Raw genomic sequence first — 576,716 nt, forward strand, 5'->3', positions numbered from 1 at the left:
TTCTCTAGACTGATGGACTACACAAACTAGCTGGGCACTATTTTCAGGTGCTGCGTAATATCATTGTGCCTGCTGCACCCATGGTACGAAAGCAAAGTTAATTGATTATTACACCAAAATGAGAGTATAGTTCCTAGCCATATTGGCCTAGAAAATTGCAACTTTTCATTTTTCTTTCTGTCACAGTACACGATGTAACTACAGAAGAGTCAAGTTTCACATAGGAAAAATATCAAAACCCTTTGGTAATTTTTGAGCGAGATGCTTACAGTCTAATCAGATTCAATGATCTATGCTAAGCTAAGCTAACAGCCTATTTTCAAAAATAGTGGAGTGTTTCTTTAAGAGACTTACTAGCTATGTCCCAATTCAAAGGCTGCATCCTTCAAAAGTTGCAGACTTTAAAGGCCACACCTCCAAAGGGCACAGTAGTGATTGAATGGTTGAACAATGGTTATTAAATGGGATGGTCTTCTCTAACCTATGGATCATTACTCTTGTTGCCTAAATATGTTCACCATGGTCCATTCATTGAACATAATAAAAAGTATAAATCTATGAAATCACATTGTAAGATATAAGAAAATATTGAATTTAATGTAATCATTTACATAATTTTAAGTTTTTAAGTTTATGTTTTTTTATTATTATTGCAACGTTAGATATTTTATTTAGTTGAAACACTAAACTTGGATTTCAATGTCTAATCTGACAATTTCTTTCTCTCAAAAAAAAAAAAAAAAAAAAAAAAAATTAACCAAACATTAATAAATAATAAAATGGTCACAGGCTCACATAAAATCTAGTCTGGGCCATGAAGAATTCATCTTTTGAATACTTCATGGCCAGGAAAAAAAGATGCATTTCAAGGCCACATTTGTAGAAGCCTTTATTGGAACAGCTTTTGCCTGAGCATACGTAACGTAATATATGAGTATTATATGATAGAACATGAGTATGTGCATTATAGATGCATCCTATGCTGATAGGTCACAGTGATGAATTTCCTGTCATATGACATATGACAAATCCCTTCTGTTAAAAAAAAAAAAAAAAAAGCTGTTAGGCAGCACTGACCCATAAATGTGATGGACAATGAAATTGATGTGCGAGAGTGAGTTACCGTACTGTGCCAGAAATGGATCTAATCTCTTACAATAGCTTTTTTAATGCAGTCACTCAGTGTAATAGACCCAGTTTACTTTTTTAGAGCAGTTTTAAGAGCAAAATGTCTGATAATATGGCAAACTACTGTTTTCTCTTCATAATGTGTGCATATTGCACACTCTCACAAGGTTAGACTTGTATAGGTTTATGGATATTTAATCCACAAAAATCAGTTTTATGGCATTAGTTTATGATAATTCTTCACATGGATTTTACCTATTGTTGTGTTCTCTGTTATTCTGGGATTAATCCCTGGGGTCAAAGAAGCTAATTCAAACCATTATCTGTCCACCGCTGGGATTTGTTCAAATCAAGAGCGGAATCAAGTATGCACAGATTACACTGCAAAAAAGCAGGACTGTCACTCAATAATAAATTGCTTCCTATTAAGACAAACATTTTTGGAAGATTTAATATGAATGTCTCATTTCCAATCTAATAAAGATGCCAACTGGCATATGTCCACATGAAACAATTAGTGATATGATATGCTATTACTGTTCTTTCATTGAATTTAGCCCCACTAAGGAAAAAAATTATTTGGATTCTTTATGCTACTTTACAGTAATGGATACAAATCAAGAGCTTTTCTAAGAGAACAAGTTGCTGTTATATACAGCTTATAATGATGTCCTTATTGTCTTATATTTTTCTAAGGCATATGCATATTTTAAACCTTTATTTGATGAATGTTAGTATCCAAACATTTATACGCCCCAGCTGATGTACATAATGGAGAGAAATAAAATTTATTGCAAATTCTTGGATAACTATATATATACTCGCAGAATGTAGTTTTAAAGGGTTTTTTTAATGAGAAAATGTACTTGTTTAGACTTCAAACAAACGGTTTGTTAATGAAGATAGCGTATATTTGAAAATTCGCTTCAAAGTTTTCATAGACGCTCCAGGGCGTCAGCGGCTGTTCAGCGCTCATGAACCTGCCGAGAGCAGCCTCACCAGATCTTCTGGAATTTGCCACTGGCTCTGATGCCTCTATAGTGGTTAAACATGAGATATAATTCTGACGGGGGCACTCTTTGATCTCATTAATCTATTGTTTGTTCCAAAGCAAATAGTTTTGGCTGAAGGCAAAATCTTTAACTTAACTAAACTTAACTAAAAACTTTAATGTATATTAGAGCATGGCTTTTATGATGGCTGTTGTTGTTGTTTATTATTCAATAAATAATATTTTATATACATAGTAGTATTTAGTATTGGGAAATAGTGTGTGTGTTCGTGATGGTGATTTTTGCGACATTGTTCCGCCATTGTTCCGCAGTAAAGACTTTTATACTGAAAGAGACTGAAATGGAAGTAATTTTTACTTTTAATAACAGCTTGTAAGACACAGTTAACAAATGCATTGAGCAGCGCTGTCAACGGAAATCATCCTTAAAGGGATACTCCATCCCAAAATGAAAATTTTGTCATTATTCACTTACCCCCATGTGTTCCAAACCCATAAAACTTAATTCGTCTTTGGAACACAATTTAAGATATTTTGGATGAAAACAGGGAGGCTTGAGACTGTCCCATAGACTGCCAAATAAATAACACTGTCAAGTTCCAAGAAAGTATTAGAAACATCATCAGAATAGTCCAACGGCCATCAGTGATTCAACTGTAACATTATGAAGCGATGAGAATACTTTTTGTACACAAATAAAACTAAAAAAACTTAATTCAACAATTCCTTTCCGTGTCTCTCCAAATCAGCGGAGCACCATTTTGGCAATTCTGAGCAGTACGCAGATGGTGTACGCTCTTTTCTATTAGCCGTACCACAAGGATATGTTTTTTACGTATATTTACACTTTGGTTTGAAAGCAAACGTGACACATCGCGGCTGTCACAGAAGAGGCTATGCCATCTGCGTACTGCTCAGAATTGCCAAAATGGCGCTTTGCTGATGTACTATACCATATAGTCCTGTTCATATTTTCCTAATTTACTTTTTATGTATATTCTCTTAATTTTCATGCACACCAACAACCCCTTGAATTATTTTGCTGTGTTTTTCCAGACACTACTGCAGAATGTGTGCTACTGTCTCCCTAGTGCTCTGTTAGGCCTGCTTGGATGTTGATAAGACTTCCTGTCTTGTGTATTAATACTACTGTGGGAGATTACATTAACAGACTTATTTTATGATGTAAGGTGGGATTTGTAGGGTGCCATCTGGCCATTCACATACACTCTAAGCCCCTTCCCCTATCATCTAATCATGACATGATCAAGGGGCTGGAATAGATTAAAGAAAATCTCCCTTCACATGAGAGTCAAACTTCTACCAAAACATATGCAAGCAAAATATAGTATGATACTATGGTATGGTACTCTTTTCTAAATAGTAAGTTATCTGTAGTAGTACAGATAACAGAAGTTAACAAAACCATTACGGACAATGTTGCTATTCCCCTATACTTTTTAATTTTTTCACAAACCTTTGCACAAATCTAATAAAAATATATTATATTACGTTTTAATATATTTTATTACCTCTGACAGTCCTGAGATGCATTAACACTGTGTGCAGTAAAGTGAATGATGTTGTAAAATGCTCTTATGATAAATGAAATTAAAACAGTAAAGAATGCATTTGGTTCACCATTGAATACTAATAAAGATTTCAGCAGGTTGCAGATTGTTTCAAATAAATACTTGGGTGTAATTATAGATAATTTGTTATCTTGGAAAAATCATATTGGAAATGTTTCATAGAGGACAAAGCAAAAAATATTTTTTATTTGTGTCTTAGGACTTTTGGAGCAAGTAGCAAATTACCAGAGGTGGGTAGAGTACCCAAAAACTGTACTCAAGTAAAAGTAAAAGTACTTCTAGAAATATTAACTCAAGTAAAAGTAAAAGTACTAGTCTTGAATAGTTACTTGAGTAAGAGTAAAAGCGTATCGGATAAAAAATCTACTCAAGTAGTTAGTTACTAGTTACTTTGGGTCATATATTTTTGCCTATTTTTATTTAGATATATAGATAAAATGTATGTTATGTGTGTGTGTATAAATGTATATATTTCATCAGCCTTTACTCTAATTTATAATTTTATCTTCCTCAAACAGATGCAAAAGCCTCTAAGTGCCATCTGAAATTTTCTTATGAGCTTTTTTTTTTCAAGCTCGTATTTAAGTTCAGTAATTTAAATGATAATTAATAGGTAATTTTCATTGCCAGTAATGTGAAATAAGTGAACATAAACATATAAGCTTGATAAAAATGATCATTATTGAAGGAAATTTCAGATGGCACTTTGAGGGTTTTTCATCTGAACTCTTCATATTTAGAATAACCTAAATAACTGCATCAAACAGAGGGGCGTGTTTTACTAATAATTTGTTTATTTTTGCACAAGGCACTACATCGTTTTACATATTTTGGTGTTATCAGAATACATAACACTTTAAAATTAAACTTACCAAAATAATTGAGTAAAAATTCAATAAAAGCCAATGTCATGTATGTATTTGTGGTGGTATGGAATACTATTTTATAAAGGTTTCGAGGAAATAAAAAAAGTTAAATTACTTAAATAGTTCATTTATAAATATTGTTATTTTTAAAGTTTAATGTTAACTTATTTCTACTCAGTTTTATTTATTAATGAACCAGATGCAGTTACTCAGATTTACTACATTTTTTAGAGTGTATCCTCCATCTGTTTGCATCTGTAGATTTCTTCTAAATTCAACAATTTAGATTTCTAAATTTCAGGGGGAAAGACTCTTGATGTAAGTCAATAACTGGGGACGTTCTGTATGCAAATTAGGCGTCAACTAGTTAAAATGCGCACATTTGCATCTAATTGACAGGGAAATGCAGGTAAATAGGATAAACAAAATAACTAAAGCATATCATCTGGTGGTGATATATGCTTATTTTATTAACTTATTTTATTACATGGCTTGGTTGAATTCCAATGTAGAAGCGTTGCTATGGACTCACAAGATTCTAACCGTAGAGACGGAGCGGACTATTTTCTTTAGCGGAAGCAATACAATCGGGTTTAACAATCGGGGGAGAGGGAGAGGGAGCGCTTCAGAACTCCTGACCTGATATTTAGATACTATATTTCAATAAATATATTTGTTTGACAGGGAAGTTGTGTGCAAACAGAAATATATATTATTTTTCAAAAAATAAAAAAAAGCATCCCAGAAAAAAGGGCACTTTCTCTCCAGGAATAAAAAGGGCAGGTGCTCAAGCCCCCTTTGTGTGCACGTGCCTGGCCCAAGTTATTACCTGTTAAACAGTAGACAGCACACGCGGTGTTCATCTAATAAGGATCTCCATCGCTAGCAAATAATAGCCTTTGCAAATCTGCTTTCAATTCAATGCAGTTCCAGCCACGTTTTCAACGCTGCTGATGTTAAACGTTACAACTCCAAGTGAACCACTTCAGACGCTCAGCGCGTGCGGCAGGGAACTGAACGACTCATTCAAACTGATTCATGAACCAGTTCACTCGTTTGCCAATTGGTTTGATCAAGCCTTTGAACAGAATTGACTCAAAAGAATGAATCATTCGCGAATGGGCATCGCTCATTGCCCAGAGAAAAGTAGACGGCGCGTTTGGAATAAACTGAAGCAGTTATAACATGTATTGCATTAAGATAAAGTAACGAGAGGAGCGTCGGCCACAGTAACGAAGTAAAAGTACAGATTTTCCCCCCAAAATTTACTCAAGTAAGAGTATAAAGTACCCATCTTTAAATATACTCCGAAAAGTATTAGTTACCCCAAAAAATTACTCAAGTAAATGTAACGAAGTAAATGTAACTCGTTACTACCCACCTCTGCAAATTACTTTCTTTTATTTTTATTATTATTATGATTATGAGTGTTCTGCAATACAAAAGTGTTTTCCACCACCCTAAGGTCAAAGATATTTCATTAAATAAGTATGTGTTCAAAGATAATTAAGTCTGGCAAACAGTATTATTACTAATCATATCCTGCATAACACAGTGTGAATATACAGTCATGTGAAAAAGTTAGGACACCCTACTGAATTCTAGGGTTGTAACGGTATGATATTTTTACAGTATGATATCATCTCAGAAAATATCAGGGTTATACAGTTTCACAGTATACGGTATTAAACAATTCCAATTTTTTTTTTTGGTTGAACAAATGTTTGAAAGCATGTATTTATTCAAATTTCATTAATCAAAAACAAGAAAATTTAATCACTGATTATTTATTAGTTTAATAACATATATTTATCATTAATTATACATACAAATTAATAAATTCTGGTTTCTGTACATAGATTCTGTACTTTTATGATTTAATACAAATATACTGCATAAAAATTTAACAATTTAATTAATGTTTTAAAATCTACTCTTTTATGTTTTTGCAAAGGCTGCACAACAGAGATTTACTCAATTAAAATGAGGGAAAAATATATATTCCTTAAATTTTTTTATGTAAATTATGATTATTATTATTATTTTAGAAGTAGGCTACATTATAGTACCATCGTAATTTCTGTCAGTTTCTTCCAGTTAAAAAGCGGACTTTTATTTTAACATGTGGTTGTGAAGAGCTTTGAGTGTCCGAATGTAATTGTTTTTGACAGCGTTTTCTCACTAATAAAATAAAATGATGAAATGATTATTAATTGTTCAGTGTTTGGGTTCATGTCTTCAGATAGTGAGACAGCAGGCACTGTTAAACCTGGCACTTTAAGCCAAGCCGGCGCATACACAACACAATGCCGCTCTTTCACAGAGAGACATGCAAAACAAACAGATTAGCCTATATATTTATATAGCAGTGCTTTTGTCATTATTTTACAGCTTTGTTTTTGATTTATTCATCAATCCATCAAATCGAACATTTATGAGACATCTGCATTGTAGCTAGCTACTGTAAATTCATTGTCATGACTGGATTCTGGGATTCACTCCACATCACAGAAATCATAATGCTTTAACCTTAAGTTATAAATTGGACATAGCTGTATCTGCACGGAGGGATGATATTCTGAATAAGTAAACATTCGATGCGTTTCGTCATTTTGCAGCCGCTTTCCGACCACAGTTTTTGCAAACTGTGTCTATCCTCGAGGACAAATAAGCATTTGTCTGTTCTATATAAAAAGTATTCCCATACTAATGCCAGTTTGAACTCATATTTCAACGTGGGATAGATATTAGAGATAACGGCCTCTGTCTCTGCTGTTGTCTCCGCTGTACGTGTGGGTGGAGCAAGACAACCGTGGAAAGGTGTTGCCTAGGCGCAGGTGAGATTCTGTGTCTGTTATTTTTTCCCAATACCGTAGATAAGCAAATGTACACGGTATGATAATTGTACATGTTTATATCATGGTATATCGTCATACCGGTATATCGTTATAACCCTACTGAATTCCATGGTTTTCTTTATCAGGGCAAAAATAATCTGGTCTTTGGCAGGTCTTAAAATTTGGAAAATAAATCCTCAGATGAACAGCATCACATGGCATGCTGCTCTATGTCATTATTTATTAGATATTAGATTTTTAGATGGAAAAGCCATTTGTGACAACTTAGGACACCCTTTGATTCAGTTGCCTGTAGATCCACTTTTAGTGGCAATAACTTGAAGTAATCATTTTATATAGAGACTTTATCAGTCTCTCATATCGTTGTTCAGGAATTTTGGCCTTCTCTTCTTTCCAAAGTTGCTCCAGTTTATTGAGGCTTGTGGGTATTTGTTTATGCACAGATCTCAAAACAGCATTTCAGTCAGGATGAGCTCTGGACTTTGACTGGGGTATTGCAAACACCTTGATTCCTTTCTTTTCAGCCATTCTGTTGTAGATTTGCTGGTGTGCTTTGGATAATTGTCATGTTGCATGACCCAGTGTTGGCAAAGCTTTAGCTGTCAGATCAGATGGCGTCACATTTGACTCTAGAATATTTGGTATACAGAGGAGTTCATGGTTAACTCAATGACAGTGAGGTGACCAAGACATGTGGCTACAAAACAAGCCCAAAATCATCAGCCCCCCACCAGCATGTGTGATTGGTATAAGGTGTTGGTGCTGATATGCTTGTTAGGTTTTGTGGCGCTGTGAATTATGGCCATTTTGGTCTTGTTTGTTCAAAGGACATTGTTCTTAATGCCTTATGGTTTGTTCAGATGCAACTTTGCAAACCTAAAACATGTTGCCATGTTCTTTTTAGATAGAAGAGCTTTCTTCTGGCAAACCATGCAAACATGCCATATTTGTCCCATATTTTTCTAATTGTACTGTCATGAACTTTTTCATTTAACATGTTAAAGGGGTCATCTTGATAATTAGCACATTATTAGGAAAGACGATTTGGAAAGATTCATTAAAAAACCTTCACAAATTGTCATGATCAGATCACAGATGATTTGCGCGAACATTGATGCATTTAGGTAGATCAGTGCATATTCCCTTCAGAAACAAATGTAACGTTAATCCACTGCATCTTCAGCGGCTCAGATGTCGGGAGTAAATGATGATTGCTATGTTCATTATTACATCCAACAACAGAACACCTCAATCGCTTAGGAGACATTCTTGTCTACATGTGCTCCGGCAGTAAAACAATGGCAGACTGATGACAGCTCAGTCAGGGCAGGTCTAAGGTAAGATGCCAGTACAGTCTGTGCTGAAATGCTACTGTAATTCAAACTATTGTGGGAGGGGCCTGTCTGACATCATCACAAAGACAGGTATTGGAGATTGACTCGATTTGAGAAAGGGGTAAAGATATTAGTAGATTAAAAAAAACACTGGGTGAAGTGGATTTTTATAATTATAGGGTGGTTGTGTACAAACACTGCTAACACGCATTTCAGTTCAAACATCTTGTAAAAGTGCATGTAGCATTCGATGACCCATATAACTGAGGTCTTTAGAGTCTGCAGTTTTCTGACATTTCTCTGAGCGTTAAATGGTCTAATCTTGAGTGAATTTGCTGGGATTTCCACTCCTGGGAGGATTGGGTTCTGTTTAAATGTCTTCCACTTGTGAATTATCTTCATCACTGTGGAATGATGGACTTTAATTTGTTTGCAAATGGCTGTATTACTGTTCCCAGATTGATGGCAGCAACAATTGCTTCTCTAAGATCATTGCTGATGTCTTTCCTTCTTGGCGTTGGGTTAACACACACCTGAAGGCTCCAGACCTGCTTTTACAGATGTGCTCACACTTGGTGATGATCAGTTAATCAAGGTATTTGATTAGCAGTGCCTGACAGCTACTTATCCTCTTATTTCCTATGTTAAGAGTAAGGGTGTTCTAACCTTTTCACACATGGCTTTTCCATTCTGGTATTATTTTTGTTAAATAAATAATGGCACAATGTCTTGTATTGTTGTTCATCTGAGGGTTTTGTTTTAAAAAATGTAAGACCTGCTTTTATATGTTTTATATCCGTCCTGACACCATGGAATAAACAAAATTGGAACTGAATTAAGCTGGATGATGACACTATTGTTTTCTGTAGAGCTGCTTTACAGCTGAATCGCATCTTGCAACATCACCACTGGTATTGAATTGAACTGAATCAACATTGAACTCACTTGAGATGAATAAAACACTGCTGTCTTTTGTAGAATTGCTGATTGAATAAATGGAAACTGACTTGAGCTAAATAATGAAACTACTGTTTTTTTTAAGAGCTGCTAAATCGGAACTGTCTCCATACCTGAGTTTCCATAATGGATTCTGTTACTGTCATTTCTGTGAAGCTAGACATCCATTCTCCAAACCAAATAGGATCATGGGGATGTTGGAGCATCTCTGGCCATAGGCAGGGAGACCCTGGATGGATGGCAAGCTCATAACAGTGTTACATTCTAGTCCTGGCATGTTCTCCCCGTGTTGGCATGGATTTATTCCAGAAGTTCTTGATTTCTCCTACAATCCAAAGATATGCAGGATAGGTGAACTGGATGCAAGAATTTTCCAGAGAGTGTGAATGTGTGCATCCATCCATATTTCCCTGGATTATGTGCTGAGAAACAGGAATAGGCTCCAGCATCCCTGTGACATAGTACACAAAGTTTGGAAGAATTATGGATGTTTTGTTTTTCTTAAAAGTTTATTAAATGATGATGTTTCAAAATGAATGTGCATGTAAGATCACTAAATTTTACTTCTCAGGGAATCACAACATAATCATCATTGGAAGCGTAAAGTGTTGGCATTACGACTAACATTTCTCATGGGGAGAGTACCTTTAATGTACTGAGATGCAGCATAAATGAAAGATAAGCTGTTACTCTGGATCGATCATGTCCTGGCATTCTGACAGCCCATTGAAATTATGCCAGAGAATGATCTGTTTACAGGCTGAGATTTGTTTAATAGGCCATCATCACATTAATAGAATAAAATAAAATCACATGCCATGCTGCTGTACGATTATCATAATACTGAAAAGATTGATTATAATAAAATGAGCATTACTGGTAATAATAACTAATAAATAAATAAATAAATAATAACAATGCAGCAACACAACAGCATCACATTATCATTCTTGGTGACAAAGTAAAAACAACTAAACAAAACAGTCACAAATGATTACATGTATGCGGCACTAACTGCCCAGAGAAAATCCTACACCATTTTAGTTTTATTTCCCTTGTTGTTGACAAAATTTCATGTCATTACGCTTACCAACTCTGCTGCCAAAATCCTGATTTATGCCAAGATTAATTGTGAGCAATTTATCCAGAGATGACAGCAAAAACAGCTGCTATAATCACTGTTCATTATGAGAGAGCCAGAAGGGATGGACATGTGCTGGGTAGCGCCAATGTCATATTGCTTACAGATTCACATTCTGTCACAGAGAATATGCCCAGTCTCAAATGGAAATACATGTTGATTACATTGACACAGTTCATTAATATTAAACTAAAACAACTATTTAAACAAATGAAAGTATGAAAAGGTCCACAAAAATGCCAGACTCCCAAGAACCTGTACACAAAGCATGCACTTCTGTCACCAAGATTGATACGCTGACCTAAAGGCAAAATGTAAATAAATACTCATAGCAAATCAACAATGTTCATAAGATACAATGCAAACCTGACTGCTCTTGTATACTGTGGCAAGGAGGAGGTAGCCTCTTCAAGATCAGAGAGGATCATTCATAAAACATTACCATCTAAAAATAAAATCCTCTTTTTACCATGACTACTTTCCAATCTGGGCCACTGTTTTGGTTGTTTGTGTCGGTATATGTGAGATTTGATATATTTGAACCATATCAGAGGCTGATTCATTGTGAGTGTTTGTGGTGTCAGACAACCTTTATTGTGCATTTTGGGATAGAAGAACATTACTACGTGAGAAAATTAATACATTGACCTGGTTTAGATTATTTCACTGTTGATTTTTTTTATGCATGCACTTTTTAGCAACAAATGCAAAAAATATTGCAATATTTGTATTTTAAAATATAGTCAATCAACTCAAGTCACCTTTATTTATATAGGGTTTTAAACAAAAATGATTGCCTCAAAGCAACTGAACAACATTAATTAGGAAAACAGTGTGTCAATAATGCAAAATGACAGTTAAAGGCAGTTCATCATTGCATTATTCTATAGTAAATTACACACACACACACACACACACACACACACACACACACACACACACACACACATATAGATAGATAGATAGATAGATAAATAGATAGATAGATAGATAGATAGATAGATATGATCAATAAATATACCAACACCACAATAGTTCTACCCTAGGGTTAAGCATTAAACTCCTGGATTAACACAGGGAACTTTTTGCAGCCGCATCTCAAGATCAGGTTCTGAGTGGCTTTACATAATGCCCCCTCAGTTGAGCTTTCTTGGTGGCGGCTTGGTAAATCAAAGCAGGTGTAGGCCTAATCATACTCGTGAATGTTTCATTTGGACTGAAAGACAAAGTCTAGGCATAGCAATGTTAAATCAGTCCCGCATTACCTTGTAAGAGCCCATTTCCTCAAATGGACCTTTGTTTATACCACTTGCCTGCTTATAAGTTAGCGAGTCTCCTTTAAGATAGTGTCAAGTCTCACCTTCCCAACCCTGAGCTGAAAGGTAGCTCAGTCCCATGATTGGGCGGTCAAGGGTAGGGTCTATAATCACGTGACATTCTTCCAACCCTGGGACGCCATTTTGGAGGAAAGTTTGGAATTATTGACACATAGGAAGAAAAAAGAGGAGGAGATAACGAAAGAAGTTTGACGTTTAGGAAAACAATCCTTATTGCACCGAAGGCGAAGAAGAATGTAGCAAACTGCGGACGTGAGGATTTGAATCGCTTGTGTTCACACTGAGCCCTTGCAAACGCACGGCAGGGAGGTGTATATTTGCAGTTTGGGGAGTTTTTGGAAACCCTCCTGCAACTGGCGGCGACATAGGTTCAGTTTTTTCCCCGCAGACGCGGAGCAGATTGGCGGTGGAGGCTGAGTCGTCGCGTCTGTGTGTCTTTTGAATGAAAGCGCAGGGCTGTCAGTAGAGTAGCTCAATTCTGTGGTGTCGCGCGACTGTCAGGTTGAAGAAGTGCAGCTCTCGCTCTACTCTAAAGACCCAACGGCTCATTTTCATATCAGCCTGAACCGTCCCCATGTTTACCGGATAAACATTTGAGTTTCATGCCAACTGCGTCTGACTTGCTCCTCGTAGACACTCTGGACGGACTCGTGTTGGGAGAGGAGCGTTTTAATATCGCGTGTATTGTTAATTTCTAACGCGAGCTCTGCTGGATTTGTTATCGTGCAAGAGCCCAGGCGAAACATGCCAGTAAGGAAAAAAGGTGAGATAAACGTGAGGAAACTCTAATTAAAACTCGGATATAACTTCTACTTTTACACAGTCTGACATTGTGATTGGTAACTCACTACTTTGCGGCGTATCTCAACAATTTTACTGTAAATTTTAAATATATTGTCGTTTACGAGGCTTTATCTCAAGGTAACTGAATATAAACTTTTTAGTCATTTAGTTTTTCCGTCCAGTCAACACCACATAGGTTAAACAGTAAAGTCTTTTTAAGCTTTATTTACAGAAGACGTCAAACGTAGAAATCAGTTTTAGATATTTCGCCTTATGCTGTTTGCTGCAGTATCGTGTTATTATGTAAACTTTCTGTCTGCCCTGTATAGATGCACAGAGGGCTCTTTTACTGCTGGAGGATTACCGGTCAAAACTCAGTAACACCGAAGACAGACAGCTGAGAAACTCCATCCAGAGAGTCATTGACATCTTCCAGAGTAACCTCTTCCAAGCGCTAATAGGTACTACATTCAGCACTGCCCTAGTAATAATGAAAGTACTTTGTCATGCTGTGAGAGCTACTATTTATCACCACGAGTTGTTTTAACTATCTATCTATCTATCTATCTATCTATCTATCTATCTATCTATCTATCTATCTATCTATTTAATGTTACTTTCAATTAAATTTTTACATTTAGGGAGAATGACTAAACTTTGTTGTGAGCACTGTAGGAAATAATCAGTATCAGTTTTACAATCTTGGGGTGTTCAGTCTGTGGAGGTTGTGACATTTTCCCTCCAAAAGTTTGGTGGGTTATTGTCGTTACACAGAGGTGTTGAGTAGTAAAAGCCAGTCATGGCTATGTGTTACTCAAGCTATACTGACATTTAATTACCATTGCCGCTTTCAGAGGGTGAGAACTTCTGACATCTAGGTGACCATGATACTAAAGCATTTAACTTTGTTTCTTTACTTTAACAGCTTTCCTGTCTACTCTATTCATATATTTTCTAAAGAGTACCTGTAGCACTGTGCTGTCAGTGGTAAATTTGGAATAAATACTTTGAAGCTGTATAACAAAGTCTTTTTGCTTGAGGAGCCACAATATAGTGTTTCTTAGTTCTCTTAGGCCAGCGATTGCAAACTAGGTGAGAAAGGCAACCACGAAGAATGCTGAACAGCCTGTTTGACTGGCCATGTGCCAGTGACTCTCTGTTTTTGGCCCTCAAGGTGTGGAGGCTTCCTGTAATAACTTCATCCTCTGCTTCCTATTCTTTAGAAAGAAAAAAAACTGGAAGCTTTTGCTTGAGTGGCTAAAAGGGAAGAGTGTTAGTTAAGGTATGCTTAGTTAAATTTTTTAGATTTGTCTACTGAAATAGTCACGTGTTTTAGGTAAGCTTAGACTGGTAAGCTTCCTCATTGTGAATAATTTCAATTATGTGTCTTGCTTCAGTTTTAAAAGCCTGTTTGTAATGTACTTGGTTTGTAAAAAGCAGAAAAACGTAGTAATAGATGAGGGAATGTAACCGATATTTTAATTTTGTATCACAAGACGACAGGCTGTAAATATTTACTTCCATTGTCCAGGCCGAAGTGCTGTGCAGTAATGTTATGTGTGTCTCAGCACTGTTCTCAGAAAACCATCTTACTCTGAGCAGCCATGATGAATGTTTGTGCTCAGCAATGCTAAATTCACACACCATACATGTGTAATCACTCTCATGCATCATTCAGGTTCACACAGTCACATGCAGAAATCCCTCTTCTCATATATGTCCAACATGCACGTGTTCTTAAGAGCACCACTAATGAAAAATGCATTGGAGTGACCGTTTCCAATTTGACTTTTATTCAGATATGTATTCTAAAGGACAAACAAAATGTAATCCGTCTGTTGACATGATTACCCTAGTCCTAATCTGTAGGCTGATGATTTATGATGGTTTCTCAGAGAGAGCATCGCTGCAGACTCTGTGCATGTATCTCAACGATTAGAACCTTAAGATCCCTCCCTTGATGCCAGAGAAGAAGAGTTAACCAGAGCAGGGCAGGTCTCCTCTAGCATGAAAAATGTGGGTCACAAGATAGACCAGGTTTACCCTTGACAGAACCCACCTGCCTCATGAGTTCCTAGGTAATTGTTTTGAAAATGAGACTTAAGGGTCAGTGACATTATCTAAAGTAGATAATGGCCAGGTTTTATTCACACACAGAAGAACCTTTTTTAAAAAGCTCTTAGTGCTTTGTAAAGAGCTGGAGTGGTGAATTTGATATCACACAGGCAGGCCGATATCTTTTCCCAATCTTTATTCAGAGGTCCTGTCTGAAACAGAATATGTAATGGATTAAAATCACTTCCTCAAGTAGATAGAAAACATCTCCTAAAGCATATTGTAATCATTTTGGCGAGCATCAAGCCAGCTAAAAAGAAAATATTTTATTTTATGGTTTTTAATTATTTCCTCATGTGCTGATTGTGGTGTTGTAAATGGTTATAATTTCCAAAGTTGGTCATCGCAATCATTTTATTAATTATCTACAGAAGCCATTAGCATTCCAAAGTCTCTAAATGAGCCATCAGATAATGAAGACGTGTCTGAGTTAAAAGCATTTGGCAGGCTTGGTGAACTGTGGAAATTCTATCCTGTGGTTGCAGAGGTCTGTTAATCGGATGTCAATACAGCACTCTGTTTAAGGGCTGCCTTACCATAGATCTCATTCCGGAGGGATAAAAGTGAACATGAGACTCCAAGAAACCTAGGAATCGGCTGATAGTTACACCTCTTTTTTGACTGGCTCAACAGAGAGTGTTTGTCTCAGATAAACTTGAACAGTCATCTCCACTATGGAATATAGCAAATATAACCGATTTAAGGAAATTAACTCAGTTTTTTAAAATTCAGTCTTGTTAAACTTTAGTTGTGAAAGATCATAAATAGTTCTAATCTAGTTCTAATAGTTGTAAGTTCTAATCTCTATTAGATATATATGTGCAGGTCTCGACAATAAGGACTAGGGGTGCTCCTATTGATCGGCTACAGATCTCAATCGGCCGATAATTGCTTTGGGATGATTGATTGGCGGTCTCTAAAAAGGCAGATCTCATAAAACTGATCTCAAGCTGATGACGTGCCTGCCTTAAGTGGTTTGGTGTGACATGCAGCAGCACCGTCTCAGTCTCTGTCCTGCATGGGTGAAATGAATTATAATACTTTAGGTGAGGTACAATTCATATTTCTTCATTAAATAACTGATAAAGTAATTTGAAGAAGTTTGTTTCTGTGAGACATAATTTCACGAACAGCGTGAATGAATCACCGCAAGCTCTCTTTCTATCTCAAAATGCAAATGGCTTCAAATCACATCGCGTCTGCTCTATAAGTGAACTGCACACTGCACAGTTGACACAGGAATTTTCACTTGCACTATCGAGGCAATGTCACGCCAACACTAAAGTTTATAAATTGCATTTTTGTCTTTTTAATTCTTGCCAGTGTTAAATAATTCCAGTGCACACACATCATAATGTCAGGCTCACATTACTTGTTTGCATTGCGTATGTGGTGTGTATTTTTCCACGTTCATATTAATGGTTTAAAGCGGTCACACTGCACACATGGTTGCAGTCTGGCAGTGCGTGTTTAGGAGTGGTGATTCTGAAACAGTGCAGAGATTGTTTCTGCACCTAATGTTTTATTTTTTTTTTGCTGCACTGCACGCAATGAATTAAAGTAACAGTGCATTGTTTGTGTTAAATTTGAACATGCATTGACACAAAAATGTAGTAATGTGAAAGTCTTGACATTTGCCAAGTATTGTAACCCATACTCTGTATTGGTGCTCTGCATTTAACCCATTCAAGTTCACACACACAGCAGTGAGTAGGGAAAACACACACACACGCAATTTTTGAGACCGCGCGGACAGTGCGTGTACAACAGCGCATGCATGAGGTGAATGATGAGACAAAAGTGGCACTGCGTGTCGAGCTCGTCCGCATTTTGAAAGCTGTGCGGACGCAAGATGGAATGGAGCACGGAATGTGAAGTATACCCGGGTCTGGCCTTAAAGCAGCCTCCTTAACGCACACCTAAAATTCAAATGCAACGTTTTGCATTCGAATGTGGATTTTTACTTTAAATTCAACAAATATTCGAAAATCTAATTTTTTTTTCACAGCCAACACATTTAGGTTTAAAGGAAAAGAGCACTTCTAGATAAACAAGGCAATAATTTTAAAGTTTTTAAAGTTCTTTATGAACCGCAGGATTGATTGTAATAAAGATTTAAATGCAAAAGAAAAGGCAGTAGAAGCATTTTAAGTAACAATGTTTGGATTTGAAATCAAAATAATGGATAAATGTTATGTTTGTGGTAAACAATCATGGATCAGAAGCAGACTCCTGTGTGAAATCACAGTTTGCTTCTGTACCACACATGGACTACATATGCACTGCAGAAAATACTGTAGCAGACAGAACAAGATCACTGTTCATGATTCACGAAATAAAGGAAGAAAATCCAAACATTGAATTTTATATGTTTCTGAGGGGAACAGAAATGACTGTTTTCAGAAATGTTTTTTAAATTTAAATTTAAATGCTGTGGTTGCCTCTAATTTCAAATGGCAATGAAAAATCAAGGTGCCACACAGAGTGAAGAATATGCAAATGTTATTTTATATGTGATTTTTCAATTTCTGTACCTAAACGTCTACAAACATAACCTAAATCATAATTTAATTTCTATTTTTGTGCTATGCCTATATTTATCTGTGCTATTACTTGTAATTTGTTCTTATATACTGGCTGTCACTTGTCTTTAATAATGTTTATACTTTATATTTTTATTTTTATTTTTTAGTTTATTTTTATTTTATTTTGGTATCGAAATTGAAATAGAGAATTGTAAAATGTAATTTGTATCTAAAATATTGTTGTCATGTATGCTAGAATGCAAGATAACGGATCAATAGAAAAGTAGAAAAAATCCTTAGCGTCGATCCCTGAGTGATTGTTCCATTGATCATTGTGAATATATCATTGTGTTATAAAAGGCCTAATTTTAAATTACTGTATTGTCTGATACAGCTTGTGTTTTCTAATGGTTTTGAATAGTGCACCTGGACACGTTTGGGCTGATGATATAAAGATTTTGTGTGAAACAAGACCCTTTGTATTAACAGCAGGTTTGATGTTTCATTGTAGTACTGCTTAAATAGGCAGAGATTAAAAGAGCTCAATTTTTATCATGCACATTGCATTCTTTGCAGAGTAAGGATGGGGTCACTGAACTGACATGAATAAACAGAACCCCTCATAATGACACTGGTATCATACTAAGGGCAAAGTACAACATTCAGTATTAACCTCTTAAAGGTACAACTTGTAAGATTAGGGCAGGACGATTAATCGAAAATTAATCAAAACCGAAATTAAGAACCTGTAACCGACATAATTTTCCCATGTAGTAAACGACGTGAACGCCGGTTTAACACATAGTGATGGCGCGCGAGCAGTGAGCCTTGAGTCTTCACTAATCTTTGTCAGTTGCATTTGTTTTATGGTTTGGACGTTCAAACGATTAGAAGATCGGATGTGTATTATTACATCGAGCTATGTTCGCGCAGCTGCATTGTGGCACGAAAACTCATAGCTGTGAAGATCGTGCACACAGAGGAACGCATGTTGTCATGTTCAATCTTTATTATCTCTTACACCGAGCAATAAAGAAATGTTACAAACATAGATAAAATAACTGCTGATAGTGAGCTATTATCTTCAATAGGACAAAAAAATATATCCCACCTTTAATAGTCGATCTCAACCATCTGGCTGAGGCAAGTCTAAAAAGACACTCAGGACAGTTGACAGAACGCTGCTGCGTGTCGACACGAAAGCGTATCATTTTCACGTGTTATTAAGCCTTGCCACTTGCAAATGTAACCATTCAAAAGACTTTAAGGCATTCAAACACAAGACGCGGAAAAGCTGAACTGAGTAGCTGGTTACTCGGGCGTTGTGCTCGGTGCACACATGGAGAGAGAGAGAAAGCAACACTGAACCGACCTCACAGAAAGCAACACTGAACCGACCTCTCGTTTGCAAAGATCTCCTTTAAGTTCCTGCACCTCAACGAACAAAAACAAATCGCAGTTTAAACAAACAGAAAAGGATGTGTAAGAGCCCACTTCAGCACCGCTGTGTTCTGGTGTTCAGGGCCCACGCAGAGAGAGAGGCGTCTCAAAACACTTGAACACAGAATTTGTCTGTTTTTCCTCTTGTATCGACAAATACATAAAAATATGTGAAAATACCCATCTTGGATAGTATGTTCAAAAAACTGTCAGTTATGTCTTAAGTTAAAGTAAACAGTTGAGAAAAAAATCTTATGTGTATTATATTGAATGCATTCATTGTCTCTTAAAGTGACCGCACCTAATAGGGCTTGGGCGCCGCGTTGTATTCTGGGACGTGGCGGCCATGTTGATGAACAAATAAACAGAACGAACATACAAATTAAACACTTTCAAACAGGGCCCACTGGTACAACCTGAACCGGGGCCCCGCAAATCCAAACTACTGCCCAGTTTACAGTACAAACCTTGTAAGTGAACTATGAGGGCAAAAAAACAAAACAGAAAACAAAATAATGGTTCATTAATCGTAATCGAGGTTTTGACTTTAGGCCAGATTCGTCCAGCCCTATGTAAGATATTTGCAGTAAAATATCCAAAAACCACTAGGTTAGTGTTATATATTTTGTCCAGCTGATTAGTGATTACCAACAATATCTCTAATGTTTTCAACTACTTGTAAATTATGAGAAAATTCCCATTCTAAACAGTGACATGGGGCAGTGCAGTCGCCTGTCAATGAGGTTAGTTACCCTTTGTTACCGCCTTTATTGACGTAGAAACCACATGACAACAGTGTCGTGGACAAATTGGGAAGTAGTGTCTAGCGTCCAGCAAACCACTAGCTTGCTTCAAGCAGTTCCTTATTACTACTACTTGCATGTTTATGGTGGATTGTGTTATTTATGGAACATAATTACTGTTTACCGTCTGCCGCTGGAGCTTTGTGACAATCTTCAACTAGAAAGAGATGCCGATCTCGCTTGTGTTTTACTCGACAGGTGAGTTGTTTTGATTCATATCTTTACAGAAAACGTATGCTATTATAATGATCAACAAGGTTAGTATTATGGGGCATACATGCCAAACGTGGAGCATCTCATCTCTAGACCTGCTCGAGGAGGCATCTGATCCATAGTCTGATCGCGTCCTTGCATCCGTTAAATCCATGATTTATCTTTCCGTCTGATTGATGGCCGTCAGCGGTTGGGTAGAAGACGACAAATCCCATCATTCCACGCTCCTCCTTAGCATCATCAAACCACGCGATTGTTATTGTTTTGGTAGTGCGCCCTCTCTTGGCAGGTCCTACAAACCTGTACCTTTTAATAGCTGATTCTTAAACAGTGATTAAAACTCTGTACCTCACTCAGAATTGCATGCTTATTAGTCATTTGTTTCAGTCATAACTATCTGAAGCCAGGCTATTTTGCCCCAGAGAATAGATTAAAGATCAAACTTAATGCTCCTTTACTTTCTTTCATCATATGCATGTTTTGTCCTGGTTGACCATGGACGGCCAGGATGGCCATGTTGTTGTCTGTACTGCTTATGATAGAACAAACAGATGTTATAATCTTGGAGCTAAAATCTTGATTTGAAAGATTCTTTTTAGCACATTTGAATGGGATTAGTTTTCCAGTGATGTTTGGGTTATTATTAAGTATTAATAGAGGCCATCTGCAGTTTCATACACTGATTGGGATGGGATTGGGATTTCTGTGTCTGCTGGTTGTAGCCTGTGCAGAATATACAGAATGTAATGTGCTCTGGATGTTTGTGTCAAAAACTCATTCAGATTAATAATTTGTATATGTGATTATAATAATTACATTATGTACATTATAAGGGGATGAATTAATTAAGATTAGGATCATACCTCACATGGCTGCCCCAGTGGCCTTTCTGTGTAGTCTGTAAACAGCCAGACCTTTTTGTCAAATGGTATTCCAACAGTATGTAGACACCAACTGTTATTTTAAGTTGGCAAAAAGTGCAAAGAGCAGCACAATGTGAAATTAAAGGGTCACTCCACCCATTTGCATTAAGAGGTCCATTGTTAGAAAACCAGTCATACTATTGAATGGTTGTGCAACATTCTCTCATTTTCCCCTGAGACGAGAGAAATCCACTATTTACCTTTTTCACTTCCTCCTACAATGACGCAAAAATCGTCATTTGACGTCATTGTAGGAGGAAGTGTAAAAAGGGTGGATTTCTGTAAAGACTACAAGCACAAGTAGTCTGCCCATAGGGGGTTGTACCTAATGCGCTAACAGACCTATCACAGATCAGTGCCCGTGCGTTTGATTTCACCGGGAGAAACTTTTCGAAAATATGGAGGAAAATACAGATTTTTCAGACGGATGCATTGGGGAGGATTTTGATTTAGACGAAGTTATGGTAGAAACGGATGTTCGTGGCTACCTTTATGAGCCACAGTACAGCGACGAGCAGCTAAAAAAACATGAAAAGCGTCAAACTAACACAGTAAAACATGGTTGATTTACATCGATAATAGCAAACTTATATATAACTTTTAGCTAAGTGTCTAACGTTACATTATTACGTTACATACTTACTTTACTTACTCATTTCTTGATTTAAACAACAAGCGAGCAAAACATACAAGATATTTAGTTCGTAAACAGAAAAATCATAGGAGATGTGTTTCTTTACAGCAGACGACTATGTCAGTGTGTGTTCTCAGTAGCCACTAGCTGCTAATAGAGTCTAGTCAGAAATAACATTACCTCCAGGCAAATGCATTTAGTGCTGCTAGTGCTGGTGGTTCCCGACGTTCCTGGCTTTTCGTCGTCATCGTCTGGCAAGGAAAATACTGAAGGAATTGCGTTTTTCAAAAGCGCGGGTCTCTTCAATCCTAGGGGGTTAGGCGCATAATCTTCGGGCTTGAAATGTAAACTGCACACCGTCTGATTTTTTTAGTGCTTCAAGTGTTGTGTCCTCACCGAACTTAGGGTTATTGATAACGTTAGCCCGTAGCCACTTTTTGCACAAGTCCGTGTCTTTCGGGAATCTGTGAATACTTACTCCGGGTATTTTCCTTGTTCTTGAACAACATCCCGGTACTATGCAAAGTGCACATCATTTTGTCACAAAAACATTAATTGGGTCGCAAAATAACTCTTCACAACAAATTGTGGCAAATAATTTACAATCGGTAGCGTAGAGGAGAGCTCAACTATAATCCACATTGATGGGCGGAGTAGTGGGAGTGGCCTGCGGAGCTGAGCATTGCAATGCACTATGGGGATTGTTGTCTACAGTCCACAAGCTCTAAAAAGTTATTTTCTGCCTTTTATAGGCCCAGAAGGACCAAAAAAAAAAAAATTATACTATTCTACTACATATATGACCCACTTTCAATACACATTCATGTCTCCACGGGTGGAATGACCCTTTAAGATGCATGTTAGTCGATGAAGGTAAAAATACATGTGAAAAGCATTATAAAACAATCTCAGACTCTTCTATCCAGATGAATTTAGATTTCTCAATTTTCCCCAGAAGCCCAACTCATAAGCTCTGCCATTTCTGTTGCATTTGAGAAACATCAAACAGCAAAAGAAACGAAAGCAAAACTAAACCGCGCTATGTTTCAGCTACGCAGCACGGACCGAGCTTGTCCGAGCTCAGAACAGCTTTACTCGGGAGCCAAAGTTGATTTTGCAACACTGTTACTGCACAAATGAAACAGTGCTGCGAGATCCAGTGAGAAGCATTTAAATTTGCCACACAATGATAAGGTTACTGAGAGATCTAGAGAGAATCATTCAAATTCTGCACATGAAGCTGTTATAAACAGCGCTGACATACGTCAGGAAACCAGAAGCAGTAACGCTAACAGTAACCATGGTGCTATGGTAGAAATAGTTGAATGCACTATATCTAGGGCTGCACGATTAATCGCATGAAATTGTCATGCGTGTCTCGTCAGTAAAGCCGGTTCTGTGATTAGCAGTAAATGTCCATCACCTGCATTCAAATGGAGCAGCACTTAATATACAGAGTCATAGTTCGCTGACAAGCTAGGCAATATCGCGTTCATAACCGAATGCGATTCTTCTGCGATTATGACACAGTATTGCATAGCTTGTTAGCAAACTATGGCTCTGTGTAGTAAGTGCCGCTCAATTTGAAAGCAGGTGATGGACATTTAATGCTAATCACGGAGCCAGCCTTACTAAAGAGACATGCATGAGAATCGCGTGCGATTAATTGTGCAGCCCAAATTATATCATTATATAATTTTTGAGAGAGAAATTCAAGCACTTTTCAATGACTTTCAAGCATTTCATACTACGTTTTCCAGCAATTTAATGCTCTAAGATGATCCAGTTTGAGAAAATACTTTGTGGTAAACAAACACTTATTAGATTAGATTAGATTAGATTCAACTTTATTGTCATTATGCAGAGTACAAGTACAGAGCTAATGAAATGCAGTTAGCATCTAACCAGAAGTGCAAGAATATAGTGTTTTATATACATAAAATTGCAGAGTAAGTAAAGCTATGATATACAGAATGTACAGTGGAGTTGATTATATACAATATTGATCCGAGTATATACAGAATATAAATATGAATGCAATGTAGGGATTGTATGTACATTATGAACAGAGCAATGAAGGATTATATATACATTATGAATAGCAGGAACGTGAGAACAGTGGTAATAAATACAGTTGGATGAGTGTGCAAAAGTATTGTTGAACAATCTATTATATGCAAAAAAAACTGTAGTGCAATGATATTTTTTGTAGAAATAGTTTACTGTGCTTGTACTAGGGATGGGACGGTATGAAAATTTAATATCACGATTATAGTGACTAAAATTATCACGATTATCAATATTATCACGGTTTTGTTGAAACGAGATGAAAGTGTTCAAAAATAGTTGATGCTCACACTGAAAACATTTCAGCAAGTTTTATATTTAATAATCAACAAACAACTAATAAAACAAGCAACTCTATGCACTTAATTTAAAGAGAGATTAAATTCTGTGGCATTTCCTTCCTTACAATGAAAAGTGTAGAAGCATAGAAAAGTCACTGACTTTCGCCATTCCTTCTCAAAAAAAAACAAAAAAACATTGTGCGCTGCGCTTGCGTCAGACTGTTGCTGGCTGGACATGATTTAATAGCGAGTTATTAAAACCGCGATAATCAAACACGGTTTTAATGATAATTCATTTTTAAACGATATTACTAACCTTCAGCACATTTTATCACGGTTATCGATAAAACCGGTTATCGTCCCATCCCTAGCTTGTACACTAACAACTTTAGACAGTTTATAGTGTAATAGCTTTTACCATGTGCAGTCTGTGCAAAATATGAATAGTGGAAATAATGTATGTAAAGTACTGTGACCAGTGCAGTAAAAGAGCAGGTGCAGGTTAGATTGGTGGTGTGGAGTTCAGAAGTGTCACAGCCTCGGGGAAGAAGCTCTTCCTGAGCCTACTAGTTCGAGAGCGTAGGCTCCTGTAACGGCCTGCCGGATGGAAGGAGGGTGAAAAGTCCATGGTTAGGATGAGAGGCATTCTTGATTATGTTTCTTGCCCTGCCCAGACAGCGCTTCTGATAAATGTTCTCGATGGAAGTTAACTGGGTGCCGGTGATCCGTTGAGCAGTTTTCACCACCCGCTGGAGTGCTTTGTGGTCAGATGCAGAGCAATTGCTGTACCATACTGAAATGCAGTTTGTGAGTATGCTCTCAATGGTACAGTGGTAGAATTCAGCAAGGATCCTGGGACTGAGGTGAACTTTCTTAAGGCTCCGTAAGAAGTAAAGGCGCTGCTGTGCCTTTTTGACCAGGGTGGAGGTGTTTAGGGACCAGGTGAGGTCATCTGAGATGTGGATGCCAAGGAACTTGAAACTCGACACACGCTCCACTACAGCTCCGTTGATGTAGATGGGTGTGTGTGCATGATTCCTAGTCCGCCTGAAGTCCACAATGATCTCCTTAGTCTTCTGGGTGTTTAGTTCCAGGTTGTTGGTGGCACACCACACAGCCAGGTGCTGCACCTCATCCCTGTAGGCTGACTCATCATCATCCTTGATCAGACCTACCACCGTGGTGTCATCTGCAAATTTGATTATGGTGTTGGAGCCATAAACAGGAACACAGTCATGGGTGAATAGGGAGTACAGGAGAGGGTTAAGTATGCAGCCTTGGGGCACTCCAGTGTTCAGGGTGATGATGGAGGAGGAGAGGTTATCTAACTTAACAGACTGAGGTCTGTTAGTCAGAAAATCTAGAATCCAGTTGCAGATGGGTGTGCTGATTCCAAGATGGCTGAGCTTGGAGATCAGCTTGGAGGGGATTACCGTATTAAATGCAGAACTGAAATCTATGAACAGCAATCTCACATGTGTGTTCTGACTGTCCAGGTGGGTGAGGGCAGAGTGAAGTGCCGTTGAGATGGCGTCCTCTGTTGACCTATTGTTGTGATAGGCAAATTGGAATGGGTCTAATGTAGCAGGGAGACAGGATTTTAAGTGGGATCCAACCAGTTTCTCAAAGCACTTGGCAATGATGGGGGTGAGTGCAACAGGATGGAAGTCGTTAGGGACCGAGGCAGTGGAGTGCTTCGGTACAGGCACGATGGTGGAGATTTTGAAGCAAGTGGGGACCGTTGTTTGGGCCAGGGACAGATTGAAAATGACCATGAAGACCTCAGCCAGCTGCTCCGCACAGGCTTTAAGCACACGACCAGGTATTCCGTCAGGGCCAGCTGCTTTCCGTCCATTCACTTTACGCAGAGTGGAGTAAACATCTGATGTGGAGAGTGTGAGAGGCAGTTCACTGGGTTGATGCTCAGCTTTGAGTGAGATCTCCTTATTATTTTGATCAAAACGAGCATAAAAGTGATTGAGCCCATCTGGGAGGGAGGCAGAGCTGGAGGGGGGCACAGAGTTAGGTGGTTTATAATCTGTGACTGATTGTATGCCTTGCCACATACGCCGGGGGTCTGAAGAATTGAAGTGTTCTTCAATCCTCTGTTTATGTTTGAGTTTGGCGTGGCAGATACCCTTCCTCAGGTTGGCTCTGGCTGAGCTGTAAGCCTCCCGGTCTCCAGACCTGAAGGCTGCATCTCTTGCTTTGAGCAGTAGGCGAACCTCTCTGTTCATCCAGGGCTTCTGATTGGGAAAAATATGTTTATTTTTTTGTGTGTGGTCACTCTGCTCACACATCTGTTGATGTGCTCCAGGACAGAGTTGGTGTAATTGTCAATGTTGATCTGAGAGTTTGTGGTGGCCTGGGCAGCAAACTCACTCCAGTCTGTGTGCTGGAATTGATGTTGAAGAGTGGAGTCAGCACCTTCCAGCCAGATTTTAACAGTCCTTATTGTAGGTTTCATACATTTGATAACCGGGGTATACTTGGGGAGCAGGAACAAAGAGAGGTGGTTAGACTGACCCAGATGGGGGAGGGGTGTGACTTTGTAGGCATCAGTCACATTAGTATAAACGTGGTCCAGGGTCTTATGTCCCCTTGTAGTGCAGGAGACATTTTGATGAAATTTAGGGAGAACAGATCTTAAAGTGCAGTGATTGAAGTCCCCAGCAACAATAAAGGCTCCATCCAGGTGCAGGGTTTGTAATTTGCAAATAGCAGCACAAAGTTCTTTCATAGCCACGTTAGCATTAGCGTCCGGAGGTACATAAACTGCAGCAGCAACAATGCAAGTAAACTCACGTGGTAGATAGAATGACCTGCACTTGATGATCAGGAACTCCAGATCAGCAGAGCAGTAGGTATCAACAATGACAGAGTCTTTACACTAGAGCCCGACCGATATATCGGCCGGCCGATATTATCGGCCGATATAAGCTAATTGCATTTAAATCGGCATCGGCATTTATAACGGCCGATGAAACATGAGAAACAGAGTCTCATGCTTCACTCATGTTATGAGTGTTGCACAGTGTGCCCACCAGAGGGAGCGCTGGCAGCTCCAGAGTTAACAACAGCGCCAGAAGTCCACTACAGAAGAAAGCGATCAACTGTTTTAACGGTGAGTCTGTCGTTCGTCATGTGAAATGATTGTAGATTTAGTTCATACCCTGTATATAAAAACTGTGTGGTAGTTCTAGCTAACGGTCCTATCATTATCACTTCTAAATATTCTGTAACATCACTTACAGCCGCTAATGCATTGCTATATTAGATTAGCCTCAAAGCTAATACCATGTTTATCAGTAGAAGAGCGCAAACGTTAATAGGAGGTCAAACTATAACGTTAGCGTTTAACTTATTCTTATTCTATTGCGGTGTGTTTCCCACATAATGACCGCGTAATTGGGCCTTTTTCACAGTACGCGGTATGCACGGCGCTTGCCGCTGGGCTCAGCGTTGCCCTTCAGATACAACGCGATTTGCGCTGCGCTATGGCATAGGCGGAGTTTTAAAAACGTTTAGCGGGAGCTCTTTCATAGTCTGTTCCTCCACCTTTCGGTCAGCAGCAAACATGTATCTGTCCCGTTGTAAGAAGCGAGCGATAGCGCTAGTCCTGCTGATGAGAATTAAGAGAGAAGCAAGGAAGAAGAGGCTACCCTCAGGTCCAGAGAACAATTTGGTGAATTCAGGCTGGTTACGTTACTCTAACGCTAATAGCTTCCTTTTTAGCAGGCCCCTTAAATGCTTGCTATTAACTTGTTTGAAGGTGGTTCTTCTCAAAATTGACAGCGGTGTGTTCATGACACTAACGTTAACCATTCAACTTCGAATTGATTCCGTAATCTTCCGGTAATAGTAGGCAAGACGATGTTTTGATTCAGACTGCACAAAGAGAAGAGGAGAAGATATACGGGTCTGTTGTGAATGTGTCTGTGAGAGCAAATATAGTGTAGTTACAGTAACTACAGTAGGTGCGTCAGAAATGATTAAACCAGAGGGGACATGTAAATAAATGTGAGCTGAACAAGCGCTTTTTTTTTTTAACATATTGTTTCAAAGCAGCTTTACAGACATAACAGGAAAATGTTGAAATAATATTGTTAAATATAAGTAGGTAATACCTATTGCTTGACAAATAAAAAAAATATATATATATTTCTCATTTTTGCCTATGTAGGAGATCCCAGTTTATTATTATTATAATTCTAATGATGACATGAGTAATAATACATGGTGATATTATTAATACACATGCTTATTCTTTCTCTGTCTCTCTTTCTGCCTACAGATGGCTGAAAAAGGTGAATGCTGTAGCAGCAAAGTGTGGGACTACTTCTGCAAATACTTTAACTTTAGTATTATAATTTATTTACAGTAAACACACAGACTGTTAAAACCAGCTTCAACTGGAAGAAAGTAAAAGTGTTAAATGTTTAAAACCAGACTGTTTTTTGATCATTTAAAAAATATATACTTTTGATGTGCAATTGTTTAGTCATTGAGACTGTAATCTAAGGCTGTTTTTTTTTCAACATAGTCCATTCTGGAAAATGGTTTATACAGCCCACATACATAGAACAGGCAGATATTTTGCTATTGAATGTTGTGTAAGTGCAGTTTATAGGAAATGGGTCTAATATCCAGATTATTTTTAAAATCAAAATATCGGCTTATAAATCGGCTCTTTTCGAGTTAATATCGGCATCGGCATCGGCCCCCAAAAATCCATATCGGTCGGGCTCTACTTTACACCATGATTTGTTAACATAAATGCATACTCCACCACCTTTGTTTTTACCAGTGGTTGCTGCTACTCTGTCAGCCCTGAAGAAAGAGCGTCCATCCATATGCACCACACTGTTTGGGACATCGTTGCAGAGCCATGTTTCAGTGAAAAACATATCATTACAGTCCATAAGCCATTTCTGTGTGAGGGTCCAGATCTTTAGTTCGTCCATCTTGTTCATCAGAGACCGTACATTGGCAAGGAAGATGCTGGGCAGAGCTGGTCGATGTGGGTTTAGCCTTAGCTTAGTCTAAGACTAAGATGGTGGTGCGATCACACCGCGAGGCTCAGCATCTTACCAGATTTCGGAAATTAGTGTTAATCTACCTGGTTATTTCATTCGTGTTCGCACGATTCAGCTATGCGAACTACAGTTATACTAAACAGTCACTTTTGGACATCAACAAATGGTGTTCCAACATAGTTTTAGATCATCCTTTCGACTTCAGCGAACTCCCACCGGAGCTACTGAGATCACCGCGGAAAAGCGGATCACTTGTACCGACCGGAAGTTCTCGGCCTCTGCGTCGAGACCGTAAACAAAGAAGGGGAAAGCGTGGAGGGCTATGTAAAATGTTTTAAAGCGACAGCAGCAGAGGAGCACTTACTGGCTTGTTAGTCATTCATTTCTACTTTCTCTATATTTTGAAATTATAAAACCACTATTATAGAATATCAAATCAAGAAATCAGATTTTGTCAGAACATTGAAGTAAGAAATGAAGTAAGAAAAGTCACAAACTTTTCTTTAATTTTCTACTAAATCACACATAATCACTAATTGGTCAGTTCCATATGCTAGAAAAATAATGGTACATTTAATATGACTGGAATATATACATTTCCTGAATATAAAAAGTAGATTTTGCACACTTAACTGTTGTTAATAAAAGTAAAAAATTGTTATGCATCTTAACTCAAGCTTAGTGCTTTGTCAAATCTGTACATACAAAAGAAAAATTAACAAGAAATGACCATGAAATATTATTAGTAATGGCACTTATTAATTCAAACAATAGTAATTTTATGATTAAATTATCTTTATTTTGAATAGCCCCACACACCACCCCCAGTGTTACCAAATCTGCTCCTGGCGCCAACATCTGTTGAACTTAGCTGTGTTGGTGCCACTGCTCTCAAATGTTAGTCTGGAGGCCTGATATGATCTGACCAATCATAACCTGAATCTGCCATTTTTGTCTGAAAGACAAACCAGATAGTTGAGTAGATCAAAAATGGTAGACTTGAAGTTAAAAAATAGTGTGTATTGAGGTCTTTTTAAAACAAGATACCTTCTGATGTTCAGTCATTACATTTACATGTAGTAATTTTGCAGACGCTTTGATCCAAAGCGGCTTACAGTTAGGGAATACACAAAGCGATTCTCTTTCAAGAGGCAAAGAGACAGAAAGTGCTCGTAATACCAAGTTACAGGCATTTGTTCAAATAAGGACAAGCTGGAAAGGGAAGGAATAAATAAAGAGAGAGACAATTTTATTTAGGATGAAGTCAAGTAGCTTCGAAAGATATGAGGTTTCAACTGTCGCTCAATCTTTGCACTTAAACAGTGACAGGAAATACTAGCATTATAGCATGCCACTAATGTTTGCACTAATATAGTTCGCTGCTAGTAATGAGGATAAAAGAAATGTTCCAGTTCCCATTTCAGTGTAAGCTGAAGTGGGTGTAATTTGGGCTTTTAATGTCCACCACAGGAACGTGGCACAGGCGCCCCCTCGGTTCCGCCGCTTGCCACATCCCGTGTGGAGAGCCTTCGCATGGGGCATGGTGGGCTGTAGGGTCACTGTGCGACTGCAGCTTTCTCTTGTGTTGGCGAGCGTTTTGTGCAGTTTGGGCGACGCTTGCGTCACAGTCTTGGCGATTCCATGCTGAACATAAATACAACCTGAAAAACCTGTGAAATCCAAGTGGAAAGTTTCTGAGAATGTCTAACCTATGTATTTTTTTAATTGTTCAAATTTTTTTGGTTCTATTACGAGAGCTCTCTCGTACTGCGTCTTAGCTAAGACGCTACGGGAAAGTCTCTTTTCACGAAATACTGAAGCAAAAAATTATCCTTAATTTTGTATTTTTGTAAAGCGCATTTGCAGGAGTACACAGCCATAGGCGAGACGGCTCGTTCGCTCATTGGCTTGTTCTGCGGCAACTGCACAGCCTATCGAGCGGAGGCTGATGCAACATCAGACCGCTTCGCGCCCTTCTTGCCACTTCCTGCCGAAACGGGTGTGGCCCAACCTATAAAAGAAGCTCGAAAAGGCTGACTCACCTGATTTTTCATCTCTTCAGCGAAGCTCACGCATCGCTGGATCACGAGGAAGCAAGCGCCGTCTGGAAGAGCATATCAGCAGGACGAGCCATCCTGAAGTCGCTGGCATCGCCGCCTTCCACTGCCGTTCCTGCTGCGCTATCCGGCGCCCATATCCTTTACATCCTTATTCTGTTATATCCTGTGTCTGTGTTTGCCCTGCGACGCACATTCACAAAAGAGCTGCGTCTTTTTAAAGATGCCCTCGTGCGGCTCAAGCAGAGCTTGCCGACGCGTCATCTGAGGAAGTGGATCTCAGGCCCGCGTCGGAGGAAGAAGACACGTGCTCTCTGCTTGCTTCGGGCAGTGAGGGTTGGGCGAGCTCCGTGGATCTCGCGCCCGCTGCTCAGAGGCCCAGCAGACGGGGGGATATCGATAAGGAGCTGATGCGTGTACTCTCGCTGGCCGCGGCGAGCCTCGGCCTCGAGTGGTCTGCACCAGCGCCCCCTTCACGTTCCCGGCTGGATGGTTGCTATCTTCCGGATGAGCGCTCTTCCTCAAGCTCAAAGCACGCCCCTTTTCTTTCTGAGCTTCACGAAGAAGTGGCGAAAGCTTGGGACGCTCCATTCTCGGCGAGAATCCGCTCATCTGTTTCGCCAGCATTCTCCACACTGTACGGTGCTAAGAACAGAGGCTACCAGTCACTTCCGCCGGTGGAACAGGCTATAGCAGCGCACCTTTGCCCGCCCTCTGCTGGACGGCGGACTAAGGCGGCGTTGCCATCCAAAGCCTGCCGCATGACGTCATCGCTGCTCGCACGGATATTCTCTGCTGCTGGGCAGGCTGCGTCTGCGTTACACACCATGGCTACGCTACAGATTTTCCAGGGCGATCTTCTCCGCAAGCTGGATGAGATGGGACCTGAAGCGATCTGTCTCGCGGATCTGAGGAGTGCTTCGGATCTCTCCCTCCGCGCTACTAAGTCCGCTGCACAGGCCATGGGACGGGTTATGGCTTCCGCTACGGTGGCTGAGAGGCATTTGTGGCTGACGCTTTCTGACATCAAAGAGTCTGAGCGCGCTGCGTTCCTTGACGCGCCGCTAACTCCTGCCGGCCTCTTCGGATCTTCCGTCAACGAGTTTGTGGAGAGATTCGCCGAGGATCAGAAAGCTTCGCAGGCGTTCAAGCACTTCTTGCCGAGGCGCTCCAGTTCTGCAGCTAGCCGCTCTAGACCGGCCCCACAGAGCTCTCAGTCACGCCCACCGCCTCCTGCTGCGTCATCGCGACAGCGTCAGCAACACAGCTCGGGACCCCGTTCTCGCTCTTCAAGCCGTCGCCCCGCGTGACGATGTTGTGACGGTGCCCACTCCTCAGATGCCCACTCCTCAGATAAATGTTGTGACGATGCCCACTCCTCAGTGCCCATCTCCACATGTAAGCACAGCCCTGCACACAGGGCCTACGCCCATAATGTCGACTCAAGTCGGTCGCGCACACTGCATAGTAAACATGCCCACCCCTCAGTGCCCACAATTACTGTCACACGCGTCATGTGGTTTCTGTAAAAACGAAACCCGTGCACGCTCGTCCGGCCACGGCCGATGGTGCTATAAATGCAGTGACGATGCCCACTACCCAGTGCCCATCTCCACATGTAAGCACAGCCCTGCACTCAGGGCTAGCGCACATAAGATCGACACAGATCGGTCGAGGGCGCCGCATAGTAAACATGCCCACTTCCCACTGCCCACATACACTATGTCACATACGGCGCGGGGCTTCTGTAAAAATGAGGCCCGTGCACGTACATTCTGCACAGGTAGACAGCGAGTTGAAAGTGGTAAAAGTGCACACATGCAGCCCACGGTTACTCGCAGATATATCGAGTCCCATGGGACCCGCTCAGCCTCCCCCCAGTCGGTTAAGCGCCGGAACGGGGTCGAGGAAGAGCGATCTGCCCGCTGTGATCAGCGCGCTCCCCGCCTCAGATGTGCAGCACACTCGAGCGCCGCCGTTGCCCAGTCAACAGAGCGCGTTTCGCATCCAGCCCTTAGCCATTCATGCAGATGCATGGTCAGTGCTTCCACGGGTTTCGGATTGGGTGCTAGGCATTATAAAGAGAGGCTACTCGCTACAGTTTTCTCGATGCCCGCCGCGCTTTTCAGCGCGCGTCGAAACTACGGTCAAAACAGAAGTAGCACACATACTTCGGGCCGAAATATCAAAACTGTTAAGCAAAGGGGCTGTAGAGCCTCAAACGCAGTTTCAAAATGCTCACGACCAGGAAGCTCCTCGCGCAGATTCGCAGAGGGGACTGGTTCATGTCAATAGATCTGAAGGACGCGTATTTTCAAATATCTTTGAAAAAATTCTAAAAGATCTTTCTTTTAGAAAGATTAATTCATTTATATGCGGATGACACTGTATTATACTTTTCCAGTTCTGACATCTCACAAATTCAAAACTCTTTACAATTTGATTTCAATTTGGTTCAAAGATGGTTTTTGTCAAACAAGCTTCTCCTGAATAAGAGAAAATCATATAACATGTTGTTTTGCACTCGACCTGATCCTTCGTTGTTAACTAACTGGTCTATTACCCTTCTTGATGGAACAACTATAGACAAAATTGAAGAACTTAAATATCTAGGCCTCTGGCTTGATTCCCGGCTTTCCTTTAAATATCATATTAATACGATCATTAAGAAAATATCTGGTTGTCTGAAATCACTTTATCGTTCGGCTGATTGTTTTTCACAAGAAGTTCGGAAAAGAATTATAACACAACTAATATTCCCAATATTGGACTATCCTGACGTGATCTATGGTAACACCTCTGAAACTAATCTCAGTCCTCTTAACGTATTATATAATAGTCTATGTAGATTTGTGCTCAGGTGTCCTTATAGAACCCATCACTGTTTAATGTATGAGTCCTTGAACTGGCCTGCACCGAAGTACAGAAGGCAACTCCACTGGTTAACACTCATTTTCAAATGTTTCTATTTTAATTTCCCATCATATCTGAAAGACCATTTAATCCCTCTCAGCTCTCAATACAGCCTCAGGCACATGGGCCAACTGTTTCTAGTTACTCCTAGAATCAGTAAAGAAATTGGTCGTCGTGCTTTTAAATTCAAAGCTCCATCAGATTGGAATAATCTTCCTTCCTCTCTTAGGTCGATTACTTCTTTTCATATTTTCAAATCATCTTTAATTACCCATTTTCTTGTTTCTGAACTGTTTTAAGACTCCTATTACTCACGGTCCAGTGTATTGTATATATGTGTGTATTTTTGTATAAATATGTATTGCATATTTTACCTGTGCATGCAAGCTGCTGTATTCATAAGGGGTGCATAGTATGCTTATGTGTGCAAATGTCAATTTCTATTTTTCGCAGAGGGATTTACTTTATTTTGTGTTTTTGTATCTCAGTATTTTTATTATATTTTTTATCATATCATATCTGTGCAAAGTTTGTGAAATACTGGCTGGGGGCTGGGAGGTGCTTGTTTCGGGGAGCATTGTTGGAGTGTGCGTGGGTATGTGAGTGAGTGTGTGTCTTTGTGTTTATGAGTTTGGAATTATCTTTAATACTTACTCTTTATTATTATTATTTTGTATTGTTTATCATTATTGTTAGGACCCCCACGAAAATGAGGTGGCACATCTCAAGGGGCTATCCTTGAAATAAAGAATAAAGAATAAATACAGATAGCGTCAAACCACAGGCGATATTTGAGATTCGCCTTCGAGGGCCAGGCATACCAGTTTACAGTCCCGCCATTCGGCTTGTCCGTAGCTCCTCGTACGTTTACGAGGTGCATGGATGCAGTGCTCGCTCCTCTCAGACTCAGAGGCATACGAGTGCTGAATTATTTGGACGACTGGCTGGTTCTGGCCCGATCACGAGCGGAGCTCGTGGACCACAGGGCCGTTTTACTCGATCACCTCGAGAAGCTCGGCCTCAGTGTCAATTGGGCGAAGAGTTCGCTGAACCCCAGTCAGATGATCCTGTTTCTGGGTATAGTTCTGAACTCGTGTTCCATGACGGCGCAGCTGTCACCACAGCGCGCAATGGGCATTCAGCGCGCAGCGAGTTCTTTCCGCTGCGGCGCGACCGTGTCGCTCAAACACTGTCAAAAGACGCTGGGTCTCATGGCCTCAGCATCTCCGGTTCTGCGGCTGGGCCTGCTCCGCATGCGCCCCCTGCAGTTTTGGCTGAAGTCTCGGGTGCCGCGCAGATCGTGGGCGTCTGGCCGGCTGCATTTCAAGGTCGATCAGAGCTGTGTTGCGACTCTAGCACCTTGGACAGCGAACTGCTGGTACCGATCAGGTGTAAGCCTGGGGACTTCCCCGAGTGTGAAAATGGTGTCGACGGACGCCTCCACTTCGGGATGGGGAGCGCTGCTCGAAGGCAGACCGTCCTTTGGCCTATGGTCAGAACGGGAAAAGCTCCATCATATCAACTGCCTGGAAATGCTGGCAGTGGAGAACGCGCTGACGTGCTTTTGTCCCCATATCAAGGATCACCACGTCGTAGTCCGTTCGGACAACATGTCCGTGGTGTCCTACATAAATCGCCAGGGCGGTCTCGGGTCCCGAAACCTGTGCAGGCTGACGGAACGCCTCGTGGTTTGGGCTCAGCGCAACCTGCGCTCGCTGAGAGCAGTGCATGTGCCTGGACTGCAGAATCTGGGTCCAGACAGGCTGTCCAGAGGCGATGTTCCTACGGGCGAATGGTCTCTACACCCGCAAACAGTCCGGCTGTTGTGGGAGAGATTTGGCATGGCGGAGGTGGACCTCTTTGCGTCCCACGAAAACGCTCACTGCCCCGCGTTCTTTTCCAAGAACGAAAGCGCGCTGTCACGGAAATGGCCGTGCTGCCCACTTTATGCGTTCCCTCCCGTCTCCCTCCTTCCGCAGGTGATAGAACGGGTGAGAGAAACGAGATGTTCAATACTGCTTGTAGCACCTCTTTGGAAAAACCAACCATGGTTCCCTGATTTGCTGCAGTTAGCAGATGTCGCCCCGTGGCCGGTACCGTTGAGGAGGGACCTCCTCTCGCAGGCCAGGGGCTCGATTTGGCACCCTCAACCGCAGTTGTGGTCCCTCCATGTGTGGGCACTCAACGGTTACCCGCTGATCTCGCAGTGGGAGTGCTAAATACCATCACTCAGGCTAGAGCTCCGTCAACACGACGTCTGTATGCCTCGAAGTGGTCTGTGTTCTCCAGCTGGTGCACAGCTCGAGGTTATTCACCCCTTAGTTGTGAGGTGACGGAGGTCCTCTCCTTCCTGCAGGAGCTGTTGGATAAGGGCAGAGCCCCATCCACGCTCAAAGTTTATGTGGCGGCCATCGCGGCGTTTTCTGAAACGGCGTCCGGTCAGTCAATAGGAAGGAACGATTTAGTCATCCGGTTCCTCAGAGGAGCTAGGAGGCTGAATCCTCCCAGACCTCCGTCAGTCCCTATGTGGGACCTCGCGGCGGTTTTGGAGGTCTTGAAGGGTCCCCCTTTTGAGCCTATCCAATCAGTTAGCCTTCAGCATCTGTCGTTCAAGACAGTATTCTTGTTGGCTCTCGCTTCTGTGAAGCGTGTGGGTGATTTGCACGCGCTCTCGGTGAGCCAGTCGTGCTTGGAGTTTGGGCCCAATGACTCAAGAGTCATACTCAAACCTAGGCACGGTTATGTGCCGAAGTCCCTCAACACACCGTTTCGGGCTCAGGTTATTGCCCTGTCTGCCCTGCCGGTGTCGGGAGGATGGAGACTCGAGTCTTCTTTGCCCTGTCAGGGTTTTAAGAGCTTATGTGTCTCGCTCTGCTGCCTTTCGGCGGATGGAGCAGCTGTTTGTCTCGTTCGGTGGACGTTCCAAGGGAATGGCTGTTTCGAGAGACTCTATCCAGATGGATAGTTGACGCCATGGCGTTATCTTACGCTTCCAGGGGCCTTCAGTGCCCGTTGGGCGTCAGAGCACACTCCACAAGAGGCGTCGCCTCGTCGTGGGCGTGGTCTACTGGGATCTCCTTGCAGGATATATGTATGGCGGCAGGTTGGGCCTCGCCGTCTACATTTATCAGGTTCTATAACCTGGAGGTTCCCGCCTTGCAAGCAAGGCTGCTGTCGGTATAGTCGAATCAGGGCCCTGAGGGGAATTCTGAGTTCACGAGCGCTATGCGCTGCCGACTGTTATATGGGCAGTATTGCGTAAGACCCGCATTGCCACATTGGTCAGGCCTTGCCTCGACTGTGTGATGTCATATTGCCGCATCTACGGATGCTGCTAGATATGGGACGGAGGGCTTTCCCCCTTTCTGTCCTGGACTCTCTGGGAGTCCCTCAGGTGACTGTGCACTGTAAATCCTGGGCGTTGCTTCAGGTTTATTGGTGTGTGATCCCTGCGCGCACGGTGTTTAACATTGGGTTCCCGTAGCGTCTTAGCTAAGATGCAGTACGAGAGAGCTCTCGTAAGAGAACGTACTCGGTTACTAATGTAACCTCGGTTCTCTCTAGAAGAGGGAACGAGTACTGCGTTCTCTGCCGTGCGTACGATTCACTCTGGTTCGCTTCGGCGATGAAATAAATCAGGTGAGTCAGCCTTTTCGAGCTCCCTTTATAGGGCTAGGCCACACCCGTTTCGGAGGGAAGTGGCATGGAGGGCGCGAGCACCCTCATTGGTCTGATGTTGCATCAGCCTGCGCTCGATAGGCTTATGCAGTTGCCGCAGAGCAGCCAATGAGCGAGCGAGCCGTCTCGCCTATGGCTGTGTGTGCTGCTGCAAATGCGGATAAACCTGGATAAAAATAATAACAAATAAAAACAAATAAACCTGGAAGCGACGCCCAGGATTTACAGTGCACAATCACCAGAGGGACTCACAGAGAGTCCTAGAACAGGAGGGGGAAACCCTCCGTCCCATATCTAGCAGCGTCCGTAGACGCGGCAATATGACATCATATAATCAAGGCAAGGCCTGACCAATGTGGGAATGTGGGTCTTACGCAATACTGCCCATATAACAGTCGGCAGCGCCTCGCGCTTGCGATCTCAGAGTTCCAATCAGGACACTGATTCAACTATACCGACAACAGCTTTGCTTGCAGAGCGGGAACCTCTAGGTTATAGAACCTGATAAATGTAGACGGCGAGGCCCATCCTGCCGCCATACATATATCCTGTAAGGAAATCCCACGATGAGGCGACGCCTCTTGTGGAGTGTGCTCTGACAACCAGTGGGCACTGAAGGGCCCTGGAAGTGTAAGCTAACGCTATAGCTTCAACTATCCATCTGGATAGGCTCTGTTTCGAAACAGCCATTCCCTTGGAACGTCCACTGAACGAGACAAACAGCTGCTCAGTCTGTCCAAAGACAGCAGAACGAGACACATAAGTTCTTAAAATCCTAACGGGGCAAAGAAGACTCGAGTCTCCATCCTCTTCTGACACCGACAGGGCAGACAGGGAAATAACCTGAGCCCGAAACGGTGTGTTGAGGGATTTCGGCACATAACCGTGCCTAGGTTTGAGTATGACTCTTGAGTCATTAGGCCCAAACTCCAAGCACGTTGGGTTCACCGAGAGCGCGTGCAGGTCACGCACACGCTTCACTGAAGCGAGAGCCAACAGGAACACTGTCTTGAATGACAGATGTTTGAGGCTAATCGTTCGGATAGGCTCGAAAGGGGAACCTTTCATGGCCTCCAAAACCGTCGAGAGGTCCCATACAGGGACTGACGGAGGTCTGGGAAGATTCAGCCTCCTAGCTCCTCTAAGGAAGCGGATGACCAAATCGTTCCTTCCTATTGACTGACCGAGCGTTGTCTCAGAAAACGCTGCAATAGCCGCCACGTAAACTTTGAGCATGGAGGGGGCTCTGCCCTTATCCAACAGCTCCTGTAGGAAGGAGAGAACCTCCGTCACCTCACAACTAAGGGGTGAACGTCCCCGAGCTGTGCACCAGCTGGAGAAAACTGACCACTTCGAGGCATATAGCCGTCGAGTCGACGGAGCTCTAGCCTGAGTGATAGTATTTAGCACTCCCATTGAGAGATCAGCGGGTAACCGTTGGACGTAATCCGTCAGCCATAGATGCCTCTCAGCCACAGTAGCGGAAGCCATAACCCGTCCCATGGCCTGTGCAGCGGACTTAGTAGCGCGAAGAGAGAGATCCGAAGCACTCCTCAAATCCGCGAGACAGATAGCCTCAGGTCCCATCTCGTCCAGCTTACGGAGGAGATCACCCTGGAATATCTGCAGCGTGGCCATGGTGTGTAGTGCAGACGCAGCCTGCCCAGCAGCAGAAAAGATCTGCGCAAGCAGAGATGACGTCATGCGGCAGGCTTTAGATGGCAACACCGCTTTCGTCCGCCGTCCAGCAGAGGGCGGGCAAAGGTGCGTCGCTATCGCCTGTTCCACCGGTGGAAGTGACTGGTAGCCTCTGTTTTTAGCATCATCCACTGTGGAGAATGCTGGTGAAACAGACGAACGAGTTCATGCTGAATATGGAGCGTTCCAAGCCTTTGCCACCTCTTCGTGAAGCTCAGGAAGAAATGGGGCGGGCTTTGAGTTCGGGGACGTACGCTCATCCGGAAGAAAGCTACCGTCCAGCCGGGAACGAGAGGGGGGGCGCTGGTGCAGACCACTCGAGAACGAGACTCGTCTCGGCCAGCGTGAGCACTCGCATCAGCTCCTTCTCGATATCAGCTCGTCTGCTGGGCTTCTGAGCAGAAAGTGCGAGATCCCCGGAGCTCGCCCAGCCTTCACTGCCCGAAGCTAGCAGAGAGCACGTGTCCTCTTCCCCCGACGCGGCCCTGAGATCTACTTCCTCGGAAGACGCGGCGGCAGACAGCGGGTCGCTGACCATCGGGAAGCGATGCAGGGGAGGCCGGTGAAGCAGGGCGAACCGGCAAGCTCGGTTGAGCTGGAGACGGTTCCGGAATCTGCTGGGAGCGGCACTTTTTACGGCGCTGCAGCGCAGCGGGGAATGCAGGCTCGGAGAAAAATGCCAAGCGAGTCCTCAGAGTCACCATTGGCAACAGCTCGCAGTGAGGGCAGCCGCCGTCAGCGAGCGCGAGCGCTGCATGATCCTCACCCAGGCAGGAGACACAGATGACGTGACGGTCTCCCTCGCTGAGCGGGGCTCTGCACGGGCCGCAAGAGGGCATCTTTAAAAAGACGCAACTCTTTTACGAGTGTGTGTCGCAGGGCGAACACACACGAGGATACGAAAAAAGGAAATAGGCGCCGGAACGCGCAGCAGGAACGGCAGTGGAAGGCGGCGTTGGCCAGCGGCTTCAGGAATGGCTCGTCCCGCTGAGATACTATCTGACGACGCTTGCTTCCTTTCGTGATCCAACGATGCGTGAGCTTCGCTGAAGAGATGAAAAATCAGGTGAGTCAGCCTTTTCGATCTCCCTTAATAGGGCTAGGCCACACCCGTTTCAGCGGGAAGTGGCATGGAGGGCGCGAGCGCCCTCATTGTTCTGATGTTGCATCAGCCTGCGCTCGATAGGCTTATGCAGTTGCCGCAGAGCAGCCAATGAGCGAGCGAGCCATCTCGCCTATGGCTGTGTGCTGCTGCAAATGCGCTTTACAATAATTCAAAATTAAGGATAATTTTTTGCTTCAGTGTATCGTGAAAAGAGACTTTTCCCGTAGCGTCTTAGCTAAGACGCACTATGAGAGAACTCTCGTAAGAGAACACCGTAGCCTAATGGAGATTCAATCACAAATGTATTAACAGTGAGTCATAAACAGGACTGACTGGATTATTATTTTTTTTACTTAATGGTTGAAACAGTAGGTTATCAACTTGAAGATGAATATCAACTTATATGAAGTGCCACAATGCATATCCCACAACATTAGGCTAAATAAAAAAAAAAAAAAAAAAAAACCCGATTCAGAACAGGCACAAACGATAACGTGACAAATTAAACCGCAGCAGGAGTAAGGTATATAGCCTAGCCTAATTCATTTCTTAATATTGTTTGCAAGAAAAACCAGTCTATCAACTTGATCAAGTGCTGCTCTCTTTTTATTGATAATGTTCCCCGCGGTGGAGAACACCCGTTCGGAGAGCACAGACGTGCCTGGCTACTAGCTAACATTCGCTTGATTTGGTCATGGGCCTATGCTACAATACGTCTAGAGTGCCCTCTACTGGATAAGATGGCAAAGAGTAAAATAAAAAACAAACGGTCTAAGACTGTAAAAAATGCGCTACACATGGCATTTTAAAAACCGGATATTTTATTTATAGTTCTATTACGGATATTTCACGTCATGTTCGAATGCATATTTGAATTTTGAATAAAAGTGACAGCCCTAATGCTCATTGTCTGAATCATCTGAATGCACATAAATGTTTTAAAATGCTTGAATGTATAGATCGCCAAGACTTAGAAACAAGTGCAAACTAGTGTTGTCACAGTACCAAAATTTGAGTATTCTGTATCAATACCAGTGAAAATCCACAGTTCTCTGTACCAATTTCGGTACCAAAGCAAAACACAAAAACATGCTAATTAAAAAATTTGAATATACTTTCATTTAATCCAAACTGTGTACATATTTAATTTTAAAAGGGATTTAGAATTTTAAAGCCAAGAATAACAACTAAGTTAGCTTAGCCCAGAACTGCTTTTCTGACTGATGACACAATGTTAACCATTTGTACATTCTCTAGCACGCGTATTTTAGATTCACAATTCACAATGTAAAAACAGTAAATATCATCATGTTTTTTTTACTCTAGTAAAAGTTATGAGAGCATTAAATAGTTAATAAAAACTAGTGCTAGCATTCAAATGAAAATATTTAATAATATTCATAACAAAACAGACTTGCACTCTATTTGTGGCAGCATATATATGCAAATTCATTCTCTGCCAGTAGGGGGTGATTGTAGAGTGCGAGAGAGAGAGGTTTCTCCGGTAACAGCTGTAATCAGAAAAGCGCTGAGCCTGCACTCGTAAATGCTGCTCAGGCATTACAGGCAAGATGAAATGAAAATGACAACCATAATTTTCTGAAGACCGTCGGTTTTCATTAGAAATACAGTGATATAAAAACACCCACATCGGGTTTCAACTTTGACTCGTGAATTGCTAATGTTTATTCAACGAAGACAAAGCCTTTTGGAAAATCTGTTTGTGGTGGTCAGTTTTGATATTGTGTCAGACCACCACAAATAAATGAATGTATTGGAAACACTATGAAACTTACCTTTTTGAACTCTTTTATTTGATCTGGGTGTCTGTCTTTAAAGTGTTTTGTTAGTTTGATGTTTCCTCATTTTGATGTCACCACGTCTCAGTGCTTTTATGAAGAGAACACATCTGCGTGAAGTGGTTCAATAACGTTGAATGTTACAGGGACTGATTGTTGCAAATGCAGATCCCACTGTGTTTTGGTTAAATCTGGTTAAGGTTTGCTTATGGTGGTGTGTTCTTTAAAAGCTTTCCTAAAAATGTAACTGTAACAATGTTCTTTCGTGGGAAGGAGGAGGCGGGAACCGGCAGACAATCAAAATGAATTTAATAATAAAATAAAAACAAAGCAGCTGCCGCGCACAAACAAAAACCAAACACAACTAAAATCCAGGCCTGGTCCTCTCTCGTCCTTCACTGTCTTCGCTCCCCTTTTGTATCCTTCCAATCTCCTCCGTGGGACGCGAGACCGGTGAGTGTCGCAGGTGTCACAGTGTGCAGGTGTCCCACTCGTCACAGTAACTTATTCCTAAAATAATAAATATCCCAATATATCACCTTGCTTACAGTATTGCAATGTTGCAAAATATCGTATCGCAACCCCTGTATTGTGATACATATTGTATCGCCAGATGCTTGCCAATACACAGCCCTAGAAGAATGTGGCAAAATCATCAGCTGTTATAGAAGTTGAGGGAGGTGGTGGAGGAGGACAGAGGAAAGAATTAAATGTTTTGAAGAGATTGCATATGTCTGGAGTAGAGGTCTTCACAGTGCACCCAAGACCCGTCGACCCGGGACCCGGGACCCGGGACCCCATTTATATTTTAAATGATCAGCCGGGTCCGAAAGAAAAGTGTGAGCCAAAAAAAAGCGATCTCTCTCTCTCTCTGCCATTAGAAGTAGAGCGCACAGTTAATGCAAGTGCCCACACGTTAATAATGCTTGCAGGCTTGACACACTGATATTTAATATATTTCAAATCAGCAACACAATCTGAGGTGAACTGTAACATGAATGTTTTCTATGACTCTCAAATTGCATTAAACATATTTTAGGTTGATACAGCTAGCATGCATGTGCAGTCTCCAGCATGTTTCATGTTTCTATGGCAACCAGTGAGGGACACTTCGACCGCCAAACCGCGCTTTAGATTTTCTCCCTTTTTTATAATAATATAAATGAACCGTTTAATCTTAAAGTTTTATCGGTCAGATTCAGACTCGACGCAGAGCAGAGAGCACAGAGATGATAGCAAATAAATAACGTCAGTGGCATTATTATGTTCAAAAGGGCAAACAGTCGAAGTTATTATGCGAGTTAACTCGAGTCAGAATGTACATGTGCACTAGGGCTGGGTAAAAATATCTATTTTCCGATTAATCGTTTTTTAAAATGTGGTCGATTCAAAATCGATTCTCAAAGGCCATGAATCGATTTTTTTTTCCATATTTATTTTTCCGCAGACATTGAACATAAGATTAGCGTTAATCTAATTACAAATCTTCTCCACTAGATTTCACCCTCTTATGTGCCTTGTGCGATGTTACCAACGAACCTGTCATTCATTCAGTTTAAAGCAGTGGTTCTCAACCCGTGGCCCATCACGAATTCAAATGCGGTCCGCCATATGCTGAACACACACACACACACAAAACATTTGCAACTCACTTGAAGAAGTTCAAGCAAATGGAAACACCATATACTACGCAGCAATCATCTTTAATTGAAGAAATGTGACAAAACATCTCTGGAGAGAACCTCATATTATTTAATTTGAAAGTGCTTTCCATATTTGGATCAACATAGGCTACATTTGTGAACGCACATTTTCTGCAATGTCGCACGTCAAGTCATGCTCCCGTGCGCGTCTTACAGACTGCATCTTAAAGCCTCTGTTAAACTTTCCTCGTCCGCGAGTCCGCTATGGACCGCTAGGTAGGCGTGACGTAAAAATCGCCATTGGAGAGTGTGTGGCGAGGCTCTGAGCAGACGACAGCGTGGACAGGTGCGCGTGATCAGTAGTCTTCAAAAGCACAATTGCATATGTTCAGGCAGTGTGAAGAAGCCCATTGCCAAACGAACCTGTGCAATCCGTCAATAAAGAATATAAAGACAGCGATGTGCAATGATTCTGGGCAATTGTTTGTTCACAGGTTTGTTGCAGAGCGGACCATCAGTGTACACTTTCGGAAGTATAAATTGAAGAAGTCCGCGTCAGCGCTGGCCGTGTCTGCATACAGATTGCTCATGCGGAAAGTATAACACAGGCTTTACAATCGCAACTTCATTGTGCTGTTACTACATCGAGCCGAATTTCACAAAATTGTTCAGCTCCCGACAGAATCAGGTGTAGTAGAATTGCCACCTTCACATAAAAAGTCAGAGGTGTGGAAGCATTTTAGATTTCATAAGCAAGACGACGACGATAGTGTTGTGGACAAGAACAAAGCATTTTTCATCTTGCATCAAACTTGTATTTATTTAACATAATTGTATGCATTTGAAAATTAGAGATGGGTTCTGTTTTAATGTACCCAAGTGTACCTAAAATAAAAAAGTTTAATATACAGGTTTGTGGCTCTTAATTTCTTTTTATTAATTACCCAATTGTAAACTTATGTTCACTGTTCTTTTTTATACATATAGTATTTGTATTAAATCTATATTCATTGATTTGAATCGAGAATCGAGTATAGAAAATAGATCTTAAGATCTTTGCCCGAATCCGACGGGACCCGATCAGACTTAATTTCGATTCAGGCTTCATTTATATCATTTTACACGGGCTCGTGCTTGTGCGGTAAATGAGCGGTCATGTAATGTGTTTCGATTAGCGCGAGAAAGATGCGAAAATGTATGCCGAGTAGTTGAAACGGAGGCTTGCCTCTGACGATTACATATTGGTAGCACCAGCAACTAAAGCAAAGTCTGAGGTTTGGAAAAGTTTTGACCTTGTTTATAATGAGAATCCTCGAATAATGAGTTAGAGGGTTACATTGCTGTAGGCCTTACCTAATCTTGGTGAGTAAATGTTTTTCAAATAATAACTAAATATTAATTGAGTCTTAAATGCATAATGTAGACAGAGTAGGCTATATAAGCTAATGTTGGCATTATTATTTTATTATGTCAGCTGCTATGGCGAAGCAAATCCGGCAGAGCCTTTATCTTAATTTCATTATTGCCAAATACCCATCTTAATTTAGAATTTATCTTAATTAAATTCTTTTTATTTTTAAGAAATTTAAGAAAGGCTTGTTTTTATTGGTGCGTTGGCCTATTTATATGCTAAATGAGCCTATACCTAGGGCTATTTATAGAGTGCTGAGATATTACGATGTTACAGAGGACTTATTTTATTTCTTTGTTCAAACTTGTGGCCTATTACGTTAGTCATGTATAAATTGTTAAAACATGTATAAATGACTCATTCCTGACAAAAGGCAAAAGAGCTGCATGCGTGCTACATTTGAATAATGTCGGGTTGTAAATGGGTTCGGGCTTTTAAAAAGCTGTCAATCAAAATGTACTTGTCGGGGTCGGTCCGAAATCTGTCGGGCTCGGGTCCTGTCGGGCTTAACTTTTAAAGTCCGATTACAGCTCTAATAGAAATTCGAATCGAGAATTGAAATTGAAATCGAAAATCAAATCGAGAATCGAAATCGAATCAACTTGAGAGCTTGTGAATCCAAATCGAATCGATCTGGAACATCTGAATCGATACCCAGCCCTAATGTGCACAGTTGCATTTGTCATCCGTCACTGTGACATCAAGTGGACTTTTGAAGCTGAAATAATGAGTGGATTAAGCTTGGACTTGGAATAACGAGAGGAATAACATGGATAACTTGTCGGAGGATTGTAATGCATTACAGGCAATCAGGTACAAGGAAGAGAGACTACGGCTCCTTAAATTAGCTGTAATTTTAACTCTAATTTTTTAAAAAGCTGTATTTTTTGCAACAGGTTTATTGACTTGTAATAGAAATTAAAGGTGGAATATGTGACAGTCGGGTCTGTGTCTTCCCGGCGGGTTCGGGTCCAGCTTTCAAATAATATACGGGTCCGGGTTGGGTCCAGGTAGGCATTACTCGGATCTACACGGATCCGGGTCCAGCTTTTGAAATAATAGACGGGTCCGGGTCGGTTCGGTGTAGTACATTACGGGTCTCTTTCGGGTTCGGGCACAAATTTTTGGACCCGTGAAGACCTCTAGTCTGGAGTGCTGTTGATCTTGTTGTGGAAATATGAAGGTTTGGAAGTATGGATTTCAGCAGAGAAAGATGAAAAGGAAAGACTGATACATACTCAGGTCTGACGGATCTGTTGATTTGCGCCATTTTCTCTCTGCTGCCCTGAGTTTGGTCCGATGCTCAAGAAGAACATCGGATAACCGAGGTTTAGAAGGGGCAGCCCATGTTTGCCTGGAGGAGAGAGGACAAATATAGTCTATGCTGTTAGACATTTCAAAAGGTTTTTACAGTGACTGGCAACACTGTTAATCCATATACTACTGTAATTCATTTATTTTAATATAGATTTAATTAGATTTTATATATATTTTTATATATAATTCATTACATTTTTATCTTACATACTGTATGTACTACTGCCATTAAATTAAAACGGACACAATAAGTTCATAATATCAAATTCTTTATTTAAACCATTGCATGTTTAAAATGTAAAAATACAGTCTTCTAATGTTGGAACAGTTCACCTTCACCATTTCTCCTATCTTAGGACATTTTGCAGTGCATTATGTTGTATTCTCTGGATTTATCCTCACAAAGAATCTTTAGGCAACCGAAACATAATGGGAAAATAAATACATAGCCGTCTGCAAAACCCAGGTGCTGCTTCAAAACGTGGCTCACCATCCAAATTGTTAGTGACAGAAATGTGTTCCCTGAAAAACAAGTAGAAATGACACACTTTTAAAGGGAAAACCCCATATGGAATACACAAACCTCTCAAGACCTTAATTTATTTGTTCTCTTATCTGAATTATCAGTTTCAGTGTGGTTGGCATGCTCATGTTGTTTGAAAGGACAGCAAAGTTTACCTTGGTAAAGTTAACTCAATGTTAACAGGTAATTTGTTAACTGGTGTGCAAAAATCTGACAAAACACAGACACGCACAGACATACATGCATATATTTTTATCTTGCTTGCTGGTCTTATTCTCTCGTAAGGTGCATCAATACACATCGTATATCCGGAAGTTCTCCGGAACTTTTCCACTCTCACAGTTAAAATGTAATGAAGATATGGTCAGAGATATGTAGGGGTTCTACCAAAATGTTGTCTGCCATACAGTTGCATGTGTAAATTAAGTGAAGTTGGTTGCCTGATTTGTGCGTGCTTGTAGTGGTAAGATATTGAGATCAAATGAAGCTAGGAGTGAATGGAAGTCTGTAGCATAAGGCTTGTCAAGATGAATGTCGAAGTTGCCAAAGACTAAAAGTGGACTGCCTTCCTCCGGGAATGAGGACAGCAGCCCATCAAGCTCCTCTAGGAGGGTGCCTAGAATTTGCCCAGGAGGGTGGTAAATTACAACAACCTGGAGTTTTATAGGAGCTTTTGCAGTAAACGCACAAGATTCTGATGATTTATAATTGTATAGGGGAGAGTGTTGAGTATTTCCAATTGTTTGAAGTGAGCAGACCAGTGCCCCCACCCCAGCCAACCTGACGGGGGGTGTGAGAGAAAGAGAAATTGTTAGATAGGGCATTTGGGGTTGCTGAGTCTTATGGACTATTATAGGTCTCAGTCAAGGCCAAGAAAGCTGAGTGTGGGTTGTAAAGAAAAAGCAGAAATGAAGTCTGCTTTGTTGACAGCTGACTGACAATTCCAGAGACCCACAGAGAAAGAAAGAGGTGCAGTAGATGATGTAGAGATAGGATACAGGTTAGAAAGATTGCGTGTCCATCTGCGTGTGATGTTAGAGCGTTGTTGAGAGACAACCAGAATGTTTTGGAAACACATGATAGAGGTGGAAAAGAGAGGACAGAAAAAGAGAGTGTGTAAAGGGAAGATAAAAATAATACTTAAGTGCGTTGCCAGTTTCGTTGCTTGGTGAAGTCGTGCAGGTAAAGTCGCAGGTCTTCACACTCGTCGGTCTTCACCCGAGGGCTGAACTCACAGACATCAAAGAAAATACACAGTCTAAGAGACCAATGTGAAACAGCTATGGCCGCCTTCTAATTAGCACAGACAAGAGCCGATAGCTGGGCAATTGCTCAAATCTACAATTCACACTTAAGTGCAGGAAGAGAGCAATGCAAATAACACAGGCTCCTTCTAGGCCGAGGGCAATTATTATAATTACTAGTAAGTGCAATCAAAAATACAAGCTACAATGAAAATACAAAGTAGAAATAGGTAGACAACGAAATATTCACATCTGATTTTGCTCCCTTTGTGACGTGGCAAGTCGTGGCCTAAAGGTTAGAGAGTCGGACTCCCAATCGAAAGGTTGTGAGTTCGAGTCCCGGGCCGGCAGGAATTGTGGGTGGGGGGAGTGCATGTACAGTTCTCTCTCCACCCTCAATACCACGACTTAGGTGCCCTTGAGCAAGGCATCGAACCCCCAACTGCTCCCCGGGCGCCGCAGCATAAATGGCTGCCCACTGCTCCGGGTGTGTGCTCACAGTGTGTGTGTGTGTGTGTTCACTGCTCTGTGTGTGTGCATTTCGGATGGGTTAAATGCAGAGCACAAATTCTGAGTATGGGTCACCATACTTGGCTGAATGTCACTTCACTTTCTTTTCACTTTTTCTTTTCACTTTCAAAGGGGTCTCATTAAAATATTACTGCCCCCTAATCTGTAAGCTTCCACCCATGGTGCCTCATTTTGTTTTCGCAAGCGACAGCGGTGTACCAGCTCTAATGCCATGGTGAAAGTTTGAGCAAAGCATATTAACTGTTCTGTCTTTGGCTGCACAGACAAGCACGGACCACTATTTACAGTCCCTGCCTTAGAGGAGACCAGAGAGCAGTGGAATTTTGATTTATTTACTGTATATTACTGCACCCACACAGATCTAAAACCTTCACAGACATAACCGACTGTTTTTGTAACTCGTGTGTTTTAATGTAAATAAAACATCCTTATGGAAAGTTATTCTATAGTTCAACAGCAGTAGATCAGATTTATGTCCATTTGCAGAGACTATGTGGCCAAGTGTAAATGTAATGAATGTTTACCAAGTTTAAAAACCCCACGAGTGATTTTTAGCAAACATACAAAATGTGTCAGTTATAATTGTTCAGCATAACTGTACATAAATGATTTGCTTGCAAATGAGGGTCTTTCACTATCTGTTTCCTGATGTGCTTCAATGACATTTACATATGAAGTTATGAAATATTTTGCTCCGATAATGCAGCTGACTCTGCTACAGTGCTATATAAATGCACACTCTTATATAATGCATTTTTTATTTGTTTGATGCATGATGATTCAGCACTTGAAAAATTAAATTCTGTCATTAGGACCCTTGATATATTTGTCTCTGATTGTTTTAGGGCTGCAACTAACGATTATTTTGATAATCGATTAATCTGTCGATTATTTTTTCGATTAATCGGTTTATGTACTTATATTTTAGTTTTTTCCATTTTTTCCCCAAGTAAATTATTAATAAATGGTCTTTATCCTTCAGCATAGATTTTTAAGAGATTTTAACCATTTTGCACTGTCATATCCTAATCAAAAATATACCTGGAGTTGTTTTATTGTGTTAGTAATCCTTTGTCGAACTCTTCTGCAATCAGAACACTGACCCATACTCTAGCAAATTTCACAAGGAGATTTAAAATAATGTTTTCACCATGGCAGTCCTTAGAGCTCCTAAAGTAGTTTAACATCCCGAACAAAGCTTATTAAGGAATCTTTCAGAACATATTTTCACGAAGAATAAGGATAAAACAGAATAAAATTGCAGTGCATTGTATTTTATTATTTACTGGGAAACAGCTTTATAGCTTATGCTGTGAAATTGTAAACAATCCTTCGAATAAAGTGCCAGTGGCATGAAACCTGAATGGAACTCACAATTTAAAGTAAAATCCATCAGAAGGTTGTCCAGAAAAAAAAATTGGACAGTCACACACAAAAAACCTGCTGTGTGAAAAAGAGCAGTGAATACTTAGAAAAAAAGTGCATTTCAAATATCTTTAAACATTTACCTCTCTCATTCAGTCATAATTAGGCTGCACGACTGAATTTTGAACTGGTAAACGACAAACTGATCACAGAACATGTTTGTAAAGCTTTAAATGTTAACTGTTAAAAAGCAATGTTATCAGCTTTTACGACTAAACATTTGCAAACAACATTGTACTGGAGAATCTGCACAAATAAAAGTCTTAGGGGCCGTTCACATATCGTGCCTAAAAACGCGTGGAAAACGCTAGGCGCGCCGCTTTCTCCTTCTTTCCAAAGCGCCCCTGAGGCGTCTGCCTTTGATAAGCAACCATGACGTGCTCTCTCCTTGAAGACGCGGAAATTTCAGCAAAGGATAAATGGATTTGCAGCTCAAAAATCGCTTGCAGTAGCTCTGCTACTAAATTTATTTCAAAATGGAAATCCATATACAACTATGATCAGCTGTTCCTTTCATCTTGACTGAGCTTTTAACGTTGTTACGGGAAAGGATGAAGCTGATTGGTTACTTCTTGTCACATGACCCGCGATGCGCTTGCAGCATTCTGAAAAGTTGAGATGTTTTTAACTCGATGCGGTGCGGTGTTGGAAATAACGAACTTGAGCGCGCAAAAGACGCGATATGTGAACGTCCCCTTAAACAGTTCAGTAGTGCAGAGTTTACAGGTTACTCTTCTTTTTTTGACGGCTCAAAGTAAAGTACTCCCAGTCTCCCACATCCCGCTAAATGCTGCAGAGACGCTGTTCGGGAAGCACGTGACATAAAACGAGGCCAGCTATTGGCTATTCGCTACTTCTCCTGCTGTACTGGCTGAGTAAAACCTCCGGTGGCTCATTACTGCCACACTTTGGTCACCGCAGATTTGAAATATGCACGAAATGAGCCGCTTACGGCAAATAAAAGTTATTTAGCAACGAATCGATGACTAAATTAGTTGACAACTATTTTAATAATCGATTGAATCGATTCGTTGTTTCAGCTCTAGATTGTTTTCAATAAACCTAAAAGGGGCGATGAATCCTGGGGGATAGAAACATTTAAGAAGCTGTGGGGAGGAGCAGTTTAGGGGCGGACTGGCCATCGGGACAACCGGGACATTTCCCGGTGGCCTGATGGTCATTCTGGCTTGCCTGCTGCCGCTGTGCAGTCGATCAGGCTGACGTGCAATAGGCTGTTATGCAACTGCGAATTAATTGACGGACTTATGAATCTAAGAATCAGGCGATCGCGGAGTGAAAATGACACCACCACATGACCAAACATCAGCGAAGCACTGCCTAATTGGCTATATCCAGAGGCAGGCTTTATCTTAGAAAATCGCTCAAAAAAATGGAACGTAAACACAAAGGAGGAGCAGAGACGGAAAAGAGAAAGGCCCTGGCCACAGACGCAGCAAGTTGCTGCAAAATCCCAGCCATGTTCGCCAGTAAGGGAGCAGGTCGGTCAGAATTACATTTATATTTACTAGTGTTGGGCGAAATGGTCATTTTTCAAATCGTCATATCGTCAGCCCGTGAGATCGACGATACACAATATTATCGAGCATGGGTGGAGCAAGAGAGAGACTCTTTGTTCTTGTCATAGCATAACTATTTGGTGTTTTAAACTGCGCAGGTGCGCGAGAGAGAGCCTATGGAGTCACCAATAATCAAACAAAAAAAATTACTTTCAAACATACTGACTGATTTAACTAACGTTAAATATAAAAATACTGTATTTAAAACAGCTAGTTCATACATAGTCGGACGCAACTGTCATATCGCACGTCCGCATCTGCGCAGGGAAGTTATCAGTCTAAATGTTCTGCAAAATCAGTCAACGGTGAAAATCAATAGCAGATTTCATTTAAAGTCCAACAGTTAAACACTAATATTGGGCATAAACGAACATTTAAATATAAAGTATTTAAAACAGGTAAGTTGATATATTTGTAGTAAAGTTGAATTGAACTGATGCATCAGTCATACAGCGCTCCAGACCGCGCGCCTCATGACAAGTCTGACGCACCTTCACAGAAACAAGAATGAGATGCATTCTGACATAACTGTGGCATTAAACTCAGTTAGTGAGGGCTCGTTTAATATATTGCACATACAGTATATAGGCCATTTAGATTACTTGTTAAAGTGCAATGAAATACCTTATATCTGCAGACGATGTACGTCTGTTTGTGGATGGAGACTTTGTAACGGCCAAAACTATGTATTTTGCATGCATCACATTATAGTGCGGTGTGCATGAAAATAATAACAAGGCGGCAGATTCAACTTATCCATAGTGGTTCTCACGTAGTCCTTCTACATCATCACCACATAGTGTGTTTTATAAGTTAAGTGATCAGTCTTTAAGAAAAGGACTACGTGAGAACCATGCACTATGGATGATAAATTCGCTCTGCCGCCTTGTTAATTATTTTGTCTTTACTTTATTTGTGACACCAAGAAAGAGTTAATCTCTCATGTATGAGAAGAGCGCGTTGCCGTAAACCAGCCATTAAATGTGTGGGACACCAACTCGTCGTTTTCTATCTCTTTCATTTCATGGATTTAATGAATTATCCGAGTCAAAGCGTTACAACTTAACCGACTACATGCTCTAATCCTCCTGCGCGTGCGAGGTGTGTGTGTGAAATGTGGGCAGTGAAATTAAGTGAAATAGCTGGTCAGTTTAAAAGCCGAATTATAATAAGCAACCTAATAAAAATAAAAATAATAGTTATTATTATTATAATCTAATACATTAATAGGAAAATGAGCCTAATATCGTCTTGATTATCGACAGAGAATTCTGTTTATGTCTATCTCTGACGATCGTTGATACACGATACTATTGTCTATCGGCACAACCCTAATATTTACTATGGTTCACTGAAAAAACCGAACCGTTCAGTTTAGCACACACTGTTCGGCACACGCTGAAACCGCTGTTCAACTTAAATCTGACAAAGCATCTGTAATATGGTTTACTATAAATAACATCTAAAACAAACAGGGTTCAGATAATATACGTTTCTGTTGATGGAAGCGCATTCTGGATTCCCAGACATTACAACATCAGCGATGAGGGGGAAAAAAAAAAAAAAACTCTACAAATCATTGACTGTTGTTCAATACTAATACGAACACTGTATCAGTGCATTCTCTTAAAGTGACAATCTTTATATTAATCGAACAGCAACAACAAAAAAATCACTCACTGCTCTTGATTAAAAAGCTTTTTTTTACTTGAATAAAGAATAATCTTTAATTTATAGTCCAAAATGCAATGCTGTTTTATATGTGATTACTTTAATTTCTGTACCTAAAAACTAATGCAAGACCTACCTAAAAAACCCTGAAAGTCAGTTTATTTTAATTTGTATCTTTACTATATTGTATTTATTTGTGCTGTTGCTTGTAGTTAGAATATTCTTAATAATATGATAATATATATATATAAAATGTATTTATTATTTATTAATTTTTTTGAAAGTATAGTTTTTCCATAAACATAGCACATACAACGGTACCGGAACCGTTACTCTAAAACCGTGAAACAAACCGAACTGTGAAAAAGTTGAACTGTTCCACCCTAATATTTACATAATCATTTGGCAGACGGACGCTTTCATTCAAAGCGACTTACAATTGATATATATATACTAGGGCTGGGACAACGCGTCGAGGTCATCGTTGACGTCGACGCAAAAATACGTCGACGCAAAATATGCGCATCGATTCGTCGACCTGTTTTTATTTCTCTAAAAAACGTTTGCAAAACGTTTACCTTATGTGCGCTGAATATACGCGATGGCCGGATCAACATTCTGTCCAACGTTATATAACCAATCCAGGGGTTTTTCTGCATTGATCTTTTTTTATTGGCGGCCTGCAAAGCCTTATTTGATCAGTGAGTGACAGTGACAGGGCGCGTACGAGAGAGAGCCCCGGTTGTGCGCACACTCACAGTCTTCAAACTACACGAGCGCTTCTTGCTCTCTCCCTCCCTTGTGCATATTAACCAAAATCATTAGACACGATAGAAAAAGGGCGGAACGCCAAAGTTTCACGTGGAGCATTCGGAGATTTTTTTTCTCCATGACAGGCTGCTGGCTCCCACTGTTAATTTTTTTTTTTTTTGTGAAAGCACTCTCTGTATTAGCTTAAAGCCCTCAAGTTTACATTTACATACTGTATTCTTTCAATTGCTCTAAACAAGTATTTTGGGTGACCTTTTGTATTGAATGCTAGACATCAAGTTGTTGTTATTTTCATCTGAAAGAACTTATTTTTTTCAGTAAGCTAGGCCCTATGTGTTCAGTAAGCTTGTTTCAGTAAGCTATGTGTTTTCAAGGTTTCAAGGTTTTATTGAATGCTGTCTCTATATAAGTGCCATAATGTAGCCTATATAATGAAAAAAAATTTGAAGATTGTTATGAAAATGAAAAAAATAAAAATAAAAATCTGACATGAAAATCTGTCTATGAAAACATGAACACATGAACACATGATTAGGACAGGTTAGATTATGATGAAGCAATGTTATTAATAAAGGAACAAGATCTGCCTGAGGTGAAGAGTACTATACCAATAAACGGAAGCTAATTCTATGACACATCCTATGATAAATCAGATAACTGAGATACATATCAGACGTAACATTACAACTTGTATGAGCACAATAGGATGCTAAGTTTATGCGTGGTTCACACCGGACGCCGAAGCGACGCGGAACGGAAAATCGCGCGCGGTCCGGCGCCTGCCTGCCTTCTTTTTAACGACACCATAGGTTAACATGGGCGCCGAAAGGAAGCGGCCTCAGTTCCGCACCGCTTCCGCGTCGCTTCGGCGTCCGGTGTGAACCACACAGAGAGAGAGAGAGCGCGCGCGCCAGCCTGATGCGTTTTCATGACAGCGCGCTGAAAGATGGGCAAGGACAGATTTTACTATAGATTCCTATAAAGTTCTCATTATAAATGTATGGCAGATTTGTGCTATATTTTCATCTACGTTATTAAGTGTAATAGTTGTAATTAAGTTTTATTTTTAAGTTAAGTTTTATTTTCCATAAACCAGCTGCGCGTTTTCGAAGCCATATGAATTGCATTTTATGCACACAAATTAATTTTTTTTATGTATTCTAATATTTAATTAATATTTTGTATTCCATTTGCACTTTCTGATCAACCAAAATATTACTTAACAGGATGGAAATCACTGATTATTGCTAAATAATTGAATAAGATTTAAAATATATTTAAGATAAAAACTATGACAAACAAATAATTTTGATTTTCGTCATCTCTACGAATATGTTTAATGTAATTAGGCTACAAATATATCCAGTGCATTTTTATTTTATAAAGACCATTTCATTAGTTGTCTGTGATTTAAAAATTAACACACAAAGATAATTTTCTTTTTTTTTGCAACTTTATTCAACTGCATTTTTTTTAACAAAACATTGTCTTCCAGTATAACTTTAGCAGCATATTTTGATCCAGCGGTGAAACGTAGTTTTTAAAAGATAAAGAAAAAAGTTCACCAAGTTTAACCAAACAACTATTATAAGGTATAAACAGAGACCAAATAGCCTAGATATTTTAACTATGGCTAAAACTCAAAACTAAAATAATAATTATTTTTAAAAAATGGATATTATATTTACTAGACCCGTGAAACATTCAAATGTCTATTCAAACGATAAGGCGGTCTACGTGCTCCGATGAGAGCGGAGTGCGCAGCCTGTTCACATTTAGTGGAATAAATTCGCTCCGCTGGAACAGATGTTGCAGGAACAGCCAGGTACCACTGGACAAGTAAACATTCTCTGTCCTTGAAACTAATGGGCAGCAAATCTTTCACCACCATTTCAGAGAATAGCTTTGTCGTCTTCTCGGTTCTGCCTGCTCTGCATCTAGGTCTTACGGCAAGTGATTCAATGCTCGTCTGAGTTGCCTCTCTGTTATCGCCAGATATTTTATGTACACATTTTAGATGATAGCGCATTGTATTTGTTGTAGATTTGTGTGACAGCTTGGCGCTACACAGCTTACCCTGAACTGTATTTTCATCGTTCTTCTCAAAGGGAAGCCAGCTATCACTACGTGACTTTGAGGCCATGATTATCTGTCTTCTTACGTCTTTTGAGGCATCAAGTGGGAAGCTAACCAATCAGAGATCAGGGCGCCGCCCAACGTGCTGCCATAACCAATCAAAAAAAATAAAAATAAATATAATTTCGATCATCGTTTACGTGATCGATCATCGCTGTCGCGGTCGAGTACTCGAGTACTCGATCACTGTTGCACATCCCTAATGTAGCCTAGTGTACAATGCTTATTTATTTTGAAGGTGATGAAGGAAGCAACAGTAGCACTAGTGCTGCAAGTGCTTCTGCTGTTGAACAAGAGAGGGTGGACAGTTCAGCTTTTGAGTCAGAGCAGGAACCTTCAGGTAAAGTTTAAGCTATAAGCAAAACTAAACATGCTGGCTATACTCTTAGAACAATATGTGCTTTTATGATTTATAAGGTCATCAGTAGTAGGACTGTGATCATTGGAACATACAATTGATGGCTGCATAATTAATATAGATTATTGAAAGTGCTTATTTGCATAGAAAATCAATGTGCAGAGTGAGAGAGAGGGGGATTAAGGAAAGATGATAGAGACAGTGTATGCCTTGATACTTTGATTTATGTTTTAAGTGTAACCCAATTCAAACAACTGAAAGAGCCAAAGAGTTTAGCAGTCTGGTGGACACATGAATTGGGTGGTGGTGACTGCAAGGAACAGAGGTGGCCTGGGGTGGAGCCAAATTCCCGGCCTGATTTACTGTCCCAGTCCGCCACTGGAGCAGTGTAACTGTAGGACTTATTTCCTGGTTTCATTCTGAAAGGGCGTTTATTGTGAGTATGTAAATGAGGTGACTTTTGTTTCTCCATTCTTTGTTTAGCTCACAGGAAGCATTTAAAACTGCATGGCTGCCTGTAGTGGGAAATCTACTCAAACTCCGATAAAAGTTTGTCTAGTTCACATATTTACACATGTTTGAGGGGACTTGCCTGTTTAAATAGCTGTTATTCAGCATTAACTTACTAGGTTTACATTGAAATTTAATGAATTAAATGGTTAAATATTTTGTAATCTGTCTCTATATGTTTGTATCTGAGGGGATACGTCGCCATTTTAGGGGTATAAATTAGGGATGCCCAGATACCGCTTTTTCCAGTACTCGCCCAATACCGATACTTTTATTTTTGGTACTTGCCGATACAGAGTACCGATATTTTTATTGCATTTGTAAAAAGAATTTATGGGTAGAGAAAACAAAATAGCATGGATAATGTTAGCTCGTTAACTTCATTTATTAAGTAGATACAGTCAAACCAAAATTTATTCAGAACACATCTTTAACATTACACATTATCACATTTTAATCTCTATAGTTTAGAATATGTTAATAAAATATCAAAAGAACTCAGAGATAAACTGTGTGAGAACAACAACTTTGATAGAATGTTATGAAATGGATAACAGACTAACAGACAGCTGTTAGTATGACAATATTTTCACATCTATCAATACTTAGTCAGGTAAACCTTAGCCTTAATGACTGCCTGTAATCTCCTGGCCATGCTGTCATCCAGGTTCATGCAGACTTGGTCTGAAAATGTTTTTGTCCCAAATTTGTTTTACTGGTAGTCCAATGTTTTAAGATTTTTTGGGGTATAATTTGTCACAGTTTACTTTATTGTTTTAACCTTACTTACATAAATAAACTATAGTGTCTTACACCCACTAGTAAAAAATATAAAAAATTATATCTGGTCTCTGAATAATTTTTGGTTTGACTGTATATCCTTCGGTTATTTTCACACTTAATTATGCCCATTAAAATGTATTTTACAAGTTTTTGCTCTATGGTTCATCATCTGTAATTTAATAGCATTAGAGCTGCTCCATTGCAGTGACTTATTTCTGTAATGACGCGCTTTGCTGTGGAACCACTCATTATAAATCTGTGATATTTTTCACAAATAGAAGTTGCGTTTTTCGTTTTTGTTTTTATCTGAAGCATGCTGCGATTTATATTCCACACAACACGTGCATGTATTGGTACTGTTGCAGTACCAAGTACCTCTGAGTGGCGCCGATACAGGATGGCTGCCTCCGTGACGTGCTCTGCAGTTGTTTTTGTGTTTTTGTTAGTTTGTCCTGTCTTTAGTTATATTCCTGCAATCAGTTTCACCAGGGATGAATTGCTGGATATTCGGCAACACACATCTCCCGATATTTCACCGGTTTTCGACTATTCTGATGTTTTGCTGGACATTCTTGTCGGCGGAGCGGCTGCCCTGATCACACGCTTCAAGAGGACGCGCAGGCGGGGAAAGCGAGCGGGAGCGCTCGTGAGACTCAGAAAACGCGGATTTCGAACGCCGTTGCCTAGCATCCATCTGGCAAATCTCCGCTCTCTACCCAACAAAACGGACGAACTGCTTCTGCTCTCTCGGACAAATAAAGATTTCTCCCACTCTGCTGCTCTGTGTTTCACGGAAACTTGGCTGAATGACGCCATACCGGACAGCGCGCTCCATCTGCCGGACTTTCAGCTGTTTAGAGCGGATCGCGACGCAGAATCAACGGGGAAATCGCGCGGCGGCGGGACATGCTTTTACATCAATGAACGGTGGTGTACAGATGTAACTGTGTTAAAGAAGACGTGCTGCTCAAATCTCGAAACGCTCTTCATTAACTGCAAGCCGTTCTATTCGCCGCGGGAGTTTCATTCGTTCATTCTGGTTAGTGTTTACATCCCTCCTCAAGCGCACGTGAGCTCAGCTTTACAGAAACTCGCTGAGCAGATCACAGAGACAGAACAACAACACCCAGACTCTGTTTTAATCATTCTTGGGGACTTTAATAAAGCCAATCTCTCCCGTGAACTGCCAAAATACAGACAGCATGTTACTTGTCCCACAAGAGACAGTAATATATTGGATCACTGTTACACAACAATAAAGGATGCATTTCACTCTGTTCCACGAGCAGCTTTGGGACGTTCTGATCACCTTCTGGTTCATCTTATACCGACCTACAGGCAGAAACTAAAATCAGCTAAACCTGTATTAAGGACTGTAAAAAGATGGACTAATGAAGCAGAGCAGGATTTACAATCTTGTTTTGACCTCACTGATTGGAGTGTTTTTGAAGCTGCTGCCACCGATCTGGACGAACTCACAGAGACCGTAACATCATATATCAGTTTCTGTGAGGATATGTGTATTCCTACCAAGACTCAACTAAATTACAACAATGACAAACCGTGGTTCACTTCAAAACTCAGACAGCTCCGTCAGGCCAAAGAAGATGCTTACGTGAAGGGGGACAATGTCTTGTATAAACAGGCTAAATACACACTGGAAAAGGAGATCAAAGTGGCAAAGAGGAATTATTCTGAAAAAATAAGGACTCAGTTCACTTCGAACGACTCCGCATCAGTGTGGAAAAGCCTAAAGAAGATCACCAATTACAAGACACCACCCCCCAGCACTGTGGAAAATCAACGACTGGCAGACGATCTGAACGAGTTTTACTGCAGGTTTGAAAGAACACCCATCACCTGCCCTGAACACCTCTCCACACAACCGTTCACACCAATAACAACTCCTGCAACCAACCCTGAATGCCTCTCCAAACAAACGTTCACACCATTCACAGCTCCTGCAACCAACCCTGAATGCCTCTCCACACAACCGTTCACACCATTAACAGCTCCTGCAACCCATCCTGATCACCTCTCCAATCAACCGCTCTCACCATTCACAACTCCTGCAACCAACCCTGAATGCCTCTCCAAACAACTGTTCACACCACTCACAACTCCTGCAACCCACCCTGAACACCTCTCCAATCAAGCGCTCTCACCATTCACACCTCCTGCATCCCCCCTCTCCCCCACACCTGCAATACAGATCAGCGAGGATGCGGTGCGCCAGGTCTTCAGGAAGCAGAAAAGGAAAAAAGCACCAGGCCCAGATTGTGTTACACCAGCCTGTCTAAAATCCTGTGCTGACCAGCTGGCCCCCATCTTCACAAAGATCTTCAACAGATCGCTGGAGCTGTGCGAAGTCCCTTCATGCTTCAAACGCTCCACCATCATCCCCATCCCAAAGAAATCCAAAATTACAGGACTAAATGACTACAGGCCTGTGGCTCTAACGTCTGTAGTCATGAAGTCATTTGAAAAACTGGTGCTGGCCCACCTGAAGGACATCACTGGACCCTTGCTGGATCCTCTTCAGTTTGCCTACAGAGCAAACAGGTCTGTGGACGATGCAGTAAACATCGGACTGCATTATGTTCTGCAACACCTAGACAGACCGGGGACCTATGTGAGGATCCTGTTTGTGGACTTCAGCTCTGCCTTCAACACGATCATCCCAAACCTCCTCCTGCCCAAACTAACTCAGCTCTCCGTGCCCACCTCCGTCTGTCAGTGGATCAACAGCTTCCTGACAGACAGGCAGCAGCTAGTGAGGCTGGGAAAATACACATCCAGCACCCGTACAATCAGCACCGGTGCTCCCCAGGGCTGTGTTCTCTCCCCACTGCTCTTCTCCCTGTACACTAATGACTGCACATCTAAGGACCCCTCTGTCAAGCTCCTGAAGTTTGCAGATGACACCACACTCATCGGCCTCATTCAGGACAGTGACGAGTCTGCTTACAGACAGGAGGTTAAAGAGCTGGCTGTCTGGTGCAGTCTCAACAACCTGGAGCTTAACACGCTCAAAACAGTGGAGATGATCGTGGACTTCAGGAGAAACCCCCCTGCACTCCCCCCACTCACCATCATGAACAGCACTGTGACTGCAGTGGAGTCATTCAGGTTCCTGGGCACCACTATCTCTCAGGACCTGAAGTGGGACATTCACATTGACTCCATTGTGAAAAAGGCCCAGCAGAGGTTGTACTTCCTTCGCCAGCTGAGGAAGTTTAACCTGCCACAGGATCTGCTGAAACAGTTCTACTCCACCATCATCGAATCCATCCTCTGCACTTCAGTAACTGTCTGGTTCAGCTCAGCTTCTAAATCGGACCTCAGAAGACTACAGAGGGTAGTCCGGACTGCTGAGCGAATTATCGGTACAACCCTCCCATCTATTCAAGAACTGTACTTATCCAGAGTGAGCAAAAGGGCTGTTAAAATCACTCTGGACCCCTCACATCCAGCACACTCCCTCTTTGAACTGTTGCCATCTGGTCGACGCTACAGAGCACTGAGCACCAGAACGACCAGACACAGGAACAGTTTCTTCCCTCAGGCAATCCATCTTATGAACAGCTGATAATAACTGTGGGACACACTACACTATTTATATTTATATACACTACACTTTTTATCCAACACACATACTTAGCGTACACGTAAATCTTTTGCACATAATATACATGTACATACATGGAACACACTATACTACTTATATTTATATTTATATACACATACACTTATTTATCCAAACACACATACTTAGCGTACAGTTACAATTTTTCCACATAATATACATGTACATACATAAATGCTCTTTTTAATATACCTGCCATACATTGTCACTTTGTATATTGTCAATCCTTACCCACCTATTTGTATTTTTTTGTATTTTTTATTCCTTATTGTGTTTTTTGTTCTGTCGCTGTTATGTTGCACTGCGGAGCTCTGTCACGAAAACAAATTCCTCGTATGTGTGAACATACCTGGCAATAAAGCTCATTCTGATTCTGATTCTGATTCTGATTCAGAACGAGAGGGACAGTAGTAACATACTGCCGAGTGCATTACACACAAGCTGCTAGATTCACTTTCGCCAGAAAGTCATGTATGCCTAAGGTTAAAAATAAATTTTTTATAGTAAATGCCCCTATAAATTGTCTTTTTGATGATTTAGTTTTAATCCATATGCGTGTGCTAATAAAATAAAAGTGAATGAAAAAGTGAGTGAATAAAAAAAAACCACAACAGAAGTGCGCGAGTGTTCTCTCTCTCTCTCTCTCTCTCATTCACACACACACACACACACACACACACACACACACACACACAAACAACAGAAGTGCGCGAGCGTTCTCTCTCTCTCTCTCTCTCTCTCTCTCTCTCTCTCTCTCTCTCTCACTCACACACACACACACACACACACACAACAGAAGTGTGCGAGTGTTCTCTCTCTCTCCTTCCCTCCCTACCATTAAAGGGTTGGTTCACCCAAAAATGAAAATTCTGTCATTAATAACTCCAAACCAAGACCTCCATTTATCTTCGGAACACAGTTTAAGATATTTTAGATTTAGTCCGAGAGCTATCAGTCCCTCCATTGAAACTGTGTGTATGGTATACTGTCCATGTCCAGAAAGGTAAGAAAAACATCATCAAAGTAGTCCATGTGACATCAGAGGGTCAGTTAGAATATTTTGAAGCATCGAAAATACATTTTGGTCCAAAAATAGCAAAAACTATGACTTTATTCAGCATTGTCTTCTCTTCCGTGTCTGTTGTGAGAGAGTTCAAAACAAAGCAGTTTGTCATATCTGGTTCGCGAACGAATCATTCGATGTAACCGGATCTTTTTGAACCAGTTCACCAAATCGAACTGAATCATTTTAAACGGTTCGCGTCTCCAATACGCATTAATCCACAAATGCCTTAAGCTGTTAACTTTGTTAATGTGGCTAACACTCCCTCTGAGTTCAAACAAACCAATATCCCGGAGTAATTCATTTACTCAAACAGTACACTGACTGAACTGCTGTGAAGAGTCAACTGAGGATGAACACCGAGGCGAGCCAGATAATGACTCGTTCACGAGTCAAGAACCGTTTCTGTCAGACGTGTCCGATTCGAGAACTGATGAACTGATGATACTGCTCATGTGTGATTCAGACCGACACACAGAGTGTCTGAACCGAACTGATTCTTTTGGTGATTGATTCTGAACTGATTGTGTTCCTGTAGCTCAATTGGTAGAGCACTGCGTTATTAAGCGCAAGGTTGGGGGTTCGATTTCCCGGGAACACATGATGTGTAAAAATTGATAGTCTGAATGCACTGTAAGTCGCTTTGGATAAAAGCATCTGCTAAATGCATAAATTAAATTTTTCATTTAATTTTAATTTAACTGATTCTGTGCTAATGTTATGAGTATGGGTAAACTGAAGGCTTAAATGAAGGGCAATCATCGCCAATGACGGCATTACGTCGAGCGCAAAAGAACCGGTGAACCGTTTTCTTCAACCGGTTTATTGAATCGAACTGTCCAAAAGAACTACTGGTGATCCGAAAACCGATGCAACCGGTTCTTGACTTGTGAACGATTCATTATCTGGCTCGGCTCGGTGTTCATCTTCAGTTCTCTCTGTACAGCAGTTCAGTCAGTGTACTGTTTGAGTACATGAATTACTCCGGGATATTGGTTTGTTTGAACTCAGAGGGAGTGTCAGCCACAGTAAAAAAGTTAACAGCTTAAGTCATTTGTGGATTAATGCGTATTGGATACGTGAACCGTTTAAAACGATTCAGTTCGATTTGTTGAACTGGTTCAAAAAGATCCGGTTACATCGAATGATTCGTTCGCGAACCGGATATGACAAACTGCTTTGTTTTGTCGTAGTTTTTGCTATTTTTAGACCAAAATGTATTTTCGATGCTTCAAAATATTCGAACTGACCCTCTGATGTCACATGGACTACTTTGATGATATTTTTCTTACCTTTCTGGACATGGACAGTATACCATACACACAGTTTCAATGGACGGACTGAGAGCTCTCGGGACTAAATCTAAAATATCTTAAACTCTGTTCCGAAGATAAATGGAGGTCTTACTGGTTTGGAACGACATGAGGGGGAGTTATTAATAACAGAATTTTCATTTTTGGGTGAACTAACGCTTTAAGTAACTTGTGCATTGTTTTACTTGTTTTTGACCTATCCGAGCGAACTACAAAATTTCCAGTGATGAAATGTATGTTCACTCGACAAGCTCGCGCATCTCCGCCGCAGCGCCTTCAATCCACTCAGCGTGCTTTATCAGCTCGTGCATGTCAGCTGTACATGCGTTAATACTGAATGTTTAACATTATATTTATTGCATAGATATCCTACATAGAAAACCTTAATCTAATAACTCCATTCTGCTGTCTGTTGTTCTGTTGTCTGTGTTTCTTTGTCTGAATATGCCACTTATCACATGCCGTGTGGTATCGGGGCATTTTAACGAGTACGAGTACAGGAGCTCATTATCAGTATCGGTGCATTCCTAGTATAAATCAAGATATAAAAACATATATATAGACTGATTTTGTGGCTTGTGCTTTAGAAAATCGAATCTTTTTAAAATCTAGACAAAACGCATATCGTTGGAAAGTGTTCCATATATGTCAGTGTTCCATATTTGGAGACTGTTTTGTAATAGAAGTGATACTGTGACAGAAAATGATTGATTTGTGACAGAAAACTGCATCAGAAAAAATCTGTAGAGTTGGAGTGTCACAGGAATCACAATTGTTGTGATATCAACTTAAAATTTGGAGCACAACTTGGTTAGACATATGGCTTTGATTTCAGATTAATTTTATATAAAATAAAATAAAAATAGTAGGCTATACAACATTATCTTTACTGTAAACTTAAACTTTTATAACTTTTTTTTATTCTGTCTTATTTTAAAATATTTTCATATCAATAATCTGCTATGTGTCGTCTTTAAAAAGAGATCAACCTTAGTATTCCAAAGTGTTCAGGAATTAAAACCTATTGTAACAAGCATTGATAAATGTGTGAATTTATTTATTAAATTATTTATTTTCAAAGGGTTGATGTATCCTGTGGGATACAAACATTGAAATCAAATATAAAAGTCTAGTTTTGAAAAAATAGATTTTTTTTTCAGATATTGTATTATGTATGTTCCAATAAGATGGAAAATATCAATACATTAATTTCCTGATGTCTCTTTATGGTTTTGCCCTTTTTAGGGATAAGATAGCATTGTTTGTTCTTATTTTTCACCCCTACTTTTGGGCAGGTTGGTTGCAAATTTCAAGCTGCTCTTGACATCTTGTGTTCTACCATTCTTTTTTTTCCCCCTAACACTAAAGAGTTGTCGCATAACCAGCAGTTACCTGCTATCAGATGTCACTACATGTTATACACATGCTTTGGAATAATGTCAGTCACTGGCACACAAATAGAAATGTCAGTTTGAAATTTCAATTTCCAGGTAGTCAGAGTCAGGAAAAAAAAACCTGTGATCACTTGTATGATTTTTCAAAAACCAAACAAACATTCAAACAAATCAAAAAAGTATTTTCAATAAGGTGAAATGAAGGCTCTTATATTTCACCTGAGTAAATCTGGTCTTTATCTTTCAGTAAACCGACTCCGTATTTGTTTTCCTTTTGTTGTTGTTTTATTTTGGGAGTAGTTGCATGACTGAGAGGTCAGTCAGATTCTGTGACAACCTCTAGCTTCTCTGGGGCTTACAGGGGAACTGACAAGTGAAGGAACAGCGATTAATCTCAAGAAATAAATCCTGGATTAGTTTAGCCAACCTGAACTTTTGTGTCTGTGGGACAAATTTTTTTTTTTATTTCTGGCCAAAGTTGGAATATGCAGCTTCTGCATTACTTGTGTCACAGCATTTTTTCAAACACTCTTTACAAATGCCCCTTTTGTGTTTCATTGGTCTATAAAAAGTACAGATATGTCTTGACAGGTAAAAGTAGGCATCTTTTTTTGCTTGCGATTTTGGCTTGCACTTCTGTAATGGTATCTGAATTTCTTTTTCAACATTAGCTAAACACCCTCTGGCTTAGCCTGGACAGTAGCCATGCACCAAACTCTCCCTTTTGGGTGTGTGGAGGTATGTACATACATATGTTGACAGGTGGTTACAGGGCATTCTGTCATTGCATTCGGACCGAACAGTGGGTAAATATTTTAAGGTCCTGAGATTTGCACAGTATTGCAATCCATTGCTATACAGACCAGTATAACAAAAATGTTTATAAAAAGCATTACATACCCTAACATTACATAAAATATTCTAGATTTAAATTATTAATGCTCACTAGTGGGAGCCTAGTTACAAGCCTGCAGTGGTTTTTCAGAGGGGCTGTGAAGTCACTGGTCACAGTATTTCAAAGGGAAACCAGAGATGAGGAAATCACCCCCTCCAGTGTGCATTATAAAAATATTTATTCTCATTGCTGTGTAGGTTCATGTGATCCCGCAGGTATTTTCAGACCTGTTACCCAATCTCTGACATGCATAGAAGAGCTATATCCCTATGCTATTTTCTCCCTCGGCCGAGTGTCGAGCAGCATGGCTAACCACAGCACGCCATTCTTTCAAACAGTCGTTTCCCCTCTACTTGTGGAAGAGACTAGTTCCCTAATTTATTTTAAACTGCACATGTGCCTTATGTGTGGATTGCAACAGATTTTTTTTTTTTTTTAAGTGGTGTGAGCTTCTGTCTTATCTGCCATGCACATACATAAATATGCATGTTTACTTATGACTTGGTGCTGGCTTTCAAATACGTGCTATAAATGTTCATAATAAAAAGTTCCTGTAGGGTCCATCTGTTGTTTTTGTTGAAAGCATACTTGCCTAACCCTTGCATCATTGTTTATAACCTGATGAATGTTGTAACAGCTGTGAATGACCTTTAAATCTCCCATGACCTCTAGCTTCAGTCGACACTCTTGTTTGTAATCTTTTGTTTGTAATCTTTAAACTGATGTTCACTGTAAAATGTGTATTTATAGATTCATGTCACTGGCTACTAAATAACATCAGTAAAGAGACCCTGACCATTAATAAACAAGCATTCACAAGACTTTAATCTGCACAATAACTGTGCCTTTTAATGACCTTCAAAACACTTCTATCCATCTATTTATCTTGCAAATACAGTGCCCCACTAAAAGACATTTGGACACTTAAGACACAATTAAAAATGTAAGAAAGTTTTTTTGGCCATTTTCCGGTTGTCAAACGTTAGTGAAACATCCATAGTTATTGTGATAAACTACACCTGTGGCTGCTGCGCCCTGTATGAACTTGAACGGAAATGACTCCATGGATCCACTAAAAGAATTACAGTGTTGCTGATTGTTTATAATTAATGGCAAAAATGACTTTATGAAATTAAATTGTGTATGCATTGAAAGTATTACATTTACATGTGGCCTACATATTTTGTGGGGCCACTGTATCTTGCTTATCCTTTTCTTTTTAGTAAGCCCACTCAGATATTGGTATTACTGAAAATAATTCAATAAATCTTTTCTTTTAACAGATATCCAGGAATTTTATGAAGTGACCTTATTGGATAATCAGCGATGTGGGGAATCAGTGAAAGTGCCCGATGCAATACCCCCAGTGAACCTGTGGGATTTCTCCAGCATTCAAAGCACAACGGTGACTTCAGACACCCTGCCCAGCCTTAGCACCAGCATAGAGGTAAGTGTGCTTTAATTTCTAATCTTCTTAATTGGATTACTGAATATAGCTCTGATTTTTTTTTTAGGTATATTGCCGCCGTGTTTAAAACTTTGTATGTCATTCAAAGTCTGCAAACACATTTATAGCATCTCACAAACATTTTTTTAAAGAAATTTAGAAAATGGCATTCTGCTTGTTTTTCACAAATCATGCCACAACATGGTCATTTAATTATATAGGATTCAGATTACAAAGGGACAACCAAACATGGGTGACTGTTGATTGACATGTTTATTGGGAATTTATGGCAGTCTTAATCTTCATTTGTAACTGTTCTGAATGGGGAAAGTGCATATGCTTTTACAGTCACACCCTTTATGTAATCATCAGTCAGGCTTTCTGAGAATTTGACATCCTGCTTTGCATGATATCACAGCCATCATTGATACTAAAATTTACTGTAATCCATCTTAAAAGGGTCTGCTTGAAATCGTGTACAGAATGACACTTTCACAGAAATTGTCAGAAAAGACACTCTGTCGTCTTGGATTCAGGGAGAGCAAATTGGTCTCAGTAGCTGTGCATGACGTGGTTGAAAACAAATACGACGAATGAGTCTTTACGCTCCCTGGCTCTATCTGCAGTCTCTGTGCATGCTGTTTGTGCACTTGAATACTTTAGTAGCACATGTTCTCTTTCCCTGATGCAGAGGAACGGAATACTGTACTTATGCAGAATATCCTGAAAGAAAGAAATCTTCAGTCATTAAATGACCTCTTGAAAGAATAACAAGATAGATAAGTTGGTACAGAATTGTGACTAAACTGAACAAGCAGTAAAAAATATATATTTTTAAATGTAGGAGTGGATGTAAGAAGACCTTCAGACTTTTGCTGCTTGATGTTTGTTTAAAGTGTCATGAAAACTATTTCAGCACTGGTCATTTCTCACCACAGTTATGAAAAATGTGGAAAACAGTGGACGTGGTAAGCTGCGAATGGGAGAGGAGAAGACAACAAAATAGTTGACTCTTCCTGTCAGTTTTATTTTGCTTTGAGTTAAGTGTAAAAGTTACTTACAAATGCATAATGCACACAACAAAATGAACAAACTTTTTATACATAGTTTTGTAAGTTCTCAATTCATTACGCTCCAATAATTTTAGATCTGTAAATTAATTGGTAAATGGCAAAAATCACAATTTTTTTGTTTTTAAGAAACTTTCTAGCCATAAATTTATACTATTAGCCATAAATTTATATTATTTATATTCCAAAAATCTTTCAAGTGTCATTCCACCACAAAATGCTTTGAAAAACAGTAATGACAAAATTACTGACAGTGAGAAATACACAGGACCAAAAGTGCTCATAGATGACTCCTGTATGACTGAATGTTTGAAATTTTAGTTTACTTGCTGGACAAATAAGCTTTGGAATTCTAAGGTAACTCCAGACATTTTGCAGTTTATATTCTTAATTCTTACTAAAGTTTACTAAACGTTTTGCCCTACTATGTTGTCGAACATAATTGTGAACAAACTAAATAGATAAAAAAATTAACTAACATGCCTTTTAAGATTGCTAAAATTAATCGCTTGTATTAATGAAATTGATTTTGGATAGTGACTTGACAGACCACTATCTTTCTAGTGTCTTGCAACTGTAAAAAAAAAAGCTGTTGTTTTCAGATGAATTATAAATAATAAAATTCCGGTACAAATGTAAAACAGCTTTACAGAACAACCTGTATATATTTACAGCTTAAAAATGTACAATGAAATAATTTATAACCTCACTGCTACTAAACTTTGTAGCTTTTTTGATGTTTTGTACCTTTAACATATACTGACAACCACCATAGGAACACAGTTGGTGAAGGGAAAGCCATGTGAAGAATCAAAGTTCATCACAAGTAGCTTTTAAATAAATACTAATATAGAAAGAAGGTGCACAGTGTCATTCACACCAATACAAAACAATGTCATAGTAAAGCCACGGTCATGCTAGACTTTGGGCACTTTCTACTGACACCACAACAGTCTTAATATGAAGTGTCACTCTGTGTCCTTTTAAAAATCATAATTCAACATTATAGTACATCCAAAACGTAAAAATATGCAATCTTTCTATCAAGCTATCAGTCACTTTAGAATTTTACTTTTCCATTTCTGCAAACTAAATTGATTATGAATTATGTTCCGTTTCTTATACAGACCAGTCTCTTCATAAGACCTTAATATACATCATATGAGCCATAGGTTTTAATGTTGTGTTCCATGATACAAATATACAAATACAAATATGGGCATCCGCTGACTTGCATTTTATGATTCACCAAGGACCATGGTTTCAGCTAAAAATATTTCTTACTGTTTTACTGAAGAAAAAAAAAGTCACGTTTATCTTGGATGGCCTGCCGGTTAATAGATAACAACTAATATTCATTTTCTGGTCAACTATCCATTTAACACACAACATAAAATAATGCAATAAACATGAATTTTATAACATAATATGAAACACAGAACCCTAATGTACATAACTGATAAGAAGAAGTTAAACTAACGAGGAATATTCATTTAATTGAAAAATATAAATTATGAAGTGTCTCACAGGGAATTCTGTTAACATTTTTTTTCATTGTAAATTGTAGGATACACTTCTCTTTTTACTTCCAAAAGCTGAACATACAGCAGTATTTTTCTTTCATCTTATATGAAAACATTCAAACCGCAGTTAGACTTCGATGTGTGAAACATATTGATGTAATATGTATGTTTGTAGCTGTTTTTTTTGTAAAGGCAGTTGTCACAATACCACCACCTGCCTGCAGTGGGATGACATGTACAACATGAACAGCCACTTTTAAATATATTTATAAAAGAACAGCATATTCTTTTTTTAGCAGAGCATCATTGGCTCCACACATTAGCTTAGTCTGAAAAAGGAGCTTTACTGATTGACTAATATTCCACTGACAACAGTATAACATTTCCAGAATGACCCGTGTCAAAAGACAAAATGTATATTTTCTGAGGATGAGTTAGTCAGTAAACTGGTCTGATTCTATAAACTGGTACACCTTTATATCACTACAGCTTGGAAATCTTAGCCCTAAAGAGTTGACTTGGAATGGTCTGTCATATCCATTAATGCAATAATCACTTATTCAGGTTTATTTTCATTTTTCTTCCACTTTAATTTGCAGTACTACTCTCTAATATTTTGTTTTATACAAACAAAATATTAGTTGCTGCTTTTTTCAGGCTTTTGAACTTTATACTAGTGGATGGAATATAAGTCATTTTAAATAAAATTGCCTAACTTGCCCCTCTGCTGTGTATTTCAATGTCCTTTTTCTTTTCCCTCTTGTTTCTTTCTGTAAAAAAAATGGCTACCCTCAGGACTCTCCCCTCCTAAATGAAATCCTTCATGTGCTCGCTAAAGCGAAATCCTCACCCAGTGAGCTGGACCAAGTAAGTATCATACCGGCACAAGTCTGGTGGGTTGGGCATCCCCCATGGCCGCATGTCTGGGCCGCTCATTTCCTCCTACCCTATTCCCGAAGCCTCGTCGATGGGGTTTACTCCAAGAACAGAGGGACTCGTGTGTCATTGAGTTCATTCATTTAGGCTCGCTTTATGGGTCTGCCATGGACAAATGTCACAACATTATCAATGGGAAATTTTTTGGTGGCCAAAAGCTGTGGGTGGCATTTTCACAATTTTGAAATGCAAAATGTGATAGCCAGTTGAATTCTTAATCTTTAAAATGTGACATTTCTTTCTAAAATATAATCAACCTGATACAGCTGATAACTTTTTATAATTTGTGGGATTGGATTTAAAAATATTTTTGTAGAAAATTGTGAAAATGTCAGTTTGGTGTTTTGGTTTCAAAATCTCCTGTTACCAATGTGTTTTTATATCTCTGTTTTTTATACCGAAACTTTTGCCTTATGTGTAGAATGATTATACCTTGATGTTTATACTTTGTCTATTTCACTACTAACCCAAACTGTGATTACACATTTCTAATAATTAACATTGCAAAGTTTTTTATATTTTTTTAACTGTACTTTGTCTTCTATTCAACAGCATAAAGTTATTGCTAAAAAATAGTAGTAAACGCTAATATAGCTTAGCTTTTTAAGTATGTTTACAAACCCACAAGGAATTTGTCTTTGGAGAAGGGAGATTCAACGTATACAGAATTTAAGTGATTATATGAAATAAAATCTAGCACTAATAAATAAAAAATAAGACAGACAATAAAAAGTCATGGAATGGTAATTGCAAATGAAAATGGAAATACAATATTATTTTTATGGTCTCTCATGTACCCCATATCTCCCATCAAATGTTATTATGCAGAAGTTCATGATCCAAAGTTGAAATTGTGAAAAGGTTCATTATGGGAAAACCCAGGTCACAGGAGATTGTTGGCCACCACCCAATAATGATGCACAGCATTGAGGAGTATCAGACTTTACCATGAATGTATCTATTATTTTAACTCCTAAAGCTCTGCTAGTTTCTCCTGTCTCAACAGAAAAAAAATTAGCTTGTGTTGTTATTGCTTTATTGACTGCTGTATCTCCACTGATTACTAGGCATTGTAATTACGTTTTTGATTACATGTAATTGTTTATTACTAAGCTAGACAAGTGATATTTTATAATAGACCAGTGAGCTTGACTAAAGATGGCTAAACTGCTTGAAAATAAATTTTTTGAAATATATATTATCACTCATCAATTATGCCACAGGTTTGTATGTCGGTTGGGCCATGTGTTCTAGAAACTATCACGTCAAGGGCTGGGTGTGTGGCTTGAATATTGTGAAAGGAGTATTCGGTCTCTGCAGAACAAAAAGACATTTCCCAATTTAAGGCATTTTCAAACTGACAACACATCGACAGGCAAGACAAATGCAGGTTACTTAAAGCACAAAATAAACATTAATGGACATCAGAATGTATTTTTTTTTCAACTGCAGAAAGACATCAATACACATTTTCCAAGTTTAAGTCCACCAAAGATTATCTACTCTTCTGTCTGAATTGTTTGTTGGGCATGATGGCGGACTCTGCATTATGATTGGTCAGATTGCCTATCATTTCAAACTCTTTGCGAATGGTCAATTGTCTGGGCGATTCCTGGAGAAGCAATAAGAGAGAATACCAGATGTTTTTGCTAAATTTGTGCTATAAAATGCTCCAAACAATCTACTTTTGCTCACAATCAATCATTACCTAAAAATAGCTAAAATTCACTGTTCTGTTTGGTACAGAAGAGGACTAGGGCCAAACATTTCGAGATTGAAGTCGTAAAATTTCAATAATTATTTTTTTTTAATTTCAAGAAAAAGATGTTGAAATTAAACTCATTAAATTTCAAGAATAAAGTCTTTGTTTCTAAAAAAAAAAAAAAAAAAAAACATTGAGAAGAAAAGTCAAAATAAAATGTTGAGAATAAACTCATTAAATTTAGAGGAAAAATAAATACATTTCAAGAAAAAAGTGGAGAATAAACACATTCGTGTAATGTTCATTGCATCTCATTGGACAGTGTTATTTAGCATCTGCAGTGGGGTGGTTTGAAGCGTATTGTACTGGGGAGTAACTTGCGATACGATTGACTGGGTTCAAATCCTTTTTCGGAACTTGCAATTCTTTCTTTTCTCATCTCCTCACATGAGAAAATTGGAAATCAGTTACTAAACGAGTATTTAAAAATAATGTAATAATTATGTAGGTTTAATGTTACTACAGTAAATCCGTTCTATATATTCATTTGTGGATTGAAAAGTATTCTAACTGCATAGTTTGTCACACAATGTTTCTCCTGTTTTCCGCATCAGTGTTGTTGAGAATGGCAGCGCCGTTTCATCTGCCTTTAAAGTAGTTTAAATCACTTTGACATCTGTGGTTTGTATAAGAGAGCTCAGCTCCAAACTTATCACAGCGCTGTTAAGTGGTTGCCTAATGAGACCAGTGAGTAAATGCATTTGTTCTGCGCTCACGCTGCGCTGTCTTTAGGCAGAGCTAATAATGATCCATGCAGGTAGGAGTGGGCGATATGGTAAAAAATATCATATCACAATTATTATTATTTTTTTTAATATCACGATTTTATCACAATTCTTTTTCATGTTGTTTTTACTATTTTGAAAGTTGTCTGAGCATTACAGCCAAACTAATTTCCCTATTATAAAGACAAAGCCTTTCAAAAAAACTCTATATAAACTAGGGATGCATGATCATGATTTTTCATGACCGATTCCGATACCGATTTTTTGCAAACAAACTGTCCGATTCCGATACAGATTTCCGTTTTTTTTTTTTTTTATCTTTAAGCAACAAACAAGAAAGAAGGAAAGTGTGCATAAACAAGATGTTTATTTGGTATTTAATAGGCAAAACTTTTGTCCATTGAAAACAATAACCGTAACCATCTGAAATTAAAAGCAGTAACTGCACAGCAAGTAGCCTACATTCAATACACACATAGATGGTACAGACATCAGCATTAAGCTTTTGTTTTTGAATTGGGTTGAAATTACATAGAACTGGCCTTAAATGAAAAGATTAACTGTAACCATGTGAAATTAAAGGCAACAACTGCATAGTTCTACAGTCCAAACAACACAATCAACAAACATTCAATAAGATGTTTCTTAATCAGCATTCAGTATTTTAGTTTTTAAATTTGGTTTTAAATAAAAAAAAAAGGTCTTTACCAGTGAGACTAAATAAAGGTATGCTATATAAATAAATTATTCCAAAATGTTAAAATCAAATAATGTTGGTGCGAATAAAACAAAGATGCAAAGTGTTTCATTCATCCAATTAAAAAAATAATAATTAGGGTAGGCTAATGATTCACATCTATATTTTTTTACTTGAGCCAATGAAAAATAAATAACTATTGTCTCAACTTAAAAATATAGATGTGAATCATTACCCTAAATTTTTTTTAATTGGATTAATGAAACACTTTTTTTCAGTGTGCCACAGCAGGTGATTTTTAAATCAAATTTAGTCGATATAATTTTAAGGTAAAATAAAAATAATAATTTTATAAAGAACTGACGTTTTCTTCTGCCTTTTCTAATGTGTATGAATGTTCTACTTTACGTTCCTCACGGACGACTGCCAAAAAAAAAAAAAAAAAAAATCAAAACACAGAATAAATCCCAGGCCCGGTCCTCTCTCGTCCTTCACTGTCGTCGCTCCTGTTTTATATCCTTCCATCTCCTCCGTGGGACTCGAGACCGATGAGTCTCGCAGGTGTCGTTCATTTCCAATCACTCCACCGGCCTCGCTCCATTCCCACGGCTCTCGGACCCGCCCCACTTTCCACAAAGTGTAAATAGTAGTAATTTAGATGCTGTTTATACTTGTAAATAGTGGCAGATACTATTTGCACCTCAGTATTGTTATACATTAACTGGATGCAATAATAACATTTTAATAACCAAGCTTTTATTTATTGAAATTATTAAATAGATGCTGCCTTATTGGGACAACAAAGTCCTCCCTATATACTGCCTCCCACTAATTAATAAATTATTATTAAACACTCGTTAAGCAATTGATTACTACTTTTCCGATGTGATATGTGATGAGAAAAGCGAGTTTGCCTCGAACCCAGTCGATCAGATCATATGCTACTCCCCAGTGCATTACTCTCCAACCCAACCCACTGCAGACGCTGGATAACGTTGTCCAATGAGACTTTTGACGTAATTTAATGACTTCATTCTCAGCATTTTACTTCAACCTTTTTTCTCAAAATTTTACATTTTTTCTCAAAATTTAATGACTTTAATCTCGAGATGGTTTAATTTTTTTTACTCTAAAACTGAAAGACAAACAAATTTACTGATTTATGGAAGAGGATTAATCCTCTTCCGTAAATTGGTAAATTTGTTTGTCGTTCAGTTTTAGTTTTGTCATCATTCATCATTGTGTCTATATGGTCAATAAAGTAATCCTATTGTTTAAAGTTTTCTGAGTCATAATTTCAGGTCATATTTTCTTTATATTAATGCATGTTACAAGGTCAGTTAAATAGCAGTAATAAATATAAAGCTTACACAGCAAAATAGTATAAAGTAAGATACACCAGTGCAATTAAGTGCTTCTGTATGTGTTGTTGATATAAAAAAATGAATAATACACCTACAGTACTAACGTTATATATTACCTTATATCGCATTTTAAACCAGATTTAAAGCTGAGATTAGATTTTACATCAGATTTAAATCAACTGTGAGAGTGTGAATTATTTTTTTTTATTTTTTATTTTTTTTATTGTTTCTCACAAGAACATTGGTTGTGTTCTGCACTGTTCATTTACCGTATTTTTCGGACTATAAGTCGCATCAGTCCAAAAATTCGTCATGACGAGGAAAAAAACATGTTGCATTTATTCAGAACCAAGAACCGGAGAGAAAACATTACCGTCTACAGCCGCGAGAGGGCACTCTATGCAGCTCAGTGCTCCTGTAGCATACCACTGAAAACAACTGAAAACTGTTAACTGAAATATTAACTTAATTTATTTAACAAAATCCAAGACCAAGAACAGATATTGGTAATCTGGAAAGGCAAGTTATTCAGCTAACGGTACACAATAGTACACAGGCTGCCTGGTATGTTAAACATAACACATTACCAGTTAGCTACACAACAGCATAAAGAACATACCCGGGAGGCTGAATAGGCTAAAATTAACATAAGCCAGCGAGTCCAACAGTTACTGGTAACGTTAAGCAAGTTCACCAAGCTCCCGCGATCTTATTCCACTTCATTGAATCACTGGATTTTCAGTGGTAGGCTACAGGAGCACTGAGCATCATAGAGCGCCCTCTCGCGGCTGTAGATGGTAATGTTTTCTCTTGGTTCATTTCTCTTGATTCATGTCAAATTAATTTTGATAAATAAGTCTCACCTGACTATAAGTCGCAGGACCAGCCAAACTATTAAAAAAAAGTGTGACTTATAGTCCGTAAAATACGGTATTTTTAAGGTCATCAACTATTATAAAACACATGTAAGGCAAAATTTATTATTTTCACAATATAGCTACTGTTTTTAGACTATATATAATTTACACATTTCATTTGTCTGACCTTATCTTTAATTGCAATCGCTGAAAAAGAGTATAAAAAAAGTTAAATGTTTCCATGTCTTTATGAACAGAATTTCGGAATGCATTTTCCCCAGTTTTAAAGAAATCCTAAAGACATGCAGCATTATTTTTTATTCTCATGTCCTAGGCATAACAAAATGGTTGCAATAATGTGAAAACAAGAAAGAAAATAATAATGCATGGCCTCTTTGGGCTTCTGTTTGTTGATTTGGTTTGTTGAAAAAAAAAAAAAAAGAACTCCTGTCCCTGGGCCTCATTTATAACCGTTGTGTACGCACATAACCAGCCTTGGAAGAGGCGTACACCACTTCCTGCACAAAAGGTGGAATTTATAAAAACAATCTTGATGGGAAAATCTGCACACAAACTATGACCCATGTGTACAAACCAAGGTGTTGTAAGCTCCATATATGGTGATTTTGGGGAGGAGACGGGGTGGAGAAATTGACTTCGATTTATAAAGGAATTTTTGCACAGGTTCTGGTGTATGCAAGGTATTTTAAATCTGAAAACTTCTGTGCATATGCAAAATTAGCTTTTGAGCATATGTACATGTGGCGAGTGGGGCGGTGGAGTGATTGGAAATGAACGACGAGTTTTATAAATGAGGCCCCAGGTTTGGAAAAGACCAATACTTGGGAGATGCACCCTTTTTGTTCCACAGAGACCTATAATTGGGTACATGGGCCTGGTTTGAATGTTGTGTTTGCAAACAGCAATTGAAAATTTCTACATAGTGCACCTTCTAAATGCACAAAGCTAATTCAATCTCATTATGAGCAACAAAGCTAAGTGCCTTGTGTAGCAGCAGCGCTGCGTCAGGCACGATTCTGGTGTGTAAAGACACAGAAAACGCGAGGCAGCCGTCACGCTATGGACACGCAGCAGAAACGCCACGCTCATGCCACGCAGCCAGTGTGTCACCGGCCTTAGAGTCAGCTGCAGGGCGGGATTTGCGCTGAATGCGGAGACTTCCGCCACTTAATATGTTCGTTTGTAAACACGAAAATGTACCAATGTTCCGCACACAAAATATTGCATTCGGTCCTTCGGTACACATGTGCACCGTACCGAAAGCCCTGCACCGAAACGGTCCGGTACGAATACACGTACCGTTACACCCTTAATAAAATATAATTTTTTATTATACTGTTTGCAAATACAACATGTACTTTTCACATTTATGAATCTCAATATTGTATATTTAATCCAGAGACACTGAATTACTTTGGAGGTTAAAATGTTTAAAAAATATTAAGACTAAGATTCAGACGCATGTGTATGTGACTTGGTAACGTCAGCATTCATCTTGCAAGTCAGAAGAAATGTGGGCTATTTCTGAGTAATTTGCCCCCCGCCCAGCCAAGTTCCTGCTTTAACATGTACACCAACACTAGCACTATTTTGTTAAAATTATTACCCAGTGTTCTTTTAGTTTATTTTGATCCAAAACCCTTTGTGAAACTGCAGCATGCACTAGTACGGAGGCTGCTTCTGAAGGGAAGGACTAATCACTGTGCGTATCAAATATTTCTTCTTACACTGCATTTCAGGACAATCTACTGTATGAGCTATATTAAGGCTGCTTTTACACAGTCGGCTCAGTGTTAAAATGTGTGTGAGGTGACTGATGGTGGGGCTGCATCTGTTGGGGACATGCTTGAAATCTGCTAAAACACTTTCTCTGTGGGGTGTCTGGATATCTCTCCTGTATGAGTTGTCACTTTGAATTCTGCACTTGTTAGTCTTTACAGGATGTGAAACACTCCGTTGTGAATGAAATATTGCAGTGTAATTTTATATGTTCATAAATTTGTAATTTACACTAGCATGATAAAAGTTCAGGAAAATTCCTTAAGTTTTTATTAACCTGAAAATCTGTGGCGTAGCAAGACTCATCAACGCCCCCCAAAACGGCTAATTCAAACAGGCCCCCACGTCTACTTCACTATGTGGATATATTTGCGTAATGCCGCCCAAATGTTCACACAAAAAAGAAGGCATGGTTTCAGTAACCGCAGTTAGTGTTGAAGCAGCCATGTCTAGGAGATGCTGTGTGTATCTAGGTGAAAGCAAAAGCACTTTATTTGGCCTTCCGAAAGTAGATGCATTTAGGAATCTTTAAGATTACTTACAACAGAACTCAAATTCTGTTCAGTGGTGTCTGGGGCAGAAGAGGGGAGGGGGGGCAAGTTCGGGAGGGAGTTCAGCTTCCTGACAGCCTGATGGATGAAGCTGTCCTTCAGTCTGCTGGTCCTGGCCTGGAGACTCCGCAGTCTCCTCCCTGATGGCAGGCGACTGAAGAAGCTGTGTGATGGGTGGGTGGGATCACCTGTGATGCAGAGGGCTTTGCGGGTGAGACGGGTTCCATAAATGTCCTGGAGGGAGGGGAGAGAGACACCAATGATCTACTCAGTTGCTCTCACTATGCGTTGCAGAGTCTTTCGGCAGGACGCGTTGCAGGCGCCATACCACACAGTGATGCAGCTCGTCAGGATGCTCTCGATGGTGCCTCTGTAGAAGGTGTACATGATGGGGGCCGGGGCTCTGGCTCTCCTCAGTTTGCGGAGGAAGTAGAGACGCTGTTGTGATCTCTTGGCCAGTGCTGCGGTGTTTTCAGTCCAGGAGAGGTCTTCTGTGATGTGCACACCCAGGAACTTGGTGCTGCTCACTCTCTCTACAGTCACACCGTTGATGGTCAGAGGAACATGCTGAGTGTGTGCTCTCCTGAAGTCTACAACAATCTCCTTTGTCTTCTCCACGCTCAGAGAGAGATTGTTGTCACTGCACCATTTGGCCAGGTGGCTCACCTCACTCCTGTAGTTTGTCTCATCTTTGTTGCTAATGAGACCCACCACAGTCGTGTCATCTGCAAACTTATTAAAGAGGTTGGAGTTGTCTGAAGGTGTGCAGTCATGGGTCAGCAGAGTGAAGAGGAGGGGGCTCAGCACACATCCTTGGGGGGCCCCAGTGTTCAGTGTGATGATGCTGGATGTGTTGCTGCCGACCCGTACTGCCTGAGGTCGTCCAATCAGAAAGTCCAACAGCCAGTTGCACAGCGAAGTGTTGAGCCCCAGCTGAATCAGTTTGTAAATGAGCTGTTGAGGGATGATTGGTTGAATGATGAACTGAAGTCTATGAACAGCATTCTGACATATGAGTCCTTTTTGTCCAGATGTGTGAGTGCTGAGTGGAGGGTAGTGGTGATGGCATCATCGGTCGACCGATTGGACCGATATGCAAACTGGAAGGGGTCCAGGGAGGGGGGGGGGGGGGGGGGCGACTTGATGTGGTGCATAACTAGCCGTTCAAAGCACTTCATGAGGATGGGAGTAAGTGCAACAGGACGGTAGTCATTGAAGCAGGATGGAGATGGCTTCTTTGGAACTGGAATGATGGTTGTAGTTTTGAAGCATGTGGGAACAACAGCCTGACTCAATGAGATGTTGAAAATGTCTGTGAAGACATCAGTGAGTTCTGCTGCACAGTCTTTCAGTACACGCCCAGGGATGTTGTCAGGACCCGGAGCTTTGCGTGCATTGATCCTGCTGAAGGATCTCCTCACGCTGTCTGAGGTCAGCGTCATCACCTGGTCGCCGGGAGGAGGTGGAGTCTTCTGTGCAGTGATGCTGTTTTATTGCTCAAAGCGAGCAAAGAAGGTGTTCAGCTCGTTCAGTAGAGAGATGTTGCTGTCATAGGTCCGTGGTGGGGGCTTGTAGTCCGTAATGGCCTGTATCCCCTGCCACAGGTTCCTAGTGTCTCTGCTGTCGCTGAATTGATGAGCTATCCTCCTGAAGTGCTGTCTCTTAGCCTCTCTGATGCCACGGGACAGGTTGGCCCTAGCTGTTCTCAGGCCCACCTCATCTCCAGCTCTGAAGGCAGCGTTCCGTGTCTTCAGGAGTCTGTAGACCTCCCCTGTCAACCATGGCTTCTGGTTGGCCCGGACAGTGATGGTTTTTGTGACCGTTACATCAACATCGGTTGCTGTGAATACCTTTACAGTTCTGTGTATGTTATATGAGGCTAGTTTTACTCTAATCAAATGTTCAGAAGCTCATGAAGGCTCTCTTAGAGCAGTTTTGGAGATGTTGATCATGTTTACATCCTCATTTAGAGAGACGATAGAAGCTGAAATCACGTTGAGCGTCACACACGCTTCAGTATAAATGAAACCTCATGTCTGCGCCCTTCATTAACAGAGTCAAGCACAACATGCATGATTCAGATTTAAATCAACTTTTGTGGCTTAATAGCAACAGATACTAGTCCATATCACAATTTGATTTAAGTGTAATGACCTACTTTTGATTCATTCAAAATTTGACCAATTCTGTGACATTCCACTTTAAACTGTGAATTCTGATTTTATGACTGGATTCCGCTATTCCGTCCTCGTTTTCCGAATCACGGAAATCATAGGTTCGTACATTTATACCAGCACAATGTACACTCACACACTTTAACTGCTTCTATTCCTGAACACTTAATAATTATCTAATCAAAATAAAAGAGCAGCGCTGACTCTAGGAGAACTCACCGGTTTCACACACACTCCGGACGCGTCACGTTCAACTTGACCAGAAGTCTAAAACTGTTTCTTTATTCATCAAACAGACACAAGTTTACTTCAAGAGTGAACAATGAGGCATAGATAAGTTTGAAGTTTAGTGTTTAAAAAAATGGATCAAATGGAAAGAGCAATCTATATTATTGCTCTATAAATGAAGCATACACACTTTATTAGAGCCACAGAAAGACAAACGTTTCGATAAAAATGCTCAATATTCAATTCATTATGTACATTAACAATGATTCGGGGCTCAACTATTTTCTGCAGTTCTCCAGCTGTGGTCCTTGGAGAGTCTTTAGCCACTCAGACTCTCCTCTTCACCGTGCATTAGGACGATATACAGGTACATCTTAATAAATTAGAATGTCGTGGAAAAGTTTAAGTTAATGCCATGAAGAAACAGAACAAACTGAGACAGACTCAATCCAGAAGAACTGTGGCAATGTCACCAAAACGCTTCAAGAAACCTGCAAAGCTACATTACTGTGTAAAGTTTTATGAGCTTGTGTAAAATTTCTGTAAAGTGAGGATGCCGTCAAAAATAATGCCATAAATAGATTTAATTAATTAACTTCTAGTAACTTAACTAAATTAAATCAGCATTTGGTGTGACTAGGGCTGGGATAAACGATTATTTTTTCGATGCATCGATTAATCTAACGATTAATTTTTCAGGCCGATTCAATTTCGATTATCTCCCCATTAATTGACTACTAACAATTTATACATGTTGATTTACATATCTGAATGAAAAAAACATGAATTCCTTAACATTGAAATATATGTTTATTGCTCTTAAAATTACAAAATAAAAGACTGACTAAGAATGCATTACTTTGCACTTGTATAGAGATAGCATTCAATAAAACCTTAAAGCCTTGAAAACACATAGCTTACTGAAACAAGCTTACTGAACACATAGGGCCTAACTTGATGTCTAGCATTCAATAAAACAGGTCACCCAAAATACTTGTTTAGAGCAATTGAAAGAATACAGTAACCAATGTAAACTTGAAGGCTTTAAGCTTTGAGTGCTTTTCCAAAAAAAAAAAAAAAAAAAAAAAAAAAAAAAACAATTAACAGTTGGAGCCAGCAGCCTGTCATGGAGAAAAAAAATCTCTGAATGCTCCACGTAAAAAACTTTGGCGTTCTGCCCTTTTTCTATCGTGTCTAATGATTTTGGTTAATATGCACGAGGGAGGGAGGGAGGGAGGGGGAGAGAGAGAGAGAGAGAGAGAGAGCGAGAGAGAGAGAGAGCAAGAGCGCTTGTGTAGTTTGAAGACTGTGAGTGCGCGAGCGCGCGTGAAACTTTGGTGTTTCTTTTTCTATCGTGTTTAATGATTTTGATTAATATGCACGAGGGAGAGAGAGAGCAAGAAGCGCTCGTGTTGTTTGAAAACTGTGAGTGCGCGCGCACAGCCGGGGCTCTCTCTCGTACGCGCCCTGTCAGGCGCAGCATTCATTCACATCACTCACCGATCAAAAAGGCTTTGACAGTCGCCAAAAAAAAAGATCAATGCAGAAAAACCCCTGGATTGGTTATATAACGTTGGACAGAATGTTGATCCGGCCATCGCGTATATTCAGCGCACATAAGGTAAACGTTTTGCAAACGTTTTTTAGAGAAATAAAAACAGGTCGACGAATCGATGCGCATATTTTGCGTCTACGTATTTTTTGCGTCGACGTCATCGATGACCTCGACGCGTTGTCCCAGCCCTAGGTGTGACCATACTATGCGTTAAAAAAGCTTTGGTCCTAGGTGCACTTGAGCATTGTTTTTAGGTAGCTTTGCAGGTAGGTTTCTTAAAGTATTTTGGACACATTGCCACAGTTCTTCTGGATTGAGTCTGTCTCAGTTTTTTCTTTTTCTTCATGGCATTCCAGACAGACTGTTGATGATGAGATCAGATCTCTGTGTGGAGCACTGGCTGCTGTCAGACTCCTTGTGCAAACAAAAATCTCACTGGATTATTACATTTAATGTCAAAAATAATGTTTGAAAATGTAAACTGATATTTACTACTGACACATTACAGCAAAAGATAGAAATAACTTAAAACCATTTTTGTTGTGAAAATACTTGTAGCCTAAGACTTTTGCACAGTGTACTTCAGAGATATTTTACTAGGGATGCTGGTAATTGTGTCCATGTATTTGAGAAAAACATTTATTTCATAATGATACCCCCCCCCACTTAAATTCTTAAATATGCAAATTTTTATTAAATAGAAGATCAAAAGGATTAACAATGCAGATTAATTTTCACAGCCCCCTTTGATCAAGGTTGCCTATATTTTTGGCCATGACTGTAGCTACTGAATGCAAACACAATGTTGGCACAGCGGCCCAAAATAACCAACAAACTAATTAAATAAAAACAAACAAAAAGTAAAAAATAATCATGGGATAATGAAATTATTTGTTAATAAACTAGTGTTTTCTGATCCATTGTCGCAAATATGAATTTAACGAACCTGACTTGCCATCTCCTCAGTGGACCTGTCTTTAGAGAGAAATTCATCTTTGCAGATTACATAATTAAATTGTTTTTATTTTCAAATTGAAATATTTCATTTTAAAATAGTAATTTAAATCATTATATAGATATATTTATCATGTCGGTAAGGCAAGTATTCGCTGAGTTTAAGTTCATTGTTGTGAGGCGGTTTTGCTCAAGACAGACGACAGAAAGCGCATTGGAAAGCGTTTGTTTTCCTTCTTTTTACAAAATCACAAGGTTTTGTTGATATTGTGAATGCACACACATAAAATACCCTGTGCAGTTCTGAATCATGTATGCTCTTACCTTTTATGAGCAAAAAAGACCACGTATTTTTAAGCTTACAGTGTTATGAAAAAAAAAATAATAAATGTTATCGGCTGGTGCCTCCCATGTCCTGCAAAGCGCGATTCAGCTTCCACTCTGTGCACAAGCGATTGGATATGCGCCTAATACTGCACATTTATCTAGGTTAAATAATTAAATTAATATTGTGAAAGGATGCATGATGTGTAGGCAAGTTGTCTTTTTGTTTTGAGAAGGCTTAATCAAACATACACAGCAAAATCTTCAGTGTTGAAATCCTAGTGTTGGGTACTTTTAGAGTAAAGTGTTAAAGTTTTGGTGTTGAATTTTTAGAGGATTAATACTTGCTGGTGTAAACAGCCCCCTGTGGCAGTGTAAATACGCAGAGTTACCTTTATTAACACTGTTGAGTGTTAATAGTCACATCCAGGACATTTACTGGTGTGCGCGCGCCTGACCCATTTGAAATAGCCATTTTTTTGCTCGCGATGCGGCACATATGAGGATGGAAAACGGCGAAATAAAGTGTATAATCTTACTCATAAAATGTGTTTTGTAATATCATATCGTTTTATAACGATATTTTTTTGCTGTGTGCGCATAAACTTTTCTCAACGACATTTTCTTTCACTCGCGATGCGGAACAGACGAGGACGTCAATTTTCTATAAGGGCATTCTGAAAGTAAGTTAAGTGTTTTTATCTCATTTAAAATGTGTTTAATAACATTATATTGATTTATAGTGATATTTGTGTGCTGTTCTCTCCACAACTTTTTCTCAAGAGAGATATTTTCTTCCACTCACGATGGGGAGAAGACGGTGAATTTGGTTTTATCAAAGGAAAACACCATAAGTAAGTGTTTTACCTTGTTTACATGTATTTTATAAGATGATTTTACTTTATGATGATATTTAAATGCTGTACGCGCCTAAACGAGCCTAACCGTCTCTCACAGATTTGAACTGCAGTGCAGCGCAGACATGGGTTAACGTTAACTGACTTAGAGATTGGAGAGACCAGAGGTAAGCGTTTTACCTCATTTAAAATATCTACTTTATAACATCATATTGATTTATAGCGACATTAATATGTTGTGCACTCCTACACTTTCCTCAGAGAGATAACGTTAGATTCTTTTACTCGAAGCGGAACAGATGGGGAAGTTGGTTTTAACAAGGAAAACACCGAAAGTAAGTGTTTTACTTCATTTACTGTATGTACTTCATAAAATAATATTATTAAATAATGATATTTGTATGCTGTGCGTGCCTTGATGTGTCAATATATTGGATTTGTGTGAATTTTTTTTTTTCACACACTTTATAAACACCAATGGTGACTTTCACTCTGACATCAACACACACGATAGCACAACACTTCCGGGTTACTCGTTCCGGTTCTGGTTCCGTTTCCCGTCTCAGGCCAGGGAGCCATCCGGTCTGCAGCCCCCCCCCCCCATTTCTGGAGAGGAAGGCAGCCACAGCCATCTGAACACCCGGCCTGTGGATCACCTTGAACTTAAAAGGCTGAAGAGCCAGATACCAACAAGTGATCCGCGCGTTGGTATCCTTCATGCGGTCGAGCCACTGCAGCGGAGCGTGGTCCGAACAGAGGGTGAACTCCCGTCCCAGGAGATAATAGCGGAGGGTGAGGACGGCCCATCTGATGGCAAGGCACTCTTTCTCTATGGTGCTGTACTTAGCCTCTCTCTTCGAGAGCTTCCGGCTAATGTACAGCACCGGCCGTTCCTCCCCCTCTATCTCCTGTGACTGGACTGCACCAAGCCCCCTGTCCGACGCGTCTGTCTGCAACAGAAAAGGGAGTGAAAAATCAGGAGAGTGTAACAACGGCCCGCCACACAGGGCAGCCTTGACCTGGGTAAAGGCCTGCTGACATGGCTCTGTCCACTGGACCGTATCTGGCACCTCCTTTTTAGTAAGGTCAGTCAAAGGGCTGGTGAGGTCCGAATAATTGTGAATAAACCGTCTATAATATCCGGCCAGCCCCAAGAACTGCCTTACCTCCTTTTTGGTCTTGGGACGTGGGCAGGTCGCAATAGAGGCTGTCTTGTCAATTTGGGGACGCACCTGACCATGCCCCAAGTGGAAGCCCAGATACCTTACTTCCACACGCCCAATCGCACACTTCTTTGGGTTGGCCGTGAGTCCAGCGCCCCTCAGCGACCTCAGGACAGCCCTCAGATGCTGCATATGCCGCTGCCAATCATTACTAAATATAATGATATCATCCAGGTAGGCAGCCGCATGGGGCCGCAGAATCTTATCCATGAGGCGCTGAAAGGTAGCCGGTGCCCCGAACAACCCAAATGGAAGGGTAACAAACTGGTGTAATCCAAATGGCGTTGTGAAAGCTGTCTTTTCTTTGGATAATGGAGACAAGGGGATCTGCCAATAACCCTTTGTTTAGTCCAATGTCGAATAAAAACGAGCCGTGCCTAGCCGATCAAGCAACTCGTCAACCCGTGGCATTGGATACGCGTCGAATTTCGACACAGCATTCACCTTGCGGTAATCCACACAGAACCGGACTGAGCCGTCCGTTTTTGGAACTAAAACTATCGGGCTCGCCCAGTTACTATTGGATTCTTCTATTACCCCCATGTTAAGCATTGCGCCTAATTCAGCCTTAACTACCTTTTTCTTGTGCTCAGGTAAGCGATATGGCCGGCTGCGAACTACCACGCCCGGCTCGGTCTCGATATGGTGCTGAATCAGGTTAGTACGGCCAGGTAGGGGCGAGAAGACGTCGGCAAACTCTGCCTGTAATTTCGTTAAATCAGTGAGTTGGGACGGCGAGAGGTGATCTCCCCCTGGGGCCAGGGCGAGGAATTGTGGTTTGACATTCGCCTCTGGTCCGAGATCATCCTCCCCTCCAATCACTGTTGCCAACATCACTGATTCCGCCTCATTCCATTTTTTTAGGAGGTTGAGGTGATAGATCTGACGGGCCCTGTTCCTATTGGACCGTATTACCTCATAATCGAGATCTCCGACTTGTCGTGCGAACTCAAACGGTCCCTGACACTTAGCCATTAATTTAGAGCTCGACATTGGGAGTAATACAAGTACTTTCTCTCCCGGTGCAAATTTGCGCAATCTAGTTCCCTGGTTATACAGCTGGCTCAGGCGGTCCTGGGCTTGTAACAAATTCTCCATTGATAGCCGCCCCAACGTGTGGAGTTTTGTTCTCAAGTCCAGCACATACTGAATTTCGTTTTTGCCCTGAGATGGCCCCTCCTCCCAAGTTTCTCTCAGAACATCCAGCACCCCTCGGGGCTGGCGTCCAAGGAGAAGCTCAAAGGGGGAAAACCCCGTGGAGGCTTGTGGGACCTCTCGCACAGCGAATAACAAGGGCTCTAGCCACCTATCCAAATTCTTGACATTTTCTTTAACGAATTTAAGGATAATGGATTTAAGTGTGCAATTAAACCGTTCGACCAGGCCGTCGTTCTGTGGGTGATAGACACTAGTTCGAATCGATTTAATGCCCAATAATCCGTACAGTTTGCATAGCGTACGTGACATAAACGCCGTGCTCTGATCGGTGAGGATCTCTTTCGGAACCCCCACCCGGGAGATAAGACGAAGGCATCCGCAACACTCTTAGCGTAAATGTTGCGGAGGGCCACTGCTCCAGGATATCGTGTTGCATAGTCAACTATGACTAATGCAAAACGATGTCCCCGTGCAGATCGCTCTAATGGCCCGATGAGGTCCATACCAATTCTCTCAAAGGGGACCTGCATTAAGGGAAGAGGGCGCAAAGGCGCTTTTGGGGCGGCCGGTGGGTTCACCAACTGACATTCCGGACAAGACGTGCACCACCTATGCACGTTGTCGTGAATGCCCGGCCAAAAGAAACGGGTCATGAGGTGATTCAGTGTTGCTGCCTGTCCCAAATGGCCCGCCATAGGATTAGAATGAGCCGCATGAAAAAGCATTTCCCTGCGGCTCTTCGGAATCAACAACTGGGTATACTCACTTTTGTCCGAGCGTCTTGGGTCACTCGATACAACCAATCTCTTAGAATGGCAAAATACGGATAGGTGAGCGGGTGGGCAGGTTGGAGAGGCTGGCCATCAATGGAGCGGACCTGTTGAAACGCGTGTTTTAATGTCTCATCCTGAGACTGCTCCAGAGCAAAGTAATCACGCTCCGAGAGAGTAAGTGTCCCGATTTCGCTCGGTTCCTCTGAAGCAGAACCCCAGCGGTCCTGGCTCCGTTTCTCCCACCTGCACCCGCGCGGCCTCTTTCCGTGCCTTATCCCAAGAGGCATACACACATAACGACCCCAATAAAACCGTAAACGTGGGCCAATTCGTTCCCAAAATTATCGGATGCCGGAGGTGGGGACTAACTGCCACCTCCACACTATGCTTTTATCCCCGGAATTGAATAACAATTGGGACCACCAGATACTCCACCACATCCCCGTGTACGCACCGCACCTTAACCACGCGGCTTGTATCCAATGCCCCCGGTTGAATCAGGCTTTGATGTATTGAGGTTTGGTTACATCCTGAATCCACCAAGGCCGGATATGTACCCCCCTTGATACTCACAAGTATTTGGTACTCGCCAGCCTGACCGGGGGTCGCCTGTGGGACATCCGGGACCCGGATCATCGTCCCCACCTCCATCACTGGACACCTGTCCACGAAATGCTCCGGGTCCCCGCAACGCCAACAGGCCAGCCCAGACCTCCCCGCCGCCCCAGTGGCAGGGAGTGGATTGGAGAATTGGCGCGGAGAGAGCGGACACGAGGAGACACGAGGAAGGCCGGGTGGACGGGACCTAGGGAGAGGGACAGGTCGCGAGAGAGAAGGGGAGGAGAGAGAGGGAGAGAGAGAGAGAGATGTTAAGGGTTCGCCGACCCCTGGGCACGCCACCATGTGGTCCTCTGCTAGATGGATGGCCCAGTCCAGTGACGTGTGACGGTGGCACTGGACCCACTCGGCTGTTTTCTTTGGGAGCCGAGCGATGAATTGTTTCAGCACCACAAGGTCGATGATGTGTTCCACGTCACTCCCCTCGGCCAGTAGCCACTTGCGGCAGGAGTCCCGGAGCTGCTGGGCCATTGCGAAGGGCCGACCGGATTCCCCCAGGTCCAGGGAACGGAAGCACTGGCGATGCTGCTCTGGGGTCCGGCCGACCCACTGAATGATGGCCCTCTTAAGGTCGTCGAAGACTAGGAGGTTCGCCACCGGTAGCTGTTGTGCGGCCACCTGGGACTCGCCCGAGAGCAGGGGGATCAGACGGACTGGCCATTGGTCGTGGGGCCAGCCACACGCTTCCGCTGATTTTTCAAAGAGTTCTATGAATACTTCTGGGTCGTCTTGTGGTCCCATCTTGTGGAGGGGTAAGTGAACAGGAGCCGCGAGCGGTCCCGTGGCCTCGGCGCGAACCTCCCGGTCAATCCAGCTCCGGAACCTCTCGCGGTTCTCCTGCTGGGCTTGCAGGATGGCATGGAATCGCCGCTCCTGATCCATTCTCAAGTCCAGCAGGGCCTGTTGTTGCTCCTGATGTAGGGCCGCGAGGGATGAAATAACATCCGCAAAGGGCGTAGATAGGGATGGGACGGTATGAAAATTTAATATCACGGTTATAGTGACTAAAATTATCACGATTATCAATATTATCACGGTTTTGTTGAAACGAGATGAAAGTGTTCAAAAATAGTTGATGCTCACACTGAAAACATTTCAGCAAGTTTTATATTTAATAATCAACAAACAACTAATAAAACAAGCAACTCTATGCACTTAATTTAAAGAAAGATTAAATTCTGTGGCATTTCCTTCCTTACAATGAAAAGTGTAGAAGCATAGAAAAGCATAGAAAAGTCACTGACTTTCGCCATTCCTTCTCGAAAAATAACAAAAAAAACATTGTGCACTGCGCTTGCGTCAGACTGTTGCTGGCTGGACATGATTTAATAGTGAGTTATTAAAACCGCGATAATCAAACACGGTTTTAATGATAATTCATTTTTAAACGATATTACTAACCTTCAGCACATTTTATCACGGTTATCAATAAAACCGGTTATCGTCCCATCCCTAGGCGTAGAGGAGGGACTCTGCATAGCGGTGGCACTCCTTCTTCCTTTCCCAGGTTTCGGCACCAGTGTAGTAAGTTTGTGAGAGGAAAGGAAGAAGACAAAGGGGTCGGCTGGACTGCTGACGAATTTATTAACTTAAATTCAAACTTAAACTTTATAAACACCATTGGTGACGTTTACTCTGACATTAACAAACACGATCGCACAACACTACCGGGTTACTAGTTCCGGTTCCGTTTCCGGTTCGTGTTAGCAGTCCGTCTCTCTCAACTGCTTCTGTCTCTCCTGGCGTTTTATACTCTCTCCACGCCAATTACTGAAACAAGAGACAGGTGTTGATAGTTTTTGCCCAAACCACTCACTTACCGCTCGTCTCCTGATTCTCTCTCCCGCTGCAGACTTCGCTAAACCATGCCCCCCTGCCACAACGTGGTTTTATTAACAAAGTTCGGGAGGAGCACAATCAGATAATCATCCAATTTGGCACAGGTGCATCTCGTTTAGCTAATCATCTTAACTAGCACACAAGTGTATATATATCCAGTCTTCCTACCTCCTGTCCCACGACAATTTTTCGGCATCCCTCCTCCACCCCAACTCCTCACTTCTAATCTATTTATCCCAAATTAGGGATAGGGGAGTTATTTGGGTTCGGGCTATGCTCCGGGCCCGGACCCCTCCCCCAGGACAGCACGCTAAAATATGCCTACTATTCACCTATTCACCTTCAAATTAGATGTAAGGGTGAACTCGTGAAATGTGTATATATATATGTATGTGTTTGTTTCATATGTCATATATTCATATATTTTCATAAATATTCATTTGTATATATTTGAAAATAACTTTTCAATATACTCAAACTCTCTATACTTCATGAGTTAAAATTGTTCACCATTCAAAGTTAATTTGTTTCCTCACAAGACTTGGAGTATGACACATGGGTAGCATGAACTACAGATCAGATATGATTTTTTGGTATGCTTGTACTGTCATTTATTTATCTGCTGTCCCATTTTATGCACATTCATTTTGATAGACAGAGCCCTGCCTCAGCGCAATGAGATCAACATGGAATTCAGGAATCACAATCTATTTTCCAGTAAGACGGACTTCTTTTTACAAATATATACTTTTACAGTGAATTAAATGCTTTTCCTTAAAGGGATAGTTACAATTTAAACAATCATCTATCTACTCACCCTTGATTTTTCTTGTCATATGTTTTTTTGTTAGACCACAAAAGGATATTTAAATGAAATGTCCCAAATATGCTTGCCCATATAATGTCAGTCTATGGCTCTTAACATCAAGCTGTTAAAATAGAAGCAAAAGTTTAATAGAGTGGTCTTATGTATTACGTAATGTATATTCCAAGTGTTCTGCAGGTATACAATAAGGTTTGGTGAGAAACATACTGAACTTTTTCATATTATTTAACAAACATCCTGACTTGATTGTTGATCTCTGTGCATGACTGTGTTCATTAAACTATTAGTTCAGTTCACTCTGAATTGCACACAACTTCTGAAAAAAAAAAATCAATATTAATAAAAATGTGACTCTGGACTGGAGCTTCGGTTGTCATGACAGTCAAAATGACAGCTGACAGATGATGAACGTGATCACTTCCTGTTGCAATGAGCACAACAGATATATTTACCTCAAAGAAAGAAGTACTGTATATAGATTGTATTTTATTTTCTGTGTTCATCTTGATTGTTCACAACCTTTTGTGCTTTTCCTAGTTGAGTTGGATTGAATTGCTTTGCAAATAGTCTCATGAACGCGCACTCATGCACAGAGACCAACAGTCAGGTAAATAAATTATGACAGTTTTATTTTTGGGGGCGAAATAACCCTTAAAACAAATTGTTCACATGAATTGTTATTTACTTATACTCATGCCGTTCCACAGACACCATGTAAGACATGTATGTCATACAAGATTGGAACCACATGAAGATAAAAAAAAATCATGACCGAATTTTTGGGTAAATGTTTTGATTAAACTATTATTGTATTGTAATTGATAGTTGTCCCTGATATTTCACTTGTTAATAATAGCTTTGATAACTGGATGTGGAATTATCCTGCCCCCCCCCCCCCATATTTTACAGTAGCACTTTTGTGATGCTGCAAGTGGGAGTGGATTTCTTGCTTAGCTGGAAACTGCAGAGAACCACGTCTTGTCGTCCTGGAAAAAAGAAAGTGACTACTTTCTACAAGAAGGTCCAAACACAATTGGCACAGACTTTTTTCCATCCTTATGGGGGTGCAACTGGTGCTGTCGCACCGGACCCCTACTTGAGGGGTAAATGGAATGAATGATCCCCCCACCCGGGAACGCTCCCTACTTTGCACCGGGCCACGCATCAGATAAGAACGGCCCGGCATTCATGGTTGATGGTAATGAATGAGATGCTGTGGTTTAAGCAGATAAATGTAAGCACTATCCACCTTTTTCCTCAACGCAGAAGTAAGCCTATGGGTGAGACTTCCGTTTCATTAGCCGCTATAACGAGGTGAATAACAACGTGCAGTTAACAGTAAAACTGTTTGCAGTACAAACAAGTGTGTTCTTAATATAGATAACATATTTAAATAATATGATAGGACACAGCGATTGTCAATATCAAGCAGCAAAACAAACTGTTTTGTCCAGCTAAAAAAATGTACAGCTGGAGGCAAATGAGCCCGGAAGCTAAACCCATAGAATTTACTAATGGCGGCACCCATTTTTATGTCAGGAAAAAGGTGGATAAACCTATTGAAATTCAGAATACACATGGACCAAATAAGAATACGTATTTTGTGCCTTTACACTGATTTGCTTTAATATTGTTTTAATTTTTGTAAAAACATGTTGTTTACATGTATTGAAAACACTGAATGTGAAGACATTTTGGTGCAGGGATTAAGTTACAATGTTTCAATTTCAATAAATAAATGTAAACGTATTGATTTGTGGATTAATTTATTTATTGTCATATATACATTCCAGGAGTGTTAAATTTGACTTGAATTGAGTTAATTGTTTACTGCTTTTTTGCTGTGCAGGAGAGTTTTTGTAATGCTAACTACACTGGAGTTAAATTTATAGAGTTAAAATCTATCTTAAAGGTGTTAAATTGTAACTCTTTACACTGCTGTTAAGGAAAAATCAACACTCTGTGTTGTGGACCGGAGTTGTTTTTTAACTCCATACCGTGTACGTATAACTCATTCATAGTGTTAAACATGTTACTCTTTGAAGAGTGTTGATGTAACTCTGAAAAGATTGGGACAATATGCGCACTTTTACAAAGTTGATTTCAACTCTGCTAGAGTTGAATTAACACTTGCAATTTTGCTGTGTATGCCCAACTCACTGTCTACCACTGGCCGCTTGGTTGTTCCTTTAAAAAACAAAAACTTGAATTTAACAAACATTGAATGTTCCAAACCTATCTCTAAATCAACTTAAAGAAACGAAAATAAATATTGCCACTTTGCCATTAAAAATCAAAACCGAACTATTTTAATGACTGCAACAGCAGCTGTGAAATTGGGAAGAGACACTGACAAGGGAAATTGCAGGGAAATCAATTCCCTCGTTTCAATTAATTCCACCCCAAATCGCAACGCATGCAACATGCCACACTATATGTCTTTTTCGCTGTTTTCTGGTGCTTATTGAGCTATAATTAAAGATGACTCGTCACGGGCCACTGAATATTGTTATCTTTATTAGACATCAAGAAAACCTACCATTCGTTTTTAGATAATGACCCTTTACTTGTGGTTTAGTTTTGTGCAGAATCCATAAATGCGGGCACGGATTTCCAGAACGCGAGTCTGTCTCCAGCGCTTTAATTTAAACAGATCTGATGGTCGCGAAGAAGTAAAAGCATTTACTCTGTGTAATCTTGGAGATGCTTGGTGCAGCAGCGAGAGAGTAAAGCGGCGTGGTGTGATGCAGCGCGCTCTCTTGTATGCGCTCTCGGGATCATTTGGAGACATGTGCGTATCTCTCTCTCTCCCTCTTTGTAAACTTCACTGACATGGCCAACATGAAGAACAAATACTAACACGTGGATCGCTTTTGTTAACTCTCGGTCTTTAAGGAGTAGCTGTGAGCTCCGCATTTATGAACGAATTTATCGTGATTCTCGTAAAAGAAGAGAGTTGCGCAATGCTATGCTGAGAGGCGCGAGGTCTCTGTCCGATATGACAGAATGGATTGCATTTGTATTGTTACGACCAAGGTAAGCGCACAGATTAACGGTGATTTACTGCGACCATCTGAATGAAGGCATTTACCGCCTTTTGTTGTTGTTATTAATTCTGTTTATTGCTGTGTACACAATATAATAGCCTTACTTTGCTAATACGTAGTTATGGCAGTTTAATGATCTTAACTGGTCCGGTAGGACCCCCTTAAAATGCATTAAACTTGAGACCTTGGTACCAACTTTCTGTATTGTTTGCAATAAATCTGCTCACAAGACAATACAATGTGATAATGGAAGTTTAAAGTTTTTTTGTCATTTTATTTATTTATTTATTTTTAAATATTGTTGTTTAACCAACACTAATTCAATATTCAAGATTTGGGAGACAAAATCAAATTAAAAGTTTTAGAAACTGCCATTGAAAATCTATATTGATTGACCACTGATCAATGTCCCTGTCATTGCCCTGTGTTTAACCAGTTCTCTACATCACCTGTCAGGTTCTGTCTTTTCTCACCTTATGGTTTGAGAAGTTTGAGGCGATGTGCTGTTTTTTAAACTCATTTATTAGTTTCATAGCATGCCTATATTTTCAGCCTAGTGCTCTGCTCATGTTTTATTTTTCATTTATTATATAAAACCGTTTTAGGGATGTGCTGTCATTATATTACCCCTGGTGTGATGTCACGACACTTTCATGGTATCTTAAGTTATTTTATTTCAGTACTTAATGTCATGTATATCTGTTAATATATGCTGAACATGCAATGCTGAATAGGTCATTTTTTTTGCTGTTTTGTTTGTGAGAGAAAGATAGCAGCAGGACGTCTGTACAACATCTGACATTCTGTATGCAAGTCTTTCCTCCCTGCTTTAATGCTGTTTATCTCATGGGCCTTGCTGTCATTTATCTTGACCTTTAGGAGGCTGTAGACCAGTAGACTTTCATTATCTATAAATTAACTATAAATGTTCTTTAAAACCAACAGCAGCTATCAGCCTGTCACCATGATGCAAACATGAAATATCAGACATACAGTAGTAGTTCTTTACAGGTTTTTTATTTGATTGTGCTGCTTTTCCATAGTGTTTTCTTTGTAAACATGGATGTGGTTGACTGCTGTGGTTGACTCTTGTAGTGTCTCATGCGTAAAAATGCCATTCTAAAAACACTGTGCTCAAGTTAGCAGTTCACTCCCATCTTCTTACATGTTTTACTTATTCCGCTGCCCACATTGCATCTTTGTCAAAACAAAAGCGCATTCTGTGTGAATGGTGCTCAGCGCTATATTTATGGTCTTTCACAGAGCGTGTCACATGTTAGCGGTTAATCACGTGCGCCGACATGTGTTTGGATTGTTCTTTTCTCTTCACTGTTATCACTGGCATATTGTCAAAGTGTCTAATTCTAACATGTGGTAATATTTCTATTAGAAATTGCGATTCCTCGATTTCATAAAAATAAATTCGTTACAAAACAATAAATTCAAATTAATTATAAAATCGGGAAAATCTCCCAGCCCTGTATTGGCTTATGACTCAAACCAATTTATCAAAACAATATATGAATAGTATTTTTTCGGTACATTCTGTAATAATAAAATTGTGTTATTGTATGTTAAACTGATTTGTGCCAGTGTATTATTATATTTAAAAATTAAAAGTAATTAATAGCGATTGAAATGACTACATTTTGCCCATGAAAATCTTCCAAGCAAATCTTGAAAGCTGGTCTCACAAGGGATCTAGACCTGTAATCTGGACCTTATGTAAAAAAAAGTTGGACTGCACTGCAGAGTGCAAGCTACAGCAGTTTATGCTTAGTTTATAAGCAGTTTGGCTCAGCCTGGAGTAATGTATTGAACTGAACTTACAAACTGCTGTTTATTTCATTCCTGAAGAGTTTATGGTTGTTGTTTGTTTTTTTTTAGCTGCAGCATACGTTTACATTTCTGATCCCTAAATATAGACTAAATGACATTTTCAAGTAAACTGATGAATAACCTATGAGCTTCTGTTGTCAGAAATGTTGCAGATGAGGCTATTTCTGCTCAAGAGAGCAGGGTTTGTGTCCCTGTTTGGGAATTCTCAAAGAGCTCTCGCTTTCTATCTATTCCCCTGTCTCCCTAACCTCTGACACACCCTCCCCTTGTTCTGAGTGCCTGGATTTGAGGCGTCACAGAGGATGGGTTCCAGTTGTGTGCAGTGACTGCATGTTTTTTGCATGCATGACTGCTCATGCTCATGTCTCCTCTGGTCTGTGCCAGCCTCAGGGCATGTCAGGCTTGCGGTTAAAAGCACATAGATTTCCATGTGGGCTTTGCATCGACTTCATCCAGGACCAGGAGACAAAGTCAGGAAGAAGCTCTTTTTGTATACATTCTTGGTTTTCTCACAAAAGTTTATTATATTATCAGAGCTGAGTATCATTTTCCTCCCTTAACTACCCTCTTAAACATTTTCATTGCCTGCCTGTCAAATTACTGACCCTACCATCCACATGATATTTGCTTGTCAAGATTATGCACTCTGAAAAATTTAAATCAGGGTTTACAGTTTATATGCTTTTAATAGTCTACAGGCCTGTTAAACTCAGCAGTGCCAAAGAGCTCTGTAGTAAAAACTAGCCATAGACTGGCCTAAGGGATTAAACAGACACAAGTAATTCAGCTCATTTGTGCTTGTGTATGCACTGTTTAAATCTGTTTTAGTGGGGCTGTGTGGGAGTCACTGTAGCGTAGCCTGCATCAAATGTCACATTATCTCTATCCACGCAAATAAATGACTCATTGGCTTTGATATGGACTGTTCTCCTCTGGGCATCACAGTCTGCGTTAATCACTTCCTCCAAATATACAACATCTTTAATGTTAGTCTACTATGACTAGTTCTCGATAATGTCTTGAGAGGTCTCACAGCATTAATATACTGAAATAAACGATGGAGGCTCCATTGTTATCTAAATGTAAAGTGCTGTACTGTATCATGTGTCATGTCTCTCAGGTCCTCGTTGCTCTTTTCATTTTTATGCATGGTGGTGATGTCAAGCTTTTTCTTTCTCCTTGTGCTTTTATGCTGAATTATGCATATAAGTGGCTGTGCGATGTTAGGCTGGAACATAGGATCTGCTCTTCCAAAAATATGTTGTTTTTTGGTCCCAAGAACCTACCGGTCAGCTCTGTGTTACTAGGCTAAACTTAGGTTTAAGGCTGTTTCAGTAATTGTAAAAATGTAGTTCACAAAACCACTTTCTGATGTATGTTTTCCTCACATCAGATGTTAGTCCATATGGACCCACAGCTCTCAGTGGAGATGTGGTGTAGCGTGACGAAAGGCGTGGCACTACTGAAAGAGGGATGAGTCTGTTTTCTTTAGGATTCAACATTTACTCTTAATACCTTTCATCAGTTAATGTATTTTTGTTTAATGTCTCAAAGTAGAGGTTGACCAAAAGTGGATTTAAGTGATGTTGATAACTAGATTGGAATGCAATGGCCAAACATTACTGAATCATGAAAATGTATTGTACTTTTTAAATCATTCATGTTAATTCATATTGCATTTACTAATGGTAACAGTTGAGTTAACTTTAAAATGTGAAAACACTTTGATGTTTATCTAATAAAAAACAAAAAAATGTATAACTGTTAGGGCTGCACAATAAATTGTACGTCATATTCTACGTCATTTTGTCATATATCATGATATCATCAATATTATACATCGATATTATGAAGTTGTTTCCAACCTGCTCCATAGACTTTGTATTGAAACTGCCTCCTTGTTATTTCCGAATTATAACAAAAAAACAGAACAATATCTAAAAGCTGCTATGTCACAAGGTGTACAGTAATCAAGTATTCACCCTTCAACCATTAAACATTACAAGGATTTTTTTTTATATGTTAAAGCATCAACAAATTACTTTCAACAGACTATGAATGAACCCAAAATCTTGATTATTTCTTTAGAAATATTATGGGTGTGTTAAATATCAATGTAGTAATATACTGTATGTCTATATTGTCTTACATACAGTACGTTGCCTTAAAATACTTTCTTATAGGGATTAGAAGTGTAAAAGGGAGACATTTTAAAGCATATTCTGGAAACAAACCTGGCAAGAGATGTTTTTTTTGTGTGGAGGAAATCGAGAAATTCTTAGTGCATTCCAGTGCATCTAGATACATCGGTAAATTAAATTGGGAGGCCAGACCACAAATACACAGTATTGTCTTTTTCATATTTTTACAGCAGAATACACCGACACCAGTCCAATGTCTTAGCAATAGGGATCATAGAGGTTATTTCACACTGCTTTGAGTGGTGTATAGTTTTATGAGTTAAAATGTTAAAAAAAAAAAAAAAATTTAATTTCTTTCATTCTTAAAGTGAGAAAAGAAGGGTTGGAAAAGGGATGCTGTGTTGAACTCTTCACTACTTAACTACTTTTCAAATTTAATTTAAATTAGTGGAACAGTGAAGATTTTGTTTATTTTGTATAAAACTCCCCAGTAATCTGATTGAGAATATTAAGTAATTAAAAGATTCTTAAAAGATTTACTTGTATTAATTTTGTTGAAAAACGGGAGAATACAATATTAGCAGTTACACAAGCAGTTACCCTATATGTATATATATATATATATATATATATATATATATATATATATATATATATATATATATATATATATATATATATATGTATATATATATATATATATATATATATATATATATATATATATATATATATATATATATATATATAATGTATGTATGTATGTATAATATGAAATTTAATAAGTTTAAACTGAATGGACTTTGTTAGTGTGGCTACTAGGGTAACGATATAAATATTAAATATACTTTATTGTGAACACATCTGAAAATTAAATATACAACACCGAGTGAGCTGCTGCAGGAAAAATGTCCTAAATGTGTACTTTATAACAGGAGTTTCAAACTGAATCAGCATACAGTTTAAAGGGGAAGAAGTTTAAATCTCTTTCCCCATTTAAAGCAGCACAATAAACTGCAGCATGAAGTTACCGCCAGTTGCAACAGTGATTACAGACTTTATTTAGAGACAAAGCAGTTGTTTCTTAATTTTTTTTTTTTTTTTTTTTTTTTACTTCAAACCTTTCTAGCACTGTTCGAATATGGCAAGATCATCTTGGCTATTTGTGTTCATAAGCGTAGCATGTTCGACATAAAAGAAGACAAATTTTGTAGCCTAGTCTAAAGTGGGTTAGCTTGATTCAGTTCTTAAATGACATGCTAATTTGGTCATTGGACACTGTAGACAAGGTTTTGTGTGTGTGTAAATTTGCATCCCTCTCCTGTGTTTGTTTATTGCATTACATACTGAAAATCTTTAATTGTTAAATAAAACTAATTGAAGGAAGGCTATCCAGCTTCTTGTAAAGGTGTGCGTGTGGTTCTACTGTACTGCACATGCTTGTTTCTAATAGCAAACTAACAGATCATCTACTTTTATTGCTTAAACTTAGATGGAATCCCTCATTGTCGTCTGATAAATGCTCATCTCTGTGCAGCAGGTGCAGCAGAGCGTATGAAAACTCGTAGCATTAGAGTCTTGAGCTATGGATACAGTCCACAAGGTGGAGCTGTGTGCATTTATTTCATGCTCCCCAAAGGCGACATACTTTTCTTCCAATCACTGCAGTGCTTTGAGTTGGAGATTTGCAATTAAGACAATTACTTGGTTAGATTGGTGATGTGTTTTACTTTAAAAAAAAAAAAAATAGGGACCTGATTAATAGAATGAGGGTGAATATGAAGCCTGCTGTGTCACAGTGTTGGGCTAGTAGTGAGAATTGGGCTAAATTAGGTTCACAGTAAGTGCTCACATGCTCATTAGAGGCTGAAACCATGAAATGATTCACTGTAACTTTTTGTAGTAAAGCAGAGCCCCCTGAAACAGTCTGAACAATCTGCTCAAATAAAATATTATCAAGTATTATAGTTAGTTCCATAGTCATAAAATACAGTAATCATACACATTTTTATTTCAGGGGTTTAAGTGGTTCAGTTATCACAGATGGTAGCTTTTTAAATATTAATAGAAATAAAGAAACTCTAGACTTTGATGAAATTTTCAAGCTATCTCAGAACAGGTTTTTCTAAAGCTTCTCTGCCATCTTTGGATCTACAGGCAACTGAAAGCAAATCTACATAGGCTGTTGTTTGCTAGCAATGAAGATCTTCATTAGGTGAACACTGCGTGTGCTGTCTACAGTTCAACGGGTGTAGATAGGCTACATTTGATTACAGTACACAATACCACTATGACATTACCAGTTTGTTGTACATGTAATTTATAGATTAAATACATTGTATAATTTTTACATTAAATAAGCTGTCACAGAGTATGAAATGAATACACTCCAAACCCACGTTATCTCTGTTCCAGAAGGAATGCCTTTGCATAGACACCACTAATATTGATATTTCCATAATATTTACACTTGCAGAAATATACATTTGTTGACATTTTGCAGAACATACAGAAAAAGATCCATCAATGTCCATTTGGTTCGTTATGTTCAGATGTTCAGTAACTCCTCCAGCCGTCATGTGAGGAGTTTTCACTCTTCTCCATGTCAGATGTATATACATATATAATGCATAATATACTTTAAAATATAATTTAATTCAGTGATGCAAATCAGAATTTTCATCAGCTGTTACTTTAGTTTTCAGAGTCATATGATCCTTCAGAATTCATTCTAATTTATTGATTTATTACCAGCGCTGGGAAACAGTTTTGCTGCTTAATATTTTTTTGGAACCTGTGAAATTTTGTTTAGGATTATTAGATGAATAGAAAGCTAAAAAGAACATAATTGATAGTAAATCAACATATTGGAATGATTTCTGAAGGATTATGTGATGGCGTAAAGGCTTAAAAAAAAAGATTGTTTTATTTCTATCTTTTGCTTAGTGTGTCAGTAGTAAATATCAGTTTACATTTCCAAACATTAATTTTGCCATTAATTGTAATAATCCAGTGAGATTTTTGTTTGCACAAGGAGTCTGACAGCAGCCAGTGCTCCACACAGAGATCTGATCTCACCGTCATCAGTCTGTCTGGAATAACATGAAGAAACAGAACAAACTGAGACAGACTGTGTGTCATAGTACACAAGCATTTGGGTGATCGGTAACCCTGAACGGAGTTTGCCAGCATTAGTTGTATTGCATGTTGAGTGATGCATATATATATCAAAAACGGCAAGATCTGAGTCACACTTGGACAGTGAGGCACGCTGACAGCCGAAATGATATAAAATGGGGGTAATTGACGCTAGTAGTACTACTGGCTTGGAGCCCTTTGACATCTGCGCAATTTGTAGATACGCATGAGAGAAGAACCTCATAGATCTTAGGGAAGTCGAAAGAACTGTACAAAAAGTGTGCTGCTGCTTATTACAATATTATTTTGCCTTGATTTTATTCTAGGATTGCAGCACTGACAGGAAATAGCACATGTATGTGAACGCTGTGTACGAACAGGATCTCATTAGCGTTAAGGATTAGATTAGTGTGTATGGCAGCATTTTGCTACATCCCTTTTAGCTTGACTGCTGATTTAAATTTTCCTGAAGCAAAGTCATGGGAGAGATCTTTGTCATTGCAGACCATCCCCCATGTTACTGCCTCTTATTGCCCAGTGACCTGAATGGTTAGTCCAGTGTGAATGTTCCACGGACATCTTAATCAAATGGGAAAAAATAGACTACAGTAAAGTTCAAGTAGCTCTCTGTCTGGCCCTGTCACGGTCCACTTTCTCCATCGTATGGATTCCATCCAGAAATGGCACCGTTCTCAGAAGGTCACAGCCAGACTGTCCAGTCAGCTGCCAATGACATTCTGTCATCTTATTGGCCAGTCTCTGAGCTCCCCCTCCCTCTACACTTTTCTTCCCCTCCATGTAAACGTGCAGGAAGCCAGTCCATTAATGCTCCTCCTCCTCCATGCAAGACTGTGCTCCCTTAGGATGTACATTTGCTGTTCCTCTCACTGGTAACCGCTTTAGCTTTTTTCATACTCCTCAATCTATCAGGTGACGTAGAGCACCCACGCTGAGGATGAGACAGAGAGAGACTCATCCCTACTCCTGTCTGACGAAGCCCATGTGACAAACACCACGCGCTGCAACAGCTTTACTGTCCCCTCCCTTCCTCCCCTCACATCTCTCCTCCTCTTCCCTCGTTCTCCTCACAACTCACTGCGTTGTGCTCACTGTGCCGTTCTTCACCTCTCTTTTGGGAATGAGACGGTTGTCTGGTGTCTTGTGTGATAGAGAACATTTAACTAAAAGAGCCAAAAGGTTGCACTCTTTTCACGCAGCATGACTCCAACGAGGCCTCTGTGTAAACATCTCCACCGTGACTGACAGCTGAGAGGTCGCTGTTTAAGAAGGAGAGTGACGGAGCGTAGAAGAGCGTTAGGAAGGTGAAGAAACTGATTCTTCTTTCAATCAAGTGAAGCAGGAGAAGAACAACATTGAGAGACAGTGGAATTCTGAAGCTGTGGTGACCGAGAGGGGGGCGTGTGGAAAATTCGCTGGATGAAGGAAGCAGACTGGCTGTCCCTTCCCTGGTGTGATGGAGTGAGACGAGGAATGAGGGTGGATGGTGAGAGCGGGCAGCAGCAGCAGCAGTGGAGGGGCAGGAGGAGGAGGTGCGGGGGGAGGTGGTGGAGCAGGAGGTGGCCGGAGAGGCAGGAGCAAGTTTCGCTCGAGGAGGCGATTCTCCGGTTCTTCGCTGGCTGAGCGGCTCAGCTGCCATAGTGGCGAGAAAATGTCACCCAGCATTAAGAAGTTGAACTGTTTCTCGCCCATGCTGTGCCACTGCAAAGTGGCCTGTACAAACAGCACCATCTCCCTCATGTTTGGATGCAAGGTGGGTCGTGGAGCTCTCTGCTCAGTTTCTCTGGTTTGCTTTATGTCAGATCTAGAGGACAGACTGTGAGAATCTATCCAGCATTTGCTTCCAGGTGTTGCTGCCAAGATTTTCTTCTGTACAGCTGCCAGAAAAATCTGAGGAGTCTTCAAGGCTCATACAGTGAACTTGATGAGATAAGAGAAGTTGAGTAGGGATATTCTCACAGAGTGCTGACATAAAACACGTCTAGGTTTCCAACATTAAGATGGGTAAAATGCATATAAATGTTTAGGGGAAGGTGCAAATATTGGGTCCTTACTTTTTAGTTACTTTTAGATTATTTTTTCAACCTCTTCCCTTTATTTATATGAAAAGTCAAGTCTAGAAATCAAAGTGGGATCAGGGCATGACCCGGGATGCACCCAGGCCCCTGTGATCAACAGCTCTCTATGCATGTGTTTACCGTATTTTCCGGACTTTAAGTCATACTTTTTTTCATAGTTTGGCTGGTCCTGCGACTTATAGTCAGGTGCGACTTATTTATCAAAATTAATTTGACATGAACCGAGAGAAATGAACCAATAGAAAACATTACCGTCTCCAGACCGTTCTCTTGGTTCTTAGTTCAAAATAAATGCGACTTATAGTCCAGTGCGACTTATATATGTTTTTTCCTCATCATGACGTATTTTGGACTGATGCGACTTATACTCAGGTGCGACTTATAGTCCGAAAAATACGGTACACATTGTATACATAAACTCTGTGTTCACTAGTTTGTATTAACAAGAGATCATAAAAGCTGGATGCATAATAATTATAAAACAATTGTCAGATTTTGTTTAAACTAGTTTTAGATAAAATGTTCCATGTCACAACTCAGGATATATTTTCTGAAGGTATTTTATGTTAACTTCCAGCATGTTTACAACTTCTTGTCTGCTGGTATTAGGGCTGTCGATACACGTCTGGGGTGTCTTTCCGGTACAATTGTACCAGGAACTTTTTTCCCCAGGAATTATTTTCCCCCCAGACCTGTTGCTTTCTGCATTTTCACCGCGGTCTAAAGTATTTATAATAAGACTAAATATGATTAATAGCCACAGAAATGTAGTTCAGGGAAATGTGTATGTATACAGCCTACATAACAATGAAATAAAATATAATATCAGTTGCCTCTTTTTATTTTCATTTTAACATAGATAAATTGAATTAAGACCAAAGATCACCTATTAGATTTATCCAAAATTAATTCTATTTTGATTAGCCACTAAAGAGTCATCAGCGTCAGCAGCATATGTCAGAGGGACTAGCTGAGTTGAGAGCGCTCTAGGCAGATACATGATCACTGAGCTCCCACTGATCGCCTGGAGCCGATCATCTCCGAAATTGGTGATACACATTTTTATATAGGTGCTGTCTTTATAAATAAACTGCAGATTTGAGTTTTAAACAACTACATTTTAGCCTGAAATACTTTTAAAACTACATTTCATGGCACAATAACAGTAGTATTTAGAAAATTATCAGAATAAATGGGGATTGAAATCACAATGCTGCGTGAACTCAACCAATCAGCATGTTTAGCACCCAAGTCCCACCCCCTGAAAGTTCTGGACCTTTGAGAAAGTACTACCTCGCAAGCAGGGACTTTCTGAGGGGCAATTTTTTACCCAGAACTATATTTAGATTCTGTTTCTAGCGGTGGCAACACACAGAGTACCATCCCAAAGTCCCTAGTTCCTGGGTAAAGTTCCTGCTGTGGAAACACGGCTTTAATCAGTCATTGGCTTATCTCTGCTCTTACTGTAGTTAACACTCTGCTCACCAGTAATCACGCTCTATACAGTGATGGAGATTGCACAGATTTCATTGTATTAGCTTAGGGTAAAGCCTGCGTGTTCTTAATGAGAGCATGTCACTGTAATGCTTTAGCTCTGGCATTATCCAACTTTTCAAACACTTACAGAATCTTATGTGTGGAACTTCATTTTTATGCTGATTGTGAAATAGTAGGTTGAACTATTTTTTTTTTGTACATGCTTCAGAACAGCTGATTGTGGTGAATTGGTTTCAAGTAATCTGTCTCAATGTTGTTGTTTTTTTTACATCAAACCTATGGAGGGCTAATTAATTTAAATTATCATGTAGTCACTCAAGAATTCTTTGGAGTAGTTTAACCATCGTCCTTTGGCTTCTGGCATGATGATTACTGTCTGTATGGGTGCCGAATGGCATCAATGCCATCATGGCATTAACTTCTCAAATCCTTGATGCAAAGCCCATAGGATTACATGTCATCTGCTCTGTTCAGGATTGACGTTCAATTGGAATTCATTTTTAATTGTTAAAAATGTTGATAATCTGAAGTAGTCAAGTCACCTTTATTTAAATAGTGCTTTTAACAATACAGATCGTCAAAACAACTAAACAGCATTAAATAGGAAAATAGTGTGTCAGTAATGCAGTTGATGATTGTCAGATAAGTACGATATGAACCATTCTAATACACTTCCATTAATGCAAGGTAAGTTTTCGAGTTTATTCTAGATAGGGCTGGGCGATATACAAAAAAAAATGATATCTCGATATTGTCAAAATTTTTACGATATTCGATATATATCTCGATATGTTTGCATTTGCATTTAAATAATAAAAAATAAAACATGATTTTCTTTTGCCCATTAAAAAAAAAACTATTTAGATTAAACAGCTAATTTAAGCAGTTAAAAAATCTAGACCAAGAGATCACTTACTGCTTTTTGTTAAATGAATACATGTAGGCCTATATGTAACTGAAGCAGTGCAAATTAAGTAACAGTTACAGAAAGTGCATTCTTCTTTTTAGTGCATGCAATTCACAATTTAAACTATGCAACTGGGATAAGTATTTTATTTAATTTTTTTAACACGTTTTTAAGCTAAGAACACAAGTCTGTCAACTGTCTGTGGTTTTAAGAGAAGCTCTGTGGCATGAAACTATGGTCCTACTGACACTAAAAACCCTCTTAGATGGGGAGCTAGTTGCTGAAGCACATAGCTATTTCTTATATATAAATATATATAAATGAATACCAAAGACTTTTGCATTCTCTCTGTCTATATTATGGAAACTGGTAAACATATCAGTGAAATTCCCCAATAGTAATTCCAAATAGCCATAGCCTATGTTTCTCTATTCAAACATCAGCGGTCGAGTAAGTGCATTTATTTTGCGATCACAAACGCAAACAATACAGTTGAGATCTCACGACAGAACACAGACCGGCTGAACGACGCTTTAATTAGATCGCTCAATTCCAGCTTGTTAGTGTTTTCAGATTATCGTCAGCGGCTCTTCCGCAATGAGGAGTGAGCACGTGCGCATGGTTGCCAGATTGCTTAAAATAAGCAAACACCGGGCAGAAAATGAATCCTTGTAACAGTGGAGCTCTGATTCGGAGATTTAAACTCTTGTTATCTGGCAACCGCTATCATTACAGCTCTCGTAGTAGAGGGGCGTAGAGCAGTCAGCAGTTACAGGTTCCTTTTTTGGACATTCGGCGCGTTCTTTTGGGAAAGTATGCTTGAATTTGAAATATTCGATATTCCCGATATATTCAAATTGTACATCGTCGTCAAAATTATTCCGATGTTATCGCTAATATTCGATATATCGCCCAGCCCTAATTCTAGAGAATGTTATAGTCAATAGTGTCGAACGCAGCACTAAGATCCAGTAGAACTAATAGAGAGATACAACCACGAGCAGGTCATTTGTAACTCTAAGGAGAACAGTCTCAATCCTAATATACATTCTAAATCCTGACTGGAAATCCTCACAGATACCATTTTTTTCTAAGAAGGAATATAATTGTGAGGATACTACCTTTTCTAGTATCTAGAAAAGGAAGATTCAAGATCGGTCTATAATTAACTAGTTCTTTGGGGTCTAGTTGTGTTTTTTTTTTTTTTTTTTTTTGATGAGATGCTTAATAACCAGTTTGAATGTTTTGGGCACATATCCTAATGACGAATTAATAATAGTCAGAAGAGGATCTATAAGTACTGCAAGAACATTGTGAACTTTAGCCAGTTTTGAAAGCTGAAATAAATTTCTTTTGAAAGAAAAGTGTTTTAGCAGCGCAAAAGATTGCGGGTTCAATTCCCAGGAAACACACGTACTGGTAAAAAAAAAAAAATTATAGCCTGATTGCACTATAAGTCTCTTTGGATAAAAACGTATGCTAAATGCATAAATGTAAACGTAAATGTAACTGACATGATTAGCTTCTATAGATGAGTAAAAGAAGGATTAAAGCACTTGTAAATATTATATTTGTTTAAACATGTTTTTAGGTCATCTTTAAGCAATGACTGTCTTAAATAAAATAAGAAATTTCTCTGATTAAACTGGAGGGAAAACAGCAGTGTGACAGTTATGTATGAGGAAGCCTATGCTGGCTGTTGGACTGCTGCTCTTGTAAATACTAATTTCTTAGTCAATCGTCCTTTGTTCTAGAACACACTGGCTGAATGCACAGCTTCTTTTTTTAGTTTCTTAAGAAAACATGGAAGGTTATGATGGTTTTGGTAGGTTTCTTGTCATTATTGCTCTCTATTTCTGCCATGATCCATTGATTTAATAATGGCAAGTCAAGCTATATATCCAAATTTGTCAGGGTTACAATACCTCACACTCGCAGTTAAACTAGAAAAACACATACACTTATCACTATCTCTGTGTTCTGTAGAGTCCAATTTCTCTGGTCTGCTGCTTGCAAATTCTCCTTGCGATCTAAGACTTCGATAGAGAGAGGCTGGCACATTAGGCAAATCTCAAATTGGACTAGAATGATTGAAACTAGTCATTTCTCTGTATTTTCTTGATGACAGGAAGGGCAACATATGAAAGAATGGTGGCTGAGGAGAGGAGCTTTTGCTGCTCTCTGGACTGTCAGATTGATGACAGTTTTAGTGACAGTTTTAGCATCTGATCACACAGATGGGATGACTGCCCAAGTGCCATGTCATGTCTCCCCAGATTTTGTTGTTAGAACCATTTCCAGTGATTCTCCTAAAGCACTGGAGCCAACAACTTGTGAGGATTTAGTTACAGGCAGTGTAAAGCATCGCTTTACAACATTGCCATACGGTCACCATGTAATAACAGCAGGACAACATTTATCCTGCCGGTTAATGCATTAAGACAAATGTAGAACTGAAATGCATTGTGTAATTGTTATAAGAAATTATACATATTTGGTTGTAGCTCCTGGTTATGCGTGTTTATAGTGGTATTTATTTTTTATCAGTAGAATATGACAGTAGACGTTCACAGAACATTTTGATAAATTAACATTTTAAATTTTACATAATGCAGATTTAGATGGATCAAATTTGCCCCCTTATTGTTCTAGCATTGATACTGGGTGCTGCCCTATATTATTAAGGAGAAAAGAAGAGTGTCTACTGGATTATTTTTATTCTAAAACTTTTTGGGATGAGCTTATGTTCTAGTGAGTGGAATGTTCAGTAAAATTTAGAAAATATCTCTGAAGCACATGTAAACTTGTTGTAATACTACCGGCTAACTCTCTTCAGAGATTGCAAACTGATAAGTGTTGTAAGCCGAAAGAAACTAAAGATCCTTAAGTTATTTGTCTATATGTCTTTGTGAATTCATATTTCTAACACCTTAAAAACATTTCTTAAAAATCATTTGTTCTCAAATAGCAGAACTAACTAACTAGCACTCTAATGAAAATATTAAAATATAAACTATTTGAAATGTGCAATATTAATGTATAGAAAGTATTTTTATATTTTACATTATTTATTATTTTTGTATTTTTTACATTATGTATATAATTTCAATTGTCATACCTCCCCCTGTGAATAGTCCATGATCAGACTGTATAATTAATAACATATGGAGTGCCTGAATCACTGAGTGTTTGTGCCAGATAAATTTACCTGACGTTCTCAAATAATTTTGTCACATCCAAATAGAATAGATTTTCCATTTTCTTTTGTTTTAAAACCTGTTTTACTGTTGTTGTTTTTTCTTTCTAAAACAGAAATATATGTTTGTTGTTTTTTTCAATTCAGTTCTACTTAGAAGTGTTTGCTAGCTTCGCTATTACTAATGCTCATGCTTAAGGATTTGCACAACATCAGTGCGTAACGTGTCTCGCTGTGTTTGTGCCACATTAATTAAGGATACAACACTTCTTTGACATTTCATCACATGAAATTTAAACCTGTGGGTAATGCAGACAATTTGCCATGTTAAGCAGGTTATGGCAGTGTGTTCTTATTTAAAGCTGTGAATATTGGCAAAATGTGCAGAGGTGGAAACTAGAGTCAAAGACTGAAGTCAGATTGGATCCCAGTTTGCAGAGGTGAAGTATCAGGTGCATCCCAGGAAAGCTCCAGATTGAATAGTGAGCTGATTACCTCAGTCACAGAGGGCCATGACTCAATAGTGAGTGGACGTGGTTGCCAGGAGATCCTCCTCCTCATGCTCCGTTCAGGGAAGACTGTGAGCTCTCCTCTACTATCACGTGCTTCCGCCCACATGCTCTACACATTGAACACCTACAAATCAGTCTTAATGATAGCAATTCTTCATGCAGGTCTTGCTGAAATATTTCCATTTATGGATGTTAAAGGAAAATTATGTAACATGGTAGTATTGTTAAGGAAAGACTTGTGGCCAGATGCACAAAGACAGAGCTACGTCTTTGGTAGGGCTGTGTATCATTCAAAAATTTTCGATACCAGTTCATGAACAATACTTTTTTCGATATCAATGTTATGAAATCAATTTTAACAAGATTACATTATCTAAAAAAAAATGTTTATACAGACTCAAAAACGTGCTTGTTTAAAAATGCATAGCTCAGACAGAATCAGGATTTCAATTTCCACTGATTTACTGATGAGCATTAGCAGCTAACAGTGTTGTCTGCCAATGTTTTCTCTTACATGATTGCTGGTCTAACTCAGAGGTAATAACATTTAATTTCCGAAACATTACATGGCCAAAAGACACATTAGACGGCAATCTGAAATTATTACAAACACTCAGTGGTGGTTCAAAGTGAGTTTTGAGTAAATTATTTATTGTCTTATGTAGCATGATGCTACATTGTGCATGAATGGTCATGCAACACACCCTTTCGGTCGTGTAGTATAAACGGACATCTGCATATGATCAGAACTCCATGCAGCTCCCAAGCTATACTCTTCATTGGAAATGAGTTACTTCTGGTTTGTCAGAGATAGTGGAAATCTGGCTTGAAACGCAGTGGAAACGGATAGTTTTTATTTTAAAGGGGTCCTATTATGCTCTTTTACAAGGTCTTGATTTTGTTTTGGGGGTATACTTGTACAGGCTCTCATACTAGGTTATTCGAAAAAAATTTTTTTCACATATTTTGTTATTACAACACCTCTGTCCCCAGTCTGGCATGAACTGCTTGAATAGTTCCTTTATCAGATGAAGGCCCGCCTTCTGGAATACGAGATGTGCTGTGATTGGTTAGCTGGGCCAGTTTGTGTTGTGATTGGCAGCACTCTGCGCCTGGTCGGGAAATATCATGCCCCTTATTATAGCCGCCTGCTGCGAGCTTCAGTGTAAATATTGCGTCAAAATCAAATCAATTTGAGCGATTTAAACCTGGATGACTGTAACCACTCTAAGCTTGTCTGTCTTGGGAAAGCTAGCGTGTCCCCGACATAGTGATAACACACTTGCCTTCTCTAGTGCAGCTCAACCAGATCTCTTCCCATTCATCAATCTTTATATCACATCACAAATCCCGGAAAATATGCGTTGTATTCCAAACGAGTCGTTTGTTGTAGTTTTTGAAAATTGATTTCTGTTAAATAAAATATCTCCTTTTGAAGTGGACTTTGAGCTTTGTAACTTTGCAGATGTTTTTTATGCTCAAGCAGCAACATTACAGGCTAACTAAAGTTAAAAAAGTGAAAAAGCATAATAGCACCCTTTTAAAACTAAAACGCACAAGTGTAAATGTAGCCTACCATCTAAGGGGGCTGGGACACATTCACACTACAGCCTCACGTGTAAGCCACATCTCTGAAGCCGTCTTTCCACTATCTCCACTATTTTTGAATGAAAAGCGACAGACTGGAAGTCATTAATTTCAAATGGATAGTAGTGCGGGAGCTGCGTGGAGTTCCGATCATATGAGTATGTGTATAATTCGGATCTGTTTTGAGCTTTGGATGCGTTAAAATTTGTAAACATCTGTGGCTAGACCATATGCGATCGACCGACCGGATGCTATGTATTCTATTTAAAACTATGAGCGTAAGGTAAGAATTACCAATATTTTGTTCACTTTAACATTATTCTTTAAACACTATTTCTGTAAAATGGTGCTTTAGAATAATTATGGCAGAAATAATTAATTATTAAATAATAAAAAAACTTGGACAAACCATCCACTCTTTGTCAATGCGAATGCTGTATGCTGGCATTTATTCTGTCATCACCCGGAAGAGTACCCAAAAACTGTACTCAAGTAAAAGTAAAAGTACTTCTTGAAATATTAACTCAAGTAAAAGTAAAAGTACTAGTCTTGAATAGTTAATTGAGTAAGAGTAAAAGAGTATCGGATAACAAATCTACTCAAGTAGTTAGTTACTAGTTACTTTGGGTCATACATACTGAGCCTATTTTTATTTATAGATAAAATGTATGTAATGTATGTGTGCGTGTAATGTATCAGCCTTTACTCCAATTTATGTAATTTATTATAAAACCCTGTCTGTTTACTTAAGTAACAGATATAGGTGTCATGCCATAACATATTTTTAATACGACTGACTTTATATTAAATGTGAATTTAACATTGAAAGTTAATGTGATATAAATATTGCTACTAATCTTTCATTGTTCAGAAAGAGAGCAAATAACATTTACATTATTAAAGATATTTACATCATTTTCACTGACAGTCAAGATTTCAATCACTCTCAGAAACTCCCATTAAAATCACTGAAACTGTTAACACTGTGAAATCAATATGTTAATTATAGATTCGTACAAACATCTGCACTTTGTTGTTTCTGACGAGAGAATTCGCCAGAAAGAGGTATTCAGTCAGCGAGCGAGTGAAGGAAGCACCAGCATTTTAGCGATGACTCATCTGAACGCCTCTGATTGGCCAATGCTTCAATAAGCCCCAAAGAATCATGTGTGATTGGTTTTAATGCGCAGTGCTGTAAAAACACATCTATCTCTGGCTCAGCGCCAGCAAGCAATCACAGATCTGAATTTAGCAGCTGGTGATATGACTTGCTGAACGTACTCGCACCGGTGTGATTGTATTAAAATTAATAAAATCTTAATCGGCTATTTTTTGTCTTTTGGAAGCTGCATTCAACTTGACTCCCCTCTGTTATAAGCCACACACGTACAACAAACTAATGTCACAGTGGTATCGTGTACTGTAATCGAATGTAGCCCAAGTTATTACCTGTTAAACAGTAGACAGCACACGCGGTGTTCATCTAATAAGGATCTCCATCGCTAGCAAATAATAGCCTTTGCAGATTTCAATTCAGTGCAGTTCCAGCCACGTTTTCAACGCTGCTGTTCTTAAACGTTACAACTCCGAGTGAACCGCTTCAGAGACTCTCAGTGCATGCGGCAGAACTGAACGACTCATTCAAACTGATTCATGAACCAATTCACTCGTTTGCCAATTGGTTTTATCAAGCCTTTGAACAGAATTGACTCAAAAGAATGAATCATTCGCGAATGGGCATCGCTCATTGCCCAGAGAAAAGTAGACGGCGCGTTTGGAATAAACTGAAGCATTTATAACATTTATTGCATTAAGATAAAGTAACGAGAGGAGCGTGGCCCACAGTAACGAAGTAAAAGTACAGATTTTTCCCCCAAAATTTACTCAAGTAAGAGTATAAAGTACCCATCTTTAAATATATTCCGAAAAGTATTAGTTACCCCAAAAAATTACTCAAGTAAATGTAACGAAGTAAATGTAACTCGTTACTACCCACCTCTGGTGCTGATAGCACACGCTTGCACAGTTGAGACCTGAGCAGCACACATTAAAGGTCCCGTTTTTCGCGCTTTTCTGAAGCTTTGATTGTGTTTACAGTGTGCAATATAACATGTTCATGTTTCGCGTGTAAAAAAACAGTATTTTTCACACAATTCTCCTATCTGTATACCGCTGTTTTCACTGTCATAAAAACGGGCTGATGACTTTCTTGTTCTATAAAGTCCCTCCTTCATATATACGTAACGAGTTCTGATTGGGCCTGCGGTTCCTGTGCTGTGATTCGACAGCAGCTGAGCGCAGGCTGCCCTCCTGGAAACGCGACTGGACTAGTTTTGAGAAGCAAGTGGGCAGGAGCATGTGCTGGAGATGTACTTATATTCACAGGAGCGTTTTTACTGACGAGATGCGCATGAAAATCGCATTAGTTTTTTTTGCACAGCCCTAACATCTAGTTAACAAAGCTAAACAGCATTGCCCTTTATGTAATAAGTTACAGAAACTGTTAAACGCACCAATTTAAATAATAAAATACACTTACCGGTTGTGGTCCATAAACAACGCCTTCTCCAGACAAAGAGGTAACTGCTCCGTCTTTCAAGAATAATCTTTTTGCGAATCCGGCTTTAAACTGATTGAGATTGAGGAAGTTGTCCTCAGCAAGCTGTCCTCAGCAAAATGTGCTGCACATAGTTTTACATGTGGACTATAATTTTCAGGAACCGAGTTAAACACAAATTGTAACCATTAATCTCCAAGTACAGCGTCCCTGGGAAGGCCAAACAAAGGTGATTGAACTCCAAGATGAAAATAACACCGCTTCTACGACATGGCGACAAACACAAACGCAGCTCTTCCTTTTCTCTGTCGGAGTGCAACAAGACCACACCCCCCTTTTTGTGAATTCATGTGGGCGGAGGTTAGTCAAAAAACTGTTTTAGTGATGTCATTACTGCAGGAACTAGAGGGATGTAGTCCAAACGGGTCGTTTTTTTGTAGGCGAATTCTGTTAAATAAAATATCTCGCTTGGCATTGAACTTTGAGCTTTAGAATTTTACAGATATTATTTATACTCTAACTACAACATTACACACTAACTAAAGTTTGAAACATGGGATCACGAAGAACGGGACCTTTAATATGTGTTTAACCTAAAATAATTTAATCTTTGTCAGTTTAAACATGAGCCAAAGGACGCAAGCTTGCATGAACAGTGAGAAGATTTGTGCGTGCACTCATCCGAAGCGCGCAAACCCGTGCCTCAGAATGTGTACAAATGAAGTATTTTGTGTAAATGGACACATTCACACAAAAATTATGTCAAAATGCCCGTCTTGGTAAGTATCCTATAGCAGACGTAGCCGGATTAGTGCATTCTCTTAAAGTGACGGTCTTTATATCAGTCGAACAGCAACAAAAAAGTAATCAATCACTACTCTTGATTGAAAAGATTTTGTAACTTTAATAAAGAATAATCTTTAATTTATACAGTCCAATATGCAATGCTGTTTTACATTTGATTACTTTATTCAATTTCTGTACCTAAAAAGTAATGCTAGACCTACCTTAAAAAAACAAGAACCTGAGAATCACTGTTTATTCTTTGTATCTTTACTCTATTGTATTTATTTGTGCTGTTGCTTGTAGTTGGATAGAATATTTCTTTTCTTTTTTTTTTTTTTATTATGGTTTTTCCATAAACATAGCACATACCGAACTGTACCGAAACCGTGACTCTAAAACCGTGAAACAAACTGAACCGTGAAAAGGTTGAACCGTGCCACCCCTAATTTTGGGGGACATTTGATTTGTGACGAAGCATTCAAACATTAATTATATTCATTAAAATGATTCAATTTACAGCTATGTATTTTCTGCATATAAATAATGTATACTCATGATAACATAAAGATGTAAAATAATGTTCCATAAATATGTGAAATAAATACAATTCCAAATTTAAAGCTTTACAATATCCCAAAAAAAAAATATGAAACCCACAGCGCCCTCTTGTGATCCCTGAGCTCTGGTTTGAAAATCTGTTGTTATACATTGTGTTTATCTGGATACTCTCTCAGGATAATTTCAGTTAAAATCTCTAATAAATGGACAACATATTTCATTTCTTGACATAATGTATTTATTTGGGATTGAGTCTTTGATCATAAGGGAGGAAGTAATGTATGTGCACATTTTGCACAGATAAGTAAAAGCAGAGGAAATTGTTTAAGAATGATAACTGTCTGATGGACAGATGATTTTTAATAAGCAAATGCAATGATTATTTAGAATGAGAGTTAAGATTATCTACGTCGACCTCAAAGCCCATTGTTTCATTTTCCAAAACATTGTGGATGATATATATAATTTTTCTCGTATACATGTTTAATGGGAAGAAAACCAAACACTTTTCAGTGTCAATTCCTAATTACTTTTTTTTAATGTAAATGCATAAGTAAAGTGGGTAAACCGGTACAATTGAGCCTTGTGTTAGCTCTAAATAAGGCTGCTTGAATCACCGGCTTACCTATAGCGAGAAGTAGTCTGTATCTGATAAACCTGTTGCCATAGCAACTGTGGCCATTCTCTGCCTCTGTGGAAACTGCTCATTAGCTACCTTTCTGTGTAAGCATGTACCACTGTTCATTTTAGAGGAAGGGAAACCCATTCATTGTCATGTGAAGGCACTATGCAAGGGTATGGTTTGAGAGTTTTCTGTGTTTCTAGAATAAAAATGTGGATAAGTATAGGCTAGTTGATTACAACATTTATGATACTTCAAAATGTATATATTGTGTAATGTTCAGCTAAAAATAAAAAATGAGGGAGTATAAATTATTTAGTTTTATTTATTTTATTCCTTCAGAGCTGGATGATTTTGTTTTCCCCCAAACCGTTCTATCCAGACACAGTGATAATGCTTAATATTAAGTGACCTTTTTAGAACACCTTTGAAAAATACTGATGCTTATTTTTCCCATGCATAGAAATCATACAGCAAGTCAGCAAAAGAATGTTTCAGGCTCTAAAGAGTCTATACAACTTTATATTAGGCTCATTATTGGGTCTAAGTTGTCCTGGGTATCTTAAGTTTTCTGAATACAAGTCCTTACCCTCAAAGTCTCGCCTTCACTGCAGTTCTTAAATCTTATTCGTGTTTTTAGTATGTTTACTTTCAGATCATATCCAGGTTAACAGGGTAAGGACATAAGTATTTGTATCAGCTGAACATGAGATTGCTGATTTTCCTACAGTCCTTCAACCAAACATTTCAATGCATCTCTTCTTTCAGTCAAAGCTTTCCATAAATTTCAGTTATTAAAGTATCTGCCATCCCCAAAGCCAAATTCCTTTTCCATCCTTTTGCACTGACTACTGGTTACTACAATGAACTAAAACATAAACCTCCAGTCTTTAACGTCTTCCAGATTTCATGTTTATGATTGTCTATAGGCCACATGTCTCAGATATTTTAGTTCTGTTACTTCCAAAACTTAAGTAAACTACCTTTTGGAACAACTTTCACTTCTGGCTTGTGGCTTAAAATTCTGTCTCTGTAGGATTCTTATTGGGTTTTGGAATATAGGGATTTTGTGACTGCAGTTCAAACCAATCACAAACCATCAGTACAAACCAAGCTGGTGTCAAAGGGAAACTAAAGCCTCAAAAGGTCTCAAATCTCCTTATAACATGGTATTCATCTCATCTTGTCTAACTGGTCTCTGTTGTTCTCTGCAGAAGTACAGACACCATGATGAAGACACAGGATCTCCACAGGAGCAGAGCTCGCCACAGATCACTGATGAGGCTCCTGGGCCAGAGCTGGTTCAAGTGGCTGAGAAGAACCTCTCCCAGATTGAAAACGTCCACGGTTATGTGGCACATGCACACATCTCCCCAATGAAGGTAGGGCCTGGTCTTGGAATCTAGACTTCCTGATCAGTTCACATTTTTTAACATTTGATGTGTTGTCGATCACCTCAGTGTCCAAATTCTACCATTCAGTTTGTTATAACTGTGTGTGCCCCACTTTTTACACACACAACACACAAACACACCCTTTAGGTTTTTGAATGGTATTCCCTCTTTGGATTATTTCAAGAATACAAACAGGCAGCCATCAGAATTGCTTTTGTATGGTCAATATGTTTGTTGTTTTACTTTACCACATGCAATCAAAATGAATAATTTTGTCTTAATTATACTATTAAGTCAGGATAAAAAAAAAGTAATTCTATCAGTAGAATGATAAGCTCATAATCCACCAGTGCACTTGGTTCAATGGAAATCTCATTATTAGTGTGCAGAGTGCTTTATAAAATGCAGAGGGGTTTGCAGGACCCACAGGCTGATTTATAATCTGTTATATTGCTGAATGGACATCAATCAATATGAAAGACTGGCATAGTGGATAAAAAGACATGTATTGCTGCCCTCACTTCTTTCAAAGACATAACGTTTATTAGAGTTATACATGAGATATAGGACATGTATTTAATGCTTTTAGATGAGCGGCTTTAAAATGTATACTTTAAATTGATAGCATTTACTCACCCTAATGTCATTGCAAACCTGTATGAATGACTTAGAACTTAATTCTCAGGTTGTCGAGCTACAAAATGAAGAAGAAAAAATTGTCTATTACCTGAGCGCTATATTCCAGCTCTTCTGATATCTGAAAAAGACTGAAATGTTGTTTGTTGTTCATTTGAAAGTTTCTGCACAGTATATGTGTGAGTAAATAAAACGGGGGAGAAAAAAACTGATGTACATATGATCGCAATTCATATCTAATCGGTATAATCGCAGATCTTGATTATTTGCATTGATTGATATACAAATTTCAAAAATCAGCTTTCTCATTTTTATCTAATGCTTTCGTTTTCTTTAACTTCGCGGTAGTTCTTAAAGTCATAGACATGTTACAGTAATTAAGAGACTTGCAAGGTGAAACACAGTTTATGTGTGCTGAGTGGAAGGCAGCAGGGTGACTGTGTCCAGAGACTATGAATTTGCTTTGAGTAGTTATGTATTTGTGAACATTTACAAGCACTCGTCCTGCTTCTGTTGTGCTCCAGTGCTCTCTTCTGCTTTTAGATTTATGATCCTACAGCCCCCCCTCAGTCCTGATCAGAGCCTAAGCCACAAGTAGCAGACAAAAAAACAAAAAAACACAGATGAGAAATAACACCTGCCACTTCTCATAACCTTTACTGCTCACGCTTAAACTGGCACCTTTTCATACCCTCAGCCCATCTCAGACACACCCTTGCAATACTGTTATGGCCCAGGCTTATTGTAAGTCACCACCGCATCTCCTTAGAGACCCTCTAACAGCACCCAATCCATCCCCCACCATATGAGGCCACACTGTATGCGGATATTTCTGTTATATCTGCAGTAATCATGAAATGCTGCTTGTATTCAAACCTTTTATTCATATATTCAATTAAAGTCATTAATTTATTTAATATATTAGATTAACCATGATTGACTTTGCGATTCAAGAATTTCTCTTCTATTTTCCAGAACTCTGTTCTTCAATAAAAAGTAAGGTAAATTAAAAAGACAATATGAGAAAATAAAAATAAATATGAGAGAATATTTAGTTATTATTAGAATATTAAATTAGATTATTTAAATATATTAATATCAACTTATTAATTTGCATATTTAAGTTATCCTGCGGCTCCCTTGGAAATTTGCTTAGGCCCCATAGTTACTGGACCATTGGTTGAGAACCACTGCTTTAAATAGTGCTCATACCCCGGTACCCTGGTCTATTAATATTATAAACACTGTGAACATTGTGATGAATGTCTACTGAATAGGGCTAAAATAATTAGTCATTATTGACAATATTGACAATAATAAAAAAAAGTTGTTGACACATTTTTGTTGTTGAATAGTTGATGTATCTCATATGACCCAATGTAATGTGACCCAAAACTGTATTACAAACTGTAATTCAGGCCACCCAGCTGCAATCCAATTGAAGACATGCTTATAAAAATTGCAAACAAATCTGAATTTTTACAAAACTAAAAAGACAAAAAATGCTGTCATGTACAGGTCCTGATATACTCATGGTGAAAGTTCTTTTCGTTTGCTTTGAGGTAATAAGAAGTTCAATATAAACAAGCACCTTTTTGCTGTTAGTGAACATCCCGATGCTGAGAATGGCATTTAGATGAATGTGTAAATACATGCTTTGTGCTTTCCTCTCAGTAACAAAATAAACACACAACAAAAATGACAGCTTGGGATAGTTGCACAAGTCTGCATAAATTGATATTTTTTTTGTCTCAAATAGAGATCTAAAATAATAATATAAAATTTAAAATAATAATTTAGAGAACTAGAAATAATGTGTGACAAATTATTATTGCTGCAGTCTATTTGAAAGTGTTTAATTAATTTGAATTATTAAACATTTTAATGGGTTCATATGATGTGTTGCTAAAAAGAAAAATATTTTGTGCATTTGGTGTAATGAAATGTGTTTATGCGGTTTAAGGTAAAAGAAAAAACATTATTTTTCACATACTATGCATTATTGTTTCTCCTCTATGCCCTGCCTTTCTGAAACACATTGTTTTTCATTGGTCTGAAAAGCGATGATTGCTCCTATTGACCAGTTATCTAGTGCATTGTGATTAGCCGAATGCCTCAAGTGTGTGACAAAAGTTTCGCCCCCTGCCAAACTGTGGTGTGTGTCCCGGTTAGAACACTGGCGCTACAAGACAAAAACAGTAAAACCCATTACAAACAAGGCATTTGTTGCATCCAGTGGGACATAATTAAAGATTATAATAACTTATACTGAGTTTTTATGCATCGCGCTGCATCTCATAAAACCATGTCTGCATTTTTGATTGGAGAAACAACAAATAACGCAAATAACAAATAAGCGCTACTCTACACCAGCCGTTCTCAATTTTAGACCTAGCGCCCCCCAGTTCTGCATATTTCACATGTCTCTATTTGTTAACACAGCTATTTCAGATAATCAGCTCGTTAGAAGTGAGCTCCGTCCATGAACTGTGTTCCCATTGACATGGTCTTTACACTGTTCATTGCTCTCTTCTCCCTGAGCAGGGAAATCTTTTGAAGTTTACCTCACTTCGGAACATTCATTCATGGATTTACACTGTGCAGCGTCTTCACATTCAGACAAATGTGACATCATATACCTCTGTAAATAAATACAAATTCGCACACTTCAATGCACTTTGAATGGAACATATACGTTTGCTCAGAACTGGAATCATTGCGGAATATCCTGTGATGTCCACATCGCAGGGCACTTACATTTGAATAGAACAAACATCTCAAGCCATAAGAGAAACATATAAAATGTGCAGAGCAGGGGGGCGCGAGAACTAGAATTCAAAACTTGCTCAAAACTTGCAATTTGAATCATCAGTGGCAAATCCTTTACATATGTAAACGTACTTACAGACAGAACAGACGGCTTTGTAGCCTTCTCCCCGAGGATCAGGAAACAGTCCTCCATAAAATGTGCTGCACACATCTGGATATTTGGGATAAACTCTTCTGGAACAGTGTTGTAAATACTTAAACACTGATTTCTAGTTGTGTCCTCTTTTGGATGAACAAAGTAATTTCGTTTTCACAATGAAACAATGTCTCCACGACATGGCAACAGCGAGAATAAAAGGTTACATCTTTCTTTGCGTGAACATTTGGGTGGTGTTATACAAATCTTCCCACATCGTGACATAGACACGTTGGCGCGTGTTTAAACGAGGCGTTTTAGGAGGGCGTGGACGAGTCTTAACTTTTATAAAGAATATCTCTTTTGGTTTGAGACTTTAGTCTTTGCAACTTTACAAATCTTCTTTATGCACCAAGAGCTTGTAACACTCCAAAGAGAAAGAAAAACTTGGAATCACACCATATGACCCCGTTAATATGTATTCTAAATATATTTAATGGACCAATTTTTTATATAAAAATTATGAAAAAGTAGTTTGAATTAATGATTCAATGACTCACTTGTAAATACTTCCCTTATTTTATTACTGGTGAAATCAGCGTTTTTGAATGAATTTCTTGAATGAATGAGTAATTCAATGATAATTTTCAATAATTCAATGATAACAGTACTTTTTGCCACCTAGTGGCTAATGACGATTCTCATTATCAATTAGTCAACTTCAGCCGGTCACATCAAATTACAGCACTGAATAATGCATTTCTATGGAAAAAATGCATCTACAAATATTGGAAGAAACAGAATGAGCTCCTGCAGGAAAAGTATGTGATCCAAGCTGCCCAAAACATGAGAAATCTTTATTTTATGTTTCAAGCTGATGCATTAGCATAATGGCTTGCCTATCAGGTGCTTTTACAGATATGTGTGTATAAAAAACTTTTAGTTAACAGTTATATCCTTATCTGTAAATGTTACTAATTCCCGCAAGCCTTTCCATTTTTCAAGCCTTTCAAATCTTTACTGAAAGAGCGGCAGTTGCGCGCGTTAAACAGATGGAAAACAGATTAAAATAATGATAAAATAAAGAAAATAGTGGTTTTAATCCAATTAATCGAAAAAATTATCGGCCAACTAATCCATTATCAAAGTAACTGTTAGTTGCAGCCCTTTGTATAGCTCAATATTTTAATGAATTGCAAAAGCTGAAAATTTTATCAAAACCTATTGGTTAATCTATGAAAGAATTGACAGTAATTTTGATCATTATAATAATCATTTAATTTACTGATAACAAGAATTCTTAGAAGCTTATTAAATAGTTTTCCATACTTATTATTTGGAAAAAAACATTAACAAAACTGCTTTACTGCTTATTAATATTCAAAGCAGTGTGATTCAAGCAAAGTGGAGTAATATACAGAAGAAGATATTGAAGTGCAGTAAAGGTACAAAAATGGTGTAAAAGTTCTTCAAAACCATATGAAATACAAAGAGTACATTTCTAAATATGGGCACTCATTTTTTTTATACATTTGTTTTTGTATTTTATTTTATTTTGTTCTATATTGTAGACACTCTTAGGTATTATTACCCCTTTAATTTATAATATAAGAATTTGATAAGGACACTTTGTGAGGAAACATTTAGAGGGTAGTTCATCTGTGGTGCATTCTGTTGCCACCTTGTGTTCTGTAATAGTCATTGCATTCTAGTCGTCATGATGTATCAATATAAATTCCTTTGCTTTATGTTCATGCATTAAAGGGATAGTTCACCCCCCAAAATGGAAATTGTCATCAAGTTGTTCCAAACTTGTATGAATTTCTTACTTTTTGTTGAACATAAAACAAGATTTTTTTTAAATAGATATATTTTAAAGAAAGTGGGGAATCAGATTATTTATTCATTTAGTTTGTGAGCTGTTCTTAATGGTTTTCATGGAGGTGGGGGTGATATTGGCATGGTCCAGTTAGGTAATAGGATGGCATTCTGTTCCAAGAGTCTTTTCATAAATAAATTTATTTTGCGTTGAGTTTTAAAGTATGCTTTTGTCTTCGTGGTCCTCATAGTTGCCATTTTGGATTAATGTTTCCATCCTGGTGATCATATGTATATATGGTCTGTGTTTCATTAACTTAAGCATCCTTATCATACCACTAACTCTCTGTTTTGGTGACTCTCAGGCTTTTTCTGAACCTAGTGAGCTTGCCTAGTCTAGGGACTGCATTTTTGGGTATCATAGGCTGTAAAACATCAGTATGATGCCCCAAAATTCTGTCAAGGTGAACATTTCACTAGCTCTAGATCCTACTTCCCATTTGTTCAATTGTCTGTCTCTCTTTATCATCTTTTCGTGATGATGTAATTGTTCGCACTTTCAAGTCAAGCTTGTATTGTAATACAGTGAGTTCATGCCCCTCTGTAGGTTGAGTCGCTGGAATGCATCTTCGATGGGCCGTCCACTGTAGGGAACGAGGAGAGTCCTCCGCCTCCTACTACTCCTCTCTCCAACCCGTACCCTCAAAGTCCTGTGACCGTCCAGGTAACAGTCCCTCGTCTGACTTGGCAAGCATCTTTATGTGCATCTGATGTAGTACCTGCAGCTTGCCACTTCTGTGTTTGTCATATGGCTGTCAGTTATGTGCGGTCTGGTGTGGGTCATCTCCATGTGATCAGCGTGACTGGTCAATGCAGCTTTTCATCATTCCATGATGATTTGAATACATTTGATCAGACAGGTTTAATGCTGCACTAGAGGGTACAGTACAGTCGTGGCCAAAAGTGTTGAGAATTACATAAACATTAGTTTTCAAAAAGTTTGCTGCTAAACTGCTTTTAGATCTTTGTTTCAGTTGTTTCTGTGATGTACTGAAATATAATTACAAGCACTTCATACGTTTCAAAGGCTTTTATCGACAATAACATGACATTTATGCAAAGAGTCAGTATTTGCAGTTTTGGCCCTTCTTTTTCAGGACCTCTGCAATTCGACTGGGCATGCTCTCAATCAACTTCTGGGCCAAATCCTGGCTGATAGCAACCCATTCTTTCATAATCACTTCTTGGAGTTTGTCAGAATGAGTGGGTTTTTGTTTGTCCACCCGCCTCTTGAGGATTGACCACAAGTTCTCAATGGGATTAAGATCTGGGGAGTTTCCAGGCCATGGACCCAAAATTTCAACATTCTTGTCCCCGAGCCACTTAGTTATCACTTTTGCCTTATGGCACGGTGCTCCATCATGCTGGAAAATGCATTGTTCTTCACCAAACTGTTGTTGGATTGTTGGAAGAAGTTGCTGTTGGAGGGTGTTTTGGTACCATTCTTTATTCATGGCTGTGTTTTTGGGCAGAATTGTGAGTGAGCCCACTCCCTTGGATGAGAAGCAACCCCACACATGAATGGTGTCAGGATGCTTTACTGTTGGCATGACACAGGACTGATGGTAGCGCTCACCTTTTCTTCTCCGGACAAGCCTTTTTCCAGATGCCCCAAACAATCGGAAAGGGGCTTCATCGGAGAATATGACTTTGCCCCAGTCCTCAGCAGTCCATTCACTATACTTTCTGCAGAAGATCAATCTGTCCCTGATGTTTTTTTGGAGAGAAGTGGCTTCTTTGCTGCCCTTCTTGACACCAGGCCATCTTCCAAAAGTCTTCGCCTCACTGTGCGTGCAGATGCGCTCACACCTGCCTGCTGCCATTCCTGAGCAAGCTCTGCACTGGTGGCACTCCGAACCCGCAGCTGAATCCTCTTTAGGAGACGATCCTGGCGCTTGCTGGACTTTCTTGGACGCCCTGAAGCCTTCTTTACAAGAATTGAACCTCTTTCCTTGAAGTTCTTGATGATCCTATAAATTGTTGATTTAGGTGCAATCTTAGTAGCCACAATATCCTTGCCTGTGAAGCCATTTTTATGCAACGCAATGATGGCTGCACGCGTTTCTTTGCAGGTCACCATGGTTAACAATGGAAGAACAATGATTTCAAGCATCACCCTCCTTTTAACATGTCAAGTCTGCCATTCTAACCCAATCAGCCTGACATAATGCTCTCCAGCCTTGTGCTCGTAAACATTCTCACCTGAGTTAACAAGACGATTACTGAAATGATCTCACCAGGTCCTTTAAATGACAGCAATGAAATGCAGTGGAAAGGTTTTTTTGGGATTAAGTTAATTTTCATGGCAAAGAAGGACTATGCAATTCATCTGATCACTCTTCATAACATTCTGGAGTATATGCAAATTGCTATTATAAAAACTTAAGCAGCAACTTTTCCAATTTCCAATATTTATGTAATTCTCAAAACTTTTGGCCATGACTGTACAGCTCTTGCATTCTACCTCTCATTGTCCTTAATTTGTATTTATGCAAAATTTCATTTTGATAGTTGCATTAGCCTGCTAGAATCTACAAACGTGGGTTCTAGTTAAATGATAGGCTTGTGTATGTTGCAGCGATAGCTTTGCTGTTGCATTTGTTATCTGTTGGTGCATGCCGTCATGCATGGAAGCACCTTTGCTTCCACAGCTCATGGCCAATGTTTTTTCGATCTTCAGGACCTTGTGCTGAAGACTTCAATTAAAGCCAGATTGCTGCATGAAATGGTCATTATATAAGATGAATAGCAAATTCCTCATTGACTCCTTTTCTGAATTACTTTTCTGGTCTTGGGATTTATGAGGTGGATGTGCTTATTCAGGCCTGAAAATGGTTTGCATTTTTTTGCAACATACAATTAAGAATTAGGCAGTGTTAGTATGGGTTTGAGGCGAGGCAGTGTTAGTATGAGTTTGAGGTGAAGCTGTGTCCTTCAGTCACTTTTCTCATACAAATCATGAGCCTTGAGCTGCCTCCCATCTCCCGTCGGTGACGTCAGTCCTGATATATCTCCCCATGTGGCAAAGTTGAATGGCTTGATCGCACTTTCAAGAAAGCATCAAGAAACCACGACGAATGCGAAGAGGTCAAGGTGTCAGAGCGCCGTCCCCTACAACCCAGGAATTTCCAAAAGGCACAGGGAAGGATGTTACCCTGCCTCATCTCCAAGACAATGTGAGGAGAACATCGTCTTCCCTTTTAACACAATGTAGCAAATCGACACTGCAGCTGTTTGTCAGAGAGGCACAGCATTGGAGTAACGTCTACATCGCAAATCTTTGGACTAATTTCTTTCAGGCAATCAGAGAGGAGCGCAGTCAGTGCTAGCCAAGTCAAGCACCCAGTCTCACTCTCTCAGCTTCCTGCTGACTCATTTTGAGCTGGAAGAGACGAACGCAGGAACCTGCAGCTGTCTACACTGAGTTTGCATCCCACCACTGCACAGCCGTGATCGTATCAGCGTGCCAGGAACTGCATCAGCCACAGCAGTAAGAGAGAGAGAGAGAGAAGGTGAAACGAGAAGTGTTACTGGGGGCTGGACAGATTGCGAAGTGGTTTATTTCTGCTGCAGTTTGTGTACGTCAGGCAGTCTGTTTTTTTTCCTCTTGCCCTGCGTTCTGCTCTTTGCAGCTACCTGCACCGTATGTTTTCCTCACCGGCACACACTATGTGCAGAAACTGGCTTTGAGATGCCTGCGTAAGAAGAGGTGGAGGGGGGCAGGTCAGAGTCGGGAAACGAGGTCTATTTCACCGAAGCGTGAACCCCACATACACACACTCCAGCCTCAGCCCACAATGCTCAACTCTGTGTGGTATGCTAAAAAGATGGGTCGCCGGATAATGGGTACCCTAAGGAGAACCAAGAGGCGACGTCTGCACTTGTTGGTAGGTCTGGAACTCTGCAACAAGAAAATGCTGCGTGTCAATCATTGCAGTGAATACACAACTTGCTCTCGGTAAAGCAAATGATAAATGCTTAAAATTAGTTTTCAACGTTTGCTTGAAGTTCGAAGTTGCTTGATTTGCTTTGTATAAAAGAATTTGTTGTGCATAACTTGCAACTGCATTAATCTGATTCATAACAAGTAAAATCCCCTTCCACTCAAAAGACTGAATAGACTATATAATCATGCCTAAGATTGAGAAGCTAGGTGCATTAACAAAACAGAGGTGCGTCATTTTTTTTTGTTAGTACGTCATGGAGTCTCAAAAGGCACTGATTGACAGACCGTCTCATAAGGCCACAGTAAAGTCATTTGTTTTGAAATATGAGCATTGTTCTGCATTACATTATGGCAGTCACCTACGTGAGTATGTGATGTCTGGCACCTCGTTGTGTTTCAATGAGAAAATGTGAAAGCACATATCTCTTCCCGCTGCTGCCTGGCAACCTGCATGCCTCTGTCATGCAGCAGTGCTTGCAGTGTCTTGCACGCACGCGCACACACACACACAGTGCGCGCTGCACAAAATGTGTATGTTCCAGACATGAATGGCAGCGATGCTTTGCCGCTGATCCGATCATGACTGTTTCCTACTCCAGTGTGTTACAAACATAATTTTGGTGTCTTTGGAAAGATGACCCTTTGGGCTTTACTTTTTATCAACCAGATTTGATAATGCAAAAAAATAAAAAGTTATAGACACTGAAGTGCCTTGATTTTTTTTTTTTACCACACTTAAATATTTTTTTATTTGATATAAAAATACATGACATCAGTCCTGGAGCAATCTAGAAAAGTTATGGGTTAAAAGTCACATGTCTCATGAGTTTCTATTTCAAATCTGAGTAAGATATCATAAAATATAAATATAAAATGCTAATATTTTTATGAGACTGTCTACACCCCCCCCCCCAATATACAAAAATATTTACCAACTGTATTGAAGGCTTCAATAATAAAACACTAGACAGAAACTTAGACCTCATATAAGTGATTTAAGAATAACTTGAGTAAGAAAAATAATAATAAGAATAATAATAAGAATAAAAAAAATTTAACTTTGTAATCCAATTACAGAAAATCCTGAGATTGCTAGAAATGCAGCATTTACAATGAATTACGATGCAAATAAGTGCTGATGTGCTGTCGGCCACTTATACAGATGGTAATAACACAAATGCGCCATAAAGTAAATAATCCACTCTCTCTATTCATATAGACGCATTCACTTTGATAGCCGTGATACAGCGCCAGTGTAGTTTGATTCACAAAATCAAACTCTTTCAGGAATTGTGTACAGATCCTTGCAACATGGGGCCGTGCATTATCATGCTGCAACATGAGGTGATGGTCATGGATGAATGGCACAACAATGGGCTTCAGGATCTCTTAGGATCTCAGTTTCTCTGTGCATTCAGAATGCCATAAATATAATGCACCTGTGTTCATTGTACATAACATACGCTTGCCCATACCATAACCCCACCTCCACCATGGGCCACTCAATCCAAAAGGTTGACATCAGCAAACCGCTCACCCACACAATGCCATAGACACTGTCTGCCATCTGCCCTGTACAGTGTAAACCAAGATTCATCCGTGAAGAGAACACCTCTCCAAAGTGGCAGATGCCATCGAATGTGAGCATTTGCCCACTCAAGTCAGTTACGACGACAAACTGCAGTCAGGTCGAGACCCTAATGAGAACGACGAGTATGCAGATGAGCTTCCCTGAGACAGTTTCTGACAGTTTATGCAGAAATTCTTTGGTTATGCAAACCGATTGTTGCAGCAGCTGTCCTGGTGGCTGGTCTCAGACGATCTTGGAGGTGAAGATGCTGGATGTGGAGGTCCTGGGCTTGTGTGGTTACACGTGGTCTGTGGTTGTGAGGCCGGTTGGATATACTGCCATATTATTTGAAACGTCTTTGGAAATGGCTTTTGGTAGAGAAATGAACACTCAATTCACAGGCAACAGCTCTGGTGGACATTCCTGCAGTCAGCATGACAACTGCATGCTCCCTCAAAACTTGTGACATCTGTTGCATTGTGCTGTCTGATAAAACTATACATTTTAGAGTGGCCTTTTATTGTGGCCAGCCCAAGGTGCACCTGTGCAATTATCAAGCTGTTTAATCAGCATCTTGATATGCCACACCTGTGATGCGAATGGATTAACTCGGTAAAGGAGAAATTCTCACTAAGACAGATTTAGACAGAATTGTGAACAATATTTGAGAGGAAAAAGGCCTTTAGTGTTCATAAAAAAAATCTTCAATCTTTGAGTTCAGCTCATGAAAAATGGTGGCAAAAACAAAAGTGTTGCATTGATAATTTGTTCAGAGTGTGTATATATGTATATGTGTTTGTGTGTATATATCAAACGATATGATCATGCACATCTCGTCAGTAAAGCCGGTTCCATGATTAGCGTTAAATCCCAATTACCTGCTTTCAAATGGAGCGGCAGTTAATACATGATTAATGCGGATAGGTCACCCATTCAATTGATAAATTAATGGCTAGTTAAAGATGTAAAGGAAACTGAACTATAGTATTAATTAAAACTAAACTGACCCTAACAATCAATATCTTGCTCTCCTTATGTTTCTGTGTGTATATTAACACAATTCGGCAGCAAATGAAGACTGGAGCCAGGATGTGGTTTTCCAAAAAATCTGTTTACTTCAAAATCAGTCACATAAATCACCATTTACACAACTTGCTTATTTTACACTGCTCATTTAAAACATTACTTACTTATATTACACAGCTCATTTGTATTACATTGCTCACTTAAATCACATTAATCACTTATATCACATTATATTATTATATTATATATCTGTGCTGAAGTAATGTTCGGCCATGATGTCAATCAAGTTCAGCTGACAACTGAATTTGAGTTGGCGTAGCTGTCCCCATCTCTCTGGGGTTTTATTTTTTTTTCTCAGCTTTTCACATTTGATAAAGATATTAACCTGTTAACCAGACCCCCAATTATGAAAGTGCCCTACCTAATTTAAAATGTCAACAGTTCCTTACTTGTTTGTTACACACATAACTTTTGTGTCTTTAGAAAGAAGACCCTTTGGGCTTTACTTTTTATCAACCAGAGTTGTTGATGCTCAAAAATATTAAAAGTTATAGACACTGAAGTGCCGTAAAAAATTGTACCACACTTAATTTTTTTTAAATTTGATATAAAAATACATGTAATCAGTCCTGGAGCAATCTATAAAAGTAATGGGTTGAAAGTCACATGTCTCATTTCTATTTCAAATCTGAAGAAGATGCCATGAAAAATATGATTCCTGCAACCATTTTTCTGATACTGTCTAGCCCCCGCCCCCCCCCCCCCCCCACCCCAAATATAAAAATATTTACCTGTACTGAAGGTTTCTACAAACTACTTTAGTCATAGTTTTTCAATTATAAAACAATAGACAGAGACTTAAACATCATATAAGTGATATTATTTGAGCACTAGAAAAATACAATAAGAATAATTTGAGAATAAATTTACAATGAATTCCAGTCATATAGCCAAATATCATGTGTTGATGTGCTGATGGCCAGTTATAGAGATGGTAATCCTAGAGATGCGCCATGAAGTCAATAATCACACTCTATTCATATAGTTGGTGTTCACATTGATAGCTGTGATTACACAGTAATAGCGTGCTGATTTGCGCTCAGACGGTAATCATGCAGATACAGCCACATTCAACATAAAACACACTCACACATATATGAAAAATGTAAAAAAATATAACATAAAGAAAAAGCAGATCGCTAAGTTACGCCTCCATCAGATGACAGATGCGTCACAGTGCGCGTCACGAGCCGTCACGCGAGAGCGCCAGAATACAAATAAACAATCTTCCGTCTATTTTTCACTTTTTATCTTTTTTTTTTTTAGTGGATCATCTCATTCTGTTTGTGACACTGTTTGCTACAAAACCATGCTGTTTTTTACTACCAAGACGCAGTCTTCTGAGCGTGAGTTATTCCATAACGGACACAAACAATACTGTCTCTGAAAAACTCAAACATAGACAAAGGAATTATCATCAATATTACAACATTATTGCTTTGTTGGACTTAACATGCTCCATGAGATGTCGTTCAGTGGACCCTTATCTTTCTAACTAAACTGGGATTTACAGCTGTGGATGTGTTAGACTCGTTATTATGACAAATCTGGTATATACTGCATTTTAATTCTTCATGTTTTGATGTGTACTGCTTGCACAAATGTACCAAATACATTTTTTATAAGCTTTCCATTGAAAAACAGTGATCTGTCGTCGATGCTTGAGGCTTAGATCTTTATAATGATATACAGTTTGTCAAGATGAATTTTATCTCGTTTCATTTAATCTATTCGTAAACATTGACACGTGCAAACAAGGACAGTTCCGTACGCCAGTGTCCAGGTGCACGTTAACATTTTTTCTTGTTAAAATTCAAAATAGTTTTACATTTTATTGGGTGTCACTGTTCCCACCAATTCTTGCACAAGTTAAGATTACGCATGATGGTGAAAGCACGTTAGTGCAAGCCCTCCTGGAACTCATAGAGATTACATTGCAGTGCCTGCAGTTTGAAAAAAATGATATTTAAATGGGTCAATGAGAGCAAGCCAATGAGAGCACTTGGCAATTTTCATTCTGACAGAAATTGGCTAAAAAGGGGCGGTACTACACAAAACGTGACTAGACACTGATTGGACTATTTAGAGGCAGAACAAACAGACTAGGATAGTGAAAGCTAGCGTAACACTGTGGTTGAATGTGAAAGGAAAAACATCTCTTCCTTTTGCGCTTTATTGATGCGCCACCCAATCGCCCTAATGCAGAAAGTGGCCCTGCTCAGGAGATCTCAGATCATTTCAGGTGATTTCAAAAAAAAAAAAAAGACATTAAAATTGAGTTAAATTTTATAAGCAGATAAAATGATATTGTCACATTGCTCTTCCAATATATTTCATGTCTTCAAGGACCTATATTAGACATTGCTTTTATTTGAGATGGGAACCTGTTAATTATGGATTGTGTTTATGGATCGAGTTTCTCTTTTGATAAAGTAAATTTCATGGGTCACAGTTGTGGGCAAGGTTATCATTAGCAGCAGTTCTTTCATGTTTCCCAAACAGAACAGGCTTTTATCAGACACCGACTCAAGAGAAAAGGTGGTGACAGGAATAGCCAAGACCACATCTATGGATTCTGACCCTGCTTTCAAAATCTATTGAGAAACTGACCAGCAGTTTGACCCTGTCAATAGCCAGCTTAATTTGTGTTCCATTGTGTGGCCTATGGAAGATTTGAAAACTGATATCCAGTGTTAGTTGCCCATTGTAGCTGTAGATAAAATCAGTCGGTACCTTTGTGCAGTAGCTGTTACCATTGCACCACATCTTAACATGTTAACCTGGTGTGAAGCATCTATTATTATTACTTATGAGGATTTTTCATGCTGCTCAGTGCTGCATAGTGCTGGTTTAAATGTCAATTAGCAAGGTTTTGCTGGCATCTCATTAGACATGCACACTGTGTATTCAGAGGTAATTTGGAATGTATTATTGATGTCCTGCCATATCTATTGGCAATCTTTTCAGAGGGAGGAGCTTTAGCATTGTTGTTTGAGATGCCATCTTACGCTCTAGATCAATAGTTAAGCTAAGTCTAACAAGCAACTTCAGTTTAATTCACTGGTGTTTATGTGCAAAGGGCTTTATCTGATTACGTGGAGGCATGCATGACTATCACAGTGCTCAAGCCAGTGTGGTGTTGACATGCGAATGATAATGTTTTTGTACTATCCAGTCTCTGCAGTAGGCTCTAGTGCACTAATGAATATGTCAACAGATGAAGCAGAAGAGCGTGTTTATTGTGGCTTCTGGTGCAAGACAGGGGACCGGAGCCTGCACGGGAAATCCTGCTGGCTCTCTTAGATGTGCGAGCAGTTGCCATGGTTTTAAGCTCCCAAGGGAGTGAAGACAAAATCAGCCAACTCATCCGGCACCTGTGGCACATCTACGAAACTGTTGTATGGAAGAGGTATCTTCAGAGTGCCACTGTTAAAGGACGGGCACTGTATCCACATCAAATGGTAATCCGTACCAGGAGAATACTTCAAACCTTTTTTGTGTTTTTTCAGTTATTGACAAAATAACAAAAACTTCTACTCTTTTGATAATATTGGAAAACCTTCTTGGAAGACTGGAGATTGAATGTCATTGTAGAATGAAGCATGTTTCGATGCAGTTTTCACTTGGACTGGCAGCTATACATTTTATGATGGCCTTTAAATCTGCTATCTTGGACACTCTTTGAATTGCACAGATGGCTTCAGTGGAACCAAGTAGTGCCAACTCATAATTTGTCTAGCAACTGATCGGCATCTTTGAGTTTGTATACCCATCATCATAAGACTAAAAAACAGCAGCTAACTGTGTAGAATATTTTTCTTTCTTCTCATTACTTTATTCTCTCTGGTGCGTCTGAATCGAAGCAGTGTTTGATGGTTGTTGCTGTTTCACGGAGTTAAGTCTTGGGTGGAATGGAGTAACTAGGGTCATGACTACACGGCACACTTGAGGCTATGTCCTGATGAAATCCGCCGATATGTCTGGCACAGGAAGCCACGCTCATAATTAAGGAAGTTGTTTGGAACAGTTATTAGACATTTGCTAGAAATGTTTTCCTGTTTTTGTCATGAACACGCTCCTGGAAAAGTGACTGACGTGCATCCATAGTGCATTTGCAGTGATGAACTACATCTTTGGTGGAAACACCCTGTACTCCAGGGGAAGTCGAGGCAGCAGCACCAGTTCGGCCCATGGTGGCTCATCTGGACCCAAGCTCAGACAGTGGTCCATACGTAGTTCCTCTGAGGAGACTGCAAAACAGACGCCGTCCCGTTGGCGCCGTGTTCTCTCTACCCTCACCCGGCTCAATACCTTCACTGATTGCATCGTATCAAGGACAAGTCAGGTAAGTTCTGCAGGCTCATGCAGAGGTGCCATGGGATACAGACTTCAAGTCATAATGTTAGCTTTCAACTGCAATGACTAATTCTGTCTATCAAATAAACTTGCGTGCTATTTTACTGCCAGTCTACGGTTTTCAGACATGGTTGTTACAGCTGAGCTAGCAGTTTTAGTGTTTTGCATAATTTTTTTAATTCTTAAAAAATTCTTACAAATACTTAAATGTCAAAATATCGTTGTTATTAAAACTTCTTAGTTCCATTCCATGGATTCAAGTGAGATTCTGAGCTCTGCGGTTTAAAAGTGACTTTGCAGCGGAGAAAGTTAGTTGTCAGATGACAGGCTGTATGATTAGTTATTCTAATAATTGTTTTAAATCAGTGAGATTTACCTTAAACTGTGTGATCAGCGCATATGCTAATATGCACAGATAATGCCAATACATGTGGTAGCAGAATTTCTTTCCCAAACTCTTGTTCCTTCTTAATTGTAGTCAGCTGAATATTAATTGATATAATAGCAGCAGTTCAGCTGAATGTCTCTAAAGTCTCCAAAGCATACATGCATGTGTTAATATTATGGCATGGTCTTTAAGTAATAGATTTCCAATAACTTTTCAGTTAAACTTCTTAGGGGTTGACAATATGACCAGAATCTTAAATATTGTTATTTCTGTATGTATAATTGACTGTGACAATGATACACATCATCATCAAATTATTAGGATTGTCACTGCAACAAATTTTTATAAATTGAACTGAAGATTTCGTAATCCCTCATATGGTGATACATCACATTAACAAATATCTTACCAACATACAGCTTTAAGTATGTCCAATTTATCTGCATACATACAAGCGCACGCATATAAAACAAACTGCTTTATTATTTTTTATCTTTGCCAAACTATATAATGCATTAAGGCATTGTGATCATCAACACCAATAATGTCTCAATAAAACTACTTTGAAACTATATATATTGTGAAAAAAATGCTTTACAAAAAAAATTGACTTGTGAATCTAGCTATAATAGTAGTAGCAGCAACTGTAGTAGTAATGTTATGAGTAAAAAAAAGGGTTTGTTGCATTGACAAATTAATTGTCATTACTGTAATTCAAAAATGTTTTATTTTTAAGTAATTCATTAAGTGATGACAGTATCATGTTTAAAGTATTAATATAAAAGTAAAAATCATTGCTTGACTAAATGAGTTTCATTACTGTATTATAAAGTTGCAATATAAAACAATTAATTTTTGGTTAAGGTTTGATCTTTAAGCTAAATTGATTGATTTTTTATTTTTAAATAACCCAGATATATAGGTATTATTTAGTGCTATGTCATCCGAAGTGATTCCTAACAAAATCATGATCCTAGCAAATGGGGAACTGTGTATTTTCTATACCTTGTATGTTCTATCTCAAAGATACCAAAAGGTGTTGGTATTATCTGTAGATAGTTGTGATCATCAATTGTCCAAGAACATTTTGTTGGTTGTGTAGCCAGTAGATGGCACTAGAACTGCATTGTTTCTTGAGGTGAAATAGCGTGCTGTACGGTTGGTCCAAATCCTGACTACATCTTTGCAGTTTTGGATTAAAACCTCTCAGCTGCACCTGAAATAGCCAGAAGTTGGTTAAAACATGGTCTACAGACAGCCATAGAACTATTATTAATGTTACCATCTTACTATTATTATATTATAGACTGATTCTCTCTTCTTCATTCTGAAATCTAATGCTTTGTGCTTGGCACTGTAATATTACATGATTAAAATGCACTTTAACCTGCTCATTGTACTCAAGTTCATCCCAGCTGACATACATACTACTCTAAATGCTGAAGCAGTGGTTGTTAACAGCTTGGTGCACTCACACTCATTAATTCAAATCCACTTATAAAATCAGCCTCCAATCCAATCACCATGAGTTGTCATGTCAACGCAGCTATTCTAGGCCATTTATCCATTCATAATATTCCCAAAGGAAAGATTCTTTGCATCTATACACTATGACAAGCCATCTGTCACAAAAGTAGTCATATGCAATATGCATTAGTTTGTGTGGTGCTTTATATGAATTATTTTCTTATTGAGCAAAAATGAATTTCAAACATCAAAATCTATTCAGCTTAATTAATTTATATATAATATTTAAGTCAACCTGACTATGATCTCACACAACAACACCAAAAAGATCCCCCTTAAACGTCATGCTGACTCAAAGAACACAGGGAGGTCAGATATTATTAATTGTGTAGGTGAGGAGCTGTTTACTATATGGATCCCCCTCACACTAGGTTACAGTTGCTCTGTGTGTTGGCGCTGTTTCAGCAGGCTGGTTTTGTATGTGAATCGGATCTCAGCATTGATTATTCATGCCAGGGAAAAAGCCACTCCATGCCTGATGTCATTTGCCCATTGGTGCTTTCTAATTGACAAAGAGATGAAAGGATGGGTAAATGAGAGAGATACAGAGAGCGCAAGAGGATCATCGTGCACACAAACGCGTGAGAGCCCGGACTGAGTTTGTTGTGAAGCGACTGCACCAAAATACCGCAGCTTTTTCACCATTGAGCTGGTTGTCCTAAAATTCAACGCCATTTCCTCACATTTAGCTCACCTGCCGACCATGACGACCTTCGACTCAGACCATGAGTATGGATGTCGGAGAGCAGACAACTGTGAGAGGAGGAACGCCTCTCATGCACGGGTCAGCCTCAGGCAAAACCCACCGTCCACCTCCATCCTTAAGCAAACGCATCTTCAGCAGATGGTGACCCAGGAGGGCTCCATCCAACCTATATGCTACAACTCTTGCTCCCTGCCATTAAACATAGGAAAGACCAGGACTAAGTTTCTTAATCTGCGTGACAGTGTGAAGAAGAGCCCCACTAAGAGCACGGCCAAAGTGAGTGGGCCGGGGGAGAGGTTTTCTCTTTGGCCCTCTGTGTCATTTGATAAGGTAAGTTAGAGTAGAGGAAGGAGCAGCTCTGCATTTAGACATTCTTTGATCATTTGATCAGGATGCTTTTCTGCATCTTGATTTGGTTCCTCCTTTAGACTCATGATTGGTGAGCTCTGTCACATTTTTGTTGATCTTTATGACTCAGACATATCTCTTTCACTGGTTCTGTGGAAATTGTGGTCTTCCAATGGATATTTTTGCTCATTAGTGTCTGTCTTCCATTGACAATAATGGAGTGGTGTTTGTCATCACCTTAGTGTTTCAGTGCCTCTGTTTTTTCACTCCATTTCATTGTGGTTTTCCAGTCCTGCATTCCTTGAATTGTCTTAGCATATTGTATTGTTGTGTATTATATATGAATCTTTTTTTCCTTTTTGAATGTCAGTTGTTGTCAGGTCGATGCCAAGCTTTTTATCTGCTAATGTGTTTTGTTCCATGTAAAAATCATTTAGAGCAATTAATCCCACAATTAAAGGTCTATAGAGGAACGTTTAAGTGGTACTCCAGTCAATGCTATTGACAAGCTCTAATTTTAGTTTCTGTGCAGACCGTATGTTTGGGGTTTTGGTACCACAACATTTAAATTCCCATCAGTATTGTTTAAAATCAAGTAAATCCAATGTGCGTGTTTTATACAATACAGTTAAAAAATTTGGGGTCAATAAGATTTTTTGAAGTCTCAGGCTGCAATAACAACAGTATAGTTTTTTTGTGAAATATTACAATTTAAAATAATTTTCTATTTTTGTATATTTTAAAATGTAATTTATTCTGTGATGGCAAAGTTGAGAAAAAATACACACACACACACACACACACACACACACATATATATATATATATATATATATATATATATATATATAATATAAAAATGCAAAAACAAATGATATATATATATATATATATATATAGCATTTTTTTGCATTTTTTTATTATATATATATATATATATATATATATATATATATATAAAATAAAAAAATGCTATATATATATATATATATATATGCTAAATTGAGAAAAAAAACTAATTTGAAAAAATAGGCTTATTGACCAAACATTTGAACTGCTCTGTGTGTGTGTGTGTATAAAAGTAAATAATAATTATGTAAATGTGTATTGGTTGACCAACCGGGATGTCTCCGATTTCAATGAAACATTAATTACATTACATTTGTTAAACTGCTGCTCAATCAATAGTAGTTATATTTTTTTGTAAAAAACTGTATTTGTGAATGTGAAACATTATGTTTCACATTTTATAATGTTTTACAACATTGTCTTTATTATATTTTATTACAATAATCACAAATGTTTTTATCAAATGTAAAATATTTATTTATTGAAAGCTTCATCCAAAATTTGGCTCAAAAATCTGAGGGGGCATGTGTTCCCATAGTTTGAATGGGCATGATTTCGCTGATTTAAATATTAACACTCCTGTCCAAGCACTAAATTAGTTACTCCTGAACACTCACAATACTTAGATGTTGTTGTTCTGCATAAAAAATGGCATCAGTGCATTCAGATCTGTCCAAAGGGATTCATTGAGCCAGTCCAAGCTGTTTTCCATGGTAAAATGTCAGTTTATTTAACTAAGAAATAAAACGGATGCATATAAATCCTGTATGGCCACACTTCAAGCTTTCTTTCTACTAGATGGAGAGTTAATTGTGAAATGTCTGCATATTGTACATCATTGGCTGAGTATTGCCTGTGGTGTGCGAGTGTTGCATCAGAGAAAGGCAAACTCCTCCAAGCCATTACCCAGGCTGGATGTCAGATTGTGACATGGACTTATGCTATCATAGTGTTACAATGTGTGGTTTCTCACTCATGAATATGTAGAGACAGTTCATCCCTCTGCTTGTCGTCACCAAGCTCAGAAAACAAGTAGCACTAGTCTTAATAACTCTATACAAACTTATGCAGGTACTCAAATGCAGCCGCTTAGCAAGCAAATGCCCCTTGTAACCAACATGCGTTCCTCTTGTACTTTGGGGTTAACAAACCTCAATATTCAATGTGGCATTAGAGTTGACATCAAACGTCCTTGCCAGTATTACGCTTACTATAAATGTTGACAGTTTTAACTTTTAACTAACTCTTTAAAACTACTTCTTGCCAAGAATAGTTGACCTAAAAAAATAAATGCTAATTCCTGCTATGGAACCTATTGTTGTGTGAAGTGTTTGCAGTTGCACAGAGTAGGTTTCAGATCAACTTTATCTACATCTATGTAGACTAGAAGGTTCCATAGCAAAGTACCCTGTGGCTCAACAAGGGATAATTTACACAAAAATGAAAAATCTTGTGTTATCAGTTACTCTAACATGTAATAATTATCTTTATCTTTGAAACATTTTTTTTGCTTTAATTCACATTATAATCATAAATCAATGCACATACATAGAACACATAAAATATGGTCAATGGCATCTTAGCTACACTTGCATTACCCATTAGAAACCTCATTAGTTATTGTGTGTCAAGCCAGCTTTTTTGAGCTTCCTCTTGCCATATTTTATGTGCTTTATGTATATATGTATACGTGTTGATCTAGGTTTATAAATCTAGATTAAATCTGTTCATCATATAAAGTAATTGTCTCTTCAGTAGACTTAAACTGGGATTAAATCGCTCAGTTCATATGGGTTACTTTTACAATGTCTTTATGTGTGAAAAACTATCCCTTTTTTATATATATTTTTCATTAAACAATTTTGTTACAATATTTTACTTGATGCAATCTTTTTCTTGACAAATTTGTAACAAGCTGATAAATGTTAATATGCAACTATAAAAACTCAAGAACTAGAGTAACTTTGTATGTCAGGAGTGTTTATGTAAGAAAGCAGTGTCTAGAGACTCATATAGCTTTCACAAAGACGGCCACAATGACAGTAACATGAATGATATACTGTGGAAGTTGTATTGCACAGTCTAGCCACGGATGTATGCGGGCACTGTTTGTTTTCATAATTGTACCATGTGTGGCTATGTGGATTATGGTCTCATTATCATTCACATGCTCATTTCCATTCTCTTCTTCCATTCTCCAATAATCACAAATGAAGCGTCTTGCAGCTCCCCTCTGTGTGACACCCCCCCCACCCCTCAGATATTCTTGCTTACACACTCATACAGACACCCACTTGCACACATCCCCATGGTGATTTCAATGCAGTGTTGTGCAATGTTATGTTGTTGTGTATGTATATGTGACTTGACCTCTCCTCTTCCATGCTATTGTTCAGCAGACAGATGTTGTACCACCCTCCACTCTCATAATCCCTGTGATCCCAATCTCCACTGTCCCTGCAGAGCCCGCTGTCATCTCTTCATCAACGTCACAGGTCTTTTTTTCTCTTTCTCTATTTTCCCTCTACACCCCCTCCCTCCCTTATTTTTGTGCTCTCTTCCTGTTGGTCATTTTTTCTTGATCCCTGCCATTCCACTGCTCGTTGATGGGCCTGAAGGATTATCAGCCCCAGAGTCGGGTAAAGTACCACGGCTCCCCTTGACTAATAGCATCTGCGTGTCAACCAGCCGGAGGAAGTGGAAAGCCCCACAAAAAGACAGACAGAGAGATTGAGCAAGCAAGCGAGAGAGAGAGTAGATTTAATTTTGGGTTACTTTTGGCTCGTAATAGCATTCATGCTTCAGCATTGCATGTTCTACAGTATAAAATGCCATGTACGTATGTATGCTGGCAGTGCTGTGTTAATCTGGTGTGAGTGCCAGTGGTGGTATATGTAACGTCATGTGGAGAGTAAGTGAACATACCTTTGCTATATAGAATGATGCTTAACATTGCTTTTTCACCTTATCTGCTAAATGCAACAAATGGAATGGAAATGGATGGAATGGGAAATGTGCTGAAATCCATGCCTTAACTAGACTGTTTTCTCTTGCAGGCAAATCCTCCCCCTGTCGTCGTAAATACAGAGAGCTTGGATTCAGCTCCATATGTAAGTGTCCTTTTCACTTGTTTATACTTTTTTAAATTTTGATATTTTGGAATTCTGAATTCCCTCAGAGCAGCATGCCACATAGTTCTATCAGTTTCATTTTTATAGCAGTTATTATCAAGTTACTTTAGGTAATTTAGGTGAAACTTTAGGCAAAAAAATTGCAATAGGGTGAGATTTGCTATGTGGGAGTTTGAATTCAACATGAAGTAGCATTTTCTTTTTACTTATGTAATGTCATATATTTTAAAGTGAAACTGCATATTTAGCAAGAAAAACATATATAGATGGCATCTTTGGAACATGATTGAGAATTTGGAGGATGGTGGATAGAATGTGATGCCTAAAAACAAGTGTGTACGACTTGAACCTGCTCAGACTGCTCCGTGTATGACATCAAAGTACCACAAGAGCTAATAACCTTTTTGTAGTGGTATTTTAGTAGTTCCTTATTTTATAGTAATATTGTGAAATATTATTAGTAAAGATGCACCGATCGACTGGCCTGGGACCAGAATTAGCCGGTCTGCCAATTCCCAAGCCGGTCCATTTTGACGTCACACTTACGCTCATATCCACTTGTAAACATGTAGTTTCATGAGATAATGATTCTGATTTTTATTGCATTCAGTGTAAATGGCGATTGATTAATTTATTTTTGACGTGACAGATGAGACTAAAAACAAAGCAGCACAACAGCACACACAAAGTAACTTTAAAGAAATATTTAGATTCATACAAAAGTTATAGATTCATGCAAAAAAAAGATATTTATAAAATATGATTTAGGTAAGCAACACGACCAAGATGTTTCCTCGAATATCAATATCAACACAGTTGCAGTGTGACACTGATTTTACAGTAGTTCATTAAACAAGTAAAATTAAGTGACTTTTAGACAAAATATTTTAGACAAAAGATTGACAGTTTTTGCTCAATTTCGCTGACGAAATCATTCCAATCAAAGCCACAGCAGTGTGTCTCCGAGCAACACAGCATTGTTTTTATACAGAATGAATCCAAGTTTTTGAACGAATCGATACAGTCATTCATTCAGCGGCCCATTCATTTCCATCGTTTCTGAACGAATCAGCTGTCTGAATGAATCGGTTGAATGAATGACTAAATTACTCATTAATACAGTTATTTGCCACCTACTGGTACTTTGGTCATATTTAAAAGTATTATTGCATTTGTATGTAAAAAAAAAATATGTAAAACATAAAATCTTAACTATTTATTTATGCATTTGACATTTTGTGGTGTAAATGCACTTGTCACCTCAGCTTCATCAAACAGTCTGTGGAAATAAATCTAATGCCACTTCAGATGCAGTTTCTGCATGCAGTGGAAAGGTGAAAAGTTTGTTGATACTAATTTCATTTGAATGGTAACAACAACAGTTTTTACTAAATAGCTGAAAATAAAGAAAATTGTAATAAATGGCTATAAATGTTTTGGGGAATGTTATATGTAGACAAATGTTGTTGTTGTTTTTTGGGGGGGGGAATTGTAAAACACCCAGATACAACTTTGTAAAGAAAAAAATCCAAACTTCAGGGGTTTCTGTTTGAGTACACAGTAAAAAAACACTCAATAGTTGCTTGCGTTTTTCTTAAAATTCTGGGAATTCATTAATTCTTAGAGAAAACAAAAGGAAAACTGGGAATTTAAATTAGCTAGACTGAAACTTCAAGTTCTCCTGTTTATATTGATATATGACGCTTGATGCTGACTTCTAGAATAGGTCTTAAAAAACAAAGAAAAGTGCAGGTGTGTCAGGTGCCCCAAAAATGTTCTGGGTCTTTAAGGGTTAATAGGGTTCGAGGGGGGGGGGGGGGGGGGGTGTGGTTACCATTTAAAAAAGCATAGTGGGAAATGACGTTTTGTTACATACAGCAACTCATTTCAAGTTAATTGTTATTCCTACTTCTTTCTAGTCACACAGAGCACTTTGTTTTGAGATTGTCCAGATAGGGGGAATTGTGGGTAATGTTTATTATGTAAAAAAAAATTTGCATTGAAATGTGCATAGATTTTTGTTTGTATATGCTGTCAATTATAGTTCTTAGAGAGAAAATCGGAATCAGCAAAAATCGATATCAGCAGGTCACACTTAGAATTGGAAATCTGAACCGGCAAACTTTCTATTGTTTTACAGTAGTACCTTATTTACTAGTAGGTCTTTAAGAGTACATATTACTACTCAAGATTACTTAAGCCCCTTTTACACTGCGATACCGGCAAATACACGGCTAAAGTGTTCCGGCAGTCATTCCCTAGTCGCTAGATTTTGCACTTTCACACTGACAGTGATTACCTGGGATATGTGCATGCTTTCACACAGAACCCGTAAAGATCCTGTAACGACATTTGACATCAGGGCGTGACATGTAATGTACGAGTCGAAAACGCTAGGCACGTTATACTTTCACTCAAGCTAGTAAACGATCTCCGCATTAGCGTGGAAAGTGAGGAAAAAACTGATCTCTGCTTCATTACAGTTTGCTCATATTTTTTTATCGCGAACGTTGATCTTCCTTCAAAACAGCCGGTAAAAGAGTTGCGTGATAACGTGCGTCATCACTATGATACGGCATTAGATCTGACTTTTGTTCACACTCGTCCCGGGACTGAACACGGGAATGTTACTAGGTCCCCGACCCGGGTTCAGTGCCGGAATCAATCACGGGACGCGTTTGCTTTCACACAGAAGGCGATCCGGCAATGTTCTGGCAATTTGCTGGGTCTGACATGCAGTGTGAAAGGGGCTTTATTTGCACCTTTTTAGGGTAAATAAGATTCAGAGTTGTCCCATTAAGGGCACTGCCCTAGTGACAAACTGTTGTACCCCTTAAAGTAATATTTTTCCCACTTGTTTTATTGGATTATTTTATCCAGTAGCTTATGGGGCATAGGTGACTTGAGCAAAAAGTCACTTCAGAGTCGAAGCAGATATACTTAATTCAGCATGGGGGCATAAGATATTTAATTTTGTTGAAAGACTATCAAGTCAAAAATGGGATAATGTTCACTGGTATCTTTAAGCATGGAAATTATTGTAAATGTTCATCAAGGAAGTCAATATTTAAAACACGTTGACAAAATTCAGTCATGTTTTTCACTGCACTGCTTGTAACAGGGTACCTCTGGACCTCATGTTAGCGTAGAGTCTGGAATATAATTTGTGAGGCCCATTAGTCAAGGGTGGTGTTCATTCAGCACTGTAATGAAATTACATCTCTTGGGTTTGTTTTCCGCTTCATTTCCCTTGAGTCTGCCTGTGGAGTAGCGAGGTCAGTAGTCTTGATTGTGCCACTCAGGAGCACTACGTCTGTTTTTCTTTTCAAGCACCACACATTCAACCTTCACTTTAGCCTTTATGCTGTATCAGCAGTTCCACAGGTTCTGGGTAGCATACAGACTCTCACAGGACTTACCGTTGTTTTGTCTTATGTGATTGGGGACTGTAATTGACTCATCTGGAAATTATGTTGTGAAGGCAAGCAGAGTGAGAATAATGTTTTTAGGTTGGCTTGTTAGAAGAAACTACATTATGTGGGCAGTGTTGCTGTGGCTCAGTTAAGATGAGAATTAAATAAGGCTAATGACTCTGTCACTGAATTTATTTAATTTGTTGTGATAATGTGTTGAATATTTGAAGATTTATTATATGGAATGATATTCCGGACTTTATTCAAAAGGAATTGCAAATTGTATTTGCAATTGCTTTTTAAATTTGTGGACGCATAAAATGTGACATAATCCAAACGCAAATGCAAATCGCTTTTGCATTTGCATTTTCGTTTAAGCGAACGCACAGTGTCTGCCAAATTTAAAATGGAAATGCAAAGTCCGTTTGCAATTGTGTTACCCATATCTTACGAGTTATGAGCCTGTCATATTTAAATAGCAATATTAATTACCACATTTGCCTTTTCACTCTCTCTGCACTGTGCATAAACTGCCAAAACTCAAATGGAATCGCATTTCCTTTTGCATTTGAATTTCCAACGTCTACACGGAAACCTGTCAATCAAGTGACAGGGGTGGGGCCATTTTATTGGTTTTTTTCCTGTTATTGAATGAAGTATATATCAGATAAAATAAAAATGATAAATATCTGATCATCATCCATATTGTTGTTTATATTACACAACCAAGGCAAGGACTGACGCATTTGTATTGCATTCCAAAGAGCTCCTTTATCAGCCCCACAGTGTAAAATGAAACCATATCCGTGCTGACTGGCCCGGAATGAAACGGTTAAGCAATCGGAATGAAACGGCTTATGGAATCGCCCATGAGTGAACGTCATGTTTCAGTTCATCTGGAAGAGAAGTCAAAAATGCCAAAGACCTCAGCTGTGTGGGAGCACTTTAGATTGAGTGAGGACAAGACAAAGGCAGTGTGCCAGATTTGCGATTTGAAACTGGCCTACAACAGCACAGCATAAAAAGAACGTACAGTAGCCCAGCCTAATAATAATTGGTTTATATTGAAAGTATTGCTCTTAACAGACCTGTGTGTTTTGTATCACTAGTGCAGTGTCTGTTCTTATATTATGGTTATACATTATGTTCTTGGCGTAATATAAATGCAAACAGACAGACACACAGATTCCCGCCTTTATTAGAGAGAAGAATATGTTCAGCCCCTTCTTCTAAAGCTTTGAATATTCTGTGTTGATTACAATCGAAGCTCAAAAAATGGTATTTGGACCAGCCCTAGTCCACGGGAAGGTTTTGTTGCGAAAATTTGACAACCCTGCTCCCGTCTCAAAAGAGTGCGAAGCTTCAAGAGCTTGTGCTCATGCCTCCAAACGCAATTTTTAACTTCCACATTCCTATTCACGATCATTCTGGTAGCACGTGAAGGCAGCATTAGTGAAAACTAGGGCTGTCACTTTTAGTTTGAAAATCGATTGCACAATCGATCGGACCAACCAAAAAAAGTTTCGAAAATGAAAATAGCGAATCGATTAATCGATATTAATTTTAAAAGAATTAAACAATTAAAAAATATAGATGTAACAAAACTCACAAACAAGCAGAAAAAGAAAATAAAGAATTCCGAAAGTGCAGTATGCGTTGTGAAAGCTAGACAGAAAATACCAGCAATTTTACGCACCTATAAGACCCAGTGACGTCGAAAGCGACCTCTTATACTGCGTTCACATCAAACGCAAATAGAGCGTCTGGCGCGAATTATTTGAATGTTAAGTCAATGTAAAGACGTGTTTACGCACGTCTGGAGGGTATCGCGGCGTGGTAGACGCGAATTCGCCTCATTCGCGCATCTAGTTACAGGAGATTCTGTGTTATGAAAAGGATCATTGCAAGCTGACAGCGACCGCCTTTGGTGATGGAAAATTGCCAGTAATACCCCCACCTTGCGCAGCTGTACCTGAGTGTCCCTGGGACATCAGTGCGGTCAGAGCGCGTCTTCTCAACAGCTGGACATATAGTGAATAAAAAACGCTCTGTTCAGGACCCCGAAAATGTTGATCGACTTGTTTTCCTGTCCAATAAATTTGTAAAGGGTATTTTTGGGGCCTGGAGAAGTTTTGTCATGCCCTGACATTTGTGCTTTTTTATCAGTTTCTAATAAATATCTAAATGGCTAAAGTCTAATGTCACTGTAATCAGCACAAACTGGGCTACAATTATATGTGAGCAGCATGTATGTACATGATAGTTTTTTTGAGAAAAAAAAATGTTATGTGTGGTTAGTGAAAAACTAAAAATGTTAAATCACTTGAATAAGGCCATAAAACACATACAGAACATTGGTTCCCGGGACTTTTGAGAACTGGAGCTTGTAGCCTATAATTTTTCTTTCTAAATTATGTGAAAATCATCTTGTTTACTTACTGACTTTACTTACTACATATTGAATTAAATTTTCTAAGACACGTTTTGTTGGTAAAAGTCATATGCGAGTAGGCGTCAACTATCATGAATATCATTGTGATTTAAACCTGAGAAGACAATGAGTTGCATAATGAGCCTTTCAGTCAGGTGTGCCACTGAGAGGGAGCAGTTACAAGAAAGAATGTAAGAACAAAATAAATGTATATAATTTTATGTTTGTAGTTTATTTAGAATATATTTAATTATCCCACAACATAATTTAATATCCACTTGGGAGTGCAGTTAAACAGTTTATTAGGAACAATCATAGCTGACTTTCAAATTGAATTTTTTGCATCAATACTCCAGTCACACAATCCTTCAGAAATCCTTTTAACAATCTGATTTTCTACAAAAAACATTTATTGTCATTATTATCATTATTATTATTATTATTAATGTTGAAAAGACCTGAAAAATATTTTTTCAGGTTTTCTAGGGGGCATAAATTGAAAGAACAGCATTGTTTGTTACACTTGTTACATTTACATTTGTTACATTTATATTATTTACATCAAGCTTTTGAATGGTATAGTATTGTATATTGTTATTGAAACTTCATAATGAATTATAGGAATTATAGTTTGGAAAAAGTCTAACTAGTAAAATGTTTACACGTTATGTGAAAACTAGTACAAGTATATAAATAAATAAAAAGAGACTTATGTTTATGATTTCTGCTGAATAAAGTGCTTCATTCTTTTTTTCTGAGGAAATCCAAATCTCAAATCCTCAACCACATCAGACCTTTATGGGGTGAATTATGTCTTATTCCTCTCATCGCGAAGCAAACAGTAAAATAAATAAACTTGAAGAACAGTCTCGCTGCGTTGTCTTCTGCTGTATGGGCTTATTCAAGCCGCGCGCTTCAGTGAAACATTAGAATCCGAATAGCGTGTTCAGCGTGGGGACGTGGTCACATTAGAAGATAATGAAGGGAGACGTGAAAAACTGACATTGCGTTGTTTTCATATGGATTACTTTATCACAGAATATTTGTTTTCGGCAGCACTTGTTAGTTTAAAAGTAGACATTTCAAGCTTTCTAACGATATATCTCTCATGTCTCTTCGTTGAGTATTCACTGAGTTACAGTTCATTTTAATGATACGTGTCTAAATGAAGATCAGCGCAGACAAAGGCTGCAGACAGCACACCTTGTTTGTCATCTTTATTTAATAAGTGCACAAAATTTTGTTGTTATGTCTGTATACAAAAATAGTAGACCCTTTACAGATTCGATTGATGTATTGCTCTTATCTGTACGATCAAAACTGAAAGTGTAATTTAAGTTATTTTTGGGGTTGTCAGGAGAAAATGCCTCATAACGCGTATACGCGTTAATCGACTTCAGAGGGTTAAGCTTTTGCTACAGTGAAGCCTGTTCATTATAACAAAAAGCAGTCAGTCAAACATATATGGAAAAAAACACACTACTCAGTTTAAATATGTAATAAAAATCTGTGCTGTTAAGTGTCACCGTACCACCGTGATGTTATGCAAAACATTATGTTTATGTGGATATTGGAACGCGAGTGAAATAGGCTATAATCAGGGTTCTAAATTAACACCCGCCAACCCGCCAAATGCGGGTTAAAATTAATTTTGGCTGGTGTTAATTAAAACTTACTAGCCAGTTTGGCTGGTGATCCATGGTATTAGGCTCTGTTCTCGGTCATTTATCCCCCTGGCAGCACTTCCTACATTTCCCATGAACACTGTGCTGTAATGCTACGTGATGACGTTTCATATGCCCATTGGCTGCACGCAGTTTGCGCAGTTAAACCAGCGCGAAAAAACATGGAAACGAATAGAGCGTCCATCAGAAAACACAAGAAAGAAGAACGAATGGAGCCAGAGCAGGGAACATAGACTGAAAGAGGAGGGAGTTAGCTATTAAAGAAAAAAATTAAGATTAAACTAAATGCGGCGGTGGTTGGGACAGATTTCTGGGAGCGAAAAGAGGAACGAGGCAGGGGATGAGGATATTACGGAGCCCCGCACGTCACCTGTAGGAGAAAAAACAATCAATCCGTGGCGACGGTTTTGCAATCCGTCCCCTCAGTTTATAAACCGTACTCACGAATTCATAAACTGTTCCTTCGGTTTAACAAACCGTGCCCACGAATTTCCAATCCGTGCGCTCAGATTTTGTAAACCGCACCCTCGGTTTTTTAATCTGTAATTTACCCCCGAATTCATAATCTGCGCGCACACTTTCGCAATCCGTTCCCATGGATTTGTAAACCGTACTCACAGATTCATGCAGCAAGCTCCTACGTGTTAACATACAGTTTTAATGAATATTATTATGTGGAATGGGTCTACAGCAAAGTGTCTTAAGTGATTCTCTATCAAGTGTAGTACGACGTGGAAAACAAAGATTTAATAAGAAAGATGTGCATCAAAATCTTGTTAAATTTGTGATAATCTTATAATAACACTTGATTATTATTGTACAATAAACCTGCCATTGTGACTGACTCTGGAGTAATTATTTTTCCTCTTTTGTAAGTTGTTTTGGATAAAATATTCTTATGCATAACCTGTATAATAATATATAATAATGATAAAAATAAAAAGTTTGTAGGCTAAATAAATGATTACAAGACAGTAAAAATGTGTGTCATAAAATAATTCATGAATTGCTTTATTTCTAAATAACCTTTGACAGTTTTGGAAATGCTTGTGTACAATTCTTTCTTAACATGAAGACTTATTTTTGTGATTTTATTATACTAAGCTCCATCCACCCCACCCCACCTGCCGGAGTTAGATGCATGCTTCACTGTTAATGCTATTATTAAATAATTAGGCCAAAAATAACATTGCATTCAGTTATAGAGAAAATGAATGAAAACATAAACGGCATATTATTTGTTTTGTATTGCTTTTTACCCTTATTTTCTTCTTTTTAGCGTTTATTTTTTTGGCCATAAAACACAGGCGGCTGTGTCTTATCCTATTGGTGATTAATGTAAAATAAACGCTAAAAAGAAGACTATTTTGTGAATGCTGATTGTGGTCTCGTTGGATACCATAAAAAAATAATGTTTAATAAACAGAAATGAATCTGCCGGTGGGGGCGGCGCCACAAATGCGTGCCAGTTTACAAATCCGTGGGAATGGATTGCGGAAGCGTGCGCACGGATTATGAATTTGTGAGTACGGATTCAAAAACCGAGGGTACGGTTTACAAAATCTGAGGGCACGGATTGGGAATTCGTGGGCACGATTTGTTAAACCGAGGGAGCAGTTTATGAATTCGTGAGTACGGTTTATAAACTGAGGGAACGGATTGCAAAACCGTTGCCACGGATTGATTTTTTTCTCCTACAGGTGACGTGCGGGGCTCTGTATTACGGACAGAGAAACAAAGAAAAGAAAATTTAATGCCAAATGGCTGACGGGTCATGAATGGCTTGTGTTTGATCACAAGAATGTCGTAATGCTTTGTCAGGATTGCCGCATGTAAATTACGCGAAAGAAAAAACAAAACAAGCAATTTCGTGGTGGGAACTAATAATTTTAAATTTGAGTCAGTGTATATTTTGTTGTATGCATTGTACTTTATATGTGTTTTTCATGCCAACAATGTTAATAAAATGATCAAATGCATTCAGTGGCACTCATAATTTGTTATTTTTACCGGAAAAAAAAATGGCTAGTGGAAATTTTGATTGGCTGGTGATCAAAAAAGTTAATTTAGAACCCTGGCTATAATAAATATGAATTTGGCATTCAAATACATCATGAATACGGAAACATTTGATTTTATGCCGATTGCGAAACCCAACGTTGGTTTCAGTTTCATTTAGCCTAAATTAATTTGTTTTGGCTTGTCATTTATGTTGTTATAACTTCTTATAGGCTATTTTTTATTTTTGTTCTTTTTTAAATAGGCTATGTTTATTGAAAGGATTTGTTGTGGAGTGAGGGGAACTAAAATATTATAGCTATGTTTATAGTGTTTATTATAATGTTTGTAAACATTTTGCATCATTAGGCCTGTTTCTGAATGAAATAATAAAATGCAACTTATTAATAGGCTACGCGAAGTATGTTTTTTTCTTTCTAAAAAAAACTAAAAATATATATGCATAGCCTAGCCTATTTTAACAATGCAGCAAACCTTTTTAAATATTTTAATTAATAATTTTTTTAAACCGTTTAACTGATTGTATTAATCGCTCAAAAATTTAAATGGTCGGTTAATGGTTAACCTGTTAAAATGAACATCCCTATGCTTGATGCTTACTTTGTCTGGAGTCTGGACATTTGAAGCAATATTTGCACAACTCCAGTGCTGAGTCTGATGTAAAGTGTTAGCACAAAGTATACTGTTGGTACAAAGTTATATTTGTTGGTGCATCCCAACACACAACAATTTTTTAATGGCTCTTTGGCGCTGACATTGTACCTTCAGCAGCTACAGCAAGAGAAAAGCAATGGCGGACCACAGCTTCTCACTCAGGGCTGTGAATATGCTAATAGGGCAGAGAACGTCACAAATGGGAGGGACTTTTACCAACTTTTTAAGATTTTTAAGATTATAGGCTGGTTTGCGGCCACACTACTGTGTTCACCATATAAAAGTTATTTTTGCATTCTATGGCACTATTAATATTGATTGTGCAGATTCCCACGAACTCATATCAGTTTTTGTATGTTTCAATCTCGTACAGCGTATTGACTTTCTCACTCACACCTAAAAAGTCACACACTGGATTTGTTCTGTACTACTGGTCTACTTAATGTTTTTGTGCTTGGCTCTCAGATTGGATTTTCTGATCACCTCTTCATCAAACTAAACTGTGAAATGCCTCTCCCCCACCTTAGGATGAAATCTACCATAACTTTCCGTAACCTCAATTCTGTTAATCAATTACTGTTTACTGAATCTACACAAACATATATTTCTGACATTACTAAAAACACTAGTGCCCTTGATATCCTTGCCAATTATAATACGTGTATTTATACTGCCGTTAAAATACATGCTTCCCTTAAATGCAGATTTATATCTTCTGCACATACATCTTCTTGGTTTACCCCTGCACTTCGCAAACTGAAAACTGCTGGTCGTCTCCTTGATCCTGTTCCTACTGCTCTACTCAAAAACTCGCCCTATTTCACTTCTCATTTCTCAACTCATTTCTCCTCTTGAAATAAAAACTGCAGCTGTCACACCAATCTTAAAGAAACCCAGTCTTGACCCTACTGATATGACCAATTACAGACCAATTTCAAATCTTCTTACTTTCAAAGCTCTTGAAAATTTTGTTGCTGTTCAACTTCAGTGATATTTGTAATCTCATAACCTCTGAATGTTTCCAGTCCGGTTTTCGCAATCTTCACAGCACTGAGACGGCACATCTTAAGGTTGTCAATGACCTCCTTATGGCCACTGACTCAGGATCCATTAACATTTTTTAGTTCGGTTAGATCTTTCCTCTACTTTTGACACCATCTCTCACAGTATTCTTATCTCATGACTCTCCGTTCTTGGTATTTCTGGAACTGCCTTATTTTGGTTCACTTCTTACCTGTCTGACCATCACCATTACATTGCTGTCTGCCTCTACTGCTCCTGTCTCTCATGTTGTTCCAAAGGGTTTTGTTCTTAGGCCTTTAATCTTTATCATCCAAAGTATATGCTCCCTTTAGTTAACATCATCTGTCATCAAAAATTCAACTTCCACTGCTATGCAGATGACACCCAGCTCTATATCAGTTCTCAACACAACTCTTCCTTTGCCACCTCCATATCAGCTTGCATTAATGATATAAATGCTTGAATGACCAGTAACTTTCTCAAACTCAACACTTATGAGTTGAGTTTGAGTTTGCAGAAAGGCGCTATATAAAATAAACTTATTTTTATTTTTAATATTATTATAGTAGAAATCATTGAGTGGAGTCCTATGTCCTTGCTCATTAGCTCAGTGTTCTGGACTCTGACAGTGTGGCACTGTCCATGGAGACCAAACCAAACGTAGCCAGCTACAGTGCTAATAAATACGTAGGCCCAATCCCTCTATGCATTTAAAAAAATTAACCGAAATTTGGCGAGAATGTATAAAGAGAATGTGTAAACGGTTACTAATGACGGATAATGTATTGACAGTATCAAGGTCACGTCAGTTGAGGCTCATGCAGTCTGTCTGACTTGCGGAAAAAAATCTACACTATAAGCACAACAGCACACACCAAGAAACAAACATGAACAATACTGCGGTAGAAAGTAAAAACTTTTTTAGAGAGTACAACCATTCCTTTAACCATTCTATAGTCCCTGCAGATTGGAAAGTGGCTGCAGTGACACCATTACTTAAATCAGGTGCTATAACAGACATGTCTAATTATAGACCTATCAGCATACTTCCCGTTATATCAAAAATAGCAGAGAAGTGGGTAGTCAGACAGTTGACGGCTCATCTGGAAAATGTCCAACCTTCACTACATCCATTACAGTTCGGTTTTCAGAACCATCACTCCACCGATAGTGCCCTGTGTGTGTTAACAGAAAACATAAAAGGTCTGCTTGACAAGAGTCCTTATGTCGGAGCTATCTTCTTAGATTTGAAGAAAGCCTTTGACTCTGTTAACCATCAAATTTTAATATCCAAGTTGACTCAATTTAAAGGGTCATTCCACCCGTGGAGACATGAATGTGTATTGAAAGTGGGTCATATATGTAGTAGAATAGTATCATTTTTTTTTATTTTGGTCCTTCTGGGCCTATAAAAGGCAGAAAATAACTTTTTAGATCTTGTGGACTGTAGACAACAATCCCCATAGTGCATTGCAATGCTCAGCTCCGCAGGCCACTCCCACTACTCCGCCCATCAATGTGGATTATAGTTGAGCTCTCCTCTACGCTACCGATTGTAAATTATTTGGCACAATTTGTTGTGAAGAGTTATTTTGCGACCCAATTAATGTTTTTGTGACAAAATGGTGTGCACTTGCATAGTACCGGGATGTTGTTCAAGAACAAGGAAAATACCCGGAGTAAGTATTCACAGATTCCCAAAAGATACGGACTTGTGCAAAAAGTGGCTACGGGCTAACGCAGGGGTGGGCAACAGTTTTAGTCTGAGGGCCACAGTTACTTTGGCAAAGTAAACGGAGGGCCACACTTTGGACAATTGCAATTAAACATAGTTACATGATTAAATAGTACAAATTAATGCAATGCAAATATGTATAAGGCTGCTCTACAGTTACTTTGACAGCCTATTTCAAGGGCTGATAATTATTTTTGCTAGGCCTGTCTGACCTAGGCTACTCTAAGGTTACAATAACTGGATTCAGTTTCAAGGATTCATTTCCAACACTACCCTGCATATTGTTCAACTGTCATTCATACCAGCTGTAGCTTTTCAATATCGAAAACTATTAAGGAAACTGCAAATGTATGTGTGCAAGTTACATTAACATAAAGACTTCAGGCAATCTGGCTTGGAATTAACAAATTTAATTGAGGCTATATATCAGAGGGAGACCTTCATCACTGAATGAAAAACATATTCAGTTTTCAGTTGTGATTATTATTATGTAATTTCTTTCACATATTTTGTTAAAATCTTTTATAAATTAGAACACAATTTAAGTGCAGATCAACTTCATCACACGTATGTTTGCTTGAAAGATTTAAAGGGCCTATATAGGCCTATGCATCTCACAAAATTTTAATTTGATTTAGCTGTATCATCACTATCTACGGGACATGCATAAGAAATGGCAACATGAAACTGAACAATGTTGTAAAGGGAAGTCGGAGGGAAGTCGTGGCCTAATGGTTAGAGAGTCGGACTCCCAATCGAAAGGTTGTGAGTTCGAGTCCCGGGCCGGCAGGAATTGTGGGTGGGGGGAGTGCATGTACAGTTCTCTCTCCACCCTCAATACCACGACTTAGGTGCCCTTGAGCAAGGCATCGAACCCCCAACTGCTCCCCGGGCGCCGCAGCATAAATGGCTGCCCACTGCTCCGGGTGTGTGCTCACAGTGTGTGTGTGTGTGTTCACTGCTCTGTGTGTGTGCATTTCGGATGGGTTAAATGCAGAGCACAAATTCTGAGTATGGGTCACTATACTTGGCTGAATGTCACTTCACTCACTGAATGTCACTTCACTCACTAAACATAACATCATCAATCAAGGGTAACTTAATGGAACTTTGGCTAGGCCTACTTTAGAAAAATGTATTTCGGCCTATGCAACTGAGATGAAGAGCTTTTTGTCGGTGTTCTGTAACTCAATGTGAACAATTGAGACGGTCGCCTTTCTTTACTAAGTAACCGAAATCTGGGGTTGTGTTCGACGTTGAGATGCGCAACACGGACGACAGGTGTGTGTCGGTTAGTCGTGATCTGTAGCGTGACTTGTTAAAGTTCATTACAGAGAAAGTCTGCTCACATACATTCGTGGACCCGAATAAAATGAGCATCCTTTGCGCATGCCTCCGCATGTTAGGAAATTTGCCCTCGTTCAATGCACCGTAAAATCTGTCCAATGATGACGAGGCGAATTTCTCCTTGAGAGTGGGATCGCACTGCATGTCAATCAACTCAAGCTGAGCTTCCGGAGGCGCTTGGTCACTGTCAAAGGAAAAGGCGGCGGACACCAGCTCCATCTCTTTTTCAATTTTTCCGAAATCAGATCCTCGAGTGTAGTGGAGTATTTGACAGTGAGTCGGGATGGCACATGCTTCATTGTGACATATCAGACAAATCACCTTTGAGCCGACGTTCGTGATTAAATATTTTGACGTCCATTCTTTATTAAATGCTCGACATTCAGAGTCAACTTTTCTCTTTTTTTACTGCACTCATTTTGACATTTTTTTATGCTGCCTGCCGTATAGAATTTGTTACTTTGAGGAGTGAAGAAGAGAAGTAAAGGCGCAAATTGTAATTTCACACAGCAACATCTTTTGGATTGCTTTTAACCCCATTTTACGTCAAAGATCACAGATTATTGTTGTTCAAAATTCATTACTCGTCAAAATATCACACTCTTACTTCTGAACAATCTGAGCATCATTTTAGAAACTCCAGAAAGGTTTAAGACTCCAGCTTCGATATTTGACCACTGTTTATGATTAAACTGGTTTGCAGTGACATTATTTCTTAATTTATGCCAGGAGTGCAAAATAATTAATCTGTAATAGAAAATTTAAATAGAATAGAAATCATTATACTCACACAACATTTATTCTCGTCTTCTCCGGTTTATTTGTGTTCAAATACATAAAAAATACAGCATCCGCCAGGCCTATTAGTCCAATGGTGCGCATATTTGGAGAAATAATGATTAGTTATCATGTTAGTAAAATATTTCGTCACACAGAAACATTTTTATTCATTTTTTACTGAATTATGTGATCTGAAGAGCTCAAACAGCGAACGCAGCTAGATGTGTCTCCTCTTCCTGATTTGCGTCAGACCTGTCAATCATCTCACGTCACGTGGTTCATCATGCGTGATAACTAAGCTAAAGTGACATTTCTTCACTGAAACAAGAAGCGAATAAATGCACGATTTAAGTATTTGTACGGTTATGTGTTTTGTGTGTGATTTTCGTGCGATTTGGGGTTTTCATATAAATAATGAATGTCCAAATTACGAGTGCATAGAGCGCATCATGTTGTCCTCACCGAACTTAGGGTTATTGATAACGTTAGCCCATACATGGGCAATATACGGCCCGGGGGCCAGATCCGGCCCGCATATTGATTCAATCCGGCCCCCGGGCCGTTATCAATAACCCTAAGTTCGGTGAGGACAACACTTGAAGCACTAAAAAATCAGACGGTGTGCAGTTTACATTTCAAGCCCGAAGATTATGCGCCTAACCCCCTAGGATTGAAGAGACCCGCGCTTTTGAAAAACGCAATTCCTTCAGTATTTTCCTTGCCAGACGATGACGACGAAAAGCCAGGAACGTCGGGAACCACCAGCACTAGCAACACTAAAGGCATTTGCCTGGAGGTAATGTTATTTCTGACTAGACTCTATTAGCAGCTAGTGGCTACTGAGAACACACACTGACATAGTCGTCTGCTGTAAAGAAACACATCTCCTATGATTTTTCTGTTTACTGTTTCTTCTGTTTAATATCTTGTATGTTTTACTCGCTTGTTGTTTTAATGTGTCTGCCTCAGTAACTAATGTTACACTTGTCAAGAAATGAGTAAGTAAAGTTAGTATGTAACGTAATAATGTAACGTTAGACACTTAGCTAAAAGTTATATATAAGTTTGCTATTATCGATGTAAATAAACCATGTTTTACTGTGTTAGTTTGACGCTTTTCATGTTTTTTTAGCTGCTCGTCGCTGTACTGTGGCTCATAAAGGTAGCCACGAACATCCGTTTCTAACATAACTTCGTCTAAATCAAAATCCTCCCCAATGCATCCGTCTGAAAAATCAGTATTTTCCTCCATATTTTCGAAAAGTTTCTCCCGGTGAAATCAAATGCACGGGCACTGATCTGTGATAGGTCTGTAAGCGCATTAGGTTCTATGGGCAGACTACTTGTGCTTGTAGTCTTTACAGAAATCCACCCTTTTTACACTTCCTCCTACAATGACGTCAAATGACGATTTTTGCGTCATTGTAGGAGGAAGTGAAAAAGGTAAATAGTGGATTTCTCTCGTCTCAGGGGAAAATGAGAGAATGTTGCATAACCATTCAATAGTATGACTGGTTTTCTAACAATGGACCTCTTAATTCAAATGGGTGGAGTGACCCTTTAACATCTCTGATCAAGTACTTTTATGGTTTAAATCCTACCTGTCCCACAGGAAACAGTATGTGGTAGTAGATGGTGTCAAATCTCCTTGCTTAGATTCTGGAGTTGGTGTCCCGCAGGGGTCTGTTCTTGGGCCGGTTCTGTTCTCTCTCTTTATCAATAACCTACCAAATTCATGTCCAAATGTCTTCTCGCAGATGTATGCGGATGACGCATTAATTTACACTCAAGCAAAAACCATCCAACAAGCAGCTGCTGATCTCACATCTGCCCTATCTTATGTGCAGGACTGGCTCAAGAATTCATGCCTCATGTTGAACACCAGAAAAACCGTGTGCATGTACTTCTCAAAACGTCACGTCGAAGTAAGCAGGTCAAATGTCTTTTTGAATGGAGAGGAACTTCACCTGGTCTCAGAATTCAAATATCTTGGGGTAGTCCTTGAGTCAACACTTTGCTTCAAAAATCATGTAAAAAAAAGCAGCAAAGGTCGTCAAATTTAATCTTCAAAATTTTTGTCACATTCAAAATAATTTAACTATGGGTGCTGCTAAAACATATTTTTATTCGATGATTATTTCTCATTTTGATTACTGTCTGACTACCTGGTCTCTTGCTTGTCCTACAACACTTAAAACCATAGAAAGTCTATATAAAAAGGCATTAAAAACATTAGATAAAAAACTGCTATCACACCACCACTGTCAAGTGCTAAAGAAACATAGATTACTAGATTTTCAAAATATGATTAATTTGAAAATGGCCTGTCTGATATATAAGGTCCTTCACTCCCTCGCTCCGCCACCGCTGAAGGACATTATTAAATCCAAAGAAAATTCTCTGAGGACCACACGAGCCTCTACTAGAGGAGACTTGATAATACCTCACAGGCGTACCACCTTCGGTCAGACGGTCCTGTCTGTCCGGGGTGGGAACCTGTGGAATAGTCTTCCTCTAACACTAAGAGAATGTACTACGTATAGCTTGTTTAAAGTCCAGCTGAAAAAATGGCTATGGGCAAATCAAAGCTGTACACATTAGTATGTATGCTTTATTCTCTTTTAAATTGTTTTATGTTGTAATGTGTATATATGGATGAAGTTGAATGTAGTCTTGTTTGAATATTTTATATAGGACTTAGCTAATTTATGAACTGACTGTAGATGTAAATTTTATTTTACAATGTTTTTGTGAGCTGTGTGATCCTAGCACGTGGGACTACGGATGGAAGTTAGCCTTTGGCTATAATCCGGCATTTTTACATGCATGTACTCCATGTTATGTTCATTAAAATGCACTGTCCCAATTAAATAAAATAAATTTAAAAATATATATATATAAATATTCTCTATAATATATGCAATATCACATGAGCCAGAGTGATGTTTTCCCGACTTTCAGCTCGATTGCAAATGTGATATTGATTTTATACAACTTTATTTAAACAAGTATTAACTGACTTACATTTTAGACACATTATGGATAGTTTTTGCTCCATTTTGCTAACAAAAATAGTTCTAAGCAAAGCCACAGCAGAACAGTCATGCATCTCTGAGCAACACACAACAGTCATTCATTACTAAATGTTTAGTTTTTGAATGAGTCAGTGATTCAGTGAGCCATTTCTAAAAACGGTTAATTGCTTCATTTATTGAATGAATCGGTTGAATCAATGATTAACGCATTAAGAAAGTGACTTGCCACCACCTAGTTGTGGTTTAATTTCATATTTAAAAGTATCATTGCATTTTTCCAACATTTCATATTCGTATGTCAAAAAAGTAAAACATGAATCTAATATCATTATCCATTTGGACAGACGGAGTTTGTTGATACTGATTTCATTTGAATAGTAACAACCATATAGTGTCTTATTGTTCTAACTTAATGTATTGAACACATGTAAGAATTCTACGTAAATGGAGACATGTACACTAAGTAGACATTCAAAAGGCCCTTAATACCACAAGTTATCAAACAAGCGCATCAAAGCACATTTTCGCTAATAGACGTCAGTTTTGCCTGACTGATGTGTTAGATTTGATGGCTTCAGTCAGGGAAAATGAAAGAAAAATACTGTAGTTAAAATATTTAATATTTAATATTTAAAATATATTTTTTCCTTTAATAAAACAACATGCATTTTTGTTATTGGTTACCTGTCCTTTAACTTATTGGGGAAAAAACATTTGTCTGTAAACTGATTAAGAAATTGTTGCATGTTTAAACATGAAGCACTGTAATTTCGTTCCCATTATTTATGCCTAATTAGCCTAAAACCTGCACGATTAAATCTTTGAAACTCTAAAGACGGATTAATAAAATGTCCTCACGATTAGTCTTGTCACGGTACCAAAATTTCAGTATTCGGTACCGATACCAGTGAAAATCCACGGTTCTCTGTACCAATTTCGGTACCAAAGCAAAACACAAAAATATGCTAATAAAAAAAAATAACTTTTTAGCACTAAAAATAAAACCAATGCCATTCTTTATACTTATTTACAATTGTGTTTAAAGTTTTTCTACAAGTTATATAATTATGAAAAACAGTAAACAAGTTTCACCCAAATTTAATTTGTCTTTTAATTTATGAAATTTAAACACATTTTATTTTTGGATTTGCTATTAAAATTAAAACATGGAAGAAATATTGTGATTTATTTCTTTAAAAAATAAAGTTTTATAAATGTTTTCAACAGTAGTAGCAGTATCTCATACATTTTACTTAATAATAGTAATATTTCTAGCACAATGCCTTTATGTAAAAATTTACTTTTAGGCCTAATGAATGCATATTTGTCATTTTAACTGAACTTAAGACTGGTGGTGATGCTTAAGATATTTTTGGTCATTGAGGGTTTCTGTAAAAAAATAGTAATAGATCATAATAATTATTATTAAAAGATAATATTACTACTAATTCTACTATCATACTAATGTATATACAATGCACTATGGATTGATGAGCTGCTGGGCTCATGAATATTAATCACGTTGTCTGCGTTCGGTCAAACTGATTTGCTGAAATCAAAACCGGGATGGTAAGAGATCAGCGCCAGCCAATGAAATTGCCATTTGCGTGTTAGCTCCGCCCACTACCGGAGAAACCGGTATGTCTTCTGCTTTTTTCGAAAATATGAATAATTCTAAATGAACTCCATTATTTTGACAGAAGACAACAAAGAATAGTTTACATATAGCGTGTCGATTCAGCGTGCGAAGACTCTCGCTCTCTCTCACTTTGCATGTGTGAGAAACAGCGCTATCAGTAAAGCGACGGTGAGTCGTGCACCTTCACAAAGAGTATAAAGAGCGTCAAATACAGGTGCGCTGTGCGTCCATTGAGATCGCTTGATGGAGAGAGAACTCTGAAGCTCAGATGCTGAAATTAATGCAAGCATCATGCGCTTCAGTCTATGTAGTAAACAAACCCGCACGTCTCTGCCATTCATTAATTCACACAGAGACGCGCAGAACACGGATTCATATTTCAAACAACTTTTGCGGCTTAACATTTACAAATACTGGTCCATATGGAGATTTGATTAATTTATGCTAAATTTGACAAATTCCATGACTGTCCATATTAAAATGTAAGTTTCATTTTCCTGACTGGATTTTGAGATTCCGTCCTCGTTTTCTGCTTTGCGGAAATCATAGCGCTGAACCGGGTTTGAACGGGACCTCGGTACTACCGGTACTTAAAGAAACCTGGTACCGTCACGTTTACATTTTTTTAGTACCGACTTGGTACTGAAGTACCGGGTCTTTTGACAACACTACTCACGATTAAACTCAAGTTCTCTCATTATAATCAACAAAATACACACGATGTAAAAAAGAGCTTCATTAACTGACAACATAAGTGATTTTAAAGGGAGCCTTCTTTACTTGCTTTTAGTGCTGGGCGATAGCATATGGCCTAAAAAAAATCCGATTTATGATTTAAATCGATTTTAAAATCAATATTCAAATGACAAAGACATTTTTCAAAACAAGTTTTAATATAGTTATAAACTTATAACTGAGACAAGATGATAAAAAACTGTGATGTTATTAACTTAATGTGATGAAAAACTGTGATGTTATTAACTTAATAAATTTTGTTTGTGAGGAAAATAACAGTACATTTTTGTCCGTTATTTTATCTAAACAGATCGATTAATTTCTTCAAGATTTCAAAATCAAATAGCCTACTGATAATGTAGTAGCACTGTAAGATTACATTTGTTTGAATGCATTATTGCTAAAGCGATTGCGTGTGAATGTGCTTTATCTGTTTAAATCATGCTTTAACCCGAAAATAATCAGTAAAAGAAACAGACAAACTCATATAGCCTTTAACATCCCGCTCCACTATTGCAGTCATTATAACCTGATCAAGCCATAGCTAAATATGTTTAACATGAATTCTTGCTGAATATGCAGTTATATTACGGGCTGCTGGCATGAATTGTACTCGTAATGGAGGCTCCAGTCAGAATCACACCGCCCAGCTCATCCTTTGCTCGGCGGCGTGTCTCTGTCAGACTCGCGGGGGAGGGTTGAGCCACTCTGAACTACGGGAGCCTGAGTGGTACGTCGGTGGATGTTAAAAAGAAAACCGATTTTCATTCAAACAAACCGATGTAAATTACAAATTCGAGTTAATTGATAAAATCGATTTATTACCCAGCCCTACTTGCTTTCATATTATATAATGGAAGAAAAAAAATGCAGCTGCATTTAAATGCAGGTGTGTAAAATATGTGCAAGATTTGCACTGCAGGTGTGATGGTAGATGTGCAGCTTTTATTCTTATTTATTTTATCTTCATTACAAATCTTGTTTGGTTTCATTTTGGATAATTGCATGTAAAAAATAATTTTTGTTGTAATGAAAAATGTGAATTAATATTCATATGCAAGTATTTGTGCAAAAAATATTAATTCACATTAATGACAGGGCGCATTAATATTCAACAATCTGTGAATGTTGCATTTCTCTGTCGGAGAGAGCCAGCACTGTGAATTTCATCTTGCAGCAGACAAGAAAACATTTGTTTATTAATAAATAATTAAAATGTCTAATTTTTCACAATTATTAGGCTACTGCTGCATGTACTTTGTGGCAAACTTAATGCATGTGCTTGAGCGCGGAATATATTAAGAATTTGATTATGTAAATGTAATATAAACCTCTGATTAGTTGAATATAACAAATGAACGACTAGAACTAGAAAAATCTTAATTGGGGACAGACAATTTTTTTTGTCTATAACCAAAACAACAGTCCTATATAAACCGGTTCAGCAACTTTGAAAGCCTCATAAGACACTGTCCATATGAAAGAGCAATTCACACCTTTATCTCGACCCCCACAAGCCACACATAACTAACCCCAAAAACCCAACCCCCTCCAGCTGAACAGAATTCGGTCTGTGTTTGGAACGGTGTGTTACTGGGCTGAAACATGCCTGAACTCAGCAGCACTACTCTTTGTATTCATTATATTCTCGCAGCCCATACTATTATTTTCACAAGACCATAATGATAATAACAAATCATCAATTAATAATTAATTGTTATTTGTGATCGTGGATGTTTGCGGAAGGCTTTAAGACCAAGCGGAATCCTCTTCTCCCGCCTCACAGCGTGGGACTCACGCTCAGTGATGCAGGTTCACTGTCTGCGGTTTGACTTTACTAAATCAGATTGAGGCGAATACAACTTTTTGATCATGAGACCAACATTTAGCAAGCAGGAAAACATTCATTCTACCTGAAGGAAGACGTATTTCATTAAGCTAATGCTGTTAAATAGAGAGAGAGAGAGAGAGAGAGAGAGAGAACCAGTCTATGGCTATTAAACTTAGAGCTCATTATATTGAAGTACAAATCCAAACACCAGAAACGTTGTGCATTTTATGAATAATGAAATGTTATGAAATGTATGCATTTTATTTATTCACATGCAGTATGGTTGTTGGTATTTAGCAGTTAAAACCTATTTTTAAACTTGAATTTAAATACTATTAAACTAACTTTAAATTCTCAAGGAGTTTATAAGTAAAAAAGGATAAAATGTCACAGTGCATGTTAAATAGTCTAAAGAACTTGTGTTAATAATATAATTAGAACTAACAATATAATTCGATTTTTTTAAATGAACAATTCCTGTATAAAATGGGACAGCAACCTTTATATCAAACATTTTTAAATCGTCCACAGCTGAGCATCACGGGAGGCTGATCAAGTCATTTTCAGATGCAATGAAAAAAAAAAAACCCCTGGATAGCCTATATTAGGCCCAGGCTCTGCTCTGAAGTATAATATTTTAATGCATTAATCGCCTATTTTCATTTGCTGCATGTCTTCTTTATTTTTTATTTTTTAAACACGCTAAAAAATAAATTGTTTGTCAGAGGAAAAAAAGTCGTCTATAGTTGCATTTTAACGGATTCATCAACTATTCTCTGTTTGCTGCATGTTTTTTTTTTATTTTTTTTAACACGTTAAAAAATAAATCCGAGTTTGTGAGAGGAAAAAATATACGTCCGGTATAAGTAGGGATGTGTACCGAAACCCGGTATTAAACTGGCCCCAGGGCTAAATTATGAAAGACCGTATCAGTAAGATCTGCTTCTATTTTAGCCAATTTATTTTCAAAAATAATAATAAAAAAAGGAAACGAATACAGCTTGTTATCAGACTGTAAAAAAAAATACGATGAAAAAGTCATGACAACACATTTTTAACATTGGCTGCTTTAACTTATAGAAATAATTTAAGCAATTTAATGCATTTTTATACTTGTTTAAATCTGAATTTTTAATAATATTAAACTGAATTTAAAATCTCATGGAATTTTAAGTTTAAACGGGTGAAAATGCCACAGTGAATATTAAATATAGCCTATATAACAGAAGACCTTGATTGCATGTTACCATGAAACTAACAGAATAATTCGATTTTGTAAAAAAAAATTAACAAATTCGTGTATAAAATGGGACAGCAACCTTTATATCAAACACTTTTACGTCGTCCACAATTGAGCAACGTGAGAGGAAGCTATTGCGCAAGAGCACTCAAGTGAATGTGAAGGGAATTTTTAGGGGGTAGGAGGATTTTTTTATTCTTAAATTTTCAAATGCAATGGAAGAAAATGGGATAAACACGAAATAAATAAGTAAATAAAATAAATTGATATACAGTATATCCACTTAGCTTACCTGTTGGGTTTACCTCTCTCATTCTGGACACATCCAAATGTTTCCATATTCGTAATGTTGTGTATTTGCAGCTAAACTATTATTTATTAGGTAAAATAGGCTTTGTGGTTCACGTGTGTTTCAGTATCGACGGAAAAATATTATAATGAGCAAAAATATGCCACAGTAGACCGCTGCTCATGCTGAACTGCGCTGTTTACAATGAATATGTGCGCGTGAGGCACCAGCGCATAAAACAGCTGAAATGTACCATACTCAATTTTTGCTCACACAGTTAAGGCATAATAGGAGACAGTTTGAAAAATCAAGAACAATAGCAGTTAATAAGAATTGTTGCTGTTAGTGCGGTCTTAATGCTGGACCGTTCTCATTTCGTTCCTCATATGGAACTTGAAGGATTTTATTTATTTATTTTTGCTAAGAGCAAACCAGAATGAAAATATATATTTTTTAATCCGTGTGTGTGTGTTCCTATATATAAATATATATATATATATAGGAACACACACACGGATTAGAACATTATGACTGTTTAATGACAATAGCATGCAGTAAGACTTTGTTTAAAGGTCTTTCTTTTACATTTTTACTGTAACCTAAGACTATCCCACGTTTTTAAATTAACTCTTACTTTAAATTTATAATGGTTTTTAAGGATGTTAAAATGTTATAATATAATGATATTGATGTTTTACTTGTCCTTTCATCTTAGTTTACAAACCGTCATTTCATTATTACAGTCAGTTGAAAATTCATCCCTTTGCGCCACCTGGCGGTAGTTAAGCGAATTATTTTAACACGCAACTGAATTCAGTTAATGCCGCGGCACTGCCGCGGTGGTAAAGCCCATTTAGCTTGTCCTCCTACTGTACATTTAATCAGTTTACGAAAATACTGTCCTTCATAAAGTAAAAAAAAAGTGTAACAGCAATCAATTAAAGGCAAATATCAAAATATGCTGATAAAAATAATACCTGATAGAGCACTGATGAGACTGCTTCAGAATAAATTACATTTGTGCCAGAAAAAAAAAAAAAAATTTGGTCCATATTGCTGCAGCTTTGTCTGCTGCACATCCATGATGCAAATCTCCCGGTCCACCACATCCCAAAGCTGCTCTATTAGATTGAGATCTGGTGACTGTGGTGGCCATTTGAGTAAAGTGAACTGGCTGGAAGTAGCCATCAGAAGATGGTAGATTGTAGTCATAAAGTTATGGACATGGTCAGCAACAATACTCAGGTAGGCTGTGCCGTTTAAACATTGCTCAGTTGGTACCAAGGGGCCTAAAGTGTGCCAAGAAAATATCCCCCGCACCATTACACCACCACCACCATCATGAACCCTTGAGACAAGGCAGGATGGATCCATGATTTCTTGTTCTTTTATGCCAAATTCTGACCTTACCATCTGAATGTTGCAGCAGAAATCGAGACTCATCAGACCATGCAACGTTTTTCCAATCTTCTATTGTCCAATTTTGGTGAGTCTGTGTGAATTGTAGCCTCCGTTTCCTTTTCTTGGCTGACAGGAGTGGCCCCCGGTGTGGTCTTCTGCTGCTGTAGCCCATCTTCTTCAAGGGTTCGACATGTTGTGCATTCAGAGATAGTATTCTGCATACCTTGGTTGTAACGAGTGTAGGGCTGTACAAAAAATCAAATGCGATTTTCATGCACATTTCATCAGTAAAGATGCTCCTGTAATTAGAAGTATATCTCCAGCACGTGCATTCAGATCAGGGTTGCCAGGTTTTCACATCAAATCCTGCCCAGTTGCTTTTTAAAACGAGTCCAAAACTAGCCCTATCTCGTTTCCGGGAGGTTCCCCGATAAAAATAGCTTCAAAATTGACAAAGAATCGCCTGCGATTTTAACATCGATTTTGTGTAGATTGTCAGTGAATTACGGCTCGGTGTAGTAAATGCCAACCGGTGTTGCCAAGTCTGTGGCTGTTTTTCATGTCCGCGGGTCAAAGCGACCCCAATACAAATAACGTGATATTTATCCCCTAAAATGCGAATTTTACCAAGGCAACCCTGCTAAAAAAACGTATTTTAATTACGGGAAGCAATTTTTTTATCGGGGAACCTTCTGGAAGTACGATTGGGCTAGTTTTGGACTAGTTTTGAGAAGCAACTGGGCAGGATTTGTTGTGAAAACCTGGCAACCCTGATCTGAACGCACGTGCTGGAGATATACTTCTAATTACAGGAGCATCTTTACTGATGAGATGTGCATGAAAATCGCATCTAACCAGTCTGCGCATTTTCATCCACACAACTGCCGCTCACTGGATATTTCCCTTTTTCTGATCATTCTATGTAAACCCTAGAGATGGTTGTGCGTGAAAATCCCAGTAGATCAGCAGTTTTTTAAATACTCAGACCAGCCCGTCTGGCACCAACAAGCATTCTACGTTCAAAGTCACTTAAATCCCCTTTCTTCCCCATTATGATGCTCAGTTTGAACTTCAGCAAGTTCCTGCAATCTAGATGTCTAAATGCACTGAGTTGCTGCCATGTGATTAGCTGATTAGCAATTTGTGTTACCAAGCAATTGAACAGTTGTACCTAATAAAGTGGCCGGTGAGTGTGTAATTGTGCATGTATATTTTAGTTTACTTGCCAGACTATATACATTCCAAAACAAATCAGCCACAGCTTTTTACAAATATACATTCATTTGTTAGATGATCTGAAAGCATAACATCAATTATAAATAAATTACCAGTTTTATAAAATATCAGTCAATTGAATATTTTATATGATAGAACTTGCAATTAGAACTGAAACCTGGCAACCATGTTTGAATGAAAATGAATGCATATTTGCCCTATTAAACAGAACTTTATGGACTAAATTATGGACTAGTGGTGCTTCATACATTGGTCATTCAGATTTTCTGTAAAAAAATAAGATACTGATATGATAATACTACTACAACTAATAACATTATAAAATGTGCAAAAGTGTGATGAGCTGCTGGATTAAGGACTATTAACCACTTTCTGATTTTCTAAAATCGAAATGTGGCAATAATAGGTGGGTGCTAGCCAGTGAGATTGCCAGCTACTCATTATTCCTGCCCACTATGGAAGAAACTGACCATTGTTTGTTCTTGTTCTTAAATGCTAAATAATTATAAATGAGTTCAGTCATTTTGACAGGAAAAAACAACAACAAAGAATATTTAACATGTAGTGTGTCGTTTTTTGTGGTATATAAGATTTTCTCTTTGCGTGTGTGAAAGAAACTGAGTGCTGTGAGACAAGTGATGATGAGTCAGCTGCCTATGTACTAGTTAGGTTGGCCTGTTTGCATTTATGTTTTACCTGAATGGACACTGTATCTCATTGCTTTTATTTATACCTAACATGTGAAAGTCTACTACACTCATTCATTTTTCCTGTTGAAGATAATAAATTGTTGAGTATTGAAATATGTAAATAGTCTTTGACATTTTGTTTTGTTTACAGGTTAATGGTACTGAGGCTGACTTTGAGTATGAGGAGATTACACTGGAAAGGGTAAGTGGAATGACTAGTACTACTGTTCCGGGGTTTTTTTTTCTCTCTCTAAGATTTCCTATTGTTCTTCTAGGCCAATAAGACATCGTATTTATGACAGGATCATCTTCAGGCAAGATTAGGGACAGATACGCCACTATTTATTTTACTTACAAAATGTGATGTTTTTCCAAGTGAAAAGGGATTTTCTGTGAAGTATAGAAGGTTTTAATCAGTAGCTTCGTTGAATAAACATGATCACTGCATGTTTCAAAATCACTCCACAATGTTTTATATCACTATTTTCTAATTATTATTTTCAATGTCATTTTCATTTCATCTTGCTTTGAATGCCTGATAAAGCAGTGTTTGTGAGCTTAAGGATGCATTGTGTACAGCCGTTACTGGGGAAACCTTTATTTCTGGCGCTCCAAAAGCACCTCCTGCTGGCAGAGAATTAATTTGCATTTTCAATACGACCATCTGATTTACGCAGAAAACATTGCTTGTTACCAGACATCTACTCTAGAGGGGTGCTGTTGTTACTGATTCTTTGCAATAACAACCGGAAATTAATTGGATTGTGAAAAGTAGTATTTATTTACAGATTGCTGGAAGAGAGAGGAGTTTATGGCTTAAATGGCAACAACTGCATGTCAGCTTTCATTTGATATAATATTACAAAGATGGACAAATGCATTTCTTTAAGGGGGTCATGAAATGGAGAAGCAAAATTTGATTTTGTATTGACTAATGACAATTTTCTTTGCATACAGGGCAGTAATACACTGCAGATTAGAACTTAGCAGTGTGTATCTAAATGTTATTAGTATTTTCACAGATTTCTCTGGTTATTTTTCCTCTGAACAGCTTGTGTATAACACTGACCCACTGCTAAAATATAAGCAGACACAGCCAAATCTTTAAATAGTCCTCTGCAGTGACTCCTTTTACCTGCTCAAAGGCTGTCAATTAAAATGAAACACATCAGAGTTGTCAGCGCTTGAGAAAGCATGAGAAACAATCTTCTGCCTAACTAACTCACTCTTTCTTTACAGACTTACCAGGGAGGAAAAACAGCACAATCTTGCCTTCCACTGTCATGTCTTAATCCCTGACTCTGCCTAAGGCCCCCCCCCCTTCTTATCAGCTTTTTTGTGACCCAGTTCTGCACTGCTCTGTAGTGCACATTTATTAACTCTGCATAAATAAACAATGCTTCTCCATAAGCTGTTGTCAGCCCAGCATAACACCTGCTTCTTATTTGCAATAATGTAATAAGTCATTGCAATCCACAACTGAAAACTAAACTGAAGACTAAGAGTGTTTTAGAGTCTGTGCATTGTTTCTTCATGCTCTTTGTCTTGCATGTTGGCTTATATTAATTAGTATGTGTTGCCTGAAAATTCACTTTATTATAGCATTCATCTAAACGTGTTTCGATTAGAACTGTAAAAGATAAAAATAATCAAATAATTACTCTTGTATTATTGCTATTACATATGCAGCTCAGAGCATTGTTAGTGACTGTGGGTTGACTTTAACTTTGGTTAGAGCTATTTCTCGTTCTAAGGCTGAAACAACTTATCAGCAAAATCAATGCAAATCGATATGAAGCTAGCTGACAGAGCAGCACAAGCTGTAGCACTCACTTTTGTAGGATTTAGTTTAAACCTACTAACAGTTATATTGATTATTTTTTAGATGTAATAGTTATTGTATTAATAAATGAAGAATGACACATTTTGCAATGCATTGAAATCACATATTTGCATTTCAATTTTTGGAATTGTGAATTCAAATGCAGAAAGGACATTTAGCATTTCAAAACTGCCAGTTGAATTTGAACCTGCTTTATGCTCTAATGGAAATTGAGTAAAGCATAAGAGTTGTGTTTTAATTGATGTTCTTCCTGACTGTAACCCTAACTCAGCTTTTCTTTCACCCGCTGTTTAGGGTAATTCAGGCCTGGGCTTCAGTATCGCTGGTGGCACAGATAACCCTCACATTGGTGAAGACCCCAGCATTTTCATCACCAAAGTCATTCCAGGGGGTGCTGCCGCTCAGGACGGGAGATTGCGGTAATGCTCCGATTCTCATTTTTTTTTTCTGCTTTCTTCCTTTTGCTGTTCATACTCTAAATCAGGGGTGGGAACGTTGATCCTGGAGGGCCTGTGTACCTGCAGAGTTTAGCTCCAACCCTAATCAAACACACCTGAACAAGCTAATCAAGGTCTTCAGGATACAGGTAGGTTTTTTTTTTCAGGGTTGGAGCTAAACTCTGCAGGGACACAGGCCCTCCAGGATCAACGTTCCCCACCCCTGCTCTAAACAGTATGATAATGTTAAGTTATCTAATGCAATAACACCAACATTTTTAAGGGGCATTCAGTTTCTGGAGATCACTCAGGAGTTTATGTGCTGTATGCTCGCAGGTGTTCCTCCTTGAATGCGGTCTCCAACTTTGAGTCATCAGAACACTGCGTTGCTGTTCATTTGCATAAAGTTGACTTAAAGATCACCAACATGCTATCGCACACGTCACTGGAAATCAGCAACACTTGCTGAAACTTGAACACCAATTATAGGTTTCACTCGATCTATATGAGGACAGCTTTCAATAAACTCTTTTCACATGTCACTTTTAACCAGTTTGAGATTTAAATCATATGAAAAAATGATATGTCAATATTTCAATATGAGATTGTATTGTATTGACCATTGAGCATATTAATAGATTTCCTCCTCATGCATTGTTGTTTGTGGTAGGATGGATTTGTCCTGTTTTGAATTGGTGTTACTAAGTGATAGAGCCCTCCAGTGTCTCAGTGCTGTCAGAGGCTCATTCAAGCAGCACTATGAGGTTCACTGAGGTCCTGACAGCATCACACTGACAGCTCTGCACGCACACACAAACACACAGAGAGAATATAAAGACCCCTATCATCGTCTGTTTGCATTATTTGTAAATTAAATTGTGTGAGAGAGAGAGTTCACGTTTGAATGTCATAAAGACTTTGGGATGTCACGATAAAAATCTAGTAGTTGGTACCGATACCACTAAAAGTAAACAATACTCAGTACCATGGGAAAAAATAACTATAATGGCCTTCAAATTAACTTGCACGCACTCACACATGCGCACACAGACCCCCACCTATACTCTGAATTCAAGCATTAGTTTAAATTTACTGACATACTGAATATATTTTTTAAGCTATTAACATAAACAACAACTATTTAAACCAGTAATACTAGCCAAAAATGTTAATAAGGATAATCTCCGTACGGCTACACAACAAATGAACAAGCTGTAAGCTGTCAGACAGTCACTCAGTGTGTGTGAGATCATGCACAGTGCTGGTGCTTTCAGAGCTGCGTGCTCTCATTTAAATCTCACACAGTCATATTCATATATCATCGCCATCTTCCACATTTAGTTTTTCTGTGTGCTTGCCTTGTAGGTGTTTTTTCTTTAACATTTGAGGATAGACTGAAACATTTTCAGGCGTATGCTCTGCCTGCCCCCATCATTTCCTCAAGAATTGCTGCCTCACTAGTCACTACCTTCGGTAGCATCGGTACTTACACTACTGAAGAAAAACAAGTACTGGCAGGATTTTAAAATTATTATACTGACTTGGTACCATAGTATTGGCATCATTTTAGGATGATTTGATGCATTAATTATATGAAAAAAGCAGTCTCTTTGCTGTTCTGTGAGTGCTGAAGAATTCAGAAGGAGAAGAAGCTCAACAGTTCATGTGCGCTCAGCCCTTTTGCTTGAACATTGAGGAGTATGTTACTTCTATACTTTATTTATACTAGTAATGCACCAAACTTTTTGCCAACCAAAAGATTTTGGCCAAAACAGAATTTTTGGTTGCAGAATATTTTTGGTTGTTGAAATTTTGGTGCATCACTAGTATTAAGCTAAGTTATATCATATCTAGAGTTTGCTGTTGATGGACAGTGTACACTGTGCAGTTAAATGGGATTGATATGTCCGCACTCTGCACTGTTGCTTTTGCATGTTTGATCTGTACTTTACTCCATGCAGGGTGAATGACGTGATTCTGCGAGTGAATGAGGTTGATGTTCGGGATGTGACACACAGTAAGGCTGTGGAGGCATTGAAGGAAGCGGGGTCACTGGTTCGACTGTATGTTAGGAGGAGAAAGTCTGCATCAGAGAAACTCATGGAGATCAAGCTTATCAAAGGACCCAAAGGTACTGTAACACCAGCTAACTCCTCATTATTGCTGTTCATTTTTCATTGGTGTACCTTTTGACATTTGACAATATACCTGGGATTTTAAGTCATACCAATTCTAAATGTTAGGTTAGTTTTTATGTAAATATGTATAATCTGTATAACAAGAAAATACAGAAGAAATGTGACTAGGGCTGCACAATATATAGAAATTATTGAAATATCGCAAATGTGCATATACTGGTATGCATATCGCAACGGTTTGCAATGAATGAGTGATTTAATACTTTAAAAAGTTAGGTATGGTCAAAGTTTTAAGTGGATGTGGATAATATAGCATCTGACATGCAGATGTTAGTTGAGATATGTGCGCGTGTGGATGATAGTGTGCGCGTGCTCTCATGCAAGACAATCAACAAGCCATGATACTTTCATAGCGAGCAAATATGATCAAATGAGGCAGCAAGAGGCACCCACAGCTGCCGACGATGATTTAGTGCCACAATGAAGAGTCACCTCAAATATATGACAGTATTTTGGTTTTAAAAGAGATGACCACATGTAGACTGAAGTTATATGTAAAACATGTAAATCTCAAGTGACAACAATGTATAAATGCTACAAATCTTCACAGCAATTTGCAGCTATGCTTGGCAGCAAACCCTTCACCATTGGCTCTATTAATAAAGTTGTAATTGTGAGCTCTTGCTCTATTAAAAAGATGAATAGCATGGTGAAGAACAGTTTCAGTTTCACCCAACCAAATTAATGTCTGATCGGAGTTCAGAGTGTTAAAGTCGCTATATATGGAGACCATGGACCATAAAAAGACCATTTCTGTGGCCATGGATACATTCCTCTCTGGCCTTTACACACAGTTTGCAGTTATCAGTTTATCTCTCTCTTTTTAGTTTAGTTTATTCAAATTCCATTTAAAAGATTACAGGATAGCATTTTATGTTGTTGTGTGTGAAAGTTCATTATGGCAGATTATGGCTTTTAATTTTTCTTCTGTCTAGTTGTTTTTTGCGTGTTAAGATGAGATGCAGCTAAATCTAACTTTTTCTGTCACCATCAAATAATGTTTTGTTTTTGTCTGTATCTTGCTTTATGCCAGGTCTGGGTTTCAGTATAGCAGGGGGTGTTGGGAATCAGCACATCCCAGGGGACAATAGTATCTACGTCACTAAGATTATTGAAGGTGGAGCTGCACACAAAGATGGGAGGCTGCAGATAGGAGACAAACTTCTTGCTGTAAGGAAACAGTCTTTTCCTTGTTGTTGATGACTGTGTGCTTGTTAAACAGATTAATGTCTGTGTGTGTCATAGGTGAATAGCTCCTGCCTGGAGGAAGTTACCCATGAGCATGCCGTGACTGCCTTGAAAAATACCCCAGATGTGGTCTACTTGAAAGTGGCTAAACCTAATAGTGTCTTCATGAATGACAGTTTTGCCCCTCCTGACATCACCAACTGTGAGTTCCACATTGGGTGGGGGGTATGGGTGGTAGGATAAAGTGTCTAACTTGTACAGACTGTTGCAGTGTATGAAACCCATGCCCAGCAGTGGTCGTATTGATCTGTGCTCTGTTCATAGCCTTGCCAGCAGGAGCACTAATAGGCCACAGAAAAGAGGACTAAACTAATATCGATTGCTCTTGTCTGAACGTGCTGCCCTCGCAGCCATTAAAGCTTATGTTGTGCAGTAGAGGTGAAGGTAAATGCCCCTCCGTGTGTCTTCCTGCCCTTAAAAAGGCACTAATGACTCAGTAATCCAGAGGGTTGTGCCACGCGCCACGCGCCACAACAGCTAAAGTCTGTCTACACTGGTCGTTGAAAGTGACCATTGCAAATCATTTGAACTTTGTGTCAGTTCCATATAAATAAAATGGACTGCATTTATATAAATAAAACACAGAAGCAGGGGAATTGTCGTGTCACGCCACGCCGCATCTAGTGACCGCATCACTGATAATTAATGGGTTCTATAGTATTTTGTTGCATCATGCCGTGCCGCTCGCATCTGGTGTACATGGTGAGAGCCACGCAGAAGCACGTGAATACTGAATTTTTACTTTTGTAGCTTTAACACAGATTTATTTTCCTTATACATTGAAGACTATGTAGTGTTAATTTACATTTGATTATTCAGTTTCTGTACCTGAATACTATTAGACTTACCTGAAAAATGTAAAACATTTAATTTCATTTGTGTCTTTGTAATATTATATTTATCTATGATTGTAATTTGTTTATTTTCTATGCTGATTCACTAACCTACAAATCACCCCAATCATTGATTAGATTTTTCCAAATAGAGCTATTCAAATATTTTTCTTCATAAAAAAAACTTGAGTTTTTTCCAATATCATCCTGCCCTACATTGTATACAGCTGATTCTTATTGTATTTAAAGGGGAGTGAAAAAAATATTTTGAAACTAGAATAATAGCTTGTTTCCATCTATCAAAAGTGCTTAAACCTTAACCCTTCAGTTATCAGTCAACATGATTTATGTCTTTTTTATGTAATAGCCAGGATGAACACAGGTGAATGTCTTTACCGCTTTTAAAACATGATTAATGTCAATGTCAATTTTAACATCATTTGTTGTTGACTTTTTTAAAACCTTTAAATAGTTGTCAGACAAATAATGATTCATTATATGTAGCTGGTGGCCTGATCCTGTGTATTTTGATATACATGAAGTTTTATGACACATGAATTGCAAATATAAACCTTCTTTTCTCCACATTCATCTGACTGAAAGTATCTTAATGGCACTGGCACTGCAAAAACATGACTAAACAGCCCTTTTCTGAAGTGCTGTTCATGTGGATCTCAAAGCACTGCAAGGATGCTTGTTTTGAGAGATGTGAGCCTGACGCAAGTCATGTGAAAGGGACTTTAGCTTTGTACTGTAGCTTCAAAGCCCCCAGTACTGTGGTGACTACAGATTTTGACCTACAACATTTAGACTTTTGAAGACAAAATAATTTCCTAGTAAGCTCAAGCCTGTCAAAGAAAGTTACCTTAGTTATTGTACATTTACATAATCAACCACCGTCATTCTTCACTGCTAAGCTCTTTAAAGGCTGTTGACCCCAGACACACAGTAACACACTTACAGACACAACACCACACCACCAAATCAGACATGCTTTCATCATAAAAAGCTCTTGATCTCTCTGCCCCTTCTGATGCACCCCACACAACTCCCTTTAGACACACTCATTTTTAATCCTTAAACAGGATGCTTGCCATGTACCCCAGTATGATGAAAGATGACTCCCGTCTCAGTCAAATCCTGCACAACTCTGCTGTTAGCACTGATCCCCCTGTGCATGGGGCAATTAGACGGAACCACCCCATATACTGTAGGTCACAGTTTATGACCTGCTAGACACAGAAATCAGTTCGAACCACTAGACAGAGTTCAGGTTTGGTGTACTCTGATCTGCAAATCCTGTGAATACATGTGACTAATATAGATGATATGTCATAGCGTAACCATTTAGCTGAATGAAAAGTTTTCAATAGAAAACAGCCGACAAGGTTGCTTTTCTCTACTTGACTTGAAAGACAAATCACAAATTCAGTCATGGCTGGTATCACGTGGTCAAGTCTGTATTGCTAATCCAAGCAGCAATATCTTAATGCATAGAAGCCAGCATGTGGAACGAAGGTAAACGGCCTCGGAAAGCGAACCTGAGTTGGATTTAATGAATGAGAAATAATTTTAAGTGTGCACAATCATTCAGCAGCCTGACTCAGAATGAAAATAACACTGTTTATAGCTTGTAGATAGTGTTCAAATGCTGTTCTTTATTTGAGCGTGCTTTTTGGACACACTGATCTGCTTGATTTGGTTAGTGTATTGCAGAGGGGGAGCCTTCTTGTTAGTAGATTATATTTTTGTCCCCATGGAGAGCCATAAAGCATGCATTTTACCATCTGTTGGGCTTTTAAAAAAAATTTTTTTTATCGTGCCACTCTGTTCCACTCTGCTTCGCCTGAGGGTAAAACAAGGTTTCTGCAGCTAAGCCTCTCGTTCTGTTATAGGCTGTAGAGAGAATGCTATTGCCACTGTTGCTCCCAACCCACTGGGCCCAAATATATATCTCCTAACCAGAGAGCTCATATCAGAGAACAAATTGTAGAATAAGCCCTGAATGGATGCACAGATAGTTAGTAAAGACCTAACCATGGGTGTAAAGCAGCTCTAAAGAAGATAAGTGTTGTTAATCAGCTCAGTTTAGTTTAATAGCACTCAAATGATTCATCGTTTAATCTCATTCAAGGGGGATGTAATCCTATTGATTATATAATATATTTTATATATTTATAATGTATAATATATATTTTATTTAATTTTTTTTTTTTAATTTTTTAAGTATAGTAATAGATCGAGTAACCGAACACTTTGGAGAATTTCCTGTAAATATTTTATAAAATAAGTGCTCATTTTATTTCAGCAATAGTGTATTATATTATATTATATTATATTATATTATATTATATTATATTATATTATATTATATTATATTATATTATATTATATTATATTATATTATATTATATTATATTATATTATATTATATTATATTAAATTGTATTGTATTGTATTGTATTGTATTGTATTATATTGTGTGGTCTCATCCCACTAAAGATGTCACATTTTATCATGCATAAATGCAGTGTTTCATGAAGTGGACACTACAGGGAAGATAAGGGTTTTGTTTCACCATTGCAACAATTAACACATTTAAGCATGCATTCCACACTGGTGACATTAACTGCAGTTGGCAAATACTGACAAACAGACATAAAAGCTCTTTGTGATAGTTGGGAAAATCATTCAATACTTATACTACCTATTTTGCCCATTTTACCATCATTTTGTGATTATGCAAGTATCGATCATACTTCCAGTCAACAGAGCTTATATAATGATGCACAGATACCCAAGAAGCATTTTTTATGAGCTCAGTTAACTGTCTGCTTCAAATGAGACCTTTAAAGAGAGACACAGAAAGGTAAAATATGGATCGTTTAGGCTCAGTTTCACCCTGACCCCTAAGGTCCCCCCCCCCACACCACATGGATATCGTTGTAAGCGGAGCCACAATGGAGGTCCATGTGCTAAAAGTCCATCCCAGGGTATAATTTACTGTCAGCGTGTGTCTGTTTCTCATAGGGATGCAAACTGAATAGCATTGTGTGTGTCTGGAAGATTAGGTAAAAAGAGATCTTGGAACTCTTTGGTGCAAGCTTTAGGTAATGCAGTTCAATGTGTTTGAGACTTGTTTTTGTGAACTGTTTTAATATTTGTGCATGTTTTCCTCTTTCCCAGCCTATTCGCAACACATGGAAAACCATATCAGTCCTCCAAGCTATCTGAGCCAGCCGCTGCCTCCGGTGCATTCCGGACGCTACTCCCCGACCCCAAAAACCATGGTGGGAGATGATGATGTAACCAGGTATTGTCAAAAATTGTCACTCAAGATTTTTTCGCTGTCTGTGTGGATATATAACGTTATAGATAACGTTTTATTCTTTTACAGTTTAAATAAACAAAACTGATCATAGTCCTTATTACGGCTGGGTATTGATAGTTTTCCTGATGTAATAAATCTTTATTGAAAAAGTAGTCTGAATGGCTCATATTCTTCTTTTTTTTTTTTTTTTTTTTGTCAGACTGCAGTGATAGTGTAGTATATTATTTTGTGCAACTCAATAGAAAGGTTTTTTCCTGCCATTGTTTTGTGGTACACTTAGTATCGTCAGATGAATACCGGATTAATCTTGTACTTGTAAGCCTGATGTTTGAGTTCAACAAAAGATGAGCTTCAAGCTGTTCATGATTATTTTTATAATGTTATGCCAAAGCAAGCCAGTGCTCTGTCTCTCATGTGTGATGTTCAGGATGATATGATGACCTGTTTAGAAGATGAGATGCTCTGAACTTTTTTGATATAGTTCACTGGAGTATCGATTTGCTATTTACTTTTACTCAGGTCAGTTGGCCAAAGCTGCAATGCCTCACTGAGGGAGTTGTCAATTGTGAGGGCAGATAGCAGTTCCCATTTCAGAATGCCATCCATACCTAACATATGTGATGATTTTACAAGGTTATATCTATTTTATTTTTAGAATTGGCCCACTTGAGGGAGCACAATCAAAAAATAGACTGGTTGCAAAAAAAGGGTGTGGTTATACCATTTATCCAGAAGTAACACCAGACACTTAGACGGATAGAGAAATCTGACCCAAAACGACACACCATTACAGATTTATCAATTTAATAAGCTCCAAATTTAGCCCATCCACATCATGTGTGGGTTCATTTTCATAAAAACCGCAGCGCATCATCAAGCCTCTTAGCCAGCTTGCCAGAAAATGAATAAACAAGATTGTCGTAATCCTGCAGAACAAACGATTCTATTAATCTGACCATTTAGGTGTACAGGAGTATTTGAAGTTTAGCACAACAATCAAACTTACAGGAAAGCCTGAAAGGAGCATGTGGCCCATTCTGGATGTCATTGTGTTCATTGTTGATTTTTATAGCAATGTCCTATTTAATAGGCAAGAGGTGATGTGATATAATGGTGGTTGATTTTACAGTATCAGTATTGTAGGTTGTGGCTGTGTGTAGTAGAACTAGACCAGCAGTGCCTCCAAGAGGTCAGTTATATACACTGACCTTGCACTCTGATTATTTGTGGAATTATATAAAAAATACTTTTAATTTGCCCCTTAGTTTCTATATCGTGTGTGTGTGTGTGTGTGTGTGTGTGTGTAATATATATAGTAATGCACTTATGAAATTGGGCGTACAGATACAAGGCGTTCAAGTAACCTGAAACCAGAAATATAATGCTTCTATATTATACAATGATAGAGACATAGAAAACTGTTGTAGTATAATGTAGTATTAATGTGAAAACATTACATCAGAATTACTCTATAAGAGAGTTGTCATTAAATGTGATCTTACAAACTAGTATGTCTAATTCTTATAGAAACATGACATGTACAAAACAGAGAACACCGCATACTTTCCTGAATTAGGACATTGTAATAAGTTTTGCTATTTCAGACTAAATTTACAGTTGGCATTTGATGCTGTGAGTATGTAAGTTTATTTTTTTAATGTGGTTGTATGAGGACGTTTTTATTTTTTGCTTATGCAGGGAACCCAGGAAGGTGGTGTTGCATCGAGGCTCTACAGGGCTTGGCTTCAACATAGTAGGTGGAGAAGATGGAGAGGGCATATTTATTTCCTTCATCCTGGCCGGAGGCCCTGCAGACCTCTGTGGAGAATTGAGGAAAGGAGACCGCTTGGTGTCTGTGAGTATTACAGTGGGCACTGAAACCTTGCCCTGTCACACTGAAGATGAGAATCTATTCAGGAGTTTTTCAAACAGTATTCAGCAGACATACTGAGCTCAGTGCTAAACAGTGTGCAGACCACTATCATACTGCTAATCCTATTGAAATAAAAATGGCTGTACCTTTCTTAGGTGAATGGAATAGACTTACGCGGTGCCACTCATGAACAGGCCGCTGCAACCCTCAAGAACGCCGGACAAACAGTCACCATCGTTGCCCAGTACAGACCAGAGGGTGAGACTTGCTTGATGAAAACCAGCTCCACGTCAATCATTTTGTCCACTCATTAAAAACAAACCAGAAAGTAATCAATGTACAGCAGGAGTCTCTTAGCTGTGTTATTGTGAGAAGTAAAAATCTAATAAGCCAATACTCCAATTTTACAGCCTTCTATTGCCATTAGGTCAGATCAATCAGGTCTCATAAAATTTTTAACTTGAATATTGAGTCATCCGGGTCTGACTGTTCAACCTGTCCTACAGATCATTATTATACTCTTAACAATGAAGGTACATTTCTGATGCTTTGTCTTTCACTCCCCTTGATAAATGTAGGTAGACTTATATTTTTAAAGTACTGATTCTGACATTTTGAGTCAATGGTTGTTCTGCATCACTTTGCATCATTTATGCCGTGTGAACATTTTGGAAAAGATTGAAAAAGACTTCCTTTATAGGACATAAATTGGTGTCCAATTGCTACTTATCATGACAATACTATGTATATGAATATTTGTATAACTTTGATCATGTGCTTTGATAACATTGTTTTTATGCAATAATATTCCGCTACACTCTTTCTTCTCTCATACGCACAATGCCTTATGAGGGTGATATTTGTGGCCTTGTGTTACAGAGTACAGCCGTTTTGAAGCCAAGATCCATGACCTAAGAGAGCAGATGATGAACAGCAGCATCAGCTCAGGCTCAGGGTCCCTGAGGACCAGTCAGAAGAGATCACTATACGTCAGGTACTGGACAAATATCTACAGTATTCTACAAGGAACTAAAAAACTGCATAAAAAGTCACTATGAAATCAAAATTATATAATATATAATGAACTGACTATTCTTACCATTAATATATATATATATATATATATATTTTTTCTTTTTTATATTGAAATTGCAATAACCTTGCAATAATATCCCTTTTCTGATGATAAGTGTACCAGCGCAAGAGCTGGGCATTAAAACCTCCCCTCCAGCAACCTGTCACTCACATGAGATCACCGCCATTAGCTAACAACAACGATTCAACTGTCCAATCGATTCCTGATGGATGAATCAAGTCCTTAATTTTTACTTTTAAAAAATTTCATATTCAAGAAACTCTTTCACATGGATATTCGTCACTGTATTGAAGAAAAGACGTACACTATTTCCATTACATGCCAACTTTAAGTGCCGTTTTTTCTTTTTTTTTTTTTTTACTAAATTTCATATTTGGAAATAAGATATCTTATATTTGCAGTTTACACACATCTATCAAAATGTTTTAGCAATTTTTGCACCATATGCTGTTAGCAGTGTTGGGGGTAATGCATTACAAGTAACGCGAGTTACGTAATCAGATTACTTTTTTCAAGTAACTAGTAAAGTAACGCATTACTTTTTAATTTACAAGAAAATATCTGAGTTACTTTTTCAAAAAAGTAACGGCAGTTACTTTGTATTCCCATTTTTTGACTGACAAGCCTCCTGTTCCCATATTGGGAGAAATCGGAAGTATGGAGGCGTTGTGTGCGCTGTATGAACATGTTACTGTAGTTCTAGACTAAATGTGAATGTGCATTAATTCATCCCACTCACAAAAAAAAAAAAAACAGATTTAGTATTCATCAAAATTAATCAAAACAGTGAAATGCAAACTCAGAATATGACGCAAACCTGCAATAACTAAATATATTAAATAACACAAATGTATCTTTTCCCATTTTATTAACAGTGTCTTTGCTGCTGACCTTTAATGATCCAGTTCAACCATACTAATAATTAAAAAATGACTTTAGATAAACTAACAATTGTGCTTCATTGTTTTTTTGTTTTTTTATTGCTGAAGAGTGTTGAACCTTCTTCTCCTGTGTTCTACTGTACAGACGTGAATTTACTTTTCCTTCAGCCTGAGGTTTATTCATTACACTTTTTGGTGTGAAAGGGCTTTTACATTTGCTATAAATAGAACTTCTTATATTAAAAACAATCAAGCCCTGCTCATATTTAAAAAGTAACGTGAAAGTAACGCAAAAGTAATGTAACACATTACTTTCCATAAAAAGTAACTAAGTAACGTATTTAGTTACTTTTTTAGGGAGTAACGCAATATTGTAAGGCATTACTTTTAAAAGTAACTTTCCCCAACACTGGCTGTTAGTTAAAGGAGCAAGTTTATTTTTCCTTTGGTCTTACTTTGACTGTTTTCTGCAGGGCACTGTTTGATTATGATAAAACTAAGGATTCTGGGCTGCCCAGCCAAGGCCTGAACTTCAAATTTGGAGACATACTTCACGTGGTGAATGCTTCAGATGATGAGTGGTGGCAGGCACGGCAGGTCACTCCTCAAGGAGAGGTGGAGGAAATGGGTGTTATCCCCAGCAAGAGAAGGTGAGAGATAGAGGATATTAAATTACTAAAATTATTATTATTGTTTGCAGGTTAATTTAGGCTGGTAGGTTTACTTGGATGCAGGTCATGCTGACTTGTGTTTGTATTAAATAGTATAAATAGGACCCCCAGCACCACTCCAGAATTCTTTGACCAGACCTGAGTTTGTCATCGTTCACGCTTAGCTGAGTAGCATCAAGTGCTTATCTTAGAAATGTTCAGATGAAGGAGTATTAAATGCAGTGTAACTGATTAATAGCGAAGAACAGCTAAGGTAATACGTGGTCCTTATGTTTTCTCTCAAGAGTGGAGAAGAAGGAGAGAGCAAGGTTAAAGACAGTTAAGTTCAACCCCAAGTCGCGAGAAAAAGGGGTGAGTGAATCTTTTTATATATGCATACCTACAAAGATTTGAACAATACTCTGTTCCAAAACCAAGTGAGTTGCTTTGCTGTCTACTAGCTACATGTTTTTTAAGACCGCATCTTGACTGAATTGGAGCATCGTAAGTAAATGATTTGCAACACTTTGCATTGACAGCCCCTGTGTCATGCACGCACATATATTCACAAGTAAATTTGGATTTAAAGAAATATTTAGTAACATATATATATTATAATTTAATGCATCATCAATAAATAAAGACGGCAATTTCTTTCAATTAATAAATAAATCTTACTGACCTCAACCATCTGATTAATTTTATTGGCATGCTGCCTTAGATTTTGGCCAAAATTAGGCATCCTAAAAGGCAGCATTTTAATATACACGCTTCCTTCTTAATGAAACAACCTTTTCATCAGGAGTATGATGTTTTAATTACTTTTGAAATAGGCAACTCACTAGGGATTGGAACCAAGTTAATTTAGTATGTTGCTTATACTGTGTATCTAGAATGACAATGAAATGCATTTCAAATTGCTTTACAAGTTAGTATTTGCTAATGTTCCTACCTCTGTGAAAGTTTGACCATTTGATATTAACTCACAATTAATAATGCTCAGTGCATTCAGTAGAATTTAATATTCTGATACTAATCATCTGCCATATGAATGGTCCAGTCTAAATTAACAGCATGCGTAGCTATAAGTGTCGCAGGCCCAAAAAACGCATATAACAGTACTGTAATACATCTATAACTCATTTATGAGGCATAGAAGTCAAAACACCAGATTATCTAACAGTCCGAGAAAACATGCATGACAGGAAAACGAAGGACAAATACGCTTGCCATTGATGTCGGACTGCTCGTCCTTCTGTATGCCACACCTCTTCCTCTCCTGTCCTTCATCTTCAGACTTTCCTCTTTTTGCCTACCTTGCAATGCTCTCCAATAATCCATAGATGCTGCAGTGTAAACCAGCCAGTTTTATAACTGATCACTGCATAAGAGTGAAAATGCACCTGTAGTCCTAGTGCCGCATCCCTGCCGAAGAAAAAAGCCATACAGTTATGCTTAAATCATTTTACATACAAGCTGTTTCTACAGCAAAGTATTTCATACTATATTCACCTGCCCTTGAACGAAAGAAAAGGAAATCAGGCCAACTTGCTTTTTTTGTTTTGTTGCATGTTGCTGCTGATAAGAAAAGCAGCCACAACCAAAGCAGTTTTAGGCCTCCACATGCTTCTGGCACACTCACAATGTTTCTTACCCTCTGCATGCAAATCTGTCTGTCTGCTTCTCTTGTGTTTGAGATTCCCTGCTGCTTGGCTGTTTTTTGAGTCTATGACTCAAATCCATTTATTTGTCCACTTCAGTTCTTCATGCATTTCATATACAATTCTGACTTTGTGACATCCTCCATTAATTGAGTTAACTCGTATAAATTTTATCAGTGGGATTTGATTAAACCCTCAGAGGACCACAAAGTCGAGAGCAGAACAATCATCTTTTATTTTTTCCATATGTACATTAGACAGCCCTCTTCCCCTTCTCTTCTTTTCTTTTGCCCTCCCTTTCCTTCTCTTCCTCAACAGTCCCTCAATGACAAGCGTAAAAAGAATCTGTTTTCCCGCAAGTTCCTTTTCTACAAGAACAAGGAGGCGAGTGAGCAGGAAACAAGCGATGTGGACCGTAAGTACAGAAATCAGCACTCCAGCTCAATGCTGGGCAAGAATAGGGCAGCAGCAGGTCATAAGGACAGAGGTGGGCACTGCTCCACTGGACGCAGCAGACATCAGAGCCTACTTTAGATATAGCAACACCAGTGGACAGAGACAGCTTGGTGCCTGCTGTGTTCAGTGGCTGGACCAGGCCTTTAGAGTGTCTCAGTAACCCTTGTACTCTTGTGGTTGTTGTCTCTCTTGTTGCTCCCTACCTGACCGACCCACAGGACAACCCAGATGACATGTTATCCAAAGGCCAGAGTAAGTTCACCATGTAGATGCCCACTCGGTCACCTCTGGACCAGACCTCCATGCTATCTCTCTTCCTCTCACATATTTAATTCCTTGCTCTCATAATTCATACAGTACCAGACAAAGAGTTTTCTGTTTCTGCTGTTGATGGTGGAGGTCAAACTTTGTTTTTTTTTTCTTTTTCTTTTCTCCACTGTTTCACTGTGCTGGAATGTATGGAATCTCCTCTTATTCAGTATCTGTATATTTTCTATTCTCTTGATGATCAATTATTTGCCGTCATACTTTAGATAGTCAAACTATTTTCTAATTACAGTTTACTGTTTACTAGTTGACATGTTTTGGATTGACAGTGATCATCATCCAGTAGTTTTTTGTTAACTCCATAAAACCACACTTATACGGGCAAAGACACCTTCAAAATTAATTCCAAATACTTTGTAACTAAATTAGGTTTGGGAAATGAAATAAAACCCAAGCATGGCTGAAAACAATCTGTGATTTGCTGTTTCTGGTTGGAGGTTGTATTCTTAATTACTCACCCTAATAATTGTTTCAAACCTGTAAGACTTCCGTTCATCTTCGGAGCACAAATGAAAATATTTTTATGAATTCTTAGAGCTTTCGGACTCTCCCATAGACAGCAAGGATCCTAACAAGATCAAGTTAAAATCAGACATCGGACATCGTTAAAATAAATCCAGGTGACATCAGTGGTTCAACTATACTTTTACAAAGCTACATGTGCAATGAAATCAAAAATAGAGACTTTATTCAACAATTCGTCTCCTGTCACCCTATAGCACCATTTCGGAGAGTATAACATAATAAACAACATATGTATGCAGATACGTTGTTTACGCTCTGATCTGAACGTAAACAACGTATCCGCGTGCACACGTTGTTTACATTCAGATCAGAGCGTAAACAACGTATCTGCATACATGCGTTGTTTACATATGTGATGCTTTCCAAAATGGCGCTATAGGGTGATGCGAGGAGAACGCAAATTGATAATGTGACTGTTTTAGTTTTCTTTGCACAAAAAAGTATTCTCGTAGCTTCGTAAAATTACAGTTGAACCACTGATGTCACATGGATTATTTTAACAATCTCCTTGCTGTCTTTCTAAGCTTTAATCATGTAAGGATCCTTGCTGTCTATGGGAGGGTCAGAGTGCTCTCAGAATTCATCAAAAATATCTTAATTTGGTTCCGAAGATGAACGAAGGTCTTACGGGTTTGGAACGACATGAGGGTGAGTAATCAATGACAGAATATTCATTTTTGGGTTAACTATCCCTTTAATGTGTGATTGAATTTCATTGAACAAAACTTTGAATGCATCTGTGTATGCAAGATGAGTCATTTTTAATGGAAGCTAAAGATTTACGTTTAGGTTAGTTCATCCAGAAAGGAAAATTATATCATTTACATTACCCTCATGTTAAGATTATCATCTTTGGACCAAAAATAATAACTAAACCTTAAATAAAAATAAATAAATATATATATTATATATATTATATTCTATTCTTTCATCATATGAAGCAATTCTGTCTTTAAAAAAATTAATTGAATTCAAATTCTTATGGATTCATTTATGGTGTCTTTATAAACTTTTTGAAGCTTGAGAATTGTGGTTGCATAGATTTTTGGACTATCCCTTTAACAATCTAAATCTGTAAATCTGCCAGTTTAGTTATTTTTAAACATTACCACAGACCTCTTTAAACATTGAAAGATACAAAAAATAAAATAGGGCAAGCTTGCTGAAAATATTTAGGTTCTATTGCATTATCATTTTATTAGAGTACTTTCAGATATTCAACCTGAAGAGATTTATGAATCAATGGCTGATAGGAGAAAAAAATGGTGACTTAAGCAGAATGAAAACATATAAATGTGAAATTATTTGGAATTATTATTATTATTTATTTTGCTATGACCTGTGCTAGGTAACTTTGTCAGCTAGTAAGAATACAGGAGCATATGTCCTTAAAACTACCAGATGTGGACTAAAAGCCACAAAACTCATCTTAGAAGGTGGACTTAGTGGTGTGACTATTTCTCCACTATGGTGAGATTCAGGACTGGTATTTCTGGCTTATTTGCTCCTATTCTTGGTTTTCATCATCCATTCCCCCTCTGTTATGATTTCAGAGCATGTCACCTCTAATGCCAGTGATAGTGAGAGTAGTTACCGTAAGTTCTTCCTTCCATTGCGCCCTTCATCCGTCTTTCTCGTCTGCTTTTCTTTTACACATATAACAATTATTCTCTCTCCTATCCTCTCTGCTATGCATTAACATGTATGGGAGATCCATTTTATAATGCAACATAATAAATAAATTAGTAATGTTAATAAACTACAGAGTAATGCTATTGTGGATTTATCAAGTGTTTACATTGCTGAATGCCTGCCCCTCAACTGAGCAGCACTGCAGTGAGACAGGCTGGGTAATGTTCCAGAAGCCACACAGATACAATAGCAAAATCAATCAGTGAGCCCTCTGCCAGCCCCTGGCTCAGTCTCCATAGCAACAGTACACCCCCCCCATCACTTCCCAGCCCTTGCCCTCGCTCTGTCAGTGACAGTCAGAGTCACAGTGGTGCTATATCAAAGCCACTCTAAAGATATATACTGTCTAATGGGAGTCAGATATTACACACCGCTGTGATCAGCAGTACAGACTGTGCATTAGTGCAGGGCATTACCAGCTACTGCTTGGTACAGCACACTTTGTGTCACTATTCTATACGTTGCAACATCGTAATGAATCTACAGAGCACAAGAGACCTGAATCTGTGGAATCAACGCTTTTGTCCACTATGTCCACTAACATTTGAAAATATGAATGCGGACATAAACAATTAAAAATGTATGGTACATTTTTTTTTTTATTTGGCTGTTAAATCACTGTTCAAAAGATTGGGGTCGGTTAGATTTTTTACAGTAAGAATGCTTAAGGACACGTTAAATGAAACAAAACTTATTAAAAAAGAAACACAATTTATTAAAATAAAAATGTCAAAAGTGACAGTAAAGACATTTATGATGATACAAATTATTTATTATTTATTAATGATTTATTAACTATTTAAAAATAAATGCTTTTCTTTTGAACTTGCTATTAATCAAAGAATCCTGTAAAAATGTATCATGGTTTCCACACACACACACACACACACACACTAACATTAAGAAGCTCAACATCTTTTAATTTTGCTAATAAGAAATATTACTTGAGCATCAAATCAGCATGTTGGAATGATTTCTGAGGGATCATGTGGCTTCTGAAAATGCAGTTTTACATTCAGAGGAATAAATTAAATGTCAAAATATAAAAACACTTTTTACATTGTAATAATAATTCACAATATTATAATTTTTACTGTATTTTTGATCGAATAAATGCTGCGTTAGTGAGCATGAGACTTAATGACCCCAAACTGTTGAATGGTAATATTAAATTAAATAAATTTATATATAAATATATTTTAAATTATATTTTATAATTTTATTTTGCAGCTATTTATTTTTATATAAATATGCTTTAACAAATACATTTGAATTACACAATAATCATTGGAAATTCTATAGCTATATTGCAATGTAGCTCCATGATACACATTTGTGCAGGAGACATAGTTTGTGTGTTTTCCTTGATGATCTCTCATACACGTGAACAACTAACAAAACAGCAAGTTAATTCTATTTCTTTGGAATAAATGCTTAATATTTGGTATTTTAAGTATGCAATAAGCTACACTTTGATGTAGTAAACAGCACTAGCATGTCACAGGCCCTTAGGAATTCTGCCCCTAACTTTGAAGAACAGTGTTCATTAATTTACTGCACGTATCTGCCTCTAACTCATAGTGCACATGTGGGCAGTCAGCCTTAGGCAATCAGGCCTACTGAGATCCACAGAAAGAGCTCCACTTTAATCATTATGACAGTCTCATACCAACCGTGACGGAGAACTCCATTGCTATTCACTAATCATATGTGTGGCTTACAGGTCCTCTAGTGGCCACAAGTGAATCTCACATTTAATAATAATGCATGAGCAGAAAACATTGCATCGATTTCAGGGTCTCAATATGCTTGACTGGGTGTGATAACATAAAATGATGAATTGTTAAAGCTTAACTCTCTGTGTGTGTGTGTGTGTGTGTGTGTGTGTGTGTGTGTGTGTGTGTGTGTGTGTGTGTGTGTGTGTGTGTTCATATATCAGGTGGTCAAGAGGAATATGTGCTGTCTTATGAGCCAGTCTGTCAGCAGGAAGGTAAAATGCTAATGATTGTCCGTATTAGCAACATTAACCCATAAGATTTCAGCTAATAAGTCACATCAAGGAGAATGTATTTGATTTCTTGAATGGTCTTTCAACAGTGAACTACTCACGACCAGTGATTATCTTGGGTCCGATGAAAGACAGAGTAAACGATGACCTGATTTCGGAGTTCCCTGACAAATTTGGTTCCTGTGTTCCTCGTAAGTATCTGTACACTGTATGAACTGATTAGATAACATGATGAGGGACACATTAGTACAGTTGCCTTGGTGAAAATGACAGTGTCGTTTGCAAGCATGTCATATAAAAGGCATTTAAGACAGCTTTGAAATGGATGAATATCTCTATTTTGACATTTGAATTGAATTTATTATTTGCAGGGGTCTGTTTGATAGGGATCCACAATGAATCTGACTACATAGTTTAGTGATGTTATTAAACTGTGAATAACTGTTATTTAATTAAAAGTAAGTTGGTGCTGTGCCCTTCAAAATGTAATAGTCTCAGACAATTAATGGTGAGGTTTAAATAAAATGTGCATTAAGAATACAGAAAAAACCCATGTTCTCTTTATTTAAAAAAAAAAAATCAAATTTTCAAATATTTCTGAATGTTATATTCAAACAAATAGGTTTGTAAGCATTTTTGTTGAACAGCCGATAGTAGACAAGAGAAGAAGTCCCATGTACATGTGCTTACAAAAAAGACCAAAGCAACCATACCACTTAAAAAGATTCAAAATAAGACCAAAAAAAATCCACAAATTAATTTTTCTAGTTATGACGATCTCAAAAAAATGAAATCAGGTATAGATTGCAAAAAATATTTTCAAAAATCCTTGTCCTAATCCTTATCTAGTAAATCTTAAAAACCTGGAAAAGTCATAGGGCAGAATAGATGCAGCCGCTATCAGGATTTAATGCATATACACATATACTTGTATTTAAAACTACAAATCGTCAAACACCTGTAAACTACATTTGGTAATTCTGCTATAACCATGGCAGCATAACCTGTAAAATATGCTGCTCTCTGTCTCAGATACAACAAGGCCGAAGCGAGATTATGAGGTGGACGGGAGAGACTACCACTTTGTTGTTTCTAGAGAGCAGATGGAGAAAGATATACAGGAGCACAAGTTCATTGAGGCAGGCCAGTACAACAGTCACCTGTATGGAACCAGTGTGCAGTCTGTCAGAGAGGTGGCAGAAAAGGTGAGATCCAGTGTTTTATTAACAACACTGAGGGCCCTATTTTAACCATCTAAGTGCATGGTCTAAAGCTCATGGCACAGGTGCACTCAAAGCTTGTCTGAATCCACTTTTGCTAGTTTAATGATGGGAAAACGGTCGGCTTGCTTGGGCACATGGTCTAAACGAGTCGTCCCTATTCTCTAAATGAGAAATTGGTGTTTTTGGGCATAACGTGCAATAAACCACCGCCTTTAAAAGCCAGTTGTGCTCGCACCATGCCAGCTTTGTAATTTACATGGTGGAATATAATTTTTCATTTTTAAAAATGTTTGTGTGCTGCTGCGCGTCCCTTTGTGTGTAATAAGTAAAGTGTACACGTGTTGTGCACCCGCCTATAGGCGCATATCACTAACATGCTCTTTAAATAACAAAGAACAAATATTGTGCCAGACTTTAGACCAGGTTTGAGTTGGTCTATGGCGCAGTCTATTTTCAGTTCATCAAAATAGCAACGTGCCAACAATGCGCCTGAACACACCTCTTTTTTTAGATCAGCATGCCCATGGGTGCAAATGCATTTGCTATTTAAACTAAATTAGAAATGCGTCAGGTTGAAACTAGCAAAAACACTTGCGCCATGCCTTGTGCCACATTGTGCCTGGGTGTATGATAAGGCCCTAATTCTACCAAGATTACATGTACAAGGAAAAGATTTGAATGCCATTACCCAATGTTTACATAAGGTGTTGTTAAGGAACAGAGCTTAGTATTGTTTCACGAGAAATAGGCACAATAGGCATGATACAACTGCTGACAACACAGGACTGTAATGCATAACATGCAGCCTTATTGCTTATTGTATGGAAACACTGTCTTTGCTCTCCTCAGGGCAAACATTGCATTCTAGATGTATCAGGCAATGCCATAAAGAGACTGCAAGTTGCTGTGCTTTACCCCATCGCTATTTTCATCAAACCAAAATCAATGGAGAACATCATGTAAGTAAAAGACAAGGAATCCAACTAGTATTTACAAAGATCATTGTCTATTAAAAACAATGTCACAATATCAATGACCAGTGTACAGTGTTTGCCATTGTGTCATATTCTGTAAACTGTACCCAGTCAAACTCTTTGGGGTGCAGTTAAATAGATTTTTCTCAAAATAGATTAGTATGCAAGGATCACTTATCCATAAAAGTTTTTTTTCTGTCTCCTGCAAGCACATTGATATAAAATGCATGCTGTAATGCTGTTTGGTCTCTCTTCAGGGAGATGAATAAAAGACTGACAGAGGAACAAGGCAGGAAGACATACGACAGAGCCATGAAGTTGGAACAGGAGTTCATGGAGCACTTCACAGGTCTGTTTGTGTCTCTAATATACTGTATGAGCTATTTTTTTAAAGCCACGCTCTATTTTGTTGTATATCAGAACCATTTCTTTGGTTTTACTCATTGTGATGGATGGCTAAGAGAATCTGACCTTTGTGTTACCTTATATTTATACTAGCACTGTCAAACAATGAATCGCATCCAAAATAAAAGATTTTGTTTACATAATATATTTGTGTGTGTACTGTGTATAGTATTATGCATATATAAATACACACACATACAGTATATATATTTAGAAAATATTTACTTGTATATATTTACATGCATATAATTTATATTATATATTTAATATAGATTTTTTTTTATAAGTATAAACTGTATGTGTGTGTATTTATATATACATAATAAATATACACAGTACAGACACATATATATTATGTAAACAAAAACCTATATTTTGGATGTGATTAATCGCAAATAATCATTTGACAGCACTGATAAACATGAGTATAAATGCCCAGACAAATTGAAATTTTAATGAAAGATCATGAAGATAAACAATGCATATTTAAACATATTTTGTATTTGTAAACCATAATTTAGAAGCTCAAATCTTGGGTTGTGTGACTGTTGTGTGTTATTATCTTCTCGTCATCGTCTCCTCACTGTGATCATCTCTGCATTGCAGCTATTGTTCAAGGGGACACTTTGGAAGAGATCTACGATCAAGTAAAGCAGATAATTGAGGAACAGTCTGGGCCATACATATGGGTACAGTCCAAGGAGAAACTTTGAACGCCTTCAGGAGTTTATCATCCCCCTTTCTCTGCCTGGTTTATTTATTGATTCTGTATTTTTTTCTTTTTGGTAATCTCAGATGGGATTCTCCATCTGACAGAATTCACTCAACAGATTAATTCCTTAATCCAGCATACTTCAATCTCTGTTCAGTCCTATATCTTCACCTCCTACTTATAGTTCAAGAGAAGATGATCTGTCCTCCTCAGATCTTTACTGCTTCCATGCTTACAGAAAGCAAAGCTATGCCAGACCAGCATGTTTACCAGGGGTTTGGAAACGGTACAGTTCCTTAATGTTTAAGGGAGGTTACTTTGTAAGGACAAAGACAGCGATCTGGATTTTCTGACAAGTCTCTTTTCATTTTACCCACTCTATTGTTTTTTTTTTTTTTTTTTGGAAATGGTAACATGGAGCTCAAGTCTCAGGCATCGGATTCATTACAATGATAAGAAACACACAAAAAAGCAAAACTTTGCACGTTGTAGCTTCTAAGACCAGGTGTTCTTCAGTCCTTTTTTTCCTCATTGTTCATTTCCATCATAGACCCGTATGTTCCACACGTTGTTGATTTTCTTGATTTACCTCTCCCTTGACTGTTGTATTGGCATGCTTATTGTTCTCCTCATTCTGATTGTCTGCGTTATGGAGCCATTGTGTTTAGATGATGTCCCTTTGCACAGATGTGAGACGTGTGCCGCCACTGTTAGAATGTCGGAGTCTACAATCAGTGTCTTACACAAAGTATGTGTTTTCAACACTTTGATTTACATTTAGGAAAGTCTGCCATTTGTAAGGAACTGATATTTTTAAGAGGCAATAAAATGCCACCGCATATGTGGAAGAAATTTATTGTACAATGAGATCTTAACAGATATTTAACCCTCCATAAACTGCCTATTTTGTTATAATAAAAGTCTGTATTGAGCTTTACTTAAACACTATTATGATGGGAGTTATTTTCTTGACATCGTAAAATGTATATTAGAGCAAGAGATTTAAATGATATAGTATGAATATATTTTTCCCCTTTTTCTGTTACCACCCTTTATTTTCCTAAACTGAAACAAATGACAAGATGCAGGGCAGTGAGGGGAATGTGGAGAAAACAGCCTAGCGGATGATTGATATGCTATTTGAAGCTAGTTCTGTCTCTTCCTCTCCTCTGCTCACCATTTCAACATCATCTGCTCTAAGAGTGCTACATCAGAGTCGTCATGTGTGGAGAAGAACGCTCTATCCGTCCCCCTCTCAGACACAAACCGTCTCACAGGGTTGACGAAGCTTTTGCGCAGAGCTGATGTTATCCAGCTAGAAGCTCCACAGAGACTCCTTTTTTCTAAACCCGTCAGAGAGGGGGTCTCGCCTGCTCTTCCTATGACATGATTATTTTGTATACGAAGACTGCTTGTTCTACCACCTCACCACCTCTGCTTTTTGGGGACATTTTGGGACTGGAAAAAAGAAACATGTAAATAACCTACTGATCTGTTTCATTCCATTGATCAAAACGAACAAGAGAATGGCTAATTCAAGAAAAATAAAACAAAATCTTTCTCATACAGCACAGTGCTGGTGTGAGATCAAGGCCTGAAGTATATTTATAAGGTGTGAGATTGGCAAACATTATTTTGTCTAGCTGTACACATCGGTGCACTTCTGAAAAGTTGTCATGTTGATTGTCACAGCTGTTATTTTGTTAGGCCATATGGCACCTTAAAAGGATAATTGACTCAAAAACATAAAATTAACTTTTAATTATCTTCATGCCATTCCAAACCTGTATGATTTACTTTAATTTGTGGAACATTAAAGATATTTTTGAGAACTGAATGCTGTATAACAGAAGTTATATACTAAAATTGTTAGGTTATTGACATTCATAAAATTATTTTACTCTCAAATAAGAGTAAGTAATACAGGCTTAGATTGACATGAGGGTGAGTAAATGACAACAGAACTTTCCAACACGCTTGCTCTATTTTGTCTTGTCTATTTTTTTTTGTGAATTAATGATTAATTAGGGGCTCTCCAACCCTGGATCCAACTGTGATCAAATACACCTGAACCAGATAACAGAGGTGGGAGTATGTGCAATGTGCAAGTCACAAGTAAATCTCAAGTCTTAACCTTCAAGTCTCAAGCAAGTCCAAGTAAATTTTTGTAAGAATCAGGTCAAGTCACTGCTTTTGTCAAGCAATTCAAGTCGTAGCTTGGTTCAAGCAAGTCATACAATTTTTTTTTTATGATTTAACTGAATTAATATATTAAAACGACTTAAAACTAGAGTAGTCATGGACTATGGGAGTTTTATTTGCAACAAAACAAAATTGCAATATGCCTTTCTACTCAAAAAGTGTCCACATACAGCTGAGTTGATAATACAACAAAAATAAATAAAAATTAAAACTACATAGCCTAAGATGTAAATGTAACTGAAATTAGTCCAACATAAAAGCATGAAAAGTATTTTGGTACAGTGGTTTCAATATGCCTCAAACTTGAAGAAAAAGTATTAAAAGATTCATGTAAAATGTTTTCTATGCTACTAAATGGCATTCTTCAAACAGAATTCACCTTTATGGGACATGAACACATCATTAAAGGGATACTCGACCCAAAAATGAAAATATTGTCATTAATCACTTACCCCCATGTCGTTCCAAACCTGTAAAAGCTTTTTCATCTTCTGAAAACAATTTAAGATATTTTGGATGAAAACCAGGAGGCCTGTGACTGTCCCATAGACTGCCAAGTAAGTTACACTGTCAGGGTCCAGAAAAGTATGAAAGACATCGTCAGAATACTCCATCTGCCATCAGTGGTTCAACCGTAATGTTATGAAGTGACAAGAATACTGTTTGTACATGAAGAAAACAAAAATAACGACTTTATTCAACAAGTCGTCTCTACACATCAGCGTAGTACAATTTTGGAGAATATGAGCTAAACTCAAACTGCATATGCTCTTCTGTGTGGGGGTAATTGAGTAATGAAAATTTTCATTTTGGGGTGGAGTATTCCTTTAAGTTAGATCCTTCCTTTTTAACAAAAGAATAACAAGAAAAAATATTCAGAATTGAATCACACAAACCTTGCACCTGTTTATAATGTACATTATTAATCTGTGTACTGAGTGTGTGTGTGTGTGAGGGAGAGAGAGAAGAGAGATGATTTATTAATATTTGTGAGTGAATGTGAAGTTTAGTGAACTGTATGATTTCATGCATCCCCATAAATGATCCATGTGCTTTTCACTCAAAGAGTAACACTGAAGACCAAGTATTAGACATTACTGTACACATGCTACTGCCAAAAAAAGCTGACATTTACTTATAAACAGTGAATAACCATTTACAATGCATTCCACTTGCCAAAGAAAAAAAAATTAATACTGCTCACAAACGATAAAGCTGTTTTCACTGGTATATTTGTCTGTTTCTGTTGTAAGACAACGGGATGAATATGAAATAGTGACCGACAGCGGCCCATTAAGATTACCAGCTCTCCGTTAGATGTTAATCTGCACAAAAATCCTGATTCATAATTATGACATCGTCTAATGAAATCAAATACACAAGATAAAAACAATGTCGGTGCTGGGATTTAGGCTATATTTGCATGTAAAAACGGTGGGGTGGGGGCTAAGTCAAAGTCAAGTCTTTTATGAATATTTGTCAAGCAAGTCCTAAAATTTGCTACTTCAGTCTGACTCGAGTCTTTCAGTCTTTCAAATTTTCTCGAGTCTTTCAAATTTTCGAGCTCAAAATTTTTGTAGGTTTAAAATGTTTTCATTTAATAATCTGGCTTCAAATGTTGTCCATAAATTGGCGTAACTACTTGCAAATCCTCCATTTATTTCACAACAACAAGGCACTTACATACAGTCATTCAAGCATCATTACCAACACTCAGAGACTTTACAGTTCATTTAATTCAGTTAATTGAGGGCCACAAAACCCCAGTCTTACAGTAGAACGTTCTAAATAGTATTTAATAACGCTGTCCTCGTATTCACAAGTGGAATCGTAATAACGTCATTTAAAATAACGTTAGGGTTCACTCATTCAGTCACTTTCTGTCTTTTATCCGTCTGTTGGCGTCTCTCATTCCCTCTTTCACATCCTTTACAAACGTATCCCGCAGTCTAGTAGCTCTCCGACCCAACTCTTCCACATCCTTGGGCATTTTTGACGTCTCCTCGCGTATCTGGCGTAAAGTGTCGGATCTGAGCAGCTTGGTCGATGCGTCTTTCCCGGCGATTTGTGCTTTAGCGATGGCGTAGGCCGTGATCTGCGCCGCGCGTCTGATGGGTCGAGACTCCGAGAGCTTCTCTACTACTTGAGCGTTATTTATCAAAGCATGAAAGATCCGCCGCAGCACCATTTTGAACCTGTCACAATTATATACGTTAGAGTTCACTGATATTAATCATGTTTACATTTAGTATATATTATTTTCTTAGGTAAACAACACATTACCTTCAAATGTCCCCAATCGACTACTCTGCACGCTACTGAGCGGGTCTTTTTCTACGCGACATGGTGCCGTTTACACACACCACAGTGCCCTCTACAGGCTCGGGGAGTAATACATTTTAGTATTTTCATCAGCTAATAACTAGTTTTAAGTCCGTTTTTTTTCTATCTGTGTTGTAGTATGTCAATAGGAAATATCAGTTTACATTTTCAAACATTCATTTTGCCATTAATTGTAATAATCCAGTGAGATTTTTTATTGCACAAGGAGTCTGACAGCAGCCAGTGCTCCATACAGAGATCTGATCTCATCATCATCAGTCTGTCTGGAATAACATGAACAAACTGAGACAGACTTAATCCGGAAGAACTGTGGCAATGTCTCCAAGATGCTTCAAAATGAATGTTTGGAAATGTAAAGTAATATTTCCTACTGTCACACTACAGCAAAAGATAGAAATTACTGACTTAAAACCATTTTTTAAACACACACACACACACACACACACACAGTCTCCTTCTCTCTCTCTCTCTCTCTCTCTCTCTCTCTCTCTCTCTCTCTCTATATATATATATACATATATATTTTATATATATATATATATATATATATATATATATATTTTATATATATAAAGTATGTTATAGATAGATAGATAGATAGATATAGATATATTGGTATATCCTTTTAGCAATTTAATTGAAGTATTTAATTTAGCATTGGAGGACCATGCTTTCATTGATAAAAAGCTGTCTTTGTGATCTCAGTGTGTAGAGAGCTGATAGTGTATCTTCTAGAAACACTTGTCAGCACGACGCACACACGTCCAAGTACACTTCACTTCTAATGGGAATTGCATCATCCTTGGGGGTGTCTTTTTACGTTGAAGTGGGCCGAATTAATGAACACACTTTTTCAGCATTGACGGAAGCAGAGTTTATCTGCCATCTTTATTTTAAGGCTTTCATCTCATAACAGTTCTTGTGAAGTTGTCCTTAAATTATAACCTGTTTATATAAAAATCATTTCTTTCACTGTTTTCTTCATGCTCAGTGCTCTTCACGCCTTATAGCATTACAATGGCTTTGGCCTTTTTTCACTTTTATGAAAATATCCACCAGATGATTTGTGTGGAGCACAAAATATATTTTTGTACGGTGAAATTCAATGGGGCATAGTCTTGTTTTTGAACAAAAATGTTAAAATTAAAATAAATACTTTTTTTTTTAAGTTTGAAAATATTTAAAAATGTAAAATCTTTTAATCTTTTTTATGAAAATAACTATGCTTTAGGAGGATATACTGCAAGTTTTGAAATTAATGTAAAGTTTTCGGACATTTAACTACATGTAATTTATGATTAAAAGAAAATGCATTTGTTTAAATTCATAATGTAATTAGTTAAGCATGCATTTTTTTACCTTCTTAAGACTGTGTACATGTAATGTATATGTAATTTCATAATTACTTTTATTATCTTTGAAGTGTACTGCTTAATGTAAAATGGTAACTAAACTATACTTAAATGTAATTTCTATTTAAACTTGTATGTAATGAATCTAAATATATCTGTAACACATTTGTGATAAAATGATACACATTTGTAATAATGAAGTTTCAATTTAGTATATTTAAGATATATTAATATTAAATGTAAAATTGAATAACATGCTATATTTAAAATTATACAAGGGCTTTAGTAGGTTGGTTAGCAAAGCAAATAAGTGCACTTCTTATAAGCATGATAAATGATTATTAAAACAGTTTAAAAGATTTAAAATATACTTTAAAGTAAAGTATTTATTTCATGTTAAAAGTGCCCTTTTAATGGCGTAGCTAAATAGGGAGTAAAAAAACTAATGTACATGTGTGAGGAAAACAAAGACAGTGTGATTGAATGCTGGAAGTGCACTACTTCCTACTTCATCTGCCATAGCCAAAGAGGAAAACCTTTAAATAAGAATAATTTTACCATTGAGCAATGCTGTATTGACATACTCACATGCACTTTCCATTAAGCTCCATGTGAAGCTACAGCATGTCACTGTGGTCTCACATTTACTGTAACAATAACACTTTCTGCTGTGAGTGAAACACTCATATGGCTTCACCTTTGACCAAACCAAACATAAAGAAATTGAAATGTTCTTAACAGCAAAATATCCTATCAGATAACACACTGACCGAACAACACTGTTTCTTCAGTCCATAATCTTTTTATCATAGAATAAGATGTTAATGTAAAGATAGTCTCAAACAATTAAGTGCTTGAACTTCCCACACTTGAATTTGTCACTTGTACCCTCTAAGAAAAAGTAAAGAATATCCTCTCATTTTCCACTCACTTTCTTCTGTGGAATACAAAAAGACATTTTTTGAAGAAAGCATCAGTGGCTCTTTTCCATTAAATTACTGGAGCTTTCAAACTTGCACCATAAAATAATGAATTTCAATTTCAATTTTGTAGCCACATGCAAGGGTAGTTTTTAGTCAGAGCTGCATTGTTTTCTGCTACATCTGCTGTTTAAATAATAGATTAGATTGCAATATGAGAAAACTGCAGCTGAGGTGGTTATATCAAGGGGTCAGAGAAGGGCAAAGCGGATCTCTTCCATTATTCTCTCTCTCTCTCTCTCTCTGATCTCATTCTCGTTGTGTGCCAGACCTCTCCCCCTGTGTGTGGGACGCTGATAACAGGATCTTCTGAGAAAGTAAGGAAGTCCTTTCAGGCCTTGGGTGTGTGCCGCACCAGAAAGACGTGCAAAAGAATTGTGTGCAAAAACGTGTGTGCAGCTGCTGTAGGAAATGTTCATATTTGAGGTGTGCGGCCATGGCGAGGATCTGAAACTGAAGGTCATGGCGTTCTGCAGCATGTCAGCTGTGTCTGGTGCTCATATCCAGAACACAAAGGCCTTGAAAAGAGTCCACCACAGCTGTGCATCACATGCAGGACAAGAGACAAAACTAGCCTTAAACTAGTCGCACGTGTCATACAGCAAAAAAGGGAGTGTAATTAATGGTTTAGTTAAGAAAGAGTGGTTTCTCAGAGCACCAGACATTAGAACCAAAAGTGTAGTAAGCTATCATACATGAAAAGAATGTATAATTATCATGCTCTATTTATTTTCATATACAAAATTTACATTTTTGCATCCCTCTTTTTTTTCTAAGACTCTTCTTATATTACTTAATGGTATTTTACTCAACATTATATATTTCACTTCTCCCTATAGTATATTCTTTCAAATGCTGTATGCATTGAAAATGAATAATTCCTCATAATTATGGTTTGTTTCAGGACCAGCAGACAACCTCAGATGGGGAATGAAAACCATTTATGTGTTGCTCTGCAGGTCCAGGATTTGTGGGCAGATGTTTATGTGATCATTGTGTGAATGTTGCACAGGTGGATGTGGGTGAGACTTGTTATGAGTTTCTCTGACGGGTTCATCCTCTGATATCCTGCCTCAATACTCTCACATATTCTGCAGCAGTGTTTACTATCAAACAGAGCAGTGGGAGTATTTGTTTTTGAGAATTTCTCTATTGATCTGCTTGTCTAACGGCAGAAATGGAATTCACTTTTCAAGAATGAAGAATTACCGTGAGAGTGTCAGAAGTGCTTGTTGGGACATGAATTTTATTTCATGGGAAAGGGTGAAGAAATGAGAAACGCAAACCAGCTTGCTGTTGAACAGCAGGGCACTACAAAGTCTGTATATCAGTGATTTACTGAAACGAATTCAGAGACTTGGTACAAGAAAAAGACCATGGTAATGAAGCTTTGGTGTACACATAAATAACATTTCAGTGTCCTTTTGTTCTGTGGAAACTTGCTGCAAAGAAATAAAGCACTTTGAAAGCTCACCAAACATTTGTTACAGCTTTCTTGAATTTCACTGAAAAAGTAAATGATAACATTTCTTTACTGTGATTATAATCATGAGGGAAAAAATAAGTTATCTTGCATGGGCTGTTTATAAAAGCTGGAAGAATTGGCTCAGCTGAGCACCAGAAATGGAGGGATTCACTCTAAACCACAGCGATAGTTAATTATAGAGGCATAAATCATAGACCACCCATTGTGTCTGAGATTGATTTAAAGAAACCTGCTTTTGAGTCTGGGATGGGGTGGGGGGGCTCAATGGGGTTTACCTTAATACCAGCAACAAAAGAGACTTATGAAACATAAGTCACTCTAAACAATAATCAAGCAATAATATAGATATCCACAAAAATAAATAAACTAATAAATAAATTGTATAACATGAAGAAACAAAACAAACTGAGACAGACTTAATCCAGAAGAACTGTGGCAATGTCTCCAAGATGCTTCAAAATGAATGTTTGGCATACAAATCGATACAGAAAAATGTGGTTGCAGTTCTCATATTATCACTGTGCTCTTGAGCTAGACCTAATAACATCATGGTGACTCCTCATGGCAGAAGATGTTTCGACTTAAAAGAGAATTGTTTTGGGGGGCAGTCTGAACTGAATATTTTAATATGATCAATTTTACACCATACATTTTATTTTACTTGTCTAAGCAGAAGCTTAAACATGCTTATTGCTAATTGATTACATTTTATAATTTCAAATATTAATCAGTGTATTGATGAACATGACACCATCACGTTTTCTGCTGTGTGGCAGTCAGAGAATAAAGCCTCTCCAACATCTGAATTACCATATTATTCACAGTATTTTCACAGGTGCTGCTGCATTTAGAAGAAAACCCACATTGGTTCTGTCCTTTACTTTCCTGAGCTCCTCCTGGAAAATGTCTCCCAGGTTAGATTACTTTGGCCCAGATGTTCTTCTTCTGCCCGCTCAGTTACAGATGTTGGTGTGTGAGTCTGCTGAGCAGGCACTTTGAAAATAAAGCAATCTTTTCATTACTTAAAAAAATAAGAATATTTAAAATCTTTTTTTTTTTATGTGGTAGAAGACACTTTACATAACCCTGTCTTTTACATATAGTACGTTTTTATAATTAATTTGTATAGCAATAAACACGCAATGAACAATATTAACCAGCTCCACGCGATACACATAAATATATTAGTTTTACTAGTTTTTATGTAATTTCACAGTACCACATTTTATACTAAATACTCTCAGAATGTAAATGAAAATTCTAGATTAGGCTAAATTGAAAACAAAGTATTTAATAAAAAGTAAATCTTCGTCAGCACTTGAACCGATTGACATACTTAATAAATAATTTCCTAATATAGAAAACAGGAAGTGACACCAAAGCACCCGCCTCCTTCAATAGGAGCACATCGCAATCTCACAGGGTCTCCAAGGTTATTATGTGTGTGTGCTGCGCTCGAGGTGGTTGTGTCTTTCGCCTTCAGTGAGGCAGGAGCTTGAGAGCATTGGTAAGATCATCATACACTTCATGGTCTGCTTATATAAATGCATTGGCTTCTGAATGTTGATTGCGCACCATTTCTACTTTAAGAGTAGCGCTGCACTTCTTTCTGAGACATTTTTTTTTCAACTATTCCAGTTTGGAATATTCCTCACAATTTGTTGTATAAGTGAAATGATAATAATAATAATCGCATGACAGCTGCTTGTACAGAGCAGGTGCGGACTAGATTTAGCCTTTATTTGACTTCAGCGAGTTCATGCACATGCTCTGCAAACCCCTCTCTGCTGACCTTCACGCAGATTGTGTCAAACTGATATTAGATAGTGATTGTTTCACTTCTACGATTAGATTAGTAACAAAATAAGCTCCTAACTTTTTTGGTGATGATTTAAATGACCTTAAAAGTTTTTAGTTTCAATATAAATATAATATCAGTATTTAATAACTTAAGTAATAATGTTGTGTTTAAAGTAGAATTTTCAAATTATTGTTTTAGTAGCTATAACTAAATAGAAAATGTTTGCATTGTGATTTGCTGGCAAATGGATGTGACATTTTCTTCAGGGTCATCTCTGAACACTTGTCCTTCTCAGTTAACCCCAGTCCTTTTGGGTTGTGCGTGTCACCTGTTACCATGCTCATCTGTCTAAATTAAGTATCATTATTACATTGACTGCATCAATATTTACATTGCAGGAGTCTTTATTTTTTTAGTATTAAAATTGAGTGTTGCTTGCGTAAGCGGAAGATGAAGAAGAAGAAGTGTTGCAAAAATCTTTGGTGATTTTAATCTTTTATGAGAAAATGTGCAGTTGTTACTTCATTGTAGCTGATCTGACCCTACAAAATGAATTCATATTTAATATTTAATTTAACTTGAAAAAAAAAGTTGTCTAGCAAAACATTTTTACCATGTTTTCACAGTGTGTGACCATCACATGATTTTCTCCAGTGAGGTTTTAATCCTCTTTGCCAGTTCTGTAAAGATTAATCAACAATGGCTGGAATTCTTGGGAACGTTAATTATGATTCAAAATAGTTTGACGGTCAGACAAATGCAGTTGTGCATTTATAACGTGCATCTACAGAGGTTATTTATAAATGTGAGTAAATGACACAAGGTTATTTCATCCATTTACTTCTCAGAAAAAATATTCAAGAGACGGTGGCTCATAGTCACATGATTAAGTAGCTTCAGATAGTAATTTAAATTCTGAGTGTATTGAATGGATTAAACCAGCACTTTATGAAATTATTTGGTATTATAAAGCCGCTCATGGAGAGTTTCTTTTTTTCATTATAAAAATGTGACTGGCTTGCCCTTGGTGCTTGCACTTAAGCTTACTTTCTCTCCTAGTGCAATTATTTATTATTTTTATTTTTATTTTTTAGGCATAAATGATACGTTTCCAATTGTCTAGAGGTGTATTTGGCTCTTATTGTTCCCATTATAACATGTAGAAGTAAATAGGTAAGAACTAGGGCTTACTTGCCTATAGAATTGCTCAGACAAGGAATGAAGATTAGTGGGCCTTCCTTGAGGAGCCCAGCAGACAGTGCAGTTTCTCAGGAAGACAGTAAGGGTTTCATGTCAGGCCCTAACGGACATGAAGATTGGTTTGATATGATTGTGTGCACGTTCTTTCCCGGTAGGGTGTAGCCCCAGTTCTTTTTCCTATCTCTAGCTTGCATGTGTCCAAGCAAGTTCGCAGAGCACGTTTGGTGCATTGCTTCAGTGTGACTTTTTTTATGTGTACTTCAATGCCTTTAGTTATTTCTCAACAAATTTGAAATGTAGTGTTTATTACCCTTTTTGTTATTCATCTGTTGGAAGAGACTATCTCAAGGATGCATGTTTATCTTGCCTGCAGTGTTTTTCTCTTATGCTTTAGATTATTAGATTAACTTGTTACCTTCAACCTAAGAAAAAATAAATGTAGTCCTTGAGATATCTTTCAGTCCATAGTCATGTTTTTTAAACTTCATAATTATATATATATATATATACACACACATACATACATACATACATACATACATACATACATACATACATACATAAGAAATTTATTTAAAAATAATTTTATCACACCACCAACCTAGTTTAAAGAAATAGTTTACAGAAAATGTACATGATTACTGTCAGGATTAACTTTTGCAGATAGAGAATTTATCTACATTTAACAAAAAAAATCTACATTATATTTTTTCTACAAAAAATAAAAATAAAATAAATCATTTATCACTTCCCAAAAATGTGATCAGTATGACCAATATGTTATAATACAAGCCTTCTGAAGACATATGATCATAACGAAGTCTGATAATGAAGTGATATGTTCACTGATAATCTTCCCTGTTGAAAAGAGTCTTTCCACAATGATATATGTAACAGAAAAGTGTGATGCTGCGCCGACACACACAGGTGTCAAGTTAAGATAAAAGTTCAAGACCATATCAGTGCACCTTAACCAGCATTACAATACAATATCTCTGTTTAAGATAACATCCTTTTTTAGACACAAGGAATCTAATTTTGTTTCATGATTATGATATATCTACTTCCCTGAGATATAAAGTTCAACAGTTCTGTTTCTCTTGCAGCAGTTATTTGAGGCCACGATGGATCAAGCCAGGACAACAATTTCAAAAATCGTAAGACATTTTTTTTTATACAAATTAATAATCTGAACCAATCATTAACCATTTGAGAGGTCACAAAGCAAGCACAATTTTTGACATGAGATCTGTGACTGCTGAGATTTAAATGTTAAGAAGATTTTTAGGCACTTTAACTGAAAATTTAACTTAATCTGTTCCTGATATCACTACTTGGTTTTACTACTTGTGCTGAAAACCTTCAATATTCATGAGAAAATCTGAAACCTCATGACTTTAAACACAACCAGCCTTTTAAGTGTTCTTACAGTGAGGAGAACCCAGGACAGTATTTTATCATGGTGTCTTGTAATCTGTATTTTTCCAGTTCAATGGGGAGCCGCGCTCCTACACTCGCTTTAACTTGACCCAGAACATGGAGGGTGACAACAGCCATGTGGAGATGAAGCTCTCATCTGACATGGATGATGAAGCGGAGGCTAACGGTGTTGGGGAAAACACAAACCAACATAATGGTCCATATTACCCCAGCAAACTAAACCAGCGTTCTCCCAAAATCATCTGTGGATATGTCATTGGCATTCTCATCCTTTTCATTATTGGTAAACAGTTATTTTTCAGTGGAACACATAATTCAAGCCTATTATGTGGCCTTATGGAATTCTTTATTCTGATTGGTCAGATGTTTTTGTACAATGACCACTAAACTGAATAATTTCTATGCACAAAAACAAATCATATGTTTGTCTTTCAGGATACCTCATTGGTTACATGTCTAATAGAAGCACAGACAAAACAGAAATCAAGTCCGATTGTCCGGTCTTTAATGAGATTGCCCCAGTGAAAGCAGAAGCAGTTTATTCGTTGGACTGGAGTGATCTCAGGGCATTGCTGAAAAAGAAATTGACAACCAGCAACATTAACAGCAACCTCAAGTAAATACACACAACTGCACTGTTGCTTTTTCCAAAAAGATAAGCAGGTATTCAAATTAAAGATGCTTTGCCTTTCTATTTTTCCTCCTTGTAGGGAATTCTCTAGTGCCAGTCACCAGGCAGGAAGCACAGGAGATGAGGCACTTGCTAATAAAATCATGGGGAAATTCAAAACTTTTGGAATGAGCACCTGGACCGATGAGCACTATGTGAAAATCCATGAGCCTGGTTCCTCAAATAACCGAGTCCTGTTCCGTGGTAACGTTGTGGGAACAACCGAGGGCTATTTGTCATACAGTGCACTTAAAACAATTCAGGTTAGTTTTGAAAATGAATGTATGTTGACAACCAGCTGACAAAAAACACCTTAAAGGTATCATAAAAGTAGTTCATACAACTCGTGAGCAATTTTCCAAATCATCTAAAGTCTTAAAATTAGAGGCTCCTGCAGGATTAGGTTAGGTAAAATAATAAAAAATAGCTTTTGTTAAAAATTCGACTCTGAGAGAAGTTGTAACTTTCTTGAGAATGTCTTGTAATTATTACATTCCAAATAATCAGGGAGAGCAAAATTGCACCTGAGCAGAACGAATGTGTTTCTAAACACACAAGGTGTTTCAGGTGTTCTCTCTCACACACTTCATATCATTTCACTTCAGCAGATATTGATTTTTAAAGGAGCTATGTGGAGGTTTTTACTTAAAAAAAAAAAAAAAAAAACTTTAAGATAGAGTTTTCATTCGTACATGTATGAGCCAACCATGATGTAAAAAAAAGAATGACACCTCGACTGTCCACCACGGTTGCCTAAATCAGCATGTAGGCTCAATTGTGTGTGGAGGAGTCGGGCCCGAATTGGCGCGAAAATTCACAAAATGTGACGTCATGCACGTTCTCGTCTACTTGGGCTTACAACCGTACGGCACGCCAGCTATTGTAGTAAGCAGCGGCAATAGTGTTTTCAAATGGACTCTGCGGATGGAAAGAAGCGACCAGCCTCCAGTAAAATTCAGACACCCACGGACACTCCTCGTAAGAAAAAAAAAAAAAAAAAAAAAAGAGCGTGCGCACTGAGAACGAGCATGAGACTGGCTGCAGTTCCTCTAACGGCCACTGGTGTCAGTAACGGTTAGAAATTTCAGAACCTACGCAATGCTCCTTTAAAGTGGGGTTGTATGGTTGTGTTTGTTTTGCCTAGTTGTTGATGCGTAAATTTTGAGGGCCCATCCACTTGCATTTATATGGACTAACATAATATTTTTTCTAAAAATTTCAGTTTGTGTTCCACTGAAAAAAGAACGTTATACTTCTGGGATTAAAATGTGAATATATTTGGGATACAAGTTGAAGTAGAAGGATATGTTTTCGGTGTATAATAACACATTTCATCCTGTTCTGTATTATTTATTGTGTTGTATAGGGTGCAGCTTTGTATGCACATTATGGACGAGCAGAAGACTTCAGGCGCCTGCAAGAGCTAAATGTTGACATAAATGGAAAGGTCGTCTTGGTTAGAGCTGGATTCTTAAGTTTTGCTGAAAAGGTTGGTTCTCTCACACGTTAATATTTTAAGACAGTTATTATTGATATTTACTTATCCTTTTGTTTTTATTTGGATAATACAGGTTGCTAATGCTGCTAGCCTGAATGCTAGTGCTGTGCTAATTTATCCAGATCCTGTTAACTACAATATTAAAGTGGACACTGCTCTTTTTGGCCATGTAAGTTATGGAACCTTTATTTTATCAGAATAGTAGTGCATTTAGAAGTCAATGTACAGTTGATCTTTTAAAACGCTCTTTTCATAGGTCCATCTCGGCACTGGGGATCCCTACACTCCAGGATTCCCTTCCTTCAATCATACCCAGTTTCCCCCGGCTCAGTCCTCTGGCTTGCCCAGTATTCCGGCCCAAACTATAACCATAAGACAGGCTACTGAGATCATGAGGTGCTGTTGTGTCATTCATTTCTCTTGCTATGTACTGTCACTATTGTTGTTACTGTTTTGTCCCTATTTGACTTGTTGTGTTGTTACTGAATTGCGGATTCAGCAAAAAGGCACATCACGATTAAGCATGACCGATCATTGTTCTTTACATTAATGGTACATTTGCAAATATATTATACTTACCTAGAGTTTAAATGCTTAATATTTGAATAGATCTATATAAAACATCTTAAAATTTGGGCTTTAAGACAAATTGGAGGTTATTATAACTTTAAGAAGTTATTTACAATAATTCTAAGATTTTTATTTTTTTTGGGTCATTTAAGTTCCTGTTTTGAAAGAAAATATATGACAATTCTCTAGAAATGTTTTTGGGAATACAATATATTTTCTTAACTTTATTTAGTTAGAAAATAATAAGAAAAAAGCCTTTTTTATAGCAATATTTTCTTAAGAATGCTTAATGTTTGGCTTTTTTTTTTTTTACTTGAGCCAGCAACGAGATACAGTGGTAACCATGCAAAACATCTATATATCAACCCCATGCAACAATGCACTTAAAAACACTCAGTCTTGGAGCTCACCCAGATCGCCCCTAGCATCCTGGCAGCAACGTTTGCAGCTAGTGCAAGCACCACTTACATTTTAATCAGAAGATTCAGAAAATTCATTAGTTCTGTCAATGAGCTTTGTTAATATTTCCTGTATTTACATGTTTGTCACATTTGTTTGCTTCTCCCCTCAAACAGTAAGTTAGGTGGTCGGACTTCCCCTGATGCCTGGAGTGATGGGATGCTTCGGGATACCATGTACAAACTCGGTGATGATGGCGACATTATTACAGTGGAAGTAAAGAATGTCCTTATTCAGAAAAAAATCCACAATGTGTTTGGGGTCATTGAAGGTTATATGGATAAAGGTACTATATTCAGTTATACTATGGTTTAAACAGCTGTGTACATCAAAAAATTAATTGGTCCAGGTCACTGATGACTTAAGTTGGTTTTCCTGTGCTTTAGATCGTTATATGGTGATTGGTGCCCAGCGAGATGCATGGGGCCCTGGATATGCCAGAAGCACAGTTGGCACTAGTTTACTGGTGGAGTTGGCCAGAACGATCACAGATATGATCAAGAATGGTACATTAAGTACAAGCAAGGATGTCTTTTTAAATGCATAGATAAATGTCATTATATATATATATAAAAAAAAAAAAAAAAAATATATATATGTATATGTTAACTTTTAATTAAGAATATATTTGTTCATTTCAAGTGCATCTTTTTTTTCTTCCAAGATGGATTCAAGCCAAAGAGGAGCATCATTTTCGCTAGCTGGAGTGCTGGTGAATTTGGCAGTGTTGGGGCCACTGAGTGGTTGGAGGTATGAATGCATCTTTGGCTGCTTTCTATTAAACAATAACCATTTTAAAGATGTTTGTATGATACAACAACAAATAATAATACCAACACAAATAAAAGTAAATAACAAGAATGTACATACAGTATCTTAAACCAACAATCATACATATTTCCATTCCTTTCTTATCAATATTAAAACAGACTTCAAGTCCTTCGAAAATATATAGGTTTTAATTATAAATATTTACTGTATTTAATTGCAGTATGTATGGATGGTTGGAGTACTAGTTGGTAAAAACTGCATAGTGTTTAAATCACTTTTTTTTTTTAAATAGGCAGTGTATAGCCTACTATTTTTAAAAAGAAATAGTGATTTAAACACTGGGGATGATTTAACAATAAACTGTTACATCATCACATTGCATTATAGTTCATATCATCTTGCAAATATTAAATTTTGTGCAAAATATATTTTCGTTTGAGATCTAGTAAAAAAAATTAATATACAGAATATATCTTAATACACATACTGTACTATATACTGCAGAAATGGTAAGAGTACTGTAGTATGTTAGCATAAAGTTTAAAAGCCTGTGCATTCAGCAGTTACTGTAAATCTGTGAATATATGTGTTTTTGTACCCTCAGGGCTACCTGACCTCCCTGAATTTGAAAATGTTTTCTTATGTCAGCCTTGATGAAGTTATTTCAGGTTTGTAAAGAGTAATTTCTTGAGGAATGGAAGAACTTTGATCTTGAGTTGATGCTGATCATCTGACATTCTCTTTAGGTTCTGACACTTTCAAAGCAGCTGCCAGTCCACTGCTGTATGAGTTACTAGAGAGCACTATGAAACAGGTGATGTATCACAAATGCTAAATCTTCAGCACCAATCTTTTTATAATCTGAAAAAAAAGAAACCTTTTTTTTTTTTTTGGTCTGTCCTAAAAAGAGAAATAAACTTTTCCCCCATGCAGGTCTCATCTCCAGTTGATGCAACTAAATCCTTGCATGAACAGTTTGCTGGATCCAGTTGGGAGAAGTCTGTGTAAGTTCATCCCTGACTGCTTATATTCAGTGTTTGGAATAACGCCGTTTAAAAGAACGGTGTTAGGTAACGACGTTATTTTTTTCAGTAACGGGGTAATCTAATTAATTATTTTTCACGTCATTACAATGCTGTTAACATGTTAACACACAGTTAGTGAGGAGGTGGGTTAATAACGAGATAAGCGATTATGATTGGCTAAGGCAGAGTCATGTTTCATAGTAGCCAAGCAGAGCCAGTGTTTTTACACGCATGCCAGCACACGCGCCAGCGGCGCCACACACACACACACACACAGTCACACACACGCAACAGCTAAACAGAGATTCGCAGCAGAGATGGCGAGTCAGGAGCAATCCTATGAAAAATTGGCATTTTCAAGGTGGAGATATAAGCACTACTTCAAATTCATTGTGGTCAAAGGCAAGAACGTGCATGTAATGTGTACATTATGTCCAGGAGCAAAGACTTTGTCGACATCCATTGTAAGCAACTCTAATTTAATGAAGCATCTCACAACGACACACGCATCTACAAAGCTAGTGGCCAAAAAAACACTTTTCTTACAAAGATAATACTTGAAGTGCAGGATAAAACTGTCTGTTGATGTGCAATAAATATCGAAAGTTATGAACGAAGACCTGTCTGTTCTACTCATTTAAAAAAAAATACAAATTCTTTGACATATAGAAACTTTTTTTTAAACAGTAACGCAAATAGTTACTTTCCCTGGTAACGAGTTACTTTTATTATAGAGTAATTCAGTTACTAACTCGGTTACTTTTTGGAACAAGTAGTGAGTAACTATAACTAATTACATTTTTAAAGTAACATTCCCAACAGTTCTCATATTTGACCCTAGACCACAAAACATAACTTAAGTGTCAATTTTTTTTTTAAGATAGGACAATATTTGACTGAGATACAACTATCTGGAATCTGAGGGTGCAAAAAAAAATCTAAATACTGAGAAAATCGCCTTTTGAAGTTGTCCAAATGAATTCTTAGCAATTCATATTACTAATCAAAAATTAAGTATCGATATACTTACTGTAGGTAATTTACTAAATATTTTCATGGAACGTGATCTTTACTTAATATCCTAATGATTTTTGGCATAAAAGAAAAATCGATAATTTTGACTTAAGATTGGTTTTGTGGTCCAGGGTCACACATGCTTCACAGTTTGATTGTAATTTCATGTGACGAAGGACCTGTGTATTATTTATTTTTAGTATTATTTAAATACTATATTACTATTTTATACTTTTATACTATTTTTATTCAGATTTTTTTAATGGACTTAGTTTAAGTTATAGTAAGTTTTATGTACTTTTGACATTTTATTACTTTAAATGTATCTGTTTATCTTTTATTAATATTAATGCTTCAACTGAAAATGTACATTTTAAATTAAGGTTTTTCAGCGAATATTTATATTTTATTTTATTATTGCTTCATTTCAGTTAACAAAATATTTTATCCTTTTAGATTTTGTTAACAACAACAACAACAACACTTTTAAGCTGTTAAACACATTCTGATCAAACTAATTATATATGTAGAATATCCATATAATTTTTTGGTTCCTTTTTTTTCCACACAGAATGGAGCCTATGGGTTTGTCTCAGTCTGCTTATCCATTCCAGACCTTCTCTGGCATCCCCTCACTCTCATTTCGATTTACTTCAGTAAGTATCAAGGTTTTACTGAAGCTCTCAAAATAACGTGAAATAGATTCAGGTGCAGTTTGTTTCATAATGAAAAGAAGTAATCATGTTCCTGATGTGTTTCAGAGTGCAAAAGCATACCCTTTTGGCACTATTGAGGATACGGATCAAAATCTGGAACGGTACACTTCCTACAACACCCTGAAACTTGCCAAGGCAGCAGGTGAGGTGGTCGGACTCTTTACGCTTCGGCTGGTACATGACCACTTGCTCAAGCTGAACGTGGCAAAGTATACCGGCGTCATCCGCAACTATGTGTCCCAAATCAGGTCTAAAGTTGAATCACGACAAATGGTGAGTCAATGTCGTTGTGTCTTTTTGCGGCTCCTAAAGGAAGCTCTCTTAAGCTTGATGTCTGATGAATTTCTGTAAAGGCTCAAGGGAGATGAAATTAACTTTCTGCATTTATCTTTTAAAGTCGGGTCGCCTTCCTTCCACTGTGACGATGCAGTGGCTTCTCTCAGCTCAGGGGTCATACGATCGTGCTGCCAGCGCTCTTATTTCCACCATCCGGAACAGTGATCTTGATGACATGGAGCAGTGTCGCATCATCAACAATCGCATTATGAGGGTAAAAAATGGTCAAGCTGTATCATTCTTTCCTGTGTTGACACATTTCCTGTTGATAAAGGAAACTGAGATGGAATATATCAAATGGCTTTTACAATATTTTTTTTTTTAATATCCTATAACCTTTGCTTCTGATTTGCTGCTATTGATAGTTAAAAGCAAGTGGTTTTAGGAAGAAGGACATTTTATTGATTTGGGATATGATGATAAATCATCAATAGTTCTGTTTCGCTTTCTCAGAACAGAAAGATACATTTGAAATGCATATAATAAGTAATTGTGTTAGATACATATTAAAGGAGTGCAATGGCTAAGCATATACTTTGTCAACTGGGGTGCAACAGCATACAGTATATAGTTCCTCAAAGCTAATAGACGGACTAAAAGCAACAAAATGCCAGCCTTAAAACGCTTTGAAAGATTTTTTCAGATTGCATTCTTGGGATGTACAACCTTATAAACAGCGGCAGCTGTAGTTTGTCTGTAGTTCTGCTGTTTTATACTGTGTTTAACATGATGTGTCTGTTTGAAGGTGGAAGGCAGTTTTCTCTCTCCCTATGTGTCTCCACGGGAGAGTCTATTCCGGCACATTCTGCTGGGCTCTGGATCACACACTCTGGCAGCTCTGGTGGATCACCTTGAAGCCATTAAAGGAGGGCTTGATTCTGCTGACATTGACCTATTCAAGAATCAGTTTGCTCTTGCCACCTGGACCATCCAGGGCTGTGCAAATGCCTTGGCAGGGGAAGTATGGGATATGGATAATGAAATTTAGACAAGCAGATTCAGCTCACCTCTTTAACTGTGATAACTTTGAACCTTCACTCAAGGAAAAAAGGAAAATTAAAGCAGAAAATGATTTTGGTGCTCTATTAACATGAATTTAGGATAAGTGGTTTACATCAGTATTTACAGAAGTAGTTTATCCAAAAATTGAACATTTGTGTAATTATTTACTCATCTTCATGTCATTCCAGACCCCTTTTGTGAAACACAAAAGAAGATATTTGAAGAATGTACTAGTCATTCTTTTCCATGAAATTATTGGAGCTATCAAACTTCAAAAAAGACATAAGGGCATAAAATATTAAAAAAGTAGCTCATATCACTCATGTGCTATACTTTGTATTCTGAATCCACACAGATCATTATTCATAAGGGGTTTGATTGACATCAAGGTAGATAAACCAGAATTTCTATTCTTGGAGGAAGTTTTTCTTTGAGATCTAGTTTAGATGATACAAATTGGGAATGTGTTACTGGTTTGTTATTTTCAAAATTTTCAGACTCCTTTAAAGAACTTCTTGCATAATATCTGAACACTCTGGATTTAGAGCATTGGTCTCAGACTCAATTCCTAGAGGGCCACAGCTCTGCACAGTTTAGCTCCAACCCTAATCAAACACACCTGGTCCAGCTAATCAAGGTTTTCAGGATTACTACAAACTTCCAAGCAGGTGTGATTTTGGAGTGGGTTGGAGCAAATCTGCAGAGCAGTGGCCCTCCAGGAATTGAGTTTGAGACCACTGATTTAGAGGGTTTTTTATACAGACTCCAGTTAAACAATCAGCCATTGACATTTAAATGTTTGTATCCCGACTTAACCTGTGATCATAAAACACCTCGTAAAGCACAGTATTTTCTCAAATTTTCTGGTTGGATCAACTTTTTCAGGGGCTCTTCAGGTCAATTTTGTCAAATAATAGAAAGAGGCTTTCCTATGTGGCCCTGAAATTCTGTTTATTAGTTTTTTATTTATCAGTGACAGGGATCACTATAAATAGCATTTTGTAACGCCTTTTTTAACAAATGTATAATTATCGGAAGCAGTGCCTTCCATAATTATGACAGTTATACTGTCGAAATGAGAAAGCAGCATCTGCTATGGAGATAACCTTGTTTTCAAAGGATATGACCACAGACTACATTGTATTTCCTAAATGATAATTAAAAAAATCAGTAAGTTACTGGTATGTATCAGTCTATGGCATCCTCCTTTTTAATCAATGTTATACCTGATCCAGAATCATTATCGGGAGCAGTGCCTTCCATAATGCGAAGATGATGGTAGTTTTTGCCTACCGATGTGTTGATATCGAGGGCAGTGCCCCTCATATTTCACTGTGATGTGGATGTAATTATTGGGAACGTTGTTTCCCATGATGTAAAAAATCATCTATATTCACACACTCTTACCATAGTAGTTATCTGTTGTAAGTCATGTAATCTGTCAGTTTTTCATTTAGCGTGTAGTGCTTTTACCTACTTTAGCCTTGGATTAATTAATATGAAGTGGGTGAGGATCCCATCAGAAATGTAATTTATAGAAACATTCTCTGTAAGATCCTGTCGTGGGATTCTGTTCTGTTCACTTCTGTTCGGTTTTCATAGTTCTTTTGTTTCTGGGGTATTGTTATTTGTGCCTTGTAGATTATGATAAAGCTTTTAAAATACTTTTTCTTTTTCCTCTTCTTTAATTTCTTTGTTTGTATTTAACTTCACTCTTGCTGTTTTACTTGCAAATCAAAGTGAGATTAAGTTACAAAACTATTCAGCTAATTGGTTTTAATGTTCACCTTTTGATGCCAGTGTCATCTGTTTATCATTATACCATGGTTGTCAGAAGACTTGTCAATATGAATCGCAATTGTGGGGAAGTCGTGGCCTAATGGTTAGAGAGTCGGACTCCCAATCGAAAGGTTGTGAGTTCGAGTCCCGGGCCGGCAGGAATTGTGGGTGGGGGGAGTGCATGTACAGTTCTCTCTCCACCTTCAATAACATGACTTAGGTGCCCTTGAGCAAGGCATCGAACCCCCAACTGCTCCCCGGGCGCCGCAGCATAAATGGCTGCCCACTGCTCCGGGTGTGTGTTCACAGTGTCTGTGTGTGTTCACTGCTCTGTGTGTGTGCACTTCGGATGGGTTAAATGCAGAGCACAAATTCTGAGTATGGGTCACCATACTTGGCTGAATGTCACTTCACTCAAAAGTGGGAAACACTCATGTCATGTAAGACTTTAAAATAGGTCCTGTACAGGTCCTATTTACACACACACACACACACACACATATATACGTGGAAGAGATGAAAATGGAGATTAAAGAGTATTCTAACAATACTCTGTAATGACTTGCAGTTTTATGATTGTCTATGTATATCCATATCTTAAAACATGTTTATGAAGAATGCTATGTCAGAAGTAGTTTTGTTGTAGACAAAATTGGTTTAAAGCATTGCAAGTGTGCTGATTCTCAGTTTTATGATAAGTCTGCAAGTGATTAATAAAAAATTTGAACAACTCCTTTGTCAAGACTATTGTGACATCTGTGTAAGCTCTTTTTTATTTTTATTTTTTAAATTACCTAACCGTGGCATAATTTACACCAATTCTTATCCAAGATTGCTGACTAAATGACACTAAAATTATGTTCTATTTATCACTTACTGAACCTCAAATATTAACCTGGACATCTGACTCAATTGAGCAAATAATAGCTAAATATGTTTTAAAAACAATTTGTAATCATGTATAATGGCAAGCCACAATAATAAAACAAATGCTTTGCTAAATATGTTTTTGCTTAAAAATGATTCTCAAAATAACATGATTTCATTCAGTTAAAAAGGGTAAAATAAAATAAATGCTCATTTAGAAGCTGGTTACTTTCAGCTAAGTCTAAGAAAATATGTACAAATAGTAGACAGTGACACTCGTAGACGTCCTAGGTCATGTCTATGATTTTAAATTTATTAAATATGCACACACGATGTTTCCTTGCACTATAAAATCGTATTCCAGTGTTTGAGTGTACCATGGACTTGTTTGCAATTCTTCAAATGACCACATGGTAGAACTAGAGTACTTTGCAGAATTCTCGTTGAATATCGTATGACTGACATAAGCGAGATGATCTGTACATTTAGCTCACATCTTAACAGCTGTCGAATTGATTTTTCCCTCGTTCTTTAAACAGCCTGATGGCGATAGGCTTTATAGTAATAGGTGCGTTTTAAAAGCAAAATACGTCTTGCCCTAAGCCTATAGAAATAAAACAGATTAAACACAAACTTAAAACCATACCAGTTATCTGGTGTTAAAAATGTAGAGTTTAAAATTAAGTTTAGAGTTAGCTATTATGGTTGTTTATTGCCGTGTGGGGTGACGTCATAATTAAAGAGTCCTGTCTCTTTAAGAGTGGGTTGTCAATAGAACCACGAGCATGTATAGAGCGCGAGTGAAATTGAGTAATGACGCTAGATTTCTGCTCTAAGTTAATTTAGCGACAGAAACGCGAGGCAGAAATCAGCGAGAAACCGAAAACAGCTATAGAGCAAAGCATATTACACACTAAAACAAATTTATACAACTTTAGAACTCCGTTGAACTTTGCCGTATACACCCAGGACCAACATAGAGTGAAGTTCTGTTCAGTCACCAGGCACCTGGCGTTATCGAGTGAACACCGAGTCTGACAGGTAGGACTTAAAAGAGTGTGTAACACGGATTACTCTAACAATTTACTTATCGCTGCTGTAAAAATAAGTTTCACAATGGCGTGGAATTTAACAGATAAACACAAATTAAGAGAGTAAATTGTTTTAACGTTTCCTCGTATCTCGGTCCTCGCGCTGATCTCAAGATCTCACCTGCATGTTAGGAAAGTCTTTACAGGCTTAAAAGATTGATTCAGTCTCAGTCTAGTAACTTAGTGTCTTTACCTGTGTTCAGATGGTTGAGATTTGGCAAAATGCGTTCAGTTTTTATTACATGTTTGGTGTTAAGTGTATGATACTTTGAGAGGCATAATTTATAGTCTAGTAAGTGGTATTCGAATTTGATGTGAATTTTTATTTTTATTTTTTTTTTACATTTCATACCAAGATGCTTGTTTTATCTTCATTAATTTGTGACGTTAAAAGCATCAGCCTCATCACTGCCATTGTTATTGGCATTACTGCCTCTTATTGTGAACAAAGAAAGACTCACTTGTGATCAATGCTGAATTACTGTCACGCAGGACAAAAGGTTGATTCAGATGGAGAATGTATGGGTGCTTTAGAGCTCAGGGTCACACATATAACTGCAGCTGTTTCTCTTAACCTACATTGCAGCAGCATGTAAATGTGAGTGGGTTGCGTAATGACTGGCATTAAAAGCGTGATTATTTGTATTATGGCAGCACAGCGTGACTCACCCAGGCCTGCTGGTAGGGGTGTGTGTTTTTCTTAGAGAGGAAGATGCTTGCTGCAGACCTTCAGTGTGTTTGCCTTAAGTGCTGCCCCTGGGCCCTGTATCTTGCTCTAGGTGTGATAAGTATCCCTGCATGTAAAGGCAAGCCAGGTCACAATACCCGCTACTGCTCGGCTCTTCTTTTTTGCTTGTGAAGAAATGAGCTGACTGAAGAGACACATCCTCTTGGGTCAGGTTATATTCTGGCAAACTATTTACCAATTACATTTCACAATCGTCAAAGCAAACTGTGGTGCAAGTTGTGGTGCTGACTATTTACCAACACGTGATGGGTAACAATAATACAAACAAAACCCTCAACAATATGACAAACGCCATTTATTGTAATCCGAAGAAGTTCATGTTAGCAGTGAAAATATAAATTATGCGCTCCACTTTAACACTGGATTTTGCTATAACCCATAAATATTTGACTGACACTTGTCTATTAATATCTGTTTGCATGAACTTTAACCTTGACATTTTTTAACTGTTGCCCCGCCTCTTACTTCTCAAACCACGTACTTTAAATTCCTTTCTACTGTATCCTGCTGGGAAAACAGTAAAGAACATTATGCTTCACGATTTACCCATCGCGTGTTGGTAAATGGCATGTACCAGAGTTTGCAATTGCGAAACATGATTGGTAAACAGTTTGCCCAAATATACGCCCTGACCCTCTTACCCCAAGAAAGATTTGTTCTACGATACCTGCAGATTAGCCGTCTGATTACATTTAAATGTAACTGGAGCTAGACCATTCCTTCAGTGTCATCATTTCTAGTGTCTTAAACTTTTTATCAACTTGGTCTTTGTCTTTTGACTTCAATGAGCACCAGATGTTTACCCTTGTATTATGTTCCGGGTCAGTTTGACCCATTTAGGTTTTTGAGCTAATCTGTGATTTTATTCTTGATATTTTGTGGCTTTTTCTCATTTAGGGCCATGAACACGCATGTATAGTGAAGATACAGATACACTGATGTGTTTTGAAGTGCACACAAATCATTTTCTGCTGATTTTGATGTTTGCTGGTCAATTTGACCCACATTTTGTTTTAGTTTCAAGGCAACTGTACAGACCCCAATTAAATATATTTCTTGGGTTTATGTTATGTTGGTGTTTTGCTATCCTGGAAATATCCTCAGACTCAGAAGTTAAAAGTGAGCTATCATTTCTATTTTCATTGTAAAATAAATACTATTTAACTTATCTTTTTCCTTAGAGAAATTTTTCCTCTTGTAGTGTCATGAACATGTCTAAATAAGTTGTGTTCCAAATTTGAAGTTGATATAAAAAATATGAGGTTTCTATTAGTGCTGGGCGGTAAACCGGTTCATACCGAAAACCGGTGTATATTTTCGTTATGATGTTAATTTTGAATATACCGCCATACCGGTGTATTTAATTACTCAACGTTCGGAACGAATGTGTGACTGTTTCAGACGGACCCTTTACAATGTTGCACTTCTAAGCAGCGACTGCGAGAAGTGGTGAGGGTACACCATAGACAGGTGTACACTCAGCAGTGCTCTGGTGTTACGTTATAACGCCTGTTTCACACAGTCTTATTAACGGATTCCAGCTGCACGAGATGTCAAGGAGCGGTGCTCTGCAGCAGTGCAGCGATTGTTAACGTACTGAGTCTATTTTTGCTGTGCTGCAGGCGCTGAATTAAAGTGAAAGCGCATTGTTCGCGGAAAAAATGAACATGGATTGACATGGAAACGCAGTCACATGGGTTTTTGGCTGGGTTTAAAACAAGAAAAAGGACACTTTTAGATAAACAAGGAAAACAATATATATGTTCACTTTTATGGAAGCAGAAAATCAAGGTTCATTAAGACCCGTGAGATTGCTTGTGATAAAGATTTAAATGCAAAATGCACGAGACTGTTTCTGTCTGTGGTGTTTTAATTTTAAATATTTTAAGAAAAGTAGGCTAATTATGGTGTTTAAATGTTTTGCCGCTTGCTTGAGCAGCTTATTATACAAACCTAGAAGTAAAATGCATGAATAATGCATTGTTTATATCTATTGAGTTTAAACTAATGTCTATATGAAAGATTGTTACTGTACCGCCCAGCACTAGTTTCTATGCAATTTTGTCAATGTGTTATACCCAAACTAGCCACCGGGTGCCATTCAGGGTGCTTTCACACCTGCCTCATTTAGTTCGGTTGAATCGTACCAGAGTTCGTTTCCCCCTTTGGTGCAGTTCGTTTGGGCAGGTGTGAAAGCAGTAATCGCACTCGGGTGCGCACCAAAAGCGGACCAAACAAGCGTACAGAGACCTGCTTGAAGAGGTGGTCTCGATACGCTTTCAAACGAACTCTGGAGCGGTTTGTTGGTGGTGAGAACGTGATCCGACCTCGAACGGACACAACGGCAAAAAGTACTGATCATTTTTGGACTAAACCAGCTGCCGTAGTCAGCTTCACTGCGTTTGTTGACAGTTTGCACTTTAGCATGGCAGCTCGTGGACAAACTTGGAGTAGTGGGGAGGTGCGGAGCCTCATAGAAATTTGGTCAGATGACCATGAGCATGTCAGAGTTAAGAAGAATTAATGCACACGTCCGCTTAAAGTTACAACGATGCCCGCTTGATGTTTGCAGTGCATTAGAACATTGTTTTTGGGCCGCATCCACGCTTCATTATAGAAATGTATTGATTGCATATTGTGGTGTATACAAACAATGTCATAGATTATGGCCAGGGACAAAACCAGCCCGCGCAGTCGTCTCTCCATAGTTGTGTTGTCTCCGTGTTGTTTGCTGGCTTTTCCTCTTATTTTGGAATTTTCCCACATGTAAATTCTGACCAATCGAAAAGCAGTTTAGGAAATACGTCATGGCCAATGAGTGATGTGGATGTTGTCATACTTTTTTTCTCTCTCAATATTACTTCTATCACAAAATAACCACCAAATATGGAATCTTGAGACCCAGACCTTTCAAACTATGTTTTTTGTCAAGAATATAAAAAGTTTTGATTCTATCTATCAAAATATCTATTTTAGAGTCTAAGAGCTTTCCAACGATATATAGTTTGTCATGATTGGATTAGGGTTTAACTGTAATGTAGTAGTAGTAATAGAATATAGTAATATAGAAGTAAACGTCTACCAGCGGGATGGTAACAGTTAAGGGGTTAAACAATGAGGTTAAACACTTTTTAAAAAATTATACGATATTGTGTTCGAAATCGAATGCGATTAATCTGCGATTATGAACATGATATTGCTTAATTGTCAGTGAACTATGGCTCTGTGAAGTGAATGCTGCTCAATCTGAAATCAATTAATTGAACAGCCCTACTTTAAGTTTCAGAACTCAAAACTTTCTTGTTAGTCTAAGAACAGTTTATTGAAGCAAATCTGCCAAAAAGTCAGGCTGTGCAGTGTGCCAATTTATGACATAATAGTGTAGCTAAACACCACCTCCACAGAAGAAAATCAACGTCTGCTTCTACATCACTGCCTGTTTTGCCCCGCCAACTGATTTGTGCACATAGTAGGTAAATGAAAAGAGCAACCAATGCAGGTCTACGCATAAACACTGTTGCCAAGTCTCGCGAAACAAATAAGCAACCGCAGCTTCAAAACCAAACCCAATATAATTTGATTATCGATTATCATTAAAATTATTTATTATCAGTTATCTATTACCAATAAATGAGCCTGCAACATGTCAAACTAAAACCACTCATTTATTTAAATAGCAAACTGCAACAAAGTGAGAGGGCATGAACTATTTACTCATCTCCAATCACCTGTGAGCAGAATAGGATTGAAGAGATGGACAAGGAAAAAAAGACAAGAGCATTAAGAGCTGTAACATAATCACTGTAACATTAATTATAGCCTAATAAAATATATTTGAACCATAAGTATCTGTATTAGTATAGACCTACTGTTTTTTTATTTTTATTTATTATAGCCTGTGATAATTAATACATTTCAAAAACACTGTAAAAAATAAAAATATACCTTACAAAAGAAGGTCATCCCGCAACTCCCCTGCACTGTCCATCATCTCCCCTGTCTCCTCTTCATCTCTGTACATCCCAGCATTGAAGTGCTGCACCATCTCCTGACTCAGGACAAAGTCCTTGCAGCAGATCCCGAGTCTTCTTAAGCCGTAGCGAATGCACATTATGCTACTGAGAGTCTTCTGGCCCATTCTGTTCCACAGTTTAGATTTTACATGATTAATTTGAGAAAAAAACCCTTAAAACGTCAGCACTGCTCAAAGGCATTTTGAGTGCCAGATCTTTAAAACACTGCTCCTCACTGCTGTCCTTGTAGTTCAGAACTTCGATCCAGGACTGTTCTGCTTGGAAGTCATCTTTTGTTTTTACACTCCTGGAAGCTAATTTCCTGATACTGTGCATCCAGGGCCCAGAGATCATTTTCAGCATGGAAACGGTGGCTAACTGTGGTTTGTTTTGTGATGGAATCACAGATGATGCCATGGATGTCCAGGTATTGATATTTGCTTGGAGCCTATTCTGCACCTGCTTTGCTGCTTCCAGAAGGAAATCCCAGCATATATTCTTCATATTTGTTTTGGACAGTGCTGTCAAGCTTGTGCAGTTGTACAAGTCCAGAACAGAGATTTGCAATAATGCAAAAAACGTCCGGTTGCTAATCACTTAAAAAAGCCAAAGTATATTTCGGCTGTCCGCGCACCCCTGGCATTATGTTATTTTCATCATCAAGAGGCCTTGCGCACAGCCGCACATCCCCATGGTACTGCATGTGAGCTCATCCGTCCGCGCTCATCTGCAGTTGAGTATACTTTTGAAAGGTGTGCAGATGTGGCTCTGTGCGAGATGGAAAGGAAAGCTGAATGTGCAGTTCTGAGATTTCACAATGGTAAGAAAAATCTACTCATCATTCTCTTTTTCGAGTTATATCCCACACATTTGGCTCCCACCCCCCTGCCCCAGAATGGACAAACTCACTATTGTTGAGTTAAATTGAGTTATAAAGTCCGAAATATGTTCATTCAACTCCTAGTTAAGACTTAAGACATTCTCAACAGAGCAACGAATCGAGTCACTATGGAAACCATGGCTGGACTGGCCATTGGGCATACCGGGCATTTGCCCGGTGGGCAGACATGCTTTTTGGGCCGATATATCTCATACTCATACTTTTTTCTTTTTCTTTTTTTTTTTTTTTTTAAACGGCCTATACAATTTGTACATCGGCGGCCCATTCGTTTTGTTTTGTTTTGCTTAATTGGCGGCACTGGGTTTGTGCCGGTGTAATGCATTGGTCAAAGTCAGTGTTAGTTTTTTTTTCTGACAGACCAGCCCATGAAACACGTTGATCAGTGGCCCATTGGCTCTTTTCTTGATTGACACTGGGCTGGCCCAATCACAACTTTAAACGAGTGAGCGAGCGGCAGCAGTGTCAGTGTGTATCTGTAAAAAAGATGAAGAAACGCAAGGAATGTGCAGATAAATAAAGCAGACACCGTAAATTGTGTCAAAATATATGTTTTCTGACCTTCATTAGCTCCTGTGGCAGATGATGATAGTGAGGACGGAGGATCAGGAGAGAGATGAGAAAGTGTAGAGCCCGCGGTAAGCATAACTACTTTCAAAACACTTAGGCCATGTCATGAGTGTAGATTATTTCCACATCTGCATAGTTGACGATTACCGCAATTCACTAGAAATTTAATAAGAGGCGTTTGTAAACCATGTTTTCCGCCAAAATAAAAGCTTGATGCAGTTTGCGTCAAAATAAAATATCATGTGCTTATCTCTTTCAAGTATAGAAATTGGTACAACTAATTAAGAAAGTTTCCTTTTATTTTTTTGTGCATTTGTTTTACAAAATATGGCTATTACTGTCATTGGATTAATATTATAACTATTATTATGTATAGGTGTAATGTAAATAGACACTGTAACTAAAAGAGGTTTGAATTTTTCTTTGTTTAATTTGCACACTGAATATGGGTTGGAGCTTTTAATTTTGAACTCTCAAAGTGCACCAGATTAATGAATTTAACATTAAAATGCACAAAATTTTCTCAGGGGGGGGGGATTTTCTCACGAACCCCCCTAGAAGGACCGAGGACACACCACCATAGTTTTAACAAAAATCTTGTAAGAAACACTGGTATTGCTATGCCAGAGCCGCTTATAGCTTGTTTTAGGATTCACCGCTGTGGAGTATAGTTCAACTGTATTAATAAATATAAAATTTTGACTTATTTCATCTGTTAACTCTCACTCGTTCCTATACTCACTTATTACATGGCATTAGTGGTTTTAATGAATAGGAGTTGATATGCATATAATTAAGGGCGTGCAAAGATGGGTGGTGTTTATGATCATATAGTGGGCCGGTCTGGGCAAAAATGCGCGGGCCGATTTTTTTTGTCCCAGTCCAGCCCTGATGGAAACGGGTGCTAAGAAAAAGCACACCATGCCGTTTCTTTCTTCTTACATATAAACTTTATTCCTTGAGAATACGAATTATATTGTTTGTTTGATGATAATTATATATAGTCATATCAGATATATATTTTGATTTACAGTTTAGATATTATAGAAAATGCAGATCCATATGTGAAATGATGATAATATAAATAAAAAATGTAATAAATAAATATATAAAATATAAATTAAACATACCATGTCATACTGAGCTCCCACTGATCGCCTGAAGCTGACCGTCTCCGAAATCGGCAAAACACATTTTTAAATAGGTGCTTTCTTGATAATTTAACTGCAGATTTGAGTTTTAAACAACTACATTCTCGCCTGAAATACTTTTAAAATTACATTTTATAAGACAATAACAGTAATATTTTGAATATGATCCGAATAAATGGTGGTTGAAATCACAATGCTGCGTGAACTCAACCAATCAGCATGTTTAGCGCCCAAGTCCCACCCCCGAGAGTTCCGGAACATTGAAAAGTACTGCCTCGGCAGCAGGGACTTTGTGAGGGGCATTTTTTTGGTGTTTACAATTTTTTTATTAGGGAATCAAACAATTTGACAATCAATGTTAGATCACTTTTTATGATTCCTCATTATAAACATAAGAAACAAAGAAAATAATAAAATAAAAACACAAAGCAAAACACAACAAACAAGAAAGAAAGAACAGTTCCCATTACTACCCACCCCCACCTGTTCCTGCTGTGGAAACACATAGAGTACCAGTCCAAAGTCCCTAGTTCCTGGTTAAAGTTCCAGTGGAGGAAATGCGGCTATACATGCCAAAGCCATGACACCACCTCCACCAAACTTTACAGATGAGGTTGTATGCTTAGGATCATTTGCAGTTCCCTTTTTTCTCCACACTTTTGCTTTCCAATCGCTTAGCTAAAGGTTAATCTTTGTCAGATCAGTCAATCAACTCGGTTCCAAAACTCTACTGGCTCACATTTGTGAAGAATCTTGCCTTTGTATTTTTGGTGCTGATCAGAGGTTTGCATCTTGCTGTGTAGCTTCTGTAATTCTGTGTCAAATTCTCCTGCGGACTGTAGATAGACAGAGCATCACCTCAGCTTTTTGGAGGTTGTTGGTGATATTACAGACATGGAACTTAGGGTTCATTTTCACATTTTTTCTGATTTGCCTGTCATCAATTACTGTTGTTTTTCTCAGCCGATCAGGTTATCGTTGGTTGCTGATGTCAGTGGTAGTTACCAAACTCTTGACTTTTTCCATACCCTTTGTTTTTCCTATAGTTCCAATTGACGACGACTTTTCTTTTATCATCGAAATTGCTTATTCTGGTTTGTGTATGTCATCGTCGAATGCTAGACTTAGAATGCAGAAGCAATGGATATAACTGATAAGACACATTCCCTGCTTTTAATATCTGAATAATTAATGCAACAGGACACAGCTGAACACTTATGCTGTGTTCACACCAAACGCGAATAGAGTGTCTGGCGCGAATGATTTCAATGTTAAGTCAATGCAAAGGCGCGTTTACGCGCGTCTGGAGGTCTCACGGCGCGAATGAGGCGTTTAGCGCGGTGCGGAAGACGGGAATTCGCCTCATTCGCGCGAATGGCGCAAATTGAGCGTTTCGTGCGATACGTGCATTTAAGCGTTTGACGCGAATTTGCGTCTGCCGCCCGAGTTGAAAAATTTGAACTTTGGCGTCAATTCGCGCCACGTTAACCAATCAGCAGCCTGCTACGAGTCACTCATTCAACAAGGAGGAACGACTGATGTTGTCAGTGAGCAGTCAACCGGAGCTATATGACAAAAGTAAATTTTTCTATAGAGGCAGGAATAAAAAGGACCTATATATATATATATATATATATATATATGTATGTGTATATATATATATATATATATATATATATATATATATATATATATATGTGTATATGTATATATATATGTATATATATATATAAAACATATTAATTGAATAAAGGCCAAAGATAAGAAACATTTCGTTTTACCCCAAACAAATTATATTTTATCTTGAACCACTAAAGAGACATAAGAGCCAGCGACAAATGTCAGAAGGTCTAGCCGAGGTGAGGCTGCTCTCGGCGGATACATGAGCTCTGAGCTCCCGCTGATCGCATGGAGCTCATCTCAGAAATCGGCGAAACACATTTTTTTTTAAATAGACACTGTCTTTATAAATAAACCGCATATTTGAGTTTAAAACAACTACATTCTTGCCTGAAATACTTTTAAAACTACATTTCATGACACGATAACAGTAATATTTTGAAAATTAGCCGCATAAAATGGCGGTTAAAAATGCTGAGTGAACTCAGCTGGCAGAAGCCCCCCCATGACGCGAATTCGCGTCTGTTGTGAAGTTAATTTCACATGCGAATGAAGCGACTTTCACACGCGAATGAAGAGAATGATCTCAAAATGTTCAAGCAGCAAACTAGACGCGGTAGACGCGAATTTGACGCTCTATTCGCGTTTGGTGTGAACACGGCATTAGAAGACCTGCGAGGCAACTTTTCCAATACTTGTATTCACATCAGAAAGGGAGATGAAACTTATAGTGCTGATCTTCTTAGCTGGTAAAACATCTTATAAAATGTGACATTCTGTAGTTTTGTCTCATATTCATCTTTTATCCATCTTTCAAACAGAACAATTTTATCTTTACAGTTCCAATGCGTATGGAGGGCAGTGTGCAGGGCTGTCACTTTTGAGAAAAATCTAATTCGAACGGATATTGAATATCATGCAATGAATTCGAATATATTCGAATATCTACGTGCACCACTCCAAAAATACGCGTCACACTGTTTACATCTCGCGTAAGGGCATACTGGGAATGGAGAAAGTTGCATTCTATCACTAAAACAGAGACCACTGTTATCAAAAGTATGGGAATACTTTAAACAGAGGCCAAATAAAATGGCCCTTTGTTCCCTTTGCAAAACCGATATGGTGTACCACGGCAGCACAAATGCGATGCACAAGCACCTCATAGGAAAATATCTTGGTGCTCTCCGGTGTTACGGTTTAACTAGTTACCGTGTGATCTGGTGACCAACTTCCTGTTTCAGGTCTCTGCTGCACATGTGACGGAACGACCGCAGCAGATTCGGCGATTCTAAAAACATGTGATATTATTAAGTGTCCAATAAACGCATACTTATTGCATGATTCTGATATTCTTGTAAAGATTACAAGCAGTGTTGGGAAGGTTACTTTGGAAATGTAATAGGTTACAGATTACAAGTTACCCTGTTTAAAATGTAATAGTAGTGTAACTTTTTCAATTACTTTATTAAAGTAATGTAACTAATTACTTTTGAGTACTTTTTGATTACTTTTCTAAATTTGTGAAATTTAAAGAATAATAAATAAAAGCATATACATCAACTTAAATACAGTTATCTAATAAACGTGACGTATTCTGTGTAATAAACTCCTGAAACATTGGTGTTTTTTTAAACTGCTGTCTCTTTGTATATGATATGATGATAGTTTTCTCAAAATAAGTAAAATGCACATTAAGTGACACAAAGCAGTTCTAGAAATTATGTTTATGTGCTCGTGTACTCCTATATTGAGGCAGCAGAGGTTGAAAACACTGCGAGCTTCAGTAGGCCTATGTGTAGTAAATGAAACCATGTCTTTGCCATTAATTTACAGGAAGGGCAGACTGGGAAAAAATTCAGACTGGAAAATTCATACAAACAAATTCATGGACAAATATATTTTTTTGTATGGACCTGACATAAAAAAGGTTTAAATCTTTAATTTGGGGATATGCAAAATAATTAAAAGTTGTCTCCTGAACTGCACCTTCACTTCCATTTTTCTCTTCAGTCTCTTTATTTTGCCCTGTTATCCATCTCTCGTGACTTTAATACTCAAGATTGAACAAAACTATACTTTACAATACAATACTCTACAATACTACAATATCTTTATAGAAAAATCCTAATACTGTACACGAGTCATGTTTTTCCCTTACAAAAATTAACCTTGCTTTTATTAGCCTATATAAAAGTAAAATAACCTTTTTTTTTTTTTTTTTTTTTCTTGCAAATGGATTTGTATTTATTTTTAAATAAATACATTTGTAAAATACTTTTACATTTTTGGTTATCACATTTAAACAATAGTAACCATTTTCTCTGGATTTATAGTTAAATATTAAAATGTAAATTTAAATCGGAATTTTTTTCAGATAAATTCCTACTGTAACATTACAACAGATAATAATGATGTCCTTTAGTATTTTGAGTGATGGCTGGTGAGCAACGTGCTGCTGCTTGATTAAAAAAAAAAAAAAAAAGACAAAAAAGCATCTTTACAGATGAAACTGACCTAAAACCCTGAACAGTAGTTCTGCTTCTCTGCTCCAGCTGTGCGCTTCCACAGTCCACTTTATTCTCTCTCTCTCTCTCTCATTGATTACTCTGAGTCTGATCCAAACCGTTTGGATCGAGTCATGACTAACACTTGACTTATTAGAGATTTAATTATCAAATGGCGGATTCGCAAATGATCGCTTTAGTACATTCGGCAGGCAATTATACAATAATGATATTAAATAGTGGGGTAAAATCGGCTGCCAGGCCACCGGGAATTGTCCCGGTTCTCCCGGTGTCCAGTCCGCGCCTGATTTCCACAGACAGGCAGAATGTGCAAGTCATATATTGCATTTTTGGGGCTTAATATTCACAGACACTAGTCGATGTCATGTTTTGATTCAAGTGTACTGACCTACTTTTGATTTAGTCATCCAAAATGTGGCATATTCCGTCCGCGTTAGGCATTTCTTTTTTATGACTGGATTCTACGAACCAGACTGTGTTTCCACATCCCGGAAATTATCAGGGCGGTATGTCTCAGAATAGTCAGTGCAATTTGGGAAAGAAATCAGTTAAATCTGTATGTGGATGTGTGTAAATATTCAAATGTAATCCCCTTTGTAATCGTTAAAAATTTCATAAGTAACTGTAATTTAATTACTCATTTTTTCGTAGTAACTGTAACTAATTACAGTTACAATAATTTTGTAATTAAATTACGTAACGCCGTTACATGTAACTAGTTACTCCCCAACACTGATTACAAGTTATTGGTATGATCACCCGTAGCGGCTGAAGTAAGGATAAAATAAAAAGTAAAGTAAGTCTGTGTTGGCATGGGTTTCGAACACACGTTAGGGGGCGTTAAATGCGCCTAATAACGCGTGGTGAACGCTAGTCGCTTTTTCCTTCTTTCCAAAGTGCTCGGGCAGTTGCGCCCCTGAGGCGTCTGCTGTTGCTAAGCAACCATGACGCGCTCTCTCCATGAAGACGCGAAAATTTCGGCAAAGGATAAATGGATTTGCAGCACTAAAAATCGATTGCAGTAGCTCTGCTACTAAGTTTATTTCATAATGGTAATCCATATACAGCAATGATCAGCTGTTCCTTCATCTTAGCTGAGCTTTCAACATTGTTACGGGAAAGGATGAAGCTGATTGGTTAGTTCTTGTCACATGACCCACGGTGCGCTTGCGGCATTCTGAAAAGTTTAGATGTTTTCAACTCGATGCGGTGCGGACGCGCCCGTTTTCGCGTGCGCGTCGTGACGGCGTCACTTCTATTATGAGCGCGCATACTGCGCGTCTACATTGGAAATAACGAACTTGTGAATATGTGAACAGCCCCTTAAAAGAATGTTGTCTCACGGCGCGCTGTCACAAACCACCGAGCTACCCCGAATCAGCTCCAGATCTCTGGACCATGCTAAACCATAGCAGAACCCTGACTACATTTTATGGTTTGTGATGCTAAAGAACATTTCATGATGTCTCCGACAACTGTAAATTTGTGGCTACTGTGGTTTAATTATAAACGCTATCGTAAACTCATATTTACCATATTAAAATAATTTTCTTTGCCTCTTTATTTTTGTATACTGTAAAAACTTCAACTTCAAGTTTGCAAGAAACACCAGTCTATCAACTTGATCTGGATTAAGTGCGGCTATCTTTTTATTCACAATGTTCCCCATTTACACATGTTCGGAGCCCACAGACGTGCCTGCCTGGCTACTAGCTATTATTCGCTTGATTTGGTCATGGGCCTATGCTACAATATGTTTAGAGTGCCCTCTACTGGATAAGATGGCAAAGAATAAAATAAAAAACAAACGGTCTAATCATAGACTGTAAAAAAATGCGCCACACATGGCATTTTAAAAACGGATATTTTATTTATAGTTCAATTATAGATATTTCACTTCATGTTCGAATGCATATTCAAATATCGAATAAAAAGTGACAGCCCTAGCAGTGTGTGTCAGTGATGTGCAGGTTGATCCAAAATTAGCCTGCGGTCACCCGCGGTTACAAGTCATCCAAAAATATTTTTAATTATATTCGGGTCGCGGTCAGTCGGGTCGTTTGAAATAAAGATGCCAAATAAACCTTTGTAATTTATATAGTACTAGACACAATTTTGAAATACATAGGCCTACACTTTATTGGCTGAATAACTGGCGAGATCATAGTGACCACCTGTCCCACTTTACGTTGTACTGTACAGCAGTTTTACCCTTTGTCCCGCCTCACGCAAATTGAGCATCTGTCCCGCTTTTTCATTCCTCCTCAACATTTTCAACAAGCTCAAATTGGAGAGCGCGCGCGCTGTTCAGTCAGGTTAAGCAGTCATGGCCAGTGTGGCCACGAAAAAGAGAAGATGCACTTTTAATAGCGAATGGACCGCAACATACTCTTTGTTAAGACCTGTAGATGGCAAAGCAGAAACAGCTTTTTGCATTTTATGCAAAAGGAGTTTTTCTGTGGGACATGGTGGAGAATACGATGTGAAGCGACATGGTGCATGTGAGTACCACAGAAAAAATAAATAAAGGCTGATAAAGTTTCGGCAGCGGAAGTGACAAGCATTTATCATGCCGTACATCACACACATTCATATCGCTCTACTGACTGCAGTAACAAGTTAGCCCCAGTAATTTTTCCAGATTCTGAAATAGCTAAGAAAAAAGCTGTAGAAACTTTGGGTGATATTTTGGGTCAGGTAGTGTCTTAATCTTTTAGTCGGTGGGTTTAAAAAGAAATATAGGCAATATATTACAGAAAGATTGAAATGTCTACTTTTAAACGAAAAATATTCAAATCAATATAAATAGGCTACTCTCTGATTATGTAATCCATATGAAATGTGCGTTTCTCTCTGGCGTTCTTGGCGAGTCCGCATCGTAAACTTCATCTTAGCAGATACACAGAAAACACCAGTTTACTGCTAAACAATTAAATGTCTCCTTGCTAATTTAGACACATTCATAATCATTACTTTAACAATTTCTTTGTGGCAAGCCTTATGTGTGCGGTCATAACGCTTATTATCCTGTAGGCTATAGCCTATTTTATCTAATAAAATTAATATAAAGGTGCGACGCATTTACAACTTTTAAAAAATGCGGGTCAGGAAGCAGGTCGGGAACAATATTTTCTTTTTCTTTTTTTGCGGTCCGAGTAGCAGGCAGGTTAGTTGAAAACATCGGTCAGGTGCAGTTTGTTTATACATTGACCTGCGCATCACTGGTGTGTGTGTGTATGTATGCATGTATGTATGTGTATATATATATAGACCCGATTAAAAAAAAAATTGTGAATAAAAACAGAATGCAGTGATGTGGAAGTTTCAAATTTCAATATTTATTCATAATACAACATAGATGACATATCAAATGTTTAAACTGAGAAAATGTATCATTTTAAGGGAAAAAAGTTGATTTTAAATTTCATGGCATCAACACATCTCAAAAAAGTTGGGACAAGGCCATGTTCACCACTGTGTGGCATGCCCTCTTCTTTTTATAACAGTCTGCAAACGTCTGGGGACTGAGGAGACAAGTTGCTCAAGTTTAGGAATAGGAATGTTGTCCCGTTCTTGTCTAATACAGGCTTCTAGTTACTCAACTGTCTAAGGTCTTCTTTGTCGCATCTTCCTCTTTATGATGTGCTAAATGTTTTCTGTGGGTGAAAGATCTGGACTGCAGACTGACCATTTCAGTACCCGGATCCTTCTTCTACGCAGCCATGATGTTGTAATTGATGCCGTATGTGGTCTGGCATTGTCATGTTGGAAAATGCAAGGTCTTCCCTGAAAGAGACGACGTCTGGATGGGAGCATATGTTGTTCTAGAACTTTGATATACCTTTCAGCATTGATGGTACTGTTATGACCCTGCTCAAAGTCACAACATAGCGAGGACAGTTGACAAGATAAGTTTCAATAAAGAAAATAAAAATTTATTTCAGGTTAATCAAATAATGTCTAGGGTCAAAACGTTAAAGAATAATAAAAGAAACGACAAACCAAATAACTGATGGGAATGGGTTTTGTAGAGTTGTGGAAACAAATGGGAACATTAAAACATCAACCAACTCTTCAAACAAAGACAAAGAAACAAAAATGAGAGGGAGAGAGAACTCAATTCCATGAGCCTCTTAAATAGGAGTGCTACAGGTGCAGCCCATGATCAGCACTGAAGTCCCGCCCATCAATGAGTAGCCTCTGTCCCTGCAATCTCATGACGAAATTAAAGGAAAAAGGGGCAGGGCTGTAACCGGTACCTTTACAGATGTGTAAGCTGCCCATGCCACATGCACTCATGCAACCCCATACCATTAGAGATGCAGGCTTCTGAACTGAGCACTGATAACAATTGGGTTGTCCTTGTCTTCTTTAGTCTGGATGACATGGCATCCCAGTTTTCCAAAAAGAACTTCAAATTTTGATTCGTCTGACCACAGAACAGTTTTCCACTTTGCTACAGTCCATTTTAAGTGAACCTTGGCCCAGAGAAAACGGCTGTGCTTCTGGATCATCTTTAGATATGGCTTCTTTTTTGACCTATAGAGTTTTAGCCGGCAATGGTGCTCATACACTTGTTTGCACATGAGCAAAAACAAGGTGTTTTTAGGAGTCTAACTTGCAAATGCCAGACCACTGATTCGTCAAACCTGCTTTCCTGCAGTCTGTGTTCTTCTGACTATTTTGTAGTATATATACTACAGAATATACTTACGGGAAATGTATCGTAAAAGTATACATTTTAATTAGGAAATGTAGTGGAGTAAAAGATGGCTGAAATATAAAAACTCAAGTAAAGTACAGATACTCCCAAAAAATACTGAAGTACTGTAACGAAGATTGGTATATTCTAACGCATTCTCATCCCAAGGCGTCATATACTGACCCTCTTGACATTTCGTCAACATCCTACGCATATGGCACCCTCTAGCGTCAATATGAGACACAGTTAATGGGTTAAGGTTAGGGTTAGGGTGAGGGTTAGGGTTAGACCGCTAGGAGGCGCCTTCTGGCCCATTTTTATCTGCTTCTAATATTGACGCTAGAGGGTGCCATGTGCGTAGGATGTTGACGAAATGTCAAAAGGGTCAGTATATGACGCCTTGGGATGAGAACGGTCTGTATATTCAGTATATCGCAAATTGGCCGACAAATACAGAGATATAAATTTTTGCCCACATCGCCCAGCATTCGGTACAACTTATTTGGTCTGTTCGCTTATTCAGGCAAACACCAAAAGAGCTATTTTTGACCAAATAATTTCAGTTGCTGAACATCCCTAAATTTGCACTTTCAGATCTAAGACTTTAAATGTTTTCATTTACTTAGAGAGGCGTTTTACTTTAACCATTTTGTGAAGTCCTGGTAAACCCTGGTAGTGATATTTTGAAATGCAAGTACAAAGAGAAATGGATATTAAGAAACACCCCAATGATTTAATTTGTTTGCTGTCATGTGAGAGAGATGTGTAGAGCCAGTCAACATGTCAACTTCAGCCCTACACTGAAGTAAGATTTTACCCATTTTAAATAGTAAAATAAAAATTTCACAGGAAAAGAAAAATCGATTTGTCTGTTTGTTTGTTTTTTTAACTTAATATCAGATATTGCAGTGAAAATCTGTCAGTTGTTATTTTTTCATTACTACTGTTTGTTTCTTTTAAAATAGATTGATCTTGCCATTAAATAACCATAGAACTCTCTGTGGTATAGTGAATGACTGTTGTGTCACATTGAATGCAGATTGCAGAGCACCATGGCACTGTGCCCTCATCGTGGTGCCATGATGTCAGTGGCACTCAGTGCTTTGAAATGTGCACAGGCACGCAATCCCTATGTGTTGTCATTTTGTCCGGAGGTTGTGCTCTGTCATAAGTTGGAACCATTAGTGGAACCAACATCGCCTACAGTGATGATGATTATTTATAGTTTGGTAAGACCGTTTCCTCCCACAACTCCCCAAACACAGCCCTTTCCCTGAACTCTTATTGCATAATGTTTGTGTTTCGGCTGGAAGAGTCAGTCATCTGCTTTCAGTCCCCACAACTGGCTACCCAGAACTACAGAGGAAATGTACCACTGTGTATATTTGTGTGTGTGGACAAAAGTGTTCTTTGTGTGCAGGAGAGTAGAATGGGGTGGTGTGTATGAACTGCCTGTTCCTTGCTGTAGGTGGAGGTTTGGTGGCTGAATCAGACTCATTCAAGGCATGGCGCCTGGTTACATTCCTAAAATTCCCACTGGTGACTGGGCACAAACTTTACCCACTGACCACTAGCTAGGGGTGTGTGATATGACGATTTTTGATCATGGATGATGTGTCCACGATCTGTTTTTGAAGAAATATCGTGCTACAGTGCATTCTGTCAATTGCAGTTCTAGCACCTCCGTCTCAAGATACTGTACAATGCGACATACATTCACATCGGTGTTAACTCAGCGATAGTTTCTCTCTTCTGCACTTATTCACAGTCACAAAAGTACATTATTTGCATATGCTTTTGAGTTGTTAAACGTTTCATTCACGCGCTGTTCTTGTGCAGTACGAGTAAAAGGTGGGGGTGTTGGTAATTAAAGTGCTTGCAGGATTCTTAGTTAAGTGTATAATATGTATTTTATAAAAAGACTATATATATATATACACTGTAAAAAAAATTAAGCCAGTACAACAAAAACAAAAAAACTTGGTACTAATTTCCCTAAGCTTTTTCTTGTTCTCTCAACTTTTGTAAAAAAAAAAAAAAAAAAAAAAGTTATACTGACTGAAATGAAGTTGTCAGTCATACAAAAAATATTTAATTGGGTTAACTTAAGATTGTTAGTTTTGTGGAGAGGTGCAACTGTTTTTTAACAAACCTTTTTAAATTGAGCCAATTCAAAATTTTTGGTCTGTAGAGCTCAGTGTCTGGAGTTGAGTGAACAAAAAAATACTATTGGAAATTGGTACTAAGTAATAATATGTTACGACTGGAAACTACAATAACATTGACTCACTATTTTCAGTTTTTGACTTGGGCAGTGTTAATAAAACATTTATTCATGTTGAAGGCATATCGTGTAATTGTAATTTGCAACACTGCAAATTGAAATACTGTAACACTGCAACACAGTAAAACAGTTTTACAAAACACTGCCAATGAATATATGAGGAACACAAATTTTCCAAATTTAAAAGACCATCAATCTACAAAGCAATGACTCACCTAAACATGAAACATTTAATTATCAAATGAATTAAAAAATAGCCTATCAAGTTAATGAATAAGCATTTGGCTTTTTAGAGAATTCAACCCAGTACAAGAAAAAATTCAAAATATTTAAGCCAAAGCGATTCAACAATGCAATTTTAAATACTGCAATACTGCAAGTAAAATTAAACACTGCTGTTAAAACAGTATTACACATAAGCACTAACACTGAATATGAAATGTGACTAAACAGTAGCATATGAGGAACACAAACTTTCAATAAAAAAACATCAAGTAAATGAATAAGCATTTTACTTTTAGAGATTTAAAAACTGTCTTAAAAATAAAAATTTCACCATTACACAATATACAGTAACATCCTAACAAACACCATCATTATGCCAAATGTACCCACCAACACTAAAAGCATCTTAAGCTCCCTATACAGTAAGTAGCTTATTCTTCAGGGACTAAACTGAACTGTTGGTGCACTTTTCTCCCAATCCCACAGAGATGTTCTGCACTGCCTCAAATGTGTATTTTAGTCCTTTTGAATACTCAATGTTCAGCGCATAGAGAAGTCCAAAGAGTACCATGAAAGCAGTAGGAAAGTCAGGTAGGTCCTCCATGACCACAGTTTCCTGGATGATGCTGTAGTTTAGACATTTCTTTTTTTTGTCTGTGAGATATCGTCCTCCATGACTTCAAGGATGCCCAGTTTCACTCCTCTTGTGTAGGTCTCCTCCAAATCAGTGTCCTATGAATTATATAAATTTCATGAATAATGGTTGTGCATATGTACAAAAAAAAAAAAAAAGAAAAAAATTAATCAAAGCTCAAACTCTTTCAAACAAAACATGTCACTGTGGAAAGCAGGACAAGGCTAAGAGCCATGGGAACAAGCTCACCTGCATGGCGCACCTGTCTCGTGTGGCACGGAAGGACGTCTGGATTAATAAAAGGAGGAGCGGTGACAGTGTTCACCTTAAAATCATTTAGCCCTGGACCTAACAAAGGCTAGATATGCTTGATTACTTTGTAGATGTAATTGCCTTAATTCTAACTCCTCTTCCTGAGATAAATTACCCATCGAAAAAAGAATTTATTCTTTCCATTTGTTCAGTAAATTTTTTATTTTTTGATGTTTTTAAATCTTTACTTCTTTTTATAGCTATTTGTCTAGCTCTGGGAAAAAAATTCCCAATTGGCTCTGGATTCATAAATTTTTATCAGAGAACATAGTTAATTAATTTTTTTATATTGTCATTGAAGATGTTATCATTTAAAAGACTGTTACTACATTTCCAGTAACCACGTAACTTCTGACTTTCATCATTACAACCTAATTTTAATATGATTTGCTTGTGATCAGAAAGGGGAGCGAAGGAATGAGATACACTTTTAACAAATTGCAGGGCTGATGATGAAACTAAAAAGAAATCAATTCTAGATTTTATAGACATTTTACCATTTGACCAAGTAAAGTCCTTTATGTCAGGATGAAAAAAACGCCAAGGATCTGTGAGGGAGAGAGAGGAACATATTAATAAAATATTATTAGAATTATTATTAATATTGAGACTTTCATTGCTTCTAGGAGGAAATCTGTCCAGTGTGTTATCTAAACATTCATTAAAGTCACCGCCTAAAATTAGAAAGGAGCCCGGGTATTTACTCAGCAATTTAGTCAATTTACAAGTAATTTGAGAAAATAAAATTTTGTTAGCAGAGAGGGAGTTACAGCCATATAAATTGCAAATAATAAAAGTTGAATTATCTTGTTTTAACGTAATAATAATCCATCAACCTTCATTTGAATTTAATACCTCCAGAATTTGCCCCTTAAATTTGTGCAATAGAATTGAAACCCCAGCTGAGTGATTAGTACCATGGCTACAAAAGATAACATTTCCCCATTGATTCTTCCAGAATTTAATATCTGATTCACACGAGTGTGTTTCCTGAAGAAAAATTAAATCAGTTTCGCAGCTTTTACAAAATAAAAAAATTGCTTTCCTCTTTAACACATCCCGCATACCTGTAACATTTAAGGACAGAGAATGAACTAAACAGAGAATAACAGAGAATGAACTAAACTTGAAATCCATGGCAAGTAGGAAAAAAAAAACAAACAAACAAAAAACAAAAAGAAAATATGTACCAACGACTGAAGAAACTGTACGGAAACTTTACTTTAAAGGAAGGAATGATAAACAACCCACTGAGGTCATAGAACAAACAGAATGACTCCTCTTGAACCTAGATAATCACTTCTCATGCCAAATGAACTGGCAAATTGGGCAAAAATATTAATCAGTGCTACCGAAAATCAAAACAAGACTTAAGTCACATTTAGAAATGAATATTGAAGATTGAAACATTAATAAATCAGTTTGACTGAATATGAGCCATTAATTTACCAGCGTGACCAGCTAAAATACAATAGCTGAATTTCACATCAAACCGGAAAAATTAGAGAATGCAATGCTACTACTTCACATTGGCGAAGTCAAATCTCTTCCCGTCAATCAGAGCAAACGATCCACGGAAAGAAGCCTTTTTCCCTTCATCTCGGGCTTTCTTGACTAAGGGCCAAAGTTTTTCTCTTGCCATCCTGTCCTCTGGGGATAAAGCCTCAGTGAGACGCAGCTTGTTGTCGCGGAGGAACTTACAATCTCTGGCAGCTTGCCAGACAGCATCCCGGTAACGATGAAGAGCAAATAGTATAATAATGGATCTGTGTGTACCATAATTTCTTCACGGGCCGAGACGATGGGCGATATCTACAGCATCCTCCACCCTCTCACTGATGCCAGGTACCACCTTGCCAAGGATATTGAGTGCAACACGTTGGGTATCCTCGGGTATCCTCTTCATCTTTCTCCTGCATCCCATGCAACTTCAGCGTCCACCTCCAACTGTACCGCTTGCAATCTTCAACCTCTTCTTTCAAAGTTTTGCTCACCTTTTTAAAATCCTGGATCTCAGCAGACATGACTTTCAGCGTCTCCTTGTGAGTAGTCACCTCAGTAACAAGCTGATGTACGGTCGAAGACAAACTTTCAATCTGCTTTGCAGTAACTGCGGTTGTCTTGTAAATTGTTGAAATTTTTTGGGACATCTCATCGCGAAACTCGCGAATAGCCGCCAAAATTTCAGCGGACGTGTCATAACGCTCATTGTGCTCGCGCTTAGACTTAAACTTGGCTTAATGGGGGTGTCAGGAAGAGGAGCAGCAAGGATATCACACAGTTTGGGTTGAGAGTCAGTTGTTCTCTGATGAAAAGGTAACGTTAGCATCCAGGGTAACTTCACATGTATTTTGGACATCCATCCTTGACTCATGCGCAGGCACTAACATGGTAGCAACTGGAGCTTGTTTATGTTTTCTTCTGCCCATAAATTCGCCTCAAAGTGAGAGATTAATTGCCAATCTTTTATATTTGTTCATTCATATACAATATGTACACTATTTTGGTTGTAATATCATCCAACCTTAAACTTTCCCGACGACACGTCGGAAACACCTCCTACCTCGCCGCCATCTTGACCGCCTACAGGACCTGGATCAGTGAGCTGCGTCTCGGGCCGATGATGTCAATGTCAATGTCACCTTTATTTATATAGCGCTTTAAACAAAATACATTGTGTCAAAGCAACTGAACAACATTCATTAGGAAAACAGTGTCAATAATGCAAAAATGAGAGCTAAAGGCAGTTCATCATTGGATTCAGTTATGTCATCTCTGTTCAGTTAAATAGTGTCTGTGCATTTATTTGCAATCAAGTCAACGATATCGCTGTAGATGAAGTGTCCCCAACTAAGCAAGCCGAGGCGACAGCGGCAAGGAACCGAAACTCCATCGGTGACAGAATGGAGAAAAAAACCTTGGGAGAAACCAGGCTCAGTTGGGGGGCCAGTTCTCCTCTGACCAGACGAAACCAGTAGTTCAATTCCAGGCTGCAGCAAAGTCAGATTGAGCAGAAGAATCATCTGTTTCCTGTGGTCTTGGCCTGGTGCTCCTCTGAGACAAGGTCTTTACATGGGATCTGTATCTGGGGCTCTAGTTGTCCTGGTCTCCGCTGTCTTTCAGGGATTTCTAGGTGCTGATCCACCATCTGGTCTGGATACGTACTGGATCCGGGTGACTGCAGTGACCCTCTGATCTGGACACAGACTGGATCTGGTGGCCACGGTGACCTCGGAACAAGAGAGAAACAGACAAATATTAGCGTAGATGCCATTCTTCTAATGATGTAGCAAGTACATAGGTTGTTATGGGAAGTGTTTCCGGTTCCGGTTTACCTAATTAATGCAGCCTAAAAATCCTTTAACGGATTTGGATAATAAAAGCATATTAGTATGTTATGTGTATGCCAGGTTAAAGAGATGGGTCTTTAATCTAGATTTAAACTGCAAGAGTGTGTCTGCCTCCCGAACAATGTTAGGTAGGTTATTCCAGAGTTTGGGCGCCAAATAGGAAAAGGATCTGCCGCCTGCAGTTGATTTTGATATTCTAGGTATTATCAAACTGCCTGAGTTTTGAGAACGTAGCGGACGTAGAGGATTATAATGTAAAAGGAGCTCATTCAAATACTGAGGTGCTAAACCATTCAGGGCTTTATAAGTAATAAGCAATATTTTAAAATCTATGCGATGCTTGATAGGGAGCCAGTGCAGTGTTGACAGGACCGGGCTAATATGGTCATACTTCCTGGTTCTAGTAAGAACTCTTGCTGCTGCATTTTGGACTAGCTGTAGTTTGTTTACTAAGCGTGCAGAACAACCACCCAATAAAGCATTACAATAATCTAACCTTGAGGTCATAAATGCATGGATTAACATTTCTGCATTTGACATTGAGAGCATAGGCCGTAATTTAGATATATTTTTGAGATGGAAAAATGCAGTTTTACAAATGCTAGAAACGTGGCTTTCTAAGGAAAGATTGCGATCAAGTAGCACACCTAGGTTCCTAACTGATGATGAAGAATTGACAGAGCAACCATCAAGTCTTAGACAGTGTTCCAAGCAGAGTTTTTAGGTCCTATAATTAACACCTCTGTTTTTTCAGAATTTAGCAGTAAGAAATTACTCGTCATCCAGTTTTTTATATCGACTATGCAATCCATTAGTTTTTCAAATTGGTGTGTTTCACCGGGCTGCGAAGAAATATAGAGCTGAGTATCATCAGCATAACAGTGAAAGCTAACACCATGTTTCCTGATGATATCTCCCAAGGGTAACATATAAAGCGTGAAGAGTAGCGGCCCTAGTACTGAGCCTTGAGGTACTCCATACTGCACTTGTGATCGATAGGATACATCTTCATTCACTGCTACGAACTGATGGCGGTCATATAAGTACGATTTAAACCATACTAATGCACTTCCACTGATGCCAACAAAGTATTCAAGTCTATGCAAAAGAATGTTGTGGTCAATTGTGTCAAACGCAGCACTAAGATCCAATAAAACTAATAGAGAGATACACCCACGATCAGATGATAAGAGCAGATCATTTGTAACTCTAAGAAGAGCAGTCTCAGTACTATGATACGGTCTAAATCCTGACTGGAAATCCTCACATATACCATTTTTCTCTAAGAAGGAATATAATTGTGTGGATACCACCTTTTCTAGTATCTTGGACAGAAAAGGGAGATTCGAGATTGGTCTATAATTAACTAGTTCTTTGGGGTCAAGTTGTGGTTTTTTGATGAGAGGCTTAATAACAGCCAGTTTGAAGGTTTTGGGGACATGTCCTAATGACAATGAGGAATTAATAATAGTCAGAAGAGGATCTATGACTTCTGGAAGCACCTCTTTCAGGAGCTTAGATGGTATAGGGTCTAATATACATGTTGTTGGTTTAGATGATTTAACAAGTTTATACAATTCTTCCTCTCCTATAGTAGAGAATGAGTGGAACTGTTCCTCAGGGGATCTATAGTGCACTGTCTGATGTGATACTGTAGCTGACGGCTGAATGGTTGCAATTTTATCTCTAATAGTATTGATTTTAGAAGTAAAGTAGTTCATAAAGTCATTACTGCTGTGGTGTTGGGAAATGTCAACACTTGTTGAGGCTTTATTTTTCGTTAATTTAGCCACTGTATTGAATAAATACCTGGGGTTATGTTTGTTTTCTTCTAAAAGAGAAGAAAAGTAATCGGATCTAGCAGTTTTTAATGCTTTTCTGTAGGATATGTTACTTTCCCGCCAAGCAATACGAAATACCTCTAGTTTTGTTTTCCTCCAGCTGCGCTCCATTTTTCGGGCTGCTCTCTTTAGGGTGCGAGTATGCTCATTATACCATGGTGTCAAACTGTTTTCCTTAACCTTCCTTAAGCGTAAAGGAGCAACTTTATTTAAAGTGCTAGAAAAGAGAGTTTCTGTTACATCATCAAGTTGTTCTGAGGTTTTGGATATGCTAAGGAATTTGGATACATCAGGAAGATAACTTAAAAAGCAGTCTTTTGTGTTAGAAGTGATGGTTCTTCCATACTTGTAACAAGAAGTAGAATTTACAATTACTAAATAATGATCTGAGATATCATCACTTGGCTGAATAATCACCATCAACATCAATTCCATGTGACAGTATTAAATCTAGAGTATGATTTCGACAATGAGTAGGTCCTGAAACGTGTTGTCTAACACCAATAGAGTTCAGAATGTCTATAAATGCTGATCCCAATGCATCGTTTTCATTATCAACATGGATATTAAAATCACCAACTATTAAAACTTTATCTGCAGCCAGAACTAACTCGGATGTAAAATCACCAAACTCTTTAATAAAGTCTGTATGGTGCCCTGGTGGCCTGTATACAGTAGCCAGTACAAACATAACAGGGGATTTATCATTAACATTTGTTTCTTTGGATAATGTTATATGAAGTACCATTACTTCAAATGAGTTATACTTGAAGCCTGCCCTCTGAGAAATCCTGAAAACGTTGTTATAAATTGAAGCAACACCTCCACCTTTGCCTTTTAGACGTGGCTCATGTTTATAACAGTAATCTTGGGGGGTGGACTCATTTAAAATAATGTAATCATCAGGTTTTAGCCAGGTTTCTGTCAAACAGAGTACATCTATATTATGATCAGTGATCATATTATTTACAAAAAGTGTTTTCGTAGAAAGGGATCTGATATTCAATAAGCCAAGCTTTATCATTTGTTTATCCATATTGCTTCTGTTTTTTATTTGTTGAACCTCAATTAAATTGTTAATCTTAACTTGGTTTGGACGTTTTTTGTATTTTCTAGTTCGGGGAACAGACACAGTCTCTATAGTGTGATATCTAGGTGAAAAAGTCTCTATGTGCTGAGAATTAACTGACCTCTGTGACGGGAGGCAGCTAGCAGACGGTCGGTTTAGCCAGTCTGTCTGCTTCCTGACCTGGGCCCCAGTTAGTGTCACTTCCAGGGAGGCATGTTGTACACGCCCCCATCCCTTGACTCCGCCTCCACGTCAAAACAGTGCCACAAAGAGAGACGTGCAGAAAAGTGAAGCGCAAAGGAAAAATGATATTGCAAGCTCAAACTAGACTGACACGCAAAATAAAAGCAGCGTTGCAAATAAATTAATAGATATGACCATGTAAAATATGTATTGCAAAATCATTGCTTTCGCGCTGTTTCATTTGTTTTGCAATTCTTAATTTTTGTTTGCAATAAGCAAATTTATTTTCCTCAATACTTTAATTTTCGTTTGCAAAACTTTATTTTCTTTTGCAAAATGTAATTTTTTGCGTATATATACGGCGTTAAATTGACTTCATAATTGGTGCCCACTCCTGTTGTTAACGAACTTCACAGTAAAAGTCTTCCTCCAACAAATTAATGCAGCCTTCACGTGGTATCTTAATTTTTCTCCCGCTTTTGAAATCATGATTTTGACTTGAGAGTGTGTTCATTTCCATTTTTCTTATTTTTTAATTTTCTTTTTTTTTTTTTAAGAAACTAGTATTTATCATAATTCATCAGTATTTATCAGAAAGCATGTGAAGATGGCATTATTTCTAGGGTTCACAATTTACTGCTGCGCACAATATATTACTACTACTACTACTACTACTACTACTATTAATAATAATACATTATTATCTGTACAGTATATTATTATTCATACAGTGGCCATTACTTAATTGATAATAATACTATTATTCAATTCAATTCAACTTTATTTCCAGACTCAAGGTAAAAAAAATAATAATACATCTTCTCATGAACAAATGGTTGCATTTTATTTTCCAAAATTTGTATTTGCTAGTGGGAGGGCAGTTTCTAACTTAACTAAAATAAGTTGGCAGAAGTTTTTTAGGATGAACTTGCAAAACCTTGTTCACAAAACTAAACTTTTTACGTTTATGGAAAGAAACTTGGTTAAGGTTGAATAAATGTATTAAACATGGTTATACTGACTTTTCTATAGATTTTTGCTGAGCCAACACAACAAAACAAGTAATTTGAACCTTTTTCAAGTTGGGTTTTTTACATTCTGTGTATATATATATATATATATATATATATATATATATATATATATATATATATATATATATATATATATATATGTATGTGTATATATATATATATGTGTATATATATATATATATATATATATATATATATATATATATATATATATATATATGTGTATATATATATATATATATATGTGTATGTGTATATGTGTATATATATATATATATATGTGTATATGTGTATATATATATATGTGTATATATATGTGTGTATATATATATATATGTGTATTGATTTTTTGGCCACCAGGGTTCACTCAATCAAAACAATAACACGAGACGTACTTTGATGACGTCGGGAAAGAGCGTAGGCTCATGGGAGTTGTTGTTCATTGGTACACGCGCTCTGTCGCTCCCCACATTCCTCACTCATTTTAACTGAGGCCGGCGACACACTGGATGCGTGGCGCAAGCGTCTCAGCTGCGTGGCGTGTCAGTTTTTAATTCGGCTCCCATGTTAATAGGTTAGAGCAGGGTTCCTCAAATGTTGCCCTGGAGGTCCAATGCACTGCCGAGTTTAGCTCCAACCCTGATGAAAGTCACCTGCCTGTGATTTTCTAATGATCCTGAAGACACCGACTGGCATTGATTAGCATGCTCAGGTGTGGTTGATTAGGGTTAGAACTAAACTCTGCAGTAAAGTGGATCTCGAGGTCCAGATTTGAGGATCCCTGGGTTAGAGCTTGCAGGCTACCTGCGTGAAATGCGTGTCTCAGGCGCGGCTTGAGCCGCGCGGAAAATGTGTGCATGCTAGAAATAGAACCGACGCCTATTTTTCACGCGACACGCACGCGTGTTGGAAGCGTTTCCAGGCAAAATATAATAGGAAAATGTTTATATGTAATTTTGTACACAAATACACATTAATTCATGACATTTTGATGTTTGAAAGTCTATAGGTTGACATAAATTCAGATACAAATGTAATTTAAAAAATAAATAAATAATTATCGATTTTCAAATATTGCACCTGTCAAACATAAGTTTAATACTGTTGACGGTGTCCTTTATCAGTAGGCTTTATATTTATGTTCAACATGAAGTATAGATATTGTTGTCATATATCTGGTCTGTCGGCGGTCTCCCTCTATGTCACCTACAGCAGCAGCAGCCGCCACGCTTCTGGCACGCAGCAGAGACGCCACGCAGCCACTGTGTCAACGGCCTTAGTATTTTGACAATCACGTATTTTCGAACGGAGAGATATATGAATTATCAGACCCCTATCAAATCAATATTCCATTTAGCTAGTAGTAATATATGTAAAAAAAAAAACACGGTTGCCTTTCGTTAATAATTATAATTAGGCTACGTTTATACTATGATATCGAACAAGATAGTGAACTGCATTTGAAGCTACTTTATCCAGCTAGATATAGAACACATGTAGATTTACATTATACTCTTCATGAGAGCTAGTCCGTCTGCGTTTTACACAAGACATCATCGTTTCACAAAATATACGGATAGATATAGTTAGCTGAATGGATGCATACCTGTTTATTAGAATGCAAGCATCTCTCTGTAGTTTCAGCTTGTCACGAAGCTCTCTCTATCTTGGAAATGCAACTCCAATATTTACCCGTGTCTCGTTTCTTCTTTGTCCCAAAACCTTCTCAGGTCATTTATTTCACCCGTACGTTTGCGCTTCACAGAACGTGCAGGCAAAGCATAATCATGATCCATAACTAAGTTATTGATTGAGGTATAAATACGAATATAAACAATATAAATATAAAATATAATAGTCTCGATCAAGGCTAGCTACTACTTTTTCTTCTTCTTCTCGTCTTTGCTTCTGTTCACCTTTGTATTTGGCGGTTCCGCAGGAAGTTAGATAAACTAGAGGGGTCAAAGTTTATATGACGCCATAGACGGGCGACAAAACGGAAATAAAGAAACGTGCCGTGTCTTCTAATTAAACTATAATTTTCTCCGGATTTTAAAGTTCGTGGAAACTGTCGGGATAATGTAAGTACACAACAAAAAAAATATATAACATAGATATAGTGATATCTGCTATTTTTAAAGCAGAAAGATTACATATTGTGCCTTTAAAGGGATAGTTCACCCAAATAGCAAAATGATGTCATTAATAACTTACCCTCATGTTGTTCCAAACCCGTAAGACCTCCGTTTATCTTTGGAACACAGTTAGAGATTTTAGATTTAGTCTGAGAGCTCTCAGTCCCTCCATTGAAGCTGTGTGAACGGTATACTGTCCATGTCCAGAAAGGTAAGAAAAACATCATCAAAGTAGTCCATGTGACATCAGAGGGTCAGTTAGAATTTTTTGAATCATCGAAAATACATTTTGGTCCAAAAATAGCAAAAACTACGACTTTATTCAGCATTGTCTTCTCTTCCGTGTCTGTTGTGAGAGAGAGTTCAAAACAAAGCAGTGTAGTGATATCCGGTTTGCGAACGAATCATTCGATGTAACCAGATCTTTTTGAACCAGTTCACCAAATTGAACTGAATCATTTTAAATGGTTCGCGTCTCCAATACGCATTAATCCGCAATTGACTTAAGCCGTTAACTTTTTTAATGTTGCTGACACTCCCTCTGAGTTCAAACAAACCAATATCCCGGAGTAATTCATGTACTCAAACATTACACTGACTGAACTGCTGTGAAGAGAGAACTGAAGATGAACACCGAGCCGAGCCAGATAACGAACAATAGACTGACTCCTTCACGAGTCAAGAACCGGTTGCATCGGTTTTCGAATCACCAGTACTTCTTTCGGACCGTTCGATTCAGTTCGGTTGAAGAAAACGATTCACCGGTTCTTTTGTGCTCGACGTAATGGCGTCATTGGCGATTGATTGATTGGCCCAGATTCAAGCCTTCGGCACTCATAACACTAGCACAGAATCAGTTCAGAATCAATCACCAAAAGAATCAGTTCAGTTTAGACGCTTATAGATTTTAGATTTTAATTTAAGTTCCAATTTTATAGGTCCTTCAGAAAGAGATCCAGATGGCCCCCACGCCCTTGGTCCCCTTCAAATTCTCTATTCGATAATCCGGCCCTAAAATGGAGCTAATTGAATAGCCCTACTCTAATCTGTTAACATGGGTGCAGAAAAAAATACGCACCACATTCGCACTGCAAATGGAGTATGCATCTCACTGTTTTTAGGGACAACAACAACAACAACAAAAATCAATAAATTGGTTGGCTTTCATCTGTTTCTTCATGTAATCACAGACAGATTTGATGATGGTGAGATCGGATCTCCATATGGAGCACCGGCTGTTGTCAGACAGCTTGTGCATTAAAAAATCTCAATAGATTATTATTGAAATGAATGGCAAAATGAATGTTTGGAAATGTATACTGATATTTCCTACTGACACACTACAGCAAAAATGTGCTTTAAAAAAAAAAAAGACTTCTGCACAGTACTGTACTTTACAGACGCCATTGTTGCTACTGACCATACAGTCATTCACAGAACTGATTAAAGACAGTGACCGACAGCACTCATTTTAGATAATTACCCAGATCATTAACTACATTTATTAGCCTTGGAGTAAGGGAAGCTTGGGAAATGACAGCATCCAAGGAGCATGTGAATGCTATGGATTTATTTAAAATATTTTTTTTTAATGGTTTTTTAATGTTATCCATAGGTTTTTGTGTTTTTTATTTTATTATTATTATTTTTTTTAAGTAACGGTTAAGGCAGCGCTACCATTTTTTAAAATAACATTCAAACTGGACTGGCAAGTCATTGAAAAGTGCTTGAATTTCTCTCTCAAAAGGTTGTACAAACCCTGAAATTATTGATTTCATGCATTCCACTATTTCTACCAACACATGGTTACAGTTATAGCGTTACTGCTTCTGGTTTCCTGATGTCTGTCAGCGCTGTTTATAACAGAGATTTCTGTACAGAGATGATTTTCACTAGATTTTGCAGTAACCTTAACATTGTGTGGCAAATTCAGATGCTTCTCAATGGATCTCACAGCACTGTTTCATCTGTGCAGTAGCAGTGTCACGAAATCAACTATGACTCCCGGGGTAAAGCTGTTCTGAGCTCGGACAAGTTTGTTTGCGTCGCAGTCTGAGCTGATAAACGGTCCACGCTGCGCAGCTGAAATGTAGCATGGTTTTGTTTCGCTTTTGTTTTGTTTGCTGTTGATGTTTCTCAAAATGCAACAGAAACGGCAGAGATTATGATTTGGCAATGCGGTGGTCATGCCAGTGCAACTGCTCACAAAAATTAGTCACACCGGCAGAAAAATGTGGTCGCAGTCTGGATCCCTGTGATTATTGTTGAGCTGCAGGTTTAGGCTCTCTTAAGTGATTGCACTTAATTAAGAAGAATTAATTATTTATTTGAATTATTTAGCCTGACATGTTTACTGTTCCAAAATGTTCTATGTTTCAATAAAATATATTGTGTTCAGTGGAATTTTATTTATAAATTTTTTACCCAGACATTTAAAAATAACCTTTTAGAGCTGTAATTGCAATACCGTGATAAAACCGTGATATTTTTTTTTTTTTAAATCTAAGGTTATCATATCGTCAGAATCTCATACCAACCCATGCCTAGATTCAACCATAATTTAGCAACGAGAAAACTTTTTGTTGTGTAAAAAAACTAAAATAATGATTTTATTCAGCAATTTTCTTCTTTAGCCTCACCCTAGCGCCATTTTGGAGAGTAAAACGATACAAGCTTTGTTTACATGCATTTTGCTTATGAGTTGCTAATGTCATTGTGTGGGAAATCATATCAACCCCTTGCAATTTCATGTCAGTAAGTGAAATATCTTTGTGTGTTGTGTGTTTTCTGTTCTGATATGTCTGTGAATAATATCTGTATTTCAATGTTATTATTTAGGTTGATTTATCATGAGTTTTTTAGTCTATAATGTTTTCAGATGATGTGTGCACAAAACCCTCACTAAACAATATCAGAATCAGAATCAGAATGAGCTTTATTGCCAGGTATGTTTACACATACGAGGAATTTGTTTTCGTGACAGAAGCTCCGCAGTACAACAGAATGACAGCGACAGAACATAAAACACATAATAAAAGAATATAAAAATACAAAAAATACAAATAAGTAGATAAGGAATAACAATATACAAATTGACAATTGTAGGCAGGTATATTACAAAAATGCAGTTATGTATGTACATGTATATTATGTGCAAAATGTAAGTGTATACTAAGTATGTGTGTTAGATAAATTAAGTGTATGTGTATATAAATATAAAGTGTAGTGTGTTCAGTGTGTTCAGTGTGTATCAGCTGTTCATAAGATGGATTGCCTGAGGGAAGAAACTATTCCTGTGTCTGGTCGTTCTGGTGCTCAGTGCTCTGTAGCGTCGACCAGATGGCAACAGTTCAAAGAGGGAGTGTGCTGGATGAGAGGGGTCCAGAGTGATTTTAACAGCCCTTTTGCTCACTCTGGATAAGTACAGTTCTTGAATAGATGGGAGAGTTGAACCGAAGATTCGCTCAGCAGTCCGGACTACCCTCTGTAGTCTTCTGAGGTCAGATTTAGAAGCTGAGCTGAACCAGACAGTTACTGAAGTCCAGAGGATGGATTCGATGATGGTGGAGTAGAACTGTTTCAGCAGATCCTGTGGCAGGTTAAACTTCCTCAGCTGGCGAAGGAAGTACAACCTCTGCTGGGCCTTTTTCACAATGGAGTCAATGTGAATGTCCCACTTCAGGTCCTGAGAGATAGTGGTGCCCAGGAACCTGAATGACTCCACTGCAGTCACAGTGCTGTTCATGATGGTGAGTGGGGGGAGTGCAGGGGGGTTTCTCCTGAAGTTCACAGTCATCTCCACTGTTTTGAGCGTGTTAAGCTCCAGGTTGTTGAGAGTGCACCAGACAGCCAGCTCTTTAACCTCCTGTCTGTAAGCAGACTCGTCACCGTCCTGAATGAGGCCGATGAGTGTGGTGTCATCTGCAAACTTCAGGAGCTTGACAGAGGGGTCCTTAGATGTGCAATCATTAGTGTACAGGGAGAAGAGCAGTGGGGAGAGAACGCAGCCCTGGGGAGCTCCGGTGCTGATTGTACGGGTGCTGGATGTGTATTTTCCCAGCCTCACTAGCTGCTGCCTGTCTGTCAGGAAGCTGTTGATCCACTGACAGACGGAGGTGGGCACGGAGAGCTGAGTTAGTTTGGGCAGGAGGAGGTTTGGCATGATCGTGTTAAAAGCCGAGCTGAAGTCCACAAACAGGATCCTCACATAGGTCCCCGGTCTGTCTAGGTGTTGCAGAACATAATGCAGTCCAATGTTTACTGCATCGTCCACAGACCTGTTTGCTCTGTAGGCAAACTGAAGAGGATCTAGCAAGGGTCCAGTGATGTCCTTCAGGTGGGCCAGCACCAGTTTTTCAAATGACTTCATGACTACGGATGTTAAAGCCACAGGCCTGTAGTCATTTAGTCCTGTAATTTTGGGTTTCTTTGGGATGGGGATGATGGTCGAGCGTTTGAAGCATGAAGGAACTTCGCACAGCTCCAGCGATCTGTTGAAGATCTTTGTGAAGATGGGGGCCAGCTGGTCAGCACAGGATTTCAGACAGGCTGGTGTAACACAATCTGGGCCTGGTGCTTTTTTCCTTTTCTGCTTCCGGAAGACCTGGCGCACCGCATCCTCGCTGATCTGTATTGCAGGTGTGGGGGAGAGGGGGGATGCAGGAGGTGTGAATGGTGAGAGTGCTTGATTGGAGAGGTGTTCAGGATGGGTTGCAGGAGCTGTTAATGGTGTGAACGGTTGTTTGGAGAGGCATTCAGGGTTGGTTGCAGGAGTTGTTATTGGTGTGAACGGTTGTATGGAGAGGTGTTCAGGGCAGGTGATGGGTGTTCTTCCAAACCTGCAGTAAAACTCGTTCAGATCGTCTGCCAGACGTTGATTTTCCACAGTGCTGGGGGGTGGTGTCTTGTAATTGGTGATCTTCTTTAGACTTTTCCACACTGATGCTGAGTCGTTCGAAGTGAACTGAGTCCTTATTTTTTCAGAATAATTCCTCTTTGCCACTCTGATCTCCTTTTCCAGTGTGTATTTAGCCTGTTTATACAAGACATTGTCCCCCTTCCTGTAAGCATCTTCTTTGGCCTGACGGAGCTGTCTGAGTTTTGCAGTGAACCACGGTTTGTCATTGTTGTAATTTAGTTGAGTCTTGGTAGGAATACACATATCCTCACAGAAACTGATATATGATGTTACGGTCTCTGTGAGTTCATCCAGATCGGTGGCAGCAGCTTCAAAAACACTCCAATCAGTGAGGTCAAAACAAGATTGTAAATCCTGCTCTGCTTCATTAGTCCATCTTTTTACAGTCCTTAATACAGGTTTAGCTGATTTTAGTTTCTGCCTGTAGGTCGGTATAAGATGAACCAGAAGGTGATCAGAACGTCCCAAAGCTGCTCGTGGAACAGAGTGATATGCATCCTTTATTGAGGTGTAACAGTGATCCAATATATTACTGTCTCTTGTGGGACAAGTAACATGCTGTCTGTATTTTGGCAGTTCACGGGAGAGATTGGCTTTATTAAAGTCCCCGAGAATGATTAAAACAGAGTCCGGGTGTTGTTGTTCTATCTCTGTGATGTGCTCAGCGAGTTTCTGTAAAGCCAGACTTACTTGCGCTTGCGGAGGGATGTAAACACTAACCAGAATGAACGAGTGAAACTCCCGCGGCGAATAGAACGGCTTGCAGTTGGACAAACTGCAATTCTAGATCAGGACAGCACATCTTCTTTAACACAGTTACATCTGTACACCACCGTTCATTGATGTAAAAGCATGTCCCGCCGCCGCGCGATTTCCCCGTTGATTCTGCGTCGCGATCCGCTCTAAACAGCTGAAAGCCCGGCAGATGGAGCGCGCTGTCCGGTATGGCGTTATTCAGCCAGGTTTCCGTGAAACACAGAGCAGCAGAGTGTGAGAAATCCTTATTTGTCCGAGAAAGCAGAAGGAGTTCGTCCGTTTTGTTGGGTAGAGAGCGTAGATTTGCTAGATGGATGCTAGGCAACGGCGTTCGAAATCCGCGCTTCCTGAGTCTGACGAGCGCGCCAGCTCGCTTTCCCCGCCTGCGCGTCCTGAAGCGTTTGATCAGCGCCGCTGCTCCTCCGATAACAATATTCAGTAAAACGTCTGAATAATTGAAATCCGGAAAAACATCTTGTGGTGCGTTCTGCCGAATGTTCAGCAGTTCATCCCTGGTGAAACTGATTGCAGGAATATAACTAAAGACAGGACAAACTAACAAAAAGACAAAAACATATGCAGAGCAGGTCACGGAGGCAGCCATCCTGTACCGGCGCCAAGGTGAACTCTTTGAACTTGTAGCATGTCTTCTTGTAGCATATTTGTAGCATGTCTTCCACCCAATAATTGTAATATACTTTATATATAACTTATTTAAATATGAAACAAAGTCTTAACCCAAGTGGTTTCAGTTCAAGCAGTTCAAGTTCAAAGGGCAATGAGATGTTGAGGGCAGCAGCCATGAGTGAACAGATCATCTCTTTCTCTTTACTTCTAGCTATACCACTAAATAATAAAAGAATGAACATCAGAAAGTAAAGTATGATGACTTATGAAAGTATGAAAGAAACAATACAACTTACTGAAATGTTTCATGTCTTATGTAATCATTTAATCAGCCTTTCAGTTTCAGAAAGATGGCAATAAATCATGTCATGTAACATTTACTTCATTTACTTCAGGAAAGCCATCTAGTGTCCATAGCTTGTTAGTCAAGTAGAAAAGTATGTTTGAGATTAGTTTGAGCATTTGTTTTCAAGCTCAATTAGGTAGTTTCTTTTCTTTTTTTTACAGTGTTCTTTGCCATAATAACTTACGCTACACTGCTCCAGAGCATGTTTTACTCTGGGTTTTAGGTCAGAGCAGCTCTGAGCAAACTGACACAGGATGCAATAAAGTCACTCCCATATATTTCTTGCTCCATATTAAAGGAGTTTACTATGAAAGAATTTTACAGACAAAATTGACCATCTTTTGCTAAATATTATATTACGTGGATTACAGTAAAATATAATTCATATATATTTGATCCTTGTGAACCTATATAAATGATTAAATTAATGGTTCGTTCATTTATTAAATTAATTTAATTTGCATTGATATAGGCTAGTCATTTGTTTTCTTTCAGCTGTTCTGTGTGATTGACTGCATGTGTCACACTTTCAGGTGTACGTGTTCCAAAGTTACTAATCACAAACTCTGGATGAAATGCTGAGTTGACAAAGTTTATCGAATGTTGTGAGCCCGCTGAACCTGATCTAACTCAAGGTAAAATTGTTTGTTTGTGTCGACTCATAACCTATACTGAAAAAAAAAAAAAAAATATATATATAATAATATATATATATATAGAGAGAGAGAGATATAGATTGCAGAGTGGTGTAGGATAATGATGGAAATTCGATATCCTGCATGAAATCTCTGTATCTCCATCTTAGTGCTAGATAAGGAGTGATATTAAAAATGCTTACAATGCTTAGAGAGAGCTTTCCCTTATTTTAACTGTAATCAAATGTCTGACCTGCATGTATATTGCTTTTGTCTAGCCCGAAATCAGATCACAGAATATTATTACCAGTCTTTTGTAAGGCTAGAAGTAATAGAAATGAAGAAGAAAAAAACAACCATTGGATGATTTTCTCTCTTTTTGTTCTGTACCTGTCCTAAACAGATGCAGTATGCAACAAATGGAGTTATCTCCTATATGTTACCTGCCTCCCATTTTAAGGTTATGAAAAAAGACTAGTTGTATGGTGTCTCAATGGGATAATAAGGGCCCTATGATTTCCGCGATGCGCAAAGCGTGGACGGAATCACGGAATCCAGTCATAAAAGCAGAATTTACTGAATAACGCGTAATATCAAATTTGGAATGAATTAATCAAAAGTAGGTCATTACACTTAATTAAAACCACAAAATGGTCTAGTATCTGTAAAGATTAAGCCGCAAAAATACTATTTGGGGTGCACGATAAATATCGGCTGATAATTAATGCGCATGTCGTCAGTTAAGCCGGTTCTCTACTAAGCAGTAAATTCCATCAGGTGCGTGATTTTCCCATAGAGCAGCTGTTTCTACAAAGAGCTGTTGTTAACTGACAAGCTGCGCAAATCAATGGTGAAAATGAACGTGGATTTGTGCAGCTTGTCAGTTACAGACTACTTACTACTTGGCACAGACTACTTACTACAAAGATCCTGAAACGGGCGTGATTTTTTTAGGGTATAAACATTTCTTCCATGTTTTCATTTTAATTGTATATGACAAAAACTTTTGCCAAAAAATAAAGTTTGCTTAATTTTCAATAATAAATGAAATAAATCTCATATGCCTTCATTTTAGAACCAGAAAATGCACAACACAGAATATCTGGGAAAAGAATAAATAAAAAATTCATAAGGCTATTATGAATTTCACAGCTAAATTCACAGCTAAACAATGAGCAATAGCTACATTTTATATAGATGTTATTAAATAAGTCTTAGTTCATGTTAGCTCATTAAATAACACAGTTGCAACTTTCAAACAATATTTAGGGCATTTGTAGTCCAGATTAAAAAAAATGAATGTTTGAAGATAAATAGCATATTAAGTCTAAATATTTCAGTAGTTGGCACTGTAATAAACACCATAGGGAAAACACAAATCGGAATGGTTATTTAAGATGATTTTTGTTTACAGGCTAAGGGCTGCATTTAGCGCCATCTGCTGTCAGAGAGTGAATCTGCTTTCATTCAGCGCGTCTCTCACGTGTTGCTCTATGTGCTTCTCATGCGTGCTTGTTCACATCACATCAGAGCGCATGCGCTCTTTCAAGCAGCATACAGCAATGTTGTGCATTTTAAGCAGCTGATGGGAATAATATTCTTAAAATGCATTCCAAATTCTAAATAATTTGTAATGTATATTTATTCACAGTATTTAGAAGTGACCACGATAACAATATCGTGCATATTAATCACCGCAATATATTACCGAATACCGGCACAAGTCTAAACACGACATATACATGGTGCAAAAAATAAAAATAAAACATTTCATAGAGCCCTAAACATGTAATTTCTTTTATTAAACTTCTAAGAAATTCATGTAAAATAGTTTAAGTTTCATGATTTTAATTAATTTGACATGTTTTTTGATTAGTAAAATTTAATTTAACCATTAAAAAGGAGTCCAGAAAAACAAAATGGAATCCAGAAAAAAAAATTATTTTGGAAAAAAATAAAACAGAATTTGGGGGGAAAAATGAGGATTTCATAGGCCCTAGATAATTGTAGCATATTTAAATTAACTTTAAATGCTATGACTCTTTTAGTGCTATACTCTTTCCCAGCAGGCCTGAGCTGTGTGTGGGTGTGTAATTGTATTCATACAGAGTGGCGTCAGAGTACAATCAGTAGTCTGCAGGAGTGATATGATCAGTTCAGGCTTTTTCATAAGAGTACATTATAAATACATGAAATACATACAGCAACGTCAGAGGCATTCAGGGTGGTGACTGGTGACTTCGGTAGAAAGAGCTGAAGAAAGAGTGAGAAAGAGTGTTGTTCCAGTTCCACTAAACAGATGTACTTGGATGCAGTGTTAAAGTTTACCTTTTCAGTATGTAGTTAAAAATGTTAAATCTTGGTTTAGGTGCAGCCTTCAGAAACAATATAATTATGTTTTAATTTGTAATATTTGTTAAATATTTATTAATTGTATGTATTTTCAATATAAATGTAATACTATTATTATTATTTTATTTTTTTTACAGTTGCAGTGGATCCCAATGGATGGAGATGTGCACGATGGTGTGATGGACTTAACAGCCTGTGAAGTCAGCCACTGCACAGACAGACTGCCTGTATGCTGCCTGTGAACCTTTTGCTGTGCAACGCGCATACAAAAACACTCTGGCCTTAAAATTAAAGTGACCAACAGTCCTCCTACAGATCACACAGCTGGTAAGTTCATACAGCGTTGTGTTTATATCATCATGAAGGTGTGTCAGTACCTGAAAAAGAGTTGAAGAGTGTCTCTTTGTCTAGGGGAATGTGTATGTTTTCTTTTTTTAGCAATTTTATGTTTTTGAATGAAGGCTGAAAGTTGATTTTAGGCACTATCATGTGTCTATGCGCTTGTGTTCTTGCAAATGTATCACTGCACTGCACACATGCCATTCGGCTCTACCCTTGTACCATCCATCATTAGCTGGTTGGAGGGCAAACTGACAACAAAGGTGAGCGCTCTGTATCTTATTACTCTGTGTGCTCCAGTGCCTGGAACTCCGTCATTCGACTCTCTGTCCATGTTATGCAGAATCAAGCATCCTCTGTGTGGTTTGCAGCCTAGACCTGCCTCCTCATGTAGCCCCCCTGTAGTTGCTTGGAGATCCGTCTCTATTACCTGATTTGGATGTACTACACTAAATTCCATGCTGAAAATTTGTGCTTTGTCATGTTACTGTAGGCCACAATGGTGACTGTGGGTCATACAAAAATACTGTGCTCAACCGTTTCCTTAAATAGGATAAATAACCATAAATAGGAGGCAAACAGATATCTAACTGATGAGATTTATTTTTTCTCAAAAGACCACAGAGACTGTACACTGCTGTCTTGGGCTGAGTTAAGCTCAGCACATGTGTGTAGCTGTCTGTGTGCCTGACAAAATTTTGCAGTCAGTGAAAACATTTGTGTGTGCATTTAGCATTCAGCACTATGTGCTGGGAGGAAATTATTCCAGGCTAAATGTAATTACTGTACGCTTATCTACTCTGCACGGCTCCCATCTTAGTCAAACGGCTCTATAATTAGAACAGGGTTTTAAAGAGTTCATTACCAACACTTTTAGATTTTTATCTGGAGGTGGAGCAGTTCTGACATACACCTGCTTAAAATGACTTTGTGTGTGTGAGCCTTAGTGACTATATTCATATGTTGTGCAGTTTATCTCAGCTTGCTACTGGAATTGTGTTTCCAGGAAATCTTTTAAACAGGCTTTCAATTCTGATTTGGTGGTCTCAGTGTACCTTTTTAAACAAGGTGGTAAACTCAATCAGTCAAGTTCACACCAGCTCCGACTTTTGATAAGAATATGTGTACGAGTATTTGTCAGAACAGAAGGGAGGCTTGCAGAGGTTGGGGGGTTTAGCTCCCATCGGGGGAAGTGTGGCTATTTTTACCGCATAGGAAGTGTATGTCTGTGTGTGCCGAAATAGCTGCGAGCGTGCTTCTTGTGGAGTGGTGTTGCGAATGCCTGGAGGGACTGGAGAGCCAAGACTGACCACTATGGGGCTCTTTGTAGAGGTACGAGGAAGGAGCTTAGAGCACTGTTATTTTAACTCCTCTATCTGTCACTTCCTGTGTGTCGCCCATGTCTACCCCCCTCTCCGTTTCTCTTTCCACTTCTTCAAATGGACCAGCATCTCCTTACAGTGCTCGTACCCCAAGGACGTATGTCAGTGGTGACAAGGCTTCATGGAGTGCTCCTAATGTGGTCCTTGGCAGACTGGGACTGTAGAACTGAAGACAGAGGACACCAGCCAGAAGTTTCAAAAACTGGGCTGAGATGTTTAATAGCTCACACTTCTCTTCAATGTGTAGTTCAGTGTCATGTCTGAAGGAGGGAGCGGTTTACAGAATGACAAGATTATTCACTGTGTGTCATATAATACAGAGCAGGACATGATGCAATAGTACAGGTCTCTTACAGAGAACACCTTTGTTTTTGAGAAGAGCACACACACACCCACACATACACAGTCACTTCATATATAGTGTGGCATGCCAATAATAGCCACCCACACGGTCAAAAATCCATTCATAAAAGCTGTGCTCCTGTGTGGTTATGGACCATAGAGAAAATCACTGTTCCAGTTCTGAAAGCATATAGTAAAAATCATCTTGAAAATCTTGTATGTTTTGTCTTTCACTTTGTGTCTCTCTCCTTTTATGTCTCTATCACCCTCACTTCCTGTCAGCTGACTGTCTGCTCACCTGGCTTGGTGTGTCTTTAAGGACCTGGTTTAACTTAGTTGAGTAAACACAGAGCCCATGAGCTCATCCTTCTGTGTTTAACACTCACGCATAGTTACACTACTTTTGCCTGTTAAATTAGTCAAAAATATGCATATTATTCATGTACTTAACAACCTTGTTTTTCTTGAAAAGAGATTTTAGAGCAACACACTCTAATGCTCAGTCTTACTGAGGATCTATTTTTAGGTCTCCAGTGATCAGAGGTGCCTAGTTGACACCCAACTTTAGGACAAACAGGCTTAGATGTGATTCAGTGTGTTTCATAAGTGTCAGTATATGTTTATTTTGTGTGAAACAGCACAGAATAATGTTTTGTGATGGAATTGACCAGATTTTAATTGTAAAACCTTTTTTCCCCATAAAGCGAAGTACACCAAATCACATGTTTTAAAACCTTGTTATAAATTAATTCTCCTATACTAAATTGTAAACTGTGAAATATTATATAGATCTAAATATGTTGTTTATGGATAAATATACATATGTTGGTTAGATTCATTTTATATTGCATCTCAACATTTGTGAGAAGTTTTTGAAAAAAGTTTCCAGTTCCTTGACTTCCTGCGAAGCTTTTCACAGCTCAGGACTTTTTTTTTTGCTTGTTTTATGCTTGTTTCAGTGTTTTGCTGCCTCCGGTGGCAGTTTTCTGGACTACAGCAGAAATCATTAACAACTGCACAAATCACAGAGGCTATGGTCAAACAGTATCATATTTTCAGGTAAAGTATTTCTATAGCGTTTTACAATTCAGATCTTTACAGTGTAGTAGTCAGTCCTATTTGTAGTGCTAAAGGCAGTAATGTTCAAACATTGTTTTGTTATAAAAGAGATTGACTTTCACATTTTATTGCTGACATGATTTCCCTTAAATATCTCTCAGCTGAATCAAAAATATTTCAGCTCAGAATTTTGAGAGTGAGTTTGTATGAACAAACACTGTCAACAAGTAGTTAGTATGTTACCCTGTTGACATGAGGCATTCTTTGAAGGTTTTTCATTCCTTTAGTCACTAATGTTAGGGCAGACAACCTTTCTCAGGTCAGGAACAATGGGTGTTGCAGGGCTCCAGACTGTGACTAAACATTTACAATAGAAAAAAACAATTACTTTAAAGAAGCATTTTAAAATCACACTGCATTGTTTCTCAGAAAAGCTCAAAGTTAATTTGCAATAGAAACTTCTTTCTGATCTGTACAGAAAACCTCATATAGGTCAGTCACTCTTACTGTCTCATTGCCCTCAAGCATGATACAGCTGGGTTCTATCAATCCAGCCTCAAGTGGATTTGTGTGATGACCCCAGGAAACACCTGGGTCACCCAGTCCCCTCCACTCCTCACTAGAGATCAGTAATCCTCTCGCCTTGCATCCCCTCTTAAACCACACCTGTCAAACACACACACACACACACACACACACACACACACACACACACACACACACACACTGCTTTAATGACAGTTTGGCTCACATGGCTGCACGAGGCTTCCTAGAAAGATGCCACAAAACCAGATTAGTCTGCAGCCTGCACACACACTCTCGATGTGTGTATTTAACCTGGATTCTCACCTCATGTGCCCCTGTCTTTGATTAAAGGTAACTGTAAAGCTTTCTGTGGAGTGCTAGTAATAGACCATGTTAGGAATATGCTAGGTTGCAGGGATTTTTTGGGGTGCATTTTTTTACTAATTTAAAATACTTAATTTGAGACTGGATTTCATACCATGATCACCTGTTTTTATCTCCTGCATGGACGTTTCTGCATGCTGCTGTCAATGCAAAGATTTTTGTCCCTTACAATTTTGCGTTTAATTATATAGTGTGTTTGTAGTATAGACAAATACAGTACATCTTGGTATATTTTTTTACCGTTGGTGGATTCTTCACTTAGTTTTTTCTTAATTAGTGGTGCATTTAACAGAAAAATTCTAATTACAAATTCAATAATTTAATGAATCAAATTTATTTAGTAATCAACAGATCAACAAAAATATAAAAAACTATCAGTTAATCAAAATGAAAATCGATTAAAATGAAGAAATGAAAGTCATCAGTGCCATGTTTACATATGGTTAGCTTATCTATGTCGTGTACACAAAGACAGTCAAAATGTGACACCAGTGAACTGCAAATTAAATTACACCAACTGTTATTATATAGCTCTGGGAAAAAGTCAAGAAAAATCTAACGAAAAAAAGTATAAATATAGCTGCAAGCAGCAATTACGGGGCCAAGCACTACAGAAGCAAGCTTCAGACGAACGGCAGGAATGAGTAATTAAAACCGTTTTAAGATTATTGTAGGCAAAATGGCTTGAAAACAATAAACACAACAACTAGTAATAGGATTTATTGGCTTATCACGTGTGAGGTGACTCTTGCACATACAAAGTTTGGTGACAGTATGTCAAAGCTTTGAATTATATATAGCCTTAGAGTCATTTTGACACAGTGCTTAAAGTTCATAGTGGCGCTGTACGAAAACGGTTGCGTTTATCGACACCAAATCCATAACTTTTTGTCAGTACAGTCTGAAGATGATATGATTCAATTCAAATCAAATGGCAGACCGGAAGTTCAGCTTAATCTGGCATATTTGGTATCTATGTTGTCGGCATAAACCAGGGAATATTTTGAGACCAGTTTCATTCATATAGGCTAATGCATTAAAAAGTTGTTAGCATTTTAAAAAGTGTTATTATTCATGGTTAATGAATGGTTTATTACTCTTGTAAATTTGTCACCAAATTTATGTGGCATGGTCAGTGTGAGGTGGCGATGACACATACAAAGTTTGGTGCAAATATGTCAAAGCTTTGCTGAGAGACAGCCTCAGATGCATTTTGGCACCCTTACAGCAAATTCGTTACTGCGCCAAATGAGAGCTGTTTCGTATATCGACACGAAATCCATAACTTTTGACCAGCTTGGTCTGAAGATTATCCGCGTCAAATTTTGTGAAAATCAGACAAACGGTCTAGGAGGAGTTCGAAAAAGTAGGTTTTTAACATTAATCAAAATGGCGGACAGGAAGTATGAACAATTTTTGCATAATTGGTATCGATGCTCTCGGCATGACCCACAGAATATAGTGAGACCATTTTCATTTCAATAGTTTAATTTATTCAAAAGTTATTAGCATTTTTTTGATATTTCATTATAACTCTTGACCACAAGGTGGTGCTGCCACCAAACTTTTTGAGTACCTTCGGGGCATGGAGCCAAATATTTTTTTAATTATTTTCGTAACGATACGATGCTGCTTTCAAAAGATACAGCATTTTAAATCATAATTCAAAATAGCCAACGTCTAAAATGGCTGACATGGACAAATTGGATATCGTTCGACTCGACATGATTCACTGAATCTAAAGAGACCATTTTATGATTTTTGGCCATACCATTCAGAAGTTATAAGCAAAAATATGATTTTTTCATATCTCCTGACCACTACGTGGTGCTGCATCAAAACACTGCAGGTAGTCTCAGGTCATGGTTATTATAACATGCACCAAGTTTGGTCTCAGTATGCCAAACCTTTGCTGTGATATAGCCTCACATGCATTCTTGCGCGCTTTTCGTCAAATTTGTTCACATGTCATTCGACAACGGTTGGATGAATCAATTTGAATTCCATATCTTTTTGTCAGCATGGTCTGAAAATGATCTGAGCCAATTTTCGTGAAAATTGGACTAACCATCTAGGACGAGTTCGAAAAAGTAGGTTTTGCGAACAATAAAATATAGCAAAAAAACTAAACCTTGCAATTTTTGAATTTTGGTGTTCTTTTGACTTGGCATGTGCCAAGGATTCAGAGGAATAATAATTGTACTTTTGTGGCTTACAGTTCAAAAGTTATTAGTTATAGTATAATATTTGGACAAGTGGTGGCGCTAGAGAGTTGGAGTCAGAGTCTCTAAACGTGCTGTGGTTAATGTTGATATTGTCCTCTATCAGAGTGCCAAATTGCAAAACTTTCCCGCAAGCGGTTCTATGGGCTGCCATAGACTTGCGGCGGAAGAAGAAGCAGAATAATAATAAGAATCCTAACGGATACAATAGGTGCCTACGCACCTTCGGTGCTTGGCCCCTAAAAATGCTCCTGTGGTTATCGCTGTGCTCTTGCAGTAGACCAGCTGGATAGAAAAAACAGTGCTGGCCCTTTGTATCAGTGCATTTGAACTTGAAAAATGGTGTGTATTGTAGAGGTGGAATGGGTACACAGATGTCACACTTTGTTACATACCTCGGTTCGGGGGTCACGGTTCGATATGATTTCTGTACAACGGGGGAAAAAACTACTTTGCTCAGTTTCTTTTAATTTATTTTCAACACACAGTAGTACAAATTGGATTTTTTTTCCACCTAGATGTGAATATACTATTAAATACTATTATATTATTATACTATACCATATTATAAATACTATTATTACATGATGATGATATATATACAGTGGGTACGCAAAGTATTCAGACCCCCTTAAATTTTTCACTCTGTTATATTGCAGCCATTTGCTAAAATCATTTAAGTTCATTTTTTTCCCCTCATTAGTGTACACACAGCACCCCATATTGACAGAAAAACACAGAATTGTTGACATTTTTGCACATTTATTAAAAAAGAAAAACTGAAATATCACATGGTCCTAAGTATTTAGACCCTTTGGATCTAATACAGCTATGAGTCTTTTTGGGAAAGATGCAACAAGTTTTTCACACCTGGATTTGGGGATCCTCTGCCATTCCTCCTTGCAGATCCTCTCCAGTTCTGTCAGGTTGGATGGTAAACGTTTGTGGACAGCCATTTTCAGGTCTCCAGAGATGCTCAATTGGGTTTAAATCAGGGCTCTGGCTGGGCAATTCAAGAACAAGCTTTAGCTTTAAGCTTTAAAAGGCAGCCATTTTAGCGGGGAGAAAAAGAGAGAAAGGGTTGTATGGAGAGATTGAATTACACCTGTATTTTTGGGCCTCGACATTGGCATAGCCAAAGTTACATTTGTTTGTATATTGTAAATAAGGTTGATTTATTTCCATAAGGTTTATTATTTTTATTTATTTTTGTTTTGGGCTATTGCTACGTTGCACACTCTCGAGAACTATATGTTTGCACCTTGGGGATTAAAACCACTCTGAACTGTGCAATTTGTTCCCTGCTGTCTTATTTACACCTGGCTGCCTGTACATCCTAACAGTAACCTTGGCCAGTTCTGTGCCTTGCCACAATTCTGTCTCTGAGCTCTTCAGGCAGTTATATAGACAGATGTGTGGCTTTCCTAATCAAGTCCAATCAGTATAATCAAACACTGCTATATATATATATATATATATATATATATATATATATATATATATATATATAATCTGCAGTATATGTACATAGGGCTGTAGCTATCGAATATTTTAGTAATCGAGTAATCTACCAAAAATTCCATCGATTAATCGAGTAATTGGATAAAATGTGTTTTTGCTTAATTAAAGTGCAATATTAATTATGCAAGAGAAAATAAGACTCCTGGGTCTCTTTAAATTAACAACTAAGTTTCCTGTTTTTAGAATTTTTTATTTTTATTTTTTAAATGTATAGAATGCAATGCATACATCAAAAATAAACATTTAATTACTACCCATTGTTTCTCTGTCTGTACTTGTACTGGGAACAGTGACAATAAAGTTGACAGATGAATTAAGTGCATTTAAGTGCCATTCAGTTGGGGTTTTAAATAAAGCATTTTCTGAGATGCACATTAAACATTAAACACATAAAACATTAATTTAATTTATCTTTTAATTATTGAAAATTAACTTAACTTTTTGGTAAACAAAGGGGATTTACTATTAAAAATAAAACATTGAAGAAATGTTGTGTGATTAAACCTTAAAAAAATAATGTTTTATTTATTTATTTATTTTTTGTAGTAGGCTATGTACATTCTGCTGAACAATAGTCTTTGACCGGACTTTTATTTTGACGGGTTGGCGTACCTTTACAGTTCTGTGTATGTGATGTGACGCTAGTTTTACTCAAATCAAACGGTCAAATGCTCATGAAGTGACTGTCAGAGCAGTTCTGGAGATGTTGTTCATGTATTCACGTCCTTATTTAGTGAGACAGCAGAGGCTGAAATCACCGCGAGCGTCACGCGCTTCAGTGTGTGTTAATAAAGGAAGACGCGCTTCTGCTCCATTCATTAACAGAGACACGCAGAACATGCAGGATTCATATTTAAATAGACTGTTCCAGCTTAATACTTACAGATGTTAGTCCATATCATGATTTGATGTAAGTGCAATGACCTATTTTTGATTAATTCATTCAAAATTTGGCAAATTCCGTGCCATTCCGTGTTAAATTGTAAATTCAGTTTTTATGACAGGATTCCGTGATTCCCTCCGCGTTTTCTGCATCGCGGAAATCATAGGGCCCTAGTTGTGGCATGCCAGCTCTATCTTACAATGGACACACGCCCTGGCATTCTCTTTACGTAACGTTTGCCCGCGCCCTCAGATCAAAGCACTGCTGACTTGCAGTATGCGATTTCGGACGCAGCTCTTGTCTCTCCTTCCGCTTTGTGGGTGACGTAAATGGGTTGTCACATTAAAAAAATCATTGCGAAAGAACCTGACGTGAGATTTAAAATAAATTAAAAGAGGCTTCGAGGCAGAGGAATTTGCCTCGATCATTTTTTGTAATCGAGTTACTCGAGGAATTGTTTCAGCCCTATATGTACATATATACATACAATGTATATATGTACATATATACATACAATGAATAAATTATTTAAATATATTTGATTTCGTTTACAGATAAATGTGACGAGTGGGGCGGGGCCGAGGGACATGGGAGCGAGGCCGGGGGAGTGATTGGAGATGAACTACACCTGTTCGTCCCACCGGTCTCGAGGCCCATGGAGGAGATGGAAGGATATAAAACTGGAGCGACGACAGTGAAGGACGAGAGAGGACCAGGCCTGGGCTTTTAGTTGTGTTTTGGGTTTTATTTGCGCGCACCAGTCGTCCGTGAGGGGCTGGTGCGCTGGTTTTGTGTTTATTTTGCTTTATTAAAATGTTGTTGATTGTCCGCCGGTTCCCGCCTCCTTCTTCCGGATGAATATGAAGGTTTTATCATTACAGTGGTGCCGAAGCCCGGGAGAAGGAGGGACGCGCTGCTGAAGATCCCTCGCCGCTGTGGTGAATCCGCGGTGCCATCGAGCTGGCGAGGAGTGTGCCGCCATGGACGCTCGAGGCGGTGGACTGGAGCGAGTTGCCGGGGACGGGCGAGCTCGCTACCGGCCGCCCACGATGTGGAGAGACGGCTGCCGTCCGTGAGGGAGCGGAGGAGTCGGCGCCGTTCGCCAGGTGGCCGGAGCCTGCTGCCTCCGCCGGAACGGGGAGGAGCAGGGAACGGGGGACTCCTGCCGGCTGCCCAAAACCGGAGGAGCCGTCGCCGTCCACCGGGCGGCGGAGGAGTGTCGTGCCGTCCGCCGAGGGCCGTCCAGTGCCACCGCCAGGCACCGCGGAGGAGATCACCCAGCTGGTGGAGGGCCGAGCAGCGGTGCGTCTGGGAACCGGAATTTTTTTTTTTTTTTTTTCTCCTCTCTCCCCTCTCTCGTCTCTGTCGCTCCTCCTTCCATCTCCTTTTCTCTCGCCTCGCCTGTCCTACCCCCAGGTTCCCGCAGGTCCCCGGGAGCGGCCCCCCCGGAGGGAGGGGGGGGGGGGAGTAGAGCGCAGTCTCGGGAGTACCCCCCGGCCTGCGAGGGGCGATGGGGGTATGTGACGAGTGGGGCGGGGCCGAGGGACATGGGAGCGAGGCCGGGGGAGTGATTGGAGATGAACTACACCTGTTCGTCCCACCGGTCTCGAGGCCCATGGAGGAGATGGAAGGATATAAAACTGGAGCGACGACAGTGAAGGACGAGAGAGGACCAGGCCTGGGCTTTTAGTTGTGTTTTGGTTTTTATTTTATGCGCACCAGTCGTCCGTGAGGGGCTGGTGCGCTGTTTTGTGTTTATTTTGTAATTAAAATGTTTTTGATTGTCCGCCGGTTCCCGCCTCCTTCTTCCGGATGAATATGAAGGTTGATATTTATTACAATAAACAAGGGGGAAAAAGTGCCACACGTACATGGCCTATATCAGGGGAGCCCAACCTTTTTTGAACAAAGATCTACTTTTAGATTTATCAGTGTGCCGAGATCTACCACTCCAAACAGAAAGCCAGTCGCTACTCACAGCGCATCTGCAGATTTAATATGCTCAAAACAAACAGAAAAGTAGATCTAATCCATATATAATAAATCTGTTGTGAATCAGAAGGCAGAGACAGATCCATTTGCAACAATTTATTAAACAGAAACTCCAGGCAAAGGTCAATATCTGCATAGATAGACAGTTTCAGGGATCAAACAGAGGCGAGTCGAGAAACAGGCTTTGGGTCATTAGGCAGGCAGCAGAACGATCAGAATCCAGAAACAGGCTTTGGGTCAGTAGGCAGGCAGCAGAACAATCAGAATCCAGAAACAGGCTTTGGGTCAGTAGGCAGGCAGCAGAACAATCAGAATCCAGAAACAGGCTTTGGATCAGTAGGCAGGCAGCAGAACAATCAGAATCCAGAAACAGGCTTTGGGTCAGTAGGCAGGCAGCAGAACAATCAGAATCCAGAAACAGGCTTTGGGTCAGTAGGCAGGCAGCAGAACAATCAGAATCCAGAAACAGGCTTTGGGTCAGTAGGCAGGCAGCAGAACGATCAGAATCCAGAAACAGGCTTTGGGTCAGTAGGCAGGCAGCAGAACGATCAGAATCCAGAAACAGGCTTTGGGTCAGTAGGCAGGCAGCAGAACGATCAGAATCCAGAAACAGGCTTTGGGTCAGTAGGCAGGCAGCAGAACGATCAGAATCCAGAAGCAGGCTTTGGGTCAGTAGGCAGGCAGCAGAACGATCAGAATCCAGAAACAGGCTTTGGGTCAGTAGGCAGGCAGCAGAACGATCAGAATCCAGAAACAGGCTTTGGGTCAGTAGGCAGGCAGAACAATCAGAGAGAGTTAGAGATAGCAAGGGTCAGAGACACGGGTAGGCAAGAATAACCAGAAACGCTCAGACATGAATAATAACAAAAACATATAATAAAGTTATTTCTCTACCTTAGTGGGACCTCTGGCACTGGGAGGAGGCAGCTAGTTTCTCGTAGTCAGGGCAGTAAGAGCTGGTTGCAAGCCTTAAGCAGGCCAGAAGGTGGTCATCAGTCATTGTAGATCTGTACTTTGACTTGATGATTTTCATGTGAGAGAAAGCACACTCACACAAGTAGGTTGACCCGAAAAGTGCTGTCAAGTTGAAAGCACATTTTCTGAGGTTGTGATTCTTTTGTTCAGTCAGTAAGTTCCAGAACTCTCCATTCATGTCAGATGTTGCCCTGGATTTGATCTCAATGTCATTTTGCAGTGTGAGAATCTCATTCTTAACAGCAGTGTTATTTAAGTGGAACAGTGATACAATTTTGGAGGCTATACAATCCACATCAATACTTGGACCAAATGGAAAACACAGATAGCTGGCAACAGGCTCGATGGATCCGAAATCTGTAAAGCGCCTCTCAAATTCTAACAAGATGCTCTGAACTTGCTCCTCAAAACGTGCACTGTCAAGCTGCACAAAGTCTTTGCCCTGACGTTGAAGTTCTGCCTGCATGTGAGGAAAGTTCCGTAGGTCATAGCGTTGCAGCCTATTTGAAAGCAGTTGTAGCTTGCTTTTAAATGTGTTTACTGCACTGATCATGTTGATTACATGTTTGTCTTTACCCTGCAGCTCTAAATTAAAATAATTCAGCAGGTCAGTGAGATCTGTCAGGAACGCTAAATCCAATAGCCACTGGTAGTCCTCTAGCTGGGCATATTCTGCATGTTTCGAAAGCTTCAGAAAATCTTTGATTTCAGGCAACAACTCTGAGAATCTCGCTAAAAATTTACCTCTACTCAGCCATCTAACATCTGTGTGCAGCAACAGGTCTGTGTGTTCTGCACCAGTCTCCTCCAAATGAGCACGGAATAACCTTCTCTGTAGACTCCTGGCCCGAACGGAACACACAATCTTCATTGCAACATCCATCACTTCTTTCATGTTTAAAATCTTACTACATAATGCCTGCTGTTGGATTATACAGTGGTAATTAAGGAAGTCCGGGAAAAATTCACTCTTTGCACAATGCAATGAATCCGCTGGTACGGCCCACCATTGCTGGAGCACCGTCCGTTGTGATAGAGATGAGTTTGAAGAGGGGCAATTGGGTCTTGTTGACAAATTCCATGAAAGCTTGGAAAATATCTTTGCGTCTTGTGTGTCCTTTCAATGGTAAAATGGTGAGCAGCTCTTCTTTTGCACCCATGTCTCCAAAAACCATTCTAATGAAAACACATAGTTGTGCCACATCAACAACATCAGTTGACTCGTCAAATTGAAGAGAAAAACATTCGCACTGTTCAACATCCTTCCTTAACTGCTCCTCGACATCCTCTGCCATTCCCTCACATCGCCGTGTAACAGTGCCACGGGATAATTGCACGTCCTTAATGGCAGCTATGATGTCACTTTTATTCTTAAAGTCACCAAAAAGTGTGTCTGCAGCCTCGACAAACGCTTCTTTCACAACTTCGCCGTCCTTGAAAGACTTCTTGTGTTTTGCAAGAACATGACTGACACGATAAGATGCTATAGTTGCAGCCTTACCCTTGGTGCTTGGCCTGGTAAAAATGGACTGCTGTGCTGCTAACTGCCCCTTCAATTCCCGGACTTTTCGGGTGCGTAGAGCTGATTTAGCCGGAAAATCTGCGTCATAGCTTTTGTGCACGGTCTTAAAATGCCGCTCCAAATTGCCCTTCTTCGGTAAGGCCACGCTTGAATTGCAAATAAGACAGATGGACTTCGAATTTGAATAAACAAAAAAGTAATCCTCTTCCCAGTCAGAATGAAAATGATATGTTTTCGTTTTTTTGGCTTCTGCCATAGTTGTGTTTTCTTTTGCTGATGTCGCGACTCGCAGCTCTCTCAACGTCTCCCTAGTAACAGTGAATAGTGGCGCGAAATTCGCGAATGATGCGGCTCGAGGTGACCGGCGGGAGCTCGCATATCTGAAGAGCCGACTATTTTAAAAAATATAGCCTATAGAAATTAAATAATTCTGTAATAATGAAATATTGAATAATTTTATTTAAAATAATAGTGTGTGTTCATGCAAGTTATAATGCTAGAGTGCTGGTTATAACATGGCAATAAAGAAAAAAGAAAAAGAGGGACCAGTTTAATCCTTTCAGTTATTTATTTTTCTGAATATTTATTATCTTTTTCTTTAATATGGGTTCTATTATATTATTGTTTTGAATGTTGTTTCTATACATTAAAAATATGTAATTTAAATGGAAAGGTTTAGTATTTTTTTTTAATAACAAATCAAGGCATTTAAAAAAAATTGTTAGACATTGTGAGTATGATTTCGTTAAATAATTTAATTAGAATTGTTTTCACACCTATCATAGTCAAAGTCAAAACATTTATTTTTTAAAGAGCCGTTTGTGACCCAAAAGAGCCGTCTCTTTGAGTGAGCTGAGTCAACGAGCCGGAATGCCACCGAGCTACTAATAATGTAACGTGCCTAGCTAAAATCCTGTCTGAATTCAGATTAGCTGACATATATTTGAAATAGTCTGAGTAGGCTATGTATGCGATTTCGAATTCAGCCCATAATTTCTTCGCTGTTATTTTTTTCATAAAGGTCAAACTTTGTCAGTGAATTTTACAAATATTTAACAACCAATGAAAAGCATTAAAACAGTTTGTGTTAAATCTTGTTACTCGACCCCCATGATAAATGCGCTGCTGCCCCGCACCTCCCCCACCCCTCCCCCACCCCAGGGTCCGAAATTAACTTTTTGGCTCACCTGCCACGGGGACTGGTAGATGAAATATCCAACAGCAAGCATATTTTTTTACTGGACAAAATAATAAACAGCCTTTTTTTTGTCACATATACATTAATTTCAGTACTTTTAATTGAGATAATAAGGTAGGCCTATTATGTTGAATACAAACATAAAAAAAATGTCCAGAGCAAAATTTTAAATGTAGGCTATAATAATAAAAAAAATCTATATATATATATATATATATATATTGATCAAAATGTGAGAAATATATGGAATATTTCTATCATTGGGGTGAAATATAGCCTATATATATATATATATATATATATATATATATATATATATATATATATATATATATATATATATATATATATATATATATATATATATATATATATATATATAAAACTCCTTTTCGCGAGAAAAGAACGACCATAGTGTGTAAAGCAGAAGCAGCCTGGCCAGCGGCGGAGTATGCACGATCCGCGAGTGCTGAAGACGTTCTGCACGGCTTGGATGGGTGCGCGGGCTTTGCTCTCTGATATAAATGGGCAGCGACCGCTTTTCCAGTGGAGCTTTTTCCTCAGCGCCGTCAACAGATAGAGCGTTAACTGTACGTACACACCGCCGCCGACTTGAGCTGCAAACTCTGGTCGTCCTGTCAAGGATGCTTGTCAAAAAGTACGTGGAAGCTGGAAGCTTGACGCTTGACCGCTCTGAATAGTGAGTGTGCGCGCGCGGCCGGGGCTCTCTCTCTCTCTCTCTCTGAACAGAAAACCACTCGCGATGTTGTTGTTTTAAAAAAAAAGAAATACAGCATTTTCTTTACTCAAGAAATACTATGTCTGTAAAGGTTAATTTTTTATGTTTTTGATGTCTGAGACGCGGGAGCGGTGAAGAGAGAGAAAGGGCAAACCAGAGTACAATTTACTCTCGCGATCGACTGGAAAGCAGTCCGCGATCGACAGGTCGACCGCGATCGACTGGTTGGGCACCCTTGGCCTATATGATAAGTTTCAGTTCATTTTGTGACAGGCTTCATTTGTTCACAGAAATGAAACTCAAATGGCAGAAAGAACAATGTTTTGTTTTCATTGTGAGTGTACACAAAGCAGACCTTTATCAAATGAAGGTGTAGAACCATCTCAAGGATGATCAGAAGAAATGGACAGCACCTGAGTTAAATATATGAGAATATATTTCACAGCAAAGGGTCTGAATACTTATGACCATGTAATATTTCAGTTTTTCCTTTTTAATAAATCTGCAAAAATGTCAACAATTCTGTGTTTTTCTGTCAATATGGGGTGTTGTGTGTACATTAATGAGGGAAAAAAAAGAACTTAAGGGGGTCTGAATACTTTCCGTACCCACTATGTTTGTGTATTTGTATATATATATATATACGTGCATTCGTACCAGACCGTTTTTCGGCACAGGGCTTTCGGTACGGTGCACGTGTGTACCGAATGACCGAATGCAATATTTTGTGTGCGGAGCATATACATTTTCGTGTTTCCAAATGAACATATTAATTAACATCATCTCACAATGCTCTTCCCATAAAACCTGCTTTTCATTGTCATTTTAATTGATATTTAATCACATTTAGTTTGTTAAACTAAGATGAATTTAGTTAGAATTTAGTTCTCGTAAAATAATAAGTATTATTAATAATAATATCTAAGGTATTATTATTATCACGCAATATTTATTGTACGATCAGTATTTATTATTTGACTGTGCCTTTGCATCTTGCCCTATAGACTGTGTGTGTGCAAAAAACATTTGACTGTAGCTTCAACAGGACAGGTTTAATGGGGGGGGGGGGGGTGATTTTCACAACACTAATATTGCACCTGTGGAAATTATACTCAACCACCCCCCCCACTAATACAGGTTAAAAATGTCACAGAGAAGCGTGGCCTTTCTGCTGTGTGTCAGTTGCGTGATGGCTGCTTCGCATTTTCTGTGTCTTTACAAACCAGAAGCGTGCCTGACGCGGCGCTGGCGCGCTGCTGCTACTGTAGGTGACATAGACGGAGGCCGCCGACAGACCAGGATCTTGTCTTCACGACAACAATATCTATACTTCATGTTGAGCATAAATATAAAGCCTACAGATAAAGGACACCGTCAACAGTATTGACGGGAAAATAGAAAATAGACCCAGACCCTGTTTGACAGGTGCAATATGCCAGTGTGTCACCGGCCTAAGGTTTTCAAAAGGCATCTCGCGAGTGTGAACATCAATACAACTAGGAATAAAACGATTGTAATTCAAACGCAGCTCCCGTCGGCATTTAAACAGACCTTTGCTCTTAATTCCGATTGGTCCAACACAATAACGAAATCTGAGCAGGTCTAAAAACTGAAACTGTTGATGCTGCACTTTACACTTTGGAAAAGTTATATATTTTTTAAATATGAGCAGGCCTACAAGCAGGGATTGGTAATGCTGCACTGTAATCATAGTTATTTATTTATATTTTTCATTATATTTTATTATATGATATTATATTATTATATTATTATATTATAATATTTTATTATATTTTATATATATATATAGAAAATCTGCAGTACATTTATACATACAATGAATAAATTATTTAAATATATTTTATTTCATTTACAGATAAACAAGGGGTAAAAAATTGCGACATGTACATGGCCTATATGCTGAGTTTCAGTTCATTTTGTGACAGGCTTCATTTGTTCACAGAAAGGAAACTCAAATGGCAGAAAGAACAATGTTTTGTTTTCATTGTGAGTGTACACAAAGCAGACCTTTATACAGTCATGTATTATTAAAAAGAACATTTAGGTTTTTAAAGTTGATTCTTCTGGTATAAGGATACGCACGCACGCATGCACACACACATCAGTTCCAGCATTGCTAACTTGACAGCGCAGTTGGTACTTTATCAAAAAAAATTTAACTGAACCAGACATCAGCGCTCCCACCTCTGTGTAACTGTTGAAAGGCAAATGAAACACAAAGCCTATATTTTACATAATAAATAATAGCAGTGAATTAACATTCAGATATGTTACATCACAAATATGGAAATATTATGGAATATTTGGATTTGTGCCGATTAAGACAGGTAGGATACACAAGCACAAAGCTCCAAAGATCCAGAAACTTGAGTTCATAAGCCTTTAACATATACTAATTTGTCAGTTTTGTGAGGGAAGCATTCAGAATCAGCACATGGTCACAGGCTAGTGGGCTTTGTTTTCAAGTGCAACTCGCTGATCTCTTGCTGGCGGCTGGTACTCAAACAGTGTTGCATTGCTCTGGGCGCCTGCTTCTGGATTGGAGGTGAATTGACTGTATTCATTGTAATGTCTCATGCACTGATCCGAGATGCCCGTACCGTGACGGTCTGGTACGAATACATGTATCGTTCCACCCCTAATGTATTGGTGTCATTCTGTGGTTAAAACAGCTGATCTTCATTAATGTTTATTTTTTTGCTAGAACTAGTAAAGAGGAAGAGATGATTGGTTTACGTGCTGCTTGAACTGAGTTACTACAGGAGTCTTTGCAAAGGGTCATTTGGAATCAAATAATAATTAGTGACTATGCCAAAAGAGTTGAAAAGAAAGGTTATGAGTGAGGAAAAGGAGGGTTCAATTCTGCAGACAGTTAGCGTCAATTTCAAAGACAAGCTGTAGACTTTGGGGACCAGTAGCGGAACTAAAGTTTTATACATGGGGTGGCCAGTGGATAGAGACACACACACAGAGCACAGGTGTAAGCGTATGGATTGTTATGCTAAAAATTGCGAACTGATCTCTCTACTCTGATTAACTGGTAGCCTGCAGCCTTGTTAACTCGCACATCGTCTCATAAAATGTATTCAGAGCAAACAACCCGGATCTTAAAAACCTTAAAAACTTACTTAAAATATGTTTTCTTATAATTCTTCAGTGTTGCAATGGTAATCTCTCATCCTCTGCTTGTTGTTCATCTGAAAAATGCACGCGCTGCTGGCAAACGTAAAAAAAAAAAAAATCAGCAACTGCCAGTAGTGAAAAAAAATTTGACACCCCTTTGGCTCCGCCACTGTTGGGGACAACAATATTTATGGCCAAAACAACTTTCCACTGACCGGTATGACTGATGACATCAAGAGACCTACAAAAAGAAAGGCAAGTGACAGCTGGGATGAAGTGCATCATGAAGACGGTTCGAATCAGGCTCTTAGGGGCAGAGTTGAAGTTGTGCAAAGCTAGAAAAAAAAGCAAAGAATAAGCATCGAAGAGCCAGGCTGAGGTTTGCAAAAGACCGTAAGGATTGGACCTTCCCTGATGAGTCCAATTTTCAGCTTTGCCCAACATCTGGTCATGTAATGGTTAGACGGAGACCTGGAGAGGCCTAAAAGCCACAGTGTCTCACATCCACTGTGACAATTGGTGGTGAATTTGTGATGAACTGGGGTTGCTTCATGAAAACTGGAATCAGGCACATTTGTCTTTGTGAAGGGTGCATGAATCAAGCCATGTACAAGGTTGTCATGGAAGAAAACTTGCTTCCTTCTGCTTTGACACTGTTCCCAAACTCTGAGGAATGTTTCTTCCAGCAGGACAATGCTTCATGCTACACAGCCATGACAATCAAGGTGTGGATGGAGGACCACAAGATCAAGACACATTCTCCATCAAATTTCAGTGGGTGAGAGACACTGTGGCTTGGCTGAGACAAACACTGGGCGAGAGACACTGTGGCTTGGCCAGCCTATTCTCCAGTCCTGAACCCCATTCAAAACCTCTAGAATGTAATCAAAAGCAAGATGGATGGTCACAAGCCATCAAGCTGCTGAGCTGTTAGAATTTTTGCCCCAGGAGTCATCTTGCAGCAATGTGAAAGAGTGGTGGAGACCATGCCAAGACGCATGAAAGCTGTTATTGAAAATCAGGGTTATTCCACCAAATTGATTTCTGAACTCTTCCTAAGCTAAATCATTATTATTGTGTTTTCAACTCCCTGGGGTTTCAAGTCGAGCTGCCAATGCCAGCTTGCTTTTTTTATGATCAGTGCGAAAGGTCACAGATATGTGTTATACTTCATTTGAAATGGTTAAGTGTATACTTTTATTTGTGTACACTCACAATTGCAAGAAAACTTTGTGCTTTTGTAAAATAAAGAAAACAAACAGGGTGTGCTCTCTGTCTCTGTGAAGCTGCTCTCTGAAACGTGTCACTAAAATGAACTGAAACTCAGCAAATAATTAATACACAGACATAAGATTCCTGTAGAAAGCTTGAAGTGTCTACTTTTAAATGAAATAAGTCATATTGAAAATAAATATTCTGTGATAAAGTAATCTGTATGAAACCAAGACGATGTACAGTCTTTCCCTTATTTGAACATTTACATATATTTCAACATGCTATTAAACTGTTGTCAGTCAAGTTGTCATTTAAAATCCGGACATCATTGGTAAATGTTATTGTTTTAGTAAATATGCTTACAAAAAGTAATTTTATTTGTCATTTGTTCATTGTTCATTTGTTCAAAGTGATTTATGTGTTGTTGCTTTTTTTTTAAAGGTCCCGTTTTTCGTGCTTTTTTGAAGCTTTGGTTGTGTTTACAGTGTGCAATATAACATGTGTTAATGTTTCGCGTGTAAAAAAACACAGTATTTTTCACACAATTCACCTATCTGTATAACCGCTGTTTTCACTGTCATAAAAATGGCTGATGACTTTCTTGTTCTATGAAGTACCTCCTTCAGAACTACGTATCGAGTTCTCTTCCTCTTCTCCGTCGGAGTGCAACAAGACCACGCCCCCCTTTTTGGGTATTCATGTGGGCGGAGGTTAGTCAAATAACTGTTTTAGTGATGTCATTACTGCAGGAACTAGAGGGATGTAGTCCAAACGGGTCGTTTTTTTGTAGGCGAATTCTGTTAAATAAAATATCTCGTTTGGCATTGAACTTTGAGCTTTAGAATTGTACAGATATTATTTATACTCTAACAACAACATCACACTAACTAAAGTTTAAAATATCAAAAACGTCATTACATTTTTTTTATAAATTTTTTATAATTGTCATTATAGTGACCAAAGCGTGATTTCCATGTCACTTTTCTTTAAGACACCATTACAGTGGATTCAATAGTGCTCCAATGACAAGCTGGTAGGATACAATGGTGGTTAGTTTATTCGCATAAAAAAGTAATAAGCAAAGAAATAATTAGTACAATGGCATTATCATAAAACAAACTTATTGTAGGCAACAATTGATACCTTACATCTGCTGGCATCTTCCACAGTTTCACATCACATAATCTAGGGACGCGATATTTAAACAATCTTTTGTAAAAAGTTTTAGCACGCAGGTGTCACTATATTCACATTCACAACAAATTAAATGACTCTTACAGGCATTAATTAATACGTTGACATGATAATGGTTAACTTGCCTAGCTCTAATATACAGTACTGTGCAAAAGTCTTAGGCCACTAGTATTTTCACCAACAAAAAAGTCAGTTATTTCTATATTTTGCTGTAATGTGTCAGTAGTAAATATCAGTTTACATTTCCAAACATTTTTTTTGCCATTAATTGTAATAATCTAGTGAAATTTTTGTTTGCACAAGGAGTCTGACAACAGCCAGTGCTCCACACAGAGATCTGATCTCACCATTACTCAGTATGTCCGGAAAAACATGAAGAAACAGAACAAACTGAGACAGACTAAATCCAGATGAACTGTGGCAATGTCTCCAGTACATTTCTCTATTTTTATGTATAGTTTCACAGAATTGAATTCAAACTATTCAGATTTGCTTCAAATTACTAATTTAGTTTAAAAACTGCCCATGTCGCATGTATGCAGCATCTTTGTTTGGATCATGATTACAATGCAGTGGTTGTCTCTAATTTTAAATGTAAAGAGCACAGACAAAGCCTTATTTTCTTTATATGAAAATATGTATTTTATTTGTGTTACTTATTTGATTTAGGGCTCATTTTAAACTTTGTAATTAGTGCTTGCCAGAAGCAAAGCATCACTATTATTATCTCACATACTTCTTCTTCTAGATCCGTACAAATTTCTGCATCTTTTGTCACAGACCCACAAAAGAGGCGTCAAATCGTGCGGCCTATTGAGGAATGGTGTGCTATGACTTTTGTAAGCGATCGGGCATACGATGTTCATACATTGGGCAAAATATTGGGCGAAAAATCCTATAGACAATGCATTGCGGCCAAGTTTGAAAGGTTGTAGCTCAGAAAGAGAATTTCGCAGAAACATGTGAATCACCACATTTGGAAAGGCCATCAGGCTGTGCGAGAACACACCCACGTAAGGTGAGGGATCGCCCATGAAACAGTGTGTTTTTCCTACTATGGGAAATTACTTAGGGATCTTGTATTGAACATAACTCTGCATCACTAGCAAGCATTTAGTAAGTCTTATATCTTTGCAACAGAAAATCGTATCGACCTGGGAGTTGGTTCTTTTCACCAGTGCTAGTAAACAGGAATTCTGACATTCTACTCATGCTAGTAGTGAATAGCTACATGCTAATAGCTAAGTACTAAATCAGGCTAAGAACTGTATAGTAATGATCTGTGACAACTAGCAGCTGCATAGCAAACACCTCAGGTACCCTAGCAACCACCCTAGCAACTACCCAATGTACCCTAGCAAACTCATAGCAAAACCTTAGCAACCACCATAAGTACCATAGCAACTGCATAGCAAAACCCTAGCAACCACACTAAGTACCATAGCAATGGCCCTAGCAACCATTGCATGTACCCTAGCAACCACCCTATCAACCATCCTGGGGACCGTAGCAACCGCCCTAGCAACCACCCCGGGTACCCTAGCAACCACATAGCAACACCCTAGCAACTACGCTGATTACTCTAGCAACCACACTGGGTACCCTAGCAACCGCCCTAGCAACCATCCTGGGGAACCTAGCAACCACCCTGGGTACCCTAGCAACCATCCTGCGGACCCTAGCAACCACCCTGGATACCCTAGCAACCACATAGCAACATCCTTGCAACCACCCTGATTACCCTAGCAAACACACTGGATACTCTAGCAATGGCCCTAGCAATCATCCTGGGTACTAGTGTTGTCACGGTACCAAAACTTCAGTATTCGGTACCGATACCAGTGAAAATCCACGGTTCTCGGTACCAATTTCGGTACCAAAGCAAAACACAAAAATATGCTAATTAAAAAAAAAAGCACTAAAAATAAAACCAATGCCATTCTTTATACTTATTTACAATTGTGTTTGAAGTTTTTCTACAAGTTATATAATTATGAAAAACAGTAAACAAGTTTCACCCAAATTTAATTTGTCTTTTAATTTATGAAATTTAAACACATTTTATTTTTGGTAAATAAAGGGGATTTGCTATTAAAATTAAAACATGGAAGAAATATTGTGATTAATTTCTTTAAAAAATAAAGTTTTATAAATTTTTTCAACAGTAGTAGCAGTATCACATACATTTTACTAAATAGTAATATTTCTAGCTAAATAGTAATATTTCTAGCACAATGCCTTTTATGTAAAAATTAACTTTTAGGCCTAATGAATGCATATTTGTCATTTTTATTGAACTTAAGACTGGTGGTGATGCTTAAGATATTTCTGGTCCATTGAGGGTTTCTGTAAAAAAAAAAAAAAATAGATCATGTTAATTATTATTAAAAGATAATACTCCTACTAATTCTACTATCATACTAATGTATATACAATGTACTATGAATTGATGAGCTGCTGGGTTCATGAATATTAATCACGTTGTCTGCGTTCTGTCAAACTGATTTGCTGAAATCAAAACAGGGACGGTAAGAGATCAGCGCCAGCCAATGAAATTGGCATTTGCGCATTAGCTCCGCCCACTACCGGAGAAACCGGTATGTCTTCTGCTTGTTAGAAAATGAATATGAATAATTCTATATGAACTCCATTATTTTGACTGGAGAAGACAACAAAGAGTAGTTTACATATAGCGTGTCAATTCAGCGTGGTAAGACTCTCTCTCTCTCTCTCTCTCTCTCTCTTTGCATGTGTGAGAAACAGCGCTATCAGTAAAGCGACGGTGAGTCGTGCGCCTTCACAAAGAGTTTACAGAGCATCAAATACAGGTGCGCTGTGCGTCCATTGAGATGAACTGAAAAGTTCAGATCAGATGCTGAAATTAATGCAAGCATCATGCGCTTCAGTCTATGTAGTAAACAAACCCGCACGTCTCTGCCATTCATTCATTCACACAGAGACGCGCAGAACACTGATTCATATTTCAAACAACTTTTGCAGCTTAACATTTACAGATACTGGTCCATATAGAGATTTGATTTGATTAATTTATGCTAACTTTGACAAATTCTGTGTCTGTCCATATTAAAATGTAAGTTTCATTTTCATGACTGAATTTTGAGATTCCGTCCTCGTTTTCTGCTTCGCGGAAATCATAGCGCTGAACCAGGTTTGAACGGGACCTCGGTACTACCGGTACTTAAAGAAACCTGGTACCGTCACTTTTAAATTTTTTTAGTACCGACTTGGTACCGAAGTACCGGGTCTTTTGACAACACTACTGGGTACCCTAGCAACCACCATAGCAACCACCCCGAGTACCCTAGCAACCACAAAGCAACTCCCTAGCAACCACTCCGATAAACCTAGCAACCACACTGGGTACCCTAGCAACGGCCCTAGCAGCCAACCAAGGTACCCTAGCAACCTCATTGCAACACCCTAGCAACTGTGGGGCGAGTTTTGCCACTGCAAGCACCACTCACATTTTCTTCAGGAAATGTTTAGTTTTGCTATTTACATTTAAATTATATAAAATTTTGTCATTTAGCAGATGCTTTTATTCAAAGCGACTTACAAAAGAGGAGAATAGAAGCAATCAAAACAAACAAAAGAGCAATAATAGGCAAGTGCTATATTCTTATATTATTATAGTGTTATATTTGAATTTCATGTGCAGCATTTTGTTGAAGCAATAATAAAAGGATATTTAATTTGTATTTTTTCTTAAATATCATTTTGTAAAAACAAGAAAAGTGAATTGAATCGTGAAATCAAAATCGTGAATTGAATCGTGAGTTGAGTGAATCATTACATCCCTAGTATATACAAACACGATTCCAAAAAGGTTGGGACACTGTACAAATTGTGAGTAAAAAAATCTCAAACTTATATTTTATTCACTATAGAATAAAGATAACATATCAAATGTTGAAAGTGAGACATTTTGAAATGTCATTCCAAATATTGGCTCATTTTGCATTTCATGAGAGATACACATTCCAAAAAAGTTTGGACAGGTAGCAATAAGAGGCCGGAAAAGTTAAATGTACATATAAGGAACAGCTGGAGGACCAATTTGCAACTTATTAGGTCAATGGCTAGGTGCACAAGATGGCGTCGGTGAGCTTCAGCGATGCGAGTGTGTGCATACTTACTTCCGGTCTTGTGACGCTCGCATTGACTGTAAGGGAACTTACATACGAAACTTGGCTAGATGTATATAATTAATGATTTTCAAATTTAACAGCCGATAGTGGTATATCAAAAACATGGGGAAACATCCTCCCTACATTTTGCGTACCTCTGTGTGGAAATTCATCAAGATACAACGCGGAGATTGCTTTATTCTTCTGTTGATTATGCAGATCAGGTCAGGTCCACAGGGATTTCTTCTTTCAAACACAAACCACTCAAATATGCAATACTTTTCATTCTCGAAGAGCTGGTTTTGTTCTGACTTATGTAAGATCAATGTTTCTGACTGTCAAACAAGACGCACTGAGATTTCTGATAAAGCATGTTTTATTAACTTTATTTGATAACAATTTATAACTAACTGTACAATTAAACGTAATATAATTATGGTAGGTTTGCATTAAATAAAAGATCGCTGTTTGCATTCATGTGTGTTTTTATCTATGTTTATTTGTTTTGTGAAAGATCTGCAGCATAAATCATTATCTGTCTATGAGCAGCCATGTATATTGTTATTCTTTTACATTAATTATCAGATTAAACAGATATTGAAATTAGTCATGTATTTTTTACTGTGTAAAATAATAAAATATGTTGTGAAAATAACGATGAAACAGACTGATGTATATGTACAATTGAGAAATGGATACTTCTGAAGATAAATCGCAGCCCAAGTCTCACGAGGTAAATATTTCATAAAAAAATAATAATAATGCAAACATTTTAGAGAAATAAGTAATTTGTACATTTACATATTTGGTAAGAAAAAAATACATTATGTAGCTGTGTATACACACCAGACCCAAACATACACAAGTTTCAAATCCACTGGCTCAGTTAACATTTATAGTATAGTAATAATAGCAGTGTATATCTTATTTGCATTTGAAGTGATATTATAAATCCTGTAAACATATAGAAGGTAATATTTGGACTTCTCTGGTTCTCTGCACCTACGTATAGCACAACCGGAAATATCTACGCACACACTCGCAAGACCGTAAATCCAAGATGGCGGAGATATGCAACTAGCCCATTGGCATCATGATTTGGTATAAAAAGAGCCTCTCAGAGTGGCAGTGTCTCTCAGAAGTCAAGATGGGCAGAGGATCACCAGTTCCCCCAATGCTGTGGCGAAAAATTGTGGAGCAATATCAGAAAGAAGTTTTCAATAAAAAATTGCTAAGAGTTTAAAGTTATCATCATCTACAGTGCATATCATCCAAAAATTCAGAGAATCTGGAACAATCTCTGTGCGTAAGGGTCAAGGCCAGAAAACCATACTGGATGCCCGTGATCTTTGGGCCCTTAGACGGCACTGCATCACATACAGGAATGCTACTGTAATGGAAATCAGAGCATGGGCTCAGGAATACTTCCAGAAATCATTGTCAGTGAACACAATCCACCGTGCCATTCACCGTTGCCGGCTAAAACTCTATAGGTCAAAAAAGAAGCCACATCTAAACATGACCCAGAAGCGCAAGTGTTTTCTCTGGGCCAAGCTCATTTAAAATGGACTGTGGCAAAGTGGAAAACTGTTCTATAGTCAAACGAATCAAAATTTGAAGATCTTTTTGGAAAACTGGGACGTCATGTCATTCGGACTAAAGAGGACAAAAACAACCCAAGTTGTTATCAGTGCTCAGTTCAGAAGCCTGCATCTCTGATGGTATGGGTTTGCATGAGTGCATGTGGCATGGGCAGCTTACACATCTGGAAAGGCACCATCAATGCTGAAAGGTATATCCAAGTTCTAGAAACAACATATGCTCCCATCCAGACGTCGTCTCTTTCAGGGAAGATCTAATATTTTCCAACATGACAATGCCAGACCACATACTGCATCAATTACAACATCATGGCTGCGTAGAAGGATCTGGGTACTGAAATGGCCAGCAGTCCAGATCTTTCACCCATAGAAAACTTTTGGCGCATCATAAAGAGGAAGATGTGACAAAGAAGACCTAAGACAGTTGAGTAACTAGAAGCCTGTATTAGACAAAAATGGGACAACATTCCTATTCCTAAACTTGAGCAACTTGTCTTCTCAGTCCCCAGACGTTTGCAGACTGTTATAAAAAGAGGGGATGCCACACAGTGGTAAACATGGCCTTGTCTCAACTTTTTTGAGATGTTGATGCCATGAAATTTAAAATCAACTTATTTTTCCCTTAAGATGATACATTTTCTCAGTTTAAACATTTGATATGTCATCTATGTTGTATTCTGAATAAAATACTGAAATTTGAAACTTCCACATCATTGCATTCTGTTTTTATTCACAATTTTTACAGTGTCCCAACTTTTTTGGAATCGGGTTTGTGTGTATGTATATATATATATATATATATATATATATACAGGGTGCGATTTGCTGGGGGGGATGCGTGGGATTTCCCCCTTTCTGGTCAATGTATCCCTGCCTCTGCTTAATTATTTTTATCCACGGTGGGGATAAATTTACCCCCCCCCTCAAAGTGATCAGTGCTACTACACTAGTGGCGAGACGGATCACAAAACCTATCACGGATCCGTGGTTTGAAAGTCAATTTTATTTTAAAATGCGCTACTTTGGCTGGCTCTGATATAGCTGCCGCGCAACCTCTCTGTATTCACCACTCTGCAGACTTGCTCAATGTCCCGCCCACGACGCTATCTGATTGGTTACACCTCATGAGTAATAGCCTATCAACACTTGCGAGATGGTTGAAGCCGGTCCGCTGGGCAGTGGAGTTGCTAACTTGGTGTCTTTGTCGGTAGATTTAGCGACTTTTTTTTTTTTTTTTTTTAAAGCGACTAGCGACAAATCTAGTGACTTTTTGGGCAATCATTATTTAGTTTCTGAGACTCTGGTGCTGGCGCACGAGCGCGAACCTCTCTATCGGCATCTGCTGTGTTCAGCGAGCGCAGAGAGGAACAGCACTTTCAGTAAAAAAAAAAAAAAGATATTCTGTTGCTTCTAACTCTATTTTACAAGCAAGTATAGCATTCAGTCACAGCACAACCACTGACTTTATCGTATGTGTATTTGATTTCATTAGTGCAGATTAATGTTTGAGAGCTGGTTATGTAGTCTTAATGGACCGCGTTTCAGTCATTTTAATATTCATTCCTTTTTCTGACAACAGAAACATTAAAATATAGTAATAAAAACAGTTTTATTGAGAATTTAATTAAATGGCTAAATTAAATTGCAGTATGTGAGCATAGGGAGGCAATACAATACGACGCACTTACGTCATAAATATGCTAATTAGTGCATGATGTCATCTAGTTCATGTTCTCATGATTTATTTTTATGAATTAAAATGTTTCAAAACATCCCCCCCTCTGTTTTTTTCACATCGCACCCTGTGTATATATATATATATATATATATATATATATATATATATATATATACACACGCGCACGCACACACACGCACACACACACACACACACACACTAAGGAACATTTAAAAAATGTTAGAATCAGTCAACAATTCTTGTATCAAATATTGTAGTTATCTGGAAATTAGTAAAACAACCATACAAAGCACACTAAAATACATAAAATAAGATAGGTGAGGAGGATGAAGGTGGTGTGGTGACCAGATGAGGATGGTAGTATTGGTGTTGGTGGAGACATATTTTTTCTAAAACAGCATTTCATACAGAAACATACTTTACTGTAGAACTGCAGTTTTAAATGTGCATTCTTTTAATTCAGCTCCAAGGTAAATGCCATGACGTATTGATCTTCTATTGGTCACACTATTGGTAAAATATGATCAAATTTGAACTATGTAGTAAAATTATATTAGAACAACTCTATAGCAGAGCTCTTGCTTGTGTGTTCTTGATTTAATAGGGTAAGTACATTTTGGGGAAAAACTGAACACTTTTTGTGAGTATTTGATTATGTTGCGCTTTAGTGCTACGGTATTGTAGTATGTCTCAAAATACTGTCAGTGTTTTGCAAACGGCAGTACCATGATGCGTATTATTCAAACATTACAATAAAGAGCCTGATGCAAGGTGTTGAAAAACCTAGACCAACCATGTAAAACATGTGGGAGCTAAAATATTGCTGTATAGTAATTCTTGAGGAAAAGAAGTGCGCAAAAAGGAATTTAAGTTGTTTTAGTTTTGTTTGAAGCAACGTTGTTTGTCTTTTTGGTATAGTGTGTCCAAGAAATTTCACTTTGGTGCATCACTAATAAGTATATCGGTTTAAGTAATTGTTGATGGCCAATCTGTGAGGAACAATAACACAGGCCTGTCAGAACAGGGTTGCATCAGGTTTACATCTGCACATAGTCAGAGGTATGAATAAAGAAAAGCGCATTAGCCTGAGAAATGCAAGGTTGCGTGAAATCTGAGTTGATCACAATTTAGAATTTTTTTAGTCAGTATAGGATCTCCCACATATACTGTACTCCTCTCTCCCCACCCCCTCCCCACAGACAGAAAGGATAAAAATCCCCTTTACGTGTGACGATCAGAGACGATTTTTAGTCCCTGCACTTGCATTTTAGTAGCATGTATACTAGAACAGGTCTTGTTTTGGAGGATACTGAGGCACAGGTCTAGCGTGAGCCTTATCATCAAATAATTTGGCCAATGGCCTTCTGTGGTTTATTTTACATGTTTGTGTTTTAATACACAAAATTACTTTTGCACATACAGAAAATGAATCTCCAGTGTAACTTGCAGCCTCTGAAAATCAGATATCTAGGCGGCATACGAGTGTGGATGTTGTATTAGTCTTTACATAGTTATAACAGTCCCTGTTTAGTATGCAGGTCAGGCTGTAGGCTTTAAATCCATTTTCCATACCTGTGTGAGTGGTCATATGGGATATCATATAGCCCTGTCTTAAAGCTTGATCTGAATGCGTTAGAAGCACCATGGTGATGTACTGTAACATAAACCAACTTTCTCTCTTTCCCATTGCTCTCATGTTTTTCATCTTTTCCCTTTTTTACAGCAGCTACTCTCTTGGTGTTGGGTGAGGAGTTCATATGGCATTAAACAACTAGGCTTTTTGTTTAATTGTGAATTGGATCATGTAATTAAGAATTTTTCTTCTTAATGGCCACATGCTACTACAAATCAGTCTAGTTAAACCCACTCTGTTGATTGAGAGTGAAACATGGTACTGGGCCTTTATCATAATTTTTTCCATGATTGAAGACAATGTAGGGGTGAATGGTGATCTTTGTGTCATGTCCGGCAGCAGAAGAATATCCCCTAACATTGGGTGGAGGAGGGGTGTATGTGGGTGAAGTGGGATTTAATGACATTGCTGTTGATGATTTAGCCATCTGCTCAGAGACTGAGCAAGAGTCAAACAAAGCTTAGAAACACACCGAAAGAGACAGATGAGAATAGTGACCTGGCACTAATACAGCCTCTGTTCTTTAATTTGTGAGTAAAGGATAGATAGACAGATCAGGATAGACGGATTAGAATATTTGACTTAATAGAGTTAATTGGTATTAACTAAAGTTCGGGGCAGGGGCACGCCTCAAACAATCACCTGACGTCTAAGAACCTCCATTTATACTGGGCCACGTCACACCGCACTGTTAGTCTCGTTCTCTCGAAGGACAGATCTACTTGCCTGATCTGAACAACGCTCTGTTTGATTCAGTGTCACTGGGGACACTCGACGATCACCTCTCATCATTCCGATCACAGTCTCTTTCAGAGCGGTCGCGTTCGATCGCGCACATTCTGGGCCACTAGCGTCTACTCACAGGCTCATCTCAGGCGGATTCTGAGCCGTTCCCGGTCTCCTCACTCTCCGTCAGTAAGATCCGCGGGCCGAGTTCACCATCATCATTTGCATGGTGGACGCAGAAACTGAATTCTCGCTCCCGTCTCAGCCGCTTCTCTCAAGCTTCCTCAGCACTCTCATTGCACGTCTTTTAGAATCCAGAGCCGAGGACAACTGAACCACGGGTCGCCTTCAACACGCACTTAAATCCAAGGTATCCAATTCAATCGTGCAGATAACAAACAGTTATTTCAACTATATTCAGTATCAATAAAACTTCTGTCATGACAAACTTTGAGCCCTCAGCACCTCCGGCAACTCCACTCTCCGTCACACGTGACCTCACGAGAATTCTCCTCCACCCCATTAAATCACAGCGCCCCCTAGTGGCAGGCAAGACATAATTCCACCTGCATTCACTCAACCTGATCTCTCTTCTCTATGCTCACAGTTTGTTCTTAAAACTCCACTTACAAACATCCTTTCATCCCAACATCCTTTTCCACCCTAACTTCAGCTGTTTACAGGAAAGTGGCCCTGTGTTTCTAATCATCTCTAAAAAATCTGACATCGTGTCATATTGTTGTTACTTCTGCTCAAATAGCATTATTAAAACTGCAGCTAACACCACCACCACCATGGCGGCACCTCAGGTGGATGATCACACAGCTAACAACAGCACCACCACTACAGTGCCTCAGCGGTCGAGCCTGCAGTTAACAACAGCACCACCATGGCAGCGCCTCAGGTGAACAATCATACAGCTACAACAGCACCACCAGCAGCGCCTCAGGTGAAACGATCATTCAGCTACAACAGCACCACCAGCAGCGCCTCAGGTGAAACGACCATTCAGCTACAACTGCACACCAGCAGTGCCTCAGGTGAAACGATCATACATCTACAACAGCACCACCAGCAGCGCCTCAGATGAAACGATCATTCAGCTACAACAGAACCACCACAGCAGCGCCTCAGTTGAACGAACATATAGCTACAACAGCACCACCAGCAGCGCCTCAGATGAAATGATCATTCAGCTACAACAGCACCACCAGCAGCGCCTCAGGTGGAACGATCATTCAGCTACAACAGCCTCACCAGCAGCGCCTCAGGTGAAACGATCATACAGCTACAACAGCACCACCAGCAGTGCCTCAGGTGAAACGATCATTCAGCTACAACAGCACCACCAGCAGCGCCTCAGGTGAAATGATCATACAGCTACAACAGCAACACCAGCAGCGCCTCAGGTGAAATGATCATTCAGCAACAACAGCACCACCACAGCAGAGCCTCAGGTGAACGATCATACAGTTAACAACCGCACCACCAAGGCAGCGCCTCAGCGGAAAAGAGCCTGCAGCCAACAGCACCACCACGGCGGTGCCTCAGGCGGACGATCCCGCAGCTAACAATAGCACCACCAGCAGCGCCTCAGGTGAAACGATCATTCAGCTACAACAGCACCACCAGCAGCGCCTCAGGTGAAACGATCATACAGCTACAACAGCACCACCAGCAGTGCCTCAGGTGAAACGATCATTCAGCTACAACAGCACCACCAGCAGCGCCTCAGGTGAAATGATCATTCAGCAACAACAGCACCACCACAGCAGTGCCTCAGGTGAACATTCTTTCAGCTACAACAGCACCACCGCAGCAGAGCCTCAGGTGAACGATCATACAGTTAACAACCGCACCACCAAGGCAGCGCCTCAGCGGAAGAGCCTGCAGCCAACCGCACCACCACGGCGGTGCCTCAGGCGGACGATCCCGCAGCGAACAATAGCACCACCACAGCAGCACCTCAAGTGGAAGATCCTGCAGCTAACAATAGCACCACCACAGCAGCACCTCAAGTGGACAAGCCTGCAGCTAACAACAGCACTGTTATCTTATTCAGGCTAGCATGTCTAAGACTGCTGAATGTTTCAATAGCAACCTGGAAGCTTCTAATGGCAGCTGCAGTGACGCACTGACTTACTGTTCGGCTCTTTCATTCAGAAGTTGGGGCTTCCTGCGATTTAAGCGACCTGTTGAGCATTGCATGTTCCATAGTGTTTCAACTTCCAATTCTATTTCCAAAACCTCTTTCCATTCTCCACCTCACTCCCTCCCTCCCTCCCTCCCTTCCTGCATCTTGTAACAAACCCCACTCAAAAAACATCCTTTCAACCCAACATCCCTTCTGCCACCTTTCCTTCAGCCTCTGTCAGGACTGCCTCTCATCTAACTGCAGGCACCTTCACACCTGTGCATTCTGTGATGGAGCCATGCAAGAAACTTCTGCTCTCATAATCCTACGATACCAGCAGACTGACTTGCAAAGCACCTCCGCACTCCTATCAAGAACCTGACATAGTCGACAGGCCACTAGCAGAAGAGGCTTAGTGAACAATTTGAACAAAAAGTGAACAATTATCTTCTCTCCATGACACTCTCATTCCAACCATTAACCACATCACAACCACAGAATACTCATTCACTTAGCAAGCCATGGAGCTGGCCGGCCAAAGCCGATACCTATCCATCATGAATCATGAATCCATCGTGAGCCTCATTCATTTGCAGAAGCAGCCCTAGCCTATAGGTCTCTCTTCCAAAGCTACAAAGGATTCTTACTAAGTGAAAAGTGAAAGTGACTCTTACTCAGAATTCGTGCTCTGCTTTTAACCCATCCAAAGTGCACACACACAGAGCAGTGAACACACACACTGTGAACACACACCCGGAGCAGTGGGTAGCCGTTTATGCTGCGGCGCCCGGGGAGCAGTTGGGGGTTCAGTGCCTTGCTCAAGGGCACCTAAGTCGTGGTATTGAAGGTGGAGAGAGCACTGTATATGCACTCCCCCCACCTACAATTCCTGCCCTTCATTCCTGCCCTGCACCTTCATCTGCACCTCCATAATGAGGATATCTACACTATCTCTCATGCTGGCTGCATCCAACTGTATACGGATGCAACACCCTAAATAGACTTCAGCAGTTAACATGGTGGCTGCCGGTTTGATTCTGAACAGCCTCCGGAATTCAGTTCCTACAATCCACAGTCAAGAGCAGTCTCCACAGCATAATGAAACGTATCCCATAGTCATAAGTCATTCTTGGGGGTTTGAATAGTCAGAATCTGCTCATCCGCTCAGACTATGCAGTAGAAATTGAAACCATGATCAAGAGATAATTATGTTTGGCATTTATGCAATTCATGCATAAGCCCACTTAATCTACTCAACAACAGTTCCTCCCCCGAGCAACTCCTATACCACGACTCGTAAACCGACTCTTCGTCGCGTTTCCCATTTCAGAAGTTAGGCTTGGCTCCGGAATAAAAATGCATCTCTTGCCGGTCATTCCACAGACCAAACACCAAATAGGCTTTCCAAGAAGCCATTCTTAATTGCCTTGCTCCAAGCATGATCTCCAGGATACCACTCCGGCTGGAACTGTCTCAAGCTTCCTTTCCCATCAACCGACCCACCCTTCCCTCCCTTTCTCATCCATTTAGCCAACCTTCTCCCAAATTATATCTCTATCAGGTTGTGTCGGGGGGTCCTCATTGTCTGGCCTAAATATATGCAAGAGACGGTACCTCCACCCTGAGTCTCTCTGAGTCATTAATTCAAGATGCCCTGATCAACCTGACCATCATCCCATTCCCTCGGCCCCTTCATCCTCTTTCTACTCTTCCCCAGTTTCTTAGCTTGTTTGTGGCGTGGTCCTAGCTTCAAACTTCAAAAGCTATAATTATCTGCACATCTTTTATAGTGGTACATTTTCTCTTTTTTTTTATTTGGTTGTCTTTTATCCTGTTCAACATGTTCACCGAAATCTTTTTTTTTTTTCTTTGTTTTTTTTTTTTTTACTCGGTTGTCTGAACTGATTTTGATGATCTTAACAACATAACACATCTTTCTGTAGCCTATATCAGGATTGAATTGTTTGGAATTGTTATTATTGTTCAATTCTTTCTTGAATCACTGATTTACTCTTTGAATCTATTAGCAGATTCTAATTAATATATTAGAATCTAATTAATCTATTAATTAATTAGTCACTGACAAGGTGTTTACATGGATGTAGTTAAAGATACAGACGTTTTATTTTTATCTAATTCAGGTAATTAAACAGTTAAATACTTAACTTCTGGTTGATACATTTAAGACTGATAACCAATAAATGGTCAATATTATTATACATATTTTTAATATAACTATTATAAATAGTTTTATAACTAGTATAATACTATAACACTATATTGTAAATTGCAGAAACGAGACCGCTATTAATGACTAATAACTACACGTGTGACTAGTGATAGTAACTACTTAAAAATGTATATGCATTTATAGGTAACTGAAAATTGGTTGCTTTCTTATTCTTGCCTTACAGCTGGGCTCCATTTCTTGTGTTTTTCCTAATAATGAGTGCATTAGATAAAAACGTACTAATAGCCATTATTTTGTAAATAACATTGTGTTGATTCTTTGTGAAAGTGTACACTGTAAAAAATCATAAGTTGGGCCAACTTAAAATTTTAAAGCAACCAGCTTCAGCAGATTTTTGAGTTTGCTCAACTTAAAGGTCAATTAGTTGGACAAACTTTTGTGCATGTTCAATCAACATAATATATTAAGATAAGTGAACTTTTAGTTAAAACTTTCAATTTTGTGTTTAGTTGACTTAGTCACAAGTTGGTCCAACTTAAAATTTTAAGGCAACCAGCTTCAGCAGATTTTTGAGTTTACTCAACTTAAAGGTCAATTAGTTGTACAAACTTTTGTGCATGTTTAAACAACATAATATATTAAGTTAAGTGAACTTTTAGTTAAACTTCCAATTTTGTTTAATTGACTAGAAATGTATTTTTAAATGATAAAAACTCCATAAGTTTACAAAACCTGATAGTTGAAGTTGCTTTAAAAAAAACAAAAGTTGAGAAAAGTTTAAGGCAACCAGCTTCCGAAGGTTTTTGAGCTCTCAACTTTTTTTTTTGGTTTTTACAGTGCAGCTTCAGAACTTTAGGTTTTATTCAAGCAGTTTAGAGTTCAGCACAAAACTGTCAATCCAATATGAGTGAATTAATTTATTAAATGCTGCTCAGAACAACATTGGTCCTCAAAAAAATCTTTAAATGGACAGAATCACAATTTTTTTTATTTCATCAATATGATTTTTTTTTTGGTAGAACAGCAAGTTTAAATCACAAATCAAATAAAGTCATTTCATTCGCAATAAAATAAATTAATTACAATAGAAAGTTTTTTTCAAGTCAAGAGCTTATTTGTCACATTTGTGTTGCAAAATTAAAAACGTCTACACAGTTAATTAAATTGGGAAAGCATCAAATAAAAACTTTCACAAAATTCAAGTCGAAAATAATGTGCAAAAATAACGGGTCCAGTCAAAAATGTATTGGCTTTCATATCTGTCCTTCATATCTATCACAAGCAATATAAAATTAACTGCAATGGCGATAAAAGTGTGTGCATAGCAACAAAGAGTTTGTGGCTCACGGTCTTTTGGTTCTGCATTTTGAATAATGACATTTGTTTTAAAGTCTGTAATTGAAAAGCTGCAATGTTTTTGACTTCTGTGACCACTGGATGATGAAATAAGATGTGTTTTAAAAACCACACTGGCTAAAAGGGCACCTTAAAGTTTCATGATTTTTTTTAAAATGGCTTCTTATATGTTTGGAGTAATAGGTTGTTTTACAAATTTCCTTAAAGTCACACAATTCACCATTCAATGTTAAGTGACTCTCACGTGAAGATAAGCACTTGTGTGATCTTAAAAGTTGAGACTTCAACCAGTGGTTTTAAAGGAGCAGATGCAATCTGTGTAGAGGCAGGGTAGTTGGCAGTATCTTCCCTGGTAGTGGCACAATTGGTCATGTTTCAAAAGGACCGCCTGGGCAGGGTGTTCAAATCTGCATATCTTGCACTGCATCACCCTAATCAGAAAAAAAAATACAGTGGTAACATTAGAACTAATTCTTTTGGCAACAACATTAGATTTTATTTTATTTTTTACCCCAAGGGATACATTAATTCATTGCTGGAGAACAATATAAAATAACTTAAAGTACGATCAAAAAGCAAGCAAGTTGGTTAAACTAATATCAAATAAAAACTAAAATAAAAAAAACTAAAAATGTAAGCTTTAAAATAACTCTTAAGTTATTTGCATTTTTTTAAACCTACAGATACAGATTTATAGTACACCTAGCAAACATAAGCACATAAATATATAATAAGTTAAATGAAGAAAATACATCTTTGAGACGAAAACACACAAGCTTATCTTATACGGTTATATTTGTTTTAACTTTTTTTTTATTAATACACATAACTTAAATTACCTTATTCAAAACTCAAAGGCACCCACACAACTGTACAAAATGAACATATTATAAACAAATAAAGAAAACTCTATATCCTTAACAATAATCTAAATCCTTTTACTTAATATATATAAAACAGTGCTTACCTAATACTGTCGGGAAAAAAAGCCACCGAATGACTTTGACTTCTCGAAGACGAAGCAGGAGAGGTTGAACTGACCAGTTTGGAGCCACCTAAGCAGTTGTACAGAAGTACATATTGTGAACAAATACCATTCAGACCTTATTGTAAATTATTCTCATAGCCTACATAGATCATTACCTGCCAGAGCGATTGCACTGTCGAGATAAAAAAAACCTTGCGCTCGTCTGACCATTCTCAGGCAGCTCGAAGACGAAGCAGGAAAACTGAAATTACTAACTTGCCGCCACCTACATCGTTGTATTTCATTCAAATCATGGCTTAAATTGATACACAAAGAACCACCACCTACCGTAGTTATAACAATGACGGACCAACGTTAACTGGGCGCCGCCTGAGGCAACTCTAAAACGGTGTACAAAAGCACATATTTTGAACAAACATATTTCAACTCTTATGGTAAATATTATATAGAGAACAGCACCTACCGGAGAGATTAACTTACAAACTTACACTATCAGGCAGAAAAAAATAGGCGACGTCTGACCTGAGGCAACAATAAGACCAGGCGGGAAAATTTAAATGACTAACTTGCCCACCTATGTTGTACATTGTAAACCCGGATTAGTTGAATTTATTTAAAACTTATAACTCGTTGCCTTAAAAAAGTTAAGTAATGAAGCATTAGTTGAATAAGTGAAGTGGACTACGTTCAATGTTCTTAAGCCCATAATGGAATGGAATAGAACATTTAAGTTGAATGTACTTATAACGGAGTAGGGCTGCAACTAACGATTATTTTGATAATCGATTAATCTGTCGATTATTTTTACGATTAATCGGTTTATGTACTTATATTTTAGTTTTTTCCATTTTTTCCCCCAAGTAAATTATTAATAAAGGGTCTTTATCATTCAGCATAGATTAAGAGATTTTAACCATTTTGCATTGTCATATCCTCATCAAAAATATACCTGGGGTTGTTTTATTATGTGTTAGTGATCCTTTGTCGAACTCTTCTGCAATCAAAACACTGACCCATACTCTAGCAAATTTCACAAGGAGATTTCAAATAATGTTTTCACCATGGCAGTCCTTAGAGCTCCTAAAGTAGTTTAACATCCCGAACAAAGCTTAAGGAATCTTTCAGAACATATTTTCACGAAGAATTAGGATAAAACAGAATAAGATTGCAGTGCGTTGTATTTTATTATTTACTGGGAAACAGCTTTATAGCTTATGCTGTAAAATTGTAAACAATCCTTCGAAAAAAGTGCCAATGGCATGAAACCTGAATGGAACTCACAATTTAAAGAAAAAATCCATCAGAAGGTTGTCCAGAAAAAAAAAAAATCGGACACACACAAAAAACCTGCTGTGTGAAAAAGAGCAGTGAATACTTAGAAAAAAATGTGCATTTCAAATATCTTTAAACATTTACGTCTCTCATTCAGTCATAATTACGCTGCATGACTGAATTATGAACTGATAAACGACAAACTGATCACAGAACATGTTTGTAAAGCTTTAAATGTTAACTGTTAAAAAGCAATGTGTAACGATATCAACCTTCATATTCATCCGGAAGAAGGAGGCGGGAACCGGCGGACAATCAAAAACATTTTAATAACAAAATAAACACAAAACAGCGCACCAGCCCCTCACGGACGACTGGTGCGCATAAAATAAAAACCAAAACACAACTAAAAGCCCAGGCCTGGTCCTCTCTCGTCCTTCACTGTCGTCGCTCCAGTTTTATATCCTTCCATCTCCTCCATGGGCCTCGAGACCGGTGGGACGAACAGGTGTAGTTCATCTCCAATCACTCCCCCGGCCTCGCTCCCATGTCCCTCGGCCCCGCCCCACTCGTCACATACCCCCATCGCCCCTCGCAGGCCGGGGGGTACTCCCGAGACTGCGCTCTACTCCCCCCCCCCCCCCCCTCCCTCCGGGGGGGCCGCTCCCGGGGACCTGCGGGAACCTGGGGGTAGGACAGGCGAGGCGAGAGAAAAGGAGATGGAAGGAGGAGCGACAGAGACGAGAGAGGGGAGAGAGGAAAAAAAAAAAAAAAAAAAATTCCGGTTCCCAGACGCACCGCTGCTCGGCCCTCCACCAGCTGGGTGATCTCCTCCGCGGTGCCTGGCGGTGGCACTGGACGGCCCTCGGCGGACGGCACGACACTCCTCCGCCGCCCGGTGGACGGCGACGGCTCCTCCGGTTTTGGGCAGCCGGCAGGAGTCCCCCGTTCCCTGCTCCTCCCCGTTCCGGCGGAGGCAGCAGGCTCCGGCCACCTGGCGAACGGCGCCGACTCCTCCGCTCCCTCACGGACGGCAGCCGTCTCTCCACATCGTGGGCGGCCGGTAGCGAGCTCGCCCGTCCCCGGCAACTCGCTCCAGTCCACCGCCTCGAGCGTCCATGGCGGCACACTCCTCGCCAGCTCGATGGCACCGCGGATTCACCACAGCGGCGAGGGATCTTCAGCAGCGCGTCCCTCCTTCTCCCGGGTTTCGGCACCACTGTAACGATATCAACCTTCATATTCATCCGGAAGAAGGAGGCGGGAACCGGCGGACAATCAAAAACATTTTAATAACAAAATAAACACAAAACAGCGCACCAGCCCCTCACGGACGACTGGTGCGCATAAAATAAAAACCAAAACACAACTAAAAGCCCAGGCCTGGTCCTCTCTCGTCCTTCACTGTCGTCGCTCCAGTTTTATATCCTTCCATCTCCTCCATGGGCCTCGAGACCGGTGGGACGAACAGGTGTAGTTCATCTCCAATCACTCCCCCGGCCTCGCTCCCATGTCCCTCGGCCCCGCCCCACTCGTCACACAATGTTATCAGCTTTTACGACTAAACATTTGCAAACAACATTGTACTGGAGAATCTGCACAAATAAAAGTCTTGGGGGCCGTTCACATATCGCGCCTAAAACGCGTGGAAAACGCTAGGCGCACCACTTTCTCCTCCTTTCCAAAGCGCTCGGGCAGAAGCGCCCCTGAGGCGTCTGCCTTTGCTAAGCAACCATGACGTGCTCTCTCCTTGAAGACGCGGAAATTTCAGCAAAGGATAAATGGATTTGCAGCTCTAAAAATCGCTTGCAGTAGCTCTGCTACTAAATTTATTTCAAAATGGAAATCCATATACAGCTATGATCAGCTGTTCCTTCATCTTGGCTGAGCTTTAAACGTTGTTACGGGAAAGGATGAAGCTGATTATTTAGTTCTTGTCACATGACCCGCGGTGCGCTTGCCGCATTCTGAAAAGTTGAAATGTTTTTAACTCGATGCGGTGCGGACGCGCCTGGAAAAACGGGCGCGTTGCGACCACGTCGCTTTCCATTATGAGCGAGCATACCGCGCGCCTACATTGGAAATAACGAACATGAGCGCGCAAAAGACGCGATATGTGAACGGCCCCTTAAACAGTTCAGTAGTGCAGAGTTTACAGGTTAATCTTCTTTTTTGAAGGCTCAAAGTAAAGTACTCCCACATCCCGCTGAATGCTGCAGAGACGCTGTTCGGGAAGCACGTGACATAAAACGAGGCCAGCTATTGGCTATTCGCTACTTCTCCTGTTGTACTGGCTGAGTAAAACCTCCAGTGGCTCATTACTGCCACACTTTGGTCACCGCAGATTTGAAATATGCACGAAATGAGCCGCTTACGGCAAATAAGTTATTTAGCAACGAATCGATGACTAAATTAGTTGACAACTATTTTAATAATCGATTTTAATCGATTAAATCGATTCGTTGTTTCAGCTCTATAACGGAGTCACAGTAAATGAAGATACTTAGTTTAAACAATCATTCCCCACCCATTTATTTAACTCAGCTTGTTAAGTTAGCATTACTCCATTACCAATTCAGCTAAATTGTATATTGTAACTGACCCAACTTAACTTTTAGTTCCTGAAACTCAAAATATCTTTCAATCAATAGAGCCATGTAAAATAAATACATACACCTGCAACATTACACTTATCCAATTTTATTTATATTGAACATGTCTTTTTTTTTAGCAACAAAAGAAACAAAGCCATGGCCTAATAGGTTTCTAGTGTGTAGTTTCCTCAGTGATGGCACACTACAAATTTGAAATCGGAAATTTAACACCAATAGTTAAATTTAACACTTTCTCAGTGTATATATGGATACCACCACACGAGTGTTAAATCAACACTTTCAGAAGTGTTGACACTTGCAACACCAATACGGTGTTAAAATTTAACACTATTGGAGTTAAAAACACTGCAATAAGTAGTTGATATTGCCAACACTATTATGGTGTTAAAATGTACCACTATTAGAGTTAAATAACAACACTGTAATAAGTGTTTTAAACACAAAAAAAAAAAAACATTGTGTGTGTGTGTGTAATATATATATATATATATGTGTGTGTGTGTGTGTGTGTGTGTGTATACATTTTATATATATATATATATATATATATATATATATATATATATATATATATATATATATATATATATATATATAGAGAGAGAGAGAGAGAGAGATACATTAATTCACAAAACAATGCATGTTTACACTTATTTATTTTAACTGAAATATTGTAATTCTTTTTCCCTGCACCAAAATGTCTTCACATTCAGTGTTTTCAATTCATATAAAGAACATACTTTACAACAATTAAAACAATGGCAAAGCAAATCAGTGCAAAGGCACAAAAAAAACGTATTTGGTCCATATGTATTCTCAGTTTAATCAGGTTTATAGTGCTTACATTTATCTGCTTAAACCACAGCATCTCAATCATTATCATTAACTATGAATGCAGGCCCATACTTAGCTGATTTGGGACCCGGTGCGAAGTAGGAAGCGTTCCCGGGGGGTGGGGGGGGGGCTCATTCAGTCCGTTTACCCCTCAAGTGTGGAGTCCGGTGCGACCGCATCAGTTGCACCCCCTAAGGACGGCCCTGGCTGAATGTATGTTACTGATCACTGACCAAAGTCTGTGCCAATGGCGTTTGGACCTCCTTGGAGAAAGTAGTCTCTTTCTTTTTTTCAGGACGACAGGATGTGGTTCTCTGCAGTTTCCATCTTAGCAAGAAATCCACTCCCACTTGCAGCATCACAAAAGTGCTTCTGTAAAATTGGGGAGAAAAAAACAATCATTTTACATCCATTTATCAAAAATATTATTAACAGGTGAAATATCAGACAAGTATCAATTACAATACAATAATAGTTCACTCAAAGCATTTACCCAAAAATTCAAAAAGTCATAATTTTTTTTCATCCTCATGTGGTTCCAAACCTGTATGACATACATGTCTTACATGGTGTCTGTTTAACGGCATGAGTATAAGTGAATAACAATTCAGGTGAACAATTTGTTTTAAGGATTATTTCGCCACAAAAAAAAATGTAAATGATGTCATCATTTATTTACCCGACTGCTGGTCTCTGTGCATGAATATGTGTTCATGAGAATCTATTAGCAAAGCAATTCAATCCAACTCAACTAGGAAAAGCATACAAGTTGTGAAAAATGAAGATTAATAAAAACAAAGCATGAAATACAACATATGTGCTTTTTTCTCTGGGGTAAATACATCTGCTGTGCTCGTTGCAATAGGAAGTTATCACGTTCATCTGTCAGCTGTCATTTTGACAGTCATAACAACTGAAGCTCTGGTCAGGAGTCAGTGAAAAAGATTCAACTCAGTGAAGAAAGTACACAGTTTTTTTTTTTCTTGATTTTTTTCCCCACATCTTTTGTACAATTCAGACTGAACTAAACTAATAGTGTCTCATGAACACACAGTCATGCACAGAGACCAACAATCTAGTCAGGATGTTTGTTAAATATGAAAAAGTTCAGTATGTTTCTGATTCTTTCTACAATTCCTGAATTCCATGCTGATCTCACTGCGCTGAGAGCTCTGTCTATCAAAATGTATGCGCATAAATGGGACCGCACATAAATAAATGACAGTACCAAAAAAATCATATCTAATCTGTAGTTCATGCTACCCATGTGTCATACTCCAAGTCTTGGGAGGGCACAAATTCACTTTGAAGGGTGAACAATTTAACTCATGCATTATAGAGGATTTGAGTATATTGAAAAGTTATTTTCAAATATATACAAATGAATATATATATATATATATATATATATATATATATATATATATATATATATATATATATATATATATACACACAGTCGTGGCCAAAAGTTTTGAGAATTACATAAATACTGGAAATTGGATAAGTTGCTGCTTAAGTTTTTATAATAGCAATTTGCATATACTCCAGAATGTTATGAAGAGTGATCAGATGAATTGCATAGTCCTTCTTTGCCATGAAAATTAACTTAATCCCAAAAAAACCTTTCCACTGCATTTCATTGCTGTCATTAAAGGACCTGCTGAGATCATTTCAGTAATCATCTTGTTAACTCAGGTGAGAATGTTGACGAGCACAAGGCTGGAGATCATTATGTCAGGCTGATTGGGTTAGAATGGCAGACTTGACATGTTAAAAGGAGGGTGATGCTTGAAATCATTGTTCTTCCATTGTTAACCATGGTGACCTGCAAAGAAACGTGTGCAGCCATCATTGCGTTGAATAAAAATGGCTTCACAGGCAAGGATATTGTGGCTACTAAGATTGCACCTAAATCAACAATTTATAGGATCATCAAGAACTTCAAGGAAAGAGGTTCAATTCTTGTAAAGAAGGCTTCAGGGCATCCAAGAAAGTCCAGCAAGCGCCAGGATCGTCTCCTAAAGAGGATTCAGCTGCGGGTTCGGAGTGCCACCAGTGCAGAGCTTGCTCAGGAATGGCAGCAGGCAGGTGTAAGCGCATCTGCGCGCACAGTGAGGCCAAGACTTTTCTCTCCAAAAAAAACATCAGGGACAGATTTATCTTCTGCAGAAAGTATAGTGAATGGACTGCTGAGGACTGGGGCAAAGTCATATTCTCCGATGAAGCCCCTTTCCGATGGTTTGGGGCATCTGGAAAAAGGCTTGTCCGGAGAAGAAAAGGTGAGCGCTACCATCAGTCCTGTGTCATGCCAACAGTAAAGCATCCTGACACCATTCATGTGTGGGGTTGCTTCTCATCCAAGGGAGTGGGCTCACTCACAATTCTGCCCAAAAACACAGCCATGAATAAAGAATGGTACCAAAACACCCTCCAACAGCAACTTCTTCCAACAATCCAACAACAGTTTGGTGAAAAACAATGCATTTTCCAGCACGATGGAGCACCGTGCCATAAGGCAAAAGTGATAACTAAGTGGCTCGGGGACCAGAATGTTGAAATTTTGGGTCCTTGGCCTTGAAACTCCCCAGATCTTAATCCCATTGAGAACTTGTGGTCAATCCTCAAGAGGCGGGTGGACAAACAAAAACCCACTAATTCTGACAAACCCCAAGAAGTGATTATGAAAGAATGGGTTGCTATCAGTCAGGATTTGGCCCAGAAGTTGATTGAGAGCATGCCCAGTCAAATTGCAGAGGTCCTGAAAAAGAAGGGCCAACACTGCAAATACTGACTCTTTGCATAAATGTCACGTAATTGTCATTAAAAGCCTTTGAAACGTATGAAGTGCTTGTAATTATATTTCAGTACATCACAGAAACAACTGAAACAAAGATCTAAAAGCAGTTTAGCAGCAAACTTTTTGAAAACTAATATTTATGTAATTCTCAAAACTTTTGGCCACGACTGTACCCGAATTCCGGAAAAGTTGGGACGTTTTTTAAATTTTAATAAAATGAAAACTAAAAGACTTTCAAATCACATGAGCCAATATTTTATTCACAATAGAACATAGATAACATAGCAAATGTTTAAACTGAGAAAGTTTACAATTTTATGCACAAAATGAGCTCATTTCAATTTTGATTTCTGCTACAGGTCTCAAAATAGTTGGGACGGGGCATGTTTACCACGGTGTAGCATCTCCTTTTCTTTTCAAAACAGTTTGAAGACGTCTGGGCATTGAGGCTATGAGTTGCTGGAGTTTTGCTGTTGGAATTTGGTCCCATTCTTGCCTTATATAGATTTCCAGCTGCTGAAGAGTTCGTGGTCGTCTTTGACGTATTTTTCGTTTAATGATGGGCCAAATGGTCTCTATAGGTGAAAGATCTGGACTGCAGGCAGGCCAGGTTAGCACCCGGACTCTTCTACGACGAAGCCATGCTGTTGTTATAGCTGCAGTATGTGGTTTTGCATTGTCCTGCTGAAATAAACAAGGGCTTCCCTGAAATAGACGTTGTTTGGAGGGAAGCATATGTTGCTCTAATACCTTTATATACCTTTCAGCATTCACAGAGCCTTCCAAAACATGCAAGCTGCCCATACCGTATGCACTTATGCACCCCCATACCATCAGAGATGCTGGCTTTTGAACTGAACGCTGATAACATGCTGGAAGGTCTCCCTCCTCTTTAGCCCAGAGGACACAGCGTCCGTGATTTCCAAAAAGAATGTCAAATTTGGACTCGTCTGACCATAAAACACTATTCCACTTTGAAATAGTCCATTTTAAATGAGCCTTGGCCCACAGGACACGACGGCGCTTCTGGACCATGTTCACATATGGCTTCCTTTTTGCATGATAGAGCTTTAGTTGGCATCTGCTGATGGCACGGCGGATTGTGTTTACCGACAGTGGTTTCTGAAAGTATTCCTGGGCCCATTTAGTAATGTCATTGACACAATCATGCCGATGAGTGATGCAGTGTCGTCTGAGAGCCCGAAGACCACGGGCATCCAATAAAGGTCTCCGGCCTTGTCCCTTACGCACAGAGATTTCTCCAGTTTCTCTGAATATTTTGATGATGTTATGCACTGTAGATGATGAGATTTGCAAAGCCTTTGCAATTTGACGTTGAGGAACATTGTTTTTAAAGTTTTCCACATTTTTTTTACGCAGTCTTTCACAGATTGGAGAGCCTCTGCCCATCTTTACTTCTGAGAGACTCTGCTTCTCTAAGACAAAGCTTTTATAGCTAATCATGTTACAGACCTGATATCAATTAACTTAATTAATCACTAGATGTTCTCCCAGCTGAATCTTTTCAAAACTGCTTGCTTTTTTAGCCATTTGTTGCCCCCGTGCCAACTTTTTTGAGACCTGTAGCAGGCATTAAATTTTAAATGAGCTAATTAAGTGGATAAAAGTGTAAAATTTCTCAGTTTAAACATTTGTTACGTAATCTATATTCTATTGTGAATAAAATATTGGCTCATGTGATTTGAAATTCCTTTAGTTTTCATTTTATTAAAATTTAAAAAACGTCCCAATTTTTCCGTAATTCGGGTTGTGTGTATATATATATATATATATATATATATATATATATATATATATATATATATATATATATATATATATATATATATATATATATATATATATATATATATATTAGGGGTGTAACGATACGCGTATTGAACCGTTCGGTACAAGGCTTTCGGTTCGGTACGCGGTACACATTATGGACCGAACGTTTCGTTGGACAAATTAATTATATTTGGAAAATAAAAAAAATTGTGAAATATAATGATATGCGTTCAACAAGGTAGCCCAATAACCCAAACGACGTAGCAGGCAACGCCCCTGACACCCCCGAAGAAGAAAAAAACACCAACTTATATGTTTATGTTAGGCTACTCAGTCAGGCGCTCGCTCACTCAGTACGCGCTGAAGGCTCGTTGCAAAATGGCCAATGCGTTTAACAGACCAGAAATAGAAGATCCTCCAATAACCAACAGGTCTGGTGTTTGGGTGCACTTTGGATTCCCTGTAAGCTATAATGGTGATGACAAGAGAGTGGTGGATAAAAAAACAACGATATGTCGCGTCTAGGGTACACCAGCGGGAATACAAAAAAAAAAAAAAACACCAGCGGGAATACTTGAAACATGTCAACTCATTAACGCCGACATCACCTTAGTGTGTCAGTATCTGGGAAACGACGGAAAAAAGGAGAAAACATACACACAACAAACTATCCCCGCAGCATTTAGACAGACATTTCCAACGGATTCAAACAGGGCAAAAGACATCACCATGGCGATTGGTAGGCTTACATTTACGTTATAGCCGCGGATATGAGACCTTACTATTTACCATTCATTCTATCATCACCATTATAGCTTACAGGGAATCCAAAGTGCACCCAAACACCAGACCTGTTGGTTATTGGAGGATCTTCTATTTCTGGTCTGTTAAACGCATTAGCCATTTTGCAACGAGCCTTCAGCACATACTGAGTGAGCGAGCGCCTTACTCTGTAGTGGAAAACGTAGGTTTTAAGAACATGCTTAATGTAATTGAGCCCCGTTACAATATTCCTTCACGAGCCCATTTCAGACAGACCGTAATTCCTGCTTTGTTCCAAAAAACATAAGCCCTATAGAGAACCAATTGAGTAAAAACACACTCAATATAAAGAGTTATAGAGTTCCATATAAAAAGTTACATCTTTGTATTTGTTCATAACTAATATAACATTTTCATTTTTTTTTTATAAGGAGCTGTTTTTGTTTTATACAGTAGTATGCTGCTAAGAAAACACCATAGAAGATGGGTAAAGAAAAGCTCCATCATTGTTCAATGTAAAAAAAAAAAAAAAACATACTTTGTTAGTTTTAATAAATAAAACATTTTTTAAAAATCAAGGAAATTTATCTGCCAATTTTTTCTTTTTGCTGTATCTAAAACGTACCGTACCGGACCGAACCGAACCGTGACACCAGTGTATTGTATCGAACCGAACCGAACCGTGTATTTTGTGAACCGTTACACCCCTAATATATATAAATAAATATATATAATATATATAATATATATATATATATATATATATATATATATATATATATATATATATATATATATATAAAAATATGAAACGTACATATATATGGAAAAAATAACTAAAATACAATATACTGAAACTCAACATTATGAAAACTCATTAAATTAATGCTTAGTATAATGACAAAAATGACAAAATTTGGTCAGGAGACATGCAAGAAACAATTAACATTACTGATATTGCTATTTTGATATCAAATTTAATCTGTGAGAAATGTTTCAGATCGTCTAGGCACGCACAGCATACAAATAGCATTAATGTTACTAGATAATATTATTTTATGAAATAACGTACATATAGTAAATGAAGTATAACACTTACTTTCCATGTTTTCCTTGTTAAAACCAACTTCCCCATCTGTTCCGCTTTGTGAGTGAAAGAAAATATCTCTCTGAGGAAAGTGTAGGAGCGCACAACATATTAATGTCACAATAAATCAATATGCTGTTATAAAAGAGATATTTTAAATGAGGTAAAATGCTTACTTATGGTCTTTTCCGCGTCTGCATCATCATGGTCTGCTGCACAGCAGTTCAAAAACCCTTAGGCTCATTTAGGCGCGCAGAGCATTTAAATATCACCATAAAGTAATATAATCTTATAAAATACATGTAAACGAGGTAAATCACTTACTAATGCTGTTTTCCTTTGATAAAAAAATAATTCCCCGTCTTCTCCCCATCTCGAGTTGAAGAAAATATCTCTCTTGAGAAAAAGTTTTGGAGTAAAGCACATAAATATCGCTAAAAACCAATATGATGTTATTAAACACATTTTAAATGAGATAAAAACACTTACTTTTTAGATTTTCCATATAGAAATTAAAAGACGTCCTCGTCTGTTCCGCATCGTGAGTGAAAGGAAATGTCCTTGAGAAAAGTTTATGCGCACACAGCAAATAAATGTCATTATAAAACGATATGATATTACAAACCCCATTTTATGAGTAAGATTATACACTTAATTTCGCCGTATTCCGTCCTCATATGAGCCGCGTCTATGAAAATGGCGTCTATGAAAAGTATTTCAGGCGCGTGCACACAAGCAAATGTCCCTGATGTGACTATTAACACTCAAAGGTAACTCTGAGTATTTACACCGGCCAGAGGGGACTGTTTACACTAGCTAAAATTCAACACCACAACTTTAACACTTTACTCTAAAAGTCCCCAACACTAGGATTTTAACACTGGATAATTTGCTGTGATGAAAAAAAATTTTTTGTTTTGTTTTTGATCCTATGAACCGTTGGACACGCCTCGGCATGAGACGGGACGTGCCAGGCTGCAGCCAGTCTTGTTAGTAACAGGCTAAACTTGATGATATTGAGTTGTTTGAGCTCAAACACATAATTACAATAAGATAGGCCATTAAAAAGTACAGTTTACTCAGAATTCTTAAGTAATGTAAAGAAATGACACATGTTTAACCCTCTGGAGTCTAAGGGTATTTTTGGGGCCTGGAGAAGTTTTGTCATGCCCTGACATTTGTGCTTTTTTCAGTTTCTTATAAATATCTAAATGGGTAAAGTCTAATCTCACTGTAATCAGCACAAACTGGGCTATAATAATATAAGAAATGCATGTATGTACATGATTGTGTTTTTGAGAAAAAAAATATTATGCGTGGTTAGTGAAAAACTAAAAATGTTAAATCACTTGAATAAGGCCATAAAACACATAAAGAACAATGGTTCCCCGGACTTTTGAGAACTGGAGCTTGTAGCCTAGAATTTTTCTTTCTAAATGATGTGAAAATCATCTTGTTTACTCACTCACAGAAAACAATATATTGATTTAAATTTTCTAAGACACTTTTTGTTGGTAAAAGTCATATGCGAGTAGGCGTCAACTACCATGAATATCATTGTGATTTACACCTGAGAAGACAAAGGGCCGCATAATGAGCTGCATAATGAGCCATTCAGTCATCTGTGCCACTGTGAGTGAGGAGTTACAAGAGAGAATGCAAGAACAAAATAAATCTATATAATTTTATGTTTGTAGTTTATTAAGAATATATTTAATTATCCCACAACATAATTTAATATCCACTTGGGGGTGCAGTTAAACAGTTTATTAGAAACAATCAAAGCTGACTTTCAAACAAATTGTTTGGCATCCTTACTCCAGTCACACAATCCTTCAGAATCCTTTTAACAATCTTATTTTCTACAAAAAAAAACATTTATTGTTATTATTATTATCATTATTATTAATGTTGAAAAGAGCTGAGAATATTTTTCTGGGTTTTTAGGGGGAATAAATTGAAAGAAAAGCATGTTTTTACATTTGTGACAGTTATCTATTTGTTACATTTATATTATTTACATCAAGCTTTTGAATGGTATAGTATTGTATATTGTTATTGAAACTTCATAATGTTTCACTTGATTACTATACATTTAGTCAGGAATTATAGTTTGGAAAAAGTATTTGGAAAAAGTCTAACTAGTAAAATGTTTACACGTTATGTGAAAACTAGTACAAGTATATAAATAAATAAAAAGAGACTTACTCATGTTTATGATCTCTGCTGAATAAAGTGCTGCATTCTTTTTTTCTGAGGAAATCCATTTCTCAAATCCTCAACCACATGACATCTTTTTGGGGTGAATTATGTCTTATTCCTCTCATCGCGAAGCAAACAGTAAAATAAACACTTGAAGAACAGGCTCGCTGCTTTTTCTTCTGTTATGGGCGTATTCAAGCCGCGCGCTTCAGTTTGAATCTGAATAGCGCGTTCGGCGCGGGGGCGTGGTCACATTAGATATAATGAAGAGAGACTTGAAAAACAGACATCGCGTTGTTTTCATATGGATTACTTTATCACAGAATATCTGTTTTCGGCGGCACTTGTTTAGTTTAAAAATAGACATGTCAAGCTTTCTATAGATATCTCCCCCATGTATTTTCGTTGTGTATTCACGGAGTTACAGTTCATTTTAATGACTTGTTTGTAAATGAAGATAAGCGCAGACAAAGGCTGCAGACAGCACACCTTGTTTGTTATCTTTATTTTATAAGTGCACAAAGTTTTGTTGTCATTATGTCTGTATCCAAAAAAAAGTAGACCCTTTACAGATTCGATTGATGTATTGCTCTTATCTGTACGATTAAAACTGAAAGTGTAATTTAAGGTCTTTTCGGGGTTATCAGGAGAAAATGACTCAAAACGCGTATCCGCGTTAATCGACTCGAAAGGGTTAAGTAATACAAACTCAATTTGTTTGAGTAGAAACTACTGATTGGACTTAAAAACACAAGTACAATAAGAAAGGACATGAAAAAGTTCAGCTTACTCAGAATTAACAAGTAATGTCAATAAATTAGAAACATTTAAGTAATATAAACTCAATTTCTTGAGTTGAATTAAAATCTGGATTTACAGTGTACAAAAGCGCATATTGTGAACAAACTTCATTTAAATCATATCGTGAATTGATGCACATAGAACTACACTTACCAGAGCGATCACAATGACGAAAACAGACGACGCTTAAGGAAACTCGAAAATGAAACAGGAGAAATGAAAATGGCGTTGTTTATAAAAAAGCGATTGAACTGCGCATGCTCTTCAGCCTTTGTGGGCAATACTAATAACCAACTTAAAGTTGTTAGTTGTTCTAACTTGAAATATTAATTTGGTCAAACAAATTGATCTAAATTTCTATTTAACTTACATTTCTGTGTTATTTCAACTTTTTTAATGTTAAATTGTTGAATTAACTTTAAAAACTGAGTTTGTAATACAAACTGTAAATTGGATTTTTTACAGTGTAGATTATATATGTAAAATAAATACAGATCTGAAAAGTATAGTGCTTCTGCACAAAAATATAGAGGTTAAATCACTTTTATTGTCACATCACCCCAGCACATGTGCCTTGGTGAGTGAAAATCTTGGGAGCGTGCTCCAAAAATTGAAGAAACAATTTACATATAACCATACAGACTTTAACAGATGACAATGTGCAATATGCACATACATATACCGTATTTTTTGGACTATAAGTTGCACCTGAGTATAAGTCGCATCAGTCCAAAAATACGTCATGAGGAAAAAAACATATATAAGCCGCACTGGACTATAAGTCGCATTTATTTGGAACCAAGAACCAAGAGAAAACATTACCCTCTACGCTTCTCAGGGGTAGGCTACAGGAGCACTGAGCAGCATAGAGTGAAAGTGAAGTGAAAGTGAAAGTGACGTGACATTCAGCCAAGTATGGTGACCCATACTTAGAATTTGTGCTCTGCATTTAACCCATCCGAAATGCACACACACAGAGCAGTGAACACACACACACACACTGTGAGCACACACCCGGAGCAGTGGGCAGCCATTTATGTTGTGGCGCCCGGGGAGCAGTTGGGGGTTCGATGCCTTGCTCAAGGGCACCTAAGTCGTGGTATTGAAGGTGGAGAGAGAACTGTACATGCACTCCCCCCACCCACAATTCCTGCCAGCCCGGGACTCGAACTCACAACCTTTCGATTGGGAGTCCGACTCTCTAACCATTAGGCCACGACTTCCCCTCTCGGAGCGCCCTCTCGCAGCTGTAGACGGTAATGTTTTCTCTTGGTTCATTTCTCTTGGTTCATGTCAAATTAATTTTAATAAGTCGCACCTGACTATAAGTCGCAGGACCAGCCAAACTATGAAAAAAAAGTGTGACTTATATTCCAGAAAATACGGTAATCAGTACACAAAGTGTAAAATTAGACATACTAACAGTTAGCACTACACATTATACACTATGTACACATTCTAGATTATGTAGACATATATATACCTAAAAATATGCCAAGGTGCAACAGATTATACATAAACTAGATACAGAAAATATCATGGATGTACACTGGATGGTATCCAGTGGTAGCAGGTAGATTATTGTATTAAATGCAGTGTGTATTTATAGTCCAGTACTGAACTGTTGAAGTTAAAGTGCAGTGTGTGGCATAGCGTGTTGTGGGAGTGTGCTGTAGGGTGTATTAGTTTTGACTGTTTATTAGTCTGATAGCCTGAAAAAGCTATCCCTCAGATGGCTAGTGTGGGATCGGATGCTGCAGAGACGTCTTCCTGATGGCAGCAGAGAGAGCAGTCTGTGGGACGTATGGCTGGAGTCACTGATGATCCTCCGGGATTTCCTTATAGACCGCCTGGTGTAGATGTCCTGAAGGGAGGGACGCTCAACTCCAACAATGTGGCTGGCAGTTCGCATGACCCTTTTCCTAGCTTTGCGGTTGCCAGCGGTGCTGTTTCCAAACCAGGCAGTGATGCAGCCCGTCAGGCTGTTTATCCACTCCACAGGTGTCTTGTCGATGGTGATAGCTGTGTGTTCTCTGCTCTGTCTCCTGAAATCCACCACCAGCTCCTTGGTCTTGTCGATGTTTACTGAGAGATGGTTCTCCTGACACCTTTTTAGTCAGGGTTGTCACTTCCTCTTTGTAGGCCATCTCATATTATAATTATGAAAACTGAAACATGTTCCCTATACTAAAGAAGGAATTTGTTTGTGTATAACATTACCTTAGGTTAGATTCCCTGTTCTACATTTAAAAATGTATGTCTTATTTAATGTACATGTCTTAATTTCTCATTGAAAATTATGATAGAAGATGAGAGCAAATTGCAGAGATGAGACACATGGATTCATTCTTCCTGAGCTCTGCCTCTACCTTCTGACACAGAGGGCTGACGAGGTGTCAGAGGCAGTGCGATCGGCTAAGATGTTCAAGTCTTTCATTACGTTCATATATTGTGCAAAAAGTTGATATAGTTGTGACAGGCCTATATCCTATGCATCCTGACTTAAATTATTATAAAAAGTAGTGTTTTGTTTATGTAGTTTAGCATGTAGATAGAAACAATAGCGGAGAGGGCCATTGAATTTGCTCAACCATATTTTAGTGAACAAAACCCTTTGATACCATTTGAGAGTTGAAGGTAGGGAAAAAAAACACACAGAAGAATCATAGGAATGAGTGCCATTGAAAAGCGCTTACTTGCATCCTGTTAACCAGTTGTTGAATGGATAGTTGGGTTGGTTTCAAGTGAGCTTTTCTGGGAAAGGCAGGGCCCAGATATTTGCATATGAAAACTTCTGGATGGATGAGAGAGAAAGAGGGAACATAAGCGAGAGAGAATGGCTGGCAGTGTGACTGGTGGTTGTCAGAGAAACCGAGTGTACTGTCTTGTGTTCACACCTGGATGGAAAATATTTCTCTTAGCACAGAGACTGTAGTGTTCATGTGGAACCAATAGTTTTGTTAGGAGGAAAACATCACACAGAATTTGTTCGATGTATTAATTTGTTGCCTCAATTCACTTAAATGAAGAAACAAAATTAATGAAACATGAACAGTTGTCTCAAATTAATGTTGTTGGAACTAATTAACAAAATATTATAAAATAATATAATTATCTGGTGAAATTACTTCGTTACTACATTTCTATTGCTTTCCATGTTGAAGAACTTTGCATTGTTTCTTTTTTAATGTACTTTTAAGGTTTACAACACAAAAGCTTAAATTGTACATTATGAATAATGATGATGCGTTTATATTCCGTCCCTCAAAGCCGCTCGCACGTGTTTTGCGCACGAAATTTAATCTTGACAATCTATGTATCATTATAAAGATCTAAGCCTCAAGCATCGGCGACAGATCGCTGTTTTTCAATGAAAAGCTTATAAAGACTGTATTTGCTACATTTGTGTAAGCAGTACACATAAAAACATGAACATTAGAATCGCTGTACATACCAGATCCGTCGTAATAACGAATCATAAACACATCCACAGCTGTAAATCCCGTTTAGTAAGAAAGGTAAGGGTCCACTGAATGACATCTCATGGAGCACATTTGGTCCAAAGAAGCAATAACGTTGTACAACCCGAATTCCGGAAAAGTTGGGACGTTTTTTAAATTGTAATAAAATGAAAACTAAAGGAATTTCAAATCACATGAGCCAATATTTTATTCACAATAGAACATAGATAACATAGCAAATGTTTAAACTGAGAAATTTTACACTTTAATCCACTTAATTAGCTCATTTAAAATTTAATGCCTGCTATAGGTCTCAAAAAAGTTGGCACGGGGGCAACAAATGGCTAAAAAAGCAAGCAGTTTTGAAAAATTCAGCTGGGAGAACATCTAGTGATTAATTAAGTTAATTGATATCAGGTCTGTAACATGATTAGCTATAAAAGCTTTTTCTTAGAGAAGCAGAGTCTCTCAGAAGTAAAGATGGGCAGAGGCTCTCCAATCTGTGAAAGACTGCGTAAAGAAATTGTGGAAAACTTTAAAAACAATGTTCCTCAACGTCAAATTGCAAAGGCTTTGCAAATCTCATCATCTACAGTGCATAACATCATCAAAAGATTCAGAGAAACTGGAGAAATCTCTGTGCGTAAGGGACAAGGCTGGAGACCTTTATTGGATGCCCGTGGTCTTCGGGCTCTCAGACGACACTGCATCACTCATCGGCATGATTGTGTCAATGACATTACTAAATGGGCCCAGGAATACTTTCAGAAACCACTGTCGGTAAACACAATCCGCTGTGCCATCAGCAGATGCCAACTAAAGCTCTATCATGCAAAAAGGAAGCCATATGTGAACATGGTCCAGAAGCACCGTCGTGTCCTGTGGGCCAAGGCTCATTTAAAATGGACTATTTCAAAGTGGAATAGTGTTTTATGGTCAGACGAGTCCAAATTTGACATTCTTGTTGGAAATCACGGACGCCGTGTCCTCCGGGCTAAAGAGGAGGGAGACCTTCCAGCATGTTATCAGCGTTCAGTTCAAAAGCCAGCATCTCTGATGGTATGGGGGTGCATAAGTGCATACGGTATGGGCAGCTTGCATGTTTTGGAAGGCTCTGTGAATGCTGAAAGGTATATAAAGGTATTTAGAGCAACATATGCTTCCCTCCAAACAACGTCTATTTCAGGGAAGGCCTTGTTTATTTCAGCAGGACAATGCAAAACCACATACTGCAGCTATAACAACAGCATGGCTTCGTCGTAGAAGAGTCCGGGTGCTAACCTGGCCTGCCTGCAGTCCAGATCTTTCACCTATAGAGAACATTTGGCCCATCATTAAACGAAAAATACGTCAAAGACGACCACGAACTCTTCAGCAGCTGGAAATCTATATAAGGCAAGAATGGGACCAAATTCCAACAGCAAAACTCCAGCAACTCATAGCCTCAATGCCCAGACGTCTTCAAACTGTTTTGAAAAGAAAAGGAGATGCTACACCATGGTAAACATGCCCCGTCCCAACTATTTTGAGACCTGTAGCAGAAATCAAAATTGAAATGAGCTCATTTTGTGCATAAAATTGTAAACTTTCTCAGTTTAAACATTTGCTATGTTATCTATGTTCTATTGTGAATAAAATATTGGCTCATGTGATTTGAAAGTCTTTGTTTTCATTTTATTAAAATTTAAAAAACGTCCCAACTTTTCCGGAATTCGGGTTGTAATATGGATCATAATTCCTTTGTTTACGTTTCAGTTCTTCAATGACAGAACTGTTTGCGTCCGTTATGGAATAACTCACGGTCGCAAACTGCGTCTTGGTAGTAAAAAAAACGGCATTGTTTTGCAGCGTACAGTGTCACAAACAGAATGAGACGATCCACCGGAAAAAAGAATGAATGAAAGATAGGCGAAAGGTAGTTTATTTAAATTTTTGCGCTCCCTCGTGACGCGCTCTGACGCACCTGTCAGCTGATGTAGGCAGAACTTATAGCGATCGCCTTTTTCTTTGTTTGTTTTATTTTTCAACAGTTTTTATATATGTGAGAGTGTGTTTTATGTTGAATGTGAATGTATCTGCATGATTACCATCTGTTTGAGTGCAAATCAGCCCAAATCAGCTCGCTTTTACTGTATGATCATGGCTATCAAAGTGAACGCGTCTATATGAATAGAGAGAGTGGATTATTTACTCTATGGCACATTTGTTTTATTACCATTTGTATAAGTGGCCATCAGCACATCAGGATTGTCTGTAATTGGAATACAAAGTTAAATCTTTTTTTTATTTTTCTTATTATTTTTCTTACTCAAATTATTCTTATTGTATTATTCCAGAGCTCAAATAAATCACTTATTATATGATGTCTAAGTTTCTGTCTAGTGTTTTATAATTGAAAAAAAAACTATGCAGTGGTATGTTTACTGACTAAATAGTTTGTAGAAGCCTTCAATACTATTGGGAAATATATTTTCTTATATTTGGGGGGTGGGGGGTCTAGACATAGTCTCAGAAAAATATTTGCAGGAGTCTCATTTTTCATGATATCTTATTCAGATTTGAAATAGAAACTCATGAGACGTGTGGCTTTCAACCCATTACAGTCGTGGCCAAAAGTTTTGAGAATTACATAAATATTAGTTTTCAAAATGTTTGCTGCTAAACTGCTTTTAGATCTTTGTTTCAGTTGTTTCTGTGATGTACTGAAATATAATTACAAGCACTTCATACGTTTCAAAGGCTTTTATCGACAATTACATGACATTTATGCAAAGAGTCATTATTTGCAGTGTTGGCCCTTCTTTTTCAGGACCTCTGCAATTCGACTGGGCATGCTCTCAATCAACTTCTGTGCCAAATCCTGACCCCAAACAATCGGAAAGGGGTTTCATCGGTGAATATGACTTTGCCCCAGTCCTCAGCAGTCCATTCACTAAACTTTCTGCAGAAAATCAATCTGTCCCTGATGTTTATTTTGGAGAAAAGTGGCTTCTTTGCTGCCCTTCTTGACACCAGGCCATCTTCCAAAAGTCTTCGCCTCACTGTGCGTGCAAATGCCTTCCCACCTGCCTGCTGCCATTCCTGAGCAAGCTCTGCACTGGTGGCACTCCAATCCCGCAGCTGAATCCTCTTTAGGAGACTATCCTGGCACTTGCTGGACTTTCTTGGACACCCTGAAGCCTTCTTTACAAGAATTGAACCTCTTTCCTTGAAGTTCTTGATGATCTTAGTAGCCACAATATCCTTGCCTGTGAAACCATTTTTATGCAACGCAATGATGGCTGCACGCATTTCTTTGCAGGTCACCATGGTTAACAATGGAAGAACAATGATTTCAAGCATCACCCTCCTTTTAGCATGTCAAGTCTGCCATTCTAACCCAATCAGCCTGACATAATGATCTCCAGCCTTGTGCTCGTCAACATTCTCACCTGAGTTAATAAGACGATTACTGAAATGATCTCAGCAGGTCCTTTAATGACAGCAATGGAATGCAGTGGAAAGTTTTTTTTGGGATTAAGTTAATTTTCATGGCAAAGAAGGACTATGCAATTCATCTGATCACTCTTCATAACATTCTGGAGTATATGCAAATTGCTATTATAAAAACGTAAGCAGCAACTTTTCCAATTTCCAATATTTATGTAATTCTCAAAACTTTTGGCCACGACTGTACTTTTCTAGATTGCTCCAGGACTCATTTCATGTATTTTTATATCAAATAAAAAAATATTTAAGTGTGGTAAAAAAAAAAATTCAAGGCACTTCAGTGTCTATAACTTTTAATATTTTTGAGCATTATCAAATCTGGCTGATAAAAAAGTAAAGCCCAAAGGGTCTTCTTTCCAAAGACACCAAAATAATGTTTGTAACACACTGAAGTAGGAAACTGTTACAATTAGAAGTTAGGTAGAGCACTTTCAGCTGTGAGTCCCATAATGGGGGGTGCTGGGTAACAGGCCTGAACAGGCCTGTTAACCTGCACCAGAACGTCCTCGTCCTCAAAGCCCCCCCCCCATGAGCACATGTCAGTGATTATTAATAGATAAATGAAACAGGACAAATTTAATCTTGACAAACTATGTATCATTATAAAGATCTAAGCCTCAAGCATCGACGACAGATCGCTGTTTTTCAATGGAAAGCTTATAAAGACTGTATTTGCTACATTTGTGTAAGCAGTTCACATAAAAAAATAAACATTGAAAACGCTGTACATACCAGATCCGTCGTAATAACGAGTCATAAACACATCCACAGCTGTAAATCCCAGTTTAGTTAGAAAGGTAAGGGTCCACTGAACGTCATCTCATGAAGCACGTTTAGTCCAATGAAGCAATAACGTTGTAATATGGATCATAATTCCTTTGTTTACATTTCCTTTCTTCAGCAACAGAATTGTTTGCGTCTGTTATGGAATAACTCATGGTTGGAAACTGCGTCTTGGTAGTAAAAACACGGCGCGGTTTTGCAGCGTACTGTGTCACAAACAGAATGAGGCGATCCACCAGAAAAAAGAATGAATGAAAAATAGGCGGAAAATAGTTTATTTGAATTTGGCGCTCTCTCCTGGGAGCTGGTGACGCGCTCTGACGCACCTGTCATGAAAATACATGAAATACATTTCATGTATTTTTATATAAAATAAAAAAATATTTAAGAGTGGTAAAAAAAAATTCAAGGCACTTCAGTGTCTATAACTTTTAATATTTTTGAGCATTATCAAATCTGGTTGATAAAAAGTGAAGCCCAAAGGGTCTTCTTTCTAAAGACACCACAATTATGTTTGTAAGACACTGAAGTAGGAAACTATTACAATTATAAGTTAATTAGAGCACTCTCAGCTGAGAGTCCCATAATGGGGGGGTGCTGGCAGGTTAAATAGGTTGTATTCAAATTAGCGGCAGTTCGGCATCAAGCAATTGTTCTTGTGAGTTTTACCTCTTTTCCACGCATTGCTTCACTTTTAAATATCTTTTAAAAGCACCGTGCACATTTTGCTTTCACTTTGAAATTAGCAGCAATTCAGCATTGATTCAGTCCAAGCAACAACAAAATACATCAATCTCATAGAACTTTTATTAACCAAGCAATTAAAATTTACACCATGCTGTAAGCCTAATTTTAAAAAGTAAAAAAAAGTAAAAAGAAACACTTCCAAAGTCTCCTTAGATAAACAGCACAAGTCAACAGGCTTTTCAAAATCCATAATATTGAAAACAGGCACTGCATTTCATTTCAAAACTAAATTTTCTGCCATAGTCTTGTCTTTCTCACTGCACGATGCACTCACATTCAGTTTTTTAATTGTGGTGTCTGTTCTCAAACTGTACTACATTAGTAGAGACTCGCCACAATTTTAAAACTGATCGATTTTCAAAAAGGCTTCGTTGAATAAACATGAGTAACGTTAAGTACTGCACGTTTAATAATAATAATTCCTTACATTTATATGTTTAAATATCAAAACGAGGCACAGGTGTTTTTATATCGCTGTATTTCTGAAGGAAGACTTGCATGTTATATGCCTGATAAAGCAGCATGTGACCGTACCAGTTCTGCTTTGTTTACAGCTGTTACTAGGAAACCTCTATTTCTCGTGCTTTGTCTATTCTTTAAAACATCTGCTGGCAAAGAATGAATTTTCATTTTCATTAAGTCCGCCTGATCCACGCAGCAAACATATTTTGTTTATCAAAAAATATCTACTCTAGAGGGACTTGGCTGTTGTTATTGATTCTATTTGGAAGTCTATCAGAAGTTAAGTTAGGTCCACAAAAGTGCGCATGCGCAGTAACGTTTGTTTATGATTTTGCCGTTGAAACCTAAAATCTAAACAACGTTGGGGGTGTGGGCAAACAACAACCATAGCATCAAGCCTAGTCTAATCCAACACTCATGTGCGAGATGGTGCAAAAGACACGAGACAAGTGCAACTGTCATACACATCTGTATAGGGCTGTTACTAAGGATTATTTTGGCAACTAAGTAATTGAGCGATTATTTTGATGATAAATTGAGTTATCAGATTATTCTAAAAAAGTTTTTCTGTGGCAACAAAAATAGACCCAAGCAAACAACTGCCTTTAAAATTAGGCAATAACAAATTAAGTTCAAATAAAGTATCTAAGGCAAGTAATCATATGGTTTTATTGAAAAATCTGTTAAATGCATAATGTATTATAAACAATAGAGCTAATGTACATTAGGCATTATAATAAATGACTGCAGAAGGCGGCAACGGCCTGATGATGGTTTTTTCACTTTAATCTAATCCTTGTTTAAAATTGAGTAAACATTTTATTCAAATGTCATCTTAAACTTTAATATTTGGGCATTTCTTTACGACAGAAATGCTACAGCCACTGTAATTTCTTAAATATGTTGACATCAAACATGTAAACTCGAGTGAGGGTTTAAACACTTATTTTGAAATTGCCATGAACGTTTAGCATAATGAGAAATATATTGATGTGTTCTCCTGTGATAGATCTGCCACTTGTTCTACGTAATGTGTAAACATGTTATTTTTTCATAGGAAGATTGCACTTTTGTATAATTCAATAATTGATTTAACCCTTGTGCGGCCCTCATTTGGGAGTCACACTCAGGGTCTTCACGGTCAAAAGTGACCGGACACCTGAAATGTAACTTTTTTTACCCTCCAGTAAAATCAATGGAATATATTTTTATTCAATAATATTTTTTCTTTTTTTCTTTTGTACTTTGAGAAAATGTTAAGGTATTAATTCATATTTATGCAAGAATTATGAACAATTTTTCTCATAGAAAATGGTACATAATTTTTTTCCCTAATTTTTCAAAATTATTTTTAAATTAATGTTTTTTAAATTAATTTCAGATTAAAACAGAAATTAGGCCTTTCAAATAAATTTTTTTAAAGATTTTTTAGCGCCACCTGGTCAGAGCAAAGAAAAAAAAACATGTAAGTGCATGGTGCAAACAGTTATTACCAGTATAGGAATCCATAGAGAGGCTTGTGAATTTGCTTATTGTTTTTTAGACATAATTGCTTACTCATATTAATTAGTGGACTTGAATATATATTAATACATTCTAAAGAGTACTTTTTGTACAGTTTTAGATATTTTTTTGTTATAAATAATGATTTCATGCATTATTTGCATTAAAGTTTTTGCATTATGATTACAATCAAACATGAACATAATGTTAGAAAGAGAACACAAGTAAGCATTTAACCGTTTTTGCTTTAGAATTTAATTAAAAAAATGCAATTCATTCAAATATAACAGTTTATATAAACATTTTGCAATGAACGTGTCTATTTTTGTCTATTTCAATGAACTAACAAAAGGAAGTAATAGTAATCAAAAGGAAACATCAATAACAAACAAGCTCAAATAACAGGAATGGTGCAAAGGACCAAGCCTGAGTTTCTAAGTGCACTGACAAACCCAAGAGGCAGCGCTTGCTTCTCGTTGTTTTACAGACAGCACAGTCATAGGTGTGTGTGTGTGTGTGTACGCGCACACATGTTCTTGTGTGTGTGTGTGTGTCGTACCTTAACTGGTGTTAGATTTTTTCTGCATTATGACTACATTATTGAATGGATTTCACATTCTCAAAACTTCGCTCTGTGTTACAGACACAGTAGTTCATAGGTGTCTATGTGTAATTATGTGTGTGTGTGATTGGATGTGTCAATATCAAACTCTTGATGTTTAATAGTGTCATGCCTTCACTACGGTGTACTTTTTTCAATTTTGTGATTGATTTGTAGATTGTGTTTTTGTCTATTTCCCATTAATTTTCTATGGCCTTGTCAGAAATGACCGAAGACCCAACAAGGGTTAATATTGGTAACGAGGTATTTGATTCTGGTTTCGTACTGAAGCCAGAATTCTTCCATAGAGCCATCCCTAGCTGACACAGCAGCTGTTTTGGTATCCTAGTTAAGACTTTGCCTCACAGGCTCAGAAGAGCAAAGACCGCTGGTTGGGTGGCCTGAAAAACAGCAGATTGGCCACACATTAAGCCTGCTAAGAGAGAGTATGGAGAGATCAGGAGACACAAGGTGGCAAACAGACTACCGTTCAACCCCCTTTGCATTAATTTATCTAAATGCATTGACTATGGGCTCCCAGATGCCCCTGATTTTTGTCTCTCTCTCTCTTTCTCTCTCAAATGCACTTGCTTGCCGGATTAAAGCCTCTTCATCAAGCAGAGCTGGTGAGCATTCTGATTGGCTAAGAGCCTCATGCCCGCTGCTCACTGGTGAGTGCACTTGACGAGGTAGCCACTGTGTTGTCGGGGGGAACCACACACTGCAGCAGCAGAGACCGGCAGCCTGGGCTTAAAAAACAAGGGAAAAAGAAAGAGGGAGAAATTGGAGGGAAAAACATGACAACAACAACAAGGGATTAGCCTATGGCATCAGCCAAGCCATCAGGACTCCATATATATATAAAAAAAACCTCCCACCGCACACAGATGTTTGTGAAAGGGAGAGAGGGAGGGATGGAGTTTCTCAGATGAAGGAGAACGATTGAAAAGCAGCTCAGCGAGAGAGGATGTGTGATCTCTTTGGTACACAATAGAATTAGGAAATGCGTATGGATGTGATGGACTTCAACTAATAGTGTGGCATCACACACAAATACACACTGACCAGCCATCAGAGAACCAGGAGCAGCAGCTTGTTATGAGGAGCAAAAATCAGCGGTGTCACCTGTGTGCAGAAGAACAGGCCACATCCATGTCTGTTTGAACTGCATAGTGGAGCTGGACTCTTCGTTTGACCTTAAAATGGGGGACACAGCAGAATACCAGCGACTGCCCAGCGATTGTGAGGAGAATAAGGTATTACAGGCTATCCAGATAACTTACCACAGTTTTGTTGGTGTGTATCTTATTTTAATCTCTATCAAATGTTTAGTGTTGTGGACATACATTTTATGTCCATTACACATAGCTTATTCAGTCTGTGTACAGTAATAGTGACATGTTCATCGGTGAGTAACCATGCCAGAAATGTGAGTCTGTAAGTGTGTCAGTGTGTCTGTAAGATGGTACAATAACCCACATGTGGTTGAATCATCACGTGATGCGCAGTACTCTGATTAGATGGTGGCGGGTGCACTAAATTTCCTCATACAGCATATGTGTTTACATGGTGCTCAACTGTGCTTTCTATGACATGTGATGTAATTTGCGGGCAGTGCTTTTTTTTATTTGAAGAAATTACTTTTATTCAGAAATGCCACAATAAATTGACTTGTTCAAAAGATAGCAAGCAGATTTCAAGTTACTAGGGGTGTAACGGTACGCAAAAATCACGGTTCGGCACATACCTCGGTTTTAAAGTCACGGTTCGGTTCATTTTCGGTACAGTAAGGGAAAGAAATGCAAACATTAAACTGCAGGTTGTTTATTACTATAAACTTTTTTTTACAATTTGTTTACACTTTTTTTAAACACTTTTTAATAAAATATAATAACATATATTTATATAATAATAAAAAAAAGAAATAAAATACAGCTGCAAAGTTCTCCACTAAATAAAATACTCTCTCAAACCAATATCACATAATAAAATATAGTGAAAAATATAAATAAATAACTATGATTACAGTGCAGCATTACCAAACCCAGCTTGTAGGCCTGCTCATATATAAAAAAAAATATATAACTTTCCAAAGTGTAAAGTGCAGCAACAACAGTTTCAGTTTTTAGACCTGCTCAGATTTCGTTATTGCGTTGGCCCGATCGGAATAAAGAGCAAAGGTCTGTTTAAATGCCGACGTGAGCTGCATTTGAATTACAGTGTTTTTTTTCCTAGTTGTATTGATGTTCACACTCACGTGATACCTTTTGAAAACTTTAGAATCAGCTGCAGGGCGGGATTTGCGCTGAATGCGGAGACTTCCGCCACTTAATGTGTTCGTGTGGAAACACGAAAATGTACCTATGTTCCGCACAGAAAATATTGCATTCGGTAATTCGGTGCACGTACCGAAAGCCCTGTACCGAAACGGTCCCATTACGAATACACGTACCGTTACACCCCTACAGATTACTATTGCTATTTTGAACTTATAATTCAAAGAATCCTGAAAAAATGTGTCATGGTTTCCAATAATGTATTTTGCCACACAACTTATGATAAAAAATTTCTGTTGAGCACCAAATCGGCATTTTAAAATTAAAGGCTGACATTTTTTGGGGAATGCTATGGGATGGGAATCAAATCACTATTAATCACGTGATTGGGATGGGACAGGAAAAAATGTCAGCGGGAGTGGGCGGGACCCGGAATCGAAATAACACTATGATACTGAACTTTAAACACCAATATAACTTTTCTATAAATAAACTATAAACTGTATATTTTAATTTTGAATTAAATTCTAGTTGCCCTGTCTCTTTATGCTCTCCTCCTGTTTGCTTTGGTGTGGCTGGTTAAGTGAATCACATACACAGTCCGTGATGGACCGATCTTTAACTGGTGGTCTATGCGGTAATACTGTACATCGGGCAGGACATCTAAAAGCCCACCTATTATTCCTCGACCTCAAATATGGCTTTTCATCTGAAAAATGTATGTAACAACTTTACATAGTCACTCAATCTAATATTAACCTTTAGAAATGTGTGCTATTCAAGTGTCTGTGGAAGCTGAACAACAGCTCGCTCGCTGTGGGACAGATGGAGTTGCCGGTGCACTCACTTGCTCTTAAAATAGTCCGTTATTTTTCGTCATACAGATAAAAGAAATAAATACATCTTTTGAATCTGTAAAGACTCTACTTTTATTTGTGTGCACTCAGAATTACAATGAAACGTTAGGCTTCTGTAAAATAATTAAAGAAAACAGGATGCACTTTCTGCCATCTAGGCCTCTGTAAACTTGAGCGAGAAACTTCAAAACTCCATGTGATAAATATGTTTATAGAGAGTGAAATGTGTACTTCCAAATGAAAAATTCAAATAGAAAACGTGTGTGTTAGCATGGATGATTTACATGAAATGTAATGTGTGTGCAATGCACACTGTGCATTGTCCATTGTTTGTGCTGGCTTTCAGTGCAATAAAATAACAAAAAACTAAATTTGATTTTTATTTAAAGAGTACATAACATACACAGTTTCACCTAATCTCATGTTAATCTTGAGTACCTATAGAGTAGTACTGCATCCTTCATATATCCAGAAAGTCTTAAGTTTTATCATATTTGTAAAGAAAAATACAGATTTCCGATTCTTTCCGGAAAAAGCCGAGCTCCTGGAGGCGTGCCATAGTCGGAGCTATAATACTGATGTTTCGTGTTGTTTACATTAACATATATTCACTTATGTGCTGATTTCCAAAAAAATACAGAAATCTGATGCAATTGTACTTACATGAATGGGGTCTTTTATCACAGGGACAGCTCCATGTTTTAATAGCAAAAGATGTGCAAATCCAGTGTCAACTTGGGCCTTGTTTATAAAACATTCATAACTCAAATGACCAGAACACACAAACGCACTTGATACACTCTGTTGCTGCCACGGAAAAACAAACTGCTTCCACTGTTCATGTAACGCTGGGTTCTTGGGGAAGCTGAACACGGTAAACGTTCCCTCACTTCCAAAAACGCACTTATTTTGAGACATTCTTCAACAAATCCTATGCAGCGCTGGCGACGATTTTGAAGCGCATTGATGTGCGCGGTCTCGCTCTCCTCTGGTCAATGTGTGTGCGCGGGTGCGCTTTTCCGACAGAAATGTTCATATAAAGAGTTCTGCTCTATGTTCCGCTCTTGTCTACGTCATTAGATCCACGATCGAAAAAAAACCAGCCGAAACTTGTACCAACCCGAAAGTAAGATTCTCGGCACAGAAATTCTCAGTCATTCTTCTAAATAACTTTTTACAACTTTGGCCATGTTTAGCATGAGAATCCATCTCTTTAACACTGTGAACAACTCTGAATACACGAAACACCATTGTACCCCCCCCCCCCCCTTTAACTAAAGAGGGCATACTGTGATCTGCACTCTATTTTTTTTTTACTGTGACAGATTCCGGCACAGTAAAAAACACAACACGCCAGTGTTGGGAGGGAATTGATGTATTTCTTCTGGGATTGGGACGAGATGGGATTTTCCCCCAGGTTTTTTGTGGGATTGGGACATGATGGGATTTATTTTGTGGGAGTGGGATGGGAGAGGTCCACTCCTGTGTCACCCTCTAATTAGAATGATTTCTGAAGGATCATGTGACACTCATTCCCAAACAATTCTCTTATGTGCTTCACTGTGGTATGGGGTTCTTTTCGCCACACAGCATTTGAAGGCTTGTTTAAAGCAACACAAAAATGGTTAAAGTAAAAAGACAGTATTATCTAAGACTGGTATGATTTAATTTAGACTAAAAAGTTTACACAACATTTTAAAATGACCATTGATTATTTTGTTTGATTTAAATGCATCTTTTTAAAATGCATATAAATATACTAAGTTTTTAGAATTGTCTGTAAATCTTTTCATGACACCCTGGGGTTCTGTGAATCATCTCAGCTCTGCCTTTAGGGTATATGTTAGTACTTGTTTAGGCTAGGTAAGCATGTAAGCTGTGTGCGTGTGTTAACACTGTTTCTCTGTTTTTGGTGGCATTTCAGTCTCACATTTAGTAGGGATGCACCTATAGGTTTTTGACAGATGTAAAAAAAATAAAATAAAAATAAACTAGTGGCCAATACCGATATTGGTCAGTTGCGTAAAGCAGGGGTTAAAAATTAAAATAGATTGGTTCACTCTGAGCAGAGTTGGTATTTGAAGGTTTCTTTTCCACCATTCTGCTGTTATTATTACCATTCCGAAACCGGTGAGAAGAAAAAATACTGGTTAATAACGTTATTTTTAAAATGTTTTCTTTGCCTTAATAATAATGAAGTACAGCGTTTTCTTTACTCAAAAAGAAAAGAAAAAAACGGGGGTCTTGATCTGGTAGCCTATCTTGTACTTGTCACGGCAGGGATCCAATGAAGCACGGAGATAGAACCAATTGCGAGTAAGTCTTTTATTAAGGGAAATCCAAAAGGGTAAACAGTCCAGGCAGAGGTCGATACCAAACAAAACCAAACCAAACCAAACATAAACAAACAAGGACACAAGGCAAGAGCACGACAAGATGACGGACATGAATTAAACAACGACTCCGTGACATACTAAGACAGACCGGGTTATATACACAAAAGGATAATGGGGAAACAGGAGACAGGTGGGGAACAATCAATTAACTAAACAAGGAGGAAGGTGACCAAATAAGGAGACAGGAAGTGATAATATGATAAACACCGTGGGAACTGAGGACATCTAGTGGAACCCCAGGGAACACAACCCAGACACTGTGACAGTACCCCCCTTCTACGGAGCGGCTCCCAGACGCTCCAAGACAGACACAAAACAGAGACCAGGAGGGAGGAGGACAGGAGGAGGTTCAGGGGGAGGGACGGAGGGCCAGACTAACAGAAAGGAACAGGGACAGACATTAACACAAAAACCAAAGGAAAAAACAACATGAAGCCCCCCAGGGCGGAGCAGAAGACCACCACACCCTTGTGGTCAAGGCCAGAGCCCTCCAGGGCGGAGCGGAAGACCACCACAACCGTGTAGTCAGGGCAAGCGCCCCCCAGGGCGGAGCGGAAGACCACCATGTCCGTGTGGTCAGAGCAGAAGCCCCCCAGGGCGGAGCAGAAGACCACCATGTCCGTGTGGTCAGAGCGGAAGCCCCCCAGGGCGGAGCAGAAGACCACCACAACCTTGTGGTCGAGACCAGAGTTCCCCAGGGCGGAGCAGAAGACCACCACCACCATGTGGTCAGGGCGGAAGGCCCCCAGGATGGAGCAGAAGACCACCACCCCCCTGTGGTCAAAGCGGAAGCCCTCCAGGGCGGAGCAGAAGATCACCACATCCCTGTGGTCGATGCACAAAGCCCCCAGGGCGGATCAGAAGCCCACCACTTCCGTGCGGCTGGATCAACGGGAGGACGAGACTCTGATAATTCCATGGTGTCTCTACTGGACTCCAGAAGATCGGTGCTGGCCTGACACTGCTCATGAAGATCATTGGTGACTTGCATTTGCTCATGAAGATCAATGGTGACTTGCCTTTGTTCATGAAGATCAGAGGTGACTTGCCTTTGTTCATGAAGATCAGAGGTGACTTGACTCAGTCCTTGAAGATCACCGGTGACTTGACTCAGTCCTTGAAGATCACCGGTGACTTGACTCAGCTCTGAAAGGTCAAAGGTGACTTGACTTGACTCTGAAAGGTCAACGGTGACTAGCCCTGACTCTGGAGCATCAGCGGTGACTAGCCCTGACTCTGGAGGGTTAACAGTGACTAGCCTTGACTCTGGAGGGTCATCTGGAACCCGACTCGACTCTGGAGGGTCATCAATGACTAGCCCTGACTCTGGAAGGTCATCGGTGGCTAGCCCTGGCTCTGGAAGGTCATCGGTGACTAGCCCTGGCTCTGGAAGGTCATCGGTGACTAGCCCTGACTCTGGAAGGTCATCGGTGACTAGCCCTGACTCTGGAAGGTCACCGGTGACTAGCCCTGACTCTGGAAGGTCACCGGTGACTAGCCCTGACTCTGGAAGGTCACCGGTGATAAGCCCTGACTCTGGAAGGTCACCGGTGATAAGCCCTGACTCTGGAAGGTCATCGGTGATAAGCCCTAACTCTGGAGAGTTCCCTGGCACCTGACTCGACTCTGGAGGATCAGCGGTGACTAGCCCTGACTCTGGAGGATCAGCGGTGACTAGCCCTGACTCTGGAGGATCAGCGGTGACTAGCCCTGACTCTGGAAGGTCATCGGTGGCTAGCCCTGGCTCTGGAAGGTCATCGGTGACTAGCCCTGGCTGTGAAAGGTCATCGGTGACTAGCCCTGGCTCTGGAAGGTCATCGGTGACTAGCCCTGGCTCTGGAAGGTCATCGGTGACTAGCCCTGACTCTGGAGGGTCATCGGTGACTGGCACCTGACTCGACTCCGGAGGGTCCACTGGCACCTGACTCGACTCCGGAGGGTCCACTGGCACCTGACTCGACTCCGGAGGGTCCACTGGCACCTGACTCGACTCTGGAGGGTCAGCTGAGACTCTCATCCTGTGCAGCGGCACTGGGCAAGCAGCCATCTTGGGCCATGACTCTGGACAGGCGGCCATCTTGTACTGTGGTGCTGGGCTGGCGGCCATCTGGGGTTGTGGTGCTGGACTGGTGGCCATCTTGTACTGTGGCGCTGGACTGGTGGCCAATTTGGGCATTGGCGCTGGGTTGGCGGCCATCTTGGGCTGTGGCGCTGGAACGGTGGCCAATTTGGGCATTGGCGCTGGGTTAGCGGCCATCTTGTGCTGTGGCGCTTGGCTGGTAGCCATCCTGGGCAGTGATGCTGGACTGGCGGCCATCTTGGATGGTGGCGCTTGGCTGGTAGCCATCCTGGGCAGTGGTGCTGGACTGGCGGCCATCTTGGGTTGTGGCGCTGGAACGGTGGCCAATTTGGGCATTGGCGCTGGTTTAGCGGCCATCTTGTGCTGTGGCGCTTGGCTGGTAGCCATCCTGGGCAGTGGTGCTGGACTGGCGGTCATCTTGGGTTGTGGCGCTTGGCTGGTTGCCACCCTGGGTAGTGGTGCTGGGCTGACGACCACCCCGCCGGAAGAGACAGAAGTGGCTGGGGCATCCCACCGAAGCCGATGCTGCAGGTAGCGCACGAATTCCCAGAATTCCAGTGTCTCTAACTGCGCCATCTCCTCCTGAGACACTGGATCATCCAGCCCGCCATTGAAATAGTCCTTGAGGGCCGCATCATTGTAGCCCATGCCCTCGGCCAGGGACCAGAACACCTGAGCCAGGGCACCCACTTCATTTCCCTCTTGGCGGAGGGCGATCAACCGAAGATACTTGGCTCGCCGCTCTGCCATCTTGGCTGGGGAACGGAAAGACGACATACCGCTGGTTCCTAGAATGACGGAGTCGTTCTGTCACGGCAGGGATCCAATGAAGCACGGAGATAGAACCAATTGCGAGTAAGTCTTTTATTAAGGGCAATCCAAAAGGGTAAACAGTCCAGGCAGAGGTCGATACCAAACAAAACCAAACCAAACCAAACCAAACATAAACAAACAAGGCCACAAGGCAAGAGCACGACAAGATGACGGACATGAATTAAACAACGACTCCGTGACACATACTAAGACAGACTGGGTTATATACACAAAAGGATAATGGGGAAACAGGAGACAGGTGGGGAACAATCAATTAACTAAACAAGGAGGGTGGTGACCAAATAAGGAGACAGGAAGTGATAATATGATAAACACCGTGGGAACTGAGGACACCTAGTGGAACCCCAGGGAACACAACCCAGACACTGTGACAGTACTTAGTCATAGCCAATACAGCAGCTTTTTATTTATTTTTTGACTAAATGTATTAAACAAAATAAAATACTGTCAACACTTTAAAGACATTAAAGTAGGCTGTTTTTTCAAGATATTAAAAGAGGTTTGCAGCATGGATAAAAAACACTTCTTCTATAAGCGTTTTGAGAGAAAAAAAAAAACAGCCTAAATTAGTAGGCTATACATCGCAATTTATTATTAGGGATGGAATGATACCATTTTTTCAGAACCGATCTGATACCGAAAATTCAGAGTATCTGCCGATAACGATCCAATCCGATACCAGTGCAGGTTTTTTTTTTTTTTTTTTTTTTTTTTTTTTTTATCAATGTAGAATTTCACCCTTTTTGTGAAAAAAAAAAAAGCTGATTGTCACCCTTTTGTGTTAAACACAATCTACTACAACTTAATTTTAATGAAAAATAACAAATGAAAAATATATATAATCATAATCTATGACTAAAAATACTATTATAAACTAGGTTAGTGGATAATTCAGCAGCAAAAGATACTAGGGTGCACAATAATTTTATAAAATCGAGTGAAACATTTTTATTTACAAATAAATGTGAATAAGTCTACATCTGGTAAAATGTTACACATTGCTCTTTGTATTTTTGTAAAGAAAATGCATTTATGTATAAATATATATTATAAAATTAAAAGATTTATTTTAAATGTATAGCACAGTAATGAAGGCAGCAACAGGTAGGACAACAAGAAAGACTATTAATAATCTTTCATTGGACAGTTGGGAAGATGGGAAGAGATATTGATACATAGTGCATTAAATCTGTGCGTTAGTTTGTGTCTTTTCTTTTAAAAGTTTTAAATCTCAGTTACTGTGCACTCTTGAAGAGAGTTTCATCATTTTGACTATAGTGACCAAACGCAACATGCAGTTTGATTGTTGAATGGAGGATGACAGACAAGACGCAGCGGAGAGAAGAAATGAACTTGAATTTAATGACTTAAATATTCATCTGCACATCACATTGAACTATGGAACAGCTTCAGATCACTTGAAATATAGTGCACAAAAATGTTTTGGTGCTTTATAATGTTTTTGTGCCTTTTGTGGGGCTCATCAATAGCACAGAACATTATGCGCACAATATCAAATTTGGATCTGATTTTAGGGACTGGGCGTTGATGAGCAGCGTAACGGGCAGAGAGAGTTTGTTTTTCAATTTCCTTAATCTTCGCCGAGTGCCCGCATTTGATCCTCGTTTGCGCTTTGTCCGTATAGTCCATTTCTTTGGGTTAGTCCTCAGATAATTCGGTATGGAGTTTACTACGGCTGCATGATCCGTAGGTAAACAATCGCGTATCAGTAGGAGGAAATCTCTTCTATATTGGATTTCACCCGCCACGCCGGTAACATGGTCAGGATCTAATCCATGGGCGATACAATGTTTTAAAATCACTATAAGCAGTCCAATCTTACACCAATAAGCCAAGTCCATGATTGCCTTTAGTGCAGTGTGGAATTAGACCATACAGGAAATGTAACACTCACGGTAACGAACAAATAAACAACAATTAAATGCCAAACACGAGAGGCAGCGGGGCAGCCACAGTGCAGCTTTGGTCTTCACTCGCATTTTGGACATAAAACATCATCCTTTACATATGCTATATCAGCACAGTGAGGCAGTGGTAGACTGTACGGACTATTTAAATTGAGCAGTGTAACTTTTTATGTATCTTTAACTGTAATTTATTTTGATAATGAACAGGCTGCAATGTCAAGTTAGCAAAAATATGAGCATGCATGAGTTGCTAAAGCTTTTGCAAAATAAAGAAAACTCCTTTCTTTTCCGTTCTTTCGTTTTGTTAATCTATTAATGATTTAAGTGAAATATATTTAGTGTATAGGCCTTTATAGTCCTTTTTATGTAGCCTATATGGTTTTATTAAATTTTCTCTGTTCACAGAAACGCTGCAGGTGCATGCATGTTCTACACGATCCTGCCATTTTTGCTGGTTTCAAACACAAAAAGCTGCTTATTAGCTGCCATTAATTTCACTTAACCCCTTAACTGTCACTCACTTTTTTGAAGATAGACTTGAATGTGCATGATACAAACCTAAATTTTTATAATTCATGACTGAAAACATTTTGTAACATGATATTGATGTACCATTTACATGGTAATGCAATGTTTGATTTTAAAATGGGTTTTAAAGGATGGATTTTGAAATTTTAAGTTTTCAGTTGATATATAACTTCTGATGATTTCTAAAATGTGATTCTCTGTGAAATTTTTTTTTTTTTTTCAAAACTCCTGTTATAATTTAGATTTTTGAGGGTGCACTCTTGTCATAAATTAATCTATTACTTTTCCTACATAATTTTTAACAAAAAACATTGGTAAAATATATATTTGGGAGTCTTAGACCTTTCCGACAACATATATTTTGTCAAGATTAGATTAGATTTAATTGTAATATAGTGAAGTAACCGTAGGCGTCCCGTATTCGGGACGGGGTGACAGTTAAGGGGTTAAATTAAGGCCTTATGTTTAATTGACAGTTGGTGACACATTCTTAGTTAAACTAACTCTGGGTCATTGCCATTTTACTCATGATGAATTTATAGCAGAGCGGGCATTTCATTGCTTGGATGCGTCCGCGACGCATTTGCATAGGCCATACTATGCTGTCTGACAAACTGTTTTGTACAGATTTTATTTTGTTTTGACAAGTATTTAATTATTTTGCCCATAGAAAAACATGGGATTATGCAACAGTCATGCAACTCACTGTCTCTATGCAGTTCATTAATAAACCATTGGTATCAAACCTTTTCGTGCTATTTCTGATATGCTGATGATTTTAAAATAATTAAAAAAATCGGCCAATAAATATCGGCAATCGATACATCAGTGCTTCCCTAATATTTAGCACTGTGACCTCATCCACCCCTTGAGAAATGCAGATAATGTTTTAGTCCTGCAGAAACAAAACTGACATCACACTTCAGTATCTCAGTATCTTTTTTTTCCCTCTGTCTTTCGGGTTTTAATTCACTTACTGGTATTTGGCTATTTCTCTTTAAATTATTACTCTGGATTGTCACCCTGACCTCTTTACTGTCTTTTACCTCTCTTTTTACTTGAATACATTCTGTGTAAATGCAGGTAGGAATTCAGAAAAATTTGAGTAATGTTATTGGGATTAATCCCAGAATGCATGTTTAAATAGAAAAGGAGCTTTATTCTATGTAAGATGCGTTTCGTTATGATAATCTTAATAGGAAAGAAGAAGAAAGTTTATATACAGACAAAGATGCAAAAGGAAAAAAATAATTACCAGGGAACTACTCACAATCCATTCGAATGATGAATTGGGCCAATTCAAATTAACGCCCAACCGGCATATCGTTTTGCCGATATAATCGGCTGATTAAACTGCCAATATGCCGCCGAAATTATTTTTTTTTCTTTTACAGAACATATAACGCAGATAAAATGCTTGAAATGGTATAATTAGTTTGTCCAGCAGAGCGCACTCCATTATTTGCTACTGGTGACCTGGATGAAACACTTTAAAGCTTAAGTCAATGGAAAACCATTGAAACTTTGAATGGCCATATCTACATTATGGTGCAGCAAATCCGCATCAAATTTGGGGATGCTTTCAGCTCTCTTTTATTTTTGCTAATGGCCCAATTTAGAATGAGGCCACCTCCGCGTCGAGAGCCCCCGGGATTCGAGAGCTACGGGTGGTTAAATTCCCAGTCTGGCGCCGACTGATTTAGCGATCCCGGGGGGCTACCGACACAACATACCAATATCGGCCGATAAATGTACATTTTTCTGTTATGATTATCAAACCGATAAGAGAATTTGGCCGATATCTTAGAGCTGATAAATAATGCATTATTTCCTGCAGAGACACTTCAGATGCGCACTGTTCACCATGATGGTTTTTAATTGCTTGAAATATCATTGGAAACACTTCGAAAAGGAAAATACAGTGAACTGCAACGTGCAGGACAAGCGTGCCATGCTCAGCGGATTAATTGCAAAATTTAACCATAATAAAGTACGTTTATCATTTGTTTATATTTACACACGCAAGTGAATTTTAACCAATTCAAGAGAGAGAAGACTAGTGTTGTCACGGTACCAAAATTTCAGTATTCGGTACTGATACCAGTGAAAATCCATGGTTCTCGGTACCAATTTCGGTACCAAAGCAAAACACAAAAATATCCTAATTAAAAAAAAATAACTTTTTAGCACTACAAATAAAACCAATGCCATTCTTTATACTTATTTACAATTGTGTTTAAAGTTTTTCTACAAGTTATATAATTATGAAAAACAGTAAACAAGTTTCACCCAAATTTAATTTGTCTTTTAATTTATGAAGTGTAAACATTTTATTTTTGGTAAATAAAGGGGATTTGCTATTAAAATTAAAACATGGAAGAAATATTGTGATTTATTTCTTTAAAAAATAAAGTTTTATAAATTTTTTCAACAGTAGTAGCAGTATCATATACATTTTACCAAATAATAGTAATATTCCTAGCACAATGCCTTTATGTAAAAATTAACTTTTAGGGCTAATGAATGCATATTTGTCATTTTAACTGAACTTAAGACTGGTGGTGATGCTTAAGATATTTTTGGTCATTGAGGGTTTCTGTAAAAAAAATAGTAATAGATCATATTAATTATTATTAAAAGATAATACTACTACTAATTCTACTATCATACTAATGTATATACAATGTACTATGAATTGATGAGCTGCTGGGTTCATGAATATTAATCACGTTGTCTGCGTTCGGTCAAACTGATTTGCTGAAATCAAAACAGGTCCGGTACTAGATCAGTGCCAGCCAATGAAAGTGCCATTTGCGCATTAGCTCCGCCCACTACCTGAGAAACCGGTATGTCTTCTGCTTGTTTGAAAATGAATATGAATAATTCTAAATTAACTCCATTATTTTGACAGGAAAAGACAACAAAGAATAGTTTACATATAGCGTGTCGATTACAAAGAGTTTACAGAGCATCAAATACAGGTACGCTGTGCGTCCATTGAGATGAACTGAAAAGTTCAGATCGCTTGATGGAGAGAGAACTCTGAAGCTCAGATGCTGAAATTAATGCAAGCGTCATGCGCTTCAGTCTATGTAGTAAACAAACCCGCACATCTCTGCCATTCATTAATTCACAAAGAGACGCGCAGAACACGGATTCATATTTCTAACAACTTTTGCGGCTTAACATTTACAGATACTGGTCCATATGGAGATTTGATTTGATTAATTTATGCTAACTTTGACAAATTCCATGACTGTCTATATTAAAATGTAAGTTTAATTTTCATGACTGGATTTTGATATTCCATCCTCGTTTTCTGCTTCGCGGAAATCATAGCGCTGAACCGGGTTTGAACGGGACCTCGGTACTACCGGTACTTAAAGAAACCTGGTACCGTCACATTTAAAAATTTTTAGTACCGACTTGGTACCGAAGTACCGGGTCTTTTGACAACACTAGAAAAGACAAAAGGGAACTTTGTTACTCGCGCGCTGTTCTCTAGGCTTTTCAGACGGCGCACGAACCCTGAACTGAATCCTCTTTTGAAACCTCATAAAATTATGACAAAATACCCATCTCGACAATAATTCAGGTAAACGCAGTCATTTTTGTTTCAAATTAATGAAAACAGCTGAGAATGAAATGGGATGTGATGTTTATCATTATATGGGATCTGTGCATCAGGTCTTAAAGGGACTTTTGTATTTGGATACTACCAGCCTTATTTTATTAGTAACATATTGTGTTGTATTTATCTATGCTTGTAATTTGTTTATTTGTTCTTATTTTTACTGGCGGTTGTCTTGTCTCTTTAATCATGTTTAAACTTGCTTAGTTAATCTAGTAGTATTTGCTGTGGTTTTAAAGAAGTAGTATTAGTAGAAGTAGACCATAGAGCCCTCTCGTGGCTGGAGACGGTAATGTTTTCTATTGGTTCATTTCTCTTGGTTCATTTCTCTCGGTTCATGTCAAATTAATTTTGATAAATAAGTCGCACCTGACTATAAGTCGCAGGACCAGCCAAACTATGAAAAAAAAAGTGTGACTTATAGTCCGGAAAATACGGTAGTTTCTGTACTGTAATACATATATCAATTAGCACTGAATCATTCATACATTTTATTTATTGTGTTTCATCAGTTCATTCTGCTTTTATTCAGTTTAGCTGCAGATAAAGCCTGGCACGTCTATGAGAGTGAGATCACTTCTCTTTCAGTGTGAACTTCATCTCATTTTCACAAAATAAAATGCTATAGTAGGCTAGTTATTTAACTTTTCCTCTCCATCAGCGAATGATGTTTCTGAGAGAAAATGCACCCGTTGTCTGTTTCTATAACAACAAATGTGACTTTCATGCATCTAATTATCAGATAAACCTCGTGCTCTTATTTCAAGGTCGTCATTAATGCTGTGGTTATTTTAACAATTTCCTTCGTACTTTCGGTTCATCTGCATTGTTTAAACATATTTATCATTCAATGGAAAGCACTGGTAGTGTGAATGAACAAAACAATGCAAAAATACATTGAATACATCAATTCTGAAAGGGGAACTTGTTTCTTTTGCCATGCCACTTAAGATACTATACATGCTCAGTCCGAACAAATCCTAGTGGATAAAATAAAGTATTGCTCTACATTATTTCCCTCAGAATAATGTTTCTCTTTGAAATACTGTACAGAAGTTATGAGACAAATGTTTCATGAAGGTCTTTAACATCTTAAAAGCTGAAGAATTTAGCTGCATATTCAGTATCACTTACAAAGCTGCATAGTGAAGGATCATGTGATTTGTTATTAAACAGAAGCATGTGTTGTCTTTTAAGCCATGTTCAAGCGTGTCTTTTGTCTGTATGACATTTCCAGATGAGCTTTAACAGTAGATCCAGTTACTGTTATTGCTGTTGTCCATCAGTAAACGTGTTAGGAATCACTCACTGAACTTGAGAGAAGACTCGATTATGGCTTTTTCATCTGCAGGGTTTCACACGTTGTTGTTATATTTGTCATGTTAAAAATAATTTTTGTTTATGAGTAAATGTAAAGCACAGTATCTTCTGGGCCTGGAATATGGATGTCATTCAAATATCACTGGGTACAAGCACTTTAGTGTGACTGCTTCCCTCTGGTGGTTCATTAGAGTACCGCAGCCTGGGAAAAAAGTGATCCAGCTGAACAGTGCATACAAAAAACAAAAACAAAATTATATATATATGAACTGACTATATACTGTACTTCCAATGTCTCATGAGTTTAATGATGTTATCTCAAATTTCATTAATCAGGTTTGACTACTTGTGCTTTTTGACATAGACCTTCATTGAATCCTGCAGGCAGACATGAGCGTGAAGGTGGATTTGTCTTCTCCATGTGGTACTACATTTGGAGGAGTAGTGTGACCTTGGCTCATCCGGTCTGAAACTGCAAAGCTGTTAGTGCTAACTACAGGTCACCAAATGCAAATAGAAAGAATTGTTCCTTGATGACACCTCCATTGCTTTCTTAGTTTAAATGATTTAATCATGAAATCATTTACTCACCCTCATGTTGTTCCAAAGCCATAAGGCATTGTTTACATTCTGAACACAAATGAAGATATTTTTAATATTGTCTTAATTTTTATTCATTCATTCATTCATTTCAAGCTTCTAAAATATCATACAAATATTGTAAAAGTAATCCATATTAATGAAGTGGTTTATTCCAAGTCTGAACAGATTTAATTATGCTTTTATATATACACATTGATCAATGCACATAGACAGTGCACATAAATTACTGTACATTAAATCTGAAATGTTATTGCTTGATGAATAGGACCCAATAAGTTTTGTTCTTGTCTCATATTTCATATATATTCAATTTTGGATGAACTATCCCTTTAAATCCAGTCCTTTTTCATCCGTGTGCAGTACAGTATATGAAAAGTTTGTGTACAGTATATCGATAAAGGTTGTCATTTTGTATAGCACTGTTCACAGTCCATGCACTTTTATTAGGGCTGGGCAATATGGGCAAAAATTAATATCTTTGATTTTTTCGCCGATTTGTGATATACGGTATATATCTCAGTATTTTCGTTTTTGTATTTGGATTAAAAAAATCTGTACTTAATATATATTAATCCGCTATATTTTCATAGTATATTCATATATATTTTCTAGTATCAAATTACTGTATATCGATATAAATGATATTGCCTCATATCGAATTGCTTGTAAAAAAAAAAAAAAAAAAAAAAAAAAAAAAAGATATATCATACAAACTCGATATCCAGCTCTAATTTTTATACCTGCTTTACATAAAATATTGCCTTGATACCCCCCTATGGAAAGAACTCCTAAAAATGAATTAACCAGACACTTACTACAGTGTCTACAGTGCACAGCTGGTTTAAATGTTCAGCGAAATATCTGAGCTCGGTCACTGGGACCCGCATTTTCTCCTTATTCACAGCTGTGCTAGTATTACCATTTTTTTTTCATTCTCTTAAATAAAGCTCCTTTTTTCGATAAGTCTCAGGAACATTCCTGCTGCATTAGCTGCTTGGTCTTAAACAGCGTTGGAAATTCTTTGTGTCGGGCAGTAATTGGAGGCAGACTGTTCATGACACGCAGGGCCCTGTTTTACTGCCTCTGTCCCTGCTCACCTCATCTTCCCTCTTTTTCTGGGGGAAAAAAAAAATCAAAACACATGGCTCCACCAACATTGCACATATTGTTTATCACTCACAATGCCACACGTCTGGTTTAGTCTGTAGGCTTGATGAATCAGAGGGGAATAAGGGAGGGGAAGGGACGTAAATAAAACATGCTTTATTCTGCTAGGGGTGATGAAGCCAAAATGTCCCCTTTTCATTTAGGAGAGACTGAGGAAGAGGAAGGGGATACATTCTGAATGCGTCTGTTTACAAGAAGTCGAGATAACATTTTTAGAGGGATTGAGGTAGGATAATGCCGCAAACAAAATAAAGAAGAAAAGTCAGGTCATGTGGGAGTTTAGAGCAGAGTGGGAGAGAGAGAGTGAATATAAAAGAAAGATGTGGTGAGAGTCAGAGATAGGAGGGGATATGGTGCTGTTAAGGAGGGGGATTTGTTAAGAGCCCAACATATGGGAGGAACACAGGATATGAGCTCTCCATCCTGCAGTTAAATCTGACCTTTTGGCTCATGATCAAATGCTCCTCCATCCGAATACCATAGAGTCTCTGTCCCAGGCTGATGGAGAGAGAGAGGGAGAGAGGGAGGGAGGGAAAGAAAGAAAAGGAGCACTTCCCCAGGGTCTGTTTGTGAGTTGCAGGAATTACACAGTCATGCAGTAGGGGGAGAGAGAGTCCTAGACGCTCCTCCTGCTCGAGAATAACACGGCCCCTCTGACACAAACATGCACGCACTGACCAAAAAAAAAAAAAAACTATCTCAGCAGACCAGCACTAAGCACTAAGGGACAATGTTGTCTGGACATTGCAGCTCTTCTGTTATCTTATCACTTCCACTGTGGCTGTCATCTGAGTGAGGGAATTGGGAATAGAAGAAACTGTTCTATTAATAGCTGGCCGGTGGACTGAGCGGATGGATAGAGGAATGGAAAACTGAGGAAAATGACTCAAACACATTCTGCAAAATCTTTTTAAGACATACAACAAGGAGGACATCACCTCACAGTTCTTGTGATTCTCTTCAGTGCACGCAGTGTGAACTTTGTTTTGGGATGTTCTAACTAAGCTGCCAAGTGAACATTTCCCTTTGGCAGACCTCTCTCTCTAGTGTTTTCTCGCCTTGCCCCACACGGTCCTCCACATACAAGTTCTCCGTGCTAGTGGTGAGCTTTGGTTAAAGTAGCTTAATGTGGATTGCCAAGCGATGGAATGTAGTACGTCAGCTGTACAAGTTCAGGAAACTTTCCAACTGAGGAGACCTTCACAGTTTTGGAGCTGTCTCTCTATCTCAAACCCTGTTTTCCAGCAAAAGAGTCTCAGACGATTAGGCTGAACTTGTCTTTTTGTGGATTTTCTCTTAGAACTCAATATGCGTCGTTTTGACAAGCTCAAAAAATCATTTCCATTTCTTGCTCATTTTCATGTCTACAGAGTAAGTCTGTTTTTCATTCTCTTGTGCAGCGCATGCTAGGTTTTAGTATGAGTAATAGAGCTGGGAATTTTTGGGACCGACTCGTGCTTGAGCGTATGTGTGTGTGCTGGTTCATGTCAGCATCTGTGTTGGTGTGACACCGCACCATGCTTTTATACACGTGTCAGAGCTTAGCTGTGTTCATGAAAATCATCAGACCATACCAGAGCCTGACCCTAACAATACATGAAACCTTCACAGTGCATAACTTGAGAGCATCATGTCTAACAATGTATTTCTCACACATTGTCAGAAGTCAGGTGATTTGCCATTTATATAGTATTATGTTGCGTCCATTTATGCATTCTTGTTAAATTTATTATCGTACTGTTGCCAGTCTTTGTAGCTGATTTGTTGTGCCTCATCATGGTAATTCATTTGTAATGTTCTTAAATTTGCTTGAAGGGTGTAACCACTCTTAGTTGTAAGACATGGACTCTGTCCAAGGGCCATGGCAATAGTTCCATTGGGCTTAAAGTCTACAACCCTGTAACACCATAAGCATTACTTCAAATTGCACAAGCTTCACTCATTGCCACCAACATTGCTCAGTATACCTGCATTTAGGTAATACTTGTTAGCAGTACCACCATATTTTCCAAATAATAATAATACCGTAATGTTAAGTACCAAATATTAAAATCTATTATAGAGGGGTCTTGATTTGTTTGGAGTGCTTACAAATACCAAAAGCAGTTCCTTTTTAGCATTGGAGTGCTTACAAAGACCAAAAGCAGTTCCTTTTTAGCATTGTAAAAGATGCATGCACACTATGCATGACCACATATCATCAGGATCAGGTTTATCAAACTCATCACATATCAAGATCACAATTGAGCCAGACATGTCAAGGATGCTTTTCCACTGTGGTTGTGAGGACAGATCGCTTGCTTGAATTAGTAGTTAGATTTGTCAGACTGTGAGCCTCAGCCTTCATATCAAATACAGAAAGCTGTAACTGATTTGTCTGTAGATATTATTTACACATGTTCCTTGATACAACCACACATTGGCTCATTTCACCCACAGGACAAGTGTTTTTCCTCCTCTATCATCAGTCACTGAAGAGGCCTGGGTTTCTCTTTCTTTTTCACACATTCCTCTTCCTTTTTTGCACAGGAGAGATGTTTCCTGTATGTTCAGAGGTATACAGTGTCTAAACTTAGTTTGCAAGCCAGCAGGCTAGATTGGAACTATTGAGACATATTTGGACATGATGTTGGATCTGTTCCCAGTTTAAGTGTGAAAGGTTGCTGGGAAGTTCAGTAAGGGGGAAGAAATATGGCTGTTTGTAGATGTAAATAACTATTTTGTCAATATAAACTTAATATCAAACAATATAAATATCAAACAATATCTTTCAGTGGCATTTGCTAATGTATGCATCACTATAATTAGGCTTCATACTGAGTTACATTTAATCAAAATTCTAAAACTTTAACAGTTTAATGCCATTGAAATAATAAGGCCATACTTCTCCAAATTATGTTGGCTGTTTAATTTTTTTCCAGATTCTGTATTTTATGATTGAATACAAATAAGTTATGATCAATTATATCACCACCACAGCTCATTCACTTTGATGCAGACTTTATATTTATATAAACAAAGAAATGCTTGAATGCATTCATTAAAAATGTTTTTATGACAGATTAAGCAATTTCTGCATCATGAAAAGAAACCTGTCCACTTTGTAACCCTTTGTTTTACATGAATATCTCAGCAAGCTTCTGCCACTTTTACAACTCTGCAACAGGGACCAACCATTTAAAAAGGAGCTGAGAGAACAGAAAAAAAATTAATTAAGTGGCGGAAGTCTCCGCGTTCAGCGCAAATCCCGCCCTGCAGCTGATTCTTAAGGCCGGTGACACACTGGCTGTGTGGCGTATCTGCTGCGTGCCAGAAGCGTGGCGGCTGCCTCGCGTTTTCTGTGTCTTTACACACCAGGAGTGTGCCTGACGCGGCGCTGGCGCGCTGCTGCTGCTGCTGCTGTAGGTGACATAGAGGGAGACCACCGACAGACCAGGATCTTGTCTTCATGACAACAATATCAACTCTTTTTTACACACCTACAACTACGCCTACTGATAAAGGACACCGTCAACAGTTTTGACGGCAAAATATACTATGTTTGACAGGTGCAATATTTGAAAATCGATAATTATTTATTTATTTTTTAAATTACATTTGCAGATATTACATATCTGAATTTATGTCAACCTATAGACTTTCAAACATCAAAATGTCATGAATTAATATGTATTTGTGTACAAAATGATATATAAACATATTTTCCTATTATATTTTGCCTGGAAATGCTTCCAACACGCTAGCGTGTCGCGTGAAAAATAGGCGTCGGTTCTACGTATTTCTAGCATGCACGCGTTTTCCGAGCGGCTCACGCAGGCAGTCTGCAAGCTCTAACCTGTTAACATGGGAGCCAAATTAAAAACGGACACGCCACGCGGCTGAGACGCTTGCGCCACGCATCCAGTGTGTCGCTGGCCTAAGGCCGGTGACACACTGGCTGCGTGGCGTGAGCGACGAGCATGGCGTTTTTGCTGTGTGTCAGTTGCGTGACGGCTGCCTCGCATTTTCTGTGTCTTTACACACCAGAATCGTGCCTGAAGCGGCTCTGGCGCGCTGCTGCTACTGTAGGTGACAGAGGGAGACCGCCGACAGACCAGGATCTTGTCTTCATGACAACAATATCTATACTTCATGCTGAGCATAAATAAAAAGCCTAGGCAAAATAGACTATGTTTGACAGGTGCAATATGCCAGTGTGTCACCAGCCTAAGGTTTTCAAAAGGCATCACGCGAGTGTGAACATCACTACAATTAGGAAAAAAACGATTGTAATTCAAACACAGCCCCCGTCGGCATTTAAACAGACCTTTGCTCTTAATTCCGATCAGTCCAACGCAATAACGAAATCTGAGCAGGTCTAAAAACTGAAACTGTTGATGCTGGAAAAGTGATATATATTTTTTAAATATGACCATGCATACAAGCTGGGATTGGTAATGCTGCACTGTAATCATAGTTATTTATTTATATTTTTCATTATATTTTATTATATGATATTGGTTTGAGACTGCGAGTATTTTATTAGAACTTTGCAGCAGTATTTTATTTCTTAGTCTTTTTTTAGTTTATATATATTATATTAAAAAGTGTAAACAAATTGTAAAAAAAAGTTTATAATAAACAACCTGCAGTTTAATGTTTGCATTTCTTTCCCTTACTGTACCGAAAATGAACCGAACCGTGACTTTAAAACCGAGGTATGTACCGAACCGTGATTTTTGCATACCGTTACACCCCTAATATATATATATATATATATATATATATATATATGTATGTGTGTGTGTGTGTGTGTGTGTGTGTGTGTACATGTTTTTGTGACACATCAGGACACAACTCTGTATAATGACATGGGTATGACACAGGTATTACAAGGAGAGGGTGACTTATGAGGACATAACCCATGTCCCCTTTTTTCAAAACGCTTATAAACCAAACAGAAGGGTTTTTTTTTTTTGAGAAAGTGAAAATGCACAAAGTTTCCTGTGAGGGTTAGGGTTAGGTGTAGGGTTGGTGTAGGGCCATAGAATATACAGTTTGTACAATATAAAAACCATTACGCCTATGGGATGTCCCCACTTTTCACAAAAACAAACGTGTGTGTGTGTGTGTGTGTGTATTTGGTCTATTGAATGTGTGTTTCTTCCACAGTAATGTAATGCCTTTTGAATTATCTTAGTTTGAGCAAATGTTGATATATTATTATATGTAGTGATTGACTGATATATTGGCTTTGGCCGATAATTGACTTTTTTCGTTATTATTGGTTATAAGTTTTTCTGTTTGGCAGATGGATTACTCAAATCAGAAAGAATGTGAAGGTTATGAGAACGACAATGGACATTCCTTCCGGAATATTTTCGCGTGAAAGCATGCATGCAAGCACACAATAGCTCTCTCAATAATGCATTTAAACAAATTTAATCTTACAGTGCTACATCATCCGTATCCGATTTTGAATGAGCAGAAATCTGTAAAAAATGCAGCAATCCGTAGTCAATATAACTGGTGAAAACATACTTATTTTCTTCCTTCTCCAAATAAATCTGCATAAAGCAGCAACGATACCTTTTAATGCTGACAACCATGTAATAAGCTTGGCATGTAGTAGGAATATTGTTCGCACACTAGTGTTCCAATAAGCCACTTTTAAGCAACTGTAATTAATTTTAAGTTAATGTATGTTATGAAAATAAATTCTGCTGTATTTTAAAACATAATGAAACACTTCAGCCATAAATTTTACTCCGGAAATGAAGATGGAGCACTGTTTCTGATATCAGTGAGTGGGAAATGGTGAACCCAGAGTGGAGCTGGAGTGGGGTGATTATTGAATACTTGGAGCACGGAGTTGTTGCCCCTCTACTCCAATCAGTATACTCTGAAAATCTCACAAAGACTGAAGTATTTCCCCCTCCAAATATCACTAAAATTGCAAATGTGTTAAATGTGTTAAAGTTAAATAAACATGAAGTTAATATAAAGTAACTTAGGCCTATATTTTAGAGATTACCTCCCATTTTTGCTATTTCACCAGCGAAAGTGTTTCTAACTAAACCACAACAGAACTGTTTTTGTTACTGAACGAATCAGCCATGTCATTGCCATTTTTAATTTTAAAATTAAAGTATATTTTAAAGTAAAGTGTGTGTATATAGTGTCTTACTATTTGAATTGACTTTGATTTAAAAGTAAGAATTCAACACGTTAATGCATGTATTTAATTAGGTTAGGAAAAATTGGGCTTAAAAAGTTACAAATTCCCATAATAGGGAAACATTAAAAAAAGTTAATTTCGGTTACTGTGGCAAAATAAACACAGCACAGATATCAACAGATATCAAAAAATATCAAAAGCTTGGGGATTCAGCTGTCCATAGCAGTCCTAAACCTGTTATGCAAGTGTTTTGTCCTAAATTTTACTTGAGTCACAACCAATGATGTACTGGTGATACTCATCCAGCCTGATCCATGGTCTCCTGAGACTGAAGGATGCCTATAAATAAAAAATAGGCCATCAGACACCCTGCTTTCTAAGATCTCGGCATCTGCCATCACAATAATTGTTTACATTTCATTTTACATACAGGCCAAATAATTTGTGTACAGTCTGTAACTTATTGACAGCCCTAATTTCAGCACATCAAGGGAAACTTCTACCCTGTAATTCCTCACAGCTGCTTGTTCATCACTTTTTTTGGAAGGGTAGACTGATTGATTACATCTGATTGAACGGAGTTTGAAGCACAATTTTTCCCCTTGGAATTTAGTATTAAACTAAAAGCGCAATCATATGTCTGCATTTGCATTGCAGTTTGCACCCTTAGCAGCCTGTTATAGTAGCACACATCATATGCATTGCATAAGAAAGTGTCATGAACAAAAGAACAAAAGCTTTAATGTTATACAGTCACAGATGCATGCAAACACACAGTGTCATTCAAAAGGGCAAGTTGAAACCGCTATCTCTCTCCTACCCCTTACCATCCCGGGTTTTTCCTTAATTTTGTTAAGAAGTGACTTACCACAAGACCTCCAGAGAAAGAAAGTGTGTCAGAGAAAGCTCACCAGTGTGAAGGAGTGCAGGGGGAGGGAGAAATTGAAAATTGAAAGCAGCTGATGTCCAATATGCTCCAATAGAAGAAAAAAAAACACACAAAAGCAGACCATGGAAAACAGTAGCACACTTTATTTGTCCCAGAGCTTCCAAGCATCAGTGTCAGTGTTCTTCTATCCATCTGCTGCACCATTCATCTGTTCCTCTTATTGCAATACAGAAGCATAAAGGGACCATTGATGTTCATTGTTTGAAACGTGATAAGGACTTTGGGACAAGAGGATTTACATTTTTATGGATACGTCAAAACATTGTAAATTGGGTCCGAAATGGAATTAGACATGCAGCAGCTTCTGTGAAAAGGTAAGGCCTATGTAATCTGGTTAGTTTTGGAGGTTTGGAGATGCTCCTTTTGGGAGTAATTAAATAGATTTAGAGAGCAGCTTAGTACATGTGGCCTGGGCCATGGCCATTGCCATCAGTGTTTTATGAACTTCAGGTGTGCATGTTCATGTTTGGGTCTGTGTGTGTGTGTGCTAACCAGATGTGGGCCACGTTTAAACAGTGAAAGCCAACTGTACTGTTTTTTTCCCCCTCCCTCATTTTGGCCGCACATTCTGAACATTTAAGATGCTATCAAATGTATTCCGTTTAATCACACTTTTGGACTTGGTCGCTAAGTTCTGTTTTGTTGAACACTACTTTTTGTTTTTGACTGTTTGTTAGTTTATTTTGCTGGAAATAACATGAACATGCTTGTTTCTGGGGTTTTGGCAGAGTTTCCTATGGGGAATAGCTCTGTGGAATTCATTGGTGTGTGTCTGTCTGTGCAGAAGTTGGGCAGCAGTATGCAGTGTGAAGAGGGCACTGAGTGGCTGCTGGAGCTGCTGATGGAAGTTCAACTGCAGCAGTATTTCCTGCGCATCCGTGATGAGCTCAACGTTACACGTCTCTCTCACTTTGACTATGTGAAGAATGAGGACCTGGAGAAGATTGGTATGGGCCGGCCTGGTGAGTCTTACCAAGGTGTTTTGCTTGTAGGTTCATTACAAATAATGCTTTCCAAAAGGCAGTGTACTCAAAGAAAAGCATCAGCTTATACATAGAGAGATAAAAAAAATTTCTTGATTTAAATTGTGGTAATTGACATAGTGATAAACAGAGGATTGATGAAGACAAATATAATTTTTTTGTATTACAATACAATATTTAGAAAATATTAAAAAAAGATATAAAATTGAAAATATAAAATTAAATATTTAGTATTAGCTCTACACATTAAAGAGGACTTATTATGCCCCATTTTACAAGATTTAAAATAAGCCTCTGATGTCCTCAGAGTGTGTGAAGTTTTAGCTCAATTATAAAACACTAGACAGAAACTTAGATCTCATATAAGTGATTTATTTGAGCACTAGAAAAATACAATAAGAATAATTTGAGTAAGAAAAATAATAATAATAATAATAACTTTGTATGCCAATTACAGACAATCCTGAGATTGCTAGAAATGCAGCATTTACAATGAATTACAAAGCAAATAAGTGCTGATGTGCTGATGGCCACTTATACAGATGGTAATAACACAAATGCGCCATAAAGTAAATAATCCACTTCTCTATTCATATACGTTCACTTTGATAGCCGTGATCATACAGTAATAGCGTGCTGATTTGCACTCAAACAGATGGTAATCATGCAGATACATTCACATTCAACATAAAACACACTCTCACATATATAAAAACTGTTGAAAAATAAAACAAACAAAGAAAAAGGCGATCGCTATAAGTTCCGCCTCTATCAGCTGACAGGTGCGTCAGAATTCAAATATTCTATCTTTCGCCTATCTTTCATTCCCTTTTTTTCCGGTGGATCGTCTCATTCTGTATGTGACACTGTACACTGCAAAACCATTCTGTTTTTTTACTACCAAGACGCAGTTTCTTAGCGTGAGTTATTCCATAACGGACACAAACAGTTCTGTCGCTGAAGAACTGAAACATAAACAAAGGAATTAAAATCCATATTACAATTTTTACCTGTTACAAATGATTTGTATGTATATGTATACAAGTCATTTTTAACACTTTCTGCATCCCCTAATCTAAAGTGTAAACTATCCATCACTTGTAAATATGTTACATATTTTTAACAGATCTTCCTGTTACATGATCCATCTCATTTCATTACTTTACACAAGCCTGAACTTATTTAAATAAATAAATTAACACACTGCCACCATTTAATCAGCATTTAATGGTTTGTTTTTTACTTTTGTTTCCCATGGGAGAGCTGCTCACCATAACATGAAAACGCACCATAAACGTAGTCCATTATTTTGTGCATTTTATTCCAAGTCTTCAAAAATTGTATGATACCACTGTGTGAGAAAAAGATTTGTTTTCCATAATATAATCATTATACATTAATAATAGTATATATCTGCTGTCTCATCCATTAAAACTTTCAAAATTGGCGCTTCAAACACAATGACACAGGTTTGCGGCAGCCAGTGACGTCAAACCTCACTCCTTATTGGCTGTCACTTGTGATTTGCGACCACCATAGATTGTTTGCGACATGTCAAATTTGAGTTTCTGTGTTGAGTGAGATGCAGTACGAGTGCCTGACGCTTTGGAGGATGGAAATGCAGATCTGGAGAATGTGTGCAGCAATTAAAAACTTTAATTTCATTCTGTAACTCACACAAAATTATGTTTTGCTTTCAGAACACTGGTAATGTAGCACACACGTCATTTTATCTGTTCTTTATACAGCTTTTTGTAATTAAATTATTTTGACTAACGTACATTTATCTGCCGGTTACATTTTGTATATTGTCAAAATGGTTATGCTTAATATTATAGGGTGGAGTAGGGAGCTTACAATTATCCTTTTTATACAATAGTACAGTAGGTAGACAGCCTAATTGGGCATTACCGCCGCGGCACCTGTAATTCAGTTGTGTGTTAAAATCATTCGCGAAACTACCGCCAGGTGGCGCAAAGGATCATATGCATGCTATTGTTATTAAACCGTAAATAAATATAAGGCCCATGTATGTGTATATATATATATATATATATATATATATATATATATATATATATATATATATATATATATGTATATGTATAAAAGCTAAATGTTTTAATTTCATTTTCATTTCGGTTCATTCTTGGTTTAAAAAAAATCAGGTTCCATATGCAGAGCGAAATGAGAACGGTCCAGCATTCAGCAATAATTATTATTAACCCTGTTTTTATTCTTGATTTTTTCAAACTACTAACATTACATTACAGTTACATTTATTCATTTAGCAGACGCTTTTATCCAAAGTGACTTACAGATGAGGACAGTGGAAGCAATCAAAAACAACAAAAAGAGCAATGATATATAAGTGCTATAACAAGTCTCAGATAGGTTAACACAGTACACGTAGCATGGGATTTTAAATAATAAAAATAAATAAAAATAACGGATAGAATAAAAAAAGAATAGAGCAAGCTAGTGTTAGAGATCTTTTCACATACACACAAACACAAAAACACACACACATATAATTGCAAAATAAATGAAAAGAAAATAGAATACAAAAAGATTAGAAAGGAAGGTAGATTTTTTTAAAGAATAGAATTAGAATAGTGAATGTTAAAATTAGAGGGTCAAATAAAGATGGAAGAGATGTGTTTTCAGCCGATTCTTGAAGATGGCTAAGGACTCAGCTGCTCGGATTGTGTTGGGGAGGTCATTCCACCAGGAGGGGAACATTTAATTTAAAAGTCCGTAAAAGTGACTTTGTGCTTCTTTGGGATGGCACAATCAAGTGACGTTCACTTGCAGCACGCAAGCTTCTAGAGGGCACATAAGTCTGAAGTAACAAATTTAGGTAAATGGGTGCAGAGCCAGTGGTAGTTTTGTAGGCAAACATTAATGCCTTGAATTTTATGCGAGCAGCTATTGGAAGCCAGTGCAAATTGATAAACAGAGGTGTGACGTGTATTCTTTTTGGCTCATTAAAAATTAATCTTGCTGCCGCGTTCTGAATTAATTGTAAAGGTTTGACAGAATTGGCTGGAAGACCTGCCAAGGGGGCATTGCAATAGTCCAGCCTGGACAGAACAAGAGCTTGAACAAGGAGTTGTGCTGCATGTTTCGAAAGAAAGGGCTTGATCTTCTTGATATTGAATAAAGTAAATCTGCAGGATCGGACAGTTTTAGCAATGTGGTCTGAGAAAGTCAGCTGATCATCAATCATAACTCCAAGGCTTCTAGCTGTCTTTGAAGGAGTTATGGTTGATGTGCCTAACTTGATGGTGAAATTGTGATGAAACGATGGGTTTGCTGGAATCACAAGCAGTTCTGTCTTGGCAAGGCTGAGTTGAAGGTGATGGTCCATCATCCAGGAAGAAATGTCTGTTAGACAAGCTGAGATGCGAATAGCAACCGTCGGATCATCAGGATAGAATGAGAGGTAGAGTTGAGTGTCATCAGCATAGCAGTGGTATGAAAAGCCATGTTTCTGAATGACAGAACCTAATGATGCCATGTAGACAGAGAAGAGAAGTGGTCCAAGAACTGAGCCCTGAGGCACCCCAGTAGTTAGATGTTGTGACTTGGACACCTCTCCAAGATACTTTGAAGGACCTATCTGATAGGTAGGACTCAAACCATTGAAGTGTGGTTCCTGAGATGCCTTTTGCCAGTAGGGTTGATAGGAGGATCTGGTGGTTAACCGTGTCAAAAGCAGCGGACAGATCAAGCAGGATAAGTACTGAAGATTTGGATTCTGCTCTTGCCAGTCTTAGAGCTTCAACAACTGAGAGCAAGGCCGTCTCAGTTGAATGCCCACTTCTGAAGCCAGAATGGTTGCTGTCAAGGAGGTTGTTGTTTGTGAGAAATGTAGAGACTTGGTTGAACACAGCTCGTTCAAGTGTTTTTGCAATGAAAGGAAGAAGGGAAACTGGTCTGTAGTTCTCTAAAAGATATGGGTTGAGGTTGGGTTTCTTAAGTAGTGGAGTTATACGTGCCTGTCTAAATGATGAGGGAAAAACACCAGTGTGGAGGGATGTGTTGATGATGTGAGTGAGTGCAGGTACAACTGCAGGAGAAATGGCTTGAAGGAGATGAGATGGAATAGGATCAAGCGGGCAAGTAGTAGGGTGATTAGAAAGGATGAGTTTTGAGACTTCTGCCTCAGAGAGTAAAGAGAAGGATGTAAATGAGTGTATGTTTGCTGGTGATATGAGCTTGACTGATTGTGTGTTGAAAATTGTGCACTAATGTGTTTAATTTTATTAATGAAAAACATTGCAAAGTCGTCAGCTATTATAGATTAAGCAGGAGGTGGAGGAGGAGGACAAAGAAGTGAGGAAAATGTTTTAAAAAGCATGCGAGAGTTAGACGAATTGTTAATTTTGTTATGGTAGTATGTCATTTTAGCAGTGGAGACATCAGCAGAGAAGGAAGATAGGAGTGACTGATACACATTAAGGTCAGTAGTATTTTTGGATTTGCGCCACACCCTTTCAGCAGCTCTAAGCTTAGAACGGTGTTCGCGTAGAACATCAGATAACCAAGGGGCAGAAGGGATGTTACGGGCTGGTCTGGAAGATAAGGGACAAACAGTGTCTAAACAAGATGTAAGAGTGGAGCAAACTATCAGTATCAGGAGCACTGTTAGCATCCAAAGATGCAAACAGTTTAGGAGAAGGAAGTGAAGATGAAACCATTGCAGAAAGACGGGAGGGTGAAAGTGTGCGTAGGTTACATCGAAAGATGACATGTGGAGGGGTAAGTGATGTGGCAGGGACCATGTTGAGGTTAAGAGTGAGGAGGAAGTGATCCGACGTGTGCAGTGGAGTAACCAGAACATGATCAGTAGAGCAGTGTCGTGTATAAATAAGCTCCAGTTGGTTGCCTGATTTGTGAGTAGCAATAGTTGACACTCCAAGCATAACTAGGGGAGTACCATCCTCAGAAAAGGTTGAGAGCAACACATCTAATTCATCCAAAAAGTTACCCAGTGGTCCTGGGGGTCGATAGACAACTACAAAATGTATTTTAAAAGGGTAGGTAACAGTAACTGAATGAGATTCAAAGGAGCTGTTGATACCCAAAGATGGTAAAGAATTAAATTTCCAATCATTAGAGATGAGCAGACCAGTACCTCCACCTCTTCCAGTCAAACGGGGGGAGTGGGAAAATTAGAAATTATTGGAGAGTGCTGCAGGTGTAGCAGTGTCCTCTGGTTTGATCCAGGTCTCTGTTAGGGCCATGAGATTAAGCTTTGAATGACTAATAATAGAAGTAATGAAATCAGCTTTGTTTACAGCAGACTGGCAATTCCAGAGACCAATAGAAAAAGAAAGTAGTGTATTAGCAGATATAGGCAAAGTGTGCAGATTGTTAAGATTGCGCTGTCTACATTGTGTGACGTGTGGTTTGCGAGTGGTAGTGATAGTAGGGATCTGGAAACACATAGTAAGATTTGGTTATAAACAAAAAACAACTGAAACAGAAATGAAACAAGAAGGAAAAAGATTAATCGAAACAATACTTATATTCCCTGCCGGTGTCCCTGCCCGGTGGAGTCGCACGGTAGAGTCGATGGTCTTTACACTCTTCAGTCTTCACACGAGGAGGGCTTAACTGGAGGGCTGCCACGACCGCTGCCGCGGTATACTAATCTTTTTTAAACCCGACCAAACGGAAATTGAATTCAGCTGAACGCACTTTACTGTTTATCACAACAAAGGTCTAAGCAAGAGCACAACACTGACAACGTATGCGATAGAGTACGAGACCAAACGCAGCACGTCTCAACACAGTAAACAAACAAGTGTTTCCTAGCAATGACAATTGCGCTAAATACTAATGAGACAAGAAATAAATACACTTACGATCTGCTTTTAACTCGCGCTGATTTAACTGCTTCTCACAAAGGGTATTTCTATACACTCTCTTGGCTGGTGCTTGAACGCACTTTACTGTTTATCACAACAAAGTTCTAAGCAAAGGCACAACACTGACAACGTATGCGATAGAGTACGAGACCAAACGCAGCATTTGCTAACACTAACACTTTGCATTTTTGAATTATGCCTTATGTGTGCCCAAAAACTGAGTATTTTCTGTTTCTGCTGTTTGATCGCGCTGGTGTCTCACGCACATATTCACTGGAAACAGCAGTCGTTCACCAGACATTCAGCGTTAGCAGCGGTCAACTTCACATATTGTTAATTATGATTTTTACTAAACAATACTACAAACGATACTGAAACAAGCATGAAGGACAAAGCCTATTTTACCTCATGAATAATAGTTAAGCTTCAAATGGGCAACATCACGAATATGGAAACGGATTTCTCCCGAGTGAGAGAATGAGAAAGCCCAACCTTACCTTATGCTTAGCTTTAAATTATTATTATTATTTGTTTGTTTATAGCTAAGGCTATATTATTATATACTGCAATTATATGTATCAATTAGAATTCTATATTTTTAATTCTTGTTTTGTTCTGATATATTTGTTAAATTTAAAGGATTTGTTGTAAAGTGAACTAAATATATCCTGTTTGTACATGATAACAGTATTAGGCCAGCTGTTATTACTTCTTAATTGTAATAAAATGCAATTTATACATGAATTATATAATATCCAAAAAAAACGAAAAAAAAAAAAAAAACGCAGCAAACGAAAATAGGTGATGAATCCGTTAAAATGAAACCTATACACGACTCATATATTTTTTCTCTCACAAACTTAATTTATTTTTTAGCGTGTTTAAAATAAATAAATAAAGAAAACATGCAGCAAATGAAAAAAGGCGATTAATCCATTAAAATTTGTTACTCTGGGTTAACAGTAATTAGTATTATATACTTCAGAGCAGAGCCTGCATGGCTATCCAGGTGTTTTTTTTTTTTTATTGCATTTGAAAATGACTTTGTTCATCACATTCATTTCACGCGCTCTGGCGCAGATCCCCATCCCGCGATGCTCAGCTGTGGACGATTTAAAAATGTTTGATATAAAGGTTGCTGTCCCATTTTATACAGGAGTTGTTCATTTAAAAAAATCTAATTATATTGTTAGTTCTAATTATATTATTAACACAATTTCATTTAGACTATTTAACATGCACTGTGACATTTTATCCTTTTTAATTTATAAACTCCTTGAGATTTTAAAGTTAGTTTAATACTATTTAAATTCAAGTTAAAAAATAGGTTTTAACTGCTTAAATTATTTCTATGAATTAGTAATATGTTATCATGATTATTCTTGTAGAAAATAAGTGTTTATTCTTTACGAAAATAATGGAATAAATAAGGGACGATCCAAATATTTGTTTTGCTTCACCTATTTATGTAGGCTACAATTATTCAAAAATAAATAAATAACTAAATAAATAAATAAAAATGACATTAAAAAATACCATTGGCCTGAGTAAATCTGGGCCCGGTTCCCCGGTAACGCTCACTGTTAGCGCACTAAGAAGACCTCGAAAGATATATCTTACCAAAGTTGTTTATGTTCCTAAGTGTGTTCCCCGAAGTGTCCCTTAGGAAGCTTCTTAGCACGCTGCCTCTTACGTCCGACGTTACAAGAGCGCTGTCCCGAGTGAAAGTGCTGAATTATTTGGCATCGATTGCTCAGGAATTCGACAAGTTCTATGCAAATTAATCATTCATCAAATTATTCCAGTAACATTTATTTTAACATAGTTTAAGTTATCAGTAGAATATAGACTATAAATTAAATAATCAAATGGTAAGTAATATGTCCACACGATATGCTGTGACGGTTAGATGAACCGGGTATCCCTCGCTAATCATCCACCCTCCTTATCCTGTTGTGCCACTTGTGCAGCTTCTTGACATGGGTTTAACGACTTCTAAAAATCATGTAATACACTTTTATATTAATGGGAAGGCATTTTACAATCAGAATTGATTGGCAAGTAGCTGCAGTTACTTCTGTTTAATGCGCTATTGATTGCCATTGGTTAATGTTTTCAATAAAAAGCAACCTATCTACAATGAACAGAAAGAGAGAGAGTTAGATACATAATATGCTGGGGAAGCAAAATAAAAAAGGGCACCAAGCTTCTCGTCAGAGGAACTTGAAGTTTTGCTGGACCTTGCCACCAGGTCGGAGATCACACCCCTATGGTCCAATATAACCTGCACGTTTATGGCCGTGTATCCCTTTCGCGATATGTAGCCTACACCTCATCAATCACTGATGAATTGGCGATAGGGATGAGTGTGCCATCCACCAGGATGTAATCCCCGGCATGGCGCAGAAGGGCGTTGGTGACAGTGTGGACGCACCTCTCCCTCGATGAAGCTCTCTGTAGCAAAAAAAAAAAAAAGAAAAACTCAGCGCTAGAAGCAGCTGGACTTCAGGGCTTAAAGCTAAATTCCGCAGCGTTACCCTGGCAAGCACAGGTCTGAGAAGGTCCAGCAGCTCCATAATGAGCTGTCTTGGGAGGCAATTTTTTTTTAAATATAGCCTCGTCAGGCAAAATGTCAAAAGGGCTTAAGTTTTGCAGAATAAAAAAAATGACATGGACTAAACGGCTCCGCATCCGGCGTCGTCTTTGATTCAATACAAGGACACGTTGGATCACTGCCATAGTTTGTCGCTTACTGGACTCCACCATGCTTACCCATTTATAGATTTTAGCCATTTAGAGCCAAATTGTTTGCCAGATTTTAATTATCAAAAGTGATTGCCAATTTAAACGCTTTAACCCTCTGGAGTCTAAGGGTATTTTTGGGGCCTGGAGAAGTTTTGTCATGCCCTGACATATGTGCTTTTTTTCAGTTTCTTATAAATATCTAAATGGTTAAAGTCTAATCTCACTGTGATCAGCACAAACTGGGCTATAATAATATGTGAGCAGCATGTATGTACAGGCGTGGCCAAAAGTTTTGAGAATTACATAAATATTAGTTTTCAAAAAGTTTGCTGCTAAACTCCTTTTAGATCTTTGTTTCAGTTGTTTCTGTGATGTACTGAAATATAATTACAAGCACTTCATACGTTTCAAAGGCTTTTATCGACAATTACATGACATTTATGCAAAGAGTCAGTATTTGCAGTGTTGGCCCTTCTTTTTCAGGACCTCTGCAATTCGACTGGGCATGCTCTCAATCAACTTCTGGGCCAAATCCTGACTGATAGCAACCCATTCTTTCATAATCACTTCTCGGAGTTTGTCAGAATTAGTGGGTTTTTGTTTGTCCACCCGCCTCTTGAGGATTGACCACAAGTTCTCAATGGGATTAAGATCTGGGGAGTTTCCAGGCCATGGACCCAAAATTTCAACATTCTGGTCCCCGATCCACTTAGTTATCACTTTTGCCTTATGGCACGGTGCTCCATCGTGCTGGAAAATGCCCCAACAATCGGAAAGGGGCTTCATTGGAGAATATGACTTTGCCCCAGTCCTCAGCAGTCCATTCACTAAACTTTCTGCAGAAGATCAATCTGTCCCTGATGTTTTTTTGGAGAGAAGTGGCTTCTTTGCTGCCCTTCTTGACACCAGGCCATCTTCCAGAAGTCTTCGCCTCACTGTGCGTGCAGATGCGCTCACACCTGCCTGCTGCCATTCCTGAGCAAGCTCTGCACTGGTGGCACTACGATCCCGCAGCTGAATCCTCTTTAGGAGACGATCCTGGCGCTTGCTGGACTTTCTTGGACACCCTGAAGCCTTCTTTACAAGAATTGAACCTCTTTCCTTGAAGTTCTTGATGATCCTATAAATTGTTGATTTAGGTGCAATCTTAGTAGCCACAATATCCTTGCCTGTGAAGCCATTTTTATGCAACGCAATGATGGCTGCACGCGTTTCTTTGCAGGTCACCATGGTTAACAATGGAAGAACAATGATTTCAAGCATCACCCTCCTTTTAACATGTCAAGTCTGCCATTCTAACCCAATCAGCCTGACATAATGCTCTCCAGCCTTGTGCTCGTCAACATTCTCACCCGAGTTAACAAGACGATTACTGAAATGATCTCAGCAGGTCCTTTAATGACAGCAATGAAATTCAGAAAAGGTTTTTTTGGGATTAAGTTCATTTTCATGGCAAAGAAGGACTATGCAATTCATCTGATCACTCTTCATAACATTCTGGAGTATATGGAAATTGCTATTATAAAAACTTAAGCAGCAACTTTTCCAATTTCCAATATTTATGTAATTCTCAAAACTTTTGGCCACGACTGTAAATGATTGTGTTTTTGAGAATAAAAATGTTATGCGTGGTTAGTGAAAAACAAAAAATGTTAAAACACTTGAATAAGGCAAAAAAACACATAAAGAACAATGGTTCCCGGGATTTTGGAGAACTGGAGCTTGTAGCCTAGAATTTTTCTTTCTAAATTATGTGAAAATCATCTTGTTTACTCACTTACAGAAAACAATATATTGATTTAAATTTTCTAAGACACTTTTTGCTGGTAAAAGTCATATGCGAGTAGGCGTCAACTATCATGAATATCATTGTGATTTACACCTGAGAAGACAAAGGCCTGCATAATGAGCTGCATAATGAGCCTCTCAGTCATCTGTGCCACTGGGAAGAGTTACAAGAAAGAATGTGAGGACAAAATAAATCTATTTAATTTTATGTTTGTAGTTTATTTAAAATATATTTAATTATCCCACAACATAATTTATTATCCACTTGGGGGAGCAGTTAAACAGTTTATTAGGAACAATCAAAGCTGACTTTCAAACTAATTTTTTGCACCATTACTCAAGTCACAATCCTTCAGAAATCCTTTTAACAATCTTATTTTCTACCAAAAAGAAAACATTTATTGTTATTATTATTATTATTATTATTATTACCATTATTATTATTATTATTATTGTTAATGTTGAAAAGAGCTGAGAATATTTTTCAGGTTTTTTAGGGGGGATAAATTAAAAGAACACCATTTTTTGTTACATTTGTTACAGTTACATTTATTTGTTACATTTAAGAACACCATTTTTTTTTACATTTGTTACAGTTACATTTATTTGTTACATTTATATCATTTACATCAAGCTTTTGAATGCTATAGTATTGTATATTGTTATTGAAACTTCATAATATTTCACTTCATTATACACTTAGTCAGGAATTATAGTTTGGAAAAAGTCTAACTAGTAAAATATTTACACATTATGTGAAAACTAGTACAAGTATATAAATAAATAAAAAGAGACTTACTCATGTTTATGATCTCTGCTGAAAAAAGTGCTTCATTCTTTTTTTTCTGAGGAAATCCATTTCTCAAATCGTCAACCACATCACATCTTTTTGGGGTGAATTATGTCTTATTCTTCTCATCGCGAAGCAAACAGTAAAATAAAAACTTGAAGAACAGTCTCGCTGCTTTTTCTTCTGTGTGGGCGTATTCAAGCCGCGCGCTTCAGTTTGAATCTGAATAGCGCGTTCAGCGCGGGGGCTTGGTCACATTAGATATAATGAAGGGAGACGTGAAAAACGGACATCGCGTTGTTTTCATATGGATTACTTTATCAAAGAATATCTGTTTTCGGCGGCATATCTGTTCTCATGTCTCTTCGTTGAGTTTTCAAGGAGTTACAGTTCATTTTAATGACGTGTTTGTAAATGAAGATCAGCGCAGACAAAGGCTGCAAACAGCACACCTTGTTTGTTATCTTTATTTTATAAGTGCACAAAGTTTTGTTGTTATTATGTCTGTATCCAGAAAAAAGTAGACCCTTTACAGATTCAATTGATGTATTGCTCTTATCTGTACGATTAAAACTGAAAGTGTAATTTAAGTTCTTTTCGGAGTTATCAGGAGAAAATGACTCATAACGCGTATCCGTGTTAATCGACTCCAGAGGTTTAATTACATTACGAAATAGCATAGGCTAATTATCACCATATTAGTTTTGATACCACATAAAGTCATCTTCATAAATAGGCCTGTATCCATTGCGAACATATTTTATTATTAGTCTTAAAATGTCCATAACATAAAATCATTGTTGAGCCACAATATTGTTAACATACCATAGTTTGACTTGTACTGCGCTGCGCTGATTTCTAAAGACTAGTGTCTTGAGCTCAAACAACGCTAAGAGAGAGCTTACGAATGGTCCAGACCAACCTTACGAAAGTGTGACTTACATAAGATATACTTAGCATACGAACGTGTCGGGAATCGTGCCATAAGGTTAAGAGAGAGGTTAAGGAATAGGTTAAGAACTACTTAGCGATAAGAATGTTTTGGGGAACCGGACCCTGACCATTATAGAATTGTGACTTTAAAGGTTAGTGATTTAGGAGGTGAAAATACTGTGAAATTACAAATGGCATGGATTTTAGAGCATAACAACTGAAGGATTATGAAACGTTAGCCAATAAAGCATTTTTTTTTAAAAATGGAACTTAAAGTTGTGAACTAAAAACCAACAACCATACTGCATGTGAATAAATAAAATGCATACTTTTCATAACATTTCATTATTCATAAAATGCACAACGTTTCTGGTGTTTGGATTTGCACTTCAATATAATGAGCTCCAAGTTTAAGAATAGCCCTAGACTGGTTCTCTCTCTCTCGCTCTCTCTCTCTCTCTATTTAACAGCATTAGCTCAATAAAATACGTGTTCCTTCAGGTCGAATGAATGTTTTCCTTCTTGCTAAATGTTGGGCTCGTGATCAATAAGTTGTATTCGCCTCAATCTGATTCAGTAAAGTCAAACCGCAGACAGTGAAGCTGCATCACTGAGCGTGAGTCCCGTGCGATGTGAGGCGGGAACAGAGGATTCCGCTTGGTCTTAAAGCCTTCCGCAAACATCCACGATCACACGATTAATTATTAATTGATAATTTGTTATTATCATTATGTCTTGTGAAAATAATAATATGGGCTGCGAGAAAATAATAAATACAAAGAATAGTGCTGCTGAGTGCAGGCATGTTTCAGCTCAGTAACAGACCGTTCCTCAGAGCCAAAAGACAGACAGAGTTCAGTTCAGCTGGAGGGGGTTGGGTTTTTGGGGGATAGTTATGTATGGCTTGTGAAGGTCGAGATAAAGGTGTGAATCTCTTTTTCTTTTATATGGACAGTGTCTTATGAGGCTTTCAGGTTGCTGAACCGGTTTATATAGGACTGTTGTTTTGGTTATAGACTAAAAAAGTGTTCCAACGTAAGATTTTTCTAGTTCTAGTCGTTAATTTGTTATATTCAACTAATCGGAGGTTTATATTAAATTTACATAATATATTATGTAAAATATATTCCGCGCTCAAGCACATGCATTAAATTTGCCACAAAGCACATATGCAGAAGTAGCCTAATAATTGTGATAAATGAGACATTTTAATTATTTATTAATAAACAACAGTTTTCTTGTCTGCTGCAAGATGAAATTCACAGTGCTGGCTCTCTCCGACAGAGAAATGCAACATTCACAGATTGTTGAATGTTGAAAATTAATGCGCCCTGTCATTAATGCACAATAATAATTTTTGCACAAATACTTGCATATGAATATGAATTCACATTTTGAATATGCATTACAACGTAAATTATTTTTTACATCCAATTATCCAAAATAAAACCAAACAAGATTTGTAATGAAGATAAAATAAATAAGAATAAAAGCTGCACATCTACCATCACACGTGCAGTGCAAATCTTGCACATATTTTACACACCTGCATTTTTTTTTTCATTAAATTATATGAAAGCAAGTAGGACTGGGTGATAAATCGATTTGATCAGTTAACTTGAATTTGTAATTTACATCAGTTTGTTTGAATGAAAATCGGTTTTCTTTTTAACATCCACCGACGCACCACTCAGGCTCCCGTAGTTCAGAGTGGCTCAACCCTCCCCCGCGAGTCTGACAGAGACACGCCGCCGAGCAAAGGATGAGCTGAGCGGTGTGATTCTGACTGGGGCCTCCATCACGAGTACAATTCATGCCAGCAGCCCGTAATATAACTGCATATTCAGCAAGAATTCATGTTAAACACATTTAGCTATGGCTTGATCAGGTCATAATGATTGCAAGAGTCGAGCGGGATGTTAAAGGCTAAGGAGTTTGTCTGTTTCTTTTACTGATTATTTTCGGGTTAAAGCATGATTTAAACAGATACAGCACATTCACACGCAATCGCTTTAGCAATAATGCATTCAAACAACTGTAATCTTACAGTGCTACTACATTATCAGTAGGCTATTTAATTTTGAAATCTTGAAGAAATTCATCGATCTGTTTAGATAAAATAACTGACAAAAATGTACTGTTATTTTCCTCACAAACAAAATTTGCACAGCAGAAAGCAGCAATTAAAGATTTAATGCTTACAATGTTATTAGTTTTGCATGTGATGGGGAAAAAGTTTACACACAATAGCATATATATATATATATATATATATATATATTTATATATATTTACCACTGTATTTTTAAATTAACCAAATGTATTAAGACAAACAACAAATATTTTTGTTTGTTTTAACAGTCAAACACACAATAAAAATTAAACCCATATCTGATGTCCAATGTTTTATATGCAGATAAGATGGCCACAGGAGGGAGCAATGAGCAAAATAATGCAGCATATTTAAATCAGCGCTAGGAAATAAATGTCTATTATAAAAACCTGCATTACATCTAAATTAACTCATATAAAACAAATTATTTTGTAAATTGCTTAAACAATTATGAACAAAACAGTATCATGTATTTATGTATTAATACAGAGATTCAAATCACACCTGTAAGATTAATAAGGGAATTAAGATCAATATAACTCAAAGGGGATTGAATTACAGTGAATATGAACCGAATTAGTATGCAAATTATTCAGAATTAATATTTAACACTTTATCAACAATTTGTCCACCGATAAATTGAGATTAGGGTATTTTATCAACTCTGGACAAAATATTATCCCGTGGTCTACGGTAATAATATCATGAAATTATGATAACGGATTATGAGCAAGTTAACAGAATCTACAGTTTAAGGCAGTAACTTGTAAGCACACAGCACAAGACACTGGTATGTAAAATCAACCAAGGCTTTATTGAACTACTCTAATACACACAAACTAAACTAACGAAAACACACAAACATTCATTCAAACAGTGACAGAGAAAAGTGATGTTATTAACGGAGGGTGAATGGAGTCCCAAGTGTCTAGTGTTAGACACTATTTCTTGACCGCAACCTGAGAGAATCAATCTACTAGCACTTTAATCTTAGTTCGTTTTCTTAATAAGATTTGCACAAGTTCAGCCAGAATTAGGAGATATTGCGTCCTTGCGTTTGAATGCTCCTTGTGGTTTTGGATGCGTTCCCTTCTGTAACAAAGTTGCTGGAGAGGGAATCTCTGGCGCTGATTGGCTGGCAGGTGGTCGATGACGCGTTCTGAGGGACAGCACTCGATGGTGAGTGGTCAGTTGGCTTTGCTGGGTGGCGCTTCGTTCGCAAGACTTCCTGGATTGCGGGTTGCTATGCGACGGAGTTTCCACCAGTCTGGAGTGACTCTGAGAGGATTTTTCTTTGACGAAGTTCAGCGAAGGATCTTAAGGAAGAGTTGATGAGTTTTGAGCGAGCTCTTGGTGGTTTGAAGAGTACACGCTGGACAATAGAAAGGTCAGCACAAAACATAGGCAAGAACCAAGTCACTGCAAAAGCAGGGCAAAAAACTAGGCAAAAAGCAACGCATAGCTGCTTGTCATTGGGTTATAAGCATGTCCATCTGACCCGTCCTTCTTACTGCGACAGCCAATCAGATATCGTCTTGGGCGGGACCTATGCCCCGTTCTCCGGTTCTTGCATGTAATTAGCGTAATGTCCACGTGATCGCGTGTGTCCAAACTCCTGAGAGTTTAGTTTAAATGCTTGAATAAGCAAACTTAATAGTTTAAATATGGTGCATCCTACACACATCTACTTTATATCAAAATTCTAGAAATCATTTACCTATCAAGTAGGTATCAAAATACATATACTTCCCATAGTTGAGGTGGAAGTAAATAAGGATTTAGCCGTGATAAGTGTTTAACACACAAAATTAACTTGAGTAATATATAGCATGCATAGTACAGAGAATACACATGTATGAGGCAACTTCTGGTGATTAGTTCCTATAACTGAGGTAGAAAACCCTACGAATAGGCTGTAATGAGTTAAACACACAGAGATAATTCCACAGGTTATATAATACATACATGATACTTAAGATATATGTGTGGTAAATACTGGTAATCAATTTAGCTTATTGGAAGCAATTTTGAGACCGTTGTTTGTATTAAACCACAAGTGGGTTAAATTTCAGTCTATTGGTTTTGGAGACAAAGTCTCTGGAATTTACAGCTGCAGAAAGGAGGTGTTCCCTGGTTTAAAGTTTTTGGTGATCCTGGGCCAAAGGAATGCCTTAGCATCCTTTCCTGATAAGGCTGGGGATTTATGCATTGGGGTCACCACAGGGTTTCTTGGCCATTTGGTCTTAAGTTTGGGGAACTTTTAAAAATCTTTTCCTGCTGTCCTGGCATCGCTGGTATGAGATTAGACAGGCACAGAAAGGGAAAGGGGGTCGACATCTCCTTTAGCCATCTTAGCACCATGACTGTGTTTTATGACGCACTAATGGTTCGATGGGGAATCATTCTGAACTGTGGAATGCGGTGTTGGGTTCTTTTAATGAAATGGACTGTTCAAGGATAATCCTACACACCCATCATGCAGATTGGATTTAAAAACATAAGAGGCAGTGAACCGCAAATTTGACATATGTTTTCTAAAAGTTTACACTGTTTTAACTTTGCATGGCTACATCTCGTGTGAGATTTAAGTTCAGCAGTCATATTTGTCCATCTAAAAATGCGCTTACCGTATTTTTCGGACTATAAGCCGCACCTAAGTATAAGTCGCACCAGTCCAAAAATACGTCATGACGAGGAAAAAAACATATATAAGTCGCACTGGACTATAAGTCGCATTTATTTAGAACCAAGAGAAAACATTACCGTCTACAAACGCGAGAGGGCACTCTATGCTACTCAGTGTAGGCTACAGGAGCACTGAGCAGCATCTCTGGCAGCATAGAGCGCCCTCTTGCAGCTGTAGACGGTGTTTTCTCTTGGTTCATTTCTCTTTGTTCGTGTCAAATTAATTTTGATAAATAAGTCGCACCTGACTATAAGTCGCAGGACCAGCCAAACTATGAAAAAAAAAAGTGTGACTTATAGTCCAGAAAATACGGTAATATATGTGTTTTGTGTGAATGGCTTGGTTTTGGTATTCACCTAATCAAGATCTTCTCTGCATTGACCTCCTACACTTCTCTAATATTTTGAATGCATAACACAGCGGCGGCACAACTTGTGGGATAGACTAACAAAACATTAAAATGTAACATCACTTACATCATCACTGCATCCTGCACGCCACTGATGATGCTCCCCGACGCACTCCTAACATTCAAATGCAAATTTTAAATTTGACTAATATTAATTTTTTTATTCACAATCTCCTCCTCACAGGCAGGCACAGCACTCAATTCAGCATGTGTATGTGCGATGTCTGCATCGGAAATTGTTGCAATGCACACAAAATAAAATCACAGACTTATAAGTGCATTACCACCACCTTTATTTCAAGTGGACCATTGACAGTTCTAACTGAGATTTTAGAGTGTCAATGCTCCACTTGACAGATAGGTAATGGTAATGCACTTATAAGTCTGTGATTTATATATATATATATATAAATAAAAAAACTAAAAGTACCGATAAGAATACCGTTAAAGTACCAAATTAATAATCTTGTCGGTAAGAGTAGTAAAACCATCAAAACCTTAACGATACATATCCCTAGTTAGATTAGTTGGGTTTTTCTCTATAAAATGAGTACTTTTCTGTCATCCTTGCACATATCATAAGAGTTACAAGGTTTACCATGGTTTGCAGTTTTCTTTTGACATGGGTAGTAAGCATTTTTATTGCACTAGTACTTAAGTGTTTATTTTAATTTCTATTCAGGTAAATTGGTTTGCTCCAGATGACACTGTTGATAAAGCTGAACTTGTTTTAAACCGGCAAAATTCATTAAGTAATAATATTTCTCTCATTCGCTTTTTTTGACAGGGCAAAGACGGCTGTGGGAGGTGGTAAAGAGGAGGAAAACCATGTGCAAGCGCAAGTCATGGATGAGCAAGGTATGTCATCAGCCTTCTTCGCATGCACTGACAGATTAATGGCTTCCAGTCCAGGATCAGGTCCTGCACACAAGCACATCTATACTCATGCACCCAGACAAGGGCTTTGCTTTGTTCCTTGGTCATTCAGCTCACATTTTCCCTCGAGCGCTTTAGAGTCTCTAACTTGCAAAGTGCCTTATTGAACCTGAAGGGAATAAATCAGGAACTAACATTTAAAGCACTTGACCTAGACAATTTCCACAGCCTATGTCTTTTGTTCAAACAGCCTAAATATCAAAACCGAGGTTGTGATGCTTTTCAAAAGGTAACTCGCTGTTCATGGAGCTGAGCAGTTCAGAATTGAGTTTCTTTAAAGGTAGAGTAAGCAAACATATTTTGTCATTGAAACTAAATTTAAGTGAGGCCTGTTGCTTCACCCCTCTGAAATGTAACAACTTATTTTCTCTCTTTTACACATAATACTGAAACATCTGCTCTGACTGCTGAAGCAGGAAGTGTTGACTCTGGCCTGCTGCTCCCTCTCTGAAGCACTAACCAGGTTAATGGTCCATCAAATGCTGCAGGAAGACAGTCATATTGGCCTCACACTGAAATCTTTTTTCAATAGGATGAATTAAAAAAAAAAATTCAGTGCAGTCGCAAGCAATAAATTGGCACAATGTAGGCCATTCTCTAGAGTTTGTGTGTTTGACGATAGACTCGGAATGCAGAGGAAATTAAGTTTATAGCTGATTCTGTAGGCCAGGCTGAAATACAGTTTTGATCTTTCTTACAAAATAAAATTTTCAGCATATTAAATGATACATTAGCCGAGTTTCCACTGTTGGGCCAAAAGCGGGCGAGCTAGTGCGTGCCAGGGCTAGTCGCGTTTCCACTGTTACTTCCAGGGCTTGATCATGGCTCGTTGGTGCTTCCTCTGGGCCAGCAGCCTAGGTTTTTTGGTCCTACGAAAACCTTGGGCCAAAGCGGGCCAGCTGGGGCTAAAGGAGTGGTTATGAACAAAAGCAGATTTTCTCCACATCTGAAGTGCGAAAGCCCCACAGATAATTTCATAAAACTAACTTTGCACGCTATGGCATGGCATAGTAAACATGGTAAATGCCACCATTTGTTCTTCATATATTCTTTTTTTAAATGCAATAATTATAAGCAATATGCAAACTGACCCACATTTGGTTTTTGTACAGTTTAACTGTGCATCAAACAAATTATGTCATGGAGTCACATTACATTACATTTAGTCATTTAGCAGATGCTTTTATCCAAAGCGACTTACAAATGAGGACAATGGAAGCAATCAAAATCAACAAAAGAGCAATGATATACAAGCAGGGGTGTTGTACAAGATCCCGAGCCCTATGCATAGGCAATCCTGATGGGCCCCCACCCCCCCCCCCCCCCCCCCATACTATTTTAGTTTTTTAATCCCTACATGAACAAACTGTGTACTATATGATAACCAAGCAAGACTTGATGGTCTGAATTGCTCTGCCTACTTTCCAGTCCCTCTCCATCTCTCATTTGCACACTGCTCAGAGCAACACTCATGCTCCCTGCTCTCTTCACTTTCACCATCATCCTCAATCACTTCTTCTCTATCTTTCTTTACATGAAGGATACATTTGATATTAACCTCTTATCCTAATTATAACCTACTATGATAAAACACTATGATGTTAGTGTCACTTAACACCTTTCAGTCAGAATGACTTAACATGGTTTGCTTTCATTTTGAACTTCATTAGCTCACCTTGTCTCAAATCCAAGGAAGAGGATGTAGGGATGAGGGTCTGTTGCTACTCCACTCCCTGATGTGACGGTTTCTGAAACTGAGGGCCACGTATTTCACAATGTTAAGATCTGCTTCTACTAAATCTGACAAATATAATGTTGTTAATTTGTAAACATTTGTGTACATAATGTAAACGTTCATTTAAGTAATTAAACTTAAAAGGTGAAACTAATATATTACATAGACTCATAACATGCAAAGTGAGATACTGCAAGCCTTTATTTGTTGTAATTTTGATGATTATTGCTTACAGCTATAAAAACCTTTTCACAATATTCTAATTTTGAATTTAGGGTTTTCATAAGCTATAAGCCATAAATAATCATCAACCTCAAAACAAATAAAGGTTTGAAATATCTCACTTTGCATGTAATGAGTTTATATAATATATAAGTTATACCATTATACCAGTATATTAATATATTAACTATATTATATATTAGAATTACTGAAATAAATGATCTTTTGCACAATATTCTAATTGTTCCAGTTTCACCTGTAGCTATCAATGAGCTAACAAGCTACCTATGACACTGATTAGCCTACTATTGCTAATTTTAGATATTATAGCCTATTAATGTAAAATTAAACATGTAAAAATTACGCTATTATAATGGTGTGTTGTATGCAAACAGTATTGTTAGTGTACAGTTTATGTAGCCTTTACCTGAGATTACATTTATAACCAAATTGACATCTGAAAGTGAATGTTCTGCTCTTTCAATGGGTTGTCTCAGTTCATTTTAAGCACTAACGATCGCGGGAATATTCAGGCAGTTTAGCACTACAAATTTCATGTTCTAGTTTGTGCTCACCTTTCTTTGAAAATAAGTCAGTAACCAATTGTTTCCCCTCATTTTGTTTTCTTTCCTTCTCCTGTCTTTCCTTTCTTTTTTGGTGGCCTGATTTGGCTTTCTTTGAGAAAGACATTTCTACAGCGCTCCACCAGATGCTCAACTAACATAAACTGCGTGCAGATGGACTAAACCATTTGGCGCATTAGCAAGGGAGGTGGGATCATGAGACCGTCAGTCAATCAACCAAGTTATTCAGCCAATACACAAAATGTATGATTCATCTGACATTCATTATGAAATTTAATTAGAAAATGAAAATATCCAGGTAAAATAAAATATATTCCAGAATTTTCAAGGGCCCTCTCTTCCTGTGGGGCCCTGGTAATCAGTACTGGTTTTACCCCCAGTCCGACGTCCCTGTATACAAGTGTTATAACAAGTCTCAGTTAGCTTAGACACAGTACAAGTAGCAAGGGCTTTTAAATAATATAATAAATAAAAAGAAAACTGATAGAACAGAAAAAGAATAGAGCAAACTAGTGTTAGGGCTTCTTTTTTTTGCTTTTGTTAATTGTATAATAAATGAAAAGAAAACAGATAGAATACAAAAAGATTAGAAAGCTAGTTAGATTTTTTCTAGATAATTTGTGTTTAACTATAAAACTGACTTTGAAAACTGAGACATTAAAAGTAGGTCTATCAAAAGCACGAATCTTATTGCTGTTGGTTGGCCGGCACACTACAAATAACGAATGCAATGGAAGATATGAAATATTATTTCCAGTCATACTGTCCCCGCGATTATGACACACGGTATGATTTCTGCTACTAATCCCACATATATTTATTGTGTATATAAAAAAAGCATTAAATAAGAGTTACAGCGCCCCCCGAAGGAATGTAGATTGGGTGTGTTAGCTGATTTTAAGATAAAAAGTTGTTCTTGTTCAGTCTGTTAATAAATATCATATTCTTGATATTAAGCTGTTTCCGCGAGTCCTTAAAATTGACTCTTCCTCGTCCCAGTAAAATGCTGCGGCCGCTCTGACACAACAATATTTAAATCAATCCCGGTGGCCTGCAATTTATCCTGGTGCTCTCAATCCGGGCCATTTGAATGTGCAATAAAGGCATACTCTCAAAATATTATAACTTTATTTTCTACTATTTAAATCCTAGAAACATTTCGACTTTATTCTAGTACTATTATGACTTTATTTTCGTAATATTTTGACTTTCTTCTCGAAACATTTAGACTTTATTCTTGTAATATTACGACTTTATTCTCATAATATTACGACTTTAATCTCTTTTTTTCTTTTTCAACGTGGCACTAAAACGCTGTCGTAGTATCTCATGAACTTACTGTAGCACATTAACTTTTTAAAATGTCGGTTACATCATCTATTATTCAGTTTGCATATAAGAGCCACAAAGAGTTTGTGTGCAGTAAGTCTCTAAAAAAAGAAACATTCTGTGATACGTGGCCTTTTTATCCTTAACTGATAATATTTTGTAAACCTATATCAAGTAAATAAAATACAGTGTAAATACCATGTTATATTTTATATACTGTTTGAGTATGGTACCAATTTTATTGTTTCCACCAAACATTTTACATACTATTGAAGATTCATTTAGGTCTTGTCTCAGACCCAATCTCTCTGGTCTCGGTCTTGACTCGCATTCAACCCTTTCTGAACTCTGTCTTGACTTGAACTCAACCCTCTCTAAACTCGATCTTGACTCGGACTCGAATGAGCTGGTCTCGACTACAACACTGGATGGTCCTTCATCCAGCAAGAAATGTTTGTTAGACAAGCAGAGATGCGAGCAGCTACCGTCGGATCATCAGGGTGAAATGAGAGGTAGAGTTGAGTGTCATCAGAATAGCAGTGTTATGAAAAGCCATGTTGTTGAATGACAGAACCTAATGATGCCATGTAGACAGAGAAGACAAGTGGTCCAAGAATTGAGCCCTGAGGCACCCCAGTAGTTAGATGTTGTAGCTCTCCAAGATACTTTGAAGGATCTATCTGATAGGTAAGACTCAAACCACTGGAGTGCTGTTCCTGAGATGCCCTTTGCCAGTAGGGTTGACAGGAGGATCTGGTGGTTAAACATGTCAAAAGCAGCTGAAAGAACAAGCAAGATAAGTATTGAAGATTAGGATTCCGCTCTTACCAGTCATAGGGCTTCAACAACTGAGAGCAAGGCAGTCTCAGTTGAATGTCCACTTCTGAAGCCAGATTGGTTGCTGTCAAGGAGGTTATTCCGTGTGAGAAAGGCAGAGACTTGGTTGAACACAGGTTGTTCAAGTGTTTTTGCAATGAAAAGAAGATGATGAGTTGAGGTTGGGTCTCTTAAGTAGAGGAGTTATACAAGCCTGTCTAAATGTTGAGGGAAAAACACCAGCGTGGAGGGATATGTAAATGATGTGAGTGAATGCAGGTACAACTGCAGGAGAAGGAGATGCCAGAGTTCCTTCAAGCCAGAGTACAACTCCTGGCTTGAAGGAGATGAGATGGAATAGGATCAAGCGGACAAGTAGTAGGATGATTAGAAAGTATGAGTTTGGAGACTTCTGCCTCAGAGAGTGAAGAGAAGGTGAAGATGTGGATGTGCTTGATGAATTGTGGTGTGGAAAATTGTGCAATGATGTTTTTAATTTTATTAATGAAAAACGTGACAAAGTCGTCAGCTATTAGCGTTGATGCAGGGGTTGGGGGGGTGGAGGAGGACAGAGGAGCGAGGAAATAGTATTAAAAAGCGTGCGAGAGTTAGACGAATTGTTCATTTTGTTATTAAATTAAAATCCCAATATATGTGGAAATAAACCTTATGGGGTCTTATGGTATCTTATAGGTGTTAAAAGAAGTGTTACAAAAATCCTTAATACTTAATGCAAGTCCCATTTTTGAAACATTGGAATATACTGCAAAAAAAAGATCACTAAAGTCAGTAGATTTTACTTATAGAGTAGACCCACCAATTTCTGTGGAAAAAAAACATAATGAGGTTGGCATCTTTCTAATGTAATTTTTACTCCCTTGTAATTTGGCTCTAAATCTCAGGTGAAAATTGTCATTAGATAAATGACAATTTATACAAAGCAGTGTATTACTCAATTTAATTTATAAATATTCTTCCATGAAATTTAAAATTTTTGCTTTCTTAATCATTTATGTATTTAATTCTTTAGAACAACATTTATATCAAAACCAGAATATTTAGCCGGGGACCTCTTGTTAAGGTGACAAGGAATGACCCAGATGGATATTAAACAAATAAATGTAACTAGTATTATGAGTCAACATGGAAGCAATTTTTAACATAGTGATTGTTTCTTAAGCCATTTGAGAGCAAACAAATAAATAATAAACAGCATATTATGCACTGTTAAAAGTCAGAAATAGCATCCATTTGTAAATGTATTTATTTCTAAATGTATTTATATATATATATATATATATATATATATATATAGGCCTGTTTTTAGGTTTGTCATACTCTTGAATGTTGGTTTGGTATAACCCCCCCCCCCCCCAAATAAAACAAAAAAAAAAATTTAAACAAACATAGGAGCTATATTAGACTGTGTAAAAGGAGCAGCTTGTTTTGCCCAGAATATTTTTTATTGCATACAATAAACTGACCTGAATCAATTCATAAGTATACTTTGCTTTGATCTGTTTCTGTACGGCTGGTGTGTTCTCAGTGTGAGAGTTGTTTTCATAGGGCTTGATGTATGGGTGGTGCTAACCAGAGGCCTCACTGGAGTAAACAGCAACAGTAGTTGTATCTGCAGTTATGACAGACACATTTATTAATTTTTTTGTATTTATGTTGGCCTGCGCTACTTTGTTTTTAATATTTAAAATATCACTACAATGTTTTGTTTCAGTGTTTGCCTAACAGTGTACGAAGAGCCAAGGCTAGAATTAGAGAGACCATAGATTGAATCTGGCTCTTCCAGCTCCATCTGACTTGCCACGTCATTAATCTCCTACTCTCACTTATATTTACATAATAGACTGTGTATGTATGTGTGCTCTTTTACAATATGTGTTGAGAGGAAGTGTGTATGTGGGAGTGATTTGCACACAGGATTGACAAATGATTGCTCTTGTCTAAACCATCAGCTTGTAGGGCACATTCCTCTGTCTGTGGGATGAGGACATCTTGACCTTTGGCACCAGAAATGGCACACTTGTGTTAAATGAAGCACACACAGATATCCTCCACTCCCATACACTGTCAGGAAAAATACATACAAATTTGAACTTTTTGAGTACAGCAGCTTGCTATTGGTGTCCTTAAAGAATATGTCAGGTAAAAATATTACCTTAAGGTACTACTATGAACCTTTTAGGTGTAGATAATGTATAGAGTTGTCCCTTTGATGCTAAAAAGCATCAGGCTTTTGTACCCTTAAAGGTACAATTTTCAACATCTGAAAGTGTACATTACTAAGTTAACTACTTCTATAAAGTCACATATGAAATACATGCAGACAGTTTGATATGGATGTTCAATATGTGACCATCTACTTAGCCTCCTCTTTGCTCTTTCATACATGTCAAATAATTAAACCAACACACACACATACAAAGACTTATTTCCTCCCTTGTGTGAAGGCTTTAGTTTCAGTTTTGGCCTGGGCCTACAGGAAGTGGCCTGAGAGGATGAGAGCTTTCTAAAATTACACCTGTTTGTTTCCATTCTTGGCATCGAGAACAGACTGAGTAATCTGCCTCCTCACTCCACTGTTAGTGTGTGTGGGCATGCTTTAGTTGACACTTGCCCTTAGTAAGTGTTCTCCTGTTTCAACTGTTGCTTTAATGCAAATATGTGTGGATGCCTATATAGTTTTGTGTTTGAAATGAATGAGTTTTGGTGGCAATTACTATGTAGACAGTTAAACCTGAATCATCTGTATTGTGGAGAGGAACAATTCCCGCTCAATAAACATACTAATTTATGTCTTAATGAAGATGTAAAACTATAAATAGCTATTGTGAGGGTCAGGAAACGAAAATATCATTGGCTCAGAATAAAAAAAATATATATGGAAAGTCCAGAACCGAGATGGAAAGATGAGTTTGGATTTGTTACTCATTGAGGCATTTGTCAGTGTGTAATATATGTTTGCTATGTGTATGGTTATCAGACAGTAGTCTGGGGTTCAAAGCTTTATCTAGAACTTTCATATTCACTCTGGTCCCAGTTCAGTTCTTCTATTTTCAGCATGTCCATCAAATCCAGGCTCTCACTCTCAAGGCTACAGACATTGCGTTCCGGCCTTCTCCATTTCTGTTTTCTCTTTTTTTGCAGTGTCACCACTCTCTCTAATATTATCTTTCTGTCTGTTTTTAATGGGTTAAAGTCAGGGCCACCTATCTCTCCTCCACCTTCCGTTCACATCCATCCTCCTTGTCCCTTGAGTTTGTAGCCCCTGACTTCTCTCAGCCCACACTCTGGTCCTCGATGGCTCAGCTCTCCTTGGCCAACCCTCATACAAAGTGCCTCAAAAGCTGATAGGCAGTTAGAGAGAGCAGTTCTTCATGGAATATCTCTCTCTCTCTCTCTCTCTCTCTCTCTCTCTCTCTTTCTTTTATTGTGATTTCTACTGTTGTCCTTCTTTTAAGTTTTGGGATGTTCCCTTTTAGCACATATCATTACCATAATGGGATAGAGACTTTCCAAGGAGTCCTCAAGTTCCTGGTACACATTTGATGCAGTCTGTCTGCACACAATTAAAATGTTTTTTACACAAAGGTTGCTAAGGGCTTTTACTTGTTACCTCTAGATGTTTACTTTGTTGTTGTTTATCCCTCAGGTGTTCAGTGGCAAGAGACCAGAAGGAGACTTCAGTCCCCAGCCAGCCAGTACGTTCAGAAAACTCACCACCACACCTCCTCCAGTGGACGGCCAGCAGCAGGCCCTCACCTGTCTCATTAGTGAGAAAGACCTGACCCTATTTGAGAAACTGGGCGATGGCTCCTTTGGCGTTGTGAAGCGCGGAGAGTGGTTTACGCCAAATGGAAAAGTGGTGAGTAGACCTGCATGTAGGGCTGTGACGGTTGCCGTAACAACCGCGTCACCGCGGTGGTCGGTTGCTACCGCGGTTGTCTACTGCCACCGGCGGTAGTGCACGCGACGTCACAAACTCTATAGCAAGCATAATACAAAGTTTTGTATATAAGTGTAATAACTGTAATAGTTGCAAATTCTATGTCTATGGTAATTAACAAATTACCTCAAACATTCCTTTAGATATGCAGATTTGAGCACAGGAAAATACAGTTTATGCATTCAGCAAATTAATTTAGTGTTGGGCGATGGATCTTGTTGGGAAAGCAAATACCGCATCACCGATCTGGAGTCATCTGCATTCATGTCACCCATCGGCGTTTGCACAAGTTCTCGTGATCGCAAACGCTGGCTGGTCAGGTTTGGTGAGGCTTTCTCCAAACTGGCCAAATACAAACGAGACAGCGGTGAATAAACGATGGTAACAAGAAATATGGCAACGATTCCCATGAGAGCGCGTTCAGATGAAGAGTTAGGCCGGTGACACACTGGCTGTGTGGCGTGAGCGTGGCATGTCTGCTGCATCCCAGGAGCGTGGCGTTTTCTGTGTCTTTACACACCAGAAGCGTGCCTGACGCGGCGAGCTGCTGCTGCTGTAGGTGACATAGAGGGAGGCCGCCGACAGACCAGGATCTTGTCTTCATGACAACATCAACTTTTTTTTACACACCTACAACTACGCCTACTGATAAAGGACACCGTCAACAGTTTTGACGGCAAAATATACTATGTTTGACAGGTGCAATATTTGAAAATCGATAATTATTATTTTTTTTTTTTAATTACATTTATATCTGAATTTATGTCAACCTATAGACTTTCAAACATCAAAATGTCATGAATTAATATGTATTTGTGTACAAAATGACATATAAACATATTTTCCTATTATATTTTGCCTGGAAACGCTTCCAACACGCGCGCGTGTCCCGTGAAAGATAGGCGTCGGTTCTATTTCTAGCATGCACACGTTTTCCGCGCGCGTCTTACGCAGGCAGTCTGTAAGCTCTAACCTGTTAACATGGGAGCCGAATTAAAAACGGACACGCCACGCGGCTGAGACGCTTGCGCCACGCATCCAGTGTGTCACCGGCCTAAGTTATTGAGCTTGCTTGGTGGCGGAAAAGTAAACCAGACGCAACACAACCGCGTTGCGACAGGTTTAGTCTGTCTAGTGTCTATACAGGACATATGAACTCTGTGTCAGTAGCCTACATCACAGACCGGACGGGGATTTATCATATCGTGTTGTGCTGCATCCAGTGTAGCATCACTGATTATAATGAGTATTTTGTCGCGCTGCGTCGCTCGCGTCCGTTAGATAGGGGGTATTTAACTTTTCTTATTTAGGCTACTTTCTTGTTTAACTGAATTATTTCTTTGATATTTATTTTAGTGTTTTGCAGGCGGCGTTCACTGACAGAAGTGCTCAAATAAACACTAACTGACGAGTTAAATAGGATGTGTTAGATGAGTGAGATGGGCTGATTTCTAGACGTGCATACATATAAATATATTCTGTATATAATATATATAAAATATATTACATGCATGCACAGTTTAAGTCAGCTTTAATCACCTTTTTTGGTAATTCCATGAATTAACTGACCACGACACTGCTTGCACATAGTTTATGCGCCGCCTTTGAGCACAGGACCGTCCACGCTCGCTTAACTTGCACCTGATAATAAAGTGAAGTGGAGCGCATGTCTGAAACGTCTCCTGTTTAGTCATTCTGTGACTGAATAAATTTACTTCTTGTCTTGAGAAAAAGTGACAGAAGCAGCAGTTGTGAGTGGGTGGCCATCCCCGCCCCTACGTAAAATGATTTGAATACGTTAAACTGGAAAAAAATTATCGCCTTCGTTAACGAGCAAATTTTGACACCAATATATTTATACATTTATATATATATATATATATATATATATATATATATATATATATATATATATATATATATATATATATCAGCTATTATATATATATATATATATAACTTTTTTCTTTTTTTTTTTTTTTTTTTTTTTTTTTTTTCCAAACACCGCGCCACCGGCGGTTGTTGGTCCATGACTACCGCGGTGGTAAACATCAGCCACCGTCACAGCCCTACCTGCATGCTTAATTGTTAAAAGATTGCGATCTCGATTCAAACACTTGCACGATCTTATACCTAAATGACAACAATTCAGCTATGTCTTTTAAAGGGGTCATATGATGCGATTTCATTTTTCCTTTCTCTTTGGAGTGTTACAAACTCTTGGTGCATGAAAAAGATCTGTAAAGTTGCAAAGACTTAAGTCTCAAATCCAAAGAGATTTTTTTTATTAAAGTTAAGACTGTCACGTCCCCCAAAATGGCTCATTCAAACATGCCCTCACATGTCTACTTTGTGGAAATATTTGCATAATGCCGCCCAAATGTTCAAGCAAAGGAAGAAGGCGTAGTTAAAGTCATGTCAAGTCAAGTCAAGTCACCTTAATTTATATAGCGCTTTAAACAAAATACATTGCGTCAAAGCAACTGAACAACATTCAATTAGCAAAACAGTGTGTCAATAATGCAAAATGACAGTTAAAGGCAGTTCATCATTGAATTCAGTGATGTCATCTCTGTTCAGTTTAAATAGTGCCTGTACATTTATTTGCAATCAAGTCAACGATATCGCTGTAGATGAAGTGACCTCAACTAAGCAAGCCAGAGGCGACAGCGGCAAGGAACCGAAACTCCATCTGTGACAGAATAGAGAAAAAAACCTTGGGAGAAACCAGGCTCAGTTGGGGGGCCAATTTTCCTCTGACCAGACGAAACCAGTAGTTCAATTCCAGGCTGCAGCAAAGTCAGATTGTGCAGAAGAATCATCTGTTTCCTGTGGTCTTGTCCTGATGGTCATCTGAGACAAGGTCTTTACAGGGGATCTGTATCTGGGACTCTAGTTGTTCTGGTCTCTGCTGTCTTTCAGGGATGTAGAGGTCCTTTCTAGGCGCTGATCCACCATCTGATCTGGATACGTACTGGATCCGGGTGACTGCAGTGACCCTCTGATCTGGATACAGACTGGATCTGGTGGCTACGGTGACCTCGGAATAAGAGAGAAACAGACTAATATTAGCGTAGATGCCATTATTCTAATGATGTAGCAAGTACATCGGGTGGTATGGGAAGTGTTCCCAGTTCCGGTTTACCTAATTAATGCAGCCTAAAAATCCTTTAACGGATTTGGATATTAAAAGCATTTTAGTATGTTATGTGTAAGCCAGGTTAAAGAGATGGGTCTTTAATCTAGATTTAAACTGCAAGAGTGTGTCTGCCTCCCGAACAATGTTAGGTAGGTTATTCCAGAGTTTAGGCGCCAAATAGGAAAAGAATCTGCCGCCCGCAGTTGATTTTGATATTCTAGGTTTTATCAAATTGCGTTGAGTTTTGAGAACGTAGCAGACGTAGAGGATTATAATGTAAAAGGAGCTCATTCAAATACTGAGGTGCTAAACCATTCAGGGCTTTATAAGTAATAAGCAATATTTTAAAATCTATACGATGTTTGATAGGGAGCCAGTGCAGTGTTGACCGGACCAGGCTAATATGGTCATACTTCCTGGTTCTAGTAAGAACTCTTGCTGCTGCATTTTGGACTAGCTGTAGTTTGTTTACTAAGCATGCAGAACAACCACCCAATAAAGAATTACAATAATCTAACCTTGAGGTCATAAATGCATGGATTAACATTCCTGCATTTGACATTGAGAGCATAGGCCGTAATTTAGATATATTTTTGAGATGGAAAAATGCAGTTTTACAAATGCTAGAAACATGGCTTTCTAAGGAAAGATTGCGATCAAATAGCACACCTAGGTTCCTAACTGATGACGAAGAATTGACAGAGCAGCCATCAAGTATTAGACAGTGTTCTAGGTTATTACATGCAGAGTTTTTAGGTCCTATAATTAACACCTCTGTTTTTTCAGAATTTAGCAGTAAGAAATTACTCGTCATCCAGTTTTTTATATCGACTATGCAATCCATTAGTTTTTCAAATTGGTGTGTTTCACCGGGCTGCGAAGAAATATAGAGCTGAGTATCATCAGCATAACAGTGAAAGCTAACACCATGTTTCCTGATGATATCTCCCAAGGGTAACATATAAAGCTTGAAGAATAGCAGCCCTAGTACTGAGCCTTGAGGTACTCCATACTGCACTTGTGATCGATATGATACAACTTACTGCACTGCACCTTAACCACGCGGCTTGTATCCAATGCCCCCGGTTGAATCAGGCTTTGATGGATGAGGCTTTGAGGTTTGGTTACATCCTGAATCCACCAAGGCCGGATAGGTACCCCCCTTGATACTCACAAGGTATTTGGTACTCGCCAGCCTGACCGGGGGTGACCTGTGGGACGTCCGGGACCCGGATCATCATCCCCACCTCCATCACTGGACACCTGTCCACGAAATGCTCCGGGTCCCCGCAACGCCAATAGGCCAGCCCAGACCTACCCGCCGCCCCAGTGGCAGGGAGTGAATTGGAGAATTGGCGCGGAGAGAGCGGAGAAACGCAAGCACTGTCCCCTCCAGACTCTTGGACTCGCGAAGTGCCCTTGGTCAATCCCGCCCCGCCCCCGGACACGAGGAGGGCCGGGTGGACGGGACCTAGGGAGAGGGACAGGGCGAGAGAGAGAAGGGGGAGAAAGAGAAGGAGAGAGAGAGTTAGAGGGCAGGGGTTCGCCGACCCCTGGGCATGCCACCATGTAGTCCTCCGCCAGATGGATGGCCGAGTCCAGCGACGATGAACTGCTCCAGCACCACCAGGTCGATGACATGCTCCACGTCACTTCCCTTGGCCAGTAGCCACTTGCGGCAGGAGTCCCGGAGCTGTTGGGCCATCGCGAAGGGCCGACCGGCTTCGCCCAAGTCCAGGGACCGGAAGCGCTATAATAATAATAAATAAATACAATTTATAAATTTAGTCATTTACATTTTGTCATCAGAATTATGGGAGAATCACAAAAAAAATCATGATTCTGAATTTATTCAGAATAATTCAGAGTTCTAGTGGTGAGTTGGGGAGAAGAGAAAGGTTCAAGTGTTTGGAAAACAGATGAAGCTTTTTTTTAAATACCAGCTTTGTAGAGTTTGAATTCAGCCACCATCTCAGTCATGCACTACTAGGATGTACTCAAGATGAGGAGTCAGATTGTATCATTGACATTTTAGTGATATGTTTATCTGTTAATCTTATTTTTTTTTATCTCCAACACCAGTTCTTACCATTAACTAGTTACGTATGTGCATGCCTGTTATTAACATATTGACTGTTTATTAGTACTTATAAAGCACATATTCTTGTTGGAAATTTTTTACATCCCTAATCCTACCCAATACCTGAATTTAACAACTACCATGCTGACTATTAGCAGCAAATTATCAATTTTTCTTAGGAAAAAGCTGTAGTTAATAGTTTGTTAATGGTGAGAATTGGATCTTAAAATAAAGTAAACATTTGGCACATTTTGGCAGGAACATTGTTTGTCACATTCAGAAACTGAGATCAACAAAAAAATAGTTTTTAGATACTTTGTATATGTGGTCCCTCCTTTGCCTTGAAGTGTTCCAGGGCTCCATGTGAATATCCTGTTTCAGGACTGATCTCTATGTGTCAATGTAGCAGCTGTGTTCTCCAGAGGAGGTTTGTGGGAGAGAAGGGCCTCTAATGACCTGATGAGGGGTCAGATGTCATGTGAACTGAGCCGGAGGCTGAAGTGATAGTGTGTTTTGCACACCAAAGGGTTCTTTCCACATGGGACTAGAGTGGGAACATCTTTCCTGTGGCCATTTGTACAAATCAAACACTGCTTCATTGCACTATTCAGAAAAATGTGAGGACCAAGCTGAGATTTGTCAAATGCTCTTTTCATACATGTAACATTCAAACACCCTCATCCAACTTAATGATTATAGCTTTTAAGGTAGTGGTTTCTAACTCAATTCTTGGAGGGCCATAGCTCTGCAGAGTTTAGCTCCAACCAACTCCAAATCACACCTGCTTGGAAGTTTCTAGTAATCCTGAAGACCTTTATTAGCTAGATCAGGTGTGTTTGATTAGGGTTGGAACTAAACTATGCAGAGCTGTGGCCCTCTGGGAATTGAGTTTGAGACCACTGCATTAAGGCAAGCATCACTATTACTGTTTTTCAAACATAGAAATTAAGATTTGAACAAACCCCTGACCCTCAGTGCGATACTTGTCCTGCATTTGTGTTCTACACTGTACATGATTATCACCTCAATAAATCTGAGCAGAGAGCTTTTACATTTCTGACTTGAATTGGACTTGATCAATTTTCACATGCAAGGCAATTAAGCAGATGAAGAAAATATCCTACACAACAGAAGCATCTGGTGGACAACATAAATTGGGAAATACATTCTAACGATGTATGCATATTACTGACACTACCAGGTCGATTCATACGTAGTTTCCCAAAACATTTTTTGATTGACACCTGCTTTAAACTTATAGAAGGATGGCATACAGAAAGATGCAATTTTTTTGCACTATTTAGTTCTTTCTGAAAATAGAAAACCTGTTTAACCATTTAAAATCTATTTAAACTAATGAAGTAATGCAGATCGGTCTTGTCATAATTTAGGCAGAGTAATGGCAGATGTTACATGATTTCTTTCCAAAAGTTGGAACTTCAGCCAGAGTTCAAGCTGAGCACAGGGAATAAAGTTGCTCTGCGATTATGCTCTGAACTTCAGTGATGACCAGCAACATTGTAGACACAGGTCTCAGAGGGGGTCATTATCGTGTGTGGGATTGTGATGTGTACAGGTTAGTCCAGCTGCTGGAAGCTCTCCCCAGCAAAGGCAGATGTGTTCTCATGCAGGGACTTGTGATGTATTTGTGCTGATGTCCTGTCTGAGTTGTTCTTTCAACATTTCCTCCTCAGCTCAATGTGGCAGTGAAGTGTCTGAAGACAGACGTGCTCAACCAACCAGATGCTCTGGATGACTTCATCTGTGAGGTCAATGCCATGCACTCTCTTGACCACCAGAACCTCATCCGTCTCTACGGAGTCGTCCTCACACACCCCATGAAGATGGTGAGTGAGTGTGCGTGTTAACGTCTACATCAAATTGGTGGCAAAGACATGGTGCTAAAGTATCAAGGTCTTGAGAAGGGAGGGGTGAGCTAAAATAAGGCTTGACATTTGCGTGCTCTCATAGACTCATTTGCTGCCACTGACTTCTCAAGTTATTCCTGATTGGCAGTGTTCATTGTCTCCGACAACAAGATGCTTCTTGCCAGTTTTTCAGTTGTGAAATTAAATGAAACTTAATATCATGCCCCTCTTCTTCCCCTGCTATCTTCCCTCAATGACCCTCTTTATTACACTTCTTTCTCTAAGGTGACTGAGCTTGCACCTCTCGGCTCAATGCTGGATCGCTTGCGAAAGACCCTGGGCCATTTCCTCATTTCCACCTTGTGTCAGTACACCATCCAGATATCCAATGGCATGGCCTACCTAGAGTCCAAGCGCTTCATCCACCGAGACTTGGCCGCCAGAAACATCCTCCTGGCTTCCAGTGAGCAGATCAAAATCGGTGACTTCGGACTGATGAGGGCGCTGCCTAAGAATGATGACCATTACGTCATGCAAGAGCATCGCAAAGTCCCATTTGCCTGGTGAGGGAGAGGGTTGGAGTGACTGGATATATATTTACAACTGAAAAGTTTGTTTGCATGTGGTTTGAATTTGTTGAGAAGGGATACGGAGAGCTTTAAATAATTTGGTTGTTTTTTTATGCAGTTACAGGCCAGAACTCAGGATTCGGATTGAATTTGAATGAGGTCATTGTTTGTGGCGCTTGATTTGATTACTTGAACTGTGCATGATCCTCATGTCATTTTCCCTTGGTTGGTTGTTTATTTACAGGCATTTTATTTTACTGACCTACTTTCTGCATGGTGTTTTTTTCTTACATAGGTGTGCCCCAGAAAGCTTGAAGACACGCACGTTTTCACACGCAACAGACACATGGATGTTTGGTGTGACACTGTGGGAAATGTTTACCTATGGTCAGGAGCCATGGCTGGGTCTAAATGGTAGTCAGGTACCCCTCCTCATCCACTGTGAACTTCCATTTAGTCATAAACATCTGCCTAAAGAAATATTTAACAGTAATCCCAAAAATCAAGACATTTTGAGGCTAATAGTGATTGTGTTCACTTTCTGGTTAAGAAAATCATGAGGAAAAAAATGAAATATGTGTTTGTGACAGATCCTCCACAAAATAGACAAGGAGGGTGAAAGACTTCCTAAGCCCGAGGACTGTCCTCAGGACATCTATAATGTCATGATGCAGTGCTGGGCTCAGAAACCAGATGACAGGCCCACCTTCGTTGCTCTAAGGGAATTTCTAGTGGAGACCATGCCTACAGACATGAGGGCCCTGCAAGACTTTGATGAACATGACAAGCTTCAAATCCAGATGAATGATGTCATTACCATCATAGAGGGCAGGTGAGCTTTTATATAGAATGTAATGGGACTTTCATGATTGATATGACACTTTCATTTTATAGTGAATAGCGCTTTTCTGCTGTCGGGCCAGTGCGAGCCAGGGCTCAAAACGGGATGGGCGGGACTAATATCCTCGGACCCGTAGCACCGAGGCCAAAATAGCACTGCGTTTCCATCGTCGGGCCAAAAGCTCCGCGTCACTGGAATCCACCCTTTACATGCCTCTCAGCAACAACGTCATGCAACCCCATCATTTCACCAACAAAGAGAAGTTATCAGAACAAAGAGAAGTTATCAGAAAACTAATGAGGAATAAGTCATTGGAATTAGTGCGATCACAAAACGAACATGATAAAAGCGGCTGGTTGTTTGCATGCTTTGTTAAATATTTAAATCCAAAAGCATCAATGTTTTACTATAATAAGTGATACATTGATCATAATTGAAAATTAGTCACACAAATAAAATGTTATGAACATAGTCTGTTATTCAGTCGAGTCTGTTTATTTGAAGTCACAATAGCCTATATACATCACATTTAGAAAGAACGATCAGTTATATATTTTTTTAAAAGCTCCCGAAAAAAAAACATTATTATATTTTAATGACGTGCTACGTGGAGCTAAACTCTCGTGACGAGAGTTATGAAAGATAAAATATGTTACTAAATAAATACACGATTGTGATCGAGAATAAGAAGCTGACGTCTGATTTCTCCAGCGATCATATTTACCATGTTTACTGCGGTAACATTAATGCCTAGCGTGCATAGTCTTTTGCATCGCTTATAAATATTTATGCCTTGTATGCTGATTATAATCCACACCGGATCAAGTTATTTCAAACATTCGCTGCTGACTGAAAGTGAGTTTTTAGCTCAACTTATTTTAAAAAGTTTTTAATGCTGGTGTTATAGCTGTTAGCCTTCTGAAATGATCCATGGCACTGATGCTCTCCAGACGTGGAGAAACTTCGCCTTTGTTCATAACCACTCCTCTAGCCCCAGCTGGCCCGATTTGGCCCAAGGAAGAACTGATGAGGCACGATCAAGTCCCGGAAGTGACAGTGGAAACGCGACTAATGATCTTAGGACAGACAAGATGAAAACAACAGTCTACCCCAGTGGTTAGGAGTAACTTTCTGAATCCAAAGGAAATCAAAGACTTTTTTTTTGACTTAAGAAATCCATACGTTTTAATGGCAGAATGTTCTTCTGTATCTTTTTAACCAGTGAATTTACATGATTTTGCCACACATTTATGACTTACTATATAATGATGAAGGATTTGGATTTTAAAATTTTCACAATTATTAAAAAAAAATATTCTGTTTGGCATAACTAGAAAAATGTATGTTCATCATAAAAATGGCCATTAAATTTAAAAGGACAGTTAATCCAAGAGTAATTAAAGAAGAAAAAAGAAAGAAATTATAATTTACTCACCCTCAAGTTCCAAACCTGTATGAGTTTCTTTCGAAACAATTGAATGGCTACCATCAACTGTTGTTCACCAGCATTCTTAAAAATAAAATTTTTTGGGCACAACAGAAGAAAAATATTTAGGGTTGGGAACATGAGGGTGAGTAAATGTGAAAATCCTGGTTCTTCAAAGGAAACCGTTGTTGAGGGGGTTAATTAAAATAATAAAAACAAGACAAAATGTGAATAAAATAAAGACTTGATTTTTATTATTTATTTATACATTTAAAAATCAAGTCTTTATTTTATTCACGTTTTGTCATATTTTGGAGATCTGGTCTAATTTTTGATGAATTTAATTCTGGTTCTATAATTTCTCAGACTGGTTCAGTGCTATTGATATACTAACAATAATATGCTCATATGATTCACTCCTTGGGATTTATTCAATACTGGTTGCAAAAACTGTTCAAGAACTGTTAAAATTATAATAATAAAAAAAGCGAATAAGAATTAGTTCTCAGTTCCTAGCCCTCTTTAGAAGTAGCCAAATAAGAGAGAAGCTATGTTTTTGTCTTTTAAACGGTCTCTGTGTGTCCTGCAGGGCAGAGAACTACTGGTGGAGAGGTCAGAATAAGCGTACCCTGAAGGTTGGTCAGTTTCCCAGGAACACCGTCACGTCAGTGGCAGGTCTTTCTGCCCATGACATAAGCCGTCCACTGAAGAACAGCTTAATTCACACTGGCCATGGAGACAGTGACCCTCACCGCTGCTGGGGCTTTCCTGACAGGATCGATGAGTGAGTGTCTGAAATGTAATCTCAAATGTACATTCTGTAATTTCTGTAGTTTTTATTGTATTCTCTGAAATAATGAGTTTTAATTGACAGTTCTCCAGGGTTTATTTTTTTTTTACGCTAGTGGCAATTTTTAAGGAGTACAATGGCTCTATTCTTATGTATCTTCATTTTTGAGAGCTTAAGTATTTATTGGCCACACAGTCAATTATTGGCTTAACTTTGGCTGATTAATTGTACCATTGGCTGACAGATGTATCAGTCTATCACTGTCAAGCCTATGAGCAGGGTCGTTGCTAGTGGGGTGAAAGGTGGTGATGATTATAAGGGCCCATGGCTGGGGGGGCCTGGTAATTTTGATCGACTGCCCGAGACAAGCATAAGAAGATGGCCTTGCGCGTCTTCACGAAAGCTTATCAACTGCACATGTTTTAAGTCTTGCCAATTTAATAATTTCAAACACAAGATGCGGAAAAACTCAACTGAGAGTTTGATGCGCCCATGGAGAGCCACGCAAACACTGAACCGAGCTCTTCTTCACTTCACACCATGCCTGAACAAAAAAATACACCTTACCAGTTTAAACATACAAACACAAAAATAGATAAAAAATCACAGCACGCACAGAGATCGACGTCCCACAGTCCATGAAAAATGAATTGAGTTTGGTCACTTGTTGCTCTTGAAACGACACATACAAAAACTTGTCTTTGCGAGTATCCTCTCAAAAATGGTCGGTTATTTCTTAAGTGAAAGTAAACAGTCAAGAAAGAAATCAGATGTGTATCATAATGGATATATTATCTCTTAAAGTGGCCACGCCTAATTTACTAGCTGCTGTCAGTGTCCTTAATGTTAATCCAAGAAATGAAACCGGAGAAAACCACTCACTTTTCTTTATTGAATTACTTAAATGTTGTTACAATTGTTTATTTGTGCTATTTACACAATTTCAAACAGGGCCCACGGTACGACCTGCACCGGGGCCCCACAAACCCTGGCTAAGGCCCTGCCTATGAGCCTGTGCTTATATTTTCTCTAAGCTACACAGTATTACACCATATTTTAGATTTGAAACATTTAACAGGTGTGCAGTATTATTTATATAATATGAATTATGTGTTATATTATTCTAAAGAAATGGTTGTTTACTTTGCATCGGAGCATTAAAAGTGGTAGCCTATTTAATGAGCTAGGCTACATACATGGATCTATTTGCATTATATTTGTTACATGTTCTTTATTTTGGCAGATAACTTATTGTGAAAAAGATATTTGTCTGTACACTGGTTAAGAAATTGTTGTGTGTTTTATAAATTATTTCCTTTATTTTCTTAAAACGTGTGTCACTGTATAATTTCGCTCCCATTATTTAGACCTAATTAAAACAAGAAACGAATAAATTAAACCTGCACGATTTAGCTAAATCATTGAAATGCTAAAGAATGGACTGATTAATAAAACGTCTCCGCGTTTAAACTCAAGTTCTCTCATTATAATCAACAAAATGCACACGTTGTAAAAAAGAGCTTCATTAATTAACAACTTGAGTGATTTTAAAGGGAACCTTCTTTACTTGCTTTCATACAATTTAAGTAAAGTAAAAAAAATATAATATTCTTGCATTTGTATGTATTTATTCTTATTTGTCTACATATTTTATCTTCATTGCAAATATTGTTTGGTTTTATTTTGGATAATTGCATGTAAAAAATTATTTACTTTGTAATGCATATGCAAAATGTGAATTATTATTCAAATTCCAAGTGTTTGTGCGAAAATTATTAATGTGCATGCATGACAGGGAGGCGCCCTCTCGATCACTTGAATTTTTTCCTGATAATGAAATAACTGAAAATTAGAGTGTCTCACATACATGAGAAATATATCTACAGAAAGCTTGTCTAAATGTCTACTTTTAAATGAATCAATTCAAAACGAAAGCATTATGTAATCTGAAGGTTGCATTTCTCTTTAAGGCATGTCTATTTGGAGAGAGTCAGCACTGTGGATTTCATCTGGCAAGTCGACAAGAAAACATTTGTTTATTAATAAATAATTAAAATGTCTCCCTTTTCACAATTATTAGGCTACTTCTGCCTGTGCTTTGTGGCAAACTTAATGCATGTGCTTGAGTGCGGAATATGTTAAGGCTCATTATCATGGATTATAGATGTAAATTTGATATAAACCTGCGATTAGTTGAATAATGACAAATGAACGACAAGTAACAAAAAATCATACATGGTTGACAGATCTATTAAATACCCTCTAGACATCTCTGTTAAAGTTTTTAAAGTATTTTATACGTGTTCGCATAAATTCTGCTTTCAAAATGGTCCGTAAGGGAGAGATACCTTAACACAGATTTTTCCTCTGAAACACAAAAACGAAAATTGAAATAAAATTGATATTTTATGTTTTGAGAATGGCCAACACTTTTGTGCAGATATTGTTGCTTCTGGTTTGTGTATTGTAAATACAACAACAACAAAAAAAACTAACAAAATAAAATGTCTCCAAAAACTCTTTTATTTTTACATGTCCATAATGCATGTGTATTTCACAAAACTAAAATAGCCTATAAAACATGTTCATGGATACTTTACTGATGTCTGGACTCTGTTTGGGATTTAGAAAAACATAAAGAGATGGTTCAATATATTGGTAGTGAATAGGCTACATTCTGTGAGAATTTATATTTCACACTCTAAAAAATATTGTTTAGATGAAACAAAATAAAATTAACGCAACAGTTTGCATATTTTTTTAAGGCAACTTCCTTTGAAATTAAGTTATAATAACTAATAAACTATATTGCACTATACAGTAGTGAACATTTGAAGTGGATCAAAACCTTTCTTCAAGCTAGACAGAATTACCCCCCCACAAGACCATAATAATAACAAATTATCAATTGATGATGAATCATTATTTTTTACGAAAATCATTATTTGTGAACGTAGGCGTTTGAGGAAGGCTTTAAAGGGTTGGTTCACCCAAAAATGAAAATGTCGTCATTAATAACTGCGTTATTATTAATGCCATTAATGCGTATTGGATACGCGAACCGTTTAAAACGATTCAGTTCGATTTGGTGAACTGGTTCAAAAAGATCAGGTTACATCGAATGATTCGTTCGCGAACAGGATATAACAAACTGCTTTGTTTTGAACTCTCTCTCACAACAGACACGGAAGAGAAGAAAATGCTGAATAAAGTCGTAGTTTTTGCTATTTTTGGACCAAAATGTATTTTCAATGCTTCAAAATATTCTAACTAACCCTCTGATGTCACATGGACTACTTTGATGATGTTTTTCTTACCTTTCTGGACATGGACAGTAGACCATACACACAGTTTCAATGGAGGGACTGAGAGCTCTCGGACTAAATCTAAAATATCTTAAACTGTGTTCCGAAGATAAATGGAGGTCTTACTGGTTTGGAACGACATGAGGGTGAGTTATTAATTACATAATTTTCATTTTTGGGTGAACTAACGCTTTAAGACCAAGTGGAATCCTCCGCCAGCTGCTCCCGCTTCACAGCGAGCCCAAGTTGAAAGGGTAAAATGTCACAATGCACGTTAAATAGCCTAAATAATCTTGTATAGTATCCGAAGACCTTGATTGCATGTTAGCATAAAACTATCAATATAATAATTTTTTTTTTAATGAACAATTCCTGTATAAAATGGGACAGCAAGCTTTATATCAAACATTTAGAAATCGTCCACAGCTGAGCAACGCTGGAGGCAGGTTCTGCGCCAGAGAAGTGAATGTGATGCACATTGAAGTCATTTTCAGATGCAATAAAAAAAATAAAATTAATAAAATTGGATAAAAACACACATTTTGTAAATAGTTAACAACATAGCCTAGATTAGGCCTAGACTCTTCCTAAGTATATCATGTAAATTTGTTAACCCAAAGTAACGCATTTTAACAGATTAATCTCCTATTTTTGTTTGCTGCATGTTAAAAAAAAACATGCTAAAAAATAAATTAAGTTTGTGAGAGGAAAAAAATATATGTCATGTGTAAGTTGCATTTAGAACTGTGTAAATTACATTTAGAAATAATAACGGTAGGCCTAATAATGTTATAGGCTAATGTACCAACAGGATATTTTTAGTTCCCTTCACATTACAACAAATCCTTTAAATTTAACAAATTTATCAGAACAGAACAAGAATTAAAAATATAGAATTCTAATGGATCAATATAATTGCAGTATGTAATAATATAGGCTTAGCTATAAACAAACAAAAAAAATAATTAATTAATTAATAATCTAAGGCTAAACAATAAGGTAAGGTTGGGCTTACCTCTCTCAATCGGGACAAATCCTAAAGTTTCCATATTCGTGATGTTGTCCATTTGAATCTTAACTATTATTCATTAGGTAAAATAGGCTTTGTAGATCACGTTTCAGTATCAACGAAAAAAATCATGATCAAAAATATGCCAAAGTGGACCGCTGCTCATGCCGAATGGCATGTTGAACGACTGCTGTTTCCATTGAATCTGTGCGCGCGAGGCACCAGCGCGATCAAACAGCTGAAACGGATAATACTCCATTTTTAGTCACACAGTAAAGGCATAATTTAGAAAATTCAAAGTGTTAGCAGTTTGAAAAATCAAGAATAATAACAGAGTTAAGAATTATTTCTATTTCGCTCTGCAAATGGAACCAGGAGAATTTTTTTAACCAAGAATGAACCGAAATGAAAACATTTAGCTTTAAATCCGTGTGTGTATATATATATATATATAGGCCTAATATATAGGCCTTATATGTAATGACTGTTTAATAACAATAGCATGCATAAGAGCCTTTGTGTGAAGGTCTTTCTTTAAATTTTTGATGAGTAGACTGTAGCCTAAGACTATCCAACGTTTTGAAATTAACTCACTGTACATTTTTAATGGTTTTTAAAGATGTTACAATGTTATATTATAATGTTATTGTTGGTTTATGTGTTCCTTTCATCTCAGTTTACAAACCAACATTTTACAATTACATTCAGTTCGCAATCCGTCCCTTGCATCACCTGGCGGTAGTTTCGTGAATTATTTTAACACGTAACTGACTTGCAGTTAACGCCGTTGCCCTGCGGCAACGGTACACGCGGCAGTATTACCCATTCTGGTTGTCCACCTACTGTATGTAACCAGTGATCTCACAAAACATGTTTATGTTCTGCTAACCTCCCACAGAACCATGCTTCTCTCTTAATAAGCCGCTCACAATACTACAGCACATTTTAATAAATGCCATATTCATAAGGACATGGCATGATCAGAATTAATGTTAGACATTTATTCTAATCGCATAAACTCCTGCGCTCTCGTCGCTCACAGAATTCATATGATTTGTTGCCTTTGCTCTGATAAACACCGGCTGTGCCATAGTTTTATGTGGGTGTGTAGTGCTGCTTGCACTATTCTGCATAAATACACCGGTATTGCCGCCATTCATATACTTTTAATGACAGACAACTTTACAACCCTGCGTGCATTGCAGCTCGCAGTCACCGAACGTAGAACTCCGGACAAGTTTTCATGCATGTACCCATTTTTAACGTGTCTTGTCTGTTGTACAGTCTCACATTAATGACAACTGAGATCCTACAGTGTGACATGATCATCATGTTTGTACAGTCTGACAAGTACAATCCTAAAAGACTTTTAAAAAATCACACAGTGTGAGCCGGGCTTGAGATGAATGAGATAATAATATCTGTTTGTTTGTAGTGAGGACTAGCAAGCAAAGTTTAACTGTGTAGACTAGAAGGCCTGTCCACTAGATGGACAGTTACTTCTCTCATGGCCAATTAGTAAATTGCTACATTCTCTTACTTGAAGCCAAGGCCCAAGTTTTGCACGAGGACAGCAAATAAGCACTTTGCTCCATCAACACAAGGTGGCAGCAGAACACACTACACTTGATCTCTGCCATAAACTTGGCTGCATCGACTGATATCACAGCTGTAAATACCTCCATAAATATCCAGTGAAATATAAGGGGTGCTGTTAAAATCTGAAATGTCTTTTTACTACTTTGGTTATACAGTGTCATTAAATCTTATTCTGGCAGAGTTCCAGAGCCTGTTTTTCTCAAAACTTAGGTCTAAGAAATGGTCTCTTATATACACTGATTGGCTGTTAAATGCTTTTGTGCCATTCTGTTTCTTTTGCAGTCTTTATCTTGGGAATCCCATGGATCCTCCAGATGTGCTGGGGCTGGAGCTGAACTCTGCCAGACCAACTCAACTCCCTGGACGTGTTAAGAGTGAGCAAATGCCTTTCAATTAGTAAAGTGCAAACATTATTAAACATGCTTCCAATGGTCATAGAAAAACTAGAAATGTTAAGGTATTTTAAAATTGTGTTTTCAGGCCTGAAGAAATCATGTAATGTAAAAAATGTATCACAGATTCATCAAAAATATTAGGCAACACAACTGTTTTATTGATAAGAAATGTTTCTTCTCACTCAAATTTGTAAATGCTGCTATAAGCTAAAACCCAGAACTGAAATGGTTAATAGACATTGTGACCAATGAGGAGGTAGTTCACAAAAGAGTCTAAGTAGAACAAACATTTGAATGATTTTCCCCCATTTAGGACAGAACAAGTAAACTTATCTGAAAGTGCTCTGAATGATTTACTGGCAAATCATTTAAATGCTTATCTAAAAATCATAAATGATGGAAAGTAATGTATTGGTCAAAAAGTGTGGGAACCCTGTAATTCAAAACCTGATTACAAACTAGAAAAAAAATCTAACCTCTCAAATTAAAAGCAAAAATATTTTCGCCATTTTTAGTTCACTCTCTCTTTAATAGAGGTCCTCGTGCTTTATGCTTCTTTCTTCTCTCTCTGTTATGTACTTATTATGTTTTTTTCCCAACCTGCTTTTTTGCATATGCTATCTTAAACTTGCTTGCTTGCTGTGCAGAGGAGCCCCCCTCTCAGCCCCCTCAGTCGTCTTTGCTGGTTAAGAGTAAGTGTGGACCCTCAGTTCAATTTAAGCACTGTTCATGCCCCCTCTGTTCTTTACTAGCACCCCTCCTCAAAGGTACAGCACATCTGTATTGTATGCATTATTGTTTGCTCTTTCACTCCCTCTGTTTCTCTCTTAATTGCTCCAGTTTTTTAGTTATCTGTTTGTCATGTGTTTGCTGTGGTCTCATTCACTCACATGACATTTGGTAAATAGCTGGTCCCATAATATCCATTTTTTTCCCCAAAATAATGCTAATTACAGAGATGGTAGTCTGCAAGGGATCTGAAAACCTCTCTAAGAACTGGTCCGCATTTCATCGACTTGAAAGTCGACTGATGACATAACTATGTTGCTACAGTAGGTGGCCAACCAGAGTGTGCTTTTTCCTGCCGTGAGCACCGCCACCATGTCTGCAAAGTGCATTTGCCGTTTTTGACCACTGAGTGGTGCTTTATCCTCAAATTATGAAACAAGCGCATCACAGCACATTTTCGCAAATAGCCTTCAGCTTTACCTCGCCGATGTGTTACATTTGATGGCTGCAGTCGAGGAAAATAAAAGAAAAACACTGTAGTTAACATATTTAATATTCACGAATAAAAATTTAGTAGGCCTACTTATGAAGTTATGTGCATTCCTTAGAACGAATTTAAGCAGGATGGCAAGCCTATGAGCCTGTGCTTACATTTTCTCTAAGCTACACAGTATTACACCATATTTTAGATTTGAAACATTTAACAGGTGTGCAGTATTCTTTATATAATATGAATAATGTGTTATATTATCCTAAAGAAATGGTGGTTTACTTTTCATTGGAGCATTAAAAGTGGTAGCCTATTTTAGTGAGCTAGGCTACATACATGGATCTATATGCAAAATGTCATTAATGTCACATATTAGGTCTATATTTGTCACAAGTACATTTTTATTTCACGCACATACACTTTCCGGCCACTTTATTAGGTACACCGGTTCAATTGCTTGGTAACACAAATTGCTAATCAGCCAATCACATGGCTCACATCTAGATGTGGTGTAGATGACTCGCTGAAGTACAAACCGAGCATCAGAATGGGTAAGAAAGGGGATTTAATTGACTTTGAACATGGAATGGTTGTTGGTGCCAGACAGCCTGGTCTAAGTATTTCAAAAACTGCTGATCTACTGGGATATTCACACACAACCGTCTTTAGGGTTTACAGAAAATGGTCAGAAAAAGAGAAAATATCCAGTGAGCGGCAGTCAGGTCAGAGGAGAATGGGCAGACTGGTTAGAGATCATAGAAAGGCAAAAGTATCTCAAATAACCACTCGTTACAACCAAGGTATGCAGAATACCATCTATGAACACACAACACGTCGAACCCTGAAGCAGATGGGCTACAGCAGCAGAAGACTTTAATCTTGATCAAGTACAACTATCAACGATTTGGAGCGGCATCGGTCCTTAGCTCATTTTAAAACGTCAAATAGCCTTCAATTTACAAATTATAACTGCATCTGTCTTGGTTGTAGACTTGTGAAGATGTTTTTTTAATACAGATCCCATACTGTAACCTTAAAGAAATGTGTTCTATTCATTATGAAAATTATTAATGCGCATGCCCGACAGGGAAGCGCCCACGCGACCACTTGAATTTTTTCTTGATAATGAAATAACTTAAAATTGGGGTGCCTCACATACATGAGAAATGTATCTACAGAAAGCTTGAAATGTCTAATTTTAAATGAACAAATTCAAAACGAAAGCAAATACTATTATGTAATCTGTGAAGGTTGCATTTCTCTCCAAAGGCACGTACAGTAGAGGCTACTATGGAGATGAGAGTCAGCACCATAAATGTCATCTTGCAGCCTACAAAAAAACAATAGTTTATTAATAAATAATAAAAATGTCTCCTTTTTCACAATTAATAGGCTACTTCTGCCTGTGCTTTGTGGCAAACTTAATGCATGTGCTTGAGCCCAGAATATATTAAGGCTCATTATGGATTAGATTGTGTTAATTTAATATAAATGTGTGATTAGTTGAATAATGCCTTAAATGAACCGACTACTAGTATTCAAAAAAATATAACGCTGGGGGCAGCTTTATTAAATTCCCGCTAGACATCTCGGTTGAAGTTTTTAAAGCATTTTATACAAGTTTGCATAAATTCTGCTTTCAGAACGGTCCAAAACGTAACATTGAATTTTCCTCTGAAACACAAAAATGAAAATTTAAATAAAATTGATAGGCCTATTTTATTTTTTTGAGAATAGTCAACCCTTCTCCATTCTGCAGATATTGTTGCTTCTGGTTTGTGCATTGTAAATTACAGGACTCTGGGAATTAGAAAAATATAAAGAGATGGTTCACTATATTGGTTATATTTATTTCAGATTTCTATATTATATTTCAGATTTTGACTGTCACGTCACTAATGCTGGAATTGCCCAATAATGAAACTAAAAATGATTAGGCCTACATGATATCTTGGGACAGTTTCTTATAACTGCAATATATTTTTACATTTGTATTGTCAAAATGACTGCAGCGTTGCCGCGTAAAATTAAAACAAATTGTAAAACAAAGCAAAACTGAAAATAGTACAAAGCAGCATATATTAAATAGCTTGTTCATCCAAAAATGAGAAACTCGATCCTAGACCCAGATGCTGTAGAACTGCCCATAGTTCCATTCTAACTGGTTGAAAGCTTTCATTGCATCTAGAGATAATACTGCGCAAGGGGAGGACAAACTATTAATTGAATTAATAATATGATATAACGTGCGTAAGTTATGAGAAGGAGAGCGAGATTTAATGAATCCTGTTTGGTCATGATGAATTAGCCCGTTTATAAATTTCTCTAGACAATGAGATAGTACTTTAGCACATAATTTAAAATCAGTCCATATAAGAGAAAGTGGCCGATAACTAGAACAGGAAGTTGGATCTTTATCTCTTTTTAACAAGAGAGAAATAACAGCTATATTAATAGATGGGTGAAATTAGCCTTGAGTAACAATGTATCATATCTAACATGAGGGGGCCTAAATTCGACCAAAAAGTAGTATACAATTCGATTGGAATACCATCTATGCCTTGGGATTTCCCCTTGCTCATAGATCTGATTGCTAACTCCAGCTCCTGAAGAGTGATCGGTTCAGCCAGGTAATCCGAACCCGCATCTGACAGCCTAGGTAAATCAAGGTTGGACAGAAAAAATGCAAAAGAGTCAGGGTCACCATCAGCAGAAGAAGTTAGAAAAAGAGTGGAAGGCGGTATTAATGTATTTTTGGTTTGTCTTAATGAGCCCAGATTGGGATTTAACTGCTGAAATATAAGCAAATTTTTCACTGTTGCGAAATCTTAGAGCTAAAAGGTGGATTGGTCTATTTCTTTGAAAATAGTAATTCTGCCTGGATCTTTGAATCAGGAATTCTGCCCTGGATCTCAGTAATGAATTGAGTTTGGACCTAACTGCCACGATTTTGCTGAGTGTATTGTCTGAGAAACAATGTTCAGTGTTTCCCACAGCCTACACTCTATTTGTGGTGGCACTCCCCCGCCCCCATATCCAAATTCATTTTCTGCCAGCAGGAGGCGCTTTGAGAGTTGGAGAGATAGAGGTTTCTCCGGTAATACATGCAAGATAAAATGAAAATTACATCGAAAATTTTCTACATACAGTCGGTTACCTTCTGAAATACAGTGTTATAAAAACACCTGCACCAGTTTTTGATTTTGAAACATGCAGTACTCATGTTCATTCAGTGAAGTCAAAGCCTTTTGGAAAATCAATATGTGGCGGTCAGTTTTGATATTGTGGCGGCCCACCACAAATAAATCAATGTATGGGGAAACCCTGAAGTTGAATATATCTAGTCAGATTCTGGAGCTGTGATTCCAGGTCAGCTATCTTTTTGTATCTGTTTTTGTGAAGGAAGGAGGGACCAACAGCCAAGGTCAGGATTTTTCGTTTTTTTCAAAAACTTTCATTAGCTTGTAGATCGAAATGAAAGCCCCTTAACACAACATAAAGAAATTGTGTAGTTTGAATGGTTTTCATAATGACTGTTTAGTAACCACAACATGCAGTAAGAGCCTCTGTGTAAATTCATTTAATTATTTATTTTCTTTGATGCATTAGGCTGCAGCCTATATAAGTATCTCACGTTTTGAAATTTACTTTCTAAAAATACATTTTAACTAAATTTTCTAATGATTTTTAAGAATGTTATAATGCTATATTTTCATGTTATTTTGTTTTATTTCATTATTTGATCTCTGTTTGCAAAACAAAATATAATTCCAGTCAGTTTGCAAACTGACCCTTTGTGGCACCTGGCAGTAGTTTTGTGAATGACTTTAACATGTGACTGACTTGCAGTTAACGCTGTGGCCCTGCGGCGGCGGTGGTACATGCGGCAGTAATAGGTATTTTGGTTAGCCACCTACTATACATTTTGTAGTATTTTGTTTTTCCTTTATTATTATTATTTTTTTTTCTTCACCAAAACATTTAGTTTGAGATCAAACAATAATTTGTAGATACCGGCAACAGTGTCACAAACCCTTGTAGTTAAAGACTGAACCACCATTTTTGTATGTAGAAGCCAAAGATCTCTGTCTGTTAGCATTTCTGTTAATATTAGTGGCAGTTGTTTACCTGTCTCAGTGAGACAATATTAATAAAATAGTTATAAAATCACTTAGACACACTATGAGACATGTTAGTGTTCAATAGTTTCTTTGGATAAATGCAAGATATACTGCATCTACATTGCATGACTGTTCTAATGTGTGCTCAGTGGTTTATATTTAAACCCCCCAAAATATTTGTTTTACAGTTCCTGTCATTAAATTAAATATCATTCAACGGACATTTCATCAAACATTTGTTTACCATTTTTTTTTATCATGTGACTAGAACCTTCCTACGATGCTGTTTCTGAGGATGAGGACCAGACTTCATTAGGCCTTCGGCGGACGCTATCTTTGAAGAAGAAGGGCCTTAAGCTCAAACCAGCTGCCTTGGTCTGTGCTACCAAATTAGGTGATTGCTCCACATACAATGTGCAGACTCCAGGGGGCAGCACTCCCACAGAAGTATCTCTTATAGACTTTGGAGAAGAGTTTCCATCGGCCACACCTTCACCCTCTCCTGTGGTGGAGCTTCAGATCCCAACCCTGGCTAAAATGGCACTTGAAGCAGAGAACATTTTAGACAGAACTCCTCCACAGAGCCCCGCACGCTCTCTTCCCCGCCCCCTTCACCCTACCCCAGTGGTGGACTGGGATGCCCGGCCTCTCCCTCCACCCCCAGCCTATGATGATGTAGCACAAGATGAGGATGACTTTGAAGTGAGCTCCATCAACAGTGCAGAACGAGGAGCTGATGAACTATGCTTTCCACATATGTCCTGTACTCCTACTGGAGAGTGTAAGCCTCATGTAGAAGACAATTTATTTTTGCCCTGTAGGCAGAGCAATGCCAGCACCTTCTCTCAGTCTGCTGAGATCTTCCAAGAGCTGCAGCAGGAGTGTATGAGGCACCTCAATGTACCTGTGAGCTCTACCAGCCCCAGTTTGGAGCCACACTGCCAGATAGTCCTAACGTTTTCTGAGGACAAACCACAGATACCACCACGTATTCCCATACCACCCCGTCCAGTCAAACGTGCAGGTGGTGATTATGCTCGCTGGTCTGGTGAGCTTTCTCCAATCTCTGGAAATGAGGAAGATAAGGCGCGTCCACCCCAAATTCCCCCTCGAGATCCACTCTCTCAGACAGGGTCTCGTACGCCAAGTCCGCACGTGGGCTCCCCTCAGACTCGCAGCAGCCTCTGCTCAGGTTCTTCCATCTATGGCCCATCCTACCTCTCCACTTCACCTGCTAAACTAATGCCAACCACTCAGAGCTTTGCCTCCGATCCCAAATATGCTGCTCCCAAGGTCATCCAGGCACAGGGCAAAGATAAGGAGCTAGGCAAAGGGCCCTGCATTCTGCCTATTGTACGTGATGGCAAGAAGGTCAGCAACACGCACTACTACCTCCTGCCTGAGAGGCCTCCGTATCTGGACCACTTCGATAAGTTCTTCAAAGAGGCAGAGAGTGGTGAGGAAAAGAAGCAGGTAAACACAGCCACTGTCAAGCCCATGGTTCATCAACAAGGGGATCTCAAGTACAATTTCTCCTCCAATAACAACAGCAGTCTGACGGGCTCTGGATTTAGAGGGGGGCTGAAGAACTCTCTCAGCCTGTGCCGAGTAACCTCTGCTGGCTCATTTAACAGCACCAGCAACCATGACAAAGTCAAACTGGTAAGAGATTTGGAGATTTATATTAAACTGATCCATGTTATTACTGGTTGTTTTCTTGAAACTTGTGTATGTTTCCAATATAAGCTCTCATGTGCTTTTTATGGCAGAATTATTCAAGAGTGGCTTGGGCTGACTGTGGTGTCTTAATTGTAGGAACTTGCTTTGTGACCAGAGTAATTATAATTTATTTATATTGTGGCATGTAGGCGAACCATAATTCTGATCATAGTTCCCAATTGATACTTCACTCGTACTAGTCGGTAAAACTTATGGGGTAAAACTCATTTTTCTCTGAGGACTGAAGACTTATTCAATCACGCAGTGTGACTACACAGTCATTGGTTTTTGCAGTGATTATAAAATGCATCAATTGCTTGGTAGCGGTGCTGCACAAGCTTATGGTGCTGAAGCCCACCAGAGCTGCCAGAATGGGTGGGGCCATCTGGCTATATAAGCGGGCATTTCGCCATAGGATCTTAGATCAATTCTCCTTCAGCGACGATGATCTTCCTTCGCTGACCTTCAGGACTTGAAGGCGGTCGCCATAGACATGCCTCAATGCGGATAGGATTTGCCGTCTCTTCTGTTCCCTCTCGGCGCTCCGTCTGCTCTTTGAGCTGCTCAGCGACCAGCGCAGGTGACAGCTCATCCCCTGCTGCCATGTGGCGAGCTTAAAAATGCTAAACATTGCTAAACAATGTTAAACAGAACAATCTGGCACCCCAGCCCGAACTGTGGTCACCAACAGTTGATTCTCAACAGGAATCACTATATCTCCCAGAGAGTGTCTTGAATATGATCTCACAGGCCAGAGCCCCATCTACGAGACGCCTCTATGCCCTTAAGTGGTCGATTTTCTCTGCCTTGTGGTGAGAACCTGATGACATGTGACATATTGGTGATATTGTCCTACTTACAAGAGCTGTTGGACAAGGGCCGTTCCCCTTCCATGCTCAAAGACTATGTGGCAGCTATAGCAGCATCTATAGCCGGACAATCAGTGGGCCGGAACAACCTTGTTGTCTGTTTCCTGAGGGGACCCAGGAGGCTCCATCTGGCCCGGCCCCTCACGATCCCTACATGGGATCTGCCCACGCTCCTGAGAGTCCTCAAAGGCTCCCCCTTTGAGCCACTTCAGTCAGCGAGCTGACTGCCGCTGAAGACTCTGCAGCTGGTGAAAAGCAGAGGGTCTCTATATGGTTAGTTATTGCTATCACAGTAGCTTACTCATCCCTAGGCCTTCAGAGTCCCATAGGAGTGAAAGCCCATTCCACTCAAGGTGTGGCCTATTCCTGGGTGTGGTCTAGTGGTATGTCCATAGCAGACATCTGTGTGGCGGCCAGCTGGGACACCTTTACCAGGTTCTATAACTTGAATGTTCCGGCCTTGCAGGCTTGGATTTTATCTATTTAAGGTGGCACACGCTTGTCTAGGCGGTCTAAGTCTCAGGCTCTACCTGACTTTTATGAACGCTCTTGGCCCTATTACTAGTGCTGATGCTGTACATACGACCATTGTAATGATTATCTGAAGCCTGGGCTGAGTGAGTTCAGCCCTCTTTCCACCTTCAGGGCTCACCCTGTGCATAAATGGTCCCTCTAGCCTTTTTCGCTCAAGGCCAGTTCATATCAGTCATTGCTCTCTCATGGCATGGTGGGATTGTATTGGTTTCCTCATAAGCATCTAGCGACGCAGTAAGAGTGAAGTATCAATAGGTAATGTACTCAATAGAGCTGCACGATTCTGGATAAATTGAGAATAACAAGTTTTGGCTTAAATAGAGATCTCTGAACTAAACATAATAATTTGTGACAAAATATTATTGCTACAGTCTAGTTAAAAGTGTTTAATTAATTTGAATGAATTATTAAACATTTTAATATACACAACCAGTCCAAAAGAATTCTCTTCTGCTCACCAAGCTTAGATTTATTTGATCCAAAATACAGCAAAAGTAGTAATATTGTGAAATATTTTTACAATTTTAAATAACTGCTTTCAAGTCAAGTCTGCTTTATTGTCAATTTTTCCACTTGTACAGTACATACATACATACAGAGAATCAAAATTAGACCCCTGGTGCATACAGATAACACTAACAGCAGAGCCTAAAAATCTAGATCAAATATAAAATATAAGATACAGCTATACTATAAGGGAATTAAAAAAAAGACACATAATAAAATTAAAAATAAGGTTAAATAAAGCAGTGCAAGGCAGATGGCAGATAGAGTGCAAATCAGTGAAGTGAACAAACAGTGCAGATAAAGTTTTTAGTGCAAAAAAACTTATTCAGTCTGATTAAAGGGGGGGGGGGGGGGGGTCATAATTCAGTGGTGCCCGGGGCAGAAGAGGGACAGGGGGACAATTTCAGGAGCGAGTTCAGCTTCCTGACAGCCTGATGTGAATGAATGAAGCTGTCCTACAGTCTGCTGGTCCTGGCCTGGAGACTCCGCAGTCTCCTCCCTGATGGCAGAAGACTGAAGAAGCTGTGTGACGGGTGGGTGGGATCACCTGCAATGCAGAGGGCTTTACGGGTGAGACTGGTTCCATAAATGTCCTGGAGGGGGGGGGGGGGGGGAGAGAGACACCAATGATCTTCTCAGTTGCTCTCACTATGCGTTGCAGAGTCTTTCGGCAGAACGCGTTGCAGGCGCCATACCACACAGTGATGCAGCTCGTCAGGATGCTCTCGATGGTGCCTCTATAGAAGGTGTACATGATGGGGGGCGGGGCTCTGGCTCTCCTTAGTTTGCAGAGGAAGTAGAGATGCTGTTCTGATTTCTTGGCCAGTGCTGTGGTGTTGTCGGTCCAGGATAGGTCCTCTGTGATATTCACACCCAGGAACTTGGTGCTGCTCACTCTCTCCACAGTCGCACCGTTGATGGTCAGAGGAACGTGCTGAGTGTGTGCACTCCTGAAGTCAACAACAATCTCCTTTGTCTTCTCCACGTTCAGAGAGAGGTCAAGAGGTTGGAGTTGTGACGGTGTGCAGTCATGGGTCAGCAGAGTGAAGAGGAGGGGGCTCAGCACACATCCTTGGGGGTCCATAGTGTTCAGTGTGATGGTGCTGGATGTGTTGCTGCCGACACGTACTGCCTGAGGTCTTCCAGTCAGAAAGTCCAACAGCCAGTTGCACAGCGAAGTGTTGGGCTTCAGCTGGATCAGTTTGTAAATGAGCTGTTGAGGGATGATTGTGTTGAATGCTGAACTGAAGTCTATGAACAGCATTCTGACGTATGCAAACTGGAAGGGTTCCAGGGAGGGGGGAGGGCAGACTTGATGTGGTGCATGACTAGCCGTTCAAAGCACTTCATGAGGATGGGAGTAAGTGCAACAGGACGGTAGTCATTGAAGCAGGATGGAGATGGCTTCTTCAGGACTGGAATGATGGTGGTAGTTTTGAAACATGTGGGAACAACAGCCTGACTAAGTGAGATGTTGAAAATGTCTGTGAAGACATCAGTGAGTTCGGCTGCACAGTCTCTCAGTACACACCAAGGGATGTTGTCAGGACCTGGAGCTTTGCATGCATTGATCCTGCTGAAGGATCTCCTTATGCTGTCTGTGGTTTGCGTCATCACCTGGTCACCGGGAGGAGGTGGAGTCTTCTGTGCAGCGGTGCTGTTTTGTTGCTCAAAGTGAGCGAAGAAGGTGTTCAGCTCGTTTAGCAGAGAGATGTTGCTGTCACAGGTCCGCGGTGGGGGCTTGTAGTCCATAATGGTCTGTATCCCCTGCCACAGGCTCCGAGTGTCTCTGCTATCACTTAATTGATGGGCTAAGTATCCTCCTAGAGTGCTGTCTCTAAGCCTCTCTGATGCCGCGGGACAGGTTGGCCCTGGCTGTTCTCAGGCCCACCTCATCTCCAGCTTTGAATGCAGCGTTCCGGGTCTCTGTGGTTTTTGTGACTGTTACATCATCAATACACTTGTTGATGTAGGCAGTGACAGTCTCTGAGTACTCCTGAATGTCAATGGTGTTATTGTATGTGGCAGCCTGCTCAAACATATTCCAATCAGTTGTGGCAAAACAGTCTTGAAGAGCCTCTGACGATCCTTCTGGCCACACTTGAATCTGATTTTGAACTGGTTTGGCGACTTTAATGAGCGGTCTGTATGCAGGTGCATTAGTGACAGTGATGTGGTCTGAGGCTCCGAGGTGGGGGAGGGGGGGTGGCTTTGTAGGCTCCTCTCTGTGTGGTGTAAACAAAGTCTGAAATGTTTTTACCTCATGTTGGAAAGTGTATATGTTGGTGTATTTTTGGAAACACACTCTTTAAGTCAGCATGGTTGAAACCCCCAGCTATGATGAGAAAAGCATCAGGGTGTGCTGTCTGTTGCTCACCGATGTGCTGGTACAGTTCATTTAGTGCATCGTTCCTGTTGCAGTTGATGTTCGGGGGAATGTAAACCGAATCGAGCAGTATGGCAGTATATTCCCTCGGCAGATAGAATGGCCGGCACTTAATAATCAAAAACTCCACCAGGGGTGAGCAGTGTTTGCAGATAATAACAGCATCATTAGCATTAACATTAGCATTAACATCAGCCCTCTGCCATGGGTTTTTCCTCCCTCAATGAAAGCTCTGTCCGCTTGATAGCATGTCAGCTGGTCGAGCTTAATAGCGCAGTCTGGAACGCTGTTGCTGAGCCATGCTTCCGTGAACACAAAAACACAACAGTCTCTTACAGTCCTCTGAGTTGAACGTAGTAATCGGATGTAGTCCAGTTTATTGTCCAAAGAGTGTATGTTAGCCAGTACGATGGTGGGGATAGATGGCTTGTGTGGGTTAGCATAGCCTGGATACCTCCACGCTTACCCCTCCTCTCACGCTGCTTATGTATGGGATTTAAATCCTGCCATGATTCAAAACTGAAAATACAGGTCTGAAAGGTTGAAACTAAGTGTTCGAAAACTCAAAATCTTACAAAAAAAAAGTTTTGCAAGATCGAAAAATAAGATTTGCAAGCTTGCAAAATGTAAAAAAAATAAAAATATCTCTGCAAACATTGTTGTTTTTGAGATTTCCTTCTTCAGACCTGCAACATTTTTTTACGATGTTGCCCAAATAATTTTTCAGAGTTTCAAATTTGTCAGTGTTCTCCCACTGTATTAGATTGTTTTCCAGGTTTGAAACCTTGTAAATGGTGATCTGAAAACTGGTGTGCGAATGTGTGAATGTTTTTTTTGAAATGCTGAAAACAGAGCTTTGCAGGCTTGCAAAGTGGTAAAAAAAATTACATCTCTTCAAACGTAATTTTATTTTTGTTTTCCCTCTTCAGAAGTGCAACACTCTTTTTTATGGTGTTGTGCAATCATTTTTTCAGAGTTTCGAATTTGTCACTGTTCTCCCAGTGTATAGTTTGTTTTCAAGATTTGAAACCTTGTAAATAGTGATCTGAAAACTGGTGTGCGAATAGGTGAAAAAAAGTTTTGAAACTCTGAAAACTGAGGTTCGAAAGGGCGAAACATATTACATTACATTACATTTGCACTCCTATTGCAGACTATTTTTTCAGAGCTGAGTTTACAACACCCACTTTGCGGAGATACGCACACACAGTTGCGAGCATGCGTCTCACGTGATTTGTGGCAGCGTTGTCACGCAGCTCTGCTCTGAAACTCAGACTGAGCGAAAATGAAGCTTCGCAACCTCGCAACTAAAAAAAGCCTGGAGGGAGGGCCTTCTGCTCTTGGCCAATGCTTTGCTGTCTGCTGACGTACAGTCCAATCACAAGTCGTATTTACTGGAAAGGTGGGATTGACCGACTGCTCCGCCAATGACAAAAGCGCACAGGATACGCAAACAGGATGCACAGATTTCTGTCCACAAGGCGGTCCCGTCGCGGTCCAGTTCTAAAATAAAGGTTTACCCACTTGTCGCTGAAATTCACCATACAATTGCCAGTAGCCACTGAGTTTACCACTGATAGACCGGTCGGTGCATCAGTATACACACTCACCTCACTTTCCTCAGCTGGCGACTCACTTTCCTCAAGCAGCGAACGATTCACTTTCCTCACGACTCACTTTCCTCACGCAGTGGACCACTGACTCTCTCTTCATGTAGAGACCGAATATTACAATTAAAGTGACTTCAATAGTGCATCCAAAAGAATATTTAGATATTATATTGAAATATTCAGAAAGGTGTACAGTGTATTTTTTTACTTTTATTAAAATATTTCAGTAAAATTATAAATAATTGCCTATTACAAATTTATGAATGCATGGTTAACTTTTTTCTGCAATCACTATAGGCTATATGTATTGAGACGTTTTAAAATCTATATTTTGTAAAAATAAACCTGAATTATAATCTAAACATATGTATTTTCATATATTATATATATATAAATAATAAATATGTAATGTTTAAAACATATGATAAACTATTTGTTCTCCACCACATGCTAAAATTGATACTGTGTGTGAGTGAAAGAGAGTGCTTTCTGCATTGAGGATATTCTGTAGTCTCAGACCTTCGTTTGGGTAAATCTTTACTGGATTGTCTGTACCCAATTCTTATCTTCAAGAATCGGCTTAAAACACATCTCTTCCAAATGTATTTGACCTTCTAACTTTAACACTCACTATTCTTAAAAAAAGAATAATATTAAGCTTTCTATTATTTTGTATTCTATCGGTTTTCTTTTATTATACAATTAACAAAGGCAAAAAAGACCTCTAACTCTAGCTTGCTCTATTCTTTTTCTATTCTATCTGTTATCAGTATTTCTTTATTATATTATTTAAAAGCCTTTGTTACGTGTAAGCTAACTGAGACTTGTTATAGCACTTGTATATTTGTTGTTTTTTATTGCTTCCATTGTCCTCATACGCTGTTTGTGACGGATTGAGAGAGGATAGAGCTGACATTTTGAGTCACCGACTTTGCAAAAACCCAACAAAAACACGTCCTAAGAGTCCAAAAGCATTCACTTCGCAATGAAGCCTGTTAGAATTAATAAATACAGTTAGAATTTCCTTATAATTTAAGTCATGAAAAAATTGCTGACGTTTTTATATTCATTGAACATTAATTATTGAGTATCAGCACGTGCGCGAACAAAAATGTGCTATTAATTTTATAGCTACAACAGCGCATAGGTATGGAAGGCATTTTCTGCCAAATTTAAATAAATAAATGAAATGATTAAAATTAAAATTAAAACCAGATTAACTATTTCATTACAGAAAACTGTACGCAAAATATGTGACAAAATTGAGAATGAAATTAAATGATTTCATTTTCACGGTGACATGCCTGTCAAATTGAAAAATAAAATGCAATTGGTGATTTCACATTTCATTTTCAATACAGTCTCGAGGCAAGACTGCCAATATTAAAATGAAAAGCAAACGTGAAAAAGAAACTATACATACAGTTTTTACAAAGCTCTTTATTAACGCTCACGCAATAATAGTGACACAATTCAAATTTAAATGTAAATTTTACTTGTCATTTTAATTCCTCTTTTATTTCACTGTTTTCATTTTCGTTTTCATTTTCAAAGACAACCTGCATGCAAATTACATGTTAATGAGTGGGTGTGGCTTATTCAAGTAACGGCGCTAGAGACAATCGTCGAAGTCTCGTGTGCATGAGTTGAATGGTGGTTGAAACAATGTGTGAAACGACATTAAAATGTGAATATATTGTAATCGAGACATGGCGAATCTGTTAGTGAGGTTTTGCGGGAAGCTGCAGCAGCATTAGAACGTGGAAGAAACAACCAGCCTGACCAGCATGCGTCAAACCCTCGACCCACTGCAGTTCCTCGGCCTGAGCCTCCACGAGACTCCCCGAAAAATCTGCTGTCTGCTGAGTTTGTGACGGCTGCAAAATGTCCAAGTGTATCCAAGATTAGGGGTGCTCCGATCACGATCGGCCGATCGTTAATGCGCATCTCGTCAGTAAAGCCGGTTCTCTAATCAGCGGTTAATTCCATCAGGTGCGTGATTTCACATAGAGCAGCTGTTACTACACAGAGCCATTGTTAACTGAGAAGGTGCGCCAATAAACGCTGAAAATGAACGTGGATTTGCGCATCTTCTCCGTTAACAATGGCTCTGTGTAGTAACAGCTGTTCTATGTGAAATCACGCACCTGATGGAATTAACCGCTGATTAGAGAACCGGCTTTACTGACGAGATGCGCATTAACGATCGGCCGATCGTGATCGGAGCACCCCTATCCAAGATAGATTCAACTCGTATCAAAATGAAGTCATTATCATCCGAAATGTTTGCTAGCTGGTTTAATTCTGCTGCTATACTGGCCATAACCGCCATTATAGCTCCTCCACGTAACAACGTAATTGAGCCACACCCACTCATTAACATATAATTTGCATGCAGGTTGTCTTTGAAAATGAAAACGAAAATGAAAACAGTGAAATAAAAGAGGAATTAAAATGACAAGTAAAATTTACATTTAAATTTGAATTGTGTCACTATTGTTGCGTGAGCGTTAATAAAGAGCTTTGTTAAAACTGTATGTGTAGTTTCTTTTTCACGTTTGGCTTTTCATTTTAATATTGACAGTCTTGCCTCGAGACTGTATTGAAAATGAAATGTGAAATCACCAATTGCATTTTAATTTTCAATTTGACAGGTATGTCACCATGAAAATGAAATCATTTAATTTCATTCTCAATTTTGTCACATATTTTGCATACAGTTTTCTGTAGTGAAATCGTTAATCTGGTTTTAATTTTAATCATTTCATTTATTTATTTAAATTTGGCAGAAAATGCCTTCCATACATAGGAGCGCAACTGCCGAGCGCTTTGGAAAGGAGGAGAAAGCGACGCGTATTTAGGCGCGACATGTGAACGGCCCTTAACACAGTGTTTTGTTCCTTGAATTCATCAGATTTTCAACGAATCAAGTGAGCCAGTGATTCAACAGTCCATTCAAATGGACTCTTTTGTTTCCTTTCTAATAGAATCAGGCGTTTTGAACGAAAAGTTTGATTTGAACGATTCAATAAATAGCCTACTTAAAACCATGGTTTTGCTGTCACCTACTGGCGTTTTTATTGTCATCATTATTTATCAATGACAGGCCTAAACCAGACAAGGTGCAAGTGTGTATACTGATGCACCGCCGGTCTATCAGTGGTAAACTCAGTGGCTACTGGCAATTGTATGGTGAATTTCAGCGACAAGTGGGTAAACCTTTATTTTAGAACTGGACCGCGAGGGACCGCCTTGTGGACAGAAATCTGTGCACCCTCTGTTTGCGTATCCTGTGCGCTTTTGTCATTGGCGGAGCAGTCGGTCAATCCCACCTTTCCAGTAAATACGACTTGTGATTGGACTGTACGTCAGCAGACAGCAAAGCATTGGCCAAGAGCAGAAGGCCCTCCCTCCAGGCTTTTTTTAGTTGCGAGGTTGCGAAGCTTCATTTTCGCTCAGTCTGAGGTTCAGAGTTTTAGAGCAGAGCTGCGTGACAACGCTGCCACAAATCATGTGAGACGCAAGCTCACAACTGTGTGTGCGTATCTCCGCAAAGTGGGTGTTGTAAACTCAGCTCTGAAAAAATAGTCTGCAATAGGAGTGCAAATGTAATGTAATGTAATATGTTTCGCCCTTTCGAACCTCAGTTTTCAGAGTTTCAAAACTTTTTTTCACCTATTCGCACACCAGTTTTCAGATCACTATTTACAAGGTTTCAAATCTTGAAAACAAACTATACACTGGGAGAACAGTGACAAATTCGAAACTCTGAAAAAATGATTGCACAACACCATAAAAAAGAGTGTTGCACTTCTGAAGAGGGAAAACTCAAAAACAAAATTACGTTTGAAGAGATGTAATTTTTTTTACCACTTTGCAAGCCTGCAAAGCTCTGTTTTCAGAGTTTCAAAAAAAACATTCGCACATTCGCACACCAGTTTTCAGATCACCATTTACAAGGTTTCAAACCTGGAAAACAATCTAATACAGTGGGAGAACACTGACAAATTTGAAACTCTGAAAATGTATTTGCGCAACATCGTAAAAAAATGTTGCAGTTCTGAAGAAGGAAATCTAAAAAAACAACATGTTTGCAGAGATATTTTTATTTTTTTTACATTTTGCAAGCTTGCAAATCTTATTTTTCGATCTTGCAAAACTTTTTTTTGTAAGATTTTGAGTTTTCGAACACTTAGTTTCAACCTTTCAGACCTGTATTTTCAGTTTTGAATCATGGCAGGATTTAAATCCCATACTTATGGCGCCTCCGCTGTGGGCGAGATGCAGTAGTGGGGGTTGGTGATGGCGGGCCTCCGGAGCAGCCCGAGATCCCGCAGCTGTTCCATGCGCACGGAGTTTAACTGTAAAAATGCGGTTCTGCCGACATCCAGCAGAAACTCACGACTGTATGCACGCTTAAAGACAAGTAGACGCGATGATGACATACAAAAACACTGCTACTCGCATGACAAAAAAAACACGAAAACACCATCCTGGCAGGACAGAGAGAAGCCGCTGCGTGCGGACGCGCCACAATTAGTATCAAAAAAATTATAAAAAATTATATATATATTTGATACTAATTGTGGCGCGTCCACACGCAGCAGTATATTACACATTAATATACACACATTAATATATTTCTATTGGAATACATTTTAAAATGTAATTTATTCCTGTGATCAAAGCTGAATTTTCAGCATCACTACCCCAATTCAGAGTCATACGATCCTTCAGAAAAGTGTGTGTATGGGGTGGGGATGGCGGATTATATAATTAATACTTTTATTAAGCAAGGATCCTTAAAATTGGTCAAAAGTGACGATAAAGACATTTATTACAAAATATTTCTATTTTACATAAATGCTGTTCTTCTGAACTTTGTCAAAGAAACATGAAAAAATCTACTCAACTGTTTTAAACATAATAATAATAAATGTTTTCTGAACAGCACATAATCATATTACAATGATTTCTGAAGGATCATGTGACACTGAAGACTGGAGTAATGATGCTTAAAATGTAGCTTTGAAATCACAGGAATAAATTACATTTTAAAATACATTCAAATAGAAAGCAGTTATTTTAAATGGTAAAAATAATAAAAAAAAATTCTGTTTTTGCTATACTTTGGATGCAATAAATGCAGGCTTGTTGAGCAGTAGAGACTCCTTTAAAAGCATTACACATCTTAGGGTTCAAAAACTTTTTTACTGGTTGTGTATATATAATACATTTAATACACCGATTTTTTTTAATTACTGGATGAATCAGCGTTTTTGAATGATTCTCTTAAATGAATAATTCATTCATTGAAAAATAAATTTTTAAGTCACTTGTCTCCACCTACTGGTAAAACAATGCAATCTACACGAACGTAATTTAAACTGCAATTACTTTCAAAAGGTGATTTGCTCTGTTTCGATCTCTGCTGTAGACATCAGTTTATATCTGAAATAAAAACTTTACCCGTGTTTCTGTGATAATTAGAATGACTGTAAGACAGAAATAATACTGTGTAGTTGAAAAGACAGTTTGTGAAGAAGATATTTCTTTACCAAACATGGTAACTAGTCTCTCTGTGCAGTGCGAACATAGATTTGAATGATCAGGTAAGACTTTGTCAAAAGTTTAATAGACTCGTGGGAATCGTTTTCATCATGTGGGTGTCTGAATCAAGATTGCGATCTTTTAACAATAAATCGTGGAGCTTTAGTACTCTGTTACTTTCATAACCTCGGTTCCCTGAGATACAGGAATGAGCACTGAATGACTCTGTGTCATCACTTATGTCGAATTGACCTGAGATCCTATGGCCAAATGCCCGCTTATATAGCCAGATAGGCCTGCCCATTCTGGCGGGCAGCACTGCTGGTGAGCCATTGGTTCATTTAATAATCGCTGCACGAAACATTGTGCGTGCAGTTACACTGCGTGATTGAATCTTCAGTCCTCAGAGGAAAAGGAGTTTTTTTTTTTTCCCTTAAGCATCTCATGCAGCACTCATGCAGTAGCCTACTCCTTTCCCGTATCTCAGGGAACCGAGGTTACAAAAGTAATTGAGTATTTCCAAAACCTACCTTTTCTACATGGATAACTCCATTAAGGGCAAAGACTTTCCATTATGAAGGCTTACTTGCTTGATCTAAACAATCATTTTGCGTGAAGATGATCCCTGGTTGTATTGTAGTAAGTTCCATCAGAAAATATATCCAATATGGCAGAAGATAATGACAATTATATTTAGGAAGAAGCTATATACATTCAGTGCAAATAACAATGTTATTGTATTTGCAGACCTGTACAGACTTTTAATCTTGATTCAGTCACATCAAAAACTAAATACACTGTTGATTTGCACTTCAGAACTCACTATCTGATTATTCCAAAGCCACTCCTTCAAGTCCATCTATGGATTTATAGTTATTGGATTTGCCCTGTTTAGGTGCAGGAGGCTGTGCATGGAGTAACGATTGAAGAATGTCAGACGGCTTTACAGAATCACAGCTGGAATGTACAGAAGGCTGTACACTACTTGAAGGTAATAGTCACCACAGTAATCATAATTCACTGGCTGGTTAGGGGTAATTAATTGTAATAAGTAATCAGACACACAAATACATTGTAAATCTTATTCTTCTGTTTTTGACACATTACTTACACAGGGACCTGAAGTGTGTCCATAATGTTTTTGGTGGACCTAATGAGTTAAATTACTTTTATTAATTTTTCCTTCTTTTGGTGCCCAGGTGGAGCAGCTCTTCTGCTTGGGCCTGAAGACAAGGGTGGAGTGTCATAAGATTCTGGAGATGTGTGACTGGAATCTGGAGTTAGCCAGCACACAACTGTTAGATTCCTATGGCTCAATGAAGCTGAGGTAGGGTGATCTTTAACTATGTTCACACTGCAGGCCTTAGTATAGAATTCTGAAAACATGGAGGACACTGTGAATCATAAAACTGAAGACACCGAGAAACTTTATTACAAATAAATAAATAAAATAAAAATATAAATTGTTATATATTTTTTTTCAAATTACTCTTTGATTTTCAACCTACTCAAGCTGTTTTTCATTGTTCTCAGTCCTAAGTTCTTCGCTTTTGATTCCAAATGTTACAGTTCTAGTTTAATGCAGAACAGGGTGAGTTTGTCTCCAATGGTCCCCCCTACTGCTAGAGTAATAGTAGGGCTGTGCAATTTGGTCAAAAAATACTATCATGATTTTTTTGATGAGTATTTAAATATCAATTCATGATTTTAAGACAATATTTCCTTATACAATTAACATTCATAAATGCATATCTTTGCTTATGAGTTAGAATTAGAATTTTTTAAAAAGGAAACCAATTAGACTGAAGAGTCTCTAAATAACAAAAACTAGAACAGTCAGGGGCGTACTTACCCATTAGGCAAAGGTAGGCGACCCTAAATTGCTTTTCATATAGAGGTTGCACATTAAGCGCTGACACATGAACGGTTGCTGTTTACAGTGTTTATTACCACGATCCGAGTCCGTGTCGCCTGCAGGTATATGGCTATATGCACTGTGAGTACCATGGCATGAGCGCTCAGACTGACTGATTTGCCCCACAAACATTTCAGCTGTTATCATAGGCCTGTGTGTGTCCCGTATTTCTGTTGACTGAATCAGCCATGCCATTAAGGCCCAATCCCAATTCTACCCCTTAGCCCTTCCCTTTTCCCCTACCCCTTCGTTTCACGCGTTCACATGAAGGGGTAGGGGTGTCTCGATTCTCTTTTGGTTGGATGGGTAGGGGTAAGGGGAAGGGCCAGATAGCCCTTCAAACGAAGATTTTTCGGGACCACACTTCAAACGAAGGGGTATGAAATATCTCGGCAACATGGTTGCTGCAGCGAACAAAAAGACACATAAATGTGAGCTTTTTTGGCATAAATAAAGATTTTAATGAAAAGTAATCTTTTGTTTTATGTTGCATTCAATTGTGAGTTCATATTAACGGTCATGTTACTCAAAGAAATGTTTGCAAAAAATCGCTAATATTTGCTAACGTCATATCATTACAGACTGCATGATAGTGCCACAGCATATGTCTGATCAGGGTGAAAACCGCCGTAGACATTGATGAGGGCTAATGCCCCCAATAATTAGAAATCGTTAAACCATTTTCTGAAATATTGCCTATTCGAGAGAGAGAGAGAGAGAGAGAGAGAGAGAGAGAAAGAGAGAGAGAAATGGAAATGGAAGTTGCGTGTATTTGCGTCTGTGTGTTTATCTTCTTAGGGTGAGCTTACTTAAAAACAGCGATTGATTTTATCGCTGGAAAATGTATTGTAGCGATTCAGTATTTAAACTGTATTTAATAAAAGTCATGGGGCAGCGTTGACAAGTTAATTTTTTCCTGGATGTGTGAGCTGCGTGATTTCCGATATGTGTGTGTGTCAGTAAGCAGCTCATTAATACAGAACGATAATTAAAGGCTCTAATGCACACCAGTATATGTGTGTACTGTAAGAGCTAGACAACGAATGATGATGTGTGACGGCATAGTAGTGGTGTCCCAATCCTTAGGGGAATATTTTCTCCCCTACCCCTTGACACTCTGTTTCAAGGGACAAGGGGAAGAGGTAGGCAGAGGGGAAGGGGTATAAAATAGAATTGGGATTGGGCCTAATTATGAATTTATCAGTCTTTTGCATGCCAGTCAATTTCTGCATAGAAATGTTACGCCAAATAGAAGCAGAACATCATGCTATACGCACTTTCTTGAGATCAGGTTAGCCTACAACAATTCATTTGTTGGCTATTTTACAAATGGGAACATAACGAATTCATGACATGGCAGCTATACAATTATAAGACAAAGTTTTACAAAGCCTATATATGCCATCTCCTTGTTTAACGTGCCTTTAAAGAGAAATGCTGGAATTACGTAATGAAAGAGTTTCTATTTTCAATTTGAATTATTTAGTTTTTAAAGTAGGCTAGTATTTTAACACTTTCTCTCTCTCTCTCTTTCTCTCTCTCTCTCTATACATATATGTACAATGCCTTCCATAAGTATTGGAACAGTAAAGACAAAACAAAATTGTTCAGTTTGCTGTGGAGTCAAGAAAGCTGTAAATATGATTAAAAGATGAATATGAGACAAAACTACAGAATGTCACATTTTATTATTGGGTGATTCAACACAAAGATGTTTTACCAGTTAAGAAGATTAGCACTTTTAGTGTTTCATCTCCCTATCTGATGTGAGCATAAGTATTGGAACAGTTGCCTCAGAGGTCTTTCTAAGTGTTCAGCTGTGTCCGGTTGCATTAATTCTTCAGATATTAAAAGCGGGGAATGTGTCTTATCAGTTATATCTATTGTTTCTGCATTCTAAGTCTTGCATTCAACAAACACACACACAAACCAGAATATAGATGAGGAAGCTGACTCTGAAAGAAAAGCAAGCAATTTGGATGCTAAAAGAAAAGAGGAACTCAGTTAGAACTATAGGAAAAACAAAAGGCATGGAGAAATCAAGAGTTTGGAAACTACCGGCGACATCAGCAACCAACGACGATCTGATCGGCTGAGAAAAACAACAGTAGTTGATGACAGACAAATCATAAAAGCTGTGAAAATGAACTCTAAAATGCATGTCTGTAAAATCACCAGAAACCTCCAGAATGCTGTCAATCTACAGCCCGCAGGAGAATTTGACACAGAATTACAGAAGCTACACCGCAAGATGCAAACCTCTGATCAGCACCAAAAATAGAAAGGCAAGATTCTTCACAAATGTAAGGCAGTAGAGTTTTGGAACTTAGTTGATGGACTGATGAGACAAAGATTAACCTTTATCTAAGTGATTGGAAAGGAAAAGTGTGGAGAAAAAAGGGAACTGCAAATCATCCTTAGCATACAACCTCATCTGTAAAGCTTGTATCACGTGGTATGGGGTGGTGTTGGCGCAGTGGATAAGACACACGTCTTTGGTGTGAGAGACCCGGGTTCGAATCCACTGTGAGACACCAATGTGTCCCTGAGCAAGACACTTAACCCCTAGTTGCTCCAGAGGCGTGCGACCTCTGACATATATAGCAATTGTAAGTCGCTTTGGATAAAAGCGTCAGCTAAATGGATAAATGTAAATGTATCATGGCATGGGCATGCATGGCTGTCTCTAGAACAGGACCTCTTAATTTTAATGATGACTTAATGTATTATAGCAGTAGCAGAATGAATTTGAAAGGGTACAAAATCATCTTGGCTACCAATATTCAAGAAAATGCCACCAAACTCATTAGAAAGCACTTTATATTAGATCAGGACAGTGACCCAAAACACCCTGCCAGTTCAGTCAAGGACTTTATCAGGGCAAAGAAATGTGAAATGTCTTAGATTGCCCAAATCAATCTCCAGGTTTAATTCTGATTGAACATTAATTTCACCAGCTAAAGAGGAGACTAAAGACGGAAACCCCAAAACAAACACAAAGAGCTGGAATTGGCTGCATTAAAGGCTGGAGAAAAGCATTTCAAAGCATAAGACCAAGAGTCTGGTTGTCTATGGGTTGCAGACTCACTGCTTTGATTGCATGCAAGGGATCTGCAACTAAATATTAGCTTTTAATCTTTTACATCTGCCTTAAATTCAACTGCTCCAATACTTATGCTCACATCAAATAGTGGGAGGAACTCTAAAAGTGCTGTCCTTTTTATTTGGTAAAACATGTATGTGTCGAAAGACCTAATAATAAAATGTGGCATTCTGTAGTTTTGTCACATATTCATCTTTTAATCATATTTGCAAATGTCTTGACTCCACAGCAGAGAAAGCAATTTTGTCTTTACTGTTCCAATACTTATGGAGAACTTATGGATATATATATATATATATATATATATATGTATATATGTATATGTATATGTATATGTATATATATATATATATATATATATATATATATATATATATATATATATATATATATATATATATATATATATATATATATGTATCAGGTCTGTGAGGCAATTTGCTGAGTTTAGGTTCCTCCTGTTCAAACCCCTAGACGGCAGAAAGCATTTGTTTTCTTTATTTTATAAAAGCACAATGTTTTGTCGATATTGTGTGAGTGCACAAAAAAATAAAACTAGCCCGTTTACAGTTTAAAATGAGGTATTACTCTTACCTTTATTAGCAAAAATGACTGCATATTAAGTTCTTTCCACTGTTAGAAATAGGGGTGCTCCGATCACGATTGGCCGATCGTTAATGCGCATCTCATCAGTAAAGCCGGTTCGCTAATCAGCGGTAAATTCCCTCAGGTGCGTGGTTTCACATTGAGCAGCTGTTACTACACAGAGCCGTTGTTAAATGAGAAGATGCGCAAATAAACGCTGAAAATGAACGTGGATTTGTGCAGCTTCTCAGTTAACAATGGCTCTGTGTAGTAACAGCTGCTCTATGTGAAATCAGGCACCTGATGGAATTTACAGCTGATTAGAGAACCGGCTTTACTGACTAGATGCGCATAACGATCGGCCGATCGTGATCGGAGCACCCCTAGTTAGAAAAAAATGCAAGTGATCACGCTGGTGTCTCCATGTCCTGCAGAGCCAGCTTCAGCTTCCAATCTCTGCACAAATGTCTAGGTTAAACATTTAAAGTGGTCATATGATGTTTTTTAATGTAAAAAAAAAAAAAACACGAATTATTTTCAAATACTATACATTATTGTAGGTCCTCTATGCCCCACCTCTCTCAAACGTGTCGTTGTCTACAAAGTCCCTCCTTCCGACAAGGGCAGTCTGCTCTGAATGGCCAACTGAACCAGTCCATTGTGATCGGAAATGTAATGCCCCTTTCCATAATTGCAAGCTCCATCTTTCAAAATAAATGTAAAGACAGTTAATAATGTCCTTAGTTTTACCATCAGTTCAAGCCCGAAAGGGGAACATAGTGGCGTGACAGACACAGTGATGAAGCTCGTATATGATTGCAGTACACAAGCCATGGACGGTTAAGACAGCTGACTCCACTGTGTTACCCTGTCTCTCTCTCTCTCTCTCTCTCTCTCTCTCTCTCTCTCTCTCACACACACACACACACACACATGCGATGCACAAAACTCTGCATTTGAACATTCAATAGCAAATACTTAAACTAATAACAAAACATACTCACAGTAGCCGATTCAAAAGCACCAGATTTTCATAGCAGTCAGAATTACCTTCTCTCCTAGGTTCACAAAGTGGTTGTCCATAAAATGCCTTGCTCTTCTATTGTTAGTAATCTTAAAGATTCCTAAATGCATCTACAGGTGCATCTCAATAAATTAGAATGTTGTGGAAAAGTTCATTTATTACAGTAATTCAACTTAAATTGTGAAACATAAATTCAGTGCACATAGACTGAAGTAGTTTAAGTCTTTTGTTTTTTTAATTGATGATTTTGGCTCACATTTAACAAAAACCCAACCCAATCTCAACAAATTAGAATACTTCATAAGACCAATAATAAAAAAAAAAAGTTAGTGAATTGTTGGCCTTGTGGAAAGTATGTTCCTTTACTGTATATGTACTCAATACGTGGTAGGGGCTCCTTTTGATTTAATTACTGCCTCAATTCGGCATGGCATAAAGGTGATCAGTTTGTGGCACTTCGTAGGTGGTACGGAAGCCCAGGTTTCTATGACAGTGGCCTTCAGCTCATCTGCATTTTTTGGTCTCTGGTTTCTCATTTTCCTCTTGACAATACTTCATAGATTCTCTATGGGGTTCAGGCCTGGTGAGTTTGCTGGCCAGTCAAGCACACCAACACCATGGTCATTTAACCAACTTTTGGTGCTTTTGGCAGTTTGGGCAGGTGCCAAATCCTGCTGGAAAATGAAATCAGCATCTTCAAAAAGCTGGTCAGCAGAAGGAAGCATGAAGTGCTCCAAAATTCCTTGGTAAACGGATGCAGTGACATTGGTTTTCAAAAAAACACAATGGACCAACACCAGCAGATGACATTGAACACCAAATCATCACAGACTGTGGAAACTTAACACTGGACTTCAAGCAACTTGGGCTATGAGCTTCTCCACCCTTCCTCCAGACTCTAGGAACTTGGTTTCCAAATGAAATGCAAAACTTGCTCTGATCTGAAAAGAGGACCTTGGACCACTTACGACTTTGGACTTAGGACTTTGGACAGTCCAGCTCTTCTCCTTAGCCCAGGTAAGATGCATCTGACGTTGTCTGTGGTTCAGGAGTGGCTTAACAAGAGGAATACGACAACTGTAGCCAAATTGCTTGACACGTCTGTATGCCTTGACCCCAGCCTCAGTCCATTCCTTGTGAAGTTCACTCAAATTCTTGAATCGATTTTGCTTGACAATCCTCATAAGGCTGCGGTTCTCTCGGTTGGTTGTGCATCTTTTTCTTCCCCACTTTTTCCATCCACTCAACTTTGTTAACATGTTTGGATACAGAACTCTGTGAACAGCCAGCTTCTTTGGCAATGAATATTTGTGGCTTACTCTCCTTGTGAAGTGTGTCAATGATTGTCTTCTGGACAACTGTCAGATCAGCAGTCTTCCCCATGATTGTGTAGCCTAGTGAACCAAACTGAGAGACCATTTTGAAGGCTCAGGAAACCTTTGCAGGTTTTTTATGTTGCTTGGCTGATTGGCATGTCACCATAATCGAATTTGTTGAGATAGTGAATTGGTGGGTTTTTGTTAAATGTGAGCCAAAATCATCACAATTAAAACAACCAAAGACTTAAACTACTTCAGTCTGTGTGCATTGAATTTATTTGATACACAGGTTTCACAATTTGAGTTAACACAACATTCTAATTTATTGAGATGCACTTGTATAGGCATATTACATTGTGTATTTAACAGTGTTGTTCAGTAAAACCATGTACTTGGTTTTGATACTTTATTTGAGGACAATTATTATTGCCTCATCATTACTTTATATATAAATAGTCATATTAAAGCCTGTTTTTGACTTAGTTCTATTTGTATACAAAAAAATATCAGATTATTTACTTGTCAAAATAATCAGTAGATTACTTGATTAGCCAAATGATCATTAGAAAACAAATGATCATTAAAGCAGAAATATTTTGTCATTTGAAAATTTCTTAAAGTATTGTTTCGTTCTAGTGAACCAAGCATGTGCATTTTGTCACACCCCAACTTTGCCATAGTATCCTTTCAAATGTTGAAGTTGCCACAGTCATTGCATTCTTTGCATGTGCTGCACTTTATCTGTGCCATTTTGTTTTATTAGTTTATTTATTAAAAATTGAAAGATAATTACAATATTGATTAATAAGTGAGATCTGATTTTAGTCCTTGAAAACCAAAAAAGTAGTGCAAGTCCTTGGAATTTTATTTTGAGGTATCTGTACGACCCCTGTTTAAGTTACTAGTTCTTGGACTATTTTAATGTTTTTTTTTTTTTTTTTTTTCTGAACTGTAGTTTTCTGTAGTAAACTGTCTTTGTATATTTACTATTTTATATTAATTTCCTAGTATTTAGTAACCATTCTTTTAAACCAGTTTCAGAAATGTCTTGTTTTAGAATGTAGGTCATTATGTACACTGTCAAGGACAAAGCTAACCAGCAGAACTTGATATCAAAAGCATCCTAAATGTTACATGTGTTTGCACCATATTGTAATGAGTAAACTTTCTTGGAATTGCTGTTTCAAATGTCCCACCATAATCTTTAGTCTAAGCCTTTCAAGAGCTAATGGCAATGGCAGACACGTTACTAGTTAGTTTCAAGGAAAATAATCAAATAATGGTCTTTTTTGTTTGCTACATAACCCTGTTTATGTGACAACACCGCAACCCTCAACCCCCTTAAAGTTCAGGCTCAGGAACCCCTGTAAGTAACGCAATATTAGTGGAAAACATTGCACGATGTAATGACCTGATTTAGTGTCTATTATTGATATCAATTATCTAAAGATAACGACAAGTTAATAATATTGAGAAGCAGTTCTGCTACAGGTAACAACTCTTTCAGTAATTTAGTGGGTACAGGATTTAATTAACGTTGTTTGGTTAGATACAGTGACAAGTTTATTTAGCTCTTCCTATCCTGTAGTTGTAAAGCACTGTAGTTTATCTTTGGGTGCGATGGATGAAACTGAAGTATTAGAATCTGTAGAATCTACATTTGTTATTGTATTTCTGATGTTATCTATTTTATCAGTGAAGCAATTCATAAAGTCATTACTATTTAATTGTGAGGGAATATTTAGATTGGGTGGCATCTGGTTATCTGTTAATTTAGCCACTGTGCTAAATAAAAACCTTGGATTGTTTTGGTTATTTTCTATGAGTTTGTGGATATGCTCGGCCCTGGCAGTTTTTAGAGCCTGTCTATAGCTGTACATACTGTACACACAATTCTAAAAAAAAAATCCAAGTTAGTTTTTATCCATTTGCGCTCAAGACTACGAGTTTCTTTCTTGAGAGAGTGGGTATTAGAGGTTGACCTGATAGGTTGGACCATACTGGCCGATAACGATTAATCAACTTATAGTTTTTCAAATGGATACTGAACAAAAACTAAAATAGTGATTTAGTTACATAAAAAAAAACTCTACTGAACCAACCCTACTAGTAGTAGTAGTAGTAGTAGTAGTAATAATAAAAGTAATAATAATAATATTAATAATAATAACAGTAATAGTAATAGTAAATGTTCTAATAGGGCCCTATAAAATCCATATTTTTTTTTCCTTATTAAAAATTTATTTACTTCCAAATTCTGTTATTTAATTTTTCTGGATTCAGTTTTTTTCCTTTAAAATTTTATCCACTCCTTTCCAATAGTTAAATTAAAGTTTATTCAGCATAAAGCAAGTCTAATTAATTAAAATCATGAAACTTATACATTTTCACATCAGTTTAATAAAGGTTAACAAAAATTACATTTACAAATTACATGTGGGCCCTATGAAATGTTTAATTTTTTTCTCGCCATATTTTTTATTGTTACCAAATTCTGTTTTAGCATGTCTAATTATTATATGCATAAAACAAATTCATTTTTTTTTCTTAAAGAAGCCTAATGATTTTTTCCCCTCAAAAAATCTGTGTGTATTTAAATGTGTGTTGTTGTCAAATCAAGGCATGAAACATTCATTTAATTTATCTTTTAATTTCTCAAAAATTAAGCAAACCTTTTTGGTAAACAAAGGGGATTTACTATTAAAATTAAAACATGGAAGAAATGTGTGATTATTCCTTAAAAATTATGTTTGTTTAATTTTCATTTTAGTAGTAGGATATGTACATTGAACAATAGACTTCAAATAAAATCTGACTTTTATTTTGACGGGTTGCCGTGAATACCTTTACAATTCTGTGCATGTGATATGGTCTAATCAAAATAAAGAGCAGCGCTGAGTTTAGGAGAACTCACCGGTATCACACACCTTCCGGACACGTTGCGTTCAACTCGAGCAGCAGTCTCAAAACTGTTTATTTATGCACCAAATGGAAACAAGATTACTTCAAACTTATCTATGCCTCATTGTTCATTCTTGAAGTTCACTGTTAAAAATATGGAGCAAATGGAAAGAGCGATCTATATTATAGCTCTATAAATGAAGCATACAGACCATATTAAAGCTACAGAAAGAAAAACGTTTAGATGAAATTGCTCAATATACAATTTATTATGTACATTTAACAATGATTCGGGCAAATATAATGTAATTTAATGGAAAACTATGCGAATGGTGCTCTGTGGAGTGGCAGGATTTTCTGTCGGCTGTATTTCAATCCGGGTCTGAAGTTCTCTGAAGTTCTCGCTCTGTTCAGCGTGCAGCATCACGTGTCTAAACAAACAGCACATGCTGTCAGTGATTTCAACCACTAGAGGCCGCTCTCACACTGTACAATGAAAGCAGAGCTTTCTCAACCGCTCCAGCAATGGACGCAAACCGGAAAACTATCAGCATGGATTTTTGCTGATAACCGAATGTTCCAGCAGTCAACTATCAGTGCCGATTAATTGGCGAGGTACGGTATCTTTATTAGCAAAATCGATTCCATGCAATATAACTAAATCTAGCGTATGATTAAAACGATGAGTGGGCCCAGTGACATTTTGCTTAACTTGAGTTTATTAGGTCAGTAAATGCATGTCCTAACACATCATTTGTATTATCAACGTGAATGTTAAAATCTCTGAAAATTTGCGCTTTATCGGAGGTAACTAATAGGTCTGAGAGGAAATCTGCAAATTCGTTTAGGAATTCTTTATACGGCCCTGGTGGTCTATATACAGTAGCCAGAGTGTTTGTAGTTTGGTGGAGTAGACTCATTTAGACCAATATAATCATTTGGTTTTAGCCAGGTACCTCAAAACTATTATCTGTGATCATTTCATTTAAAATAATCTGATTGAGTTGAAAAATCATATCCCACGTAGTTTGTTCTTTGTTATTAAAAAACTGTTATAAGTCATGTTGTTCAGTGCGCCCCCTACTGGTAATTTAACCTCCAAATTAGTTTGATATTTTTTGTGCAGTATTCCATATAAATGGCTGATTTGTAGAAGGAGCCTATCCATTTCCAGAAAGCTTATGTTCTTCATACCCAATTCCCAACTCTTCTATTTGCATCGAACAAATTATCAAAATGGATTTGCAGTACAATGTTTCTATGCCAGGCCTACTTTATTTAATTGACCTCACAACTGCTCATACTATGATCTATGCAGTTTGTAATCTAAGCTAAAATCAACCTTTTGAACTGGTAGAGGTTGAGGAATTCCTCTTCCCTGTGGGAAGTTTTCCTGAATCTCAGTTTTTGTAACCATACCTGTACAGAGATGTTGGATTAAAGGGGTGCTATTATGCTTTTTTACTTTTTCAACTTTAGTTAGTCCGTAATGTTTCTGTTTGAGTATAAAAAAGATCTGCAAAGTTACAAAGCTCAAAGTCAAATTCAAAAGGATATATTTTATTTAACAGAAATCACTTTTCAAAAACTACAATGAACGACTCGTTTGGACTACTACGCATATTTTCCGGGCCCAGCTAACCAAGCACATCTCATATTCCAGTAGGTGGGCCTTCTCGATACAGGAACTATTCGAGCCGTTCATGCCAGACTGGGGAGAGATGTTTTGTATTAATGTAAAATATGTGGAAAAAATGTGAACCTGTTCTAGTACACCCCCAAAACAAAATCAAGACCTTGTAAAAGAGCATAATAGGACCCCTTTTATGAAAATTAATTTCAGTCAATAAACATACTGATTATGCCTCAGGTCATGCTCATCCTTAGTTTAAATTAAATTAATCTGTTGTAGACACTTCTGCTGTAAGAAAAATTCCAGACAGGGGACTGAGTCTACAAAAAAAAAATCACTATTTGCTTGTGCAGGACTGCATTTCAAGATGCTTTACCGGCATTTTTGTGTAGCTTTTAATTATAAAGCAAATCTTTCCATTTTTCTTTTTCTTTTTCTTTTTCTTTTTCTATTTTTTCCCGTTTCATGTTTTTTATTCTATCGTATGTATTAGTTTAGCTTCCTATTGTCAAGTGCTGTATGAATTTTATGTATCAAATCATCTTTTCTTTCTTTTCATTTTTGCAGACAATGATGCATTGGAAAAGCCCCTTGCCCTAAAAGAATGTTGAGAACACTGAGGGGACTTGGTGGGCCAACCAGGACTTTATCATATCACATTTTACCTCCAGATCTGATGTGTGTGTGTGTGTGTGTGAGAGAGAGAGAGTGTGTGTGTCCATACATGAGGCAGTGACTGTGCTCCTCCTGAAATCTTTCTCTAGGGTGCAATACAGAGTAAAAATTAAAAAGTAAAAATTTAAAGAAACTGCTTTTTATTTTCCAGTTGATAGCAACAGATGGAAAACAAGGTGCTGCTTGTGATTTTTCATTGTAATTTTACAAACAAGAGGTGAAAACAGGCTAAAGAAAGCCTCTAAGGATTTATATATATTTTCAGATGTTTTGGTTATACATATGCATCTGATTTGAGTTGGTCTTTATCAGATATTTGTCAGTTTTACATTTGCCTTTTTAATTTAATCTGTTTTGTGTGGGTCACCTGTAACAGTAAGAATTCTTGACCTAGTTCAGATGTTGTATATATGTTGAATTTATGTATATGTAAAAAACCTTAATGTTGAACTGTCAGCTTTGTCACCCATTTTGACATATACTTAAGACCCTCTCTCTTCCATGTTTGGTTTTATTACTTTTGTACTTTGCTCACAAATCACTATGAATCACTCTTTCTAAGCCAACTGAATTTGCTGGATTTATCAGTAAAGTCACAAAACTGTTTTTATGTTGATTTGCACAATGCTGCTTCCAATCTTAATGTAAAACCAAAATCTTGAAAACCACCAAAGCATAAATAAGTGAACCTTTTCTTCTTGCGCTTATGTTATTTTTAATTGGACCACTTACTGTTTTTCACAAAGCACAACTTATAACATGTTATTTTCATTGTTTTCTGGAATAGCACTAGTCTCAAATAGTATAAAGTTGTACAGTGGTGATGTGGCACTGTTGGTATCAGAACACTTTGCAGTAAGTTTTTTTTTTCTTTTTAAACCTGCCTGTCTTTATAAATAGATCTGCTTGAAAAATGACCAATGAATAACACAATTCTGACTCATTTATGCAAATGAACCCACAGTGATGTTAAAAGTAAGACACTTTTTTTCTCTGTACAACTGAATAGCAGTGCAATAGTGGTGTGTGTTGACTATTAGCAGCATTGTGAATGCTCAGTGCCAACGTGTTCATGATGGAATGCTGTCTACCATCCTCTCCTGCATCCTATCAATCTGAGAATGGGACTTAAAGTATTTGTTACAATGGCAAACACCATCCTGCTACAATGCTAACCATCTGTAGATTTAGTCCAGAGTGGAAGCTAGTCCTAGTCTTTCCTTTATTCTGTTATAGTTTTAGTAAAACTGAAGTGAGTTGCCCAGTAACAATGTGTTCTTGTTCATGTTCATTAGTTCTTTTTTCTGTTTAGTCTATGTGCTCAAAAGTTTTGCTCTGAATAGCTTTACAATTAGAACCTTGATATCCTAAATGTTTAAGAAGCATAATAATGCACAATTTATGGTTTATAATATAAATATATAAATGTATTTTTATTAAAATTATTATTTTTTATCTTTTTTTTTATCTTTGAGTCTCAATATTTTCTTTCTCCCTCTTAAACATTGAGTCTCCCCAGTCTGGTGAAGCTTTTTGAAAGACCCTACAGGGGTGACGTGCCAAATAGCAAGTAGTTTTAGCTAACATTTTAGTAAGGTTTTAATTTATTTAGGAGTTACTGCATGATGATCCGCATGTTAATATATAAAGACAGCTATAAATGTTAATGGTTCTGCATTAACATTTATAGCTGTCTTTATATCTTAACATTAACACTTAACACCAGTAAACATTTGAAGAGGATATATATATATATATATATCCTCAAGGAAAATAAATACTTGCACTTCACTAATACAAGCCAAGAACTGACAGGGGACATGGTGCATTCTCCACCAAACTGCAGAGACAACCTGTGATGGGGTACTGGCAGAATGGGGGAACGCCAGAGGGCGTGAGGACAAAGGTGGAATCGGAGGGAATGAGGATCCCGTTGGAGAGCTGAGATGCAGCCAGAGGTCTGTGGTGAAACCCAAGGTGTAGCCAGAGGGACAGGGGAGACTGGTGGAGCTTTAGTGATAATAGACTTCTGCGGAGCTGAGGGAGCACAGAGCCAAGGTGGAGCCAGGGGACTGGAGTCCAGCAGTGAAGCCAAGGGATCCAGAGATAGCTTCGGCCTCGGGAGTAAAGTGGCAACTGGCTCTAGCTCTCGGATGGACATGTTGGCAAGCCTGACTCCATGGTAAGAGATGGCACTCACATGTGGCTCAGTGGCTCGGGTGTCGAGCTATGGTCTGCGGCAGAAGATCTTTCTCTTTTTCTATATATAATTTCCAGTTTAACAGAACTTTTAACAGAATTCTCTTGGCGATAAATATGATGTCATCAAATGAACAAATAGATGAAGATTTTAAAGCCCATAATAATGGTATATTTATCGTTGTCAAATAAATAAAATGACAGATCAATTGGGAAGAAAACAGAGGTCGAGACTGGGGGAGAAAGCCAAGACTATTTCCCATTTGGGCATTAGTGGTGCTATTGTTTCATTGGTATTTGATGTATGTTTATGTAGTTAGATTATTAATTTTCTGGAGATAGTGATTTGCGTTATCTCTTTCATTATCTGACATGGATGTATTTGTATTAATCTTTAATTTAACTACGGACTTTAGTTGTTCATAATGGAGAAACTGCTTTCCCCCAACCCCTATCTCTGAACTAGTGTGTTAAATGATACAAATTGGTTATTGGTATGGTTACAAAAAAGTTGATTTGTTATAATATATAGTAGCATAACGCTTTGCCTGAGTGTACTAGGATAAAGCTATATATATCCAATAGGGCTGTCACGATATTAGATTTTTCATATCACGGTTATTATGGCCATATGAATTCACAATATCAATATATATTGATATTTATAGAAAACTTGGTGTGGGGGGGGGGGGGGGGGTATCAGTTAAATGAATTTTTACTTTGTTTATTGAGTTTTTCTTTTTCACCCAACGAACATAAGGTTACTGATAAACGCAGGGCACAAGACTCTGGCTTTCTCCGTCTTCTTTGAAGCTACTATGAAATAACGAGGGAAAATACTGTCAAGTTGAGCAGTATGAATATTAATGGTAACACTTTACAATAAGATGTCGTTTGTTAACAGTAGTGTATTAACTAACATGAATGTACAATGAACAATACATTTATTACACAATTAATCTTTGTTAATATTAATAAAAATAGCTCATTGTTCGTGTTAGTTCACAGTGCATTAATGTTTACAAACACAACTTGTGATTTTAATAATGCATTAGTAAATTCTGAAATTAACATGAACTAAGATTAATAAAAATATTGTTCATTATTATTTGTTCATTATATATGTTAACTAATGTAATTAACTAATGTTAACTAATGAAACGTATTGAAGAATGACCGCAGATGAGACATTAAGTGCATGGCACTGTGACCAGCTTAAAATTTGAAAAGTTTAATGTAGCAATGTGGTTGCTCAGTTTTTCAAGATCAGTTTTAATCATGTAACTGTTAATAGATTTGAATAAAAGAAATAAAGTGTTACTAAACACATGCCGTATTGATTGCAAATACAAAAATAAGATGAGTAAAGAAAACGTGGTACTTATTAAAATAATCACCCTTTTCTTAAATATATGAACATAGAAAACCGCTGTTAAAAGGTTAATACAATGTTTCCCACTGCCACCTGGGAGCTCAACCAGATACTGTCAATGGAGTATTTACATGTGGTGTTATCATAAGAGAACTGTTCATTTTAAATACTGCGTTATCGCTAATATCGGTCAAACACTAAATTAACATGATATCGATAATTGTTGCTTTGAATAGCACTGTTATCGTCAATACCGGTATATCGCGACACCTCTAATATCCAACTTTATGTAAACAGAGCTGTGCAATAATGCAGTTTACATTTTACAGTTTTTTACATTTTAATTTTGGTTGAACTATTCCTTTATCACTAAGACAAATGGATTGAATTATTACTGGAATAAAGAATATACGAAGCTCACATTTTTGTGGCATTTATCTTAAATTACTTTTCAGATCCTCAGGGAAAAACTGATATTTATGAAGAATATTGTGCATTGATTTAGAAGTCAATACTTGTATGATTTTGTTACTGTACATAACACAAGGACCCACATGAAGTATCAAACAAGCCTTTAAAATGCATCTGTAGAGGACAGTCTGTTCCGAGGATTCTTCTGTTAATATTCTGCTTTGGCTGCTCGTTGATCAGGTTCTCAGAGCCTTAGACCATTCATCTTTCTTTTCTGGGCTATTGTTCAGTGTCCCAACACCCCCTGCAAATTATTAATGCCTTGTCACACTGATTATTACAGCATGCACAAACCATCTTATATGCAGAATGCCCCACTGAACCCCTGAGAAATAGTTTTTGCTGTGCTGCATTTTTGCAGGTGGTAACAGACTTATATAATTTCTCTGTCTCTCAGTTCAGTTTAGCCCAGCTCATTGTAATATAGATTGTATGCATTAACTTTTCAGGTCCCACTCCAACTGGAAACAGGGTGAAGATACGGTTACACCTGATTTGTTACTTCTAACCAAACTGCACATTATTGCTATCTAAATTCAAATACAACCTAACAAGACAATAGAAAGTCACAAACTATTTTTTTTTCCTTCTTTTTTAAACTTTTGGATTAATCAACACATAGGGCCTATTATAGATAGCATGTTCAGAGACTCACACAAGCTAACTCAGCTATTGAATTGTCTTTCCTGTTCTTTGAAACAATTATATTTAAATAAAAGAAAAAAAAATTAACTAGCTTCAGAAAGTATTCAGATTCAATTTTAATTCTATGAACTTTTTACTTTTTATTAATTTTACAATGAATTTCTCACAGGGCCGTTTTCAACTACAATATAAATATCAAATCTATGAACTTGAATATAAATATTATAAATTATGAATATATTTCCACAGGGGTACACTTTCCTCAAGAGTTTTATTTTTGAAATCCTCATGAAAACACATTTACACATGAGTGTACGATGCTTCAGGTACCTGAACATGTTACCGTGCTCCCACTGATGGGCTAACCTGGTGCGGAATAGCAAATAAACAATAATAGGGCCCTGTGAAATTCGTTTTATTTTTTCCAAATTTCATGGGAAGTCGTGGCCTAGTGGTTAGCGAATCGGACTCACAATCGAAGGGTTGTGAGTTCGAGTCCCGGGCCGGCAGGAATTGTAGGTGGGGGGAGTGCATGTACAGTTCTCTCTCCACCCCTCAGTACCACGACTTAGGTGCCCTTGAGCAAGGCATTGAACCCCCAACTGCTCCCCGGGCGCCGCAGCATAAATGGCTGCCCACTGCTCCGGGTGTGTGTTCACAGTGTGTGTGTGTGTGTGTTCACTGCTCTATTTGTGTGCACTTCGGATGGGTTAAATGCAGAGTACAAATTCTGAGTATGGGTCACCATACTTGGCTGAATGTCACGTCACTTTCACTTTTAAAATTTTTCTGGATTCCTTTTTTTTTTTTTTTTTTTTCACTCCTTTTTCATGGTTAAATTAAGTTGTATTAATCAAAAAGCAAGTCTAATTCATTAAAATCATAAAACTTCTACATTTTCACATCAATTTATTAAGAGTTACAAAACATACATATTTATTGACCTATGAAATGTTGTATTTTTTATTTACCATATGTTTTATTGTTACCTAATTCTCTGTTTTAGCATGTCTAATTATTTAAATGCATAAAAAGTTAAATAATTTTTTTTTAGTATAAAATCAGAAACAGTTATTGTTTAGGAAAATGATCATATCTGCAGAATGCGTGAGCATTCTGGACAGATAACGTTATTATCTCCTGCTGTGGAGAAAATACGTTTGCTGGGTGTAGAAGAAGCTTGAACGCATAAATAGGAGAAAGAAGTGGCAGCGGAGGACGGTCAGCGCAGCGTGTCAAAGAGGGGGCACATATTTATTTCTATTTCATGAACTCGGAGGTGCTTTATCATGTTCGACGTGCACCCTCCTATGCACGAAACAATCTTGATGCAAATGTTGCAGTGAGAAAGTGAGGCCATTCTTAGGACCACTGACGTCTATCCTTGTTAGACTCACTCTGTTATGCCAATACTTCCGGTGGACGCTTCTTCATTGGTGTTCAGTGGTTTCTTCTTCTTCCGGTTGGCGGACTAGGAATCGAAACTAGGAATCGAAATTTTAACTTTTGAACGATTCCGGGAAAATCGCAAAGCTAGTCCCAGTTCCAATCAATACTCGATACTCGATACCCAAGCCTACCCCCCATCCCCCAATTTTTATGTTGTAGCCATATGCTCTTAAATTATGCTCCATACACTATAATGACATATTTGTGATGATGCAAATTTATTACAGTTAAAGACAACCTGAAATATTACATTGCAAATGTCATAGATTCCCTCTCTGTCTTTGGATTTTATTGTGAAGTGCATTTTCTGTCCCTACCGCCCCTGTTGTCCCTCTGCCTGTTTTTCTTATTGAGTCAGTCTCTTGACATTACATATGGGGAACCATTTTCCACCAAAATGCTAAAGCCTGATTGAATTCTATAGCCAACAGTGTTCGAGTATTCGCCTAATTGGCGGGCTCAGCTGCTATACAGGCGATATAGGGTGCCAATTTACCTCAGAATCTTTCTCCTTCATCTGGAACCTTTTTCGCCATTGACCTGTGTGACAAGAGTGGACAACGTGGAAAGTGATCTTCTCCTGCATTAAAAAAAAAAGATAGATGTCTCTTGATGGATGCTGTTTGTGTGGTGATCCCATCGATTTTCCAGATGCGCACACGGACTGTGTGCTGCTCTTGGGCTGCACCCAGGCTGAGGCGGCACTGGAAGTATTGGATTGCAGAGTCTGTGCGGCCCTTCCAATCAAGATCATTCATGTAAGGCTTGCCATTGCTCACTACGGCTGCATGTTGGCTTCTGCATCTGCCCCACCATCCACCATTGCTGATGAGCTAACATCAGCCCGATGCTCATGTCACCTTCGCATGTCAGGGCTTCTCTCTCCTACACTGGCATTCACCAGGCATTTTCCGACAAATTCAGGCGCTAAAACAGTCCAGTGCTTCCCCCTAGGGTGAGGTCCAGATCGTCATCACCACCTCAGAACGAGTTCAAGCTGTGACCCTGAGCCACCGCTTTGACAGAGGAAGCACAAGAAATCATGCTACAGTGCGAAACCGGACCCTCAGCAGCAAGGAATGTATATTCCAGAAGGAAAACAGTTTACGAAGGTGGACCAGTGACAAATGGCGCTTTTCCACTACACAGTACCATCTCGCCTCGGCTCTGTTTGGTTTTCCACTGTGTAAAAGTTGTACCTGTACCGGCTTCCAGGTACTTTTTTTCGTACCACCTCCGGCGAGGTTCCAAGCGAGCTGAAGCGATACTATAATGTGACGTGAAAACACAGCAGACTGCTGATTGGTCAGAGAGAATCGTCACTAATCACTGCGTCATCATTACACGCGCCAGCAATAGTATCCAGATAGTATCCAGAATAACCCCATCATTTTTAAAAAGTTTGGCCAGAGATTGCGTGATATATCCAATATATCCCGAGGATCAAAACAACATGCACTCGATTTCCTCCATTGTCCTGTGTGTGGGTAGCGGGTGTGTGTCGCGTAGAAGATTACATCACGGCAGTTTCCTGCAGCGTCGCTATGACAACCAGGTACTATTGTGGAGGTACTATCTGCAATGGAAAACGGAGCGAAAAGCGAGCCGAGGCGAGTCGAGCCGAGTCGAGTCGAGTCGAGCTGGTACTGGTAATGGAAAAGCGCCAAAAGAGAGCATGTTCTCGCTCAGATTTCCCTCATTGACTGTGAACATATGCAAAAGGGCACACTTTAACCCTGCCAGTCGATTACATTCCTGGGGATAGATAATACATTCAGAATTATCAAAAATTCAGGACATGGGGGCAATTTTTTTATTTATTTATTATTATTATTTTTTTTTTTTACAACAGTTCAATAAACTAGAAGTTAATTAAGAGACCCATGTTGACTTTTTATTTAATTATTATTTTTTTGCACTATTTCAACATCATAAATAATTCCAAACAAAGCCACAGACACTGATCTATAATAGAGATCAGTGGTAGGGTGGCCATATGCGCCGTTTATACGGGACACGTCCCGGCCAGGATTTTAATATTGCCTAAAACATCCAAAGCAGTTTGACCAATAACATGCAGGTATTGTACATAATCGACCAATCGTGGGGCTGCATGTGAGAAGGTGAGATCTAGAGGGAACCAGGGTTGCCAGACGTACGATAATTATTGTATTTGTACGATCATTTTTACATATGTACGATCAATAATGAAAAAAATCCTGTAATGTACAATAATTTCAGAATTTTATGAAAATTTAAATGATGGTAGTTGCAGTCATTGGGCTTCTTTACTCATACACGAAATCGGCTCATTACAGACACTCTAAATGCATTTGTGTGGACCTCAGGGTGTGTTAAGAATGCAGGAGGGTGCCCTGCTTTAAAGCCAACGAGCACTATGTTGCGGTCCATGACAGCAAGAACCCCTTCAACATCTGGCAACACGCAGGATTCCGATGACAGCGGCTCAGATGTGAAGTCAACTGCACCACGCAGCAACAGCTAAATTCCTTCTTCACTGGACGCAACAAAGCAAGTGTTAATAATAATTTTAATATGTTAATATGCGCCGCGAAGCAGACAGTCACTAAAAATAATGGGTTAGTATTTTGTCACACTGCTTCCGTCCAACCATACGCCTAGTTATTTATTGTGGTAATTTGCAGTTCGTGTCAAAATGTTGTTGGTTTAGAATAGATAAATAACTCTTATGACTCATGTACGATAATTTTCTTCCAAATACAATAATTTTGAACTTCTGGTACAATACTTGGACATTTCCAATCTCGCAACACTGGAGGGAACGATCAAAGCGATGCAAACATGCGCACGTTTGCTCGTTCGATTGACGACAGCAGATCTGTGTTGAACCATTTGATAAGACGTCACTTCCTGTTTGTTGTTGGCGGCTGTACTGCGTTTGAGCTCCGTCACTATATTCTTTTCATTGACTATTTTTAACTCAAAAAACAATTGTATACATCATCGTTTCCGTTTATATAACGTGTGAATATATCCTCTATTGTATTCTACAACAAAAACAATCAGAGCGCCTCGCTATCACTAGTTTTATTTTGATCTCCCGGGTCCGCTATTAGCTTTTAGCCCGTTAGCATCAGCGGCGTGGTTGCAGCTAACTGCGCTAACATTGCTAATACTCTATTCACACACATTACCACTGCTGTACTCACTGTTACTTGCTTTAATGGCGGATGAATGTCTCCACTCTGTGCAGCTCGAGCTCGAGGCCGTGGGAAAGCAGATTCGCGACCTGGAGGTGAGGCAGGCCCAGCTGAGAGAGCGGAGAACCGCGCTGGAATCATCCCGGGCTGACGCTCACAAGTCCGGGGTAAGTATACAGCGATCTGTTAACAGTCCCACCACGTCTACTCCGTGTGTTTCTCTGCACAGGCCCGGTGCACCCAGGACGCGATCTTCCCAGATGTCCTTCACTGCGACGCCGGGACACCACGGACCCTGGGTGCATCCACAGCGGAGGACGCGAGCCGGGTCCCGGGCGACGACTTCTCCCCCTCCTGCCTTCGACATCTCCATCCGGAACCGCTTCGCTCCCCTCCGCGAGACAGGACGCGACACTGTGATCATCGGAGACTCCATCGTCCGACATGTAAGTGCTACGTTAGCCGAAGGTAAAGTGCACACTCATTGTTTGCCTGGTGCTCGTGTTCTCGATGTTTCTGCGCAGATACCCGCGATCCTGAAGGTCGACGAGAGCCCCAGAGCGGTCGTGCTTCACGCCGGGGTTAACGACACCACGCTGCGGCAGACGGAGACGCTGAAGAGGGACTTCAGCAGCCTGATCGAGACGGTTCGCAGCACGACGCCCGCGGTGACGATCGTCGTGTCAGGACCACTGCCCACGTATCGACGAGGACACGAAAGGTTCAGTAGACTTTTTGCTTTAAATGAATGGTTGTTGTCATGGTGTAAAGAACAGAAACTGCTATTTGTTAATAACTGGAATCTTTTCTGGGAGCGTCCTAGGCTGTTTCGCGCTGATGGATTACACCCCAGCAGAATCGGAGCGGAGCTGCTCTCTGACAACATCTCCAGGACACTTCGCTCCATGTGACTAGTAAGACAATTCTCTAATAACTATTATGATGAGTTTTGTTCCACCCGCTTAAATGATAAAAGTACTTGTGCTGTAAAAACTATTAAGACTGTGTCTGTTCCCCGGATAGTGAGGTCAAAATATAATGTAGGATCTAGAAAAAATCTTATCGTAATTAAACCAGAAAAATGTAAAGTAAATGAACAAAAACAATTTTTAAAGTTTGGGCTCATAAATATTAGATCACTCACACCCAAAGCAGTTATTGTAAATGAAATGATCACAGAAAATAGTTTTGATGTACTCTGCTTGACTGAAACCTGGCTAAAACCAAATGATTATTTTGGTCTAAATGAGTCTACTCCACCAAACTACTGTTATAAGCATGAGCCCCGTCAGACTGGTCGTGGAGGAGGTGTTGCAACAATATATAGTAGTATTCTCAATGTTACCCAGAAAACAGGATACAGGTTTAACTCTTTTGAAATACTTCTGCTAAATGTTACACTGTCAGACATGCAAAAGAAATCTAATGTATCTCTTGCTCTGGCTACTGTGTATAGACCACCAGGGCCGTATACAGAATTCCTAAAAGAATTTGCAGATTTCCTCTCAGACCTTCTAGTTACAGTTGATAAGGCGCTAATCATGGGAGATTTTAATATTCACGTTGATAATGCAAATGATACATTAGGACTTGTGTTTACTGACCTAATAAACTCCTTTGGAGTCAAGCAAAATGTCACCGGGCCCACTCATCGTTTTAATCATACACTAGATCTAATTATATCGCATGGAATTGATCTTACTGCTATAGATATTGTACCCCAATGTGATGATATTACAGACCATTTCCTTGTATCGTGCATGCTGCGTATAACTGATATTAACTATATGTCTCAGCGTTACCGTCTGGGCAGAACTATTGTTCCAGCCACCAAAGACAGATTCGCAAATAACCTGCCTGATCTATCTCAACTGCTATTTGTACCCAAAAATACACATGAATTAGACGAAATTACTGACAACATGGGCACTATTTTCTCTAATACATTAGAAGCTGTTGCCCCCATCAAATTGAAAAAGGTTAGAGAAAAACGTACTGTGCCATGGTATAACAGTAATACTCACTCTCTCAAGAAAGTAACTCGTAGTCTTGAACGCAAATGGAGAAAAACTAACTTGGAAGTTTTTAAAATTGCATGGAAAAACAGTATGTCCAGCTATAGACAGGCTCTAAAAACTGCTAGGGCAGAGCATATCCACAAACTCATTGAAAATAACCAAAACAATCCAAGGTTTTTATTTAGCACAGTGGCTAAATTAACAAATTACCAGACGCCACCTGATTCAAATATTCCACCAACGTTAAATAGTAATGACTTTATGAATTTCTTCACTGATAAAATAGATAACATTAGAAATATAATAGCGAATGTAGATTCTACAGCGTCTAACACTTCAGTTTCATCCATCGCACCCAAAGATAAACTGCAGTGCTTTACAAATATAGGACAGGAAGAGCTAAATAAACTTATCACTGTATCTAAACCAACAACATGTTTATTAGATCCTGTACCCACTAAATTACTAAAAGAGCTGTTACCTGTAGCCGAAGAACCGCTTCTCAATATCATTAACTCGTCGTTATCTTAAGGTCACGTCCCAAAACCATTCAAGCTGGCGGTTATCAAGCCTCTTATTAAGAAACCAAAACTAGATCCTAGTGTACTGGCAAATTATAGGCCTATTTCAAATCTTCCATTTATGTCTAAAATTTTAGAAAAAGTTGTGTCTGCTCAATTGAGCACCTTCCTGCATAAAAATGATCTGTATGAAGAATTTCAGTCAGGTTTTAGGCCCCACCATAGCACAGAAACTGCACTTGTTAAAATTACAAATGACCTGCTTCTTGCGTCAGATCAAGACTGCATCTCATTTCTAGTCTTACTTGATCTTAGTGCTGCGTTCGACACCATAGATCATGACATACTCATAGATCGATTACAAAACTATACAGGTATTCAAGGGCAGGCTCTAAGATGGTTTAGATCCTACCTGTCCGATCGCTACCATTTTGTTTACTTAAATGGAGAGTCATCTCATTTATCATCAGTAAAATATGGAGTGCCACAAGGATCCGTCCTAGGTCCCCTTCTATTTTCAATATACATGTTGCCCCTTGGTAATATTATTAGAAAATACGGAATAAGCTTCCACTGTTATGCTGATGATACTCAGCTATATATTTCAACGAGACCAGATGAAACTTCCCAATTATCTAAGCTAACAGAGTGTGTTAAAAATGTAAAAGATTGGATGACAAATAATTTTCTCCAATTAAATTCGGATAAGACAGAGATATTAATTATTGGACCAAAAAACAGTACACAGAATCTTGTAGATTACAATCTGCAACTAGACGGATGTACTGTTACTTCCTCTACAGTCAGAAATCTGGGTGTTATATTAGACAGCAATTTGTCTTTTGAAAATCATATTTCCAATGTTACAAAAACTGCATTCTTCCATCTTAGAAACATTGCCAAGCTACGAAACATGTTATCTGTTTCTGATGCAGAAAAGCTAGTTCATGCATTCATGACCTCTAGACTGGACTATTGTAATGCACTTCTAGGTGGTTGCTAGGTCCTGCTTCGGCAATAAACAAGCTACAGGTAGTCCAAAATGCAGCAGCTAGAGTCCTTACCAGGTCAAGAAAATATGATCATATTACCCCAATTTTACAGTCTCTGCACTGGCTACCTATTAAGTTCCGTATCTGTTACAAATTATCATTACTTACCTATAAGGCCCTAAATGGTTTAGCTCCTGCGTACCTAACTAGCCTTCTACCACGCTACAACCCATCACGCACCCTAAGGTCACAAAACGCTGGACTTTTGGTAGTTCCTAGGATAGCAAAGTCCACTAAAGGAGGTAGAGCTTTTTCACATTTGGCTCCCAAACTCTGGAATAGCCTTCCTGATAATGTTCGGGGTTCAGACACACTCTCTCTGTTTAAATCTAGATTAAAAACACATCTCTTTCGCCAAGCATTCGAATAATGTATCTCTTAAATTGTGAGTGTAGTTGCATCTGCATTTTTATTCTTTAGCTTGGGTTAAACTAATTTTACTTTGTTGGATCAGCAGCTATGCTAATGATGTCTCTATCTTGTTTCTATGTTTTGCCACGGGATTTACATCCCGTGGTAACTAGGATTTACACAAGCTCCAGTCTGGATCCAGAACACCTGAGAAGAGATGATGCTGACCCTCAGAGGACCCCAGATGATCCTAACCTTGAATCAACAAACAGAACTAACAATTATTGCTACATGTGTGACTGCATCATATAATTACTATTAATTAATAATATTGATAGTTCATCATCTAGCTGACTACGTCTTGTATTATTATTATTATTTTTATTTTTCTAAAATCCTGTCAAACGTGCACAAACTACTAGCTACTACTAAATATTGTAGAAACATAATTTTCTGTAAAGTTGCTTTGTAACGATTTGTATTGTAAAAAGCGCTATACAAATAAACTTGAATTGAATTGAATTGAACTTGAAGCGTCGCTGCACACAAATCCCCCCCAAAAAAACATAGTGCGCCACAATGCTTCAAGTCAAACGAACGAATAAACACGTGAAAGCGATTCGAAATCATAATGAGCCGCCTGCTTTATAGCTCTCATGAACGTTACACAACGATCAACCTGCACAGTGCAAATAGCCAAAACCTGGATATTTTAGGCATTATTAAAATCCTGCCTGGGACTAGTGAACGGCGCATATGGCCACCCTAATCAGTGGCCACTGGGTTATTTTGCATCTATGAGTGAGCAACATGATGTTGTTTCGTTCCTGAATGAATCAAACATTTAAATGATTCGTTTCAATGGCAATGATTCACTTATTAACAGTGACTTGCTGCCGCCTACTGGCGGTTTTAATTTCAAATTTAAAGTACCTTTTTGTCATTTAAATAATTTCAAACATCAGAATTCAACGTTTTGTTTAATACATCAAAACATTATTTATGCATTTGTAAAAATAGTTAATGTAAATAAAAATATGCAGATTTGAGTATGTAAAAGCTGATTGAACATTGATGAAAATATTGCTTCAGAATATTTTGTTACTGTAAATTTATGTTCTATTAAATGCGTTTTAACAATTTTTTTGTTGTGTGTGTGTGTGTCTGTGTGTGTGTGTGTGTGTGTGTATATATATATATATATATATATATATATAGAAGGGCCTCATCTTTTAATTTTGCCTGGGGCCCCCACTGCTTCTTGGTTCGCATCTGGTCATACAGATGCGCCTTGTTGTCAGTAATTACACTCTATACATATAGACTTATTTACACTGATAGCTGTCATAGACACAGTAATCACACAATGATTTGCGCTCATAGAGATGGTAATCATGCAGACATAACCACATTTCCCACATAACACACACACATACATTAAAAATGTTGAAGAAGAAGAAAAAAAAGCATTATTTGTGCAAAAAAAACCTTATTGCTAAGTTATGCCCCCATCAGATGACAGGTGCTTCACAGCGCGCGGCATGAGCCATCATGGGGAGAGTGCCAGAATTCAAATAAACTATATTATGTGTATCTTTGAATTTTTATTAGATTTTATTTTAACTGTATAGTTTCATTCTGTTTGTGACAAAGTATGCTACAAAAACATGCTGGACATGGAGATCCTGGGCTGGTGTGGTTACACGTGGTCTGCGGTCGTGAGGCCGGTTGGATGTACTGCCAAATTCTCTGAAACGCCTTTGGAGACGCCTTATGGTAGAGAAATGAACATTCAATTCACGGAAAACAGCTCTGGTGGACATTCCTGCAGTCAGCATGCCAATTGCACGCTCTGTCTTAGCGTCTGTGTGGTAATCACTCACTTAACTTACTGCCGCCTACTGGTGGTTTTAATTTCACATGGTATCTTTTCATTTTTTTTTTTTATAATTTCAAAAGTCAGTTTTCAATATTTTACGTTTAAAATATCAAAACATTATTCATGCATTTGTAACTGCAGGTTAAGGTTTTCCATGTCCCTCTGAGCTGCATTAAACAGCGTGTAAATGCATCTATGACACTTTTAATGCAGCTTCTGTGTTTCCTCTGCATTGCAAAGATAAATTCTGTTGATGCTTTTTTAATTTGCTTGGTAACAACCCAAATGCAAGAATCTGACTTAAAATGTGGTGCACACTTTTAGAAAAAAATTACTTAAAGGTAAAAATGCTATTAAAACTTGACAGAAATAATAAATTTCTATTACTGTTGTGATCGGACCACACAGAATATCGAAGAATATAAAAAAAAGCTGTCCACGGTAGTGTTGTCAAAAATATAGATATTTCAATAAATATCGATACTGAAATATCTGAACAGTACCGATAATTTCCCCGAAGTATTGATACACCAATAACTAGCCAAACTGTCACTTTCACTTCTCTCCAAAGGCGCGTTGACAAAAACCACACGTGCCTGTCTCATCTCATTAGCTCTGGTTAAATAGCAAAAGTGAAGTGAATAGAAAGATGGCGACTGCAGTGCCCCGCGACCGGCTTTGGTTGATAAAGAACACCGCAGGAGTGCTCTCTGGAAATATTTTGGATATGAAGCTAATGAACATGGAAAGCCGAAGGACACAAGCAAGACAATATGCAAGAGATGCTACAGAGAAGTGTTAACAAAAGGCTCTAACAAAGCACCCGAAAGACAGATCTATATAAAGAATTTCGAAAGGTTGGTAACTGTTCTCATTTTAACGTTACTGAAACATTAACCAAGATGGCCAAGTATTGCTGCTGATATGAGTTTTGTCTAGTTTTTTTTCACCGTCATTTTTAAAGGGGTCCTATTATGCTCTTTTACAAGGTCTCGATTTTGTTTTGTAGTAGAACAGTCTCACATACTAGGTTGTTTGAAAAACATATATATTTTTTTCACATATTTTACATTACATTACAACACCTCTCTCCCCAGTCTGACATGAATATCTGGAATAGTTCCTGTGTCAAATGAAGGCTTGCCTACTGGAATATGAGATGTGCTGTGATTGGTTAGCTGGGCCAATCTGTGTTGTGATTGGCAGCACTCGGTGCCTGGTCGGCAAATGTCCTGCCTCTTACCAAAGCCACCTGCTGCGAGCTTCAGTGTAAATATTGCGTCAAAATCAAATCAATTTGAACACGATTTAAACCTGGATGACTGCAACCACTCTTAAGTTCATCTGTCTTGGGAAAGCTATCGCGTCTCCGACATAGTGATAAAACTCGTTGCCTTCTCTAGTGCAGCTCAACCAGGTCTCTTCGCATTCGTCGATCTTTGTGATATCACAAATCCCGGAAAATATGCGTTGTATACCAAACGAGTCATTCATCGTTTTTGAAAAGTGATTTCTGTTAAATAAAATATATCCTTTTGAATTGGACTTTGAGCTTTGTAACTTTGCAGATCTTTTTTATGCTCAAACAGCAACATTACAGACTAACTTAAGTTGAAAAAGCATAATAGCACCCTTTAAAGTTAATATAATATGACTGTGGAATCTTAGACAAGTAAATACTTTAACTGTGGTCAAATAGAAAAATAACTTGTGCTTATTTAACTTTATACAAAAAATTCTTACTTGAATTCTGCAATTTGTCTTCATGTCGACCCAGTGAGCATTGTTTTCGCGTTGGGTGCACGCACATTTGCATCCATCGATAAGTGATTATATGTGAATCCGGCATTAAAATCTGTTCATCAAATAATGTTGATGTATTAACCAGCATTTATGAATGATGAGCAATGCATTTGTTACAGTATATTTTAATCTTTGATAACAGTAGGTAATAAAAATACAACAGATCATGTTAGCTCTGGTCCAATGAAAAAAATATTAACAGATAGAATTTGGGGTTTTAATTAGTACATGTATTAGTAAATGTTAGTTTAAATGAACTTTTAACTAAGTTTAATAAATGTTTTGGAAGTATTTTTCATTGTTAATTCATGTTAACTAATGTTAACAAATATTCATTACCATTTACTTAGGTTCTAAGATAGATAGTTCAGTTCATTATAAAAGTGTGGTCCAAAAAGAAAAAAAAACTTTTTTTCTCTTGTAGCACCAGAAAGAAAATGAGACTCTACATGCAACAAAAACAATACACTTACAACCTACACTACCAGCTGTATTTGAACAGCAAAAAAAAAGTATGAAGCAAACTCATATGAAGCTAAGAAGCTGAACTGGGCTGTAGTAGTGTACATACAGGTGCATCTCAATAAATTAGAATGTCTTGGAAAATATTTATTTCAGTAATTCAACTCAAATTGTGAAACTTGTGTATTAAATAAATTCAGTGCACACAGACTGAAGTAGTTTAAGTCTCTGGTTCTTTTAATTGTGATTATTTTGGATCACATTTAACAAAAACCCACCAATTCAACCCATCAATTCATCTCAACAAATTAGATTATGGTGACAATCTGCCAATCAGCAGTTGGTTCACTAGGCTATGCAATCATGGGGAAGACTGCTGATCTGATAGTTGTCCAGAAGACAATCATTGACACACTTCACAAGGAGAGTAAGCCACAAACATTCATTGCCAAAGAAGCTGGCTGTTCATAGAGTGCTGTATCCAAGCATGTTAACAGAAAGTTGAGTGGATGGAAAAAGTGTGGAAGAAAAAGATGCACAATTCAAGAATTTGAGTGAACTTCACAAGGAATGGACTGAGGCTGGGGTCAAGGAATATAGACGTGTCAAGGAATTTGGCTACAGTTGTCGTATTCTTCTTGTTAAGCCACTCCTGACCCATCGACAGTGTCAGAGGCATCTTACCTGGGCTAAGGAGAAGAACTGGACTGTCCAAAGTCCTAAGTGGTCCAAAGTCCTCTTTTCAGACCAGAGCAAATTTTGTATTTCATTTGGAAACCAAGTTCCTAGAGTCTGGAGGAAGGGTGGAGAAGCTCATAGCCCAAGTTGCTTAAAGTCCAGTGTTAAGTTTCCACAGTCTGTGATGATTTGGGGTTCAATGTCATCTGCTGGTGTTGGTCCATTGTGTTTTTTTGAAAACCAAAGTCACTGCACCCATTTACCAAGGAATTTTGGAGCACTTCATGCTTCCTTCTGCTGACCAGCTTTTTGAAGATGCTGATTTCATTTTCCAGCAGGATTTGGCACCTGGCCACACTGCCAAAAGCACCAAAAGTTGGTTAAATGACCATGGTGTTGGTGTGCTTGACTGGCCAGCAAACTCACCAGACCTGAACGAACCCCACAAAGAATCTATGGGGTATTGTCAAGAGGAAAATGAGAAACAAGAGACCAAAAAAATGCAGATGAGCCAAAGGGCGCTGTCAAAGAAACCTGGGCTTCCATACCACCTCAGCAGTGCCACAAACTGATAACCTCCATGCCACGCCGAATTGAGGCAGTAATTAAAGCAAAATGAGCCCCTACCAAGTATTGAGTACATGTACATTTTTTACAATTATTATTTTTATTGGTCTTTTGAAATATTCTTATTTGTTGAGATGGTGAATTGGTGAGTTTTTGTTAAATGTGAGCCAAATGCATCACAATTAAAAGTACCAAAGACTTATACTACGTCAGTATGTGTGCATTGAATTATTTAATACATAAATTTCACAATTTGAGTGAATTACTGAAATAAACGAAATTTTCCACGACATTCTAATTTATTGAGATGTACCTGTATGAATGGAGATCAGATTCCTGTGTACACTGTTGAGAAACCCGGCTTTAAACAACTTTTTGAACATTTGAACAACAGGTATACCCTTCCTTCACAGAACTTTTTCATGCACACCGAAATCCCAGCCCTATATAACGAAACAAAAGAAATAGCCATAAACCATCTTGGAAGAAAAACCTTTTTTTTTTGATGCACCACTGATCTGTGGGCAAGCAGGGCCACTTCCACATTCATGGCAGTAACTCTGCAATTTGTCACTGAAACCTGGTACATGCAGAGCTGGTATTTGGGCTGTGTTGGGCTCAACTCTGAGCACACAGCAGAATGGGGGGGGGGGAGTGAACAGGGAGAGGATTCATCATCCAGAGAAGAACGTGGGGCTGCAGAAATGGAACTCAAAAATGATTTCTCAGTATATAAAAAGATGCCTGAAATCATTGCAGAAGAGGACCAACTCACATGGTGGAGGACACATGAGATAACTTTACCACACCCTGCCCAGTTTTCTAAGAAGTATCCGTGCATCTCTGATTCAAGTTCAGCTTCAGAGCATGTATTTAGTACATCCGGGCTCATTTGCAGTGCAAAAAGGGAACGACTTACAGAGGAGCACACTGACATGCTGGTGTTCCTAGCTCGAATTCTGAAAGTTGGAAAACAACTTTAGTATATAGTAATGTGTGTCAATCTCACTCACCTCTGTAGAGAAAATCTGCATATATTTGCAGTAATGGATTCCATGTAATATTTTGTTTACTAATTTGTTACTTGATGCATAAAATTGCACTGATTTTTCGTTTTTGCTTGAAGTTAAAGTATCTTTTGTTGATATTTAGATTGGACTTAATTTTATTTTATAAAAAAAAAAAAAAAATACCCTGGTTTAGAAGCCTCGCCCTAGAGTTTATGACAAGAAACCCGGCCAAAAAGAGGAAGCAATCTCATGAAAGAGAAATCTTACTCCAATCACAAATTAGGCTATAGTGGCATTCATTATAAACAGTATACAAATATCAAGAAAAACTGAAACAGCATTGGGCTAACGAGTCTGTCTCATACCACAAGAATCCAAATGTCTCCATTTTGCCATATTTGTAACTTTTTTTTGCATAACTATTATTCATTATGTAATCTAAACATGGCTTTATACTTCACTCATGTTCTAATATCCATGTAAAATCCTTCACGTGCGCAGAAACGTTTGTTAGGGCACTGCACGCTTATTTTACAGTGCACCTTTTAAAATAAACTTTGTAACTTTTCTGTTTGGCTAACTGCATTTTAGTTTGATGATGAATGGCTGAAATGTCAGGCAATTGTAGAACTTCTGTTGTTTGTATGTGAGTGAGGTGCCTGTGCGATCAAATGGATTAATTGAATCAAATTAGGATATATAGAAAAGAAATACAATTCATTAATAGTGTCACAAAAACTAGTGTAGCCTGTGGTACAGTGTTTATTAAATATATTCTGTTATTCATGCATATAAAGCTAAAGCCCTGTATAAACACCCCCCCCCAAAAAAAGAAAACATTCTAATGTTATTGGTTAACGATCGACAAATGAGCTTCATTTGATGGTCAGGAAAATAAAAATGAACAAAATGCTGTCATTCTACAATTCTCCACCGTATTTACTATGCTGTGAGCAAGTTCAGGTAATTCAAAAACTTGCCTACACGAGTTGAGACCAGATGTGAGATTTTATCATAGTCACCGCTTACGTCCATATTGATAAATTTCAAGTTTTGCGTTGAAACGACCGTGCTGGGACATCTGGGACAACATAAGTTTCCACCGACCGGGCTGCTCTGGTCCACAATTGGTGTAATGACCATCCACAACTTTTGATGCACGATCTGCCACCACATTCTCCATTTTTAAACCCAATAGAAGAGTTCTTTTTGGTGTGATGTTGGAAGGTATACAAACGAAGGAGGCCTGTGGTTACATAGACAAGGGAGCTTGCCAGGGATGAATATGTCACTCCAGATGCTACTTCCCCCGCTGTTTAGCTAGAGAGCACATTGCATGTGCTTTTAATGAGGTTTTGTGGCCAGACCCAAACAGGAGACAAGTTGTACGATTTTTTTCTTTACATTACAGTAACAAGCCTATTTGTTTACAGTCTTCAAATGTATTTTGTTGTCTGTTACTGTTAATCCCTTATTCAAATACATTGAAAATACAATGTTTTGAGAATAAAATATTAATCCCTCTGTTTCTGTTAACAGTTAACTTATATACTGAATATGCATACTGTATATACAGTGTATTTGTGTACATAAATGTTTGTATGAGTGTTATGACAAACTCCTGTGCACTCCACTGCACATTGAACAAGCAAAAGACTATGAGACTATGAATTTGATGTTTGTCTTTGTGGTTACTATACAAAAATCGAGTTCAAATTGTTTTAAATTAGAGTTTAGAGAAATGAAGCCATAGTTTCATAAATTGTAAGCAATTTGAAAAAAACTGTAATGAACTCAATTTGAACGGCTGCCTTCAGACTGAAGGGTTGCCGTAAACAGAAGTGCCTGTCACAATTGGGTCTTAATGTCCCGTTTCTCCAAGGCAATATGAGCTGTGACTGACATTAATGAGTATAAAATCAGCACATTGCCAAGGGTATGCAAAGACAGCTCAAGACATTACTGACACTTTGTTATAATCCTAAAGGTAATGAGGCTAAATTATTTTACACAAGCTGTGCACTCATTTTAGTAAAAATTTTTGAATGCCAGTTGACTTGATTTAAGTGAAAAAGTCTAAGACGCAGGTAAAATCTTTTAACAGTTCCCACTCTATTTAAATATAGTATGGAAAATGTTAAAAGCCCAAATTTAAAAGCACACGATTTTAGCAATCCTATAAAATAACTGCATTTCACACTGTGCGACATGGATCTAATAAACTTGGCTACAAAATATGTGTAAACTGTACGATGTTGGCACCTATTGACTTTTACACTACGATGCACGTTACTATAAAAGAGTAAAATGTCATCAGCATGCGTTAGTGCTAAAAAAAGAACATGATAAATCACACTTTAACAGGTGTATTTATTATGTGTGCTGAAAAAAATTGGAAGCGGTGTAAGAGGAAGGGATAAGAGCTTGAGGTAAGCAGTTTTATGTTTTAGCGTCATGTCACATTGATTTCATGTTGTATTTTTATTGGTTGGTTAGTAAATGTGGATCATACCAGCAAAGGCATTTTGCAATGATCATGCTGTATCTTTGCTCGCAAGACTGTAACAACGGCCATCTTAGAACCTTTCTCACTATATAACACAGGACCACCGATTAGGATCCACGGTCACAGAAATGGCCACGATTGTTTCACGATGTCAATCTTTTGTCTGGGATAGCCGAAAATCGTGCAGTGTTTTTAGGGCTTTAGAACACTACAAACACTGAAATAAGAAATGAAACTTGATTGCATCCATATTTTTTTTAAACAACCTTAAAATTTGTTTTTATTCCTAAAATATTTGTGAGCCAGGTTGCTGGTGGGGACAGATTATACAGCTATATTACGCAGCCTTGTGCCAGTGTACACATCAACAGAGAAAATTTTATTGTGCAGGGTTTTGATGAACAATTATGAATATAACAATATACACTGCAAACATCCATAACAAACTTCTACAATTAGTTCGATGGCTATGTCTGTTGGACAGGCCAGCGTTGCCAGGCAGTATGGGGCTAGACTGACATGCTTTTTTATGGAAAACATTAGACTGTCATCGTTTTTATTCCACTGGTCTCATTCCATTCCAGTGTGTTTGGCCTTTCCAATCTCAGCTATTTCTTTGGTCTGGAGAATCTTCAGAGGTCCCATCCATTAGTGATTGGATACAGCGAAGTGAGGCAATTTGGAATCAAGCACATGTCCATATCCAGCGAGCTGTACAGCAACAGATAGAGCAAGCAGACTGACATAGGCTACGTTCACACTGTCAGCTTTCGGAATAAGACAACTGCATTTACTGCCCCGTTCACACAGCAGCTTACAGTAGCATTTTGAATACTCCTTCAGATCTTCATTAACCGACAGCAGTTTTTATATTTGGGTGGGGAGCGGAGCATTTGAGTTGTGCACACAAAACTGAAGGGAAAGACTCCGGTGAAGAAAAACTGACTGGATCAAAAACTTTCAGATGACACACAGCTCATTTCTCCATCTCTGTAAGTTACTGAACCACACATTAAAACATGCAACACATGGTAGTACGCATTTGTGCAGCAGAGCGGCTCTCTCTTGCACTATATGATGTGACAGACAAATAGTTGTCCAGTCCTGTTCCGTTCACACAGTGCATGTTTTCCAAGAATGCAGTTGTGAATCCTGAAAATTTACAGATGTGAGTTCAGTCACAGAATGTGGTTGTCATGCTCCTAAATAGCCTTGGTCTTGGAAAGCCTATAAAACTATCCATTTAAGTCTTTAAGTCAATTTTTAAATGCTTCACCTGAACTTTGTTAATAAAACATCATTTAATTAAACATGGATGTACACAAATAGGAATTTATCTTAATTTCTCAAATTTTTACATGCAAGTATGTCACCTTAATCTTCACCTTAAACTCAAAATATGCATAACTCAAAATGTTAGCCATAATAAAATAAAAAATATAGCAAATAATACATCATCTGTAAAGGGGAAAATATTGATGTGCTGTTAAATCATGATTTATTGCAGGGGGGCAAAACTCAGGTGCATAATAATAAAAACTCATGTGCTAAAATTTCAGGAGCTAGAATAAATATAGCCTATGGTGTACACAAATCTGGTCACTGGTAAGGACCCTGGCTCACTTTATTCTGGGACAGTAATTACACAATTTCCAGTGTTATATACAGCGGTTTGTTTTTATATTAAGAATGCTTATACTAATATTATAAAGGACTTTATTTTGCTACCTGATGAGGCGATTAAGATGATATCTTCATTAGTTTTGGAGCAAGCAACTGAGCAATACAGCGATACAAATGCCCATTGCATTATCTTTTCTGATTCTAACAATTTCTGGTAAGCCTAGCCTTTCATAGTTGTTCTGGCTCACTGATTTGAAAGTATACTCTTCTCTCAGCCTCCTTCAACACTTTCAGTTGGCTTTAATTTTTTTCAACCCTTCCTTTAAAGTGTATGGCCTATCATCGACTGATTACCCATCAATTGCAAAAAGCGAGCACAGAGATGTTGAGGACAGAATCAGTTACTTTGAAGAGATTCTTTAAAAACAACTGCATTCATATTGAGGCTGAAAGAGAGATGGGCAGATTAACAGCTGCTGCCACAGCGACAACAATCAGTTCACACAAAGGTCAGCTCTTGTGTTATTTTTCTTTTTCCATTTAGACACTCTATATCAATCCTGTTTATCACAGCATTTTTCTTCCTTAATTCAGTTCTCTGTATGTATAAATCTGCTTTACTATGTTTTTCTTTGCGTTTTGTTGTCTTAGTATCAGAATGTGAAGGTGACCTCAGGTGTTTAAGGTGTGGTTTATTATTCAAGAAAATCAACCTTGTTGCCTTGAAGATGAAAACTCATGAATAATTCATACATCATTCATGAATAATCCTGTGGTTGCCTGTTAGTTTTACTGTTCCTCTTGTGCAATACTTGTCAGTACTGCAGTATTCCTGAGGGCTCAGGTGCAGCACATACTGTGTTTATGGGTCTTATGGGGCAATGTTTTGTGCCTTATATCCAACTGTGTATCAGCTCATCAGTTCTGTTCAGTATTTTACAATTTATTTTTATTTTTTATTTTTTTAAATGAAATTTAACCCTTTTAGGAACAGGCACAAAATTTGCCATTATTGGGTAACAAACCATCAAAATTAAATGTGCTTTAGGTTCATTAGGGTTGGGGGACAATAATTATTTTTGAGGCGATTTCACCTGGCCTATACACTTTTGGGGGATTTGGCTCAGTTGTATAAATTGCCATTCTAGAGCAGGAAACAGATCCGATTGGAATGAAATATATCTTCGTCAAATAAGCACATGTGAATGAGTTAATTCATATTTTGGACAAACTTTAACTTCATTAAATTCCAAGGCTAGTAGATACAGTACAGAAACATGGTAGCTTTGCTGTGTATTGTGCATGGTTTGACATTTGACTTTTTTTAAAATCAATACACTTTATAGTTTTATAATTAATTTAGTTTATTACATGTTTATTTTAAAATAAATAATGTGCAGGAATCTCAACATAGCTCAGCTGGTTTAGAGGTAAACTACATATATTTAATCACATCCTGTGCTACTTTTACCCTTCTCACAAAAAAAAAAAAGAAAAACATTAAAAATATTCATAAAATGGCAAGATTCCTATTTAAACTAATTCAAGTGCAAAAGTAGGTACTTTCTGCCAGTAACTACAAGCTTGCATGCATCCCAGATGTGATCATTGTAAATAAGCTGCAGCAGAGAAATTCTGAGCTGAAAGAGTTGTGTGCATTTCATTTAGTCTTTCAGTTTTTACTAATGGCACTTTTACACTGTGTGGTATGACTCAGCTCGGCACAGCTCAGTACGGCATGGCTCGGCTCGGCTCAGCATAGTTTGTGTTTCCAATGCAGTTTAGTATCGTTTTAGGGTGGGTGGAATTATTCACATGTTGTTATAGTGTGAATAATCTCCTAAAAAAGATTCCTAAGAAAACTTTTTCATTCCGCGATGCCCCATCAAGCTCTCGCTGGATCCGCTCCTCTGCTATCAACGGGAGGAATGATTGTACTTCCGCTACTGACAACTAAACTTTTTGGTTGGTAAAAAAAGGTGCATTTGTTCAAAACAGCTGGCTTCGAATCTTTGTTGGTCCACTGCTGGAAGTGTTGGGCGGCACACATTGGGGACAGCCCCACCCTGGCCAAGCTTTCTTTCTTCAGTGCGCCATAATCCTCATTTCGGGGTGGAGGGAGGGAGTAAACGCTCGCTGGGCTTCTCCCGTCAGGAACGGAGCGAGCAACTGTGCCCACCGCTCTTTCTCCCATGCCTCTCTGGTCGCAATGACCTCGAAGGTGTGTAAATATGCCTCCACGTTGTCCTGGTCATTGAGTTTAGTGAGGTGTTGATGGGCTTGCCATCTTGTTAATCCGGGTTTGTGGGGAAGGGGTCACTCTCTTCTTGCCCACATTCTCCACCAATGTGGCGGGGAGAGTGATCACATGGACGACAGTAACATGATAAAGTCCCCAGAGGGGCGGTTTGTTGAGCAGTGGGTGCAAGTAGACTGTGCAGTGCTGGCGTGCTCTGGTGCAGGAGTCTTGGTTGTGCAGCATAAAGTATCCGTGGGTGCGGTGTGACGTGCTGTTCCTCAGACACCTGAATCTGAAAGAGAGTCAGAACACAGCGTTAGTCTCGTTCTGGAGTCGAAGCTCAACTGCCTCTCCTTTTCCTCTGCTTAAAAGCTGTTCTGCTGATGAGGTTCATGTGTCGGTGAACACCATGCACTCTCCGGTGATTGCAGTGTGAGCGCTGTTTCCTGGGTGACGCTAATCCCTCATTAGCTGGCTCGTTAGCTGGCTCGCCACAGCGCCCAGATGGCGATCTACTATGACAATTGCTGGCAATAAAGTTAGCCCTGGAGGAATGGCATCACTGGCTGGAGGGAGCCCCTTTTCCATTCACTATCATAACCGACCTCAAGAACCTACATTACTTAAGAGATGCAAAATGCCTAAACCCCCATCAAACACGCTGGGCCCTGTACGTCTGAACTCTGTCCTCTGGCCAGAAGAAACCAGCAGTTCAATTCCAGGATGTAGCAAAGTCAGATTGTGCTCATCTAGTTGTTCTGGTCTCTTTCTGTTTTACAGGGCTGTAGAGGTCCTTTCTAGGTGCTAATCCACCATCTGGGCTGGATACATACTGGACCCGGGTGACTGCAGTGACCCTCTGACCTGGATACAGACTGGATCTGGTGGCTATGGTGACCTCGGAATAAGAGAGAAACAGATTAATATTAGCGTAGATACCATTCTTCTAACGATGTAGCAAGTACATCGGGTGTTATGGGAAGTCAAGTCAAGTTCAAGTCAAGTTGAGCTTTATTGTCATTCCGCTACATGTGTGGACATACAGTGGAACAAAATGTCATGCCTCACAGGACCACAGAGCTGGTCCTGTGAGGTTTACCTAATTAATGCAGCCTAAAAGTCCTTTAACGGATTTGGATATAAGAAGCGTATTAGTGTGTTGTGTAAGGCAGGTTAAAGAGATAGGTATTTAATCTAGATTTAAACTCCAAGAGTGTGTCTGCCTCACGAACAATTTTAGGTAGGTTATTCCCAGAGGTGGAAAGTAACGAATTACATTTACTCGCGTTACTGTAATTGAGTAGCTTTTTTGTGTACTAATACTTTTTAAAGTATTTTTTTAAATCTGTAATTTTACTTTTACTTAAGTATATTTTGTTTAAAGTATTGTACTTCGCTACATTTTAAAACACATTAATTACTGAGTAAAAAACAAAAAACAAAAAAAAAAATCGCTCCCTGGAAACTACGTCAGTAAATAATGGGCAGGAGGGCAAACTGGCGCTAAAATCACAAGAAAGATGCAGACGGTCAAAACAGGCGTTAGTGGTGCAGACACCGCTGAAAACGAAACCCCGTCATATTCTGAAGTTGAACTCGAAGGAAATGAAGTGAACCCCTGGCCATATGTATTCTCTATTATGCAGTGTAAGCTGTACTTGCTTAGGAAGACCAAACTAGCAGCTTATAAAATCTCGACAAGACATCAACCCTTCGCAAGAATGTAGAGGTAAGCTAAATAATTGCATCGGTGCATTGGTGGTTAAAATGAAGCTTTGACATTTTAGCAAGAGGTTTTGCACAAATTAGCCAAAAAGACAGTGGTGAGGAGTGTGCTATATATATCATCTGCGATAATATCATATTTTTTGTTTTAATGATGTGCGCGCTTATAGTGCGTTCTTTCACTGTGTGATTCAGTCTCCTAAAATGCATTTAGAATCATAGGCGCCGATACCGTGGAGCACCCACGGAAAATACCGAGCACCCACGGAAAATGAGCACCCACGTGTGCCAGTGCCAGACTGCCAGTAGGCTACATTTATTTAAAATTAAACATTGCAGTTGGCGCTATGAAGCGTCTGCCACACTGTGATTGGTTATGTTGTTGTCAGTGACAGTGACATAACCAGTCGCATGCATGTTCCATATCCTATCCACCAATCACAGCGTTTCTGAAAACGTCCCATCCCCCACTATACAGTGCCGTGCGAGTATGTAATCATTTACTGCTTTCCATAATCACTAATCATTAATCAGACTAAAATGGACAGATTTGTTATAAAAAAAGCCAAACCTATTAATATTGATATATCGACATTATTTTACTGGATCTAGTGGTTTTGGCTTTTTGTGAATAAACGTCCAGTATTTTTTCTCTTTCAAAGTTTTGTCTGTCATGTTCTTCCACCTCATTTCATACCCGGCAGTACGTTAATATGTAAATGTTACGGTACATTCCCTAGACTCCTTAAAGTTCGTAACAGGGTTTAAATGGGAACATTTTTCTGCTCAAGTATAGGCCTATATACGGTTTAAAAGAGGAAAAACTAATGGACACAAAAGTAGCCTACTTTTGGACAGAATACAAGTTCTTTGTTAAATACATAAAATAAAAAAATATTTTTTTAGCCTATATGAATAATGGATTCGAAACCTCAAAGAAAAGCCATGCCACTATCAAAAGAAACCTCGAAACATAAATGAGGTAGACATTCCCAGAAACTCATTATTTTAGTCGCAACAATCGGTTAATGGAAACGCTGTCCTTTCGCAATAGTTTTTTAATCAATATTTACAAAACATTAATTTCCCAAGAAGCTGAACGCATTAGCGGTTACGTGTCAGTTAAACTTTTCATCTCCAATCCTGTTTGTATTTTTGAGAAGTGACGCTGTTGTGTTTGTTTGTATAGGCCGCTGTCCATTAGCCTAAGGTTCTGAAATGCAATATTTTTTTAATAGCCTAGTCTATTTTTTTATTTTTTAAATGGCTTGCGCCCTTGAGCACCCACGGAGAAAAACATAAATCGGCGCCTATGTTTAGAATGATCACAAAATTGAAGATATAGGGGCAGAAAATTCACATATTTATATAATTTCATACATTAAATCAAAATCACACAAAGAATGCCGTCTTTTCCTCCAAAAATCATCATGAATATATACATACATACATATATATATAACAGTTCAGTAAACAAGTTAATTAAGAGACTTGCGTTTTAGACACCATATTGCCTTTTTTAGCTCTATTTCTAAAACAGAAAATAATTCCAAACACAGCCACCAAAGCACAGTTTTGCGTCTCTGAGCAACGTGACAGTGTTTCGTTCCTGAATGAATCAACCGTTTAAATGATTCGGTTCAGTCGCAATGACTCACTTATTAACAGTGACTTGCTGACACATACTGGCCATTTTAATTTCACATTTAAAGTATCTTTTGATTTTTTTAAATAATTAATTTCTTATAATTTCAAATGAGTATTCAACATTTTATGTTTTGTATATCAAAACATTATTCATGCATTTGTAACTGCAGGTTAAATGCATTCTTGTCCTGCACTAGTGTAATAGATCTAAATGCCACTTCCAATGAATCTTCTGCATTTCCTCTGCATTAAAAGATGAGTTTGTTGATACTGATTTGCCTGGTAACAGCCCAAATGTTTTATTATTCTAAATAACTGATTCCTTTAATTAAAAACAACTAGTTTGAGATTAATAGACCTATGCCAGGGGTGTCAAACTCAGTTCCTGGAGGGCCGTAGCCCTGCAGAGTTTAGTTCTAACCCTGCTCCAGCACACATATCATGTAGTTTTCAAATAAACCTAAATGATTAGATTAGCTGAATCAGGTGTGTTTAATTAGGGTTATATCTAAACTGTGCAGGACTGTGGCCCTCCAGGAACTGAGTTTGACACTCTTGGCCTGTCCCATTTTGACTCCCTCCCACTGTTAAAATGTAACTAAGTAATTTTTACTCTGAGTAAATTTTAAATGAGCTACTTTTTACTTTTACTTGAGTAGATTTTTAGACTGGTACTTTTACTTGTACTTAAGTAAAATTTCATTAATGTAATGGTACTTTTACTTGAGTAGAATATTTTTGTACTCTTTCCACCTCTGGTTATTCCAGAGTTACGCCCGCAGTTGATTTTGATATTCTAGGTATTATCAAATTGCCAGAGTTTTGAGAATGCAGTGGACATGGAGGACTATAATGTAACAAGAGCTCATTCAAATACTGAGGTGCTTTTAGAGTTACAAATGATCTGCTCTTATTATCTGATCGTGGGTGTATCTCTCTATTAGTTTTATTGGATCTTAGTGCTGCATTTGACACAATTGACCACAACATTCTTTTGCATAGACTTGAACACTTTGTTGGCATCAATGGAAGCACATTAGCATGGTTTAAATCGTACTTATATGACCGCCATCAGTTCGTAGCAGTGAATGAAGATGTACCATATCGATCACAAGTGCAGTATGGAGTACCTCAAGGCTCAGTACTAGGGCCGCTACTCTTCACGCTTTATATGTTACCCTTGGGAGATATCATCAGGAAACATGGTGTTAGCTTTCACTCTTATGCTGATGATACTTAGCTCTATATTTCTTTCGGCCCGGTGAAACACACCAATTTGAAAAACTAATGGAATGCATAGTCGATATAAAAAACTGGATGACGAGTAATTTCTTATTGCTAAATTCTGAAAAAACAGAGGTGTTAATTATAGGACCTAAAAACTTGTAATAACCTAGAACACTGTCTAAGACTTGAGATGGTTGCTCTGTCAATTCTTCGTCACCAGTTAGGAACCTAGTTGTGTGCTATTTGATTGCAATCTTTCCTTAGAAAGCCACGTTTCTAGCATTTGTAAAACTGCATTTTTCCATCTCAAAAATATATCTAAATTACGGCCTATGCTCTCAATGTCAAATGCAGAAATGTTAATCCATGCATTTATGACCTCAAGGTTAGATTATTGTAATCCTTTATTGGGTGGTTTTTCTGCACGCTTAGTAAACAAACTACAGCTAATCCAAATGCAGCAGCAAGAGTTCTTACTAGAACCAGGAAGTATGACCATATTAGCCCGGTCCTGTCAACACTGCACTGGCTCCCTATTAAACATCGTATAGATTTTAAAATATTGCTTATTAATATAAAGCCCTGAATGGTTTTGCACCTCAGTACTTGAATGAGCTCCTTTTACATTATAATCCTCTACGTCCGCTACATTCTCAAAACTCAGGCAATTTGATAATACCTAGAATATCAAAATCAACTGCGGGCGGCAGATCCTTTTCCTATTTGGCGCCTAAACTCTGGATTAACCTACCTTACATTGCTCGGAGGGCAGACACACTCTTGCAGTTTAAATCTAGATTAAAGACCCATCTCTTTAACCTGGCTTACACATAACATACTAATATGCTTTTAATATCCAAATCCATTAAAGGATTTTTAGGCTGCATTAATTAGGTAAACCGGAACCGGAAACACTTCCCATAATACCCTATGTACTTGCTACATCATTAGAAGAATGGCATCTACGCTAATATTTGTCTGTTTCTCTCTTATTCCGAGGTCACCGTAGCCACCAGATCCAGTCTGTATCCAGATCAGAGGGTCACTGCAGTCACCCGGATCCAGTACGTATCCAGACCAGATGGTGGATCAGCACCTAGAAAGGACCTCTACTGCCCTGAAAGACAGCCGAGACCAGGACAACTAGAGCCCCAGATACAGATCCCCTGTAAAGACCTTGTCTCAGAGGACCACCAGGACAAGACCACAGGAAACAGATGATTCTTCTGCACAATCTAACTTTGCTGCAGCCTGGTATTGAACTACTGGTTTCGTCTGGTCAGAGGAGAACTGGCCCCCCAACTGAGCCTGGTTTCTCCCAAGGTTTTTTTCTCCATTCTGTCACCGATGGAGTTTTGGTTCCTTGCCGCTGTCGCCTCTGGCTTGCTTAGTTTGGGTCACTTCATCTACAGCGATATCGTTGACTTAATTGCAAATAAATGCACAGACACTATTTAACTGAACAGGGATGACATCACTGAATTCAATGATGAACTGCCTTTAACTATCATTTTGCATTGTTGACACAGTTTTCCTAATGAATGTTGTTCAGTTGCTTTGACGCAATGTATTTTGTTTAAAGCGCTATATAAATAAAGGTGACTTGACTTGACTTAAACCATTCAGGGCTTTATAAGTAAAAAGCAAGATTTAAAAATCTTATACAATGTTTAATATGGAGCCAGTGCAGTGTTGACAGAACTAGGATAATATTTTCATACTTCCTGGCTCTAGTAAAAACTTTAGTTGCTGCATTTTGGATTAGCTGGAGTTCGTTTATTAAGCGTGCAGAACAACCATCCAATAAAGCATTACAATAATTTAACCCTTAGGTCATAAACGCATGGGTTAACTTGGCTTCACTTGTTAGTCATTATCCTCCCTATGTTAACCAGTCCTTTTCTGTTTGTCTGCATGGAGTCCTTTCTTTCCGTCACCCAGTTTCCTCACCTTCCGAGTTTCTAGTTACTTTTCCTGTTCCTGTTCCATTCCCTGTTTGTTTGTATGGATTGATTTTTGGTTTTGACCCCTGCTTGTTGGATTCTGATTTGGATTACCCATTAAAACCCACACTGCATTTGGATCTCTCATCTCCTGTGTTTCCCTGGGTTCCCGAACGTAACAAACAGTGAAAACTGACACTGTGTTTCCTGAGGATATCTCCCAAGGGTAACATGTAAAGAGTGAAGAGTAATGGCTCTAGTACTGAGCCTTGAAGGTACTCCATACTGCACTTGTGATCGATATGATACCTCTTCATTTAATGCTATGAATTGATGGCGGTCATATAAGTACGATTTAAACCATGCTAATGCACTTCCATTAATGCCAACAAAGTTTTCTAGTCTATGCAAAAGAATGTTGTGGTCAATAATAGATTTCTGGAAGTACCTCTTTTAGGAGCTTAGATGGAATAGGGTCTAACATTCATGTTGTTGGTTTAGATGATTTAACAAGTTTATACAATTCTTCCTCTCCTATAGTAGAGAATGAGTGGAACTGTTCCTCAGGGGATCTATAGTGCACTGTCTGATGTGATACTATAGCTGTCGGCTGAATGGTTACAATTTTATCTCTAATAGCATCGATTTAAGAAGTAAAGTAGTTAATAAAGTCATTACTGCTTTGCTGTTGGGAAATGACAATTTAGCCACTGTATTGAATAAATAACTTGGGTTATGTTTGTTTTCTTCTAAAAGAGATGAAAAGTAATCAGATCTAACAGTTTTTAATGCTGTTCTGTAGAATAGGTTACTTTCCCGCCAAGCAATACAAAATACCTCTAGTTTTGTTTTCCTCCAGCTGCGCTTCATTTTCTGGGCTGTTCTCTTTAGGGTGCGAGTGTGCTCATTATACCTAGGTGTCAGACTATTTTCCTTAATCTTCCTTAAGCTTAAAGGAGCATCTGTATTTAAAATGACAGGAAAGAGAGAGTCCATAGTTTCTGTTACATCATCAAGTTGTTCTGAGGTTTTGGATATGCTAAGCAATTGGGATAATCAGGAAGATTACTTACAAATCAGTCTTTTGTGGTAGAAGTGATGGTTCTACCATACTTGCAACAAGAAGTAGAATTTACAGTTTTAGTTATATGAAGTTTGCAAAAAAACTAAATAATGATCTGAGATATCATCGCTTGGCTACATAAGAATTCAGCACCATCAACATCAATTCCATGTGACAGTATTAAATCTAGAGTATGATTTTGGCAATGAGTAGGTCCTGAGATGTGTTGTCTAACCCCAAAAGAGTTCAGAATGTCTATAAATTGATCCCAATGCATCCTAAAAGGCCTTGCCACTGAAAGTCTTTTTCACCATGTGTTCCGAAATTATGACTTGTCAAAGGATATTGTCTCAGACAGGGGTCCCCAGTTTATTTCACATGTTTGGAAGGCATTCTTTCAGCTCCAAGGAATTGCTGTAAGCTTATCTTCCGGATACCACTCCCAGATAAACGGCCAGACTGAGCAATAGATGCAAGAGCTCGGATGATACCTTCAGTCATACCGCTCAGACGATCAGCACAGCTGGAGATGCTTCCTCACCTTGTCCTAGTATGCCCAAAATTCCTTCAGGCAGACCACCACCGACCTTACACCATTTCAATGCATACTCAGTTACCAAGTGGTCGGTTTCGTCGCAGTAGCCCTCGTGTGAAGCCTCCTCATGTGAAGACTGACGAGTGTAAAGACATCGACTCTACCTGTGCGACTCCACCAAGCAAGGAAACCGACAGGGCACTTGAGTATTGCTTTTCTCCCGTTTCTTTACTTTTTGTATAGCTTGTTCTCAAATACTTATTTCTCACACTTATAGTCACTATGTGCTTTCAGATCTCTACTATAACTACTAACACTTGGAGAGCACGCTATGTACATCGCAGGAAAGCCTGTCCAACAAACCTATGGCCTGTCCCTCTGACCTCTACTACTATGCTCTCTATTCCAATTGGCCTCTGGAACTGCCAGTCTGCTGTTAACAAAGCAGACTTCATTTCCTCTATTGCTACTCATTCCGGTCTCAACCTCATGGCACTGACTGAGACTTGGATCAAACCTGAAAACACTGCCACTCCCGCAGCCCTCTCCATTAATTTCACTTGTTCCCACACTCCTCGTACTACTGGGAGGGGTGGAGGTACTGGTCTCCTTATATCAAAAGAATGGAAATTTGATCTTCAGCCATCACCTACAGGTAATGGTTCATTTGAATCATATGCCATTACTGTAACCCCATTTATCGTCCCCCAGGTCAATTGGGAAACTTCTTGGAGGAGTTGGATGAGCTGCTATCAAACTTTCCTGAAGATGGTACTCCTCTGGTACTGCTTGGTGACTTCAACATCCACTTAGATAAACCCCAGGCTGCTGACTTCAACACTCTGCTCACCTCATTTGCGAGTGTCTACTACAGCAACTCACAAATCAGGCAACCAACTGGACCTTATCTACACGCGCTGTTGCTCTGTGGACAACTCTTCAGCTGCTCCACTGCATACCTCAGAACACTTCCTCATTACTGCTAACCTAGCACTTACTCCTGAAGCGGCACACACTCCAACGCAGGTCACCTTTCAACGGAACCTATGCTCACTATCTCTATCTCGTCGATCTTCTGTGGTTTCATCCTCGCTTCCTGCACTCTCTCAGTTTTCAGCTATGGACACGAACAGTGCCACGGACACTCTTTGCTCCACTTTAACGTCTTGCTTGGACAACTTTTGCCCACTGTTGTCTAGACCAGCACGCACCACCCCATCTGCCCCATGGCTGTCCGAGGTTCTTTGTGAACATCGCTCTCTAAACTCAGGGCTGCAGAGAGGAAATGGCATAAATCAAGAAACTCTACCAACCTCAGTGTGTATCAGTCTTTCCTCTCTTCCTTCTCTGCAAAGGTCTTCACGGCTAAAACATCCTACTACCACAACAAAATTAACAGCTGTTGTGATGCTCGGACATGCTTCAAAACTTTCTCTTCTCTTCTTAATGCGCCTCAACCACCTCCTCCATCGACTCTTACAGCGGACGACTTTGCAGTTTTCTTCACAAATAAGACAAGAACCATCAGTGACCAATTCTCCACACCGCAGACTGAGGACAACTTCACAATGACCGACACACACTCTTTTTTTCCTCCTTCTCCCCACTCTCAGAGATTGATGTTTCCAAACTTCTCCTGTCCAATCATCCTACTACTTGTCCACTTGATCCGATGCCCACTCACCTCCTTCAAGTGATCTCTTCTTCAGTCCTACCTTCGCTTACTCACATTATCAACTGCTCTCTTCACTTCACAAAGGAACATTTCCCTCAGCATTCAAGCAGGCTCGAGTAAGCCCACTGCTTAAAAAACCATCTCTAAATCCAGCGCTTGTTTAAAACTACAGACCGGTATCCCTTCTTCCATTAATTGCAAAGACACTTGAGCGAGCTGTGTTCAACCAGCTTTCTACGTTCCTTGTACAGAACAACCTCATGGACAGCAACCAGTCTGGCTTCAAAAGTGGCTCTCGGTTACTGAAGCCCTGCGACTGGCAAGAGCAGCTTCAAAATCCTCAGTACTCATCTTACTGGACCTGTCTGCTGCTTTTGACACCATTAATCACCAGATTCTCCTGTCTACCCTGGAACCGCACTCCTGTGGGTTAAGTCCTACCTCTCTGACAGATCCTTCAATGTGTCTTGGAGGGGTGATGTTTCTAAGTCACAACACCTTGCTACTGGGGTTCCTCAAGGCTCAGTACTTGGACCACTTCTCTTCTCCATCTACACGACATCATTAGGATCTGTCTGTTCAGAAACATGGCTTTTCTTATCACTGCTTAACCGATGACACCCAACTCTACTTCTCATTCCAACCAAATGACCCGACGGTAGCTGCTCGCATTTCAGCCTGTCTGAGTGACATTTCTAGCTGGATGAATGACCATCACTTTCAGCTTAACCTTACGAAGACAGAACTCCTGGTGATTCCAGCTAACCCATTGCTTCATCACAACATCTCTATACAGCTGGGTTCGTCAACCATTACTCCTTCAAGGACAGCCAGAAACCTAGGAGTTGTCAAGGATCATCAGTTAAGCTTCACAGACCACATTGCTACTATGACCCAGTCCTGCAGATTTGCCTTATACAACATTAGGAAGATTAGACCCTTCCTGTCAGAGCAAGACACCCAACTTCTTGTCCAAGCTCTTGTTCTCTCCAGACTGGACTATTGTAATGCTCTCCTGGTGGGCCTTCCTGCATGTACTGTCAAGCCTCTGCAATTGATCCAGAATGCAGCAGCGAGGGTTGTCTTCAATGAGCCAAAAAATGGCTCCTCATCAGGTTACACTGGCTACCAGTAGACGCTCGCATCAAATTCAAGGTACTGATGCTTGCTTTCAAGACGACCACTGGCACGGCACCAACATACAACCCGAATTCCGGAAAAGTTGGGACGTTTTTTAAATTTTAATAAAATGAAAACTAAAAGACTTTCAAATCACATGAGCCAATATTTTATTCACAATAGAACATAGATAACATAGCAAATGTTTAAACTGAGAAAGTTTACAATTTTATGCACAAAATGAGCTCATTTCAATTTTGATTTCGGCTACAGGTCTCAAAATAGTTGGGAAGGGGCATGTTTACCATGGTGTAGCATCTCCTTTTCTTTTCAAAACAGTTTAAAGACGTCTGGGCATTGAGGCTATGAGTTGCTGGAGTTTTGCTGTTGGAATTTGGTCCCATTCTTGCCTTATATAGATTTCCAGCTGCTGAAGAGTTCGTGGTCGTCTTTGACGTATTTTTCGTTTAATGATGTGCCAAATGTTCTCTATAGGTGAAAGATCTGGACTGCAGGCAGGCCAGGTTAGCACCCGGACTCTTCTACGACGAAGCCATGCTGTTGTTATAGCTGCAGTATGTGGTTTTGCATTGTCCTGCTGAAATAAACAAGGCCTTCCCTGAAATAGACGTTGTTTGGAGGGAAGCATATGTTGCTCTAAAACCTTTATATACCTTTCAGCATTCACAGAGCCTTCCAAAACATGCAAGCTGCCCATACCGTATGCACTTATGCACCCCCATACCATCAGAGATGCTGGCTTTTGAACTGAACGCTGATAACATGCTGGAAGGTCTCCCTCCTCTTTAGCCCGGAGGATACGGCGTCCGTGATTTCCAACAAGAATGTCAAATTTGGACTCGTCTGACCATAAAACACTATTCCACTTTGAAATAGTCCATTTTAAATTAGCCTTGGCCCACAGGACACGACGGCGCTTCTGGACCATGTTCACACATGGCTTCCTTTTTGCATGATAGAGCTTTAGTTGGCATCTGCTGATGGCACGGCGGATTGTGTTTACCGACAGTGGTTTCTGAAAGTATTCCTGGGCCCATTTAGTAATGTCATTGACACAATCATGCCGATGAGTGATGCAGTGTCGTCTGAGAGCCCGAAGACCACGGGCATCCAATAAAGGTCTCCGGCCTTGTCCCTTACGCACAGAGATTTCTCCAGTTTCTCTGAATCTTTTGATGATGTTATGCACTGTAGATGATGAGATTTGCAAAGCCTTTGCAATTTGACGTTGAGGAACATTGTTTTTAAAGTTTTCCACAATTTTTTTACGCAGTCTTTCACAGATTGGAGAGCCACTGCCCATCTTTACTTCTGAGAGACTCTGCTTCTCTAAGACAAAGCTTTTATAGCTAATCATGTTACAGACCTGATATTAATTAACTTAATTAATCACTAGATGTTCTCCCAGCTGAATCTTTTCAAAACTGCTTGCTTTTTTAGCCATTTGTTGCCCCCGTGCCAACTTTTTTGAGACCTGTAGCAGGCATTAAATTTTAAATGAGCTAATTAAGTGGATAAAAGTGTAAAATTTCTCAGTTTAAACATTTGCTACGTTATCTATGTTCTATTGTGAATAAAATATTGGCTCATGTGATTTGAAATTCCTTTAGTTTTAATTTTATTAAAATTTAAAAAACGTCCCAACTTTTCCGGAATTCGGGTTGTACCTAAACTCACTGGTTAAATCTTATGTGCCCTCCAGAAGTTTGCGCTCTGCAAGTGAACGACGCCTTGTGGTGCCATCCCAAAGAAGTTCAAAATCACTCTCACGATCCTTCTCCTGTGCCCAGCTGGTGGAATGACCTCCCAATCTCAATTCGTACAGCTGAGTCTTTACTCATTTTCAAGAAACATCTAAAGACTCGTCTTTTTCACCAGCACTTAACCAACTAATATTAGCACTTTTCCTTCTTTTCTTGTCTTTTCATTTAAAAAAAAAAAAACCTGGCTATGCATTCTGTACTAGACTAACTGAGACTTGTCATGGCACTTGTATACTATTGTTGTTCTCTTTTACCTGACTGCTTCTATTGTTCTCATTTGTAAGTCGCTTTGGATAAAAGCGTCTGCTAAATGATTAAATGTAAATGTTACCAGCCTCTGCTCTTTCCCTGGATGGAGGAACTTGTGGAGTGTAGCAAATGAGCTGAAAGTGAGATGAACATAATTAATCACAATGGGTTTATCATTCATTATATTCATCTTCAGGAATTACTTGTAGCATTATAACATTAATAGTACAATAAAATGATTTGTTCGTCTGCAGGACGGACAGTGTTAATGGTCTATTAGTCTCGCGTAGCCAGACCTTCAGATAGGATTTGACCAACATGTCAAACAACCAATCAGTTTGTTTTGGTTCAGCGTCACTGTTTGGGATGTGGAAATGTCGCCACAATAACAGACCAGTGTGTAAAACTCATATTTTAAAGATTCTATGCAGCGAACTTTAAATATTTCACATACTTTTGAAATTCCAGCGTTTAGTTGATCCTGATAATTGTAACAAAACCAGAACATTAAAGTGACCTTGTCCTGTGAGCAGCAAACACAGACAACCAAGCGTGAATACATGTGGATGTTTATTAAAATACACTACAGGGGAACATGCAACATCGGACTACACACAAACATACATACATTAAACATAGATGCCAACACAAGGAAAGCATGGATAGAGAGAGTGAGAGAAAGGGAGAGAGTAGTAAATTTTTTTTTCGTGGCCAGAGAAATAATTTTTCTATGCTTTCATTGCATTGGCATCTATGTTTAATGTGTGTGTATATTTGTGTCTAGTCAGATGTTGAAGGGGAGTTGTAAGGTTTCTAATGTGATGGGTGTTTCCAGGGAACCGCAAGTGAAGAGAGTGCACTTTTTCAGTGTGGGAGAGGTTTTATCTGGTTTCCCTGTAACACACATTTTGGTTAGATTGACCAGTAACAAGGCATATGGTTTCAGAGGAAAAGTATTTCTTTGTCCCAGTGACACCTCATTTGCATGCTTTATGACTGCCCTGAAGAATTTATTTAGTTTTACCTAAAATATGGTACAAATAGTATGATGCATTTCACGATCACATAGAGTACATTATGGTATGAGGAATAGAGAGCACATCATTTTGATACCAAGAATGAAACATCTAGAAGATATTAATCCAAAGATACAGTCATAAACCTGAAAATAAGCGTTTATATTCAACTTATCTAAACCAAATAAAGAGTGATAACTAGACTAATGTAATAGGGAAACATACAAACAACACATGCATATACCAGATGCATTTGTAACTAATTGATTATAGTCTAAAATGCTGAGCAATGCTGATGAGCAATTGATTTCTCACAACCTTCCAAGACAGTTAACAGTCCATGTTCAGATCCTAAGCCTGTACGCATTTGAATCAGTGTTTTACGTAGTAGCAGGTGGTTTGACTTTATGTGAGCAGGTTGTCTGTCTGTCGGTAGGAGGCTTCGCACCTCAGGACTGGATGTGGGTCAGAGGAAGTATAAGCTGGCTCTGTCAGTCGCATGAGTTTCCACTTCAAGGTGAAAATCTTATGTCTTGAATGTAGAGTTGGATATTTTAGCCATTTGTAGAGTTTGGTTAAACTGGGTGATGTTTTAGCTAGTTTGTCAAGATCTTTAAGAGTCATCTCATGTGCAATATCAGCGTCTGCATGGGTGGGTTTTCTTCTTTAGTTAGAAAGGAAGAGTTCTGAGGTGAAGGCTGGTGATGCTTTGGTTTGTGGCCATTCACTTCTTCCATTGTGTAGCAATTCTTGGATGGGGGACTACCAGAGGTGGAAAGAGTACAAAAATATTCTACTCAAGTAAAAGTACCATTACATTAATGAAAAATTTACTTAAGTACAAGTAAAAGTACCAGTCTAAAAATCTACTCAAGTAAAAGTAAAAAGTAGCTCATTTAAAATTTACTCAGAGTAAAAATTACTTAGTTACATTTTAACAGTGGGAGGGAGTCAAAAATGGGACAGGCCAAGGGTGTCAAACTCAGTTCCTGGAGGGCCGTAGCCCTGCACAGTTTAGATATAACCCTAATTAAACACACCTGATCCAGCTAATCTAATCATTTAGGTTTATTTGAAAACTACATGATATGTGTGCTGGAGCAGGGTTAGAACTAAACTCTGCAGGGCTACGGCCCTCCAGGAACTGAGTTTGACACCCCTGGGATAGGTCTATTAATCTCAAACTAGTTGTTTTTAATTAAAGGAATCAGTTATTTAGAATAATAAAACATTTGGGCTGTTACCAGGCAAATCAGTATCAACAAACTCATCTTTTAATGCAGAGGAAATGCAGAAGATTCATTGGAAGTGGCATTTAGATGTATTACACTGTTTAGTGCAGGACAAGAATGCATTTAACCTGCAGTTACAAATGCATGAATAATGTTTTGATATACAAGACATAAAATGTTGAATACTCATTTGAAATGATAAGAAATTAATTATTTAAAAAAAATCAAAAGATACTTTAAATAGCCTATGTGTCAGCAAGTCACTGTTAATAAGTGAGTCATTGCGATTGAACCGAATCGTTTAAACGGTTGATTCATTCAGGAAGGAAACACTGTCACGTTGCTCAGAGACGCAAAACTGTGCTTTGGTGGCTGTGTTTGGAATTATTTTCTGTTGTAGAAATAGAGCTATAAAAGGCAATATGGTGTCTAAAACGCAAGTCTCTTAATTAACTTGTTTACTGAACTGTTATATATATGTGTATGTATATATTCATGATGATTTTTGGAGGAAAAGATGGCATTCTTTGTGTGATTTTGATTTAATATATGAAATTATATAAATATGTGAATTTTCTGCAACTATATCTTCAATTTTGTGATCATTCTAAATGCATTTTAGGAGACTGAATCACACAGTGAAAGAACGCACTATAAATGCGCGCGCACATCATTAAAACAAAAATAGCACACTCCTCACCACTGTCTTTTTGGCTAATTTGTGCAAAACCTCTTGCTAAAATGTCAAAGCTTCATTTTAACCACCAATGCAACGATGCAATCATTTAGCTTACCTCTACATTCTTGCGAAGGGTTGATGTCTTGTCGAGATTTTATAAGCTGCTAGTTTGGTCTTCCTAGGCAAGTACAGCTTACACTGCATAATAGAGCATACATATGGCCAGGGGTTCACTTCATTTCCTTCGAGTTCAACTTCAGAATATGACGGGGTTTCGTTTTCAGCGGTGTCTGCACCACTAACGCCTGTTTTGTCCGTCTGCATCTTTCTTGTGATTTTAGCGCCAGTTTGCCCTCCTGCCCATTATTTACTGACGTAGTTTCCAGGGAGCGAATTTTGTTTTTTTTTTTTTTGTTTTTTTTTTTTTTTTTTACTCAGTAATTAATGTGTTTTAAAATGTAGCGAAGTACAATACTTCAAACAAAATATACTTAAGTAAAAGTACAATTACAGATTTAAAAAATTACTTTAAAAAGTATTAGTACACAAAAAAGCTACTCAATTACAGTAACGCGAGTAAATGTAATTCGTTACTTTCCACCTCTGCTAGGTAGTGTGTGTGAAGCTGAGCTTGGCATAATTTGAGCCTGTGTAAATCAGATGTCTGATGCAGTTCTTGTGAGCCAATGTGATTTGAAGGGTGATCAGGATGGCTGTCACTTGTTCTTTGATGACTGGAAGTCCAACTTGCAGTGTTGCTGTGGGAGACGTTTGCTGGTAACCCACAAAAAACCTGCTCTGGGCACACCGTGCTTCAACATTGCATCCTTAAAGGGCCATTGACCATGTGGCTTTTGGTACGTTGGTCCTCTGTATGGATGCGTTGGCTGTTGTGGGCCATTAAAAGTTGGTGGCATGTCTCTGTGATCACGTTCCGTGTTCCGTTGTGACTGGAGAATTGCTGGATGGTTCTGGAAGTGCAGAGCAGACTCTTTTTGTCATCTGAGTAGTTTGTGCTCTGGTGGGAGCAGTGTTCTGCTGAAGTGGCCAACCCCCCTTTAGTTCTGGCCATGTTGTTGGTGTTGACCAGCATTAAGGCAGTAGTTGGTGAATCCAGCTGTCAGATGAAACTCCTTGGGATGAGGGTAAATCAGGCATGGCATAGAGTGCAGATGCCATTTGAGTTTGATGTTAGGTGGTCTTGAGTGAGTCCACAGAGTTGGCATTAGCTATGCAACATTTCCTCTTGTGAAGAGCAGCTTTGGCATTGGCAGTTATCGGCAGATGCAGGATGTCTCTTCAGAAAAGAGGGTGTGGCTCAAAGTGGGACCTGGTTCCCTCCATTCCCTTGAAGGTGTGTGGTTGAGGGTTTGGCCACGCTGTCTGAACAGCTGAACAGTGACCCATTTTGTGTATGCTGGACTGCAGTCTCACCAGAGGAAAAGTCTGGTATCTCGTACTTGACAGGGCTTTCCCAGGGGGTTGCGAGGTCTGCAAGAACCAGGATGTAGCAGGTTGAGCTTTGGTTATTTTACTTTAAGTTAAAACGCAGGTGTCCTTGGCAGTCACCATGGTTGACAACAAGACCTCATAGGGAAGCTCGTGAACTTTCTTGCGAAGGCAGGTCTGGTGTGTGCTTGTTGTGTGCTTTGAAGAGTGTGTGAGGCTTAAGAGAGGCTGTGAGATTTTCCCGTGACCTTGGTGATCTGTCTGGCTGAAGGGGCAGGGCTTTTGTACTTCAGCTTGGAGTTTCGGCTCTCTCAAATTCAACAAAGGGTTAATGTGATCCAGCAGCTCTTTATCAATGAGAAGGTGGTATGCATGTATGATTGCATGTTCAGTGTGCAACTTTGGGCCTTAAGAGTTCAGTTCTTTTTCTGAGCTTCAGCGTGGGGTCTGTCAAAGAGTTGGGAGTGACCTAAAAGTTGGGTTTTACTCCAGTGTCAGCAGAGTTCCAAGTCTCTCCTTGTTTTCCAACATGCTGTTTCCTGGTTGACCCCATTTTCGATTGGATTCTTCAGGAGAATTGATACTGGGTTTGTGTGGTAACCAGTATGCTGAAAGGTGTTGGATCATCCTGGATTTGGAGCCATCAGCTGAAGTGGCTGGGTGATGCCATTGCTTGGTGATGGAATGGCTGGCCCTGTGGTCAGTGGCTGGTTAGCAAAGATCTGGGTCACGGGCTGGTCTGACCTTGAGACTGGGTTCTCGCGACCAGGCCTCTCTGGCTTCTGGCTTCTTTGTGACCTGGCAGTGCACGTCAGATGAGTTGGCTGGCTGGAATGGTGAACGTTCCCGCACTTGAGCCCAATTCTGTGAATGATTAAAGTCCATTGGGGCTCAAAACAATAAAGCAGGTCTATTTTAGTGAAAAGAGGGCATGAGTCCATTTGTGTTGTGTACATAGGGTGCACAGTCTCATGGAGCTAATGGTCAATTGCAAGACAGTTGGCTGTGTGTGTATTTTGGCCTGTCGTGGGTGGTCAGCCGTCTGTTGATGTGCTGTCCAGGTGCCATGACCATCTGGCTTTAGGATGGATGTCTCTGTGGTGAGAGACTGTTGGCCGAGATCAGGGCGTCTCTCTTAGTTTCTCATGCCACTCACAGTTAAAATGAGTCTGACATATCCTGTTTGTCCGGTTGATGTCCGGCCCCTCTCAGTATCAGTTCCTTTAACCCTCTGGAGTCGATTAACGCGGATACGCGTTTTGAGTCATTTTCTCCTGATAACCCCGAAAATAACTTAAATTACACTTTCAGTTTTAATCGTACATATAAGAGCAATACATCAATCGAATCTGTAAAGGGTCTACTTTTTTGGATACAGACATAATAACAACAAAACTTTGTGCACTTATAAAATAAAGATAACAAACAAGGTGTGCTGTCTGCAGCCTTTGTCTGCGCTGATCTTCATTTACAAACACGTCATTAAAATCAACTGTAACTCCGTGAATACTCAACAAAGATATCTATCTATACTCAAAAGAGATATCTATAGAAAGCTTGACATGTCTAGTTTTAAACTAAACAAGTGCCGCCGAAAACAGATATTCTGTGATAAAGTAATCCATATGAAAACAACGCGATGTCTGTTTTTCATGTCTCCCTTCATTATATCTAATGTGACCAAGCCCCCGCGCTGAACGCGCTATTCAGATTCAAACTGAAGCGCGCGGCTTGAATACGCCCACACAGAAGAAAAAGCAGCGAGACTGTTCTTCAAGTTTTTTTATTTTACTGTTTGCTTCGCGATGAGAAGAATAAGACATAATTCACCCCAAAAAGATGTGATGTGGTTGAGGATTTGAGAAATGGATTTCCTCAGAAAAAAAGAATGAAGCACTTTATTCAGCAGAGATCATAAACATGAGTAAGTCTCTTTTTATTTATTTATATACTTGTACTAGTTTTCACATATGGTTTAAATATTTTACTAGTTAGACTTTTTCTAAAGACTTTTTCCAAACTATAATTCCTGACTAAATGTATAATCAAGTGAAACATTATGAAGTTTCAATAACAATATACAAAAGCTTGATGTAAATAATATAAATGTAACAAACAGATAACTGTAACAAATGTAAAAACAATCTGTTCTTTCAATTTATTCCCCCTAAAAAACCTAAAACATATTCTCAGCTCTTTTCAACATTAATAATAATAATGATAATAATTTTTTTTGTAGAAAATAAGATTGTTAAAAGGATTTCTGAAGTATTGTGTGAGGATTGTAATGACGCAAAAATGATGTAATGATGCAAAAAAAATTGTTTGAAAGTCAGTTTTGATTGTTCCTGATAAACTGTTTAACTGCTCCCCCAAGTGGATATTAAAGTATGTTGTGGGATAATTAAATCACAATGATATTCATGATAGTTGACGCCTATTTGCATATGACTTTTACCAACAAAAAGTGTCTTAGAAAATTTAAATCAATATATTGTTTTCTGTGAGTGAGTAAACAAGATGATTTTCACATAATTTAGAAAGAAAAATTCTAGGCTACAAGCTCCAGTTCTCAAAAATCCTGGGAACCATTGTTCTTTATGTGTTTTATGGCCTTATTCTTTTCGCCTTGTGGTCTGCAAACATATTTCAGTTCATTTGTGACCTTGAAGTTACTTTGGCTTTGTTTGACTTTACCAGATTGGTGTTTGGGGTTGTCTCGTTGCTGGGTCAAGGACTTGGGTTTCAGCTTTCACATGGCATTCACAGGCGTAGTTTAGATTTGCCTGGGCCATTACTTAAGAGAGTTTCAGCCTGTTGGAGCCTCTCTGGCTTCTATTCCAGCTGATCTCTGTACTCAGTGTCTGTATAGGTTTTGTAGAGGCCTCCTGAAGCTTTCCACTTCCTCCTGTAGCTCCTTGTCCTCTTCATCAACTGTTACTTGCTGGGCCAGCTGGTCTGGCGGTTCTATGCATGCTCCCGGTCTTCTGGGCCTCCCTGTGGGCGAGGCATCATCCACTCAGCTTTAAAGGGTACATAACATACACAGTTTCACCTAATCTCATGTTAATATTGAGTACCGTAGTACTGCATCCTTCATATCTCCAAAAAGTCTTTAGATTTATCATATTTATAAAAGAAAAATACAGCTTTCTGATTCTCTCCGGAAAAAGCAGAGCTTCTGGAGGCGGAGGGCGGAGATATAATACTGATGCTACGTGTTGTTTCCATTAACATATATTCTTACATGCTGATTTCCAACAAAATACAGAAATCTGATGCAGTTGTACTTACATGAATGGGTTTTTTTTTAGCACTGGGACCACTCAATTTTTTAATAACAAACAATGTGCAAATCCAGCATCGACCTGGGCCTTGCACTTGATACACTCCGTTTCTGCCTGGGAAAACAAACTGCATCCACTATTCGTGTAACGCTGGGTTCTTTGGGAAGCTGAATACGGTAAACTTTCCCTCACATCCAAAAACACACTTATTTGGAGACATTCTCGAACAAATCCTATGCAGCGCTGCTGCGATTTCCCAATGAAGCACATTGATGTGCGCAGTCTCGCTTTCCTCTGGTCAACGTGTGCGCGGCCACGCTTATCTAAACGAAAAGCTCATATTTTCTTCTGGCTTTGCTACCGTTTAGACGTTCTAGCTTACTGCTCTGCGCTTTGCTTCTTATTTCTGTACTTTTCTCTGATTTTTCTAAGATTTTTACTTCAGCAGATCAGCACAGTGCTCAAACAACAGATTTTTGGCACAAACGCTAAAACTAAAAACATTGGGACTGGAATAATACTACAAAAAGAAGACTTTGCCTCCCACTGCTAACAACTTACATTCCTGAGACGGGATAACAACTGCCTAAATTCAAACAGAAGAGAGAGAAAATGCCTCCTGTTGGATCTACTTGTTGCATGAACTGATGCAAACTTCCACAAAGGATTGTGATTCTTGAAACAAAGTTACTTTCTGGACTTTCAAAACAGGCGAAACACTCAGCAGTCATGGACTCCCTCAACATACAGCCGGTGAGTCCCATGAATCTTCTGAATCTCAACAGTTTAAACCAAGTGTAGAGGAACAAGCCGAAACTGATCGCCACACTAAACGATGGCACAAACAGGGAGCGAGACCCCAAGGAACACGAGATATCAGATTGTCACGAGTTTCTCGTATTGCTGCCATGGCTTCCTCTACCCCAGATTCGACTATGACAAGGCTTGTAAATACTGGTATTCTACCACCCCCTATACAGCTTGAGAACAGATTTGAAGCATTAATGAATGTGGGTGAGGAATCCCCAAATCTGATTAAGCATGGATTGGATCAGCCAGCAGCTAACATCGCTACTAACAGGTTCTCAAGGTCGAGCAGACAGCGGCATTCAGCTCAGAGCGCAGCCAAGCCCAGGACTTTAATAGTGGGTGACTCTGTTATCAGAAACATTAGTAGCAGGACTACAACAACATGCTGCCTTCCTCAAGTAACGGTCTCTGATGTGAACAAGGAACTTAAGAACATTCTGATGAAGTACAAGACTGCAAATCGAATCATCATCCATGTGGGAAAGAATGATATTCGGAAAGAGCAGTCCGAACTCCTAAGAAGGACTTCAGTGAACTCTTTGAAACAATTCGAAGACTCAAAGTTCAGTCATCCATATGTGGACCACTCCCAGCAAGGGGAACAATATGTTTATCACGGATGCTTGGGCTGAACACATGGCTACAAAGATCTTGCAGTATAAAAGATGTGAATTTCATCGACAACTTCAATCTTTTCTGGGGCCATAGACAACTATTTAAACCGGATGGCCTCCACCCAAACAAACTTGGTGCTAGAGTGCTTAAGGACAATATCTACTTCTCCCTCCGTCATCCTTCAGCAGAGTGTGTCAATCCATTCAGCACACACACACCGGGCCCGAGTCATCATGTGGTTGACATATCCCACAAGGACACTGATAACACCATGCAGCCAAAAAAAGCACTGCGGACGGACACTATCCCAGCTGAGCCCTGCCCACAGAGCTCCTCACAGACAGACAGACCCCAACCACCAAAGCCTGTGGGCCCTGTTCCTATGAGAGCTCTCTGACCACTGCCACAACGCCAAGGCCCAAACCCTCTATCTGCTGAAGGTGAACCAAAAACAACTGATAGCAGCTCTCAGTGATATGTGTCGGGTCCCTGCTATAATAGCAGCAATATTCACAAATGCTTACAGAACAAGCGGGAACCCAGTGTGCCTGTAACGTTCTCTATTTCAGTTTTATCACGTGATAGAAATTCTAAGGCCTTCTCAAGCTGAAGGGCAAACTCATCTAATCTGCGGTTTATTATGCATCAAACTAAGATTGATGTAACAACACAAAGCACTGCCATCAAGTTAGCACTTTTAAACATTCGCTCACTAAAAAATAAATCATTTCTATTCAATGACTTTATAACCACAAACAATCTGGATTTTATGTTTCTAAATGAAACATGGCTAGAAGACAGCTGCGGTGCAACAATCCTAAATGAAGCAGCCCCTCCTAACTTTTCTTTTCTGAGTGTCTGCAAGACTGTTAGGAGCGGTGGAGGTGTAGCTGCTCAAAGTGTCATTTGGTCAGTACTTGTCTTTCAAATATCTAGGGATTATGCTGAAAGGTACTCCACGCATTCTGTTTGTTATTCTTTACAGGCCTCTAAAATACTCTCCAGCCTTTGTTGAAGAGGTCACAGAAATGTTATCAATGATTTCCTCAGAGTTTGACTGTTTTGCAATGCAGGGGATTTTAATATTCACATAGATAATGCAGAAAACAAAACTACAAAAGAAATGATAATGGTTCTAAACACTTTTGGCCTGATTCAGCATGTGCATGGACCCACACACAAAGGTGGAAACACTCTGGATCTAATCCTAAGTAGGGGTCTAAACATTTCATCCATTGTTACTTAGGACGTAGCACTATCTGATCACTTCTGTATTTTCTTTGATATATTGATCTCTGCTACCACTGAATCTAGATCCATCTCTGTCAGAAGGAGATGCATAAACGAGAACTCAAGTGTACTATTTATGGAGGCTTTATCTTTAATACCAAGCATTTCTGCAGACTCTGTTGATATTCTCCTTGATTCCTTCAACTCAAAAGTTAAGAATGTTATTGATGATATTGCTCCAATAATAGTCAGCAAGAAAACAAATAGACAGAAATCAGTTTGGAGAAGATCAACAGCAGTTCAGACTATGAAAAGACAATGCAGAAAAGCCGAGCGGATGTGGCGGAAGACAAAACTTGAAATTTACTATAGCATCTATAAAGACAGCCTTCATGCTTTTAATGTGAAACTAGCCACAGCTAGACAGAATTTTTTCTCAAACCTTATAAACAGTAACTTAAATAACACTCGTACTCTTTTTGCCACTGTTGAGAGACTGACAAACCCCCCCAAGTCAGATTCCCAGTTAAATGCTATCAGACAGCAAATGCAATGAGTTTGCTTCCTTCTTTTCTGAGAAGATCATCAATATCTGGAAGGCGATTAGCACATCCTCAAGTAATGCAGAGGTCAGACAGATTCGGCCACAATATCAAAAAGATACTAGGTCTATTTTTGAAACAATTGATAGCAAAATTCTGGAAGACATAGTGCAGCAACTAAAATCGTCAACCTGCTGTCTTGACACACTTTCCACATCATTTTTCAAAAGTGTGCTTAACTGCTTAGAAGCAGATCTTTTAGAAGTGGAGAATGCCTCACTTCTTTCTGGGACATTTCCAAACTCCCTAAAAACTGCGGTTGTTAAGCCCCTCCTGAAAAAGAGCAATCTTGATAACACCATTTTGAGCAATTTTAGACCAATACATAATCTTCCTTTTATAGGCAAAATTATAGAAAATGTAGTTTTTCATCAGCTGAACAAATACTTAAACTCAAATGGATACCTGGACAATTTTCAATCTGGTTTCCGACTGTATCACAGCACAGAGACAGCACTCATTAAGATAATAAATGATATTCGCTTAAATTGTGACTCTGGCAAAATATTGGTGCTGGTATTGCTAGATCTCAGTGCTGCGTTTGACACTGTCGATCATAACATAATACTAGAGAGACTGAAAAACTGGGTCAGGCTTTCTGGGATGGTACTCAAATGGTTCAGGTCATACTTAGAAGGGAGAGGCTATTATGTGAGTCTAGGAGAGCATAAGTCTAAGTGGACGTCCATGACATGTGGAGTCCCACAAGGCTCAATTCTTGCACCACTCTTGTTTAGCCTGTATATGCTTCCACTAAGTCAAATAATGAGAAAGAACCAAATTGCCTTTCACAGCTATGCTGATGATACCCAGATTTACCTAGCCTTATCTCCAAATGACTACAGCCCCATTGACTCCCTCTGCCAATGCATTGATGAAATTAATAGTTGGATGTGCAGTGTTGGGGAGTAACGGAATACATGTACCGGGGTTACATATTCAGAATACAAATTATGAGTAACTGTATTCCGTTACAGTTACAATTTAAATAGTTGGTATTTAGAATACAGTTACATTGTTGAAATCAATGGATTACATGAGGATACTTCTCTGTTTCACAATCTCTAAATAACGTTTATAAAAATAAATAAGTAATTAAATTAAGGCAACTTCATGCATTTCCCAGAAGCCCCAATATAAAAACGAAACAATGCGCGGTTTGCGTGATCAGTCACATGGAGTCGGAAGAGGAGCAGCGGGAGCTACAGGTAGAGATGGAGCCGAAACAACAGAGCCAGGGCAAGAATGCGTTTATATCTTGGAAATTTAAACAGCATTTCACACTAAAAAAAGAGGGAGAACGAAATATATCTGTGCAATGCAACCTCTGCTTACCAGCAACCAACCTCCTTTCAACGTCCAAAGAATCCACTTCCAACCTGAAGAAGCATCTTAAAGTTCTCTTTAAATTAGCCAGGTTTAGTCGTGTGCTGTAGTTTTACTGCTCACCTTGCTATTTTATAGTTATATCAGGTAGCTACCAGGTCTGTAACGATATGCAATTTGATATGAAACCGAAATCACGATGACACTCATATCGACGAACTGCGTGTCCATAACAGATTTGCGCAAAACTTTTGCGATTTTTTTTTTTCTAAATGTCAACCAAAAAATATTTCTAAATGACGGTGTTTCCATTAACCGATGTTATGAGACTAAAACTTCATTTTTTTCCTCTCGCGATAAGTAAAATCATTCCAAAAACCATGGCAATGGATGTTGGATATAGTTTATATACTATATCCCAGCCACTGCGCTGGCCATTATTATTAATTGATGGAAATGTATGTGTGTTTTCCAAGCATTAATGGTAAGGAACGACCCTTATTATACTTGTAAGTGGCACATATGAGGTGTTTCTGGGTGTTTCTCCCTCAGATCTGCTTTGAGGTCTTGATTGTGGCATTTATTTGAGGATTAGAAAAAATTATTCCTGTAATTATTTTGTCTTTTATGAATTTAATAAAGAACTCTGTCTCGTATTATGTTAACACACTGCGTCATCTACGTCAGCTGACTGTAAATGCGCAAAAACTGTTTCCACTGCAGTTTTGTGAAATATTTCTTTTTCGAATTGCCTGAAAACCCCCCTCATGCGAGCGTAAAAACTGTTTTGTGATAAATGCACGTTTTTGCGAAATTGATGTATTTCCATTGGGCTTATTTTCAATTCACAATTTCAATTTGCGCAATTTGAAGAGTAGTAGCTAATGGAAACGTGTGTCGTGGTTTGAGAAGGCAGAACCGTCCAGATCCAATGCTACATCTTTAAATTACTAATAGTATAATTATAAAATACGTAGACCTACTCCACAAAACTAGTTGAGGATAAATTCTTTAAAATTGGGCAATTCCAATGTCTACGTATATATATCCATACTCCCTTAATAAAGGTGTCCAGACATTAGAAAAATATGTCTACGCATGCGTTTTATATTTAATATGCATGACACAAAAAAACTTTAACTTTTATGTGGCAAAATATTTTTAGTAGCCTACTTCTGTGAATTACACTGCACAAACCAAAAGTAATATACCCACCGGATGAAGAAGGGTTGGCTCTCCACAGAATATAAAATATTCATTTTATTTTATTTTTCGTGTTCGTATTTATGAGGAGAAAACAATGTTACGGACGTGACGGGTCTCCGTGATGGGGAAAATTCGTAAATTCTTCTCTTTTTTAAACCAAGCAAAACATCTTTTGCACAAACACCCTCATAGTCTTTGTTCCTCTACAGCAAATTTAAAAATGTTGCACTTTCAGGGAGACTTGGGCCTAACACATTCAGCCAGTTGGAACAGAAAAACACACCAGAATAGGCCTGTTTAGTAAGCAGGATTTGATGGCCGCATTCTTACACTTCTAAAATGCAATTCAATGTGGAAGTAATCCAAGTATTCAGAATACGTTACTCAGATTGAGTAACGTAACGGAATACGTAATAAATTACATTTTTGGGCATGTATTCTGTATTCTGTAACGGAATACATTTTGAAAGTTACCTTCCCAACACTGTGGATGTGCCAGAACTTTCTTCAGTTAAATAAGGCAAAAACTGAAGTCATTGCATTTGGAAACAAAGATGAAGTTTTCAAGGTGAATGAATACCTTGACTCTAGGGGTCAAACAACTAAAAATCAAGTCAGGAATCTTGGTGTGATTCTGGAGACAGACCTTAGTTTCAGTAGTCATGTAAAAGCAGTAACTAAATCAGCATACTATCATTTAAAAAACATTGCAAGAATTAGATGTTTTGTTTCCAGTCAAGACTTTGAGAAACTAGTTCATGCCTTTATCACCAGCAGGGTGGACTATTGTAATGGGCTCCTCACCAGCCTTCCCAAAAAGACCATTAGACAGCTGCAGCTCATCCAGAACGCTGCTGCCAGTATTCTGACTAGAACCAGAAAATCTGAGCATATCACACCAGTCCTCAGGTCCTTACACTGGCTTCCAGTTACATTTAGGATTGATTTTAAAGTACTTTTACTCGTATATAAGTCACTAAATGACCTAGGACCGAAATATATTGCAGATGTGTTCACTGAATATAAACCTAACAGAGCACTCAGATCACTAGGATCTAGTCAGTTAGAAATACCAAGGGTTCACACAAAACAAGGGGAGTCCGCCTTGAGTTACTATGCTGCCCGCAGTTGGAATCAGCTTCCAGAAAAGATCAGATGTGCTAAAACACTAATCACATTTAAATCTAGACTCAAAACCCATCTGTTTAGCTGTGCATTTATTGAATGAGCACTGTGCAATGTCCGAACTGATTGCACTATATTTTTACAGTTTTTTTTAATGTAAAATCATTTTCTAACTGTTTTTAAATTCATTCTAAGTAAATGTTTTAATCATTTTAAAAGTTTTAAAATGTCTTGTTTTATTTTTGTTATTATTTTTCTTTATGATTATTTTACTTTATTTTATGTAAAGCACTTTAAATTACAATTGTGTATGAAATGTGCTATATAAATAAACTTGCCTTGCCTTGCCTCATTTAAGTAGTTCCACCATTGTCTACTTCATTGAATCCACGATCAAAAAAAACTTGTTAAACATATGGCTAAAAAGTTGAAAAAAATAATTTGGAAGATTTTTTACCGAAAATCTTACTTCGGGGTTGGTACATGAGAATCCATCTCTTTGACACTGTGAACAACTCTGAATACATGAAAAACCATCGTACCCCCCCCCCCCCCCCCAACTGGATGATACGGCTGTGGGCAAGAGCACCAATGATCCTGGCAGGCTCTCTGTGGCTGTAGTTTGTTGTCCAGCCATTTCGCTCAGGTGCCGTAGATTAAGAGTGGTCCCCGACCGGGACTTCCACTATGTACATTAGCCAAAGTAGTGGTGACCTGGCCCTCCGCTCCTTAAACGTGCACTAAGCGATTTTTGAAAAACTCTTTTGACCGCAGTGTCTGACTAATGCTGCGTTTCCACCACAGGAACTTTACCCAGGAACTAGGGACTTTGGCCTGGTACTTGGTGTGTTTCCACCGCAGGAACCAGGAACTAAATAAACTTCCGGGTAAAAAAAAAATGCCCCGCAGAAAGGCTGGCGAGGTAGTACTTTTTCAAAGTTCCGGTACTTTAGGGGTGGGACTTGGGCGCTAAACATCCTGATTGGTTGAGCTCATGCAGCATTGGTTGAGTTCAACCACCATTTATTCGGACCACTTTCAAAATATTACTGTTATTGTGTCATGAAATGTAATTTTAAAAGTATTTCAGGCGAGAATGTAGTTGATTAAAACTCAAATATGTGGTTTATTTATAAAGACAGAGCCTATTTAAAAATGTGTTTCGACCGATCTCGGAGACCGTGAGCTCCACGCAATCAGCGAGAGCTCAGTGCTTATGTATTCGCAGAGAGCAGCCTCACCTCGGCTAGACCTTCTGATATGTGCCCGCTGGCTCTGATGTCTCTTTAGTGGTTAAACATAAGATATAATTCGTTTTGGGTAAATCTAACAGGTTGTCTTTGGTCTGTATTCAATTTATCTTTATGTTAAAATTAAAATAAAAAAGGCAAATTTATTTAATATTTCATTTCATTGTAATGGCTGTGTATATACACATATCCCTGAACTAAGTACATTTCTGGAGCTGTTATTATGTTTAAATGAAAGCGAAAGGAGGCAGTGATATTTGCTATCCTATTTCGTTTTCGTTTCCCGGGGAAAAAAGTTCCTGGTACAAATATTCCGGGTAATTTCGGTGGAAACGTGGCATAAGTCCCAAAACACACTTGTAGCCAATCAGCTGTAAGGGGGCGTGTCTTTTCATGATAGAAAGAAGAGAGCACTCAGTTTGAGTGCACATGATGCATATTAGCAGATCTTCTATAGATAGAGAGAGATGGCAGATAAAAAAGAGGAAAATATCAGAGAAACAAACCATTAAAAAGAAGGGTCACAATCAGGCAAGAGGTAGGACCTGCGTAAATATCGGAGCAGCTTTCCAGCGGTCAAGAGATCTCAAGGAGCTCGATGGGCTCGAATCGGATGCCAAGGTTATGCTGTTTCTTTTTGATAGGTGAGTAACGTTGATTTTGCTTTTTTTTCACATAACATAATTATACATGTTGGTATTAGTTTGAATATGCTCGTGTGTCATCTTCACTTGTTTCTGCTATCGTCGTTGCCATGGTTGCGTCCATATGTGTTGGACAGAGATTTCAAAATAGGGACGAGGTGTAGTGGCCAAGAGAAAACATAGAAAAGCACCAGAAAATTAAGAAAACATCATCAATTTGACAACACATGTGCTGCAAATAGTTGCAACACTACAAAAACAAGATAAATAGGTAACACTTTAGAATACTGTTTCTTACTAACTACATAACTAATAAGGAATTATTGAAGAACTAACAGGTGATTATTCATTAACACTTTACTCACTACTGTTTACTACTAAAAAAGATGTGTTAACTAATCAGTATGTAATATAATTTTATGATTGTGTTAAGTAACAGTTAGCTAATCAGTAACTGATATATTCTGTGATACCTCCTGAAGAACTACTATTTATTATCTTCTAGTTAAGGTTCAAGAAAAATAACTATGAAATAACTACTACTGAACAGTTATAAGCAAAAAATCACTATAATAATCAGGCTGTGTCCCACAAATCAAGTACTTGAGTAAAAGTACAGATACCCCAATAAAATATTACTCCAGTAAAATTATAAGTAGGCCTATTCATTTTCAAAATTACTTGAGTAAAAGGACAAGTACAAAGTACTACTACAGTAGCAACTTTGTTACAGTCCATTTATTAGCTTATAATGGAAATGAAATATGGATTTTGTTTGCTTCTAAATGTTTAACTTTTGATTATGAAATGTTTGTTAAATTAGTTCAAATGTGGGCAGTATACATGTTAAAATGGAATAAAATATGCTGTATTACGAAATGTTCTCATCTGAAATAAACAGATGAGAGTATTTTACAAAATTTATGATTACTTTTATAGTTTTTTTTTAGTCAAAATGATGTAGTTTATTATTATTTACTAATAGGTTCACTTTAGAATTCTGTAAATCCTACAAAATTATCTTATAATTAATTATTAATAACTAATGGGTTCCCTATGTTTTCACTTTAGAATACTGTTTCAGATTCTAAGTAATTCTTGAGGAATTATCTGATAATTCTTTATTAATTACTAATGGGTTCCCAATATTTTCACTTTAGAATAGGCCTAATGTTTCAGGTTCAAAATAAGTCCTACAGAATTATTTGATAATTCTTTATTAATTACAAATTGGATACCTGTATTTTCACTTTTCCTCAAGCTTTGCCTTACGTACAGAAATTTAATTAATGATAATGTGGTATATTCTGAGGAGGCACACATACAGTACTGTATATAAAATATAAAAACTAAGGTAAGTTATCGCAAGGCACTGGAGTCATGGTGGGGTTCCTATTGGAAGGTGATTTCCTACAAAACACACTCACAAAACAATTTACTACATAGGCAAAACCTCTATAAAATGTATTGCATTTATTAATATTGCATTTTCATACTACTACTACTATTGCTAATAACATTTATATGAAAGGGTCACAATTCAATGTAATTGTGTAAAACTGTTCATTAGTAGCTACTTCATAGTTATTTTTCTTGAACCCTAACTAGTAGATAATTAATAGTAGTTCTTCAGGAGGTATGACAGAATACATTAGTTATTGATAAGCTAACTGTTACTTAACATAATCATAAAATTATATTACATACTGATTAATTAACACATCTTCCTTAGTAGTTAATAGTAGTGAGTTAATTGTTAATGAATAATCACCTGTTCTTCAATAATTCCTTATTAGCTATGTAGTAAGTAAGAAACAGTATTCTAAAGTGTTACCGATAAATACACAACTATAGAATAACACAAATACAGAAACGCGCTGCAAATACAGAAATGTGCTGCAGATACTCACAACACAAACAAAATTACCCCAAGAAAATAAAAATTAACCATGTTTTTTTTTTTTTTTTTGCCTTTTGATGACCATTTGTATAACAATAGTTGTACAAATACCATGGTTAAACAATAATTAGAGTAGTAAATCCATGGTTAATTTGTGCATAACCACAACCAGATATATATATATATATATAATAATGTATTTATTAATTAATTTCATTCAAACCATAGGCTATGGTTAGTTTTTGTAAGGTAAGTTGTAGGGCTGGACAATAATTCAGTATAAATATTTATCACGATATAATTTTTTTTAATAACGGTGATAGAATTTTTAAACACATTCCCGTTATTTCGATATACTGTACATTACCAGTGTTTCACATTCATTGATTTATTTGTGCCGATTGACTCCGCTGAATAAACATGAGCACTGCACGTTTCAAAATCAAAACACTTCGCGGGTGTTGAATGTATATCTGAAGGGAAACGACTTTATCAGTGCTTTAAGTGGCCCAAAAGAGGTGCCGGTGCTCTATTATAGCCTATATATATATAGGCTAAGGAGGGTGTCTACGGTCTTGGGTGACGGGATGGGGGGCTTATGATATTAGATTTCGTAGCCTATAATAAAAGATAATGAATTTCAAACCTTAACTAAACACATTTTTATTCAAAGATCAACCGTCTGTCATTACTCCATAGTCTGCCACAAGACACAACAACATTAAAATCATGAACTCAAATGTCATTGTAAAAAAAAAAAAAAAAAAAAAACCAATGACTGTTGTAACAGTGCGTAAATCAGACCTTTCTGTAACGCTAACGTTAATGAGCTTAAACATATTTTTTGTACACAGTGCCGCGAACTGTCAATCACTCCTGTACGCGTGCATCACTGTCCTCCTCGCAGCTGCAGCAACTTGCGCTCTCTTCATCAAGCTTTAAAACAAATAGGGGACAAAAAGGTCATATTGTCTTTGTGCATATAGATTAATTAGATAAATGAATATCTAAATTCGTGCCTAGCCACCTATGTTATTTTTTTAGAACTTAGAAAAAAGATGCTGCAGCCAATGAGCAGCCGGCGGGGGTTGGTTGCAGGACGACTCAACCTCCGCAGACAGTTTTTAATGTTTATCAGACAATAACTACTCAAGATTTTGCTTTAGTATAATTTTCGGGACAATTAGGGCCAGATTCGGGATTCGTGACAACAGTTTAGATTTTGGGACTGTCCCGAATTTTTCAGGACGTCTGGTCACCCTACCTGAAAGAGCTACTGCATTACTTCATTAGCTTGCGTCTGACCTGCAGCAATATCATTCAGGATTGGTGGGGTGTCAGCCAGCGAGTCATCTGATTCTGACCGTGTTGTTATAGTACTCAGAGTCTGAAGCCAGGAGAGCATATTAAGTGTTGTTCACTGTATTTGAATTTTTACAGAGCCATGTGTGAGCGTTTCACACCACCTCTCCGGCCACGTTGAGTTGTTACTAACAGCGGCAAAAGCGATGCATGCGCTTTTCACTTGTAAAACTCAAGGGTGTATGGGTAATGTAGTCTCTACTCTCGGTGGGACGAATTAGGAAGCTTGCATTGTGAAGGGCGCTCTGAAAAGCGGCAGCCCAGGCAAATGATTAAAACCTCTATTAAAACAGATGTCCAAATGAGCGTACCGGTACGCTAAAAGCACTTTCTGGGCCCACGGAGAGGTGGCGGTACGCTCAAGAGCTATATTTGGAAGTGGCGATACTGAGTACCGGTGCGTACCGGCCCACTTAAAGCACTGGACTTTATTCATAAAAGTTTCGATGGCATTTTCATTTATCGTTTATAAGTGGAGCTGCTTTGATTACAGCCATTACTGGAGAAACCGCTAGTTATATCGCTCTCACAGCGCCTCCTGCTGGCAGAAAATCACTTTGCATTAAAGTCCAGCTCCAGCAATGTTTTTGTTTTTCTCTGCAGCAACTCAGAGCACTTTTCATACTCTTTATCCTTTTTTTTTCAATCTATAAGAATAATCAGCTTACACTACCAGTCAAAAGTTTTTGAACAGTAAGATTTTAATGTTTTTAAAATGCTTTTTTTTTTTTTTGTATAAAGTTTTCTTTTATAGAAGTCTTCTGCTCACCAAGCCTGCATTTTTTTGATCCAAAGTACAGCAAAAACGGTTTAATTCTGAAATATTTGTACTATTTAGGATTCTTTGATGAATATAAAGATCCAAAGAGCATTTAACTGAAATAAAAAGCTTTGTAACATTATACAATATTCAATTCAAAAGCTTTGAGTCTGTATGATTTCTTTCTTTCTTTTTTTTTTTTTTTGGAAAGAAATTATAGAATTTTTTATTTAACAAGGATGCTCAAAATTGGATTGAACAAAAGTGATGATAAAGACATTTATAATATTACAATTTCTATTTCAGATTAATGCTGTTCTTCTAAACTTTCTACTCCTCAAAGAAACCTGAAAAAAATTCTACTCAACTGTTTTAAACATAATTATTTTTGAGCAGCAAATCAGAATATAAGAATGCTTTCTGGAGGATCATGTTACTGGAGAAAAGGTCCTTTCACACTGGACGCGATTTTGACGCGCGAATAATTCGCGCGATGGTTTTATTTTTTGATCAGCTGTTTGTGTAATGAGTGCTTTCACACCGAACGCGAATGTGCTGAGGCGAAAAAAAACGACTTTTATTTTTTCCGCTTTGATGTCGATTTTTTTTTACTTTTGAGGCGACAAAAAGGCTTCAGCCAATCACATACAAGGAAACAAAGGTGACGTCACAGCAAAAAAGACTGCCAGACGCTGCTCCGGATCAATTGGTTCCCTGAAGTTTGTGGTTTGTCTCGTCAGATGCGGTGCCACTATCTGAAGGAGCTCCTCGAATTGTCCCACAGACATTCGAAAGTAAGTGCGGAACCGGCCATGATAAAGTTTTAGCTCCTGTACAAGATTGGCATACTCCCCTTCAGACTCTCTGTTCTTTAGGACTGGATGCACCCAAAACCTTCTTTTCTGTCTTTTAAAGAAAATGGAAAGCTCGTCTTCACTGGATGATGATGTTGAAGTGTCCATTTTCTCAAATGTCGGCGCGAAAGTTTTGGAATGTTGAAGCTCTCTGAACGTCACAGACATCGCAAATTCGCGTCGCGGCTGATGTGAATGGTTTTGACGCGAACTATTCGCACGCGAACTATTCGCTTTTTCGTTTCGCTTTTTCGTTACGCATCCGGTGTGAAAGGGCCTTAATGATGCTAAAAAATATAGCTTTGAAATCACAGGAATAAATTACATTTTAAAAATATTTTAAAATGTTTCTGTTCTTGCTGTATTTTGGATCAAATAAATGCAGGCTTGGTGAGCAGAAGATAATTTTTTAAAAAACATTAAAAATATACTGTTCAAAAACTTTTGACTGGTAGTGTATATTAGCCTATAGTTTGAAGTTAAAGATATTAATAGTAATTAGGTGAGTCTGAGACAATTCTTTGACAGCGATTTCACATTTATTGTTTGTATGAAGGCTAAATACAAAAAAAGCTGAACATTAAATTATTTGTGCTGATTTTGTTTCTAAAATATTATATGGTTTTTAAATGAGGTGTCATAGACTTTGCAAATTAATTTTTCATAAGTTTGTATGCACAGACATCTGTTGTAAGCATTCTTGGCAGTTTTTATAAGGCTTTTTTAATAGTGTTCATATCGATATCGGAATTATATCGTATTGACCGAAATTAAGAAATATATTGTGATATAAATGTTGGCCATATCGTCCAGCCCTATTAAGTTGTAAAAGTAAGTTATAGCCAATATTACATAACCTTTCACAGTTACAGTAATTGTGTATTTTGTCAGCTTATTTAGGCTAATAATATCCACCAAAAAAAAAAAAAAAACAGAGCTAAAGAATCATATGATCAGGATGTTAAAATAAACAAAAATCTTTTCAGAGCATAAATATGTCCCAGCCAAGTTTGTCACTTAGCGGTTCACTTAATTTTCAGATGAAGTCTGTGCCTCTGTTTGCAACATGTTTCTGTTTTTGCAGCTGGTTTCTTTATTTGTTTTTGTTGTGAGTATTTGCAGCGCGTTTCTTTTATTTGCTTGTGTTGTATTTGCAGCACGTTTCTGTTTTTGCAGCGCGTTTCATTTGCCTGTGTTGTGAGCATTTGCTACATGTGTTGTGAAATTGATGAAGATGTTTTCTTAATTTGCAGGTGTTTTTTAATTTTTTTTTAAATTTGCAGCGCGTTGAGCTCTCCCGGCCACCGTAGCATATGATTAAGCAGTTGTCATTTGTTAAAGTAATGGACCAGGGTCATAAACCTAGGGGGACTGTTAGCTCCGCTAGCAGGGCCACATCAAACACCTCAAGGTAAATAAATGGAAACAATTGGAAGTGTTTTTCAGTCTGCTCAGGGGCCTACTGTCGGGATCCCAGTCTATGTTCCCCTGTCTTGGTTTTGTGGACTCTTATTTTGAAATGTTCTTGTTCCCCTTTGTTTCTGTGTTCCCTTGTTCCTTTGCCCATCTTATTAGTTTCTAATATAATTGATTAGCTCCTCCCTCCTTGTTACTTCGTTATCCTGTCAGTATATTACTCTTACACCACCATTTACTTCCGAGTATTGTTTAGCCCATGTTGTCTCGTTTCCTGCCTTGTCTTGCCTTCATGTTTTGTTTTGGATTGTTTACTTGGTTTTGATTCTTGCTTTCATATTTTTGGATTTACCCTTTGGATTACCCATTCTGGATATTGTTCACTGGAGATCGACCACGCCTGTTTTAGGATTATTCTCTAGTCTTGTCCATACCATACCTGTTTGCCATTGTTTCGACCCTGCCTGTGTTTTTGACCATGTCTGAAAATAAAAGCTTGCACTTGGATCCGCTCGCCTCATGTCTCATCGGCTCAGATGATACAGAATACTCAGCCACCCAAGGATCCAGCAGCTTTTAAGAGGAACATTGGCCAGGTATGGACACGGCATGTATATTATTAGCACTTAAACAAGGTCCGCGTTTGCGGGAGAACTATATTCAGGAGTATCTAGCCATTGCCTATTACTCTGACTTACTGGACTGTTTGTTAATAGAGTTTTTTTGCGATGACATTAATCAGCTGCTGAGGTCTAAGCTCAGAGCCGAGGGTCCGCGTTCATCACTTTGTCAGTTTATGGACTATGCTTTGTTGTGTGTTGGCTCTTCATTTGTTGTGGTCGCGGAGGAAGAACGCGATACCGCACTCACTCATGTAAAGATGGCCGCCAGCCCAGAGCCACTGCACAAGATGGCCACCAACCCAGAGCCACTGCACAAGATGGCCACCAACCCAGAGCCACTGCACAAAATGGCTGCTAATCCAGAGCCTGCTCCTCGCAAGCACAGCTCAGAACCCGCTCCTCGCATGCGCCCTCCAGAAATGGCAGCCACAGCTGACCTTCCTGAGTCAAATCAAGTCACCGTTGACCTTTATGAGGTAAGTCAAGTCACAACTGTTCTTCATGAATCAAGTCACTTCATGGCTGAGCTTCCAGAGTCTCGTCACGTCTCGGCTGAACTTCCAGATTCTTGTCATGTCTCGGCTGAACTTCCAGATTTTCGTCAGGTCAAGGCTGATCTTCCAGAGTCTCGTCAGGTCAAGGCTGAGCATCCAGAATCACATCACTTCCTTTTTGTTGTCAGTTCTTCAATACCTCTGGCTGGCATCCAGTGTGGAGGATCCACCGCTGCTGTCAGTAAGAGCAGCTGGTATGCTGAAACCTACTCATTCTAGCCCTCCTGTTCCTGAACTTTTGTCCCAGTCTGTAGTGCTTCTCACATTGGGGATTGCTTTATGGAGTGTTTGGGCTGCATACATTTCCCAACACCACAGCAGTAATGACTTTATGAACTACTTTACTTCTAAAATCGATACTATTAGAGATAAAATTGCAACCATTCAGCCGTCAGCTACAGTATCACATCAGACAGTGCACTATAGACCCCCTGAGGAACAGTTCCACTCATTCTCTACTATAGGAGAGGAAGAATTGTATAAACTTGTTAAATCATCTAGACCAACAACATGTATGTTAGACCCTATACCATCTAAGCTCCTAAAAGAGGTGCTTCCAGAAGTCATAGATCCTCTTCTGACTATTATTAATTCCTCATTGTCATTAGGATATGTCCCCAAAACCTTCAAACTAGCTGTTATTGAGCTTCTCATCAAAAAACCACAACTTGACCCCAAAGAACTAGTTAATTATAGACCAATCTCGAATCGCCCTTTTCTGTCCAAGATACTAGAAAAGGTGGTATCCTCACAATTATATTCCTTCTTAAGGAAAAATGGTATATGTGAGGATTTCCAGTCAGGATTTAGACCGTATCATAGTACTGAGACTGCTCTCCTTAGAGTTACAAATGATCTGCTCTTATCATCTGATCGTGGGTGTATGTCTCTATTAGTTTTATTGGATCTTAGTGCTGCTTTTGACACAATTGACCACAACATTCTTTTGCATAGACTTGAACACTTTGTTGGCATCAATGGAAGTGCATTAGCATGGTTTAAATCGTACTTATATGACCGCCATCAGTTCGTAGCAGTGAATGAAGATGTATCATATCGATCACAAGTGCAGTATGGAGTACCTCAAGGCTCAGTACTAGGGCCGCTACTCTTCACGCTTTTATATGTTTCCCTTGGGAGATATCATCAGGAAACATGGTGTTAGCTTTCACTGTTATGCTGATGATACTCAGCTCTGTATTTCTTCGCGGCCCGGTGAAACACACCAATTTGAAAAACTAATGGAATGCATAGTCGATATAAAAAACTGGATGACGAGTAATTTCTTACTGCTAAATTCTGAAAAAACAGAGGTGTTAATTATAGGACCTAAAAACTCTGCTTGTAATAACCTAGAACACTGTCTAAGACTTGATGGTTGCTCTGTCAATTCTTCGTCATCAGTTAGGAACCTAGGTGTGCTATTTAATTGCAATCTTTCCTTAGAAAGCCACGTTTCTAGCATTTGTAAAACTGCATTTTTCCATCTCAAAAATATATCTAAATTACGGCCTATGCTCTCAATGTCAAATGCAGAAATGTTAATCCATGCATTTATGAACTCAAGGTTAGATTATTGTAATGCTTTATTGGGTGTTTGTTCTGCACGCTTAGTAAACAAACTACAGCTAGTCCAAAATGCAGCAGCAAGAGTTCTTACTAGAACCAGGAAGTATGACCATATTAGCCCGGTCCTGTCAACAATGCACTGGCTCCCTATCAAACATCGTATAGATTTTAAAATATTGCTTATTACTTCTAAAGCCCTGAATGGTTTTGCACCTCAGTATTTGAATGAGCTCCTTTTACATTATAATCCTCTACGTCTGCTATGTTCTCAAAACTCAGGCAATTTGATAATACCTAGAATATCAAAATCAACTGCGGGCGGCAGATCCTTTTCCTATTTGGCGCCTAAACTCTGGAATAACCTACCTAACATTGTTCGGGAGGCAGACACACTCTTGAGGTTTAAATCTAGATTAAAGACCCATCTCTTTAACCTGGCTTACACATAACATACTAATATGCTTTTAATATCCAAATCCGTTAAAGGATTTTTAGGCTGCATTAATTCGGTTAACCGGAACCGGAAACACTTCCCATAACACCCTATGTACTGGCTACATCATTAGAAGAATGGCATCTACGCTAATATTTGTCTGTTTCTCTCTTATTCCGAGGTCACCGTAGCCACCAGATCCAGTCTGTATCCAGATCAGAGGGTCACTGCAGTCACCCGGATCCAGTACGTATCCAGACCAGATGGTGGATCAGCACCTAGAAAGGACCTCTACTGCCCTGAAAGACAGCCGAGACCAGGACAACTAGAGCCCCAGATACAGATCCCCTGTAAAGACCTTGTCTCAGAAGACCACCAGGACAAGACCACAGGAAACGGATGATTCTTCTGCACAATCTGACTTTGCTGCAACCTGGAATTGAACTACTGGTTTCGTATGGTCAGAGGAGAACTGGCCCCCAACTGAGCCTGGTTTCTCCCAAGGATTTTTTCTCCATTCTGTCACCGATGGAGTTTCGGTTCCTTGCCGCTGTCGCCTCTGGCTTGCTTAGTTGGGGTCACTTCATCTACAGCGATATCGTTGACTTGATTGCAAATAAATGCACAGACAATATTTAACTGAACAGAGATGACATCACTGAATTCAGTGATGAACTGCCTTTAACTATCATTTTGCATTATTGACACACTGTTTTCCTAATGAATGTTGTTCAGTTGCTTCGACGCAATGTATTTTGTTTAAAGCGCTATATAAATAAAGGTGTCTTGACTTGACTTGACATACACCAACACTGAGACTCGTGAGACAGTGGCAACGACTATGATGTTTCCAGAGGTGGCAGCTCGTGCTGCAGAACCTTCTGAGGCTGCGACACCAGCTTCAGCTTCTTGCATGGTGGTGGCGCCCATTAATGAACTCTCCCTGTTTTCTTATGATACTACTGTAGAACCTCCAAAGTGGCGGCAACTGCTACAGAACCTCCAGAGGTGTGAGTTGTACCCCTCAGTGATTTCTCTGCCTGTTCTGTCACGGCCATGGAGGCTGTCCATGAGCTCAGGGCCATGGAGGCTGTCCATGAGCTCCCAGCATGTCCTGTCATGGCCATGGAGGCCATCCACGAACTCACTGCCTGTCCTGTCATGGCCACAGAGTCCATCCACAACAGGAGGTTCCAACTGTGGACTACTGGTTCAGAGAGAGCGAGATGGTATGGGACATCCAACTCTAGCGTGCAGAGCGGAGGCACAAATTCTTTGCAGACGTCCATTGGTCAGACCCCCTTCGTTTTCAGCCAGGCGATCCAGCTTTTCCAGTACAGAGGCACATATCACATGTCCCATATCAACTCCAACTTCTGGCAAGGTACAAAATACATCCCACGTCTCACTTCTTAAACCTGTCTCACCCTCCACCACAGGATTCCCCAAACCGGACGCAGCTCCTACCCCAGATGTTTGGGAAGAAGCCGCAGTCTATCAGGTCTGTGACATTCTGGACTCGAAGTGATGGGGCTGCCGGCTCCAGTACCTGGTGGACTGGGAGGGATAGGGACCAGAGGAAAGATCATGGGATGCCGGGATGATATCCTAGACCCCTTACTCCTAGAGGATTTCCCTTGCAATCACCCATATTGTCCAGCACCAAGACGGCCAATAACCATCTTCGTCGCTGTGTTCAGGCGTCAGGAGCTGTGGGAAGGGGTAATGTCAGAGAGTCACAGTCACCTCAATCAACGCAGTCATCAGCACAGACGTTCACAAGATCACAATCACCTGCTTTCCAATTCCCCGCACCTGCTGCAGCTCATCAAGTCTCCCCATATCAGTGATCATGATTCACATGCTCATTGTCTGGTTTTTCCGTTCACTACCTTGAACCTAGTCAAACTCTCTATTGACTTACCTTTGTGTTTCCTTACCTTAGACATTCTAGTTTCTCCACTGCTACGATTCTCCACCACTCCATGAGATCCCTGCATGAAAGCAAAGAACTGTCACAGCAAGTTAAGCCTTCTGAACCTACTCCTCATGCTTCACTCACCTCTAGTCATCACCTGGCTCACTTGATAGTCTTATCAATAAAAAACCCTTGTTTGTCCTCTACCTCTGTGTCTCCTAGCCTGTGTTTGTGACAAGCCCTATATTAACTACTATATTTTAATCTTATATTGTACAACCATATTTTTATTCAAATAATATTCAATATGTACTATGCCCGAGCATTAAATTGGCTTGTATTTCTGAAAAATTTGAGAAAAAATGTTTCTTGTAAGCCATATTAATTCAGGAGATTTTAAAGTAATTTAGTGAGAATATACTACTAATCCTAATATACTAACAATCCCTTATAAAAAAAAAATCCTTTATAAAAGCTGTCAATTGACAGTATGTCTGTGAAAATCATAAACTGTTGTTAAATAGTTTATTAATTACCTAGTTCTCTCTTAAATGTCAAAAAGCAATAGAGAGAATGCTCTATGAATGCTCATTCATGATATAACAAATCTTTGTATCTTATGGATTACTTATATCTGCAATGAGCCTGTACTTAAGTATTTATTGATCATTCTTAAGTGCATTCCCTGAGAGAGAATATGGATATCAGTATAGTCTCATAGAGAATGGTCAACACTGTTTTCGCAAGACATCACAACCACATTTCCTGTGCTGAAAGTACATGCTGATCCTGATAGATGTGAGACCAACAGCCAGCATACATAATAGTCAGAAAGAAATTCTGAGCATGTTTCCTCGTGCACCAGATGGGATTTGTGTCACATATACAAGCTGATTGATTGTGACTTAATCAAATCTACCATCAACCACCGTTTCCTGTTTTTGGTCTTTCTAAAGAAAAAACACTAAATTCAAAAGGTAAACCTGTTTTACACTGCAGAACAGACATTGGTCACTTTGATGCAAAAATAATGCTATCCTGAAACTCATTATCAAATATTAAAGGCAAAACCCCAAAATGACGATTTTGTCATTAATCACTTACCTCCATGTCCTCCATAACCCGTAAAACCTTTGCTTGTCTTTGGAACCCAGTTTAAGATATTTTGCATGGAAACCTGGAGGCTTGTGTTTGTCCCATTCATTGCCAAATAAAATACACTGTCAAAGTCCAGAAAAAGTATGAAAGATGTCATCAGAATAGTCCATCTTGTGCCACAAGAATGTGCTGTTTTCATTCAAATCAAAGTGTAAATACACATAAAAAACGTACCCTTGCTGCCTGCGTTCAGCTCATGTTCTCCAAAATGGCGATATGGTGATGTGGAGAGAAACGGAGGATTCAAATTGTTGAATAAATTCGTTATTTTTGTTTTATTCGTTAACAAAAAGTATTCTCATCGCTTCATAAAATTCTGATTGAACCACTGATGGCGGTTGGACTATTCTGATGATGTCTCTCATACTTTTCTGGACTTTGACAGTGTTATTTATTTGGCAGTTATGGGACAGTCACAAGCCTCCCGGTTTTCATCCAAAATATCTTAAATTGTGTTCCGAAAAAAAAAAAAAAAAAGATTCAACGGGTTTGGAACAACATGAGGGGAAGTGATTAATATCAAAATTTTCATTTTGGGATGGAGTAACCCTTTAAAGATAGGAAGAGTTGATGCCCACCAAAACCACCTCTCCCCACTCCCTTTTCTTCTAAAGCTCCCAAGTAAACTGTGCAGTGTTGGCTCTTTTTTTCTTTCTATTGGAGAAGTGTGTATTCATATAATTAAAAACATCAGTAATGCAGCCTGGATTACCAAACTGATCCTGTACAGCCACAGGCTCTGTCTACATGCACACATCTAACCTCACACACTCACACCATGTCAGACGCCAATCCCTTTAGCACAGCTTTTCTTTTGTTGTGCCAATTTATGAATATCATCTGCCAAAGAGAATGTTTTTTAAATCAGAGTTTACTCAAAAAGCCTGTTCATCTGGCTCGAGGTATTCAAATGTATTAATCACAGAATAAATCAGATTAAAACACATGTACAGTACAGACCAAAAGTTTGGACACACCTTCTCATTCAAAAAGTTTTCTTTATTTTCATGACTATGAAAATTGTAGATTCACACTGAAGGCATCAAAACTATGAATTAACACATGTGGAATTATATATGGAATTATATACATAACAAAAAAGTGTGAAACAACTGAAAATATGTCATATTCTAGGTCATTCAAAGTAGCCACCTTTTACTTTGATTACTGCTTTGCACACTCTTGACATTCTCTTGATGAGCTTCAAGAGGTAGTCACCTGAAATGGTCTTCCAACAGTCTTGAAGGAGTTCCCCGAGAGATGCTTAGCACTTGTTGGCCCTTTTGCCTTCTGTCTGAGGTCCAGCTCACCCCAATCCATCTCGATTGGGTTCAGGTCCGGTGACTGTGGAGGCCAGGTCATCTGGCGCAGCACCCTATCACTCTCCTTCTTGGTCAAATAGCCCTTGATGCCTTCAGTGTGACTCTACAATTTTCATAGTCATGAAAATAAAGAAAACTCTTTGAATGAGAAGGTGTGTCCAAACTTTTGGTCTGTACTGTATGTTTAAGGTAATTTTATAGCTTGGCAGGATAAATGCTGAAAGCATATAAACTGTAATTCAGTTTGCTAGGTTTATCACCTGTTCACACATTCAGGCTGTTTGTAAAGAGTGGATTACCAGAGATCTTCTCTTAACCTACAAGCTATGTGCAGATCAGCTTGAATCAGCCTGTTTTCTTATTCATGGCCTTTGCATTTACAAAAATCTCATCATTCTGAAATGTCATACAAAGCCTTAATATGGCACATAAGCATGATAAGAAATTCACTTGACACACATGGATTGTATTTTTAAGCACATTATCAAAGCCATCGCTTCACCTTTCCTAAGCTTTGTAATTGAATCCAGACTTGGGAATAATCATTCTTTTCATGACAATTTTCTGTGCATTTGCATGTACTGTAAAGTGGAAACCCTTCAAAATCCTTTTTTTGTAATGACATTGAATATTTGAATGTTTGGAGTCTCAAAATTCTTTACACATACAATGTACTTACATAATTATAATTCCTGTGTAATAAGTAGGTACTAACCAAACCAACCCCATCCCTAAACCTAGCCTAAATTAAAGTTCACCCAAAAATGACAGTTCTATAATTTGCTGCCCCTTCGTGTCAATTCAAACCCACAATACCCATAAAGTTAATCTTCAAAACATAAATTGAATTGAATTGAATTTAAATTTATTTGACAAGTTTATAAAACTTTACAAGTATTCCATACACTTTAGAAAAACTGTCGAGAATAAAAACACAATAAAGCCCTTGGCTTATTTTCACTGCGGCCCTCGATGTTAATATAAAGGTTATGTGTACGTACAGAACAGACAAAGCAACAGTATCTCCTAATCATAATTAATCACATTTATAAAATCTGAATAATATCAATATAGTAGAGATAATTCACCAATTTGACAAATACAAATAACAATTGACAATAAACACACCACAAATTGACACAATTCACAATAAAATCACCACAAAACACACTAACTACCCTCACCAAACAGCCATCTTTTTATCAATCTTTTAAAACTCAAAAAATCTTTTACTCCCTCTATTGAAACTGGTAATTTATTCCATGCTATAGCACTAGTATATAAAAAAGAATTTTTCCCCACTAAACTCTTAAATTTACACTGAAAAATATTAAGATTTCTACCCCTAGTTTTATAGGAATGCTGCTGACTCACCATATAATAATAATTTCCTAAATAACTTGGAACCACATTATTGATAATTCTATGCGTCATACCCATTTTTAGCGGCTGCCTAGTTCGCCTATAGGCACGCGCCAGCCCTGGCTAGGACCCACACAGACCACAGGGTGAGCACCCCCTGCTGGCCTCACTAGCACCTATTCCAGCAGCAAACTAGTTTTCTCAAGAGGTCTCCCATCCAGGTACTGACCAGGCTCAGCCCTGCTTAGCTTCAGTGGGAAACTGGTCTTGGGCTCCAGGGTGATATGACTGCAAAGTCATCTTTTCTTCTATGACCCCCTTATCCTGATGAAATACTGCTGCATCATCTGCATACAGAATAAGTTCCTTCTGAACATGCTGCTTTAAGATAATTTATATATAAAAGAAAAAATAAGGGACATAAAATACTCCCTTGAGGAACTCCGCAGTTAATAAATAAAGGACTACACTGTAAAAAAAAAATCCATTAAAAAACGGATAATGTACTGGCAGAAAATTACCAGGACATTTTCTATTAAATTTACGGACACTTTACGGACACTTCCTTCAACATTAAAACGGAAATTTCTGTAGATTAACATTTTCTTCCGTAACATAAACGGAAAATCCATTATGCAGAGATTGAATTTTTTTTTAGCATAGGCCTCTTCTGTAGCAAATAAATCCAGCACAATATGTACAAATTGGACATGGTTTATTTTTACCTCATGTGAACATTCTTAAAAATGCGTTCAGTAGCTTTTATTTGCCTTAAACAGGTGAAGACAAAAATATTATGACATCAATTTAACAATGTGAAAAGCACCATTGAAAATGTTTGTATTATAGATTTTTTTTTAGTTTAAACAGCAACATGCAGAAAAAAGAAATCATGAACAGGTACTTGTACAATATTGGTGTTGCACCAAATAGTGGTCACAAAGAATACATTTTCAAATACATGGGGTAAAAATTTATACAAAGACGGCTGTTATCATTAACAATTGCTACAGACTTATAGTCAATAGTCAAGTGAAATGACACCATTTTCCCATAGAACACAACATTATTTAAAAAGCACAAAATGTGAATTTTTTCATCAGTTATTCTCCCTCATATTGTTTCAAATCCATACGATTTCCATTCATCTTTGAAACACAAATGAAGAGTATTTTTAATGAAATCTCTGTGCTTTCTGTCTCTCAATTGACAGCCTATGCAACTACCATTTCAACGTCCAATACAGTATAGCTGTCATATTTCATTAAAATGGATCTTCATTAGTGTTCCAAAAATGAACAAAAGTCTAACAGGATTGAATATTGACTTATTGTGTGTCCTGTTGCCGAGCCCCATCTTGATGTAGCCTAACGATTGACAGGTCAGGGGCGTGTTGCATTTTCAAATGCATTTCACATCCACATTGACTTTTTATTCATCGCGAGGTATTAAGTGAAAATGCAATTGAAACATCTTGTATGTAAGTGTCAATCCACTTCTTCAATGCACTAAGAATAATAGAAATTTAAAACACCACTTTGCAGCACCTTTGGCTCAGAATGCATTCTGAAATTCTCACTGTATTTTGCTACAATTATCACACTGTATTATGATGAAAATGCAATCCCAAGTGTCCTACCCCCAAGTCAAAATTTATTTAGGAAAAACTGCATTTAAATGATAATTTTACTACAGTTTTTGCTTGGACATATTAACCATATCTCATCAATTTGTGTAATATATGTTCATTTGAATTTTGCAACTTATAAAGCATTAAAATATGTTTTTATTTTGCATATTAAAACTAGTGTAGGAAATGGCAAATGTAAACTATATAATAGATTTTTCATTTTGCACTAAATATTAAACATTTGTATGGGAAAATGTACATTAAAATACAGAAACACATTGCCGTTTTAACATATTGCATTGTCATTCTGCATATTACATTTCTAATTGAATTTTGCTACCCACATGCTTTCATAAATAAAAACTTTATAAATAAAACAGAATACAAACCCATGATAAGAATGCAGGGGGTGCTTGGTATGCAAAGTACAGCAGCAATTATGACCTGCCTTTAGAAAAGAAACACCATCAATGTCATGAACTACCGTCCCTTGTAAACATGACTCACATCGACGGACATCTGACACAGACCAAATTCTTTACATCAGTCAAGACTTATTTAAGACTCTCACTCGCCAAAAATTCTCATTTTGACAATTTTGCTTGCTTTTGTATGTGTTAGTGAGAGAGAACTCGATGCGCTATAACGTTAATGGTGTCTTCTTTTCTTGCCCATTACTCTGCCAGCTCCTGTTGAGGGCATAAAGCGCTCTAAACACAGTTGTAAGTTACCGCACTTCAGATTTAACGTTATCACAGCTGCTCAATATCACCTCAGTAACGTCAGAGACACTTTGGTAACGTTAATATGCCGGATGCTTTACGAGATGCTCATTAACAAAAAAAAAACGTTACATTGCATTAACAACAATAAAATGTAAATAAACCTTTATTTATAAAACTGAAAGTGAGTACTGTAACACGTACCTCCACGCTGTATAACGTTAGAAGTGTAAGATGAGACGGTCACTTAACGTTATGCTGAAAATGTTGAATGCGACGGCTCCGACATCCATTTGCCAAACAAGCCAGGCAGCAACTAAGTTAACGTTACAGTTTGTTACATTTAACAAAACATAATTTACAAAGGAAGAGTAAGAACCATTCTCAAAATCCTAAATCCGACTTTAAAATGAGATTTTGACCGAGACTATCTCCGTGAATAATGGCGCCTGCTCAAGCACTGGTTTCGCGCCGATTGTCGACTGAGCTTCTTGTACCCACAACGCAAAGTGTAATTTAAAAAATACGGAGAAACAACTGTAAAAAGAAAATACGGACAATTCCTTTAAATTATTACGGTATATTGCACTGTATTTTTACAGGCTTTTTTTACAGTGTAGACAATATACCCTTCATGTCAACCCTCTGGCATCTATCATCAAGGTAGGACTGAACCCACCTAAGAGAATTCTCATCAAAACTGCCTTTAACTTGTACAGTAAAATTGTGTGGTTTACAGTATCTTGCGGCTGTAGACGGTAATGTTTTCTCTTGGTTCTTTTCTCTTAGTTCATTTCTCTTGGTTCATGTCAAATTAATTTTGATAAATAAGTCGCAGGACCAGCCAAACTATGAAAAAAAGTGCGACTTATAGTCCGGAAAATACGGTAATAGTATAACTCTAGCACTTTTAAACTCCCTTGGTATTTTTCCTTGTTCAACTGATACATTTAAAATATATGATAAATAAGGAGCAATTACTCTACCGGAGTCCCTAATTTTTTTTGCAGGAATATTATCAATCCCAGAAGATTTATTTATTTTTATTTCATTTAACCATTTAAAAACCTCACTTTCGGTTACTGGTTTCAACTTAAAAGAATCTTAATAATTCCACGTTTCCCATAAAAAGATTTCACTTGTGTTTTGTTATAAAAATCAGGCCTCTCTGGAAGTTGGTTATGTAATTTATTAGCTAATGATATGAAATAATGATTAAAAGTGTCAGCAACCTCCTTTTGATTGGAAATTAAATCCTCCTCCACCTTTAGGTTAATATTTGGAGACTTCTCCTTAGAAGCATTTGAATAACCTAAATTCTTTAGCACACCCCATAGCTTTTTTGGCTCATGTCGATTTTCATTTACCTTATTTTTGAAATAATTTATTTTAGCTTCTCTTATCATATCCCTAACTTAATTTCTTCTTAAGACATAAATCTCAAAACTACTAACTTCCAAATAATTTTACAACTTTTAAAAACTATTATTCCTTAATTTAATCCTCTGTAATATATCATCATTAATCCAAGGTTTTGATTCTTATACGGAGCTACCGTATCTAGTACCTTACTAAATAATTCCTTAAAACCCACCCAAGCTTTATCAACATCTTTAAAGTCCAATACAAAAGACCAATCAACTTTTCCCAGTAAGTCACAAAATAATAATGAAAATAATAATATTTCATCGATCTTACAGATATAGTATTATGACCATAATATTTTGTCTTCTGTACTTTTCTATATAAATATATTAAACAATGATCACACCGCCACCTTTACGATTTCTATCTCTTCTTATCAAACTGTAATTTGCTATTTCAATTTCAGAATCCAGAATCGAACTGTCCAACAAGTTTCACTATACCCAAGTACTGACAACTTGAGCTCAGAACATAACAGTCTTATCTCAGAGATCTTTGGAAGTAAGCTCCTAACATTTAGATGAGCAATAATAGACCATTTGAGGTCTTCCTGAAGTCAATACCACAAGCAGCATCCTCCAGAGACGAGCTTACCGGCTCATCCAGATGCTTGTGTTGCTTTAACAAAGCCTGTTCACACCGCGGGTTGTCCTCGTGCTCCGGGCTTGAAAATGAATCTACCAACCAGGAGCAGGCCTCAGATCCAGCAACATGATCACTCACCTCCTGCCGCAACACATCTCTAGAATTGTCATGGAGAGAAGTTAAATTCTCCCAATGTTCGGCAATATAACTCCAAACCGCTGTAGTCCCAGATCGTCGATCCTCCTTGCTAAACGCACTCAGCACATCCAAGTAAGACTTTGTGTCGTCAAGGCTTCACTGTTGATTATCTCTCGTGGTGGGAGTGGGACATTGATGTACAGGTCCTTCCAAAAAAATTAGCATATTGTGATAAAGTTCATTATTTTCCATAATGTAATGATAAAAATTAAACTTTCATATATTTTAGATTCATTGCACACCAACTGAAATATTTCAGGTCTTTTATTGTTTTAATTATGGATGTAAAATAATGACTTATGTCTTTGAAACAAAAAAGCATGCTGAATAGCACTAACTGAAAAATAATGCATTGCATTAACAGTACTTGCATTTTAATGCCTTGTATTTCCAGGGCTTGCATTGTTAGGTCCTGAAATTTTATATAGTTGTTCATTTAAGCTGTGAATATTTCAATTGAAAATATTTCACACACCTTTTCATAATTAAAAAATCAATAATTCATATTCACGTTCCAGAATTCACTTCCAAAATATTAAATCGGTTAAAAAAATACGATGTATAATATTCGACAGGCAAATTTCGGTCCATTTTATTTCACTTTCCAAATTCGCTTCCACAAATCTCCAACTGCTGTCAGTCGCTCACCAGCAGGTGGTGCAAGCGGCTGTTATATAAGGCCAAAGCAACAGGTGGATTAAGTAATACAGTTACAAAAACTGATCTGCAGAAATTAAGCAAGCGCTAGGTAGAAGTTTTGATTATCGGGGCATGTGGAAAAGCTGATTGTGCGTATGTTTATTTCAACCTCTTTGCTGTTACCAAGTAAGCAGCATTCAAAGGAGATTATAATGGTGTTTTACCCAACGCTGAATTACAGAACTAACATTACATCTAAGGAAGACACATATTGCTTTCGGGTGTTTAGTTTCCGTAACTTTGTGTCATGGCTTTTGCGTGCTGAGCTGTAATACTGGGGATCCCCTCACGTCACACTCCAGGATTCCCCAATGACGAGTAATGCTTCTCAGTCAAATAATACTGTGATATAAGACCTCAGATCTCAGAATACATTTTATTGATGATTATGCAAACTATATACAGGCAAGCAAATGGGGTCAAAAAGAATCCAATGCGCTGCATTTTCTTTATAATTGATTTCCATTACCGCTGATCTATAAAGTCGACAGTCACACAAAGATATCAATACCACGATTAGTTTTAACAATATGCAACCAATTTATATTAACATAAAAAAATTAGTTAAAAACAATCTAGGTATATTCTGAAAATTTAAACTGAAGAAATTATTGACGTGCTACCGCACCCAAGGGACCGTCTGACAATTCCACTGACTGGGTTAAAAGGTCCAATGTGTTTTAATAAAAATTTTAAATAACACAGTCAAATTCTTAATCTTGTATTTCTCATAGTGATTTTCTACAGGTGAGATTTTGCCAATACCTCCCTTCATATATTTACAGTATACAATTATTTACATATTAAAGATCCCTGGAAAGGGTTTTCATGTTCCAACAGTTGTAGTACATTGCTAGATACAATACTGACTTACTAGGGATGGGCGTTTTCCACAAATATCACATTCGAATATTTGAGCTCACAAAAAAATAATATTCGAATATTTGTTTATTTAAATTAAGTTTAATGAGTCAGACGTTATTTTTCAGCAACATTTGTTTTCGTCATTTTGAACAAGCTTACACACAATAAGCTTGAACATTACACATTGTGTTTTGTAGCTGAAAACCTTTAACAATGCGTGCAAACAAATAAAAGTACAGGGTAAAGCAGCCTGCAGCAATTATATTGTACACTTAACTTTTAAACTGTCAGCAAATCTTTTTTGCTTTTTTTTATTGTTTTACATGTTCTTGTTAAGAAACACAGGCATGTAAACATGATCGGGGGAAAGTCGGCTCCTTAGTCTGTTAACAATAAGGTCGGCCGTGGAGAAAACACGCTCTGACGGCACAGACGTTGTCGGGACTCACAATAACGGTGTGCTAAGTGAATATGTTTTGTGAAGCGCTTCGTGTTTTCGTTTCACCACTGAATGGGATCCTCATCTGGTGGAATACATGGCTCCAGCAAGAACTGCTCCCACTCGTCTCGGCTGGACTCTCTGTAATCATCGCTGAAGAACTGGCTCAGCCTTTTCCAACGAGTGGGCATTGCATCTTCTTCATCGTGGCGACTGCATCCGCACCACTCGCATCAAGGAAAGTGTTCTGATAATGTTCAAAAAAAGTGTTTTTTTCTTACTTCTCTCATGTTTTCATCGAGAAACCTGAGAGGTTTGTGCCGAGGGTCTAGGGCAGACGTGAGAAGAGGAGTTTTCACTGCATTCTCCAAGTTAGCGGTGTTTATTCGTTGCTTGAGAGATGCCGCAACAATGTTCTTGAATTCAGTCACTTTCTGTGATTCTCCACGGCATATTTGAAGTAGAAGACCGCAGTTCTTAGGGGGCGTTCACATATCGCGTCTTTTGCATGCTCAATTTCGTTATTTCCAATGTAGGCACGCGGTATGCGCGCTCATAATGGAAGCTATGCGGTCGCGATGCGCACGCGGTGCGACGCGCCCGTTTTTTCCAGGCGCATCCGCACTGCATCGAGTTAAAAACATCTCAACTTTCAGAATGCCACAAGTGCACCGCAGGTCATGTGACAAGAACTAAACATTCAGCTTCATCCTTTCCCTGAACGTTGAAAGCTCAGCCAAGATGAAGGACCAGCTGATCATAGCTGTATATGGATTGCCACTTTGAAATAAACTTAGTATCAGAGCTACTGAAACCGATTTTTTTGTGTGCTGCAAATCCATTTATCCTTTGCTGAAATTTCCGCGTCTTCATGGAGAGAGCGCGTCATTGTTGCTTAGCCTCAGGAGAGCTTCTGCCCGAGCGCTTTGGAAAAAAGGAGAAAGCGGCGTGCATAGCCTTTTCCACGCGTTATTAGGCGCGATATGTGAATGGCCCCTTATTCATTCATTAATTATTTTTTCAATAAATTAAATAAATTATTTTATATATATAACATGCACTTTTTCTTGTTCCGTTACTTGCGTTCATATCCTCATCTGTCTGTATATAGTTTGCATCATCAGTCAGATGTGAGTTTTGTCTTTTAATCGCTGTCACTGTTAGTGCGCTGAGCCACGTAATGTGTTTTCTTTTCTTTAACAGATTTCTGAGGGAAACCGCGTGAAACCTTGAGCGTTCGTTCATATTTTACATCTGCTTAACTGTCTATATAGTTTGCATAATCATCAATACAATGTATTCTGAGATCTGAGGTCTTATATCACAGTATTATTTGACTGAGAAGCATTACTCGTCATTGGGGAATCCTGGAGTGTGACGTGAGGGGATCCCCAGTATTACAGCTCAGCACGCAAAAGCCATGACACAAAGTTACGGAAACTAAACAACCGAAAGCAATATGTGTCTTCCTTAGATGTAATGTTAGTTCTGTAATTCAGCGTTGGGTAAAACACCATTATAATCTCCTTTGAATGCTGCTTACTTGGTAACAGCAAAGAGGTTGAAATAAACATATGCACAATCAGCTTTTCCACATGCCCCGATAATCAAAACTTCTACCTAGCGCTTGCTTAATTTCTGCAGATCAGTTTTTGTAACTGTATTACTTAATCCACCTGTTGCTTTGGCCTTATATAACAGCCGCTTGCACCACTGCTGGGGAGCGACTGACAGCAGTTGGAGATCATGCCTCTGTGCTCTACTGCTATTCCTGCAGCTCCCGGATGTGAAAGGGCGAATTATCTGCCGAATTTTAACCACTGAATTTGTGGAAGTGAATTTGGAAAGTGAAATAAAATGGACCGAAATTTGTCTGTCGAATATTATATCGTATTTTTTAACCGATTTAATATTTTGGAAGTGAATTCTGGAACATGAATATGAATTATTGATTTTTTAATTATGAAAAAGTGTGTGAAATATTTTTAATTGAAATATTCACAGCTTAAACGAACAACTATATTAAATTTCAGGACCTAAAGATGCAAGCCCTGGAAATACAAGGCATTAAAATGCAAGCACTGTTAATTCAATGCATTATTTTTTCAGATAGTGCTATTCAGCATGCTTTTTTGTTTCAAAGACATAAGTCATTATTTTACTTCCATATTTAATACTGATGATTTTGGCATACAGCTCATGAAAACGTACTCGGTTACTAAACGTAACCTCGGTTCTCTCTAGAAGAGCGAACGAGTACTGCGTCTTAGCTAAGACGCTACGGGAAAAGTCTCTTTTCACGAAATACTGAAGCAAAAAATTATCCTTAATTTTGTATTTTTGTAAAGCGCATTTGCAGCAGTACACAGCCATAGGCGAGACGGCTCGTTCGCTCATTGGCTTGTTCTGCGGCAACTGCACAGCCTATCGAGCGCGGGCTGATGCAACATCAGACCAATAAGGGCGCTTCGCGCCCTTCTTGCCACTTCCCGCCGAAACGGGTGTGGCCCAACCTATAAAAGGAGCTCGAAAAGGCTGACTCACCTGATTTATTTCATCGCCGAAGCGAACCAGAGTGAATCGTGCGCACGGCAGAGAACGCAGTACTCGTTCGCTCTTCTAGAGAGAACCGAGGTTACGTTTAGTAACCGAGTACGTTCTCTTACGAGAGCTCTCTCGTACTGCGTCTTAGCTAAGACGCTACGGGAACCCAGTGTAAAACGCCGTGCGCGCAGGGATCACACACCAATAAACCTGAAGCAACGCCCAGGATTTACGGTGCACAGTCACCTGAGGGACTCACAGAGAGTCCAGGACAGAAAAGGGAAAAAGCCCTCCGTCCCATATCTAGCAGCATCCGTAGATGCGGCAATATGACGTCACACAGCCGAGGCAAGGCCTGACCAATGTGGCAATGCGGGTCTTACGCAATACTGCCCATATAACAGTCGGCAGCGCATAGCGCTCGTGAACTCAGAATTCCCCTCAGGGCCCTGATTCGCCTATACCGACAGCAGCCTTGCTTGCAAGGCGGGAACCTCCAGGTTATAGAACCTGATAAATGTAGACGGCGAGGCCCAACCTGCCGCCATACATATATCCTGCAAGGAGATCCCAGTAGACCACGCCCACGACGAGGCGATGCCTCTCGTGGAGTGTGCTCTGACGCCCAACGGGCACTGAAGGCCCCTGGAAGCGTAAGCTAACGCTATGGCGTCAACTATCCATCTGGATAGAGTCTGTCTCGAAACAGCCATTCCCTTGGAACGCCCACCGAACGAGACAAATAGCTGCTCCGTCTGCCGAAAGGCAGCAGAGCGAGACACATAAGCTCTTAAAACCCTGACAGGGCAAAGAAGACTCGAGTCTCCATCCTCCCCTGACACCGGCAGGGCAGACAGGGCAATAACCTGAGCCCGAAACGGTGTGTTGAGGGAATTTCGGCACATAACCGTGCCTAGGTTTGAGTATGACTCTTGAGTCATTGGGCCCAAACTCCAAGCACGACTGGCTCACCGAGAGCGCGTGCAAATCACCCACACACTTCACAGAAGCGAGAGCCAACAAGAATACTGTCTTGAACGACAGATGCTGAAGGCTAATCGATTGGATAGGCTTGAAAGGGGGACCTTTCAAGGCCTCCAAAACCGCCGCGAGGTCCCACATAGGGACTGACGGAGGTCTGGGAGGATTCAGCCTCCTAGCTCCTCTGAGGAACCGGATGACTAAATCATTCCTTCCTATTGACTGACCGGACGCCGTTTCAGAAAACGCCGCGATGGCAGCCACATAAACTTTGAGCGTGGATGGGGCTCTGCCCTTATCCAACAGCTCCTGAAGGAAGGAGAGGACCTCCGTCACCTCACAACTAAGGGGTGAATAACCTCGAGCTGTGCACCAGCTGGAGAACACCGACCACTTCGAGGCATACAGACGTCGTGTCGACGGAGCTCTAGCCTGAGTGATGGTATTTAGCACTCTCACTGCGAGATCAGCGGGTAACCATTGAGTGCCCATACATAGAGGGACCACAACTCCGGTTGAGGGTGCCAAATCGAGCCCCTGGCCTGCGAGAGGAGGTCTCTCCTCAATGGTACCGGCCACGGGGCGACATCTGCTAACTGCATCAAATCTGGGAACCATGCTTGGTTCTTCCAAAGAGGTGCTACAAGCAGTATTGAACATCTCGTTTCTCTCACCCGTTCTATCACCTGCAGAAGGAGGGAGACGGGAGGGAACGCATAAAGCGGGCAGCACGGCCATCTCCGTGACAGCGCGCTTTCGTTCTTGGAAAAGAACGCGGGGCAGTGAGCGTCTTCGTGGGACGCAAAGAGGTCCACCTCCGCCATGCCAAATCTCTGCCACAACAGCCGGACTGTTTGCGGGTGTAGAGACCATTCGCCCGTAGGAACATTGCCTCTGGACAGCCTGTCTGGACCCAGATTCTGCAGTCCAGGCACATGCACTGCTCTCAGCGAGCACACGTTGCGCTGAGCCCAAATCAGGAGGCGTTCCGTCAGCCTGCACAGGTTTCGGGACCCGAGACCGACCTGGCGATTTATGTAGGACACCACGTGGTGATCCTTGATATGGGGACAAAAGCGCGTCAGCGCGTTCTCCACTGCCAGCATTTCCAGGCAGTTGATATGATGGAGCTTTTCCCATTCTGACCATAGGCCAAAGGACGGTCTGCCTTCGAGCAGCGCTCCCCATCCCGAAGTGGAGGCGTCCGTCGACACCATTTTCACACTCGGGGAAGTCCCCAGGCTTACACCTGATCGGTACCAGCCGTTCGCTGTCCAAGGTGCTAGAGCCGCAACACAGCTCTGATCGACCTTGAAATGCAGCCGGCCAGACGCCCACGCTCTGCGCGGCACCCGAGCCTTCAGCCAGAACTGCAGGGGGCGCATGCGGAGCAGGCCCAGCCGCAGAACCGGAGATGCTGAGGCCATGAAACCCAGCATCTTTTGACAGTGTTTGAGCGACACAGTCGCGCCACAGCGGAAAGAACTCGCTGCACGCTGAATGCCCATCGCGCGCTGTGGTGACAGCCGCGCCGTCATGGAACACGAGTTCAGAACTATACCCAGAAACAGGATCGTCTGACTGGGGTTCAGCGAACTCTTCACCCAATTGACACTGAGGCCGAGCTTCTCGAGGTGATCGAGTAAAACGGCTCTGTGGTCCATGAGCTCCGCTCATGATCGGGCCAGAGCCAGCCAGTCGTCCAAATAATTCAGCACTCGTGTGCCTCTGAGTCTAAGAGGAGCGAGCGCTGCAGCCATGCACCTCGTAAACGTACGAGGAGCTACGGACAAGCCAAATGGCAGGACTGCAAACTGGTATGCCTGGCCCTCGAAGGCGAATCTCAAATATCGCCTGTGGTTTGACGCTATCTGTATTTGAAAATACGCGTCCTTCAGATCTATTGACATGAACCAGTCCCCTCTGCGAATCTGCGCGAGGAGCTTCCTGGTCGTGAGCATTTTGAAACTGCGTTTCATCAATGCCTGTTCAGCTGTCTTAGATCCAGTATGGGCCGGAGACCCCCGTCTCTCTTGGGCACCAGAAAGTATCTGCTGTACAGCCCCCCCTCGCTTTGAGACACAGGCTCTACAGCCCCTTTGCTCAACAGTTTTGATATTTCGGCCCGAAGTATGTGTGCTACTTCTGTTTTGACCGTAGTTTCGACGCGCGCTGAAAAGCACGGTGGGCGTCGAGAAAACTGTAGCGTGTAGCCTCTCTTTATGATGCCTAGCACCCAATCCGAAACCCCTGGAAGCACTGACCATGCATTTGCATGAATGGCTAAGGGCTGGATGCGAAACGCGCTCTGTTGACTGGGCAACGGCGGCGCTCGAGTGTGCTGCGCATCTGAGGCGGGGAGCGCGTTGATCACAGCGGGCAGATCGCTCTTCCTCGACCCCGTTCCGGCACTTAACCGACTGGAGGGAGGCTGAGCGGGTCCCGTGGGACTCGATATATCTGCGAGTAACCGTGGGCTGCATGTGTGCACTTTTACCACTTTAAACTCGCTGTCTGCCTGTGCAGAATGTACGTGCACGGGCCTCGTTTTTACAGAAGCCCCGCGCCGTATGTGACATAGTGTATGTGGGCACTGGGAAGTGGGCACGTTTACTATGCGGCGCGCTCGACCGATCTGTGTCGATCTTATGTGCGCTAGCCCTGTGTTTAGGGCTGTGCTTATATGTGGAGATGGGCACTGGGTAGTGGGCATCGTCACTGCATTTATAGCACCATCGGCCGTGGCCGGACGAGCACGCACGGGTTTCGTTTTTACAGAAACCACATGACGCGTGTGACATAGTAATAGTGGGCACTGAGGGGTGGGCACGTTTACTATGCAGTGTGCGCGACCGACTTGAGTCGACATTATGGGCGCAGGCCCTGTGTGCAGGGCTGTGCTTACATGTGGAGATGGGCACTGAGGAGTGGGCATCGTCACTACATTTATAGCACCATCGGCCGTGGCCGGACGAACGTGCACGGGTTTCGTTTTTACAGAAACCACATGACGCGTGTGACATAGTGATTGTGGGCACTGAGGAGTGGGCACGTCTACTATGTAGTGCGCGTGATCGACTTGAGTCGCTTTTATAGGCGCGAGCCCTGTGTGAAGGGCTGTGCTTATATGCGGAGATGGGCACTGAGCAGTGGGCATCGTCACTACATTTATAGCACCATCGGCCGTGGCCGGGACACCAGAAATTACACCTTTTTCGGGAAATATCTGGGTAGCCGTGATAACGGTTTTCGTGTGCAGGCAAGCGGGCAACCGTACAGGCTTGCGCATTGCAAACAACGCTGAAACAGTCACAATCTCTGGAAACTGAAACAGCGTCGCGCTTAGGTGAGAGCCCGGCCGCAGCGGAACTCGTACACCGGCGCTTCGATGAAGCAGCCATCGTGTGTAGTGCCGACGCAGCGTCATGCAGCATGCGTAGATGGCTTTCCCAGGATGGCTTCGGGGCTCCCGGCCTCACCGTAATCCTCTGCCGCGGTCCCCGCGGCGCGGGGCGACGGCCAGTAGAGCGAGAACGGGGGTCTCGAGCTGCGTTGCTGAAGCTGTTGTGATAACGGCTTTTGTGTGCAGGCAAGCGGGCAACTGTGCAGGCTTGCGCATTGCAGAAAACGCTGAGACAGTCACAATTCCTGGAACTGAAACAGCGGCGCGCTTGGGTGAGAGCTCGGCCACAGCGGAACTCGTACACCTGCGCTTCGATGAAGCAGCCATCGTTAGTAGCGCCGACGCAGCGTCACACAGGAGGCTTTAGATGGCAACACCGCTTTTGCCGCCGTCCAGCAGAGGGCGGACAAAGGTGCGTCGCTATCGCCTGTTCCACCGGCGGAAGTGAGTGGTAGTTCCTGTTTTTAGCATCATCAGTGTGGAGAATGCTAGTGAGACAGACGAACGAGTTCGTGCTGAATATGGAGCGTTCCAAGCCTTCGCCACCTCTTCGTGAAGCTCAGGAAGAAATGAGGCGGGCTTTGAGAAGTACGCTCATCCGAAAGGGAAATACCATCCAGCCGGGAACGAGAGGGGGGGGCGCTGGTGCAAACCACTCGCGGCCGAGACTCATCGCGGCCAACACGATCATTCGCCCCGGCTCCTTCTCGATGTCAGCTCGTCTGCTGGGCTTCTGAGCAGAAGGCGCGAGATCCTCGGAGCTCGCCCAGCCCTCACTGCCCAAAGCTAGCAGAGAGCGCGTGTCCTCTTCCCCCGACGCGGCCCTGAGATCGACTTCCTCGGACGACGCGCCGGCAAACAGCGGGCGCTGCCCACCGGGAAGCGATGCAGGGGGGGCCGGTGAAGCAGGGCGAACCGGCGAGCTCGGTTGAGCTGAAGACGGTTCTGGAATCCGCTGGAAGCGATGCTTTTACGGCGCCTCAGCGCAGCGGAGAATGCAGGCTCAGAGAAAAAGGCCAGGCGAGTCCTCAGAGTCACCATGGCAACAGCTCGCAGTGGGGGCATCCGCCGTCAGCGAGCGAGCGCTGCATGATCTTCACCCAGGCAGGAGACACAGATGACGTACCGGTCTCCCTCGCTGAGTGGGGCTCTGACGAGCCGCAGGAAGGCATCTTAAAAAAGACGCGAGCTCTTTTACGAGTGTGTGTCGCAGGGCGAACACACACACACACATAAAGAACAGCTTGTATATAACAGGATTGAAAGGATATAGGCGCCGGATAGCGCAGCAGGAACGGCAATGGAAGGCGGCGATGCCAGCAGCTTCAGAATGGCTCGTCCTGCTGATGTGCTTTCTCAGACGGCGCTTGCTTCCTCCGTGATCCAGCGATGCGTGAGCTTCGCTGAAGAGATGAAAAATCAGGTGAGTCAGCCTTTTCGAGCTCCTTTTATAGGTTGGGCCACACCCGTTTCGGCGGGAAGTGGCAAGAAGGGCGCGAAGCACCCTTATTGGTCTGATGTTGCATCAGCCCGCGCTCGATAGGCTGTGCAGTTGCCGCAGAACAAGCCAATGAGCGAACGAGCCGTCTCGCCTATGGCTGTGTACTGCTGCAAATGCGCTTTACAAAAATACAAAATTAAGGATAATTTTTTGCTTCAGTATTTCGTGAAAAGAGACTTTTCCCGTAGCGTCTTAGCTAAGACGCAGTACGAGAGAGCTCTCGTAAGAGAACCCAAAATTCTTATCTCAAAAAATTAGCATATTTCATCTGACCAATAAAAGAAAAGTGTTTTTAATACAAAAAAAGTCAACCTTCAAATAATTATGTTCAGTTATGCACTCAATACTTGGTCGGGAATCCTTTTGCAGAAATGACTGCTTCAATGCGGCGTGGCATGGAGGCAATCAGGCTGTGGCACTGCTGAGGTGTTATGGAGGCCCAGGATGCTTCAATAGCGGCCTTAAGCTCATCCAGAGTGTTGGGTCTTGCATCTCTAAACTTTCTCTTCACAATATCCCACAGATTCTCTATGGGGTTCAGGTCAGGAGAGTTGGCAGGCCAATTGAGCACAGTAATAGCATGGTCAGTAAACCATTTACCAGTGGTTTTGGCACTGTGAGCAGGTGCCAGGTCATGCTGAAAAATGAAATCTTCATCTACATAAAGCTTTTCAGCAGATGGAAGCATGAAGTGCTCCAAAATCTCCTGATAACTAGCTGCATTGACCCTGCCCTTGATAAAACACAGTGGACCAACACCAGCAGCTGACATGGCACCCCAGACCATCACTGACTGTGGGTACTTGACACTGGACTTCAGGCATTTTGGCATATCCTTCTCCCCAGTCTTCCTCCAGACTCTGGCACCTTGATTTCCGAATGACATGCAAAATTTGCTTCCATCCGAAAAAAGTACTTTGGACCACTGAGCAACAATCCAGTGCTGCTTCTCTGTTGCCCATTTCCTGCACACGCCTGTGCACGGTGGCTCTGGATGTTTCTACTCTAGACTCAGTCCACTGCTTCCGCAGGTCCCCCAAGGTCTGGAATCGTTCCTTCTGCACAATCTTCCTCGGGGTCTGGTCACCTCTTCTCGTTGTGCAGCATTTTTTTGCCACACTTTTTCCTTCCCACAGACGTCCCACTGAGGTGCCTTGATACAGCACTCTGGGAACAGCCTATTCGTTCAGAAATTTCTTTCTGTGTCTTACCCTCTCGCTTGAGGGTGTCAATGATGGCCTTCTGGACAGCAGTCAGGTCGGCAGTCTTACCCATGATTGCGGTTTTGAGTAATGAACCAGGCTGGGAGTTTTTAAAAGCCTCAGGAATCTGTTGCAGGTGTTTAGAGTTAATTAGTTGATTCAGATGATTAGGTTAATAGCTCGTTTAGAGAACCTTTTCATGATATGCTAATTTTTTGAGATAGGAATTTTGGGTTTTCATGAGCTGTATGCCAAAATCATCAGTATTAAAACAATAAAAGACCTATAATATTTCAGTTGGTGTGCAATGAATCTAAAATATATGAAAGTTTAATTTTTATCATTACATTATGGAAAATAATGAACTTTATCACAATATGAGTAAAAATACATTTCCACTTTCTTGCATCCAAAATTTTAAATGTCCTTCAGTAGATTCCTTCTCACGATAAAATAAGATATAAAAAAGGGTAATAATTAGGAGAACTGTTAGCACACAACACCTGCTTGCTGCCATCTTGGTTTGAAGGAAGGAACTTTTATTTAAGTTATCTTAAATAAAACCTGAGTGGTTTCTACCCCTATTCTATTCTCAAATTCCAGATAACCAAGTCAAGTCACCTTTATTTATAGAGAAGCATGTATACAGATTGTGCCAAAACAGCTTTAAAGTGTTAATCAGAAAAGTAGTATTTCAATAATGCAAACAAATTTAAATTTGTTTAGAGATCAATACCCAAACTTTATTCGTGAACGTCAGCTCCAAACAAAGTAAGTATCACGTGTTTGCTTTCCAAATCGCCTTTCTGCAAGAGCTTCTATTGCTTAAGCTACTATTGTCTCTGCCTGCCTACTTGTGCTACCAGAATGATCATAAATAGGGAAAGTGGTAGTTAAAAATTGCAAATGAAAGCAATGTTAAGTTGACCGCTTGAATTTGTCAGGCTCAAAATCACAAGTGGGAATTATAAAGTTTGTGATAGTCCACTAAAGCACCATGAGACTCCCTGTCTGTGTAATTCATAAATGCACATTTATGCATGGTACAATCAAATGACTGACTTTTAAACCGAGTACATTTTCTGTAAAGATAACAGGCTTCTACTAATAGTGGAATGTATGCCAGAGTTTCAGCCCTTGAAGCTCTGCCCTCTTCAGAATGGGGGTTGGAAGCACCAGCTCATCTGCATTTAAAGGGACAAACACAAAGCCTGTGTGTTTTGGCTCATACCTTCTAAGTAGCAATTTTAACAGGTTATAAAAAATTATCTGTCAGGTATTTTGAGGTAAAACATCACACATACTATCTGGGGACATCAGAGACTATTTTACATCTTGTAAAAAGGGGCATAATACTGTAGGTCACCTTTAAAATGAATCCACATGAAACAAGCTGTTTTATTACACTGTTAAGTCTTGTAAAGAGATGGCTTTATATGCTTTTATTCAAGCAAGCTCATTGGAGCCCTTGTGCATATGTGATGTGTTCTATGTTAATGTGTTTTTCTGTCAGTCATTGGTTACATGTGAATAAAAGCATAAATTAAATTGGTTCCTTATGTAATACTCGGATTCACGGGTCTTGAGGAATTCGTGCTTACTGAGTATTATGCGTTGGTTCTTGGCTATTTGCTGTATCTGTCATGGTCACTTGATAGAGGAGTCAGGACAAGTCTTCTGTGCTCAGAACTAAGTGTTTATTTCAACATTTCTCTTAACTACGACTCGACATCGTTCCACCAGATTACCTCGTGCTCCTTTTTTTCCCTATTCTCTCTCTCCTCCCACTCCCCATTTTTCAAGTTTTTCTTTCCCTTAAGCTCGCAATATCTTGCATACCATCTAACTTTATTTAAACCTTCCCATTTCAATTCTTACATAACACTCCCCTTCCTATAAGAAATGTCCTCATTTCTTTGTATGTCGACACAAAACCTCATAAGAGAACATTTGATATGGCTTTTTTCTTTTTCTTTTTCACTGCTTTATAACCATGAGAACAATGAAGCCGTTATACTGTTAAAAAATGTACAGTGGTATCAAAATAAAACTACAATAAAAATGAACTAAACAAAATACTTGCCATACTATGCCCACTGTATAATGATAGAACCAAGTCACATCAGAACCTCAAAGTACACCCTTTAATACAATTGAAAGTCTCTCAAGTAAGCCGGCATTCGACGCAACCTGGGACGTTTGTGTGGTGTGGAGGACTGCGTGACAGGGGACTCTGAGGAACCAACGGGTACTCCCACTACAATCGAAGTTGGCATTTGGGGGGCAAACGTGGCCTAAGGGGTCCAGCAGGAAGTCCTGGGGCCATTGGTGTAACATGAGGTGGAAGGAGACCTCATAGTGTGTTCAGAGTGTTTGGTCTGGTGGTCAACTGAGGTGAGGTGGACTGCATGTGTCTGTGAGTCCTCCATAATGTATGGCTTCATGCGGTTATAGTGCATGACTTTGGTCTTGGCATGTGGTTTGGAAGTATCACGAACAGCAAAATCCATAGGGGTAAGACTACCAGGAGGTGCTATTGACCCACCCAGCAAGGATGTAGTTTGTTATGCTTATTGGCTGGGTCGTCAAGGAGTACCAAGTCGCCCGCCTTGTATGGACTGTACTGTACTTCACATGATGATCCTAGTAATGAGGTTGCTGTCCTTGCGCCTTGTCCCGGAAGGCAGTTGCTGACCGATAAGCAGAAGATAATCTGTGTCATAGTAAATTAGTAAATGCTGCAGGCGTACCCGATGTGGCTGAAGTGACAGAGGTGCCGTCCTGAAATAGCACGTCCAAGGGAATGCGGGCCTCATATCCGTGCGCTAAAAAGAATGGCATGAACCCGGTACTGGAATGATTGATGGTGTTGTAAGCTAATGCGACATGTGGGAGGTGTTCGTCCCATTCTCTACCAGACTCAAAAAATGATCAAAAATAACGATGTAACGGGGTGAAGAAGTACACGACACGAGGATCAAGGTGAGTTCCCCGAAGGGTGGATTTTTATTGGTAAACATGAAGGGAAAGTAGCCAACATGAGGGGTTTCTGGTGCTCAGTACTCAGCCTTTTCTCTCTTTCTCTCTCTTTCTCTCTCTCTCTCTGGGTGTGCAGTGCTGTGTGGGTCCGTGAAGTCAGTGTCTGATGAGGGCTGGCGGTCACACGCTGCTGTCTGGAGGGAAACACAGAGAAATATTTGCCGAGTTTTTTGGAGACATCTCTCCCCACTGTGTTCGTCGGCGCAGCTTATAAAGCCCGTCCTTGATGGACTGCAGGTGTGACTGCTCAGCCCGTAATGAGCAGGTGCAGGTGTGCCTACTCCGTTTCCAGGGCAACGCTGATGAGAGCTCGGGACAAGCGTCACCCAAGTGTCGTCCTGAAGTGGAAGTCCTGGAGCGCGAGGAACCACCGAGTCACCCTGGCGTTGGTGTCCTTCGCCCGGGCCATCCACTGCAGAGGGGCGTGGTCTGTAATCAGGGTGAACTGGTGGCCTAGGAGGTAATAGCGGGGCTTCAGGACTGCCCACTTGACGGCCAGTGCCTCCTTCTCGACAGTCGCATACTGTCGCTCCGCTGAGGTCAGCTTTCAGCTGATATAGATCACCGGGTGTTCCTCACCATTGAGGACCTGGGAGAGGACAGCTCCCAACCCGGTATCGGATGCATCTGTTTGCTACAGGAAGGGGAGATTGAAGTCAAGGGCCCTGAGCACGGGCTCGAAGGTGAGGTATTGCCAGTATTGCCAGTGGCCACTAGGGCTCAAGAACGCCATCTTCGGCTTGGCCTGCTTGGTTAGGGGGAACCTGCCAGTAGCCCTTGGTGAGGTCGAGGGTCGAAATGTACCGGACCCTTCCCAGGCGGTCCAACGGTTCATCGACCCGCGGCATCGCGTAGCCGTCAAACTCCGGGACTTCGTTTAGGCAGCGGAAGTCATTGCAAAAGCGGAAGGTGCCATCGGGCTTTGGAACCATGATGATGGGGCTGGACCAGGGGCTGCGTGATGGCTCGATGGTCCCGAACCTTAACATCTCCTGTACCTCCTCCTAGATGGCGTGTTGCCGAGCCTTCGGAACATGATAGGGCCGCTGCCGGACGATCACTCTGGGTGCTGTGCGGATATCGTGCTTGAGTAGGTGGGTACGCCCTGGCTGGGGAGAGAACACATAGGTGAACTGACTGACCAGGTGTTGCAGCTCTGACTTTTGGGCGGTCGAGAGGTGGGGGTCCATGTCAACAGCCATGGGAGGTAGATGAGCGAGTACTTCAGAAGATTCACATGGTATAGTTGGTCCTCTCTCCATCTTTACATGCTTGATCGTAGAGCGGTGGATGGCCGACTGTTGTTCCCAGGCTTCTCTGGCAACGTCAAGCAGGTCGCGGGGCTGCCGGCCGAAGAGGAGCTCAAAGGGGGTAAATCCGGTGGAAGCCTGGGGTACCTCCCAGATGCCGAACAGGACATAGGGCAGCATCTTGTCCCAGTCAAGGGGCTTTGTGGAGGGGGATGGCGTCAGGGTAGCGCGTGGCATAGTCCAGGATGACCAGGATGTGTTCGTGTCCCCAGGCAGACTTCGGCAACGGCCTCACTAGGTCCATTCCGATCCGCTCGAAGGCACCTCAATGATGGGCAGCGGAATCAGCGGGCTGGGGGGAGGGGTGCGTGGAGACGTCCGTTGACAGGTGGGACAGTCCTGACATAAGCGTTTGACTTCGGCCTCCAGGCCTGGCTAGTGGAAATGGTTGCGTATACGTTGGATGGTGTCGTTCGGACAAGGGTGACCGCGCTGCCAGAATCGAGGAGGGCGAGGACCGGTCGGCCATTTATCTTCACTTCCGCCTGTGGGGCCTGCTTTGGAGTTTTCCGCGCACGGGTGGGCTGCCGTGGGTTGTAGGACCAGTCATGGAAAAGTTGGGCGGCGCTAATGGGCGACAGTCCAACCCACCCCAAGATCTCCTTCTTCAGCTCTTCATATGAACCGCTCCGCTCGGGGTCAGGTAGCGGAGTTCGCGGGGCGGTGGCGAACTCTCGTTCTGTTTCACCTTGTCGGGAGGCCATGTGCTCCATGATCTGTTGCTGGCGGATGCTCACCTTGGTGAGGTGCTTCAGCAGATCTTCCATCGTTGGGGGAGGAGGGCCACCTGGGGAAACAGGAAGGGCACATGAGCAAAACAACCCAGAAAAAAACGTCCGTCAATAAGCCAAGTGAGGTGACAATGGATGTAGTGGGAACCTGGTCGGTAACTTCTTCACTGCTATGCCCGCATTCTCCACCAGTGTGAAGGGGTGAAGAAGTACACGACACAAGGATCAAGGTGAGTGCCCCGAAGGGTGGATTTTTATTGGTAAACGTGAAGGGAAAGTAGCCAACGTGAGGGTTTTCTGGTGCTCAGTGCTCAGCCTTCTTCTCTCTTTCTCTCTCTCTCTGTGCGCAGTGCTATAAAGCCCGTCCTTGATGGGCTGCAGGTGTGACTGCTCAGCCCGTAATGAGCTGTGCCTGCTCCGTTTCATGGGCGACGCTGATGAGAGCTCGGGACACTCATCACAATATATATATATATGTGTGTGTGTGTGTGTGTGTGTGTGTGTGTGTGTGCGTGCATATATGCACACGCACACACACACACACACACACACACACACACACACACACACACACACACACACACACACACACACACACAATTGCATAATAAATTAAAAGAAAATAGAATACAAAAAGGTAGTTAGATTTTTTTAAGAATAGAATTAGAATAGTGAGTGTTAAAGTTAGAGGGTCAAATAAAGATGGAAGAGATGGGTTATAAGCTGATTCTTGAAGATGGCTTAGTCATTCCACCAGGAGGGAACATTTACTTTAAAAGTCTGTAAAAGAGACTTTGTGCTTCTTTGGGATGGCACAATCAAGCGACGTTCACTTGCAGAACGCAAGCTTCTAGAGGGCACATAATTCTGAAGTAACAAATTAAGGTAAATGGGTGCAGAGCCAGTGGTAGTTTTGTAGGCAAACATCAATGCCATTAAATTTTATGCAAGCAGCTATTGGTAGCCAGTGCAAATTGATAAACAGAGGTGTGACGTGTATTCTTTTTGGCTCATTAAAAATTAATCTTGCTGCCGCGTTCTGGCTATGAAGGGCCAATAAAAGAACCACCTAGCCCTATCCAGGGTTTTAGCATGTCCGTAGTGGCCAACTTAAGGATCGTCATGTACATGGGTCAGTATGTCTGGATCCAAGGATGTCGAAATAATAATTTGGAGGACATCGTCCACGCGATTCTACACAAGACATTTTCATGTACAGTTAACCTGTTAACCTGACCCCACATTTGGGGACTCACAGCTGAAAGTGCTCTACCTAACTTATAATTGTTTCCTACTTCAGTGTGTTACAAACATAATTTTGGTGTCTTTTGAAAGAAGACCCTTTGGGCTTTACTTTTAACAACCAGATTTGATAATGCTCAAAAATATTAAAAGTTATAGACTAAAAATAAAAGTTTTTTTTTTACCACATTTTTTTATTTTTTTATTTGATATAAAAATACATGAAATCAGTCCTGGAGCAATCTAGAAAAAGCAATGAGTTGAAAGTCACATGTCTCATGAATTTCAATCTGAATAAGATATCATGAAAAATGAGACTCCTGCAAACTATGTCTACACCCCCTCCCCCCAAATATAAAATAATATTAGACATCATATAAGTGATTTATTTGAGCACTAGAAAAATGCATTAAGAATAATCTGAGTAAGAAAAATAAGAATAATAAGAAAAATTTAAAAGATTTAACTTTGTATGTCAATTACAGAAAATCCTGAGATTGCTAGAAATGCAGCATTTACAATGAATTGTTATCTTAAACTGAATCTTAAATCTTATCTTGAATCTTAAACTGCCTCAAATAAATGACTGTGGCGGTGAAATAAATACTCATATAATGAGTATCATATAATCGTAGCTGTTTATGTGGTATATTGACCATAACTGTGTGTTTGACCATGAAATTCCATCCGATAAGCAACGGATGGGTTGCTGTTTCGTGTTATGTGAAAAATGTCAGAAAATGTGGCATCCCCAATGTGCACAAGGGCTGTTACAGAGCCCAGTATGTCTAAGGGTTGTCCTGTGACTGAGGAGACCAACACAAATGACTTATCAATAGGTTGAGATGCCAAGGCTGGGATCGACCTACAACAATCGTCGGTAATGAAGGACAAACCAAATTAGACAAACCCAAACCAGTATCGACTAGAGTGTAGATTTCAGTGCCAGCCAGTGTAACTTGAATGAATGGTGTAGGTGTGGTTGATGTATAGTGCATATTAACAGAGTGGACCCTCGAGTGTTCTTGAGCTGCCATTTGGTCCCCAATGACAGCTTCTACTCGTTTCCCTGATGTGGTGAAGGAGGAGCAGAATCTTTTTTGGCTTGAGAGAAATGTACATGGCGGGTAGGGGATGTGTGAGAGTGTGGTGGCAGTTTGTAATGTGGAGCTGGTGATGGTGAGCGGTGGGTGCGATAACTAAAATGGCTGTAATGTGAGTTTTGTGAGGATGAGCGAGTGGCATGTGGTCTATCCTCGTAGAACAAATAGGGTCGGCGTTCTCTTGAGGGGGAGCGGTCTGGTCTAGGGTGTGTATAATTGTGTCTATGGGGGCTATGTTGTTCGGGATGTGAATGATATGGGGAGTGTGACTCACAACAGAGGGGAGGGGGAGAATAGCTGTGACGGCACTGATGACAGGGGTCCTCATAAGATGTAGTTTGATCGTGAAAAGAATGGCGGCGGTGTGAGGAGCTGTAGTCATCATGAGTTTGTTGTCGTCGTTCTCTCTGTAGGTGCTGTGAGGGGCAGCGGCAGTCCTGACGACGATGGTGATGGTCATCCCACTCAGGCTGGCAAGTCCGTGTTGTTAGATTGTAGTCAACAGCTGCGCAGGCGTGTGGAGTTTCTGTCACCTTGTGCTGAAGGTTGGTGATCTCTTGTTAGAGTATGTCCAGGCGGTCTTCAGTCCGACGCTCGGGAGACTGGCGTAAAGTATGCAAGTCCATCCGGAGGTCAGCGATGGTCGATGCCAGATCTGCGATGGCCGTTGGCGTTGCTGTGGCAGGTAAAGGCTTCTGATGCACAGTCACTGGCATTATAGCCATTGGATTGGCTATGCTGATGGCCAACTGTGCACGTTCACATTGACTGGCTATTTTTAAAGCACTGTCCAAGGTCACTGCTCCATGCTCATGTATTTTTAATTGAAGTGCAGGATCTAAACCAGTAACAAATTCGATGAAAAATTTATAGTCCACTTTAAAATCAGTGGAGAGAGACTGCCAATTTGCAAATGCTGGTCCCGTGAGCTTTGGAGGGAGAAATTTAGCTTTATCTGGTGGTGTGGCAGAGACATTAAGTGCACCTTCAAATCTCTGTATCCAGGAGCCGAATGGTTTAGCATTATCGCCCGAAAAGGAAGCAGGAAGATTCTGAATTCTGAAGGGCATGTGTGAATTTCTACCATCCCTCACGTTAGGTGGTTGCGGCTGCTCCACAATATCATGCTCACCATCCGACATTTTGTGTACATGTGCGAGCAACGGCGAGAGGAGAGAGAAAAAAGAATATGGCACGTAATACGGTTGATGTGGCTATTTTATGGTGTTCAGAGTCAAACAGCAAATGTCCATACGAAAAAAAAACAAAAAAAAACAAAAAAAAAACAGAAAGATAAAAATAGTCAACCACCGTTGCCACCAGTATAATACTCGGATTCGCGGGTCTTGAGGAATTTGTGCTTACCGAGTATTATGCGTGGGTTCTTGGCTATCTGCTGTATCTGTCGTGGTCACTTTATAGAGGAGTCAGGACAAGTAATCTGTGCTCAGAAATGTGTTTATTTCAACATTTCTCTTAACTATGACTCAACATCATTCCACTAGATTACCTTGTGCTCCTTTTTTTTCTATCCTCTCTCTCCTCCCCCCTCCCCATTTTTCAATTTTTTTTCCCCTTACGCTCGCAATATCTTGCGTACCATCTAACTTTATTTAAATCTTCCCATTTCAATTCTTACACTTGTGTGATCAGTCTGACTCTGATCGGATTTGTTTTACGACACCTTCATGACACATTGGATCTCCTAATTTTTGGTTATCTGGACTTTCAGTAGAAGGACAGAAGCACTGTTTTGTAGATTAACCTCACTGGATTTTATGGGTTTGAAATGAAGTGTGGTTGAGTAAATGACAGGAAAAAATAAATAAAAAAATTGTTCGATTCGGTGAACTGGTTCAAGAAGATCCGGTTACATGGAGTGATTCGTTCGCGAACCGGATATCACTACACTGCAGTGAACGCGCTCACAACAGATCCGGAAGAGAAGACAATGCTGAATAAAGTCATAGTTTTTGCTATTTTTGGACTAAAATGTATTTTTGATGCTTCAAAAAATTCTAACTGACCCTCTGATGTCACATGGACTACTCTAAAGATGTTTTTATTACCTTTCTGGACATGGACAGTATACAGTACACACACTTTCAATGGAGGGACAGAAAGCTCTCGGAATAAATCTAAAATATCTTAAACTGTGTTCCGAAGATGAACGAAGGTCTTACGGGTTTGGAACAACATGAGGGTGAGTTATTAATAACATAATTCTCCTTTTTGGGTGAACTAACCCTTTAAGTATTATAAAATAAAGCATAAGTTATGTGTATGTATTTTGGCTATTTATTTATTGTACATTTGTTTATCCCTGATATGTCTCACACCCCTCAAAGCTATAAGCAAACATGATTGATGCTCCTCAGAAGGCTGTTACAGTTTAAGAACTTCTTTATATCCTTTGTTTCATTGTATTGCATGAGACTGGGTGGCTTTAGTGGCACTTGCATATCTGGAGCAGACAGGCTCAGGACAAAACCCTTGACTGTGTAATGAGAATTCTGTCTGCCAACATAAGAAGAGGAAATATAATCAGAGCATCTGAGGTTTTCCGTGGGATCAGGTGGGTTGTACTGGTACACCTGTGTTGGTTCGTTAATGCAGTATTGTATTTATAATATTTAAAGGAATGCAAATTAATGACTTATAGAGGAACCTAAGCAATTTGTAAAAAAAAAAAAAAAGTGTGTATATATATATATATATATATATATATATATATATATATATATATATATATATATAAAACATTTGTAAAAATATCTTATTTTGTGTAAGTAGGCATTCAGTTATATATATTACTATTTTCAACACAGCTCTAAGTCAATGAAAACATACTGCAAAGTTTTACATCTGAAAGCACACCGTGTATAAAGTTATTATCTCTCAAAAGAAACATTACCAACATGAAACATTAGCATATTGCCCGCCCCCTTGTTGGTCTTTTCGCATTGGTCCGAATGAAAATGCTAATTCATTCTTTGCTACTAGGTGCCGCTCGGTTTCCCAGGTAAAGCTCTATAGTGTACAGTGTTGGGGAGTAACTAGTTACATGTAACGGCGTTACGTAATTTAATTACAGAATTAATGTAACTGTAATTAGTTACATTTACTAAGAAAAAATGAGTAATTAAATTACAGTTACTTATGAAATTTTGAACGATTACAAAGTGGATTACATTTGAATATTTACACACATCCACATACAGATTTAAATGATTCCTTTCCCAAATTGCACTGACTATTCTGAGACATACCACCCTAATAATTTCCGGGATGCGGAAACACAAGTCTAGTTTGTAGAATCCAATCATAAAAACGGAATGCCTAACGCAGACGGAATATGCCACATTTTGGATGACTAAATCAAAAGTAGGTCAGTACACTTGAATCAAAACATGACATGGACTAGTGTCTGTGAATATTAAGCCCCAAAAATGCAATATATGACCCCTGCACGTTCTGCGTGTCTGTGGAAATCAGGCGCGGACTCGACACCGGGAGAACAGGGACAATTCCCGGTGGCCTGGCAGCCGATTTTGCCCGCTATTTTAATATCATTATTGTATAATTGCCTGCCGAATGTACTAAAGCGATCATTTGCGAATCCGCCATTTGATAATTAAATCTCTAATAAATCATGAAGTGTTAGTCATGACTCGCGCGCTCTCCGCGCCTCCGGTTTGGATCAGACTCCGAGTATCAATGCAAGAGAGTGGACTGTAGAAGTGCACAGCTGGAGCAGAGAAGCAGAACTATACTGTTCAGGGTTTCAGGTCAGTTTCATCTGTAAAGATGCTTTTTTGTCTTTGTTTTTTTATTTATTTAATCAAGCAGCAGCACGTTGCTCATCAGTCATCACTCAAAATAGGCTACTATATAAAGGACATCGTTATTATCTGTAGTAATGTTACAGTAGTAATTTAGCTGAAAAACAATCACATTTTTTTTATAGGTTTAGGGGGAGCTACGGACAGACAACAACACAACCCTTACGAAAATTAACGTTTTAATATATTACTATAAATCCAGAGAAAATAGTTACTATTGTTTAACTGTGGTAACCAAAAATTTAAAATGATTTTACAAATTGAGTTATTTAAAAATAAATACAAATCCATTTGCAAAAAACAAAACAAAACAAAACAAGGTTATTGTATATAGGCTAAAAAAAGCATGGTCAATTTTTGTAAGGGAAAAACATGACTCGTGTACAGTATTAGGATTTTTCTATAAAGATATTGTAGTATTGTAGAGTATTGTATTGTAAAGTATAGTTTTGTTCAATCAGTTCAATCAAAGTCATGAGAGAGATGGATAACAGGGCAAAATAAAGAGACTGAAGAGAAAAATGGAAGTGAAGGTGCAGTTCAGGAGAGAACTTTTATTTATTTAGCATGTCCCCAAATTAAAGATTTAAACATTTTTTTTATCTCAGGTCCATACCAAAAATAGTTTTGTCCATGAATTTGTTTGTATGAGTTTGAATTTTCCAGTCTGAATTTTTTTCCCAGTCCGCCCCTCCTGTAAATTAAAGGCAAAGACATGGTTTCATTTACTACACATAGGCATAGTGTTTTCAACCTCTGCTGCCTCAATATAGGAGTACACGAGCACATAAACATAATTTCTAGAACTGTTCTGTGTCACGTCATGTGCATTTTACTTATTTTGAGAAAACTATCATCATATCATATACAAAGAGACAGCAGTTTAAAAAAAACACCAATGTTTCAGGAGTTTATTACACAGAATACGACACATGCTTATTAGATAACTGTATTTGAGTTGATGTATATGCTTTTATTTATTATTCTTTAATTTTCACACATTTAGAAAAGTAATCAAAAAGTACTCAAAAGTAATTAGTTACATTACTTTAATAAAGTAATTGAAAAAGTTACACTACTATTACATTTTAAACAGGGTAACTTGTAATCTGTAACCTATTACATTTCCAAAGTAACCTTCCCAACACTGATAGTGTACGTACACAAAGCAGCACTGCGCTCAAAAACACTGCTTTATCAGACATTACAGGCAAGATGAAGTGAAAATGAAACCAACTGGACCAATCACCGCCGATTACATCACGCAAAGGAGGGGTTTGGAAACATGAATCATTGAGCAAATAATTTGGGAGACATTAAGCAAGTAAGGTAACAATAAATGCATATTATAAGTTTTTTGACCTTGCATGCATGTCAACCTGTTGTTGGAGACTCCCACAAAAAACAAAATATGATAATAGGGACACTATTGACTCCTAGTAATTCATAATAGTGTCAGAGGGAGATATAACCTATTTAAGCTGTTTAACCTATTTAAGCTATTTTTCCTGTCTGAGTGACCAGGACTGTCTTTATATAGGAATTTTGTAGGATAGGATTGTAAATAATTATACTTATACCCAATTGTAAGTCACTTTGGATGAAGGCATCTGCAAAATGGTAGATTTTGAATGTACTACAGGGCCGTTGAATGCTCAAACGAATGTTCTGAGGTGTGCAGTTATTTTCAGGGAAACGCATGGCGAACATGATTCCAGGCAGCTCTCTTGACCTCATTACAGTTCCATATCACTTTGCATAGTAAACTGTAGAACAATAGAAAATAAATTGTTTATTTTTTTAAACAAAGTGCTTATTCTTTAACAGAATATAAATCTTCATCTTTATGGCAGAAGATACAATACTGTACAATACTTGTACTTGTACATCTTGAAGATACAGTACAATCTTCATATTTACAGTAACAATATATTCTGAAGCAATATTTTCATCAGTGTTCTATCAGCTTTTTCATACTCAAATCTGCATATTTTTATTTACCTTTACAAAGACCTATTCTCTGAGGTGATTTCACTGGGCTGCTAATATTGATCTGCCCTCTAAAGTTTTGTGATGCACACTGAGTTCTTAAATGGATTCCTGTGAGTCAATAAATGTATGTGTTTCACAGAGCTGATCAGCATTAGAGTAGAAACACTCCAGGGAATGTAAACATGTCTACAAATTCCAGTCCAAAGTTCCTCTGTCATCTCATGTGTTGTATAAATGCTCAACTTTCTCCACAGAGAGAGAACTGGCTCTGTTTTTGGAGCCTCATTTTTCATACTGGTCTGACATGTCTAATCCACGGCCATGAAATTGGGATTAGGTGTCAGCATATCCACTGAGAGGCTGAAGTAATCATGGTGGCCTATATCAGAGTGATTGTCAGGGATGCCACTTATCTTTAAAGTCCCCTCTGTATATAACACAGAGATGGCTGAGACTCCTTGTTATGGCACCTTATCGACAAGCCCATCTTCCTCTAGATCCTTTGAAAATTGCTTGGAGCTTCACATGACCTCCTGTAATGGAGATCATCATTACTTGCAGTATTACCTTGATAGCCTAGTCATCATCTTTTGTCTGGAAAGGGACAATCTAGAAAGTATTTCAAGGGTGTTGCAGCAGTTAATCATTTTTTATATATAGTGAACATATGGACTGAAATAAAATGGTAAATCATACTGAAAAATATGGAATTTTTGCACAGAAATCCATAGAAAGCTAAACAAAATTTGTATAATGCAAGTAAGAATGCAAAATTTAAGCATTTTTTATACAACAATAAAATCGCTTCCTTTGAAAACCTTTTCTTTTTTATTTCACATTTTATTTTGTAAATGAGTGAACTAAGGAATTCCTGTATGCAAAAAGGAACACCAAGATAATGTGAAGCAGCTGAAAGTGTTTAAAATAAAAATGAAATTCTGAAAGCTACGAGGTCACTCATCATTGACAGTCAGTAGAATATTTACAGTGCAAAGGTGTTGAATGTTACGTGCTGGGATGGTATAACACAGTTTCTTTAACTCCTCTTTCACATTGGAAATCAATTCTCGAGCATGGGGACATACATTTGATTACTGGATCACAGAATAGCCAAGAAGATGAGGTGGTCCAGGCAAACCACTCTTGAATGAATCAATTCTACCACTAAAGTCTCCTGGGACTTTTCATTGTCGAAGACATAAAAAAACATGCCACTTCTACTCCATCTGATGTCGATGAGCTGTTAAAATCGACAGTGTTAGTTACTTCAGCTTAAGCCAATTTGTTTAGTTATCCCTCCCCACACACCCACCCAAATATGTGCACTTTTTAAGTATTATGCCTGTAAAAGGGGAAGTCGTGGCCTAATGGTTAGAGAGTCGGACTCCCAATTGAAGGGTTGTGAGTTCGAGTCCCGGGCCGGCAGGAACTGTGGGTGGGGGGAGTGCATGTACAGTTCTCTCTCCACCTTCAATACCACGACTTAGGTGCCCTTGAGCAAGGCATTGAACCCCCAACTGCTCCCCGGGCGCCGCAGCATAAATGGCTGCCCACTGCTCCGGGTGTGTGCTCACAGTGTGCGTGTGTGTGTTCACTGCTCTGAGTGTGTGCACTTTGGATGGGTTAAATGCAGAGCACAAATTCTGAGTATGGGTCACCATACTTGGCTGAATGTCACTTCACTTCACTTTTAAAATAGAGCACTTGCGGTGTGTTAAATCTTTCAGTCTCTTTCTCTCTCACTTGCATACATTTTTCCCCTCTCTATACTCCAGGTCTCCTCTATTCAGATAAACAGATCAATGATTCTCCACTGGTCACTAATGTGCTTACTGACAGTGGTGAACTGTACAGGAATAGATGAGGAGGAAAGTCTCAGTGCGGCAAACTCTCTGAATTACCATTTGTGACATACCAATACACATAAATCTAATTCTGTCCATTTTTACTGGACATAGCATAGAACAAATCAAAAAGGGCTTTTCACAATTTGTTAACATTTGTTCCCTTTCGAGGGAACTTTGAACTGCGTCCTCTAGGGGTCGCTTTGGGGAACACCTCGTCGTGACCCGTGTCTGAAGCATACATTGAAAAAACACCAACTTGTTGGCCGGCGACAGCCTCCGACGCCTCCAACGTCACCGAGAGCACCGGGAGAGCACGTCATTATTTTCTTCATCTTCACTGACTGTTTTGTTTGAAGCGTGCATCTGAAAGAACCGGTAAGGGCGATCTTTCTCTGTTTATCATGGCGACAACTAGCAAGCTTTTAGACGATGTGTGCAACCATGTTGGCGTTATTTGAAACCCGATGACACACGCGATCTTTGCGTCATTTGTTAGGGTGAAGAGCACGCACATGATGTCTTTGAGGAGGCAATCTGCGTGCATTGTAAGCGTTTTTTTAATGGAAAAAGCTCCGCTTTCGTTCGTCTCTCTTCTGAAAGAAATGGGAAAAAAAGGCAGCCATCTGCTTCCCGCGATTCAGGACCTGTCCGCGCTGAGGCGTGGAAGAGAATGAGCTCGTGAGAGTACAGGAGGATCTGTCTGAATGGTTTAAAGAGGGACTTACCCTTTTTGCGCTCGTAAAAGAAAAAAAGGGCGATGGACGAGAGAGAGCCTCGGGAGGATGATGTTATATCTTAAACACTTTCTGATACTGAGGTTAGTGCTCTGCTGGGTTTTTACCCAGGAAAAGCAGGAGATATTTGAGGATGGTGAAAAAGCTGAGCCTTCTCAATTCTCCTGCCCTGCGTATGTAGAGCTGTTGGAGGTTATAGAGCACCTTTTGACTATAACCCTCCAGCTCAGGTGAGCCTTTTATTTCTGCATGATCTCCATACAGAAATTAAAAAGAAATGAAAAATGCCGTTTTCTTCTCGCATCCATCTGTTTCGGCATGAAAGTATTCTGCCGACATCGAGGTGATGCGTGAAAGCAGCTATGAGGGAATGCCCCCTGTAGAAAGAGCAAAATTTTTTATAAATAATTTATAAATAATTTTTATCTGTGGAATTTTTTTCTTTCTGCAGGGGAAACATCCTCTCTTAATCTCCCTCCATGCCATTTAAGCCCCTTCAGAAAATCATCTCGCTTAAATGGCAAGGCATAAGCAGTAGCAGGTCAGGCTGTGGCTTTATTACACACAATGCTGGTGCTTCAAGCATATCAGACTGATCTGCTAAGAGACCTGGATAGAGGCAGGGGCCTTTTTCTGATCAGGTAGCTGAGCTGCGCCGACCCACGGATCTCTCTCCGTGCTACCAAGTAGGTCGCCTCCGCCATGGGCAGGCCTATGGTAACCATGGTGGCAGCGGAGAGACATCTGTGGATGAACCTGGCAGACATCGGGAGGAAAGAAAATGCTTTCTTCTCAATGCTCAGGTTTCGCCTTCTGAACTTTTTGGTATTTCCGTTGAGACGGCGATTTGAGAAGTTCAGGGAGACGAAGGCGCTCTCTGCTGCTTTCAGATCCTTTGTTCCACGAAGGTCCAGGTCTGAGCCCGAACAACATAGGAGTCCTGGCCTGTCTCGATCTGAGGATCAAAGACGGGCACAAAAGGCTAGTGTCGCAACTCGCGCTCCTCCCCCACCTGCGGGCAGGGGTTAAAGGAATCGTGGGTCACAAGGAGGTAAGCTGAACCTAAGGGGTATGATCTAGACGAGGCAGCGTTCTCGTCCGAATCGGAGTGATACCGAGGTATCTACTCATTCCCTTTGGGGATTTTTAACCCTCTGGAGTTTAAGAGGTTATCAGGAGAAAATAATTCCTAATTCCCCTGTAACCACCAGCTCTCCACCTGATCGAGGTTATGTGGAAACCTCTCACATAACAGTCTCCTATGCTGGACCTATAATGTTTTTATGGTTCTATTTTCATAGCAACCACCTGACTGATGGTCCAGACTAAAAGGAGGCGCCCCTTGAGCAGGGCTCCAGCGCAGGAGGGTGGATGAGTAAATGTAACCCTCTCTGTATATACTTGTGTATTTAATTGCTGGTGGTTACGTGTCTACTAATAAACTCTGTGAGTTTCCTTTGCAGTGCTCAGTTACAGTGTTTACTAAACACTCGCCAGCCATCCGGCTTCATGTTCCGGTATTAGGCGGCTGAGATCACAGGTTTCTGAGGGAGCCTCCTTGATCATCAGGCCTGGCACAGCACTGCAGGGAATTTCACGGATGTCTGGCCAGGTCACCCCGAGGGGTCTCCTGGCCGCTTAGGGGTGCTGTCGCATCTAGCGGGAAGTGGAGGTGGCAGTTACAGAAGTCTTCTTGTATATGCTTCCTCAGGTGATGCTCCCCTCGCCCAAGGTTTGAAAAATTGAGCTTGCCTCTCCCGTGAGATTCAGCACCTCTGCGATGCTTAGGAACCTTTAAGTACACATACTAAGCTTTGTGTACTTTCTCAAAACCACATGGTGGTCAGTGTGCACGTGAACACTTTGCGCACTTTCTAAAAATCCACAAGTGGTAAGTTTGCATGCAAGACTCTGCAAACTTTCTGAAATCTTGTACGATAAGGGTTACGCGCTCCGCTTCGTTCCCTTTCTTGAGATGATTAGACCTTGGTTCCTTGGGCTCCATTCAGCCAGTGTGTATTTGTTTATACACCTCAAGCATCGTTTCCCTCAACATGAGGGGCTATTTGGGTGATTATCATGGTAATTTAGCAGTGCTCCCCTTTTTCCAAAATAAAAAAAAAGGGTCGCCTATGAGCGCGCTACTCTGAGCTCGGAGTTCTCCTCTCATATGAGACTGAGTTCTCTGTTTTTTCCCCAGAGCGCTCCAGTATTGTCTTCATAGATCAAGTTACAAAGTTATATTATATCCATGTATTCTAGATGATACATCCTTTTTATTGACATTTTTAACAAATGTTTTGCAATGCATTGGGCTTCCACCTGTTGATCCATGAAGGTAACAATAAAAATCTGATTCCTTGCTTTGTATTACTTTGACAAACTGAATTAGTCTTTGTTTAATTTGTATATTTTATTTGTCAATATTTGCCAGTATTTTTTATCTTCTTTTTTTATATTGATTTCTAAGTTTCTGGAATGATAAATAAAATGAAAGTGAAAGAGACATGATATATGGCCAAGTATGGTGACCCATACTTGGAATTAGTGCTCTGCTTTTTTTTTTTAAAAAATCTTAACAAAAATAACTCAAAACTAGGCCAAACTATCTGGGTTTCGAGGGGGTCCCTTTGGTAAAAATAGCAAAATTGCATTCCAGGAGCTAAAATATACGTTATTGGGGTTGCTTCAACTCGCGAACATGAAAAACAACCTGTCGTAACAGTGATAAAGTAGAACAATTCTACAATTCTAAAAAAACCATAGACTTGGCAACACTGTGATGGATAGTAATGTCTACAACTGACACGAGTCACGAGTGCTGTCTCAGCAACACCACAACCTTTCCTCTATATATACTTGTCCTTACAAGTATAATTTTAGCTGTATTATTTATGTCCCCATGTAATTATATCACCTGTGGAAGGTGTAGGACCATAAAATGTTCATAATTTTCTGACCGAACATCACGATAGGCTGTCTTGCCTGCCTGTCAAATATGTATTTACATACCTCTGCACACCCTGTTTGTGCAGACATGATACATACATTTGTACTGTAATGTTTTCTCACTGGTGAAAGTGACATGAGATAAACTGAATCTGAGTTAAATTCAATCCTCCAGCAATGGTGTCTTTCATCGTGTCGCAGGTTAGTCTCTGCTCTGATGGAGCACGCTCATGTATTTTGGGTTAGGTGTGGCTTTGCAGCATGATTATGCAGGGAGAAATTGCTCATCAAACCTACCATGAGTGAACACCCATCTCTTGCGCTGCCAGGGCAGATCGAGCCAGTGAGTCGCACGAACCATAACATCTACCATTCACAGACTTTTTACACCAAGTACCACCTCAGAAAATATTATTATAACACCATGATGACCAACATTAAAATATAGGAGTGTAGTAGGCCTAATCATTAGCTACAGATATTTACAGTTCATAAAGGAGGCAGTTTTATTCCTAATAAGAACATTTATTATTGTTGGCCACTTTAAACATTTTTAAAACAGTTTGCACTGCACAAACATTAAAATGTAAACACTGAGAATGATGTAAACATTAACACTACACTGTGCTTACATACAGAGGTAAAAAAAAAACTAAAAATATATTGATTTTGATCCTGTAAATCACTTAAGTTAGTGATTGCAGAATGCAAAAGGGACAGATTTTTTACTTTATTTTCCAGCCTGCAAACTCAGTCTCTGCTCTGCTTCAGCCATGGCAGGCCTTGAGCTGTGGGGTGCCGATGACTGTTCCTCATCCCTTGACAGTAGGAACAGGCGCAAACCAAGATTCTTCTTTGAGAAGATTTTTAAAAAGCTGATAATGTACTACAGTGTATCAAATAAACTCAAAAGGTAAATACGAATAATTCATTTTAACTAGTACTAATTAATTATAAATACTCATCTTCAGCTTCCAAAGGTAACAGTTGCAGAATTAGTATTGAAGCTAATCTGTTTGTCTAGTAAACATTTTTATATTAACAAATGTTATTTTCATGACAAGAGAACATTATTTTCTTGTAGTGCTAATGCACTAAAGCTTGTAGCAAAATTGGCTCATTGATAGACCTTTATTGCAAACTTTGACAAAATCAATACTCGTGATTGTGCACAAAAGTTTTATTAAACTAAAGCACAAACACATAACTAGTCTGAACAAGGCAAATAAATACATCTTGCATACATACATGGGAAAAGGGCCCGTAAAAGTGAATAAATGAAACCGCTGATATGTCACATATAGAAAGCAAAGCATCCCAAAACAGTGTATTTACATTGCTCTTTGGAGTGATGTGATTGCAAACGATTGTAAAGTGATTACGGAGCACTGTAAAAAATTTCCCCGTAAATTTACAGTAAAATACTGGCAGCAGTGGTTCCAGCCATTTACTGTAATTTTATAGTTTTAGCACTGTTTTTCAATTTTACAGCTGTGCTGTAATTTCACAGTAAAGTACTGGCAGCAATGGTTCCAGCTATGTACCATCATTTTACAGTTTAAGTACTGTTTTCTGTTTTACGGCTGTGCTGTAATTTCACAGTAAAGTACTGGCAGCAATGGTTCCAGCTATGTACCGTCATTTTACAGTTTAAGTACTGTTTTCTGTTTTACGGCTGTGCTGTAATTTCACAGCTATAACTGTGAAATATAATACAAGTTATTTTCTATTTACTCTACTGTCTGATATGCTATCATCTCTAGTATACTTACTCAATGGAAAAAAATAATGGAGAAATAGACTGATATAGTGCTTCATTTGCCATTTATTAAAACATCTAAAAGAACCGTTCAATTGGCTGTTATTACAATCTTTTAACAGTATTAACATTTTACAGTATGTTTAACAATAAAAGCAGTGTCACAGAGAAAAAGTGCAATTAAAGGGAAAAAAAAGCCAATACGCCAGTTTTTTTTTAAATCTGGCATGAGACTAAGTGCAAGTCTGAGTGGAACACATTAACCAAACCAATAGCTCAAAAAAAAAAAAACCTTATGACGAGGCAAAAAATGTCTCACTCCAGCTTCTGATGGCTCTGGCCTGAGAGGACATCCGGGTATGGAGAGAGAGAAAACATTTTGAAAATGTTAGAGACAAAACATAGCACATGGCAAAAGCTAGTGCTCATAAACTCGGGAAACACTTTTTACAAACTCGTTTAAAAATTAATATGCTGGTTAATGTACTATTTTTTTTCTTTTGTTACAGTAGAGGAGGAAAAAATGACAAAACACAATCTTAACAGAACTGCAGGTAAAGACAAGACCAGGCAGTTCATCTGTGTGTAAAAGTGATTGGGTTTTCTAGTTATCCAGAAAGGAGCAAACTATTTAGTGATTGAGCATCTGCATATTATAGGTGTGCATATGTGTATAGTGCAAGAATGTTGGGGACTGTGCATGAATACATGTTTATGCTGAATAGGTACATTTGAGAGCACAAGTGGGAAGTAAAGCCAAAGGAACCATTCAAAATTGGTTGATTTTCTGCATTGACTGGTCATAAAATCTGATCTTCATAACAGACACAGGTACAGACAAAACAATGTTCACCTAAAGAAATCTCAGAATTTACTCACTCTTATGCCAATTACAATGTATGACTTATTTTCTAAAGATAAAAACAAATGATTGATGATTTCAAGGAATTAAATCACTGTGACGTTCACAAAATGCCTGCCACTAGTTTCACATCTAAAAAACACAAACAGTGATCCTGACATTAATGTGAAGCCAAACAATAGCTGTGAAAAAAATCTTAACTGTAAATAATTTATTCAGATGTAAGTGCATTGTGAAGTTTGTGCCAGTCCTTTATGCTTGCGATGAAAGCTTCACAATGCATTTACGTCAATGTAAGTGCTTATTTGACAGTACAGCAAAAGCAATAATTTATATTTATCTTAGTACTTGTAGCTTTATTAGTATTTTTCTCACACATGCCTATGGTTTGGCTTTGATTTATCTGATGGGGTCACTTTTTTTTAAGCACTGAAATAGTGACAGCCCTTTAAAGGCATTTTATGGACTATTATGGATGGATTATTTCATTAAAAATCCTTATTTATGTTTATCTGGTTGCCATCATGGCATGAGGGTGAGAAAGTTCTCATTACTGGGTGATATCTTTAAGCTAAAAACACACAATCATAATCTACCATGTCTTTACTAAGCACATCTAATTAAACATCTACAATGCTGTGGAAAAAGTGAAATTTGTAAGATGTTTTTGTTTATCCATTAATACATTTTTTGTAATAGAGGTTAAGAAGTCATTTGTTATTCTTGATCAGTTAAAGGAATAGTTCACCCAAAAACAAAAATGTCATAAATTACTCACCCTAATGTCATTCCAAACCAGTAAGACCTTCATTCATCTTCAGAACACAAATTAAGATATTTTTGATGAAATCGGAGCGCTAGGGGTTGGGTATCATTTGGGTTTTATTCGATACCGGTGCCATTTCGATACTTTTAAAATGGTACTGGTGCCTAAATGGTGCCTGAATCGATACTTCTATAAAAATAAATAAATAAATGATACATTAGTATTTTCCCCTCAAAAAATGATTTTAAGCCAGTTATTTATATCTTTTGCTTTAGTGTGTCAGTAGGAAATATCAGTTTACATTTCCAAACATTCATTTTGCCATTAATTTTAATAATAATCTAGTGAGCTTGTTGAATGCACAAGCAGTCTGACAGCAGACTGCCTAAGATGAAGACTTTTGCACAGTAGTGTATCTATAAAGTACGTATAATTGATTAAGTGTAATTAAAGTATGTGTTCATATGTGTTAAGGGCTAGATAGTCACTGGAGGAAACAGCTGTGATGTGGTGAGTGAAAACTTTACAGTAGATGAGAAACCAATTGCTCCCTTGTGACCTATTTTTAAACTGTATTTATGACAAAGAACTGCACAGATACAGATATTCTAACAATCTATCGATAAACACACACCGTTTGTGTTTGAGTCTGCTCACGTTGCTCCGCCGCGGTCTGCGGATTGAAGAGCGCGCTGAAAGACGGAGAGAAGACAGGTCTGATGCCATTTTCATATGACATTTAAGAGGGACTGACTCTGAGGTGATCGCAAATTTGTGTACAGTTTATGGAGCTAAATGCTATAGCCCCGCTAAAAAAGCCTAGGGATGCCCATGCTTCTTATGTACATTTCAGAGAACCAGGACAAATACTTCAATCGATCGCTCAGGCATTAAGCGGCATCGAAATGAGGCACCGATATCTGTGTTCTGATTTGGTTCGGTGCATACCGGTTCCATGGGTACTGGGTTTCGGTACCCAACCCTACCGAGCACTCCCTGACCCTCCATAGACAGCAACGTTAATAACATGATCAAGGTCCAAAAAGTTACCAAGAACATCGACATAATAGTCATAAAATAGACCGTAATTTTATGAAGCTATAAGAATACTTTAAATTAAATAAATTGTCACATGGACTAATTTGTTGACGTTCTTGGTACCTTTCTGGACCTTGATTGTGGTAATAATAATAATAATTCATTATATTTATATAGCGCTTTTCTAGACACTCAAAGCGCTTTACATAGTCAGGGGGTATCTCCTCATCCACCACCAGTGTGCAGCATCCACCTGGATGATGCGACGGCAGCCATATTGCGCCAGAACGCCCACCACACACCAGCTTACTGGTGGAGAGGAGACAGAGTGATGAAGCCAATCTGCAGATATGGGGATTGTTAGGAGGCCATGATGGTCAGAGGCCAATGGGCGAATTTAGCCAGGATGCCGAGGTCACACCTCTACTCTTTTCGAAAGACATCCTGGGATTTTTAATGACCACAGAGAGTCAGGACCTCGGTTTGACGTCTCATCCGAAGGACGGTGCTTGTTGACAGTACAGTGTCCCCATCACTACACTGGGGCGCTAGGACCCACACAGACCACAGGGTGAGCACCCCCTGCTGGCCTCACTAGCACCTCTTCCTGCAGCAACCTAGTTTTCACAGGAGGTCTCCCATCCAGGTACTGACCAGGCTCAGCCCTGCTTAGCTTCAGTGGGAAACCGGTCTTGGGCTCCAGGGTGATATGGCTGCCGGCTAAAGGTAAGTAACCTTGCTAGCTATGGAGGGTCAGTGAGCTCTTAAATTTAATCAAAAATATCCTAATTTGTGTTCCTAAATGAACAAAGATCTTACGGGTTTGGAACAAAATGAGGGTGAGTAAATTATGACAATTTTAATTTTTGGGTGAACTATCCCTTTAAACAGAACTGAAAAATTATCCCAGTCCTGACTCATGAGAGAAAAAAAAAAGTTGTGGGTCATGTTTAGCTGAAGTACCTTGTGTTTTGTCTATGCATGTGATCAGATGCAATTTTAGGTAATATTAATGCAGAAAAACAAACATTTCCAAAGGGTTAATACCACTGAACAAGTGTTTGGGAGCAAATAAGTTTAGTTACCTAGACAAAATCCCATTCAAAATCGATGAGGTTCTTTAGCAGGGACGCAACTTTGGGGTTGACAGTAGCTGACTTCTTGTTCACGATCTTTCCAGTTTTCTTCGAAACGACTTTGCCTCGGCCAGTCTTCGAGCCTTTTTCAGGGTTTATCCCAACAAATCGCCTAAGGGTATTAATAAATATACATGTATATTAATAGAAAAATGTAAAAGACAAAACTTACAGACTACCTTTTTTTTTAGTTTAATTAATGTATTATATAATGAAATTATAGAGTAATAAAAGGGGCAAATGTACAGGTCACAGTAAAAGGTAAATAAAATACCTTTGAATGAATTCCAATGTGCCACATGCCTCCTCTGGATACTGAAGGTTAAAGACGTAGTACATTGCAAACACTGTTGCTACGGCAGTCAGAAATCTTGGGTGTACACCCTCACAAATGACACGGCCCTCAAGGGTAATCATCCATCGTTCAATGCAGCTATCTGACCTCCCTGAAATGATATACATTTTTTTAAATCCTCAATTAGATTGTATCTTAAATAGTTCTCAGGATGTCTTCTTTCCAAATTATGCTTAAAGTAATAGTTTAAACAAATGAAAATCTACTGACAATTCACTTACTTTCATGCTAACCAAGATGTCTATGACTTTTTGTCATCAGAGCACAAATACATTTTCAGGAGTAACATGGACCTATGTATATGTGCAAAAAACTACTTACTGTTTCCATTAAAATTATGAAATATTGGTGGCACTGTGTTAAATTACACGCATCTATACCCAAGTATATTCTTTCAGGAAAACAATTCTCTCTGTTCTTCTTGCATTGAAATACACCGAATAAACACAGGCCAAGCACTGCTTATATCACAATTCGTGTCACCGGAGATTCCTGCTTCCCTTCTCTTTTGTGAAAAATTCTTAATAACAAGAGAATATTGATACCACCAATAATGGTCTTCTTTTTGGATTGTTTTATATACAAACATAAAGCTTCAAATCAGAAGACATTACCTGATTAACTGCAACTGGAGACATGTGGATTCTTGTCATTCTACCTTTTATCTCTTGTTTGACTGTAAATGTGATAGCACCAGATAATGCATCTGCAAAACCTGGATTTCTTTCTAAAAAAAAAACTGTGTTCTGATGAAACAAAGTCATATACATCTTTGATGGCCTGAGGTTGAGTAAATTATGAGAACATTTTCAATTTTGAGTCAATCTTTCTTTTAAAAGTCATGCCTTTGCAACCGACTACCAGCATTAGTTGTGACACACTAACCACACAGAATAAGACAAGGGCTGGCAGGTAGATTTTGCATCTTTGCAACATCAGCTGCAGTCACAGAAACCTAAAAGAGAACATAAAATTCTGAATTACACTCTTAAGATAAAATTAAACAACAAACAAAATATTTAAATAAACACTCACATCTGCATGTGCCATCATTCCACTTTCACTCTCATCAAAATGTGCCAGAAGAAGCTTGATGACTAGGTGTGCAATCTCAAGGCTGTCAGCCTGGGACAAGACATCCTTCATGACTTTATCTCTTGGTCTGCTTTTGAAGTACTCAAGAATGGCCTTTCCACATTCTTCCATGGACATCTCTAATGCGTGCAGTATATTGATTTCAGTGAGCAAATTAAAATGGGCTCAGATGGACTTTTGGTTAAAAAGGTAAGGCCACTTGCTCTGCATGTCATCAATGGAAGAAGCAGGTGTGGAGTTTAAATGCTGACGCTGCAGACAAAATGTTGTCTCCATCAGATTTTGTACTTCTACTTTCTCAATTCCGGCAGTTCCTTCCTTGCTGTAAATGTCCTGTAGTCGCTGTCTTTTTGCCTCTATTGTTTCCTTTGTTTCTTCAGGTGGGAGTTGTGGCTGAAATCTAACACACCCGTAGGTGTCTGTGGGTCCTCGTTTGGATCCAGACTTCGGCATGGTTCTATGATGGGCGAAACTGATCTCACGGTTAAGATTTTCCACACGTGTTTTTACTTGCATTAAAAGTGATGTATACCCTCCTGCTATTAAAGCACCATTTGGAAACTGGTCTGCAAAGCTGTTAGGGTATTGCCTAACAATATTTTGACAGACCGTGAGACATTGAGAACGCGTGGGGCAAAGCTCATATTTGCGGATTTCGTCCACTAGGACTCTCACCATCTGCCGCCGTTCTGCAGGTTTAGGCCTCTTGCCTGCAGAAATAGCTGATTGGATCTGTGGTGGCATTCGATCCCATGGGACCTGGAAAGTTGTGGGCCATGTCTTGGAAATAATAAAATTATGTGGAGAGGATGTACTTGGGTTGGCTGTTTCTGAGGAAAATGACATGCAAGCTTGACTGTCATGTGCTGAACTTGACAAAGGAGAGGCTGAACTTGGTTCACTGTAACTTGAACATTGGCTCGAGGTGGCTTGTAAGTTCAGTGTAATAACTTCAGTTTCTGATGACAGAAAAGAAAAGTAAAGGGTTAGTTCACCCAAAAATGAAAATTCTTTCATTAATAACTCACCCTCATGTCGCTCCAAACCCGGAATACCTTTTTTCATCTTTGGAAAACAAATTAATATATTCTTGATGAAATCGGAGAGCTTTCTGACCCTGCATAGACAGCAAGGGTCCTACCACGGTCAAGGTCCAGAAACTTTGTAAATACATTGTTAAAATAGTGGTACTCCCAGTCCCCGTAATGGCAGAGGACTGTCTCAGGAGAAAAGAAATCATTAAAAAAATGTTATTTTTGTTTTCTTTGCATACAAAAAAAAATATTCTTGTAGCTTCATAAAATTACGGTTGAACCACTGATGCTATATGGTCTATATTAATAATGTCTTTATGTTTCTGGACCTTGATTGTTGCTGTCTATGGAGCGTCAGAGATCTCTCCGATTTCATCTAAAATATCTTAATTTGTGTTCCGAAGATGAATGAAGGTCTTAGGGGTTGGGAATGACATGAGGGTGAGTAATTAATGACAGAATTTTCATTTTTGGGTGAACTATCCCTTTAACATATTTACAAACTATAATGATGATAATGATAATTTATACAATATTACTATTTTATTTTACAAATAATTTATATATTTACACATTTACATAACATCAAATATTACTCTGCAAAAACTAAAATGAGCTCAAAAATGGATAAGTAAAGAACGCCACTGCCTGTAAGAACATATTTACATTTTGTGTGCAGGTAATGTTCATTAACCTTAAATGCCTTTGTTAAATTACCTGATTTGAAGACCTGAAGAAGCTTTCTAAGCTGAATAACTGGCAAGACATCAGTAAGGTCTTCTTGTCGAACATACTGCAAATCTTCTTTGCTTTTAAGCCCAGAGCTATGAAGTTTTGAAAGTATCTGTTGCAGAACATCTGAGGATAAGTTAGGCAATGCTCGCAAAATGATGTCTTTAACCTCAGTACTCCAGGCAGACATTGGTCTATAAGAAGAGAAAAGAGTGATGAAGACAAAGTACAGGCATGCCACACACTTTGTACTCAGGCAGTGGGTAATAATCTAACAGATTCTCATGTTTTACACAGCACATTCTCTCAGTTGGCGCTAAACTGTAAACACCCATGTTAGGAACCAACACAGCCTGATATTCCTGGATTACAAAATGTACAAATGAACCCTGATGAACAAGAACCAATTTGATCTTTCCAGCTACAAGCCCATCATCATAGTCTCCGATCAAAACAAACATGTTTTTTTTGTATTTTGTGCCTCTCGGTGTTATATCATTGGCAACCTCAGTGTTTGCCGCTTCAAAATTCAAATTTGAAACTGCCCTCCTGATCTCCTCACTGTATTCTGTAAAATGAAATTCTGTGCTTTTTTCCAGAACAATATCTGGTGGGAAAAAGCCCGCATAAAGGTACGCCTGAAGCAGCTGATGCTTCTCTGCAAGCGTGTGACATAGTTTCTTGAAATTATGCGATTTTCGAGCACACTGTTTGAAATATGTGTGTTTACTTTCGAATCTCATAGTCCATAAACGGATTAAAGGGCCAAAGTGGAAAATCAGTTCTGGATAATGAGTGATATAGTGGTGCTTTGGTTTCAGTGTGTGATTTGGAAAGGCTTTACATCGAGTATCCAAGTACTCATCAATCAATACTTCAAGGTAGGCTATCTGGCCTGCAGAAATAGCTGGAGCACAAATAAGCTCTACTATTTGTCGAAGCTGTAACACAAGCTGCCATACCTCATTTTCAGCTGGACTTTTAATCTTATCTCCAATCAAAACTGGAAGCATCCTAAGTAAACACCAGTTTTGCACTATATGGCCAGAAAGTTTATCCCCACCCGGAGCAACCTCAACGGGTTTGTCATTAGCATCACTACCAAAGTATGAGAATTGACTTATTCTCCGATTTAATTCCTGGTAAGTGAACTGCTTATCCACTGTCACAAGGTGTTTTATGTATAAGGCTACATCAAATTGCAGTTAATGTTCCCAAGAAAACTTGTCCATCAGGCAAAATAACACCACTTACCTCAAGATCTTTGAGGTCTTTGATGAGTGATTGGAAGATTTGTTCTTGCCCGAAAAACTTGAAATCCTGCTCTCTGCAAATAAGAACAAGTTGCATCTGGTCAATGCTAGACCTATGATGAGGAGGGATGTCCGTAAGGGTAGCATATACACAGAGCAATTTTCTACCAGAACCAAGAGGGTTGGCAACTTCTAATGCATCCTGGTAGAGAATTATGCCAAAAGATGAGGGGTCATTTCTAAGCAAACTATTTTCTGTTATGCTGTTGCCATCCCAGACGTCCCGAAAAACATCTCTACAAGGAACATTATAGTACATTTGTTTGTGATGTTCCCTTACTGTGTCAATTTGTAACAGTGTCTTTATTGTTTCTTTGATCGGAACATATTGTGCAAAGCACTCTTTGCCGGTCTCATTTTCTCCAAGACAAATCGGAACTGGTGCTACGTGGTTAAAATTACTTTTGAAGTCGGTTTTTCTTTTTTGGTCAGTATTAAGTATTTGTGGATTATAAATCTGAAAAAGGTCATCACTAAGCAAAACATCAACAATGGCACATATTTGCCTTTCAGGAAGCTGTAATGCTGCTAATTTGTCTTTTAACTTGAAAAGCAGATGATCCTTACTCATGTCATGAATTTCCTGAAATTGACTAACAATTGTCTGAATTACAGATGATGGAAGTAGACATTTAGATTGCAATTTAAGATAAAATAAAGCAAGATGTCTCAAAAACAGTGCTTCATCAACATTTTCTGCACTGTCATCTTGTTCCATACTTGGAGCCTCATGAAGTACTTCCGAATGATGGTCAAAACTTTCAGACATGCCACCAGGATGTGCAACCGAAACAACCAGATTTCTTTCAGAGCCATCATGATGTTTGCTAGATAAGTGTGCAGGAAATGTGGAAACGTTGGAAAACACTTTGCCACATCCCTGAAATGGGCATGAAACGGTTTTCCCCTCCTTAATATGTGTCTTTAGATGTCGATAAAGGCTCTTCAATGTCTCACAACTAGCCCGACATAAATCAACATGACACGTTAGGTCAAACGAGGTGAAGGACCTTGAACTAATCTCAGTTTTGCCTTTTCCATGTCTATAGCTGTGAGTTTTAAAAGCTTCAAACTTGTGAAATGTTCTGTTGCAGTCAGGCAGAGCACAACTAAAAGTTACATTGGAAACATGTCTGTGTACTCGCATGTGCCTCACAAACGCACAGATGGTACTGCTTGAGTGCATACAAAGTTTGCAAAAATACATGTCGTTAAACTTACATAACTTTACTGTCGTTTGCCTTCTTGGAAACACAAATAACGTTACATGGAATGAATGATTCCTGTATAAGATAAAACTGAAATTTTATTTCAGCTTATTACCTCTTTGACCAAGAAAATTATTCGACAGAGAAGACTGGCGAGAAAAATGTCTGAACCGTTGACTCTCACCGTCTGCAAACCGTGGTTCCCGCTGAAAAGCAGTCAAAAATATCTGCCACACCTTGCGTTTTCAGTAACGACCTCTCAGATGTCTTTAAACATGACTCCTGCATACGTTAGGCCTACATGTAAATCTCGATAAAATACGAGTAGGTACTCCCACCTTTGAATCAAACATATATATATATATATATATATATATATATATATATATATATATATATATATATATATATATTTTTTTTTTGCGTGGAGAAACTTTAGTGAATTACATTTAACTTACATGCATGAATCTGGTATCTAAAATTAGCATCATGAATCAGAAATAGATGTACATATAAAGGTTTGTACAAAAGAAAATCGATCTTATATCATAGTAGTACCCTTTTAACCAAGCAAAGTATTCGCTGTAATAATCGGAGGTCGGAGAAAACTAACTACCGAACACCAGACCCGTTAAGAAGTGCCTGCAAAAGGCGATTTGCGTCAAGTAGCACAGTCACATATAACTCTTAAAAGACGTGATTTTACAAGTTGGGGGAAACGAAGTGAAATAACAACAAAAAGACAAACTTACATTGAATCGTGTGCTTTAAAACAACAGAGGTGAAGGCAAGAGGCGAGTTGTGCAGTGATCTCGTTTACCGCGCTGTTTTTTGAAGGAAAAAAAGAGGACTGTTAAAAAATCCCCACCCCCACATGCTGCTTTTTACAGCGCAAGACTGTTTTTTTTTCAGGCGCCAACGGGTTCACAGTTACATACTGGAAATTTACAGCAAGTGATTACTTTATGGGCCTTTGTCTGTTAATTTACAGGATTAAACTGTCTATTGAAATAACAGTATTATACTGTTGGAAATTGGCTGTTTTTTTACAGCAATTTTTTACAGTTAGTGTTTCCAAAATCCTTCTAAGCCATTCATTCAATTTACCCTACTGTGCTCATAGTCACTGTCTGCCTTCGACTGATTTTCTGAAACTCTTTGATTGCAAAGGTTCTCTTTACATGAGTACCTGAGCACTATGCATCATAATTAAGCATTTATGGGCTTGATTACTAGAACTTATGCTAAAAATATGCTAAATTGGAATTCATACATAGCATAAAGTATTGTCAAGTTCTGTCATAAATGGAACAAGATAATAAGATACTTAATTGCCGTTAAATGCACCCAAATGTTTGACTGCCAGTGAATATAACTTTGTCTTTAAGTCTGTAATTTATCAAATAGAATAAACTAAATCTTATGTAATATAAAGATGGAGAAATAGTGTGTGGCTTGATTAACATATAGCTATAAATTAATAATGAACTAGTTTCTAATTAGTTGCAGTCATTTTAGCATTTTCTTTTGTTTTATGGAACATACAATGAGATCAATTAAAAATACATATATGTATATATGGTTGGGTTAATTAAACATCTTTTACACTGGCTTGCCAACCACCATTATAGTTAAAATAGTTTGCAAGATACAAATGCTTTCATTCTTTGCACACCCTCCTGACATTCGAAACTCTTATTTCTGTCTTCCGGTAAATAAAAAAATAAGATATTTGAAGTCAATAGGGTGCAATACTTTTATTCTGCTTTTTTGTCCTTTTTGGAGCTTGAAGCACAGGTGAAAAAAGGTGCAGTGAAATACAATTTATTTCAGTACAGTTAGTACACTTCCTCCATAATGTACTTAAAGTACTCTATTTTCTTACACTAATGCTGTACTATATATATATATATATATATATATATATATATATATATTATTTTGAACTTAAAATATAAGTGTACTCAACTGTGCTATTTTGGGACATAATGAATATGAACAAAAATTTGCTTTTTAGATACTTTCTCTTTTAAACTAAATATTTAGTTACCACTTGTAGAACAATTGAAACCATCTTTAATACAGTTATAAATATACTCAGCATACCTTCAGATTAAACTTATTATTTAAAATATAAGATTAATATATAATGAATATAAACAAATTGTATTTATAATGTATTGCCCACATATTTTTATAGATTAAATCATTAATTTCAAATGTATTTTAATTATGTTAACATTCCATTTATATAATATACTTAACTACGTTTATGGTGTCTTTAAATATTACAATCAAGTACACTATTTCTATTTACACTATGTATTAAGTAGCAATCTTTCCACATTAAAAAAATATAGCACTTCAAGTACTTTATGCTAAAAGTACACTTAGTTAAATTGTAAATCTAAACACATAAGGAATAATCCAATCGCGTGCTGTTAGTGCATTTATAGTAGCCTAAGCACAGTAACATATAGGGTTTTGCTTAATACATTTCTCTGTATTTTTCATGAAAATCCAAATACAAGTGATAGTATTTATTTGCTTTTGCTTGTCGTAAAAATGGGTGCGGCCATTTGTAAATTCTATGGATCTGGCTTCCGGTCTCATCTGCGTCCATTCTATCCAGCTATTTTTAGCTGAACAAAATAGTTTTGCTGCTTGATATTGAAAGTTGGTGTGTCTTATCGTATTATTTTAATGTATTATCTTAATTATGAACACACTGGTTTTTACTGTTCACTGCACGTACTTATTATCCTCGTTATTTTCCTATAGCGGCAAATGAATGGGAAGTCTCTGTCACAGTCTTCTGTCTTTCTGTCACTGTCTTCTGTGAGTGTTGTGTTTGTTTGGTGCCATGTGGTCTCTCCTGTCCTCTTCTGACCCGCTCACCTTGTAACCTTATTACTGTTTAGTTGCTCAACCTGTGTTTCTCCCTTGCTCCCGGACTCATTACCTTCACTCCGCACACCTGTCTCTCAATCACACACAGCTGTTGCTCATTGTTATGGACTATATATTCTCGTCTCACACACCACTCTGTCTGGCTGTATTATTCGGACCCAGACCCTGTTTCTTCTTCTGCGCGTCCTACCGCGCTGGGACAGTCTCACCCATAGGCATACTTCTGCGTTGAAGAAAAAGGTGGATATATAAAAATCCACAAAAATTTTATGAAAAGTGATTATAGCACACTATTAAGCAATGCAATTATAAAACACTTCTGGTACTTAATCTGACTACACTTAAAATCAAATGTTGTTGCTAATTAGTGTATTAGCACAGTTGGGAAAATGTACTTATAACTATTACATTACTAATAGATTTGAAATAAAATCTATTTAATTTAAACATCGGTTAACCATATAAAAGTGTACTAACATTTAACTAATTTTTAAATCATTAAAAGCACACTTTTAAGAAATACACTAATAAAAGTCATTTTTGTATACTTTTTTCCACTAAAAATCAATTTAAATATCAGTGGTATTTAGTATACTTTTTGCAATTGCACTGAAGTGTTGCTGAAGTAAAAATGTACTTTTAATTAGTGTATTTATAGTGTATAAGTTTTACAGTTTTATTTAGCACAGAAATACGTTGATTACGTTCTTGGGTACTCCCCAAAATTGCAGAAGACGGTAACTGGGGAGGAAGAACTGCTTTTTTTTTGTTTTCTTTGTGCACATAAAGTATTCTTGTAGCTTTATAACATTACGGTTAAACCACTTGTCACGGCTTACGCTGCTGGAAGGAACACGAAGCCGAGGGATAAACGAAACAAGGATTTATTAAATCAAACATAAACAAGGTAAGTAGTAAATAACAGGTGGCAAGTGGCAAGTGGCAAGTAACAGGTAACAAGTAGACAAGTAGACAAGTTGACAAGTAACGAGTAACGAGTAACGAGTAACGAGTAGACGAGTAGACCCGACAAAACAGAACTGAAAGGACAAGGCATTTATACAAAGGATAATTGGGAAAACACAGGTGGATGGCATGACTTAATTAACAGGGACAAAAACACACAAAATGAGTCCAGGTGTGTGACAGTACTCCCCCCTCCCGGTAGGTGCGTCCTCGCACCGTAGAAACAACAAAGGGAGGCCAGCAGACAGGGACCACAGAGGAAGGAGCCAGGGAGGAGATGACGGAGGGAGGAGCCAGGGAGGAGATGACGGAGGGAGGAGCCAGGGAGGAGACAGGAAGGATCTGAAGCAGGAGGTACCCAGCAGGACCCAGGCCACAACCATAACGGCCCAAGGTGGGGCCGACGGAGGAAGGAGCCATGGAGGAGGAATGGTCACCGACTCCAGGGACTCGACCCATGGCAACGGAGCAAGTGGAGGAGGAGCCCGAGGCGGAGACGGAGAGCCGAAGAGCCAGGGTGACGGGGAGGAGCCGGAGGTCCTAGGCGGAGCTGATGGCTCTGGTGACTGACGCGGCGATGTGGATCCGGAAGGCCGCGGTGAGGCCAGAGTGACCGAGGACTGAGGTGTAGCCGAGGGGATGAAGGAGCCTGACGGAGCCGGAGGGACAGAGGGATGAGGCGAAGCCGGAGGAGTGGAGTCCCGAGACATAGGATGGACGACGCCAGACCAAGGCGGAGCCGGAGGGACGAGGGAGCCAGGCAGAGCCTGCGGACTGCCGGGCCACGGCGGAGAGGAAGGAGCTAGGAGCCATGGTGGAGCCAACGGGTCAACGGGCCGAGGCGGAGTCTAGGCCTCAGAGGCTGGAGGCGGAGGTGAGGGAGACGCCGACCAAGGCGTCGCTGGAGGATGGCGGTCCCGCTGAGCTCGCACCACAATGATGGTAGGCTGAGGGCGAGCAGAGGGGCTGCCAGACGACAGCGGAGGAGGAGGCAGGAGTGGGTGGGAGGGTGGGAATTTTGGAGGAGCAGGCATTGGAGTAAGCTCTGGGGCTGGAGCCCTTCCTGGGCTTAACGGAGGATCAGGAGCCCGTCCTGGGCTTAACGGAGGATCAGGAGCCCGTCCTGGGCTTAACGGGGGTTCAGGAGCCCGTCCACGGCTTAACGGGGGATCAGGAGCCCGTCCTGGGCTTAAAGGAGGATCAGGAGCCCGTCCTGGGCTTAACGGAAGATCAGGAGCCCTTCCTGGGCTTAACGGAAGATCAGGAGCCCGTCCTGGGCTTAACGGAGGATCAGGAGCCCGTCCTGGGCTTAACGGAGGATCAGGAGCCCGTCCTGGGCTTAAAGGAGGATCAGGAGCCCGTCCTGGGCTTAACGGGGGAACAGGAGCCCGTCCTGGGCTTAACGGGGAATCAGGAGCCCTTCCTGGGCTTAACAGAGGATCAGGAGCCCGTCCTGGGCTTACAGGAGGATCAGGAGCCCGTCCTGGGCTTAACGGAGGATCAGGAGCCCGTCCTGGGCTTAAAGGAGGATCAGGAGCCCGTCCTGGGCTTAACGGGGGAACAGGAGCCCGTCCTGGGCTTAACGGGGAATCAGGAGCCCTTCCTGGGCTTAACAGAGGATCAGGAGCCCGTCCTGGGCTTACAGGAGGATCAGGAGCCCGCCCTGGGCTTAACGGAAGATCAGGAGCCCGTCCTGGGCTTAACGGAGGATCAGGAGCCCGTCCTGGGCTTACAGGAGGATCAGGAGCCCGTCCTGGGCTTAAAGGAGGATCAGGAGCCCGTCCTGGGCTTAAAGGAAGATCAGGAGCCCTTCCTGGGCTTAACAGAGGATCTGGCATAGGTGAACTGGAAACCCCCTCATTTTGACCCATTTGGCGCTCCACATTATGCTCCCTCGTGGTGGGCAGTGTCGCCGGCTCTCGCACCTGGTCTGACGGGTTGCTCTCTGGCTCTCCGTCATCGGTGGGCTCGGGCTTATGCCTCGTACCGTGGGGAGATTGTAGGCTGGGCTCTGGGTCCAGAGTGGACCTGGCGAGATCCTCCATTGGGCCGACCGTGAGAGGTGACCCATTTCTCACCAGATTCCACTCTATAAAGGCGGCGAAATCCTCCCGAGGACCATCTTCGGGCGACAACGCTCTGCACCTGGAGTTCAGGCTGGCGTGATAAAAGGTGCAGAGCGCGTGGTCCGGGTAGCTGGTGGCATTAGCTAGGAAGAAAAACCGTCTCGTATGGTCCTCGAGAGAAAGTCCCTCCTGCTCCAGCAGGAGGAGGAGGTATTCGGGGCGATAGAGGGGATCCATGACACACTAGGGAAAGAAAAAAGACTGTGAAAAAACGGAAAACAAAACGGAGGGAAAACACGCAGTTTTTAACTTTTCGGTCGGGTCTTCTGTCACGGCTTACGCTGCTGGAAGGAACACGAAGCCGAGGGATAAACGAAACAAGGATTTATTAAATCAAACATAAACAAGGTAAGTAGTAAATAACAGGTGGCAAGTGGCAAGTGGCAAGTAACAGGTAACAAGTAGACAAGTAGACAAGTTGACAAGTAACGAGTAACGAGTAACGAGTAACGAGTAACGAGTAGACGAGTAGACCCGACAAAACAGAACTGAAAGGACAAGGCATTTATACAAAGGATAATTGGGAAAACACAGGTGGATGGCATGACTTAATTAACAGGGACAAAAACACACAAAATGAGTCCAGGTGTGTGACACCACTGATGTAACATGGATTATTTTAACAATCTCCTTGCTACATTTCTGAGCCTTGATCATGTGAGGACACTTGCTGTCTATGGGAGGGTCAGACAGCTCTTTGAATGCTTCAAAATATCTTAACTTGTGTTTCCAGAAGATGAACTAAGGTCTTACAGGTTTAGAATGACACAAGGGTGAGTAATTAATTACAGAATTTTAATTTTTTGGCTGAACTATCCCTTTAAGTACACTTTATTTTTACAAACCCATTTCCAAAAAAGTTGGGACACTATACAAATTGTGAGTAAAAAAAGAAATGGAATAATTTACAAATCTCATAAACTTATATTTTATCCCCAATAGAATGTAGATAACATATTAAAGGGTTAGTTCATCGAAAAAATCATAATTATGTTATTAATAACTCATCCTCATGTTGTTCCAAACCCGTGAGACCTCAGTTTATCTTTGGAACATTGTTTAAGATTTTTTAGATTTAGTCCGAGAGCTCTCAGTCCTTCCATTGAAACTGTGTGCACAGTATACTGTCCATGTCCAGAAAGGTAAGAAAAACGTCATCAAAGTAGTCCATGTGACATCAGAGGGTCAGTTAGAATTTTTTGAAGCATCAAAAATACATTTTGGTCCAAAAATAGCAAAAACTACGACTTTTTGTGAATCGGGTTTGTACCTGAGAGCATATAGATCTCATTGACTTTCACTTGACTGGCAAAAATAGTTGAAATATCTTCTTTTGTGCTCAGCAGAAGAAAGAAAGTCATAAGTTTGTACTAAACAGAATTTTAATTGTACTTGTACTTATACTTTTCCTCCATACACTTTCATAATCCTGACAACATTAACTATATCCCCCATGTGCCTTTTTAAGAGAATTCTTATTTTGTGATGAATTTGCGTTGTAAACTGTATGAGGGTAGGTTCACTGCTGAGTTCAAAACTATACAGGCAGTTCAAATAAGCCAAGTAATTAACACTGATCACAATCACACAGCTTTTTGCTGACATGTCCTAAAATGTTGGTTTTTGCTGTACAAAGGTTTTTTTTTTTTTTTACATTGCTACTTGACAGCAAGGATCTTTTCAATACATGTAAGTCCATAAGTTTGTGACTATACTGCAGGTTCTAGGAAATGGCCTTGAAACCATTGCATTTGTTGACTTCACAGATCATCACTATCATCACTAGACAAATTAAGACAAGGACAACCAAGACAAACAACAACAAAAACAACAACAACAACTCAACGAATATGTCTCCTTCAATTTAAATCTCATTGCACTGTCTCTTGGGTAACATACACAGGGGTCTTTGGAGGGTTGTGTATTATTTATGGGACTGGGATTTAAATCACAAGCTCTATGTATCCATGAACCTATATCACCTTTCTCCTTCAGTTAAAATACAGAGCCTTACCAATGCCACTGCTGGCGGAAATTTTAGATGATAGGTGACGTCAAGGTAAAGAGGAAAGAAAGCGTAAACCTAATGTACTGTATACCTAACCCAATTAAATTTGTGTTTTTTTGTTTTGTTTTGTTTCAACCAAGTAAGTTGAAAATTGTCTCCAGGAAAGGTTCAGGATGGCACAACGTAATTAAAATACCACATATTGTCATGATGGAAAAACAAGTGCCTCTCATAATTGAGATACAGGGAATTATGAATTCACTCTCAGTCATTCAGAGTCAGCTTCTGCGTCGCTGAGCAGGCAAGGGCAAAATGTACCTCAGTGTATTTTATCGGGACGCGGCTGTCATTTTCTCTGTGTCAGCGAGTTACGTCTCTATATGGGCTTGTTGTTAATTTACATGCAGTGTGTACCACTGTGGATCACCACACAGCATGTCCATGAGCGACCTAATGCTTGAACTGATGGATTGACTACATTTCTGTAGATTGTCACTCATATGTGAGAATATTGGTAATAGTGTTTTAATGAATTGATTTTGAACTGACTATGCAGAGTTGTAATATGAAGTACAGCAAAATAATTGCAGAATAAAAATGAATTCAACTACAATAGGTTTCTAATAATACATTTCATATTCCAGTATGTATAACTAATAAATCTTTGGATGGATGTTAGTTAATTGTTTTTATTTTATTTTTATTTTTTGTATTATTATCTTTTTGCTGTAGCCTACTAAACATAGATTAGAGAAGGTAACACTGATACAATGTAGATTTGTCATCCAAACCATTATTTTGGTTGAGATTTACATTTCAGTGTTTAAAGTATGTTGGATCAGCGTTAAATCTGATGAAAGCTGACAACACACATGATACTGTGATGAGACAGTGATACTGAAGTAACATTAGGCTACAGAAATGCACCATGAGATGGATGCTGGTTAAAAATGTTTCCAAAGGGCGTCCAACTTGCTCTGATGTCATGCTGACATATGCTAAAAATCTTGAGCACAGTTGCTCTCCCCTGACTGTGCTGAACATAAGCATGATGGGAAACAAATTGCTGATGACAAAACTTAATGATTATTGGTTTAAACCATTCTCTTCAGAAATGTTTGATTTTTATATCTGATATCATGTGATTACATGTTTCAGTAATGCGTGAATAGTACCAAACACTATGACAGTGCGATATGTTTTTTTAGGTTTTTTTTTTTTGTCCTATTTCTAAATAAATATAAATTCACTATATAAAATATGTCTTTATCAAATACATTGTTGGGAGAAATTAACTGGTCCTTTGTATGTGCTGTACATCATATTTTACAGTAATTTAAGTTACAGTTTATTAAGTTACATTCAATTTACAAACAAAAATGTACATAAGCTTGAATCACAAGATATCTGCCTTTGATGTTGTAGGTGTCTGATCCACTACGAGGAGTCAAAACTGTCCATCTTGTCTGCATTTAGTTCACTCCTCGCCTCACTGTAGCTATTTACTCTTGTATACTTTCAAGACGAGGTAAGGTGATTTGTTACTGATGACTGCAAGATCATGTAGATAAGATATGTGTCTGTCCACTTGCTAACACTATTTGGTCCTATCGTAAAGCTGTGACTTGACTGCTGACACTATATGTGTTAATTAAACATGAGGAACCCCCTGAACCCTCTGTCTTGCCATGGTTTTGTTTCTGTCTTTGTGCAGGTTCATAGCTCTGCTTCAACTGTGCAATAACCTCACGATGGGTGACCAAAAAATAAAAATAAAATAAAATAAAATAAAATCCAGAAATTCATCTGACCATCTGATTACCGGAGAGAAGAGGTTAAAAGCCTCTCATTTCACAACAGAACTGAAATTCGACCCAACTCGTTTGACTCCCTCACAGTTTATTACCAGCTTAAGTTATATATTGATAATGATTAGGTATTACATATAATTTGATAGTAAAACATTACAGGCTGGTTTCACAGACAGGGCTTAGCCTAAACAAGGATTAGGCCATAATTCAATAAGGACATTTAAGAAGTTTTTTTTTTTTTTTTTTTTACAAAAACGCCTGGGAAAAAACATTACTGATGTACATCTTAAGACAAAACAAAGGCACTGACATGATTTAAGTTTCTTTCAGTTGAAATAGCTTAGATTTACATTTTAGTCTAGGACTAGGCTTAAGCCTCGTCTGTGAAACCGGGGGAAAGTTTTCACGTTTTATTGGTCCAGACTGCAGAGATTTATTTTGTAGAATGCTTGGTAATTTCTCTTTATCACTTAACTAGAAACACCACAATAGTTAAATTATGTTGTCTGTTAGGGACTGCTGAACAGACATTTAGAAATTTTAGACATTTAGAATTTTACTTTAAAATGCAAAGTATGGAATATCAAAATAAAACTCTGTAAACACTTTTTTACTTTTTACAACACTTTAAGTGTGTCCCATCTGTAATGAAAAGTTCTATAAGAAAAACATAATTGAAAAATGTTGTAATGGAAAAATGTCAGTAAGAAGACAAGTGTCAAGTGCAAAGATTGCATGTGTGGCAATTTGGACAGGCCCTAAATCTCTGCAGAAAGCTTGTGGGTGTTTCCCAGTCAGCGGGACCTTTTCAAACTACGATGGTCATTTTCAACTGCTTTGAGTGATTTGTCCCAATTCACTGGATGGCTGGGTTTAGGTGTGTGCCTTTGTTGTCGTTTGATAATGCCTAATGATTAAGAAAAACCCATTTTGGTTCTGCATGTGCACTTCTCAGCAGTATAATTGATGCTTCCCCATTAAAAAAAAAAAAAAAAAAGCATTGTATACAAAAGTCTTGTTTGTTGAATAAGTGGACATATTCACATGACTTCTCTGGTACAAATTCAAGCAATAGTCCAAATTGATTTTTCTATTCCTTTTGTTGGATTTGTATTGTTACTGACTGCAATTAGATGTATTTAATTGTTGAAGTTGTTTAATTTGTGTAATTTAAGTTATTAAAGTGTTTGAATAAACAATACATGTATACTTTAAAAAGTGCATTTTGCTTTACTAATATTGGTGACACTTTATTTTGATAGGCCCCTTTAGACATTCTGTTGACCATAAGTAATGCTGCACCAACAAATTTTCCCCTTATTCTACTAGCCCTAAGCCTACCACTAACAGTCTACTAATACTCTAACGAGAGTTAGTTAACGTAAATTTTACAGAATATTTAAAAGGGACCATCAAAAAAAAGTGCAATGGTAACATTAGTAATTTCCATATTGAAGGTCAGACAACATTAAGCAGATTTCTTGCAGTGCAAGGGGCATGAACACTTTATTCATAGTCAGTGTCTTACATGTCTTACACGGAATTAATGTTAATGGCATTGAAATTCTGCAGCAGAGTGATGATATCTCAGATTTTTATCTAGTCTTGTGTATACTCTCTATAGCTAAATCTGCAGATTCAACTCCTTGTTACAAATATGATATAGAACCACCATTTTTACCACACACAAAAAACAAAAAAAACAAAAACAAAGTGACGTGATATTCAGCCAAGTAATGTCACGGTTGGTAAACCATGATCTCTGGGTTTTGCACTTTGTGGTGAAGTCTGTGTGTTTCGCGTCTGCACTTATTAGTTTGTGGGCATCTCCGTTAATTGTCATCAGCAGCAGCTGTCACTCATTACACACTCCCTATATATTGGCTTGTCTCACGTCTTGTGTTTGTGAGAACGTTGTTTCATGTCTGAAACGTTGTTTCCATCCTCTCCTGCTGCCTTCTCACCGTCACCATCCGGATTCCTCACCGCCTCACCGCCGTCTTGGATTGTCGTCTTCCCAGCATCGTGTTGTACCCTTTTTTGTCTGTTTCTTATTCATTAAACTGTTTAACTCGCACTTGTTTCCAGCTCCTCCTTCACCCAGTCGTCACAGAACATTCTCACCGTCATGGAAGCAGCGAGCACCAACACTCTAACAGACTTTATGCACCACAGTGTCAAATGCATGGATCAGCAGCAGGAGAGTATCTCTAACACCAGACGTGCTATCCAAGCGCTGGTGGCACAGGTGTCCGAGCTCACCCAGCAGATCCATCAGCTCACTTCTCCCACTGCGCCCATCGCACCGCCTGCACCGCCTGCACCGCCCGTCCCCCGGGAGACCCCCCAGGAGACCCCCCAGGACCACTTACGGCCAGAGCCGCGACTTCCGGCGCCAGAAAACTACTCCGGTGAGCCAGCTTTATGCAGAACTTTTCTAAATAAATGTTCCATGCACTTTGCCTTGCAGCCCCGCACCTTCGCCACCGAGGAATCTAAAGTGGCGTTCACGCTCACTCTACTGTCGGGCAAGGCGGCCCTATGGGGGACAGTGGTGTGGGAAGATCAACATCCGTGTTGCGCCTCGTTCCACTCCCTCTCGGAGGAAATGAGGAGGGTATTCGATCGAGCCGCTGCTGGCAGGGAAGCCGCTCACCAGCTCTCAGACTTGCATCAGGGAACCTTTTCGGTCACGGATTACGAGGCGGCGCAGTGGGATCGATTCCTGCATGGGCTGGCCAACCGTGTTCAAAAGGAGATCTACCTCCTCGAGCTGCCCCCCACACTCAACGGTCTTATTGACTTAGCCTTACGAGTTGATGCCTGGATTAATCGCCTGGGTCGTCAGTCCTAAGCGCCATACCATCTCTCCAGACAGGGGGCGCTCTCGAGTCGAGAGAACGCGGTCGGTCCCGTCGACGACCACGGACCCATGCAGGTGAGTAGAGCTTGGCTGTCCCGGAGGGAGAGAGAACGGCGGAGGTCCCAAGGACTATGCCTGTACTGTGGAGGCTCGGGACATACCATCTTCACCTGCCCGGTAAAAGAGCCAGCCCGGTAGTAAACTTGAGGCTACTATCGGGTGGGATCTCCGCTGGGAAGTCCTCAACAACATCATCGACTCTCCTTCTGGTGAAACTGCGGTGGGAGAATCACACTCACGACTGTCACGCCCATCTGGACTCCGGAGCCGAAGGTAATTTCATCGACTTACTCCTTGCACGTCACCTGAACATTCCTGTCCGGCCTGTGTCTCTTCCCATCCATGTCACCGCACTCAATGGCCAGGAACTGCCTCACGTCACACACTACACAGAACCCATCACTCTGCTCACCTCTGGCAATCATTGTGAAACCATATCCTTTTTCCTCATGGACTCCCCTGTAGCTCCCATCGTGTTAGGTCACCCCTGGTTAATAAAACATAATCCACGAGTGGAGTGGGGTTCCAACACAGTCACATTGTGGAGTGAAAGTTGTCATGAGTCTTGTCTGGTTTCTGCTTGACCTGTTGTCCCTGTTTCTGTCTTTCAGAAGGAGAACATGGTTTTGCCAAACGTGCCCGCAGAGTATCTGGACCTGAAGGAGGTGTTTAGTAAGTCCCGTACTGCTTCTCTTCCTCCGCATCGTCCCTACGACTGTGACATAGATTTAGTGTCAGGTAAGTCTCCGCCTAAGGGCAAGTTATACTCTCTTTCTATTCCTGAGAGGGAGGCCATGGAGAAATACATTTCTGATTCCTTAGCATCTGGGTTCATCCGTCCTTCCTCTTCTACAGCGGGGGCGGGATTCTTTTTTGTGGGTAAGAAGGATGGTTCTCTGCGACCTTGTATTGATTACCGAGAGCTGAACAACATTACGATAAAGAACACTTATCCGTTACCACTCATGTCTTCAGCTTTCGAGAGGTTACAGGGAGCATACGTATTCACAAAATTGGATTTATGTAATGCTTATCATTTGGTCCACATCAGGAAGGGGGATGAATGGAAAACTGCCTTTAATACCCCCAGAGGGCACTTTGAATACTTGGTGATGCCGTTCGGGCTCTCCAACTCGCCAGGGGTTTTCCAAGCACTCGTTAATGAGGTGTTGAGAGATATGGTAGATCAGTTTATATATGTTTACCTGGATGACATACTGATTTTTTCTTCATCTCGGAACACGTTCAACACGTCAGACGAGTGCTCCAGAGGTTACTTGAGAATGGGCTTTTTGTCAAGGCGGAGAAATGCGTATTCCATGCACAGTCTGTTCCCTTCCTAGGGTATATCGTCTCGTCCGAGGGAATACGTATGGACACTGACAAAGTTAAGGCTGTGATATATTGGCCATCTCCAGATCCCCATAAGGCCCTACCTTGACCGCTCCCAGTACTCCGTTCAGGTGGTCGAAAGCAGCTGAGACTGCGTTCACTAAACTCAAAAGCCGCTTAGTTTCGGCTCCCATCCTTGTGGCCCCTGATCCCACACGGCAGTTCGTGGTGGAGGTCGACGCGTTAGAGGTGGGGGTAGGAGCAGTGTTGTCCCAACGTGCTGTCTCGGACGATAAGGTACATCCTTGCGCGTTTTTTTCCCATCGATTATCTCCTGCTGAACGCAATTATGACAATGGTAACAGAGAGTTGTTGGCAGTCAAATTAGCTTTAGAGGAGTGGCGTCACTGGCTGGAAGGCTCAGGCGTACCTTTCATTGTTTGGACCAATCATAAGAATTTATAATACATTAGAACTGCCAAAAGACTCAATTCCAGGCAGGCTCGGTGGGCACTTTTTTTTTCGGTCACTTTGATTTTACTTTATCGTACCGCCCGGGTTCCAAAAATGTCAAACCCGTTTCTTTATCACGTCTTTTTGATCCCTCCGCCCGCCCGGTGACTCCTGAGTGTATTTTACCTGAGAAATTAGTGGTCTCAGCACTCGTATGGGAGGTCGAGTCGAAGGTCAAGACGGCCTTACAAGGGGTAACGCCTCGGCCCGGTTGTCCACCAAACCGTTTATTTGTGCTGGAGGGGTTAAGGTCCGAAGTCGTCCAGTGGGGTCACTGCTCTAACGTGGCTTGTCACCCAGGGGTAAGTCGAACTAATGGGTTGGTTAAACAATGACTCTGGTGGCCACGTATGACTTGTGACGTCCACAATTTTGTTTTGGCTTGCTCAGTTTGCGCCAGTGGGAAGTCATCTAACCGACCTCCTGATGGGCTCCTTCAACCGCTGTCTGTCCCTTCGAGACCCTGGTCCCACATCGCACTAGATTTTGTTACCACCCTCCCGCCCTCTAATGGCATGACGGTCGTTTTGACCGTAGTGGACCGGTTCTCGAAGGCGGCACATTTCATTCCCTTGCCCAAATTACCAAGTAACCAAGCATATCCAATAGCAATAGATATGGTTGCTTCTTTACGCTTTTAAGGAAAACAGTCAAGACACCGTGGCATAATCAGTACACTCACGGCCTAAAGAGAGCAGCCCGGAAAATTAGGTGCAGCTGGAGGAAAACAAAACTAGAGGTATTTTGTATTGCATAGTTGATATAAAAAAAAAAAAAAAAAAAAACAAACAAACAAAAAAAACTCAATGACTAGTAATTTCTTACTGTTAAATTCTGAAAAAAAGGTGTTAATAATAGGAGCAAAAACCTCTGCACGTTATAACCTAGAATACCGTTTAACACTTTATGGCTGCTCTGTCAATTCTCATCAGTTAGAAATCTAGGTGTACTATTTGATAGCAATCTTTTGATAGCATTTTTCAATAGCATGAATTTTTCCATTCCATCATTCCAAAAAATTTATACAAATTTCCTCAATGTTAGATTATTGTAATGCTTTAGTGGGTGGTTGCTCTGTGTGGTTAACAAACATAATTTTCAGCAAAATTAATAAAAATTAAAAAAAATTTCAAGTAAAGAGACCCCGAGAATTAAATTTTCTTGTAAAATATACTTGAATACTGCTTTATTTGCTTTATTTTTATAGTGTAGCTGGGTCTATGCTGTCCTGATTCCAGTCCCATTTTGCCAACTAGTACTGCACATACTTGATGTTGACACAACTACTTACTTATTTCCTAAATTATATACACACACACACACACACACACACACACACACACACACACACACACACACACACACACACACATTTTTGTCCTTTTTTTATAACCCAGGCTCATTAGAAAAGCATGCAAGGGGACGACATGGCACTATTGGATGAAAACAAAGCTTAAAATGAATTTGACTGGATGAAAACACAATTGTCTTCTGTAGACCTGCTATATAGATGAATAGATTTTTTCCCCCACAATTTTGCTACATCAACACTTACTCAAAACTTAGGTTTTACCTCATCCATCATTCCAAAAAATTTATCAAAATTTCCTCAAGATTAGATTATTGTAATGCTTTAGTGGGTGGTTGCTCTGTGTGCTTAACAAACATACTCCAGCTGGTTCTAAATGCAGCAGCTAGAGTTCTTACTAGAACCTAGAAGTATGACCATATTAGCCTTGTTCTGTCAACACTGCATGGGCTCCCTATTAAACATTGTATACATTTTAAAATCTTGCTAATTACCTATAAAGCCCTGAATGGTTTAGCACCTCATTATTTGAGGATATTCTTATTGGATTATAGTCATTCACATTCGCTAGGATCTAAAAAATCTCTGGCCATTTGATTATACCTAAAATATCAAAATAAACTGTGGGAGACAGATCCTTTTCCTATTTAGCTCGCAAACTCCGAAACAATCTACCTAACACTGTTCAGGGGGGAAGAGCCATCTCTTTAACCTGGTTTACACATAACACACTAACACATTTTTATAATTCAAATCCGTTAAAGGCTTGTTAGGCTGCATTAATTAGGTTAAGTCAGGGTCAAGTGGATTTTGAAAGCAGCTTCCAAAAGACAAAAATGCTGAATAATATTTTCTATATTTGATACAATCATACCAGCATAATTAAATCGTTCAGCACTTAATATCATCAGCTGCTAAATTAAAATCTGCATTCGCTGGCTGACGCTGAGCCAGAGACAGACGTGGTTTTTTTTACAGTGCTGCGCATTATAACCATCACACATGATGCTGTTGAGTTTATGAATACAATGGCCAATCAGTCCATCAAGGGATTTTTTGAGAATGCAAGACTTTGAACTCCAGACTGTCACTGAAAATGTTCTTTGATAATGTAAATGTTCTTTGCTCTATTTCTGTACAATGAAAGTGCTATGATAAGTTGCCTAATGTTTTTATTCACATTAACTTTCAATGTTAAACTTTATAAAGTGAGTTGTATTAAAACAATATGCTATGGCATGACACCCATATCGGGTAAGTAAACAGACATGTTTTATACATAGTTAATTGATTACATTTTGTACGGAAAACACATAAACTGACATGACAGGATCCACTCCTTCTTCTGTCTCTTTATTATAATTTTTATTAGTACTTTCTTTTTACTGCATACAGTTATAAATACTCTATATACTATATACTTATTTTCTAATGTATATTTTGCATTAAATGTCTATTTAAATATTTCTATGCTTTGGCAATCTAAAGATGCTTTTTTAACCATGACAATAAAGCTAACTGAATCTGAATCTACATTATTAGGCTACTTTGACCATCGCCCACTATAGAACAACTAACATAATGTATAAAGATGAGAATCAATATATATAATAATTAAGAAAACATAAGGGCTATCGTGCCCCCATTTCAGCAGAGACCTGTTTAAGATGAGCCCCAGAGACATATCCCCTCCGAAGACCTCATTACCTAGACGGCCATTGGGACAAGACCACAAGAACCAGATTAGTCTTCTGGACAATCTGACTTTGTTATAGCCTAAAATTACACTGATGGTTTCATCTGGCCAGAGGAGAACATCATACTATTTCGACACACTATTTCCCTGTTTAATACTTTAAAGCTGCTTTGACACAATCTGCATTGTAAAAAGCACTATATAAATAACAGTGACTTTACTTGACTTGACTATACTCAGTGCTTTTGTAACACCTTTCGACCTTTCCTTTAAGGAGAAATGAAGGCAAATGAGAAAGGACAGTTAAAGAACTTAGAATGGAGATTCTGATTATACATTAAGTTGTAGTCAAAAGTGCACTTTAATAATGCATTCAAAAACAAAAACAATGTATTAAACAGTTATATAGCCTTAGAAGCTCTTAATGACATACTGAATGCACAAGCAAAAGGCATTTAAACTCCCTATGGTTATATATGAGGAAGGATGAAATAGAAATTTCAGGTAATTTTTTGCTCTCCCTGCCCTTAGCAATCTGTGACAGTGAATTAAATTTTTGCTTACCACCGTGGTAGAGAGCATAAAACAATGACGAGCCCTGTGCAGTGGAGAAAATGGCCTCTTAGGGAGATCATATGGATCTCATTTTGTATTTACAGGATGGCTGTCTCAAAGTGTGAGTGGAACACGTTTGAATAATCATGCCTGTGTTGTCAGCAGCTTTGCACAGGGTTAAAGCAATTCAGTGATCTTCCAGTCCTTTTGGAGACAATAGAGACTATCAAATAGATATAGATACTGTAAGAGACCTGGAGTTAGAATGACATACTTCTTTCTGCAAAATTAACAAAAAATAAACAAATTTTCAAGTAAAGAGACCATGAGAATTAAATTTTCTTGTAAAATATACTTGGATACTGCTTTATTTGCTTTATTTTTTATAGTGTAGCTGAGTCTATGCTTTCCTGAATTCAGTCCCATTTTGCCAACTAGTACTGCACATACTTGATGTTGACACAACTACTTACTTATTTCCTAAATTATATATATACACACACACACACACACACATATTTTTGTACTTTTTTATAACCCAGGCTCATTATATGCCATACCTATCCATCCATACCTTGCCATTACCTATCGCCTTTGACTTGCTTATTTGGAGTTTAAAAAACACTTATATTCATTGATATTATTGTCATAATATTAATATTTGACTGCACATTGCACTATTGAATGAAAACAAAGTTTAAAATGAATTAGACTGGGTAAAACACGATTGTCTTCTGTAGACCTGCTATATAGAGGAATAGATTTTCCCTCCATAATTTTGCTACATCAACACTTATCGAATTGAACAGAATCAACATTGAATAACAATACTGTCTTTTTTAGAGTTGCTGAGCTTAACTTGTTTCATAATAAATGAACTTTACAGTTGAATGACTTGAGCTGAAAAATGACAATATTGTCCTGTTAGAGCTGCTTTACAACAGCAGAATATGGATATATAATGATTATATATCCATATTCTGCTGTTGTAAAGCAGCTCTAGTAATTTGCAGGAACAGGAACATTTATTCGTGTTGTACTGCCACTGGTCATTTTGGCTGGAATCCATAGTTAATTGCATTTTTGGAGTTTTGCTAAAATTTGCTTTTCCATTAGCCTTTTTTTTTTTGCTTTTGTTAGCAGACACGTGCACACATTACCTTTTATTGAGCACCTTACCTTTTTCTTCCTCAAGAGAAAGTGCCCTTTTTCTAGAAGTTTCTTATTTATTTTTTTAGTATATGAATATATGTATTATGTGTGGTGTGTGTTTTTCTGTTTGCATACAGCTGTCCCTGTCAAACAAATAAAAAATAAAAATATCAGGTCGGGACTTGAAATGTTGAGTCTCTGTTGACTCCCGTCCCGATGCCTTTCTCCCCTCTGAGTCTCCGTGCAACACGGCAGTGTAGCACACATTGATTGGCACATTACAGACAGACAAAGAGCCGCAGAAGCCAGTTGTGTTTGTCTTGGTGTGGAGGTGAGTGGTGATGAACAAAAGACCAAGCTACCTGTGCCACAAATTTACAGCAAATTGCCCAAAAGACAAAAGGCAATTATAGTTCATTTGTCTTCCTAACATCCATGACTCATGAGCTATCATCTAATACATTAGCTAAATTTGAGCTAAGGCAATATTTCATGGGCATAAATGCTCAGGGCGGCGGTTTGATCTGCCTTGTGTTTTTACCACTGTTCGTTTTTAGCGCATGGCTGTCTTGTTTGTTTGCTCATATGCTTCGGTGTGTGTGTGTGTGGTATTTGTGTTCGTTCGCCATGTGCTTTGGCAAGTGTTGTTGTGTTTGCCATGAGTTCATCTGTCAATTGTTGCCACGCCCTCTTGTAATCTTGTTAGTTCATTTTTAATATCATGTTACTCCTTATTATCTTCCCTTTATATTCCCTTCAAGTTTTCTCTTCCATGCCAGATCGTGTTAATGCATTTTGTTATGCACGTCTTGTTTTTGTGTCATTCCTAGTTTTCTAGTCAAGTCTTATTTTTCTTTAGCTTTATTTTTGTTACTTAACTCCAAGTCATTTCTGCTATTTTTTTTTTCTTTTGCTGTGACTAGAGACAATTTAGATTTTCAGGTTTGTTTTGAGTTTTAGTTAAACCAGTTCGATCAATTTATTAATTAATTAATTTTTTTATATTATTTATCTCTTGTGGTTTTGCCTTAAGATTAGTTTTGTCTAGTTTTTTATTTTTTTACTTTTTAATCAGTCTCCATTTTTTGCTGGCTGCTGGATTGTGCTTATCTGCCTCCTAACTCAGGCTTCCCTGCTGCCTTCTTCCCGCCTCACCTGCCATCACTGCCCATTGCTCCTCCTGTCTCGTTCACCTCCATCCTGGACTTCCTGAGCAGCAGACTGCTCTTGGCTGGGCAGTATCATTCCATGGAGTCTGTCTTGCTATCTGAGGCCATCATTGACTATGGACAATATCCAGTCACGATCTTGTGGTAATTTCGTTACCCCTTGATATCTTGTCCAATAAACTGTACATTACCCTGTAAATTGAATCTTCTTCATTTCTGAACCCTAACAGTACGATCTGGCCAGCTATGGATTCAGCAGGGTCAGATGACATCGCCCAGCATGGGGCTCTGCTAGGACAACATGCTCCACAGATTACAGCCACCACCAGTGATATAGAGGTAATGGTCAGTCAGATGGCTGACCTCTCCATACAGTTTAGAAAATTACAGAGGGACTAGGATTCCATCAGAGCGGTTGCTGCTAGTGTTGTTTTTGGTTGCATGTTTTAATTTTAGTCTTTATGTGAAACTGTCATTTTAGTTTTTATTAGTTTTAGTCATGTTCATACTCTTTTTTTAGTCTAGTCTAGTTTTAGTCAACGAAAACTGATGACATTTTAGTCTAGTTTAAGTTGATGAAAACTGGTCATATTTAGTCTAGTTTTAGTCAATGAAATTTTTATTTTAGTCTCGATCCATTGCCAATGCCATTCTATTTAACCCAGTCAATATAGTACAAGGACCTGACAGTATAGACTAAACCAAAATTTTATTTTAGCCAATCTCATTTTAAACAATGTTATCTTATTATATTATTGTCACCTTATAGACTCGAGAATACATCCATACCAGACATGGAAGACTCCGATTTGAATTTACAAAATGTATTTTACCAAACAAACATGCTAATCAGGGGCAGACTGGGACCAAAAAGTGGCCCTGGACTTTCTGTCACACAGCAGCCCACCACATCATAGCGCATCCACCCGTTTTGATGTCATTTATTGTAAATAGTTTGGGGATTTTAACCAATAGGTCAACTGATCCTCTGTTGAAAAAAAAAAACAAAACAAAAAAAAAACCTTCGAGCAGCAGCTGAAGCAGAAGTCCTAGTTAGCGATACATGCTCATCATGATACAAATATTCTCCTAGAACTCATACTTTGCATTCAGTTAACAGATCCATCCGAATCATGCATGAAATAGAATTTTATAAACTCAAACGATAGCTTTATGTGCTTTACAGATGAACTTGAAGTCTTTATTCATTCGAGATGTTCAGTAATAGATCATCTTTGGCTCGGCAATACAAGTTCATGATCCGATTCATGAACAGATGATTCTTTTGAGTCAATCTTTTAAAATAATTATTTATTTTGTTGCACGAAACCAGTGTGGAAACCAATGGTTCACAAACTGGATAGATCTGAGGTGCAGGGCTCGTAAAATCTCTAGTCCGATGTCCCGGGCTATTGTGTTTTCCAGTCGTGCTCCAAAATATATCACCGCCCTGACCGACGGCTATCTTGAATAGTGATGTAAAATTCCTAACTTGATTCGCGTTGTTCACTCGCTTGAAGGGGTAAAACGGATTGTAGTTGATCATTTGCACTTGTTTCTTAATCTTGCCGATTCAAGCGTTTTAAGCAATTTGCACGTTCGGAGCTTGCACGCACTCGTTCAAAGCATGCGCTGAGAGCAGCATTTCAGACAATGTGCTTACACAGAACTGATAAGTCTTTCGCATATCGTAACTTCTGAATGAACACATACACACAAAATTATCTCAAAATAATTGTCTCAGCAAGTATTCTTGTAAACACAGTCGGTTATGTTTTAAGTGAATGTATACAGTGGCCTGCTCTTCAGAGAAATTCACTGTACCGGATAAATCTGTCTCTCTTTCTCTTTGTAAATTAGATGACGTGAAAGGGGGCATGTTTCAAGATACGCAATGGAGTAGACCAAACTAAACAGGGAGGGAGTGCAAAACACTCCCATGCAACGGACACTCATCCATTTGCATAGAAAAGAGATGTAATATTATGATTTCCATCATTTATAAAATATATATATATATTTGTGTACTGGGTCAGCCGGCCAACATTGGCCAGTGGCCCACCGGGAAAAGTCCCGGTGCTCCAGATGGCCAGTCCGCCCCTGATGCTAATTTTTCTACCAAAGACGAACCCCGATTGGCCGGCCATCGATCTCTTTCTCTGTGTCAATGCTGATTTATACTCAAACGTGTCTGCAAGTTTGCTTGGGTGAGTGCGGAAAATATGACGTCATCGCAGTGTTGCTGGAAAATTTGCTTTGAGTGTGCGTGAACTTATTTTGGGTGGCGGAGTGCACGGCATTTTTTGTAAGTTTCCGCATAGCTCCGCATCCGAACATGCACAAGTTCAGGGCAATTCTAGCCGCACATGCATGTCTGTGCCGGCATTTGTGTGAAACAGAAGCAGTTTTATATGAAGTTCAAACCCCATCAGATGCTTTTTGATGGAAAACGTTTTTTTTTTTTGTTGTTTTTTTTGCATAGTTTGTCCAAGGCTTCTTATTTGAAATACATTTTATTTGTATTGTATAAAATAGAATAAGAATTCATTTACATATTAATTATACACTATTTGCTTACAGTTATCTTGTGTTTGATGGAAAATACAATAGTTAATAGCAAATAGTTTAATATTGTCTTAAGTTTGTACATAAAGAAATTATTAATTCATCAACTCATTCTTCAGAAGACTTGTACTGGCAAATGACTTCTCACTGGTGATTCCCAATGGTTTTATAGGACAAATACTCCTTGTCGATCCCCTGTCATTTCAAAGAATAGTTCAATGGCGAACGCGACAATTATAAAAGCCTAATCTGTTTGGGAAGGTGTGCTCGCAATCAGCGGTGCCAGGCGAAATTAAATCCAGCTTAACTTTGTTGTAGACTTCTACAACCCGAATTCCGGAAAAGTTGGGACGTTTTTTATATTTTAATAAAATGAAAACTAAAAGACTTTCAAATCACATGAGCCAATATTTTATTCACAATAGAACATAGATAACATAGCAAATGTTTAAACTGAGAAAGTTTACAATTTTATGCACAAAATGAGCTTGTTTCAATTTTGATTTCTGCTACAGGTCTCAAAATAGTTGGGACGGGGCATGTTTACCATGGTGTAGCATCTCCTTTTCTTTTCAAAACAGTTTGAAGACGTCTGGGCATTGAGGCTATGAGTTGCTGGAGTTTTGCTGTTGGAATTTGGTCCCATTCTTGCCTTATATAGATTTCCAGCTGCTGAAGAGTTCGTGGTCGTCTTTGACGTATTTTTCGTTTAATGATGCGCCAAATGTTCTCTATAGGTGAAAGATCTGGGCTGCAGGCAGGCCAGGTTAGCACCCGGACTCTTCTACGACGAAGCCATGCTGTTGTTATAGCTGCAGTATGTGGTTTTGCATTGTCCTGCTGAAATAAACAAGGCCTTCCCTGAAATAGACGTTGTTTGGAGGGAAGCATATGTTGCTCTAAAACCTTTATATACCTTTCAGCATTCACAGAGCCTTCCAAAACATGCAAGCTGCCCATACCGTATGCACTTATGCACCCCCATACCATCAGAGATGCTGGCTTTTGAACTGAACGCTGATAACATGCTGGAAGGTCTCCCTCCTCTTTAGCCCGGAGGACACGGCGTCCCGGATTTCCAACAAGAATGTCAAATTTGGACTCGTCTGACCATAAAACACTATTCCACTTTGAAATAGTCCATTTTAAATGAGCCTTGGCCCACAGGACACGACGGCGCTTCTGGACCATGTTCACATATGGCTTCCTTTTTGCATGATAGAGCTTTAGTTGGCATCTGCTGATGGCACGGCGGATTGTGTTTACCGACAGTGGTTTCTGAAAGTATTCCTGGGCCCATTTAGTAATGTCATTGACACAATCATGCCGATGAGTGATGCAGTGTCGTCTGAGAGCCCGAAGACCACGGGCATCCAATAAAGGTCTCCGGCCTCGTCCCTTACGCACAGAGATTTCTCCAGTTTCTCTGAATCTTTTGATGATGTTATGCACTGTAGATGATGAGATTTGCAAAGCCTTTGCAATTTGACGTTGAGGAACATTGTTTTTAAAGTTTTCCACAATTTTTTTACGCAGTCTTTCACAGATTGGAGAGCCTCTGCCCATCTTTACTTCTGAGAGACTCTGCTTCTCTAAGACAAAGCTTTTATAGCTAATCATGTTACAGACCTGATATCAATTAACTTAATTAATCACTAGATGTTCTCCCAGCTGAATCTTTTCAAAACTGCTTGCTTTTTTAGCCATTTGTTGCCCCCGTGCCAACTTTTTTGAGACCTGTAGCAGGAATTAAATTTTAAATGAGCTAATTAAGTGGATAAAAGTGTAAAATTTCTCAGTTTAAACATTTGCTACGTTATCTATGTTCTATTGTGAATAAAATATTGGCTCATGTGATTTGAAATTCCTTTAGTTTTCATTTTATTAAAATTTAAAAAACGTCCCAACTTTTCCGGAATTCGGGTTGTAAATAATGCTGCATGTGAGGCATGAGGAAGTTATTTCAGGAAACAGAAATACTGCAAAATAATAACAATGTGACTAAACAAGAAGAAATAATGTTATAACATTTCATTTGTCTAATTTTGGTCAATTCAAATGAAGAGACATTTTCTAGTCATCCTTTTTATTTTGTAAACCACATTTAGTCTAGTTTTTATCCGTAAACAATATTGCATTATACATTTAATTTTAGTCATCGTCACATGATCAGCACTTATGTTATATCTCATCTTGTTTTTATCACATGATAAAGGTTCATTGACGACGATAATTAGTCATAATTTTCATTGACGAAAGCAACACTAGTTGCTGCTGCCTCATGTTCTGTATATGCTCACTCCAGTTTGACTCCAGAATCCAGAGTATCCAAACCAACCCCCTGTGATGGTGACCCCCATGTCCTGCCATTCATTCCTGACTCAGTGTTCCATCTTTGAATTACAACCTACCACTTATGCTTCAGAAAAGACCAAGGTGGCATTTGACATTACTTTGCTTACAGGCAAGGTTCGTAATGGGAAACCACTGTGTGGGCAGCCAAGGCTTCGTTATGTGCCTCCTTCGAGCTGTTTTAGAAGGAGATGTTGAAGGTGTTCGATCATTCTTTGGCCGGTAAGGAGGCCGCTAGCCAGCTCGCTAGGCTGAGACAGGGTGACAACTGTGACAGATTATTCAATACGTTTATGCACTCTTGCTGCCTTAACTGGCTGAAATGAGGGGGCTTGTTGGGACTGCTTCCAGGAGGGCCTTAACGACGACCTCCAAGATGAAATTGCCATTCATGATTTACCATCTTCATTTGATGATCTAGTGGATTTAGCCCTCAGAGTGGAATCTTGTCTGGAGATGCATCGTCAGAGATGCTCTGCCTTTGTTCAGTGCAGAGGTAATTTGTCTCCTCTGGCGGTAACCACCCATAGTCCTGAGGCTCACCCAGAGTAGGAGCCCATGCAGGTGGGGCGGATGCGCTTGGCAGAAGAGGAGAGACAATGCCGCTTATCCCAGGGACTCTGTTTTTACTGTGGCAAACCAGGACATTTTGCAGCTCTGTGCCCGTTAAAACCCAGGGCTTGCCAGTAGTTGGGGAAGTACTGGTGAGCATTACCCCCTTGTTTTGTTCTCCCCTGCTCACGTACACTTCTTCCTGCCACAGTCGGTTAGGGTCCCTACTCGAGACGTTGATCTGTATTAGTTGATTCTGGTGTGGGGGGTGATTTCATTGATGCTGATCTGGTGGCTCATTGGAGAATCCCTACATCCCCTCTCCAGAAACCTATCACAGCAAAGGGACTTGACGGCTCCATCTTGGCCCAAATAACCCATGTTACTGACCCTGTGACCTTAGTCATCTCAGGTAATCACCATGAGGAGATTGTGTTCTGTCTCTTTAAGTCTCCAAGCCTTGCCTTTGTATTGGGGCATCCATGGCTGGTTAAACACCATCCCCATATGAGTTGGTCTGAGTTTTCTGTATTAGCATGGAGCTCTTTTTGCCATAAGTTTTGTCTGGGTGCTGCTTCATCTTCTGGCTCTTTTTCTTCTATGTTGCAGGAGGAGGCGGTGGATTTAATCAGTGTTCCTGTGGAGTACCTTGGTCTGCGATGCTTGTACAGCAAGTCCCGTGGCATTTCTTCCTCTGCATCAGCCTTATGACTGTGCCATTGACCTTTTCCCAGACTCTGCCCAAGGGTTGCCTATACTCGCTCTCAGGACCAGAGAGAGAGGCATTGGATAATTATTTCCATGAATCATTGGTGGCTGGCCTCATCCAACCCTCCTCTTCTCCTGCAGGTGTGGAGTTCTTCGTGGGGTAAAAGAATGGCTCCCTTGTTCCCTGCATGGATTATTGTGGGCTGAATGACATAACTATTAAGAATCGATACTCCCTGCCATTGATGTCAACTGCTCATGAGCTGTTGCAGGGTGCTCGGATCTTCACGAAGTTGGATCTCTGCAATCGGATAAGGGTGGGTGATGAGTGGAAGACAGCATTTAACACCCCCACTAGGCACTTTGAATATAGGGTCATCCCCTTCGGGCTTACTAATGCCCCAGCTGTCTTTCAGGCCCTGGTTAATGATGTGTTGAGAGACATGAGCAATAGATTTGTCTTTGTGCACCTTGACGATATTCTAATGTTTCTCCTTCTTTACAGTTACATATTCAGCATGTACGCCAGGTCCTGGAGCATCTTCTTGAGAACCAGTTGTATGTTAAGGTGGAGAAATGTATGTTCCACATTGTTCTGTTCCTGGGGCAAATAATCTCAGTTGAGGGGATTAAGGTAGATCCAGCTAAGGTTTCTGAAACTTCTACAGGTGGTTTATCCACAACTTCAACAGTCAAACCACTGCACCCTTGACAGCTCAAACCTCCACTTGTGTATTCTCAGATGGTGAGACCAGGCTCAGGAAGCTTTCCAGAAACTTAAGAAATGTTTCACCTCTGCACCGGTCCTTTCAGTTCCAGACCCTGATCTGCAATTTATTGTGGAGGTGGAAGATTCTGAAGTTGGGGTAGGAGCAGTCCTCTTCCAGCCATATCCTCATGATGGAAAGGTTCACCCCGTGCATTCTTTTCACACTGCTTGAGTCCGGCTGAATGTAATATGATGTCGGAAACCAGGAGCTGCTTGTGGTAAGGATAGCCCTGGGTGAGTGGGGCCACTGGCTGGAGGGAGGCTCTGCGAGGGGTGGCGATTCCTGTTCAGTGCCATTGATGGTCTGTTGTTTGTTCCTGAGCTGTTGTGTTGGAATGGAGTCACTCTTCGAGGCTGGTCTGCCATCCATGAGTGCAGAGAACATTGGCTTCTGTCCATCAACGTTTTTGGTGGCCCATCATGGACCAAGATGCCAGACAGTTCATGGCGTCCTGCTTGGTTTGCGGCCAGAATAAGTCTTCTAATAAGCTTCCTGCTGGTCTGCTACAATCTTTTCCCATTTCCTCCCACCTCTGTTCTCACATTTCTCTTGATTTTGTAACTGGCCTCCCTCTCTCTAAAGGCAACACTGCTATAATGATGGTGGTTGACCGTTTTTCCAAGGCTGTACATTTTATACCCCTTCCCAAATTGTCTACTGCGAAGGAAACTGCACTGTTGGTGGTCAATCACGTCTTCAGGATTCATGGTATGCCGAAGGACGTGGTCTCTGACAGGGGGCCCCAGTTCATTTTCCACTCTTGGTGAGAGTTATGTCGTCTGACTGGGGCTACTGCAAGTCTGACTTCAAGATTCCATCCACAGAACAACGGGCAGTCTGAGCGGGCCAACCTAGATTTGGTGCATATGCTTCACTGTCTGGCATCACATAATCCTGCTTCCTGGAGCCAGCAGCTCACCTGGGCAGAATATGCACACAATACATTTCCTGTGGCATCTACTGGTATGTCCCCTTTTCAGTGTTGACTTGGTTATCACCATCCTTTGTTGTCATGTGTACCCAGTCTTCCATGTCTCGAGTTAAACCTGTTTATTTTTTCCCCTCTGAACCCTATTTTATCTGGTTGACTGGGTCCCTGTGTATACTTTCAGGAGGTTGCTGGAACCCAGGAGGTGTGGTGGGGGATACCAATATCTTGTTACTAGGAGGGATACGGTCCGGAGGAGAGATGTTGGGTACCATCTCGGGATATTCTGGACTGCTCGCTGATTGAGGACTTCCACCAGTGGCAGGCTTTTCCCACCTAGGGAGCGTATGGGGATGCTCCAGGAGCGGGGGGTACTGTCAGGATGGTGGTTTGATCTGCCGTGTGTTTGTACCACTGTTCGTTTTTAGTTCATGGCTGTCTTGTTAGTTTGCTCACGTGCTTCGGTGTATGTGTGTAGTGTTTGTGTTCATTTACCATGTGCTTTTGGCACTTTGTTGTGTTTGCCATGCGTTCATCTGTCAATTGTTTCCTCGCCCTCTTGTTATCATGTTAGTTTATTATTAATATCATGTTACTCCTTATTAACTTTATATTCCCTTTGTGTTTTCTGTTCTGTGCCAGATTGTGTTAATGCATTTTGTTGTGCACGTCTTGTTTTTGTGTCATTCCTAGTTTTCTAGTCGAGCCTTATTTTTCTTTAGCTTAATTTTTGTCCAAAGTCATTCAACTAAGACTCCAAGTCATTTCTGTTATTTTTTCTATGGTAACACTTTCTATTAAGCCCGTATTTATAAAACATTATACGGGTATTCTTAAGGCATTATAATGAATGCATAATGCATTATAAAAAAAGTATAATATGTTATATAAACTCATGAATAATCATAACGACAATTATAATACAGTACATCATAACACTTGCGCATTTGTGGTTATAAGTTTGAGTATGATTATTTATAACACACAATGAACACCACATTAAATCTACTTAATTTAGAGTATAATGTACTGTATCATATCTTGATATTGTTTAAGATCTGCACAGTATTTTACTATAGCTTGTGAGTGGTTAGATGTTGAGTGTTTCCTTTGGGGCTTATGTTAATTAATTTATGTGAGCTTAATACTCCAAAAGAAAAAATAAAATAAAATGGTTTATATGGTTACATTTTATTTTGATAATACCCTTAATCAATTGACTATATAGTATTAGAATGCTCAAGAATGGTCGAATCTAGTATGGTAGAATAAGCTGACGTACTTGCAAAGACACTTATAGTCAGTTTATCTGTTGGCTGACCATCAATATAAAGTGTTAGCATATATTTACAGTTTTTAGACATATTAATACTCTAATGACCGCTCTTTTTTTAAATGTAGTTGCAGAGTTACTTATCAACAGCTGTGTAAAGGGTACCACCAAAATAATCAAACTGAAATTACAATAAAAATAGTTCAAAGCAAATGTGTCATATTACACATTCATCTGATCTGATATCTGATCTTATGGCTGTTTGAGAGTATTTATTATTATTATTATTGCTACTTATAAGTGGAAAAAAATGGCAAGATATGAGACTTATAATATATTATATCTATGAGAAATATAATCCATTGTAAAAGTGGATGCGACGTATTCATGTTATAAATCATCATACTCTTAAAAGCTATAACCACAAATAAGTAAATATTATAATATATTAAAACTGTTCTTATAAATATTCATGAGATGATACAATATATTATACGTTTTTTTTAATAATGCATTATGCATTCATTATAATGCCTTAAGAATATTCTTATAAAGTATTAAAAACACGGGCTTCATAGAAAGTGTTACCTTTTATTTTACTGTTGTGACTAGAGGCAATTTTGATTTTGAGCTTTTGTTTTGATTTTTCATTTAACCAGTTTGATACTTTTTTGGGTGGGGGGGGGGGGCATTATAGTTTTTTCTGTTTAATATTATTTATCTCTTGCAGTTTTGCCTTTTAGATAATTTTTTTTATTTTTTACTATTTTCTCACCAGTCTCCATTTTTCCCTAGCTGCTGGATTGTGCTTATCTGCTTCCTAACTCTGGCTTCCCTGCTGCCTTCTCCCCGCCTCACCTGCCATCACTGCCCATTGCTCCTCTCTCGTTCACCTTCATCCTGGACATCCTGAGCTGCAGACTGCTTTTGGCTGGGTAGTATCATTCCATGGACTCTGTCTTGCTATCTGAGGCTGTCATTAGGTGCGTTTACATGGACACTTTTTGCTTCCATTGGAATGAATTCATTCTGATCGACGAATCCGAACTTAGTGTTTACATGAACGCTAAATAAAGTGATCGGGTTGATGTCTGCGTTTACATATCACAAGCTTCTGATTGGATTTACTCTTTTGACATGCGCACACTGCATGGATATACAGAGTTTCCCGCTGCTGTTTTAAAAAGCACGCGTTATATTTATCTTTTTTAGAAAAAGACAAAGAACCGGTGAACCGTTTTCTTCAACCGGTTTATTGAATCGAACTGTCCGAAAGAACTACTGGTGATCCGAAAACCGATTCAACCGGTTCTTGACTTGTGAACGAGTCAGTCTATTGTTCGTTATCTGGCTCGGCTCGGTGTTCATCTTCAGTTCTGTCTTCACAGCAGTTCAGTCAGTGTACTGTTTGAGTACATGAATTACTCTGGGATATTGGTTTGTTTGAACTCAGAGGGAGTCTCAGCCACATAATAAAAGTTAACAGCTTAAGTAATTTGTGGATTAATGCGTATTAGAGACGCGAACCGTTTAAAATGATTCAGTTCGATTTGGTGAACTGGTTCAAAAAAATCCGGTTACATCGAATGATTCATTCGTGAACTGGATATCACAAACTGCTTTGTTTTGAACTCTCTCTCACAACAGACATGGAAGAGAAGACAATGCTGAATAAAGTCGTAGTTTTCGCTATTTTTGGACCAAAATGTATTTTCAATGCTTCAAAAAATGCTGTCATCAAAAATGACCCTCTGCTGTCACATGGACTACTTTGATGATGTTTTTCTTACCTTTCTGGACATGGACAGTATACCGTACACACAGCTTCAATGTAGGGACTGAGAGCTCTCGGACAAAATCTAAAATATCTTAAAATGTGTTCCAAAGATAAACGGAGGTCTTGCGGGTTTGGAAAAACATGAGGGTAAGTTATTAATGACATAATTTTGCTATTTTGGTGAACTAACCCTTTAAGTAATTAAAATGCATAAATTTGTATACATTTTACACAATGCATTGCAGATGAATAGGATAAACAAAATAACTAAAGCATATAAGCACAGAACTTCCCCAGTTATTAGTTAATGACTTACATCAAGAGTATTTTCCCATGAAATGTTATGCAGATAGCTTGTTTCGGTTACTTTAGAAGGAACATACAGAAGCAAACAGATGAGGGTAGTAGGCTTAAAAAACACTTTAATGTGTATTTGGGCAATTTCCTTTCCATTATGGAAAAAAATAAAACTATAAATAATTTTATTTAAATTTAACAGTATGAAGTGTCCTCCCTTAAACAATAACTTCATAATTTTGATCTCAGGCTCCTCATCTAATAACTATCAATTCTATTAGTATGTTGTAAGCTGATAGATTTTAACAGACCTCCCTCAAATGTGAAACAAAGTTCTTGTCCCCATCAGTTTGTGTGTGTGCATCAGGGCCGGCTTTGCCGACAGGCGACACAGGCGGCCGCCTGGGGTGCCATCTGCTGGATGGGGCGCAAAATTGCAGAATTAAAAAAAAAAAGTTAATTAAATGTATGTATCTATTATGAAAGCTGCGCACACGCTGTACACTTTTACTGTGCAATGTCCACACATTGCTTGTATTTGTCCATTTCTTTTACTAGATTTACAATCCTAAAAAACGACTGAGTCACTCTGACAGGCAGCTGTCAAACTCAGCTGCTCAGCAACCGGGAGTGGAGCTAAAACATCTGACAGCTGGCATCTGACATTTAAAATAAAAAATGAATAACTATGGAATAACGGTGGAGTTTTTTTTTCCCGGGAGGGGGGTGCTGCTGTGCTCTCTCGCCTTGGGCACCAAATAACCTGGAGCCGGCCCTGGTGTGCATGGTATAGTAAGTTTAATTTTAACTACATGATTTTAAACTGATTTTTTGTAGACATCTGTTGAAAAATTAAACAACATGGAACAATTAGGTGAGTGTGAGTGAATTAAAATATATTGGTTAGTAAGTGAGAGTTGTGTTAATATAGTTAATGTTTTGTAAAAAAAAAAAAATTATATATATATATATATATATATATATATATATATATATATGAGAGGTGCCCTTTTTCCATTTGAAATATCGAAATATCTTTGCACATCCCTGTTTGTTAGGTTAGGTCAATAAAATAACTTCACTACTAAAGAGCTATAGTCTGTCACTGCCACCTCACTGAGAAATGCAGTTACACAGCTACTCTGCTTTACTCATATTATTGACTCATATTCTTGTCTTTACTTGGTTCGTTTTTGTGAATTAAAAAAAGAAGAAGAAGAAAAAAAGGAAATGTTATAAGAACACATTGAATAAAGACTCATTGAAACAAAGTGAACATGATTGTTTTCTCTTTACTCAGGCCAGTTTAATATTTGAGTCAAATCCACAGTACTCAAACCAGACTTTCTGGCACTCTGACAGTTTGGCAATCTGTATTTCTGAGTTTAACCATCAGCTGCTATATCTTTGACCTTCTGAACTCGGGGAGGAGTTCTTTAATATACCTTGTGTTCCATAGGGACCTCTTGTCTTTTGATTAAGAGCCTTGATTATGTCTGTAAAAAAGCCATCCATCTGTCCTCACATGCTTCATCTCATTTTGGAAGCACAGCCCACTGCCAGTCTGAATTATTATCGCTCAGTGACATTGATGAGTCTCTCTCTCGCTCTCTTTTTCTGGCACTCAAGGCTGAGGCACGTTTAGGTGATCGATAAATTTCCGCAATTTCATCAGTGAAGTGCATTTGAAAATATTTGGAATGTTGCAGCTAACATAGTGGTTGCCCTTGGAAGCGTTGTAGAACATAATATATTACAGTCTTGATTTTTCTTTTGTTCAGAACAGCAACTGTAAAAATCAGTTTTGTGAGCTGAACATTAGATATTTGGAGTCAAATAAGAAATTAAATAAAATCTAAATTAGACTGTGTACCAGCCATTGTATGAATGTGCTGTTAATTATTCCAGTAAAAAACAACAACATGTTAATGTTACCATTCCATGGACAAGTTAAAATTAAATTAGTTGGTCAATTTGTTACTACAAACAGTGAAACAGCTGAAAATATAATTTAAAGTTATTATTGTGCAAAGCATGGCTCTAGGTCAAAGGCTGAGATGAAAATGCACCCATGCCGATGTCCCAACCCTCATATTCCAGCAACTCCTCTGTTCAGGGTAAAGGTGGAGATGCAATGCTGGCGAGTTCTGTTTTTTTTGGTCCAGTATTCTGTCATGATGTGGTGGCTGTAGTAAGCGCAGTAGACATAACACAGGAGAATTCAAAACTAATAATCTTTAATAATAAATTAAACAGAAATACAGGAGATAATGCAACACAACAAATAAGACATAAATAATACCAGACCAGGAACAGAGGACGAAACAAGGTTAAACCTGTTAACCTGCACCCCGACGCCCTCGTCCTCAACAACAGAGGAGTGTAATCAAAGTAAAACAGAATAGGTGTGGGAACTAATGGGTAATTCTGGAAGCAATCAAGGATCAGAAACACAGGAAAACAAGAACAGAAAACTACACCAGAAAAAACAGAATATACACGTGAAAATAGCTTACCTAAGGAAACACCCCGGCTTTCCAAGTGCATTTAACATTATCAAAATGTTCAAAAGAGGAAGTCCTTTGTAACTTCTGATTTTTAAGCTTAATGGTCATATCTACCTACAGTCATGGCCAAAAGTTTTGGCAGTGGCATAAATTTATCATTTTGCAAAGTTTGCTGCTTCGTTGTTTGTAGATAATTTTTCCACATGTTTCTATGGTATACTGAAAAACAGTGATAAGCATATCATATGTTTAAAGATTTTTATTGGCAAAAAAATATAATAAGTCAATATTTACAGTGTTGACACTTCATAACATTCGTTCTTCATAACCTCTGCAATTTGCTCTGGCATGCTGGATATTAGCGAGTTGATCACAATATGTGGGCTTCTGCTTGTCCACTAATCTTTTGAGGACTGACCACAGGTTCTCTATCGGATTGTTATCTGGGCAGTTGCCTGGCCATGGATCTAAAATTTCAATGTAATGATCTTTGAGCCACTTCTTTATCACTCTTACTTTGTTTAATGGTGCTCCATTAAAATGCATGGATCGTCACTAAATTGCTCATGGATCGTTAGAAGTCGCTCTTGCAGGACATTTTGATACCATTCTTTAATCCTGGCAATGTTTTTGGGCAGAAATTTGAGAAAGCCCACTCCCTTGGTAGAAAAGCAACCCCAAACATGGATGGTCTCACGATGCTTCACTGTTGGCACAACACAGGACTCATGGTAGCGTTCACAATTTCTTCTCCGAACAATTGATTTTCCAGATGTCCCAAACAGTCAGAAAAGAGCTTCATCAGAGAAAATAACTTTGCACCAGTCTTCTGCTGTCCAATCATTGTACTTCCTGTAGAATTTCAGTCTGTCCTTGACATTTTTCTTGGAGAGAAGTGGCTTCTTTTCTGCCCTGGAGACGGTCCTTGCGCTTGCTGGACACTCTAGGATTTTCTGAAGACATCTTCATTGCAGTTGAATCACGGATCACTCTACACAATAATCTAGAAACAACGTGAATGAACACCACAACAGCTTAAGCTGCAGACTTTGCAAAACACAAAATGTATATCACTTCCAAAACTTTTTGCCACAATTATATGTAATTTGATTCTTAAATGAATACAAATAATTGTTTCATTGAATATCATAATGCAGAACATTTAACAATTAATTTAATAATCATAATGCATAACATTTAACATATCGAAATTCATATTTCTGAAATGAAATAATCAATACTAAATATAAGTGTCTTTGCCTTGTCATGTAGAGGACGTAGGAGGTATTGATGTGAGAATCCCATTAACCCATCCATGAAATAGAAAACTATGGCATTGTTCTAAATTCATAGGATGACTTTATGGCTCTGAGAGGGTTTGGATGTAAATCCTCTTAAAATCACTTTCCCCTGGAGATCCACAACCAGGTCCAGGTGAACAAGATATATAAGAACCAGAGGGGTAATAAAACCAAACTCCCTGGATGATTGCTTTTGTGTGCAGCATAACAGGTCCCATCAATGCCCAGTGAAATTGTGAAATTGAATTTTGAAAACATAACTTTGCATATTGATCTAACAGACACAACGATTAGCTCTGTATGCCTAGGCTAATGGATTATGATTTATACTTCCCACGCCCCCTAAAAACACTATCAGAGTAACCGTAAATTTATCATGAGGATGTGAGCCAGGATGACAATAAGCAGATAATTTCTTGTCAAAGATTTTGTAGAGCATTAGACTTTTTCAGCATGAACAACTGGCCCTCAGAATACAGATACTATACCATTCCTTGCGGTGCTGTTGCATTTAAATAAGCAGCGGTTTGATAAATGACTGTGCGGTGGCCTGATGACCCAGTCGAATATGCAGCCCTATTATATTTAAAAGAGAATGCTACATGTCTAGATCTGCACTCCTGGGAGATGAGGCACCCACAGTGCTGGGAAATAAGTGAAAGTCAAAACTTCTCCCTAAACCAGTGAGATCATTTAGAAAGTGCCCTATTTTCTCATTTATTTATTTATTTATTTATTTCACAGCTCCACCTCTTCATTATGTTGCATTATTCAGGTTATCTGGATAAGTGGCTACACTCATATTCCATTTCTTAGAATCATCTTTCTTGCTTTTATTTAAGCTGCACACATTTGCCTAATGTCACATGGTGTGTATACGCTTCTGGTGCTCAGCTTGTGTTTAACTAGTGGCATTATCTCCAGTTCATGAAGGTTATAGTGAAAAAAAATGGTTAGATGACAGAAACTGAACTTAACATGCTGGAGCCATACAGTAAAATCACCCTAAGCATAGCTGACAAGTAGAAGACAAGCTAACCATATCCTTCCTATCTCCTCCACACCTACCCAGAGTTGTGAGCTTCAATATACACTTATTTATATTCCACACACTTGCACACAAGTGCACACATACTTGTCTGGGGCTTCATATTCCCATGAAAATTCATGCAGTGGCTCTAGTGGGCCTGTGATCATTCTAGTCGGTCTGGGAGATGTCATCCGACAGATGCCTTTTATATCATATGAGTGGAACCACCTGTTAAACATTTATGGCTTGAGCTCCGTGCCTGCACTGCAAAAAATTATTAGGATTTTAACAGTATTTTACTGTAAAAATGCTACAGTAAAAACTTGTTAACTGGTTATCAGTAAGTTTCCATACTATATAAAGTGAATAACTATAATTACATATAGGGTGCTGTCACACTAGCACTTTTGGTGTGCACCCAGGTTCGACTGATGTCAGAGTTCGGTTCGTTTGGATGATGTGAACACTGTCTTCCGAACTCGGGTGCGCACCCGTGAACCACACCCGAGTCCGCTTAAAAACGGTGGTCCGGGGTACGGTTCATGTGAACTCAAGTACAGTTCGCTGCTGATGTGAACACAATCGTACCAAATCGCAGAATATATATATTTTAAATAACTATGCATCTTCTTAGTTTTTTTCCAATCAGTTGTGTACATTAGGGTTTTATCTTAGATCTAATGTTGTTAAATTAATGTTTATTGCATTATTTTAGTATCAAGTGTGTTACCTTGATGGTGTTAGTGTTTGTGTGAATGACACTGTGCCTCTTATCTATATATTAGTGTATCCCTTCTCAGCTTGTGGAAGAGATTTGATTCAAAATGTGACTTTCTCATCACCATCTGTTTTTGGTGGTTATCAGTATTACAATGGTTCAAAACAGATAGTAGTAATTTAATATGCTGGTTTATTAACATTACATCAGTTAATGAAATACGTTTTTTTATTGTGAATTTAAAGGGGTCATATGATGTTGCTAAAAATAACATTGTTTTGTGTATTTGGTGTAATGCAATGTTTTTATGCAGTTTAAGGTTTAAAAAAAAAAACATACAAACAAACAAAAAAACATTATTTTCCACATAATGTACATAATTGTTGCTCATCTATGCCCCACCTTTGTGAAACGTGTCGATTTTTTTTTTAAAGCTCATCGTTCTGAAAAGCGAGGTATATGCTGATTGGCCAGCTAGCCGCTGACGGTGTTATGGAAATGATACGCCCCTTACCATGCAGTGATGCCATGTGTCCCGTTGCGACATGACAAAAACAATAAAACCATTATAAACAAGCCATTTGTTGCATGCAGTGATTTCTAGTTGTGTCCTCTTTTGGAAGGCCAAACAAAGTAGTTTTGCTTTCACAACAAAACGCACAGCGTCTCCACAACATAGCAACAGGGAGAATAAAAATTACGTCTTCTTTCTTTGCGTGAACATTTGGGTGGCATTATGCAAATTGTCCCACATCGTGATGTAGACGTGGGGGTGTGTTAGAATGAGTGGTTGACTCTTAACTTTTATAAAGAGTATATATTTGGATTTGAGACTTAGTCTTTGCAACTTTACAGATCTTCTTTATGCCCCAAGAGCTTGTATCATTCCAAAGAGAAAGGAAAAATTGAAATCGCATCATATGACCCCTTTAAGGTAAGTCTGTAAAACCTAAAAAGTTGCTACCATATTTTTAATGGTGAGGTTCTGGTAACCACAGCTGTAAATGTCACAGATTGTTTTTTACAGTGTGGAATTCTGGCCAAATATGAGGGGGAAAAAATCATTGTGGCATCTCCATTCAGCGAAAATAAGAAAAGAATGTGATACAACTGCTACCCATGAGTGAAAAAAATGTCAATGTCAATGTCACCTTTATTTATATAGCGCTTTAAACAAAATACATTGCGTCAAAGCAACTGAACAACATTCATTAGGAAAACAGTGTCAATAATGCAAAAATGATAGTTAAAGGCAGTTCATCATTGGATTCAGTTATGTCATCTCTGTTCAGTTAAATAGTGTCTGTGCATTTATTTGCAATCAAGTCAACGATATCGCTGTAGATGAAGTGTCCCCAACTAAGCAAGCCAGAGGCGACAGCGGCAAGGAACCGAAACTCCATCGGTGACAGAATGGAGAAAAAAACCTTGGGAGAAACCAGGCTCAGTTGGGGGGCCAGTTCTCCTCTGACCAGACGAAACCAGTAGTTCAATTCCAGGCTGCAGCAAAGTCAGATTGTGCAGAAGAATCATCTGTTTCCTGTGGTCTTGTCCTGGTGCTCCTCTGAGACAAGGTCTTTACAGGGGATCTGTATCTGGGGCTCTAGTTGTCCTGGTCTCCACTGTCTTTCAGGGATGTAGAGGTCCTTTCTAGGTGCTTATCCAGCATCTGGTCTGGATACGTACTGGATCCTGGTGACTGCAGTGACCCTCTGATCTGGACACAGACTGGATCTGGTGGCCACGTTGACCTCGGAACAAGAGAGAAACAGACAAATATTAGCGTAGATGCCATTCTTCTAATGATGTAGCAAGTACATAGGGTGTTATGGGAAGTGTTTCCGGTTCCGGTTTACCTAATTAATGCAGCCTAAAAATCCTTTAACGGATTTGGATAATAAAAGCATATTAGTATGTTATGTGTATGCCAGGTTAAAGAGATGGGTCTTTAATCTAGATTTAAACTGCAAGAGTGTGTCTGCCTCCCGAACAATGTTAGGTAGGTTATTCCAGAGTTTGGGCACCAAATAGGAAAAGGATCTGCCGCGTGCCGTTGATTTTGATATTCTAGGTATTATCAAATTGCTCAAGAGTTTTGAGAACGTAGCAGACGTAGAGGATTATAATGTAAAAGGAGCTCATTGAAATACTGAGGTGCTAAACCATTCAGGGCTTTATAAGTAATAAGCAATATTTTAAAATCTATGCGATGCTTGATAGGGAGCCAGTGCAGTGTTGACAGGACCGGGCTAATATGGTCATACTTCCTGGTTCTAGTAAGAATTCTTGCTGCTGCATTTTGGACTAGCTGTAGTTTGTTTACTAAGCGTGCAGAACAACCACCCAATAAAGCATTACAATAATCTAACCTTGAGGTCATAAATGCATGGATTAACATTTCTGCATTTGACATTGAGAGCATAGGCCGTAATTTAGATATATTTTTGAGATGGAAAAATGCAGTTTTACAAATGCTAGAAACGTGGCTTTCTAAGGAAAGATTGCGATCAAATAGCACACCTAGGTTCCTAACTGATGACGAAGAATTGACAGAGCAACCATCAAGTCTTAGACAGTGTTCTAGTTTATTACAAGCAGAGTTTTTAGGTCCTATAATTAACACCTCTGTTTTTTCAGAATTTAGCAGTAAGAAATTACTCGTCATCCAGTTTTTTATATCGACTATGCAATCCATTAGTTTTTCAAATTGGTGTGTTTCACCGGGCTGCGAAGAAATATAGAGCTGAGCATCATCAGCATAACAGTGAAAGCTAACACCATGTTTCCTG

The 576,716-nt window shown here is 38.8% G+C and overlaps 4 protein-coding genes across 25 annotated transcripts; 3 read left to right on the forward strand and 1 right to left on the reverse strand.

Annotated features, from left to right (window-relative positions):
* Positions 1 to 12,335: 12,335 nt before the first annotated feature.
* Positions 12,336 to 194,096, forward strand: dlg1b (discs large MAGUK scaffold protein 1b). 17 transcript variants are annotated; one of them, XM_059502265.1, is made up of 27 exons: positions 12,336 to 12,988; positions 13,338 to 13,469; positions 67,790 to 67,953; positions 71,342 to 71,413; positions 117,465 to 117,632; positions 123,611 to 123,727; positions 140,236 to 140,334; positions 140,896 to 140,949; positions 168,304 to 168,354; positions 170,290 to 170,414; positions 172,394 to 172,563; positions 173,664 to 173,800; positions 173,876 to 174,020; positions 177,898 to 178,024; positions 179,741 to 179,897; positions 180,071 to 180,173; positions 180,795 to 180,909; positions 182,366 to 182,542; positions 182,848 to 182,914; positions 184,522 to 184,618; positions 187,065 to 187,106; positions 189,143 to 189,193; positions 189,301 to 189,402; positions 190,244 to 190,416; positions 191,284 to 191,393; positions 191,666 to 191,757; positions 192,420 to 194,096. In XM_059502265.1, the coding sequence occupies exons 1-27, from the start codon at positions 12,970 to 12,972 to the stop codon at positions 192,524 to 192,526; spliced, it is 2,973 nt and encodes a 990-aa protein (XP_059358248.1). In that variant the 5' UTR covers positions 12,336 to 12,969; the 3' UTR covers positions 192,527 to 194,096. The 17 variants fall into 17 exon arrangements, with proteins under 17 accessions (XP_059358248.1, XP_059358250.1, XP_059358249.1 ...); XM_059502267.1 differs by lacking the exon at positions 184,522 to 184,618 and adding an exon at positions 184,878 to 184,911; XM_059502266.1 differs by having other exon boundaries at positions 140,239 to 140,334.
* Positions 194,097 to 196,366: 2,270 nt separating this feature from the next.
* Positions 196,367 to 197,100, reverse strand: ncbp2as2 (NCBP2 antisense 2 (head to head)). The gene is made up of 2 exons (XM_059500948.1): positions 197,011 to 197,100; positions 196,367 to 196,922 (listed from the first exon to the last, which is right to left on the reverse strand). The coding sequence occupies exon 2, from the start codon at positions 196,913 to 196,915 to the stop codon at positions 196,601 to 196,603; it is 315 nt and encodes a 104-aa protein (XP_059356931.1). The 5' UTR covers positions 196,916 to 196,922; positions 197,011 to 197,100; the 3' UTR covers positions 196,367 to 196,600.
* A 5,206-nt stretch (positions 197,101 to 202,306) lies between these two features.
* On the forward strand, positions 202,307 to 215,148 carry tfr1a (transferrin receptor 1a). 2 transcript variants are annotated; one of them, XM_059502283.1, is made up of 18 exons: positions 202,307 to 202,395; positions 204,996 to 205,046; positions 205,378 to 205,612; positions 205,765 to 205,945; positions 206,040 to 206,262; positions 207,366 to 207,488; positions 207,571 to 207,666; positions 207,754 to 207,893; positions 208,643 to 208,812; positions 208,913 to 209,032; positions 209,191 to 209,276; positions 209,902 to 209,965; positions 210,044 to 210,111; positions 210,231 to 210,301; positions 211,908 to 211,992; positions 212,098 to 212,325; positions 212,450 to 212,602; positions 213,134 to 215,148. In XM_059502283.1, the coding sequence occupies exons 2-18, from the start codon at positions 205,014 to 205,016 to the stop codon at positions 213,374 to 213,376; spliced, it is 2,319 nt and encodes a 772-aa protein (XP_059358266.1). In that variant the 5' UTR covers positions 202,307 to 202,395; positions 204,996 to 205,013; the 3' UTR covers positions 213,377 to 215,148. The 2 variants fall into 2 exon arrangements, with proteins under 2 accessions (XP_059358266.1, XP_059358267.1); XM_059502284.1 differs by having other exon boundaries at positions 202,308 to 202,395; positions 204,999 to 205,046.
* A 1,666-nt stretch (positions 215,149 to 216,814) lies between these two features.
* tnk2b (tyrosine kinase, non-receptor, 2b) lies at positions 216,815 to 420,365 on the forward strand. Of its 5 annotated transcripts, XM_059502262.1 has the most exons (15): positions 216,815 to 217,077; positions 256,196 to 256,385; positions 343,891 to 344,083; positions 362,217 to 362,287; positions 370,719 to 370,931; positions 377,926 to 378,078; positions 378,385 to 378,662; positions 378,964 to 379,090; positions 379,259 to 379,500; positions 381,525 to 381,719; positions 387,921 to 388,012; positions 393,642 to 395,035; positions 407,444 to 407,539; positions 407,748 to 407,875; positions 419,596 to 420,365. In XM_059502262.1, the coding sequence occupies exons 3-15, from the start codon at positions 343,906 to 343,908 to the stop codon at positions 419,600 to 419,602; spliced, it is 3,174 nt and encodes a 1,057-aa protein (XP_059358245.1). In that variant the 5' UTR covers positions 216,815 to 217,077; positions 256,196 to 256,385; positions 343,891 to 343,905; the 3' UTR covers positions 419,603 to 420,365. The 5 variants fall into 5 exon arrangements, with proteins under 5 accessions (XP_059358245.1, XP_059358243.1, XP_059358242.1 ...); XM_059502260.1 differs by lacking the exons at positions 216,815 to 217,077; positions 256,196 to 256,385 and adding an exon at positions 319,110 to 319,636; XM_059502259.1 differs by lacking the exons at positions 216,815 to 217,077; positions 256,196 to 256,385 and adding an exon at positions 336,617 to 337,371.
* Positions 420,366 to 576,716: the final 156,351 nt, after the last annotated feature.

The sequence above is a fragment of the Carassius carassius genome, chromosome 20 (assembly GCF_963082965.1).
Source record: "Carassius carassius chromosome 20, fCarCar2.1, whole genome shotgun sequence".
In the NCBI taxonomy this organism is placed as follows: Eukaryota; Metazoa; Chordata; class Actinopteri; order Cypriniformes; family Cyprinidae; genus Carassius; species Carassius carassius.

What these genes read in the sequence shown, in the direction of transcription:
- dlg1b (XM_059502265.1), top strand. An exon ending in GCCTTAGCACCAGCATAGAG is followed by an intron (nt 67,954 to 71,341) that starts GTAAGTGTGCTT and finishes GGCTACCCTCAG; the next exon opens with GACTCTCCCCTCCTAAATGA. An exon ending in GTTATCCCCAGCAAGAGAAG is followed by an intron (nt 182,543 to 182,847) that starts GTGAGAGATAGA and finishes TTTTCTCTCAAG; the next exon opens with AGTGGAGAAGAAGGAGAGAG.
- ncbp2as2 (XM_059500948.1), bottom strand. Translation starts at nt 196,915, where the DNA reads ATGGTGCTGCGGCGGATCTTTCATGCTTTGATAAATAACGCTCAAGTA.
- tfr1a (XM_059502283.1), top strand. Translation starts at nt 205,014, where the DNA reads ATGGATCAAGCCAGGACAACAATTTCAAAAATC. An exon ending in CACAGATATGATCAAGAATG is followed by an intron (nt 209,033 to 209,190) that starts GTACATTAAGTA and finishes TTTTCTTCCAAG; the next exon opens with ATGGATTCAAGCCAAAGAGG. An exon ending in AAGTTGAATCACGACAAATG is followed by an intron (nt 212,326 to 212,449) that starts GTGAGTCAATGT and finishes TATCTTTTAAAG; the next exon opens with TCGGGTCGCCTTCCTTCCAC.
- tnk2b (XM_059502259.1), top strand. Translation starts at nt 337,309, where the DNA reads ATGCGTCGTTTTGACAAGCTCAAAAAATCATTTCCATTTCTTGCTCAT. An exon ending in GCCTGGTGAGTCTTACCAAG is followed by an intron (nt 344,084 to 362,216) that starts GTGTTTTGCTTG and finishes TTTTTTTGACAG; the next exon opens with GGCAAAGACGGCTGTGGGAG. An exon ending in TCACACACCCCATGAAGATG is followed by an intron (nt 378,079 to 378,384) that starts GTGAGTGAGTGT and finishes TCTTTCTCTAAG; the next exon opens with GTGACTGAGCTTGCACCTCT.